A 576,716-nucleotide genomic window follows, 5' to 3' on the forward strand; every position below is an offset into this window, starting at 1 on the left:
ACCCATTTTCTCTTGATTTGGAAGTGGCTTTTCTTATTGCCACCTTTCTAAATGTTTTTGCTGATTCGAAACCATTACCTACCATCCAGACCAATCTGAACCCTTCCAATCACCTGTGGCTTGGCAAAACAAAACAAAACAAAAGCCCCAAATTGCCTGCTACGTGAGTAAGTCCTTGTCCTTTCTCTTTTTTTGTAGCTGAGCCGAGCTACAGTACATGACCCTGAGACTGGAAAATTGACCACAGCACAGTACAGAGTATCTAAGAGGTAAGGGAGTAATGGGAAGAATTTTAGTCATATTTGGACTATTTTCTTTCTTGAGAATCTAATTTTCATAAAACCCATCATATGATTTCTAAGAACTAGGGTATTAGGCATAGGTATTTGATGACACCCGTGCCTGACTTTTCATGATGGACGTGGTTATGGGGCAGTTAATAGAAATTACTAGATTTTAAAATGCCTGCTGAGATATCCCAAACCCTACCTGATAAGTGAAGCTGTGTTCTCATATTAAAGTAAGGGAAGTTCCCAAAGAGTCTTCATTGAACAAGGCCTAATTTGGTCTCTGTAGTAAAGCAGGGGTTGAAAAATCTCTGGGTTACTCAGTAGGTAGTGAGAAAATGAATGCCTTGAAGGATTACCTAACAAATCCTCTGCAAGTCAGTTGGTTTCAAATTCTTTGCTTTTAACAATATTTAAGAGAATCTCCTTAAGTTATTGGCTGATAGATCACTGAAATAATTTTTAATAAAAGGTCACTATGTAACTTATTAGTGTATATAACATATAGGAGCTTACAAAATAAGTGACATTATTTCAACAGAACTCCTTTTCCATCTACTTATTTACATAAAGGTTTCTCAGCTCTCATAAAAATGAAAATAGAAGTATCATTGAGCTGAATTCCGTCTCATTGTAGCAATATTTATTCACAGATACAATACCTAATTGAAAATAACAAAATAAGCTTTTATCCATTCATTAGGAATCTTTTAATATATTTTCACTTTTTATATTTGATGATGATTGTTTAATCATGTTCTTTAATGTATACTAATTATAATTGTAATAACCCATTCTAGGAGACATTTTTTTTTAACACTTAGGCCTTTATGTTATAGGAAATTTATATTTTTATCAGTTTACATAAATATTTTTCTTGTAGAGAAGTATAATGTGATGAATAAAAGACTTTTGGTCATAGAAATATATCACTCTAGGGCAGGGCTTCTCAACCTCAACACTATTGACATCTTGTATCAGATGATTGTTGTTTGTTGACTGACCTGAGCCTCATAGGATGTTTAGCAGCATCTCTAGTGCCCACTGGATGCCAGAAGCACCCATGATCCCAGTTGTGACAATCAAAAATGTCTTCAGACATTGCCAAATGTACCCTGGCAGGCAAAATTCCCACCACCATGCCTGGGAACTTCACCTCTCTACCCCTGTTGAGAATCACTGTTTAAAAATGGAATGAAAATGCAAGTTCAAGGAAAAAAAGAAAAGAATAATGTAAAATTTCCAAGTTTTTAAAAAATGCTTCATTAATATATATTTTTTAAAGTGGATGATGGTGGGCATAAAATCATTATGGTATTTAGAGTCCACTGGATACATAAAACAAGTAATCATTTTTCAGAAATTACCACTGTTTTCAGTATGACAGAATTAAATCCTTTGAAACTCTTACGATGAAAAATTTCATTTGTCAACTAAAAATTGTGCAAAGGAGTACATAGATTTTAACAACTATCTTAGGCACTCAAACAAAAAAGTTAACATTGTTGCTATGAGTCATAGCCAAAGTAGTATAAAGGCTAGATAGAATGCATTGATTTCATTTTCTTAATTACTGTTTTTAGGCAAAGCTTTATGTCCTTCACATATTAACCTTCAGCATCCCCACACACATATTCTGGTCTCCTAACTGTTTGCCCTATACCACTACCTGTCCCCTTGCCCCTAATCACATTCCTATAATGTGATTTTGATTTTAGTAACACTAATACAAGGTAAGGATTTGCAGTAACTAATTTGGATAGACATGTTGAGCTATGGTTTATAATGCTTCTGTGCATAGTAATTAACCCTCATTTTGAATAAGCTAATTTTCCATTTTACAGAACCTTATTCATGTCTAAAAAAATGAAGCCATTATCTATTTTTAATAAAATAACTAAATCCATTGTCTGTATATTTTATCAGAGATTACATGATGTTAGGCATTTTTACTGTCATAAACCTAGTAAGTATCTAAATTTTCCAGATTTTGCTGTTTTTAGGAATCATTTAAAACAAAATTTTATGAACTTAATGTTCTAGAAGTCATTTTTGGAAATTTTCTATATATACAATAGACCTTTTGACAAAATATTCAGCCCACAGAGTCATTGGGCTTTTACCAACAAGTCAAAATAAATTACTCGCAGAAAGGTGGTCTACAAACATTTTTTCTCTCTTAGGAACTAAATACCTCTAAATATTTTGAACTTATTTTTTAAATATTATAATTTTATAGCTCTGAGAAGCAATTTTATTGGATTTTTGAGAAAGGCCCAACCATGCTTCATATTATTTATAATAGCAGAAGATATTTAGCCAGTAGCATTAGAAGCATTAGAAGACTGAGTAACACTACAATAAATTCACACAGGCTTGGCAAAGTATGCAGTGTGGGTGTGTGTTTGTGTTCAAAACAACATAGTAAAAAGAAGGGTTCCACAGCACAGTGATTTTCATCTTTACTCTTAAGGAAAATTGTTCATCAGCCCTTTTAAAAATAAAATATATATTTTGAGAGAGAGCTCTTAACTGTTAAGGAAGGAATTTGCTCCATAAAATATCAAATACATTTCATATTTTAACAAATTAAAAGTTTCTACTGTTTTGGAAATTTAATAGCTATGTCAAGACATTTTCTACCCATCACTGTAAATCTGAATTTTGAAGATTTTACAAGTGTAATAAATGAGTGTTTTCTGTTTCCTTCATATTTTATGCCTCTGAAGAAGGCATCTCAAACGCAAAATAGCAGAAAGAGTTTATGTGTACTGATGTCAGTTAATGTGATCCCTTTTACTCTGGGAACATCTGTATTTTGAAAGGGTCAGAAGGGAATTTCAAATATCTGTATTTTGAGAAATTTCTTAAGTGATTGCATCATCATCTGTGGAAGTAAAAATATGTTCCAGTGTTCTAGCAAATAGAATTTTCCTTGGGCAAAGTATGTGTGGAAATTCATTACTGTTTAAAAACATAAAGTTTTTATTTACTTTATTGACTATCTGCGAACTTCTGGCAAATCATTTTTTGTCTTTTCCAATATTTAAAAAAAAATTTACTATGACTTGTTAATGGAGAAGCTAGTAATTTTGACTAAATCAAAGAAATAGAATTTTAGTTTTTGAGAGGTAAAGATTCAGTTATATGCTCTGAGAAGACAGTTTAGTTATTTGAGCTTATAAGTCCAGTTAAAGCAACATAAATAATGAGATATGCAAATAAACAGTCTACTTAGTGTGATAGAAAAAGCTTCTTTGATTCTGGTGGAATCAGAATCACTTCTTGGAAGTGATTTCATTTTTTTTACTTTCAAGTACATATTTCCTACAGTATGATATTTTATTATGCTTAAGATTTAATTTACCCCATGTTAAGGAGCAAATACAGTGTAAAAATATTTTAATATTTTCACAACATAGAGATCAATGCAAATAGCTTTGTTTTTTTTAAATTTAATTTTATTTTTTATACAGCAGGTTCTTATTAGTTATCTATTTTATACATATTAGTGTATAGATGTCAACCCCAATCTCCCAATTCATCCCACTGCCATCCCACCCCCCCGCAAATAGCTTTGAATGATAATCAGATTTTTTTAAGTGCCATAATTTTTTTAATGAATAATTTAAAAAATAAATTTATTTATTTATTTTTGGCTGTGTAGGGTCTTTGTTGCTGCACACAGGCTTTTCTCTAGTTGTGGTGAACAGGGTCTACTTTTTGTTGCGGTGCGCAGGCTTCTCATTGCGGTGGCTTCTCTTGTTGTGGAGCATGGGCTCTAGGCGCGCGGGCTTCAGTAATTGTGACACGCGGGCTCAGTAGTTGTGGCTTGTGCTCTGGAGCGCAGGCTCACTAGTTGTGGTGCACAGGCTTAGTTGCTCAGTGGCATGTGGGATCTTCCCAGACCAGGGCTGGAACCCGCGTCCCCTGCATTGGTAGGTGGATTCTTTTTGTTTTCTTTTTTTTTTTTTTGTGGTACGCGGGCCTCTCACTGTTGTGGCCTCTCCCGTTGCGGAGCACAGGTTCTGGACACGCAGACCAGGTGGCCATGGCTCACGGGCCCTGCCGCTCTGCGGCATGCAGGATCTTCCCGGACCAGGGCACGAACCCGTGTCCCCTGCATTGGCAGGTGGACACTCAACCACTGTGCCACCAGGGAAGCCTGGCAGGTGGATTCTTAACCACTGTGCCACCAGGGAAGTCCAAATTGGCATAATTTTTAACAACAGCATTGCCTTCTATTGGGTAGAACAGTGGTTCTCAGATTGAGATAACTGAAATGGATAGATCTATAGTGTTGTATAATTGTCCCACTAAGAACCAAAGGGACTGGATAAATTCCCAGTGTGGATGATTAGCCTTTCTTTGTTAACTATTAAGCACTTAGAGAAGAATTATTGAAAGTTTTGCCCTCTGTAATTGGCACTTTGGGCCCTGAATTATCTTTTGCCTTTGCAAAAAATCACATAGTGGCATTCAAATTATATTAATCATATTTCCTTTGGAGGTTTTATAACAGTCTTCAAAACCTCCAAAATGGTGTTGTCTATTTGCTTGAGCATGCCTTCCTTAGTATTAGAAATATAGTCATGCAGTGTGAGAATGTTTCTCCTTATTTTTTTTGTTTTGTTTTTGTTTTCTCGGTACGCGGGCCTCTCACTGTTGTGGCCTCTCCCGTTGCAGAGCACAGGCTCCGGACGCGCAGGCTCAGCAGCCATGGCTCATGGGCCCAGCCGCTCTGCGGCATGTGGGATCTTCCCGGACTGGGGCACGAACCCGTGTCTCCTGCATCAGCAGGCGGACTCTCAACCACTGCGCCACCAGGGAAGCCCGTTTCTCCTTATTTAAATAAAGCATTCCAGTGATATTTTTAAAAAGCATATATTAAAAGAATAATAAAGATTTTTTAACAGTAGAAATTCATTAGAAATGAAAAAAATATATTGCAGTGTTACTCTGCATGTACAGTGTAGCTCTCAGGTTCCTGTCATTAAGAACAAAAGAAATATATTTTGGGTTATCTAGTTATTAATGGAAAAAAAGGACACATATATAAAATTATCTGGAGAAAGAATTCTGTTTTTCTTCTGGCACTAAATTATGTTTTGTGGAAAAAACACTTTAAAACTTAGTTGACATTTTCAATTATAATTTTACAAAAGATAAAGAATGTTGTTCAAATGATTTTTTTTTCCTGTTATAGTAAATATTATAACTTTATATTCTAACTCAGTTAAAGCACTGAGTACTAGAAGAAAGAATGTTGATTTCCGATTACTTAATTTAATGTAGGAGTAAGACTTCCAGATCCTAAAGAATAGACAGTTAACATATTACAGTATCATTGTCTCCACTGAATTTTTAGCAGTGTTAAAACAACTCAGAGCTAATTTCTTCAACTACCCGATAGGTCTACAATAATGTTGCTGAAGACAGATTAGCAGTAATGCTTTAAGGGTGGGATCTAGATGAATAAAATGTTTTAAACATATGGAGTTCTCCAGCTTAGGAAAATCTTAGTATATTTTGGAGAGGTTTTCATGTAAAAGTCAAATTAAGTGAAATAACTTCCTATGTAGAACTCATTTTCCTCTCTAATGACTATGGCAGAACCACAGTTAAGATAAGTTTATATTTAAGCTGCAGTTATCAATGACTTTCTCTCATCTGAGGCTTAACTGCTAAGCCTCAAACCTTCTATTGAGATCATTTGTGATATAACAAGAAGTGCAGATTAAAACTCTTTTTAAAAAGTTAAAAAATTAAAATATTTTTGCCTCTAAGATTGGCAAAGATTGAAAAGATTGATACTGGCAAGGATTTTATGAAATGGGCACTCTCATAAACAGTTGATAGCAGTATAAATCACTGAAACTTTTTTGGAGGGCAATTTGACATTTATCAAAATGTAAAAGTCGGGGCTTCCCTGGTGGCGCAGTGGTTGAGAGTCTGCCTGCCGATGCGGGGGACGCCGGTTTGTGCCCCGGTCCGGGAGGATCCCACATGCCGCGGAGCGGCTGGGGGCCTGTGAGCCGTGGCCGCTGGGCCTGCATGTCCGGAGCCTGTGCTCCGCAGCGGGAGAGGCCACAGCAGTGAGAGGCCTGCATACCGGGAAAAAAAAAAAAAGTAAAAGTCATCTAGCAGTTCCACATCTAGGAATTTGTCCTACAGAGATATTCGCATAAGTATGCAAAGATATACAGAAATTTCTGTTACAATATTGTTTGTACTAGAGAAAAATTAGAAACAACCTTATTTAACCAGTGCTTTATTGACTGACCTTCGTGGTCATTTTGAAATTAAAGGTATTTTATTTTAAAAAGAAAAGCAGTAGTTTAAAAAACAATGAGGAATGGAAATGTAAAGTGTTACAGTTGCTGTGGAAAACAGGCTGGCTTCCTCACAAAGTCAAACATAGTATTATGATATGATGCAGAAATTCCACTTCTAGGTATATACCCCCCATAATTGAAAGGGACTCAAACAGATTACTTGTACACCCATGTTCATAACAGCATTATTCACAGTAGTCAACAGGTAGAGGCTGTTGACTATTAATGGATGAATGGTTAAACAAAATGTGGTATAAACAAATTATGGACTATATTCAGCCTTAAAAAGGAATGAAATTCTGATACATGCTATATGACATGGATGAACTTTGAGGACATTATACTAAGTGAAATAAGCCAGGTACAAAAGGACAAATATGGTATGATTCTACTTACAGGGGGTACCTAGAATAGGCAAATTCATACAGACAAAATGTGTATTAGAGGTTACCAGGGGCTGGGAGGAGAGGGAAATGGCAAATTATTGTTTAATGGGTACAGAGTTTCAGTTTGGGATGAAGAAAAAGTTTTGGAAATAGATAGTGGTGATGGTTGTGTGACCTTGTGAGTGTACTTAACACCACTGAATTGTACACTTAAAAATGGTTAAAGTGGTTAATTTTATGTGTATTTTACCATATTTTAAAAAATGGTTAAAGTGGTTAATTTTATGTTGTGTATTGTTTAACCACAGTAATTTTTAAAAAATGAGGCAGTGCTATGTGTATTGACTAGGAAAGATGTCAGAAGTATTTTCAGGGGGAAAAAGTGTATGTGTATATTATGGTAAAAGATTGAAGTGTGGATTCTTTTTTTTTTTTTTTTATTCTCTATGTCTGTTCATACACGGGGGAAAATGTTGAGAGGATACATATCTATTTGTTAATACTGTTTACCTGTGAGGAGTGGGACTAGGAAAGGAACTTCATACACTTTTATACTGTTTGAAAATTTTTAAATTTTGTTTAATTTTATTTTTGGCTGCGTTGCGGCACATGGAGTCTTTCATTGCAGTACGGGGCCTCTTCATTGTGGCGTGTGGGTTTCTCTCTAGTTGTGGTGCATGGGCACCAGAGCATGCAGGCTCAATAGTTGTTGCACATGGGCTTTCTAGTTGTGGTGTGTGGGCTCCAGAGAGCGTGGGTTCTGTATTTGAGGCACGCGGGCTTCTCTGTAGTTGTGGTGCGCAGGCTCAGTAGTTGCAGTGTGCTGGCTTAGTTGCCCCACGGCATGTGGGATCTTAGTTTTCCGACCAGGGGTTGAACCCGTGTCCCCAGCATTGGAAGGTGGATTCTTAACCACTGCGGCACCCTGTTTGAAATTTTTATAATAAGTATTTCTTTAAAAAATAGCTTTATTGATTCACCCATTTGAAGTGTACAAGTCAGTGGTTTTTAGTATGTTCAGAGACTTGTGCATCCATCACCACAATTAATTTTAGAACATTTTCATTATACTCCTTAGCCATAACCACTTAATCCTTAATCCTCTCCCTGCCCCAGCCCTGGGCAACCACTAATCTGCTTTCTGTCTTTATGGATTTGCCTCTTCTGGATATTTTTTATATACTACATGGACTTTTAGTGTCTGGCTTCTCACTTGGCATGTTTTCAAGGTATGGCTGAACAACATTCTTTTGTATGGATATGCCACCTTTTATCTGTCTTATCTGTTGATAGATATTTAGGTTATTTCTACTTTTTTGGCTATTATGAATAATGCTGTTCTGAAATTAATGTCTTCTGAAGCACAAACGTTTTATTTTGATGATGTCCTGTTTATTTTTGTTGTTGCTGCTTGTACTTTTGAGGTCATAGCTAAACCATATGCCAATTTTTTTTTCTAAAAGTTTTGTAATGTTAGCTTCTATATTTAGATCTTTAATCCCTTCTGAGTTAATTTTTTTATTATGGTGTGAGGTAGGGGTCCATCTTCTTTGTTTTGCATATGGTTATCCAGTGTCCCAGAACCATTTGTTGAATATAACAAGCATTTCTTGCTTCCATAATTTTAAAACGATAAAAGTAAAAGATTGGAATGATAATTTGCTAAAATGGCAAAAGTAAATGTGTTCTTGATAACAGGAGACTTCAGTCTGAAGAGTTAGTAAGCAAGGAAAAGATTAAAGATAGAAAGGGAGGCAATAACTGCTGGAGTAAGGCCTATGGAAAAGGTAGATTCAAAAGCATAGATAGATGCTCTAGCCTCTGAAAGGCTGAAGGACAATGCTTCTACCAAAGTACAAGAGAAAAATGTAAGAATAGATGCTTAAGAATTGGTGGTAGCAGAGAAGAAAGTTGAAGATGTCAGAAGACCAGGTTCTCTTGGGTGATAGGTTCCAGGATGAAATAGGAACAGTTATTTTATCAAGATGTATTTAGTTTGAAACTTTATTAGAACACTTGCCAATCTTGTGTTGCAGTTATCTATAAAAATCAAGTCAGTAGTTGGTTGCTTATAAAATTCAAAAATCTATGAAATTGTTGCCAGGCAAAAAAGGTACATTGACATACGAGATTAGTTCTACCAGGAACTTGGTCAGAATTGGAAGAAATAAGGTCTTAGTGTATTTATCAGCTACATCCTTTATAACAATAAAATTCTTGGATCCTTCCTGTTTCTGTGACACAGAGGAATTCTACTTGGCCAATCTCTATAAATTTGCATGAGATCATCAGACAAATACTTATGGTAAAGTAAAATAAATCTTGGATTAGTTCTAAGACATCTTCAGGATTCATTCATTCAGCAAACATTTATTGAGCATCTACTATGTGCCAGGCACTATGGATATAGTGGTGAGCAAAACCAGGCAGAATTTATATGTATTTGGAACTAGTAGTTGAATGAAGATGTCTTACCTTAATCAAATAACAAATTAATGTACAATTGTTATAAATGCCACAAAGGAAGGATATGTAGTACTATAAAAACATATTGGGGTGGCTGCCTTCTCCACTTCCAGGTGCATGGAGGTAGCATCTCCCTGATGTGCTTCAGGTTGCAGGTAGTTGCCAACCCTGAGATTAACGGAGGGCTGTGAGACGCCCACGATCGTTCTGCAGGCACAGGTGCCACTACTCTCCCATCTCCCAATGTAGGGTGATTCTCATAGTAGCATCCAGTAGCTGCCCACCAAAGTCACCGTGATCCATTAGATATTAAAGGTACCACTTGATTAGTTTTGTGAAGAACAATTTCTTTACATCAAAGAAAACATTGAGTATCTTAACAAAGAGACAAAGATACTTCTTTCCTCTTGGAAAGAAGAGGAGTGCCAGCAGGACCTCAAAATTTTTAATATTTATTTATTTATTTTGGCTCTGCTGGGTCTTAGTTGCAGCATGTGGGATCTTTAGTTTGCGGCATGTGGGATCTTTAGTTGCGGCATGCGCGCTTCTTAGTTGCGGTATGCAGACTCTTAGCTGCAGCATGCATGTGGGATCTAGTTCCGCAACCAGGGATCGAACCTGGGCCCCCGGCATTGGGAGTGTGGAGTCTTACCCACTGGACCACCAGGGAAGTCCCAGGACCTCAGTCTTTTGAGGAAACAGGCTGAAGAGGATTCCCATGGGGTTGGGGTATTCTGATCCCTACAGCATCTGGGAAATGGAGTGGATGATGCAAAATAGATGGTCCATGCTGTGGTAGATAATGTGTGCTGGCAAATGTCTCTGGACCAAAAGACCTTGGTACTGAAATAACTTCAGGGCTACGTGGCGTGGCGGGCAGCATTCACAGCTGGGTGCATGAAAGTAGCATTCTTTGAAGATGTAGTTCCAGCAGTTAGGAAATGGAGAAGCTGGAATGAACGTGTATATCTATTTTGGGCAGTGTGCAGAGGAAGATATTGGTGAGTTGTCAATGTTACTTTGATACCAGTATTGGGCAAAGTGGAGAATGAGTTGCTGAATGATTGCAAACAGTATTGAGTGCTTGGTCAGCAATGTCCTGTTTATGATAGACATTACACCTCGAGGCTAGTGCTACTGAGGAAGTGGACATGTATGTAGCTGTGGTGATAAGACATGCCAGTGTGGGATTAACACATGATGAAAAGACTAGAGCTTCATCAAATCCTTCAGCAAATTGTACTTGCCCTTCTCAACCTAGAAAAGGATTTCTAAGGAAGACAAACTGTTCCTCGTAGTTTCCCTGTTGTCTAGCTTTATTTTAATGGTAAAAGCGACTTACTTTTAAAAATGTATATGTATACACACAAATATGTATGCAAATATGTGTGTGCTCAAATTACCTTCCACAGGTACATGAGTGGAAAAACTCAGTTCCGTGAAATGAAACTTACTCTATTATATGTAAAAATTGTTTGAAACCACAACACTAACCCTTATTGAAGACAAAGTGTAGATATTAGAAAAAATGACTAAAATACAGATAAAATGTGTCAGGTATCAGGTCATGCACCAAAATGGAAAGCTAGTTTTGAGAAGTTATTCAGAAGCCTTGCTGTTTTAAAAGCTGGAAGTGTTTCAAAGGCTTATTCCTAATAATAATTAATTGCCCCCGTTTAATTGTGAGGGAATAAAATTTAGATCACAAGAGCTGCATTTCACAATATTTGCCTAACTGTATACAAAAGACAAAGATATTTGCTTGTTCTCCAAAAGAGGGCAACATTAGAAAGAAAACTCACTTCAGTTTTGAACAATTGAATGTATATTACTTAAGAAGAAGCTCTTTAAATCAGTGCACCTTTTCTCTGGTACAGCAAACAATTGCTTTACCAGTGAAAAGGTGCATTGATTTAACAGCCAAAAAAGAGATATAGTTCTTAATATTTCATGAAACAGCCCTAATCCTGTCAGTTGTTTTCATTATAGATTTTATAGTTGCCTTTCTGACCACTTCTTAGCAGTCTGAGAAAATATACTGTTATTTACTATTTAAAAAAAAATGATTTTATGGAAATCAGTCCATCAGATCAAGAGGAATCCTAATGCATTTTCCTTTGAAATGGATGTGAGAAATGTAAATTTTGTAACAGTATTATTTATCTTCCTTTACTTATAATAGCATGTCATGTCAATTTCATGTGATTAGTTAAAAACTTTTTCCTCTTACTGTTCCAAAAACAAAACAAAACAAAAACCTGGTCTGGCACAGGGAGGAGTCAAGGAAGGCTTCTCTGAAGAAGAGACAACTAAAATGATAATCCAAAGCCTTAAATTTGCAAAGTTAAGCAGAAGAATACTCTGGGTAGAGATGAGCATGTGCACTAGCCTTAGGGCAAGAAGAAACATTGTTGAATAAGTGCTGCTGGGGCACTGGGAGAAAGACAAAATACAGTGTGAGAGGCTGTGAGGGAGACCAGGATGGAACATCCAGAGAGACTAAAGGAATACCTGGAGAATGAATGAGTCAGGAGGAGAGTTTCAAGAAGGATGAACATTCTGAAATGTTACTAAAAGAGCAAATACTATGAGAATGGGAAAATCTTGTTAGATTTAGGAGCATAGTAGGGTTATGGGTGAGATATTAGCAAGAATAGTTTTGATGGAGTGATGGGGACTAAAGCTAAATTGGAATGGATTGAGAAGTGAGGAGTCAGTGAAAAGGTTGACTTGAAGATGGAGGAGAAAGAAATTGGTGGCTGGAGAGAGAAAGAATTGAGGGAAAGAATTTTAAATTTTTGCTTATTTATTTAATGGGAAAGTCTTAAGCCCTGTTAAAAGCTGTGGGAGGAATTATTGAAAAGAGATGTTGATTATATGAGAGAGAAGGGCTCATCAATGATTTATGGTTCCTAAAATGGCAGGAGGTAATAGAATCTAAGGCAGAGGATTGGCCTTAGATAATGGAGAGAAATCTCCTCTTGGAACTGGAATGAACTAGAATGAACTATGTATAAGGAAAAGATTGTATGGTTTCTATTTTATCTGTGACGTAGGAGATATGTAATCCACTGAGTGAAGGAGTCTGAGGTGGGTTGGGGTTCAGAATAGAGGCGAGAGTAAGGCCCATTTGGAGTTAGTGTTCATGATTGTTTTGTTTTGTTTGGCTGTGTTGGGTCTCGTTGCCGCTCGTGGGCTTTCTCCAGTTGCTTCGAGCGGGGGCTGCTCTTCGTTGTGGTGCGTGGGCTTCTCATTGCAGTGGCTTCTCTTGTTATGGAGCATGGGCTTCAGTAATTGGAGCCCGCAGGTTCAGTAGTTGTGGTTTGCGGGCTCTAGAGCGCAGGCTCAGTAGCTGTGGTGCACAGGGCTTAGTTGCTCCGCGGCATGTGGGATCTTCCTGGACCAGGGCTTGAACCCGTGTCCCCTGCATTGGCAGGCGGATTCTTAACCACTGTGCCACCAAGGAGGTCCCAGTGTTCATGAATTTTTAGTGGAACATATCTGCCCTATCTCATGACTTTTTCTAATATGATTTGGTGTTATAGGTATAAGCTTGGAGAAAAATTCATCAGGCTTGTGTTTTTTGCCAGACAGGTGAGTTTAGGCTTTTAGTCAAGGATGCTGTTGAGGGAATTCTCCGGTGGTCCAGTGGTTAGGACTCCATGCTTCCACTGCAGGGGGCACGGGTTTGATCCCTGGTTGGGGAATGAAGATCCTGCAAGCTGCATGGCGCGGCTCCCCCCCACCCCCCCAAAAAAGAATACTGTTGAAATGATGGACCAAAGCTTGATGAGAGAAGTGAAGAAAGAAAAAGTCTAATAGACTGGGAAAAAGCATATGTAAAGGAGAGAGCTGAATTTTGCTGTGCCATGTATTGAGCTATAGTTCCCATACCGTAAAATTACCCTTTAAAGTATACAGTTCAGTGGTTTTTAGTCTTTTTTAGCTTTGCAGTCATCACCATTATCTAATTCCAGAACATTTTCACCACCCCAAAAGAAAATCCTGTACCCATTAAGAGTCATTCCTTAATACTGCCTTCTCGTGGCAACCACTAACCTACTTTCTGTATTGATTTGCCTATTCTGGACATTTCATATTAATGGAATCATAATGTGTGACCTTTTGTATCTGACTTATCTTTCTTAACATAATGGTTTCAAGGTTCATCCGTGTGGTGGCATGTATCATTACTTCCTTTTCATGACACAATAATCTGTCTTATGGATATATCACATTTTATGTATCTGTCTATCAGTTGATGGACATTTGTATTATTTCCACTTTTTGGCCATTATTAATAATGCTACTATGAATACTTATGTACAAGTTTTGGTATGACCACACACTTTACTTTCTCTTGGGTATATACCTAGGAGTGGAATTGCTAGGTCATATGGTAACTCTGTGTTTAGCAATTTGAGGAACTGCCAAAGTGTTTTCCAAAGTGGCTGCACCATTTTACATTCCTACCAGCAATATATGAGGGTTCTAATTTCTTCACATCATCACCAACACCTTTTTGGTTATAGCTATCCTACTGGGTGTGTTGGGTACCTTTTAAAACTTTTTTACTTAGGCAAGTAATACATGAATTTTTCTTATAAAACATTAGCATTATATAAATCAGGCTAAAACCCCTATGACCTTCACCTTGGCCAGTTCCTGTACCTTATCTAGAAGGAACAGTTGTTTTCATTTTGATGTATGTATTTTTTCAGAATTAAAAAAAATTCTCAGTGTAGATAGTCCTATATAGTCTTCTTACATTAATCCATCTGTTTTCATAAAAACTCAGTAATAAATGGTATTAGTTTTTTTCCCTTTCCAACCTGTAGCTGTAGAATGTAACATGTTTTAAAAATTACAACATCATTAGTAAAAATCGTATCAAAGGGTTTCCCTGGTGGCGCAGTGGTTGAGAGTCCACCTGCTGATGCAGGGGACGCGGGTTCGTGTCGCGGTCCGGGAAGATCCCACATGCCACGGAGTGGCTGGGCCCATGAGCCATGGCCGCTGAGCCTGCGCGTCCGGAGCCTGTGCTCCACAACAGGAGAGGCCACAACGGTGAGAGGCCCGCGTACCGCAAAAAAAAAAAAAAATCATATCAAAGAAGCAAATGAAGTAAATGCCTATAGATAAAGCCTTAATGTCCTGTATATTCGGGCTTTTTAAATGCCAGCTATTGGTCTTCATGTATTGAAACTCTATCAGTAAAACTAATAATTTTTTTCTTGTTTTTAGTGCCTGGCTCTCTGGCTATGAAAACCCTGTGGTGTCTCGAATTAATATGAGAATACAAGATCTCACAGGACTAGATGTCTCCACAGCAGAGGAATTACAGGTAGGTAATCACATCCTACACTTCTTCAAAAGATGCTTCAGATGAGATTTTTTCTGTCACTATACAGGCAGTACTCAATTTGCATGATACTTTGAGACTGTAAAAGTGAATATATAAGCTGAAACCATGTACAGTGATCTTAATAATCAGTAGGAAAAATTGTTCTGTGACCTTTAAAATTTTTTGTCAAGACATTAAAAACTCTTACTGTTGAGTATAAACGTATAGGGAAATGAAAAATATGTAACACTAGTATTTATTAAGTACACTGTGATTTTTTTTTTCATTCCTAGGCCTGTCAGGTGGCCATGGCAGTTTTCTTTTTTTAATAAATTATTTTTTTCTGTTTTCTAGTAAGAAATAATTCACATACCATAAAATTTACCCTGGTTTTAATATTCACATGATTGTACAATCATCAACACTATTTTCATCACCTCCAAAGAAACCTCAGTTAAGTAGTCACTCTCCATTCCCCCTCCCTAGTGCCCCTGGCAACTGCTTCTCTACCTTCTGTATGTAAGTTTGCCTATTCTAAATATTTCATATAAATGGAGTAATACAATATGTGACCTAGTGTATCTGGCTTATTTCACTTGACAATGTTTTTAAGGTATATCCATGTTGTAGCATGTATCAGCACTTTATTCTTTTTCATGGCTGAATAGTATTAACATTCTCTTGTTTGGATATACCACGTTTTATTTATTTATCAGTTGAGGGCTTTTGGATTGTTTCCACTCCTTGGCTATTATGACTAATGCTATTTGTCTACAAATTTTCGTACAAATGTCATTTAAATCTCTCTTGGGTATAAACCTACATATGTAATTGCTGGGTCATGTGGTAACTTTAATATTTGAGGAACTGCCAAACTGTTTTCCAGAATGGCTGCACCATTTTACAATCCCATTGGCAATGTATGAGGGTTCCATTTTCTTCACATCCTTGCCAGCACTTGTTCTTGTCCAGTTTTTTTATTAAGGTCATTCTGGTATGTTTGAAGTGCTATCTCATCATGGTTCTTATTTGCGTTTCCCTGATGGCTAATGATGTTGAGTATCTTTTCATGAGTTATTGGCCATTTTTTAAAAAATTTATTTATCTTATTTATTTTTGGTTCTGTTCAGTCTTCGTTGCTACATGTAGGCTTTCTCTAGTTGCAGAGAGCAGGGGCTACTCTTCATTGTGGTGCATGGGCTTCTCATTGCGGTGGCTTCTTTTGTTGCGGAGCATGGGCTCTAGGCGCGTGGGCTTCAGTAGTTGCAGCATGCAAGCTCAGTAGTTGTGGCTCTTGGGCTGTAGAGCGTGGGCTCAGCAGTTGTGGCTCACGGGCTCTAGAGCCAGGCTTACTAGTTGTGGCGTACGGGCTTAGTTGCTGCATGGCATGTGGGATCCTCCTGGACCAGGGATTGAACCCATGTCCCCTGCATTGGCAGGCAGACTCTCAACCACAGTGCCACCATGGAAGCCCCAGCCATTTTTATATCTTTGAAAAAATTTCTATTCAAATCCTTTGCCTATTTTTTATTGGGTTGTTTTTATTGTTGAGTTGTGTTATTTATATGTTCTGAATACTTGACCCATATTAGGTGTATGGGTTGCAAATATTTTCTCCCGTTCTGTGGTGCGTCTTTCACTTTCTTGATGGTGTCCTTTGGCAAAATATTTTTAATTTCTATGAAGTCTGATAGGTCTTTTTTTTGGTTGCTTTGGCATAAGGTGTTTAAGAAACCATTGCCTAATCCAAGGACATAAAGATTTACACCTGTGGTTTTTCCTACAGTTTTTATGGTTTTCTTTCTTACATTCAGGTCTTTGATCCATTTTGAGTCAATTTTTATATATGGTGTAAGATAGAGGTCCAACTTTATTCTTTTCATGTGGTTAGCCAATCGTCCCAGCATCATTTGTTGAAAACTAGTCTTCTCTATTGAATTGTCTCAGTATTATAAAATATTAGAAATATTGAGGATTACAGTGTTTTATTTCTTTGTAAACACTTACCAAGAATAGTTTATGTTCCTTCATCTCATTTGTGAAACTTATGATACAGAGTGAGCATCTTTTCTCTTCCTTCGCAAATTGTCATACTTCTAAGTTTGGATCAGCTTTCAACATTTTATCCTTTGTGCTTTCAATGTTGTTAAATATCTCTGAGAGATCTTTTATTGTCGATTTTTTTCCAGTCACTTCCTCTAAGACATCTTCTTCATCCTTTTCATCATGATCACTTTCCTTATGTTAGTAAGTTTACCTTCACCACATTCCTCTGACTGCGTATCTAGAGTTTCTCAAACAGCAAAAGTTAGAAGCATTTTCCTTGTCAGCCTTTTCTTCTGTGTCTGCATTTAAGTCTGATTTCTTTTTTGTCGGGTGGGGGGTGGGGGAGGGGGGCTCAGCATGAGGGGATTCTTTTAGTATTGGAGTATAGTTGATTTACAATGTTGTGTTAGTTTCAGGTGTACAGCAAAGTGATTTAGTTATACATATATGTATAGCTATTCTTTTTCAGATTCTTTCCCCATATAGGTTATCACAGAGTACCAAGTAGATTTCCCTGTGCTATACAGTATGTCCTTATTAGTTATCTATTTTATATATAGTAGTGTGTATATGTTAATCCCAAGTTCCTAATTTATCCTCCCCCCGACCTTTCCCCTTTAGTAACTATAAGTTTGTTTCTGAAGTCTGCCAGTCTGTTTCTGTTTTGTAAATAAGTTCATTTGTATCATTTTTAGATTCCATGTACAGTGATCATATGCTGTTTGTCTTTCTCTGACTTCATTTAGTATGACAGTCTCTAGGTCCATCCATGTTGCTGCAAGTGGCATTATTTCATACCTTTTATATGGCTGAGTAAAATTCCACTGATACATGTACCACATCTTCTTTATCTATTCCTCTGTTGATGGACATTTAGGTTGCTTCCTAAGTGCCCAGGAGTGGGATTGCTGGATCATACGGTAGCTCTATTTTTAGTTTTTTAAGGAACCTCCATACTGTTCTCCATAGTGGCACCACCAATTTACATTCCCACCAACAGCATAGGAGGGTTCCCTTTTCTGCACACCCTCTTTAGCATTTATTGTTTGTAGACTTTTTGATGATGGCCATTCTGGCCAGTGTGAGGTGATACCTTCGTAATTTTCTTGTTTCTAGTTGTGGCCCTTTGTTTTCTTCCTAGAGAAGTTCCTTTAGCATTTGTTGTAAAGCTGTTCTGGTGGTGCTGAGTTCTTTTTAGCTTTTGCTTATCTGTAAATCTTGTGATTTCTCCATTGAATCTGAGCAAGAGCCTTGCTGGGTAGAGTGTTTTTGACTGTAGTTCTTTCCTTTTCATCACTTTAGATATATTGTGCCACTCCCTTCTGGCCTGAAGAGTGTCTGTTGAAAAATCAGCTGATAACCTTATGGGGATTCCTTTGTATGTTACTTGTTGCTTTCCCCTTGTTGCTTTTAATATTTTCTTTTTAATATTTGTTGGTATGATTAATATGTGTCTCAGCATGCCCCTCCTTGGGTTTATCCTGTATGGGACCCTCTGCTTCCTGGACTTGGGTGACTGTTTCCTTTCCCATATTAGGGAAGTCTTCCCCTACTATCTCCCCAAATATTTCCTAAGGTCCTTTCTCTCTCTCTTCTCCTTCTGGGACCCCTATAATGTGAACGTTGGTGCATTTAATGTTGTCCCAGAGGTCTTTTATACTGTCTTCATTTCTTTTCATTCTTTATTCCTTTCCACAGCAGTGATTTCCACCATTCTGTCTTCCAGCCTACTTATCCATTCTTCTGCCTCATTTATTCGGCTATTGATTCCTTCTGGTGTAGTTTTCATTTCAGTTATTGTATTGTTCATCTCTGTTTGTTTGTTCTTTATATCTTCTAGCTCTTGTATCTTCTCAGTCTGTGCCTCCATTCTTTTACTGAGATCTCGGATCATCTTTACTATTACTCTGAATTCTTTTTCAGGTAGATTGCCTGTCTCCACTTCACTTAGTTCTTCTGGGGTTTTATCTTGTTCCTTCATCTGGAACATTTTCCTCTGCCATCTCATTTTGTCTAACTTTCTGTGTTTGAGGTCCCACAGGCTGCAGGATTGTAGTTCCTCTTGCTTCTGGTGTCTGCCCCCTAGTGGATGAGACTGGTCTAAGAGGCTTGTGCAGGCTTCTTAGTGAGAAGGACTGGTGCCTGCCCACTGGTGGGTGGAGCTGGGTCTTGTCCCTCTGGTGGGCAGGACCGTGTCAAGGGATGTGTTTAGAGGTGGCTGTGGGGTCAGGAAGACTTAAGCAGCCTGTCTGCCTGTGTTCCTGCCCTGTTGGTTTTTTGGCCTGGGGCGTCCCAGCACTGGAGCCTAAGGGCTGTTGGGTGGGGCCAGGTCTTGGCATCAAAGTGGCAGCCTTTAGGGCAGCTCACGCCAGTGAGTACTCCCCAGTGTCTCCGCCACCGGTGTCCTTGTCCCCATAGTGAGCCACAGCCACCCCCACCTCCCAAGGAGATCCTCCAAGTCCAGCAGGTAGGTCTGACCCTGGCTCATATGAAGTCACTGCTTTTTCCCCTGGGTTCCCATGCACACAAGACCTTGTGTGTGCCCTCCAAGAGTAGAGTTTCTGTTTCCCCCCAGTACTGGGGAGTTCCTGTGATCAAGCCCTGCTGGCCTTAAAAGCCAAATGCTCTGGGGGCTCCTCCTCTCAATGCCAGACCCCCAGACTGGGGAGCCTGACGTGGGGCTCAGAACTTTCACTCCTGTGGGAGAACCTCTGTGATATAAATATTTTCCAGTTTGTGGGTCAGCCACCCAACACTTATGGGATTTGTTTGTATCACAAATGCATCCCTCCTACTGTCTTGTTGTGACTTCTTCTTTGGAAGTAGCATATCTTTTTTGGTAAGTTCCAGTCTTTTTTGTTGACAGTTTTTCAGCCATTAGTTGTGATTTTGGTGTTTTCACGAGAGGAAAGGTGAGCTCAGGTCCTTCTACTCCCCGATCTTGTCCTGGAACCAAGTCCATTTAAATTTGATTTGAATTTCACTTACAGCATTATTGCTTTCCATTTCTCTGCTGTACTGTATCTTTGTTGGCCAATTTCTTCTTCTAATTGTCTGTTTGTTTTTGTAAAATATCACATAGGTTTTTACTGGGAAATAAGGAGGCAGCATAACTACATGCTTTGCTGTCTGTGCATGAACTGAATAACAGATATGCAGTGACCAATCACTGATAAACTTTGAAAGAAGTGACATGACTGGTCATTGATCATGATATGTAGCTGTTATTTGTATAGTAATTTGTGGACTGAAGAGCTAGTAGCAATGTTTGCACTTTATGCAGTTACTCACAGTTAATGATGTAACATGGTAACTGAAATGTCCACTGTGTTGTTGGGGGTCTGGTGTCCAGGGTTAGCTAAACCATGGTATCTGAGATTTGTGCCTTTTGAAACTGTGCAAAACAGGACTTCCCGAATTTAAATTTGCTTATATTAAGTTATTTACTCCATGGTCATCTACAACTTCCTTGGTACTCGTTTGGTTATTAAAAAAACTATGATGTGTCTTTTTCTTTCCTAATTTGTATTTATTCTCACCTGCCTAACCTTCACAGGCTCTTTCAGGGTACTTGATATATTTCTAACTTAATAGTCTGATCCAACCCAACGAAGGCATCTACAACATATGAAGTAAAATATCCACAGTAATAACAATTTACATAGGACTTGGACTTTGCTGTAGGCAACACTTTTAATTATGCACTCATTTCATTTCATCAATTATGCTCTTTAAATTACATTCTCCTTTCATTTTCTTAGCATTTTGTCATATTGGGATGGAAGGGAGGGAGTTAAGGAAGGTATCATTATCCTTATTTTACAAATAAGAAAACTGAGGTGTATCCAAAGTTACATATACTGCATTGTAACTAAGAAATCTGGAACTTGAGCTCAGACCAAATATTTCTCTTACTTTCTTTTGCTGCTTCATGCTGGGGCATTGTCACATCCAAATGAAGTTGTCATGGCCTTCCAACAGGAATAATTAAATTGGTTTTAACTTCCTCCCTTTTTTACCTAAGTAGAGAAAAAAAATATGTAGGAAACTGGATTTCATTAAAGTAGATTGGGAGTTTGCCAGCATTTTGGGCTTTGGAAAACATGAGTCTTGATTTAAATTCCCAAGAAAAGTGTTTAGTAAGAATTAATAATAAAAATATTGAAATTCTAATTCTAGAAATTTTTAATTCAAATTCAGGTTTTAGTTTCTTATATATTAAGGAAAAGCATGTCCCCTGAAACATTTGCTAAAGAAAAGCATATTAACTAAGGTTCTAAAATAGCATATAGTAGCTATCCTTAGTTTTTCATCCTTGGTTTTTTAGGAACTCTTTATTGATTTAAAAAATGCTTTGCTTCTCATTTATTTAGAAGTACCTAACCATGATATATAAGAGACCAAAATGGGACTCATAGGTTTTTTTGAATAGTAATCTTGATAGTTCTTTCATTCATGTTTTGTTTCTCTCCTTCAGGTAGCTAATTATGGAGTTGGAGGACAGTATGAACCCCATTTTGATTTTGCACGGGTAAGTAAAAAAAAAAAAAAAGGCGAATGAAGGAGTTCCACTAAAGCTTAGGCATGACATGTTAATTCTGTTCTTTTAGTATTAAAAATTCATAGCTGGGCTTCCCTGGTCGCACGGGTTCGAGCCCTGGTCTGGGAGGGTCCCACATGCCACAGAGCAACTAGGCCCGTGAGCCACAACTACTGAGCCTGCGCGTCTGGAGCTTGTGCTCCGCAGCAAGAGAGGCTGCAATAGTGAGAGACCCGTGCACCGCGATGAAGAGTGGCCCCCGCTTGCCACAACTAGAGAAAGCACTCGCACAGAAACGAAGACCCAACACAGCAAAAATAAATTAATTAATTAATAAACTCCTACCCCCAACATCTTCTTGAAAAAAAAAAAATTCATAGCTTATTTGGAATTTGTGGAAGCATGGTGGAACAGATATTCTGTAAAGCCTTTTAAAGCAGTAAAAAATACCTAGAGACAGGGTAAAAGAACTTAGCATACTTTTAAATGCATTGCTGAGCTTTGAAGAAAGTAAAGGAAATTCTCAAAGGCAAACTGAATAGAGAAAACCTAGAGACTAAAATTAGAGTGTTTAAAGGGAGCAAAAAAGCTAAGGCTGGAGGCATGTACCTCCAGGAATCTAGAGCTTTGGGGATTAATAGCTCTGTGAGAGGACCTGCTATAGTGTAGGCTACTGAACTGAGATACCTGCATAAAACCTAAATCTCCAAAAGGATTACACCTTCAGAGAAAGAAAGAATGGCCTAGAAACTCATCTGCTTTGAGTCAAGACCCTTCAAAAGAGTTTCCTCTCGCATCCTAGCTGGAGTATGATGTGTTATGGGGAGCTTTTTCTGGCAGTTTGAAAGCAGAGGCCTGCCAATAGATACAGATGCCCCCGGGATGTTAGATACTTCAGTTATCAGATACAGAATATAAAAAAACTATATAGGTCCAGTCTAGCCTCCTCTGGGAGCGGGCAGTTGGCGAGCCCACGCTAACCTGCGCAACTCTGTCCTGATCCCCGAGTTCTCACATGGTGCCCAGACAGATCGGATCGAAGCCATGGCCATTCTTTTCACTGTTGTTGCCAGGGGAACCACTATCCTCGCCAGACATGCTTGGTGTGGAGGCAACTTCCTGGAGGTGACAGAGCAGATTCTGGCTAAGATACCTTCTGAAAATAACAAGCTAACGTACTTACATGGCAATTATTTGTTTCATTACATCTGCCAAGACAGGATTGTATATCTTTGTATCACTGATGATGATTTTGAGCGTTCCTGAGCCTTTAATTTTCTAAATGAGATAAAAAAGAGGTTCCAGACTACGTACAGTTCAAGAGCACAAACAGTGCTTCCATATGCCATGAATAGTGAGTTCTCAAGTGTCTAGGCTGCACAGCTGAAGCATCACTCCGAGAATAAGGGCCTAGATAAAGTGATGGAGACTCAAGCCCAAGTGGATGAACTTAAAGGAATCATGGTCAGAAACATACATCTGGTGGCTCAGCAAGGCAAAAGATTGGAATTATTGATAGATAAAACAGAAAATCTCGTGGATTCGTCTGTCACCTTCGAAACAACCAACAGAAATCTTGCCCGAGCCATGTGTGTGAAGAATCTCAAGCTCACCATCATCATTATCATCTTATCAGTCATATTCATCTATATTATTGTGTCACCTCTCTGTGGTAGATTTACATGGCCAAGCTGTGTGAAGAAATAAAGTTATCATTAACCAAGGATACGAGAGAACAGGGAGTTAAAAGCAATCCGTTTGATTCAGGCCTTTTAATACTGACAGATGGTGTCTACCAGTCTTTTCAACCCTCTTCTTTCTCTCTTTTGTTTTAATATTGTTCTGTGCCTCCAGATTTATCTTTGTCCTATCAACCAGTTTATTCCAGTGCACTTCAGACTGAACCATTTATTGCAGCAGTAGCCTTAAAAAGGCATTTTGTTTCTTTGGTTTGTTAACTAGTGTCATCTACTTATAGATACATTTTTGTTTATAATTGCACAAAGCTATCACAGCTAGAAACCACCTGTCTTATGAGCTGTCTACTGAAATTATGGATGACCTTTGTGCACACAAAAGTTCAAGAGACAGATAGTATTGCTAACATCTCGTCTTAATGTCCTTTGATTTTGAAGGGTATTAAGTGCTTGGAAACAATATACATGGAGAATTGTAGTTATTTTGGGAATTGTAATTAATTGTTGGTGTTTCTAGGAGCCCAAGCAGGTAAAGCATTAAACATTTTATCTCAGTGAGATGGGGAACGTTTTGCTAGCCTCTTAGAAGCAAACAGAATTATCCTTGTCTGCCTATTATTAACTTTTAGGAAGAAAGTTTTGATCATTCACAAACCTCGCAGAGCTTGATATCCTCTGTTTCCCCATTGCAGTTGATTTAAGAAGACAGTGGTTTAAATATTGTCGAAGGTTGTGGTTTTTTTACATATTCCTTTTTCTTTGGTAGATATTTAGGGCAATTGTATAGATAATAGAATGGGTAGTGGACGGAATGGGGAGGCACATTTCTCTGGCTCACCAAAGAAAAAGAAGAGAACCACAGTGGAAAAGCCCAAACTGAATATAGTCAGCAGTCAACTCCAGGATTTGGGTTTGACTGGTGTTGAATAATAGTTTGAGCATCCTTTGCGGTTTAGTAAGTTCTTTAATCTGCCTAGTTTTGAAGAATTCTTTTGTGAAACTTGAGAGTAGACAGTATGATGCATGAAAGAATGCAAGACATTTTAGCTAACATCCATGTAACTGCAGCGTGAAAAGACTGGAGTGTAATCATACTGCTTTGGCTACTCTGGCATCTGTTAGCTAGTGTGTACTTTTAGTGTGTATCTGAAAGGACAACATTTGCTGCCCTAGATCTAATTGCACTTATTTATCAATAAATGCCAGTAAATGGACATTATATTACATTTGACTATTTTCCCAATGAAAGAACAAATTGGTCTGTAAAACCTAGTCACCTGTTTAGCCTACTCATGTGCCTTGAATATTTATATGTGTCACATAATCTGGCACCTGCAACCTGTTCTTCCATCTGTACCATTCAATTCATGCTGATTCATTTATTTGACATATATTTTCAACCCCCTGGAACTCTTTTCCTGGTGATCATGTATAGTGCAAATGTTTTTTCAGTCCTCTTTATCAACACTAATGCCTTTTAATTACATCAGCATTTCCTGTTGGAAAACACATTTGTTCCATGAAAACATTTGGCATTCCTTAATAATAATTTCCAAATGTCTTTAATTCCAAGACTTAAAGCTTATTTCCCTTGCTTACACACACGTGAATAAAAATGATGTGCATGTTTTAGGGATAAATTACTTAACCATCTCTTGATCTATTTATGTATAAGAATGCTTTTTAAAGCACATACCTTGTTTAAATTATGCACAAACTGAAGGCATTAATAAAATTTAAGAGTAATAGAAAAAAATAACTAATACTTTAAAAATAAAAGAGGATAAAATTACTGAATTCTCAAAATGATTTGACATATTTGAAAAATAAACAGAAGCTTTAGGTCGAAAAAATTGTTGAAATTTAAAATTTAGTGTATAAGTTAAACAGATTAGAGACTGCTGCAGTGAATTGGGCAATAAATCTGAAGAAATTACAGGAATACATTTTGAAAGACAGGAAGATAAACATGAAATAGATGCAGAGGCTGGAGAATAAATAATATTAAAGCAGTTTGTTAAAAAGTTGTTCTCGCCCAAGTACTTACTCTTGCTTAAGATCAGTAAATATTTAACCTTTTAAATTAAAAAGTTAAGTAATTTTAACATATCAAGCTGTAAATAGTCATTACCAAATCTTAATTTAAGCTTTATCATAATTACATGAATTCTAAGGAATGTGCCAAGTATTCTAATAAACTTCTTGATCTATTACCATTTTTTAATAAGAGTATATTCTTTGGAAAGAAAACAGTCTGTATTGTATTACATTCCTTGACTGGTTTAATCCCAGAATCCTAGACTCTTTCTCTGGGCAGGCTAGCAAAGAATATATTTTTAGTCCCTTTTCCATCTGTTTTCAGTTATTGAAAAATGTCTGAGGATCTTGGATGATGTGAAAGACTACAGTTTAAGTCCTCACATTAATGTAACCAAATTTTTTTTCGTAGCTTTTTATTTTGAAATAATTATAGATTCCTAGGAAGTTTCCCCCCAAATATACAGGGAGATCCCATGCACCCTTCACTCAGCCGCCTTCAGTGTTAACATCTTGCATAACTGTAGTACACTATCAAAACCAGGAAATTGGTGTTGGCACAAGCAACAGAGCTTATTCATATTTCACCAGTTACGCTCGCACTCATGTCTGTCTGTCTATACAGTTTTATTACATGTGTAGCTTTATGTAACTACCACCACAATAAAGATACATAACCTCACCATCACTGTAAGACTCCCTTGCGGTACTGCTCTGTAGCTACATATACCCTTCTGCCTCCCATCCATAACTGCTGGTAACCGCTAATCTGTTCTTCACTAAAATTATTTTGCAAGTGTTATGTAAATGTTACATACGGCATGTATCCTTTTAAGATTGTCTCTTTTCACTCAGCGTAATTCCCTTGAGGTTCATCCATGTTTTTGCAGAACATATCAACAGGGTGTTCCTTTTTTTTGCTGCATAGTATTCTGTGGTATAGGTATACGACAGTTTTAGTCATTCATCCTTTGAAGGACATTAACGGACAATTTGACGATATGACAAATTGATGTGTATAAATTTCTGTGTGAAAAATACATGATTTTCATTTTTCTGGGAAAATGCCAAGAGACTATACTGTATTTTAATTTAGCTTTAAATAGCCAGACGTGAATTCTCTAGCCAGATTAAAGTGCTGACAGCCCAAAAGACAGTCAAGAATAGTAGCAGTGACATTTGAATGGATCATGAGTTCAAAGTAAATCTCAAGGTAAATTTTTTTTTACCCACAGAGAATTGACTTAATGAATGTAGCTGAGAGACTCTCATGTCTTGCTTTTTTGGAAGCTAAAACTATAGGTGTCAACTTTTAAAATAATCTGTGGATAGTAGATACTGGTTCTCATTATATAGGCTAACAAATCTGTTTTTTCCCCCCGAATGGTCTTATCAAAAGTATTCGGTGTACTGGTTGAATCAACAACCAACAAATATCTGAACGCCTCTTGTATATATAGTGCACTGGACATTATAAAGGAACCTTTAGGGGCTGTTTTTAGCATACTATTCAGCATATTAATGATGTTAGTTGCCATTGGAGAATTTGCATTACTGAATTTTATACCACTGAGTTGTGTTTTATTCACAGAAAGATGAGCCAGATGCTTTCAAAGAGCTGGGGACAGGAAATAGAATTGCTACATGGCTGTTTTATGTAAGTTATAGCTAAAATTTTTAAGTTGGGATTTGATCACATGACTCATTTATTTTGATGTGTTCACATGTTTGTTCTGTTTAGCTCTTGATTAACATCCTAGCTTAACGTTTTTTTACAACTGAGTAAAGAATTTTTTCTTTGCATTTATAACTTTTTCAGATTGTACTTATTACAACCTGAAGAAGAAAGTTAAAATTACACCTAGTTCCAGTATTTGAAGGCAATGTGATATTTTGGAGTATGGACTGTCATCTATAGTCATCTATAATGTGTATATAAGCAACTCTATGTATTTGTAGGAATTTATGTGTATATATACACATTATCTTAATAAACTTTTATTTTGAATTTATTGATAAATATATCAGAAAAGTGTACAAATCATAAGTATATAACTTGATAAATTTTCACAAAGTGAACACTAGCATAATCAGCACCCAGATCAAGAAGAAATAGTACATTAGAGCACGCTAGAAGCCCTTTCCTCAAGGGTAACCATTCTCCCATTGTTCATTAGTTTCAAAACAGTATGATCTTCATTTTTTTAAATTGTTTGTCTATATATTCATACATAAAGCTTTGATCATAATATTTGCCCCAGTTATCTATTGCTGCATAACAAATCACCCCAAAACTGAATGGTTTAAAGTAACAGTTTGATTCTTATCTTTCATGGTTGTGAGGTTGATTGGGCTTCATTTATGGTTCTTGCTCTGGATCTCTCATGCATTTGCAATCAGATGATGGCTGGCACTGGGGTCACCTTAAAGGCTGAGGTTGAGGCTGGTTGTTGGCCAGAATACCAGCATGTGGACTGGGCTTCCTCATAGCATGAGGCTGAATTCTAAGAGCAAGTATCCCCCAAAAGGCAGTACATAACTTTTTTTTCCTTTTGGCTGTGTTGGGTCTTCGTTGCTGCACGCGGGCTTTCTCTAGTTGCGGTGAGTGGGAGCTATTCTTCATTGCAGTGTGCAGGCTTCTCATTGCGGTAGCTTCTCGTTGCAGAGCACAGGCTCTAGGTGCACAGGCCTCAGTAGTTGTGGCTTGTGGCTCTAGAGCACAGGCTCAGTAGTTGTGGCACACAGGTCGCTGCAACTAGGGAAGGCCCACACGCAGCAACAAAGCCCCATTGCAGCCAAAAATAAATACATAAAGTAAATAAATTTAAAAAAAAAAAGCAAAGAAATACAAGAAAATTGATGCTATATTATTTGGTCCAATATCCATAAATGTTAGATTATTTGTGACTATCAGACTATATATTAGATAATTATATCCCCTTTTAGTTATATATAGCATTTTTATTAGATTAGTATTCATTTTTTTCATTATTTGAATGCTTTTCTCAGATGGGCCACATAGCACAACTTTTAAATTCCTCTGAAGTTAATTTTTTCATTGCTTAAGAGCTATTAGCTCTTTGATATCGATTATATATTTATCATGGTAAAATATACTTCTTTATATCACTGAATGCCTTTAGAGTTAAACTGTGCTTGATACTAAGATCAAACTCTTCTTTGGTACAGCATTTGCCTATAAATCACTTGTTTTAGATGTGACTCTTGAATATAGCATATAGTTGGATTTTGCTTTGTGATACATTAGTCTGACTCTACATTCTACTTATGTTGTTTTTGAAAAAAATCTTCACTATATGATCTGTGTTTCCTTTGCCTCATTTTATGCATGTGCTTCTTCAGTTAATTTGGAAGGTTTGTGTTTTTATTCTAATTCACCATTAAGAATTTAACTTTATAAATCTTTTCATCTTCTAATTTTTAGTTAATATGTGTTGATACCCTACCATGAGAAATGACAAAACTGGTTTTAGTTTATTACTTTTCTCTTGGTGTTTAGTTCTATTTTGTTTGAAGTCACTTATTTAAATATTTATTGAATACCTACTGTTTTGAGGCTATTCTCAGCAATAAACAAAACAGATGAGAATTCCTGCCCCCATGGAGATGATATTCTAGTGCTATAGAATACATATTTACACCCCATGTTACTTGATTTGTCAGTTTTAAATCATCTCTTTTTACCTCTGGCTATAAAAGAAATAGCTATCCCAAAGTATATCCCAGTCTCCCTTGCTGACTTCCATCTTTCCTCTGCTTTTATATATCTATGTAAACCTAAATAGCATCTTGTTTTTTAAAAACTGACTAGCATGCACAAACCCATTTATGTAAGTAGAAGTCCAGATATTCTCATTCTAGTATTTAGTATCAAATCTACCTCACAGTGGCATGTTTAACTTTATTCTACCAGCACTTTCGATAATACTCTCATCTCTTATTAGATGAGTGATGTGTCAGCAGGAGGAGCCACTGTTTTTCCTGAAGTAGGAGCTAGTGTTTGGCCCAAAAAGGTAAGCTTAGCTTGTTATTTTAATTTGGGAGGGGGGGGTCCTCTGTATTTTTTTCCCTGAGGAATATATGCACCTATATTTCATAGTCTAAGTAGTAAATAACATTTTTAAAGGTAGTATACTTAAGGACTACATTATGTCTAGGGAAGATTTTAGATATTGTACAATTTACCGTGAGTACCTAGAGGTATGAACAACCAGGGATTAGTATTTAGAAGTTTTCATTTCTAAAATGGGTTCCGTATGATACTTGCTATTGTAAGATGTGTTAGCTTTGGCAAATACACTTTTTTGTTAAGTAATGCTGATATTAATGCTTTCATGTGATCACCAAAATTTTGTACATTATATGATACTTTCAGAACCATATTAGAGGAAGATATAGTGCTGCCATAGAGAATTATTTCCATAGAACAGAGGAAAATTTAGTTACTATAAAAAGCAATAACCTGATACTTTATTTGGGGATAATTTCATATTGTTTTCCACAGGGAACTGCTGTTTTCTGGTATAATCTGTTTGCCAGTGGAGAAGGAGATTATAGTACACGGCATGCAGCCTGTCCAGTGCTGGTTGGAAACAAATGGGGTAAATATTTCCTATATTCTCTGAATAGAATTTGTGATTTTTGTCTCTTATTTAAAAATTATTATAATTTACATCTTAAAAGAAAGTGAAAAAAAACTCCTGACAGATTTGCCTAATATGACTTTAACACTGAAAGGGATTCAACCAAGCAAGTTTCTTATCTTAATATAAATTTGCTTTCAACAGATCAGATTTTTTATGACATTTTTAACACTATTTCCACTCATTATTTAAGAAATGTTAATTGACTCAAAGTTGAATCTTCCTCTCATGGGGTTCACAGTTGTCTCTTGTAGTAGTTACTAATACAAAGATATAAACAGAAGATAGTAACTACTTACATTTAGGGAGGCTTCTTCGAAGTTTAATTAATTTTTATATTTAGTCTTGAAGATAGAGCAGTAGTTTTCCAGGCATGTTAGGGACCACGGCCAGGAATCATATGAAGCTAGAGAGGTACTCTCAGGTTTGTGCAAGTATAGGACTGGCCACACTAAAAAAAAAAAAAAAGAAATAGAAATGGGTGAACTTATTTTTATATAGATTTATTTAACCGCATGTATCTATTTCCGTATGTGTCACTTGGCCACATTCCACACTTGAAGTGCTTAGTAGCTACATGTGTCTAGAGGCTACCGTATTGGACATAGCAAGATTAAGGAGTGATACCTGATCATCAGGACTTAAAAGAACTCCCCTGATGATAACTAATGTTTGAGAACCACTGGACTAGAATGAAGAGAGGCTAGTGGAGGAGAGATGAGTTTAGAAGGCTGTTTTCTGTTGTCTAAATGGGTGATGAAAGCCTGGACTAAGGCAGCAGCAAAAGGTTTGGAGAGCAAAGAATAGATTGAAGAGATCATAGAAGTAAAATCAACAGGGTTTGATGAATAAAAGATTGGATACACGGGTTAAGAAAGGTAACAAAGTAGTTAAGAATTAATGAGTGCTAGTTTAAATATCTTATACATGTTGATGCCATTGATTGGGTTCTATGATATACGAGGAGAAGAAAGAAATTAATTCCTTTGGGGGTATATTAAAAAACAGTATCTTGGAACAAAGGAAACTTGATGAGCACATGATACGAGAGATTAATCATAGAGTTGTGTTCATTTTTAAAATGTCTTTGTATTAGAAGTGGTATTCTGCAAACAGGTAAAACAGTGTTTTGTTCTGTCTATACCTACATCTCAAGTCTTACATTGAACATTAGAAACTTTAGGAAATACACATGCACAGATTCTCAAATGTACATACATATATATAAATTCTTTTTTATTTCCAGCATTTAGTGAAGTTCTTAAAAAGACAGCCTAAGTAGCATCTGCCTTTGTCTGGTTTTGGTCTTGAACTTTTTTAGCCCATGTAGAAACTTCATTATAGTCCTAGCTCCTAGGCGTTAGTTAAATACTAGTTAGAAAGAGGGAAGAGATATGGGAACATATGTATATGTATAACTGATTCACTTTGTTATGAAGCAGAAACTAACACACCACTGTAAAGCAATTATACCCCAATAAAGATGTTAAAAAAAAAATACTAGTTAGATAGTGGGGGACATTAATATATTATTTTCTTTCACAGTATCCAATAAATGGCTCCATGAACGTGGACAGGAATTTCGAAGACCATGCACCTTGTCGGAATTGGAATGACAAACAGACTTCCCTTTCTCTCCTGTTGTACTCTAATGTGTCTGATACACACATTTCCCAGTCTTAACTTTGAAGAGTTTACAGTTGACTAACACTCCATGATTGATTCAGTCATGAACCTCATCCTATGTTTCATCTGTGGACAATCGCTAACTTGGTGGGGGTTTTTTTTTCTTTTAAAAGTAACACTTAAAACACCACATTTTACATATGAAACCTTAAAGTTCAGTTGGTATCACAGAGGACAAAGCAAGGCAGGGTAAAAAATGAGGGATTTTTACATTTATGGTATATTTTAAAGAACTTTTTTTGGTTGGATAAAAAATACAATTTAGGCATCTGATTATAGTATTTCAGTACATCTCAGTTGGTGGGTGGTAGGCTAGAATGGTCCGTGTGATTAAGGAACAGATGCCATATAGTATGGACCTAGGTATTATGTTTACCTAGTCTCAACAACTCCCTTCTGGATCTGCCTGAAGACTAGGAATAAATCAGCCCTGTAAAGTGGGTTCCATACAATGTTTGCCCCTCCATATGCTATTCTAATTTGATTTTTTTCTCCCAAGTCATTTTTAAAGTATGCTTTATTTTACCAATCCCCTTCTTTCATAGCTCCTCTGTGGTGAATTAAATCTGAGTTACAATACTTTGATTAAAAAAAAATGTTTAACACAAGGTCCTACAGTAAAAGATTGGGCCTTCTTAACTAAAATGATCATGACTTAGTCTGTTTCTTGTTTTTTCTTAAATGACTGATGATTTTGTCCAAAAAATTTTGCGGTTTTTCTTAGTGCTAATTCCTTGCCTCTTATTTCAGCTACCTACAGCAGGGGATGATGATGTTGGCATTCGGATTAAAAAAATATCGTGCCTTAGGAGACTGGAAATTTAAAAATGTACAAGTCCTTTCAATGATGAGGGAATTGATATAAAAGGAGTTTTTCCTAAAAAGCCAAAATGTTTGTTTTTTCAATTCTGAAATGTGTTGTGACAACAGTGACCTATTTATGATCTTAAATCTTTTTTAAATGTTTCCGTTTTCTGTGTGGTATTTTTCGTATATAAATGTGAATGTGTGCTATAGCAATAACAGGTTATTTCTTTAGAATTAGGACTTAGGTTTATCCTCCTGATTTTCATTCACTCTAAAGTCACATTGTTATGGTAGAAAATTAAGGCTCTTTGAACTTTCAGATATTCAATCAATCAAAATATATTACCTTCAAAGGGAGCTCTACAACTTTATTACTATGGTTATGGAGTTTTTACAGTAATGCTACTTAAGATTTTCTGTTGTTCAAATACATGGTATGGTAGTAGAAAGCTCTGAACCTATTGAAGTATGTTAATTGACCCTTTAACCTTTATATTTCTTATGGTGAATCATAGTTTACATAAGGGCTCTTTATCCTTTATGCAGTATTTAAATAAGGAAGAATTTGGTTAATTCTCTGGGAAAGAGGGTATTACTTTACCATTTTTTTTTTAAAGTGAACTGTGAACTTTATTTCTCTGAACTATCCTTTGTTCCACTACAAGTATTTTAGTAAGAAATATTGAGAATTAAATTCATTAATCAGATTTTGTGACCACAGATTTTTTAAAAATCTTTTTTAGATGGAAGCAATGTAAATTCAAAATTGAAGAAATAAAATGGGTGTTCAAAGAAAGGATACTAATCCTTAATTGCCACGTGTTTTAGAAAGTAGAATAAAAAATATCTATTTCACAAGGAAACAACATATTCCATAATCTTACAAATTTCATTATATTCAACCCCAAACCCCACACAGGGATTGGTAAACTCTTGTCAGTGTTAGGTCTTACAGAACCCTCCCAAGTTTCATAATTACCAACTATTTTTCTTTCCAAATGAAAAGGAGAAAAAGAATTCCAGTATAAAACTTTGCAATCCTTTTTTTTAATGCTGAACTTTAAAATAAATGAGGGCTAGAGCTATCATGGAAAATGTGGAAATGGTGGTTTCCTCACCAACCCTAAGTGTCCATCCTTTAAGATTGGAAGTTTCAAAAAAAAAAAAAGATTGGAAGTTTCATCATTCATTAACTTTAACCATGTGTTATCACCAATATCACCAAGTTAACTGAAGTATCCACCAGAACACTCAATCAGCAGGGTAAGTAAATGTCATAACTATGTAATAACCTAGTAGGATTATTTAAAAAAATAATGAAGTGACTTTAAGATTCTTCAGAAAGCTAGATGGTAAATGCAGTAATGAAAGACACAACCAACCATGAACTTTGGTGAATTTATAATAAAATGGTTACTACAGTATAAAAGGATTGAGAAGAGTTGTTGTAAGCAGTAAACACACACACATATAATACCTTATGTATGTGTGATATAAAAATATAATACCTTATATGTGTGTGTGTATATAAGATACATATTATTGCTGCTGAGAAGAATCTAAATATCCTTACAGACTCATGTGTTGCTGGTTATATGTAAATTCCATGCCAGGTTTCCACTTAAGTCCATATAGCTGAAAAATGAACAACCCATGTGTAGGGCCTAATGAGCTAAACAATTGAATGACTAGATGGCTGCCATTAAGAAACTTACCGTGTAATACCAAAATAACAACAACAACAAATACCCAATCATGACTAAATAACTAAATCACTTGAGAAGGAATAAACAGAATTATGAAATGGAGATTGCTAGGAGAAAGCAGAAAGAAAAATAACATCTTAGTCTGGATGCCCAGCAGCACAAGAACCAATCCCTTCTCTTGGCAGCACTTACTTCACTGGAGTAAAAGTTTGTTATTTAGCAGGAGCAGTATTGGGTAACTTAGAGAAATAAGAATGAATTGTCAGCACTAGAGAGTACTGTTTATTAAATTATTAGATTTATCAGAATGAAATAGATTTCATATTCCAATTTCCTAATGTCCTTGGATATTATTCTACCACACTAATGAGTTTTGCAAAAGTAACTGTAGTAGAACAGTAAATTTCTTGGCTGCCTGCTTTATTGACTTTTATTTGAGGACTTTGAAGTTTACTTTCTGTGTGAATGTAGCCTTCAATTAAATATACGTTTTGATGCAGGAAGACTAATTTGTAAAAAAAATTAATAGGCAGTCTTATCAAATGTAAAAGTTTAAATAAAAGGAACCACTGAAAAGGAGTGCTAGTCTCTATATTCTGCTTTTTGAGGCCTTGTTGAATTCCCATTGCAGCACTGTTGTATTGAAGTCAGTTGTACAAAACAAGATAATCACAGATAAAATGAGCTCTAAAATCTGAAAAAAGAAAATCCTTAAATTTTGTCATTTGGTTGTTCCAATTCCTAACAGCCTGGTTTATAATACAAATCTGTTTTAGGCTAAACACTTTAAAAGATTCAGCATAGAACATTTTAAAGAGAATATGTAGAGTGATGTACACTTTGACGTTTCATGGCTTTTTAGGGAGATGAATTTTAGCTTTAGTCAATTTCTTCTAGAAAAGGCATTCACTTATTTAAGTCTACAAAGAGCAAAAATTATTATTTTAATATCTACCTTAAAGTCATAAATGTAATTAAGCTCCATTGCAATGTAGGTTTTACATGGGTTTGGAAATATCATGGGTTAAATCATATTATGTAAATAACCTTACAGTTGTTAACTCTTAGAAGATGAAATAATTAAATTCACCTATAAAGTAAGTTATGTTCTATTTTTACTTTACATTTAAAAGTTAAGGCTCTGTAACATGAAACACCTTTCAGATTTTTATCTATTTTACTTCTGCAACTATAGGAAAATAGTCTATGGAAAAGTTGAAGTAAGGCAATAATTAAAAGTGCTCTGAAACAGTCCTACTTAGAGTGTGGCTTGCAAAAGAGTTGCCATGGGGTTTGTTACTGTTCCACGATGAGATAAGGAGATTACATCAAAATGTAAATACAGTACATCAATAACTACATGGTTTTGTTCAGTTGACTTTTTTCATAGCAAGATTTTCAAGATGAAGAAAGCTATGTGTTATTTACATTGTGGTACAAGGTCCTTATATCTCAGTGAGAACCAGCTTTAAATAGCATTGCTCTAGAACAGTACAAATTTTGTTTGATTCTACATTTTTAACAGCACTAAAGAGTTTCATATCTGTGGTTTGGATCTTGGTGGGGTAGTGGGAGCAGACTTTTTATGTCATGGCATAATGGGAAAAACAGTTCAGAATAATTAATTAGCTTAGCGTATAATGTATCAAGGAATCAACATACTATCCTTACGGTGATAGATTTGGATCAACATTTCCTCTAGTTCTAAGACCACTTAAACTTAATGTGACTTATTCTTGTTGGTATAAGACATATTTAAGAACATTGGTTCTAGAGGAAGTTAGTGGACTAGGAAGCTCCAGACCTTTGTTCCCCCATGGAAACATGAAACCAGCAACTAGAGCCTGGATGAAATAACTTTATAGAGGTCTGGAAAACAGCCAAAGGTTTAAATTAACCAAGTGAAAGCCAAGTTAAGAAAAAGCCATGTTCAAAGTGGTAGGAAATTTCACAGTGTTTTTACTTAACCTTGCCTCACCCCAAACCTGGTACAGCACAGGTGGGAGGAAGTAGCTGCCCCATTCCCAGTTCTTATCTTTAACCAGAAGGAGCAGAGCAGATCTTGTTTGTAACCTTTTAATCTGTTTGGAAGCTGTGTGAAGGACTGGTCTTTTTCACTTAATTCAGAGCTCAGAAGGAAAAGGGTATAGCTGGGGAAAGCCCTGGGAAGCATCAGACACTGCTTGTTAAAGCTGCAGAGGAACTACAGACCTGGAGTAGCTGGATGCAAGAGATTACAGGTAGTGGAATACAATAGAAGGCCCTGAAAAGTGGCTGAGATGAGACTTCTAGGGAAAACAAGACTTTAAAAAGCAGGAATGTATATGGGGAGATGGAGAAAAGCATCAACAAGGGTCCAGGCAAGATGCATGCCAAAGAAAGACCTTGAACCCCATGCTGATCCCAAGGATTAAAATATGCTCTTCTGCAAAGACTGGGAGAGGCTACTCTTTAAAGTACCTAATTTTCAGCACCCCGCCACACACACACAAATCACAAAGCATACATAGAAACAGGAAAATATTTCTCATTTTTCCCATTCAGAAGGAGAAAATTAATTGGAAGAAACCATCCCTGAAGAAACACAGACACTGGATGTACTAAACTCAGAGTTTAAAACACCTGTTTTAAATATGCTCAAAGAGCTGAAGGAGAACATAGACAAAGAGCTAAAAGAAGCCAGAAAATGATATATGGACAAAATAAGAGTATCAACAAAAGGATAAAAAATTAGTTTAAAAGAACCAACAATAATTCTAGAGCTGAAAAATAAGTGAATCAAAAAATTCACTAGAGGGGTTCAACAGCAGGTTCAAATAGGCAGAGGAATAAATCAGCAAACTTGGGGACAGGTCATTTGAAATTATCAAGTCAAGTCCAAGGAGCAGAAAGAATGAAGAAAAGTGAACAGAGCCAAAGGGACTTACATGACACCATCAAACAGCCCAGTATATACATTATGTGAATCCCTGAAGAAGAAAGAAAATTTCTGAGAGATCATTTGAAAAAATAATGGTCAGTTATTTCCCAAATTTGTAGTCATGGATTGACAAATTCCAGAAGCTTAAAGAATTCTAGGTAGGATAAACTCAGAGAAAACACTGAGACATATTATAATCACAGTACATAGTAAATCTATTCTACAAAAATGAGGGAGAAATTAAGACGTTTCCAGATAAATAAAAGCTGAGGGAGTTCATTACCACTTGACCTGCCCTGCAAGAAATGCTTCAAGTTAAAAGGACTCTGGACATTGAATGGAAATCATATGAAAATATAAATATAATAAAGGTAAATATATGGAACAAAAGAAAAATCAACATTGTGATTTTGGGTTACAACTCCACTCTTTTCCTAGAGGATTTAGAAGACAAATGCATAAAAAATTTTATGTTAATGAGTACAATATATAAAGCTGAATTTGTGACTTCATTAACATAAAGGGGAGTGGATCTGTAAAGGGGTAGAGTTTTGGTATGGGGTTGCAGAAACTGGTATTAATTCAGATTAGATTGTTATAACTTTAGGATGTTATGTGGAGTCCACATGCTAACCACAAAGAAAGTATCTATAGAATATGCACAAAAGGAAATGAAAAATAATCAAAACGTGTCATTACAAAGAAAGTAAACAGAAAAGAAGGCAGTAATAGAGGAAATGAGGGACAAAAAAAAAATGCTGTACGATATAAAGAAAAAATGGCAAAAGTAATTTTGCCATCCCTAGCAGTAATTACTTTAAATGTAAATGGATTAAACTCCCCGGTCAAAAGACGTAAATTGACATAATGGATAAAAAACATGACCCAAGTATACGCTGTCTTAAAGAGACTCACTTTATCTAAAGACATGCATAAGTTGGAAGCAAAAGGATGGGAAAATATATTCCCTATCAAAATCCCAATGACTTTTTTTACCCATCATAAAATTAATATGTGGGTATAGAGGGAACAGATTTCAAGACAATAAAAGCTATTTATGACAAATCCACATCCAATATAATACTCACTGGTGAAAAGCTGAAATCCTTCCTGATAAAACCTGGAACAAGACAAGGATCCCCACTCTCACCTCTTCTATTCAACATAGTATTGGAAGTCCTAGCCACAGCAGTCAGACAAGAAAAAGAAATAAAAGATATCCAAATTGGAAGGGAAGAGGTAAAATCATTATATGCAGCTGGTATGATATTATATGTAGAAAACCCTAAAGACTCCACAGAAAAATTACTAGAACTGATAAACGAATTCAGCAAGGTAGCAGGATACAAGATTAACGTACAGAAATTGGCTGCATTTCTTTATGCCAACAATGAAATATCAGAAAGGGAATGTAAAAAAACAATATCTTTTAAAATCACACCCCCAAAAATAAAATACTTAGGAATAATGCTGACCAAGGAGGTGAAAGACTTATATGCTGAGAATTATAAAACATTAATAGAAGAATTTGAATATGATTCAAGGAAATGGAAAGATATCTCATGCTTTTGAATTGGAAGAATATTGTTAAAATGGCCATACTACCCAAAGCAGTCTACAGATTTAACGCAATCCCTATCAAATTACGCATGACCTTTTTCATGCAACTAGAAAAAATAATCCTAAAATTCATATAAACCAAAAAGACACAGAATCACCAAAGCAATCCTGAAGAAAAAGAACAAAGCCAGAGGCATAACCCTCCCAGACTTCAGAAGATACTACAAATCTACAGTAATCCAAACAGTGTGGTACTGGCACAAAAACAGACATACAGATCAATGGAACAGAATAGAGAGAGGGCCCTGAAATAAACCCACACACCTACAGTCAATTAATCTTTGACAAAGGAGGCAAGAATATACAATGGGAAAAAGTCTTTTCAGCAAGTGGTGCTGGGAAAGTTGGACAGCCACATGTAAATCAATGAAGTTAGAATACACCCTTTCACCATGCACAAAAATAAGCCCAAAATGGCTTAAAGACTTAAACATAAGGCACACCACCATAAAACTCCTAGAAGAGAACACAGGCAAAACATTCTGACGTAAATCATACCAATGTCTTCTTAGGTCAGTCTCCCAAGGCACTAGAAATAAAAATGAAAATAAACAAATGGGACTTAAAAGCTTTTGCACAGCAAAGGAAACCATAAGGAAAATGAAAAGACAACTCACAGAATGGGAGAAAATAATTCGCAGATGATGCAATCGACAAGGGCTTAATTTCCAAAATACACAAACAGCTCATACAACTCAGTAACAAAAAAAAAACCAAATAACCCTATCCAAAAATGGGCAGAAGATTTAAATAGACATTTCTCTAAAGAAATGCCAATTTCTCTAAAGATGCCAATAGGCACATGAAAAGATGCTTAACATTGCTAATTATTAGAAAAATACAAGTCAAAACTACAGTGAGAAGAAGGGCCCCCCTTGTGCACACCACCTCCACAGACAACTGTTGCCACATGGTGGCCCAATTACAGCAGCACCGGCCACTGCTCTCTACCCCATTTTACCTCTCCTCGACCCAACCCAGAGGAGTCAGAAACTGCTGCCAGTTTTCCAGCCTGAAGTAGGCCCAAGCTCAGAAAGGGGGGGAAATTTAGAATTTAAATTAATTTGGAGTTCCAAAAAAAAAAAGCTACAATGAGGTACCACCTCACACCAGTCAGAATGTCCATCATTAAAGAGTCTACAAATAACAAATGCTGAAGAGGATGAGGAAAAAAAGGAACCCTCCTACACTGCTGGTGGGAATGTAAGTTGGTGCAGCCACTGTGGAACAGTATGGAGGTTCCTCAGAAAACTAAAAATAGAATTACCATATATCCAGCAATCCCACTCCTGGGCATATATCTGGACAAAACTATAATTCAAAAAGATACTTGCACCCCTATGTTCATAGCAGCACTATTCACAATAGCCAAGACATGGAAACAAGCCAAATGTCCACGAACAGATGAATGGATCACGAAGATGTGGTACATATATACAGTGGAATACTACTCAGCCATAAAAAAGAACAAAGTAATACCACTTGCAGCAACATGGATACAACTAGAGATTATCACACTAAGTGAAGTAAGTCAGACAGAGAAAAATACCATATGATATCACTTATATGTGGAATCTAAAATATGGCAGAAATGAACCTATGTATGAAACAGAATCATGGACATTGAGAACAGACTGGTGGTTGTCAAGGGGGAGAGGGTTGTGGGAGGGATGGATTGGAACATTGGGGTTAGCACATGTAGGCTTTTTATATGGAAGAGATAAGCAGCAAGGTCCTACTACTGTATGGCACAGAGAACTATGTACAAAATCCTATGATAAACCATAATGGAAAACAATATGAAAAAAAGAATGTATATATTGTATAACTGATTCACTTTGCTGTACAGCAGTAATTAACACAACATTGTAAATCAACTATACTTCAAATAAATAAAAATATGGAATCAAAAGGGACCCTAAATAGCCAAAATAATCTTGAAAAAGAGTAACAGAAGTCTCACACTTCCTGATTTCAAAACTTACTATAAAGCTACAGTAATCAAAATAGTGTGATGCTGGCATAAAGACATAGACAATTAGTATAGAATAGAGAGCCTAGAAATAAATCTGCATAACTCAACAAAATATAACCCAAATTTTAAAAAAAAGATCAAGGACTTGAATAGACATTTCTCCAAAGAAGAAATACAAATGTCTAATCAACACATGAAAAGATGTTCAACATCACTAATGACTAGGGAAATGCAACTCAAAACCACAATGAGATAAACTCTCACACTCTTTAAGATGACTATTATCATAAAAAAATAAAAAATAACAAGTGTTGGTGAGGCTGTGGAGAAATTGGAATCTTCACACATCGTTGGTAGGAATGTAAAATAGTTTAGCCACTATATATTCCTCTTCTGGGTATATATCCTAAAGTAATGAAAGCAGAGACTCAGAGATATTTAATTGTATACTCACTTTAATAGCAGCAGTATTTACGAGAGCCAAAAGGTGGAAGCAGCCCAAGTGTCCATCAACAGATAAATGGATAAATAAAACATAAAAAGGAGGACAGTTTTTAAAATAAAAAAGAAATTAATAAAACAATCCAAAAGAAAATGAAACTGAAAATAAGCAAAGAAGATCTAACAGAGATAATGGGAATCCCTAAATAAACAACAAAACCAAGTAAAGAGAATCATGCTTAAAAGTTGCATTTCAAGAAAACTGTCTGTAGTATGCCTGACATTAAGCTTTTGAGTGCTGAGACATCCATTTCAAAGGCATCCATCTTGAATAACCATATTGCCAGCTATATGACACAGCTACAAGCAAAACAACTAGATAAGGAATCAGCCTGCCCCACACATGAAGTTTTGCTTTTAGAAAGCCCTGTGTCCTAGATAAATGACCACCTGAGCATACCTGCTTTTCACTTCCCATGCCCTATTCCCACTCTTATACTTGAAGCTTGCCAATAAAGAGTGAACCCACAAAATCTCAGGCATACCACCCTCGGAACTTAATAAAGGCGGACCACCAGGTTTGTGCTCCCTCCCTCCCACTCTACCCGTGACCTACTGTGTGGCCCTTGGTAGGTGCTGTGTACCCTCTAGGATATTTGAGTAATCTTGTTCTTCAAAGTTCCCTGATGGTTTTTGCTGAGGTGCTCAATCATAGTAAGAACCACAGGGCTGGTCCAGCCACAACATTGGCTCCAGTCCAGAAAACGTCTGCGGGGACTCCCACAAATAATAGGGACCCAGGCAAGTGTCTCAGGCATTCCTACCCAATAGCATCACTATCAGTAGGCTGGGACGGACACAATACTTTCTTAAAATAAAAACGTTTAAAACTATATATTGAAAGAGCACATTGTGCACCAGAGAATAACAACTCAGAATGACCAACATCAATACATACTCATAAAATGACCAGATTTTAAAGAGAAAAAAAATTTCCTTTGAGCATTTTGGCAAAAAGACCACATTACTTATAAGGGAGAGAGAATTAGATCATTAGTAGATGTCAACAGCAACACTTTATCGCAGAAGAAAATGGATATAAAATATATTTAAGGTAGTCAAGGAAAGAAAATGTGAATGAAAGGTTTTATATCCAGCAAAACTACCCTTTAAGTATAAAGGGCACAGACAAATCTATCAATATGCAAGAACTCAGAAAATACTGTTCCTGTGACACTTTCCCAAGAAATCTAGAGAATGAACATCTGACACCAGAATGGAAATTAGTTAGATATGAAAGATGATGAAAATACTAATTATCAAACCCATAGGATATAACAGTAACTACAGAAAAATATTTAACTTTTAACATTTACAGTATAAAACCAAAAAAAAATTTTTTTAATTAGTGTATTTATGGTGCAGCTACTATGGAAAACAGTATGGAGGTTCTTCAAAATATTAAAAATAGAACTACCATATGATCCAGCAATTCCACTTCTGGCTGTTTATCTGCAGGAAATGAAAGCACTAACTTGAAAAGATATAGGCACCCTCATGTTCTTTGCAGCACTGAACATGAAAGCAACCTAAGTGTCCATCAGTGGATGAATGGACAAAGAAAATGTGATATATATACACACAATAGAATATTAATCAACCATAAAAAAGTAAATTTTGCCATTTGTGACACCAGAGATGGATTTCAGGATGTTATGTCAAGTGAAATAAGTGAGAGAAAGATAACTACTATATGATCTTACTTACTTACATGTGGAATCTAGAAAGATAAAACAACAACAAAATACCTAAACTCATAGATACAGAGGACAGAGTTAGTGGTTTCCAAAGGTGAGGGATGGGGGCGGGGTCAAAATAGGTGAAGGAGGTCAGGAAGTACAAACTTCCAGTTGTAAGACAAAGAAGTCACACGGAAAAAGTGTAACTCTGTGTGGTGATGGATGTTAATGATTTACTGTGGTAATCATCTTGCAATATATATAAGTATTGAATGATTACATTGTACACCTGAAACTAATATAATGTTATGTGAGTTACATCTCAAAAAAAAATTATTAGTCCCAAGTGTCAGTAGTGCTAAGGTTGAGAAACCCTGATCTCATCAAAATGAGTACATTTCTTTCAGCTGTTCTTGATCAAGTGACTAAGTCACTTGATCAAGAACAGCTGAAATGTACTCATTTTGATGAAGTGCTGGTTTGAAGAACTTGTCTTTAAAATCTTCAGGTTGTATAACAGTTGAGCCTGCTAGATGTATTCATTAGATATCATGTTCTTCATCCTATTCCTTTTTTTTTTGGAACATTAAAGGCATTATAAAAACCCCAAAAAAATGTAATAATAAAATAAATGTATTCAATTAGAAAAATAGAGAAAACATTTAGTAAGTATGATGGAAATAATTCGTGCTTAGATGCAAGTTAACAGCACCAAATGTCTGCATTAGAAACAAGAAAGGTCCAAAAATTAGTAACCTGGTTTCCACTTTAAGAAGCTGGAAAAGCTATACAATGGGGAATATTACTCAGCAATAAAAAGAAATGAAGTAGTTTCTCTGGTGGTGCAGTGGTTAAGAATACGCCTGCCAATGCAGGGGACACAAGTTTGATCCCTGGTCCAGGAAGATCCCACATGCCACGGAGCAACTAAGCCCGTGCGCCTGCGCTTTTGAGCCTGCGAGCCACAACTACTGAGCTCGGGTGCTGCAACTACGGAAGCCCGTATGCCTAGAGCCTGTGCTCTGCAACAAGAGAAGCCACTGCAGTGAGAAGCCCACACACCACAATGAAGAGTAGCCCCTGCTCGATGCAACTAGAGCAAGCCCACTCACAGCAGCAAAGACCCAACGCAGCCAAAAATAAATAAACAAACAAACAAATAAATAGGAAATAGGTTTTTTTAAAAAAAGAAGTGAAGTAGTGATACATGCTACAAGATGGATGAACCCTAAAAATATACTAAGCGAAAGAAATTGATCACCGAGGACTGTATATTGTATGATTCCATATATATGAATGTCCAGAATAGACAAATCTAAAAAAGAAAGCAGATTAGTGGTTGCCTGGGGTGGGGAAATTAGGGAGTGATGGCATTAGGTTTCTTTTTGGGTTAATGAAAGTGTTCTCAAGTTGATTGTGATGATGAAAACACAATTCTTTGAATATACCTGAAGTCATTAAATAGTACCTTTTAAGTTGTTCACTTGTATGGTATGTGAATTCTGTTTCAATAAAAGTGTTTTGTTTTTTAAAGACTAGAAAGGAAGAACAAATTAAACCAAAAGTAAGCAGAAGAAAACTAAGAGCAAAAATAAATGAAAGGAAAATAGACAAACCATAGAGAAATTCAGTGAAACCAAAAGCTATTTTCTTAAATCCATCAATAAAAATTGGTAAATCTTTAGACTGATAAAGAGCCAAGAGAAAAGAAACAAATTACCAATATCAGGCATCAAAAAAGGGACATTACTACAGCTTTTACAAGCATTAAAAGGATAATGGAGGGACTTCCCTGGCAGTCCAGTTGCTCAGACTTCACCTTCCAATGCAGGGGGTGAGTGTTCAATCCCTGGTCAGGGAGCTAAGATCCCACATGCCTCGGGGCCAAAAAAACAAAACATAAAGCAGAAGCAATATTGTAACAAATTCAATAAAGACTTTAAAATGATCCCATCAAAAAAAAATGATAATGGAATATTATGAACATCTTTATATCAAAAATTAGACAACTTATTGACAAATTTATTTTATCTATTGAAATTGACAAATTTCTTGAAACAGAAAAATTACCAAAATTTACCCAAGAAGAAACAGTCTGGATAGCCCCATTTCAAGTAAAGAAATTGAATTAATAATTAAAAAGATTACCACATTGTCCCAAGAATGTAAAGATGGTTCAATATTTTTAAAATCTGATGGCCAAAAAGCACATGAAAAGATGTTCAACATCACTAATTATCAGAGAAATGCAAATCAGAATGACAATGAGGTATCACCTCACACCGACAGAATGGTCATCATCAAAAAGTCTACAAACAATAAATGCTGGAGAGGGTGTGGAGAAAAGGGAACCCTCCTACAACTGTTGGTGGGATGTAAATTGGTACAGCCACTATGGAGAACAGTATGGAGCTTCCTTAAAAAACTAAAAATAGGGCTTCCCTGGTGGCACAGTGGTTAAGAATCTGTCTGCCAATGCAGGGGACACGGGTTCGAGCCCTGGTCCAGGAAGATCCCGCATGCCATAGAGCAACTAAGCCCGTGAGGCACAACTACCAAGCCTGCACTCTAGAGCCCGTGAGCCACAACTACTGAGCCTGCGTGCCTCGAGCCTGTGCTCTGCAACGAGAGAAGCCACCACAATGAGGAGCCCACACACTGCAACGACGAGTAGCCCCTGCTCACCGCAACTAGAGAAAGCCTGTGCGCAGCAATGAAGACCCAACACAGCCAAAAATAAAATAAATATTTTTTTTAAAAAGAGACTTGAAAAACAACGCTATAAGTAGAAATACCATATGATCCAGCAATCCCACTACTGGGCATATATCTGGAGAAAAGCATAATTTGAAAACATACATGCACCCCAATGTTCATTGCATCACTATTTACAACAGCCAAGACATGGAAGCAACCTAAATGCCCATCAACAGAGGAGAAGATGTGGTACATATATACAATGCAATATTACTCAGCCATAAAAACAAAATAATGCCATTTGCAGCAACATGGAGAGACCTAAGAGATTATTATACTAAGTGAAGTAAGTCAGACAGAGAAAGACAAATATCATGATTTAATTCATATGTGGAATCTAATTTTTAAAAATGATATAAATGAACTCATTTACAAAACAGAAACAGACTCACAGATTTCGAAAACAAACTTATGGTTACCAAAGAGGAGATGTGGAGAGGGGGGATAAATTAGGAGCTTGTAATTAACAAACACACACTACTATATATAAAATAGATAACCAACAAGGACCTAAAATAGATAACCAACAAGGACCTAATGTATAGCACAAAGAACTATACTCAATATTCTGTAATAACCAATATGGGAAAAGAATCTGAAGAAGAATGAATATATGCATATGTATAACTGAATCACTTTGCTGTACACCTGAAACTAACATAACATTATAAATCAACTATACTCCAATAAAATTTAAAAATAAAATATGTTAATTGAATCCACAGACTTAATAAAGGTAATATTAATTGTTGGGGAAGGTGTTTGTCATCCATACATGATTTAAAAAAATAAAAACTTGGTAACTGGAAGTAGAAGGGAACCTCCTTAATCTGATTATGGGTATCTACTATAAACTTCTAATAAATATCACACTTGATTATAAAATTTGTTTTTAAGAATTTCACTTAATACCACAAGTAAGGTCACATGCTTGCTAGTACTTCTTCCATTCAAAATGGTGTCAAGGTTCTGGTAAATATAACAAGAAAAGAAAAAGGTAAGTATAACAAGAAAAGAAAAGAGGTACATGGCAGATAGTTTAGAAAGACTCACTCTACCTGTTTAAATTCTTATTTTGCTATACTGAATAGACTGAAAGCTATAATATTTTTAAGACTTCCTGTCTATAGGAGTCCAGGTATGTTTTACCACACAAACACACTTGACGTGCTAAACTGGATCTTTTTGCAAGCTTCATGGTGGTGGCAACTAGATCTTCTGGCCCTTCTATGGCAGAGTTTCATAAATATTGAGTGGCAGCATTTTTCCTTGCTATGTAGCATCCACGCTCAGCATCTCCTACCTCTGTAGTTTTAGTGACCTAATTCATATCATTTTAAACAATCTTTTTGCTTAAATTAGACACAACTGCTTATAACATAGCAGTTACAAGTCTTGGCCAAGGAAAGAAATGATAAAAAGGAAAAAAATTTTTCTCATTATTTGCAGATTATATGATTGAATATAGAGGAAAATCTGAGAAACATACTATATACAAATAACTGTAATACCAGGTTGAAATGGTATTATGAAAGTAGAGATAAAGTGCTACTTATGTTCAAAAGTGAAATTTAATTTCTAGCTTTGAGAGCCCAGTGGTGGTGGAATGATGCTAAGAGGTGGCATGCACATGGTTATGATATATAATCTTTTAAAATGATGATGAATTCAATTAGATATTTGATGAAGACATTTGCATCAATATTTATAAGAGATATTTGCCTGTAGTTTTCTGATCTTGTAGTATTATTGTCTCTCACTGGTATCAGGGTGATACTGGACTCTTTCCTGTTTTTTTTTTTTTTTTGGCTGTGTTGGGTCTTTGTTGCTGCATGCAGGCTTTCTTTAGCTGTGGCGAGCAGGGGCTACTCCTTATTGTGGTGCACAGGCTTCTCACTGCAGTGGCTTCTCTTGTTGTGGAGCACGGGTTCTAGGTGTGTGGACTTCAGTGGTTGTGGCACATGGGCTCAGTAGTTGTGACTCACGGGCTCTAGAGCACAGGCTCAGTAGTTGTGGCATATGGGCTTAGTTGCTCCGTGGCATGTGAGATCTTCCCAGACCAGGGCTCGAACTCGTGTCCCCTGCACTGGCAGGCGGATTCTTAACCACTGTGCCACCAGTGAAGCCCTGGACTCTTAAAATGAGTTAAAAGTGTTCTTTCATTTTTTGGGAAGAATTTGAGAAGGATTTGTGCTAGTTCCTTTTTACATATTTTATAGAATTCACAGTGAAGCATCTGGTCCAGGGCTTTTCATTTTTGGGACAGTTTTGACTATAGATTCAATCCCATACTAGTCATAAGTCTATTCAGATTTTCCATTTCTTTATTATCCAGTCTTCTAGATTGTGCATTTTTAGGAATTTGTCCCTTTCATCTAGGTTATCCAATTATTGGTGTACAGTTGTTCATAGTACTCTTACAACCCTTTTTATTTTTGTAAAATTGGTAGTAATGCTCCCCTTTTCATTTCTGATTTAGTAGTTGAATCCTGTCTTTTTTTTCTTGTTATTATGGCTAAAGATTTATCAATTTTGTTCTTCTCAAGTGGGATTTATTCTTGAAATGCAAGGACGGTACAATGTATGAAATGTAATACACCACATTAATAGAATGGAGGAAAAACCCACATGATAATTTCAAATGTTATAGAAAATCCATTTGACAAATTTTAACACCCTTTCATGGTAAAAACTTAACAAACTAGGAATTAAAAGGGAACTTTCTCAACATGATTTTAGAAGACCCCACAGTTAACAAACAGCATACTCAAAGGTGAAAGACTGAAAGGTTTTTCCTAAGACCAAGATACTTCTATCACTTCTATTCACCACAGTATTGGAAGTCCTGGCCTGAGCAATTCAGCAAGGACAAGCAACAAAAGGCATTCACATTGGAAGAGAAGAAGTTAAATTATCTCTGTTCACATGTGACATGACCTTATATATAGAAAATCCTAACTATTACACAAAAAACCCCACTAGATCCAATAAATGGATTAAGCAAAGTTGCAGGATATGAAATCAATTTTTAAAAATAATTGCAATTATATACAATAATAATTGACAATTGAGAGAAGAAAATAAGAAAAAATCCATTTCCAAAATCATCAAAGAGAATAAAATACTTAGGAATAAATTTACCGAAGTAGGTAAAAGACTTTCAACTGAAAATTATGAAACACTGCTAAAAGAAATTAAAGATATAAATAAATGGAAAACATCCTTTAATCATGGCCTAGAAGACAATATTATTGAGATGATAATATTACATAAAGGGATATATATATTCCATGCAATTTCTACTAAAAACCCAAAAACATTTTTTTGCAGAAATAAAAAACCCATTCTAAAATTCATGTGGAATTTTAAGGGGTCCCAAATAGCCAAAATAATTTTTAAAAAGAGCAAAGCTAGAGGATTCATACTTCTTGATTTCAAAGTTTACTACAAAGCTGAAGTAATCAAAATATTGTGATATTGGCTTAAGGAAAGAAATATAGACCAGAATAAAGAGACTAGAATAAAGAGCCCACAATAAAGCCCCTCTTACATAGTCAAATGATTTTGACAAAGGTGCTAAAGCCATTGAGAGGTAGAAAGGACTCTCCTTTCAAAAAATAATCCTGGAAAAACTGGCTATCTACATGCAAAAGAATGAAATTCGTCCTTTATCTTATACCACATGTAAAAATTAATGCAGAATGGGATTTCTCTGGTGGCGCAGAGGTTAAGAATCCGCCTGCCAATGCAGGGGACACGGGTTCGAGCCCTGGACCAGGAAGATCCCACATGCAGGGCTTCCCTGGTAGCACAATGGTTAAGAATCTGCCTGCCAATGCAGGGGACACGGGTTCGAGCCATGGTCTGGGAGGATCCTACATGCCACAGAGCAACTAAGCCTGTGTGCCACAACTAATGAGCCTGTGCTCTAGAGCCCGCAAGCCACAACTACTGATCCCACTTGCCACAACTTCTGAACCCCATGTGCCTAGAGCCCATGCTCCACAACAAGAGAAGACACTGCATGGGAAGCCCGTGCACCACAACGGAGAGTAGCCCCCCACTCGCCGCAACTAGAGAAAAGCCTGTGTGCAGCAACGAAGACCCAATGCAGCCAAAAATAAAATTAATTAATTAATTTTTAAAAATCTGGCCTTTAAAAAAAAAAGATCCCACATGCTGCAGAGCAACTAAGCCTGTGTGCCACAATTACTAAGCCTGTGCTCTAGAGCCCGTGAGCCACAACTACTGAGCCCACAAGCCACAACTACTGAGCCCATGTGCTGCAACTACTTAAGCCCATGTGCCCAGAGCCCATGCTCTGGGAAGCCACCGCAACGAGAAGCCCATGCACCGTAATGAAGAGTAGCCCCCGCTCACCGCAACTAGAGAAAGCCTATGTGCAGCAATGAAGACCAAACGCAGCCAAAAATAAATAAATAAAAGAAATAAATTTAAAAGAAATTAATGCAGAAATGATCAAAGACCTGAACGTAACAGCTAAAACTATTGACAAAAACATAGAGGAATATCTTCATGACATTAGATATGGCAGTGCTTTCTTGGATATGACACAAAAAGCACAGGCAACAAAAGAAAAACACAGATCAATTGGGCATTACCAAAATTTAAACTTTTCTGCAAAATTTAAAACTATCAAGAGAGTGAAAAGGCAATCCATAGAATGGGATGAAGTATTTGCAAATCCTATAAGAGACTAATATCCAGAGTATACAAAAACCCCTAAACCTCAACAACCACCACCACTGCAATTAAAAACTGGGCAAAGTAGCTTTCCCAGCTGTACAGGATACAGCCAATGAGGCCCATTTATCTCTTACTTCATCCAGAGTACTGAGTTATCAGCTGCATCACTGGGGGACAGGAAGAGGCCAGGAGAGTGGCAAATAGGACTCTTGGATAGCATAAAAGGGATGCAGATCCTAGCCACATCAGGGACTGCATCAAGAAGCCCACCCACGAGTCACTGGGGATGCCTCCTCACTCACTGATCCCCCCAACTCCAGCACTCTGCATGCCTCCCCCATTATATCCCCACAACTTGTGGCTGCCTCTTGGTACATGTTCCTGATGGTACCTGGAATGAGCTTTGGCAGATGGCTAGTGGGGACTCGCAGAAAGCAAGCCTGACTCTGCAGGCCAGGGAGAGACCAGAAACTTAAGTTTTAAGTCTGCCCTTGGTTAAGCAAAAGGGAGGCTGTCAGCACCAGGCCTAGTGTATTGCAGGATTGAGAGAAGGCATATGAGTTTAAGAATTCAGCCAAAAGAGGGTAGCATGGAGCAGATGCATTCAAATAATCTGATAAATGCTGAGAATTTCTAGCAGAGCTGATGGAAGGTATTTCTCTCCTGAAGCCAGTTATTGAAGACAAGAGGAGGTAACTCCTGCTTTAAATGTAAAGAGAACAATGCAAGATTTAAGGAACATAAAAAAATCAAGGAAACATGACAACACTAAAGGATCACAATAATTTTTTAGTAACTGAACCCAAAGACATGGAGATCAGCAATTTACCAAATAAAGAATTCAAAAGAATTGTTTTAAGGAACCCCAATGACCCACAAGAAAACACAGAAAAACAATTCAATGAAATCAGGAAACAATACATGAACAAAATGAGAAGCTTAATGAAGAAGTAGAAATCATAAAAAAGAACCAAACAGAAAATCTGAAGAATACAGTAAGTAAAAGAAAAATGCAGTAGAGAGCACCAACAGCAGGATGGATCAAGCAGAAGAAAAATAGATATAAATTAGAAGATAGGACCTTTGAAATTATCCAGTAAGAGGAGAAAAAAGAATGAAAAAGAATAGAAGAAGCTAACTTAATCTATGGGACAACATCAAAAGAAAGTCTGTGAATTATTGGAGTCCCAGAAAAGACAAGAGAAGGAGAAAGAAAGCTTATTTAAAGAAATAATGGCTGATGGACTTCCCTGGTGGCACAGTGGTTAAGAATCTGTCTGCCAATGCAGGAGACATGGGCTTAATCCCTGGTCCAGGATGTTCCCACATGCCGCAGAGCAACTAAGCCTGTGTGCCACAACTACTGAGCCCACACTGTAGAGCCCCCGAGCCACAGCTACTGAGCCCATGTGCCACAACTACTCAAGCCCGTGCACCCTAGAGCCCACGCGCTGCAACTACTGAAACCCGCACACTCTAGGGCATACATGTCGTGACTACTGAGCCTGCGTGCTGCAACTACTGCAACTACTGAAGCCCACGCAGCTAGAGCCCATGCTCTGCATCAAGAGAAGCCACTGCAATGAGAACAGCCGCTCGCCACAACTAGAGAAAGCCTGTGCACAGCAACGAAGATCCAATGCAGCCAAAATAATTAATTAATTAAAAACCCTGAAATAATGGCTGAGAACTTCCCAAATCTGAAGAGAGATTTGGATATCCAAGTTCATGAAGCTCATAGGTCATATGTCACCAAACTCTTTCAATATGAACAGATTTTCACCCTGAAATGATACATTAAATTAAAGGAACTTAATAGATATATACAGAACATTCCACCCCAAAGTAACAATGCATATTTTCCTCAAAGTGCACATATCTAGGATATAACATATATTAGGCAAAAAAATACATCTTAATAATTTTAAGAATATTGAAATCAGACCAAGCATTTTTTCTGACATGAATGGTATAACTGGAAATCAATTACAAGAACAAAACTGAAAAATTCATAAATATGTGGGGATTAAACATGCTACTGAAGAACCAATGGGTCAAGGAATAAGTCAAAAGTGAAATTTTAAAAATACCTTGAGAAAAACGAAAATGGCAATACAACATACCAAAATTATGTAATGAAGCAAAAGAAGTTCTATGAGGGAAGTTCATAGTGATAAATGCCTACACTAAGAAATAAGATAGATTGCAAATAAACAAACTAACTTTATACTTCAAGGAACTAAAAAAGAACAAAGAAAGCCCAAAATTAGTAGAAGGAAGGAAACAAAGATCAAAATGAAAATGAATGAAATACAGACTAGAAAGACTACAGAAAAGATCACTAAAATTAAGGGCTGTTGTTTTTTTAAAGATAACAAAATTGGCAAATCTTTAGCTGGATTCACCTAGAAAAAAAGAGAGGACTCAAATAAAATTAGAGAGGAAAGAGATGTTACAACTGATACCATAAAAATACAAAGGTTCATAAGAGACTACTATCAACAATTATTCACCAACAAATTGGACAACCTAGAAGAAATTGATAAATTCTTAAAACATACAATCTACCAAAACTGAATCAGGAAGGAATAGAGAATATGAAAAAAAAAAAACCCAAACAGTTACTAGTTGGAGATTGAATAATTAGTCGAAAACCCCCCAACAAAAATCCAGGACCAGATAGCTTCATTGGTGAATTCTACCAAACATTTAATGAAGAATTAATGTCAATCCTTCTCAAACTCTTCCAAAAAATCAAAGAGGAGGAAACACTTCCAAACTCATTTTACAAGGCCAGCATTACCGTGATACCAAAAACAGACAAGAACACTACAAGAAAATAACAGTACTGGTCAATATCCCTGATGAATATAGATGCAGAAATCCTCAACAAAGTATCAGCAGACAGAATTCAACAATACATTAAAAGGATCATACACTAGGGAGGTGTGGCCAAGATGGCAGAGTAGGAAGACCCTGAGCACACTTACTCCCACAGGCACAAGAAAATTACAACTATCTACAGAGCAACTATCTATAAGAATGACCTGAGGCCTAGCAGAAAAGATTTTCCACAACTAAAGATATAAATAAGGCACTACAAGATGATTTAGTATAGTCAAGACCAACATCTCCAGAGTAGGTGACCACAAATGGGAGGATAATCACCACATCCCCAGGGCAGCTGACCACAAATGAGAGGATAATCACAACTGCAGTTCTCCTTGATGAGTGGGGAGACCGAGCCCCATGCTCTGCTCTGTAGCCTGGGGGTCCTTCACCAAGAAAACAAGCCCCAAGAATGTCCTGCTTTGAAGGCCCGTGGAGCTTGTGTATGGGAAAGCCAGAGGGCTGTACAAAGCAGAGACTCTGCTCTTAATGGGCATGCATATAATCACACACACTCTGAGTTCCAGTGCAGAGGCAGTAGTTTGAAAGGAGCCTGGGTCAGACCCACTTACTGATCTTGGAGAGCATCCTTGAGATTCAGGAGCCAACTGGAACTCCCTCTGGGGACATAGATGCTGATAGCACCATTTTGGGGGGAGCTTATTCTACTACAAGGATGCTTGTGCTGGTAAGCTCTCTGTAGCCTATTAGCACCAGGGGCTTACACATCCACCAACAGGCTGGCACCAGCCCTGTGATTCCCTTGACTACACAACCAGCCATGCTGGGACATGGCCCCACCCACCAGCAGGCTGAAACCAGCCCTATGACTACACATACTGGGAAGCCAGCTGTGGTGGCACCTGCCCACCAGCAGGCCATCACCAACCCCAGGGCCCTCCAGGCCACGTAGGCACCTGAACTATGCCTATGAACTTGACCCCACCCACCAGTGATCTGGCAGCCACTGCATGAGTCAGGGCCTGGCAGCCAACCAGACCTGGGGCCAGCCATGCCTACCAGGACTCCCACATTAGTTAGCCTCACCACAACAGAAGGGCCCATGCAGCCCATATAGGGGGCACCCTAGAGTGTACAGTCCTGGAAACAAGAGACAAGTGTGCTGCTGGGCCCCATAGGACATCTACATTAGGCTACTTTTCTAAGATCAGGAAAAGTAACTGACCTACATAATATATAGAAATATACAGATAACTAGGCAAAATGAATAGACAGAAGAATATTTTCCACATGAAGGAACAAGACAAAACCCCAGAAGAAGAACTAAGTGGTAATAAGGAATCTATCCAATAAAGAGTTCAAGGTAGGACTTCCCTGGTGGCGCAGTGGTTAAGAATCCACCTGCCAATGCAGGGGACACGGGTTCGTGCCCCAGTCCGGGAGGATCCCACATGCCATGGAGCAGTTGGGCCCGTGAGCCATGGCCACTGGGCCTGCGCATCCGGAGCCTGTGCTCCGCAACGGGAGAGGCCACAACAGTGAGAGGCCCTCATACCACAAAAAAAAAAAAAAAAAATTATGCCAAATGTGTGTGTGTTGGGAGGAAGGAGTAAAATTGCAGTGTTGTTAGAATGTGTTTGAACTTAAGATAACCATATATATTTTTATATATAGTTATACTTTTATATTTGAAGCTCATGGTAACCACAAACCAAAAATATATAATAGATACATACACACAAAAGACAAAGGAATCCAAACATAACACTAAAGATAGTCAAATCACAGAGAGCAACAGATGAAGAAACAAAAGAAAAATACAAAAACAACCAGAAAAGAATTAACAAAATGGCAATAAGTATATACTAGCAATAATTGCTTTAAAGGTAAATGAACTAAATGCTCCAATCAAAAACATAGAGTGGCCGAATGGATACAAAAACAAGACCCATATATATGCTGCCTAGAGACTCACTTCAGATCTGAAGACACACACAGAAAGTGAGGGGGATGGAAAAAGGTATTCCATCCTTTGGCATAAATGGAAATGAAAAGAAATCTGGGGTATCAATGAGACAAAATAAACGTTAAAACAAAGAATGTAACAGGAGACAAAGGATATTACATAATGATAAAGGAATAAATCCTACAAGAAGATATAACAATTGTAAATTTATATGCACTCAATATAGGAGCACCTACATACATAAAGCAAATTTTAACAAACCAAAAGGGAGAAATTGATAGTAACACAATAATAATAGTGGACTTTAACACCCCACTTACATGAATGGACAGATCATCTGGACAGAAAATCAATAAGGAAACACAGACCTTAAACAACAGCTTAGATCAGATGAACTCTATATATATATATATATATATATATATATATATATATATATATATATATACAGAACATTCCTTCAAAAAGCAGCAGAAAACACATTCTTTTCAAATGGGCATGGAACATTCTCCACGATAGATCACATACTCAGCCACAATAAAAGTCGCAGTAAATTTAAGAAAATTGAAATCATATCAAGCATCTTTTCTGGCCATGACACTATGAGACTGGAAATAAACTACAAGAAAAAATTTGCAAAAAACAAGCATGTGGGGCTTCCCTGGTGGCGCAGTGGTTGAGAGTCCGCCTGCCAATGCAGGGGACACGGGTTCGTGCCCCGGTCCGGGAAGATCCCATATGCCGCAGAGCGGCTGGGCCCGTGAGCCATGGCCGCTGATCCTGCGTGTCCGGAGCCTGTGCTCCGCAATGGGAGAGGCCACAACAGTGAGAGGCCCGCGTACTGCAAAAAAAAAAAAAAAAAAAAAAAAAACAAGCATGTGGAGGCTAAAATATATGCTACTAAACAACCAATGTGTCATTGAAGAAATCAAAGAGGAAATTAAAAAAATACTCAGAAACAAATGAAAGTAGAAACAATGATCCAAAAATCTATGGGATGCAGCAAAAGCAATTCTAAAAGGGCAGTTTATAGCAGTATTAGCCTACCTCAGGAAACAAGAAAAATCTCCAATTAACAATCTAACTTTACACCTAAATGAACTAGAAAAAGAAGAAAAAACAAAACTCAAAGTTAGTAGAAGAAAAAAATAATAAATATCAGAGCAGAAATAAATGAATCTGAGTCTAAAAATAATAATAATAATGATTAATGAAACTAAGAACTAGTTATTTGAAAATATAAGCAAAACTGACAAACCTTTAGCCAAACTCATGAAGAAAAAGAGAGGTCCCAAATAAATAAGATCAGAAGAGAAGAAGTTATAACCAAACCATAGAAATACGGATGATCATAAAAGACTACCACAAACAATTATATATCAATAAAATGGACAATCTAGAAGAAACAGATCAACTCCTAGAAACACACAATCTCCCAAGACTGAATCAGGATGAAACAAAATATGAAGAGACTGATTACCAATAATGAAAATAAACCAGTAATTAAAAAACAAAAACAAAACACAAAACTCCTAACAAAAGTCCTAGATCAGACAGATTCACAGGTAAATTCTGTCAAATATTTAAAGAAGAGTTCACACATATCCTTCTTAAACTATTCCAAAAAAACTGAAGAAGAAGGAATACTTCCAAACTCATCCTATGAGGCCAGCATCACCCTGATACCAAAACCAGACAAAGACACCCCCAAAAAAGAAAACTACAGTCCAGTAACACTGACGAACATAGATGCAAAAATCCTCAATAAAATATTAGCATACCAAATTCAACAATACACTAAAAGGATCATACACCATGATCAAGTAGCATTTATTCCAGAAATGCAAGGATGGCCCCATATACACACACACAAAAATCAATGTGATACATCACATCAACAAATCGAAGAATAGAAATCACATGATCATCTCAATAGATGCAAAAAAAAGCTTCTGACAAAATTGAACACCCATTTATCATAAAAAAAAACCTCTTAACAAAGTGAGTATAGAGGAAACATACCTCAACATAATAAAGTCTACGTGTGACAAGCATACAGCCAACATCATACTCAAGGGTGAAAAGCTGAAAGCATTTCCTCTAGGATTAGGAACAAGATAAGGATGCCCACTCTGACCACTTTTATTCAACATAGTATTGGAAATTCTAGTCATAGCAATCAGAAAAGAAAAAGAAACAAAAGGAATCCAAATTGGAAAGAAAGATGTAAAACTGTCATTGTTTGCAGATGACATGATACTATATATATTAAAAAAATCTTACAGACACCACCAAAAAAAAATAGAATAAATGAATTCAGTAATGCTGCAGGATGTTAAATTAAAATACAGAAATCTGTTGCATTTCTATACCCTAACAACAACTATCAGAGGAGTTAAGAAAACAATTCCATTTACAATTGTGCAAAAAAGAATAAAATACCTAGGAATAAATCTAACCAATAAGGTATAAGGCTTGTATTCAGAAAATGATCGTACAATGATGAAAGAAATTGAAAATGACACAAGCAAATGCACATGGATTGGAAGAATTAATATTGTTAAAATGACCATACTACCCAAGGCAATCTACAGATTCAGTGCAATTCCTATCAAAATACAAATGGCATTTTTCATGGAACTAGAGCAAGTAATTCTGAAATTTGTATGAAAACAGAAAAGATCTCAAATAGGCAAAATAATTTTGAGAAAGAACAGAGGTGGAGACATCACTGTCCCTGATTTCAAACTATGCTACATAGCTACAGTAAACAAAACAGTGTGGTACTGGCACAAAAACAGACACAGATCAGTGGAACAAAATAGAGAGCCTAGAAATAAACCCACATTATATGGTCAATTAATCTACAACAAAGGAAGCTGGGAAAAGACAGCTTCTTTAATAAATGTTGCTGGGAAAACTGGACAGCTACATGCAAAGAATCAAACTGAACTACTTTCTTAGACTATATCACACAAAAATAAACTCAGAATGAACTAGGTTCAAAGGTAAGACCTGAAAACATAAAATGCTTAAAGGAAAATATAGGCAGTATGCTCTCTGACATCAGTCTTAGCAATATTTTTTTGGATATGTCTCCTCAGACAAAGGAAACAAAAGCAAAATAAACAAATGGGACTATATTAAACTAAAAATCTTTTGCACAGCAAAGGGAACTATCAACAAAACAAAAAGGCACCCTACTAAATGGGAGAAGATATTTGCAAATGATTTATAAGGGTTAATATCCAAAATATACAAAGAAGTCATACAACTCAACATCAAAATAAAAAACTAACAAAAAAACCCAGATAACGTGATTTTAAAAATGGGCAGAGAAAAACAAACAAGCAAAAATGAGCAGAGAACCTGAATAGACACTTTTCCAAAGAAGACAAACAGATGGTCAACAGACACATGAAAAGATGTTCAACATCACTCATCAGGGAAATGTAAGTCAAAACCATAATGAGATATCATCTCACACCTATCAGAATGGCTATTATCAAAAAGACAACAAATAACAAGTGTTGGCAAGGATGTGGAGAAAAGGGAACTCTTGTGCACTGTTGGTGGGAATGTTAATTGGTACAGCCACTATGAAAAAGAGTACAACAGTTCCTAAAAAAATTAAAAATAAAACTACCATACAATCCACCAATTCTACTTCTGGGAATTTTTCTAAAGAAAACAAAATCACTAATTTGAAAATATATGCACCCCTATGTTCACTGTGTGAACATTATTTACAATAGCTAAGATGTGGAAGCAATCTAAGTGTCAATGTATAGATGAATGGATAAAGAAGAGGTAGTATGTGTGTGTATATATACACACACACAATGGACTATTAGTCAGTCACAAAAAAGAATGAAATCTTGCCATTTGAGACAAGAAAGATGGACCTAGAGGGTATTTATACTAAGTAAAATTTAAATCAGACAGAAAAAGACAAATATCATATGCTTTCACTTATATGTAGAATCTAAAAAACAAAACAAATGAACAGACATAACAAAATAGAAACAGAGTCATGGATACAGAGAACAAACAGGTGGTTGCCAGAGGGGAGGGGGTATGGCTATGAGTGAAAAACGTAAGGGAGATTAAGAGACACAAGCATCCAGTTACAAAAATAAATGAGTCACAGAGATGAAATGTACAACATGGGGAATAAAGTCAATAATATTGTAATAACTTTGTATGGTAACCAGACTTATCATAGTGATCATTTTGTAATGTATAAAAATATCAAATCACTATGTTGTACATGTGAGACTAACATAATATTTTAAGTCAATTATACTTCAATAAAAAAAGAAAAAGAAGAAATATATAATTACTCAGAAGCTGGAATCAAATGTTTAATCTGTTGACAAAAACTGATTCTCTGATACCACTTAATGACAATATCAGTCATGCCATCTTAAAACTTTCATATGTAAGAAAAAATAGGTGGCTAATCAGGTGTAAATGAAAAATTGTAGAAAAAAAACTTTGCCGTGAATTTGCTGGGGGTTTTTTGCTTACAAAAATTGAATTTTGATTAACCAGAGACATGTGTCTTTTATCTGTTGGTGACATATATTGATTTGTAATGCTGTCTCTTGCATTAACCTAGAAGGAGTTGCCTTCATTATTTCTTCATTTCAGCAGAAATAAATGTGAAATCTAGCGTCCTTTTAAACCTCAAAACAAAACAAAAGGATCATACACCATGATCAAGTGGGATTTTTTCCAGAGATGAAAGGATGGTTAAATATCTGCAAATCAAGCAATGTGATACAGCATATTGACAGAATGAAGGATGAATATCATATAACCATCTCAATAAATATAGAAAAACAGTTGACAAAACCCAACAACCATTTATGATTAAAAACTCTCAACAAAATGGGTACAGAGGGAATGTACCTCAACATAATAAAGGCCACATACAACAAACCCATAGCTAACATCATACTCAATGGAGAAAATCTGAAAGCTTTCCTCTAAGATTAAGAGTAAGACAAGGATGCTGACTATTACCACTTTTATTAACATAGCATTGGAAGTCCTAGCCAGAGCAATTAGGCAAGAAAATGAAATAATGGCATCCAAATTGGAAAGGAGGAAGTAAAACTGTCACTATTTGCAGATGATGTGATACTATATGTAGAAACTCCTACAGACTCCACAAAAAAACTATGAGAACTAAAGACAAATCCAGTAAATTTGTAGGATACAAAAATCAATGTACAAAAATGTTGCCTTTCTATGTGCTAATAACAAACTATCAGAGTAATTAAGAAAACAAACTCATTTACAATTGCATCAAAAAGAATAAAATACCTAGGAATAAATTTAACCAAGGCAGTGAAAGATCTATACACTGAAACCTGAAAGACACTGATGAAAGAAATTGAAGATGACATAAATAAATGGAAGATATTCCATGGTCACGAATGGGAAGGATAAATGTTGTTAAAATGTCCATACTATGCGAAAAGACCTCTAGATTCAACACAGTCTTTATCAAAATTCCAATGGCATTTTACACAGAAAGAGTACAAACAATCCTAAATTTTGTTTAGAACCAAAACAGACCTGAAAAGCCAAAGCAATCTTGAGACAGAAGACCAATGCTGGAGGCATCACATTTTCTGATTCCAAGCTATATTACAAAGCTACAGTTATCAAAACAGTATAGGATTGGCATAAAAACAGACACATAGATCAATGGAACAGAATAGAGAGCCTAGACGTGAACCCACATATATATGATCAATTGATTTGCAACAAAGGAGTCAAGAATATACAATGGGGAAAGGGCAGTCTCTTCAGTAAATGGTGCTAGGAAAACTGTATAGCCACATTCGAAATAATGAAACTGAACCACTATCTTACACCATACACAAAAATCAACTCAAAATGGATTAAAGCCTTGAGCCTAAAACCTGAAAGCATAAACCTCCTAGAAGAAAATACAGGTAGTAAGCTCCTTGAAACTGGTCTTGGTGATGATATTTTTGGATTTGACACCAAAAGCAAAGGCAACAAATGCAAAAATGAACAAGTGGGACTACATCAAACTAAAAAGCTCTGAACAGCAAAGAAAATGATCAATACAGTAAAAAGGCAACCTACAGAATGGGAGAAAATATTTACAAATCATGTATCTGATAAGGGTTTACTATCCAAAATATACAAGGAACTCATATAACTCAGTAACAAGAACACCTAAACAGATTAAAGAATGGATAGACAACTTGAATAGACATTTTTCCAAAAACAATATACAGATGGCCGACAGGCATATGAAAAGATTTTCAACATAACTAATCATCAGGGAAATGCAAATCAAAATTACTATGAGATAAACTCACACCTGTCAGAATGGCTATCATCAAAAAGACAAGAGTTAGGGCTTCCCTGGTGGTGCAGTGGTTGAGAGTCCACCTGCCAGTGCAGGGGACACGGGTTCTTGCCCTGGTCCAGGAAGATCCCGTGTGCCACGGAGCGGCTGGGCCCGTGAGCCATGGCCTCAGAGCCTGTGCTCTGCAACAGGAGAGGCCACAACAGTAAGAGGCCCACGTACCGCAAAAAAAAAAAAAAAGAAAAAAAAAGACAAGAGTTTAGTGTGGGCAAGGATATAGAGAAAGGGAGACCCTTATGCACTGTTGGTGGATAAATAAATTGGTTCAGCCACTATGGAGAACAGTATAGAGGTTCCACAAAAAGTTAAAAGTAGAACTACCATATGATTAGCAATCCCACTTCTGGACATATATCCAAGGAAATATAATCATGATCAAAGAGATATCTGCATCCCCATGTTCACTATAGCATTATTCACAATAGCCAGAATATGGAAACATCCTAATAAAAAATTATATATATGCAGCCGTGAGAAAGAAAGAAATCCTGCCGTTTGCCACAACATGGATAGACCCTGAGGGCATTATGTTAAGTGAAATAAGTAAAAAAGAGAAACACATACACTTTATGATATCACTTGTATGTGGAATCTAAAAATGCAAAACTCAGAAATGGAGAATAGAAAAGTGGTTGCCAGGGGCTGAGGGCTGGAAAAATTGGGGAGATGTCAGTCAAAGAATACAAACTTTCAGTTACTAAGTGAGTAAGTTCTTGAACTGAGGTGTTGACAGAGCCATTTCACACCAGGAACTCTGTTCTGAAGGGCCAGGTGACAGGCCTCTGGATGTAGTACCCTTAAGCAAGTGAAACTACACTGAGCACAAAGGAAAAGAAAAAGAACTGCAATGTGTTCTACCTGAACGAAAGGAAGTTGGGTTGTGATAATATAATTCTGGATTCCATGGACTACTGTGTCTCAGAGAGATAAGAGATAAAAGAAAGAGAAACAATATAGTGACTGGGCCCCACCCAACAACCTGTAGGCTCCAGCACTGGAACTCCTCAGGCCAAACAACCAGCAAGATAGGAACACAGCCCCACCCATCAGCAGACAGGCTGCCTAAAGTCATACTGAGCTCACAGCCACCTCAAAACACACTCCTTAACACAGCCTTGACCACCAGAGGGACAAAACCCAGCTCCACCCACCAGAGGGCAGGCACCAGTCCCTCCCACCAGGAAGACTGCACAAGCCTCTGAACCAACCTAACCCACCAGGGGGCAGACACCAGAAGTAAGAGGAACTACGACTCTGCAGCCTGCAGAAAGGAGACCACAAACACAGAAAGTTAGAGAAATATGTTGTAGATGAAGGAACAAGATAAAAAACCCTGAGAACAACTAAATGAAAAGGAGATAGACAATCTATCTGAAAAAGAATTCAGAGTAATGATAGTAAAGATGATCCAAACTCTCAGAAAAGAATGGAGGTGTAGACTGAAAGGTACAAGAAATGTTTAATAAGGAGCTTGAAGATTTAAAGAACAAATAAACAGATGAACAATACAATAACTGAAATGAAAAATACACTAGAAGGAATCAATAGCAGAATAACTGAGGAAGAAGAACGAATAAGTGAGCTGGAAGACATAGTGGTGGAAATCACTGTCACAGAACAGAATAAAGAAAAAAGAATGAGAGGAAATGAGGACAGTCTCAGAGACCTCTGTGACAATATTCAATGCACCAACATTTGCATTATAGGGGTCCTAGAAAGAGAAGAGAAAGAGAAAGGGCCTGAGAAAATATTTGCAGAGATTATAGCCAAAAACTTCCCTAACATGAGGAAGGACACATTCTCTGAAGTCAAGGAAGTGCAGAGATTCCCATACAGAATAAACCCAAGGAGGAACATGCTGAGAAACATATAATCAAACTGACAAAAATTAAATACAAAGAAAAAATATTAAAAGCAACAAGGGAAGAGCAACAAACAACATACAAGGGAATCTCCATAAAGTTATCAGCTGATTTTTCAGCAGAAACTCTACAGGGCAGAAGGGAGCGGCATGATGTATTTAAAGTGATGAAAGGGGAAAGACTACAACCAAGAATACTCTATCCCAGCAAGGCTCTCATTCAGATTCGACAGAAATATCAAAAACTTTACAGACAAGCAAAAGCTAAGAGAATTCAGTACCACCAAACCAGCTTTACAACATATGCTAAAGGAACTTCTCTAGGAGGGAAAGAGACCAGCAACTTAAAACAACCATATATATATATATAAATATAAAACCTCATGGGAACTGCAAACCAAAAAATTACGATACACACACAAAAAAGAAAAAGCAACCCAAACACAACACTAAAGATAGTCATCAAATCACAAAAGATAACAAAAGAGGAAGGGAGGAAAAAAAAACCTACAAAAACAAATCCAAAACAATTAAGAAAATGGCAATAGGAACACACATATTGATAATTACCTTAAATGTAAGTGGATTAAATGCTCCAACCAAAAGACATAGACTGGCTGAATGGATACAAAAACAAGACCCATATATATGCTGTCTGCAAGAGACCCACTTCAGACCTAGGGACACACACAGACTGAAAGCGAGGGGATGGAAAAAGATAGTCCATGCAAATGGAAATCAAAAGAAAGCTGGAGGCTTCCCTGGTGGCGCAGTGGTTAGGAATAAAGATGCAGGGGACATGGGTTCGTGCCCTGGTCCGGGAAGATCCCACATGCTGCGGAGCGGCTGGGCCCGTGAGCCTGTGCTCCGCAACAGGAGAGGCCACAACAGTGAGAGGCCTGCGCACCGCAAAAAAAAAAAAAAAGAAAGCTGGAGTAGCAATTCTCATATCAGACAAAATAGACTTTAAAATAGACTCTTACAAGAGACAAAGAAGGACACTACATAATGATCAAGGGATCAATCCAAGAAAGATATAACAATTGTAAATATATATGCACCCTACATAGGAGCACCTCAATATATAAGGCAAATGTTAACAGCCATAAAAGGGGAAAATGACAGTAACACAGTAATAGTGGAGGACCTTAACATCCCACTTACACCAATGGACACATCATCCAGATAGAAAATCCATAAGGAAACAGAGGACTTAAATGACACATTAAACCAGATGGACTTAATTGATACTTACAGAGCATTCCATCCGAAAGCAGCAGAATACACATTCTTTTCAAGTGCACACACAACATTCTCCTGATAGATCACATGCTGGACCATAAAGCAAGCCTCAATAAATTTAAGAAAACTGAAATCACTATCAAGCATCTTTTCCAACCAAAACACTATGAGATAAGAAATAAATTACAGGAAAAAAACTGTAGAAAACACAAACACGTGGAGACTAAACAACCAATGGGTCACTGAAGAAATCAAAGAGGACATCAAAAAATACATAGAGACTAATGACAACAAAAATACAATGATCCAAATCTATGGATGCAGCAAAGAGGGAAGTTTATAGTAAAACAATCTTACCTCAGGAAACAAGAAAAATCTCAAATAAACAACCTAACCTTACACCAAAAGCAAACAGAGAAAGAAGAACAAACAAAACCCATGGTTAGAAGGAAAGAAATCATAAAGATCAGAGCAGAAATAAATGAAATAGAGATGAAGAAAACAATAGATCAGTGAAACTAAAAGCTGGTTCTATGAAAAGATAAACAAAATTGATAAACCTTTAGCCAGACTTATCAAGAAAAAAAGGAGACAGCTCAAATCAATAAAATTAGAAACGAAAAAGAAGTTATAACGGACACCACAGAAATACAAAGGATCATAAGAGACTACTACAAGCAACTATATGCCAATAAAATGGACAACCTAGAAGAAGTGGACAAATTCTTAGACAGTTGCAACCTTCCAAGACTGAACTGAGAAAATATGAACAGACCAATCACAAGCAACAAAATTGAAACTGTGATTAAAAATCTTCCAACAACAACAAAAAAAATCTTCCAACAAACAGAAGTCCAGGACCAGATGCTTCACAGGCAAATTCTACCATACATTTAGAGAAGAGTTAACACCTACACTTCTGAAATTATTGCAAAATATTGCAGAGGAAGGAACACTCCCAAGCTCATTCTATGAGGCCACTAAAATCCTGATACAAGAACCAGACAAAGATATCACAAAAAAAGAAAATTGGGCTTCCCTGGTGGCGCAGTGGTTGAGAGTCCTCCTGCTGAAGCAGTGGACACGGGTTCATGCCCCAGTCCGGGAAGATCCCACATGCTGCGGAGCGGCTGGGCCCATGAGCCATGGCCGTTGAGCCTGTGAGTCCAGAGCCTGTGCTATGCAATGGGAGAGGCCACAACAGTGAGAGAAAAAAAAGAAAAAGAAAATTATAGGCCAATATCACTAATGAACACAGACGTAAAAATTCCTCAACAAAATACTAGCAAACAGAATCCAACAACACATTAAAAGGATCATACACCATGATTTAAGTGGGATTTATCCCAGGGATGCAAGGATTCAATATATGCAAATCAATCAATGTGATACACCATACTAACAAATTGAAGAATAAAAACCATACGATAATCCCAATAGATGCAGAAAAGGCCTTTGACAAAATTCAACATCCATTTTGATAAAAACTCTCCAGTAAGTGGGCACAGAGAGAACCTACCTCAACATAATAAAGTTCATATATGACAAACCCACAGCAAACATCATTCTCAATGGTGAAAAACTGAAAGCATTTCCTCTAAGAACAGGAAAGAGATGAGGCTGTCTACTCTTGCCACTATTATTCAACATAGTTTTTGAAGTCCTAGCCACGGCAATCACAGAAGAAAAAGAAATAGAAGGAACCCACATTGGAAAAGAAGAAGTAAAATGGCCACTGTTTGCAGATGACGCGATGCTATACATAGAGAATCCTAAAGATGGTACCAGAAAACTACTACAGATCATCAGTGAATTTGGTAAAGTTGCAGGATACAAAATTAATACACAGAAATCTTTTGCATTCCTCTACACTAACAACAAAAGGTCAGAAAAAGAAATTAAGGAAACAATCCCATTTATCATTGCATCAAAAAGAATAAAATACCTAGGAATAAACCTACCTAAGGAGGCAAAAAACCTGGACTCAGAAAACTATAAGATACTGACGAAAGAAATAAAAGATGACACAAATAGATGGAGAGATATACCATGTTCTTAGATTGGAAGAATCAATACTGTGAAAATGACCCAAAGCATTCTACAGATTCAATGCAATCCCTATTGAATTACCAATGGCATTTTTAACCGAATTAGAACAAAAAAATTTACAATTTGTATGGAAACACAAAAGATCCTGAATAGCAAAAGAAATTTTGAGAAAGAAAAACAGAGCTGGAGGAATCAGGCTTCCTGACCTCAGACTATACTACAAAGATATAGTAATCAAAACAGTATGGTACTGGAACAAAAACAGAAATATGGGTCAATGGAACAGGATAGAAAGTCCAGAGATAAACCCATGCACCTATGATTACCTAATCTATGACAAAGGAGGCAAGAATATACTAGATTGGCCAAAAAGTTCATTCAGGTTTTTTCCATATGATTACTCTAGTAGTGCTTATTTGTCTTTAACTTCATTTGAAACAATTTTGTTAGACTGTATTGTGACAGGTATCATATCAGCGTACATTTAAAAAAAAACCTTAAAGTTGGTGAATTTTAATATTGAAGATGGAAGAAAAAACACAACATTTCCCACATATTATGCTTTTACTTTTTCAAGGAAGGTAAATATGCAACTGAAATGCAAGAAAAGATTTGTGCAGTGTGTAGAGAAGGCGCTGGGATGGATCAAACGTGTCAAAAGTGGTTTGTGAAGTTTTGCGTTGGAGATTTCTGGCTGGACGATGCTCCACGGTCAGGTAGACAAGTTGAAGTTGATAGTGATCAAACCAAGACATTAATTGAGAACAATCAATGTTATACCACGCAGGAGATAGCCGACATACTCAAAATATCCAAATCATTTGCACAAGCTTCGTTATGTTAATGGCTTTGATGTTTGGGTTCACATAAGTTAAGCGAAAAAAACCTCTTGCCCATATTTCTGCATGTGATTCTCTACTTAAATGTAACGAAAATCTTCCGTTTTTAAAGCAAATTGTGATGGGTGATGAAAAGTGAACACTGTTCAATAATGTGGAACAGAAGAGATTGTGGGGCAAGCAAAATGAACCACCAGCAACCACACCAAAAGCCAGTCTTCATCCAAAGAAGGTGATGTTGTGTACATGGTGGGATTGGAAAGGAGTCCTCTATTATAAGTTCCTTCTGGAAAACCAAATGATTAATTCCAACAAGCACTGCTCCCAGTTAGACCAACTGAAAGCAGCACTCATGAAAGCATCCGAAACTAGCCAACAGAAAACGCATAATCTTCCATCAGGATGATGAAAGACCGCATGTTTCTTTGATGACCAGGCAAAAATTGTCACAGCTTTGCTGGGAAATTCTGGTTCATCTGCCATATTCACCAGACATTGCACCTTCGGATTTCCATTTATTTTGGCCTTTACAAAATTCTCTTAATGGAAAAAATTCAATTCCCTGGAAGACTCTAAAGGCATCTGGAAAGGTTCTTTGCTCAAAAAGATAAAAAGTTTTGGGAAGATGGAATTATGAAGTTGCCTAAAAAATGGCAGAAGGTAGTGGGAAAAAACAGTGAATACATTGTTCAATAAAGTTCTTGGTTAAAATGAAAAAAGGGTCTTTTATTTTAACTTAAAAACCAAAGGAACTTCTAGGCCAACCTAATACAATGGAGAAAAGACAATCTCTTCAATAAGTGGTGCTGGGAAAACTGACAGCTACATGTAAAAGAATGAATAGAACATTCCCTAACACTACACACAAAAATAAATTCAAAATAGATTAAAGAACTAAAAGTAAGGATGGATACTATAAAACTCTTAGAGGAAAACATAGGCAGAACACTCTCTGACATAAGTCACAGCAATATCTTTTTTTGATCCACCTCCCAGATTATAATGAAAATAAAAACAAACAGAAAAAAAAACAAATGGGACCTAATTAAATATAAAAGCTTTTGCACAGAAAAGGAAACCATAAACAAAATGAAAAGACAGCCCACAGAATGGGAGAAAATATTTGCAAATGATGCAAGTGACATGGGATTAATCTCCAAAATATACAAACAGCTCATGCAGCTCAATATCAAAAAAACAAACAACCCTATCAAAAAATGGGAAGATCTAAATAGACATGTCTCCAAAGAAGACATAGAGATGGCCAAAAAGCACATGAAAATTTGCTCAACATCACTAATTATTAGAGAAACGCAAATCAAAACTACAATGAGGTTTCACCTCACACTGGTCAGAATGGCCATCATCAAAAAATCTACAAACAATAAATGCTGGAGATGGTGTGGAGAAAAGGGAACCCTTCTACACTGTTGGTGGGAATATAAATTGGTGGAGCCACTATGGAGAACAGTAGCCAAGACATGGAAGCAACCTAAATATTCATCAACAGAGGAATGGATAAAGAAGATGTACATATATACAATGGAATATTACTCAGCCATAAAAAGAAAAGAAATTGAGTTATTTGTAGTGAGGTGGGTAGACCTAGAGTCTGTCATACAGAGTGAAGTAAGTCAGAAAGAGAAAAACAAATACCGTATGCTAACACATATATATGGAATCTAAGAAAAAAAAAGGTCATGAAGGACCTAGGGGTAAGACGGGAATAAAGACACAGACCTACTGGAGAATGGACTTGAGGATATGGGGAGGGGGAAGGGTAAGCTGTGACAAAGTGAGAGAGTGGCATGGACATATATACACTACCAAATGTAAAATAGATAGCTAGTGGGAAGCAGCTGCATAGCACAGGGAGATCAGCTCAGTGCTTTGTGACCACCTAGAGGGGTGGGATAGGGAGGGTGGGAGGGAGGGAGGGAGATGCAAGAGGGAAGAGATATGGGAACATATGTATATGTATAACTGATTCACTTTGTTATAAAGCAGAAACTAACACACCATTGTAAAGCAATTATACTCCAATAAAGATGTTAAAAAAATAAAAATAAAAAAATAAACTTGGTTAGACTACGACTGTCAAAAAAATAGAACAAAATAATGCCATTTGCAGCAACAGGGATGGACCTACAGATTGTCATACTGAGTAAAGTAAGTCAGACACAGAAAGACAAATATCATGTGATTTCATTCATATGTGGAATCTAATTTTTAAAAATGATATAAATGAACTTATTTACAAAACAGAAACAGATTCACACATTTTGAAAACAAACTTATGGCTACCAAAGAGGAAACGTGGAGGGGGAGGGATAAATTAGGAGCTTGTGATTAACATTCATACACTACTATATATAAAATAGATAACCAACAAGGACCTACTGTATAGCACAAGGAACTCTACTCAATATTCTGTAATAACCTATATGGGAACCGAATCTGAAAAAGAATGAATATATGTATCTGTATAACTGAATCACTTTGCTGTACAGCTCAACTAACACAACGTTGTAAATCAACTATACTCCAATAAAATTTTATTAAATCTGAAAAAGTATGTGTGTATATATATATATATGTATATATATATGTCTCATTCACTTTGCTGTACACCTGAAACTAACACACTGTAAATCAACTAGACTCCAATAAAAAATTTTTTTAAAGTTCTGAGGATGTAGTCTATAGCACATTGACTACAGTTCACAACATTTTATTATATATTTGAAAGTTGCTAAGAAAATTGACCTTAAATGTTCCCACCACAAAAAGGAATGATAATTATGTGAAGTGATGGAGGTGTTAACTAACCCTACTGTTGTAATCCTTGCACAATATATGTAAGTACCAAATCATCATGATGTCCACCTTAAATTTACATAATGTTATATTCCAGTTATATCTCAATAACACTGAGGAAAAAAACTAGGCAAAGAGGGACTTGAATAGACACTTCTCCAATGATGACATACAAATGACCAAAAAGCTCCTGAAAAGGTGCTCAATATCACTAATCATTAGAGAATGCAAATCAAAACGGCAATGAGATACTACCTCATACCCATTAGGATGGCTGTTGTCAAAAAAAAGGAAAATAACAAGCACTGGTAAGGATGTGGAGAAATTGTAACCCTGTGCATTGCTGGGGGCAATGTAACTGGTGCAGCCACAGTGGAAGACAATATGATGATTCCTCAAAAAGTTAAATGTAGAATTACCATATGATCTAGCAAATCCAATTCTAGGTATGTACCCAAAAGAATTGAAAGTAGAGACTCAAACAGGTATTTGTATACTAATTTCACAGCAGCATTATTCACAATGAGTACTGACACATACTTCAGCATGGATGAAACTTGACAACATTATGCTCAGTGAAACAAGCCAGACACAAAAGGACAAATATTGTATGAGCCATTTCTATGAGGTACCTTGTATAGACAAATTCATATGGACAGAAAGGAGAACAGTGGTTGCCAGAGGCTGAAGGAAAAGGAGAATGGGGAATTATTGTTTCATATGCATAGAGTTTCAATCTGGGATGATAAAAAATTTCTGGAAATGTGAAGTGACGACAGCGGAACAACACTGTGAATGTACCTAATGTACTTAAAGACACTGCACTGTCCGTTTACAAATAGTTCAAATGGTAAGTATGAATAGTTTACTGCAATTACAAAAAGTTTTAAGGTATCAAGAAATGGGGGAAAAATACTATTACTAGCTCCAGTAAGAGCTGGATCAGCAGAGCCTTCTCAAAATTAAAGATTATCAAATATTATTTGTGACCTTGCATTTGCCAAGAGTAACTGACATTGCTTTCAATTGTATGAATTGAAAATGAAGTTATTAAAAGTATAAATTTTGATGACCTAATAGATGAATTTACAGAAAAGCAAGTCAGAAAAATGATCAATCACATCATACATTAATAAAGTATTACACATCACATTATATAAAATTATGACACCAAAAATATTTTTGCAGTTTATAAGTTTATATTGTTACTCAGTTATCACTATTACCCAATTATATTTTACAAGTGATAACACAATAAAACATTTTTAAAGGAAAACTTTGTATTTTAGGTCCCTTAATGGCACTTTTTCCCTGCTTTTTGAAAAGGAGCTCTGCATTTTCATTTTGACTGGGCACCCCAGATTATGTAATAGCTGGTTCTGACCCTCAGCTCTTATCCTTGATAGCCTGTTTATCTTTGACCGAGTCATTTAACCTTTGTATCTCAGTTTTCTCACCTCTCAAATGGGAATGGTATTTACCTTCCTCTGTAGAATTGATGTGAAATTTAAAAAAATATATACACACACACACAGTGGTTTTAAAAATTGTAGGTACTTTAAAATATTGGTGGCATTGTTGCTGTTCATATTTTATAACTACTACCCTTCCTGGAGTCTGAGTCTTTAGACAAATATATTTCTTATCTAAAAGGAAGAAATTTAATTCATTATTTTCTCTGGGGCTTTCCAGACTTTTGAGAGAGAAGCTAAGTAACTCATTTGGTCCATAAAGCCATCATTTTTTAGCTTAGTGATTTCATGGATGGAATTTATTTCTTCACATGACTAAAAAAGCAAAGTATAAAGTGAAGATGATGCCAAAACACTAGACTTCAGTCAACACTTTTTTTTTTAGGGATCTTCCCGGACCGGGGCACAAACCCACGTCCCCCGCACCGGCAGGCGGACCCCCAACCACTGCGCCACCAGGGAAGCCCCCGGTCAACACTTTTAAAGTCTAAAATTTCAAATAGTGTTTCTGATAAACTCTCTGACTTTTAAGCAACTCAATGGAAGAACAATACTAAGAGAGCTGAGTTCCCCCAGCTCTATCTCAGGGCAATCTGTAGATACCAGACGCTGCTGAGTGTAAATAAAAATACTGCTGTAAATACAGAGGCAAAAATGCCCCAGCACTAGGATGGCTTTGATGAGGAGCTCTGCCAGATTAGAGGACTGAGTCTGAGAGCCAAGCATTGACCGACGCAGAAGCTGGGGTCCTAAATCTGAACCCTCCCATCACGCACACTTAGAGCAAACTCTGACAATATCTGGACCATTGGTACAGGTGACACTGTTGACCCGCCATCACGGGGGGTTTCCTGAGTCCTTTACACATCTTCCTGCATCTCCCTACATCTCCCTAGTTACCATACGTAGGTGACTGGCTTAGGGGTGCGGCTACGTCCTTTGTGTCAAGAGGCCTGTCCTAGGGGACCAAACTTGTAACTAATCCATAGGTTAACCAGCTGGTTGGGGGTAGAATTCCAATTGCTCCACAACTCACGCCTCTGAAAAGTTGGCTAACATCCCCCTGCTCCAGGGCTGGGGAATCCGCTCTTAAGTGTTCTCTCTCTCACTGGCCATCCCTCAGATAGGCCCTCCTACTGCCTAACCTTTGCCCTTTCTAATTGCCCTGATCTCATCCCAACCTCCATAGCTGTGTTTAAAGTCCACCTCTGGGGAACACACAGATTGAGTGCTCCAGATAATTCGTTTCCCAGTCTTGCTCGGCATCTGGCCGGTGGGCCGTGTACCCAGACTTCCTGGGACACTGGCTGGGGTTTGAGGAGGGACCTCAGTACCTACCTGGCTACAGGATGACGCTGGCCACTAGCTTCTTGATTTTGTGGCTCAGCCTGGGGGGTGGCCTGGCTCAGAGTGACACCAGCCCTGATGCAGAGGAGTCCTATTCAGACTGGGGCCTTCGGCACATCCGGGGCAGCTTTGAATCTGTCAACAGCTACTTCGATTCCTTTCTGGAACTGCTGGGAGGGAAAAATGGAGTCTGTCAGTACAGATGCCGATATGGTGAGTGCATGGTCTCTCTTCCGGTGAGACTGTCACTGGTGGACCTGTGAAGAGCTTAAGCAGGGCCACAATCTGTCATGTACTTTTTCCTGTGATCCACCTCTTAGAGGGGTGCCAGATTCAGCAACTAAAAATATAGGACACCCAATGAAATTTGAATTTCAAATAAACAACCAAGACTTTGTTAAAATATGTGAGATATTTGGGACACAATTATAGTAACAAATTACTGGTTGTTTATCTGAAATACAAATTTCACTGAGCTTCCTGTGTTTTATCTGGCAAACCTATTCCAAGGAGTTTTGCGAGAATTGTTTCCCTGGGGACAATTTAATGGGTTTATTGTGAGGCAGGTAGGTACTTAGGAAAAGGTGGCAAGGGTGGGGAGAAAGAATAGGAGATGTCTTTGGGAGGTGTTCCTAGGGATGGAAACTCAGCTGAACATTCAGGGAAAATTCTGCCAGAAAACTCTGCGCTTCCTCAGTTACTCTGCTTCTAGCTTGGAAATGGATTCGTCTCTCCCCCTGAATGCAGTTCACACCTTCCTTCCAGATCTGTCAATCTCTGATCAATTTGCCTAACCACCACCACCCCCAAGAGAGCTGTCCCTGCCTCAGTCAGCAGTGACAGTCCTTTGGTGGGTAGGATGGGTGTCTGCCAGCTGCCTCTGTCCACCAGGGAGCAGGCCCCAAGCAGGCCTGGGGATGTGGAACTGAATGGGTAGGAGCACTACCTCACCTGAGTTGTAAAGAGGGTACATGGGAGCCTGCGTGCAGGTCTGGCTGCAAAAGAGCAGACCCTGTGGCCCGTTCTTCCTTCACCTTGCACTGGAATTCAGTGTAACGGGAGCAGAAGGTGGAGCCCTGGACCTTGCAGCTGGGAGGCAAAGGGTAACTTCAAACGCAAACGAAGATATTTCTGAAAGCATACACAGCCTCATACAGCATTTGCTTCACTGTTTAGTTTATCAGATGTTTCATCATGGGATTAAGAGATGAAAATGGTGAGTTTAGCCTAGCAGGAAAACACTTGAGAAATATTTTCTCCAGACACTCAACACATAAAACTCAGCTTGGAGAGAGACTCAAAAGAGCTACACACTTGCTGGACTCACCCAATCAGTCTCACAGTCCCTTTTTTTAACCTTTGAGCGGGGGAAATCCCTTCCTTATAAACGGGGAGTGACTAAGAGACCATGGTTAATCCTCCAGAACCAAGTTTTACAGCACAGAAGCTTTCATCTCAGAGGGGAATGTTGAAAAAAGGAAGCTACAGCGTCTCTGTGAAGATTCCATAGGGTAAATCTATGCTAGGACCCACCTGTACCGCTAGCAATGTCTTTGTCTAAGGTGTGTTAGACTAATGCAGAGATGCCTTGTCACAGGGACTGTTCTCACCTAGTTTGCATGGATGCGGCAGGAAAGGGTTAACTCACTTCAGATATTTGATCAACACTGGTGCTATTTTCCTTCCTGGAGGCAACACAAGACTTAGGTCTGTGGCTTAGCAAATAGATAACAGCAGGACTTTTTTTTTTTTTTTTTTTAAGGGAAACGAGAACCAAACCCTCTTTTTCTCTAGCAAAACAGCATTAAAAGATTTTAGCAAATTTTGGTTGCAAGCCTGCACCTGGGTCAGTCGATGCAGCAGCCACGGGTGGGGGATGAGAATAGTCAACAGAGAGATTGCAGGAACACAAATAACTCCACTCACTCTACAAAACAGGACCTGTCCAACCAGGGGTCTGAAAAACACGTAGGAAATAGGGGGTTAAGCCTTGTTACCTCTGGAACGCAGCAGAGCCAAGAACCTGGAGGCTGTACCCAAGCAGTACAGAACTTCTTCTCAAGTTGATTGTGGATCAAGCCGGCTTTTGAACAGATAACGGCTAATAACTAACTGAGCCTCTGTTTGCTGTGTGATACGCTTCTTGTGCACGAGGCTTCTCTTTCTTTAAAAGAAACTTGCTGTGCTGCAAATCCCCTGAAGGGCTTGTTTAAACAGACTGCTGGCCCTCACCCCTCTTATACTGATTGGGTAGGTCTGGGGTGGGACCAGAAAATTTGCATTCTTAAGAGTTCACAGGTGATCCTGCTGTTGATGGTCCTGGGACCACACTTTGAGGAAAAAACTGCTCTAAAAACTGCAATTTTTTTTTTTTTTTTGTCAGAAGGAACAATTTAGCAACAGTTAGTCTACAAGAAAAAAAATTGCCATTTGGTAGGTACTTACCACTGCTTAAAACAGTGGTTCCGACCTTGCTCTGCACTTAGAATCACCTGGGGGAGGCTTTAAAAAAATGCCTGCTGCCCAAATCAATTAAATGGGAATCTCCATGGGTTGGACCTAGACATCATTATTTTTAACGTTTCCCAGGTGATTGCAAAGTGTGACCAAGGTAGAGAGCACTATTTAAGGGGTCATTCAGCCCATAGATTGTTCAGACAAACAAAGGTATATTTGCATCCTGCTAGCCTACGCTAGTGTATCAATATTGCTTTCCACACTTCTTGTATCTACAATTCGTTTTCAGGTCAACACACAACATCTGAACTTGCCAAATGATCGGGCTGTAAATATAACGAGATTCAGCATGGATCAATAGCATACATGGTACAACTGGTTTAAGGGGTCTGCACTAATGTGAACACGATTCCCTCTCCCACCTCAGGGATTCTGATTCAGTAGGTCTGTGCTAGGAACTGCACACATGGTCCTCGAACCAGACTTTGAGAAATACTAGTAATGGAAAAATCAGGAGTTTGTACTGTGGGTGGGGGTGGGGGTTGGGGAAATCTCATTGCTGATGACCTTGGGCAAGTTACGTCTCTCAACCTTTGTTTCCTCATGTTTATAACTAATGTTAATAATACCTACCTTACAAGGTTGTTGTAAGAATTAAAGATAATATATATAAAGAATTAGTGCCGTATGGAACATGGCAGATACCAAACAAATTTTATAAATGTTATGAGAAAATGTGGTGAACAGGTTAACTATGCATTCGGATTCTTCAGATTCCCTTTCAAAATAAAATTAAAAAACATGAAATCCCAGTTGCTGGACACCATCCTCTCAGCTTCTGGAAGAAATCATCAAATGATGATTTAGGTGTTCTGTGCCTTTATGAAGGTCTGTGAGGCAGAGTTTCTGTGTCTTGTAAATCATGATTTAAGCTATCAACCACACCGTCACACTTTGATAAAAGGACCTCATGATGATTTTCTTCTTGGGTTTAGTTCTAGGAAGAAAGGTATCCTTAAATATCAGCATTCTTATTTTCAGGAGAATTTTTATCTGTTTGAAATCTTAGAGCAAAATTTTATGAACCTGTGAATTTATACATTTTTCTAGACAAAGAATTCACAGCCTTCATCAGATTCTTAGAGGACCTGGGGCCCAAAAAAAGAAAACAGCTACTGACTTAGAGGGCAATGGTTGTTCTCGAGAAGGGTGAGGAAACGTCCAGGTTTGCTGGTGATGGGGGGGAAGGGGTGCGCGTTCCTGGAACGTGGGACTTTAAGTACTAAAACAAGGATGGTCCCAGGCAAACCAGGACAAGTCGCTCGCCTTACCTCATGCAGTAACTTAATCTGTTTTAGTGACTGAAATAGAGTTTATTGCTTCAGTTAAATTGTCACAGTTCTGTTTTGTTCCCTTGTTGTGTTCCTCATGCTGTATTTGAGGGTTTCTGGCAGGAAGCAGGATGTACCCTTCAAATATGGCCCTTGGACTCCTAGGCAGACCTCTAGTGGAGCACACAGAGCCACTTCTGCGGGAACCAGCTGGGTGGGGAGAAGGGCCACACCCTCCTAAGCGGTTTAACCCTTGGCCTGGGTGATAAAGTGCCAGACAGTTTTACTGTTGTTTTCAGTGACAAAACAGAGAGAAAAACGGTGGGGCCTAGGAGGTAGCGGACCTTCCTGCGGGTAGAACTTTCGGGTTTCATGCCTAACTCCCTCATTTGTCTTTTAGGTGTTTTGTGGCGTTTCACTTTATGCAGAAGTTTTAAATTTTCCTAAGAAGCAGTCTATCAGTCCTTTTCTTTATAGCTTCTGCATTTTTTGTCTTGCTTAAAAGACCATCCTCACACCAAGGTCATAACAACATTCGGCTCTTTTTTTCTGTGAAAGCAGCTATAGCTAATACATAAGGAATGAGTGTTGCTGTGTTCTAAAAAAAACTTTTTTGTGAGCACTAAAGTTTTAATTTCAAATAATTTTCATATGTCACACAATATTATCCTTGTTTTGACTTTCCCCCCAATCATTTAAAAATATAAAAATCATTTTTATCTGGCAGGTTATACAAGAACAGGTAATGGGCTGGACTTGGGCCAGTGTTTGCCAAGCCCTCATCCAAAAAATCAGATGGTCAGCCTCCCACTCCTATAAATAGCCAAAACCAAAAAATAAAATTAGTTTGTGGACATTGTACATTATTGATGCCTAGACTCAAAACATCAAACTGAAAAGACTCAACACAACTCAAATCTGCTCTGACTGTAATATGAGGATATAGTACCTTATTTCTGTGTGGACTCAAACCATCACCTTTTTTCTTAGAACTTTTAATTCAAGCTTCAAACAGAATTTCTACAGCTTTCGTAAAGTATTAAAAAAAAAAAAACTGTCATCAATATCAGGCCAGGTGGGACGTATCTATAATTGGTGTCCCATTAGCTTTCAAACTGGAATATCAGAGTTTTATCTTCTGTGAGTTACCAACTGCAAAAATGGCAGAGGGTAACTCAGGAAACTGGACTGAGTCTGCTGCAAAAGCCCTTTATCAGCGAAATTATTAAAGAGCTAAATTTCACCATAAAATTTAGACATTTGTTTCTTCATTGAAATTTTCCCCCTGATTTCTATAAAGCTAGCATAGGTAGAACATTTGTAAAAGAACAATCTGAAGAAAAAACAAAATCACCATAGTCTCACCTCCAAGAGACAATACGCTTTAATAGTATGACATAGTTTGATTATTTTCATATGTGTAATTTGATTACTAATATTATTTAATACACTTTACCCATTCCCCTATTCCCAGTGCTACATACACACACACACACACACACACACACACACACACACACACACACACACACGGCAGGTTAGTAGAGTATCAATGCTAAGTTATATTTCTCAAGACCTTTGAAAAGTAATGCAGGGATTACTGGTGGGCTGGTGGACTCTGTGTCAACAAGTACAGGACCTCTCCATTACAAATAACAAGAAAGACGGGGTGGAAATAAAATATTAAAACAAAAAACACACACTCAACCTAGAATGAAATAATGGGAAAACTTCAAGTTCTAGAAATGAAGGGGAAACAAAAAGCCAAAGTGGCAGCAGGAGCTGATGCTGCCATGGCCCTTGGGGGTGTCAGTCTGGCACATATATAGACTCCAGGAGCTGAGGAATGGGCTTTATTGCTCATAGAGAGGAAAAGTAAATTTCACTAGTAAGAATTGGGAAGTTGGAACTGAGCAGTCTGCATAAAGCTTAGAGCCTGAGAAACTGTCTAGTCTGTTTAAAACGGATTAGATTATTGGATTATCCAACATTCCAAGAAGTAGCAAGAATGCTTTCTGTCCACCTGGGGCTGGAGCTTGGAGGAGGAATAAAGAACATCCACTAAGAAAAATCACTACCTGGGCTTCCCTGGTGGCGCAGTGGTTAAGAATCCACCTGTCAATGCAGGGGACATGGGTTCGAGCCCTGGTCCACGAAGATCCCACATGCTGTGGAGCAACTAAGCCTGTGCACCACGACTACTGAGCCTGTGCTCTAGAGCCCGTGAGCCACAACTACTGAAGCCCACGCACCTAGAGCCTGTGGTCCGCAACCAGAGAAGCCACCGCAATGAGAAGCCTGCGTACTGCAAGGAAGAGTAGCCCCTGCTTGCTGCAACTAGAAAAGGCCTACACACAGCAATGAAGACTCAATGCAGCCAAAACAAAAAAAATCACTACTTGAAGCATACACTATGCATAGGTGAGGAATCTGAATCTATACAGCTGGCCTGGTGTGAGTATCCCAAGCTGAGAAATTAACATAAAGACATGTGCCTCACTTATCTTGGGACTCCTAGAGCCACAGCAAAAGCAGTTAGGGACTATTTTGTAGTATGTGACACAGGGCACAGGAATTCATTTAGAAAAACAAGCCCTCCCGAAAACAATTACATACCATTCAAAAAGATAACCCACCATGCGGGAGAGTCAGTAGACATCAAAAAATGAAATGGCGGGCTTCCCTGGTGGCGCAGTGGTTGGGAGTCCGCCTGCCGATGGAGGGGACACGGGTTCGTGCCCCGGTCCGGGAGGATCCCACATGCTGCGGAGTGGCTGGGCCCACGAGCTATGGCCGCTGAGCCTGTGCGTCCGAAGCCTGTGCCCCGCAATGGGAGAGGCCACAACAGAGAGAGGCCCGCATACCACAAAAAAAAAAAAAAAAAAAATGAAATGGCATCCCAAGGAATGGAGATAATAAAAAAATAACAACATTTGAAATTATTAAAGAAATAAAAGAAGCAGTAGAAAACATAATTAAAAAACAGGACTCAATGAAAATGAATACACAGATTTAAAGAACATTTACATAGAACTCCAAGAAATGAAAATTACAGTCATCAGAAGAAAAAAACTCAGTGGATGGGTTACATAGCAGATAACCTAGCAGTTAGTCAACCTAGAGATAATTAGTAAAATGGAAAATAAATTTGATGAAGCTAGTAAAAATTCAGTATAGAGAGAAAAAGATAGAAAATATGAAAGAGAGATTAAGATATATGAGGGACAGGATTAAAAAGAATCACCATTCAGTAGAAGAGGCCCAGAAGGAGAAACTATAGAGAATGAAGAAAATAAAAAATTCATACAAGGGCTGTGAATTCTCCAGAGGTGAAAGACACCCGAGTCTTCAGATTATTCCAAGTGGGGTAAGGATACACAGTCCACCTATAGATACATTGTAGTGAAACTGTGGGGATTGAGGAAATTGGAATTTTTGTGCATTTCTGGTGGGAATGCAAAATGGTACAGCTGCTGAAGAAAGCCTGCTGATAATTCCTCAAAAAGTTAAACAGAATTACTATGTGACCCAGCAATTCCACTCCTCGGGTATGTACACCCAAAAGAACTGAAAACAGATATTCAAACAAATACTTGTACACAATTATTCATAGCAGCACTCTTCACAATAGCCAAAAGATGGAAATGACCGCCACGTCCATCAATGGTGCATGAATAAACAAACTGTGGTACATCTAGAGAATGGAATATTATTCAGCCATAAAGATAATGTGGATGAACTGTGAAAGATGGAGCATGACTGCTAAAGATGGGTACGGGGATGATAAAAATGTTCTAAAATTAGATTGTGGTGATGGTCTCACAACTCTGTGAAAAGCTAAAACCCATTGAATTACACACATTAAACGGGTGAACATATAATATATTAATTACATCTCAATAGAGCTGTCGTAGAAAAAAATGTAATGAAAAAGAGATGCAAATCATAATGGCAACTGCAATAGTTACGTATTGTTGAGTAGCAGGTGACCCCCAAACTTAGCAGCAGAAAATAACAAACATTTATTGTATCACACAGTTTCTGAGGGTCAGGAATCTAGGGGCTCTGCTGGGTGTTTCTGGCTCTCAGTTTCTCATAAAGTTGTAGTCACACTGCCTGTTGATATTAGTCTCTGAAGATATGACTGAAGCTGGAGATCTCCTTCCAAACTCATGTGGCTGTTAGCAGGAAGCTTTAGTTTTTTACCAATGGACCTTTCCATGACAGAAGTTGTAGCCTTTTTTTTTGACATCTTTATTGGAGTATAATTGTGTTACAATGTTGTGTTAGTTTCTGCTGTATAACAAAGTGAATCAGCTATACGTGTACATATATCCCCATATCCCCTCCCTCTTGCGTCTCCCTCCCACCCTCCCTATCCCACCCCTCTAGGTGGTCACAAAGCACCTAGCTGATCTCCCTGTGCTATGTGGCTGCTTCCCACTAGCTACCTATTTTACATTTGGTAGTGTACATATGTCAATGCTGCTCTCGCTTCGTCCCAGCTTACCCTTCCTAGAAGTTGTAGTCTTTTATAATGTAATCTTGGAAGCAACATGGCTCCACTTCTGCCATATTCTGTTGATCACACAGACCAACCCTAGGACAATACACAAGGTTATGAATACCAGGAAATGGGGATCACTGAGGGCCACCTTGAAACACCATCATATACACATGTTGTACCACAGCAACAAATACCCAAACAGACTGTGGCAGAGACTGCTTACTGTCCCCCTTTTCTACATTCATAAGCCCTCCTCCCAACTTCCAGCAGGGCTCACGGCTGCCTCCATTGAAGAAAAACTTCATTTCCTAGCCCACCTTTGCAACCACGTGTTGCCATTTGATTAAGGTCTGGCCAAAGGGAAGTAAGATGAAGTGATGTGTGTAACATTCTGGAGTGTGTTTATTAAAGAGAGGAGCTCTGACCTTTCCACCTCCTTCTTCCATCCTGCTGCTTGTAATATGGATGTGTTGGCTGAAGCTCCATCTTGGATCATGAGAGTTAGGGCTAAATTCCAGGGCTGGTAGAGCTGAAGGCTAGAAGCAGCCTGGGTTCCAGAAAAGGTCAGATTTATCATTCCAGGCTTCTGAGCCTTAATTCTGGATCTTGATGAGATATCCTATCTTGTTTAAGCATCTGAATAATACAGTATGTAGGAGGTATAATAAATATATGGAGAAAATTATAACACGCTGTTGAAAGACATAAAGGAAGACCTAAGTAAATGGAAAGCTACATTAGGCCCATGTTTGGGAATACAGAATATTATAAGAAAGTCAGTTGTCTCCAAATTAATCTGTAAATTCAATGTATTTTAAATACAAATCCTCATTTCATCTCTTGTAGACATAATCTACATGTCTCATGTAGACTAATTTGACTCTCAAATTCATATGCAAGAGTAAATGTCCAAGAGTAATGAAGGCAGTTTTTAAGAATAATAAGGAGGGAGGGCTCTAAAGCATAGACTTCCTACCTAAAAATTAAAACAGAAAGATGGGGTGCAAAGGGGCTTCGACTGTACTTACACCATTTAATTAAACAGAAAAAATACAGCATGTTTGGCAAGTTAACATTCATTGTGTTTGTGTAGTGGGTACATGGGTATTTGTTTCTCTGACTTCAGTTTTGAAATATTTCATAATACAAAATAATTGAAAATAAAATACCTGGCAAGAGAAGATTAAAGAAAAGAAAGAGAAAATGCCATGTGTCTCACTTGGAGGATTAATTCTTAGCTAATTTCCTCCGTCTTCTGTTACGTCTTGCATATCCTACATGAGGCAAAGGAACTGGGGAAAGAACATGGGCTTTGGAGTCAAACAGGATATATCTGGATTTATATACCAATTCCCCCCACTTTCTATATGACTCAGGCAAGTCACAAAACCTCTTAGCCCCATATTCCTTATCTGGATAATGGGATAAAAATACTAACTGCAGATGACTGTCCTGAGGTCATCTCAGGTCAAGGTTATCTTTATCTATAATGACTACCCTTGACACACTGACAAAGCTTCTCTGTATGCATTTGCAAGATTATAAAATTACCCAAAAGCCAAGTAGGAGAAACTAAGAAATCCAAAGCTTTTCGGATAGTTTCGCCTTAGTTCTGTGACACAAATGCCTAAAATGTTTCAGTGGGGTGTTTTCTTTGCCCTTTGGTCAACAATGCTTTGTCTGCATTTATGAAATCTTGCAAAATTTCCTTCACGCTATTCTAAAAAAGTTTGTGGTACTGTTTTAATTCTGATCCCTTAAGTGTATGATCAGGTCTCTGTGCATAGTATGTGGTCTTACAGTGGATAGAAGAATGAGAAACCTTGAGTTTTAGTTTGGTTTTGCCACAGACCTTATCTTCAAGGTCGTGCATGTAAGAAACATTAGAATTGTTAGTAAATAAGTGCTCATAAAATTCTTCAATATTCGGAGAAAACGCCAACCTGGTCTGAAGGTTATTACTCTCTTATGATATCATCATAATCATCATCACCACCTAATTTAAGTCTGGTGAGGAGCAGTGAATTTTTCTTTTAATTAAAAAAAAAATTCTTTCTTTATTTTATTTTCTGCTGCGTTGGGTCTTTGCTGCTGTGCGTGGGCTTTCTCTACTTGCGGCGAGTGGGGCTACTCTTCGTTGCGGTGCGCGTGCTTCTCACTGCGGTGGCTTCTCTTGTTGCGGAGCACAGGCTCTAGGCGTGTGGGCTTCAGTAGTTGTGGCACGCGGCCTCAGTAGTTGTGATGCACAGGCTCTAGAGCCCAGGCTCAGTAGTTGTGGCGCATGGGCTTAGTTGCTCAGCAGCACGTGGGATCTTCCCGGACCGAGGATTGAACCTGTGTCCCCTGCATTGGCTGGCGGATTCTTCACTGTGCCACCAGGGAAGTCCCAGGAGCAGTGACTTTTAAAGGAAAAACTGAACATGCTTTTTAGATCATTTTTATTTGGTGAATGTTCCCAAATGCTTAATTTCTAAACATTTCTTCCCGCTTCTTTCCTCTCTTTCCCCTGCTAGGAAAGGCACCAATGCCCAGACCTGGATACAAGCCTCAGGAGCCCAACGGCTGCAGTTCCTATTTCCTGGGTCTCAAGGTACCAGAAAGTGTATGTACACCACCATTGTTTTCTTAGTTGATTGGTTTTAACTAAAACTAATCCAAGAGTTACGACTGAGGAACTCAACACTTAAGGAATATGATTGAGAAATATGATTAGTATTTTAAATTGGATACAGAGGAAGGGAGATCATTTTCAAAGAAAGTTTCTGATTTCCTTTTCTCAGAGGCAGCTATCCCCCAGATAAGTCGTTGTGTAGTGAACTCTGAAAGCACCAATGCAAATATCAGCTGAGCCTTAGTGAACCAAACATAACTTAATTTGAAATACATCTGACAAGTTTGACTTATTTAAATTGGTGAGACTTTCCAGTGATGTACTGGAGCAAACTGGTACTGACCAGTACCAGTGAGGGCTGATTGCTGTATCCTCAGCACTTTTGCAAGCAGCTAACTTGGTGACGGTGCCGTCAAATCAACTATGTTTGGAGTATTAACATTATAGGAACCTGCAAACACACCTCCATCCACCCACATGCCCATACACACAACAAGCCACTGGCTAAACATTTATCATTTTGCCTCTGACCGTTTCTCAAACTGTCGATTTCCTTTAAAAACAAGGAATAATTAATTTCTTTTAAGACCCCTTGGAAGCCCTTTTACCTTTTTCACTTTAGAAAAGAGGTTTCATGTAAAATGTAGGTAGAAGGATTTCATATCTAAAATCATAGTTTAGCTATGCCTTTAGTTGGTGTCTTAATCAGGCTAAACTTCACTTTTCTGCTGGTTCAAAAGATTTTTGTAGTAATTTTCTAAGCAGCATAATGTTTATTCTTCTAAGTAAAATGCTGCTCACCCATGTGGCATTTTTGTGCAAATTGAAAAGAAGTTCCCTTTCCTCAAGATGGTTTTCTTCCATTTGTCAGAAACTAAGCTTAGGGCTTCCCTGGTGGCGCAGTGGTTGAGAGTCCGCCTGCCGATGCAGGGGACACGGGTTCGTGCCCCAGTCCGGGAAGATCCCACATGCTGCGGAGCGGCTGGGCCCGTGAGCCATGGCCGCTGAGCCTGTGCGTCCGGAGTCTGTGCTCCGCAACAGGAGAGGCCACAACAGTGAGAGGCCCGCGTACCGCAAAAAAACCCCCAAAACCAAAAAAAACCAACTAAGCTTAATATACTGATTTTGTAATAAAAGGAAATGCCTGCTACTGGCTGGATAGTTTTCTTAATAAATATATAAATCTATGATGTCTTGTGGGAAGGTGCCCCCTTAGATACGACACTCTTGTTCACTGCACAACCTTCACAGCTGTACGCCTAACCTGGTCCACAATCATCAGTACGTGAATGGACACAGAAGATAATCCTTCCAAATATACATTAGAGAAACAATGTATTTTTGGCTAATATCTTTTACTTGATATCAATTTAGTAGCTAAGAAAGTGGTATGCACTCTATTTTGGGAGTAATGTCATTTTGTTTACAGGTACAAATATTATTTAGAACTAGTTCAAGAATTTCCAATTGAGTTGAGTTGAATGATAGCCCCTATACTCATCTAATTCTGTTACCTCTGTTGTGATGTATTCTTAGGTTTAGGGGTGAGGTACAAGCAAAGTAGCTTGCTTCAGGTGTCAGATGATGGGAATTTACCCAGAATTGCTGAGTCCAGGCCTTTGCCTAGTCTAATGAGTTAGATTATCTCTTAATGTAATAATGCTTTGTTTTGGTTTTTGCTTAAAAGGGCCTTTTAAACTACCAAAGTCCATATTCTTCTCTAGGTGGTCTTGTAGTAAAAGTTCAAACAAGAGAACACTTAAGGAGACCCAAGAGGAAAGGATCTATGATAGCTGGTTAATCAATCCCCACCCATACCTTGAAACCAGATTTTCACAGCTTCCATCCAAGTCCAAGTCTATATTGTGAGAAGAACTGCAAAAGATCCATGTCTATGGAAGCAACCTAACTGTCCATCGACAGATGACTGGATAAAGATGTGGCACATATATACAATGGAATATTACTCAGCCATAAAAAGAAACGAAACTGAGTTATCTGTAGTGAGGTGGATGGACCTAGAGTCTGTCATACAGAGTGAAGTAAGTCAGAAAGAGAAAAACAATACTGTATGCTAACACATATATATGGAATCTAAAAAAAAAAAAAAGAACCTAGGGGCAGGATGGGAGTAAAGATGCAGACCTACTAGAGAATGGACTTGAGGACACGGGGAGAGGGAAGGGTAAGCTGGGACAAAGTGAGAGAGTGGCATGGACATATATACACTACCAAATGTAAAACCGATAGCTAGTGGGAAGCAACTGCATAGCACAGGGAGATCAGCTCTGTGCTTTGTGACCACCTAGAGGGGTGGGATGGGGAGGGAGGGAGGGAGACACAAGAGGGAAGAGATACAGGGATATATGTATATGTATAGCTGATTCACTTTGTTATAAAGCAGAAACTAACACACCATTGTGAAGCAATTATACTTCAATAAAGATGTTTAAAAAAAAAAAGATCCATGTCTAAACTCACCCTGTTCTCATCTGTTTTATAAACCACAGAATGATTACTCCTCTTTAATCACTTATTGCAACATGTCCCTTCCTTCCTCAAGAGTCTTTATCAAATCTAACTTGCTATTTTGGATGTCAAGGCCATCTATCAACTTGCCTTTCTCCTTAATTAAAAAAATAAAAAATATATATATATAGATATAGATATATATAATAAAAATATATAATACATCACCCTGCTAAGACCCTTGAAAGACTAAACAAACTAATTGACTTGCTCATATATGATATGCTCATTATTTCCTTTCTTTACCTGCTGTATCTTAAGTCTACCATCATCTCTAATAATCCTTTCAAAAAAATTCCTGTTTGGTAACTCTACATGTGGCAGTCTACGAACTTAGTTTATGACACATTTGTAATAGTTTAGGATGCTTTATAAATGTGTGTGTGTGTGTGTGTGTGTGTGTGTGTGTGTGTTACTTTGTTGTTTGATCATAGTCCCCTCGTGGTCAGGAACTATGTTCTATCCCCACTCTGCTCCTCGACACATACAAACACATATACACATACTTAAAACAGTGCTGCATGGGATGGATCCCTGATAAATGCTGGTGACCTCTTTATGAACTGAGGCTTAATTTTTCATACTTCTGAGACTTGGAATCTTTTGTTTAAACAAAATCTCGTATAGCATAGGTTTTAGTTGAATTTGCCAGTCTTGAAGCTATGCCCTCTTGCCTAACTTTCTGATTTCTATTTTTAGCACTATAGTGGCCTGTGAATTTGAAAATTACTAAACCCCAAAAGAAAAAGAAGAAAAGTGGGCCATTCAAAGTTATTAAACTAATAACTAGATCATGATCAAAACTTAGCATCCTGTGACTGTCAATCTGATGTATTCTTTCCAGTCATCGGTGCTTCTGAATAGATCTGAATCTGTAACAGGAATTTGAGAACAAGGTGGGCAAGGTTGCCTAAGGTCCTTGGTCTAAACGTGGCATTTTCTTCCTTCACTTTTCTTCCTTCACTTTTCCTCAGATGGACTTGGGCATTCCAGCAATGACCAAGTGCTGCAACCAGCTGGACGTCTGTTATGACACTTGCGGTGCCAACAAGTATCGCTGTGATGCAAAATTCCGATGGTGTCTCCACTCTATCTGCTCTGACCTTAAGCGGAGTCTGGGCTTTGTCTCCAATATACAAGGTAGGAATCTTAAGTGCATCTACCCGTGAGCAGGGAGTTTTGTTCCTGTTTTCACACAGAAATGTAGCCAGAGCCCTTTTACTCAAAGAGACCATCAGAGCTCACTGATCTTTCTTTATCCTGTGACCAATGCAAGAAAGGGGGAAGGAAGATTCTGGGCAATCCTTCACTAAAGTTCTTGCTGTCCTGCCCAGGAGCTGCTGGCACCACTCCTGATGGACAGGGCCATACCAAAGCCTTCCCAGAGAAATAAAATCTATCCTCTAAGGACAGAGCAAGAGTTGCCCAACTGGCTTTCGTGATCCATTCCACTGTTAAATAATTTTCCATATCAGGAATTATTCCGTATAGGACTACATGCTTGGGTTTAAGCCTTTTTTTTTTCTTATTTTGTTCTCATCAGGGAAAGAATTTTAATTTAAAAATCTATCTTTTTTGTGTAAAAGTCTCTATATCTTTGAGGATAATTATTTTCAAACAACTGCTTACCTACCTAATTTCTAGCACTGATTCTGTAATTTCTTTTTCCTAATTTACCTTAGGAAAAGTTGTAATCCTTTAGTTTCTGAAGCCCAAACATTACATCCAGGTATTAGCATTGTATATTTTTAGGTGGTGAAGTTTGAAATTCAGGCTTATGAAGAGCTGGCCCCATGCCATCGAGAAAGTCAGCTGCAGGAAGAATCTCGGATCTTGTTATAGATCAATGTCTAGAGTGCTGTCCTGTAGTGAATGTCTGAGGGCTTGAAAATATGAATAATTAATTAGGCCCTGTAAAAGGGAGTATCATTCTATCTGTACCTACAAAAGGTGAAAAAGTGCCTGCTGCTAATCTAGGGTCAGGTCAAGTTACTCCCTCCAAGAAACATCCTATTGATTCTTTCTCCTAAATATCTCTTTGATATATCACTTGCCCGGTTACTACAGATTAACCCAATCTCTGGGTCCCATCCATGGGGTCTCTATTGACCCCATAGAGACCAGGTATATTTTCATACCAGACGAATCTGATCATCTCCACCCTCCGTGTAAGTCCTTCAATAGGTTCCTCTTCCTTAGGATTAAATCCAAGTCCTTAGCATGACATTCATAGCCCTTTCTGACTCAGTCCTAGCCTACCTCTCCAGCATCATCTTGCTTATTTCTGATTTCTTTCCTGACTTCTGCTATTCCAAACTATGTGGGTTGATGGCGCAAATCTTTCTGCCTCTTCAGTTCCCTGTGCTTGAAATACTCTGATCATTCATTTTTTTGTTGTTGTTCAGTTTTATTGAGATATAACTCACATACTATAAAATTCAACCATTTAAATGCTTTTTAAAATATGTTCACAGAGTTATGCAATCAGCCCCACAATTAATTTTAGAACATTTTCATCACTCCAAAAAGAAACTCTAGAGCCATTAGTAGTCCCACTACATCGTTCCCCTGGCTAGCTCTAGGCAACCATTAGTCTGTTTTCTCTATAAATTTGCCTATTCTGGACAATTCATATAAATGGTGTCATAAAATATGTGGTCTTCTGTGACTGGATTCTTTCACTTGGCAAGGTTTATCCATATTGTAGCATGTATCAGTATTTCATTCCTTTTTATTGCTGAATAGCATTCCATTGTATGGATATAATATGTTTTCTCTATCCATTCATCAATTGATGGACATTTGGGTTGTTTCCACTTTTGGGCTATTATGAATAGTTCTGGTATGAACATTTATGTACAAGTTTTTGTGGTGACATGTTTTCATTTCTCTTGGATATATATCTAGGAGGGGAATTTCTGGGTTATATGGTAATTTTATAACAAACTGATTTCCAAAACAGCTATACCATTTCACATTCCCACCAGCAATGTATTATGGTTCCAATTTCTCCACATCCTTGCCAACACTTGTTATTATCTATCTTATTACAGACCCTAGTAGGTGTGAAGTTATATCTCATTGTGGTTTTGATTTGCATTTCCCTGATGGCTAATGATGTTGAGCATCTTTTTATGTGCTTATTGGCCATTAAATAACTGCTTTGGAGAGATGTCTATTCATTTGCCCCCTTTTAAATTGGGTTATTTGTCTTTTTATTATTGAGTCATAAGACTTCTTGTATATATTCTGGATGCAAATCTTTTATCAGATATGTGACTTGCAAATGTTTTCTCTCATTTTATGAGTTGATTTTTCACTTTCTTGATGATATAATTTGCAGCCCAAAAGTTTTACATTTTGATTAAGTCCATTTTATCCTTTTAAAAATTTTTTCTTGTACTTTTGGTGTCATATGTAAAAAGGCTTAGCCTAACTCAAGGTCACAAAGATTTACTCCTAAGTTTTCTTCTAAGAGTTTTGTTGTAGCTCATATATTTAGACCTATGATACATTTTAGTTAATTTTTGTGTAAGAAAGGGGTCCAACTTCATTCTTTTGCATGTGGACACACACCATTTGTTGAAAAAGACTATTCTTTCCCACCATTTGTTCCTGCACCATTTGTTGAAAGAGACTATTCTTTCCCACAATAAATTGTCTTTGCACCCTTGCCAAAAATCAATTTGCCATAATTGCAGTGTTTATTTCTAGACTTTCAATTCTATTCCATTGATCTATGCCAGTACCACACTGTTCCTATTATTGTAATTTTGTAGTAAATTTTGAAATCAGGAAGTGTCCTTCAACTTTGCTCTTTTTCAAGATTTCTTCAGATATTCTGGATCTTCTGCATTTCCATATGAATTTTAGGTTCAGCTTGTCAATTTCTTCAAGAAATGGCAGGTGGAATTTTGATAGGACTCTTGTTGACTCTGTAAATCCATTTGAGGAGTATTGCCATCTTTTTTTAAAAGATTTATTTATTATTCATTTTATTTATTTTTGGCTGCTTTGGGTCTTAGTTGCAGCACACGGGATCTTTGCTGAGGCATGCGGGATCTTTCGTTGTGGCGCGTGGGCTCTTTGTCCTGGTGCACAGGATTCTCTCTAGTTGTGGCGTGTGGGTTTTCTCATCTCTAGTTGTGGCGCGCAGGCTCCAGGGCGCATGGGCTCTGTAGTTGTGGCACACGGGTTCCAGAGCACGTGGACTCTGTAGTTTGCCGCATGCAGGCTCTCTAGTTGAGGTGTGCAAGCTCAGTAGTTGTGGTGTGTTGGCTTAGGTGCCTTGCAGCATGTGGGATCTTAGTTCCCTGACCAGGGATCGAACCCGCGTCCCCTGCATTGTAAGGTGGATGATTCTTTTGCACTGGACCACCAGGAAAGTCCTGAGGAGTATTGCCATCTTAACAAAATTATGTTTTCTGATCGATGAACATGAATGTCTTTCCACTTATTTGGGTCTTCTTTAATTTCTTTCAACAATGTTTTATAGTTTTCACAGCACAGCTCTTATACTCCTTTGTTTAATTTGTTCCTAAGTATTTTTTCCTTTTTGATGCTTTTTTTTTTTTTTATTTTGGCTGTGTTGTGTCTTTGTTGCTGCATGCAGGCTTTCTCTAGTTGCAGCAAGTGGGGGCTACTCTTCATTGCGGTGTGCATGCTTCTCATTGCAGTGGTTTCTCTTGTTGCGGAGCATGGGCTCTAGGCATGTGAGCTCCAATAGTTGCAGCATGCAGCCTCAGTAGTTGTGACACAAGGGCTTAGTTGCTCCACAGCATGTGGGATCTTCCTGGACCAGGGATCAAACCTGTGTCCCCTGCATTGGCAGGCAGATTCTTTTTTTTTTTTTTTTTGGTGGTACGCGGGCCTCTCACTGTTGTGGCTTCTCCCGTTGCGGAACACAGGCTCCGGACGCGCAGGCTCAGCAGCCATGGCTCACCAGCCCAGCCGCTCTGCGGCACGTGGGATCGTCCCAGACTGGGACACGAACCCCTGTCCCCTGCATCGGCAGGCAGACTCTTAACCACTGCGCCACCAGGGAAGCCCTGGCAGGTGGATTCTTAACCACTGTGCCACCAGGGAAATCCCTTGATGCTATTATAAAGGGAATTGTTTTCTTAATTGTATTTTCAGATTATTTGCCAATAATGTATACAACTACAATTGATTTTTGTATACTGATCTTTTATCTTGCAACCTTACTGAACTCATTTATTACCTCCAAGAAAGTTTTAGTAGATTCCTTAGGCTTTTCTGTACACAAGATAATGTCATCTGCATATTGTCTTCCTTTTCAATTTAGATGCCTTTTCTTTCTCTTGCCAATTGTCCTGGCTAGAACTTCTAGTAGAGTATTGAATAGAAGTGGTGAGAACAATGTGGAGATTAAACAACATGCTACTGAACAACCAATATGCCAAAGAAGAAATCAGAAGAGAATATAACACACCAAGACTTATGAGAAGCAGTAAAAGCAGTCCTAAGAGGGAAGTTTATAGCAATAAATGTCAACATCAAAAAAAAGAAGGATCTCACATCAACAAACCTAACTTTAAACTTCAAAGAACTAGAAAAAGAAAAGCAAATGAAGCCTAAAGTTTGTAGAAGGAAGGAAATAAGAAAGATCAGAGTGGAAATAAATGAAATAGAGACTAAAAGGACAATAGAAAAGATCAGTTAAACTGAGAGCTGTTTTATAAAATAGATAAAATAGACAAAACTTTAGCTAGGTTGGCCAAGAAAAAAAAAGAGGACGCAAATAAATAAAATCAGAGGTGAAAGAGGAAACATTAAAACTAATATCACAGAAATACAAAGAACCATAAAAGACTACCATGAAAAATTATACACCAAGTTAGACAGCCTAGAAGAAATGGATAAATTCCTAGAAACATACAACCTACCAAGAATGAATCATGAGGAAATAGAAAATCTAATCAGAACTGTTACTAGTAAGGAGATTGAATCAGTAGTCAAAAATCTCCCAACAAACAAAAATTTAGGACCAGGTGGCTTCACTTTTTTTTTTTGGCTTCACTTTTTTTTTTTTTTTTTTTTTTTTTTTTTTGCAGTACGCAGGCCTCTCACTGCTGTGGTCTCTCCCACTGCGGAGCACAGGCTCCAGACGTGCAGGCTCAGCGGCCATGGCTCATGGGCTCAGCCACTCCGCGGCATGTGGGATCTTCCCAGACCGGGGCACGAACCCGTGTCCCCTGCATCGGCAGGCGGACTCTCAACCACTGCGCCACCAGGGAAGCCCTGGCTTCACTTTTAAAGTGGCTTCAACATTCAAAGAAGAATTAGTCAGCCATTTAAATGGCTTCAACATTTAAAGAAGAATTAATACCAATCCTTCTTTCAAAATGCAGATGAGGAGGGAACACTTCCAAAGGCATTTTAAGAGACCAGCACTACCCTATTCCAAAACCAGATAAAGATATTACAAGAAAATAAAATTACAGGCCAATATCCCTGATGAATACAGATGCAAAAATCCTCCACGAAATATTAGCAACCTGGTTATTCACCCCACACTTGAATAGGGAAAGCTATAGGAAACATAATAGTGTTATTTGAGGGAGTATTCTGAAAAAAAAAAGGTAAATTTTCCATGGAGTGAGCACAGTGGTGTGGGGCATTCTGATTGCTAATCATGGTTTCTACCTGGAGGCCCATAAAAGGAGGGCATCCCAAAGTGTGTTATGCTTTATTAGATTGGATAGAAGCTCCTCTGAAAAAGCTTCTGTTAAATCTATTTTTTCATTTTAATTCTGTATTTGGATCACTGCCTCTACTTTTCTCTGGGTATCATGTTATCCTTGGAAATACGCTGCCTCTTCAAAATTGCTTAGACTTAACTTTTATATTTCTCTTAATCTTTTTCAAGTAGGCTGTGATTCTCTGGCTGATACTGTGTTCAACACTGTATGGACCTTGGGCTGCCGGCCCTTTATGAACAGTCAGCGGGCAGCCTGCATCTGTGCAGAAGAGGAAAAAGAAGACTTATGAGGAAGAGGTGATTTCTTTCCCATTTTGAGTGACACCACAGCCATCAGTCTGGGAGATGGTAGTACGGCAGATGCGTCTCATTCTTTTTTCCAAAAGTTTGGATACCGCAAAGCAGGAGAAAGGAAACACTATTCTACAGCTGAAAAGTGAGTCATCATTTGAGGAGAATTGGAAAAAAGACATGGAGAGATTTGAAGACTATGCTTCACTTTAACACTGGTCTCCCCAGCCAAGACATATTTGCCTGGAAATTCAGTTCTTAAAGACTAAAATACCAGGATTCCTGGAATTAATAATTATATTCATAAGTGAAATTTTGGAGAGTCCAACCATTTGGGAGGCAATGACTTTCCTCTGGTCCATGTTTCACTTGCCAGTAAGCATCTCACATTTAATAAAGTGTACTTTTTAGAAAATTTGAAAAGAGATGAATGAATTCCATTATCACCAATATGCTTCCATTTCACTTAGAAGAGAACAGAACCCAACCTGGTAAGTTCCATCAATGGTAACAGTTATTCCCACTGGTGCTGAAGATATAAGAACAAGGCAAGGTCAGAGGCTTACCTGATTGAAGCCAATGGAGGTAGAGGTCAGATGGCGTTAGGCCTCTAAGATTCCATTTTTTTCCTTCATTGAACTATTCCTGTTGAAATTCCCAATTACTAAGCAGTATTAGTGTCCTGTTACGATGAGAAGCACTTGGTAAAAACTGCCACTGAAGACAGCTAGGAAAATCCCTGAAAACTGAGGGGAGTGAGAGACTGAGGGCCATTCCCTAAACTGTGGTTCTCAGCCCTGATTGCAGATTAGAGTCACCTGAGGAGCATTAAAAAAAACAGAGAATCTCTTGGGGGTGGGGGTGGTACCTACCTATTGGTATTTTAAAAACACCCCCCCCCCACTGATTCTGATGTACTGTGAGGCCTGAGGGCCACTAAAGTCAGGGATTGACAAATGAAGGCCCATGGGCCAGATCAGGCCCAACCCCTGTTTTGGTATAAAGTTTTACTGGAACGCAGCCAGTCTCACATTTGTTTACGGCTGTTCTTGTGCTAGGACAACAGAGTTGAGTAGTTGTGACAGGGCCTGTATGGCCCAGGAAGCCTAAACTAGTTACCCTTTGGCCCTTTACAGAAAAAGTTTGCCAATCTTTGATCTACATCATTTTCTCCTTTCCCTTCATTTTGTTAATTAATTTCACTGGGTCCAATACGAAGTGTTCGTTGCAGTTGTTTCTAAAAAAAAAAAAAGAAGAAAAACTGTTTTCTGATCTTATGTAAAGCCATAAAATGAATTGGCATATTAAGAAAGCAGATTTAACTGCAGATAACATTAATCTCTGTGGTTTAGGATATTTATCTCAATAAAATTTATTAAGCACCTACAAAATAGAGTACGGTATAGTTTTATACCTTTTTCTATTGTCTTATCAATCTGAGGGCATAGAATGCCAAATAACAGGGCATATGGTACCACATTTTAATTCTGTCTACAGTTCAGTCATTGAACCACTTAAATGCAAGTTAGTGAATTTATTAACATTTATTAATTGAAAATAGTTTATTTAAGACAGCATAAAAACCTCAGAGGAAAATATTGTTCAGGAGAAAATCCAAATAGTATTTTTTTAGTACACACTTACAGTGATAAACTTCCAAATCCCCTATAACTACTCTGTCTTTGAATGGAAATTTCAGGGTATAATTATTGTTTACATATTTAAGGAGTCAGTGGGTATTTAAGTCATAATTTCAAGCAACTATTTAATTTTTTTAAGTTCCTAATTTGAAATACTATACCCAACTTCTGATTTTAGTCATGCTACTGCATCCAACACTAGGTGTTTTATTGCAGGAAAGAAATGAGGGGCATGGGGTGAGCTGCTTTCTTGGTACACAGTGCAGCTTTCCACATTAGAAGATGAAGCCCCACCTGGGACAGGTTGGTCAGCAGTGAGGTGATCTTTCCCGACCCAGTGGGCTAGAGTCAGAGTGAGTCAGTTCTGGGAGTTTGTCTAAACCCACAGTATAAGGTTTAAAGCAGCGCTGTGTTCTAGGGTGCCGGCTGATGTTCTCAGAGGGCGAGGGGAGAATTCCAAGGAGATAGGCAGCCAGAAGTAGGACTCGGGTGGTGGGTCGTCCTAGTCCTCCCAGTCGATGCTGATGGGGCCGCCTGTCAACATCTGGCTCTGTGGACCACTGTCATTCTCTCCTCCTACTGCCTCACGACGCATTCGCCGGTGGCAGCCCTGGGCACAGCGGGAACGCTCATCCAGCATCCCGCAGACAAGGACCCGGCAGTGCAGGAACACTTCCTAGAAAGATCATAATGATAATGAACAAAAAGAGTGAGAAGAGCTGCCACTTGGGAGCTGCTTACTAGGAGCCAGACACAATACCAAACGTTACATGTGTATTATCTCATTTCATCTAAACAACCACCCTTTGAAGTAGATATCGTCATCCCCATTTTATAGATGAGGAAACTGAGACTTAGGAGGTTAACGAACTTGCCCATATTCACACATTTAGTAACGTGGCAAACACACTGAGTCATGTGGGTGATTTAAAACCCTACATCCATAACTTCTGCCTTTGTGCAGGGACACAAGAGACCTCTGTGAAGACATCTAATAACGGTAACATCTTGGTTCTTCACATCAAGGTCTGGGCATAACATGGGCTCCCACGCACTTCTGTGTAAAATAACAAGTTCTTTCTCCTAGGAAGCTTCTTCCTATAAGTAACTTCCCCATGCATGCTGCCTAGCTGAGGAGGAAGATCAGGGTTAGTCATCATGGTTAACAATTGTTCTAGAACAGTGATGTAGCTGGACAGGACATAAATCCACTAAAATGCAGTATGGAAAAGACTGTTGGTCTCTTAAACTTCCTTTTGTTTATGTGTTTCAACAACTCTACTAAAACAAAAATCAAAAACCTTCTACCTTACAGAGTATACAAAGCCTCTTACAACCTCTATTCATGTATATACATTTAAAAAAAACTGTATCACATTCAATTTGCATGTAAATTTTTATGACAATAGTTTTTTCATATCTCCTTTTTCTATATTTCATTCTGTATTAACTGCTTAATATTGCATTAATTGATACACTGTTTGCTTTAAACAACACCTCTCTCATAACAGTGCTCTATAAAACACATCAACAAGTCATGTCTTACTTTTTGTTTTTGAGAAGCTGTCAGAATTGAAATTTTTAGATGATGATAATTTTATGGTTATTACACATTGTCAGACCACTTTCCAGAAAGTATACCAATTTATACTGCCACTGTATACATCTCCCTAATAGCCTTGCAAGTTGGGATTTATAATTTTTATAAATTTAATATGTATAAAATAGTCTTATAATAATTATTTTAATTGGCATGTAAGTACTATTTTCACTGAACATTTCACTATTGGTCTTTTCTGCAAATATTCTGTCCATATACTTTGCCACGTGACCACCACACAGGCTTTTTTAACCACATCTGCTCACGAGGATTTTATATTATAATCACATAGTACTTTCTTTGAACAAGCCCAGTTATTTTACTGGGTGGGGGGCAGATAATTGTGACATTCATGGAGGTGTTAACCTTCTAGATGGCCAGTTTTATAGTATTTTTCATAGAGGTGATGCAGATCCTAAATGTGGGCTTGTAGAATGTGAACAAACTGGGACACCATGAAGGAAGGCTGGGGAGGAGAGGTACCTTTACAAGGTAAAGATGTTCAGCTCACCTTGTGGTCTTTGCCCACAAACTTGAAGACAGGGACCTGGAAGTGCTTTGCGAGGTGATCCCGTGATGTGTACTGCTTTACTGAGTCATCTGAAACACAGCTGGAAGTAAGGCAGGATAGCACGTAAGACTTGATTGTTTAAACAGAGGTGGAAAAACAATCCGGTCCAACGTGTTTGGTCCAAGGAGAGGCAAACTGGGTGGAGGAGGCTGGGCTGCACTCAAGACTTTTGAGAATGAAAGAAAAATGAAATCCCCTCCCTGTGAAGGCATCTTCAGACACAGGCCTGCTCATTAATGCTGTTGCTCCTGTCTCTCATTCTCTGTACCCACAAACTGGGCACAAGGACCTCCTGTTAAGTCATTGTATTGAAGTATTAGCGACAGCAGCAACATTTGTTTCAGAGATATCTTTTGAAATCAAGGTATCTTTTTAAGGCTGTATTTTCATTTGTAATATATTGCAGGAATTCTGCATTTATGTACTTTATTATTGATTTGAGAAGGTTTTTCTTTTAACTAGATTTCACTGTATTTATGGACACTCGCCCCTGAAGGGGATCCAAAGGTGAGCAAACCCCAATTTGTACAACAGAGAGCTGAAGAAAGATGTCAGTTTCTTAGAGAATAACTGGACCTATTGGGAAAAATCATTCACCTCCAAAATGTTTTAATTCCTCTTTTCCCAGATTTAATGCTAAATTTTAGTTTGATAATGCTTTGGGGTTTTAATCTCAGGTCTACCACTTAAAGTGAAACTCCTAGGCTCGCCTCAGGATTAGTTGAGGGTAAAGAGGGGTTAGTGATGCTCCACTCTGAGGTGACGGTTTAGTATTGATGGACAATTTCTCCTAAAGGCCAGGGCTCACACATGTATTATGTTTTCTATTCTGAATTCAAAAGGAACATTTTTTCTGACTGTTTTCCTTTTATGGATACTTAATAGTTCCCGTCTACCAGGCCAGTAAAAAAGTGGGATCAGATATAAAAGCCTATAAAAGTTGATACTTGCTCCACATGCTTACAGACCGCTTTCTAGTTCATTGGTAATTGCTGTTTCAGGGCAGTTGAAAAATCCAATAAAATTATTTAAAAATAAGACATCTTGACTTGTATTACCACTACTACCTTATTCCCCTAAACTGAAGAGGATCTAAACATATAATGTGGTTTCTGTTATTTCCTGTATTTATGTACGCATTTTCATTTTCCTGAGGTTAAATGAATTTATACCATCTTCTGATTATGTTCTCTAATAAATACCTAATGCATACCTAATCTGTGTGACACTCTCTGCTGGGGGCTGCACAGGAGATAGAGATGAACAATATGGTCTGTGACGTCAGGGAGCTTAAAGCCCAGTACCTATGATAACAATAGTAACGTGACATTAAAATGGCACTTTTCATGTGAATGCCTCAGTGTTTTCAATTTATCTTTACCTAAAAATAGTACTTTAAAAAAACTGAAGTATAGTTGATTTACAGTGTTGTGTTAGTCAGAACTTATCAAACTGTACACTTTAAATATGTACATCTATTGTATGCAAATAGCACTGCAATAAAGCTGTAAAAACATTTGAAAGGAACCCAAATCCATTCTCCCCCAAAAGTAAATCCATTTCCTAATCTACTTAGCACTAATTATGTGACTAAAAAAAAGACATAAAAATTGATGCTTCTATGTTTCATTTTAAAACTTTGTGGAGAACCCTTTAAGATGGCAAGAAATCTAAAGGGCTTCAGCCCGCTATGAGACCTACTCTTAGCCATCCAAAGCAGCTCAGAACGATGCATTTTCCAGATTCTGAAAACAAGCTAAGGAGGCTACAGGAATCTGAAACTAGAAGTACTCCTGCTGATAAACAGTTAAATTTACCAACCAAAGGAAATCAAGAGGAAAACAAGCAAAATGTTTTCAGCAGGGATCTGACTATACATATAATATTTTTTCTTTTGGCTGGATACCCAGGGCTCTGTGGAGCTGAGACTTGAGAGCTGGGATTTAGGAGGCTGTTAGAAAGCGTTTTACCCGTCCGGGTGACAGATAATGAGAGCTGGAATTAGGGCAACAAGAGTGGAGAACCAGGTTGGAGTATTGCTACTTTTAGAAAGGCTTCTCAGTTGATCCTAATGTGCATCAAGGGTTGAAATCATTGTGCAGGAGATCGATAGCAGCAGGTGAAGCTTGCCTGTGGTGAGAGATCTGGGGAGTTAAAAGCAAAGGAGAACTTTCAGAGTCTACCAGGCCAATTAGCAAAGGGCATGAACCGGGGCACACCTATGGTGCTCTGACTAGACTATTTGCCTTTTCTTTAGCTGCAGGTCCTGATCTGCCTGAGATGTGTCCCATCTGACATTGAGGATGAGGAAGAAACTGATGAGATACCACTATGAGTTTGGGATGTGAGTGTAATTTTCCTGGGAATGTAAGCAGTGGGTGTGGTAACTGCAGGCTTCCAATGATACACAGAGACAAGCAAAGTTCTCAATCCAAGCATCCTCAGGGAATACGGAAATCTCCTTTGTATAAAACAAGCAAACAGAAACAAACTTCACCTGATCTTTCTTCTCCTAAAACTGACCAAGTGTTTCTTCTCTCTCCTTCACTACCAAACTTCTTAAAAGAGGGGCCTGGGGCTTCCCTGGTGGCGCAGTGGTTGAGGGTCCGCCTGCCGATGCAGGGGACACGGGTTCGTGACCCGGTCCAGGAAGATCCCACATGCCGTGGAGCGGCTGGGCCCGTGAGCCATGGTCGCTGAGCCTGCGCATCCGGAGCCTGTGCTCCGCAACAGGAGAGGCCACAACAGTGAGAGGCGACAACATTGAGAGGCCCGTGTACCGTGCGCAAAAAAAAAAAAAAGAGGGGCCTGCATTTGCTGCTCCCACTTCCTAACCCTCTTGCATTTCTCAGCCCCCACTTGCCACCCATGCTCTACAATCTCTCTGGGCAGGTTAATCCTATAGTTTTGACTATAAACAGGGGCGATTCTCTGTCCTTTGTCTCTAGTCTTGACCTTGTTCCTGGGTCTGACACGCATTTCCAACTGCCCACTGAACTTCTCTGCCTTAGTATCCTGCAGGTATTTACAGTACAATGTTATTACTTGGAATTATCATATTCAATATTTTCACAGCAAATCTGCTTGTCCACCTGTGTCCTTTCATCTTGGTTAAGGGCATCCAGTCAGTCACACGAGCTAGACCCCTTGGAGTCATTTTGGACTCCCCTCTCCTTCACTAGTTTTTACCACCAAAATGCACACAAACAGTTTCTGAACTAATTAACAGCTGGTGAGAGTGCTGCGGTGGTTTTAAGAAATGACTGAGTTTGCTCTCGTGCCCAGAGGTCGGATGTAAACTGGGGCTAATCCATCGTCCAAGCAGCCTACTTACCCATCCCGGATGAGGTAGTATTTCAGGATCTCGTCGATCTTGGACGTAGGGGTGGCAAAGCAGCTCTCCACCAGGCTCTCTAAGCCATTCACGTGCACCAGGGGCTCAATGCCAAAGTAGAGGGAGTCTCGCAGCTTGAGGGTGGGCAGAGCTTCCCGGTAAGGCTCTTCGAACTCATGGTCCTTGAAGATCTCCAGAGTGAAAGGGAATATTCCGTGACTGCGGCTCATGATTTCCAGCGGGGTGTTGCGAAGGTTGGGAACGTAGCCTTCGGAAATGGTGTACAGGCGCGGGAACTCACACGTCACAGGGATCAGCAGTTTGCTGGTTCGGATGATGATGTCCCCGCTGCTCCCTGGGGTCTGCTTGGGTAGACCTGTCACAAGGTTGCTAGCCACGATTTTGTCGTTCACCACCTGAGCCAGGCCAGGGCCAGGAGAGGAGAGTCTATGTTTATTTCCACAGAGCACCTCAGCCCCCGCCCCCCCACCCACCGTAACGTTCTCCAAATTTCTTTTTACATCAAAGCACATGAGAGATTTGGTTGCTGAAGCCTGAAGCTTCTTTTTTTTTTTTAATTGCTTCTCCTCCTTTTAGCAAGATATTTTGACTGTTAAAGAGTTTTACATACCACTTCATGGTCAACTCACACATTCTTTTGGCGTATTAGTCATAAAAACCTGAGCTATGCAGAATCAGCCAGTTCAAAGCTCTGACATTTTAGAAAAGAACAGCTTCTGTACATTCGTCTTTTTCTGGAATCCTAGACCTGGTGATGGCGCTGCAGCAGGACCTTGTGCTGAGCTCAACCCCACGCAGACTTCAGCTGTCGCGTTTACCCAGATGATTTTTCAGTTCTTCACCTCCAGCCTTGTCTGCTCTCCTGTGTGCCAGAACCCCTGGCTCATCGTAGGGCATTTCCATTTGATTATCCACAGATACAACAAACACAATTTGCCTAAAGCGGGACCTTCTCCTCATCTATCTCCCCCATGTCTCACCCCAAATCTCATTAGCTCTCTGATTTTCTCTAAGCTGGATTCAATAAGTAAGTATTTATTTGGTTGCAAGGGCCTCTACACTTATCTCCTGGGTCCAGGTCCTCTTTTTTCTATCCATCTTGCCCACTTCTGATTTCATCATGACAGTGCCTGCTTAATCCCATTCCTATGGGGAAAAGCCCAAACGTCTCACCCCAGCACACAAGCAGATGTCTGGAAGCATAGTCTCCCCGCATCTATTTTTCCAGTCTCCTTTTCCAGTCAGGCTGTGTTGACCATTCACTCAGCTTAAGCTTCAAGAATTCTCATGTCTGAGACTGGCTCACTTGTTTCCCATCTGAAATGCCCTTTCCTTTAGTCTCCGCTTGTATAAACCACACACATGCTTCCACCCCAATTCAAGTCCCATTTGACTTGACTGTTCCATTGTTTGTCCCTTTCTGGACTCCTATACCACCCGTCAACTGTATCACTGTCTCTTATTTATAACTTGTGTGTGTTTTCATCTCAATACTACTGTGTATATTCCTAAAAGTCAGGAATCTTATTTCACATATCCCTCAGGCTCCCAGCACAGGGCTGTGCACAGATTCTTGCAGGAAAGTACAAACCTTTTACCTCTAACTGGTTCAATCCCTGAACTCATTTACTACCTCATAAATGAACCATCATCTATATCAGTCACTGTCTTCAAGTATAATAATTGGTCAGAGGAGACATAGCCAGCCTCCGGGTACTGGTGCTGATGCACTCAGAAAAATGTCTGCACATATTGGAGAGAGGGTACCATTTGAGAACAGAAAGAGCAGAATTCTTTTTAAGCCACTGTTCTCCCAGTGTCGGGACCACAGCACAGCAGATGCTCAATAACACATTTGTTAAATGAATGGTATATGATTTTTTTAACTCCATTCTTTTATGTGGAAATATTTCATCTATGACGCAAGCCACACTGCACACCTCTGTCAACAACTTCCCAAATAACTGGATTTGGTCATTCCCCAAGGGTCCTTCAGGAAGAACCTACATCGACCACTGTGCCACATGTCTTGAGGGAGAAGAGGATGTTGACGTGGGTGCCATTGGACACGCCTCGGCAGGAGGTGTTGGTTAGGAAGAGCTCCAGACCGCCGACCAGGTCCCTGGGGATGCTCACTTCAATGGTGTTCGACTTGCAGAACACGGGGACTGCGGGGACAGGAACTGCTGTTAGAACTGGAAAAGTGGGACTGGGAGAAGGGAAGGAGGATTCTAGGAGAAATAACTTCTCCCTTCCACACCTTGAACTTTTTGTTCTATCCTCAAGGAAACCTCTGAGGCTCAAAACAAATTGGTGAATAAAACCTGGACTCCTAACTCCCAAGGTTGTGGTCAAATAATGCTCCTCAAATACTATATTGTTTCCCAAATGAGAAAATACTGTATCAAAATTTCAATCCAACAAACATTTATTTCAAAGTGTGTCTAGCATAACTCCATGCACTGAAACACCTAAAGGATGAACTTTTAGCACAAACACAATTTATTGGCAATACAGAAAAAGCACTGCTTTGATATAGGCTTAAATTACATAACGCTACCACTTTGACTTTCCCATTAATTACTGCCCCATAAAACAGAGGTAATAAAAACAGCGTTAGCGCACTTGGGGAAGAGTTCTAAACTGTCCTTGCATTGCTCAATAGACCATAAACTATAAAATTCACTTTAATTTAATATAAAAAGATTGCTCTTCCTTAGCATTCATTCCTCTGGACTGTACAAATACTCTAAAAGGAGTACAAAGGGTACTGTCAGACAATATGTGAGGGCAATATCAGTATGTGAGGGCATATCACAGCAACGACTTAGTATAAAGAAGTCACATATAGGTGCTCATTAAATACTTGATGGATGAGTGAATTAATTTTCTGGACATAAATAACTAGATTTCCAGAAAATAGTTCTCAGAGGATTGTTGATGATCAGATTGTACGTGTAGGGGGAAGAATCAGTTCCCTAGGGCTTTCAACTTTTCATAAGCCAATCATCTGTTAGAAAAGAGAGGAACTCCATCTAAATTAAGTATTAGTTATACAACTAATAATAGAAATTAGAGAAAAAAATCAAAAGTAAAAAGCAAAGGAAACTGTATGACCTAGCAATCCTGTTTCTGGGCACAGGTCCAAAAGAATTGAAAGCAGGACCTCAAAGAGATATTTGCACACCCGTGTTCATAGCAGTATTATTGACAAGCAATCCAAATGTCCATCAATGGATGAATGGATAAACAAAATGTGGTATACCCATGCAGTGAAATAACTTTATAAAGGGAAGGAATCCTGTCATATGCTGCAACATGGATGAACCTTGTGGACAATTTGCTAAGTGAAATTAAGTCAACCACAAAAAGACAAATACCGTAGGAGTCCACTTATATGAGGTACCTAAGGTAGTTGACTTCATGGAAACTGAAAGTAGAATGGTGGTTGCCAGGGGCTGGAGGGAGGAAGGAATGAGGGGTCCTTGTTTTAATGGGTATAGAGTTTCAGTTTCACAAGATGAAAAAGTTTTGAAGATTCGTTGCACAAAAATGTGAATATATATAACACTTAAAAATGTGAATATATATACACTTAAAATTGGTTTAGATGGTAAATTTTATGTTATATTTTTTTACCACAATTTTTAAATGATTCCAGAGTGTACACATGCTGCTAAAAGAGGTGGTGTTCTAAAAGATGAGAATCTTGACACACTCAGTTGAGGAAGGCAGGGAGATTAAGAGGGAGGAATTAAGAGCAGAGGTTGAGCATGTACTACCTTGGCAAGTGTGGTTATCCTCAGACAGCACCAAGCCCCGGGGACATTCACACTGATAGCCCTTCTCAGACATAAGGCAAGAATGGCTGCAGCCGCCATTGTTATTGTGGCATCCTTCAATGTCTGCAATAAAAACCAAAAGAAAAGGGAATGATATTGTAGCCCTCTTCCCCAAGAATTCTGGTTCTTGGACTGGTACTTTGCATTAGGCATTGTACTTGACTTACCACAGTATCATTGGGGCCCAACTCAGTCACTGAGACATGATGTCCACAAAGAAGTTTATTAAATGTTAAAGCTACAAAGAGCAATCTTACAACACACACAGCTCTAACCATTTAAGCTGGTCATTTTGTAGAATGCCCTTCAATCCAGCTTTGTCTGTTTTTCTCATGGTTAGACTACAATTCTGGGGAGGAAGACCCGAAAGTCATTTCTTAATTTCTGTAACATTTAGTCCACCCAGTTTGAAATTTTATAGAGTATTATTGATATAAAAGGGACTGACAGAATATAAATTCACCTAGAGCAGCTAAATGGATCAGAGTTAGTCAGAGCTATTACCAGTGGTTGGATCACCAGCCCCTCTCCTCAAATCTCTAGGAATAATAGCACTGGAGATATGTTTCTTGGGCTGATAGCACATTATAAAAATGAACCGGACAACACACTGAAAGATTCCACTCAGCTGAGCTCTTTGTGACATTCCTCTTATGACGTAGTTTTTTAAAGTCTTCTTTTTAAAAGTTTCACATTTTCAAAAAGCATACTCAATCAAATGTGCCAAAAAGGAAAAATATTCAGTTGAAAAATGAAGAAACTACCACATAATGTCATAGTTAGCGAGGAAAAATAATGACCTTTGTGGGCTCTGGATATGATCTTCTAGATCATGGGTCATCAAACTCTGGCCTGCTACATGTTGTTGTAAATAAAGTTTTACTGGCACACAGTCACACCCATTTATTTCCCTATTGTCTATGGGTGCTTTCTCATTACAAGGGCAGAGTTGAGTAGTTTCAACAGATTCCATATGGTCCGCAAAGCCTTAAATATCTACTATTGTGTTTATGCAGAAAAAGTTTGCTGGTCCCTGTTTTAGGGGTAAGATAATAAAAGGGAATGCGTTCAGGAATCCCCTGGTGGTCCAGTTGTTAGGACTCCACACTTTCACTGTCAAGGGCCTGGGTTCGATCCCTAGTTGGGGAAATAAGATCCTACATGCCGCATGGCATGGCCAAAAAAAAAAAAAGGGAATGCTTTCAAATCATTTAAGATGTTCAAGGAAAGATATGAGCCAATTTCCAGTTATAGCTATTAGTCTCAGTTCATTAATAATAAAAACATTAGTCCTCAGTAAATTAACTTGAGATGAATCGATTTTTGTGAAACAGGGAGAGAGAATAAATTTGCAATGAATTAATCTTTGCAAAACTTAGGAGAGATTAGGCTATCACCTGTTTATAAATCTGTACAATTAAAAAGGATAAGAGTATTCCTATGGGTTTTTGAAATAGCTGAAAATGATATATAATGGTGTAGAAGAAAGCATAAAATATGCTATAAAATGTTAAAGTCAACATTAATAGGAAATTTTTTTCTTAAAAATGGTCTTCCTTAAGTCAGTTAATTTCCCTGGGCCTCAATTTCAATATATGTAAAATGAAAGGGTTGGATTAAATGTTCACTCAGGATATTTCCAGGTCTAAAATTGCAAAGCACAAAATAAACTGAAATTCTTATTTGGTTTAAAGGATTTTAAGTCTCTTCCAAGGACATACCAAAATGTTTAGAATGGCTATACCTGCAAGTGGGATTGCGGTCATTTCGGTTATCGTTCTTTTACTCCTTTGTATTTTCTTCTATGAACATAACTCTTTCATAATAAAACAAAACAATAAAAGTTACTTAAAAATTAAAAAGAGCTTTTTATTTTAAAAAAGAAGATATGCTAACCTAACAGACTAGCTAAAGAAACAAATATGTTTGGACTATCAATAAAATGTAAGGGTTTCCATAAAAACAAAAAAACAAAACCAAAAAAAAAAAAGGATTTCAAATATGAATCTTAATCCTAAAGTGTAATTCATATTCAAATTTTATCTTCTGCTAAAATACTTTTCAGTTATGATTATTAGGTTTTAAAATTATATGAGGATTAACTTAATATTTCCAATGAAATACTCATGAGTAATTATAAATGTTCGTCATGGAACATTTCATTAATATTTAAATATGTAAAGATTATTGCATAAAATAAGATTTAAGGAGGATTCAGGACATCACTCTTACTCAATAAAATTTAAAGTACATTTAGTCTTTTTACAAGGGACAGTAATTTGATATCCTGGTTAATGGTCCCTGAGTTAATAATGCAAATTTTGTTGCATGAAATGAATTGTGAGCACTAGCCATAATTTTTCCTTTTGGGGTAGTATTTTATTATTTTGAATATAACTAGAATAAAGTGATATCGTAAGCAGTATTATAATCTGTTATGCCACAAATTCAATTACCTTCTGGGACAAATCATATGTCCTCTGTAAATAATGATAATTAAGCCATTTATCTCTTCATATAATCTGCAGAATATTTTTCTTTTTTGGTCTCTCAACTCCCAATATCATGAGATTCAGACTTATTAAAGTGGAAGTGATGAAATTTTATTTGGGATAATTTGCAAGGGCCTTAGAGAAGGGACATTATCTAAGTTTCATGTCGTAATAGTAGACAATTTCCATTTCAATTATTTGACACACATTACAAATTCTTTTTAGTACTTAATTATATGAAATGTATACAGCATTTCTACTATCAAAAATAGATAAGTTTAGGGCTTCCCTGGTGGCGCAGTGGTTGAGACTCCGCCTGCCAATGCAGGGGACACAGGTTCGTGCCCCGGTCCGGGAAGATCCCACATGCCGCGGAGCGGCTGGGCCCGTGAGCCATGGCGGCTGAGCCTGCACGTCCAGAGCCTGTGCTCCGCAACGGGAGAGGCCACAACAGTGAGATGCCCGTGTACCGCAAAAAAAAAAAAAAAGATAAGTTTACTTATCTCTAAAAATGTATTAATCTCTAATAAATTCAAAGCATATGAGTAAAAAAAAAAAATGACTTCATGTAAGCCAGTTTCCCAAACTTCCAAGATGGTAAGACTCACCTAGAAACTTGGTAAAAACACAAACTGTATGGCCCCTCCCACCCCACTGAACCAGAGTTTCCAGGAGAGAGGCCTGGGAAAGGCCAGCTTTAAAGGCGCCCAGGTGATTCTCAGCAGGGAAGTTTGAGAAACACTGCTGTAAACCATTTGTTATGCTACCTACCTCCATTATCTTGCTACTCCAGATGTGCTCCCTGGATATGCAGCACAGGTGTCACCTAGACGTTATTTAAAAATGCAATATCTTCACCTGACCCCAGACCTACTGAATCAGAACCTGTAGTTTAACAAGATCCCAGGTGATTTGTGGGCACATTAAAGTTTGAGAAACACGGAATACCCTATTTTTATACCACCAATTAAAATGCAGCTCTCTGCCTCTTGCAAAATGCAACAGCTCCCTCCTGCTAAAGCTTGGAGACAAAATCAACACTGCATTCTGTATGCAACACGAGCATCCTGCAATGATTCTCAGTGATGATGATTTGTGGTTTCTTTACACAGCCAGATTGTTACTCTCTTCTGACGTTGGCCAGTTTTATGAACATCAAAGAATAAGCCAATGGCTTACTGGGGGCTCTTGATGTGAATCCCTTCTTGCCCATCTCACCTTCACATGTCTTGCCATCACTTCTTAGCACACGGCCAACCCCACACTCACAGCGATATGAATTTTTGAGGTTTACACAGATCTCACTGCAGCCACCATTGTTTTGTTCACATTCATTCTCATCTGTAGAAGAGAGACCACACCATTTACATACTGCTGAGCCATGCAATCTTTTCCCAAGCCCCTTAGCAGAAACTCCACATCTTTTCAGATCCTGTCCCTAGACTTTCCACAAACCAACTCCAATATAATCAGTTTTATTAACCTGGTCTCCCCACCAAGTTATTTGTCCCTCTGCCCTCTGCTGGAGCGGAAGGCAGTTAGTTGGTTGCTTGCCAGTTCCCTCCTCGGGGCAAAACTGTTGGGGAAATGAAGTCCCCTTTGTTATTTGGGTTCACCTGCTTGTTTGTATTGGAGAGTCTCACTTTCTGCAATTCCTGAAGATTTGCTAAATAAATAAAACATAAATCAAACTGTGTTTTAAATGCACTAAAGGAATTTGCATTGCAGAGGATATGTTGGATAAAATTTTTTGCGAAGCAGTCTTTTTTATAACATGAACAACTGCCCTCAAATCTATTTTAAATATTGGAATATTCCCACATTGTACTTAAGCAATGACTGCTAACATTTTTAAGAATCTGATGAAGGACATGGACTCTTGCTATAAAAAGAATAAGCACAGTTGGAAACAAATGTCGATCCCCTTCCTTCTACAAACAAAAACAGGGGAGCTTGAGGAGTTAAATTTGCCATGGCTTGGATACAGGATATAAACCAGGGACTGGGGTTTAAACACCCACAAGGTGACAGGAGGCATGGCCTTGGGCCCACGAGAGGAGATGAGCTAGAACTGAAACCCTGCTCAAGTCTAGGACCCTGGAAAACGTATCCCCACAATGAAAGGGGGAGGAGAAGGACTCTGCCTGAGGCTCTAGGAAAGAGAAAAGCCTTCATAAACCCCAAGTTGGGCCCTGCCACGGTTGAAGTATGAACTCATAATTCCCACATGGTGTGGGGATCTTGAAACTGAGAAACTGATGTAAAGTTTGGCCTGGACTGGTGAAGCTTCTGTGACACAAGCAATCAAAAAACTCTCCGTAGTAAAAAAGAACTCCTCAAACCAGATAATAAGAGTGGAGTACCACAGAAAAACAATTACAACAGAAGGTGGTTTATCATAAAACATATGCAGGAGGAGATGATCCACTATGAGAAAGCTGACAAGATAACAAATGGGAGGCTTTGAACTGGAGAGAACAGAATAATCCAGAAAAATCCATAATACAAGGATTAAAAAAATTACTAAACAGATAAAAGTAAGGCCAGTAACCAAAATAAAATTGTGTAGGAAGACAAGGCAGAATTGAAACAAAACAAACATACAGAACTCGTAGAAATGAAAAATATAGTTGCTAAGATTAGACCCTTCATCAGGGCCCCTACTGCCTGGACAGTGGATGGCTAGAGGTGCTAGCAGCCCTCCTGGGAGTGGCCACACTGGTGCTTGGGTTCACCCTCTGTCGAAAGCCTGGATTGCTTACCTGGAGACTGATTATTTTACCTGAGAGAGAAATACGCTTCTACTGTTGAAGCCATTGTTATCTGGGAATTTATTGTCACTTACAGCCTTAGAAACTCTATGCCCCAGCAATTCCACTTTTATGGGTATACTCTAGAGAAAATCTCACACGTGAGGTAAGGTATCATTTTTATGTTAATTTTAAGAACACACAAAACAATGCTATATATTGTTATTGTTATGTTATATTATTGTTGTTATTTATTACATAAATAATAAAAGCATAAAAACAGGGACCAGAAGGACACACACTAACTTCAAAACTGTGATTATCCCTGGAGGGTGAGAGAGGTAAAAGAGATGGAATGAGATGGCTTTATTTGTATCTGTAAAATTTTATTTTAAAAAAAGGAAGAGGGACTTCCCTGGTAGTACAGTGGTTAAGAATCTACCTGCCAATCCAGGGGACATGGGTTCGAGCCCTGGTCCGGGAAGGTCCCACATGCCACGGAGCAACTAAGTCGTGCGCCACAACTACTGAGCCTGTGAGCCACAGCTACTGAAGCCCGCGTGCCTAGAGCCCGTGCTCCACAACAAGAGAAGCCACCGCAATGAGAAGCCCATGCACCGCAGCGAAGAGTAGCCCCCGCTCGCCACAACTAGAGAAAGCCCACATGCAGCAATGAAGACCCAACGCAGCCAAAAATAAATAAATAAAAATTTTTTTAAAAATTTAAAAATTAAAAAAGGAAGAAAAATTTAGCTATAAAGCTGGGTACATGAGTGTCTGTTATATTATTTTCCTATACTCTTCTCTCTGCCTAAAAAAAATAATTTATAATAAATAATTAAAATTGTTATATACTTTTTAAAAAACTAAAGTAACATTGACACATGCACATAAACACAAAACTTTGCCTCTAATTTCAGGGAGTTCATGATCTCCCTGAAACCAACAGACAGACTCCAGGCAGGAACTGGGGGCTTTTCCCTATGTCCCGATAGGCAGAGATGTCCAAGATAAATTGTTAAGCAAGAGATGTGTATGGTGTGTATAATATGCAACATTTGGTTTAAAAAACGGCAACAAATAAATAAATATGTATATTTTTATTTTTATATCTGCCTGAAGAAACCCTGGAAGCATACATAAGTAAATAATGTAAGAGTTTACTTGGGGGACTTCCCTGGTGGTCCAGTGGTAAAGAATCTACCTTCCAATGCAGGGGACGCGGGTTCGATCCCTGGTCAGGGAACTAAGATCCCACATGCTGTGGGGCAACTAAGCCTGCGCGCCAAAACTACTGAGCTCATGTGCCTCAACTAGAGAGCCCGTGGGCCACCACAACTATAGAGCCCACGCGTCCGGGAGCGCATGTGCCACAACTAGAGAGAAGCCCGTGTTCCACAACGAAAGATCCCGTGTGCTGCAGCTAAGACCCAACACAGCCAAAAAAATAAACAAAAATAAAGAAATAAAATAAATATTAAAAAAAAAGAGTTTACTTGGGATGGAGTTGGAGGAGAGGGAAGTGGAGCAAATGGGGGACAGAGAGCTAGATATTTCACTGTATACATTCATGCTGTTTAACTTGGGAGCTATTTAAATACATGACCTATTCAAAAGTTATATTAAAACAAAAGAAGAGATGAATGAACAACTCCTGCCTTAAGAGGAAGCCAAATATTTTCCAACAGACACGTGTGTGTGTGTGTGTGTGTGTGTGTGTGTGTGTAGTGTGAGGGGTTGGGGGGAATTGTAGGTACCATCATCCCCCACACCCTGAACCTGTTTACATTAAATCACATAGTCAAAATCAACCAGGCAAGAGCCCTAACAACTGTTATGGGAGTGCCTAGCCATGCTCCATGGGATGGCTAGTGGGATTCATTAAAGAGACTGAGGAACAAAAGCTTTTCTAAAATAAGAACCCTTTGATATCCCTTTCATCCTGATGCCCTATCCCATCCTGATCTTGTTACTCTTCTTCTGGAGGAGGCAGCTGTGGGGTAGTCCTCCCCTTTCTCTCTAGACTTGTTTTAACTCTATTTGAGTCTGAATACAAAAAGCTTCATAACACTAAACAGAAAATAGATGATCTTCAGTCCTGGGTTTTTCAACTCTATTTTCTCCCTGCTGTAGACAACAAAACATGTATACAATTGGACAACTCTGGATTTCCTACAAATAATCTGACTACCCTTTCTTGCCACTCAGACAAACCAAAATTATATTAGTGAAGCTATAGGAGTATGTCCTTAGATAATTCTAGACCAAAGCTACCCAACAGAAATACAAAGCAAGACACACATGTAATGTAAAATTGCCTAGTAGTCACATTAAAAAATTTGTTAAAAGACATTGGTAAAATTAATCTTAATAATATATTTCAGGGACTTCCCTGGTTGTCCAGTGGTAAAGAATCTGCCTTCCAATGCAGGGGATGCAGGTTCAATCCCTGGTTGGGGAACTAAGATCCCACACACTGTGGGGCAACTAAGCCAGCGCGCCACAACTACTGAGCCCGCGTCCCTCAACGAGAGAGTCCTCGTGCCACAAACTACAGAGGCCACACGCTCTGGAGCCTGTGTGCCACAACTAGAGAGAGAAAAACCTGCACACCACAACTAGAGAGAAGCCCACGCGCCTCAACGAAAGATCCCACATGCCACAACTGAAGATCCCATGTGCCTCAATGAAGATCCCACGTGCCGCAACTAAGACCCAGTGCAGCCAAAAGATAATACATAAATAAATAAAATAAATTAAAAAAAATAGATTTCATTTTATCCAGTATGTCTAAAATATTTCATTTCAATATATAATCAATATTAAAATTATTGATATCTTTTATTCTTCTTCTGAACTAATCTTCAAAATCTGGTGTGTATTTTATACTTATAGCATGTCTCAATTTGGATGATAAATTTTCATCAGAAATACTTGAGCTGTATTTTATAGTCATAAAATTTATACTTCACTCAAGTTGCCCCACACAGTTTTAGTTTTCCAATGACTGAATCAGATATTAGCTTTTAAATTAAAATTAAGTAAAATTACAATTCAGTTTTCAGTCACACAAGCCACATAGCCACACATGGCTAGTGGCTAGTGTATTGGACAACGCAATCCCAGACTGTCCCACACATGATATAAATTTGGCTTGAGGCTTTAGTTATGAACTAAAAAGACAAAGAAACCCTGGAAGCATACATAAGTAAATAATGTAAGCGTTTACTTGGGGGACTTCCCAAGTATGAACTTTAGTTCATACTTTAGTTATGAACTAAAAAGTTATGAACTAAAAAGACAAACCCCATTCTGAGTTTTCAGAGACACAAACTGGAAAAATGATGGCGCTCTGAGTCAGGAAGAGTTTTTGATTTGTCCTTTACTCCTAATAGCCTGTTTCTACCGCAAGATGGGTTTCTTACCAAAGCATGTCTGTCTGTCGGGGCCTAGCACGGTTCCTGGAGAGCACGTGCACCCACTGGTGTCCAGGCAGCTACCGTGGCAGTCCTCATCACAGATGTCATAAAAATCTATGGAGGATAAAGAGGACCTTTCAGGAAGGGCGAGGACCAGAGGACACTCTCATCCATGAGAAAGCCTCATGAGTTCAATCATGGGGTATGAATTCCTAGCCAACATCAACAGAATTCTCATTGATCAGCGTTTATATAGCCCAATGGCAAGAGGTGCTGCCTAGGGACATGTTCTGTCATTGAGTTCAATGAGTCCCAACTTCAGATCCTTGGGTGACCATGGAGTTTCTGCAAATCTAAAACCTCACCAAACATGAGCTGTAGATTAAGTAAGCATTATGTCCTACTCTTCTATGCAGTCTATTTTTTAAATGTATACAGATTTTTATGGGATTAATAACATGAAAATTCACTTAAAAGTATTACTGATCTCAAGTGGCTTCTTCCCATTATACATCATTAAAAAAATCAGTGGGCACTAAGCACAATGCTACCGTATAGATGTCTGAAATATATACTGAGAAGGGGTCCTCCATGCTCAAAAAGGCTGGAAATCCACATGAAATAACCTAAGTCAACATTTCACTTTCTACTGTTCTGTTTGAATGGAGTGGAAGACAAAGTAAAACTGATCAAAGTCATAGCTCCTTTCCCTTTCTATTCTTCAGGAATTTTTCAGAAATCTAAGAACACACCTCAGAAATCATGATCTGGAGGTGTCCGTGGCCCTAAATCAATGTTCTTCAGGCTCTGAGATACTACCATAACCAAATTTCCTATGGCGTTTTTCTCTTTGATGCCATATGTGGCCTTGTTGGGGGAGGGAAAAGAGCCCAGGGAAGGTACTCACGACCACAGTAGACGTGAAAGCAGACGCTGGGCTTGGCCAGACGATACACATAGTAGCCTCCAGGGCAAGCCTTGACCTCCACTGTGGTGTTCCAGAGGCAGCAATTCCCACTGAAGCTTGCACAGGCCTGGCGTTGCACAATGCCATCACCTTCCAGAGGGTGGCTGCCATTGAGCCAGACAGGTGCGTGGGTTCCACAGTGGTTTTCTGGTATGCAGAAGGTGGGCATGGCATCCCCTGCCATGCCTGTGAAGCGGTACCACTCCCCATCCACATTGTTGTCACACAGAGGGGAACCTTGAGACTCATCAAATTGGTGGTCAGTGTTCCTCCACGGCTCATTCAGACTGATGTAAGCAGAACAAGGATCTAGGGCTGGGAATGAAAAGGACACCTCAGAGGCACCTTGTGATGTTTCAGATCACAGTGGCAAGAGCCTGAGTCCACCTTCTTGGTCTTACATTCTGGCTTTTTAGTTCAAGAAAGAAATAATCTAAAGTTCCCAAAAGTAGCTGTTTAAGATTCCTCAAGTTGACGTAAACATATTTCATAAACGCCTTTTACATTTGAAAAATTATTTCAAATCTATTTAAGGTTTTGTGTTTGCATTGAACTAAACCTTTCATCCAGAGTAATCATCTGATAGGATAGCTGATCAGACCAAGGGAGGTTATAGGCTCACTGAAATCTGTGCTGGTCAGACTATATTTTGAGTACTGTGTTCACACCTGTGGCTATATTTTATGAAAGTAATGGACAAACTTGAAGGTGATCAGATTTAGAAGGGACAAAAGAGGAAGGTGATCAGATTTAGAAGGGAGCCTAACAATTATTTACTGGGGAAGAAGCTGAGAACTACTGTTTGGAGGAAAAAAAATAACAAACCCTGAAGAATATGCATCAGTCTTCAAAAATCTGGAATGGCTTATGAAAGAGGAATTAGCTTTCTGTTACAATGACAAGAACAAATTGTTACAGGGAAGTGCATTTCAGTTCAGCTATCTAGTAATGGAGAGGCTGTATTATAGAGTGGTAAGCTCTTCATCTTTGGAAATTTTCAAAAAGTAGTTGGATGGTCATTTGTAAGCAAGATTTTGGATGGAACTTTGCATTAGCGGGCAGTTTGGCTTGATAATGAATGTGTAAAGCTCATTCCACCTTAGAAGGAATAGGCCTCTGGCATATGTCAGCTGCTTTGAAAAACACAGTATAGTGTGAAGTAATTACCAAAGATATTCTCCATGTGAATGTTGGTACATGTTCCATCACCTATTGAAAACACCATGAACTTTGTGTCTTCACAATTAGCCAGGGCATCACTGTCTAGAATATAGCAACATTTCAAGCATGCATTTTTAGTGCATAAATAACATGGACAAATACCTCATCAAAAACATTTTAATGACTGAATACACCAATATCCCCAGTTCACTGCTTCTCTCAATTTCAGGAAAACACTGAATTAACACAGGCAAATTGTTCTTACAAAGAATCTATAAAATCAAGAAATTCTAGAAAGGAGTCCTAGCCAGAGTACTATCCTTCTTAATGCATGTGAGGCTGACTTAATAGACATTGTAGGCAGGGAATTCATATTAAGGCTGAAATACTTTGTGGGCAGGAAATTCAGCTTCAGCAAATACTGCACAATAATTAAGTGTGGATAGGCCATGATCAAAAAATCTAAGTTGTCTAGAAAATATTTTGGGTTTTCCCAGTCTACATTTCAATTTCAAGTTTAATCTCAAAACTTCAGTCACATGTAGAGGAGGGTGTAGCCTAGTGCTAAGGGCCCCATTGAGAGTATAATAACCGTTTGGGACAAGAAATAAGTAGGGTATTGCATATTCTGGAAGTAACACTTTTGCAGAGTTACACGTGCCAGGAGCAACCCTCTCCTTATAATGTCCCTGCGGTTTCCTGACTGTGCCCTAGACCATGGTTTGATGTCGCTTGAGAGGAAGAAATGTCCTCATACAGACTCTCTACCCTCTGAAAAGGGAAAAATTCCCTTATCTGCTCTCCCAGCTGTGGTTCTCTTATGAAGACAGATTTCCAGGGCAATTTCACAGGTGATTATAAATTCATAGAAATATTTGGTTCATCTCCTTGGCTCTAATTTTATAAGACATGGTTAAGTACTCAACTTTTAATAGCTTTTACAGAAATTCCTAAACCTCCCTCAATAACTATTTCATGATTTATAAAGTTTTTCCTTAAATTTAACTATCATTTCTTGTGCTATTTGTTGAAAGTTTACTTCCTCTCTTGTTGTAGGTGATACATGGCACAAATAGGAGAAATTTACTATCTTCTGTAAACTAAATACATATTGTAAAAGTTACCCATGCAATATTTCCTAACATTAAATAAACCCATTCCACTCACCCCGTTTAAAGGGAGTAATTTAATCCTTTAATAATCTGGCCGCTGGCGTTAACTCCTTTTTTCAGTCTCTCAATGTGGAGCCCGAATTCGGTATTATGCATGTTGCGTCCTGAATTACTGACGTATATATACACACGCATACATAATACATCCCTCAAATGAGAGAGCTTCAGAGAACAGCCCGGTGGGCAAAGTTCGAGTCAGGGGGCCCCAGCTGGCAGACAGCCGGTCAGCCTTTATTTACTAGGATGTTCGCTCGTCAGCCCGGACGTCCATGCCCCCCGAGGGCCGGCACCTCGTCGTGGCCGAAAGCAGAGCGCAAACGTCAGCATCACCGCCCTTTCGTCCCGGGGACCAGGACTCCCTGACCCTCCAGGTCCGCATCCCGGGAACCGCCCCTTGGATAGTCCGGATCACCAGATTCTGCCCCCGCGCCCTGGGGTCGGAAGCCCCTCCTCTCCTTCCTTCCCTCTCCCCCTTCGCTTCCCGCCTTCCGCCCTCCCCTCTTCTGCTTTTTTCTCACTTACCCTTTCCTCTGAGGCAACTGCACCCCCACCCAATCCCTAGCCCCCAAAGTTCTCCCTTTATCTTGTTTATGGCGTTGAGTCAAACGTCCTAGAAGGGCTGGAAAAAAAATAATAAAATAAAAAAGATCTGGGAAAGGAGAAGGTGTCTGATGGGAGGGTACGGGAGGTACTAGAGGGAGGAGTAAGCCAGGGAAGAGAGTGGGGAGAAAGCGGGGAGGAAGTTGAGGGCAGGACCACTTTGACTCAAGCGACTCTTGGTTACTTACTGGTAGCAGATACAGGGTGATTAAACTTAGCTCAAACCTATCTTTAAGACTTTTTAAGACCAGTTTTTTTTTTTTTTTTTTTTTTTTTTTTTTTTTTTTTTTTTGCAGTACGCGGGCCTCTCACTGTTGTGGCCTCTCCCGTTGCGGAGCACAGGCTCTGGACGCGCAGGCTCAGCGGCCACGGCTCATGGGCCCAGCTGCTCCACGGCATGTGGGATCCTCCCGGACCGGGGCACGAACCCGTGTCCCCTGCATCGGCAGGCGGACTCTCAACCACTGCGCCACCAGGGAAGCCCCTTTAAGACCAGTTTTAGATTTAGAGAATAATTGAGGAGATTGTACAAAAAGTTCCCATTTTCTGGCACCCAGTTTCCCCTATTATGAAACCATTGTACACTAGTGTGGTATCTTTGCCACAATTAATGAACCGGTGTTGATACATTATTATTAACTCAAGTCCATAGTTTAGATTTCTTTAGTTTTTGCCTATTTTTGTCTATTCTGGCATCCCATCAAGGATACCACATGACATTTAGTTTTACATGTCTCCTTAGGGTCTCAAGGTACTAGAGCAAGGCCTTAGTTACCCGAAGAAATAGGGGCAATTAAACACTGAGATTCTCAGAGGTGCCAAGAAGGATGGTTCTCGCCATCTCACTCTCTCTTCTAGTTAGAACTTAAATTCTAATGGGAAAAGGAGAGAGACATTTGTTACTAAATGGAATTAAAACTTTGCTTTGTTGGCCAGTTTTGTATCAAGTCTGGAGGTGCCAAGGGGGGAGACAGTTTAAGATTCACTCAGTCTCTGCAAAAAAAGTCGTATTTTCAGATGTCAAGACTAAGAAGTCTGATTTATCCAGATCTGTGCCTTTAGGGGCACACTCAGTCCCTTGTATTAATGAAAGAAAAAACTCTATCCTCTGCTCTAAAAAAAAATTTTTTTTCCCTCTTAAAGTTGGGACTATACAAGTGCCTAGAATATAAAGAGGTTAGGATTCCTTTTACAGATACTCCAAGAAATATTTAGCTCATGGAAAGTTGTTTGGATTTGGCAGATCCATGGAAATTTTGGATGCTCAGGCAAAAGGCTAAACGGAACATGAAATGAAATTCTCTGAAAATATATCTCCACAGGTTTTCAATGACTTTTCTTCTCCTATTCTAGAACCAGTATTTAAGATACTGGAATCTTGCTCTTAATAACCTGTACATAACAGCAAATTCCTCCAACAAAAGTACATCGTGTCAAGTACTTGACACAAGACTTACCCGTTGGTGACCCCAGTGTTACTGTGGTGAAAAGGCAGGTGAAGAGCAGGAATTGAAGCATCCTTTTGGACCAGCCACCAGAGACAGACTGGAAAATCCTTTTAATTTCAGTTTTCCTTTGTCCGCTTCTTTTTCAAACACTTTTTTAAAAGGCCTCTAGGCTCTTGTGAAGAAGACTTTTCAGTACTGGTTGGGGCTTTATCAGAGGAAGAGGATGAGTGGGATAAGGTGTCCATTGCTCTGGCCTTGACCCCAGATAGAAGCACTGCTTTACACTGTCAACAGAGTTAGTTTATTGATATTATTCTTTAGGGGAAAAAAAAGAAAAACCCTCACAATCCCTCATCCTCCTATTGTTTTTTTCTCAAGACTTCCCTGCAATTAGGCCTCCAGTATCTTATCCAGAAGGGAACTCTAAAAGAGGGACATCCCCTCACGTCAAAATCTTGTTTTGTGACTTCAAGGAACTGATTTCATGATATTGCAGCCATAGCATTGCAGATTACATGAGAATGGGATAAAGCCTAATTTTTGGAAATGATCTTTAGAAAATGTCTTGGTCAGGTGGTCAAGGAGTTTACAATAGCACACAAAAGAGTAGTAAGGACAGGTGTGGAATGAGGACAATATTCTCTTGAAGCAAACGTCCAAGTCTGTTTTATTATGGTCTTTGGTATCAAAACTTCCTAAAGAAACAAGGTTCAAGCTGTGTTTGAGCAGCAGTATCTCATGTTTTCATAGTGCCTTTCTTCTCCAAATTTAAAATGGTTTAGTGTTATTTATTTCACTAATTCTCACAGTAAGATAGGGGTAGGGGCTTCAGATTAGGAACTATTCATTAAATTGACGACACTGAAAAGTAAGTGACAAAGTTTACTAGAGTTTCAGTTTTAGACAAGAGAGGGACAATGTAGGGTCCTGTATATGACATGTCACTAGACATAACCTTAGTGGTTACAGATTTGGAGTTTGCCAGCTTCCTGACATCCTACAGTGCGTAGAATGAGAATTGGCAAGCACTGTTACTGAAGATAAGGGGAAGGATAAAAAGAAGGGTAGAGAATAGGTTTTTGTTTGTTGTTTTTAAATATGATATTAAACAAGGATCCACGTGAAACCAAAATTTTTCTCTCCTAATCTTACCTTGACATGATGCTTTGGGCTTCTATTATTTCTAAACTTTCTTCATCTATGCTTCTTTTCCTAATAACAGAACTTCTAGTGCCTGGGAAAGAAATATTATTGTCATTTAGGAAGTAGTCCCTAAATTTGTCTTCATAATCTTTTAGCACATTTTCTTATTACACTAAGTAGCATTCAAATTACTGTGGCCCCTTTCCTCTAGGGTTTCGGTTCAGTTAAACAGTAATGCTTACTAAGGGCCAGGTAACATGCTGGTCATGGGTATTTGACAGTGATTAAGGTAAAAGAGGTTCCCACGAGCAGACTTTACAGTCTAGCAAGGGGTTTCCATTGATTTAACTTGTACTCAGCTACTTTATCACTAATGCTAGTGGGACACAGGCAACTTGATCATTATTAGCTTATTAAGTTGCAATCTGATGGCAGCAATGGATGACTCTGGGACTGAGGAACTGTTTCGTTGCAGGGTAGTGCTGCTACGTGGCAATGGTCTTAACTGAGGAACTGTTTCATTACAGGGTAGTGCTGCTAAGTGGCAATGGTCTTAACAGAAATAACAAAACCCTGCAATTTCCTGTCCCTGAGAAGCCATCTGACTGCTTCATATGTGTTGCAGAGAAACAGAGGACGTGTGCATGAGATAAACCCAGATTTGCTGCCAGGATTGATTGCTAGAGTCAAGGACTTTTACCAGATAGTCCTTTGGTTCTGTAAACAAGTCTTCCCAGGATGGTAGGATATTTTTCTTATTCCTATTTTTTCTTTTTAGTTGACCGGCCGTTTCATTTTCATTTTTTATGATGAAAAATTTCAAATATATACAAAGTAGAAAAAACAATAAATAGTACCCAGCTGCCATAATAGTTAACATTTTGTCAATCTTATTTCATTTATACAGCAGTATGCATTTCTAACAAATGGCCTTTCTTTTTTATATAATCGTATTGTCATTATTACACCCATGGAAAGTAGCAGTAATTCCTTAATATCATCTAATACTCATTCCATATTTAAATTTCCCCAGTTGTTTCAAAAATTTCTTTGTATTGCTAGCTTGAGTCAGGATTCAAACAAGAGCTATAGGGGCTTCCCTGGTGGCACAGTGGTTAAGAATCCACCTGCCAATGCAGGGGACACGGTTCAATCCCTGGTCCGGGAAGATCCCACATGCCACAGAGCAACTCAGCCCGTGCGCCACAACTACTGCGTTCTAGAGCCCGTGAGCCACAACTACTAGAGCCCGCGCACCAAGAGAAGCCACCGCAATGAGAAGCCACCGCAGTGAGAAGCCCGTGCACTGCAACGAAGAGTTGCCCCCCCGTTCACCGCAACTAGAGGAAGCCCGTGTGCAACAACGAAGACCCAACGCAGCCAAAAATAAATAAATAAATAAAATAAATTTATAACAAAACAAACAAGAGCTATACATTGCTTGTGCTTGGGTCTCTTAAATTCTTTTAATCTATAACAGTCCCTCCACCTCCCATGCTACTTGGTGAAGAAACCCAGTCTTTTGTCCTATAGAACGTCTCACATCCTGAGTTTCCCTGACCACTTTGTGTGGTGTCTTTTCCCTTCTCTCACATTTATTTTTTATTTTTTTTAATAAGTCTTTTTTATTATACGTTATAAAAGTAGTGGCCCATAACACATTGGAACAACGTTTTTTTAAACCGGTTTTCACCACAGACAGTTTGAAAAGCACTGATTTGGATGACTTCCTTCTCATCTGTACCACTGTGATTTGACAACAAAGGTTACTTTCCCACATTAAAAATTTTTCTTGCCAATATTTTAGACAAAAGCAAGAATCACCCATACAACACTCTAGCCTCACAATTTCTTGACTCATTTATTCCAATAAAATATACCTTCAAACAATAACCCTAGCCATATATCTTGTCCTTAGTCCTCTTTAATCTTTAACTCTGAAACTCTGCTCTTGGATCACAAATTTTCATTCTCCTACCTTCTTACTAAAACTGCTCTTTACTCTTCCTACTGGAATAAACACTTTGTCTGGATATGGACTTGCTTCCCTGAATGCAATGCTTATGCAAAAACAGCCATCCATGGACTTATAGAATGCCTTACATATCACCATGAGATTCCACACAGCATTGTTTTGATCAAGGAACTCACTTCATAGCACATGGAGTGTGGCAATGGGCTCGTGCTCATGAACACTGATCTTACCAAGTTCTGCATCATCCTGACACAGCTAGCTTGATAAAACAGTGGAATGGATTTTTGAAGACTTGATTATAGTGCCCGATATGTGGCAATACCTGGTGGGGCTAGGACAAGGTTCTCCATGACAGTGTATATGCTCTAAACCAGAATCCAATATATGGTACTTTTTCATCCACAGCCAATATTCACGGGTCCAGGAATCAAGGGATTGAAATGGGAGTGGCTTCATTCATTATTACCCGTAGTGGTCCAATAGCAAGGTTTTTGCTTCCCATCTCTGCAAACTGAGATTCTGCTAATCCAGAGGTCTTATTAGTTCCAAAGGGAGAAAAATTTCCACCTGAGACAAAGCAGCATCCCGTTCTTCAATCACTGCATTCATTTCTTCTGCAGTTATTCTCTTTTTACATTCCTTGGTCTTGTAGATTCTATCCACAGTTATAGCTCCATTCTTCTGAATAGCTATCCCTGTGTCTGCACTGTTTATTCTGTTCAGTAATTCCTGTAATGTCATGTCATTTTCTTCAGGGTTAATATTTTCTAGCAGTTTTAGAGACATTTCCATATGCTTGGCTCGTGCAGTTGCTTCATCTCTCTCCTCATTGGCTAACTGCAGTCGAGACATAATAGCTTCATCACGTTCCCTCTGCAAAATACACCTCTTCAACCAGAGCTGCTGTTTTTTCAGCAATTTGAGCTTCTGTTGCTTTTTCTTAGAGTTCCAGTTTAAGCTTTAGTTTTCTCTGTTCTTTATCTTCTTTAGTCAGTTTTTCTTGAAGCTTTTTTTTTTTTTTTTTTTTTGCGGTATGTGGGCCTCTCACTGTTGTGCTCTCTCCCGTTGCGGAGCACAGGCTCCGGTCGCACAGGCTCAGCGGCCATGGCTCACGGGCCTAGCCGCTCTGCAGCATGTGGGATCTTCCCAGACTGGGGCATGAACCTGTGTCCCCTGCATTGGCAGGTGGACTCTCAACCACTGCGCCACCAGGGAAGCCCTTCTTGAAGCTTTTTATTGCTTGCTTTGAGAATGTCCAATTCTTTTAGAAGCAACGCTATTGTCTCCTCTTTAAGTCTGAAGTAATTTGACAAGGAATCATACATTTCTAATGCAAATCATTATTTCTATGTTCCATAATGTTGGATTTTTCTCTGGTACAGTGAGCTTTCTCATCACCTAGATGAGGACTGATGACTTGAAAATTCCTTGAACTCTGCTCTGGCAGTTCTATGCCCTCATATACAGCTTCATTAACTAATTCATTGGATTTCTGTTGCATGCTTCCCTTAGAATTCACAGGCAGTTGCTCATCTGGCTGTGTACTTTTATTTCTCCCAGTGGTCTCTTGTTCAAGATAACTATGGGTTATGTCTGGACTAATGCAGCACTGTCCTGGTGTTAAAATATACTGGTTGATTATAAAATACAGGCAATGAAGGTTTCTTTCATAGCTGGTTGGAAGAACAATAACAACCACCACTTACCTAGGCCCTTTTGACCAGTCGTCCATTTGTACTTCTTGTTTGCTCTGGCAAGGTCTCTGGTTTTTGCGCCAAGATTTGAAGCTTTGTACGGCATGGCTCAGCGTGCCTAAAGAAGCACAGCATTCTTTGCCGAAACTTACAAGTGTGAGACCTGAGATGCGCCCCGCACTGCCCCAGGAGCCGACTCTGCGCTCTCGCCCAGAGCTTCTCAGGCCCGACGCGCAGGCACCACGTCCACCAACCGACGCTCACTCGGAGCCTCCCTGCCCGCCTGGGGCTCCTCTGCGCAAGGAGGTGCGCAGGGAGATGTAGGCATCTATTTTTCTAAAGTATGTGCTATTAGAAATTAAAACAAAAATACTCCAGTGACAGTGAACAAATTTAATGCACAGGCAGGAATGGTGGAAATAGATCAGTTAGGAGACAGATTAACCAATGTACTCTTCAGGAGAAATCTGAGCTAGGATAACAATTTGAGAGAGCTACCAGCATATAAATGGTAACTGAAATTGGGGGAGGAGAATGGATGAGATCATTCATGGAAAATGGGGTCCAAGATGGAACCTTGGAGAAGCCTAATATAAAGATGTGGGCAGAGGAAGAGGATGCTGCAAAATAGGCTGAGAAGTAGTCAGAGATTTACAGAGAAGTAGTCATCACAAGAGCTGAGGGCAGTTTCAAGGTGGAAGGATTGCTCGGTGGATGATGCATTTATAAAACATACATAAATGAATATTTATAAAGTGGGTCATTTTATATTCAGTAGGTCTTGTTAAAATTAACCTATACATTTATCCTAAGGAAATAACCACATAGTCCATTTTGGAAGACAAGGAGTTTGGACTTATTTGGGGAGCAACGAACTAAAGGTCGTTGGTAGTGATAAAAATGAATGACAACCCGGGTTTCCCTGGTGGCTCAGTGGTTAAGAATCCACCTGCCAATGCAGGGGGCATGGGTTCGAGCCCTGGTCCGGGAAGATCCCACATGCCACGGAGCAACTAAGCTCGTGTGCCACAATTACTGAGCCTGCGCTCTAGAACCCATGAGCCACAACTACTCAGCCCGTGGGCCTAGAGCCCGTTCTCCACAACAAGAGAAGCCACCGCAATGAGAAGCCTGTGCACCACAACGAAGAGTAGCCTCCACTTACCGCAGCTAGAGAAAGCCCGCGCAGAGCAACGAAGACCTAATGCAGCCAAAAATAAATAAATTAAATAAATTAAAAAAAAAAAGACAACCCTTAACAGTTTTGGTGAAACTGAATTCCGAAATCTAAGAAGTTCCACATTTCCGTGAAATCTTTCCAGACAGATTTAAAAAATTCAACTTATTTGTATTTGTTTTTGTAAGCATCTACTGTGTGCTTACCACTACACCCTCAGAGGCAAGATACAATAGTACGTACATGTGACATGATCTCTATCCTTTCCATTTACCATAGTCACCATACTCACCAATCCTCAGTCTAGTTGTTTGATCATAGAATTCACTGATGTTATGACACAGATGCTCTCTCAATGCCTCAGTTTCCTTCTCTTTAAAGCCATGGTTTGATGAGGTCAATGGTTTGCATCAGAATCACCAGGAGTGCTTGCTGAACACAGATTGCTGGTTCCACTCCTAGTTTGATTCAGTAGGGAGTAGAGAACTTGCATTTCTGGAGAGGTAAGTTGCTGTTCCAGGAACCATACTCTGAGAACACTTTTACTTTCTCCAGCTCTAAAAGTCTATGATTCCTTAGCGAAACTGCATTACCTATGCTCACTAATGGATTTAACACTCTCCATTATTCACCAGAGCCTAAGAGGATGTTGTGGAATATGTAGTTATTATTTGCCTTAAAAAAGATTTTTTTTTTTTACTGGAATATAGTTGACTTAGAATGTTGTATTAGTTTCAGCTGTACAGCAAAGTGAATAGTTATATATATACATAGATCCATTCTTTTTCAGATTCTTTTCCCATATATGTTATTACAGAATATTGAGTAGAGTTCCCTGTGCTATACAGTAGGTCCTTAGTAGTTATCTATAATATATATATTAGTGTGTATATGTTAATCCCAAACTCCTAATTTATCACTTCTACTCACGTTTCCCCTCTGGCAACCATAAGTTTGATTTTGAGATCTGTGAGTCTGTTTCTGTTTTGTAAATAAGTTCATTTGTATCACTTTTTTATTAGATTCCACATATAAGTGATATCATATGATATTTGTCTTTCTCTGTCTGACTTACTTCACTTAGTATGATAATCTCTAGGTCCATCCATGTTGCTGCAAATGGTGTTATTTCATTCTTTTTTATGGCTGAGTAATATTCCACTGTATATATGTACCACATCTTCTCCTCTGTTGATGGACATTTAGGTTGCTTCCATGTCTTGGCTATTGTAAATAGTGCTGCAATGAACATTGGGGTGCATGTATCTTTTTAAATTATGGTTTTCTCCAGATATATGCCTAGGAGTAGGACTGCTGGATCATATGGTAGTTCTATATTTAGTTTTTAAGGAACCTCCATATTGTTTTGTTCTCCATAATGGTTGTAACAATTTACATTCCCACCAACAGTGTAGGAGGGTTCCCTTTTCTCCACACCTTCTCCAGCATTTATTGTTTGTAGGTTTTTTGATGATGGCCATTCTGACTGGTGTGAGGTGATACCTCATTGTAGTTTTGATATGCATTTCTCTAATCATTAGTGATGTTGAGCATCTTTTCATGTGCTTTTTGGCCATCTGTATGTCTTCTTTGGAGAAATGTCTATTTAAATCTGCCCATTTTTTGATAGGATTGTTTGTTTTTTTGACATTGAGCTGCATGAGCTATTTGTATATTTTGGAGATTAATCCCTTGTTGGTTGCTTTGCAAATATTTTCTCCCACTCTGTGGGTTGTCTTTTCCTTTTGTTTATAGTTTCCTTTGTTGTGCAAAAACTTTCAAGCTTAATTAGGTCTCATTTATTTTTGTTACTCTAGGAGGTGGATCAAAAAAGATATTGCTGTGATTTACATCAAAGAGTGTTCTGCTTATGTTTTCCTTTAAGAGCTTTATAGTATCCGGCCTTACATTTAGGTCTTTCATCCATTTTGAGTTTATTTTTGTGTATGGTGCTAAGAAGTGTTCTAATTTCATTCTTTTACATGTAGCTGTCCAGTATTCCCAGCACCACTTATTGAAGAGACTCTTTTCTCCATTGTATATTCTTGCCTCCTTTGTCATAGTTGACCATAGGTGCATGGGTGTAGTTATTATTTGTTGAATGCAAACAATGGCTTAATATTTTCAATCTTATCTTCTTAAACCTTACATATCTTAGGGATGTTTGTGTTCGGTTGCTGTGAGCTGCCAGGAGAGGCAGGACCATAGCTGTGGAGGCTCTTAGTACATCTCACACTGCACTTGATGCGGACATTTAATACATGCTTTTTGATATGCCTTCGATGGACTAGGTGGCATGTTATATTTTCCCATTTGGTGATCATTATAAATTTGATACAAACTCTTAAAATAATGAGTATTTGATCTTAGTTCATCCTTGAACAAGTTTCTGGAGTCCAGGAGACCACACTGGGCAATCTGATGATCTGATATAATGGAGATATTTCCTGTTAATCAGGAGATAAGGATATTAGTGTCAGTGCTGTCCTTGGCTCTATCACAGTTGCAGAGGTCACCGAACCTCTAGTGGCTCTGGAAAACTAGGAAAATATTGACCATCTTAAGTTCAGGAAGAATTCATGAAATGCCTTGTAAAAATATAGGCTCCAGGAACAAAACTTAATTTCAAAATAGTATTTTTATAAAAATTAATTTTAGAGGTAAAAACTTTTCCACCTTGAATCAGAATAAGCTTGTTTTTGTTTCTGATCTTGGTTGTTTTGCTTTAAAGAATGAGATGCTATAGTTCAAAAATTGAATAAGTATTTATTGTTCCAGAAGGTACATTGCTTTTTATACATATTTCATAAATGATACAGGATTTTACACATGTTCAATATTTTGCTATCTGTTTAAAGGACTTTTCTCCAAGTTCTCCCTCCCCTTGCCTCCCACACACCCTGAAAGGATTTGCTCATTGCACTGTGCTGTTTCTTCTTAAAAACCCTGCATACAAACAGGATAAATGGTTTAAAAATAATTCACACAACTTAACAGAAATAAATGAGGGAAGGGGGTTGAACGACTAGGGGGGCGGGTGGGGAAGGAAGTGGGAGGAGGGATGAGAAGTGGAGACATGCATCCTTTCATTCCGTCATGCCAGTGGAAGGGGTGGTGGCTGGAGCAGCAGCAGCAATCCTGGCTGGCCTTCAACCTCTGCAAGGCACCTGCAGTCTGGGTTTGTCGTTTAAAGTGTTTCTCTTCATACACAATGATCCCAAAGGAGGAAGAAAAAGAGAAAGAAACCCCTTGCCACAATGAAGAGGGATCAATCATGTGAAAGAAAAAAGCCAATCAATCAGCTGTGCGGCAAGCCCCATCATCCTTTCCATCCTGCCCCCGCAGTAGTTAAAAGCAGGATAGTAGACACAGATTCCTTTGACTCTTCAAGTGTGATGTCATCTGGAAATATGGTAGAAAATATTTTGATAGAGTATAAGATTAACTCCTTTTTCTCTCAATTTAAGATAAGAAAAAATAGGGTGAAGAGGGTAGGCTGAAAGAAGCCATAGAAATGTATTCCTGTACAAAGATAAATTGCACCCTTTGAGATCCACACACTTGATTTACAACTACTGAAGTGGTGGAGGTGGGAGGGCTCACAAACAGTGTGGGAGTGTGTGTCCTTCGAGATTAACAAGGCCTCCAGACAAGGTAGTGCCATCTGGGTGGCCTGGAATGCTGTCACACAAACAGATTAACAGCAGTGAAACTATTCTGGTTCTGAAATGGCTACAGAGCCATGATTTTTAGCCATTTTGTAAACCTTACATCTTCCTGATTTGGTAATACAGCTGAACACTCCGCCTCTGGCTTTAGCTGTGGAGGGAGAGGGGAGTATCAATGGGATAGTTAAATAAAGGAGGGAAATCTGTCCTCCTCTTAAAGATTAATTAGCAAAAAACAAAACAAAACAAAAAAACCTCATGCATTGTTGCCAATTATTTCTAGACAGTGATCTAGAGAACTGGAATATTGAGACATTTAAGAAGGTATTAAGGGATAATCCAAAGGGTCAATTATCAGACAGTCATAAGTTGGTTCCAATTATCATATGGATAAAATTAGTGTACCAACAGGTGTGGGTGGTCAGAAATGGGGCACAAACGGGAGCGATTCCTGGTAACTTTGCAGAGACTGTGTCCAATCTAAAATAAATGCTAATGACATGGGCTCAGACTCTGTTTGCCACCCACATATCTCGAGGGTTTGCTTTTCTGGTATATTTATTTACTGCTATGTCAAAAATAAGAAAAGTTAAATTAAAAAAAAATTTAGAGCTGAGTGGGGTGCTGGTGTGTTACTATTTTGCTGACCCTGAAAAGAAGATGCAAGAAACAACACCCCTAGCATCACTTTCTCTCAACTATAATAATAATACATCATTTTCATCCAGAAACTGAGATTCTTGATTAAGACAATATTCACTAAGCCCTTTGAGCTTATATTCCACAAAGCCTGATGGTCAGATTTTAACATTCCTTTCTTCCCTAAGATCTTTTTGTTTTTGTTTTTTAATTAAAGTTAAAAACCCTCTACCCAGACATGGCTCCCAGCTTCCACCTGCAATGCTTTAATTAAAAAGGCCATAGTTATAAACAGGTGTTCTTTCTGCTGGGATTCAGAGGCTCTCTGCAGGTCAATCTTCCTCACCAATCTGTCGGAGGGGCAGATGTACTTGTAATGGGTCTCTCAGTCTCTTAAGGTCCATTTCTGCCTAAAATAGAAACAAAAGGTGAGAAAACTGGCTAGCCAAGTTTTCAATGATATTACTGTCTCCTGAGAAGAGGAAACTGTCTTTCCTCCGTCACTATGAGTCAGAGAAATCATCTCAATCACTCTCAAAGTAAGAGTGCCTCAGAGGCAAAGAATGTTAAAGGCACAGGACAACATAGCAGGACAGAAACAGAAGTCTGTCCTGGCAGTTTCAGCTATCAACAGAGCCTCCAGAAAAGACTGTGCAATCAACAGGGCAGGACTCAGGGGCTCAAGAATGTGGGAGCATCTGATGCACCTTGATGGCATTTCTCCAGAGAGAAGCCCTTTTACAAACTTTTTGCCTGGAGCCAGAATTCCAATTTATGCTCCTCAAGACTTTAGTTATTTGTCTAGTAGTTGTTTAAGTTTTTCACTTATCAGGAACTTTTAAAACAGGCCTGTGCAGTCAACTGCAGCACTTTCAAAACTCACACATGTTTGGGCCTCACCCCTGAGGAGTTGGATTAATAGGTTTGGGGGAGGCTGAAGCACCTGTATTTTTAATAGCTCCAGAGATGATTGTGACGCACTCCCTCCAGTTGAGAACCACCACACAGAGCGACAGAAGGTAAGAATTCACTTAGGCCAAGGCAGGGAGATGAATTAAGCCTATTCAAAGCACAACCCCGTCACCAAAAAGGGACAGAGAAGGCGGAGAAGGTCCAGAGAAGAGTAATTAAACATTAAAGAGAATGGAAGAGCTTCCAGAGGTTTTAAAAAAAGTCTCTAAAGTCATGAAAGACTGCAGAGAAAAGAAATGAGGATTTCTTCACCAAAATCAAAGATATCAGAGTGAGGGGGAGGCACAATCAGAAATATGAAAGAGGTAGCTGTTATGAAAAATAAGATATCAGTCTTTAAAAAAAGCGTTTCTAGCTCAATAATCTCTCACCTGTACCTAGCAAACATTTCTAGTAGTCTCTCTCTGACCTGGATTTTATTTTGGCTCCATTGCTACCACACATCTCAGGTGAGAGATCTTTGGGTCAATTGCAGAAAGAATAAAAAAAGAGAGAAAAGTAAAAACAGACCTCTCTGAAGAAACAAAATGAAAAATATAAAAATAGGTTTAAAAATTTCAATATGCTAGTGATAAAAGGATAGATAGGACTCATTATCTTTTCATCTGCTTGTGTTATAAAACTTTCTGGAGCGTTGACCATGCTAAAATAGTCATTTTTATCAACTGAGGAATAATTTACATAGGAAGAAGAGGATTGGATCATTCTTTCAGAGTTTACCCATCTAAGTACTTGACTGTAGACGATGATGATAATGCCATACAAGATGAGGCTGGAATTTACTTTAATTTTTGTAAAACTTACCTGAGCAATTGCATCTTTGAGTTGATTGTATTTCTCTAGGTCAAAACGTGACTTTTTGGCTCCTTTATGGAAAAATAATAAGTATTGTCTGTCTCTGGCTTCTGGATAAACATATTCCTACAAAAATAAAGAAGAAATTAAATTATACTCCTTAGCACACTATCTTCACAAAATAAGCATTTACTGTTGATTAGATTCAATACACATGAGCATATATAAAGATATACTACTGACATGTGCTGTATTAAATATTTATTTCTTAAACATTTTTTTGTTTTGTTTTTGTGGTACGCGGGCCTCTCACTGTTGTGGCCTCTCCCGCTGCGGAGCACAGGCTCCGGACGCGCAGGCTCAGCGGCCATGGCTCACGGGCCCAGCCACTCCATGGCATGTGGGATCCTCCTGGACCGGGGCACAAACCCGTGTCCCCTGCATCGGCAGGCGGACTCTCAACCACTGCGCCACCAGGGAAGCCTTCTTAAACATTTTTTATTGCACAACACACACAGAAGAGTATACACACAAAAAATGTACATCATAAAGAATCATCATCACGTAATAAATGTTAATCATCACCAGACAGAGAAAATAGAATACCACCAGTAACTCACAAGCCCCCTTCCTGCCCCTTTCCAATTACTAACCCCTCCTTCCCCACCAAAGTAATCACTATCTTGACTTTTATGGTAACTGTTTTCCTGCTCTCTTTACAGCTTTCTTACTTAAGCATACATTCCCCTGAGCTCTACAGCTGAGTTTTACCTGTTTTTTGAAATTTATAAAAATGGAGTCAGATAGTATGCATTGTGTATGGCTACTTTCACTCAATATCATGTTTGTGATATTCATCTTTTGCATGTAGCTGTAGTCTGTTCATTTCCACTGATATGTTATATTCTATTGTGTGGCTACATCACAATTAATTTATCTGTTGTACTACTGATAGATTTTTGGGTTGTTTCTAGGTTTTAGCTGTTGTAAATAATGCTGTCAAGATCATCTCTGGACTTATCTTCTGTTGGGTATAAACCTATGAATGGAAATTCTGGACCATAGCGTATGCTTGTGTTCAAATTTAAGGAGCGATATCAAAATGGTTGTACCAGTTATACTCCCATAAGCAGGACATGAGTTGCCATCACTTCACCTACTTGCCAATACTTGGTATTGTCAGTTAAAAAACGAGTTAGGCAGAAATACTACCTCAGGTTCTGTTCCCTTACAGGTTATTACAAAATATTGAGTATAGTTCCCTGTGCTATACTATAGGTCCTTGTTGGTTATCTATTTTATATAGTTTGTATATGTTAATCCCAAACTCCTAATTTATATTACTACATTTTAAAAACAACTTTACTTGCGATACCATACAATTTACCCATTTAAAGTATAATAGTCAATGCTTTTTAGCATAGTCAGAATTGTACAACCATTACTACAATAATTTTTAGAATATTTTCATCATCCCCCAAAGAAACCCCATACCCTTTAACATCACTTCCTATTTCCCTCCATACTTCCAGTTCTAAGTTAACTACTAGCCTTTCTGTCTCTATAGATTTGCCTTTTCTGGATATTTCACAAGTGGAATCATAAAAAAGCCTTTTGTGTCTGGCTTCTTTCAAGGCTCATCTATTTGTAGCATGTATCAGTACATTATTTCTTTTTATTGACAAATAATATTTCATTAAATGGAATATGCTACATCAGGGGTCCCCAACCTCCCGGCTGTGGACTGGTAGCGGTCCGCGGCCTGTTAGGAACTGGGCCGCACAGCAGGAGGTGAGCAGTGGGCGAGCCAGCAAAGCTTCATCTGCCGCTCCCCATCACTCGCATTACCGCCTGAACCATCCCCTGCCATCCCCTCCCCCAGGGAAAAATCACCTTCCACAAAACCGGTCCCTGGTGCCAAAAAGGTTGGGGACCACTGTGCTACATTTTATTTATCTATTTGTCAATTGATAGACATTTGGGTTTTTTCCACTTGTTGGCTATTATGAATAATCTTGCTATGAACATTTGTGTACAAATTTTTGTGTGGACACGTTTTTATTTCTCTTGAAGAGATATAGCATTTTCCTGATCACTCATGAGGCTGAGAGGCCTTTTCATATCCTCTTTTATATTATTGGCCATTTGCATATCCTCTTTTAGAAGTGCCTGTACAAACCTCTTGCCATTTTTTTCCTACTGGATTGTGTGTCTTTTTCTTACTGATTTGTAGGATTTGTTAATATATTATGGATATGGATCCTTTGTTGGATATACATACTGGAAACATCTCCTCCCAGCCCACTCTCCCTCTTCATGGTGCTCTTTAATAAACAGATGTCCTTAATGTTAATATAGCCTAATTTATCATTCCTATTCTTTATGGTTAACATTTTTCATTCTGTGTAAAAAGTCATTCCCTATTCCACAGTAATTAAGATATTCTATATTATCTTCCAGGAGCTTCATCGTGTTACCTTTTATATTTAGATCAACAATCTGTCTGGAATTAATTTTTGTTTATAGTGTAAGGATGGGGTCATTTCTTTTTTTCTATATGGATATTCAATTGTCCTAGCACCATTTATCAAAAAACTTTTTCCCTGCAGTGCCATTTTTTTAAAATCAAAAGTTCATTTATACTAGGTCTATTTCTACTTCTCTCTTCTATTCCACTGGACTATTTGTCCATCCCTGTGTCACTGTCTTAGTCACTGCAGTATTGTAACTAAAGCTGCAGTCTTCATATCTGAGAGTAAATCCTCTTACCTAGTTTTTCTTCAAGTGTTTATTACTTTTCTTAGTCCTCTGTATTTCAATATACATTTTAGAATCAGTTTATTAAAATATCTTCCCCCAACTCCAAATCTGTTGGGATTCTGACTGGGACTGCACTGAATCTAATAGATCAGTGTGGATAAAACCAACATTTTTGCACTATTTACTTTTCTAGTCCATGAACATGCTATATCATTACATTCATTAACTCTCCTATAATTTTATGTTTCTCTACATATAGGTCTTGTACATCTTTTGCATGATTTATTTATTTGGTTACTTATTTATTTTTTAACATCTTTATTGGAGTATAATTGCTTTACAACGGTGTGTTAGTTTCTGCTTTATAACAAAGTGAATCAGCTATACATAAACATATATCCCCATATGTCTTCCCTCTTACATCTCCCTCCCACCCTCCCTATTCCTCCCCTCTCGGTGGACACAAAGCACTGACCTGATCTCCCTGTGCTATGTGGCTGCTTCCCACTAGCTATTTTACATTTGGTAGTGTACATATGTCCATGCCACTCTCTCACTTCATCCCAGTTTCCCCTTCCCCGTGTCCTAAAGTCCATTCTCTAGGTCAGCGTCTTTATTCCTGTCCTGCCACTAAGTTCTTCAGAACCATTTTTTTTTAGATTCAATACATATGTGTTATCATACGGCATTTTCCTCTTTCTGACTTACTTCACTCTGTACGACAGTCTCTAGGTCCATCCACCTCATTACAAATAACTCAATTTCGTTTCTTTTTATGGCTGACTAATATTCCATTGTATATATGGGCCACATCTTCTTTATCCATTCATCTGTTGATGGACAGTTAGATTGCTTCCATGTCCTGGATATTGTAATTAGAGCTGCAATGAACATTGTGGTACATGACTCTTTTTGAATTGTGGTTTTCTCAGGGTATATGCCCAGTAGTGGGATTGCTGGGTCATATGGTAGTTCTATTTTTAGTTCTTTAAGGAACCTCCATACTGTTCTCCATAGTGGCTGTATCAATTTACATTCCCACCAGCATTTATTGTTTGTAGATTTTTTCATGATGGCCATTCTGACTGGTGTGAGGTGATACCTCATTGTAGTTTTGGTTTGCATTTCTCTAATGATTAGCAATGTTGAGCATCCATCCATGTGTTTGTTGGCAATCTGTATATCTTCTCTGGAGAAATGTCTATTTAGGTCAACTGCCCATTTTTGGATTGAGTTGTTTGTTTTTTTGATATTGAGCTGCATGAGCTGCTTGTAAATTTTGGAGATTAATCCTTTGTCAGTTGCTGCATTTGCAAATATTTTCTCCCATTCTGAGGGTTGTCTTTTGGGCTTGTTTATGGTTTCCTTTGCTGTGCAAAAGCCTTTAAGTTTCATTAGGTTCCATTTGTTTATTTTTGTTTTTATTTCCATTTCTCTAGGAGGTGGGTCAAAAAGGATCTTGCTGTGATGTATGTCATAGAGTGTTGTGCCTACGTTTTCCTCTAAGAGTTTTATAGTGTCTGGCCTTACATTTAGTTCTTTAATCCATTTTGAGTTTATTTTTGTGTATGGTGTTAAGAAGTGTTCTAATTTCATTCTTTTACATGTAGCTGTCCAGTTTTCCCAGCACCACTTATTGAAGAGGCAATCTTCTCTCCATTGTATATTTTCCCCTCCTTTATCAAATATAAGGTGACCATATGTGTGTGGGTTTATCTCTGGGCTCTCTATCCTGTTCCACTGATCTATATTTCTGTTTTTGTGCCAGTACCATACTGTCTTCATTACTGTAGCTTTGTAGTGTAGTCTGAAGTCAGGGAGCCTGATTCCTCCAGCTCTGTTTTTCTTTCTCAACATTGCTTTGGCTATTCGGAGTCTTTTGTGTTTCCATACAAATTGTGAAATTTTTTGTTCTAGTTCTGTGAAAAATGCCTTTGGTAGTTGGATAGGGATTGCACTGAATCCGTAGATTGCTTTGGGTAGTATAGTCATTTTCACAATGTTGATTCTTCTAATCCAAGAACATTGTATATCTCTCCATCTGTTTGTATCAACTTTAATTTCTTTCATCAGTGTCTTATAATTTCCTGCATATAGGTCTTTTGTCTCCTTAGGTAGGTTATTCTTAGGTATTTTATTCTTTATGTTGCAATGGTAAATGGGAGTGTTTCCTTAATTTCTCTTTCAGATTTTTCATCATTCGTGTATAGGAATGCAAGAGTGTTCCGTGCATTAATTTTATATCCTGCTACTTTACCACATTCATTGATTAGCTCTAATAGTTTTCTGGTAGCATCTTTTGGATGCTCTAGGTATAGTATCATGTCATCTGCAAACATGACAGTTTTACGTCTTTTCCGATTCGGATTCCTTTTATTTCTTTTTCTTCTCTGATTGCTGTGGCTAAGACGTCCAAAACTATGTTGAATAACAGTGGTGAGGGTGGGCAACCTTGTCTTGTTCCTGATCTTAGTGGAAATGGTTTCAGTTTTTCACCATTGAGAACGATGTTGATTGTGGGTTTGTCATATATGGTCTTTACTATGTTGATGTAAGTTCCCTCTATGCCTATGTTCTGGAGAGTTTTTATAAATGGGTGTTGAATTTTGTTGAAAGCTTCTTCTGCATCTATTGAGATGATCATATGGTTTTTCTCCTACAATTTGTTAATACGGTTTATCACATTTATTGATTTGCGTATATTGAATAATCCTTGCATTCCTTGGATAAACCCACTGGATCATGGTGTATGATCCTTTTAATGTGCTGTTGGATTCTGTTTGCTAGTATTTTGTTGAGGATATTTGCATCTATGTTCATCAGTGATATTAGTCTGTAGTTTTCATTTTTTGTGACACTTTTGTCTGGTTTTGGTATGAGGGTGATCGTGGCCTTGTAGAGGGAGTTTGGGAGTGTTCCTCCTTCTGCTGTATTTTGGAAGAGTTTGAGAAGGATAGGTGTTACCTCTTCTCTAAATGTTTGATAGAATTCGCCTGTGAAGCCATCTGGTCCTGGGCTTTTGTTTGTTGGAAGATTTTTAATCACAATTTCAATTTCAGTGCTTGTGATTGGTCTGTTTATATTTTCTATTTCTTCCTGGTTCAGTCTCAGAAGGTTGTGCATTTCTAAGAATTTGTCCATTTCTTCCAGGTTGTCCATTTCATTGGCATAGAGTTGCTTGTAGTAATCTCTCATGATCCTTTGTATTTCTGCAGTGTCAGTTGTTACTTCTCCTTTTTCATTTCTAATTCTGTTGATTTGAGTCTTCTCCCTTTTTTTCTTGATGAGTCTGGCTGGTGGTTTATCAATTTTGTTTATCTTCTCAAAGAACGAGCTTTTAGTTTTATTGATCTTAGCTATTGTTTTCTTCATTTCTTTTTTATTTATTTTTGATCTGATCTTTATGGTTTCTTTCCTTCTGCTAACTTTGGTGTCTAATTGTTCTTCTTTTTCTAATTGCTTTAGGTGTAAGGTTAGATTGTTTATTTGAGATGTTTCTTGTTTCTTGAGGTAGGATTGTATTGCTATATACTTCCCTCTTAGAACTGCTTTAGCTGCATCCCATAGGTTTTGGGTCGTCATGTTTTCATTGTCATTTGTTTCTAGGTATTTTTTAATTTCCTCTTTGATTTCTTCAGTGATCTCTTAGTTATTTAGTAGTGTACTGTTTAGCCTCCATGTGTTTGTATTTTTCACAGATTTTTTTCCTGTAATTGATATCTAGCTTCATAGCATTTTAGTTGGAAAAGATACTTGATATGATTTCAATTTTCTTAAATTTACAGAGGCTTGTTTTGTGACCAAAGTTATGATCTATACTGGAGAATGTTCCATGAGCACTTGAGAATTGAGTATATTCTGTTGTTTTTGGATGGAATGTCCTATAAATATCAATTAAGTCCATCTTGTTTAACGTATCATTTAAAGCTTGTGTTTACTTATTTATTTTCATTTTGGATGATCTGTCCATTGGTGAAAGTGCGGTGTTAAAGTCCCCTACTATGATTGTGTTACTGTCGATTTCCCCTTTTATGGCTGGTAGCATTTGCCTTATGTATTGAGGTGCTCCTATGCTGGGTGCATAAATATTTACAATTGTTATATCTTCTTCTTGGATTGATCCCTTGATCATTATGTAGTGTCCTTCTTTGTCCCTGTAATAGTCTTTATTTTATTCTATTTTGTTTGATATGAGAATTGCTACTTCAGCTTTCTTCTGATTTCCATTTGCATGGAATATCTTTTTCCATCCCCTCACTTTCAGTCTGTATGTGCCCCTAGGTCTGAAGTGGGTCTCTTGTGGACAGCATATATATGGGTATTGTTTTTGTATCCATTCAGCCAGTCTATGTCGTTTGGTTGCAGCATTTAATCCATTTACATTTAAGGTAGTTATCAATATGTGTGTTCGTATTACCATTTTCTTAATTGTTTTGGGTTTGTTATTGCAGGTCTTTTCCTTCTCTTGTGTTTCCTGCCTAGAGAAGTTCCTTTAGCATTTGTTGGAAAGGTGGTTTGGTGGTGCTGAATTCTCTTTGTTTTTGCTTGTCTGTAAAGGTTTTAATTTCTCTGTCAAATCTGAATAGGACATCCTTGCTGGGTAGAGTAATCTTGGTTGTAGGTTTTTCCCTTTCTTCACTTTAAATATGTCCTGTCACTCCCTTCTGGCTTGCAGAGTTTCTGCTGAAAAATCAGATGTTAACCTTATGGGGATTCCCTTGTATGTTATTTGTTGTTTTTCCCTTGCTGCTTTTAATATTTTTTCTTTAATTTTTGATAGTTTGATTAATATGTGTCTTGGCATGTTTCTCCTTGGATTTATCCTGTATGGGACTCTCTGTGCTTCCTGGGCTTGACTGACTATTTCCTTTCCCATATTAGGGTAGTTTTCAACTATAATCTCTTCAAATATTTTCTCAGTCCCTTTTTTTTACTCTTCTTCTTCTGGGACCCCTATAGTTCGAACATTGGTGCGTTTAATGTTGTCTCAGAGGTCTCTGAGACTGTCCTCAATTTTTTTCATTCTTTTTTCTTTATTCTGCTCTGTGGTAGTTATTTCCACTATTTTATCTTCCAGATCACTTATCTGTTCTTCTGCCTCAGTTATTATGCTATTGATTACTTCTAGAGAATTTTTAATTTCATTTATTATGTTGTTCATCATTGTTTGTTTGCTCTTTAGTTCTTCTAGGTCCTTGTTAAACATTTCTTGTATTTTCTCCATTCTATTTCCAAGATTTTGGATCATCTTTACTATCATTACTCTGCATTCTTTTTCAGGTAGACTGCCTATTTCCTTTTCATTTGTTTGGTCTGGTGGGTTTTTACCTTGCTCTTTCATCTGCTGTGTATTTCTCTGTCTTCTCATTTTGCTTCACTTACTGTGTTTGGGGGTCTCCTTTTTGCAGGCTGCAGGTTCATAGTTCCTGTTGTTTTTGGTATCTTCCCCCAGTGGCTAAGGTTGGTTTAGTGGGTCGTGTAGGCTTCCTGGTGGAGGGGACTGGTGCCTGTGTTCTGCTGGGTGAGGCTGGATCTTGTCTTTCTGGTGGGCAGGACCATGTCTGGTGGTGTGTTTTGGGGTGTCTGTGACCTTATTATGATTTTAGGCAGCCTCTCTGGTAATGGGTGGGGTTGTGTTCCTGTCTTGCTAGTTGTTTGGCATAGGGTGCCCAGCACTGTATCTTTCTGGTCGTTGAGTTGAGCTGGGTCTTTGTGTTGAGATGGAGATCTCTAAGAGAGCTTTCGCCGTTTGATATTATGTGGGACCTGGATGTCTCTGGTGGACCAATGTCCTGAACTCGGCTCTCCCACCTCAGAGGCTCAGGCCTGACTCCCGGCCGGAGCACCAAGACCCTGTCAGCCACACGGCTCAGAGGAAAAGGGAGAAAAAGAAAGAAAGAAAGAAAGAAAGAAAACTAAACTAAACTAAAATTAAATTAAATTAAATGAAAATAAAATTTTAAAGTTATAAACATAAAAAATATATTATTAAACATTAAAAAAACATTAAAAAAGAAAGAAGAGAGCAATCAAACCTAAAAACAAATCCACCAATGATAACAAGCGCTGAAAACTATACTAAAAATGAAAACAAAAAAAGAAACACACAAAAATGGACAGATATAACCCTAGGACAAATGGTAAAAGCAAAGCTATACAGACAAAATCACACAAAGAAGCATACACACACACGTCCACAAAAGGAGAAAAAGGAAAAATATATATATATTAAAAAAAAAGGAAGAGAGCAAGCAAATCATAAACAAATCTACCAATGATAATAAGCTCTAAATACTAAACTAAGATAAACATAAAACCAGAAACAAATTAGATGTAGAAAGGAAACTCCAAGTCTACAGTTGCTCCTGAAGTCCACTGCCTCAATTTTGGGATGATTCGTTGTCTATTCAGGTATTCCACAGATTCAGGGTACATCAAGTTGATTGTGGAGATTTAATCCTCCGTTCCTGAGGCTGCATGGAGAGATTTCCCTTCTCTTCTTTGTTGGCACAGCTCCTGGGGTTTAGCTTTGGCCCCGCCTCCGTGTAGGTCACCTAAGGGCATCTGTTCCCCGCCCAGATAGGACAGGGTTAAAGTAGCAGCTGATTAGGGGGCTCTGGCTCACTCAGGCCAGGGGGAGGGAGGGGAAAGGAATGCGGGGTGAGCCTGTAGCGGCAGAGGCCAGCGTGACGTTGCAACAGTCTGAGGCACAACGTGTGTTCTCCCTGGGAAGTTGTCCCTGGATCACGGGACCCTGGCAGTGGCGGGCTGCAAAGGCTCCCGGGAGGGGAGGTGTGGATAGTGACCTGTGCTTGCACACAGGCTTCTTGGTGGCTGCAGCAGCAGCCTTAGCATTTCATGCCCATCTCTGGGGTCTGCACTGATAGCTGTGGCTCGCACCTGTCCCTGGAGCTCGTTTAGGTGGTGCTCTGAATCCCCTCTCCTCGCGCACCCCAAAACAATGGTCTCTCGCCTCTTAGGCAGTTCCAGACTTTTTCCCGGACTCCTTCCAGGAAGCTATGGCACACTAGCTCCCTTCAGGCTGTGTTCACACAGCCAACCCCAGTCCTCTCCCTGGGATCTGACCTCCGAAGCCCGAGCCTCAGCTCTCAGACCCCACCTGCCCCGGTGGGTGAGCAAAGCCTCTCAGGCTGGTGAGTGCTGGCTGTCAGCGATCCTCTGTGTGGGAATCTCTCTGCTATGCCCTGTGCACCCCTGTTGCTGCGCTCTCCTCCATGGCTCTGAAGCTTCTCCCCTGCCCACTCGCCATCTCCACCAGTGAAGGGGCTTCCCCGTGTGTGGAAACTTTTCCTCCTTCACAGCTCCCTCCCAGAGGTGCAGGTCCCATCCCTATTCTGTCTCTTTTTTTTCTTTTTTCTTTTGCCCTACCCATGTACATGGGGAGTTTTTTGCCTTTTGGGAGGTCTGAGGTCTTCTGCCAGCATTCAGTAGGTGTTCTGTAGGAGCTGTTCCTCATGTAGATGTATTTTTGATGTATTTGTGGGGAGGAAGGTGATCTCTACATCTTACTTCTCTGCCTTCTTGAAGCTGAGAAGGTGATCTCTACGACTTACTCCTCTGCCTTCTTGAAGCTATCTCTTGCATGATTTATTTTTAAAAGTCATTTTGAGTTGCATCTCTTAAAAAGTTTCATTTTCTAACTATTTGTGGCTGGCAAATAGATATGCAATTCATTTATACATATTGACCTTGTATCTAGTAAACTTATAAAACTCACTTATGAATTCTAACTAATTATCTATATATGCTTTTAAAATTTTTCTACGTACAAAATCTATGAATCATGCCAGTTGTTTTTCTTTCCAATATTTTCATCCTCTGTATCTTCTTCTTGCCTTCTGTACTGGCTAGGACTTCTCATTCAAAGTTGAATGGAAGTGGTACTTTTACCCTCTTCCCAGACAATGAAGGAACATTAGAACATTTCAAGTTCACTTACCTGCTCCAGATGTATATGCTATTGTCATATGTTTTATTTTTTTCTGTATTTTAAATTCCATAAGAGTTTATTATAATTATTTTATACATTTAGTATTCATTTAGATTCACTCACAGATTTACCATTTTCATTGCTCTTCATTCCTTCCTGCTTTTTTTTTACTTTCCACTTGTGATAATCTTTCTGCACAAAGAACACTCTCTAGTATTTCCTTTTGTACAGATCTACTGGTGACAAGTTCTCTATTCGTTTGTCTGGAAGCATCTTTATTTCACCTTTATTTTGGAAGGATATTTTTTCTGAGTATAGAGTTCTAAGTTGACAGTTATTTTCTTTCAACACATCGAAGGTACCATTCCATTACCTTCTGGCTTTCATTTCTGCTGTTGAGAAGTCAGCTATCTAACAGTGACTCCTTTGAAGGCAAGCCTTTCTTCTTCTTCTTTGGCTACTTTTAAGTTTCTTCTTTGTCTTTTGCAGTTTTACTATTGATGTGTCTAGATGTGGATTTCTTTTCCTTTATACTGGTTGTATTTGATGGAATTCTTAAATCTATAAATTAATGTCTTTCATCATTTTGGAAAATTCTCAGCCACCATCTCTGCAAATATTGTTTCTTCCCATTCTCTCCCTCCTCTCCTTCTGAGATGCTAATAAAATTAAAAATATATTAGGCCTTTTCACTCTATCCTCTGTATCTCTCACCCTCTCCTATATTTTACTTCTTTCTGTCTTTCCATACTTTATTTTGAATGGTTTCTTCTGATTTATTTCCAGGTCAATCTATCTCTCTTCTGTCTAATCTGCAGTTAAATCCATCCATTAAATTTTATTTCTAAAATTTTCATTTGTTTTTTAAAAAATCAAGTTATCTGCCAATACTCTCAACCTTACCTTTTATCTCCATGAATCTAGCAAGTATAATTATTTTAAAGGCTATGTCTGATAAATCCAGTAACTAGATCTCCTATCTGTGTCTGTTTCAAATGTCTACTGTTTCTGTAGGTGTTTTCCTATGTGTCTGCTTATTTTTTATTGTATGACTAACTTTGTATTTGCAAAATTATTTGTAGAAATAATGTAAGGTTTAGGATAATGTTATCTCCTCCCAGGGATGATTAATGTTTTCTTTGGCCTGGAACCAGTGATATCAGCACTCTGGGATCACCAGCATTCTAGGACTACCTCAATCCAATTTACAAGATTGGGATGATCGAAAGATGAGCTACAGTCTCTGAGAGAGCCTACAACATGTTCTTCTGTTCTACAGTAGTGGCCTTTAAAATTCCAAACCAAAGCAAAAATGTTTCAACCTACTTTAGCAATCCCTGGACATGAATCTCTATGGCTTTGGTCTTTCTAGTTTATCAAGTATAGCTCAGCTTCTTGGCCTCTCAGCCTTACCCTCTTTAATCAATACAAATCCCCAGAGGAAAAAGCACATCTAAACCCCAGCTTCACCTTCCTGGGACTTCTCTTCTTCTGGTTCTTGCCTGGTAATTTTTGCTATCTTGTTAGCTCTCTAGAGTCTACAGGCAGATGTGTTTTATGTTTTGTCTAACTATTTTAACATTTCCTAGTGGGAGCATTGTTCTGATTACCTAGGATGCCATAACTAGAAACAGAAGTAAATATTTAATTATTGATGATGACAGATAATGAACAAATAGTGGTTGAAGGGACTGTGGAAGCTTTTAAAAAATGGATAGAATCGTGGTCTGAATCAAGTAATACTGACCTAAGGGATAACTGTTGGATTAAAAACTTGAGAGAAAGCCCTCTAGGTTTCATCTAAGTTGCTATTACTAGGCCACTTACCTATCTTTGCTGAGGATGTAAATGTACACACTAATTCAATTTATTCAGATATAGTCTATGCTTCCTCTTTTGGGCAACAAGCATTTACTAAGCAACTACATGTTAGACTCTCTTCTAGAAATTTGGTAATTTGATAATAAGTGAGAAGAGATACACATAGAGCTTGGTTATGAAGGAAAGAGAGTCAGAGAGGGAGAGTTTGATAACACAGGGAACACAAAAAATATACTGGCATAAGATTCTGGAAGGGGGTAATGGGATTAAGAACAGGTGGAAGAGCTAGCCCTGAGCAGGAAAATGCCACCTCTTACTTGAATTTAAGGAAATAGTGTGAAAGTAGGTATGGATACTATTAAACTCACAGGGTTTAGGAATTTGCAAGCTTGTATCTGTTAAGCTCAATTTTCCAGGAGAGGTAGGAGGCAAAGTTAAATGTGGGATGAGGAGCCTGATGTGAAGTCTTAGAATAACTAATGAGAGGGTTATGGGGGAATAAAATCTAATTAGAAACACAAGCAGTGGTCCAATCCACACTATTACATGATTTTTCTCTAGCAATGTTCAGTAACCTGGATATAGGATAAATGGCTAAATTTATCCAAGATTAGGAGTTTATAGAGTATATATGGTGGAAAGACAATGGAGCAGAGATTGAACAGAATGACAATATGGTCTAATTTCGACAGAAAAGGAAGCAACACACGAGGAAGGAAGGAAAAAAGTTGAGAGATGTCAGGAGCCTAAAGGTTTAGGCATACTAAATTATTAGGCATGCTAATTTTTATTCTAAGTAAGTCCTGAATGGCCACTGAAGTAGTTTGCTGGAGTAGAATATAAATGCTGGATGTTGGAATTGAGATGACAAAGGGTATTAAAGGCTAGGTCAGTGTTTCTTAACCTTTATTCATCATTGTTCCCTTAAGTTGCCTTTTTAGATATATTTTCCTTAATTGCCCCTCCTCCCCAAAGAAGTTTTTTTAAAAAAAATATTTAAGTATTTATTTATTTATTTAGGTTGTGCCAGGTCTTAGCTGCAGCACGTGGGATCTTTGTTGCGGCATGCGGGCTTTTTAGTTGCAGCATGCATGTAGGATCTAGTTCCCCCACCAGGGATCGAACACGGGCCCCCTGCATTGGTAGCGTGTAGTCTTACCCACTGGACCACCAGGGAAGTCCCTCAAAGAAGTTTTAACACCACAAATATACTGTGTATCTGTTGTAATATCTAAAATGTTTTACTCCCCCGGAACCAATTTTCACACCCTTGAGGGTGACCTCCCCTTTGTAGAAAACTCCTGGGCTAGGGGGCTGAATGGTGGTTCACATGCCTGCGGAAGTAACTTTGCTGAATGGCAATTCTTTTTTTTTTTTTTTTTAACATCTTTATTGGGGTACAATTGCTCCACAATAGTGTGCTAGCTTCTGCTCCACAACAAAGTGAATCAGCCATACATATACATATGCTCCCATGTGTCTTCCCTCTTGCGTCTCCCCCCCTCCCACTCTCCCCATCCCACCCCTCCAGGCTGTCCCAAAGCCCCGAGCTAATATCCCTGTGCCTTGTGGCTGCTTCCCCCTAGCTATCTACCTTACCACGTTTGTTAGTGTGTATATGTCCATGACTCTCTCTCGCCCTGTCAAAACTCACCCTTCCCCCTCCCCATATCCTCAAGTCCGTTCTCCAGTAGGTCTGCGTCTTTATTCCTGTCTTACCCCTAGGTTCCTCATGACATTTTTTTCCCTTAAATTCCATATATATGTGTTAGCATACGGTATTTGTCTTTTTCTTTCTGACTTACTTCACTCTGTATGACAGACTCTAGGTCTATCCATCTCATTACAAATAACTCAATTTCATTTCTTTTTAAGGCTGAGTAATATTCCATTGTGTATATGTGCCACATCTTCTTTATCCATTCGTCCGATGATGGGCGCTTAGGTTCTTTCCATCTCCGGGCTATTGTAAATAGAGCTGCAATGAACATTTTGGTACATGACTCTTTTTGAATTTTGGTTTTCTCAGGGTATATGCCCAGTAGTGGGATTGCTGGGTCATATGGTAATTCTATTTGTAGTTTTTTAAGGAACCTCCATACTGTTCTCCATAGTGGCTGAACCAATTCACATTCCCACCAGCAGTGCAAGAGTGTCCCCTTTTCTCCACACCCTCTCCAGCATTTATTGTTTCTAGATTTTTTGATGATGGCCATTCTGACTGGTGTGAGATAATATCTCATTGTAGTTTTGATTTGCATTTCTCTAATGATTAATGATGTTGAGCATTCTTTCATGTGTTTGTTGGCATTCTGTATATCTTCTTTGGAGAAATGTCTGTTTAGGTCTTCTGCCCATTTTTGGATGGGGTTGTTTGTTTTTTTGTTATTGAGCTGCATGAGCTGCTTGTAAATTTTGGAGATTAATCCTTTGTCAGTTGCTTCATTTGCAAATGTTTTCTCCCATTCTGAGGGTTGTCTTTTGGTCTTGATTATGGTTTCCTTTGCTGTGCAGAAGCTTTGAAGTTTCATTAGGTCCCATTTGTTTATTTTTGTTTTTATTTCCATTACTCTAGGAGGTGGGTCAGAAAGGATCTTGCTGTGATTTATGTCATAGAGTGTTCTTCCTATGTTTTCCTCTAAGAGTTTGATAGTTTCTGGCCTTACATTTAGGTCTTTAATCCATTTTGAGCTTATTTTTGTGTATGGTGTTAGGGAGTGATCTAATCTCATACTTTTACATGTACCTGTCCAGTTTTCCCAGCACCATTTATTGAAGAGGCTGTCCTTTCTCCACTGTACATTCCTGCCTCCTTTATCAAAGATAAGGTGTCCATATGTGCGTGGGTTTATCTCTGGGCTTTCTATCCTGTTCCACTGATCTATCTTTCTGTTTTTGTGCCAGTACCATACTGTCTTGATTACTGTTGCTTTGTAGTATAGTCTGAAGTCAGGGAGCCTGATTCCTCCAGCTCCTTTTTTCGTTCTCAAGATTGCTTTGGCTATTCGGGGTCTTTTGTGTTTCCATACAAATTGTGAAATTTTTTGTTCTAGTTCTGTGAAAAATGCCAGTGGTAGTTTGATAGGGATTGCATTGAATCTGTAGATTGCTTTGGGTAGTAGAGTCATTTTCACAATGTTGATTCTTCCCATCCAAGAACATGGTATATCTCTCCATCTATTTGTATCATCTTTAATTTCTTTCATCAGTGTCTTATAATTTTCTGCATACAGGTCTTTCGTATCCTTAGGTAGGTTTATTCTTAGATATTTTATTCTTTTTGTTGCAATGGTAAATGGGAGTGTTTTCTTGATTTCACTTTCAGGTTTTTCATCATTAGTATATAGGAATGCCAGAGATTTCTGTGCATTCATTTTGTATCCTGCTACTTTACCAAATTCATTGATTAGCTCTAGTAGTTTTCTGGTAGCATCTTTAGGATTCTCTATGTATAGTATCATGTCATCTGCAAACAGTGACAGCTTTACTTCTTCTTTTCCGATTTGGATTCCTTTTATTTTCTTTTCTTCTCTGATTGCTGTGGCTAAAACTTCCAAAACTATGTTGAATAAGAGTGGTGAGAGTGGGCAACCTTGTCTTGTTCCTGATCTTAGTGGAAATGCTTTCAGTTTTTCACCATTGAGGATGATGTTTGCTGTGGGCTTGTCATATATGGCCTTTATTATGTTGAGGTAAGTTCTCTCTATGCCTACTTTCTGGAGGGTTTTTATCATAAATGGGTGTTGAATTTTGTCGAAAGCTTTCTCTGCATCTATTGAGATGATCATATGGTTTTTCTCCTTCAATTTGTTAATATGGTTTATCACATTGATAGATTTGCGTATATTGAAGAATCCTTGCATTCCTGGAATAAACCCCACTTGATCATGGTGTATGATCCTTTTAATGTGCTGTTGGATTCTGTTTGCTAGTATTTTGTTGAGGATTTTTGCATCTATGTTCATCAGTGATATTGGCCTGTAGTTTTCTTTCTTTGTGACATCCTTGTCTGGTTTTGGTATCAAGGTGATGGTGGCCTCGTAGAAGGAATTTGGGAGTGTTCCTCCCTCTGCTATATTTTGGAAGAGTTCGAGAAGGATAGGTGTTAGCTCTTCTCTAAACGTTTGATAGAATTCACCTGTGAAGCCATCTGGTCCTGGGCTTTTGTTCGTTGGAAGATTTTTAATCACAGTTTCAATTTCAGTGCTTGTGATTGGTCTGTTCATATTTTCTATTTCTTCCTGATTCAGTCTTGGCAGGTTGTGCATTTCTAAGAATTTGTCCATTTCTTCCAGATTGTCCATTTTATTGGCATAGAGTTGCTTGTAGTAATCTCTCATGATTTTTTTTATTTCTTCAGTGTCAGTTGTTATTTCTCCTTTCTCATTTCTAATTCTATTGATTTGAGTCTTCTCCCTTTATTTCTTGATGAGTCTGGCTAATGGTTTATCTATTTTGTTTATCTTCTCAAAGAACCAGCTTTTAGTTTTATTGATCTTTGCTATCGTTTCCTTCATTTCTTTTTCATTTATTTCTGATCTGATTTTTATGATTTCTTTCCTTCTGCTAGCTTTGGGGCTTTTTTGTTCTTCTTTCTCTAATTGCTTGAGGTGCAAGGTTAGGTTGTTTATTCGAGATGTTTCCTGCTTCTTAAGGTGGGCTTGTATTGCTATAAACTTCCCCCTTAGAACTGCTTTTGCTGCATCCCATAGATTTTGGGTCGTTGTGTCTCCATTGTCATTTGTTTCTAGGTTTTTTTTTATTTCCTCTTTGATTTCTTCAGTGATCACTTCATTATTAAGTAGTGTATTGTTTAGCCTCCATGTGTTTGTATATTTTACAGATCTTTTCCTGTAATTGATATCTAGTCTCATGGCGTTGTGGTCAGAAAAGATACTTGATACAATTTCAATTTTCTTAAACTTACCAAGGCTTGATTTGTGACCCAAGATATGATCTATCCTGGAGAATGTTCCATGAGCACTTGAGAAAAATGTGTATTCTGTTGTTTTTGGATGGAGTGTCCTATAAATATCAATTAAGTCCATCTTGTTTAATGTATCATTTAAAGCTTGTGTTTCCTTATTTATTTTCATTTTGGATGATCTGTCCATGGGTGAAAGTGGGGTGTTAAAGTCCCCTACTATGAATGTGTTACTGTCAATTTCCCCTTTTATGGCTGTTAGTATTTGCCTTACGTATTGAGGTGCTCCTATGTTGGGTGCATAAATATTTACAATTGTTATATCTTCTTCTTGGATCGATCCCTTGATCATTATGTAGTGTCCTTCTTTATCCCTTTTAATAGTCCTTATTTTAAAGTCTATTTTGTCTGATATGAGAATTGCTACTCCAGCTTTCTTTTGGTTTCCATTTGCATGGAATATCTTTTTCCATCCCCTTACTTTCAGTCTGTATGTGTCTCTAGGTCTGAGGTGGGTCTCTTGTAGACAGCATATATAAGGGTCTTGTTTTTGTATCCATTCAGCCAATCTGTGTCTTTTGGTGGGAGCATTTAGTCCATTTACATTTAAGGTAATTATCGATATGTATGTTCCTATTCCCATTTTCTATATTGTTTTGGGTTCGTTATTATAGGTCATTTCCTTCTTTTGCATTTCTTATCTAGAGAAGTTCCTTTAGCATTTGTTGTAAAGCTGGTTTGGTGGTGCTGAACTCTCTCAGCTTTTGCTTGTCTGTAAAGGTTTTAATTTCTCCATCAAATCTGAATGAGATCCTTGCTGGGTAGAGTAGTCTTGGTTGCAGGTTTTTCTCCTTCATCACTTTCAGTATGTCCTGCCACTCCCTTCTGGCTTGTAGGGTTTCTGCTGAGAGATCAGCTGTTAACCTTATGGGGATTCCCTTGTGTGTTATTTGTTGTTTTTCTCTTGCTGCTTTTAATATGCTTTCTTTGTATTTAATTTTTGATAGTTTGATTAATATGTGTCTTGGCGTATTTCTCCTTGTATTTATCCTGTATGGGACTCTCTGTGCTTCCTGGACTTGATTAACTATTTCCTTTCCCATATTAGGGAAGTTTTCAACTATAATCTCTTCAAATATTTTCTCAGTCCCTTTCTTTTTTTCTTCTTCTTCTGGAACCCCTATAATTCGAATGTTGGTGCGTTTAATGTTGTCCCAGAGCTCTCTGAGACTGTCCTCAGTTCTTTTCATTCTTTTTTCTTTATTCTGCTCTGCAATAGTTATTTCCACTACTTTATCTTGCAGGTCACTTATCCGTTCTTCTGCCTCAGTTATTCTGCTATTGATCCTATCTAGAGTACTTTTAATTTCATTTATTGCGTTGTTCATCGTTGCTTGTTTCATCTTTAGTTCTTGTAGGTCCTTGTTAACTGTTTCTTGCATTTTGTCCATTCTACTTCCAAGATTTCGGATCATCCTTACTATCATTATTCTGAATTCTTTTTCAGGTAGATTGCCTATTTCCTCTTCATTTGTTAGGTCTGGTGGGTTTTTATCTTGCTCCTTCATCTGCTGTGTGTTTTTCTGTCTTCTCATTTTGCTTATCTTACCGTGTTTGGGGTCTCCTTTTTGCAGGCTTCACGTTCGTAGTTCCCGTTGTTTTTGATGTCTGTCTCCAGTGGCTAAGGTTGTTTCAGCGGGTTGTGTACGCTTCCTGGTGGAGGGGACTAGTGCCTGTGTTGTGCTGGATGAGGCTGGATCTTGTCTCTCTAGTGGGCAGGTTCACGTCTGGTGGTGTGTTTTGGGGTGTCTGTGGCCTTGTTATGATTTTAGGCAGCCTCTCTGCTAATGGGTGGGGTTGTGTTCCTGTTTTGCTAGTTGTTTGGCATAGGTTGTCCAGCACTGTGGCTTGCTGGTCGTTGAGTGAAGCTGGGTGCTGGTGTTAAGATGGAGGTCTCTGGAAGATTTCCACCGTTTAATATTATGTGGAGCTGGGAGGTCTCTTGTTGACCAGTGTCCTGAAGTTGGCTCTCCTACCTCAGAGGCAGAGCCCTGCCTCCTGGGCTGGAGCACCAAGAGCCTTTCATCCACACGGCTGCTAGTGTTGGAGGGTCTCCTGCAGAGACGGGGGACAGCTGTGGTTCACCAAGGGACGAGGACACTCCTGAATGGCAATTCTTATTGTCAGGCTCCTTTTTCACATGATAGAAAACGGTACTCAGGTCTCACTGAAATATTAGTCAGTAAAATTCAATATTTCACTTGATTTTATGATGTCAAGGAACTTATCTTTTGAAAATTCTTTGGAACTTAATATACTTTTGGAATATATTTAGGTTGCTAATAAATGCTCATTGAACAGTTTAAATGCTGTTGAACAGGCATTTTGTTTCATGGGTGTTAATTATGGATACTGATATGGGGAAGAATATTTAACATGAGAAACTATTTACATTTTATTTGGTCAATGTTTTCCTATTCACAAAAGACTAAATTGTTTACTACTGCTATTTTACAACTTGTCACTTGGGGGCAGCAAAAACGTTGAGGAATCACAGAAGTAGGACAGCATTTAAACAGTAGGACAGATAGGCACTGTATTAGGCATGGTAAGGAAATAAAAATTGAAAAAATCACCCGAACGCCTTGCCTCAAAAGATATCATAGTCTAGTAAAGGGGAAAAGACATTGAACATGAATAATTATAATACAAGATGGCATAGGATAAGTGAAATGAGAGGCACAATGTGCTATAGGTATTCAGAAGAGGGATAGATCAAAGTTGGCTGCAGGGAAGTAGTCAAAGGTTCATGAAAAACAAGCATTTAAGTAAACCTTGAAATATGACAGGTAGCGATCTACAGGGAAAACCTTCCCAGTTACTAGAATGATACGAAGTAAGGAAGGAAGTGGTGAAAAACTCAGGGCATTTTGGGGGAAATACAGACTACACAGTTGCCCCTTGAACAACATGGGTTTGAAATGCAGAGGTCCACTTATATGCGGATTTTTTTCAATAGTAAATACTACAGCACTACACGATCTGCAGTTGGGTGAATCCCCAGATGTGGAATCATGGATATGGAAAAACTATGGATACAGAGGAACCATGATATGGAGGGCTGACTTTAAGTTATACATGGATTTTTTTACTTCACAGAGGGTTGACGCCCCTAACCCCCATTGTTCAAGGGTCAACTGTAATTTGATGTGTTTAAAATACCTAGTACATACACAGAGGAGCTGAGAGACATTTGGAAAGGACAGCAACCAGTTATGAATATTGGGCTAAGGAGTCTGGATTTCAGTCGATAAAAAGAATCCATTAAAGGGGTATATGAGGGACAGTGACAGGGCAGAGGAAGAGGGAAAGAAACACAGACAGACACATACACATATGCAAGCCATGTCCAGAGGTGTGGTTAGATAAGATTGATTTGGCTGTCAGCTCTGTTCAGGTAGAGTGACGAATATGAGCCAGACAAGGGATTAGGTGCTAGAGACACTGGGCAAACAATAGCAGGACACGAACAGTTTACTGTCTCTTCTCCACTAGACATATTTGGGAGGCCCAGAAAGGTTAAATAACACCCTTGGGCTTTCATTTTCCCGCACAAAAATAGGCCTATGACCATTGGTCTAATGACAACAGAAACAAAATGCCTATGTTCAACAGCGGCCATATAAAAATATAAGAGAAGCAACTCTCAGCTTTCTTCTGATACCTAAGAAAATAGAAGAGGTTTCTCATATCTCTCAGCTATTTCAAATTTTTTTTTTTTTTTTTTTTTTTTTTTTTTTTTTTTGCGGTACGCGGTCCTCTTACTGTTGTGGCCTCTCCCGTTGTGGAGCACAGGCTCCGGACGCACAGGCTCAGCAGCCATGGCTCACAGGCCCAGCCGCTCCACAGCATGTGGGATCTTCCTGGACCAGGGCACGAACCCGTGTCCCCTGCATCGGCAGGCGGACTCTCAACCACTGTGCCACCAGGGAAGCCCTCAAATACTTTTTATTCAAGGGAGCCTGGATCTGTGGTTATATCACACATGGCAGTAATAAATAAGTGATAATAAATCCTTCATACTTCCTAAAGTGACCATTATGGATTTCCAATCTACTAAAAATACAGCACTAACAATAAAAATTAGTTCTAGACACTGATATTTAAAATATGAGCCTTGGATGATAAAGAATAGAATAGTGATTAGATATCTAATTTTCACCTCTCTTCCATGAAGTAAAAACAACAACACACACCTATACTCCTAATATATTTAGAAGTAGCCCAGAGTTTAGTTTAACTATTTGATTAGTTATCACCAATTCTCCATTCCAAACATTCAATAAAAACCAAAAGCTTGGGACTTCCCTGGTGGTGCAGTGGATAAGGCTATGCGTTCCCAATGCAGGGGGCCCGGGTTCGATCCCTGGTCAGGGAACTAGATCCCACATGCATTCTGCAACTAAGACCGGGCACAAACAGATAAATAAATAAATAAAATTAAAAAACAAAACAACAAAAAAACCCAAAAGCTTGGGACTATACCATCTGACTGCTAAATTAATTACACAGTACATAAAAAGACAAGCCAACTGAGCAAGTTATCCTACAGCTGACCACTCTTCTCCTTTGCCTTCTTATTCTGTATCTTACTATAATAGTTTTATGAATCTAATGGTTTATATGGCTCTCTTAATAGTCTGTTTGCTCCATGGGGGCCAAAGCCATGTCATATCTATCTCCCTATCTCTAGCACTTAGACTAGTGCCTGATACATAATTGGCATGCACGTGCATGTGCACATGTGTGTGTTTGTATGAGTGAGTATGTATAAAGGATAAATGATTACTTCAAGGGAACTGGCCTTAGAAAGAATATGAGAGAAAAGAGAACTACTTTGACAACCAACATTGTACTATCTCATGGAAAGTTACTTGAAGAGGAATTCTTACCTGGCGTGTCATTACAAAATATGCATACATTGCCATGGCACTTCCATAAGTGATGAAGTAGGTAACTGGCTCCATGATGTCCCAGGAATATTCCCACCAGGTAAGCCGGGCCAAAATGCCAAACTGTGTGGCCATGTAGGCAAGTCCACCCCATAGCACCAAAGTGGTCCTCTTCTCAGCTTTTCTGCTAATCTCAATTCGTACCTACAGGGCACACATGACTGGTCAACTGTAAAGCATTTTGACATAGAACCAATTTTAAACTCTTATTTAAACTGTTCAATGTTCACTAAAGAAACAGGGCTCGTAATCAAGATATAATTTAGTCTCAATTCTAGGAAATATAGTTTGTCTTCCTAAATAATATCTGTAGTTTTTACTGAGTACTATTTTATAGGCATAACATTTTTGATACACTTGTGTTTTATGTTTCATCCTAGAAGTAGCTGAAAATATGGTGAAATTATGGGAGTGAATAAGTTAGTTTCAGCAGGTCTTTATCCAACCACAAGATTGCTTTCTTTGAAAGAGAGAAATAAAAACATGCCAATGTTCTCTCACTGTAGTGTACAAGATTTAATCTATCATTAGTTTTTTACTCAAAAGGTCTACTAGGGGCAAAACAGCACAGTGGGTCAGAGCACGGACTCTGGATTCAGAATGGCTGAGTTTAGGCCCTGATCTGCACATTACCATAACTTCATTAATGAGTTGTTCTGAGGATTAAATAAGAGAATACAAGTAAAATACTTAGGATAATTCCTAGCACATAGTAAATATTCAATAAGGGATGATAATTATTTTGCTATAGTTGGTACATTAAAAAATGCTTTACATTTTGAAAATACCAGATTTAAATTTCATCCCCTTTCACAACAGTTCCTCAAATTTAATTTATCCAACATTTCTAATGGTCTTAAATTTAATGAAAACAACCTTGAGATATGTGTTCCTTTCTTTTAAAGAAATCAGAAAAAGCACAGTATTAAGAGTATTTGTTCCCTTCCTTAATCTCTAATATAGTCTGGTTTCTTAAAATGGAAATACTTGTATTTTTGTTAAAAAAAAAAAAAAAGGATGACACACGTTCATTGTAAAACACCTACTAGGAAAGTATAAAGAAGAAAAATCATTCATAATCCTACTATTCTATTAGAATTTGGGAATATGTTCCCTCTAATTTTTTTCTTTGTATATATGTGTATGTGTGTGTGTGTGTGTGTTGTGTGTATGCCTATATGCATAATACACTTAAAAACTGGATCATAGTATGCACTAATATACACATTTTATAATTTACTTTTCATAAAATATCATGAAGTGTTTTCTATAGAATATCAGATCTACATGATTGTTTTTAACAGTTGCATAATATTCCATATAATGTTAATTCTTAAGTTGGCTAAAATGATTATCCACCTCACTTAGAACCCTTCTTTATCAGCAATTATTCCAATCTTTGTTGTAAAAGTAGTAAGTCTGGTTAAGGGCAGTATATTTAGATCTCAAAGCTCTATGTCCATTATCAAGGCTCCAAACTATTCCTTTTCAAGTCCTTTCTTAGCTTTAATCAGAAGCTTTTTATGATTCAGTTCCCAAAACTGAATCATATATGCTCTGGAAAAAATACTGGTGAAGAGAAAAGTGTGAAATTTGAATCTGCACCTTTTCCAGGGGCGCCAGTTGTTCTTTGAGATCTTCTAATCTTTCGATAAGCTCCCTTTCCTTGTTTAACTGGTGCTGCTCGATGCACAAAGTAGTGTATAACTGCTGGACCAGTGTCTTTACATCGTTCAGTGTTGCTGCGTTTTCATAGCTTAAGAGGTCTGAAAGAAAAAGATTACATTTTAAAAAATATATATGCCTTAAATGAAGAGTTGCTATTCTTAGGGCTATTAGTGATAAGAACAAGGCAGATTCATCCACTATAGGGGTCCCACCTTCAATGTTAAACTGAAGGAAAGGGATAGTTCCTTTTTAAAAAGGAAGAGTCTATAAATCCTACAAAGTAAGCTCATATTTGGGCAACTTGAAAATTTTGAAGCCAACATCCACCATTATATTCTTGGAAGTATAAGTGCTACAAATGAGGCTACAAGTAATAATAATCTTCATTAGATAAAGACAAAAAATTTAAAGTAATATGTCAAAAACTAGTAGAGAGGCTTACAATTAATCTGATTATCATGCTTATTAAAATTCAGATCTATAATTTATCTGTGGTCTTGCCATTTTAAGTGGTCATTTTTCCCTTTAGTAACTAACACTTAAGGAAAAAATATACAGTATTTCAAATTTGCCAATACAAGGGTATAAATAAAAATACCATTATCCTAATAATCTTAGCCCCTATATACCTTCCCCCTAGCATATCAATTTTTATTTGTTCCCATTGGGCAAAGACATAGAATAGCTGTATGGGTCTCAATATCAAGCTTGAAAGGGCATGAAGTTATGAGAATAACTAAAAAGGTAAAAGATTAAATAATTCTTTGATTCAATATCCTCTTCTGTGAGTAGCATGTGCTTCTAGAAATCTAAAAATTATGTTTTGAAAATTTAATAAAAAGTCAGCTGATCTCAGCTGTCAAATAACTTTTTAAAAAGCACCAGAAGTAAAGCTTTTGTTTTAGAATCTTATTAGCCTTAAATGTGACATTTTCTTAGCTACAGCAGAAGGTCAGCCTTTTTCTAAGTCAAAATAAGCCACAGTTAGAATTAGTCATGTGTGTATTTCAAATATTCTTCAAGGATGTCCTTTAGTACAGTTATCACAGAAATTCAATCAATAAAAAAATTCAAATAAGGGTAGCAAATTGGATTAGAGAAGAGCTGATATAGTAAAATGGGATATAGCACCTAGCATAGTATCTTGCATGCTTTAATGAATGTGTGCTGCATTAATGGGAAAAGATAAAAGCAAGAACACTTAGAGTTCTAGAAGTCGTCTATGTCAGCAGAGTCTGCTTTGCACTAAAGTTGCAGCTCATATTCACATATGGTTCTACACTTTCCAAGGTTACAAAAAGAGAAAACTGCACTCTAGAACGTCATAGTGAAGTGGTAGAGTCCATGCCTCCTGACCCCCCAGGCCTGGAACTGAGTTATGAGGCTTTTACTATATCAATATTAATATTTCTCCTGCAAGCTCAGTCCTCTTTCTTTCTTTTTTTATTATTTATTTTATTTTTTGCTGTGTTGGGTCTTTGTTGCTGCACGCGGGCTTTCTCTGGTTGCAGTGAGCAGGAGCTACTCTTTGTTGTGGTGCACAGGCTTCTCACTGCGGTGGCTTCTCTTGTTGTGGAGCACAGGCTCTAGGGGCGCGGGCTTCAGTAGCTGTGGCTCACAGGCTCTAGAGCGCAGGCTCAGTAGTTGTGGTGCACAGGCTTAGTTGCTCCGCAGCATGTGGGATTTTCCCGGACCAGGGCTCAAACCCGTGTCCCCTGCATTGGCAGGCAGATTCTTGACCATTGCGCCACCAGGGAAGTCCTCAGTCCTCTTTCAAAAAGATAATTTTTAAGGTAGGTATAAATTATCTATGGTAAACAAAATCCTCTCACATATATTATCCCATATTTATCCTCATGGCAGCATATAATCCACAATTTATAAATGAGGAATTTTGAGTCCTAGAGAGATAAGATGAACAAACATTTTTGTATCAGGTACTGATCTATTCACTAGAGAGGGGAAATAAATCAGATATGAGGTGGTTTCTCTCCTTAATGAGGTCTAATAATGACAAAGCTGCACGGCTAGCAGGGCGTGGGAAAAGATCTTCTGACCGGTAGTCCAATGACTTTTCTATTCCATGTCCTTTCTTTTTCCATTTCCACTTTCAATACCATAATTACACTGTATTTGCTTAGAAATCCAAGGAGGGAGAAAAGGAGGGGGGAAGGGAGGAAAGAAGGAAGCAAGCAAACTAAACAGACCCTCTCCTCTTCCTTTTCCTAATGAAGCACACACATGTTAATGATCAAATATGTATAGACAATCATAACCTGAAAATCTATAAAATCTGAACTCAGGCTTGGTATTTGTTTTATAAAAGAGCTTCTATTAGAATGTCATTCATCGAAGACTTATTCTTTTAAAATTAATATTCATATTACAGGTTCTCCTGTGTAGAAAATTTATTTTTTATATCAGTCTTTTCTCTCATGGCTTCTTCTGTGTTTTATGTTATAGGTAGAAACATAGTTCTCACTCCAAGTTTTTAAAACTATTTCTCTTTCGATTTTTTTTATTATGATAAATTATAAAATAAGCAGCTAAGTGAATGATAATATACATTCATACAACGTAATACATAGCAGCTGTGAAAAAGAATAAGGAATTCTTTATGTTCTGGTATTTTAAGATCTTCAGAATACACTGTTAGGTAAGAAAAGCAGTTTGGTGGTTTTATACCTTGACATCTAGTTAAACTGGAATTATGTTTCCCCATATATCCCAAATTCCCCCAAATTCCCTGTGTGGTTCTGAATTCGAGTTAGCCAAAAGAGAGATTCAAGTGAGGTTTTAGAAGGCAGAAGTGAAGCGGAAGACATCATGCTCTGAAGCTTGTCGTTAGTAGTGAGAGACAGATGCAGAGGTGCCTGGAGATGCCAGTGTGTGCGTGCTCTCCCTGGCTCTGCATCCAGCTCTTTTTTCTCAACTGCCACCTCTGATGATTAACAGCAAATCCACACCCACAGCCAGATGCAGCTTTCTAAAGCTGTGCTGTCCAAAACAGTAACTGTTTGCTGTGTGTGGCTATTTAAATTAATTAAAATGAAATAGAATTTAAAATCCAGTTTCTCAGCCATACTAGCCACATTTCAAATGCTCAATAGGCACATGTGACTGATGGCTACCATATTGGACAGTGCAGAAATGGAACATTTTCATTGTCACAGAAAGTTCTATTTGATAACACTGTCCTAGGGATCTCTCTACCAGCCCTCCTTTGTTAATTCTTCTTATCCTAGTAGTTGGACGCACTTGAATTTCCAGGTTCCCTGGCAAGCTCTGATTTGTCCACATGTGCCATCAATTCAAACTTAGTAACTTTTCTCTGATCTTCCAAGCTCCCCTTTACAGACTCTTACTTCTTTACCTTCATCTACAACTGTACAAAGTCTCATTCCTATAGTCTTTTATTCCACTTTATTCACATGCTTCTGCTTCCCCAATTGAACCCTGACCGACATGAACAGTATATGTATGATATGCTATTATTTGCATAAAAAGGGAAAAAAGATTATGCATTCACATTTGCTTATGAATGCACTGACTCTCTGATAGGAAAAAAGAAACTAAGAACAATGCTTGCTGGTAAGAGGAGAAAAGGGTGGCTGTGAAACAGGGATGAGAAAACCTTTTCCCATATGTTCTTTGACTTTGGGAGTTGAACATTGTGAATACATTATCATTCAAAACAAATAAAATTTAATGTGCTACAACATACATTCAAACAGCAATGAAAAGACTATAAAATGATAATTCATAGGAGATCAATCTCACAGATGTCCAATTCTAGACCTGGCTGAACACAGAGTTGTTATCTTTCTGATCAGTAAAGCCCTGGCAAACTCAAGAGACTTAGCTTTATTTTGTTAGATTTTCTTGACAGGAAGAATATGCTTCCAAGGTATTGTCATGGTGGAGGAAAACAACCACCTCAAACCCTTGACCCTGAAAAATCTGCCCACCTATTTGGAGATGAAATTATAGGAAGAGAGAAGGTAAATCTGCTAATGGCTTAACAAAAACACTTCTGGATGATCCGTGTATGCTTCCCTAAAAATGCAATTAAGATGTTTATTAATGTTTCTTCACATGCCATCAGTGCCAGGATAATTAAGGTACACAAAGACAGGAAGATGTGCACAAATAATGGGGATTAAAAAGTCTTTTCAGCTACTATAATGGTTTGGGAAGGATTCTGGCTATCTGAGTCTCTGATAAGGTATTCATTACAGTTGGTATTTGGTTTGCCTGTTCAACATTTTCTCTCAATTACTTACATTATTAGGAGAGAAGCAAGGTCTCCAATATCCTCTGGATGGATAAATGGGGGAAAAGGCTTAGTGTTGCCAATCAAGATGAGTTTCCTTAGCACAAAAACTTTCAACGACCAGTGGTCACAGGGGAACCCAGCCATATACAGCTTTGGTAACCAAAAGAATGCAATGGAACTTGCAACTAGCCTTGCTGCTATGACCTGCCCCCTTGTTCCATTTCAGTTTTTTCCTGCCTCTTCCCTCCAATTTTCGCATTAGGTACAACGGTTGTCAGTACTTAGGTATTCGTAATACCTATGACTGCCAATCCCACATAAACATCAAACATGGCTATATTAGATCCTATATGAATAAGCCCTCTATCCTCAGTGCTTGGTGAAGTATGTGAAGTTAAGGTTTACTGGTGCACAACATTCATAGAGCATTTTTAGCTCTAAAGTGCTATCCATGCACAGGGAAAAGAAAAATAGGAGAGAAAAGCGAAAATTAAAGGGGCATAAGGAATGAGTAGAAAAAAAACTGTGTCAAAACTTAAAACTATTCTGAAAAAGTTTTCCTTCATTAACTATTTTAACTTTTATTAGATAAAGTATATTTGTTCCATCTGCTTCATGTATATATAAAATCCTAGTGTTCTTCTCATTATCTAATACCCAAAACCTAGTGCCTTCAACTTCTTTTCTCCATTTAGCTTTTTCACTAAAAACAGTTACAATGTGGGGAAGAGGAATATGTTTACTCATCTGTATGATCGGTATCCCTCTCAAATACAGAAATTCAACTGTTCTCTTACTCACCGCAGCTGACAAACAGTGGTGACTTGGAGGAAGATAATATGATGGAAACAAAATGAAAACCTATCTTACGTTTATTTCAAAAGAAAAAAAGATTTTTTTTACTATGTTTTAAAAATTGAGGGAAAAGTGTTTATGAACTTAAAACAGTATTATTTAAGCTTCTGTGAAAAAAGTATATAATGACATAACCGCTCATTGACTAATAATAACAGAGCTGAGAGAGATTTGATGTCTAAATTTAAATATTAAAATGGTCTTTTAAAGTTTTATACTAATGCTACTATTGAGCTTACCAAATTTCATACTTCAAATTACAATTATCCCATGAATTATAGACTTCTGACCCTTGCAAACTTCACATTCTAATTGACTTGTAGGGAAGGTGGACAGATATCCCACAGTTCTGAGATACAGATAAAACAAAGAGTTGTAAGGCTGCCAAACTGATTACCAGAGAATCAAATATAATTTCTCCCCTTTTCAGTTTCTACCTTTACTTTCCTTATTCAACTTGAGAATAGCCTTATTTTAAAAATTAAAACTTTCATTTCTCTTTTAAAAACACAGTATTAGACAAGATGGTTAGAATTATTCACTGATTAAAATACCTCTAGTTTTTGACAACATAAATCTTTACTTTCCTGATTGTTATACTTTATATAAGAATATATTAGTCAACTTTTAATATTTTACTAATGCAGCAGAAAATCAAAATACAATGAACTCCCTAGGAAATTCACAAACACACATAAGGTCTACCCATGTTGTTGCAAATGGCAGGGTTTCCTTCCCTCTCATGGCTGAATAATATTTTAGATACACACACACACACACACACACACACACAAACACTACATCTTCTTTATCCATTCATCTGTAGATGGACACTTAGGTTGTTTCCATAGCTTGGCTATTGTGAATAATGCTGCAATGAACATGGGAGTGTAGATATCTCTTTGAGAATCTGATTTCATTTCCTTTGGATATATACACCAAAGTGGAATTGCTGGATCATACAGTAGTTCTATGTTGGTCAAAGGGTACCAATTTTCCAATTATAAGATGAATAAGTTCTGGGGATCTAATGTACAGCATAGTGACTATAGTTAACAAAACTGTAATGTACACTTGAAAGTGGCTAAGAAAGTAGATCTCAAGTGTTCTCATCAAAAAGAAATGGTAATTATGTGAGATGATGGAGGTATTAACTAATCCTGTTGTGGTAATCATTTCTCAACATATAAGTGTATCAAATCATCACATTGTATACTTTAAACTACACAGTGTTATATGTCAATTATATGTCAATAAAGCCAGAAAAAAATAAAGAGCAAATTTAAAGGACAACAACAACAAAAAAAACTGAGTAAAATAAGGCCTGTACTTCTGTTATTTTAAAGAGAACATCTAGTCCAAGAATCAGGGAATAAAGAAGAAAAACATATTAGTATAGCTAATATATAGCTAACAATCCTTAGTCTACATGTTCAATTATTCCAACTTAATAAAATCTGATTCAGTAATGTCTTACTATTTAAAGGATTCTTTAACTCATTTAACTCGCTCAATATAGGATGACTACCTAAGTCAATGGGGTATACAAAAATCACAGTGCCTTCCCTCTGATCATTTGAAAAGAAAAGGAATGAAGAATTCAGAGAAGAGAATAATCACTTCTGGTTGGCTGGGAGTAAGAAAAAGAAAGAATGGGATCATGGAAGAGTTGACATTGATGATTTTGACCTGAGGAAATAGGAGGTTAGGAATAAAAGAAAAAGGCATCTTAGAGGAAAGGTAAGAAAACACTGAGATGGTAAAGGAAAGAGCAAAGGAACTAGAGGGTGGAGGAAAAGTAGGAATCTTTTAAGAGGAAAAGAGAAAAACTTTAAAGGTAGATGTGGACCAGATTTTGGACGCATTCAATACTTAGGCTTTTACTTAGAACTTTTTCTACATTAGACACAATTCTCAAAAGCAGAATGGAAAATAACAAATGTCCTAGGAAGCTGATGGAGGGGGTGGTGGTGGTGGAAGGGGAATTAACGACAGCAGTGAGTGACAATGAACATCAAGGACAAAGAGAGAAAGATGACCAAAAGAAACACACTTCAAAATGTTATTTTAGAGGGCTATTTAATAGCATCAGTACTGTGCAAAGCCATATCAGAGTGTGGGGTGAAAAGAAAAATCAGTAAAACTAACTTTGTCTTTATTTAAATTTTTGATATTTTGTTTATCATCGATTTTTTGCATTAACTTTGGTTTTTAAAAGTAGTTCATGAAAATATTTGATTACTGAGTTTTCTGGCACTGGAGGCAAATATCCCATTTTTTCGCATAAAAGCATATTCTTGTCCGAAGTTCCCAAGGACTATTATTGTACAATAGTTGACTTTCAAACTGCTAACCTTGAGCCATCAAAAAAAGGGGTTAATTCCTGTTACAAATGTTTAAGAGGACAGGGAATTCCATAATTTTTAAAAAAGATTTCCCCAGTGGGCTTCCCTGGTGGCACAGTGGTTGAGAGTCCGCCTGCCGATGCAGCGGACGCAGGTTCATGCCCCGGTCCGGGAGGATCCCGCATGCCGCAGAGCAGTTGGTTCCGTGAGCCATGGCCGCTGAGCCTGCGTGTCCGGAGCCTGTGCTCCACAACGGGAGAGGCCACAACAGTGAGAGGCCCGTGTACCGCAAAAAAAAAAAAGATTCCCCCTATAACGTTATTAAAATAATATGACTTTTAGCTTGTATGGAAGGAAGGAGTTTAAGTTATGTAGAACACTCATTTATGTGAAACAGTGACAAGAGCCGATAATAAAGCATTCTGGTGTCTATGTTTTAGTCAGTGTACTAGCGAAGTGCTACCTATATGTAAAACTTTGACTGCTCTTTGAATGCTGTCTGTTTCTCAACTTTACCCAGGGGAAAAAAAGTTCTTTCCAAAAGCCATTCTCACATTTCTCTGACCTTATCAAGGTTACTTGTTACCTCTCTTTGGTGGTCGTACATGATATGTTAAGTCATTAATGACCAGTTTAAAGTCATCAAGGAGGAGGAGGTCTATTCCTGTTGAGGCAGCAACTCGAACGCCATCTGTGAAAATTTAAATGTGAAAATTTTAAGGTCATATGTCCATAATTATTCAAGAATGGTCAGGAAAAAAGCAATCCTCAAAATAGATTTTAAAATTATGTCTTCTCTTTTAAATTTCAGTTAACTTTTTGCCTTATCCCTAAATTCTATGCTAAACAAAGCTTATACTGTCTGAGGCTTTTTGTTTTCATGGCAATCTTCTTGGTGAAGATTTAACAACGTGTTTTTCTGGAAGAACTTTATGAACAAGTGAAATAATTACATAGATGTATAGGTGTCAGCTGGAAATCTAGGGTCACTGGGAGAGGTGCATGGATGTCTATGATGGAAGTTGGTTGAGTAAAACACCCAATGTTTTCTAATATATGGTACTTTGCAGTATAGTTACCGATTAGTTGCCAATAACCCAGGAGGGGCAGATGCTAGGGTTAGCAAAGTACACCAAGCTGATCTATTAATTACATTACAAGATGAGTTGAGAATTAAGAATATTTAAAATATTTAAACTACAGAAATGTGGCAAATTAGCAACAACTGAGTAAATCCAAGGGTAAATAGGTACTTACTGTACTAGGCTTTTACGTTTTCTGTAGGTTTAAAATTTTCCAAAGTGAAAGTGGGAAAAATGTAAGGCACTTAAAAAATAAATAAATGAAATGGATATCATGTCAAATGGGAATTTTTAGTGCCTTATTTTATATTGTTTTCAAACCATATGTCTTTATTTTGTAAACATTTATGTGAAAGACCTAAGAAGATTTAAAAAGAAGGTGTAATATTTCATATCTTCAGAGATGATGGCTCAACTACTAGAAAAGTTTATTCTACACCTAAGGTAATGACAAAAGGTCTCAAAAGTATAAATGTGATTGATGGTTCATCTTTGCCCATGGCATTATATGTGAGGTGCTTTTGAATGAGATCCCTGTGTATATACCCTTGCTAAAACTGAGCAATCATATTCTGAAAATTGGGAGAGAAATCACTGTCTCTCTTGACATTTGCTAAGCAAAAGATTGTGTCCTAAAGGTAAGAGCATGGGATTCTTTTGCAGTGGTGTGTGTGTGTGTGTGTGTGTGTGTGTGTGTGTGTGTAAAAACAATTTGAAGTGAAATGATGGGTGGGTGGGAATTAATAATGAAGGTGTATGCCCAGTAGTGGGATTGCTGGGTGGTATGGTAGTTCTAGTTTTAGTTTTTTAAGGAACCTCCATACTGTTCTCCATAGTGGCTGTATCAATTTATATTCCCACCAACAGCATGGGAGGGTTCCCTTTTCTCCACACCCTCTCCAGCATTTATTGTTTCTTGATTTTTTTATAATGGCCATTCTGACTGGTGTGAGGTGATACCTCATTGTAGTTTTGACTTGCATTTCTCTAATGATTAGTGATGTCGAACATATTTTCATGTGCCTCTTGGCCATCTGTATGTCTTCCTTGGTGAAATGTCTATTTAATGGCCTATGTGGGAAAAGAACCTAAAAAAGAGTGGATATATGTAAATGTATAACTGATTCACTTTGCCGTACAGCAGAAACTAACACAACATTGTAAAGCAACTAGGCTCCAATAAAAATTTAAAAAAAAATAATGAAGGTGACTATACCTGGTGAATAGATTGCAACTCTGTCAATTCCCCGATCCTCTTCTTGTAGTTGTCGTAAAAACACACCAACAGAGTCTGAGATAGGTTTGAGTGTGAACTGGCAGCGTTCACGCCGGGATGGTAGCCTCACAGATATCACAGGTAACCCATTTTGATACACCACTGTCACATCTGAATGAAAAAGATCCATAACCATATGATAATTAGATTTCAATATAAGTTAAAGTGACATTATTAATCTTCTTAAATGGGGGTTTATTATTATTAGTGTGGCTTAAAATGTTTTCTAAGGTTCAAGAATATGCCCTTTAGCTTTAGTTGAAGGTTATTCCAGGAAATGGCTTATGGAAGATCTATCACACAACACTTTGCAGAAAAAAGAAAATATGCAAAGGATTATCTTTTAAGTGGGTCAAGGAGAGGCTTTCCCAGGAATTTAAGGTAAAGTTCTTGGTATTGGTGAATACAAACCCTGAATCCATTTAGTAAACTTTTATTAAGTAGCCAGAGATTGCTGGGCCAAATTCTATACCCTGTAGGAGGTGGCTCTCGGGAGCCAGAGCTTTTTAAAGAATCTGTGGGGAATGACATGTGAAAGTACACTAATAAGTGAGACTTACTCAAGGACAATCAACTCATATTTCTGTAGTACATATAATATTATATCCAAGTGCTTGATAAGTAAGCATTCTCTTATACAACTTGGACATATTATGATATAATAAAAAACAATTCCTTGTAAGTTCTCTTGAACATTTTCCTGAGGTTAGCAAGAGGCCAAAGCTCAACTTTTGGGATTTACTAACAAAACGTTATTAAGGGAACCATTATCATAAGCTACACAACTGAAAGGATTTTCTACAACAGAATGGCACAGAATTCCTTATTTCCTTATCTTGTTCCTTAACAGTCTTGATTTATTGAACCTTAGTCCCTAAAACAAATGCCAGAATAACTCTTTCAAAAAAATTTTCAAATGAATCTTTAATAAATAAATTTTGAACCATAATTTTTTACACAAGCAACCAAGCATTTAAAGACGATAATTTAGGGATTTCCCTGATGGCACAGTGGATAAGACTTCGCGCTCCCAATGCAGGGGGCCTGGGTTCAATCCCTGGTCAGGGAGCTAGATCCCACATGCATGCTGCAACTAAAAGTTCACATGCCACAACTAAGGAGCCCACATTCTGCAATTAAGGAGCCCACCTGCCACAACTAAGACCTGGTGCAGCCAAATAAATAAATAAATATTAAAAAAAATAAAGATGATAATTTATCACTAGTCTGTGAAAGGAAAACAGGGTTTGGAATCAAATCTGGTATGGAATCCAGCCAAAAATAATAAATAAATAAATTAAAAAACCACTTAGCATACTGCTTTAAGATGAGTGATGTTTCTTTTTTAAGAATATTTTTAAATTTAATTAATTAATTAATTTTTGGCTGCGTTGGGTCTTCCTTGCAGCACGTGGGCTTTCTCTAGTTGCAGTGAGCGGGGGCTACTCTTCGTTGTGGTGTGCAGCCTGCTCATTGCGATGGCTTCTCTTGTTGCGGAGCACAGGCTCTAGGCGCCCGGGCTTCAGTAGTTGTGGCTCATGGGCTCTAGAGCACAGGCTCAGTAGTTGTGGCACACTGGCTTGGTTGCTCTGCGGCATGTGGGATCTTCCCAGACCAGGGCTCAAACCCTTGTCCCCTGTGTTGGCAGGCGGATTCTTAACCACTGTGCCACCAAGTCCCTAATAATGTTTCTTTATTAGTTTTTTTTAAGACTCAAAAGATACACTCTATAAAGTTTTTAAGGATTCGAATCCCTCAAAATTGAAGAGCCGAGAGGAAATATACATAGAATAATAATGTTCTGGAGATTCTAAATGCATCAAACTTTTCATAGTTGTAGTCATTTACATCTTATTTCCTTGCCTGGTCTAGTAAATTATAATGCCTACAATGAATACAAAAGCCTCACACTACATTGTTCTGTGACTTAAATTTTAAAAGTAACCCTTATTGAAGTGTAGTTTATAAATAACAATGTACACTCTTATTTTAAATGAACATTTGATGAATTTTGACATAATAATCAAGATAAAGAACATTTCCATTAGCCCCCCCAAATTCTCTTGATCCGATTCAAGTTAACCCTGGGCAACTATTGACTGGATTTTTTCACCACAGATTATATTTAGTTTTTCTAGAGTTTTATACTACTGGAATCATACAGCATGTACTCTTTTGTATCTGGCTTCTTTCTTTCAGCATAATGATTCTGAGATTCACCAGTGTTGCTGCATGCATTAGTAGTTAATTTGTTTTTATTGCTGAGTAGCATTTAAAATTGTGGATACATCACAATTTGTTCAACCATTCACCTGTTGATTGACATGTGGATTGTTTCCAGTTTTGGACTACTATGAATAAACCTTTTATGATTATTTACTCACAAGTCTTTGTGTGGACATATGGTATACCTTTTCTCATCCTTTTACGTTTAACCTACCCACATCTTTATATTTCAAGTGGGTTTCCTGCAGGCAGCATATGGTTGAGTCTTCCTATTTTATCCAATCTGACAATCTGTCTTTTAATTACAGTGTGTATATCATTAGCGTTTAATAAATTATAAATATTGTTGTGTATGTCTGCCACCTTGCTACTTTTCTTGACTCAACTCTTCTTTCTTCCACTTTTCTTCGATTCATGCCCTCTTTTAGATTAACTGAGTATTTTTTTTATTACATTTAATCTCTACTATTGGCTTATTAACTGTACCTTTTCATGTTTTGGAGTTACTCTATAGCAGGTATTGCCAAATTTTTTCTGTTAAGGGTTAGACAGACATTAAATACTTTAGGCTTTGTAGGCCATAAGATCTCTGCTGCAACTTTAGACTCTACACTGTGGTGCAAAAGCAGCCCTAGGCAATATGTAAACGAATATGCATGGCTGTTTCAACAAACTTTATTTACAAAAATAAGGGGTGCACTGGACTTGGCCTATTGGGTTTGCTGAACCCTACTCAAGGGTTTACAATATACATCTTTAACTTATCACAGTTAACCTTCAAGTAATATCATACCACTTTAGGTATAGTGTAGAGAACCTTACAACAATATACTTCCATTCCCCCTGTATTGTTCTATATTTTATTTCTACATGTTATAAACCACACATTATTTTTACTTTGATAACTGATTATACTTTAAAGAAATTTTAAAATGAGAAAAATGTCTTTTATATTTATACACATATTTACCCTCTGGTGTTCCTCATTGTTTCTGGTATAGATCCACATTTCCATTTGGTATCATCTTCCTTTTGTCTCAAGAGCTTCCTTAAACATTTCTTGTTGTGCAGATATGCTGACAATAAGTTCTCTCAGTTTTGGTAAAGTGAGAAAAAGTCTTTATTTCATCTTCAATTTTGAAAGACATTTTTGCTATGTAAAATATTCTAGGTTGGCTTTTTTTTTTCCTTTTAGTGCTCTAAAGAAATTCCCTCCTGGTTTGCACAGTATATGATAAATTTATGTACATTCTTATCTTTGTTCCTTTGTATGTGATATGTCTTTTTCCCTCTGGCTGCTTTTAATATTTTCTCTTTATCATTGGTTTTCAGCAATCTGATTATAATGTTCCTTTCTATGGTTTTCTTTATGATTATTCTGTTTGGGAATTGTTAAATTTCTTAGCTCTGGGGGCTCATCATTCTCATCAAATTTGGAAAAATTTTGGCCATTATTCAAATATTTTTTATGTCTCCCACCCCTCTCCTTATGGGATTCCAATTACACTTATATTAGACCATGTGGTACTGTCACACAGGGCACTAAAACTCTGTTCATATTATTTTAGTTTTTCCCTCTCAGATTCATTTTGGATAGTTTTAATTGCTATGTATGTCAATGTCACTGATCTTTTCCTCTGTAGTGTTTAATCTGCTATTAATTCCATTTATATTGGTTTTCATTTCAGATATATTTTTTACCTCTAGAAGTTCCCTTTGTTTATTGTTCTATTTTTCTTCATATTATGCTTATGTTTTCTTCTCTCTCTCTGAATATAAGGGTCACATTTATAATAACTATTTTAAAATCCTCTGTTAATTCCATCATTTCTGTCATTTGTAGATCTGGTTCTATTGACTGATCCTGGCACCCCCACCCCCCACCCTGCAGCTTCTTCACATGCCTAGTAATTTTTGATGGGAGATTAGACATTGTGACTTTTACATTGCTGAATACCGGATCTTGTTGTATAGTTAAGTTGCTTGCATATTAGCTTGATCCTCTCAGGTCTTTTAAGACAGATCTAGAAAATCCTTTATTCTAGGGCCAATTTGGCCCCACTTCCAAGTTATGGTTCTTCTGGGAGTCTCTGCTGTATGTTCATGTATTCAGTGATGTCTCTCCTCTCTAGCTGCTGGGAAGTCAAATGATTTCTGGCCCTGAGTGAGCACCAAGAGTTATTCATTTTACAGCTTCTGGTAGTTGCTATTTCCTTGGAAGTTGTTATAGCCTGGCCTTGTGGTTTAGAATTTAACCAAACCCTCAGGCTACAAGCTGAAGCAATGTAAGGTTAATTTCATTTGTTTCTCTTTTCTCAGAGATCAAAGTCCTGTCTTGCCTACTGTCCAATGTTTAGAAACAGTATTTTCATGTATTCTATCTGGTGTTCTAGCTGTTGACAGCAGGACAGCAATTCCCACAGCAGTTAATCCTTTGTGCATACATGATTTGAATTTTTACATAAAAACTAAAAAGAAGCAAAGTCAGAAATCTCTGTTTATTCCTTCCAAAAGGAGAGTCTGAGTTTCCTAAGGAAAAAGAGGCCAAAAATAGTAATATAAACTTAATACATAGCATGTACCACCTAAAGTTTTCAATATCTAAAGTAACTTGAAATTTTTTTCATTTTTTTTCCCATTTTTAAAAGAATCCTTAGCAATCCATTGTTTCCGTAAAGTCAGAGCCAGCAACATAAATATCCCTATTTGTTCTATAAGCAGTAATGATGATGGGGTCATAAAATTAGGTGATTAACTTGTCTACCTGGTGCTTTCTTCCCTTCAATCCAGTCTTCTTTCTATTGATATATGCAAAAATATTCACACACAGATTTCAAGAAGTAGACAGAGTTGGATTTAAATAAAAGATAGGAATCTGTGAATCTTAAACACATAAAGTATGGAAGATTTCACTAATACATCAGTTTCACAGGAAAGTGCTTAGGGGTTACTGTTTTTAAATAACTGAGACAAAGTCAACAGATAAAATTAAGGTCTTTATCACTCAGTTTAACTTTTTCCTTTAAAGATTATGAAGCCTTTAAAAGGAATTAAATATGAAAGCTTTGAGAAACTCTGCATGGATAGCACATTTCAGAACTGACAAACCTTTATTACAATACTGCTTTTGAAATAAATCCCCAGGTCTCCTTCTTTCCCACACACTAGATTGTAACACAAATGTTAGATTTCTTGTTTTGCAACCAAAGAATAACAATTACCACAGTTCCTCAAGTTTAACAATATAAAAAATTGCTCTTGGTTGTAGTGAAGTCACAATGGGAATTTACAAGCTAATGACAGCTGTCAGCTACTATTCTCTAGAGATAAATACTCTTTTTAAGTGTAAATTGCATCAAGTAACTTTTTGGTTGGTTAAAAAAAATCTTTTGCTTTGATTTCCATTTCAATAAGTAAGAAATAATCTAAGTATGTTCTATAGCAGTGTGGTTCAAAGAAACCTAGAAATTATGGGGCATCCCATACAAATACTGAGAGACAGAATATGACAACTGATTTAGGAATAAAAAGTAAAGACAAGGAATTTTCCAGAGTAAGAACAGAAGTGCAAGGACAACAGACACATGGGGTTGAAGAAGTAATATATTAAAAAAAAAAAAAAAGCTTTGGAGCATTAGGTGTAGAAAAAGTCATATAATACAAATGCTTGTTATTTAGCCAACTGTTAAAAATTCATAGTAGGAAAATTAGTTGGTGCTCAAAATAATTAGTAAAATCTCCTCTAAAATATATCATTTTATGAACACTGTTACTGAACACAAATTCGCGTGCCTGATGCACAGTGAGGTCAAACAAACCGAAACGTCAGAGTATGAAGCAGAGAAAGGTTTATTGCAGGGCCAGTCAAGCAGAATGGGTGGCTTGTGCTCAAAAATCCCAAACTCCCCAATGGTTTTGGGGGAGAAAGTTTTATAGGCAAAGTTTGGTGTGAGGGCTGCAGGGTTTGTGACTTTCTTCTGATTGGTTGGTGGTGAGGTAACAGGGCGGTGCCCCAGGAATCATGTGCCCAGCCTGAAGTTACCATCTTCCACCTGGGTCAGGGCCTTAGTTCCTGCAGAAGAACTCAAAGATACTATCATGTGTATTCCTTGAGGAGGAACCAGGACCCTGCCCCAAGGCTGCACTATTGCTTCTTAACTGTTCCTCCCTTGTTTCTGCATTCCCTCCCCTCCCTGATTAGCAACTGTTTGAATCAGCCCTTTGGAACTCAGGGAAGGCTGAGGCTGAATGAAGCCCATTTTCTACAAACAAGAAACAGGGACACAGAAAGGACTTGTACCCAGGAGCCCCACAGGGTCCTGCTTGGTTTCAACATGACTGTGTATCTCTTAAGGACTTATTATGAACGGTAACTGGTACAATAAGGAAGCACATTTAGGGTGTTTTCTGCAGAGATACTTTGAACTGAACTTTATATTATATGATGGATGATTCTAGTGGTTTATGATCTTGCCATCATCTGTTTCTTTTCTTTCCCTTTTCTGTTCTATTCTGCATCAAGAATGTGAAATACAATAATAGAATTTTAGTATTGGAAGGGTCAGAGAAATCATACAGACTAAGCCCTTCTTCTACAGCTAAGAACAATAAAGTCCAGCAAGGTTAGATGAAGTTCCTAAGATCCACCCATGTTGTCCCAAATGGCAAGACGTCCTCCTTTTATATAGCTGAGTAATATGCTCTTGTACATATATACCACCTCTTGTTTATCCATTCATCTACCTATGGACACGTAGGTTGTGTCAATATCTTGGATATTGTAAATAATGCTACAATGAACACAGGGAAAAATACCTGGAAGTAGAATTGCTTAATCATATAGTAGTTCTAGTTTTAATTTTTTGAGGCACCTCCATACTGTTTTCCATAGTGGCTATACCAGTTTATCAATACATTCCCACCAATAGTGCATGAGGTTTCCCTTTTCTTCACATCCTCCCCAAAACTTGTTATTTCTAGTCTTTTTGATAATAGCCATTCTGACAGGTGTGAGTGATATCTCATTGTAGTTTTGATTTAAATTTTCCTGATGATTAGTGATATTGAGCATATTTTCATGTGTCTGTTGGCCATCTGTTTGTCTTCTTTGGAAAAATGTCTCTTCAGGTCCTTTGCCCATTTTTCAATCAGGTTGTTTGTTTCTTTGATGTTGAGTTGTATGAGTTCTTTATATAATTTGGACGTTAACCTCTTATCAGATATATCATTTGCAAATATCTTCTCCTATTCAATAGGGTGCCTTTTCATTTTGTTGATAGTTTCCTTTGCTGTGCAAAAGCATTTTAGTTTGATGTGGCCCCATCTGTTTATTTTTGCTTTTGTTTACCTTGCCTGAGATGTATCCAAAAAATATTGCTAAGACCTATGTCAAAGAGTGTACTGCCTATGTTTTCTCCTAGGAGTTTTATGGTTTCAGGTCTTATATTTAAGTCTTTAACCCATTTTGAGTTTATTTTTGTATATGGTGTGAGAAAGTAGCCCATTTTGATTCTCTGGCATGTAGCTGTCCAGTTTTTCCAACATCATTTATTGAAGAGGCTGTCTTTTCCCCATTGTATATTCTTGCCTCCTTTGTTTTAGATTAATTGACCATGTAAGTGTGGGTTTATTTCTGCAATCTCTATTCTGGTCCATTGATCAATGTGTCTGTTTTTGTGCCAGTACCACACTATTTTGATATGGTAGCTTTGTAGTATAGTCTGAAACCAGGGAATACAATACCTCCAGCTTTGTTCTTCTTTCTCAAGATTCTTTTGGCTATTCGGGGTCTTTTGTGTTTCCATACAAAATTTGGGGTTATTTGTTCCAGTTCTGTGAAAAATGCCATTGGTATTTTGAATTTATAGATTGCCTTGGGGAGTATGATCATTTTAACAAGATTAATTCTTCCAATACATGAGCATGGTATATCTTTCCATTTGTTCGTGTCATCTTGGATTTCTTTCATCAATGTCTTACAGTTGTCTAAGTACAAGTATTTACCTCCTTGGTTAGATTTATTCCTAGGTATTTTATTGTTTTTGATACAATTGTAAATGAGATTGTTCTCTTAATTTCTCTTCCTGATAGTTCATTGTTAGTTTATTGAAACATAAGTTTTTTTTTTTTGGCTGCACCACGCGCCTTCCAGGATCTTAGTTCCCCAACCAGGGATCAAACCCGTGCCCCCGCAGTGGAAGCGCAGAGTCCTAACCACTGGACCATCAGAGAATTCCTGCAAGAGATTTCTATATATTAATTTTGTACTCTGAAATTTAACTGAATTCATTTATTAGTTCTAATAGCTTTCTGGAGGCATGTTTTAGTTTCTGATATAAATTAGGCTAACTTTTTTTTTCTTTTAGAGCTGTTTCACATTTTACTCCTTATGCCATCTGAAATATACTTTTGTGAAATAAAAAATCAATTGTAACAGCACCATTGACTCTGCCCCTTCTCCTGATTTTCAAAGCTAATTCTATCACATGTCAAATTTCCATATATGCAAGGTTTCTCTAATCTGATCCTACAATCTTTCCTGTACCGATACTCCACTGTTTTGAGCATTATGGTTTTAAAAGTACATCTTAATATGTGGTTTAGGTAAACCTTTCCCCCCCTTTCTACTCCAAATTTATGTTAAGTATTTGTATAGTTTTAGCCTTTCATATGAATTTTTGAATAAGTTCATCAGCTCCTATTGAGGTTCATATTAGCACTGTAGTGAGTTTATAAATTTATGTGAGGGAAACTGACAATTGTTACAATGTTGTCCTCGTATTCATTAACATATTATAACTCTGCATTTATTTCTATCTTTTTTTAGGTCCTTCAATAAAGTTTATTCTTCTCAATAAATGCTTTACAGATTTTTTAATTAGTTTTCACTCATAGATACTTTCAAATAATTTATTTTTAATATTCACTTCTCTGTTCATAAATATAATTCTAAAAGTCTATATCCTTTTTAATTAAATTATGATATATTAGACAAAACATAAGATTATCATTTTAATAGAATAAATTAAATATTACTTAGGTGATAGTAAGGCCCTTCCTTATACATTAGGGCAAAAACATGCTCAAATTTACTTAGATATGTAAAATAGATGATTTAAAATTTCTTTAAATTATTTATAGTATATTAAAAATGCTAAATCTGTCACATACTATCATTTGAAGAACACTCATTTTGAAAAGCAGGTAAATATTTATGTAAAAACTATCTTTTTATATCAGTATAAGAAAGCCCAATTATAGAACCATAACTTTAGTAGTTTGTAAATCCAGTCATTTGGGTCCTTCTAACTGGTAGTATAAATGAACTTAGTGAAATCAGCTATATATTTCATTGTGAACCTAAGGTGGATTAGTATTTGTACAACTGAACCTCTCTCTGTAGAACTATGTAAAAACATTTGTGTGAAGTTATTACGAGGCTTAAATGATAAAAGTTGTGAAAAGACTTAGTTATAAATCTTTTTTAAATGCATGGTATTATTGGTTTTATGTTAAATAGTAGTACAACCTATGTACCTTTCATTAAATCTGGTTCTTTTAAAATCTGTTTATGAAGATAATTAATCTCTCATAAATGTCAAAAGCATTTGTGCTAAGTAAAAGGTCATCCTCTTCCTTCCTTCCGTTCATCTACTCATTCTACTGAGAATTAACTATTTTATTTTGCTTTTGTAAAAATAAAATCCTGTCCTAATATAGTGCTCTAACATATTTTTCTTTCTATGAATAATGCTTTTGGGACTTCCCTGGTGGTGCAATGGGTAAGAATCCGCCTGCCAATACAGGGGACATGGGTTCGAGCCCTGGTCTGGGAAGATCGCACATGCCACAGAGCAACTAAGCCCATGTGTCACAACTACTGAGACTGCGCTCTAGAGCCCAGGAGCCACAACTACTGAGCCTGAGTGCCACAACTACTGAAGCCCGCATGGCTAGGACCCGTGCTGCGCAGCAAGAGAAGCCACCACAATGAGAAGCCCATGCACTGCAATGAAGAATAGCCCCCCACTCACTACAACTACAGAAAACCTGCACTTGGCAATGAAGAGGCAATGCAGCCAAAATAAATAAATAAATAATATTTAAACAAACAAAAAAGAATAATGCTTTTTATGGTGCTGATTTGAAAGTAACTTCATTAAACCTTGACCCTTGGTCCACTTTAATTTCTGGGTGGTAAAAAGTTGAATATAATCCTAAAGTACAGAGAGTGAAGTGCAGTAGAAGAATGATGGATTTTGGAATCTCAGATTTAGTAGTACTGAAGTTCTACCACAGGAGACACCTTGAATACATGAGCCCATTACTGAATATAACTTTACCTCCGTTTCCTTACCTATAATGCAGAGAGTCTAATACCTCAGAAGGCTGCTTAGGAAATTCAATGAGAATATGGAAAAATGCTTGCCTTAATAGTTTTTCTTGCTTTTTCTAAAATCTACAGTCTTAAAACCCAAAGCCTAAAATCATATAAGTTTCCGTGAGAAAATTTCCAATCATGCCTTTAAACCCCAAGAGAACAAAAATGACTTGTTCCACTGAGGGCAACAAGGGGAAGAAAAGCTTAAGTTATACAAACAAATTCCATGTGCCTAGGTATTTTTGGATAATAGACCTCCTTGAGAACCTGAAGAAGGTATGGATTCCCTTCTTAGACCTACTTCCTGAAAAAATTCAAAACGATTTATACATAAAAATTCTAGATACAATCATTTTGTTGCATTGGAAAATGATTTCCTTCATATTACCTGCTATGGACTGAATTTTGATCTCCCAAAATTTGTATTTTGAAGCTCGAATTCCCCATGTGACTATCTGGAGATAATGTCTTTAAGAGGTAATTAAGGTTAAAGGAGAAGATAAGGGTGGGGCTCTAATCTGATAGGACAATGGCTTTACATGAAGAGTAAGAGCTTTCCCCAGCCCCCACCATGTGGGGACACAGTGAGAAGGTGGTCATCTGCAAGCTAGGAATAGTTCTTACCAGAGCCTAACCATGCTGGCACCCTGATCTTGGACTTCTAGTCTCGAAAACTGTGAGAAAATAAAATTTTGTTATTTAAGCCACCCAGTCTACAGTATTTTGTTATGAGCAGACTACTGCATTGAAGTATTTTAAAAATAAATGTTTACAAAAACTGAAGCATTTTACCTCATTTTAAATCAAAATTAACAGCCATTTTCTGTTGTTTCTTTTTTTTTTAAGAAATAAAACAAAAATTTACAAATTAAAACAGAAAATAAACTTTAATTCTATATAAAAGAACATTTCAATTACAAGGCTGCTATTGTTTGGCTTGAATAAAGAAGTCACATAATGGTCTGGTTTTGGAACATGATAACTTGGACATTATCTTTGATATCTAAAAAGGTTGTACCTTTCTGTTTTGACGAAAAGAAGTTGTAAAAACTCTGAGACTCTGGGAAAGGTATGTGGTAACAAACATAATCACAGCTCTCATAGTTCATCAGATGATGCTTGGCTAGGCATATGCAAGGAACCAAAGATTTCTCTAAGACTCTTAGAATTGAATTCATATTACTCTCTGTTTTGATGCAATATCAATAGTGAAACGATTGGAAATCCGAGTTCTAGTTTTAAGGTTTCTGAGTGGAGGTAATCTTCAAGAGCTCTAAGGTTTTTCTAATTCTTGTAGAGAAACTGACAAACCTCTCCATTCGTGACTAGCCTAGAGAGAAACTTCATCCAGCAGCTGGAAAATTCACAAGGTTGTCTATTTCTACCTACTTCAGAGCTACAGCTTGGTTGAAAGGGTTCATGATTTTTCTACCAAATCCATAATAATGACTGTAAGGTCTTGAATTGGAAGATTATGCTCATTCATAAAGGCCCAAATATCCCCAAGTAAATCAAGGCATAACTAAACACTTCCTTGTGATAAATTTTCTCTTCTCTTAAAAAGCAAACTCCTGTCCAAAGTTTAATCTAGCAAAGGAAAAATTTCTATTTTGATTCTTTTTCTCATAAAATCTTGTTCTCATAACAGTGATTACTTCTGTGGTAGCAGGCAGGCCTTCTTTTAGGGCTGTTCGAAGTCTTCACTGCCAGTATGTGCCAATGAAAAAAACCAATGTATTATTGCAATGGGTAGAGCTCCTTTCTTCTCTGAGGCCATATAAGTATGCATGGCTCTAAGTTTGGAAGATGTGCCATCTGTTCGTCGAGTACCAAGATCTTCCTTAGAGTAAAAAAAAAAATTTTTTTCCTGGTAGTTATTTTGGAATAGAAATTTAACACTATTTCAAAGATGGTGATAGCCATTAATGTTAACAGCTTTTCTAATTTCCACCAGAAATCACATATTTGGGATTTTTCTTTGTATCAACATGCATATTAACAGACAAAAACTAGAAACTAACTCCTTAGAGCAATATCAGTAGTTTCATGACGTCACATGCACTCTGGACAAAACTGGATAGTTTCCAAATTCCCTCAAAACTTACTTCAAAATATTGAAACAAATGACAGCAATCCTAGAATGGATAATATCATCTGAAATTTGACATAAATTTACTTCTGCTCCACACTAAGCCAGTTTAAATACTGTCAGCACATAAAGCTTAAACGTCTTTCCATGTTCATGTGGCTGTTTTTCTTAGCAATGTGAAAGCCAATTTTATACAAGCCTTCAAAAAAAGACTTTTGTGATGGAACATGTTCAACCATATTTTGGTATTTTCAAAATATGAAACTTCTACTTACAAAAAAAAAATCAAACTGTAGGATATATTTTTAAAATGGAAAAATAAAATGGTGTTTCAGCTTTCCCAACTTCACATTTGGGTTGATGAGAACTCTGCCCACATTAAAACACTGTGGCTTTCTCTTCTATCATTTTTCATGATTTCATTACTTTCATTTCTTTTTTGGTGTCAAGTTTTTAAAAGTTGGAATGAAAGACAGTGGTGGGGTATGTTTATGTCCTCAATATAGTGATGACAATAAATATAGAATCTCCAACTGTATATGAGCAGCCATTAATAATAAAACATGATTTAAAAAGTCCACCCTTTCCCACAAAATTATTTTAAAAGTAACAGGAAAAATTCTAGAATAAAAAGAACCCTTACAAATCAATACTAAAAAGACAGTTCATTTTTTTAAATGGGCAAAAAGTTTGGGCACTTCATCAAAGAAAATATTTGAATGGTTAATGAGTACATTAACAGATGCCCAACATCTTGGTCATCAGTGAAATGCAAATTAAAACCACAATGAAATAATACTACAAATCCACTACAATGTCTATAATCAAGAAGACTGACCATACCAAGTGTTGGGGAGGATACGGGGAAACTGGAACACTTAAACACTGCTGGTAGGAATGCAAAGTGGGACAGCCACTTTGGAAAACAATTCTGCAGTTTCTTAAAAAGTTAAGCACATGATGAAAGAAACTGAAGACCACACAAACAGTTGGAAAGATATACTGTGTTCTTGGATTGGAAAAATCAATATTGTTAAAATGACCACACTACTCAAGGCTGTGTACAGATTTAATGCAATCCCTGTCAAATTACCAATGGCATTTTTCACAGAACTGGAACAAAAGTTTTTTAAAGTTTTTATGGAAACACAAAAGACCCTGAATAGCCAAAACAATCTTGAGAAAGAAGAACAGAGCTGGAGGAGTCATGCTCCCTAACTTCAGACCATACTACGAAGCTACAGTCATCAAAACAGCATGGTACTGGCACAAAAACAGACACATACATCAATGGAACAGGACAGAAGGCCCAGAAATAAACCCACGCACTTACGGTCAATTAATCTATGACAAAGGAGGCAAGGGCTTCTCTGGTGGCGCAGTGGTTGAGAGCCCGCCTGCCGATGCAGGGGACATGGGTTCGTGCCCCAGTCCAGGAAGATCCCACATGCCGCAGAGTGGCTGGGCCCGTGAGCCATGGCCGCTGAGCCTGTGCGTCCGGAGCCTGTGCTCCACAATGGGAGAGGCCACAACAGTGAGAGGCCCGTGTACCGCAAAAAAAAAAAAAAAAAAAAAAAAAAAAAGGAGGCAAGAATACAATGGAGAAAAGAAAGTCTCTTCAATAAGTGGTGCTGGGAAAACTGGGCAGCTACATGTAAAAGAATGAAATCAGAAGATTCTCCAACACCATATACAAAAATAAACTAAAAATGGATTAAAAACCTAAATGTGAGACTGGATACTATAAAACTCCTAGAGGAAAACATAAGCAGAACACTCTTTGACATAAATCACAGCAATAATTTTTGGCTCTGTCTCCTAGAGTAATAGAAACAAAAGCAAAAATAAACAAATGAGACCTAATTAAACTTAAAAGGTTTTGCACAGCAAAGGAAACCATAAACAAAATGAAAAGATAACATACAGAATGGGAGAAAATATTTGCAAATGAATTGACCAACAAGGGCTTACTTTCCAAAATATACAGTTTGTACAGCTCAATACTAAAAAAAACCCAACCCAATAAAGAAAATGGACAGAAGACCTAAATAGACATTTCTGCAAAGGAGACGTATAGATGGCCAAGAGGCACATGGAAAGATGTTCAACATCACTAATTATTAGAGAAATGCAAATCAAAACTACAATGAGGTACCACCTAACACCAGTCAGAATGGCCATCATCAAAAAGTCTACAAATAATAAATGCTGGAAAGGTTGTGGAGAAAAGGGAACCCTCCTACACTGTTGGTGGAAATGTAAATTGATGCAGTCACTATGGAGAAAAGTATGGAGGTTCCTTAAAAAACTAAAGATAGAGTTACCATATGATCCAGCAATCCCACTCCTGGGCATATATATGGAAAAGACAAAAACTCTAATTTGAAAAGATACATGCATCCCAATGTTCACAGCAGCACTATTTACAATAGCCAAGACATGGAACCAATCTAAATGTTCATCGACAGATGAATGGATAAAGAAGTGGTATATATATACAATGGAAATAATGCCATTTGCAGCAATATGGATGGACCTAGACATTATCATACTAAGTGAAGTAAGTCAGACAGAGAGACAAATATTATATGATATCATTCATATGTGGAATCTAAAAAAAAATACAAATGAACTTATTTACAAAACAGAAATAGACTCACAGACAGAGAACAAACTTATGGTTACCCAAAGGAAAAGGGGGGTAAGGATAAATTGGGAATTTGGTATTAAGAAATACACACTATTGTATATAATACAGTTAAAAAAACAAGGACCTACTGTATAGCACAGGGAACTATATTAAATATCTTGTAATAATATATAATGGGAAAAAAATCTGAAAAAGAATATATATATGTGTGTAAACTGAATCACTTTGTTGTACACCTGAAACATTATAAATCAACTGTACTTCAATTAAAAAATATTACGCACATACTTACCGTATGACCCAGTCATTCTACTCCTAAGCATCTACCCAAGAGATATGAAAACATATATCCATACAGGATATGTAAAAGAAGCTAGATGCAAAAGACTACATATTGAATGAGTCATTTATATGACATTTTTAGAAAAGGTTTAACTACAGAGAGAAAAAGCAGACTAGTGTTTGCCTCAGGTTTAGGGTAGGAGCAGGGATTGGCTGTATAACAGGAACAAGAGAACTTTAAGGGGTGAAGGAAATAGTCTAAAGCTGGATTGTTATTATGCTTGCATGATGATAGGTTAATTTTATGATATATAAAATATACATCAATAAAGTTTTTAAAAAAAGGAATGGGACAAAAACCAAAGGAAAAACTGGGGCATATATCCAGTTCCCCAAACCATCCACAGACTTTACTTAGGTTAAGAATTTATATATATTATCTATATTTGGGTTAGTTAAACAGATGATTGTTTATTATTAAACAGGAATTTCAATAACTGTTCAATGCTAAAATTATTTGTCCTCAAACAATTTTTGTAAGGAAATCTTACATTTTTTGTTAACTACACAAAAGACACAGCTTTCTACCGCAATTCCCAATACAAGGCTAATTGAGTAACATTACATTTCTGGATAGAGAAATGAAGGCAACCAGAGAGACTATTTTTCTTGCTCTTACTCTAGCTTACCTACAGTGAAGACGTGTCCTGGTTTACCATATTTAAAGTTGTCAGGACAACTCTGGGTGTCCTCCTTTTACTCTCAAAAGTGTCCTGGGTTGAGTGAGAAATTATACAGTCAACCTGTCTATAACAGAATTACTTTCATCATTAATCCTTAATTTTCATTACCATGAAGGGGAACTCCTGAAAGATTTGAAAGACCTTAAATAAGCTACAAGCCATACAATCATAAAAATTTCAGTTAGTCATTTTACAATTGAGGATATGGGGCACAGAAAAATTAAAACAAGAAGCCCCAAACCACATTTTTTTGATTAGGGGTCTTTAACACTACCACAGCACTTTTTATAGAATAAGAGTTTCTGGGAACTTCCCTGGTAGAGCTGCGGTTAAGACTCCGAGCTCCCAATGCAGGGGGCCTGGGTTTGATCCCTGGTCAGGGAACTAGATCCCACATGCATATCGCAACTAAGAGTTTGCATACCACAACTAAGGAGCCCACGAGCCGCAACTAAAAGAGCCGGTGAGCTGCAACTAAGGAGCCCACCGGCTTCAACTAAGGAGCCCATGTGCTGCAACTAAGAAGCACATGTGCTGCAACTAAAGGAGCCGGCAAGCTGCAACTAAGAAGCCCGCCTACTGCAACTAAGACCCGGTGCAATCAAATAAATAAATAAAATAAATAAATATATATATTAAAAAAGAAAAGAATAAGAGCTTCTGATGGGTAAGTACTATTTCTTTAGGCAAAGTACATTTTTCTCTTGGAGGTGGTAATTATTACTATCTCCGTTTCACACATGAGGAAGGAGGTTTTAAGAAGTTCATTACTTTGCCTAAGGTTAAAAGGTGGTTAAGTTGTGGAATTGGGCTGCAAACCTTGATTCCAAAGCTTGACACTTAACCTCTAAGCCTAATGCCTCTCGTGAAAGGGAACACGGGCATGGGTACAGGGATGTGCATGTGCACCTGTGTGCAGTGTAGCCAAAGCAGTTCTTGAGTTGAGGTTCATGAGACTAGGGATTCCATGAGCTGGTTTGAGAGCCTGTATCATTAAGAAATTATATATAACATTTCCTATGTGTATATAAAAATATTTTTTTTTCGAGAGAATCTAGAGCTTTCACCAGATCCTCAAAAATATTTATGACACAAGAAAAATTAAGAACCTTTTAGATTGCTTTGGTAGGGAAGTTAAACTTTTAAGATAACCTATATATTTTACATATTGGATATCAGTCATATCTAGAAGATTTTGTCAAACAACAAAACTGACAAGCAAGTATCGAGAGGCAGTATATATTAGGTATATATATTATATACTAGGTATGTAAATATCACAATTATAAAATGTGGTATTTTAGATTTTGTATTTAAAAAAAAAAAGGGTCAAGCTCTCACTTGCTATAGAATATGACCCAGTAGTCATAACAAGAAGCAATGAATGATGGTAGAGATGTTTACTACTGGTGGCTAAATTCTGTTGAAGTAGCTGTGTATTAAGCAGAGTTTTCATATATGTTATACCAGCCTGAGGTAAGATTAATTTAGAAGTACAACATAAGAAAGGTATATAATTTGGGAGTAGTAAGGACACTGAGTTGCATTAAATCAAATCATTTTCTGCTTCTGTTTCTTGATGATGAACACGAGTTGATTTTCTTAAGAAGGGCAATAGTATTGGTAGGAATTTTGGGAGCATCTCTTTCTTTTTTTTCTTTTTTAAGTATGTATCCTTTTACCTCTGTAAAAATATTGTCTTCAACCCCTCACACAACATAAAGGCAACATAGTAGCATTTTTGTCCTGGGATAACATTCAGCCAGATACCCCAATACAACTGTACATTGTTACATTACTGAAAGGCTTCTATACAGATTGTTATTAGGATAATAGTAACTGTATTACATGGTAAAATTCATAATAAAAATTTCAGTATGAATTCATTAGTTCAAATTATTTGCCACTGAATGTAATAACAACTACTGGCACAAGTGTCCTGTTGTAGTGTGACTTAGTTGCCACTGAATATATATAACTTAATGAATATATATAAATACTGACACTGAATATTTAACAGTTTTGACAACATTATAAAAACAAGAACTTTTTAAATGAACTGCTGCTAGTTCAGCAAAAGCTGAGAGGATTTGGCACTATGAACGATATTTTTATATTGGAGAAATTCTCTCTTTATTGAAACTATTCAATGATGTAATCCTGCAGTGGCAATGGAGGACAGTAATAAGACCTTGGAGTGGTGCTGGTATAGATGTGGACAGCCCCCATTTGGCTGTTTAATGGGCCAAGACAGTTCTAAGGGCAAGAGTGATACCCACCTACTGCTTTTTAATTTATATACTAATATCACTTTATTAACTCTCTACGTCTCTAAGAGATAGGAAAAAGAAAGCCAGCTACCATTTTTCATTGTTTTGATTCTGGCCTATTTTTCCTTTTAACCTTTCCATACTACAAATGAGTAATCAAAAATGGATACTTCCTCCAAGTTTAGGGAATATGAGCACACTGTCTGTGTATTCCAATAACTAAACAGCTTTGGGACGGGTTCTGATAACACTGCAAATAGCTACACTGATTAAATACAGGGGATCCTAGGAGTTTCAAATGGTTCATCTGAGGTTTCTTCAACTTCAGGTATCCTTGTAAATTTGCAGGATGCTCTTTTAATGGTTGCTATGCCTATGAATTAATGTTTATAAGGTTGAAGTTAGAGTTCTATCACACTAAACTTTACAAAGAGAAAATATACTTAACAGTCAACCCTAAGCAAACAGTCTAAACTGTAAATGTGTAATGCTGGGTAAAAGAAATGACAAGAAGAGTTGTAAACTTATCTCCTCCACTACTGTAAATAAAATCAAAGCTTAGATCCTCTTGCCAATTTGTATCATCATGGACTTTTCCAAAGGACTGTGGTCCCCAAGCATCTTTTTTCAATTTTTTCTCACAACAGAGAAGAGTATTACAGCCCTGAGCGTAAGGGAAGAAAAAGACAAGAAAGGACAGGAGGTTTCAGACTTTGAATTGCTTCTGTCTAGGCTCTGATACCCTGAAGGAGCTGGAGTGTTTGATCATTATCCATAGTATGAAGACTCAATGGTTAGGAAATTCCAAAGGTGGTCCTTCTGCGATCTTCACATTAACTATGCTCCCAGTTTTAAAACATAAATGGAAAGAGTAGACAGTATTATTCCATGATCTATGAAAACTTAAGTCTATTAATTTTTCTTCCTGATTTCTCTTCTAAATTTACTATATCCTCATTCAAATTTTATTTCTCTTCTTTAGTCCCCCCCAACACCTTCTCCCTCTGACTCCAAGCCCATCTCAAGTGAAAGAGTATGGTTTATAAATCTATATGTCAGTTTGAGAATGGGAAACAGTTAAAGAAAAAAAAGCATTGGACATAAAAATGGATTTGCCAAAACTCACCATCAGAGGGCACAACAGTACTGCAATAAACAACTCCGCTAGGCCAAGAAGAGAGCCTCTGGTGCACCTAGAAAATACATAAAGACACATCCATTGTCAGTACACAACAACAAATGTTATATGAACATGTGTATGTATATAATAAATAATAGCTTTTTAATTATTTAAATAGTATGTATTCTTTGTAGAAAAATTTTAAAATACAGATAAAAGAAAAGCCTCTCAAACTCCTATCATCCTAAGATGATAGTGATGAACATTTTGGTTTATTTCAAGATAAACCAGTATTTCACCATAATTGTAATTTGCATTTTTTGTACTAAGAGTGATAATCTATACATGTTTTAATCTGAGTTACTTGTATTTGCTTTTCTATGCACTGAGTATTTACACCTTTTGCCATTTTTAAAATTTGGATCTTGGTCTTTGAATATTATTTTGTAGAAGTTCTTTAAATATTAAGAAAATTATCCCTTGGTCAACGAAATATGTCATAAAAATTTCCCTGTTTTTATTTTTACTTTGTTAATGGTATTTTTGTATGCACACAATTTTCATGTTTTAAGAGTCAAACTTTTCAATCTTTTCTGTGTGGTTTAACGGTCCTGTGTCATATATCAGCAGCTTTCCCTACTTCGAGAATACTATAAAATTCTTCCATGGCTTCTAGTTTGATTTTTCAAGTTTAAATCTTTATTAGGAATTAATTTTAGTCAGTTAAGAAGCAGCAATCTAACTAACCTCTAATGATAACACAGATCTGTTATATTTAATAATTCATTTTTCCCTCTTATTTGAAATGCTACCTTGATAATTTTACAAATACCTATATGAATTTGGATCTTTTTCTGTCCAATGATCTATATGCTCATGTCGTAGTAGCCACACTGTTTTAAATATCCTAGCTTTATATTTTTACATCTGGCAGGGTGGGATAGTTTCCCTTATTACTTTCCTTTAAGAATTTTCCTGGCTATTTTTGCTTATTTGTATCTCCATATGAACTTCAGAGTCAGTATTTCCAGTTACACACAGATACACACACACACACAATCAGCTTCAAAAATAACACAGCACTGTGATTAAGAGCATAGAATCTATAATCACTCCTGAGTTCAGATTCTGATTCTGTAACTTACTCTAACTGCAATCTTTGCAAGTTCATTAGCCTCTTTGTGCCTCAAGTTTCTTCACTGAAAAATGGACAAAACGTAATACTAGCACCTACCACATAAAGTTGCTGTGAGGACTAAATGATGAATACACATAAAGCACTTAGAACAGTGCCTGGCATAGAATAAGTATTCAATAAATGTTAGTTTTTTTGTTTGTTTGTTTGTTTTGAAGTTGAGATCTTATTAACTCAATGGATTAACATAAGGAAACTGACATCTATGTGATTTTTGAGTCTTTCTTAATCAAGAACCTTGTAAGCCTTTCTATTTTAGTCTTTGTGTTCCTGAGAAGCATTTTAAGGTTTTCTTTATTCAGATCTTATATGTCCCCTTTAATCTAATGTAATTCTTTTTGTACTAAGTCTTGTCCAATACTAGGATCATGACCCCTGAATTTTTCCTTTTAGTTTGCAAATGCCTGTTAATGCTCTGCCTGTCCTTTAATTTTATTATTTTTCCTGAGTTTCTTTGTTTTAGGAATGACTCTATAGTTTTCTTTGTGATCTAATCTGGGATTCTTTTAACAGAAAAGTTTAGCCTGTTTATATTTATTAATATAATGTATATTTAATGTCCTTTCAGTCATCAAATTTTATGCTATAAAATTTTTATGTTGTTTTTATTGCTGCTCTTTCTTCTTAAAAATAGTTTACTAAATGGTCTATGTTTGCTTTGTTTTAGTTAAACATGTACTTCTAATATTAATATGGAAAGTTTATTTATTTATTTTTTTATTAGTAGTCATTTTAGAGTAAGATCTAAGTTCTTTGAACTGCCTTTAAGGCCCAATATTATCTGATACCCTGTTATCTCTCTGACTTCACCTCCTACCATTCTGCCTCTCAATCATTCTGCTTTAGCCCCTAGGCTCTTTTCTGGTTTTTGTATGGACCAGCTATACTCTCGTTCCAGAACCTTTGCAATAGCTATTACCTCTACTTAGAATATTATTTCTCCAGAAAACTATCAAGCTCCCTCACTTCCTTCAAATCTTTGTTCACATTTCACTTTCTGAGTGAGGTCTACTCTACCCAACCCAATTAAAAATGGCAATTCCATCAGTTGGTACTCCTGATATATATATGTATATATATATTTTTTCCATCTCTTATTATGAGCAATGATGAACTTATGTGTCTTTTTCCCTCCCTTCTACTATCCAGTTTATTTAATTTATTTATTATGTAACTTTTCTTGGTGTTTATCTATCTATCTATATACCTCCCCCCAATCCCACATAGTTCTTTTATTGAATTTATTGATTTTAGATGACATATTTTGACAGCGTGTTAAAAAACTGGGGTTTCTACCACTTTACATCATTTGTCCTGCACCCTTCCAACTTTCGTTAGGAAACTGTCAACATTGTCAAAATTTTAAACATTCGTACTCTGCTCTGCAAAACCTAATCTTCACATTTGTTTTAATCTTAATTTTATAGATTGATGGACTCTAGGCTTACTACCAATACTTTAACTGTCGTTTTTCCTTTCATTTCTTGGTTGGCTGAACTTCATCTTATAGAGGTAGGACTCATGAGAGCTAAATTCCCTAAAGCTTGGCATGTTAAAAAATGTTTGTCTTTGCCTTTATATTGAATGATTATTTGGCTTGGCACAAGATTCCTAAATTAATCTTTCCTTGAGGACTTCGTGGGTAAAGTGTTAGTGTTGATTGCTGCTGTGGAGAAGTCTGAGGCCAGCCACTTATTTTGGAGAACCAAGCTCTCTGAGCTTTGCTGGGGATCTGCAACCATATCATAGGCATCCTCTCTTGGGGTCTTCTCACACACTCCGTTTACTAGATCTGGCAGCCATTCTTCAGTATTGTGCTTTGGGATTGCAGAGATCTCTCTGGCTGTACTGAAGATGGAGCTTGTATTTCTGTTTCTTATTCTCCTTTCTATTTCAAAGTGATTCCAAGAGAAGGAAGAAACTGCTGCCTTTACTGGGCCATTATTTCTTTAAGTGGTAACTTTTTAATATGGACTTTTTCAAACTTACACAGAAGCAGAGAACACAGTGTGATGAATTTCTTCCATTCACCCATCACCTGCTTCTATATTTACCAACATTTGGTCAAACCTCGTTCATCTATATGAACCAGGTCTTTTCCACAGAGTATCTTAAAGGAAATTCCAAACATCATATTGCTTTACCTGAAAATATTTCAGTATACATCTACTAGGCCATTTTAAAACAGGAAATCCTCTGTCCTCTATCATTTTACAGATTATCCTCAACATTAATAAAAGATGTGTATCTGGGGCAGAGAACTAAATAAATACATGGCTGTTTATGAATATTATTTGTTAGAATGCTATAGAACATGGGTTGGCAGGCCAGCCACCAGTTTTTGTAAATGAAGTTTTATTAGAACACAAACAAACTCATTTATTTACTTACTATCTAGAGCTCATTCATCTACTTTGACACTACAACAGCAGAATTGAGTAGCTGTGTAGTTTCAGGAGAGTTGAGTAGCTGCAACAGAGACCATATGGCCCACAAAGCCCGAAATATTTACCATATGGCCCTTTAAGAAAATGTTTGCTGATCTTTGCTGTAGAACCCCTCTGTTGTTTTGAGATAATTCACTTTCCCACTTTCCCAAAGTCTTCCCAGTCACTTCTACAATGACATTGGCAATTACAAAATATTACTTAGTAAGTGTCCACAAACACACATAGGTCCTTTTCTTTCTTTAACCCTTCTAATAGCCTATAGTCTAATAAGGCCAATGGGAACAAAAATGATTTTGCTCTTGCCTTTTTTCTTTGAAATATGGCAACAACAACAAACAAAAGCAAAACAAAGACAAAAAAATATAAGGAAAGGAATATAAGTGTTCAAGACCAAAGAGGCACTGGCATTCTAAATTGTATTCCATGACTCTCCAAGACTGAAATGTATTTTGTTGTTTAAATTGTATGTTCTTAATAAATCACAAGAAAATAGGAAGAGTTTAATAAATACTTAATTGATGCTGAACGTTTTAAAAATATGTCAAGAAAGTAAAAAAAGAAAAACATTCAGGCAAATGGCATGTATTATTCACATATTTAAACTTCATAGGCAGAGAACAAGATTAAGGTTAAGAAAGTAAATATTCAGAATGAGCAGAAATCATCAGAGAAAGAGTAAACCTCTAGGCAATCAATGCCAACTGAATAAGATGATTTGGTGCCTACTCGGTCCCTTGAAAAGAAAATACAAGTTTATACTTTTGGTATGAGATAGTCCACATCTTTGATAAGTAACTTGAGAACCTCTAGGAAAAAGAGGGCTTCGAGTGAAGTAAAGGAAAGTATTAACAACTGCCCTGGTATTACAACCATTACCCTTAAATCTTAACCCCAGGAGAAGAAAAATGCTAGCATTATCAAGTTAAGAGTCTGAGTACAAAGCACTGTAACTTTACTTTCCCAAGTCATAAGATTCAAGATAATTTAAAAAATCAAACTTTATTATTATAAAAAGACATTCCATGACCCCAGAGCAAATTATTAAATTCAAGTCAAAACTAACTTTAAAATCCTTTAGTTCTATCATAAATTATGCAATTTCCCCTACACACACCATTCACTGTTCAGAAGAGCAAACTCAGCAATGTATTCCTACCAGCAACTTGGGAAGACTGTCAAGTCTAAATAACCTGTCAATACCCTGCAAATATTCACAGCCAGTTGGACATTAAACCAGAGGCGGGGAAATAGAAAAAAATAGAGAAAAAAAGAAAGAGGAAAAAGGTATTTCCTTATTAACACAGTTCCCTTTATTTACGAAAATCTTGGGACCTAATTTTATTAGGAAACAAATATCTGTTACCTATGTTAAACTGTATAAAAAATACTACATTAATTATGTCAAAAAGCTTTAGACGGAATAATTATATATTACTTGTCCATGGCTAAAACCTTGTTATAAATAGCCTTACTATATCATGAGTTTAGATGTCAAATGATATTCCCATTACATTTCCCATAGTATAACAAGGAATGCTTATGAGAATGGATCCTTTCAATACATGTTCCAAAAGTTTCTCTTCTTTAAGACCAGGGTACCCAGGTTTCAACAACTTTGCCAAACTTACCTTTAGAATCCAGTGCTTACAAGCATACTAGGATTAACAGTGTAAAACTATTTCAGGTGTTCTAAAGCAAGACACACCTATAACAGCTTCTACAATTTGGCATCAGTTTTATCTGTACCCTTGACGTAATAAAACTGTTGAAGCATTACATCGGCAATAATTTTTCACTACTTCAACTCTACAAATATACTAAAATAAGCACCGTGACTTCAAACCCACAAGATATAGGAGATTTGCAGTTAGAAGAGTTGGGGCCAGCCGAAATCCTGAATTTCAACCCCAAAGTCTCAGTTTCCCCAGCTGTTAAATTAAAGACAGCAATTACAACAAAACTGACTATTTCACAAGGCTGATTTCATTTAAGGATAAGTGACAGTATAAATGGGACAACATGTAAATGACCAACATCCTACCAAAATTTAAGATATTCAGAAATATAAACTCAAAACAGGGACTTCCCTGGAGGTCCAGTGGTTTCCACTGCAGGGGGCACGAGTTCGATCCCTGGTCTGGGAACTAAGATCCTGCATGCCGCGTGGCACAGCCAAAAAAAAAAACCCCAAAACTCAAAACAAATCAATCTCCTTAAGGGCCTCTTATTAAAAAGAATTTAGTAAGTTTAACACATTTCAAAAGCCAAAACTATCTCTAAACAAAGAGATATTATACAATATAAACACCATGTGATGTTAAAGTTAGAAACCTGAAGGTTTAAACGAGAATCTCTTCAGAAAGCACTGTAAAAAACACTTAAAGGGTTAGACTACCTACAGGGCATATTTTATTCTTCTTTCAATAACTCACCAAGGAAACAAAGTTCCTGATACAGTTTAACTGAAAGTGGTATATTTTGTGAGTTAAATTATATAATACAGTTTAATATTGGAAAATTATTTTCTCCTTGAATATATTATTTTAAATGGTTCCTACATTTTATTATAACATTGGCAACATTTCCCCCTTAGAATATATTGTTACTTCATAATGGAAGTCATGATTCAATTTATATACCTTTGATTTTCAAGAGAATTTCACATCTACAAAACAAAGCAATATGAAGGACTTTTCATTGTATCTTTCAATATCAGTTTTCTAATTAGGAAATCAAATCTAGCTCCCAAATTATCAATAAGGTATTTCAAAAGTAATACTTGTTCAACAACTCACAGTGCTCTGAGGATCAAACATACACAAAGACATATGTATATAATACCATACATGTATATAAAAGCATACAAAGCCAAGACCTTAGCCACAAAATCTTCACTGCTGATCTAACAACAGACTCAAATAATCAGAGCATTTAAACCTTAACCACAACTAGCTGTATATCATGTCATTTAACATAATATAAATTGACATAAAGGTCATTTTAAAATCCAAGTAGGGGCTTCCCTGGTGGCGCAGTGGTTGAGAGTCCGCCTGCCGATGCAGGGGACGTGGGTTCGTGTCCCGGTCCGGGAGGATCCCACATGCCGCAGAGCGGCTGGGCCCGTGAGCCATGGCCGCTGAGCCTGCACGTCCGGAGCCTGTGCTCCGCAACGGGAGAGGCCACAACAGTGAGAGGCCCGCGTATCGCAAAAAAAAAAAAAAAAAAAAAAAAAAAATCCAAGTAAATACAAATATCTATCCATTTAATAGTATCAAGAAATGCTCATTAAAGCAAATTCTCTTAAATTAGGTTTTGAAATCAATATCTAGGCTCTAAGATTGAAAATATTACCAATATTTCTAGTATATCACTACTTATTAAGTTAATTTGGTATAAATTCATTGATAAACAATGTTTCTATTTAAGATTTTGATATCACCCCAAAATTACAACCTATCGTTTATACTGCATAAGAACTAGAGTCCAATATCTATTAAAATTTCATTGTGTAGTCGAAACCCCTAGTGTCTGTGGCAATTCTACACCTACGTTTGGACTGTCCTCACACCCTGATGGTTGCTACATTTTCCTTAATGGATGCACTTTTACTCTCTTGGGTCTCAGGACAGACACGTTAGAGATACCAGTGCAGGGCTTCCCTGGTGGCGCAGTGGTTGGGAGTCCGCCTGCCGATGCAGGGGACACGGGTTCGTGCCCCGGTCCAGGAGGATCCCACGTGCCACGGAGCGGCTGGGCCCGTGAGCCATGGCCGCTGAGCCTGCGCGTCCGGAGCCTGTGCTCCGCAACGGGAGAAGCCACAACAGTGAGAGGCCCACGTACCGCGGGAAAAAAAAAAAAAAAGATACCAGTGTAAGGCACTTCTGCTTTATTTCAGGGACAACCTGCCTTCCCCACTGTGAACTGGGAAGTTCTCTTCTATTTTGTTCCTTTCCTTCTATTTATTAAGAACCTACACTCACTCACAAGAAAAGTAAAAATTGTGACCACTCTGTATCATACTACCTGTTTTTTTATAACTATTATTTTACCCAACATTTTATTATGAAACTTCAAACAAACAGCAAAGTTGAATTTTATAGTCAACACCCTTTTATACCTTTCACCTAGACTCTATATTACCATGTTATCTATCCATCCTTCTCTTTTATAGAAATTCTGAATTCTCGTAGTTTCTTTAATCATTTTTAAAATATATTACATTCTCTAACTCCATTTCCTCTGCAACTTTCCTGCACTGCTCCTAGATTTTGTCCATACCTGTTTTCATTTGTCACACTGTATTCTAATTATGTTTGGATGCCTGCCTCCCCTTCAGAGCAATGATCACCTTGAAGACTGCCTTCATTTCTTTATATATTGGTACCCCACCCCCCTACACTAGGAGAAAGTAGAAGCTTAATTAATATTTACCTAATTGAGTTGTCTTCCTCTTTATACCTCACTATCCTTGACATGTTTTATGACTTTGCCTTGTTATTTTACTGCTAAAACTACTCTGAGTAACAATGAAGTAATTATTACTTCTATAAGCACTTTGGGAGATATTCAGAGAACAAATTTCTTCATATATATGAAATGTCTTTTATTTTTAGTCCAGGTACAAATGTATTCCATGTTGTATTGAGATGGCACTAAGTATACTGCTAGTTATTCTTTTTTAAACAACAACAAAAAACCTAAATGCAAAATCCTTAACACCTAGCATTTGTACCTTTCAATAATCATTTAGACAATTCAAAACAGCATACAGACTTAGATATAAAGGAATGAAATCAGAATGTAAACCAGATGGGAGTGTGAACTCTCAGTATTTGTTAAATGAATAAAGGTAGCTGGTTTAAAAGATCTTTTTATTGAGAGTAAAAATGGAACTTCATTGGTTGTGCTTTTTGACTGACAGTTCAGTTTGACTATGGTTCTTTTCATCACCTGAATTAATATTTCCTTCCATAGTACCATTAAAGTCTGTGGAATCTCAGTATATAACAATATTGGGGAAATAGGTAGTTTCATCTATAAATTAATGTATTGGGATAAAACTCCCTTCTCTAAAGTGACATAAAAGTTAGGAAAACAAGAACTCTAAAAAAAATTTTCTTTTGCAGGTTCTTATTAGTTATCTATTTTATACATATTAGTGTATATATGTCAATCCCAATCTCCCAAATCATCCCACCACCACCCCCAACCCCGCTTTCCCCCCTTGGTGTCCATACGTTTGTTCTCTACATCTGTGTCTCTATTTCTGCCTTGCAAACCAGTTCATCTGTACCTTTTTTCTAGATTCCATATATATGCGTTAACATACGATATTTGAGGAAAACAAGAACTTTTAAAAGTATTTTATCTTGGCTTGATGATGAGTAAATAGGTATTAGTTATATTATTCTCTATACTTTATATAACCTACGTATTTTGTAGTTTTTTCTACTTTGCCAGTGTCCGGAGGCTATGAGATTTCTGTGCTGGTTCTAGGTAACTGCTACTCAACATGTAGTTCATGGATCTGCAGCATCAGCATCCGATGAACATGTTAGAAATGCAGATTCTCAGGCCCTATCTCAGACTTACTGATTCATTATTTGCATTTCAACGACATGACTAGGAAATTCACATGCACATTAAAGTCTGAGAAGCACAGCTGTAGTTCATCCAGATGAGATTACATTAGGGATACATTAGTTAGTTAGGTGTCGTAGTCTCAGACATTTTACCTTTCGCATTTATCAAGACCCCAACACAAGCAACAAGAGCTCATGGGGAGGCAACATGACATAAAAGAAAGAATATTGCATTAAAAGTTTGAAAAGCCAGATTCTAATCTCATCTCTGGTGTGTGACCTTGAACTTCAGTTCTTTTCATCTGTAAAATGAATGAGTTATACAACATACATTGTAAGGCCCTTCCAACTCTGAAAGTCTATGAATATATGAAAATAAATACTAATAGGTATTTGCGGAAATGATTCAACTGTATGTGATATCTTACGAAATAGGGCTTATTTTTAATGCTACAGGGGCCTTGTCCATCAATTACTTTATATTTATTTAGGTTTGAAAATCAACCTCTATCTTTCATTTTCACACTTGGTTTCTGAAAGATGCATAGTGGTGAATAACTTAGGAAGTGGGTGGCTGCTATTAATAATTCCCCTCACTGCTTCCTTTGTTCTTGAATGCTGATAAAACACTGGTAATAGGATTCACGAAAAAGTAAAATCAGAGTCTGTATTTTGAACAAGAGCAGGAGAATATTTTTGTTCTTAGGAAAAACATGGCTGAAGCATTTAGAGCTGAAGGATTAGGATGTCTGACACTGTCAAATAAAGCAGAAAATAATAAATAATAGTATGCCTGTATACATATATACACGTGTGTGTAAAGAGAGAGAAATAAAGCAAATGTGGCAAAGTATTAATAATTGATGAATCTAGGTAAAGGGTGTAAGACTGTCTATTGTAATCTCTCTGCAACTTTTCTGTAGGTTTGAAACTTTTTCCAAATAAAAGTTGAGAAAGAAAAATAATTAACATAAATATAATATTTACTGACCCTCAAATATCTTGTTGTATTCTTCTCTCTTTTTTAAAGTATAGTGGATTTATTTATTTTTCTGAAACCTTTAAATTGCATGAGAAAACCTAGGATGGAAGGGGAAAAAAAATCATTACATATAAAATTTCAGTAACTTATACTCCCATATTGCTTCTATATTTTGTCTTTTAGTTACAGACTTGCTTAATTTTTTATTAGCTTAGGATAAAATAAAAGGGGAGAAAGAAGTGGTAGTGAGAAGTTGTGTCACATCTTCCTTACATTAATGAAGTAAACGATTTCAAGCCAAAAGTAGGCCTTCTGTGATTTTTTTTTTTCATTACACGGGCCTCTCACTGCTGTGGCCTCTCCTGTTGCGGAGCACAGGCTCCGGACGCATAGGCTCAGTGGCCATGGCTCACGGGCCTAGCTGCTCCGCGGCATGTGGGATCCTCCCGGACAGGGGCACAAACCCGTGTCCCCTGCATCGGCAGGCGGACTCTCAACCACTGTGCCACCAGGGAAGCCCATTCTGTGATTTTTATTTTCACTCTAGCTTCAGCTAATAATGAAAAAGAACGTAGTTATCACTCACGAATATAAGTAACTACAGGCTCTTTTTATTCCTCTGCAATGAGAGGGACACAACAGCTGCTATAAAAATCACTCTCTACCCTCCCATGTATTGTGTAAGTGTAACAGACTTACAGCATGAGAAGAGCAAAACATAAAATGGGAAAGTAGCTATTTTGTTTCAGAATTCCCTTTTCATTTCTTGTAAGTTATTGTACCTAATTAAAAACAAAATAAACGTGCTGCCTACATTTCTAACGTTAACTGTCCTGTGTAATTGTAAATCTCAATTTGGAATACGAGCAAAAGAATCATGTACTAGCTGACTGGTGTTCTTCCTTCATTCCTTCCAGAATTGATCCAACAGGAACACCATAAGAACAACAAATCTAGCTTCAACTAATTGGAAATTTTAAAACATTCATAAGTCTTATTTGTCTTTACCACTCTGGCCTCATATAGATGCACAGATTTTGGTTAACTTTCCTCCTTTTACTATCTTTAGTGAAGGGGATTTATTTTAACTTGTTTGATCTTTAAAAATATTCTTAACAAAGCTGTTCCAGGGTGTACCTTCAGATAATAAATACATTACTTAAAATTAATACAAAGTAATAATAGTCATTAAAGGTTTTAGTAAGTACAAAGGGTAAGAACAAATATGATAGTTAAGATGATTTTCATATAATTCAAAGCTGAAAACACTCAACCCAGAATGTTCCTCAGCCCACTCTGACCCCAGCTGACCTCTCCATCTGTTTAGGAATCACATGGGGGCCAATCTCTTAGCTAACAATTCTTTTTATTTCTTTCTTTAAAAAAATTTTTTTTTGAAGTATAGTTGATTTACAATGTTGTGTTTAAGTTCTGTTGCACAGCAAAGTGACTCAGTTATACATATATATATTCTTTTTCATATTCTTTTCCATTATGGTTTATCACAGGATATTGAAAAGCTCCCTATGCTATACAGTAGGACTGTGTTGTTTATCCATCCTATGTATAATAGTTTGTATATCCTAATCCCAAACTCCCAATCCTTCCCGCCCCACCCCCCCCCTCCCCCTTGGCTACCACAAATCTGTTCCCTATGTCTGTGAGTCTGTTTTTGTTTCTCAGATATGTTCATCTGTGTTGTATTTTAGATTCCACATATAAGCGATATCATATGGTATTTGTCTTTCTATTTCTGACTTACTTCTCTTAGTATGATAATCTCTAGGTCCATCCATGTTGCTGCAAATGGCATTATTTCATTTTTAATTTTTAAAATGTTTTTAATTTTTGGTTGGGTCTTGGTTGCTACACGCAGGCTTTCTCTAGTGGTGGCGAGCAGGGGCTTATATTCATTGTGGTGCGAGGGCTTCTCATCGCAGTGTCTTGTTGCAGAGCACGGGCTCTAGGTGCATGGGCTTCAGTAGTTGTGGCTTGCAGGTCCTAGAGCACAGGCTCAGTAATTGTGGCGCACTGGCTTAGTTGCTCTGCGGCGTGTGGGATTTTCTCGGACCAGGGCTCGAATCCGTGTCCCCTGCATTGGCAGGCGGATTCTTAACCACTGTGCCACCAGGGAAGCCCCCATTCCTTTTAATGGCTAAGTAATATTCCATTGTATATAAATACCACATCTTTTTTCTGTGTGGCTGCGTGGGGTCTTTGTTGCTGCGCGCAGGGGCTGCTCTTCGTTGTAGCGTACGGGCCTCTCATTGCAGTGGCTTCTCTTGTTGCAGAGCATGGGCTCTAGGCATGTGGGCTTTAGTAGCTGTAGCACACGGGCTCAGTAGTTGTGGCTCATGGGCTCTAGAGCACAGGCTCAGTAGTTGTGGCTTAGTTGCTCCGTGGCATGTGGGATCTTCCTGGACCAGGGCTTAAACCTGCGTCCCTTACATTTGCAGGGGGATTCTCAACCACTGAGCCACCAGGGAAGCCCAAATAACACATTTTCTTTATCCATTCCTCTGTTGATGGACATTCAGGTTGTTTCCATGTCTTGGCTAACATGTGAATAGTGTGCTGTCTTAGCTAAAATTCTGGTCACAACTTTACGCAATTGAGACTGAGATTGAGAGACTAGCAGATCCTTATCTATGTACAGAGAGAGGTCATTACCACTATCATTACCATCATCTTCATCTTCTAAGCATGCACAAAGTCTAAGTTTTCAAATTATTTTATTTATCCTTCATCTGTTGTACAAAGAATTTGAGGTAACTACAACATAAACACACCATAAAATGGTGGTAATTTTTTTTAGAATTCTGAAATTGAAATTAAAAACCAGGACCAATAAAAATAAAAATATTAGAAAATAAAAATTGGGAGAAAAGAAGTTTTTTTTTTTTTTTTGACAAAAGAAGTTTTGATGTGGCCCATCAAAATCTTCAACGAGGTCAAGACTTCCCTGCTGGCACAGTGGTTAAGACTCTATGCTCCCAATGCAGGGGGCCTGGGTTCGATCCCTGGTAGGGAAACTAGATCCCACGTGCATGCTGCAACTAAGAGTTTGCATGTCACAACTAAAAAGTCCGCATGGGGCTTCCCTGGTGGCGCAGTGGTTGAGAGTCCGCCTGCCGATGAAGGGGACACGGGTTTGTGCCCTGGTCCAGGAAGATCCCACATGCTGCGGAGCGGCTGGGCCGTGAGCCATGGCCACTGAGCCTGCACATCCGGAGCCTGTGCTCCGCAACGGGAGAGGCCACAACAGTGAGAGGCCCGTGTACCGCAAAAAAAAAAAAAAAAAAAAGTCCTCATGCTGCAACTAAGAGTCTGCATGCCTCAACGAAGATCCTGTGTGCTGCAACTATGACTCAGAGCGCCTAAATAAATAAATAAATATTAAAAAACAAAACCGAAAACCTTCAACAAGGCTAAATTAAGTTCCATACTTGGCTCTAAGTCTCTGCAGTAGCCAGAATAACACCCTTCCCCTGCCGCCTCCCCGCCCCACAAGATGTCCATGTCCCGATCTCTGGATTTTGTGGGCATGTTACTTTGGCAAGGGAAAATTAAGGCTGCAGATGGGATTAAGGTTGCCAATAAACTGAGTTTAAAATAGGGAGATTATCTGGATAGGACCAATGTTATCACAGGGACCTTCAAATAGAGGAAGGTGTGGCTACAGAGAACCAAAAAGATGTTAAGTGTGACAAAGACCAAGGACTCTCCTGTTGCTATAAGAAGAGGCCATGGCAAGGGTGTAGCCTCTGGAAGCTGGAAAAGGCAAGTAAACAGAGTCTCCCTTACAGCCTCCATAAAGGAACACAGACTTGCTGACACCTTGGTTTTAGCCCAGTGAGACTTGTATTGGACTTCTAACCTACTGAACTATATAAGATAATACATTTATGTTGTTTTAAGTCACAAAGTTTGTTGTTATTTGTTAGAGAAACAATAAAAAACTATTACAGCCTCCTAGCCTCCAAGACAAAAAGGCGACATAATCAGTGATAATTCTCATTAATAGAAAGGACAAAGCATAGCAATTTGTCAGGAAAGGCAAATATTTTCTAGCACAAAGTTCTAAAAGAAATTTTTGATGCAGCGCTTGATATAGTAAGCTCTGAGTAACAATAGTGGATACAGGGATTCCCCCCAAATTCTGGATATTAAATAAGAAATTTCACAAGGTTGTTTCTTACATCACTTTTTGATAAAAGATGAGACTACCTTCATCATCTTAAAATACAATTGAGTAAAGGTAATCTTTGAGGGAGTAAAACAATACAAATCAAGTTGTTTGTTTTTTTTGGCAGAGTCAGCTTGATTTCAAAAGATTATAATTTAGAACAGCATAAAATATTATGGACAATTAAGTGCAATAATTCATATAGTAAAATTCATTTAGAATTAAGAGCTATTAATAGATCTATAAGTTGATAAATCTCAAGACTTAAAAATTATAGAAGGATAAGCAAATTAGAGTACTCTGTATGTTAAGTTTAAAAGAAACAAATATATACATACATATTATTGTTTTCCTTTTCACATGTATTTATATATAGTATATACAATAATATATTTAAATATTAACTATTAAAATAAATGGGAAAGATATCATTTTTATGGTAATACTCTATGGGGAAAAAGGGTTTTGGAATTGGGGATGGGAACAAAGGTAGCATTAAGTTTATTGTATTGTACTGTATATTTATTCTTTATTTTCTTAGTAAAAAAGATCTGATACAGGGCTTCCTTGGTGGCACGGTGGTTAACAATCCACCTGCCAATGCAGGGGACATGGGTTCGAACCCTGGTCCGGGAAGATGCCACATGCCACGGAGCAACTAAGCCCATGTGCCACAACTACTGAGCCTGCGCTCTAGGGCCCGCGAGCCACAACTACTGAGCCCATGTGCCACAACTACTGAAGCCCTCTTGCCTAGAGCCCGTGCTCCACAACAAGAGAAGCCACCGCAATGAGAAGCCTGCGCACCGCAACAGAGAAGCTCCACCTCACTGCAACTAGAGAAAAGCCCACATACAGCAACAAAGACCCAACACAGCCAAAAACAAAATAAATAAATTTATTTTTTAGAAAAAAGATCTGATACAAATATATCAAAATATAAATATTTAGATTAAGTGTGAGTTTTATTGTATAATTCTCCATAATGTTCTGTGTTAAAAATTTCCAAATTATTAAAAAGAAAGAAAAAAAAAAGAACAGTTTATCCTTTAAACAGTCTTTGACAAACACCATTTCTCCAGTTAGGTTTTCCATGGGAGCCGGAAAAAAGTTAGATTTTGTTTTCTGATAAAGGCCTGGACTTTATTTTAATGGAACCATACAGAATTTATTAATTTGAATTTGGCTTTTGTTTTCAACATTATATGTATTAGATTCATCCATGTTGTTGAGTATAGCAGTAGTTAGTTCTTTTTCATCGTTGCATATCTATGTATCCATTATATGAATCCATTGTGTGAATATTCCAAAAGGGACATGTGGGCTATTTCCAGATTTGGCTAATAATGCTCTGATGAACATTCTTTACGTCTTTTGGTGCACTTATGTATGTACATCCTCTGTCTGGGTATATAGCTAGGAGTAGAATTGCTCAGTCACAGGATATGCATATGTTCAGTTTCAACAGATATAGCCAGTTTTGCAAAATAGCAGGTAACAACTTAGACACCTACTAGTGTTAAAGCGTTCCAGATATTCCATTTTCTTTTTTTAAAAAATTTATTTTATTTATTTATTTTTGGCTGTGTTGGGTCTTTGTTGCTGTGTGCAGGCTTTCTTTAGTTGTGGTGAGCGGGGGCTACTCTTCGTTGCAATGCACAGGCTTCTCATTGCGGTGGCTTCTCTTGTTGCGGAGCACGGGCTCTAGGCATACAGGCTTCAGTAGTTGCAGCATGTGGGCTCAGTAGTTGTGGCTCACGGGCTCTAGAGTGCAGGCTCAGTAGTGGTGGTGAATGGGCTTAGCTGCTCCACGCCATGTGGGATCTTCCCAGACCAGGGTTCGAACCCGTGTCCCCTGCATTGGCAGGCAGAGTCTTAACCACTGCGCCACATTCTTGTGAATACGTGGTACTGTCAGTTTTGTTAAATTGTGGCCATTCTGGTAGGTGTGTATGTTATCTCCTAGTAGTTTTACTCCTTGATGATTAATGAGGTTGAGATCCTTTTCCCATATTTAGTGAACACTTAGATACCCTCTTGTGAGTATCCATTCAAGACTCTCACTCAGTTTTTTGTCAGATAACCTTTTTTTCTTATTGATTATTAAATTTCTGAGTATAGTTGGGATATGAGCCCTTTGTCAGATACACATATTGTTAGCATCTTTCCTCAGTTGGTAGCTTGCTGCTTCTCTCTTAATGGTATCTTGATGAACAAAAATTTTTAATGTTAATCCAATTAGCAATCTTTTCCTTTATTGTTAGTACTTTTTGTATCTTATTTAAGATATGTTTTCCTACTCCAAGTTCATAAGGATATTCTGTGTTTTAACAAGCTTTATTATTTTACTTTTCACATTTATATCTATATTTTACCAGGAAGTTTTTTTTATCTGCTGTGAGGTGAAGCCAAGATTAAATTTATTTTTTCTATATGGCATCAAATTGACCCAGCACCATGTATTGAAAAGACCATCCTCTCTCCACTGAATTGAGATGGAGGATTTGCCATAATCAGGTGTGTGGATCTATCTCTGTGTTTTCTACTTTGTTCCATTTGTCTATTCATCTATTCTTGCGCCAGTTCTACATTATCTTACTTACTATAGCTTTACTAAGTCTTTTTTTTTTTTTTTTTGCGGTACGCGGGCCTCTCATTGCTGTGGCCTCTCCCGTTGCGGAGCACAGGCTCCGGACGCACAGCCCCAGCGGCCATGGCTCACGGGCCCAGCCGCTCCACGGCATGTGGGATCTTCCCAGACCGGGGCACGAACCCGCATCCCCTGCATTGGCAGGCGGACTCTCAACCACTGCGCCACCAGGGAAGCCCTTTACTAAGTCTTAATATCTGATATTGTAAATCCTTCAATTTTGTTTTCTTAATGATAGTCTTGACTATTCTTAGCCCTCTGCATTTCCTTATACATTTTAAAAACAGCTTATTAATTCTCACAAAAATTTTTCCTGGGGTGTGTACTGGATACATAGATCAATTTAGGGAGAAGTGACAATCAAACAATGTTTAGTCTTCCAAGATTTGTTTTATGGCCTAGCTTATGGTCAATTTTGGAAAACGTTCAATGTGCATTTGAAAATAGCCAAGTACCTACAGTTGTTGGATGTGGTGTTGCCAGAGGCTTTTAATACCACTGAGTTAAAGCTGACAATTTTTGGTGATAATTAAAGGGCTTAACTTTGTTTCTTGCTTGACTGGAAAGCAATTCTACTGCTGCAAAGAAACATGCTGTTTCAAGAAACTATTGTGGGGAACTTTCCAAACAGAATAAACTGCTTCCCTAAACACGGTGGGGTTAAAGTCAAGCAGAAAAGCATGTTTGTTTCCTTCTGATGATTAGATAGATTTCATGTTAAGAACCCAGGTATGCACATTAATCTTATTGAGGCTGGAAGCAAAGGTTGGACTGGTTGCTTTACTCTTTAGAGCTACATGACTAATTGGTTTTTAAACCAGTTTTCTAGAAAGAATATACATTCTTCAAAAACCTTATCACATATAACTGATAATACTTAAACACCAGATGAAGTTTAAAATTAGTTGATTACTTCACTATATTTTACATGAAGGGAGCACTTCATTAAGAAAATATCTATCTTGTATTTCAGGCAGGCTTTGGGGACCAAATGTTTTGATGAAAAAGAATTTTTTAAGCCCTTATAAACTTTTGCTCTTTGAGTTTCATCACAGATCATTGTTCCCTTTCTAGTCTTTTTCCTGCAATACAGAAGCCTATTGCTTCTCCTAGACAGGAGTAATGATCACAAAGGAGTTAGAAAGTTAAAAATGTGACAACGCTTTAGAGATAAAGTAAAAATTAATTTCAGTTGGCAGAATGGGCACTGAATTGAGGAGTAGAATTTGATGTACAAAGTTCAAATCCTGGTGTCAAACCTGAGTTGAAAGCATGACTGTGTGGAATCTAGTAGCACGTCAACATTTGGGGAAAAACAAACAGACAGAACACATACAGGATGTGGTAGGGAATAACTACTGACCAAAACACTGTGAAACTTCATGTTATTATTCCATTTAAAAAATCCTTGTCAAATGGATGAATAAGGAGTCCAAAAGGAGACATCTACCTGATCATTTGCCGGTAAAATATCAAATAATTCCTTGTTATGCCTCTCTTTCAAAGCAAAGCATGAGTAATTGTAACAATCAGCTAATCGTTTGCCCTCCAGCTAATATAAGCATGAAGGCAAAGCAGCACCGAGATACCAAAAATATTTATTTCCTTCCAACAATGAAGCTGGGCAGTTCATGAGTATAGCTTGTCTAAGAGGAGAATGAGAAAAATTATTAAGAATCAAATCTAACAGTCCTTATGATACATGGCACATAATATCTTATTTCTTACTGACGAAATTCTCTACAAATGTTAGCAAGCAATAGCAATAAAAACAAAAGGTTTGTAAATATATATTACACACATGCACAGCACAGATGAAACATTCTTTGAAGCACAAATGTAAGGCAAATGGATCGCGCCTTTCAACAGATTTTCACTGATGAAAGATGCCCAATTCAAGCACAATTATTACTTCCTGCACTGTAGTGGATATATACCACTCAAATTCATAGAATAAATGGCAAACACTTTCCCTTCAAAATGACTTTCTCTTTTTTAATATAATTTTTAAAAAATTTATTGATTTAGGGGATTGGTTCAAGATGGCAGAGTAGAAGGACATGCTCTCACTCCCTCTTGCAAGAACACTGGAATCACAACTAACTGCTGAAAAATCACCGACAGGAAGACACTGGAACTCATCAAAAAAGATACCCCACATTCAAAGACAAAGGAGAAGCCACAATGAGATGGTAGGAGGGGTGCAATCACAATAAAATCAAAACCCATAACTGCTGGGTGGGTGACTCAAAATGGAGAACACTTATACCACAGAACTCCACCCACTGGAGTGAAGGTTCTGAGCTCCACGTCAGGCTTCTGAACCTGGGGGGTCTGGCAACGGGAGGAGGAACTCCTAGAGAAACAGACTTTGAAGGCTAGTGGGATTTGATTGCAGGACTTCGACAGGACTGGGGGAAACAGAGACGCCACTCTTGGAGGACACACACAAAGAACTGTGTGCATCGGGACCCAGGAGAAGGAGCAGTGACCCCATAGGAGACTGAACCAGACCTACCTGCTGGTGTTGGAGGGCCTCCTGCAGAGGCAGGGGGTGGCTGTGGCTCACCATGAGGACAAGGACACTGGCAGCAGAAGTTCTGGGAAGTACTCCTTGGCATGAGCCCTCCCAGAGTCTAGCATTAGCCCCACCAAAGAACCCAGGTAGACTCCAGTGTTGGGTCCCCTCAGGCCAAACAACCAACAAGGAGGGAACCCAGCCCCACCCATCAGCACACAAGTGGATTAAAGTTTTACTGAGCTCTGCACACCAGAGCAACAGCCAGCTCTATCCACCACCAGTCCTTCCCATCAGGAAACTTGCCTCTTAAATAGCCTCATCCACCAGAAGGCAGACAGCAGAAGCAAGAAGAACTACAATCCTGCAGCCTGTGGAACAAAAACCACATTCACAGAAAGATAGACAAGATGAAAAGGCAGAGGGCTATGTACCAGATGAAGGAACAAGATAAAACCCCAGAAAAACAACTAAATGAAGTGGAGATAGGTAACCTTCCAGAAAAAGAATTCAGAATAATGATAGTGAAGATGATCCAGGACCTCGGAAAAAGAACAGAGGCAAAGATCAAGAAGATGCAAGAAATGTTTAACAACGATCTAGAAGAATTAAAGAACAAAAAACAGAGATGAACAATACAATAACTGAAATGAAAAATACACTAGAAGGAATCAATAGCAGAATAACTGAGGCAGAAGAACGGATAAGTGACCAGGAAGACAGAATGGTGGAATTCACTGCTGCAGAACAGACTAAAGAAAAAAGAATGAAAAGAAATGAAGACAGCCTAAGAGACCTCTGGGACAACATCAAACGCAACAACATTCGCATTATAGGGGTCCCAGAAGGAGAAGAGAGGAGAAAGGACCCGTGAAAATATTTGAAGAGATTATAGTCAAAAACTTCCCTAACATGGGAAAGGAAAGAGCCACCCGAGTCCAGGAAGCACAGAGACTCCCATACAGGATAAACCCAAGGAGGAACATGCCGAAACATATAGTAATCAAATTGGCAAAAATTGAAGACAAAGAAAAATTATTGAAAGCAGCAAGGGAAAAATGACAAATAACATACAAGGGAACTCCCATAAGGTTAACAGCTGATTTCTCAGCAGAACCTCTACAAACCAGAAGCGAGTGGCATGATATACTTAAAGTGATGAAAAGGAAGAACCTACAACCAAGATTACTCTACCCAGCAAGGATCTGATTCAGATTCAATGGAGAAATCAAAAGCTTTACAGACAAGCAAAAGCTAAGAGAATTAGGCACAATCAAACCAGCTCTACAACAAATGCTAAAGGAACTTCTCTAAGTGGGAAACACAAGAGAAGAAAAGGACCGAAAAAACAAACCCAAAACAATTAAGAAAATGGTAATAGGAACATACATATCGATAATTACCTTAAACGTGAATGGATTAAATGCTCCAACCAAAAGACACAGGCTCGCTGAATGGATTAAAAAACAAGACCCATATATATGCTGTCTACAAGAGACTCACTTCAGACCTAGGAACACATACCGACTGAAAGTGAGGGGATGGAAAAAGATATTCCATGCAAATGGAAATCAAAAGAAAGCTAGAGAAGCAATACTCATATCAGATAAAATAGACTTTAAAATAAAGAATGTTACAAGAGACAAGAAAAGACACTACATAATGATCAAGGGATCAATCCAAGAAGAAGATATAACAATTATAAATATATATGCACCCAACATAGGAGCACCTCTATACATAACACAACTGCTAACAGCTATAAAAGAGGAAACCGACAGTAACACAATAATAGTGGGGGACTTTAACACCTCACTTATACCAATGGACAGATTATCAGGACAGAAAATTAATAAGGAAACAGAAGCTTTAAATGATACAATAGACCAGATAGATTTAATTGATATTTATAGGACATTCCATCCAAAAACAGCAGATTACACTTTCTTCTCAAGTGTGCACGGAACATCCTCCAGGATAGATCACATCTTGGGTCATAAATCAAGCCTCAGTAAATTTAAGAAAATTGAAATCATATTAAGCATCTTTCCTGACCAAAATGCTATGAGATTAGAAATCAATCACAGGGGAAAAAAACGTAAAAAACACAAACACATGGAGCTAAACAATATGTTACTAAATAACCAAGAGATCACTGAAGAAATCAAAAAATACCTAGAGACAAATGATAATGAAAACACGACGATCCAAAACCTATGGGATGAAACAAAAGCAGTTCTAAGAGGGAAGTTTATAGCTATACAAGCCTACCTCAAGAAACAAGAAAAATCTCAAATAAACAATCTAACCTTACCCCTCAAGGAACTAGAGAAAGAAGAACAAACAAAACCCAAAGTTAGCAGAAGGAAAGAAATCATTAAGATCAGAGCAGAAATAAATGAAATAGAAACAAAGAAAACAATAGCAAAGATCAATAAAACTAAAAGCTGGTTCTTTGAGAAGATAAACAAAACTGATAAACCATTAGCCAGACTCATCAAGAAAAAGAGGGAGAGGACTCAAATCAATAAAATTAGAAATGAAAAAGGAGAAGTTACAACAGACGTCACAGAAATAGAAAGCATCCGAAGAGACTACTACAAGCAACTCTATGCCAATAAAATGGACAACCTGGAAGAAATGGACAAATTCTTAGAAAGGGATACCCTTCCAAGACTGAACCAGGAAAAAACAGAAAATATGAACAGACCAATCACAAGCAATGAAATTGAAACTGTGATTAAAAATCTTCCAACAAACAAAAGTCCAGGACCAGATGGCTTCACAGGTGAATTCTATCAAACATTTAGAGAAGAGCTAACACCCATCCTTCTCAAACTCTTCCAAAAAATTGCAGAGGAAGGAGCACTTCCAAACTCATTCTATGAGGCCACCATCACCCTGATACCAAAACGAGACAAAGACACTATAAAGAAAGAAAATTACAGACCAATAACACTGATGAATACAAATGCAAAAATCCTCAACAAAATACTAGCAAACAGAATCCAACAACACATTAAAAGGATCATACACCATGATCAAGTGGGATTTATCCCAGGGATGCAAGGATTCTTTAATATATGGAAATCAATCAATGTGATACACCATATTAACAAATTGAAGAACAAAAACCATATGATCATCTCATTAGATGCAGAAAAAGCTTCTGACAAAATTCAATACCCATTTATGATAAAGACTCTTCAGAAAGTGGGCATAGAGAGAACATACCTCAACATAATAAAGGCCATATATGACAAACCGACAGCAAAAGATCATTCTCAATGGTGAAAAACTGAAAGCATTTCCTCTAAGATCAGGAAAGAGACAAGGATGTCCACTCTCACCACTATTATTCAACATAGTTTTGGAAGTCCTAGCCACGGGAATCAGAGATGAAAAAGAAATAAAAGGAATACAAATTGGAAAAGAAGAAATAAAATTGCCACTGCTTGCAGATGACATGATACTGTACATAGAGAATCCTAAAGATGCCACCAGAAAACTACTAGAGCTAATCAATGAATGTGGTAAAGTTGCAGGATACAAAATCACAGAAATCTCTTGCTTTCCTATACACTAATGATGAAAAATCTGAAAGAGAAATTAAGGATACACTCCCATTTACCACTGCAAAAAAAAAGAATAAAATACCTAGGAATAAAAATACCTAGGGAGACAAAAGACCTGTATGCAGAAAACTATAAGACAGTGATGAAAGAAATTAAAGATAATACCAACAGATGGAGAGATATACCATGTTCCTGGGTTGGAAGAATCAATATTGTGAAAATGACTATATTACTCAAAGCAATCTCAGATTCAATGCAATCCCTATCAAATTACCAATGGCAGTTTTTACAGAACTAGAACAAAAAATCTTAAAATTTGTATGGAGACACAAAAGACCCCAAATAGCCAAAGAAGTCTTGGGGGAAAAAAATGGAGCTGGAGGAATCAGACTCCCTGCCTTCAGACTATATTACAAAGCTACAGTAATCAAGACAGTATGGTACTGGCACAGGAACAGAAATATAGATAAATGGAACAGAATAGAAAGCACAGAGATAAACCCATGCACCGATGGTCAACTAATCTGTGACAAAGGAGGCAAGGATATACAATGGAGAAAAGACAGTCTCTTCAATAAGTGTTGCTGGGAAAACTGGACAGCTACCTGTAAAAGAATGAAATTAGAATAATCCCTAACACTATACACAAAAATAAACTCAAAATAGATTAGAGACCTAAATGTAAGACCAGACACTATAAAACTCTTAGCGGAAAACATAGGCAGAACAGTCTTTGACAAAAATCATAGAAAGATCTTTTTTGATCCACTTCCTAGAGTAATGGAAATAAAAAAAATAAATAAACAAATGGGACCTAATGAAACTTAAAAGGTTTTACACAGCAAAGGAAACCATAAACAAGACCAAAAGACAACCCTCAGAATGTGAGAAAATATTTGCAAACGAATTAATGGACAAAGGATTAATCTCCAAAATATATAAACAGCTCATGCAGCTCAATATTAAAAAAACAAACAACCCAATCCAAAAATGGGCAGAAGACCTAAATAGACATTTCTCCAAAGAAGACATACAGATGGCCAAGAAGCACATGAAAAGCTGCTCAAAATCACTATTAGAGAAATGCAAATCAAAACTACAGTGAAGTATCACCTCACACTGGTTAGAATGGGCATCATCAGAAAATCTACAAACAACAAATGCTGGAGTGGGTGTGGAGAAAAGGGAACCCTCTTGCACTGTTGGTGGGAATGTAAATTGATACAGCCACTATGGAGAACACTATGGAGGTTTCTTAAAAAACTAAAAATAGAATTACCATATGACCCACCAATCCCACTACTGGGCAGATACCCAGAGAAAACCATAATTCAAAAAGACACATGCACCCCAATGTTCATTGCAGCACTATTTACAATAGCCAGGTCATGGAAGCAACCTAAATGCCCATAGACAGACGAATGGATAAAGAAGTTGTGGTACATATATACAATGGAATATTACTCAGCCATAAAAAGGAACGAACTTGGGTGATTTGTAGAGACGTGGATGGATCTAGAGACTGTCATACAGAGTGAGGTAAGTCAGAAAGAGAAAAACAAATATTGAATATTAACACATATATGTGGAACCTAGAAAAATGGTCAGATGAACCTGTTTGCAGGGCAGAAATTGAGACACAGATGTAGAGAACAAACATATGGACACCAAGGGGGGAAAGCAGCGGGAGGTGGGGGTGGTGGTGTGATGAATTGGGAGATTGGGATTGACATGTAAACACTGATGTGTATAAAATGGATGACTAATAAGAGCCTGCTGTATAAATAAATAAATAAAATTTTAAAAATTTAAAAATTTATTTTTGGCTGTGTTGGGTCTTAGTTGATGTGTGCGGGCTTTCTCTAGTTGTGGCGACGAGGGACTACTCTTCATTGCAGTGTGCGGGCTTCTTATCACAGTGGCTTCTCTTGTTGCGGAGCACAGGCTCTAGGCGCACAGGCTTCAGTAGTTGTGGCACGTGGGCTCAGCAGTTGTGGCTCGTGGGCTCTAGAGTGCAGGCTCAGTAGCTGTGGCGCATGGGCTTAGTTGCTCTGCAGCACGTGGGATCTTCCTGGAACCCGTGTTGCCTGCATGGGCAGGCAGATTCTTAACCACTGTGCCACCAGGCAAGTCCCCAAACTGATTTTCAAGGGGGAAAATGTATTTATCTTTGAGGTGGGCAGAAAAAACATGTTTCCTTAAGTCAACAATACCATCTAATTATGATATGTTTCAATACACTGTCTATTAGTTAATAGCATTGTTTCAATGTTAAATTTCTTGAGTAATAATTACATTATGGTTACACAGAAAAATGTTCTTATTCTTGGAGAACACAGGCTGCACTTTTTTATGGATGAAGTGTTAATGATGTCTCAAAAGGCTCAGTAGGGGAAAAATATCATAATTTGGCAAAATGTTAACAATTAGTGAATCTATATAAAAGGAATTTGGATGTCCACTATACTATTCTTTCAACTTTTCTGTAGATTAAAAATTTTTCTACATAAAAAGTTGAAAAGGAAAGCATTTACTAAAAATCCACAAGTGCAAAGGCTGATAGGTTATTATAGACAAGAGAATTGCAAGTACTAAATACTTATACTATTCTAAGCTCCTTAAATGAAAAAACTTTTTTCTCTGACTGCTTCTTATATTTATCTTGATATTTTAAACTTAGTGTGCTGATATCTAAACTTCCTGATGAGTATTTAACATGTTGGGGAGAAGCAAACAGTGGGAAATAGGAGTAGCAACAAGTGATGAAAGGACTAACAACTTGCCTTAACATTGTGTGTTTGTGCATGTGCATACATGTGTGTCTTAGTTCTTCCTTGAAAGCCTTGCCTAAAAACATACTCTTAATTTTAGGACAGATTAAGATCTTCAATATCCCAAAGCTAATCTAAGCAGAAGAGAAGGAAGGTAATAAATTCCTCTATTAATAAGTCAAATAAATAGGAGCTGCTACAGTCATGATGGGCTATTTTGTTAGTCAAAAACACTTTGCAATATCTAAATGGAGGTCTAATGGTGACAGACTGGCAGTGGTTCAGGAGATTTACCTCTGCCCTCACTACTCTCCAATGGGAGGGTCTCAGTAATACCTCCTTTAGTGCTTCTATATGAAATGCAGTGTCAATCCCTAAAGCCCGTCTTTCATTAAATAAACATGCAAACATGTTTTCTCCTCTCTTTTCTTTCTCTATTACCATTCTCCCTTCTCATCAAAATGTTGGACTTGCACTGAAAGCTATTTCCTCAAAGCAGCTTTTCAGTTGAACTATGCAAGTTATAAGGCCTATCCTGGTTCACCCCAATTTGTCAAAATAATAAAAATTGACCTAAATCTCTCTTGGCTATTGATTTTTAGAGATGCTGGTTAGGATCCAGAAACCATTCTCTGAGGTTCACCCACCAAATTTTCAAATGGCACTCAATATCTCAAATCTTTTCCTATCATACGGAGCAGAAGAAAGTATTTTAGATATACAACAATCAAAACTGACATCTGTTTATATATTGAATTAATGTTCTTATAAAAGGAGGAGTAAGAGCATTAAGAGTTAAAAGTTACTTCTGAGACTTCCTGGTGGTTCAGTGGTTAAGAACCTGTTTTGCAACGCAGGGGACGCGGGTTCGATCCCTGGTCAGGGAACTAAGATCCTGCATGCCACGGAGCAACTAAGCCTGTGCGCTGCAACTACTGAGCCCATGCGCCACAACAAAAGAGCCTGTGTGCTGCAACTAGAGATAAGCCCGTACGCCGCAAACAAAAGATCCCGTGTGCTGCAACTAAGACCTGACACAGCCAATAAATACACACATACATACCTGACCTGATCTTTTTTTTTTTTTTTGCGGTATGCAGGCCTCTCACTGTTGTGGCCTCTCCCGTTGCGGAGCACAGGCTCCGGACGTGCAGGCTCAGCGACCATGGCTCACGGGCCTAGCCGCTCCGTGGCACGTGGGATCTTCCCAGACCGGGGCACGAACCCGTGTCCCCTGCATCAACAGGCGGACTCTCAACCCCTGCGCCACCAGGGAAGCCCTAAAAGTTATTTTTATTTCCAGTGTATAAGAACATCCAGTGCCAATATGTTTAATGTCACTGAATAGCATCATTTAAACAATGCTCTGAGTCAATGCTGTCTTTACATACCTTGACAACACAAGCTCTTTGCGGATGGCCACAATATTAAATTCTCTCTCTTAATTCAACACTACTAAATAATTCAATAGTTGATCTTCAGTAACAATTGCAATAAATAGAAGCTAGTTGATTCTTTAATCAGGGTGTGTTAAAGGAGTTCAAGGTTCTAAAATAGAAATAATCACAGAAGTCAGGAAGGCCAAAGGAAACTTAAGTGGCTTCTCTGAACAGTACCTTCTGTTTTAATTTCATAGAGTAAGTTAGCAAAAACACTGTGAACATCACTATTACCACAACAGACCAATCATGACTTGCTCACACTTAGTCCACCCCTCCCATTAATCATTCTACATTTGAAGCACATGAAACTCTGAAAAGTCACAGAAGAGGCCAAAGACCTATATTACCAAGTGAAACTTTACATTCAAAATCACATGTTTTCAATCCTATAATACAGCTAGAACAGTTGTTCAATTATAAGCTGTTTAAGTCTTTTAGGTTTTCTACTCTATTATCACCCTATCATCTAATTCCTTTCCAAGAAGGAAGCTGAACACTGTTGATTTTGCCTATTTTCAAACAGCTATTTTCCATTTTAAATAATTCTAAAAGAATAAAACAAGTCAAAATATTATCCACATTTAGAGATTAGAATTACTACTTGATTGAAATTTTGAAGTACTTAGTACATGCAAGGCACTCAGTAAACGTTAATTTCCTTTGGGATAACAGTTCAGAGTCCTCTGGGTCACTAAAGTTCACTAAGTCTCCACTACTCTCCCTCTATCACTTTATTAATACAAAATAAGATACTTCCAGCTTTTACTAACATTTATAATACTTTTCCCAAATAGATTGCAAGCCCTTTGAAAACAGTGTCATGTACTTCTCTTAATACTAATTTATAGTAGCCACTTAGTAACTGTCATGTTAAAGACAATAATAATTCTAATACCAAGGCCATTGGCCGCTGGAAGCAACACCTAAAGAACAGATTCAAATGCTTATCCAAAATAAAATAACATTAGGTTTCCTTATAAAGTATTAGCAAGCCAGCATACCTCAGGCTACTATCAAGAAGGTGGTAAGGCTGGGACTTCCCTGGTGGAAGTGATTAAGAATCCTCCTGCCAATGCAGGGGACACGGGTTTGAGCCCTGGTCTGGGAAGATTCCACATGCCGCAGAGCAACTAAGCCCCTGCACCAAAACTACTGAGCCTGCACTCTAGAGCCCGTGAGCCACAACTACTGAGCCCATGAGCCACGACTACTGAAGCCCATGCACCTAGAGCCCGTGCTCCGCAACAAGAGAAGCCACTGCAATGAGAAGCCTGTGCACCGCAACAAAGAGTAGCCCCCACTCGCCGCAACTAGAGAAAGACCGCATGCAGCAATGAAGACCCAATGCAGCCATACCCATAAATAAATAAATAAATAAATTTATATATTAAAAAAAGAAGGTGGTAAGGTCAATAAAACCAAATAATATTGGCACTCTGCAGGGAAAGGGTATGTGATGAGATGAAACTAGCTAAGACTATAGGGTTCTATTACTGTATTGTGTAAATGCTGCCAGGTAGAAAGGTAAGAAACAAACATACCTGAGGAGAGTCTACCCTCCAAAGTAAAAACTTACTTACATAATCATGTTATTTGAAATGTATATATACAAGGCAACAGAGTAATAGAGGTTATAAGGAGAGAACCAACCAAACACTATTTTCTGAATCCTTCTGGATTAGACGGATTTTAGAGTGTATGCCAGGGGAGGAGTATGAAGGAAACCAAGTCCAATAAGTAACTATAAATTCACAGCAATGAAAAGCAATAGAAAAAAAAAAAAAGATTGACAAAAAGTTTGCTGCATAACACTTTTTGTTAATCAATCAAACTGTTAAATTCAGCTATTTAAATTATGACATTATGCTACCAACTCCTCATCCTGCTTATATGGACTTGCTTGTTTGCCTGGTTTCTCAGAAGACTTTTTATAATGAAGCTCAGTAACTTCACCAGTTTATGCCTTAGGTTATGCCTTATAATTATATCCTGTATTAGCTACTCGAAAGCACACACCAAATGGAATACTTTTCAGTGACTGAAGTACAGGAAGCGAGAGGAAATTTAATTTTATTTAAATGACTACTAAAAACTCTACTATACAACCAAATGAATTCTTATTTTTGGCCCCTTCCAACACATTCTTAAATGTTATTCTTAGAGTACATAAAAGTTTTCATTGAATTATCTGAAGAAAAAGGATCTGATGTAAAATTGAAGAATTGCTAATGAGTGCTGCATCATATGACATGCTTAAAAGATCCCTCTAGATTAAAGAAAAAAATTATGAAAAATATTAAGAGCCCAGAGCAATTTTTTACCTATGTTCAATTTTAAGGAGTATTTATTGATTACATGCTATGAAAGATGAAGAAAGGAGCACATTTATACTTCCTTTTATCCCCCTTCCCCACCTGATTTGTTAATTTTATTATTTTTATAATATTACAGTTTATAAATTTATAATCTATTCTAAAAGTATAATTTCCACTGAGGGATATAAGTTCTGTAATGAAATGAATTCAATTTCTTACTGTTACACTATTTCGTCATGGTTTATTTCTGAATATTTTGATTCATCTTTTGATTATATCGTATTTTATTATGATATAATTTTTTTATTTAAAAAATTTTTTAAATAAATTTATTTATTTATTTTTGGCTGTGTTGGGTCTTCATTGCTGTTAGTGGGCTTTTTCTAGTTGCGATGAATGGGGGCTACTCTTCATTGTGGTGCGCGGGCTTCTCATTGAGGTGGCTTCTCTTGTTGCAGAGCACTGGCTCTAGGCACATGGGCTTCAGTAGTTGTGTCACACGGGCTCAGTAGTTGTGGCTTGCGGGCTCTAGAGCGCAGGCTCAGTAGTTGTGGCACACAGGCTTAGTCGCTCTGCAGCATGTGGGATCTTCCTGGACCAGTGCTTGAACCCATGTCCCCTGCATTGGCAGGCAGATTCTTAACCACTGCACTACCAGGGAAGTCCTATAATTTGTTTTAAAAAGGTCTTGTGGGTATTATGTTTGTTGAGCTTTTCCATGCTAAAGTAGATTTATGTGTTGTAGTCATGCTTAAAGTATTTGGCTGGTTGAAAAATACTAGATAAACCTCAGGACATGGTAGACATTCCCCTGCTGTTTTCTAACATTGTTTCTTGTTGAAGAAAAAGCTAAAGTTCTGTCCCCCACCCCACTATCTAGATGTCCACAGAACTCTTTCTTTATTCTTCACGTTCAGTGATTTGGCCAACACATGCCTTGATATCAGCTTATCTATATTAATTATTCCCAGGCCAAAGGGTAGTCATTTTGATTCAAGGTTTTGATTATTTCAGGAAAATTTTTCTTCTATTATAGTTCTAAATATTTTGTCAGTTCCATTTGTTGTTTTCATTAAGAACAGAGGTGGGCAAACAGAGCAGGCAAGATCCAGCCTACCACTTGTTTCTGTATATAATTTTTTATTGGAACAAAGCCATACGTAGCATCTATGGCTTCTTTTGCACTATAAGAGACAGAGCTGAATGGCTGCAACAGAAGCTGTACTGACCACAGAGGCCTAAAATATTTACTGTCTCTTTACAGAATAAGTTTGCTGACTCCATATAGATGTTAGATCTCCTTTATTTTCCCTTATCATCTTCTCTATAATTTTTATCTTATATTTTCTTATTTAACGTTATTAAATTTCTTCAAGCCTTTCAGCCATGTCTCTGACTACATTTACTCTCTCTTAAAATTTCTAATATGATTTTCATTTTTCTAATGCTTTTCCTTTTCTCTTATACTTCTTTCCTGAGGTTTACCCACTGATATTTCATCTCCTTCTATTGTCCTAATATCTCTTAACATTTGTGTTGGTGAGGTTTTAAAAAATTGTTACTATATTTTCTGTTACAGATCATATGTATAATTTCTTTGAGTCTATGAACAATGACATGTCACAACTCCAATAAAGGCTCACTGGTTAGACCTTTAAAGTATTACAACACTTACTTTTAGCGAAATCAGTATATTGCTTGGGATTCCAAGGAGGGGTTCAGACATCCTCCTGCATGTGGTCTAGATTTTGTAGTATTTACAGTATGTTTCTTTCCTTTTAAAATTATTTATTTATTTGTCTATCTATCTATCTGAGCTGGGTCTTAGTTGTGGCACACAGGATATCTGTTGCCGCATGCAGGATCTTCCTTGCGGCATGCGGGCCCTTTTAGTTGAGGCATGCGGGCTCTAGTTCCCTGACCAGGGATCAAACCCGGGCCCCCTGCATTAGAAGTGCAGTCTTAACTAATGGACCACCAGGGAAGTCCCAGCAAATTATGTTTCATTGTTTGTATTTTGGGGCTTAGCCTTATGCCTCATTTCTCTAATGATGGACTTCTTTTCTATTTTCCTGTCTTCTTATTTTTAGTGAGTTTCAAAGGAGAAGGGAAGAGTAAAACTTTCTTCACTCTGCTACCTTTAACTGAAGTCTTCTCCTCACACACTATACTTTAAAATGAGTTAATCTTTTAAAGCAATAAATTATAGGCTTGATAGGTTTTAATGCATAGGGGAATGGAAGATAAAAATCCAACATCAGCAGTGTGAAAGAACTGCTTAGAAGAAGCCTGTGCCAGGAACAACATTTGTTTGGAGATCTGTTCGAGCAGCTGTGCCAAATCAGTTGTATCACTTGGATTAAATGTAGTTGCAGAATGCTGTACTCTAAAAGACTTCCACAGCATGCTTACAATTAGGTTTAGGGTTATTAGCAGTTTCACCTCAGCATCCCTGAAATCCCTTGTTGTACTCTTTTATTTGATTTGGCCCTTATTTGTTGACACATATGTATATAATTGCTTTTACGTTTCCATCTTCTGCCACTCTGGTTCAAATATCTCCTCCAATTTTAGAAGGTTAGATTAAGTGATTTTTAATGCTTAAAATTCTTTGGGTCTAGGTCATGCTATTAGTCATAATACACATTGTGCAGTATGAAGCTGAATTATGTTTTAAAAACATCTATGTATTGACTTGAAGGACATGTGCCAAACAGATTTTAGGTGATTATATCTGTATAGTTCCCAAATTATTTACAGTAATCATGTATTATTTCACAATCAGAAAAAAAAATCACAAAAATATGCTATCCATAGTGCAGATATCAAAAGATATGGTATTCACATTAACAAACCCTCTTACATTCTTTCCCAAATTTTGCCTGATTTTTTAAAATCACTATCTATAATTGAAGGTTTGGGTTTCTGCAGTCTTCAGAGTTGTTTACATGTAGCTCTTGAGTCTTACATCACATTGCTGGTTGATGCCTTCGCTCATAAAAGGATCCTCTGTCCCTAAGTGTTAATTTCCAAGTTAGCTGGTCAGCAGCTCTCACCAGCAGTGTATGGCTGACTATATCATTTGAATTTGTGTTCCAGTGGGTTCTATTCATCTTGTTAAAAGCTTGCCTCATTTCAGCTTCCTTCTGGGAATCTGTTTGGATGACATGAGTCATCCTCAATATATGAAATTCCAGAACATTGGGTTGGGCTTCTGGACTAACAAATAGACTGTGTTCCAAGTGCTGGCAGCAGTGTGTCCTCATGCTATTTAATGTTTATTACAGCTTAGAAATGACACTGATTAAAGTGATCCAGGAATAAGATGTGACAGTTAAAGCACATTTTCAATCTCCAAGCCACAGAGATGACTAAACCGTCAAGCTGTAGATCTTATGTTTACTCAAGGGCTGGATGTCCTGCTCCACCAATCTCCTGCAGGACACTAATAAACAGACAACATAAAACCTAAGTATTTGATAAAATATTATTTAAAGCAGTAATGGGAAGAAAGCTCACTTCCTCTTTATATTGCTTTGCAAAAATCTGTTTCATATTGCAACAATAATATGTTTTGTTAGGTATTATCAGAAAACAGCCCCTCACTTCAAATGCTATTTTAGAGCATATCTTCAATAATGAATACTAAAGATTATTCACTAGAGACCACCCCTGAAGCTCCTTTGCCCCTTCACAACCTGTATTCAACCTTTAAATCTCTTTATAGAATTCTGTTCTCTCTGGTCACTGATCAGAGGTCCCTTTTCTTCCTTTTGTCTCTTGCTCTGCCCACTGTCTCCACCTCAGATCGATAATGAAGTATAAGAAACACTGAAATTACAATTAAAAGCATTAAACTTTCCATATTTAAAAAAATCACTATACACATCCAAAATGAATAGAGATAATATCGTTTCCTAAAATATATATAAATATATCTAATATATATAAAATATTAAATATATAAAATATAGGAAATTGCCTTCAAGTGTATCTAGCATATAAATGACAAGGAACACAGGCTTGGCTGAGTGAAATTTGTTTTTCTCCTGAAATGTTATGAAGACACAGGGGAATGTTTTAGGTTATACCTGTAATGAAAGAAAAGACATCATTTAGAATTCTACAGGTACCAAAATTAGACTGAAAAAGCAAGTAAGGTCTTTTGGTAAAATTCTTTTAAAAAAATATTCATGCTATCTTGAGAAATTATCATTTATCTTCAAGGATAAGTTGGTTAATATGAAATTTATTTTTCAAATATTTAAACAGTCTCATTACTCAGTCTCTGAATACAGAGATAAAAGGAAAAGCTCAAAGACAACTTACGCATTTTTATAACAGCGTGCCTTTTCTATCAAACTAAACCGAGTTTGAAAGATTCCTTTCCTCCTGCTCTGAAATTCAAGTGCACTGGTTGAAAGAAAAGCAAACAAGGACTGGGTGGCTGTCTGATCAGGAAAAGGAAATACAATTGTAAAAATAATCTGAATGAGTCCCACTGATCTTAAAGTACAAATCTTATTAAACGTATTTATAGAAGATCAAGTCTACTGGTTGTTACCCGAATAACTACAAAAGGCACAAGAAAATGCTTATCTCATAAAAATGCCAATTCAGTTCAACAAAAAACATATATGAATACATCAACAAGATATCAACAAATGTTATTTTGGCTCATTGACACTACAACGTGAGTTTCCTTTAACATCAATAACCTTTTTCTCAAAACAACCACCATTACAAAAAAAACTGAAAGGCAGTGTGTACTTAAATCTGATCATCTATTTTATAGTCTGTTTTTCTTACATTATAAATTATGCATTTTCATTTAAAGAAACTGGCAGTACAAGATCTGAGTTTAAACTCCTATCATAGGATGAGGCAAGGATTATTAAAAAAGGCAATATAATTGTCTTAACAGATATTGTTTCAAATTCACATTATCCAACCTTAGCCAGATGATGAAGTTTGCTCAGTAAATGCTTTCACACGTTTCTAGTAGACACTCAGACGTTTTCCCTAAAGAGCCTTACAGAATTGCTTCCTATACCTCTCAGTAAATGACCTCACCTCCTACTATACCAAGGTCAAGATCTTCTGAAATTCACTCCCAAGACTTCTTTCTTTTCCCTAGAAAAGCTTCTCAATTTTCTTTCTTTCTTCCTCTCTATCTACCTCCTATCTATCCATCTATCTATCTATCCATCTATCTATCTATCGTACAGTTGAATTACAATGTTGTATTAGTTTCTCTCTTAATCTATATCAGGAGATGAAGCATCTGTATTCTTTTCAAAGTTAATCTCTTTACTCCTTCAGTTCTGGCTCTTTTCCCCAACCTTAAACATGTCTATTTATGTATTATATACATTCATCCACCCCACAAACTCTACCTTCACTGATACTACTATCGACCCAAACTAGTCTTTTCACTGTCAAATTTTCCATCACCCTTTCCCCATTTCTCATATATTAATACCTTTTGGCAACATTTGACACTATTGACTACTTCCTCCCTCTTGAAATTCTTTTCTTTGAATTTTATCACGCTATAAGAATTCCTGAATTTACTTCTTTTCCTACTGTGTCTTTGATCAGTTGTCTCCTTCATTGACTATTGCTCTTTCAGCTATCCCCAAAATACTCCTTATTTAGGTCTCTTCTTTGCCTTTCTCTTGTCACACTTCATTATGCCTAGAGAGCACAATCTTTTTTAGAACTTCAAGTTATTATCACAATGAAAATAATAACTTGAGTCCTTTCTGTACTGATTTTCGGATCCAAATTTCCAATTGCTAGGTATCTCTATCAAATATACCTACATTTTCTTGAACTATATGATCCAAATTTCCAATTGCTAGGTATCTCTATCAAATATACCTACATTTTCTTGAACTATATGTTCCCAAACCTGTTCCACTCCTGTGTTTCCCATTTTGATTAATTAACTTCTGGTTATTCCCTCAGGCTTTAAGCCTCACAGCCATCTTAGAATCTTCACTTCCTACTCCTAGCCAATTCCATAGCTTATTAAGTCCACCACCACCCTTTTAGCTCCTTTTTTACTCCTTTTAAATCTTTTTTTTTTAAACCAACATTGGTATATAATTCAGAGGTTAAGATCACAGGCCCTGAAGTTGCAAATGGATTTGATTCTCAGCTCCCCCATTTACTAGCTTTGTGATTTTGAGCAAGTTTTGTTTTTAACTACCTCAAACCTTAGTTTCTGCATCTGTAAGTCCAGAGGTGAGGTATCAAAGGGCTAATGTATAAAAGCACTGACACTCAAAAACACTAAAAAAAATATTTTTTTGCTATTGTTAACTACTCCTGCAATAGCCCCCATCCTTCTAATATATTCATCAGAGTGGTACCAGTCACCCCCCTAAATAAAGACGGGATGATACCATCCCCTCTTCAAAACACTTTCATTCGCTTCTCTTTGCTTAAAGGATAACGCCAACACTTCTTATAATTTTCAATGTTTTCCACAAAATGAACCCAGCTCTTCCTCAAAGTACTAGAAGGATACTTCCTTCTAAATCATAACCTTAAAAATGGGTGTTATTAGAGGCTTATTGTTTCCTTTATCTAACAGCTTATTGTTTCCTTTATCTAACAGCTGTCTACCCCATGAATATGAAGAATTCACCTGAAAATTCAACAATTCTTTTTTCTTTGGGAAACTTTGTTCTTGTGTCAAATTGTAAAATATTTTCTTGTGATTCTATAAGCCTTCTGAAGTTAGTATTTCAGATGCCCATAACTGTTCCTATCTCACAAAAATTTTCTACAGTAGATTCATCTAATTTCAGGGCAAACATTAACTTGAATCCTTTTTTTATTTGGCTGGTCATGAGCTCTGCATCAGAGCTAAAGACAAGAAGATCTGGCTGAGTTTCAGAGATAGCAGGTGGGAGAAAAGGTAAGCCAACTTCTAAATATAATGACAAAAGAAACCTAATATCCATTAGGGATGATCTGTTGTTGTAAAATATATCTATTTTTAAAATTCATGTTATTCTTGTCCTAAGTATTTCTTACAGAACTCATTTATAATCAAGTAAACTAAAATAAGTGTGTCTAAAAATTATCATAAAGTTTCCTATTTCATCTTGCTTACTGACTAGATTGTATCTAAGTGACTGTTTCTATTTGGAAAAGTAATTAGATGTTTAAATAAGTAAATAGAATCTGGACAGAAATTACTGATTGCTTTTCAAGTTTTTTCTTTCATTAGCTGTAAAGCCCTTCATGACCTATTGCTGACCTATGTCTCATACCAGACTTCTCCTCACTCTCTGTAAGTCAGTATACACTGCTTTTGTACTTACTTACATTCTACATTCTCCTCTTTGGGCATGGGGTCTTTCCTCATTCAGTCCATTTAAAGAAAGACCCCAGTTTATTCCTTCAGCTGATTAATGACTATTCATTTTTGCAGATCTCATTCAATCACTACTTCCTTGATAACCAAACTAGGACAATTCCCTTAAAAAATGCTCTCAGAGTTCTTCATAGCTCTATTCTAAGCAATTAAAAATTATAACTTTATATTTAATTACTAGATTATTTGATTAATATCTGTTCCTTTACTGGACTATAAGCTCCATGAAAGCAGGAACCATGTTACTTTTACAGTGCCTGGCACATAGCAGGCTCTCAATAAGTATTTATCATATGTATAAATACCTCTGGAATGAAGAAGGAAAACAAAACTTAAGAGAATCTTCCTCAATGTAACTAAGTAGCTTTTTCATTGTATAGTTTTCATTTAAGAAAGTCTATTCTGAAGAAAAAAGAATGAAAAGAATTGAGGACAGTCTCAGAGACCTCTGGGACAACATTAAATGCACCAACATTCAAATTATAGGGGTCCCAGAAGAAGAAGAGAAAAAGAAAGGGACTGAGAAAACATTTGAAGAGATTAGAGTTGAAAATTTCCCTAATATGGGAACAGAATTAGTTAAACAAGTCCAGGAAGTGCAGAGAGTCCCATACAGGATAAATCCAAGGAGAAACATGCCAAGACACATACTAATCAAACTATCAAAAATTAAATACAAAGAAAAAATATTAAAAGCAGCAAGGGAAAAACAACAAATAACATACAAGGCAATCCCCATAAGGTTAACAGCTGATCTTTCAGCAGAAACTCGGCAAGCCAGAAGGGAGTGGCAGGACATATTTAAAGTGATAAAAGGGAAAAACCTACAACCAAGATTACTCTACCCAGCAAGGATGTCATTCAGATTTGACAGAAAAATTAAAACCTTTACAGACAAGCAAAAGCTAAGAGAATTCAGCACCACCAAACCAGCTTTACAACAAATGCTAAAGGAACTTCTCTAGGCAGGAAACACAAGAGAAGGGAAAGACCGACAATGACAAACCCAAAGCAATTAAGAAAATGGTCATAGGAACACAGATATCAATAATTACCTCAAATGTAAATGGATTAAATGCTCCCATCAAAAGACACAGACTGGCTGAATGGATACAAAAACAAGACCCATATATACGTTGTCTACAAGAGACCCACTTCAGACCTACGGACACATAAAGACTTAAAGTGAGGGAATGGTAAAAGATTCCATGCAAATGGAAATAAAAAAAAGCTGGCAGAGCAATTCTCGTATCAGACAAAATAGACTTTAAAAGACAGACTATCACCAGAGACAAAGAAGGAAACTACAAAATGATCAAGGGATCAATCCAAGTAGAGGATATAAAAATTGTAAATATACATGCACCCAACATAGGAGGACCTCAGTACATAAGGCAAATGCTAACAACCATAAAATGGGAAATCGACAGTAACACAATCACAGTAGGGGTTTTTAACACCCCACTTTCACCAATGGACAGATCATCCAAAATGAAAATAAATACGGAAACACAAGCTTTAAATGATACATTAAACAAGATGGACTTAATTGATATTTATAGGACAGTCCATCCAAAAACAACAGAATACACTTTCTTCTCAAGTGCTCATGGAACATTCTCTAGGATAGAACATATCTTGGGTCACAAATCAAGTGTTGGTAAATTTAAGAAAATTGAAATTGTATCAAATATCTTTTCGGATTTTTTTTTTTTTTGTGGTACATGGACCTTCACTGTTGTGGCCTCTCCCATTGCAGAGCACAGGCTCCGGACGCGAACACTCAGCGGCCATGGCTCATGGGCCTAGCCTCTCTGTGGCATGTGGGATCTTCTCAGACCGGGGCACGAACCCGTGTCCCCTGCATCAGCAGGTGGACTCTCAACCAATGCGCCACCAGGGAAGCCCTCAAGTATCTTTTCTGACCACAACGCTATGAGACTAGATATCAATTACAGGAAAAAATCTGTAAAACATACAAACACATGGAAGCTAAACAATACACTACTTAATAACCAAGAGATCACTGAAGAAATCAAAGAGGAAATCAAAAAATACCTAGAAACAAATGACAATGAAAACACGATGACCCAAAACATATGGGATACAGCAAAGGCAGTTCTAAGAGGGAAGTTTATAGCATACAATCATACCTCAAGAAACAAGAAACATCTCAAATAAACAACCTAACCTTACACCTAAAGCAATTAGAGAAAGAAGAACAAAAAAACCCCAAAGTTAGCAGAAGGAAAGAAATCATAAAGATCAGATCACAAGTAAATGAAAAAGAAATGAAGGAAATGATAGCAAAGATCAATAAAACTAAAAGCTGGTTCTTTGAGAAAATAAACAAAATTGATAAACCATTAGCCAGACTCATCAAGAAAAAAAGGGAGAAGACTCAAATCAATAGAATTAGAAATGAAAAAGGAGAAGTAACAACTGACACTGCAGAAACACGAAGAATCATGAGAGATTACTACAAGCAACTCTATGCCAATAAAATTTTCAGAAAAGCACAACCTTCCAAGACTGAACCAGGAAGAAACAGAAAATATAAACAGACCAATCACAAGCACTGAAATTGAGACTGTGATTTAAAATCTTCCAACAAACAAAAGCCCAGGACCAGATGGCTTCACAGGTGAATTCTATCAAACATTTAGAGAAGAGGTAACACCTATCCTTCTCAAACTTTTCCAAAATATAGCAGAGGGAGGAGCACTCCCAAGCTCATTCTAGGAGGCCACCATCACCCTGATACCAAAACCAGACAAAGATGTCACAAAGAAAGAAAACTACAGGTCAATATCACTGATGAATACAGATGAGGAATCCTCAACAAAATACTAGCAAGCAGAATCCAACAGCACGTTAAAGGGATCATACACCATGATCAAGTAGGGTTTATCCCAGGAATGAAAGCATTCTTCAGTATACGCAAATCAATCAATGTGATATACCATATTAACAAACTGATGGAGAAAAACCAGATGATCATCTCAATAGATGCAGAAAAAGCTTTTAACAAAATTCAACACCCATTTATGATAAAAACCTTCCAGAAAGTAGGCATAGAGGGAACATTCCTCAACTTAATAAAGGCCATATATGACAAACCCACAGCCAACATCATTCTCACTGGTGAAAAACTGAAACCATTTCCACTGAGATCAGGAACAAGACAAGGTTGCCCACTCTCACCACTATTATTCAATACAGTTTTGGAAGTTTTAGCCACAGCAATCAGAGGAGAAAAAGAAATAAAAGGAATCCAAATTGGAAAAGAAGAAGTAAGTCTGTCACTGTTTGCAGATGACATGATACTATACATACAGAATCCTACAGATGCTACCAGAAAACTACTATAGCTAATCAATGAATTTGGTAAAGTAGAGGATACAAAATTAATGCACAGAAATCTCTTGCATTCCTATACACTAATGATGAAAAATCTGAAAGAGAAATTAAGGAAACATTCCCATTTACCACTGCAACAAAAAGAATAAAATATCTAGGAATAAATCTACCTAAGGAGGCAAAAGACCTGTATGCAGAAAACTATAAGACACTGATGAAAGAAATTAAAGATGATACAAACAGATGGAGAGATATACCATGTTCTTGGATTGGAAGAATCAACATTGTGAAAATGACTATACTACCCAAAGCAATCTAAAGATCCAATGCAATCCCTGTCAAACTACCAATAGGATTTTTCACAGAACTAGAACAAAAAATTTCACAATTTGTATGGAAATACAAAAGACCCCGAATAACAAAAGCAATCTTGAGAAAGAAAAACGGAGCACGAGGAATCAGGCTCCCTGATCAGACTATATTACAAAGCTACAGTAATCAAGACAGTATGGTACTGACACAAAAACAGAAATATAGATCAGTGAAATAGGATAGAAAGCCCAGAGATAAACCCACGCACAAATGGTCACCTTATTTTTTAATATATTTATTTATCCTATTTTTGGCTGCGTTGGGTCTTTGTTGCTACATGCGGACTTCCTCTAGTTGCGGTGAGTGGGGGCTGCTCTTTATTGTGGTGCATGGGCTTTTCATTGCAGTAGCTTATCTTGTTGCGGAGCACAGGCTCTAGGAGTCCGTGCTTTAGTAGTTGTGGCATGCAGGTTCAGCAGTTGCAGCTCATGGGCTCTAGAGCCCAGGCTCAGTACTTGTGGCTCATGGGCTTTGTTGCTCTGCAGCATGTGGGATCTTCCCAGACCAGGGCTTGAACCATGTCCCCTGCATTGGCAGGTGGATTCTTAACCACTGTGCCACTAGGGAAGCCCCTGGTCACCTTATTTTTGATAAAGGAGGCAAGAATATACAATGGAGAAAAGACAGCCGCTTCAATAAGTGGTGCTGGGAAAACTGGACAACTACATGTAAAAGAATGAAATTAGAACACTCCCTAAAACCATACACAAAAATAAACTCAAAATGGATTAAAGACCTAAATGTAAGGCCAGACACTATAAAACTCTTAGAGGAAAACATAGGCACAACACTCTATGACATACATCACAGCAAGATTCTTCTTGACCCACCTCCTAAAGAAATGGAAATAAGAACAAAAATAAACAAATGGGACCTAATGACATTTAAAAGCTTTTGCACAGCAAAGGAAACCATAAACAATACGAAAAGACAACCCTCTGAATGGGAGAAAATATTTGCAAATGAAGCAACTGACAAAGAGTTAATTTCCAAAATATACAAGCAGCTCACGCGGCTCAATATCAAAAAAACAAACAACCCAATCCAAACATGCGCAGAAGACCTAAGTAGATATTTCTCCAAAGAAGATATACATATTGCCAGCAAACACATGAAAGAATGCTCAACATCACTAATCATTAGAGAAATGCAAATCCAAACTACAATGAGGTATCACATCACACTAGTTAGAATGGCCATCATCAAAAAATCTACAAACAATAAATGCTGGAGAGGATGTGGAGATAGGGGAATCCTCTTGCACTGTTGGTGGGAATGTAAATTGATAAAGGCACTATGGAGAACAGTATGGAGGTTCCTTAAAAAACTAAAAATAGAACTACCATACGACCCAACAATCCCACTATGGGGCATATACCCTGAGAAAACCACAATTCAAAAAGAGTCATGTACCACAATGTTCACTGCAGCTCTATTTACAATAGCCAGGACATGGAAGCAACCTAATTGTCCATCAACAGATGAATGGATAAAGATGTGGTACATGTATACGATGGAATATTACTCAGCCATAAAAAGAAACAAAATTGAGTTATTTGTAGTGAGGTGGATGGACCTAGAGTCTGTCATACAGATTGAAGTAAGTCAGAAAGAGAAAAAGAAGTACTGTACGCTAATACATATATACGGAATCTAAAAAAAAGAATGTTTCTGAAGAACCTACAGGCAGGACAGGAATAAAGACGCAGACGTAGAGAATGGACTTGAGGACATGGGGAGGGGGAAAGGTAAGCTGGGATGAAGTGAGAGAGTGGCATGGACTTATATATACTACCAAATGTAAAATAGGTAGCTAGTGGAAAGCAGCCGCATACCACAGGGAGATCAGCTCGGTGCTTTGTGACCACCTAGAGGGGTGGGGTATAGAGGGTGGGAGGGAGACACAGAGGGAAGAGATATGGGGTTATATGTAAATGTATAGCTGATTCACTTTGTTATAAAGCAGAAACTAATACACCATTGTAAAGCAATTAAACACCAATAAAGAAGTTAAAAAAAAAAAAAGAAGGTCTATTCTGGGTATTCGAATTGACCTGAGTCTTTTTTTTTTTTTTTAAGAAAACGTTACATGTCTAACATTACAAAAGAAAAACATAAATTTGTTTTGGGATGTTAAAAGTTCCAAATTGATATATTAAAGCAAAGTTTCAACATCAGGTTTTTAGACTGCTTAAAAAAGTTAAATTGGGGGTAGTGTTAATATATCTTAACAAAAGGAGAGATATATAAGCATTGTACCCTCTGATGTGATGCAATAGGAAGTATACAGGATCACCTATGATGTATTCTTGCCAAAAAATTGAACTAGAATGTGATTGCACCTCTACATTTAATTAACAATATGTAGGAATACAGGTGAGAGGAAAATATGTTAAAAGATATCACAAGGATTAGCAAAGTTTATAGGGAATTTCTGCAGCACAAGTGATCTGATTTGTCTCAACAAATAAATGACAAGGGGAAAAAATTTAAGTGGAAGATTTAGTTCTGAATCATACCTAGGCAAAATGAAGTTCTCTTTTGTCAGAAATATATTTGATAACACATGCATACAATTATAATGCACCATACCTTTTTTCATTTTTGTTGGAAATAGCACAAAACAGAATTACTTGGTACTCCTATTTGTAGTAATACTATAAACAATGAGTGCATCTGTGTGTCAATTTGCTCTTTTTTTGCACCCAAACTTTCGACAATAAAAAACAAATTTCAATCAACCATGCTAGAGAAAAGGCTGAATTAGTTTTTGCCCTCTATAGAAAAATACCTTAAAAAACTGTTGTCATATGAAGAAGTGATCAAAGAGTATGAAGACAAAAATAATGTAGGCATCAAAAAGTACTATAGAAGTGTTTCAGGAAGTTAATTAATTAAAAATTTTGTTATTATTCTGGAATATGTATTTGTTGGCTTTTGAAATGTACAAATTGTTAGAGCTCTTTTCTCATTCTAAATAAATATTCACTTACATTGCTTAAAAAGAAGGTGAGGGAATAGGAACCTATAGATTAAAAGAGAATATAATGTATGGTCCTTGTTTGGATTCTGCTTTAAATGAACCAACTGTAATAAAACATGTATGGGACAATTAGGAAAATTTGAACAATTACTAGTTAAATATGATATGAAGGAAATATGTTGATATTTTTAGATGTGATGATGGTACTGTGGTTATCCTTATATGTCAGAGAAATATACTGAAGTATTTTTTTTGAAAATGATATGATAAATGATTTGCATAAAACAATCCAGTATCTGTTTGTGTGTGTGTAAGGAAATAGGTGAGGGTAAAGATGAAATATCGGCCATAGGGTTGATAACTGATGACGTTAGGTAATGGATACATGGGATTCATTAAGCTATCCTTCCAACTTTCACAACAGTTTAAAATTTTCATAATAAAATACTAAGGATATAAAATGGAAGCTTAAAGTTACTGATTACAAAAAAACTAGGAGGCTAGGAATTCAGTACACACTGGCATTCTCCAAGAAAAGCCTTCAAAGACAAGCCCCCTTTCCTGAGTTTTCAGTGTGCATAGATAAATTAATAGTAGAGGATGCTACTCAGGAACAAACAGAACAATCCAGATTCACAGGTTTGGATCTTTGTTTCTTTGTGGCAAGTATTTTTTCATTCTTTCCACTACTGCATTATTCAATGAAAGTTCTGCAGTGTCCTTAGGGTCACTGAGTCTTTATTACAATAGGCAAGCAGAAGGCAGGGGGAAATGAGAGCCAATTGGATGAAAAAATACAGGAAAAATTAGAGAGAACTGCTGCTGATTTTGTGAAGAAATGGTTTCTAAAGCAAACACACAAGCAGAAAAAAAATAACCATCTACTCTGTGAGCTATATTCTCCTCCACAATAACATAAAACAGATTATTCAGATGGAAAAACCCACCTAATTTTGCTCCTGCAAAGTATTCTGTTTTAACTCTATCTTCTCTGACAATAAAACTCACAAAGAAGAATGGGGCAGGGTATTATTCTATTATAAGAGAAATAGAGAAACAATGAGTCATGAATAATACAAATGAAATAAGATACAATTCTTCTGGTTCTTTTGGTACATGACCTGAAGGTTGTACAAGGAATGAAACCAAGTAGATTAAGCTGTAGTGAAAAGCTACTCAACCCAATTACATGGGAGCTACAAATATTTCAAAATAAGTTTGAGTGGTGATGTTTTTGTAAAGGATTTACGAGCTCACTTTTTATAGGCATTTATAGAATACGAAGAAATATATAAACAAATATTATTTTAATGTTGAAATAAAAGCATAAAACAGAAGGTGAATCTTTAAAGATTATGCAAAGAAATCAACGTTCTGTTTACTTTTAAAAACAAAGGCTGAGGGCTTCCCTGGTGGTGCAGTGGTTAAGAGTCCGCCTGCCAATGCAGGGGACACGGGTTCAAACCCTGGTCGGGGAAGATCCCACATGCCGCGGAACAACTAGTCCCATGCGCCACAGCTACTGGGCCTGCGCTCTGGAGCCCATGAGCCACAACTACTGAAGCACACATGCCTAGAGCCTGTGCTCCGCAACAGGAGAAGCCACCGCAATGGGAAGCCCACGCACCGCAAAAGAGAGTTGCCCCAGCTCACCGCAACTGGAGAAAGCCTGCGTGCAGCTGTGAAGACCCAACGCAGCCTAAACAAACGAACAAACAAATAAATAAATAAAAACAAAGGCTGAATATTTTGAAGATATATACATACTGAATACAGTGGCACAAGGCTGTCTCTGAGAGCAGTGGCTATCCAACAGCCTAGAGCAGCTAAGTATTTGCCTTCACCATAATTTTCCTTTTTCACTCAGTTTCTGATGAAATTACAAATTTGTTGGCCTCATTTATAGGTTCCTGACAGTTTCATTAAAGAACTTTTAAGACATTCAGAAGCCCTGACCAGAGCTATTAGCTTTGAGTCACTCATTAACCTTTATTTTCTTTTTTAGAGAAAACTCAAATAGGCTTGATTTGTAGTTCAATTAAATACAAAATTATTTTTAAATGTAAATGGGGTTAACAAAATTTCTTTGTCTTGTTTATCTTTTATGCTTGCTAGACTCACTGAAAATGCTGAAGTTACTGAAGCAAAGGATAGATGATTGTCTCAAAGGAGGCAAGGAAAATCCTGAGAATACACTAAGAGTCTGCCTCTAGAACCATTTGTATCAGGAAATGCCTTATGGCCTTCAGGATAGTACGGGCTGATCTCTCAAACGTGGAAGTTTCCATTTTTCAGTTGAACACTTGGTATCACAATTCCTCAAAGGCCACATATGTATTCTTAAAGGAAATCTTACATGAATGTGGAAAACATGTTTAATTGAGGGTCACCTTGAATTAATTACCTAGAACCCTCAAGAAACAAGATATGTTTCCTATTTTCTTTTAGAATATTGTAGCAATTTTCAAGAAAACAAGCTGGCAAAGAATTACTAAAGATAATCTTCTAAGAAATCTGTGGGTCAGAGTCAGTCCAAGCCTCTCAAAAGGAAATTGGGCTTGTGGGAAGAACATGTGACTCGAGTCAGAAGGCCAGAGTTCTAATGTTAGCTCCATTACTGGCTAAGACCATGACCTCTCTCAAGTCCCTCACCTTTCTCTGAACTTCGGTTTCTCCATCTGTGACGTGAGGACTGGATTAGACGATTTTTAAGGTCCTGACTATAAAATTCTATCAAGTCATTTTGATCCTAGAGTTTCTATAATACAATCCTAGAAGATGAAAAATAAATTTATATTCAAAATAATGTCTCTGAAGTTATTATACCTGGCATTATAATCATTCAAAAGTCATATTAACACACTGTATACCTATAAAATCAACAGAATAGATCTTTTGAAAATACTTTCAGCAAAAAGGACTCGAAGTGTTGAGTTAATACTAATTATCTAGAAAATTATTTAATCAATTTGAACCCCTTACCACCTCTATTTTTAAAGCATTTTAAATTTCTATCACACAGTAATAGTTACCTAGCTTAATAGATGATATTGTATTATAACACTAGAAGTACTATAAATTTTTTAGAGGGCAGTCTTCAAAGCACCATGGATATGGTCTCTGCCTAGCCCCACCTCCCCAAGTTAATGATCATATGCTAAACTTTTTGGTTTCTCCCTTCACTGAAACAGTTTTTAAAAAATCCAACACCTAAAATTTGTGTGCTTATTTGGATGTAAATTATATTTCAGTTAAAAAAATGTTTTAGTGCTTGCTGGCAAGGTTAAAAAAATCATCCAAACACAATTCAATTCAAAGATTTTCTTTAGGAAAGCACAACTTTCTTTTTTCAGTGTTCTCTTAGAGGATGTTTGCTTTTATTTTCAGGCTTTCAAGTGAAGAGACTAACTCAGAGGACATAATTTCTAGACAGCGTAGATATATGGATTCATTAAGTCATTCAGTAAGTAAATTTTTACTTGCTGATAGATGAAAAAGAGGCTTTTCCATCTTTTTGCATTACTTGTCAGATTCACTATAAAAAAAAAGAAACTATAATGATCCAATCAAGTGTTAGATGTCTAATATATTTCAAAAGTAATTTATGACACATTTTTCATATATTATTTACAATCCTTAAGATACAAATAAGCAATTCATAAAAGAAATACAAATGGCCAAGTAACCAGAAAAAATGTTCAATCTTAATAATGACAATTATTAAAAACAATGAAATGAGTTGGGCTTTTCTTTAGAATAAAGAGATTTAGTAGTATCTAACAGGTGCTCTTTGCCCCAACAATTCTGCTTTCATTTTTAATACTGAACTTGTCACAAGTATATAGATATGAGTGTTCACTGGAGAATAACTTCATGAAGGCTCCAAATTTAGTTTTGTTTACCACCATGTTTTCAAAACCAAAAACAGTGCTTAGCACACAGAGGGTGCTCATTAAATATTTACTGGATGAATGAATGTTCACTATAGCACTGTTTATTATAGTGAATATTTGGAAACAATCTAAATAAATTATGATATAGCAATACAATGAAATACTATATAGCTGTTAAAAAAGAATGAGGTTGATCCACATACAAATCTTTGAAAAGAATGTATCATGGACCTCTTATGTACAAAAATTAAGTTATAAAATTAAATACAGTGTTAAAATATATAATATGATTCTGTATTTGCGCTTAAAATATATCCACACATTTGTATATGCATAGAGAAGTCTGGAATCTACATCTAACTGTTAATGGTTTTATCTCTTAGGAGAGATGACTCGCTTTTTACTCTATAACAGTTTTGTATTTTCTGACTTACTTAAAAATATCACATATTACTCTAATAAGAAAAGACTTCTAAAATTAAAAAAAAATTTTTTTAATGCACATAGAAAAAAGTTCTGGGAGGATGCAATAAAAATACAGTGGTTACCTGTGGATGCTGGGATAATGGGTAGCTTTTTTTTCCCCTTTAATGCATTTAGTTTAATAAAAAATAATACCACACTGGGTAGTTTTCTTACCCCTTTATTCATTTCTATAAAAATCAAATTGAAACCTGCTGTATAGCACAGGGAGCTCAGCTCAGTGCTCTGTGATGACCTAGATGGGTGGGATGGAGGTGGGGAGGGAGGTCCAAGAGGGAGGGGATATATGTGTACCTATAGCTGATTCACTTCATTGTACACCAGAAACTAACAAAACATTGTAAAGCAATTATACTCCAATTAAAAATAAAAAAATCAAATTGGGAGAGTACCCCAGTGGCCTAATGGTTAGTATATCAGGCTTTCACTGCTATGGCCCAGGTTCAATCCCTGGTTGGGGAACTGAGATCCTGCAAGCTACACTGCGTGGCCAAAAAAAAAAAAAAAATCAAATTGTATGTATCAAGAATATGAATTATTTTTGTAATTAGGGAAAAATAACATAAAAAATGTCAAAACCTCAAGTTATTTAATTATGTTAATACTGTTTTGCCATCAAACTGAAGCTCATAGAGGTTAGATAACATTTACAAGGTCACATAGCTAGAAAGAGATATCTAAGGCAGTTCCCTAAGAGTTATAATTCACAACAAAAATATAACAATTATGAACATCTGTGCACCAAATAGCACAGAAGCTATTTGTCATAAAGTAGAGAGAAGAGATACAAGATGAAACACACAGAAATATATTAGTAACAGGAGACTTTCACTTCTTAGACCAACATCATCAGGTAGACAAAAATAATAGGGAAAAGGCTAGTTAATTTAGTTAATAAGCTAGAATATGTATGTATATAGATATGTGGGTATATTCTGTACCTATCAAATGTCCATGGAACATTAATGAAAACTGACCACATTAAGTCACAATGAAAATACAAATAAATTCCAAAACGTAGCAAAAATAAAGGAAACACTCTGTAATCATAGTGCAATAAAACTAGAAATTTGTAGCAAAACCAGAAAATAAAAAAGTCCTTCTGCCTGGAAATTCAAAAACTATTTGTTAAACAATTCTTGGTCAAAGAGGAAATAAGGATTGCTTAAATTTCCCTCTTAAGGCTTTGGCCTTGCCTTATATAGGATGCAATATCTCTATAATTGTTTTAAATGTTTCTATTCAAGAAATGTTAAGGTACTTGTGTGTAGTTTAGGGCAAAAGTAATCAGAACATGGACCTGGCTTTCCTGGTGTTTTGTGGAAACCCCTGGTGGATCAATGAGCTCTAACAGTTACAAAGTAGCATTATTTTAAACCAATCTGTTCACTTGGGCCAAGAAACAAATACCACATCATAGGCACCTTATCAGAAGCCAGCATCTCCAGTCACCAGGATCTGTGATCCAACTGAGGGATGAATAAGTTAACAGTGTGCCCAGGTGTTATTTGGTGTTAGAGGAAAACTTGGCACAACTCCCTAGAGTTTATTTATCTTGGAATCTGATAGAAAGTATTTTGATATTCCCCCATTTTTTGAAAGTTTGCTTTACCTACTTCACTTTTATGGAAGACTTACATTAGTACCTGGTTTCACTAACGAAAAGAAATCTGAAGATGATTTTCATTTTTATGAAAAAAGGCAAAAATAGCATTCAGTATCTGTTTTGCAATGAGCCATGGTACAGGCAGTGCACAACCCGAGCTATGAGAGCGGCACTGCCAACCTCCTTCCCTGGGAACAACACTCAGCATCTTGGCATCAAGCCACCAGAGCTTTCAATTGTGTCTGTGGGAATCTGTGCTTTACTTAGATTTACTTTGTGCATCCATTAACAAGAGCTGTCCTAAAGTAATTGCTTCTTTGTTTTATGCCATTTCTGCTTACAAAGTTTCATAGGAATGCTCTACTTTTGGATACCAGTGAAACCTTATACATAAAAGCATAGGGCTTCCCTTGTAGCGCAGTGGTTAAGAATCTGCCTGCCAGTGCGGGGGACACAGGTTCGAGCCCTGGTCTGGGAAGATCCTATGTGCCGTGGAGCAACTAAGCCCGCGTGCCACAACTACTGAGCCTGCACTCTAGGGCCTGCGAGCCACAACTACTGAGCCCACGTGCCACAACTACCGAAGCCTGTGCACCTAATAAATAAATTTATTTATTTTTTAAAAAGATATACATAATTAGTACATAGTAGAATTTTAAAATGTATGCAAGCTTCAAATGGGAATTTGTAAATGGGATTTCAAAGAAACTTCATACCTGCCAAAGATACCCTAGGATCCTGAGGGGGTCTATTTCTCACTCTCTGTAGTTAGGGGTACTACAGGAGACTAGCTTGAAAATCACCTGGTATAGTAACTTTTTTGGTTACAATGCCAGGCAAGATCCAGTAAAGTAAACAATGAGGGAGCTTTTGTGGATAAACAAAGTAATCATAAAATTAAGAAAAAAAAAAAAAAAAAGGAAAAAATTGAGAACAGAAGTTTCAGTGCACAACTGTAGGTGACCAAAAGCACCATATAATAATGCCTCATTTGCTTGGCACGATCAGAAAATTGAGTATTCCACATAAGTGACTTTTCCATGAAACTAAAGCTTACCCTTTTAAGTATAAAACCTTTTTAAGTTTTAATTTTCCTCTGAAGAACTCCCAAAGTATTTTTACTTTATATTTTATTTTATGCAAATATATTGTACAATGAATTCCCATGTACCCATCACCCAGATTCAACAATTGCTAACTTACGGTTGATCTTATTTCATCTGCCCCACACTCCATTTCCCCCACTTATATATTATTTTGAAGCAAGTTCCCAGAAGCTATATCATTTTATACACTAATATTTCAATATCTCTAAAAGATAAAATTATTTTAAAACATAATCACAATGATCATAGACACACATTTTCAATTTTTAAGCAGTTTTAATGGAAATTTTTCTAAATTTACTCATTTTAGTTATGGATTATGAAACAACTTTTATTTGACAATCCAAAGTCAATATTCCTGGAAATGGGGTGCTGCTATATCAAAAACCTAAAACATGTGGTGCTGACTCTGAAATGGGGCGGCAGGTGGAGGCACGATAGGCCTCAAGGAGACTGCTGTTGAGAGCTTAAAGGAAAATGAGGAAAATTTCATCAGAAGCTAGAGGAAATATATGTAGTGGTGGAAATTTTGGCAATACTGTAACCTGCGGTAACATAGAAAAAAGGAAATGTACCTAATGAACTCAATGTTCTAGCTAAGGAGATTTTGAGGCAGAGTTTTAAAGGTGCTACCTACCTTCTTGTAGCTATCTATAGTAAAATACAAGTGGAAGAGAGAAGCTATTAAAAAAAAAACCTACCTTTTTTCTTTTCAAAAAAATTTTAGAGGATATATAAATAACCTGGGATTTTCTGGGTTTGAAAATAACTTTTTCTCATTTCAAAACTTATCTCTACAGTAGGCAAACTATTCTCAAATTAAGAAATAGGTTCTAATGTAAATAAAAACAAAAATAAACAAGTGGGACCTAATGAAACTTAAAAGCTTTTGCACAGCAAAGGAAACCATAAACAAGACCAAAAGACAACCCTCAGAATGGGAGAAAATATTTGCAAATGAAGCAACTGACAAAGGATTAATCTCCAAAATATACAAGCAGCTCACGCAGCTCAATATCAAAAAAAAAAACAACCCAATCCAAAAATGGGCAGTAGACCTAAATAGACATTTCTCCAAAGAAGATATACAGATTGCCAACAAACACATGAAAGAATGTTCAACATCACTCATCATTAGAGAAATGCAAATCAAAACTACAATGAGGTATCACCTCACACCAGTCAGAATGGCCATCATCAAAAAATCTACAAAACAATAAACGCTGGAGAGGGTGTGGAGAAAAGGGAACCCTCTTGCACTGTTGGTGGGAATGTAAATTGATACAGCACTATGGAGAACAGTACGGAGGTTCCTTAAAAAGCTACAAATAGAACTACCATACGACCCAGCAATCCCACTACGGGGCATATACCCTGAGAAAACCATAATTCAAAGAGTCATGTACCACAATGTTCATTGTGCCTCTGTTTACAATAGCTAGGACATGGAAGCAACCTAAGTGTCCATTGACAGATGAATGGATAAAGAAGATGTGGCACATATATACAATGGAATATTATTCAGCCATAAAAAGAAACGAAATTGAGTGAGGTGGATGGACCTAGGGTCTGTCATAAGGAGTGAAGTAAGTCAGGAAGAGAAAAACAAATACCGTATGCTAACACATATATATGGAATCTAAACAAACAAAAAAAATATGATTATGAAGAACCTAGGGGCAGGACAGGAATAGACACGGAGACGTAGAGAATGGACCTGAGGGCATGGGGAGGGGGAAGGGTAAGCTGGGACAAAGTGAGAGAGTGGCATGGACTTATATATACTACCAAATGTAAAATAGATAGCTAGTGGGAAGCAGCCACATAGCACAGGGAGATCAGCTCGGTGCTTTGTGACCACCTAGAGGGGTAGGATAGGGAGGGTGGGAGGGAGACACAAGAAGGAGGAGATATGGGGATAGATGTATATGTATAGCTGATTCACTTTGTTATAAAGCAGAAACTCACACACACCATTGTAAAGCAATTATACTCCAATAAAGATGTTAAAAAAAAAAAGTAGGTTCTAGGCAAACATCAAATTGAAAATGAACCTTTAAGATCCTTCATTAAGACCTTGACAAGACTTAAGGTGATGCCTTATAGATCCTTTCAAACAGAAACAAAAAGGGTATCAATAAGGGTATGCCTCACAGATACTCTCCGTTAAACAACAGGGTTTCTGAGAATCTGAAGGGTCTTGTCCCACTGCAGTCTCACTGGGAGCTCGAGGTTGAGAAGGGCTTACCTTGATGAAAATTTTGGTGTGGGTTTGTCTAATGGAGTGAATTTATAAACTGATTTAATAAGAAGCCCACAGAAGTTGGGTTGCAGAAACTATACAGACATGGACAGAAAAGGTCAGAAACAAAACAAAATGAAGGGAGGCTTTGGACCTCCCAAACTTCTATAAGGTTACTCAAGAGCAAAAAAAAAAAAAAGAAAAAAAAAAGAAAGAGACTAACAGAGACTAATTTTTAATGCAAAAGAAAGGATGACTCAGCAGAATCAAGAGCCCAGAGGGCAGAGCCAAGAATTTTAGCAAACAACCTCAAAGACACAAATATTGAGCCTAATCAAGCAACTGGCAATATATGTTTGGCTGGATTCCAGAACTGCTATCAATCAGTGACTGCTATGTATCGCTTGTTCTTCCCTCTTTTTCAATGGGAGCATCTATCATGGTTATCCTATAGTACCCTACTGCCATTATATGTTGCAATGTATGTGGGGCAGATAACTTATCTCTTTAGTCACAGGCCTTCAAATCAAGAAGGGATGGTTCTCAAGGAGTTGTACGCAGGGAATTGTACCTGTGGTGCCTCATTCACACCTGGACTTGATATAGGTAAGATCCTAGACTTGGAGTTGCTGGTGTAATGGAATGTGAATTGAGGATCTTGGTATAGGAGCTGAATGTATTTTGCATGTGGAAAATGAATGCTTATGGATAGAGGGCAGACTGGAAAATTGTGTTTACTAAAGATGGCCACCACAACATATCCTATCCCACAGGTTTTTCTCACAATATGATGAAGCCAATAATTCTTTCCATCAAAAGAAGGATCTATGATTCTTCGAATCTGGGTAGAACAGTGAACATGGAAGAAGTAACAATATGACTTCTGAAACTAAGTCATAAAAGGCAACAAAGCTTCCACCTGGCTCTTTTGAGAAATTCACTCTTGAAAGCCAGTCACCATGTGCTTAGAAATTCTAGGTCACATAGAGAGGCCACATATAGATATTCCATAATACAGCCCCAGCTGAGGTACAAGCTGACAGCCAGCCCAGCCAGACATGTTGAGGAAGACCCCATCATCATCTGACTGTAACCACATGAGACACCCTAAGCACGAACTATCTCGCTGCACCCAATCAACCCACAAAACCATGAGAGATAATAATATAATAACTGTTGTCGTTTTAAGTCACTAAATTTCAAGCTGATTTGTTACAAAGTAATATATAACATGAACCCAGTCTACCCCTCCTGAATAAACTAAACCCTCATGGCCACAAAAGGATACAGGCCTATTTACCTATATATTAAGTGGCCCAAGACTACTGAGCTTCTATAAAAATTTTCTGATAGTTCTTCCTTTTTCTGGTTATTCTCTTTTTGAGTGGTTTCAATAGCTGTTGCTCCTACTCAGATTACTGCAGTAAACCTTGAAAAGCAGCATAATCATCATTGCCACCAGCATCTATTGGGCACTAACCATGTAACACACTATACCTTACATGCATTGATGTCATTTAATCTTCAAAAGCAACTCCTGAGGTGGTACTACCATTATTCCCATATTTACATGGAGATACTGAATGACTTTATCCAAGGTCACACAGCTAGGAAGCGGAATAGCCAGGATTCAAACTTGACTTCATAGGCCCCACACTTTATTATTCATATGGTTCCTATTGATAAAGGGAACTGAGGTAGCAATCTCCTCTGGATAAAGTCATTTAAAAATGTCTGTTCCTTTTCAGCATTTAGAAAGAATTTCCCACACAGAAGAAAACATGTTCAGAAGGGGAAAATTTTTTAATAAATTAATAGAATTTCATATTCTTACATAAATATGCAGAGATCATCTTACAAGTAATATACCTGCACTCAAATAGTAATTATTCAGGTTAGTCATACTTGGTGATTCATGGAATTTCAATAACTAAGGGAAAGCAAATTGGCTGAAAGCGTTCCTGATACAAACAAAAGTAATTTATCCTATATCTAAATAGGCTATATAATTAAGCAGAAACTTCAAAGAAAGAGAAAGAGAAAGAGTATAACTTTTTCAGCACTGTTTTAAAGAGAAAAACATTCTCTAAAGAAAATCCATCTAAGGACTAGCATAAAAAACTTTGATACCCTTTCCCCTAGACTAGGTGTATAGATGGTATGGTAAGGAGAGTAATAATACAGAAAGTAGTGAAAATAATAAATACTAATGATTACAGTTTGCAGTCCATACATGGCATTAAATGAAAATTCTCTTTTGTCCATTTTGCACAACTTTAAGAGACAGCTGGCCAGCAGCTGAGTTTTATAGACTTAAATTTGACTTGAAAACATTATAGTCATTTAATAATATAAAGAAACTTAAGACATGAGACCCATCACTAATTTTAAATTGTTGGGAACAAGTAGGGCAACAAAGACAAAAAGTGCCACCCACCACTTCTTAGCCCTCAACAATAAGATCATTTCTCTTAAAATACTTTCAACCCCTCCCCCATCTACAAAGACTATCAAGAGTATATCATATGAAGGCTTCCCTGGTGGCGCAGTCGCTAAGAATCTGCCTGCCAATACAGGGGACACGGGTTCGAGCCCTGGTCCAGGAAGATCCCACATGCTGCAGGGCAACTAAGCCCATGTGGCACAACTACTAAGCCTGCGCTCTACAGCCCGCATGCCACAACTGCTGAGCCCATGTGCCACAACTACTGAAGCCTGCGTGCCACAACTACTGAAGCCTGCGCGCCTAGAGCTCGTGCTCCACAACAAAGAGAAGCCACCACAATAAGAAGCCTAAGCACCACAGCGAAGAGTAGCCCCCTCTCACCGCAACTAGAGAAAGTCTGCACACAGCAACAAAGACCCAATGCAGCCAAAAATAAATAAATTAAATGAATAAATTTATTTTTAAAAAAAAGAGTATATCGATATGAACACTATTCCTTCCAGGGAAAATCAATCACTCTGAAGAATATCCACTAAATATATACCAATAGAGCAAGGCTTTCACGATTTTGAAATGCCTCTAAAATATCTGATTTATATTTGTCAGACCATAATATATTTCTTTGCTTCTTATTTCTCTATAATCAAAACGAAAAGCACTATTATGATTTAAATTATATACTGGATATGAGATCCTAGGAGATTACATTTCAAATGAAGAGCTATTATTCACAAAACTACTTCTGCAATCAAAGCTTTCTGAGCATAGTGCTATATAGTATGCCTAGCAGCTCTTACTGTGTAGCCAGAGCTTTCCCTAGATACAAACTTATAAATAACAAGGACCAGGGAATCCCAGGAATACCCAGGGTTATTATTTTATAAAGCAAAAAGAGATTCAGTTTAACAGGAGATGGGGACTTCCCTGGAGGTCCAGTGGTTAAGACTCCGTGCTTCCACTGCAGGGGTGCAGGTTCAATCCCTGGTCAGGGAACTAAGATCTCATATGCTGCACAGCGCAGCCGAAAAGAACCAAACCAAACTAAACCAAACTAAACCAAACCCAACAGGAGGTGTGTATTTCAACTCCACACTTACTATACTTTCATCTGCATTTACTTACAAGATAATAGAATTCAAAAATAAAACACATCAGAATTATCTTGCAGAGTTTTCTTTTTTACACCACAGTTTCTAAGAGGAGTATATATGATTCACCTTAGACCTCATTCAGGTAACAATCTTCGTATGTTTGTTTAGGCTGCTGGGAAGTATATGACACATACAACTTCCTGTGTATCTTACCCCCCCCAACCCCAAAGGGGGTTGGAAGAAGGGGGACAGAAAGTACTGAAAATAGACAAGTCTGGAACTAGCCTAAAGGTTACTGCCCTTCTCATTCTATTGAAAAAAGCCAACATTCACTTGATACAGATTCAGGGAACAGCTTTTCCTCCCTGTCCTTTGCTAAATTTTGCAACATGAAAGACATACACTAGAACCAGACCAAAATGCTGGACTGTAATGCTGTAGGGGTAAGAAAGATCTACAGAATTCAGAATTCTGATATATATGTCTACAGTTTAAGTGGTCTATGACAATGCATGGCACAGAACAGGTTCCCACAGAGTCTCCTGAATTGAGCCACTGTTCAAACCAGAACCAAAGCCAGTAAACATATCAGAAGTGGCTGGTGGGCCATGTGGTGAGAAGAAGAACTGACATCCTTTTGAGGATCTCTGATCATGCTAGCTGGTCTTCAAATTTCTTTTCTAGTACTCCATATTTTATTGTGTGACTTAGATGGCTTGATGAAGTCTGAAATGCCTTTGAAAGAGGGTAACTGCTTTAAGTACCATGATTAGAAATATGAATCTAATTTCAGAAGCCCAGAAGGGTCACAAAGATTAATGTAGTGATCGTCTATCTTTTCTTGGATGCAAATTTGATGGAGAATTCTGAGAGAACAGGACTCAATAGGGTTTAATAGGAACAGAAAGGGAAAGCTAGAAGCCTTGGAGATGAACTTCACCAATCTTACATTTGAATGAAGGGATGAGAGGAAGAGCTAATCCTGTGTCAAATATGGTTTAACCTTATTTTATCTGGATGTAGTATGAAAATGGAGTAATTTCCCCATAAAACAAAATCAGAGAGAGAAAGCTCAAATAAGATGATTAGGCTATAAAATAATATAAAGCTAGCATTATAAATTCTTATAGCTTCAACACTTGCTTGACATCAAGCTAAAGCTAATGTAGTTCTAAATACGTCACAGAAGCTATAGACATTTGAGGAATGTTGTAATATAATGAATATGCATTAGCAATCACTCAAATTCCAGCCATTTGATTCTGTTATGTATTAACTGGTACTCATACTACCAACGACAGAATGTGAATTACATAATATTATTTAAATCTAAAACATCTTACTGCCTATTGTGCTAAGCTTATACTCTTAAGTACCCTGTTTCCAAAATTTCTAGCCATTCAATCCCATTTTTGGAACTGGTCAAGTTATCCAGCGTCTCAGTTCTGCTCACTTGACTGTGGTAGGTTTTAAGGTCCCTAGAGTGTACCTGAGCATTGGTGAACTTAGAGATAGTCAATGGGAGGACCCAAAGAAAAGAAGTGAGAAATTACAAGCCTGCGCTCTAATTTTTACTCATCTAATACCCCAAATTCATCCCTTATAAGCCTCAAGGAGTAGACACAATAATCATTCGAGACAGGCGCAAATGAACCAGTTACAGGACTCAAGGACTCTAAGCACCGTCTTATTCTTCCACTTAAGGAAAGAGATAACAAGACATAAAAGATTCAGGAAAACAGCAAAACTGACTCCAAGACATCATGCCCCATTCTAGACTGCTGCCAGAGGAAGAAATTCAGACATACCCAATGCTTATTCTCTCGAGTCCCTACTTAGCAAATGTGAGATTTATTCCAACAAACCACCTGGTCCGTTACAGCAGCTTTTAAAACAGGGGATGTTATAGACTACCAAGCAAAGCACTCTGTTGAGTCAACTACTCAAGATGTGCTACTAGGTGACAATGCAAAAATACAAAATGATTTTTTAAACACATCTTCTTTACCTATCCCTTAGCAATATGTTGTGGTATAACATTTCTAAATAGAATGTATTAGATGAAATGTACTCATCACTAGTTTGTATGTGCAACTATTTATACAGCCTACTACCTATGTGGTTTCACTACAATCCCATCATTTCAGTGCTACATCGGAAAGCAGTCACTGAGTTGTTTAGCTGGAGTCATAATCTCAAAGTCAACAACTACTTGTTTAGGTAATGGCCTAGATACCTATTAAATGAACAGGCCAGAATTCCCTCCACAGACTAGAGTACAGAATAGACTCTGTCCTTGTTTCCTGACAATTGTTATCACTTTCCTCAAGAAAAAGGTATCAATTGAGTATGTATTATGTACAGAGCAACACTGGGGTGCTGTGAAGAAAATAGAGAGGATTAAGCCAAGGTCTGTGATGGCTAAGAGGATACAATCTAATTAGCAAGATGTGATACAATCATAAAATGCACATACACTGGTTTATAACAATGTTTAAGTGCCAAATCAGAGGAAACTCAATGAAATTTAAATAACCAAGAGAAACTGAATTTTCAGTGAGTCAAGATTATTCTGGGCAGGGGTGACCAGAGAAGCCTTCTTGGAGATGGGACCTCAGCTGGGTCCAGCAATATATTTTATAAGGTGCAGGGGGCAGCAGGTTTGTCTTTCAACTTATGTTTCGTTTGGCTTAATACTAAAATCTTTTCATATTACATTATTAAGCTGAGAGAAGGTTTACCCTTTTAAGTTTGAGATTAAAATATGGTCCCTGAAAAATCTTTCCCTCTCTCTATAGAAATTTTCTTGGCTATTTTGCTGTTTTCAAGTTCAGAAGGTATAGATTTATAAGAGAGGGTAGGAAAGCACTAATTTGATGGTTTGCATAAGAACAAGTACTGTAGGAAATACCTAAAGCTTCAAACTCACATTTTCTACCAGTGTTGGCATGTTTCCAGGAGGACTGAATTCAGTGAGAAAACTGGAGAAACAATGTTTGTGTTTCAAAATAATTTAATCCCAACAAATCTGTGAATTAGTAACTATTATCCTAATCCTTCCAATGAGAAAACTGAGGTGCAGGGAAGTTATACAGCTAAGAATAAGCACAGCTAGGATTTGAAATCAGATGTATCTGATTCTAAAAACTCATCTCTTTCTACTATATGTGACTTGTTTTTAGGTAGCAAAAAATAATGGCTGCTCACTCCAGGCTGATATGTTCAAATACAGCATAAAACAGGTGTGTGTGTGTGTGTGTATGTCTGTGTGTATAAACCTAGCCAGAATTCCACCAACAGCTACCCTGAACTACATTAACTAAACTGGGTGACATCTCTGAACACTAATCTCATGCCTAATGAAAATATTTCTATGGCAAATCAGTCCATTATGTATCATTCTATTCTTGAACTTCTACTGCATTGCTTAATACCTTATTTAAAACAGTCTTGTTCACTTACTGTTCCATAGGCAACTTTCATCTCCTCAAATTGGTAAGAAACACCTTGTAGACAAGGACATATTCTTCTTCTTTAGAATCTGTAAAGTGCTCAATATGTTCCCATAGTATATATTCGATAAACATCGAATAATTAAGAGTTGCTGAGCAACACCCCTTTAATTTCTATTTAAAAAAATCTCCTTTCCAAAAGGATTCCTTCAACCACTTCTACTATTAGATAACTAACACTAAATTAAAATAAGTGGCTACACATATAATGTTTTTTTTTCTTTTTTACAAATTATACTAAGGTGAATATTGTTGCTCTTGTAGGATCTTACTTGTAATAAGAAAAGGGTCAGAGATAAAGTGAGCCCTTATTTCCATGAAAGGAGCCAACAAAAATTACATAAACACTAAAAAGTGAATACAATTGCAACTCTGGAATATATGCCAACACACAAAAGCAGCTCATTTCAATTTGTCGGATAAATGCCTACTCAACAAGCGTGACTTCCTAGAATATAGTCTATTTTATATTCTGTTTCCTTAATCTGCCACTAACTGTACAATTAGAGCATGTTTTTGGACATTGAAATATATTTCTGTAATACACTGTTTAAAAAACTCTAAAATGTATTTTTTAAATGCACATCTAGTCCCTGCATACCATTTGCAAGTTTATAAACCTACGTGGTAGGGGGTGGTAGCAGGAGGGGAGGTGGGGAAATGTGTGGAAGCAGAGAGAAGAGAAAAAGAAAGTTGTAGCTTCAGTAAATACACAGCCACTAACCTTGCTGCAGAGACACCAAGGTTACAGGAAACCTGCTAGCAGTAGCACTGCCAGGTTTGTGTGGAGCTGCCACTATAATCATTTGCTTCGCTGACCCTGTGATATATGTGGAAATTGGGGAGATTCTCCTGCTGGATCATGAAACTGCATCTGCATGCTAAATATTTAAAGAAAGGAGGAGCCCTGGGGAATGGAAAAGAAGGGCAATCCCTGAACTATGTGGAATCCCAACTCCCTTGACAACAGTAAGACTGCTTGAACAGCTCTATCAAGCAAATAAACGACATACACTAGGAATTGGTTGATTCATGTTTTAAAATAACCCCCTATGTGCTTTTTGCTCCTCACTCCGACGAGGGCATTATCACTTTAGAGCTGAAAATATATCAGCATTTAGGAATCTCCCCAAATTCACTGGGTAGCACGAATTCCCCACACCAGTGCCCTGAGAAGGCAAGGTCGCTCTGCAATCTACTTCAGCCAGAGAGGCAGATCACCCAGCAGCCCTCTCACACTCACCCACGCCTATCCAGGGACAGGCTTTTCCCCAGCACTGGCTCCCTGCACAGTGCCACATTAACATTTATGGGAGCTGCTGGGTGCACAGAGGGCTTTTCCTGACAGACAAGGGCATCCAGAGATCTAATCCCTGCCAACAACTGCTTTGCAGGACTTTCTGCCCTTCTTAGACATGCCAGCAGGCAGCCAGCTTACTTAAATCTATTCTTTAACCTCTCCTAAAACTATATGTAGCCAGTTAAAAAGTGTAACTACCTTCAACGAAATGCTCAAGAAAATTATGCATGGCTACAAGACAGCTTGATTTTAAGTAACTTACTTACACACACATTAGCTTTTAAAAACCACAATTACTATCTGCATAAGACACGTGCTTCTAAGAGATCTATTAAGAAAACAGAGCCACATTCCCCAAATTTGACAGTATTAATTTGAGAAGATCTGAAAAAACAAAAGGAAAGAAAACAAAAGCCTATGTACCTCCTTTTAGTCAAATTCAAAGCAAGCAATCTCTCTCTCTCCCTCTCTGAATTAGGCATTCTCTTTTCACTGGTTCTCAAGAGGGAGCAGAAGTAAATATCTTAATGCAACCCCTCACAGATCCAAGTAAATGGGCTATTCAACCTTGCAGCACAACATGAAGGCTTAAGCAAGGAGCTACATCATCCAACAGTGCCTGGTCTCCCCCCCACTTCCCTTGGATCAAGCAGCAGCGTTAACTATGTGGAACAGCCAAAAAGGTACAGTAATTAGATATTGACTTCTGGGGGCTGGTAAATTTCAATAATGCCTATGGTTCTAGACTTCATAATAAGCTTCTATTTAACCTGCTTTTGAAACCAAAAACTCAAAGTAAAAGAATTTTTTAAAAAAGAAAAGAAGAAAGAAAAAAACAATATTGCTTTTTTTTTTTTTTAAACATTTGTAGTTAAGTATGAAGAAGATCCTTCCCACATGCATCTGATTTTAGGGACTTAACATTTTGTTCTCCACCTCACTTCACTCTTGTGTTTTTCTTGGTATGAGCTCTGCTCTCTCCCTTCCTCTGATAACACTCTGGATACTACAGCTCTCCCCATGCCCCTGCTCCAAAAGCCTCTATTCATCCTGCAGTGTTTAACTTGACAGATTTTTCCCTCAGCAGAAAATGGGCTAGAAATCCCAGCACTGTTCCACTAACCAAGCTCTCCTAGGGAAGAAGAGAGTGTTCACACAGTACATGCAAAAGTCTCTCAGATGCTAAAGACAGGCCCAAAGTAGTGGCATGTGGCAATTCCATATCTGAGTCCAAAACACACTCCTTCAAGGAGCCACTAGTTTGCTTTTATCATACCTTTTGTCCTAAATAATATTCTAAAATGAACAGCATCACACTTGTTTTGGACATGAGGGTAGGGGTGAAGGAACGGAGGGAATTAAAAACCATAATCTAATCCTTCAAATATCTAGAAGTTTCACTAGATGCACCCAGATGGCATACCTTTGTCAGGTAATAAAATCCAACTTGAAAACAATCTATACAATGACATTCTCTAGCCAAGGCAGAGCACGAGCAATGCAGTGGTTTCATTTAAACTATTCAGTGAAGTACTTAGGGTGGATATTGATTATGCTTAAAGTACTTTCAGCAAAAAATTCAAACCACTTGAGTTACTGTTTCTTTTTTTTTCTTTCTTTGGTCTGGGAATTCCCTTCACACTTCCCTGTAGAACTATAGGCTACAAATTACTCAGGTTTGCCATAGCGGAAGAAGGGTCCAGTGAGAGATACCACCAGTCACAAACATTTCTAAATTCTCTGGATTCTTGATCATTTATCTTTTGATAAATGGGCTAGTCCCTGATATACTACTGTAGGATGTTGGCTCACGGTTAGCTACACTAAAATCACAATAACCTCTGTTGCTCCTGGCTTTGCTACTACCAGCCAAGATACAAATAAAGCATGAGTCCTACATATAAGGGACTTAAAAACTAGTAAGGCGCAGTGGTTGAGGGTCTGCCTGCCAATGCAGGGGACACAGGTTCGAGCCCTGGTCTGGGAGGATCCCACATGTCGCGGAGCGGCTGAGCCCGTGGGCCGCAACTACTGAGACTGCGCGTCTGGAGCTTGCGCTCCGCAACAAGAGAGGCCGCGACGGTGAGAGGCCCACGCACCGCGATGAAGAGTGGTCCCTGCTCGCCGCAACTAGAGAAAGCCCTCGCACAGAAACGAAGACCCAACACAGCCAAAAATAAATATATAAATAAAATTTAAAACTAGTAAGGGAAACTAGACACACATCCTTGCAACGTTAAATAAGAAAATGAAAGTTAAAACTGGGTTCCTCAGAAGAGGTAGAAATTCAGTTAGACTTTTAAAAATAAGTAGGATTTAGAGAAAGAATAAAGAACATTTGGGAGTGCCTGGGCTAAGGAATACATATGGTATGAAGGTGAGAATGTACCAGGCACACTATAAGTGGAAATGGAACAGTTCAAGTACTGCTACACCTCTATAACCACTTCACAACGGAGATTTTTGGGTAAACTGAGAAGGGATATGCATTCTTCTGTATTGCCAATTCTTGAGTTCCTCCCACTGGATGTGTGGTTAGGGTATATTTTGTGGAATCAGCAATGGTGAAGAACAGATCCAGGACAGAGCATGGAGAATCATGATCCAAGGACTACAGAGAAGAGTCTATAGTCCTGGCAATACCCACTGGTTTCCCTCATGGAAGTGACCCCCCACACTGATGAGAGTGAAAAGGACTTTCCCCTTTTTGTGGCCTCTACATGACCACAGATCACAGTGTCCTCATTTCATTAGAACTGACCATTTGGATCATCTACAGATCCTCTCACTAAAATGGGTTCCAGGATCACTGGCCCTTTGGCCAAGCCACAAAGACTTTAACTATATCAGAGCAACCACAGGAAGGAACTAAAAAAAAAAAAAAGAAAGAAAGGAACTGACATGAAAAGTAGATAGCTATTTTTCTAAAGTATGTTTGGGAACTAAGCAACTTGTCTTTCTCATCCTTCCCTAAGAATTAGCTCAGGTTAAGCTTTCACACTTAAGTCTCAATCAATTCCCAGAAAAACAAAACATCTGCTTCTAGTACAACCACACAACCATCTGTTTCTGAAAACAGACATAAACACCCCAACTCCCAAAGCCTTGTTTTAATCAAAAATGGAATGAATGGATGATGTTTCACACACAGTATACTTTGTGTATATTTTGCCTTTGAGAATACAACCTAAAACCTGGCTGGTCTTAAGATGAATTTAACCCCACAATTCATTTAAAATTATTAAATCTAAGAAACTGAAGAGGCTGTATCAAAAAGCAAAGTGTCAGCAGCAAAAAGTAACACATGGGGAGAAATTTTAAAAGCTGGCAGCCCAGGCTGAGGATATGATCAGTTTATACATCTAAACAAAGAGGTCCCTATTGGCTCCAAGTAGCCTCAGCCTCAACAACTTCTTATCCCCAAACTCCTTGCCTGACAAATTCAAACCATCAAATCTTTCCTGATTACCAATAACAAGACCCCAAATTCTACAGCAAAAAGCTCTCTATCTAACATTCCCTCCATAGTATCATCCCCCTTCACCCCATTCCAGTGTTCCAATTCTTAAAATTAAATTAAGGTGGCAAAAATATCCAGAAATAAATGAATAAACTATTCATTGAATTACTATCTCTAGTGCCTGTCAGACCAGTTAAATGGGCATCACAATATCACCAAATTAAAAAAACATTCTGGGGACTTCCCTGGAGGCACAGTGGTTAAGAATCTGCCTGGGGCTTCCCTGGTGGCGCAGTGGTTGAGAATCTGCCTGCTAATGCAGGGGGCCCGGGTTCGAGCCCTGGCCCAGGAAGATCCCACATGCTGCGGAGCAACTAAGCCCGTGTACCAGAACTACTGAGGCTGCACTCTGCAGCTCATAAGCCACAACTACTGAGCCCACGTGCCACAACTACTAAAGCCTGTGCGCCTAAAGCTCGTGCTCCACAACAAAGAGAAGCCACCGGAATGAGAAGCCCGTGCACCACAATGAAGAGTGGCCCCTGCTCACCGCCAACTAGAGAAAGCCCGTGCACAGCAACGAAGACCCAATGCAGCCAAAAATAAATAAATAAATTTATTATTTTTTTAAAAAAAACCCTATTTTCCTTCAAAATTTAGAGGTCATTTCTCCAATATTTAGTAGATTTCACTGTTGAGAAACTTGAGCTTTGATTTCTGATCTTTTGCAGTAAAACTTGTTTTTCTCTTGATTCTGTAGGATTTTCTTTTTTAAAATCATTACTATGAAATTTAAGAGGTCCTTTGATGTGGATCTCACTATGCTTGGCAATTGCTGGATTATTTCAATATAGAAACTTGTATTTCAGTTATGGAAAGTTTCTTGGAATGGCTTCTTTGATGATTTCTTCTTCTCCATTTCTATTATTCTCTATTTCTGGAACTCCTATTACTTGAACCTCTTTTGGTTACTGAATCTCTTCAATGGGTCCTCTAATTTTCTTACTCTTCTCTCCTAAATTATATTCCTTTCTTTTAGTTCTAGTTTCTTGGTCACTTCAAAACTTTTATGGAATACTCTGTTATGTTTTTAATTTCTAAAATCTGTTTGGTTTTCTGCAAGTTCCTTTTTTAGAGCACCCTATACTAGATGCATTACTTTTTTTCTGAGGATTATTAGTGCTATATTAAAATTTTTTTTCCTTCTTCCTTCATGAGCTCTGTTCCCTTTAAGTTGCTGTTTCCTATTTGCTTTGGCTTTGCTCATATTAAAATTGTTTTTCAAATATCTAGTGATCTTTCACTGATTCCTCATATTTAGGAGTGGGGAGTGATGGCTAAAAAGCTGATTGGAAACTTTATGCAAATAGTGGTCTTCACTGCAAAAGTGCTCTGGTTGTGCTATTTCCCTGGGGATACCCAAATGATTAGTATCTTTAAGTCTTTTCTTTCAGATTATGTCAGGTTCTCCAGAGAAACTTACCAATCTCTTACTTCGAAGGTAAAAGCTTGTCTGCCAATGTTCTCAGACAAATGAGGGAAGCAGGCTAGAAATACCAATATTCAATACATCAATTTCCACTTATTCCTCCTCTTTCAGTACATTACCCCTGCCCTCATGGTGTCCAGGTTCCTCATTCCAGAAAATCTGTTTCATTTTTGGGGGGGGATTGAATTTTCAGTTTTCTTCCAGGATGGGGGAAGAGAATCTGGGGGACTAAGTACCATGTAAAGAGATTTTCAATGAATCCTTCAACTAATTTCTCCTGTTGTCTCATTCCCATTTCACAAAGGTATTGGAAGATGTTTCAGGGTAAGCCAGGTTCCTTTTCAATTTACACCATTATTAATTTCAGGATTCAGTAAAGAAGTACTCATTCTTCTTCTCTTCAGATTTCTAAACCTAAAATTTCCAGTCCCTTCCATTTCCCTCCCGTTTCCTTTGTCTTTTGTTCCCATTGTGGATTTATAACTAAAAAACCAAAAACCTTTGTTATTTTAGTGGAGTTTTGAGAAAGAGTGAAGGTAAATCTGTGTTCAATGAACCATCTGACTATAGTTAACGATATACAGTAGTCCCCCCTTATCTGCAAGGTATATGTTCCAAGACCCCCAGTGGATGCCTGAAACTGTGGATAGGACCGAATCCTAGATATACTATGCTCTTTCCCATACATACGTACCTATGATGAGGTTTAACTTATAAATTAGGCACAGTAAGAGAATATCCAAATTTCCAGTATCACTACTCTTGTGCTTTGGGACATTATTAAGTAAAATAAGGGTTACTTGAACACAAGCACTATGATACCAAGACAGTCCATCTGATAACCTAGATGGCTATTAAATGACTAATGGGAGAGATATGCTGGACAAAGGGATGATTCACATCTTGGACAGGACAGAGCAGGATGGCAAGCACACTACTCAGAACAGCTCACAATTTAAAAATTATGAATTGTTTATTTCTGGAATTTTTCATTTAATATTTTCTGACCGTGATTGACCATGGGTAACTGAAACTGCAGAAAGCAAAACCATGAATAAGGGTATACTTATAAGAAAGCTGTTAACAGAATACATCCTAAGAGTTCTCACCAAAAAGAATTTTTTTCTTCTTTTCTTTTTACTGTATCTATATGAAATGATGGATGCTAACCAAACCTACTGTGATAATCATTTCACAATATATGTAAATCAAACTGTACCATCATGCTCTACACCTTACATTTATACAGTGATGTATGTCAATTATTTCTCAATAAAGCTGGGAAAAAAATCTACCATCTTTAACTGGAAGCACCCACATTTATTTAGATCATATCTGAAATCCAATACTAAAATCCAGGGTCAGATCAAGCCACAAAATTCCAAAAAGCTATCTTGGTGATAATAGTATCAGTAAAGTTAAAGTACACTGTCTACTATACTTTCCCCCAGCCTTTAAAATTTGCCACAAAGCTGAGAAAGAAAAAAGTATAATATTCTAATAACCATTAGGTGTTGATGTCCAATGGTAGCTGGAAGGTTAACTTCAAGGTTTTGCGATGTTTGTTATTGTTTTAAAGAATGGTAAGAGTAACGGAGGTGGCACTCATTGAAATGCATTAGCATATGCTAAATGACACACCCACAGGCACCAGAACAGTTCCAAGGCTAACCATAAAAGGCCAAAAAGTGGGCGGCAGCCCATATCCTGGAAATCCCCATCCCTTCTCCAAAATAGTTGGAATAATCCTCCCACTTGTTGGTCTATGAAATTACCCAGCCCATAAAAACTAACCACCCCGTATTTTGGGGCTGCTCTTGACTTTTGAGATGGACTGCATTCTGTCTATGGAATGTGTATCTCTCTAAATAAATCCACGTCTTACCTATCAAAAAAAAAAAAAAAAAGAGTAATGGAGGTGGGGAGACATAGGGATGGACTTGAGGAGAAGCAAATCACTTCTTTTCAAAAGTTATTTTTCTAAATGTTTTCCACTGGGTACCATTTTCCTTACTGTCTTTAAGTTTCATAAAGAAAATCTATTTTGTCCCGCCCCTCAGGCTCCTTTTGGGTGGCGGGGCTGGTTGGGTCTCTGCTGTGCTGAGGCTGCTGGGTTTTGCTTTACTCCCAGCCTCACTGGCTCTGCTGGCAGACTTCCTGCTGACAGCCAGATTCCTAGACCCTGGGCTGCTACATTCCATATACAGGAATTTTACTCCCTGGAGTTATGCAGTACAGAGTTTGAAGGACTGTATGAATTGGTCCTTCCCAGAAATAAGCAGCTAAACATTTACTATTTTGGAGTTTAAAGCATGCCATCATCGAAGTTTCAAAAAAGGACTTGTATCATTTTGTCACTTTCTATTCTATTTATTCTCTCTCCGATGATAGGTTTAAAAATGGGAAGACCAAATAAAGCTACTTTTGGAGATCCTTTTGGACTTGATCTTCTTCCAGAACTTCATTGATGAACTACTCACTTGGTGGAAAATTTTGATTCCCCAAAGAGTGGCACAATCAGCAGTGAAACAAATATCAAGAATTTAAAGCTGTTGAGATCACTATGAAACCCTCCAAAACCTCTGAACCTTACCTGGGAGAATTGTCACTTCTGAATTATTAGTTACATGTATTTTATTACAGTTGGTACAGAAATCTACAATTTGGTGGAACCATCTAGTCTTGGAGCTTTGGGACCCTAGAATAGCCAGTAATTATCCACAAGGGAGACCCAGCCCCCGAGATGACAGTGGCTCCAGCTTTTACCCTGAGAGTTCTCAGTGTCCTTTGGTCATAGAAACTCACATGAAACAAATGCACTCAGCTTCAATTAGTGTACTAGTATTAGCCCTATCTTGGTACACACCTGATTCAAATGATGAGAATGAGGAAACTACTGATGACTTAGTACCAACTATTTTGGATAAAGATCATATATATAACCTGAAGCAGAAAAGAAAGAGGAGTAAAATGTTCTTTTGTGAAGGTAATACAGAAATTAGTGAAGATTTACACAATAAATTTCTTAGGTGTCTACTAAAAACAAGAGTTGTTAATTGTGAGAATTTAAGTATTTATAAAGAAGTTAAAAAATAAACTGCTCCAAAAAAGGAAGGAAGGAAGGAAAGAAAGGGAGGGAGGGAGAGAGGAAGGGAGGGAGGGAGGGAGGAAAGAAGGGAGGAAAGAAGGAAGAAATCTATCTTAACTAATGAATAAATGAAACTTTTGAAAGTTTCTTAGTACATATATTACACTGACCCTTCACCAGGCAAAGAAAATTCTACAATGGAACAGTATTCTAAGAAAGTAAGCTTAGGAGTACATGGAACAAGGAAAATCTGGGGTCACTTTCCCTCAGGACTTGGGCTTCTATCACCAGTGTAAATCAAACATCTAGTGGTCTCTAGGTTATAAAAGACAACTAAGTAAAGAATGGATGGGGGATTGGAGGATTCCCTTATAACATGTACCCAACTTTGATTGTTATTTCTCTTGTCTACCACCTCTGGCATGTGACTGTCAGGTAACAAGTGTTGGTCTAGATAATGACTACACAAAACTTACATGCCATGAAGAAATGGGAATACAAACAGCCAAGCAGATTTTCTTCTCATAAACAAGCTTAAAATCATGAATGAAATCACAGTACTGCTCAAGTAAAACAATTCTTGTTTCACTAGAACACCATACTGAGAGTCAAGAGAAGATTCTTCCCCCGCGCCACTCACCAAATTAGGAAATCACATAGAAGAATATTTTCCCCACAAATCTGCTCTCTCCCTTGTACTCCTCCTTTCAGAAAATGGTACTATCATTTAGTTGTTGAAATTATAAACTTGGCTATCATTCTTAACTTCTTCCTCCCACCTTCCTTCCTTCAGTCACCAAAAACTGTGAGTTCTAGCTTTTATATAGCTGTTAAACCCATCTGTTTCTATATCTCAAGTCCCTGCCTCCCATCTATCCTCCATAACGTAACCAAAATTATCTTTCTAAAATGTTAATCTTTTCATGTCACTCTCTTGCTTAAAACCCATTTCACTAGCTTTAAGAATTTTTAAAAGTGCACATATTTAAGGGGAAGAACAAAAGCAGTAACAGATTTCCAAGAGTTCACTGTCATGAGTATATACTTGGGAAAGGGCCAAAGGAAAAGATATGGATTAGTAAAATGCCAGGAGGAAAGAGAGAAGCAGCAGTGGGGGCCAGGCTGTGATTAAAGCCAATGCTAAAATTAAAGGCGGCATAAAAACTATTTTTAAAAATGAGTAAATTGCCTTTGTGGCACATTAAAATTGTAATATTACTTCACACAATAACTTAGATTTTTCAATTCAATAAATATTTAATAGAGCTTCTACTACATGGAAGGCTTTGGGTTATCCACTTATTTGCAATAAGCCACCATTCCAAAAACTTGTCACAATTCCACTTCCCCCATAGCGTACCCACAAGATAACACCTTCTCTGACTTCACTTTAGTTACAAAGTATTTATGGATGGAATAATATGATGTCTGTAATTTGATTTAAAATAATTCTGGGAAGGGAGCTAGTGGGGGGAGGGGAAAGATATAACAAGATTAGCAAAATGTTCATATGCTGAAGTTGAATAATGGGTACGTTGGGGTTCATGGATTAATTATATTATTCTCCTCACCTTGTGTATTTTGAAATTTTTCTATGATAAGAAGTAAAACTAAACCAAAAAATATTAAAAGAAAAAGCGACCCTAGTGCTAAAACACAATGCTTTTTTCATTCAGCAAGGTTTCATACAGGATAGGAAGGTAGATTTTCATATTTCAGGCATTGCTTTGATATGATTTTGAACCACAATTAGAAAGGTTATTCTTTCAAATTTGTGTAACATAAAGACTTATACCAAAAATTAAAGAGAAAATGTATGAGAAATCAAAGTTTATTTTCTTAGGTAACAGCTTCTGCAACTGACATATAGAAACCACATTTGCTTTAAGAAAGCCTGAGTAGTGGGCTTTCCCTGTGGTGCAATGGTTAGGAATCCGCCTGTCAATGCAAGGGGCACAGGTTCGAGCCCTGGTCCAGGAAGATTCCACGTGCCGCAGAGCAACTAAGCCCGTGTGTCAAAATTACTGAGCCTGCACTCTAGAGCCCACGAGCCAGAACTATTGAAGCCGTGTGCCACAGCTACTGAAGCCTGCGCGCCTAGAGCCCGTGCTCTGCAACAAGAGAAGCCACCACAATAAGAAGCCTGCCCACCACAAAGAAGAGTAGCCCCCACTCACCCCAACTAGAGAAAGCCCGCGTGCAGCAAGACCCAACACAGGCAAAAAAAAACCCCGAGTGGCCCCATACTTGCATTCTTTTGTTCCTCGATCCATTATAGAAAAAAAATTTTTTTCTTAAAGTTAGTATCTATTTCACAAATACTTGATTTTAAGTAGTCCTGGTTGATATTATAGGATAAGCTACAGGGCGTTTTGTACTTCCAATAATGAAGTTTTTATGAATATGATCATGCTGTTCTCCATCTCTAAAACTACCCTTGGTTTTGGTTATAATGCCCTACAGCAGCAGTGGGGGGTGAGGGAGGGATCACAGTTCAGGCGGTAATGTGACCGATGGGGAGCAATAGGGAGCAGCAGATGAAGCTTCGCTCATTCGCCCGCCACTCACCTCTTGCTGTGCAGCCTGGTTCCCAGCAGGACCGGTACCAATCTGGGGCCCAGGGGTTGGGGACCCTTGGCCTACAGCAGGGTTTCTTAACTTCAGTACTACTGACATTTTGGGCTGGATAATTCTTTGTTGTAGGGGGCTGCCCTGTGCATTGTAGTATGTTTAGAAGCATCCTTGGCCTCTAGCCACTGATGCCAGAATCAATGCTGCCCCCAATCAGTTTTTGACAACCAAAAATGTCTCCAAATATCTACGGGCTGGAGGTGGGGGGTGGCAAAATTACCTCCTCTTGAGACCACTGCCCTCCAGCAATTAGACAATATAATTTTTGCTTACTTAAAAAATACCCGGGACTTCCCCAGTGGTGCAGTGGATAAGAATCCACCTACCAATGCAGGGGACACGGGTTCGATTCCTGGTCCGGGAAGATCTCACATGCCATGGAGCAACTAAGCCCGTGCACCACAACTACTGAAACCCGTGCGCCTAGAGCCCGTGCTCCGCAACAAGAGAAGCCACTGCAAGGAGAAGTCCATGCACAGCAATGAAGAGTAGCCCCTGCTCGCCACAACTAGAGAAAGCCCCACACAGCAAGGAAGACCCAATGCAGCCAAAAATAAATAAAATTAAATCTTAAAAAAAAAAATACCCTTACTTCATAAATACATTTTCCTAATCTAAGAGAGTAAGACACCCTGGAATGTGTGGATATGTTGCCATCATTACTTACAGGAACAGCTTCCTAGTCGCAGAATCATAGAAGTGTCTTAATGATCTAGTTTGATGTTCTCAGTATGGACCACAGCCCAGATCTGTGGCTGTATATTCAAGAATTTAGGAGTTTTCTATAAAACGTTTAAAATTTTCTGCAGTTACCACGGATGATCTTTGAAAATTTGGGTCATCTGAATGAATACTTTATAATTAAGTGTTGCCAGGATATTTGTGCCCATATTTGTATTTACCAACACAGGAAATCATCAATTTCCCTCACTATCCTAGGCTAATGAGAAAAGTAGAGAGGCAGGCAATACAGTTGAGCCAGTGAAGGCCAAATGATATCATGATACACTAAATCAAAGATTTATAATAGTTTTAATAAAAACAACATGTCAGGAGAATTAAATTAGCATCTCATGCACTGTAGTCTAGGTAGCCCAATGCAAAAGAACCTATAGTGTAGCAAGGAATAACATATTCACATGGGAAGCAGCATTTTAGTTTCAGCAAACCATTATCATTCATCATGCTGATGTTGTTAATACACTGGTTTTGTAGTTTTGTTTGTACTACACTTGTTTTGGTTTTGTAGCTCTACATGGATGTAGCAGAGGGAACTTCTTATTTAGCTTCACGTTTGTCTACACTAAAGCTGAGTACATAATTAAAAACAACAAGTTTGAATATTCCTTTGAAAGGATCTGCACAATACTCAAATTTGAAAATTGCTGATCGAGTCCACTGTCTTCATTTTACTCAGAAGAAACTATAGTCCAGTGGTATTAGTAACTTGTCCAAAAATCACACACCTAACCACTGGCAAAGAGAGCATTACAACTATAGGTCATCTCATGCACCAATTGTTATTGTATACCTCAGTGTCCTGTTTAAACAACATAGTTAAGTAAACATAACTGGAAGTTTTTTCTTTTCGCGTACCACATTCTAAATTGAACTTATAAACAGTGAAATAACTCAGTATTAGAGATACAGTATAAACAGACTATAGCAGTACATTATTTTACATGTATTTGCCTACAAAATAAGACTGAGCTATAATTCTATTAAAAACTAAAAAAGAGTATATGGATGTTACTCTTGATCATGAGCCGTCCCAAAATTCAATCCTCCAATCCCACACCTCGTAAGGCTTCTTGGCATTTTAGAGGTTGCTTAAATGTTGCATTTTTTTTTAAACTATGAAACATTAGAAAAAGTTTTCTAACAATAAGGAATTGTTACATTACCAATAGTATGTTCATGTAACAGAACACTTGAATAAAGATAGTGACCATTTATTAAATGATACTGTATATCAGATTTTGTGTTAAATGCTTCATATGATCTCATTTAATCTTTACAACAATCCTATAATTTATCTCCATTTTACAAATGAGGTTTATTTTCCAACTCATGTGTTAAGTTGAAAAGTCCAGAATCAAAGTCTGATTCTAGATTCCGAACTTAAGCTTTATGAAAAACTGCCACGTATTAAAATTCTCATGTCAGTGTCACATGAAAAGATATTCAATGTAATGCTATGCGATAAAAACAGCTTAGAAATAACATATACAGGAAAAGTCAGGAAGGTTCTATACCAAACTGTTAAAAGTGAATATATCACTAGGTCTTATTTTCACACAATTGCATTTTCTAATTTATTTGTAGTGAATAAATATCACTTGCTACACAACAACAGAGTTTTAAATAATAAAAATCAAACCAGCCAACAGACTTAATCTGGGCAACCTAGTCATTCAGGGCAGTCTTGGCAACAAGACCCCCATGCTCTAGTTACAAATTATGACTTAGGTTCCAAACAGCTTAAAAATAAAAAAATCATCCTTTCCCTGTTTCTTATACTAGGTAGTCTCAGTGAGGATTTACCTACAAATAAGCAAAAAAAAAAAGAAGAGAAAAGAAAAAAAAAAAGCATGTCATTTTACAAATTTTCTTCTCAGTGTTTAACATCTTTCATGTGATAATTATTTAATATATGGCAGTTTTCATACAGCTTCCCAATGACACAATTTGAGAATTATGCAGGAAATTTTATAACTGCATTAAATGTTAATCAAAAAAAATTAAATGTTTTCAAAAAAAATACTGTATTTGTGAAACTTATTAGCTAACCATTTAAATGGAACATTCCTTTCATTGTGCTTTTAAAATCCATTTACTTCTGAAAGAAGCCTGTATTTGCTCAAAACAGAAGTCTCAGATAAGCCTGTGATGACAGAACTTATTTGCCTTTAATAGTTGATTTTAAGCCTTGGTTTTGAGGCAACAATGTAAGCAATCATATTAGTAATACAGAACAAAAAGGAAAGCATTAATTTGGTAATGTATAATACTAACCTGTGGGATTATTTGTGTGAATTTAATTAAACCTTTCTGCTCTGATCTACTTCTCATTTCACTTTTAGAAACAGAAGGTGACATCAGATAATCTTAGTGCAGTCTAACTGCTAGGATATAAAACTATGAAGATGCCTAAAACTTTAAAAGTCAGACAAGTTTTTCCTGAAACAAAAATCAAAGTACTCAGAAAATACAAATATTTGATTAGCACTAGACTACCTTTACCACACAGTTACGGTAAGTCAGGTCTTCCTTGTTTTATTAGTTTCTTATTCTTTCTGTAATAAATTACCACAAAATTAGTGTTTTAAAACAACACATTTATTCTCTTACAGTTCTGGAGGTCAGAAATTCGAAATAAGTCTCACTGGGCTAAATAAAGTCAAGGTTTCAGTAAGGCTAGTTTCTTCTAGAGGCTCTGAGACAACAATCTGTTTCCTTACCCTTTTCCACTTCTAGAGGCTTCCTCCATTCCTTGGCTCATGACCCCTTCCTCACATCACATCTACCACTAACTTTCATCTCCTGTTTCCCTATTATAAGGACCCTTGTGATTATATCAGACCCATCTGTATAATCCAAAATAACCTTCCCAAAGAGTTTAAGAGTAGCAAAGATTTGTCATTCAGCTGTGAGGTGTGTAACTATATTGCATCAAGTCTCTGGAACTAATGAAGCTAAGTATTTCACCTTCTGCTACCTAATGCTTAAAGGCATTTTTCTACTTGATAACAAGTGACAGCAATAAAAGGCAACCTCATTGCTTAATGCTGTTATGAGCTAATCACAGATACCCTAGATCCAAAAAATACTTCACTGCATTCAACATCCAATAAGGCCCAAGGACAAATGGTTATACATTTTCAGTCTTTTCAACTGTTTAGGCATAACAGAAAACAGTAAATAATATATCCTCTCGTGTGTGCTGCATGTTCTTCACTAGCTTGTAACATATATAACATATAAAAACCCTATGTAAAAAAATTACTGCAACTTTTGCTATTTTAAGCTATCTTGATATTACTACACTTTTGTATGAGTGTTAAAGACATTATTAGAGCAACATTATGCAGCTTACAAATAGATATTGTTTTTAAATTTGTAAATAAGTTGTAAGGAAATTTAGATACTATCAAGCCACAGTTGCTATTTCAGATGAGAGCAACCAAAAATGTAGGCCTTCCTCTGCACCCAAATCCCAATTGAGGATTATGATATCTGCTAGGAGGGGCAGTTCACCTGCATTTCTCTTACTTCCACCTCTTTGTTGCAGAAGCTCTGTAAGAGACAAGAGCAGCTGAGAGGTCTGGTCCTCACTTCTTCCAGCCAGCCCCCACTTGTGGGACAGAAGTTCTACCACAGCAGGCAAGCCAGGAACACTGGGATCCCAACTGCCCTTGTCCCAGCTTGCTCATATGGTTAAAGTTTCTGCAACAGAAGACACCCAGAAGACCAAGCAGCAGTGTCATTCCAAGAGAAGGGGCCACTAGCTCACTTCCTACTCAAGGCAGTGGCAGAGGTTTAGCCCAGGGGTAAAGGCAGGACAGAAAAAGAGAGAAAGCTCCAAAGTGTTCCCCAAGGGAAATGACTTTATTTGGAACACAGTGTGGGAAAGTTAATAGTGAGGGCACTACAGAAGATAATAGAGATTTTGGTGGTAAGCAATTAAGAGACTGGTAAATCTTTGAGAGTAACAAGCTAGAACAGCTAGAATTTTACTAGGGAGAACCAGGGAAAGAAGCAGCTAAGAAGAGTCCTCCTGAGAAAAAAACCTCAAAGACTGGCTGCAAAATTACACCTGCAATGAGGCCCAATATTAATTGCATCAGCCTGTGGAAGAAATTATGTTACAGGGAGTACTGATAATGAGCTAATTATAATGATAATGAGCAATTAGTGGAAGCTAACAGATGGGTGTGATACCTATAGAGACAGACAGCTAAACAAAGAGAACAGAGAAAGAGACAACCAAAGACAGCCCTGCTAAAACCACCATCATCCTAGGATGATTCTGTGCATGCCAAAGACTGTGACTCCTGATCAGTAGCTACACACTATAGGGAAAGTAGACTTCACTAAAATGGTCCAGCCAAGCCACTAAACAAATAAACAAGTAAACAACAACATCCAATTTGGTGAATGTGTGGGAATTGGGGGTGGAATCATATCCTCAGTTGCTACAATATGTTATCTAAAATATCCAGTTTTTACTATATATAAAATAGATAACTAATAAGGACCTACTATATAGCACAGGGAACTCTACTCAATACTCTGTAATGACCTATACGGAAAAAGAATCTAAAAAAGAGTGGATATATGAATATGTATAAATGATTCATTTTGCTGTTCAGCAGAAACTAACACAACACTGTAAATCAACTATACTCCAATAAAAATTAATTTAAAAAAATAAAATAAAATGTCCAGTTTTTGGTAAAAAGTTATGAAACATGCAAAGAAACAGAAAAGTATGGCCCCTACATAAGAAAAAAGAGCAAGCAACAGAAATTGCCTTTGAAAGAGTTCAGATGTTGGACTTAGCAGGCAAAGACTTTAAAACAACTATTATAAATATGTCTAAAGAATTAAAGGAAAAAAATGCTTTAATAAAGTAAAGGAAGCCCTGATAATTTCTTGTCAAATAGACAATATCATTAAGATATAGAAATTATTTTAAATAATGGAAATTCAGGAGTTGAGAAGTACAATAACCAAGAAGAAAAATGCATTCCAGGGACTGAATGGTAAATATCAATTAGCAGAAAAATCAGCGAACTTGAATATAGATGGATAGACATTGTACAATCTGAAGAACATAGAGAAAAAAAGAAAGAACACATACGAACAGTCTCAGAGAAAAGTGGAAAACCATAAAGCACTGTAACATATACATGGTGAGAAGAGAGAAGAAAACTTTTTTCACAGAAGTAGAGAAAAAACATTCAAAGAAATAATGGCTAAAAACTTACCAAATTTGATTAAAACAATCTACATTTCCAAGAAGCTCAACAAATTCCAAGTAGGAAAGCACGAAGAGACATCATACATATACAAGACACATCATAGTAAATATCTTGAAAGCAGCAAGAGAAAAACAACTTCTCACTCACAAGGAAATCCCAAAAAGATTACACCAGATTTTTCATCGAAAATAATGAAGGCTAAAAGGCAGTGTGATGACATATTCAGAGTGCTGAAACCCAAAAAATACGTCAACCAAGAATCTTATATTCAGGGGACTTCCTTGGTGGTCCAGTGGTTGAGACTCTGCGCTTCCACTGTGGGGGGCATGGGTTCAATCCCTGGTTGGGGAACTAATATCCAACATGCCATTTGCTGCAGCCTCTCCCCAAAAAAATAGAATCTTATATTCAGTAAAACCATAAACCATCTTTCAAAATGAAGACAGATAAAGACATTCCCAGATAAACAAACACTGAAAGAATTCATTGCTGAGAATTCATTGCTAGCAGACCTGCCTTACAAGAAATAGTAAACTATTCAGGTTGAAAGCATATGACCCCCAAAGTAATTCAAATCCACTTTAAAAAATCAAAGATATAATATAAATGCACATTTCTTCACCTCTCAACTATTTAAAAAGCAATTATTGAAAATATAAAACAATATGTATACAGTTGTATTATTGAGCCTGCAACATTTAGGAATGTAATATATTTGATAACACAGCATAAGATAAGTAAGAAGAAGCAAAGTTGTATTGGAGTAAGGAAATGACACCAAAAAGTTACTTGAATTCACAGAAAGGAAGATAACAAATGATAAATAATAAGATTTAGTATAAGAAACTCTACAAAAAAACTTGCTTCCATTCTTCTCTCTGCTTCTTTAAAAAGCATAAAATTATATAATTATTATTACACTATTAGGTTTTTAACATACATAGCTATAATATATATGATAACAATAGCACAGAAGGGGAGGAGGAAACAGAGCTAAATTGGAGTATATATATATATATATATATATATATATATATATATATATATATTTTTTTTTTTTTTTCCCAGTATGTGGGCCTCTCACTGTTGTGGCCTCTCCCGTTGCGGAGTACAGGCTCCGGACAAGCAGGCTCAGCGGCCATGGCTCACAGGCCCAGCCGCTCTGCGGCATGTGGGATCTTCCCCGACCGGGGCACGAACCCGCGCCCCCCGCATCGGCAGGCAGACTCTCAACCACTGCGCCACCAGGGAAGCCCCGGAGTATATTTTGATGTTTCACTGGAATTTAGTATAAATCTTAAGTAGATTTTGGCAAGTTATCTGTGGTAAGCCCTGAGCACTAAGAAAATGATTTAAAATAAAATTAGTAAGAATAATCATCAAAGGAATTAAAATGTAACCCTAGAAAATATTCACGTAATGCAAAAGAAAGCAGTAAAGAATAAACAGAAGAAGAGGAACATAAGACATCACATGCTGGGCCATAAAACTAGCATCAATAAATTTAAAAGGACTGAAACCATAGAAAGTACATTCTCTGACCATAAAAAATACAGTCAGAAATCAATAATAGAAGGAAATTTGGGAAATTCACAAATTTGTGGAAATTAAAAAAACTTCTAAATAACTAATGGAACAAAGAAGAAATAGCAAGGGAAATGAGAAGATACTTTGACATGAATGAAAATGAAGACACAACATAACAAACTTATGGAATGTAGTAGCTAAAGTGGTGCTCAGATGGAAACTCAAATCAATAACCTAATCTTCCACCTTAAGACCACACAGTGTATGATTCTATTCAAGAAATGTCCAGAGTAAGTAAATCCATACAGGAAGTAAACTACTGGTTACCTAGAAGTGGGAGGATTGAGGGTGAAATGGGTATACGGTTTCTTTTTGAGGTGATGAAAATATTTGAAAACTGACTGCAGTGATGCCTACACAACCCTATGAATATACTAAAAAATATATACTTTAAATGAGTGAATTGTATGGTTTTAAATTATAACTCAATAGGCTGTTAAACACAGTCAAATAAATAAATACAGATAGTACATTACATCAATATCAAGACCTTTTTTTTCACATGTTAACATCTGTGAAATCAAAATGCATCTACCTTCAATGGAATCTCTCACAGCAAAGCAACAATTGGACACAGTTGTCATTGCCTGTGCAAGCAAGAACTTAGTTTTCATGGAGTATCTGCAACTCCAACCTCTTTACTTCCTTCAACAAATCACTAAATGTTCATTTTAGAAAGAAATATGGTCCTTCTGTTGAATGGACATTCCACTGACACTAAAATCAAGAAAGTGCCAACCTAGAGATTATCATACTAAGTGAAGTTAAGTCAGACAGAGAAAGACAAATACTATATGATACCACTTATATGTAGAATCTAAAAAATGGTACAAATGAACTTATTTACAAAACAGAAACAGGCTCAAAGACATAGAAAACAAACTTTACCAAAGGGGAAGGAGGGAAGGATAAATTAGGAGTATGGGATTAACAGATACACACTACCATATGTTAAATAGGTAAACAACAAGGATTTACTATATAGCACAGGGATCGATATTCAGTATCCTGTAATAACCTATAATGGAAAAGAATCGAAAAAAAGGGCTTCCCTGGTGGCGCAGTGGTTGAGAGTCCACCTGCCGATGCAGGGGACACGGGCTCGTGCCCCGGTCTGGGAAGATCCCACATGCCGTGGAGAGGCTGGGCTGTGAGCCATGGCCGCTGAGCCTGTGCTCCGCAACGGGAGAGGCTGCAACAGTGAGAGGCCCACGTACCGCAAAAAAAAAAAAAAAAAAAGAATCAAAAAAAAGATTATGTATATAACTGAATCACTTTGCTGCACACCTGAAATACAATACTGTAAATCAACTATACTTCAATTAAAAAAAAAGAAAAGAAAGTGCCAGCATCAAAAGGTATAGAACATATGTCAGGAGCTTCGAAGAAAACTCCAGAGACAATAGTGGAACATTTTCTAAAAACACAGGATGACACTGTATAGAAAAATATGGATATCCACAACTCTGGGTAAAAAAAAAATGATTCCCAAGACTGGGGCTCTGAATATTAAGAAGTTTTAAGGTTACCTTAAGCAATTTATTTCACTTATGTATTCCTTTTTATGTGTGATATGTAATTTTTATATATCTAAATAAAATTTTCAATGAGCATGAAATTTTGCATGATGAAGCATTATGTCATAGTTCAATCATTTTTTAAAATGCTACATAAAATAATGGTGTATTTTACAACTAATGGCATCTTAGAGGCAATTAAATACGGTATATTAGTAACAACAATCAATGTGAGCGGACTAAAATTCATCATTTAAGAGGCTAAAATTATCACCTTGCTAACTGAGTTCCTATAATGCACAGAGTTCAATGTTGATTTGCCTAATTCTAATTTACTGGAATTCTAAAATGAATATTAAAGGCTAGATTTATTGAAAGGTTTTTAAATCAAGAAATGAATTACCAGAATCCCGAGTAGAGAAATTCTTCAGAACCTATTATTACTGACTATAAAGCAGATTTTTTTTTAAAACCTATTTTTTGGTTTGTTTTTTAAAATTAATTAATTATTTATTTTTGGCTGTGTTGGGTCTTTGTTGCTGCGCACGGGCTTTCTCTAGTTGTGGCAAGCGGGGGCTACTCTTCATTGTGGTGCGCAGGCTGCTCATTGTGGTGGCTTCTCTTGTTGCAGAGCCCAGGCTCTAGGCGTGTGGGCTTCAGTAGTTGAGGCTCGTGGGCTCTAGAGCGCAGGCTCAGTAGTTGTGGTGCATAGGTTTAGTTGCTCCACGGCATGTGGGATCTTCCTAGACCAGGGATGGAACCCGTGTCCCCTGCACTGGCAGGCGGATTCTTAACCACTGCACCACCGGTGAAGTCCCTATAAAGCAGATTTTTAAAGAGAACATGTCTATCTTGCAACCTGGGCAAGAGGGGTGAATTTTTATAATACCAAAATGACATCAGAGTCAAGTAGCTTCATTTAAGAGGATTCTAGGATTCCAGAGATAGAATGTATGAAAGATTCTATGGTAATTTTATTTTGAGCAGAAATAAATGCAATTTTAAAAAAGAAAATTATAAGTCATTTTTTTTCCTGTTTTCTTCTCAGGATCAAAAATTGACTACTCTTTATTTCCAATCTTCTTCTTTCCCCTTAGAAAATTTTCACTCTAACAGATAGTACATGTCATTTTAAGAGTCTTAGCATTCTCTATGTTCCCTTAGAGGTTGTTTTTTTAAGTTGATCTGATCATCTAGCATGTGCCTAAATTAAAAGAACCTAACAAGAAGAAGACAAAACAACCAGTACAATCTCTCCCAAAATTAAATAGACTTCTGTCCATTCATACACTTTGTTTTAATTCCTATGACACCTCTGAATTTTAATTTTCATTTTGCAGATAAGAAAACTAAACTTCAGAAACTTGGTGATTTGATCAAAGTCACTTAAAAAGTGGGGGAGGGGGAGAGAATCAGCACAAATCCTAAACCCTTATTTTCATTCTTTATAAATTTATCAGAACTGGGACTTTCCTGGAGGAGCAGCAGTTAAGAATCCACCTGCCAATGCAGGGGACACAGGTTCGAGCCCTGGTCCGGGAAGATCCCACATGCTGCCAAGCAACTGAGCCTATGTGCCACAACTACTGAGCCTGCGCTCTAGAGCCCACGAGCCTCAACTACTGAGCCTGCGTGCTGCAACTACTGAAGCCCGCACGCCTAGAGCCTGTGCTCCTCAACGAGAAGCCACCACAAATGAGAAGCCTGAGCACCGCAACAAAGAGTAGCCCCCGCTTGCCTGAACTAGAGAAAGCCCACATGCAGCAACAAAGACCCAATGCAGCCAAAAATAAATAAAATAACTTAACTAAAAAAAATCAGAACTTAATGTGCTAGAGACAAAAGAGGTAAAAAGAACTGATTTGAAACAAAAATGCACAGACACAGTCAAATCAAAATAGATATTTTCATTCCCTTCATAAAACTTCCAACTCAGCTCCTTTTTCAACAAGCAAGAATTCACACTGTCCTATACTAACTCTGGGTCTCTATAACTGTGTCTCAGTTTTCTTATCTGTAAATTGCAGGTAATATCTTTCCTAGGAAACCTCAGTGCTGAGAGGACCAGCATAAACAGCAGAAGGAAAACTGTTTTAATTTGGAAACCCCTGAAGTTCTAAACCAACGTAATCCATTAAAATAGTTTTAAAAAACATAAAATAATCCGAATTTCAAAAAAATAATACTTTTTAATACAGAATCTATAACTAATCTGTAATGTCAGAAGCAGGTTAACTGCCGTTCTGTGGCCAGAAGCAGAAAGAAATTAACTGCAAAGAGGCACAAGGAACTTCTGGAGCAATGGAAATATTCTATGTGACTGTGGTGGTGGTTACATAGATTTATATGCTTGTCAAAACTCAGTAATTGTACACTTAGGCTTAGTTCATTGCATAGTAAATTATACCTCAAAACAATTGATTTAAAAAGGAACAGAAGCCACAGAATCAAGGCCAGGTGCTTTAGAAGAGTTCCCCCAACCCCCCCACCCCCCACAAGGAACAATCTCTTGAGTAACACTTTCACATCTACTGGTTTTTGCTAAAGTATTTGAAAAATTGGTTCCGGTGAACCTAGGGGCAGGACAGGAATAAAGACACAGACATAGAGAATGGACTTGAGGACACATGGACGGGGAAGGGTAAGCCGGGATGAAGTGAGAGAGTAACATTGACATATATAGACTACCAAATGTAAAACAGATAGCTAGTGGGAAGCAGCTGTCTAGCACAGGGAGATCAGCTCAGTGCTTTGTGACCACCTAGAGGGGTGGGATAGGGAGGATGGGAGGGAGACACAAGAGGGAGGAGATATGGGGATATATGATATGTATAGCTGATTCACTTTGTTATAAAGCAGAAACTAACACACCATTGTAAAGCAATTACACTCCAATAAAGATGTTAAAAATAAATAATCATCCAGGATTATCCAGGTGGGCCCAATCTAATCACGAGTCCTTATAATCAGAACCCCATTCCCAGCTACAGAGACCCAAAGAGATGGCAGTGTGAAAAGAACTGGACCCCCATTGCTGCTTTTGAAGATGGAGGAAAGGATTATGAGCCGAAGAACATGGGTGGCTTCTAGAAACTAGAAAAGGCAAGGAAATGAATTCTCCTGTAAAGTGTCCAGAAAGGAACACAGCCCTGCTGACACCCTGATTTTAACCCAGTGAGATCCACATAAGATTTCTGACCTACAGAACTGAAGCTAATAAATTTATGCTCTTTTAAGCCACTAAGTTTACAGTAATTTCTTACTGCAGCAATAAAATCTAATATACTTAGGGACTTTTTCTATTACTGTCTGTGTCTGCTTGAGGGTGGGAACTCTATCTTACTTTAAATTGTATTCCCAGTAACCTAGCATTGTTCTTGTCTATAGAGATGCTCAGTAGTATTTTAGAACTGATACATGTGCATTATTTAATTACAAAGATCCTACTACTATAATTAAAACATTTTTCTTCAATTCAGAACTGGCAACATGAACTGCTTTCATTCCTCACCAGTCATTTCAGGCACAGAGATCTATTAATACTTGTTTACTTCTTTTGACTTGTCTCCTTTTATTAACAGGTAAGTACTCACTCACTATGACACAGTCTTCTCATGGAACTTAAGGTATGTAGCTTTTTTTATCCATGTTCCTGTCCTACCACCTATATCAATATTTTTAAAATCATATATATTGTCATTAGGAACATATTTTTAGTTCTATCTATCCCAATATCCATTAAGAACTACAGTTAACCCTTAAACAACATGAGTTTGAACTGCACAGGTCCACTTACACGTGGAATTTTTTCAGTAGTAAATACTACAGTACTACCCTATCCAAGATTAGTTGAATCCAAGGATGCAGAACCACAGATAAAGAGGAACTGCGTACATGGAAGGCTAACTAACTACTAAGTTATACAGGGATTTTCCACTGCATAGAGGATCAGTGGCCCTAACCCCAACTTGTTCAAGAGTCAACTGTATTTTATTTATCTATAGTGTTTTTAATTTAGGTATCCTGAGTATCTGACAAAATAAATTAGTACTAGAAGTTCATCTCCTGAATCAAGGTTTTAGAAATATTCAGAAGGTACAAAGTACCATTTTATAACCCTCTAAAATTGATGTTATTTTCCCATCTTCAGAGGCATGGTCAATACCGTAGTTCACAATGAGATCAGCTAACATTTCTGAGGCCATAATATGTGCCCACCTTGTGGTAATTGTTTCACAAGCATTCTTTTATTAAAAATTTTTATTTATCTTTTGGCTGCATCGGGTCTTAGTTGTGGCACGCGGGATCTTTCGTTGTGGCATGAGGGCTCTTCGTTGCAGTATGCAGGCTTCTCTCTAGCTGTGGCACGCAGGCTCATTAGCTGTGCCATGTGGGTTCAGTTGCCGGGTGGCATGTGGGATCTTAGTTCCCTGACCAGGGATCGAACCGATGTCCACTGCATTGCAAGACGGATTCTTAACCACTGGACCCCCAGGGAAGTCCCAAGCATTCTTAACCTTCACAATGACCCTTTGAATGTGATTCTATTACCCCCAATGGGTTGGGGGTGGGAGCTCAGAGGTATTAAGTATCTTGCCCAAGATTAATTATACAGCTCAAAAGTCGTGGAGTTGGGAATTCAAATCTATTTCTAAAGAGTAGAAAGAAGTGAACTTTTCAGATCAATACCTATATAGCTCATTCTACTAATCAAAAATGGAATTTGGGAAAAGTCAACCTTCACACTTGACAAAGAGTTTTCAGAGTGACAGGTACCCATGAAGGTATGGCAGTGGTTATCATAAAATACCAAAAAGTACCATCATTTGAAAGTGAGAAAAGGTATCTAGCCATAACTTCATCTTCTTTGTACCTTAGAATCTGTTTTCTAGGATGAAGACAGGTCAGTACATCATATGTCACTACTATCCATCTTTCTTATCAACTGTTACTTCCATTCTTTGAGAGACAAAAAGTAGAAAGATTCTAAATTTCAGGCTCATTTTATGGTTTAAGATTGGTTCCATATGCAACTCATTTTGTTCAACATCTTCTGATATTTCTCATGACTAATGGTTAGCACTTACACAGGCTTAAAAATGGAGTGCAAAATGTGAGCAATATTGATCTTCACTTCTCTAATTAGCTCTGCGATCGTAGGTCACTTCACTAAGTTTCTGGTCTTTGCACTCTGCCTGGCATTCTACTGAATGCAGTACAGTAGTAGAAACACAGAAGGAATTAGAGTGTAATTTAAAAGCTTCCGAGGGACTCTGAATCTCATTCCTATCACTTAACTAACTATACAACCTTGGGTAAGTCTTAGTTGCCTTATCTGTAAAATAGGGACAAAAATATCTACCACCTACAGTTCTTTTGAGGGTTAAATTATTAAATACATTTTTTAAAATGCACCTAAAACAATGTCTGGTGCTAAGTAAGTACTCATTAAATATTCCTTTCTTTCTCTTTTAAAATATATTTTATTGAAGGATAGTTGATTTACAATGTTGTGTTAGTAGTATTCCTTTGTCTTAAAGTGTGACTTTTAAGTGTTAAAACCAGGTTTTTCAGCGAGCCATTTCTTGAATGAAGATTTAAAAGTTTTGTAGGATTTAAAGATAATGTAATGTCAAGGGTATCTTAATCTACATGGGCTGCCATAATAAAAATACCACAGACTGGGTGGCTTAAACAAAAGGCTTATTTTTCACAGTTCGGGAGGCTAGAAGTCCCAGATAAAGGTCTGATGGGGTTGGTTTCTCGTGGTAACTTTCTTCCTGTAGATAGCCATCCTCATGCTGTGAGTTCTAGCGTTCCTTCCACTTCTTATAAGGGTGCCAGCCCTGCTGGATTGAGGCCAGACCCTTATGACTTCATTTAATTTTTATCGCCTCCCCACAGGCCCTGACTCCAAATACAGTCACATTAGAGGTCAGAGCTCCAACGTACGAATTTTGGGAGGACACAAACATTCAGTCCATAACAAAGAGTATTACTGTATTTTTGTACTGAGGGGCTTTTATTTTAAAGCAAATTTTATAGACCTCATTCAAACCTCATGCAAAGTTTCTGCAATGAATAGAAATACTATTATCCTACATGCAGACTCGAGGAACAGACATGGAAAGGTTAAGGAATATAACATTAACAATACAACTGAATAGAGGCAGAATTACAAATAGAATTTGAGCCTTTTAACTTTGAAGCTCATCCTATTAAATAACATTGCATTTTTCAAACTTCTATTTCTACATGTTTTATCATTGTCCTCTCTCACATTACTTCTAAAATCTGTCTTAAAATTCTTTCAACAGAAATTTTAAGTAATATTAAAGAAACGGAAGAGTTGAAAAAAATGAAGTTCTCAAAGCCAAGGAAATAGATTAAACAGAGCCACGAAAATCAGTTTAATTAACCTTATGGTTTTGTGATTTCTTCTTTTAGAGAAAGCCAAAAAACTGGCACATTCAGCAAAGTCATTGGCTTCTTTCTTGACCAACACTCATCAAGGATGCTAATCCACCCACGGGCAAGTTGGAGTTAGATAATTATTTCCAGAAGCTAAAAGTTGCCTATTCATGCTTGCAGAAAACAGGAATGTATTACTTTAATAACTATATTTCACTTCCTCTGAGTGGCAGAGATTTTATAAACCATCTCTTTGAGAATCAAATAATAGACCATACCTTTGGTCATGATACAGCATGAAGGTTACGTCAAATAACATTCTCATGGGGTGGGGGTATGCACTTCTTTAGTAGGGAAAAACACTGGCTTATATGTGATCGGTATCACTCCTCACACTACTTTGGCTATGCATTAAGTTCCTTCCCTCTTTTTAGAGATTTTTTTAAAACCCATAAAACGAGGTGATGTGATTACAATTTTTATGGCTTTTTAAAAATACTTTTACCCTTTAGCATTGACATGCAGGCTGGCACCTCCTAGAAAAAGTGAGAAGCTTCCTCTTCAAAAATAGCAATTTTTACAGGGCTTTCTGTGCTTCTGGGGAGCAGGGGAAAGAGAAATAGAATCACATTGTACTTCTCTCTACCTAACCAAATTAAATATTCTTTCTTTTTTTTTCCTGAAATGATGTTTGTACTCTGTGCAATAATGTTGTACCTCCCTGAGTTTCTTCAGATGGAAGGGGTGGTGGTGGTAGTAGTGACTTTTTTTGTTCTAACATCTTTATTGGAGTATAATTGATTTACAATGGTGTGATAGTTTCGGCTGTATAAAAAAGTGAATAAGCTATACATATACATATATCCCCATATCTCCTCCCTCTTGCGTCTCCCCCCCACCCTCCCTATCCAACCCCTCTAGGTGGTCACAAAGAACAGAGCTGATCTCCCTGTGCCATGCGGCTGCTTCCCACTAGCTATCTATTTTACACTTGGTAGTGTGTATATGTCAATGCTACACTCTCACTTCATCCCAGCTTACCCTTCCCCCTTCCCGTGTCCTCAAGTCCATTCCCTACGTCTGCATCTTTATTCCTGTCCTGCCCCTAGGTTCTTCAGAACACTTTTTTTTTTTTGATTCCATATATATGTGTTAGAATATGGTATTTGTTTTTCTCTTTCTGACTTACTTCACTCTGTATGACAGACTCTATCTAGGTCCATCCACCTCACTACAAATAACTCAATTTCGTTTCTTTTTATGGCTAATATTCCATTGTATATGTGTGCCACAACTTCTTTATCCATTCCTCTGTCAATGGACACTTAGGCTTCTTCCATGTCCTGGCTATTGTAAATAGAGCTGCAGTGAACATTGTGGTACATGACTCTTTTTGAATTGTGGTTTTCTCAGGGTATATGCCCAGTGTGGGATTGCTGAGTCGCATGGTAGTTCTATTTTTAGTTTTTTGAGGAACCTCCATACAGTTCTCCATAGTGGCTGTATCAATTTACATTAACACCAACAGTGAAAGAGGATTCCCTTATCTCAACACCCCCTCCAGTATTTATTGTGTGTAGATTTTTTGATGATGACCATTCTGATTGGTGTGAGGTGATACCTCATTATAGTTTTGATTTGCATTTCTCTGATGATTAGTGATATTGAGCATCCTTTCATGTGTTTGCTGGCAATCTGAATATCTTCTTTGGAGAAATGTCTGTTTAGGTCTTCTGCCCATTTTGGGATTGGGTTGTTTTTTTCATATTGAGCTGCATGAGCTGCTTGTATATTTTGGAGATGAATCCTTTCTCAGTTGCTTCATTTGCAAATATTTTCTCCCATTCTGAATGTTGTCTTTTCGTATTGTTTATGGTTTCCTTTGCTGTGCAAAAACTTTGAAGTTTCATTAGGTCCCATTTGTTCGTTTTTGTTTGTATTTCCATTTCTCTAGGAGGTTAGTCAAAAAGGATCTAGCTGTGATTTATCTCATAGAGTGTTCTGCTTATGTTTTCCTCTAAGAGTTTTATAGTGTCTGGCCTTACATTTATGTTTTTAATCCATTTTGAGTTTATTTTTGTGTATGGTATTAGGGAGTGTTCTAATTTCATTCTTTTACATGTAGCTGTCCAGTTTTCCCAGCACCACTTATTGAAGCGGCTGTCTTTTCTCCATTGTATATTCTTGCCTCCTTTGTCAAAGATAAGGTGATCATATGTGCGTGGGTTTATCTCTGGGCTTTCTATCTTGTTCCATTGATCTATATTTCTGTTCTTGTGCCAGTACCATACTATCTTGATTAGTGTAGCTTTGTAATATAGCCTGAAGTCAGGGAGCCTGATTCTTCCAGTTCTGTTGTTCTTTCTCAAGATTGCTTTGGCCATTCGGGGTCTTTTGTGTTTCTGTACAAATTGTGAAATTTTTTTGTTCTAGTTCTGTGAAAAATCCTATTGGTAGTTTGACAGAGATTGCATTGGATCTCTAGATTGCTTTGGGTAGTATAGTCATTTTCACAATGTTGATTCTTCCAATCCAAGAACATGGTATATCTCTCCATCTGTTTGTATCATCTTTAATTTCTTTCATCAGTGTCTTATAGTTTTCTGCATGAAGGTCTTTTGTCTCTTCAGGTAGGTTTATTCCTAGGTATTTTACTCTTTTTGTTGCAACAGCAAATGGGAGTGTTTCCTTAATTTCTCTTTCAGATTGTTCCTCATTAGTGTATAGGAATGCAAGAGATTTCTGCGCATTGATTTTGTATCTTGCTACTTTACCAAATTTATTGATTAGCTCTAGTAGTTTTCTGGTAGCATCTGTAGGATTCTCTACATATAGTATCATGTCATCTGCAAACAGTGACAGATTTACTTCTGCTTGTCTGATTTGTATTCCTTTTATTTCTTTTTCTTCTCTGCTGTGGCTAAAACTTCCAAAACTATGTTGAATAATAGTGGTGAGAGTGGGCAACCTTGTCTTGTTTCTGATCTTAGTGGAAATGGTTTCAGTTTTTCACCACTGAGAATGACCCTGGCTGTAGTTTGTCATATACGACCTTTACTATGTTGAGGTAAGTTCCCTCTATGCCTACTTTCTGGAGGGTTTTTATCATAAATGGATGTTGAATTCTGTCAAAAGCTTTTTCTGCATCTACTGAGATGATCATAGGCTTTTCCCCTTCAGTTTGTTAATATGGTGTATCACATCGATTGATTTGCGTATATTGAAGAATGCTTGCAATCCTGGGATAAACCCCAGTTGATCATGGTGTATGATCCCTTTAATGTGCTGTTGGATTCTGTTTGCTAGTATTTTGTTGAGGATTTTGGCATTTACATTCATCAGTGATACTGGCCTGTAGTTTTCTTTTTTTGTGACATCTTTGTGTGGTTTTGGTACCAGGGTGATGGTGGCCTCGTAGAATGAGTTTGGGAGTGTTCCTCCCTCTGCTATATTTTGGAAGAGTTTGAGAAAGATAGGTGTTAGCTCTTCTCTAAATGTTAGATAGAATTCACCTGTGAAGCCAGCTGGTCCTGGGCTTTTGTTTGTTGGAAGATTTTTAATCACAGTTTCAATTTTAGGGCTTGTGATTGGTCTGTTTATATTTTCTATATCTTCCTGGTTCAGTCTCAGAAGGTGGTGCTCTTCTAAGAATCTGTCCATTTCTTCCAGGTGGCCTATTTTATTGACATATAGTTTCTTGTAGTAAACTCTCAAGAACCTTTGAATTTCTGCAGTGTCAGTTGTTACTTCTTTTTCATTTCTAATTCCATTGATTTGAGTCTTCTCCCTTTTTTTCTTGATGAGTCTGGCTAATGGTTTATCAATTTTGTTTATCTTCTCAAAGAACCAGATTTTAGTTTTATTGAGCTTTGCTATCATTTCCTTCATTTCTTTTTTATTTATTTCTGACCTGATCTTTATGATTTCTTTCCTTCTGCTAACTTTGGGGGTTTTTCGTTCTTCTTTCTCTAATTGCTTTAGGTGTAAGGTTAGGTTACTTGAGACGTTTCTTGTTTCTTGAGGAAGGATTGTATTGCTATAAACTTCCCTCTTAAAACTGCCTTTGCTGCATTTGTTTGTAGGTATTTTTTGATTTCTTCAGTCATCTCTTGGTTATTTAGTAGTGTATTGTTTAGCTTGCATGTGTTTGTATTTTTTACAGATTTTTTCCTGTAATTGATATCTAGTCTCATAGCGTTGTTGTCAAAAAAGATACTTGATACGATTTCAATTTTCTTAAAATACCAAGGCTTGTTTGTGACCCAAGATATGATCTATCCTGGAGAATGTTCCTTGAGCACTTGAGAAAAATGTGTATTCTGTTGGTTTTGGATGGAATGTCCTATAAATATCAATTAAGTCCATCTTGTTTAATGTGTCATTTAAAGCTTGTGTTTCCTTATCTATTTTCCCCTTTTATGGTTGTTAGCATTTGCCCCATGTATTGAGGTGCTCTTATGTTGGGTGCATAAATATTTATAATTGTTATATCTTCTTCTTAGATTGATCCGTTGATCATTATGTAGTGTTCTTCTTTGTCTCTTGTAATAGTCTTTATTTTAAAGTCTATTTTGTCTGATATGAGAATTGCTCTGCCAGTTTTCTTTTGATTTCCATTTGCATGGAATATCTTTTTCCATCCCCTTACCTTCAGTCTGTATGTGTCCCTAGGTCTAAAGTGGGTCTCTTGTAGACAACATATATATGGGTCTTGTTTTTGTTTCCATTCAGCTAGTCTGTGTCTTTTGGTTGGAGCACTTAATCCATTTACATTTCAGGTAATTATCGATAAGTGTGTTCCTATTACCATTTCCTTAATTGTTTGGGGTTTTTTAATTGTAGGTCTTTTCCTTCTCTTGTGTTTCCTGCCTAGAGAAGTTCCTTTAGCATTTGTTGTAAAGCTGGTTTGGTGGTGCTGAATTCTCTTAGCTTTTGCTTGCCTGTAAAGGTTTTAATTTCTCTGTCAAATCTGAATGACATCCTTGCTGGTAGAGTAATCTTGGTTGTAGGTTTTTCCCTTTCATCACTTTAATTATGTCTGCCACTCCCTTCTGGCTTGCAGAGTTTCTGCTGTAGGATCAGCTGTTAACCTTATGGAGATTCCCTTGTATGTTATTTGTTGTTTTTTCCTTGCTGCTTTTAATATGTTTTCTTTGTATTTAATTTTTGATAGTTTGATTAATATGTGTCTTGGCGTGTTTCTACTTGGCTTTATCCTGTATGGGACTCTGCACTTCCTGGACTTGACTGACTATTTCCTTTCCAATATTAGGGAATTTTTCCACTATAATCTCTTCAAATATTTTCTCAGTCCCTTTTTTTTCTCTTCTTCTTCTGGGATCCCTATAATTTGAATGTTGGTGCATTTAATGTTGTCCCAGAGGTCTCTGAGACTGTTCTCAATTCTTTTCTTTCTTTTTTCTTTATTGTGCTCTGTGGTAGCTATTTCCACTATTTTATCTCCCAGGTCACTTATCCGTTCTTCTGCCTCAGTTTTTCTGCTATTGATTCCTTCTAGAGAATTTTTCATTTCATTTTTTGTGTTGTTCATCATTGTTTGTTTGCTCTTTAGTTCTTCTAGGTCCTTGTTAAACGTTTCTTGTATTTTCTCCATTCTATTTCCAAGATTTGGGATCATCTTTAGTATCATTATTCTGAATTCTTTTTCAGGTAGGCTGCCTATTTCCTCTTCATTTGTTTGGTCTAGTGGGTTTTTACCTTGCCCCTTCATCTGCTGTGTATTTCTCTGTCTTCTCATTTTGCTTAATTTACTGTGTTTGGCATCTCCTTTTTGTAGGCTGCAGGTTTGTAGTTCCCATTGTTTTTGGTGTCTGCCCCTAGTGGGTAAGGTTGGGTCAGTGGCTTGTGTAGGCTTCCTGGTGGAGGGGACTGGTGCCTATGTTCTGGTGGATGAGGCTGGATCTTGTCTTTCTGGTGGGCAGGACCACATCCAGTGGTGTGTTTTGGGGTGTCTGTGAACTTATTATGATTTTAGGTTGCCTCTCTGCTAATGGGTGGGTTTGTGTTCCTGTCTTGCTAGTTGTTTGGCACTGGGTGTCCAGCACTGTAGCTTGCTGGTCTTTGAGTGGAGCTAGGTCTTAGCATTGAGATGGAGATCTCCGGGAGAGCTTTCACCGTTTGATATTACATGTAGCCAGGAGGTCTCTGGTGGACCAATGTCCTGAACTCAGCTCTCCCACCTCAGAGGCACAGGTCTGACACCCTGCCAGAGCACCAAGACCCTGTTAGCCACTCGGCTCAGAAGAAAAGGGAGAAAAGGAAAGAAAGAAAGAAAGAAAAATATAAAATAAAGTTATTTTTAAAAATGAAAGAAAATATTATTAAAAATAAAGAAAATTTTTAAGTAATAAAAAAAAACAAAAGAAAGAAGAGAGTAACCAAACCAAAAAACAAATCTACCAATGATAACAACTGCTAAAAAACTATACAAAAAAAAAAAAAAGGACAGACAGAACCCTAGGACAAATGGTAAAAGCAAAGCTATATAGAAAGAATCACACAAAGAAGCATATACATACACACTCAAAAAAAGACAAAAAGGAAAAAACCTATTTATATATATAAAAAAAGGAAGAGAGCAACCACATCAATAAACAATCTACCAATGATAATAAGCTCTAAATACTAAACTAAAATAAACATAAAACCAGAAACAAATTAGATGCAGAAAGCAAACACCAAGTCCACAGTTGCTCCCAAAGTCCACTGCCTCAATTTTGGGATGATTCATTATCCATTCAGGTTCCACAGATGCAAGGTACATCAAGTTGATTTTGGAGATTTAATCCACTGCTGCTGAGGCTGCTGGGAGAAATTTCCCTTTCTCTTCTTTGTTCATACACCTCCTGGGGTTCAGCTTTGGATTTAGCCCAGCCTCTGTGTGTAGGTCGCCTGAGGGCGTCTGTTCCTCGCCCAGACAGGACGGGGTTAAAGTAGCAGCTGATTAGGGGGCTCTGGCTCACTCAGGCCGGGGAGAGGGAGGGGTACCGAGCACGGGGTGAGCCTGCGGCCGCAGAGACCATCATGACATTGCAACAGCCTAAGGCGCGCCGTGTGTTCTCTCAGGGGAAATTGTCCCTGGATCACGGGACCCTGGCAGTGGCGGGCTGCACAGGCTCCCGGGAGGGGAGGTGTGGATAGTGACCTGTGCTTGCAAACAGGCTTCTTGGTGGTTGCAGCAGCAGCCTTAGTGTCTCATGCCCATCTCTGGTGTCTGCACTGATAGCCACAGCTCACAGCCATCTCTGGAGCTCATTTAGGCGGTGCTCTGATTCCCCTCTCCTCGTGCACCCTGAAACAATGGTCCCTTGCCTCTTAGGCAGTTCCAGACTTTTTCCTGGACTCCCTCCCGGGTAGCTGTGGCACACTAGCCCCCTTCAGGCTGTGTTCACGCAGCCAACCCCAGTCCTCTCCCTGGTATCTGACCTCTGAAGCCCGAGCCTCAGCTCCCAGCTCCCACGCACCCCGGCGGGTGAGCAGACAAGCCTCTCGGGCTGGTGAGTGCCTGTTGGCACCGATCCTCTGTGTGGGAATCTCCACTTTGCCCTCTGCACCCCTGTTGCTGTGCTCTCCTCCGTGGCTCTGAAGCTGCCCCTCCCCGCCCACCCCGTCTCTGCCAGTGAAGGGGCTTCCTAGTGTGTGGACACTTTTCCTCCTTCACAGTTTCCTCCCAGAGGTGCAGGTCCCATCCCTATTCTTTTGTCTGTTTTTCTCTTCTTTTGCCCTACCCAGGTACATGGGGAGTTTCTTGCCTTTTGGGAAGTCTGAGGTCTCCTGCCAGCATTCAGTAGGTGTTCTGTAGGAGTTGTTCCATATGTAGATGAATTTTTGATGTATTTGTGGGGAGGAAAGTGATCTCCACGTCTTATTCCTCCACATGTAGATGAATTTTTGATGTATTTGTGGGGAGGAAAGTGATCTCCACGTCTTACTCCTCCACCATCTTGAAGGTCCCTCCTAGTAGTGACTTCTTGTTGCTAATCTCTAGATTATTTCACCATCTCTTATTTGGTTCTCAGCTCCTTCATTACCTATGTTACAATTTTCCTGCATAAAATTCCTTGTGTTGTAAATACCTGAGAATCGCTGAGATGGTTTGTCTTCCTAGTGAGATTTTGACTGATAAAACCACTTACTGGCAATTTGTATCATTTATTGCTTTTTGAAATGTTAATTAGCTTTTTCACATACTCTGTGCTTTAATACTGAATGTAATTCCTCAAGTAAAAATCCTAAGCTTGGGGCTTCCCTGGTGGCGCAGTGGTTGAGAGTCCGCCTGCCGATGCAGGGGACACGGGTTCGTGCCCTGGTCCGGGAAGATCCCACATGCTGTGAGACGGCTGGGCCCGTGAGCCATGGCCACTGAGCCTGCGCATCCGGAGCCTGTGCTCTGCAACGGGAGAGGCCACAACAGTGAGAGGCCCGCGTACCAAAAAAAAAAAATCTTAAGCTTGAATTTATGGATTCTGAGATCAAAATTTCTCAGGGCACATGCTGAAATAAGGACGGAGAGTGGAGAGGGGAGAGAAGGCATACGGCGAAGGTCAGCAAACAAAATGGATGGCAAAACCTCAGGTATTATGCTGGGTGTGCCAAAGTAATGTCAACCAGGGAGTCTCTATGGTTGAGCTATTCTTTGAATACAGCAAAAGTACCATTAAAAACACGTAAGGGAGACTTCCCTGGCAGTCCAGTGGTTAAGACTCCATGCTTCCAATACAGAGGGTGCAGGTTCAACCCCTGATAAGCGAACTAGGCTCTCACATGCCACACGGCACTGCCCAAAAACAAAACCAAAACAACCAAACAAAAAACAAACAGCTAGGGCTTCCCTGGTGGTGCAGTGGTTGAGAGTCCGCCTGCCGATGCAGGGGACACGGGTTCGTGACCCGGTCCAGGAAGATCCCACATGCCACGGAGCAGCTGGGCCCGTGAGTCATGGCCGCTGAGCCTGCGCATCCAGAGCCTGTGCTCCGCAACGGGAGAGGCCACAACAGTGAGGGGCCCGCGTACCGCCAAAAAAAAAAAAACAGCTAAGTATACCGACAATGAATACAGCAAATGATGATAATGCTATTATAACATCTAAAAACCTCCACTGAATTACGAAGTTTCTTCAGAAAGGCTCCCCAAACTGGCTAATGATCCAAAAGAAATTTTTTATGTATGAGTAATTGTTAGTGGCTATAACCTAGAGCAATCTAGTAAAACTGCAATTCTTAAAGCACAACACAGCACAGACATTATTTATTCCAGAAAAAAATGAATGGAGAATACTATATGGCTACGCAAACCTCTTTCAGGAATTGGGCTAGTATCCCTAAAGCAAGTACTTTGACACAATCTTTGAAAACTCCTGTTTGGCAGGGAAAAGTTCCAAGAGACCATATGTATTTTTGTTTTGTTTTTGGGGTTTTTTTGGCCACGCCACGCAGCATGCAGGATCTTAGTTCCCTGACCAGAGATTGAACCCATGCCCCCTGCAGTGGAAGCACAGAGTCCTAACCACTAGACTGCCAGGGAATTCCCCCAAGAGACCATATTTAGATGATCATTGATGTTTCAGCAAATCAAACTGCTTTGACTTATAGACACAAACTCATAATGATGTAATACTAATAACAATAACAACAAAATATAAACTAACACTTAAATAGTACTTATTATATTTATGTGTCAGGCATTGTTCTAAGTACTTTATATATTTAACTCATACAGTAATTCTCACAACTCATTGGGATGGGAACTATTGTTCCCCACTCCACCTCTAAAATTATAGACAAGGCTTAAAGACATAAAGTAAATTTCCCAAGTTCACATAGTAAGTAACAGCTAGAATCTGATCCCAGGTAGTCAGAGTCCAGAGTCCGTGCTCTTAACCATTATACTATATTTCTTCCCTAACATGGTCAAGGTCATACAGCTAAGCAGGTGGTGAAGCCAGGAATTCAGTATAAGTCACACTTTGTTATGAGACATGTGGGTTATAACTCTTTAGCTCTTCCCTGCTAAACCCTCAGAAGTCTTTACCATCACACCAACAAACAATGCCTGTGAAACTGGGCAATGGGCATAACATAGTATGGGAACTCCAGTGTCATTTGTAAGTCAGCCAACCTGCATGATATACAACAGAAAGAGTAAAGTGTTTATGGTCAGAAAAACTGGTTTGAAGGTAACTTTGCAATTAATTGGCAGTATGCTATTAAACAGACTACAGGCTCTGGAGTCAGATAGACACGTTAGGTTGGCCAAAAAGTTCGTTCCATAACATTTAACGGAAAAACCCGAACGAACTATTTGGCCAACCCAATAGATTGAAATCCTGGCTTTGAGACCACTGTGTAGGGTGATAAAGTTTATGCATAGAACAAAGGCACCTGATCAAGAAAGCAAAATGGGGATGAAATTCTGCCCATGTTCAGCACACCAAGCCATCCACCCTGGAAGGGAAGCTCCATTTTCTAGAAGAGGTGGCACCTAACCCAGGCCCTAAGCTGCTGACTAGAGTAGTGTAGCAGCCCAGAAGAAGTTTCAGTTACTTTACTGGTTCACCACAGGGGGTGCCTTTTTCTATTTGAAAAGTGTCTCATAGGGCTTCCCTGGTGGCACAGTGGTTGAGAGTCCGCCCGCCGATGCAGGGGACGTGGGTTCGTGCCCCGGTCCGGGAAGGTCCCACATGCCGCGGACCGGCTGGGCCCGTGAGCCATGGCCGGTGAGCCTGCGCGTCCGGAGCCTGTGCTCCGCAACGGGAGAGGCCGCAACAGTGAGAGGCCCGCGTACCGCAAAAAACAAAACAAACAACAAAAAAAGTGTCTCATAAGCTAGTGGTGACTTCCTACTCCAGTACTTACTACTAGTTAGGTAATCTGGGGCAAGTTACTTAACCACTCTAAACCTCGGTTTCCTTTTGTGGAAAAAGTGTTTGAAAATAGTACTTCCCTCATAGTGAGGTTTTGAGGATTACATAAAATGATGCAAGTAAAGTGTGTAGTACAGAGCCAGGCACTGAATAAGTGGTCAATAAATTGTAACCAGTAAATTATAACAACCATGTGTAGTATCACACCTCTCTTGAGCCTCAGATTCCTCATCTGTTGAAATGAATACCATCTACTTCGTAAGCCATTTCCATGAATGTTGAATTGTGACAATAAGAAAGCATTTTATAAACTACTTCATGTTTACTTATAATTTTTATCTAAAGCATTAGCAAATACAGAAAGTTCTTGGTACCTAGTGCTTAGTAAATGCACGATGAACGTTAAACAATATTGTTGCTGTTAGAATTGACAATTTATTTAACGGTTTTACACCATATATTCATGTTTGGCGTATTACTTATTTTAGGGAGAATAATCATGCTCATGGGTCATTTTAAATTGTGAGAGGAAAATTAACTCATTAGAGAGCTCTGTAAACAATACAAATTTAAGGGGTCTAAGACTAAGTGGTATCCAGTCCAAAAAAAAAAAACCACAAATTCTACAATCTATCAGGTTTGAGATAATTTCTTAAAAAAAAAGGAAAAATCATCTCAAAGAACACTAAACCTTCTTGCTTAATATTAGAACCTCTCAATAGGAAAGACTGTGTTTTATATCCACGTGACACACATAAATCACCAGATTTACACATAGTGGCAAAGCTGCAGTTTCTCTGAACTTGGAAACAGTGTTCCTTAGAAACTGCCTGTTGATTCATTTCAACTTCAAAATAGATATTTGATCCTGGTCCCTTAAGAAAAGAGCTCCTTCCACCCCTATGGCAATGTTTGGGATATTTAAAGCTTCTATTACCATAAATTCCAAGCTTATGGTTTCACAGAAGCCATAATTCAGCTACAAGGAACATATACACCACAGGCCTACAAACCAGTGGATTTAACAGGTCTCCAATTCTGCAACTGAATGATGCTTACTGTGACCATACAGCAGGAAAAACGCAAAATAAAAGACCTAAGATTGCTATCAGATCTTATCCCACCACCAGAATGCTTGCTACACATTTGCTGATACAGTATTAAAGAACGAAAAGAATGTTTTCCCAACTTTATGCCTGTATCTTCTTGGCACTCTAACAAAAAGCACATTCTATATTTACTGTGGATTATTCTCCCCATCAAGACACATTTTGATAGGACAGAGACCAAGAAGCTCTGCATTCAAATCTGAATCTGTCACTAAATAGTGTTATGTCCTCAGTAAATCATTTAACCTCTGTGAGTTTCCTCTGAGATAATGTATGAAAAAGATTTTTTCTATTATAAAATGATATATATATGGAAATAATTATTTCTTCCAATACTATGTCATACAAATAGGTATAAAAATTCCTGTTTTATGCATATGTATGGCTGAGTCGCTTTGCTGTGCACCTGAAACTATCACAACATTGTTAATTGGCTATACTCAAATATAAAATAAAAAGTTAAAAAAAAAAGAAAGTAGAATGTCCAGTGAGGAAAAAAAAAAATCCCTGTTTTAGTTATTTCAATGAACGACAAAAGAAAAGTGAAAGTGCTTCTCAAGAATAGAAACATTCTAATGCAAGCCTTATGAATTGCATCACCTTTTAATTCTTTGGAATCTTATTACAGTACCTGCTACAGGTACTACACACAAATGGCTCAATCAAAAGGTAATCATAATTTGGAAACTTCTGGAAGCATAAGTATTGACAGTTGGGATAATCAGCTTCATCAGCAATACAATCTGTTTGCCAATACCTGCTGCATTCTTTTGGCTTGTTTAGTAGCATTTCATGTGGCGCATGCTATCCCACAAGGGCAGTAAAAGTACAGCTTCAAATATGCCTATCCTCACATCTCTCAGGGTTACTCAGGGCATGGGACACCTCCATTTAATAAATGAGGAAAGTCTGAGCAATCACCTAAACATATGAAATAAAAGATAAAGCCAGAAGTGGAGCAATAAATAGGCTAAATTCACTGTTATTTTTCCTAAAATGCACTGCCTTCCTTGGGGCAGGACAAACCTCCAAACTGCAAACAACAAAAAACCTCCCTGTTCTTTCTCCCAGGCTTCTTTACTACCTGAGAATCATGCACAACAGAGCACAGAAGCAAAAAAGTTTGTCCTATGAGGCATTTCAAGGGATTAACTTCATGTAATCTTTGGTTTCTACTTGGCAGCTCTACAAACTATATATAAACTGACCTCCAATAAGATCAAGGCCAGACTCATGTGACTCAAGCTTCTCCATTTGGGAAGGAAACACTAGACATCCAGCAAAATAATCTGTCAAAGGACAAGTCTCCCTGTGTCATGAACAGGCAGATGAACACAGCTGCCAAACGTCAAGTGTAATACTGAACTGCTCTCGCTAATGTGCACTTTCCACATTTAGAGAGGAATTATTTTCTTTACTTAATGTGCGTTAATTATTACTAAAGCACAACATCTCTAATCTCACATATAAACATACCCCTAAGAAATAAAACAACCACCTCAAATGGTTCTAAAAGACGACTTAGCTAGAAGCCAGAAACACAATAGTTCCAAAATTATATTCCAAAATGAAATACTCGTGTGCTAAATAGTGTACAAATATGTTGTCACTGGCACAATATTTTGCTAACAATGTACGGCAACACTGATATCACATATCACAAGTTTAAAATGGCTGCTCATCTAGACCTGAGGTCCACAGATGAAGTAAATGCTGATTTGGTTTTAAAACACTAAATATGTTTCAGCTGCTGAAATGCATCGCCAATTTGAATTTATACAGAGAACATAGTCCATAAAATATAATAAAACAGTGTGCAAATTTTCAGAAGGCAGAAATGAGCAACGTTTTGTTTTGCTTTTTTTAACTAGATGTGTGTTTAAAGTTGAAACACAGAGGTTTTGACACAGAGGTTGTTATTGAAGATTTGCATCTGATAGACGATCTATGCTCCTGTGGCCATAATTTATGTGAAATGTATTTAAAAACCATTTAAAGTCAAATTTAAATTTTGAAACTCTTCAAGGTATAGTCTATTCACTTTAATTTTTCTCTCTTTCATGAAAACTGTGTTATGGTTTCTGAGGAGCTGGCTGGCTGACTCTGATGGTTCACAGATGCTCCAAACCTCATCTGGGATTGTTCTCCTGTGCCATCTTCCCTTTCCTGACACATAACAACTATTTTGGGCTCCAGGACTCAATTCCAACATATGTGCATGGAGGGTTTTCCCACACCACCAACAAGCAATTCTTGAACACCAGCAGGGTGTCCAAGAATTCAACTTAATTCTGACACTATCTACCTGGAGAGAGAGTTAGAAACTTAGGAACAGCCAGATGGAACAGATGCACAGGGCAAGGTGTGTGGGCAGCAGGGCCTCTCCAGGCAGATCATTTTCCCTGCATGTCCACATGTTCACCAACCTGGAAGCTCCAAGCAATGATCTCTGAAGCAGAAGATCTGAAAAGACAAACTAAGGACCACTGATTTCATATCAGAGGCCATTAAAAGGGTTTTTCTGATGTAATGACATTTAAAACAGTGTAATTACACAGAAAGCATTTAAAATTGATCCTGAGAGCTGATTTTAAATAAAAAATGTGTTAAAGGTATAAATGGGCAACTCACAGTAGGAAAAACACGAATAGCTAACAAATATTTTTAAAATACTCTACCTCACTCGTAAGCAGGAAAATGATTTAAAAGACTTTTAAGATTCCATTTCATATACATCATATAGGCAAAAAATAAAAAGCCTGACAATAACAAGTGTTGAAAGGATATGGAACAATGTAAACTCTTAAACACTGCTGGTAAAAAAGTAAATTGCTACGACCACTTTGGGCAGCATCTGTAAAGAAAAATATGTAAACCCTGTATCCCAGCAATCCTAATCACAGGCAAACCACAGAGAGAGCCTGGCACATGTACCCAAGGAGACTTGTACAATAATGTTCACAGCCACATTTTTATTAGGAAAAAAAATGGAAATAGCTGTATGACAATCAATAGGTGAATAGATAATGTTCAAAAACTGCTTGCCGAATGAATGACACTGAGGGGTGAATGGCAATGTTCTCAAAGGAGGTCAGAGCCTCAGGAATCTGTGGGACAATACCAAAAAGCACAACATCCATGTCATCAGAGAGGAGAAAAAGATATGGCACACAAAAACGGAAGACAAACTGTGGTACATCCATACAATTGAATACTATTCAGCAATAAAAAAGAACAAACCATTGGAACAACATGGATGAATCTCAAAGGCATTATGCTGAGTAAAAGAAGCCAATCTCCAAATGTTACAAACTATTTTATTCCATTTATGTGAAAATCTGCAAAAGGCAAAAGTATAGGAACAGAACACAGATCAAAGCTTGCCAGGGATTAGGGATGAGAGGAGGGTTTGAGTATAACAGAGAGCACAAGGGAATTTTAGAGGTGATGAAACTGTTTTGCACTCTGACTGCTGAGGTGGTTACACAAATCTCCATGTGTTATATACACTACCAAACGTAAGGTAGATAGCTAGTGGGAAGCAGCCGCATAGCACAGGGTGATCAGCTCCGTGCTTTGTGACCGCCTGGAGGGGTGGGATAGGGAGGGTGGGAGGGAGGGAGACGCAAGAGGGAAGAGATATGGGAACACATGTATATGTATAACTGATTCACTTTGTTATAAAGCAGAAACTAACACACCATTGTAAAGCAATTATACTCCAATAAAGATGTAAAAAATAATAATAAAAAATAAAAAGCAAAAAAAAAAATCTCCATGTGTGTAAAATTCATACAAATGTATACCCAAGAAAGCCAATTTTATTATATATAAACTTTAAAAGTCTGAAAATAATCAAGCTCTCCTCCAGAGAGATATATATCTGAGATTTACGATACCATGTATCATATAACTTTTATACATAATACGTATAAATATATAAATCATAGATCATATACTTTTATACATAATATAAAAGGCCATCATGCAGTTAGATGACCATCCACATAAATACTATGACATCTCCCTCAAAGATGGTTAACAAAAAGCCTAAATAAGGGCACTGAACAATAAAAGTCAAATATGTAATCAATGTCTTAAAACAAAATTTTCTTAGGAAGAACATGCTCAGTTTTTTGTACTTGTTTTATGAAGTTAATTTGGAACTTAAAGACAATAAGTTTGCACAATTAAAGGAAACATTTTTCTGTCACAATGGTTTCATGCCTGCAAAACTTTCTTGCGGGGATGGGAGACACTGCCAGTCTGTTAAATTAAAATTCTCTTATCTTTTCCTTCTCATTCAACTTCTCAATTTCAGTGTTCCCTGAATAAAAAGTTATCTAAATCCTTAGATGAAGGAGACCCCACCCACAGATCAGGACATTAATGGTGAAAACTTCCATGAATTCACTTTCCACAACCTACCAAGATTACCTAAAGAAAAGGTAGCAAAGCTAAAACAGCACCCTTTAACTCAGGTGACCATGTGTCCTAGTCTGCCTGGGACAGCCCTGGTTTAACACCTTCTGTGCTGACATAAGTTTTAACAGCACCTTCTTTCACCCTAAAGGTGCTGAGGTTTAGACAACAAATTATATGGCCAATCTACCCTTAACCTATTTCCCTTTAGAAACCTAACTCACAAACCCTACCTATCACCAAGACATACAAAGTAGTCCTACAAAGTGAAGCCCTTGTACTAGTTTTTTTTTAGAAAAAGACAGGAAAAATGAATTTAATTAATCTAATGTGTTGTACTTACTTATTTTGTGAATTATAGCTAATAAAATTCTCTTCTTGGGATTCTATAAATAACCTGAAACTCTACTTAATCCATACCCATAGGGTTAATACTTTAGGAGAAACTCTATCAGTCATGTTGAAGAAAAACAAATCACCCATTTAAAATCTCTACCCATGTCTCCATTCTTGTTTTAAAGCCATTTAATGCATAGAGAAGCCAGTGCTTTTTTTAAAAAACTGGAGTATAGCTGATTCACACGCTTATATTAGTTTCAGGTGTACAACATAGTGATTTGATATTTTTATAGATCATACTCCATACAAAGTTATTATAAAATATTGACTATATTCCCTGTTCTGTCCATTACATCTTTGTAATTTATTTATTTTAATAACTAATAGTTTTTACCTCTTACTCCCCTTCACCTATTTTACCCCTCCCCCATCCTTCTTCCCTCTGGTAACCACTGGTTTGCTTTCTGTATCTGTCTGTTTCTGTTTTGTTATATTTGTTTGTTTGTTTTAATTTTTAGATACCATATACAAGTGAAAACATACAATATTTGTTTTTCTCTGTCTGACTTATTTTTCTAAGCAGAATACCCTCCAGGTCCATCCATGTTGCTCCAAATGGCAAATTTTCATTCTTTTTTATGGTTGAGTAATATTCCATTGTGTATATATGCCACACCTTCTTTATCCAAGGCCAGTGCTTTTAGGGTGCTATTTGCCAAATTCTCAGGAAGCTAAATGACTCTAATATGTTATACCTCCAGATGGAAAGTTTACCTCTGTTTCTTTGATGTGCTATTATCAAAGAAAGGACAGGTTTCAAATTACAATTATTTCTTAAGACTATAACAAACATGGACCAGGATGAATTTCTTTTAAAGTCTATCTAAAACAATGAACTTAACATCCTCAGGGAATGAACTACCCAGACTCCTTATATCTCCTTCTTAACATTCACCCTTTGTACAGGTCACTGGACAGGAAACAGTTAACACCTGCTATCACTCCTTGGTAATAGATGTGATGGGATAAAGAGAATAAAACAATAGACCTACACTGTATGTTACGACAGCCATTAGTCACATGATAATTGAGACGTGTGGTAAGATTTTGAGGACTTAGTACCAAAAAAATGTAAAATAACTCAATTTTTTTCACCTGTTTCTTTTTACCTTTTCTAATGTGGCTACTAAAAAGTTTTAAATTACATATATGTCTGCCTTATATTTCTACTGAACAGTCCTGTAATAGACTATGTTTTGATGTGTTTCCATAATCATTTTCATAATAACAATAGCAGTCATAATACTGAGTTAGTTATAAAGTCTTTGCAATTGCACCAAAAGTTCCAAAGCAACAAAATTATCTGTAACAAGAACAGTCCCTGTTATCTCTATAGTAATAAGCACTATACTCTCTTTAACAGATTCTTAAAAGAAGAAAATGAAAACCAAAGCAAAACTTGGAATATTTTTTAAATGTAATGCTCCTCATTTTTTTTGTTCTTTTTTTTTTTTTTTTTCTTTTTAAAAATTACTGGTTCAAGGAGTATTCTTAACTATTTGTCTGGGCACTCTGCAATCTCTGAAATATCTCAAAGCAACCAACCATAGATTTAAGACCACAATGGCAGCTTAGGAAACCCACATCTACAGAGGAGTACTATGCAAGATGAGGAAGCAAGACCTCGGCCATGTACACAGACTAAATCAGGGGTCCCCAACCCCTGGGCTGTGGACCAGTACAAGTCTGTGGCCGGTTAGGGACTGGGCTGCACAGCAGGAGGTGACTGGCAGGCGAGCGAATGAAGCTTCATCTGCTGCTCCCCATGGCTCCCCACGGCTTGTATTACCGCCAGAACCATCAATTGCATTACTGCCTGAACAATACCGCCCCCATCCCGCCCCCATCTGTGGAAAAACTGTCTTCCACGAAACCAGTCCCTGGTGCCAAAAAGGTTGGGGACCGCTGGACTAAATGCAGCAAATAGGAGGCAACCTAAGTTCAAACAAAAGTAAGTGCAAACTATTACTCCATAACACTTCGCCTGCATCTCCTCCTAAACTTTTCCTTTTTTTTTAGTTTATATTTTTAGCTGCTTTGGTCACATCTCCAGATTTAGGCTGAAAAGGCCTAAACAGTTTCATTGTTGGGTTCAGAATTCCCCTTTTATTTCCAAATTTCAAATAAAGTAACTTCATGCTTCACAACCTACCATGAAGTGTTTACCAAACTCCTAAGTGAGAGATAATAAATCAGGCCCCACCTGATCTCCCTAAGTACTGACAAGTCTTGATATCTCAGAGTTGTCATTAGAAGAACCAAATAAATTCTTTCTCCTATATCCTGGCTTACCTTACATGGTAGCAATTGTAACAAATCTGCATTAATTTCAGATGGCTCCTGACATTACAATTAAAAAAATAGCATAAAATCTCCAAACACAAAGCAGCTAGTATAATCTCTGTTTGGAAGCAATTTCAGATATTTCAAGCACTGAATCTTATTACATATCCTAGAAGGAATAGGAGACCTAAAAATAATGGACCTTAGACTTACAGCTTAGGACAGACAGAGCTTCAAAAAATACAATTCAGGGCTTCCCTGGTGGCGCAGTGGTTGAGAGTCCGCCTGCCGATGGAGGGGACACAGGTTCGTGCCCCGGTCCGGGAAGATCCCACATGCCATGGAGCACCTGGGTCCATGAGCCATGGCCGCTGAGCCTGCGTGTCTGGAGACTGTGCTCCGCAACAGGAGAGGCCACAGCGGTGAAAGGCCGGCGTACCGCAAAAAAAAAAAAAAAAATTCAAATGATATATCTCTCTAGAGCCAGATTTATCCAATTTAAAAAGGAGGTAATATTTATATAGACAGCAGGTGACATTTATGCCTCTTTGATACTTAAAGTTAACTAAAAATCTACTGTACAAAGGTTTGTTTGTTTTTTTTACAACCACAGAAAATCTTTTGGATTCTCAGGTATGTGCTATGATTTAGAGCTTCTGATCAAGTATTTTTTCCTTTTAAGTATTTTTCCTTTAAAATCTGGCCATATTCAAATATTTTATGGAGGCTTCTTCTTTTTATTTATTTATTTTTTTAGCTGTACGCGGGCCTCTCACTGTTGCCTAGAGAAGTGGACTTAATTGATATTTATAGGACATTCCATCCAAAAACAACAGAATACACATTTTTCTCAAGTGCTCATGGAACATTCTCCAGGATAGATCATGTCTTGGGTCACAAATCAAGCCTTGGTAATTTTAAGAAAATTGAAATTGTATCAAGTACCTTTTCCGACCACAACGCTATGAGACTAGATATCAATTACAGGAAAAGATCTGTAAAAAATACAAACACATGAAGGCTAAACAATACAATACTTAATAACGCAGTGATCACTGAAGAAATCAAAGAGGAAATCAAAAATAACCTAGAAACAAATGACAATGGAGACAACGACCACCCAAAACCTAGGAGATGCAGCAAAAGCAGTTCGAAGAGGGAAGTTTATAGCAATACAATCCTACCTTAAGAAACAGGAAACATCTAGAATAAACAACCGAACCTTGCACCTAAAGCTATTAGAGCAAGAAGAACAAAAAAACCCCAAAGTTAGCAGGAGGAAAGAAATAATAAAGATCAGATCAGAAATAAATGAAAAAGTAATGAAGGAAACGATAGCAAACATCAATAAAACTAAAAGCTGGTTCTGTGAGAAGATAAACAAAATTGATAAACCATTAGCCAGACTCAACAAGAAAAAAAGGGAGAAGACTCAAATCAATAGAATTAGAAATGAAAAAGGAGAAGTAACAACTGACACTGCAGAAATACAAAGGATCATGAGAGATTACTACAAGCAACTCTATGACAATAAAATGGACAACCTGGAAGAAATGGACAAATTCTTAGAAATGCACAACCTGCCAAAACTGAATCAGGAAGAAATAGAAAGTATGAACAGACCAATCACAAGCACTGAAATTGAAACTGTGATTAAAAATCTTCCAACAAACAAAAGCCCAGGACCAGATGGCTTCACAGGCGAATGCTATCAAACATTTAGAGAAGAGCTAACACCTATCTTTCTCAAACTCTTCCAAAATATAGCAGAGGGAGGAACACTCCCAAACTCATTCTACGAGGCCACCATCACCCTGGTACCAATACCAGACAAGGATGTCACAAAGAAAGAAAACTACAGGCCAATATCACTGATGAACATAGATGCAAAAATCCTCAACAAAATACTAGCAAACAGAATCCAACAGCACATTAAAGGGATCATACACCATGATCAAGTGGGTTTATTCCAGGAATGCAAGGATTCTTCAATATACGCAAATCAATCAATGTGATACACCATATTAACAAATTGAAGGAGAAAAACCATATGGTCATCTCAATAGATGCAGAGAAAGCTTTCAACAAAATTCAACACCCATTTATGATAAAAACCCTCTGGAAACTAGGCATAGAGGGAACTTTCCTCAACATAATAAAGGCCATATATGACAAACGCACAGCCAACATCGTCCTCAATGGTGAAAAAATGAAAGCATTTCCACTAAGATCAGGAACAAGACAAGGTTGCCCACTCTCACCACTCTTATTCAACATAGTTTTGGAAGTTTTAGCCACAACAATCAGAAGAAAAGGAAATAAAAGGAATTCAAGTTGGAAAAGAAGACGTAAAGCTGTCACTGTTTGCAAATGACATGATATTATACACAGAGAATCCTAAAGATGCTACCAGAAAACTACTAGAGCTAACCAATGAATTTGGTAAAGTAGCAGGATACAAAATTAATGCACAGAAATCTCTGGCATTCCTATATACTAATGATGAAAAATCTGAAAGTGACATCAAGAAAACACTCCCATTTACCACTGCAACAAAAAGAATAAAATATCTAGGAATAAACCTACCCAAGGAGACAAAAGACCTGTATGCAGAAAATTATAAGACACTGATGAAAGAAATTAAAGATGATACAAATAGATGGAGAGATATACCATGTCCTTGGATTGGAAGAATCAACATTGTGAAAATGACTCTACTACCCAAAGCAATCTATAGTTTCAATGCAATCCCTAACAAACTACCACTGGCATTTTTCACAGAACTAGAACAAAAATTTCACAATTTGTATGGAAACACAAAAGACCCTGAATAGCCAAAGCAATCTTGAGAAAGAAAAACGGAGCTGGAGGAATCGGGCTCCCTGACTTCAGACTATACTACAAAGCTACAGTAATCAAGACAGTAATATACATCAATGGAACAGGATAGAAAGCCCAGAGATAAACCCACACACATTTGGTCACGTTATCTTTGATAAAGGAGGCAGGAATGTACAGTGGAGAAAGGACAGCCTCTTCAATAAGTGGTGCTGGGAAAACTGGACAGGTACATGTAAAAGTATGAGATTAGAACACTCCCTAAGACCGTACACAAAAATAAGCTCAAAATGGATTAAAGAACTAAATTTTAGGCCAGAAACTATCAAACTCTTAGAGGAAAACATAGGCAGAACACTCTATGACATAAATCACAGCAAGATCCTTTTTGACCCACCTCCTAGAGAAATGGAAATAAAAACAAAAATAAACAAATGGGACCTAATGAAACTTCAAAGCTTTTGCACAGCAAAAGAAACCATAAACAAGACCAAAAGACAACCCTCAGAATGGGAGAAAATATTTGCAAATGAAGCAACTGACAAAGGATTAATCTCCAAAATTTACAAGCAGCTCATGCAGCTCAGTAACAAAAAAACAAACAACCCAATCCAAAAATGGGCAGATGACCTAAATAGACATTTCTCCAAAGAAGATATACAGATTGCCAACACATGAAAGAATGCTCAACATCATTAATCATTAGAGAAATGCAAATCAAAACTACAATGAGATATCATCTCACACCGGTCAGAATGGCCATCATCAAAAAATCTAGAAACAATAAATGCTGGAGAGGGTGTGGAGAAAAGGGAACACTCTTGCACTGCTGGTGGGAATGTGCATTGGTACAGCCACTATGAAGAACAGTATGGAGGCTCCTTAGAAAACTACATATAGAACTACCATATGACCCAGCAATCCCACTACTGGGCATATATCCTGAGAAAACCACAATTCTAAAAGAGTCATGAAGCAAAATGTTCATTGCAGCTCTATTTACAATAGCCAGGAGATGGAAACAACCTAAGTGTCCATCATCGGATGAATGGATAAAGAAGATGTGGCACATATATACAGTGGAATATTATTACTCAGCCATAAAAAGAAACGAATTTGAGTTATTTGTAGTGAGGTGGATGGACCTAGAGTCTGTCATACAGAGTGAAGCAAGTCAGAAAGAGAAAGACAAATACCATATGCTAACACATATATATGGAATCTAAGAAAAAAAAAAAAGGTCATGAAGAACCTAGGGGTAAGACAGGAATAAAGACACAGACCTACTACAGAATGGACTTGAGGATATGGGGAGGAGGAAGGGTGAGCTGTGACGAAGTGAGAGAGTGGCATGGACATATGTACACTACCAAACGTAAAACAGATAGCTAGTGGGAAGCAGCCGCATAGCACAGAGAGATTTGTGACCACCTAGAGGGGTGGGATAGGGAGGGTGGGAGGGAGGGAGACACAAGAGGGAAGAGATATGGGAACATATGTATATGTATAACTGATTCACTTTGTTATAAAGCAGAAACTAACACACCATTGTAAAGCAATTATAGTCCAATAAAAATGTAAAAAAAAAATAGCTACTCGTATGGAATGATGAAGTACTATAGATGGATTGTGGTGACGGTTCACAACAATGTCAGTGTATTTAATGTCACTGAACTGTACACTTAAATATGGTTAAAATGGTAAATTTTTTAATATGTATATTGTAAGACAGTTAAAAAATATTTAACAGCTCCTCAGCCAAGTGTGACTACCAGCTTTCACAGGAAGATACTGAGACTATGGTGAGAAATTCTGGCCATGTAAAATATTATGGTACATGGAACAGTAAAAAAAACTTTAAAATAAGCAAAAAGGCTCTCACTGAAAAAGTTGTACTGTGAGGATACTCTGTTTTACAAAATATCTGTGTTTGCTAAGTCCTTGTGACAAAAAGTAACATACTATGGTAGTTGTTTATGTATAAAATATTAAATACTATTTGCTCCATTGGAAGAAAAACTAAATATACCTTTAGGTAGACAGAATTTGAGCCTTTAGATATAAACCTGCTTGCTTAAAAAACTGAATTAAACTGTTCTAAGTTGTCCATAAGCTCTTCAATTTTATATATATCTTTAACTCACATAAACTAACCACATAAACAATTTATAATATTAATATGAAATACTTATTTGCAGATCTTATTACACAAATCCAAAAGAAGAGGGGCAGGTCACTTTAAGGAGAGAAAACTCTTAAACCAAACGCCCAGTGGCTGAAAGAAAATATGAAATCTCAACTGGTGATACGGGGACTATCTGCTGACTCAGAGGTCTATGTGAACATTCTTGCATACTCTCCAAAAAAAACTCACACAAACAGGTCTGGCAGAAGGAAATCTGCCCTGCAGCTCAAAGAAATCTGGTATGAACCAGATGTTTTTAAGAAAGGAGAGGGGGCCTGTGACTTTGAACAACCACCAGCCTTGCAGTTTTATGTTCTGCCTCAAAGCTGTGACCTGTCAGCCAAAAATTCTAGTATTTTCTCCTCCTCACCAAACTCTTCTGGTTTTAAGGAGCTAATTGACAAAATGAAATCAGTCCATTGATCAAGTCTGCACTCAGTCTGTCACTAAGTAGGAACATCATATTACGGCTAACATTAACCATCCAAAAACAAAAACAAACAAAAAAACACTGCTTTAGATCTAGGATAGGAAAAATGAAGCCAAAAGACAGTTATTACATAATACAAAGACAAAATTTATAAAATATATAGAAAATACTTCCTATATTAAGGGTGGGTTTAAAAGGAATTGGGTTAAAATAATTTTCAAATAATAGAACAAAACAAAACAAAAAATATGTGAAGATGAGTTACAGCATAATTTACAAAAAACAAATGGCTGGATTACTGGAAAGATCCCCAGAGCTTAATTATACTATAGAATGGTATCTTGCTCAGCATCTCAGAATCAGCTGCCATCATGGACCAAGAGAACTTCAAGTAGACGTAAAGCTACTATATAGAACAAGGGTTATTTTCAAGTACAATTAGTTGTCTCAAACTCTACCATGCATATACTCATCTTTCAGTTTCTTCACAGCTACTCTTCCAATAAGAGCTCTTCTAGTTGATAATGCAAAATCCATCTTTTTTGTTAAAGTTTCTTTCATTTGCCTCTAAGTTCATAATAAACTAATTTACATCAAAAAGCTTACACTGCAAGCTTCTGGAAGTAGAAATATGCTTATAGGTGCTTATATAGCACCTTAAATATAGGTGCTTATATAGCACCTTAAATGAACAAGTACAAAAAAAGAAAAGCTTCCAATGATAGAACGGTGCCTGATATACAGAAGGTACTAAGTACAAATATTTGCTGAATGACTAAAGGAATGAATTATGGATAAGTTGACCATCTCCCCCTCATAATGATGTTTATGTTAAAGGGGATCGAGAAACCCTTCTCTAGACAGCTGATCAGCAGGCAAGGCCGTGAAACATAAAGTGGTGACCGAGTGGCTCACTCTCACGCTCACACTCTCTCTTGCCCCCTCATCCCCACCCCCGCCACTCACACACACATATACGTTTGATACCAAAGCCAAATATCAAGTACTTGTTTCCCCCCTTTCCCTGACTTCCTGCCTTGCATAAAATTCCTAGTAGTATTTACAGCTTTGCACCCCCTAAAAATCAGCTCAGGGTTGTCCAAAGAGCAAGCAGCCATTCTAACTCTGTCTTCAGGAGAAAGACCTTTCCTAACTCAGGTTCTCTGGTGCTTTCTATCTCCTCCAATGGGGAAAATCATTCCCTGAAAATTAGCCATACTCCTGCCCATGGCCAACAGATTCCTTTTATAATTAATGGCTCTTCCTTATCAGTCATACCCATATGTGTGAAAGTTGTTGGGCAAGACATATGTCTGCCTATCTTCCAGTGTGTCCTACATGAACCCTACCAGCTACAGTTTTCACACAGTGACTTTAGTCAATGAATAGGCAAGCACTCAATGTACACATGAAAATGATGACTCTTAATTTATAAATAAAAACACTGACCAGTGGTGACCAGTAGGTTGTGACTATAAGAGTTGTATTCATTTTTGAGCACTATTTACTTAATCAAAGGCCTAGAAGTCTAAAAAGTGGCTGAAATGTATCTAAAAATGCTGAAAAGCTCTAAGGAAAAATGGTAATGCCAACAGAGTATAAATTAAATAGAACTGCAAGTCTCAAGAAACCTCCATGTTGACATAGACGGACAGAGTACACAGAAAAAACAGAAACAAGTGGAATCAAGAACACTAATCAAACAGAAGTTTTAGATATAAATAATCCACAAGCCACAGTCAACTTGGAAGCATGGCACAGGAAATGTCAAGTGAGCACTGACCGCAGGAAACATGGACACTCTTCTCGCAGTACAGATGTCTTTCATTCTACCTGGTATGAAAATACCTTCCACTTTCAAAAGAAGACTGTTTCTATGTTTATCTTTTGCAGTGAATGTCTATAAATTACAGGGGCATATTTTTGACATAATTTGCCTATGTGTATTGAAACCTATATTCAGTCATGGCCAGTTAAATGCTGCTCTCTCAAGAGTTCAATTATTAAACTCATGAACTGTTGTATCTGAGGGGGGAAAAAAGATAGTTAATTGTGTTTATAATTAAATATATGAATACATGCATTAATATTTTATTAACAATTACTAAAATATGCTGGATCAGCCCACATTATGCCAAACACAGCTAGAAACGTTTTACACATCCAGTAAGTCTGTGCCTATCAGATTTAGAAACCCTTCTCTCTCAGAACCACGCTCTCATCTCCCCACCGCCACAACTGGATTTAAGTACCTGTCCTGACAGATAGTTCATTAAGAGATATGACCACACCTAAGAGCAACACACTGGCTATCTGGGCAAAGGAGCAAATGACTCACAGTACCTTTTGGTTTGAATTATACCAGCTTTTATGACCTCACTGGAGTCAAAGTCAGAAATCAAGAAAACAAATAACACCTAGGATATGCATACAGAAAGGAGTCAGAAGTCAGAAAGTAATGCAGAACTAAAAATCACACTTCTGAAGCTTGGTTTTTCAGAAATTCCAAGAAGACTGATAAATAAGAAGTTTTATTTTGGGAAAATCATTCCTAATAGGATAGTTTGACATTTCACTGTCACGATCAGCCATGAACTATGGAGCTTCCTATTTTGAGGTAAGAGAATAAAAAGCTTCACACTAGAAGGGAAAAAATCATGATGAGAGAGAATACACTTTTCCAGCTATTATTAATTAAAATAGAGCAAGGTGAAAAAAACACTGACTGACAGGTTCAAGGCAGAGTACCATTAAAAGTCTTAATTTTCTTCACTGGTTAACTTCATATACTAAGCCTACTTTAAGGAGAAAGAGGCTGAATAACCACAGCCGCCCCCTGCCCCCAGCCCTACTCCAGCAAAAAGTCAGACTACAGGAGCATAAGAAGTTGGCTTTCTTTAAAATGAAATTTTTTCCTCTATCTCATAAACAGAGCAGCCTGAAGGACTGCTGCAAGGAAGGCTATTAAAATGCTAAATTTGTCTAGAACTGAAATTAACACTTTTTAGCTAGAAGTCAAAGAAAACAGGCATATATACATCTAGTCTGACTTTATCATCTTTCCAATTCCCAGCACTTCAGATTTTTAAAAACCCTATTTGACACAATGTAATTTTACAATATTCAAATTATGCTAAACATAATCTCAAATGTTATTTTTAAAGTGTATAAAAGGGAATGGTCTATCTCAAATCTTAATATGGACTTCAATGTATACTCATCATTCCAGCCTTTTCTTTTTTGGCAACTAGTCACTAGTAGTCAAAAAAATTCTAAGGAAAGTTACTCCTAGACACTCCAATTTACAGTTCGGACTTCAGTAATTCAAACAATTTCCTGTGCCTCTACTATGAGCAGCATATCCCTGTGGCACAACATTTAAGCCTAGGTATTTATACTAAGTGCACATATTACTTGCCTTCTAATACATATCCAAATATACTTTTGTCTCTAGCTGAATATAATAATGAGGGGGTATTCAAATAATAGTACAAATTACTGGGGCCTTGAATAAAGAGCTGGGGCCTTGAAGGACCAACAGCATTTTGACCAATAGAAAGGGTCAGGAGGACAGCCGACATAAAAAGAGGCCATGAACAAAGACAGAACCACAAGGCACGTCTCAGGAATCTAGCACAGCAAAAGCCTACATTGCTAAAGGGAGAGAAGAAAAAAGAAGAACCTGTAAAGTTAGACTGGGTTCAAACCATGAAGGACTTTCAATACCAAAGCTCACGAATTGTAAGCTTTATTCTCCAGGCAACAGGCAGAAGAGTTGAAGCAGAAGGGTGACCATTAAAAACTGTGTACCAAATACAGAATTTCCACAGATAAGAAATTACAAGTTTCACATAACATTGCCTCACGTTCTGTTATTTATAACCCTGAACTACTGAAATATGAAGCTAGAATGTCAACACTATGGCTATCAGTACTCAACATCTCTTTATTCAAGACAAGAATCCACATTTCCTTGCTTAGGATAAACTTTCTAGAAAGGCTTTGTCTTTTTGTCCCATTTTACCTAAAACAAACAGCACAGACCAGAAGAAAAAGTAGAGGCTTTTCTAACATTTGCTCAGTCTGAAAGCTAAATCTGGCACATAGGGTACACACAACTTTATTACTATATATGACTGGTGCTATTCCCCACTCCATGAGGTTATTTTTGATTTGGTGAACATATAAGTAAGGGAGGGATGAGTGGGAGGAATTTCTCAGTGCCTCCAGGGAACATACTCATAAAACTTTACTCCTTTCCCCCCCTTTATCTTCCTCAGAAAAACTTTTTGATGACTATAATTCTAAGCTTTATTCCATTAAGAGAGTTAGAAAGCTTTCCAGTGGTTTTATATAATAGACTATAACTCTGTCCCCAGTTCTAGTCTAAGTTTTCTCATTCTTTTAAATTATTACAGGATTTCTCCAGCTGCACTAACTCCCAGAAGCCTGCAAGTCCTCATGACTACTAAAGCAGCAACTATACCTACAATTGTACCTACCCCATCTATACCACGGCTTATCCCTACTCCTACGCCAACTTACAAGTATTAGACAAAGAATTGTTAGCATGTAATCAATAGCTTGCTGCACCTGAAGCCTATATAAAGGAATTGTCCACTCTTTTTTTTTTCTTTCTTTTTTTGCGGTACGCGGGCCTCTCACTGTTGTGGCCTCTCCCGTTGCGGAGTACAGGCTCCGGACACGCAGGCTCAGCAGCCATGGCTCACGGGCCCAGCCACTCCGCGGCACGTGGGATCTTCCCGGACCGGGGCACGAACCCGTGTCCCCTGCATTGGCAGGCGGACTCTCAACCACTGCACCACCAGGGAGGCCCGGAATTGTCCACTCTTGAAAATCAGATAAAAAGTTAAGAAGCAGAAAAGGGGGAAACACTGACAACTTTCCTCTTGTGGAGTTCATACAGGGTTGCTTCCCTTATCCCCTCCTTTTAAGCTTTAAGTTATAAAACCTCTTACAATTAGGTTATGTGCTGTTTGAGGTCTGGGGCCATGGCCTAGCAATGTGGGTCTTTTACATGGAAGGTACAGAAAAAGTCAGTTTTTTCTTAAGCATTTTTCTTGAATAAGTATTTCTTGAATTGAGGTTTCTGCTCATCTGTTTTACCACTTTTGTTCCTATCCAGCTCTAACAGAAAGCTCCTACTATTACATTTGTGATCACCCTTCTTTATTTGTTTTCTTACTTCCAAGACACAGTTACTCCTTAACATCTCTGAGATTCAAATCATGAGTGGAAAGTTGGACTTTTCATTTGGACTTTTCACTATTATGGTACTAACTGAAGAATTCCTGAAGTTTGGAAAAAGCAAGTTATTTTCAAGAAAAATGTCTGTGGCCATTTAGAGTTTAAGCCACAAGTCACATGCCCTGTATGCTTCACTAACAAGACTAAGAAGCTTTACATAATACTGTAGTGAATTATAAATAAGTTCTTATAGAAACTTTTCATAAACATTGAAAGCAACCAATCTGTGAAAGCACTTTGATCAAATGCTAACAGAACCATTTCTTCTTGTACTACAGTTTCTAACACCAAACAACTTCATGCTGACATCAAGCAACAATGTCCAAGATCATCCACCACTTAACCGCTAAATTCTTGGCCTAAAAATCATCAAAAGGGTACTGTTAAGCTAAGGCAAAGGAGTATGGTAATAAATCTCTTCCCTGACAAATGTTACGGATTTTAAAATACACGAGAGAACTGTAGCATTTAAATCATTAAACTCCAAAGCTAAGGGGTTTCCCTGGTGGCACAGTGGTTAAGAATCCACTTGCCAATGCAGGGCACATGGGTTCAAGCCCTGGTCCGGGAAAATCCCACATGCTGTGGAGCAACTAAGCTCGTGCGCCACAACTACTAAGCCTGCGCTCTAGAACCATTGAGCCACAACTACTGAAGCTCACACAATTAGAACCTGTGCTCCGCAACAAGAGAAGCCACCACAATGAGAAGCCTGCACACTGCAACAAAGAGTAGTCTCTGCTCGTTGCAACTAGAGAAAGCCCGGGCGCAGCAACAAAGACCCAACACAGCCAAAAATAAAATTAAAAACAAAAACAAAGCTAAAATTTACTAAGATAATAATGAGGGGGAGGAGGTATAGCTCAGAGTTTTTGTTTACAACCTATTTACTAAGGCAGCTTAGCAACATTTCTCCTAACACCTCCAGGAGGCAAATGTTGGTTATAATCCTTCTTTCCCAACAAGAATAAAGGGCCAACACTCGGTCTCCAGGGGATAAAATAGAATCATCTGAGAGAAAACAAAGGATGTCTGGGTTAGAAGGAAACATTTTCCTAACAGAATGTAACAATTTTTTCCCCTCTCACTTCCTTTTAGAACTATCAGCCTTTGCAAGTACAGGGGTACTAGGCAGCAGTCAGTGGGGCAGAAAATGAATCACAGAAATTAGTCAGAATCTTACTATTTAGTTATCTAATAATCCAGACCTGAGGTTAGAGGTAAATCTGAGCATGCAGAATGATCTGCCAAAGCCCAACCAACTTTCACTGTCACCATCCAGAGAACTACTAAAAGGAACAAAGGCAAGCATTAAGCAAAGTACTCTCCCAAAGGCATAAAAAAAAATCATGTACCCAACCTCCATGTGTACACACACCTCTCAATACACATAAAGGGTTTTAAACACTAAAAATGCTTATACTAATTTACTGTTATATTTGAAACTTTAAAAATTAAAGTATTAAATTGTGCTGATTTGCAAAACAAGAACATTTATGGCTTTCCTTGCTTTTTAAAAAAATGGTATAATACATAATAATTGTAAAAACTGAAATTAAATACAGAAATACATAACATGGAAAGTGACAGTCCCCTGCAACTCATCCCCCGGAGACAACAATTATTAAAAGTTTAAACCCCAGGATCTTATAATGTTCTATAATTACAAAATCTCAAGGTTGAGGATCCATATAGGTTGTATGTATAATGGAGCACCTCCTCCACTCCCAGCTAGAGATACTAAAATACACTACAATGTCCCTGGCCAGTGTTCAGCCAGCCTCTGCTTAAACAAATCTTTTGACAAGGACCTGATTACCTCCCAAAGGCATTTCACAACAGCCTTTATTCTAATACTGAGTGGCTATTACCTTCCTGTCAGATCATGCTGGTTTCTCTCTTGAGTATGTGTGCTGTTAATGTGCACCCATAAAATAAGGTACCCAGAAATGAACACAATACTCTGGAACAATCATAGTCCTTGTTCTGGACACTTTACTTCTATTAACAGAGCTCAAATCACACTGTGGACTCACAATGAACATTCTGTCAAATGAAACCCCCCCAGGTATTTTTCATGTTATTTGCTGTTAAACCACATCACATCTAGCTACAATTACACTTATTTTTTGAATCATACATGGATTTTTACACTTACTGATGTTCAACACATCTTGATCATTTAGTCCATCCTTTTAGTCTAATAACTATTTTCAACCTCCATTTTGAAAAAATGACACATTAGCCATATAAGTTATTGCCAGCTATATGGATTTGCAAAGCAAGTCATCAATAGTTCGTCCACGTTAATAAAAATGTTGAATGCAAAAATACTTTTCAGCTATTAAAAAAGGACTGAAATCCTGATACATGCTACAACATGGATGGACCCTGAGAACATTATGCTTAACAAAATAAGCCAGACACAGAAGGAAAATTATTGTATGATTACACTTATATGAGGTACCTAGAATAGGCAAATTCATAGGAACAGAAAGAAGAGTAGAGATTACAAGGGGCTGGGGGAAGGGAAAGCTATTGTTTAATTTTTAGAGTATTTGGAGGGATGATGAAAAAGTTTTACGTATAGTGATGATGTATTTAATGTTTCTGAATTGTACACTTACAAATGGTTAAAATAAATACTATGGTATGTATATTTTACCACAATAAAGAAAAAAAGGAATGAAGTATTGATACATGCTGAGTGAAAAAAAGCCCATTTCGAAAGGTTACATACCTCATAAGCCCATTTATACAACATTCCTGAAATGACAAACCTATAGAAATGGATAACAGATTAGTCATTGCCAGGGGTTAGGGAGTGGGGAGCAAAAAGATAGGTAGGATTTTAAAAGGACAAGAGGAAGGATCCTTTCGGTGACAGAACTGTTCTGTATCTTGACTGTGGTGGCAGATACAGAAGCCTACACACATAATAAAATTCCATAGAACTAACGCACAGACACACAAATGAGTATAAGTAAAACAGAAAACCTAATAAAATCTCGGGATTGTACTGGTGTTAATATCCTGGTTGGGATATAGTACTATTGCAAAATGTTACCACTGGGGGGAAATGGGTAAAGGGCACGCTGGATCTCTCTGCAGTATTTCTTACAATTGCATGTGAACCTATAATTATCTCAAAGTTAAAAGTTTAATTTGAAAAAATAAGTAAATTTTAAAATGCTGAACAGAAGATGAAAAGTATAGTGTCTGCCTATTGCTACCATGTTCCCACTGTTCTTTTTTTTTGGTGGGAACATCTGTGTTTATTTGAGACACCAAAGCAGCAGGAGGGCTCCAGTGTGGCGGTGGAGGGAGGGGGCCCGAGAGCAGCTGGATTTCGGGCTGGGAGCAGATTCCTGGGTCAGCAGCCTAGACCTGGGGACAGCGGAAGACCTGTCTTCCTAAAGGCTGCTCTCGAAGTGAGTGAAATGAGGTGTGCAGAGATGCCAGGGGAAAGGGGTTCTGTGCCGGCGCTCGGGGCTGGGCTCCTGAGGCTTTACTCCCATCCTTCCCCCACACAGGCCGAGACCTGGCCACACGCTCACCCGTGCCCGGCAGGGCACACGGACCAGCGCCTGTCCACACAGCACATCTTCCGCACCTGCAGGCCGACAGGGGCAGGCCTGGGATCAGGTGCCCCTCCCAGCATGTCCCTGGGACATGGTTCTGACTCTGGGGCCCTCAGGCTCCGTTCCCAGGTTCCCCCTGGAAGGCTGACCGGGAAGTAAGGGTTAGCCAGCAGGTGTGTGGGTGCAGAGGGCAGGCCTGCCTGTGGGGACCCAGGGCCTAGAGGGTGGGCTCTGCAGGTGAGGAGTCTAGGGGAGGAGGCTTCGAGATCCTCTTGGGTCTGGGAGGAGCTGGGCTTTCCTTCCTTCCTGAGCTTTGGGAGTCTGGGCCGGGCACAGGGTCCCGGGGCTCAGGGGCCAAATCGCAGCAGAGCCGACAGCAGGCTGAGCAGGAGCCCGAGGCCCAGCACAGCAGCGCTGGCCCGCAGCCCGCCGTCGGCCGCACTGAAGTTGCACAGGAAGCTCTGGCAGCAGTGGGTGCCCACGGACGCCACACCGAGATTGACGCCCCGGATAGGGCAGATCGGGGAGCAGCCCTTGTTCAGGGTGTAGCCAAAGTCCACCACGTTCCCGATGCCAGCGGATGCAGAGATGGTCACACAGTAGTTGTCTGTATCGGAGCAGACGGTGGGCTTCAGGCAGTACCAGTTGCTGTTCTCATTCACGCAAGAGAAGCACACCAGGGAGTGGACTTGCTCCACACCCAGGAGGGCAGCCAGCAGCACCGGCAGGAAGACCTTCATTCTGGAGGGGACTGGCGTCCCGGCTGGGGTCTCACGAAGCCAAAGAAGTCAGCCCGCCGGCGGACGCAGGTCCCCCGCCCAGCCGCGCAGTCAAGTCTGCCCCCGAGCCCGAGCCCGTGGCAGCCCGCTCTCCCGGGCGGCCAGGCAGCGCGCGAGCGCAGTGGGCGTGCGGGGCCCCACTGTTCTTATCATGGTCAGTACAACTAGAACATCCCACCATTAGACATATGCATTCTTTTTATCAGAATTCTTTGGGTTTAACTACTTATAAGTCCACTTAATTATAAGAATGTAAAGTCCTCATTTTTCTCATCTTGTTTACAAAGAAATTATTATAACTTTGGTTCAATATCCAATACCTTAACTTTACATTTTTCAAAAATAACTTAGTAACTATTACTATGTCTAAAGCACAGTGCTATCCAATATATTTCCAAGAGAAATATGTGAGCCACGTATACAATTTTAAATAGTCTAGAAGCTACATTAACAAAAGAAAGAAAACAGGTAAAATTAATTTTAATAAAATATTTTAACACAATATATCCAAAATATTATCATTTCAACATCTAAATAATCTGATGTGTATTTTACACTTACAGCACATCTCAATTTGAGCTAGGCAAATTTCAAGTAACCTGTGGCTAGTTACTACCACAATGGACAGCATAGACAAAGCATTTCACTCAACTACTAGTTTCACAACTCTATTTAGAAAGAACATTAGGGTACTCTGCAACTATTACTTCCTTCGTTAAAAAATATTTACAATTTTTTTTTTTTTTTTTGGCCACCCCGTGCGGCATGTGGGATCTTAGTTCCCTGACCAGGGATCGAACCCGTGCCCCCTGCAGTGGAAGCACGGACTCGGAATCACTGGACCACCAGGGAAGTCCCTAATATATTTACAATTTTTTAAATCCATTTTTAATCATCTATTCTAGAATCCTGCCTGTGTCACTAATCTCTCTCTGGTCTGCAAATCTACTTTCTTCTCTTTCTCAGAAGAACCATCTTCAATTTTCCAGTATTTCTCTCATTTTCTAAGATTTCTCGGATAATTTCACATGTAAGTTATCTGTACCACAGGTAATTTCATATGTAAGTTCTGACTACCATGTAGTTTATTTTTTTCTGGGATAACTCTATGCGCTCCTACAGACTCTTCACTATCCTCATACTAAAAGAGGTTCTTTATCTGAAATGTGAATAAGAGGTAAGAAATTATGCTTTCATTGTCATTTGTTTTAACATCATTAAATATAAATAGCAGGGCTTCCCTGGTGGCGCAGTGGTTGAGAGCCCGCCTGCCGATGCAGGGGACACGGGTTCGTGCCCCGGTCCGGGAAGATCCCACATGCTGCAGAGCGGCTGGGCCCGTGAGCCATGGCCGCTGAGCCTGCGTGTCCAGAGCCTGTGCTCCGCAACAGGAGAGGCCACAACAGTGAGAGGTCCGCGTACCGGAAAAAAAAAAAAAAAGATTGAGCTAAATAAGACTAAGACCATCTAAATCGAAACATATTATATAGCAGGTATCATCAACTGAGCACTAGCTTATATGCTTTTCATACGTTGCCTCGACAACCTTACCAGATAGATTTTATCCATCCCATTTTATAGATGAGAAGACCAATGTTTAGTGAGATTAAGGTGGCTTGTCCAAGGTCAACCAAGGAGAAAATGGTAGATTCTGAAACCCAGTCTAGCACCAAAGCCTGTGTGAATTCTCTCTACCTTTCTTTCAGTACTCCTTACAGATATTCTATTTGTTTATTTTTTCCCATTTAATATTAATCAGGCATAAGAGCTCTTACTGAAAGATTACACTCATTAAACCCACTAAATGTAGAGAAAAATAAATCAAAAGGACATTTTTGGTCTCATGGATGCTCTCTCCTGTAATTTAATCAAGCTGAGAATACACTTAATAGCCTCCATTTGCTACTACAAAAGATGGTACATACGATAACTATGTAAATCGTTCTCACGGTCCAGTTAAACCAGTTATGAATTCTTTGAATACCCAAATGCATTTTGAGGGAGAGTAAAACAAACATAATCTAAATGTTACACACAAAACCTTGCAATACTAGGTACAAATGTTTCTTATATTCCTGGTGAGGGAATGTGCTGAAGGAGTGTGCCAGAAACCAACAGCATTTGTTTGACACATTTAGCAGTCATGCCTTCCTTGCTCAATCAGATTCCCACAGGAATTAATGGGATTTAATTCAATTCACCAGATCCTATAACACTTGATCAAAATTTATAGTGCTTTATAATTTTTTCCATTTATCTGTCTGTACATCAACAATCTCCATTTTACTTTTTAAAAAACATGACTTACTCTCTTTATGACCAACACTTTAAAAAACTGAAAGACACTGAAAAGGACACATGACTGCCTTCTTTGAGAAAAGATTCTCTGAGTTATCAGTTTGAAAAAATGAATGGATGATAGATTCATAATGCAGAAAAGCTTTAAAAGGCATCCCTACTATTACAACTCAACAAGAGAAAGACAAACAACCCAAAGTAAAATTGTGCTAAGGATTGAATAGGCATTTCTCCAAAGAAGACATACAAATGGTTAATAAGCACATGAAAGTATGTTCAACATCATTAGGTATTAGGGAAATGCAAATCAAAACCACAAAGAGGTACCACTTCACACCCACTAGCATGGCTAAAATAAAATAGTCAATAATGAGTGTTGGTAAAGATGCAGAGAAGTTAGAACCTTCATAAATTGCTGTTGGGATTGTAAAATGGTGCAGCCTCTTTAGCAAATAGTTTGGCAGTTCCTCAAAAAATTAAACATAAAATTATCCTATGACCCTGTAATTCTGCTCCCAGGTATATACCAAAGATAAACGAAAACATACATGGACAAAAAAACCTGTACAGGAATGGTCATAGCAGCATTACTCGCACTAGTCAAAAATGGAAACAACCCAAACATCATTTAACTGATGAATGGATAAATAAAATATGTATATCCACACAATGAAATATTATGGATTATATTATGCACTAAAAAGAATGAATTATTGAAGTATGCTATAACATGGATGAACTTTAAAAACATTATGTTAAGTGAAAGAAATCAGTTATAAAAGCCCATGCATTGTGTGATTTCATTTAAGTGAAATGTTCATATTAGGAAAATCCATAGATATAAGAAAGTAAATTAGTGATTACCAGGGGATGGATATAGGAGGGAACGGTCAGTGACTGCGAATAAGTACACGATTTCTTTCTGTGGTGATGAAAATGTTCTGGGATTGGATAGTGCAGAACTCTGTGAATATACTTAAAACCACTGAACTGTATACAAAAGGTGAAAACGATGGTATGTAAATTATATCTCAATAAAGCTGTCATTTAAAAAAAAAGAGAGAGATTCCTATCATGTGACACTGAAGTTAAGGACAGCATTAAAAGTTACTACCTCATTGAGCCTCCCAATATCCGTTCCATGGGTGCTCACTGACAAGAATACCAGACTAGAATAAAAGACTCTAAGCCTAAATGAGGTAGTAACTTTTGTTTTCTCACAGGCAACTGTTCTCTGTACATCTTTAATTATTAACATTTTTGGCCATTTAAAAAGGATGAGACAAATGATTTTTTTTCCTTTTAAATACTCTGAAGAGAAATAAATACAACCAAACATACCAGAAAAAAAAAAAATCATAGCTGTTTTTTTGTTTTTTTTTTTTGCGGTATGCGGGCCTCTCACTGTTGTGGCCTCTCCCGTTGCTGAGCAAAGGCTCCAGATGCGCAGGCTCAGCGGCCATGGCTCACGGGCCCAGCCACTCCGCGGCATGTGGGATCTTCCCGGACCAGGGCACGAACCCGTGTCCCCTGCATCGGCAGGCGGACTCTTAACCACTGCGCCACCAGGGAAGCCCCATAGCTGTTTTTTGAGGTCAGAAAAATGTCTTTAGACATTCTGCTCTAACTATATCTTTTCTGCCTTCTTTTAAAATGTATTCTTCTAATTGTCATTTCTAATAATGTCTGCTGGCCATACCCTGCAGGTGCTTTCCAGAGAATGCATCCATGTACAGTTTCTGAATATGACATCCTTATCCTAAATATGCAGAAAGATTTAACATAGCTTCAAAATGAGAAGATAAAATCTCTTTTCCTTGTGTGCATATCCCTTGGATTTTTCCAATACTACTTTTGTAAGATCATACAAGATAATGCATGTGAAAGTTCACTGTGGGCAATGTTAATTGCTGTAATGGCTGATGCCTCAATAACGATTTCACCTTTTCCCCATTGTGCAGTAGCAGTATGGTTTCTGAATTTGACCCTTGTCTCCCATGTGAGCTGTGATTAGCCTAAGCTAGTAGTAGTTTTGAAACTGCCAGATATGACCTATTAAACTGTCATAAAATCAGTTTAGTAGAGGGAGAATCAATTTAAAAAAAATAAGTGTAATACAAAAAATATCTGAGTGCATTGTGCATAGTAAGCATAAGTATTATTTCATAGAATGATTGTTAACTTGTCTGTGTATGTGTATATGTGTGTGTACTGAATTTTGATGTAAAATGTATTTCTTGTGGCTTGTAGTTGATTTCTTTTTAAAAAGGAGTCTAAAAAGCAGTTTTCTATCACTTCATTATATAATGCAATTCTTTAATAGGAAAGATCTGTCAGTGCTATTTGGGGTTGGAGACTTTTGCTAATCTGAAGCAGTCACTAGAGTTAGTGCATTACAAGTAACTGTAACCACAAAACACTGTTCCTGTACATCAAGGGAAGAGGGATAAAGAAGCAATTTCTTTCAAGGCCCACCGGGTTGGGGCACTGGAATGAAAACAGAAGGCTTAATCCCAACACTTACTGGCACATAGCCTTTCTAGTATTTCTTATCTTTGCTTGAAACCTCATGGTGTTCTCCTCCTAAACAGTATATAAGTAATTTCAGTCACTCCATGATATCCAACAGCTCATGGGGTTTAATAACACAGAAATGTCTTTCTTTTCTCCACATCTACAATTACATCCCTACTCTCAACAGAACATCTCAGGGGAAGAAAAAGGAAGTAAGATGAGCACCTTCAAACTTCCATTAAAACAAAACTATCTCTCCATAATCTCACACTATAATCCCTTGCAATCAACACACTCCAGCAATATCAGCCATCCTTCTGTTCCTCTAATAGGCCAACCTCATTCACTATCTTGTGCCCCAGCCCCTCATCCTGATCCCAAACCAGGGCCTTTTCATTGTTCCCTCTACTGAAATATTCTTCACCCTTATCATTACATGGATTTCTTCTTGTCATTTAGGTCTCAGGTTAAGTACCTTGACCCCAGAAAGACCTTCACTGTACTCAGATATAAATTAAACCTGCAACCCCCTCTACTGTATCAGATTCACTGTGGTTTTTAACTACCTAGCACCTTTAATCAGCTTCCATGTTTGGAGAATTTCTCATCTCATAAGTCCTGCCTCTCCATGTCAGAAGTCAGAAATTCACTTTCCCAGCCTCTCTTGCAAACAGGAAGCAGGTATGTGACCTATGTTCTGTCCATCAAACACATCCACAAGACATTCCAATCACAAATATGATATAATGGAGACACCATGTTTTGGAATCCATTCTGAAGAACAATTCATAGAAATATCAGCTTTCTTTCAGACACAGAAATGGCAAAGGTCCTGGCCGGTGCATCTCATACTCAGCATAGACAGTGCAAATTCAAATACCTGTTCTCAGTGGCAAAAGCGGTGGAGTCACCAGTGGTATAAATTGGGCAATGTTCCTAGCTAAGTAGCATCCATCAACAGATGAATGGATAAAGAAGATGTAGTGTACACACACACACACACACACACACACACACACAATCAATGGAATATTACTCTGCCATAGAAAAGAATGAAATAATGGCATTTGCAGCAACATGGGTGGACCTAGAGATTATCATACTAAGTGAAGTATGTCAGACAGAGAATGACAAATATTGTATGTTATCACTTAGATGTGGAATCTAAAAATATGATACAAAGGAACTTATTTACAAAATAGAAATAGACTCACAGACATAGAAACTTATGGTTACCCAAGGGGAAAGGGGGGAATAAATTTAGGGATTTGGGATTAACAGATACAAGCTACTATATATAAAATAAAGAGCAAGGACTTACTATATACCACAGGGAACTATATTCAATATCTTGTAATAACCTATAATGAAAAAGAATATGTACATGGCTGAATCGCTTTGCTATACACCTGAAGCACTGTAAATCAACTATACTTCATTTTTTTAAAATGGGAAAAAAAATTTTTGTTTTAAATAACTAGAGGGGGTTCTGCCATTTGCAACTAAGGTATCAGATTCATTCTTCATAAATGTTTTCATCAGATTCTTACTGTCTGCTATTTTCTTATTAATTATTTTATTTATTGGCTGCCTCTCCCCACAAGAATATAAACTCCATGAGGACAGGGACATCGTCTAGCTTATTCATCCCCATATATCTAGTATTTAGAATAGTGCTGCACATACAAGAGGCATTCAATAAAAACTAAAAAACAAAACAAAACAAAAAAACCCTCTTTACTGCTACATAAATGCATAGTACTTGGGAACCAGTTTGAAGAAATTCAAAACATCAGTGCTATAGGAGTTAAGAGCTAAAAAGGATCAGTGTGGATTGGAGATGTCAGAGGCTTCATGAAGGAGCTGGCACTTGAGTACTGAAACGATGGACTGTAATCCATCTTTCTACAGGGGTGTAGAAGGGGAGATATATGACTTCTAAAGGATGAGAACAAATGAATAGCACTGGGAATGAGTGTGGCAAACATGAAATGTGGAATTAAGGAAAAGTGTGTTGAGCTGGGTGGAAAATATCTTAGATATGCAAGATAGGCAATATTATGAATGGCTCTGAATGCCAGGCTTGGGGAATGGTATATTTGATGATGTTTCAAGAACACTAATCCTCAATGAGCATTTTCATCTATTCTTTATTCTAGATGTTATCAGCTGTGTAAAACTACAACAGCTACCCACACATTTTCTACAGCATTCCCTTTCTGAACATTGGTGCTCTATATTTATCTGTTCAAGCTGCGAGACTACCAGAGAAAGAGATTCTTTAATTAATCCTCCTGTAACCAAGCGAATACCCAATTTAAAGATAAAAATCTATTACCAAAATGGCCTTTATTTCCCAACCTCATCCCCAAAGTCAGATTTTAAAAACTGTCTCAATTCCATTTACTCTCTAGTCTATTAGACTATTATACTGGTACTAAGTACATGAACTAGAGCTTTGAGTAGGGAATTTTATTTTGTATTAAAGCAACACAGCCACCCAGAACACAGAAAGACGATCGGTTTTATAAGGATAACTCTTCAGATAAAGTCTTTTAAGAATCCAGCAAATCCTGTAACTAACAACTATAAAAAGGCTACATAATTATATTTTACAGTCTTCCATGAATCAGCAGGGACCTTAGAAAGACTCTCTTATGTCGTTGGTTTTAGAAAACAATCTGACAGTAATCATTAAATATTACTAAATATACCTATATCATACATATACATCTTTTAAACCAGCAATCCCACTCCTGATTGCTGAGGAGTGGGAAAGTCCTGAATGTGGGACTTCCCTGGTGGCACAGTGGTTAAGAATCCACCTGCCAATGCAGGGCACATGGGTTCGAGCACGGGTTCGAGCCCTGGTCCGGGAAGTTTCCACATGCCACAGAGCAACTAAGCCCGTGTGTCACAACTACTGAGCCTGCACTCTAGAGCCTGCGAGCCACAACTACTGAGCCCGTGTGCCACAACTACTGAAGCTCACACACCTAGAGCCTGTGCTCCGCAACAAGAGAAGCCACCACAATGAGAAGCCCGTGCACCACAACGAAGAGTAACCCCCATTCGCCACAACTAGAGAAAGCCCATGTGCAGCAACGAAGACCCAACGCAGTCAAAAATAAATAAACAAATAAGTAAATAAATTAATTTATTTTTAAAAAAACGAATAAATGTGCCACAAAAGATGAATACTACAATGTTCACAGCAACAAAAACGGGAAACAAAGTAAATGTTCACGGGCAAGGAATTAACTAAATAAACAATGGTACCAGCTGCACCAGGGAGTAATCTCATATATAATGCCATATTTTATACACCCATTAAATGAATGACTTAGAGCTACACTAGCTGACTTAGAGGAAGTTCTACTAATTATTACTGAGCAAGAAAAACAAGATACAGAAAAGAAGGCATAATATGATCCAATTTTATAAAACAAAGTTAAATGAAAAACACTACCTATATGCATGTAGGAGTGTGTGTATGTATGGATACGTAGGTAGACAAGAAAGAGATAGGATAAAGATTCAAGTACGGAGAAAAATAAGGAAGGATAAATACTCATGGTTACCTTAGAGCAAATGGAACAAAAAGAGAGAAAGGAAATTAGGCAAGAAAGGAGAAAAGAAATACATTCATAGTTATATGTAGACATTGAAATTAGTATCTTTAAAATAAAAACAATATGGAAATTTAAAAGAAGCGTTTTTAGAAAGCAGCTAATCTAACCTTCCTGATCATCCAAACATTCATTTATTCAACACTAAGTGCCTATTTTGTGCAATGAACAGGAACAAGGGCTGGTATCTCCTTTCCAGTAACAGATCTAATAAAGAATCCATCTAGTCCCAAGAATACCCATTCAATGTTAAAGTTGACATAATCAAAGAAAATTCTTGCATGTGTTTAGCTGAAATTTGCTTCTCCATAAGGAGAAGGAATGAATCTAATCTAACCTCCATGCACATAATTGTCTTCAGATATTTTAAGGACTAATATTTTATTCACTCAGCAACTACAGGTAGCTCCCTACTTTCATACAAAATACAGCCCTTAAAATGTGCCTAGAAGTTGAATGTGTAGATTCAGACTTAAGGGATTTAAATGTTAAAAAGAAAAGAAAAAAGAAGAAGCTCCTATTAAATCACAAAGAAAAAGACCAATATAACTATAATTGTTAATAAATTGGAGATCTGGGGCACAGAGAAACAAACAAACAAAAAAATCCAGTTGTTTAAATAATGTTCAACTTCACTCACTTAATGCAAATTAAATATACATTAAGGTACCATTTTTTCACCAAAGAGCTCCTGTTAAATCACAAAGAAAAAGACCAACATCACTATAAGACTTAAGAAATAGGATACGTGGTGCACAGAAAAAAAAAACAAAAACATACAGTTCTTTAAATAGATGTTCAGGAACTTCCCTGGCAGTCCAGTGGTTAAGACTTTGCCTTCCAATGTAGGGGATGCAGGTTCAATCTCTGGTCAGGGAGCTAAGATCCCACATGCCTCACAGCCAAAACACCAAAATGTAAAACAGAAGCAATATTGTAACAAATTCAATAAAGCCTTTAAAAGTGGTCTAGGTCAAACCAATCTTTAAAAAAAAAAAAAGATGTTCAACTTCAGTCACTTGATGCAAATTAAATATACACTGAGGTACCAATGTATATTTAGACACAGTTTGGTGTTGTTATCGAAAGTTGGTAACACTTTACAGGGGCAAAGATGTAAGCAGACAGTAATTCTCATACCTTCTGCTTTTAGGAACACATTCTATAATCTCATACAGGAGCAATGATGATTACACAAAGTTATTTACTATAGCAATGCAAATAATAGCAAAAAAACTGGAAACAAATGTATAACAGAGGGAACTAATTTTTTTTTAGTACAAGCACACACCTACATGAAAGAATCCTGAGCTATAAAAACACCAGATAGCAATTCTAAAAGTTTATATGATGATTATTTCTTTTTTTTCTTTTTTTTTTTTTTTTAAATTTATTTGGTTGCACTGGGTCCTAGTTGTGGCAGGCGGGTGCCTTAGCTGCAGCACATGGGCTCCTTAGTTGTGGCATGCAAACTCCCAGTTGTGGCATGCATGTGGGATCCAGTTCCCTGACCAGGGATCGAACTCCAGCTCCCTGCATTGGGAGCGCAGAGTCCTATCCACTGCACCACCAGGGAAGTCCCTATACGATGATTATTTCTTAATATTCTTTTTTTTTAATATAGTCAATTTACAATATTGTGTCAGTTTCAGGTGTACAGCAGAGTGATTTTTTTGTAGATTATATTCCATTATAGGTTATTACATGATATTGAGTATAATTCCCTGTGCTATACAGTAAATCCTTGTTGCTTATCTATTTTACGTACAGTAGTTTGTATTTGTTAATCCCATACTCCTAATTTGTCCCTTCCTGCCCCTCCCGGTCGGTAACTATAAATTGTTTTCTATGTCTGTGAGTCTATTTCTGTTTTGTAAATAAGTTCCTTTGTATCATATTTTTAGATTCCTTATCTAAGTGATATCATATATTTGTCTTTCTCTGTCTGACTTACTTCCTTAGTCTGATAATCCCTAGATCCACCCATGTTGCTGCAAATGGCATTATTTCATTCTTTTCTATGGCAGAGTAATATTACATTGATGTGTGTGCGTGTGTGTGTGTGTGTGTATGTACGTGTGTGTATCACATCTTTATTGGTTCATCTGTCAGTGGATGCTTAGGTTGCTTCTATGTCTTGGCTATTGTAAACACTGCAGCTATGAACACTGGGGTGCATGTATCTTTTCAAATGGTTTTCATTTTTTCTGTTTATATGCCCAGGAGTGGGATTGCTGGATCATATGGTAGTTCTATTTTCAGTTTTGTAAGGAGACTCCATACTGTTTTCCACAGTGGCTGCACCAATTTACATTCCCATCAACAGTGTTTGAGCATTCCCTTTTCTCCACATCTTCTCCAGCATTTATTACTTGTAGATTTTTTGATGATAGCCATCCTGACTGGTATGTGTGGTTTTGCTTTGCATTTCTCTAACTAGCAATGTTGAGGATCTTTTCATGTGCCTGTTGTCCATCTGTACGTCTTCTTTGGAAAATGTCTATTCAGGTCTTCTGTCCATTTTTTGATTGGGTTGTTTGTCTCTTTTGAGTTGTATGAGCTGTTTGTATATTTTGGATATTAACCCCTTGTTGGTCGCATCATTTGCAAACATTTTCTCCCATTCCATAGGCTGTCTTTTCCTTTTATTGATGGTTTCCTTTGCTGTGCAAAAGCTTTTAAGTTGAATTAGGTCCCATTTGTTTATTTTTGCTTTTCTTCCTTTTGCCTTGGAGGTTGATCTAAGAAAATATTGCTATGATTTATGGTAAAGAATGTTTTGCCTACGTTCTCTTCTAGCAGTTTTATGGTGTCATGTCTTACATTTAGGTCTTTAAACCATTTTGAGTTTATTTACAAAGTATACTGTGTGAGGGAATGTTCTAATTTCATTGTTTTACATACAGCTGTCCAGCTTTCCCAACACCACTTGTCTTTTCTCCATCGTATATTCTTCCCCCTTTGTTACAGATTAATTGACCATAGATGTGTGGGTTTATTTCTGGGATCTCTATTCTATTCCATTGATCTTTGTGCCTGTTTTTGTGTCAATACCACATTGTTCTGATTACTGTAGCTCTGTAGTATAGTCTGAAGTCTGGAAGGGTTATACCTCCAGGTTTGTTCTTTTTTCTCAGGATTGCTTTAGCAATTCTGAGTCTTTTGTGGTTCCATATAAATTTTAGGATTATTTGTTTTAGTTCTGTGAAAAATGTCATGGGAAACTTGATAGACATTGCATTAAATTTGTAGATTGCTTTGGATAGTATGGCCATTTTAACAATGTTAATTCTTCCAATCCAAGAGCACTGAATATCTTTCCATTTCTTTGAATCATCTTCAATTCCCTTTATCAATGCTTTATAGTTTTCGGCATATAGGCCTTTCACCTCCTTGGTTAAGTTTATTCCTAAGTTTTTTGTTTCGTTTTGTTTCATTTGATGCAATTTTAAATGGGATGCTTTTTTCACTTTCTCTTTCCTGCTACTTTGCTGAAATCATTTATTAGTTCTAATAGTTTCTGTGTGGAAATTTTCAGGTTCTCTATATTGAGTATCATGTCATCTGCAAAATAGTGACAGTTTTACCTCTTGCTCTCAATTTGGATAACTTTTATTTCTTTCTCTTGTCTGACTGTTGTGCCCAGACTTCCAATACTATGTTAAATAGAAGCAGTGAGAGTGGGCATCCTTGTCTTGTTCCTGAATTTAGTGGGGAGGCTTTCAGTTTTTCACCATTGAGTATGACGCTGGCTGTGGGTTTCTCATAAATGGCCTTTATTATGTTGAGGTACATTCTCTCCATCCCCACTTTGAGTTTATTTCTTAACGTTCTTGATTACCAAATCTACAGACAGAAGGATAAGCTTTCCAACAGCCATTGAGGAACCTAACAGTCTTTACTAAAATAGCGAAAGGTTTCAGAAGACAGCATCTCAAATACATGGACTTTTAAAGATGCTTTAAATAACTTTATTGTAATTTGTGGCTGTTACTTTTGAGTGTATAAGAATGTGGTCAGGACAATAACCAATTCTGTTCACACAGTAACACACAACAGAAGGATCATCACAGGGGTATTTTTGTTGTTATTGTTTTCAATTTTCCTGAAATTTTTTCAAGGGGAAAGAATGTTTATTCTTTAAAATTCTCAGTGTCTTATAGTTTTCTGCATACAGGTCTTTTGTCTCCTTAGGCAGGTTTATTCCTAGGTATTTTATTCTTTTTGTTGCAATGGTAATGGGGGTGTTTCCTTAATTTCTTAAAACCTTTACAGGCAAGCAAAAGCTAAGAGAATTCAGCACCAACAAACCAGCTTTACAACAAATGCTAAAGGAACTTCTCTAAGTGGGAAACACAAGAGAAGAAAAGGACCTAGAAAAACAAACCCAAAACAATTAAGAAAATGGTCATAGGAACATACATATCGATAATTACCTTAAATGTGAATGGATTAAATGCTCCAACCAAAAGACACAGGCTTGCTGAATGGAAACAGAAACAAGAACCATATATATGCTGTCTACAAGAGACCCACTTCAGACCTAGGGACACATACAGACTGAAGGTGAGGGAATGGAAAAAGACATTCTGTGCCAATGGAAATCAAAAGAAAGCTGGAGCAGCAATACTCATATCAGATAAAATAGACTTTAAAATAAAGAATGTTACAAAAGACAAGGACTACATAATAATCGAGGGATCAATCCAAGAAGAAGATATAGCAATTATAAATATATATGCACCCAACATAGGAGCATCTCAATACATAAGGCAACTTCTAACAGCTATAAAAGAGGGAACCGACAGTAACACAATAATAGGGGGGACTTAAACACCTTACTTACACCAATGGACAGATCATCCAGACAGAAAATTAATAAGGAAACACAAGCCTTAAATGACACAATAGACCAGATAGATTTAATTGATATTTATAGGACATTCCATCCAAAAACAGCAGATTACACTTTCTTCTCAAGTGCACACGGAACATTCTCCAGGATAGATCACATCTTGGGTCACAAATCAAGCCTCAGTAAATTTAAGAAAACTGAAATCATATCAAGCATCTTTTCCAACCACAACACTATGAGATTAGAAATCAATTACAGGGAAAAAAACGTAAAAAACACAAACATATGGAGGATAAACAATACATTATTAAATAACCAAGAGATCACTGAAGAAATCAAAGAGGAAATCAAAAAATACCTAGAGACAAATTACTACAAAACCATGATGATCCAAAACCTATGGGATGCAGCAAAAACAGTTCTGAGAGGGAAGTTTATAGCAATACAACCCTACCTCAAGAAACAAGAAAAATCTCAAATAAACAATCTAAATTTACACCTAAAGGAACTAGAGAAAGAAGAACAAACAAAACCCAAAGTTAGTAGAAGGAAAGAAATCATAAAGATCAGACCAGAAATAAATGAAGTAGAAACAAAGAAAACAATAGCCAAGATCAATAAAACTAAATGGTGGTTCTTTGAGAAGAAAAACAAAATTGATAAACCTTTAGCCAGACTCATCAAGAAAAAGAGGGAAAAGCCTCAAATCAATAAAATTAGAAATGAAAAATGAGAAGTTACGACACCACAGAAATCCAAAACATCGTAAGAGACTACTACAAGCCACTCTATGACAATAAAATGGACAACCCGGAAGAAATGGACAAATTCTTAGAAAGGTATAAACTTCCAAAACTGAACCAGGAAGAAATAGAAAATATGAACAGACCAATCACAAGCAATGAAATTGAAACTGTGATTAAAAATCTTCCAACAAACAAAAGTCCAGGACCAGATGGCTTCACAGGTGAATTCTATCAAACATTTAGAGAAGAGCTAACACCTATCCTTCTCAAACTCTTCCAAAATATTGCAGAGGAAGGAACACTCCCAAACTCATTCTATGAGGCCACCATCACCCTGATACCAAAACCAGACAAAGATGTCACAAAAAGAGAAAACTACAGGCCAATATCACTGATGAATATAGATGCAAAAATCCTCAGCAAAATACTAGCAAACAAAATCCAACAACACATTAAAAGGATCCTACACCATGATCAAGTGGGATTTATCCCAGGGATGCAAGGATTCTTCAATATATGCAAATCAATCAATGTGATACACCATATTAACAAACTGAAGAATAAAAACCATATGATCATCTCAATAGATGCAGAAATATTTTTGACAAAATTCAACACCCATTTATGATAAAAACTCTCCAGAAAGTGGGCATAGAGGGAACCTACCTCAACATAATAAAGGCCATAGAAGACAAACCCACAGCAAACATCATTCTCAAAGGTGAAAAACTGAAAGCATTTCCTCTAAGATCAAGAACAACACAAGGATGTCCACTCTCGCCACTATTATTCAACATAGTTTTAGAAGTCCTAGCCACAGCAATCAGAGAAGAATAAGAAATAAAAAGAATACAAACTGGTAAAGAAGAAGTAAAACTGTCACTGTTTGCAGATGACATGATACCATACATAGAGAATCCTAAAGATGCCACCAGAAAACTACTAGAGCTAATCAATGAATTTGGTAAAGCTGTAGGATACAAAATTAATGCACACAAATCTCCTGTATTCCTATACACTAATAATGAAATATCAGAAAGAGAAATTAAGGACACAGTCCCATTTACCATTGCAAAAAAAAGAATAAAATACCTAGGAATAAACCTACCTAAGCAGGTAAAAGACTTGTACTCAGAAAACTATAAGACACTGATGAAAGAAATCAAAGATGACACAGACGGAGAGATATACCATGTTCTTGGATTGGAAGAATCGATAATGTGAAAATGACTATACTATCCAAAGCAATCTACAGATTCAATGCAATCCCTAGCAAATTACCAGTGGCATTTTTTACAGAACTAAAAGAAAAAATCTTAAAATTTGTATGGAGACAAAAAAGACCCCGAAGAGCCAAAGCAGTCTTGGGGGAAAAAAAACAGAGCTGGAGGAATCAGACTCCCTGACTTCAGACTCTACTGCAAAGCTACAGTAATCAAGACAATATGGTACTGGCACAAAAACAGAAATACAGATCAATGGAACAGGATAGAAAGCCCAGAGATAAACCCACACACCTATGGTCAACTAATCTATGACAAAGGAGGCAAGGATATACAATGGAGAAAAGACAATCTCTTCAATAAGTGGTGCTGGGAAAACTGCACAGCTACATGTAAAAGAATGAAATTAGGACACTCGCTAACACCATACACAAAATTAAACTCAAAATAGATTAGAGAGCTAAATGTAAGACCGGACACTATGAAATTCTTAGAGGAAAACATAGGCAGAACACTCTATGACATAAATCACAGCAAGATCTTTTTTGATCCACCTCCTAGAGTAATGGAAATAAAATAAAAAATAAACAAATGGGACCTAATGAAACTTAAAAGCTTTTGCACAGCAAAGGAAACCATAAACAAGATGAAAAGACAACCCTCAGAATAGGAAAAAATATTTGCAAACGAATCAACGGACAAAGGATTAATCTCCAAAAATATATAAACAGCTCATTCAGCTCAATATTAATAAAACAAAAAACCCAATCAAAAAATGGGCAGAAGACCTAAATAGACATTTCTCCAAAGACATACAGATGGCCAAGAAGGACGTGAAAAGCTGCTCAACATCACTAATTATTAGAGAAATGCAAATCAAAACTACAATGAGTTGTCCCCTCACACCAGTGAGAATAGGCATCATCAGAAAATCTACAAACAACAAATGCTGGAGAGGGTGTGGAGAAAAGGGAACCCTCTTGTACTGTTGGTGGGAATGTAAATTGATACAGCCAGTATGGAGAACAGTACGGAGGTTCCTTAAAAAACTAAAAACAGAACTACCATATGACCCAGCAATCCTAATACTGGGCATATACCCAGAGAAAACCATAATTCAAAAAGACACATGCACCACAGTGTGCACTGCAGCACTATTTACAATAGCTAGGTCATGGAAGCAACCTAAATGACCATCAACAGATGAATGGATTAAGAAGTGGTACATACATACAATGGAATACTACTCAGCCACAAAACGGAATGAAATTGGGTCATTTGCAGAGACATGGATGGATCTAGAGACTGTTATACAGAGTGAAGTACGTCAGAAAGAAAAAAACAAATATCCTATATTAACGCTTATATGTGGAACCTAGAAAAATGGTACAGATGAACTGCTCTGCAAGGCAGAAATAGAGACACAGATGTAGAGAACAAACATATGAACACCAAGGGGGGAAATGGTGGGGGTGGGGTGAATTGGGAGCTTGGGATCGACATGTATGTACTAATATGTATAAAATAGGTAACTAATAAGAACCCGCTGTATAAAAAATAAATTAAATTAAATTAAAAAATTAAAAAAAAAAAGAGTTGATGGACATTGTGACTTGGTTTCTCTTTCTAATACAGACTAAATAGAAAAGATGTCTTTTCTGAGGCATTCCCCAAACCTTGTTACAATAAAGAGCAGCCATTAACACCTACTTTATTCATCTAATTATACAAAGAGGACTATAACAGCTCCAGTGACACAATGACACTTTGATAACCCTATAATTCAGACACCGTATATTCTAGGATATAAGGTTAATTTGTTGTTTTTTTCTCCATATAACCCGCAAATGTTAGCAGTGAATTTTCTGTGTGTGTTTTTCAGAGTTGCTATTACTTTTGTACACTTTTTTCTTTGAAGAATAACATAAATACAGAAAAATATATAAGCTTGGTGAATTTTCACAAAGTGAACACACCCACGTGACCAGCACTCAAAACAAGAAACAGAACATTGCTAGCACCTCCTGAAGCCCCTTCATATCCCAATCCAAACACTTTCTCCATCTCCCACAAGCGTATTCAATCTCCTGACACCACAGATAGTTTTACCTGTTTTTGAAATTTATGTAAATGGACACTCTTTAGTGTCTGGGTTCTTTTGCTCAATATTATATTTGTGAGATTCACATATTATTATATATAGCTGTTCCTTGTTCACTGTGACCAATGTTTAACATTCATTGTGTGATTATGCCAGAAACTTATCTACCCATTCTACTGTTGATAGGCATTAGGAAAATTCCAGTTTGGACTACTACAATTAGGCCCGCTATGAACATTTTGTCCATCTCTTCTGGTGCCTATATTCACACAATTTTGTTGTATATAAATCTAGAAGTGGAACTGCTAAGTCACAGAACATCCATGTGTTTAACTTTGGTAAATAACTAATAAACTTAAGGAAGAAAATAGTTTAAGGTCTTTACAGAGAAATTTGAATGATAAATGATTCATCAGAAGGTGCTGACTTCAAAAACTACTTTCAGAAGGATAAACATACTGAAATAGGACAGTTGACCCACACTGCTTCCAAAGAAAGCAATTTACTTTTGAATATTTTCACCAGCAATTCTGCATGTGACAATAACAGAAGTAACCAAGTCTGTCTTAGCCTTTCTGGAATTGATGATGCTAAAAATTTAGGATCAACAACTGAAAAGCCATTATTACCAATAAGGTAAAGTAACCACCTTCCTGACAAGTTACAGAATATAAATGTTATAAGTCAGAACTCTGCAGTAGTTAAGCCTGTACTCATTTAATCACACCCCTGGAAATTGAAAGAGACTTCAAAACTAGTTTAACCTTTAGGTGGTCGTATAAATGCCTTCTACACCAGTGAACACACTAATAAAAATTCATTTAATCCCGGAACAGAAAAAGAATATTATGCAAAGACTAAGGGAATCTGAATAAAGCATGGACTTTAGTTAATAATAATGTATTAATATTGGTTCATTACAAAAATATGTATATATAGGTTCATTAATTGTAACAAATGTACCATACTAATGTAAGATGTTAATAATAGGGGAAATGAGGATGGGGCATATATGGGAATTCTGTGTACAATCTTAGCCATTTTCCTGTAAATCCAAAACTGTTTTAAAATAAAATTTATTTTTAAAACTCCATTTAAAACTCTGTAACGTAATCTGCAGATTGTAATACACCTGCTAAACTCTTCTCAGAATGCAATCCAAATGCTCTCTGAGAGCTGAAAGATACACATACAGACATACATACACACACGCATACATACAATCCTGCTATCTGTGAGCTTAGACACATAGTTACATGAAGGAAGCATTCTATCTGTGCCAATTTTAGTTTTGCTCCTAGCTATAAAATTATTATTAAGGCTCAAACTTCTTTTTATTCCAACTAACCTAACCTTTTTTGAGTATACACTATAAGCACTTAGTGATTCATTAAGAAGCAATTCCCCAGTTATCATCAAATGATAAAAGTATCTAAACTCCAAGTAAAGTCAATTCTCCAATATATCATTTCTTTGTGGTTTAAATCATTGAGTCTTTGCTTTTACTTCATGGAAAATAAAGGAAAAAGACTGTGCCTTACAGCTAGCAGGGAAAACAAGTAGCCCTAACATGGTATACGGTCTAGTAGAAGGAACCCTGGGCAACGAGGCAGGAGACCTAGCTTCTAGCTTTAGTTCTATCTCTAATCTGCTACCTAATGAATTCAACTGTGGTTCTACCAAGTTTATATCTAAATACAACTTGAAGTTTGGTTCTTTTATAGCAGAAATCAAACTTTTTCTTTAAGAGTCAGGTATTTTAGGCTTTGTGGGCCACATGGGCTCTGTTGCAACTCAACTCTTTGCTGTAGCGCAAAAGCAGTCATAGGCAACATGTAAATGACAAATGTATCTCTTCCAATAAAACTTTATTTACAAAAACAAGCAGTTGTCTCGGCTGTAGTTTGCCAATCCCTATTCTGTAATATCAGGGGCAAGAAAATCAATTGGCAAGATTGATTTTGTAAAACTACATCATGAGTGCACACTGAAATAAACTGTGCTTTGCTTGCAGGGTGAAAATGCTTATGAATCAGGATCTTCACATACCTGAGAATGTTCAAGTTTCCCCTGCGTGAACAGGTCACATCACCAATACCTAAGACAGAGCAGGAAAACACTCTCCCTTACATGGTTGTTAATGACATAACAGGGGGGGTGTTAATTTACATAGGCAAAATTTACAAGGTGACCTGTAAAAGTAAAATACCAGGTTTTAGCAACTTTAGCAGTAAATACAGAAACCCAAACCTCATTAACACCAAAAGTCACTTCTTCCTTATAGTAAGCTAAATAAATTCAGAAAATTGCCAAGGTCATTGGCTTCCCTGGGAGAGCTGTTCAGTTTCCACGTAACTCAAGTGGTTTAGACCAGCAGACGCTTGGTCATCCATAACCTGTTAAATTTCCAGGAGGCCACAGTAAACTAACTGTTTGTGCTAATGTAGAAGCTCTGATTAATTCTGGGATGGGACAGGGGGTGCTCATTGTTATAAATGGTCTAATCAAGCCAAGATCAGATCTATCCTCCCTTAGGGTCTACCTTAGTAAAAATGTTCCATTCTGTGATAAGTCACCTTGCTAAATGCAGCATCATGTTAGCTACCAGGTACTCAATAGCAGGCTGGAGCAAAGAGCCGGCCCACAAGGATCAAGCAAGTGCCTTTTTAAAAAACAAATCTTAAGGAGTTCGAGTTCCTCTCCATGGCTTTGCAAAGGAAGCAAAAACCATGCCAAATAGTAAAAAAGGCACTTACTTGACTCCCACAGTCCAGCTCCATACTCTAGCAGCTAAGATGTCACTGGCATGGTACATGGAGAGTGAGGTGGAAACGATATCTTGCCAACCACTGTAGGAATGGTAGTGAAAGACCTAAAAGAATAGAAAAAAGTAAAGTCAATGTCAAAGGTAAAGGCCTTCCTGAGCCTGCTGACATGGGTATCTCAGCATATAATGCTGAAGAAAATCTGAAAATCTCTCAAAGAATGTCTGAAAATCTCTTGTTTAAGCCATTCTTAGCTGCTGGTTATTACAAGTGACCCTTAGGACAAGAGGGCACTTTTAAAAGAATATGAGTTATAACCTAGAATAAATCCAGACTGGTTATGAGAAACTCTGAAATAATACTTTTTTTCTTCAAGGAAAGAAAGTATTAAATCTTAGAAAACCACATAGTAGGCTCATAGAGAAATAAAAACAGAGAATTTGAAGCAACAACTCATAAATCAATACTTCTAGAAATAGTATTAAAGGGAAATTTTTTTTCACCCCACCTCTACCCTTCCAGCATTTGAAAACCAGATAGAACCCTGATAAACTATGAAGAAATAAGAAATATTTTTAAAAACTTAAGGGGTCCCTGGCAATAGAAGTCTCAGGCTACCCAGGTTCGTTCAGCAACTTTCATTAATTTCAGAAACAAGTTTACAAAACTTAGAAATCTTGGTACAGTTCAAAAAAAAAAAATCCAATTCACTTGCCTAGCTATACAACTCTGGACGCGCAGGCTCAGCGGCCATGGCTCACGGGACCAGCCGCTCCGCGGCATGTGGGATCTTCCCGGACCGGGGCACGAACTCCTGTCCCCTGCATCGGCAGGCGAACTCTCAACCACTGCGCCACCAGGGAAGCCCAGGAGTCCTGTTTTAACATGCTTGACTCTTGGCCAATTAGTCAGAGATCATTCAAAAACAAGAACAGCAATTTTTAAAAGCCTGTTTACATACCTATCTCCTCTCTCCATACCTATACTATTTATGGGTGAAATAATTTGTGGAAAAAAATTAGTGTGATTCGCACATATGGTCACCTAATCTTTGATAAAGGAGGCAGGAATGTACAGTGGAGAAAAGGACAACCTCTTCAATAAGTGGTGCTGAGAAAACTGGACAGGTACATGTAAAAGTATGAGATTAGATCACTCCCTAACACCATACATAAAAATAAGCTCAAAATGGATTAAAGAACTAAATGTAAGGCCAGAAACTATCAAACTCTTAGAGGAAAACATAGGCAGAACACTCTATGACATAAATCACAGCAAGATCCTTTTTGACCCACCTCCTAGAGAAATGGAAATAAAAACAAAAATAAACAAATGGGACCTAATGAAACTTCAAAGCTTTTGCACAGCAAAGGAAACCATAAACATGACCAAAAGACAACCCTTAGAATGGGAGAAAATATTTGCAAATGAAGCAACCGACAAAGGATTAATCTCCAAAATTTACAAGTAGCTCATGCAGCTCAATAACAAAAAAACAAACAACCCAATCCAAAAATGGGCAGAAGACCTATATAGACATTTCTCCAAAGAAGATATACAGACTGCCAACAAACACATGAAAGGATGCTCGACATCATTAATCATTAGAGAAATGCAAATCAAAACTACAATGAGATATCATCTCACACCAGTCAGAATAGCCATCATCAAAAAATCTAGAAACAATAAATGCTGGAGAGGGTGTGGAGAAAAGGGAACACTCCTGCACTGCTGGTGGGAATGTGCATTGGTACAGCCACTATGAAGAACAGTATGGAGGTTCCTTAAAAAACTACAAATAGAACTACCATATGACCCAGTAATCCCACTACTGGGCATATACCCTGAGAAAACCATAATTCAAAAAGAGTCATGTACCAAAATGTTCATTGCAGCTCTATTTACAATAGCCAGGAGATGGAAACAACCTAAGTGTCCATCATCAGATGAATGGATAAAGAAGATGTGGCACTTATATACAATGGAATATTATTACTCAGCCATAAAAAGAAACGAAATTGAGCTATTTGTAATGAGGTGGATAGACCTAGAGTCTGTCATACAGAGTGAAGTCAGTCAGAAAGAGAAAGCCAAATACCGTATGCTAACACATATATATGGAATTTAAGAAAAAAAAATGTCATGAAGAACCTAGGGGTAAGACAGGAATAAAGACACAGACCTACTAGAGAATGGACTTGAGGATATGGGGAGGGGGAAGGGTAAGCTGTGACAAAGCGAGAGAGAGGCATGGACATATATACACTACCAAACATAACATAGATAGCTAGTGGGAAGCAGCCGCATAGCACAGGGAGATCAGCTCCAGCTCGGTGCTTTGTGACCGCCTGGAGGGGTGGGATAGGGAGGGTGGGAGGGAGGGAGACGCAAGAGGGAAGAGATATTGGAACATATGTATATGTATAACTGATTCACTTTGTTATAAAGCAGAAACTAACACACCATTGTAAAGCAATTATACTCCAATAAAGATGTAAAAAAAAAAATTAGTGTGATTTGCAAGAAAAATAGCAATAGTGAAAAAACAAAAATCATTCTTAATTAGCAATACCCTCTCTCCTCTTTCCATCTAATTATTCCTACCAAAACAAAAACTCTTCTTTTACTTGCAGGTCCATTCAGCACCCTTTCCATCAGAACCACAATGGAAAAAACAGACAGTTGAGTTTAATCATTCTTGAGGCATCAGAATCCATCCAGTAAGAAAAAGCAAATAATTTAAGTTTTCATTCTAAATAAATTATAGCCGAAAGACTATTCTTGCACTAGCCCTTAATTCTAATATGCTTAAAGTTGGGTCACTTTTTTAATAGTCTGGTGATTCAAATTGCCCAGGCCTCAATTAATTTAATTAGAATGGGATATTTACTGTTAATAGCATATCTGACCAGACTACATCTTGGGTGCCTAACTAATGTTTTCTTCTTAGTTTTGGCTTGTGTTTGCTTTGCCTTAGCTACAGTCCCTGGAAAGCATCCCATTTGTTTCCCTCATTGCATCAGCATTTCTGGTTAATGCATTATGGCAAATCATTTGGAGGGAAACCTGAATGAAGTTCTGTACTGTGTATTCTGCAAAATTGTTCAAACCATATCAAAGATATTGCAAATAAAAGACAGCATGAAACTGGGAAGAAAAAATATTTATCAGAGATCTTTTAAATCAATGACTACAAAGAAAGAATATACACTGCCATATATATATATGATTTATTACTAAAATAAATACTTATTTCACACCAACTACCTTCCTCAAAAAGAAGTACTTCCCCTCAGACCCACACCTTGTTTTTCCTTCACTCCATCAAAACCATGACATAATCCAAGAACAGTTGTGTTTTTAACCATATAAGTGACATATCCTTTTACAAAATAAAGCAGGTAGTTCCAAATTGCAAATTATTCCAAACACAGAAAAGAAACAATGAATAAATACCAACAAGTTTTCATTCACAGCTTCTCTGCGCTTGAAAAATCTGAGAATTTTAATAGAACTAACCAAGCTTTTGCTGCAGCTCAGTCCCTCATGAGCTCACTGTAATATAGCAGATGCTGTTCTGCATTTTGTACAAGACACGTTCATCTGTGTAATGAAACATTACTCTTCTCCGCCTTCTCTCAGGAAGTATAAAGGGTTTTCCCAGGAAAACGATAAATGAGGACATTCCACACCAAAAGAGGAAACTGGCTTTTTTGAAAGTCGAAACAACATTCCTAATCTAACTTTTAAAATGACATAACATATTTCTCTTTCCTGTCCCCCTAAAATATTCAGCTAAAAAGGCTTTCAGTCAACAGGAGAATAGTTAAATATGTGCAATAGAGAAAGAAATACCACATAGTTAAAAATGAATGAATCAGAACCACAGGTATCAACTACATAATTAAAGTATTAAGCAAAAAAGAACAAATTGCATAAGGATATTATACAGTATAATATCTTCTAAATAAGGTTTAAAACATGTTTACAATATTGTATGAGATATATATGGCATAAACACATGCATAGGAAACACCGAACTGGAGAGAATGTTACTTTTGGGAAAACGGGAGAGGAAATAGGATTAAGGAAGGAAACTTGGGGTAGCAATTATAGTTGTATTGTTTAATTTCTTAAGCTAAAGGAAATACATTATTCTACTTGTTTTTATAGATATTACACACTTCATAATTTAAAAAGAATACTTTCCCCTTATATGTTTGACTGAACACAACATAATTTCCTTATAAAGGACATCCACCTTCCCCATCCCCACCCCCAAAAAACAACAACCCTCAATGTTGGTATGGCCTTTCCAAGTGAGCTTCTCTGAGAGCCTGCTCCTCAGTAGTTACTTTCTGTCTTTTCTTCTATTAGGGCTGCTACTTTCTGATGCTGGCTGTGATGTGACCTCGGATCCATAACTCAGAGCCTCAGCTTGTCTCTACTTTTAATTTTACCAAGAATACTCGTTTTAGGCAAGAAAGCTATTACACATAGTTCCCTTTCATTTTCCCCCTTTTACTGCTAAAAGCTCTAGCAATCATTAAAAAGAGAGCCATTATGTATCTAAAGCTCACCAGACTTTGTGCCACTTGGCCAAGCTATGAACTCTATTAGTAGTTGATTCTGAATCAACTAATGCAGTCTGAGATATTAAAATTAAAGAAAGTACTGACTGGAGTTCAATTCTCCTTGTAATAAATGAATATTCCAAAATTCTGTAATGTGGTATACTACAATTCTGTTCTATCATCTCAACTGTGCATGAACAACGTTTTGTTTTGAAGCTTAAGTCAGAGCTAGAAATGGAAAAAATAAATTTCATTTTCTTTGGGGTTAAAATGAGAACAAAATAAGGAAACAAAACCCAATTGTTAACATGCATATAGATGAGACACTCACACAGCATATACCCTTGGGATCCCCTCAAAAACAAACAAACAAACAAAAAATCACTACTACCTCTTTCTGGTCAGAAAACTCATTTTTCCTGTCTGCCCAGCAGCTTCTATCCCCAGCACTCAAAGATCAGGGAAAGCGAGGTAAGAAAGAGAAACTGACAGAGATAGACATAAGCTGGTATTCTGTTTACAAAAGAAATGTTATTCCATCAAAACCAAATCAAAAACTTTCAATTTTCTTATTAGGTTTTTACTATTTTTTCCACTCCATTCACTCTATCTTTAAATACTTCTTTAAAGTATTCTGATATCTATACTCTGTTTTAAAATGAAAAAGAGGTTTTTAATCACACTTGGCCACTTGCCACAGCCCTGCTTCACGGCAGCTAGCAGAATTCTGGCAGTACAAGATACAGGATACAGTAGGGGTAGAATGGAAAAACAGAAGATTAGCTCCAAAATAAACACCTCCAAAAATCTGTCATCTTTGGAAATATATATCTGTAGGGAATCTAGAGTTGGCAGCACCTTGTTTAAATAGTTCCTTTCTCTCTTCGGCAGTGCCCAGCCCTTCACTCTTCTCTCTTCTCCCTCACTTGCTCCAAATACCTGCCAGGTAGTTGTCATTATGTCAATTTCTTAAATTACCTATAGCGTAACAGCACTACAATCTTTTTCCATTACTATTTTTACTTAGCGTTTTATACAGCCATGCTTGTTTCAGCACAATCTGTGCACTCTTTTAAGATTATTAGCTGCTGCCTGAATCAAAGAAAAGTAATTCCTTCTTCACAGTTCTATGATTCCCATTACTGCAGAATCTAGGCAGAGAACAAGATGATACACACCTGCATTATTCACCAGGTTGAAGGATTTAGACAATGGTCCCTAGGACTTTTTAACTCAGTGTTGGACTCTCATTTGTCCAACACTGACTGAATGTCTACATTCATGACACTGTATTAGACTCAGTTCACAGAGTTTGGGAGAACAGACTGCTACCAGCAATTAATCACTTAAGATTTTCCCACTGGGGTTTCCTGTAGTGTAAATACAAAGAAACATTTTCTGTTTCAAGCTGGCAGGCCACAACTCAGAATTAAATTATTAGCACAGTCCTGTCTCCCCTCAAACACTCCAGCATTAACTGCTTTTTTCCTCCTCCTCTCTCTCCAACTCTCTGAATTCCCCACCACATCTCTACCTCTTCCCCAACTCCCTCAGCAGTTTGAACTGGAAAAAGAAGAAAAGAGAAAGATGGGAATAAAGGCTTGATGAATTATGAGGAATGCAGGGTAAATTGTTCACCAAGATGTCAGAAAGTAATTATGCAAACTGTCCTGAAAAGGAATTGGAAGGCTCTTTTTCTTCACTTCAAGCCCTTGGCCCTTGTGAGAATAAGCAAATATATGTCCGTCTGTTTATGATTTTATACAAGCTACCCAATGAAACAACATAAAAGTTACTTGTCAAGTGTTATATAAAAATGATACATAACTTAGAATTAAAGAAGCCCTTTAGGCTCACCTAATCAAGCATCCTTATTTAATCAACAAAAATAATAGGATCAAAGAGGTTACATCACTTGTCCAAGGTCAAACAGCAAGTTAATGGAAGAGAAAGGAGCAGAACCCAGACCCCTAACTATTATACCACATGGCACCTAATTCTCTTCAATTACTTACTCTTTATTTTGGTGACTGCGAAACACACACACACACACTCTCTCTCTCTCTCTCTCTCTCTTACTACTTCCATCTTTTCATTTATTTAACTCTCAGAAAACTATTAAAAGATTCTGTGATGGTACAGCTATTCTTTGCTCCCATAATATTTCAAAAGGTTCATCAACTACATCTCAAATACAATCTCCTCTGGTAGAGCAGATACTGTAATGTCTCTAAAAAACTGTTTTAATTATCAAGCAAATACTTACCTTTGTATTATAATACCTAGAAGACCAAAGAATATGTGCTCTCTAAAAACAGCAATCCAGTAAGGTCCAGTCAATTAAAATGTTAGAGAATCACTCCAAATAACTTGTTCTCAATTTTATATATATATAATAATGCTCTTGAGAAACTAGAGTGGCAGAAGCGGTAGGAATCTTGTATATCTACATTTATAATATGGGAAGAAAAACTAAAATTTTACTATGATTTCATGCTTAGGAATGGCTAGTTATGTTGTTTATTTTGTTTGTTTTTTAAAAAGTAAGATCATCACACATACAATGCTTACTATTCCCTAAATGGAGTCAAATATTACAAAAATGGAAAGTTAGAGAGGACAGAGTTCAAGAAAATTACTCAAAAGTATTCCTCTAGTTAATGAACATAATGTTAAGAGTTTCTGCTTTGGGAGAGTATAATACACAGGACACATTCTTTCAGCAAAGATTTGCTGAGTGCTCATCATGCTATGTGAACTTTTTCATACTGCTATGCAAATCTTCCAGATTCTGATAGTATGAGGTGGGGGCAGGGGGAGGCAGAAATAAGGGGATAAGGTGGATGTCTGATTTTATATATAAATTTTTAAATCATTTAAAAATAATTAAACCAGATTTTTTTAAAACACAAAAGCAGGGGCTTCCCTGGTGGCACAGTGGTTGAGAGTCCACCTGCTGATGCAGGGGACATGGGTTCGTGCCCCGGTCCGGGAAGATCCCACATGCCGCGGAGTGGCTGGTCCCGTGAGCCATGCACGTCTGGAGCCTGTGCTCCGCAATGGGAGACGCCACAACAGTGAGAGGCCTAGGTACCGCAAAAAAACAAACAAACAAAAAAAAGCAGAGGTGTAGAAAAGACAACAAAGAAGCATATTTCTCACACGATGATAAAAAGGAACACACAAAAAAGGTCAAGAAATAAAATTTCAGTACCTGAGTAACACAGGTCTTGAATTGAACTGTCTTTCTACCTAGTACTTAGTAGATGAGTTATAGAACTTGACGATTAGTTGTGGACTATCAACTCTACTTCCTATATCTCCCTTCTCTCTATTCTCTTTTCTCCATCGTCAAGGCTGCTGTCCTAGTTCAGACATCTTTTGCCTGGTCCATTAAGATGTTCCTTACTGGTGTCTGTCTTTCCAGTCCCATCCTCTCCAATTAAGCCTTCACACTGCTGCCAGTGTGACCTACCTAAAAGCACAAACATAACCATGTGATTCCCTTATTTGAAATTCTTCCAATGCTCACCTACTGACAAGTAGTAATTTTCCAAACTGTGGCTTAAATTGTAGAATCAATTTAAATGAGTCCCAACCAGAATTTCCTTAAGAAAAGAGAACAGAAACTATGTATACATAGTAAAAATATTGTTTCATGAGACTTTTCCTAGTTTTATGCACACATGCATGTGCTCAATCATAACATAAAAGGTATTTCTACTGTGGGTTGAGTCTTTTAAAAAACCACTGAACTACATCATAAAATGTCAGCTCCTTCACAAGTCCTTTCACAATCTGATCCCTCACCACAGCAAGTGGTGAAGAGACAGGCTCTGTAGCCAGACTACTTGGTTTTATATGCTGGGTATGCCATTCGCTAGCTGTGTTATCCTAGGCAAGTCATTTACTAGCTATGTGTCACTGACTGACTGTCTGGGCAAATCACTTAACCAATCTGATGCAACTCAGTTTCACTATCTGTAAAATGAGGATAATAACAATACCTACTCACAGGGTGTCACAAGAATTAAGTGAGACTGTGTACAGTGCTTGGCACATGGTGCACTTTATAAATATTAATTATTATTGGTATCACTGCTACTGTCCAGCCTAATAATCTTCAGCTATTCTTGCTCATATCCAGTTGTAACAAATTACTGGCTGTTTCTCAAATACATCATACTCCCTCATATTGTCATGTTAGATACTAGTGCTGCCTGGAATATGAACCAACCTTTTCAGTCCCCCACACATTATACTTCCTCATATTTCAGCTCAAGCAAGGCCTCACCAGTGAAGTCTTCTCCAACATCCTCAGGTAAGTCTAAGTGCTCCCACTGACCTCCATAGGGAAAAAAAAAAAAGCACAGCCAGTTACAGTCTTGTTTATAGTCTTGTCTCCTGGCCAGACTGTGAACTCTTAGAACTACAACAGGAACATCTCTCCTTACCAGCACAGTGTCTCACAGAGTAGGAGTTCCACAGATATATTCTGAATGACTCTAGGTATTAATCTTTCTAGGTCTTTATTTTCTCATCTGTACAATGGGGATGGTATTTTGCCTGAAGGGTTTTTGTGGAGTATACTACACAATGTTATAAAAGTGCTTGATATAGAAGCAATGCTCAGTAATTACCAGGTTTACTGGGTGGAACTTTTTAGAATCTTAAATTAAATTTCAAAGATTTGGAGGGGGGTGGGGGGGTAGGCGTAATACCTTAGACTCTTATCAGTTAATACCTGGTGGGGGGGGAGAGGGTGGAGAAAGAGATTTAAGAAATGTAGTCAGTGGGAGGGATGGTGAGGTGTCTTGGAAAAAACTGCAGCAGATGCTTGAGAAAGTAACAAAACTGAAGAAGCAGGTGCTGAAAAGGAAGGAAGACCCACACTGACAACCAGCATGGTACAGCTTTAATTCTAGCCAGACGTAGGCTTAAATCCCAGCTCCAAAACATCTGTCCATCTTTGCATCCCTATCATTAAAACAGTTTATGACACGTAAGAAGAAATGAACCTATCCCGTCCTCAATTTCCTCAAACTAGCACAATATATCAAACTAGCACAATAATACCTCTTATAGGATTATGGTGAGAATTAAACATGGAAACACAGTGCCTTTAGCTCTTAGGTGCTTTCTTCTATATCTACTCCTCTATCTTTACAGGTCAGGTAGTTCAGCTAACCTATTTGCTCTCCTGTTATTTTACAAACTATCAGTTGCATTAACTTTCTCTAAAGTTTAAAGCAGACATTAATACTCTTAAACATCCTGTAACACCATTTACTATAGGTAAGTAAGAAGTATTATACAAAGTGGGCCTGTCTGAGAGGGCAAAAAAAGAATTTAAAAAATCTTGAAACCTGGGCTTCCCTGGTGGCGCAGTGGTTGAGAGTCCGCCTGCCGATGCAGGGGACGCGGGTTCGTGCCCCAGTCCGGGAAGATCCCACATGCCGCGGAGCGGCTGGGCCCGTGAGCCACGGCGGCTGAGCCTGCACGTCCAGAGCCTGTGCTCCGCAACGGGAGAGGCCACAACAGTGAGATGCCCGCGTACCGCAAAAAAAAAAAAATCTTGAAACCTATAAGGTAGTACGGCTCAGGACTGTATATTTGAGACTGTCCTCTAGATAGCATCATACACTCAATGGGCTCTGCTCAACAATTTTCTGGTGATTATTACAAGTGCTGTCCCCAAAATAAAGTGGACAATAAATTTAAAAAATGTAAAAACTGAAAACTTTAGTAACAAAGCATAAAAGGTAAAGACCTCACTCTTTTGGATTAATAAATATTATTGTCATTAAAGAACTTTTGGAAAAGCCTCTTATTTTTAAGAGATGTCAAAATGCAATGTCATATTATCCAATTATTCCAGAACTGTATTAGAAAAAGTTCAGTTTTAGTATGCTATTAGACCCAGTCAATGATATAATTTACCAAGTTATGCTTTTATCAATAAAAAAAATGAACCCTGTACACGGTTTATGAGTCAAGAATTCACTAAACTTATTAAAATTACCTTGCTTGAAGTCAACTTTCATTTTTACACAGGCTGTCTCAATGCAAGCAAAGTGCAGTGAAATAAACAAACAGATTGTTTCCCTTCTGTGTTCAGCTGCAGAGGTCAATTTTTTATCAGATGTCCTCAAGCTTGATCTAAATCAGGGAGTAACTATTCAAGATTCAGTTTGACTTTAGGGTCTTACTGGAAGAATCTGACCCCAATTCACTTTTTTTTTTTTTTTTTTTGTGGTACACGGGCCTCTCACTGTTGTGGCCTCTCCCGTTGCGGAGCACAGGCTCCGGACACGCAGGCTCAGCGGCCATGGCTCACGGGCCCAGCCGCTCCGCGGCATGTGGGATCTTCCCGGACCGGGGCACGAACCCGCATCCCCTGCATCGGCAGGCGGACTCTCAACCACTGCGCCACCAGGGAAGCCCACGTTTTTGTTTTTTTTTAAAAGGAGGTTTTTTTATTCAAAGGTATAACTGGATAAGTAGATTTGTTTACAACCATTCTTGCGAAATACTTAAAAAAAAATACAACCAACTTCTTTGCAAACAGCAGACACAGACCTCAACTATGATGACCTAATTTTTGGTGGATAATGTACATGATTAGGCAGAAATAGGCAAGCTCACACTGGTAGATTAATTATCTCAGTCAAAACTCTGTTTGTGGCCCCCGCTTCTCGATCAATTTCTGTTCTCACTTCATCTTCTACCATCTTGTCGACTTCCTGACCGACTCCCTTGTCGACTCTGTCTACCTGACCGGCCACCAGATCGACCACCTGACCAGCCACGTGACCAGCCACTCCTCTGTCTGGAATTAGAAGATGTGTTTCCATCATAATATTCTTCAATTTCAGGCAACTTGGCTGGCACTGAGAGTACCCAGTCTGAATCATGCCACTCTGCCTGTAACCATTCTCAGTTGTGGGAATATCAAAGCAAATGCCCATATTTCCTTTTAGGAGGCACATTCTGGTAATTTGGGACACAGCATTACTACTCAACTTTCTGTTAAGTTCTTTCCAAGCACAGCTAACATCCTGTATTTCTTCTGGGCTTCCAGAATCATGGTCACAACCCCCTTATCAGAGGTGATCAAAGAACGTGGTTCAAAACTTGATGCGCCAGAGATGTGGGCTAATGCTGCAGCCAATGCATCCACTGCCCCTTTCTCTTCTATCAGTCTCTGAGCTGATGGTCAGAAAAAATCAACAGCAGCATAAGAAATGCAAGCCAGAGACTTGATGGCATCCATGCTTTTAGATTTGACTAAATCCATTGTAGAAGGAACACCTACACATTTAAAAGTAATTCCTGCCTTTTGTTCCACATATCTTAGTTGACCTCTTTCTCTTGGTTGATAAAAACATATGCAAATCCCTGCCCAGCCAGCTCTATCTGTGCATCCAGAGAGATGAATATAGGACTCAACATCCTGTGGAGGTAAACTCTGAATAACCAGTCAACCTCAGGAATGTCCAAACCACGGGCAGCAACATTGGCTGCCACCAAAACTACCCTCTCTGAAGCCTTTCAGTGTAATTTCTCTTTGTGACTGTGCGATGTCGCCATGTAAACACTGGGCATTCTGTTTTATGTGTGGATTCATGGCCATATCAGTTACATTCTTTTTTGTCTCACAAAAGATAATAGCCCTCCCTTCAGACCCACTGTAGACTTGAAGGACATCTCCAATAACTGCTGGCCTCTGAGATTAATGGCACTGGATGGTCAGATGTTCCACAGTAGTTGCAGCCTTTTGAGTCATTTTCCCAACAAGGTCAACCTGTTCGTATCTGGATTTCATGTATTTTTTTGCAACTTTGTATACCCACTGTGAGCAAGTTGCAGAAAAATGTAAAGTCTGAGGATTGTCTTCAGAATCAGTTTTGTAGGATTTGTGGATAATATCTTCAACTTGTTCCGCAAAACCTAAATCTAACATTTGATCCACTTCATCCAGCACAACGTGGCGCAGTTTAGAAAGATCTAATCGGCCGCTCTGCAGATGATCTTTGATACGAGCAGGGGTCCCAACCAAGATGTCAATACCATTTTGAAAATGATTAATTTGGTTTTGATATGATGTTCCACCATAAAAACACACCACACTGAGTTTCCTAGTTATATCTTTGAAGTCTTTGGCTACTTGGTTTGCCAGTTCCCTTGTAGGAGCCAAAACAAGTACATTTGGTGAGTGGCTTTTTTTAATTGTCTCTTGATTTCTTTGGAGTCTTTCAATCAAGGGGATGGCAAAAGAGAATGTCTTTCCTGTTCCTGTCCGCGCTTGAGCAATTAAATCTTTTCCTTCATATACAGGACCAAAAGTCTTAACTTGAATAGGAAAGAGATATGTTACCCCTAGACCTTTCAGAAGCTTTATAGTCTCTTCAGAAATAGGGAAATTGGAGAAGGCTCCTTCTTTCTGTTCTCGTATTAGGGTCTCTTCTAGTTTATTATCACTTGATTTCTGAGTAGAACTATCTAAGGATGACACTTGCTTTTTTTTTCATATTCATCAGTATCTGCATTTGACAGATCTTTTCTTCTTGACTTATGAGATTTAGAAAATTCATCTGAAAGTCTATGACATCCTTCCTTGCTGTCACCATTTAGCTTCTCTTTCATTTTAGCTTTTTTGGGTTTGGGAGCATCCAGGTCACCTGCAACACCATTTCCTCTTGTTTCTGATTTCTCATCTGAGTCATAATGGTGCCTTGACTTCCTTCTATCGCTCCAGCATTGTGTAATATGTTTTCAGCTTATCTAGTTTAAATCTTCCTAACAACCCTATAAGAGAAGTACAGGTCCATAATCCCTTATCCAAAATTCCGACATCCACAGAGCTCTTTTGCCTCTCCTTCCTCTGGCTGTCTCCAAAGGCGCCTCCAGCTCCATAATGTCCCCGCATAGGAGTTTCCCAGGCATCATTCGCCGCCACCGCTGCCGCCACCTCCCTCTGGGCACTGCGGCCACAACCACCTGCAGGCAGCGACAGGGTGAAAGGAAGCGGGGGCAGGGCAGCCTCCCGGCCAGAGCCGTGCGTCACTTCCCCCAATTCACTTTTAACAACCAGTCTCAGCTTAATCATTTTTAGAATGAAACACAGAATTTTGTAATTTCATAGAAAAAGAACTTAATGGGAAAACCAGCAGATGTGTGAGCCATTTTCAGCTCTGCAGTAACTTGCTGGGCTACCAAGGAAAAATCCACTTTACTGTTCCTGAACTTTTATTTACTTAACCTTGTCTTGTCAAGCTCTAAATTCTAGGACTCTTTTAAGTACATGTCTTCCATGGTAACATCTTAGTTCTCCTAATAACATGTTGTTCCAGTATTGTATTAATCAGTCAAATAAAGAATAGAGGATTCCCCTATATTGAGTGGTTATCTTGAGATCTTAAAAGGTAATCTTGTCCTTAATCACAGGAAAACAAACAGTAATTTTTTTAAGAAAACCCACAGAGCACAAAGCTAGAATATAAAAAGAAATAAAAGCAACATCTTAGTAGTTATTCAGACTATGGTATCAATGAAGTGCTACTATAGAAGACCATGACCACTCCTTGATTTCCCTTTCAAACAATAGGCAGCCCCAAAATTCGCATTCAATTTATTGTCTTCAACATACACCATTCTTTTTTTTTTAATTAATTAATTAATTAATTTTTTGGCTGCATTGGGTCTTCATTGCTGCACGCCGGCTTTCTCTAGTTGTGGCGGCAAGCAGGGGCTACTCTTTGTTGTGGTGCGCGGGCTCCTCAGTGCAGTGGCTTCTCTTGTTGTGGAGCACGGGCTCTAGGCACACCGGCTTCAGTAGTCGTGGCACACAGGCTTAGTAGTTGTGGCATGCGGGGTCTAGAGAACAGGCTCAGTAGTTGTGGCGCATGGGCTTGGTTGCTGCACAGCATGTGGGATATTCCTGGGCTGGGGCTCGAACCCATGTCCGCTGCATTGGCAGGTGGATTCTTAACCACTGCACCACCAGGGAAGTCCAACATACACCACTCTTGATGCTGCATTTCTATTTAGATTCCCTCTTAGAGTTCCATAAAGCATAAAATAGAGCCCCTTGAGACTCAGAAAAGTTCAAATAATCAGAATTTGTTGACTAAATCCAAATTTACTCATTAGACTATTTTATGGGGTTCAAAATAAGCAAGATTTTAAGATAAAGTTTCCATAATAAATCTGCTCTAAGCATATTTATCCACAACCTTCAAAATCTTAATATTATCGTCAACTAAAACAACAATAAATCTAGACTCTGATTCAAACATATATTCCTAATAATCTGGGTATTTATCTTACTTTTGCTTCTTTGGATAGAAAGTGTGTACCACTGTGGAGCTAATTCAATGTTACCAACTCTCTGCATCAGTCCACCATAAAGAAGCGTAATGTACAACCAAAGACAGCACTGGCAATACCAAACTTAAAGCAGTAACCCAAATGTGGTTACCTAAGCAGCAGATCATTAAAAAAGTCAAACGGGGGGGGGGGGGGGGGGAGTAGAGCACACCTTTTCACTGGCAAGCAGACAGAAGGGTGCGTATTCAATTAATACTTGTCTGAGTGTTATCTATGTACCTAGTACTGCTCTGGAGTCTATGAGAGACAAAAAGGTAACAAGATACACAATCGCTGCCCAGTAAGATAAGGTACCCACAAATGAAACATTTAGAGAACAAGCCAGTGTCAATCTGTGTCCTGAAAATAATAAGTCCTATCAGCATTCAGAGAAGACAGAATAGAACAATGGAAAGGGATTAAGAGCTAGGAAACACACATGTGAAGATTGAGACTAGGATTTCTCCTTGAATCCACCCCCATTTAAAAGAATTTTTATCCCAGATGTCATTAACCACAAACATAACAGAAAAGTCACTTCCCTCAGTTCCCATTAGGTCCGTTTTCTCATCTGTAAAGTGAGGAAGTTAGATTCAAAGAGGAGTCAAAGGTCACAGTCTTTCACCTAAAATGAACCTTAGCGGTTAGTGGAGTGGTTAAGACTGAAATTCCCCTACAAAAACTGCACAGACATTTAATATGGGTATAGGAGACACTGGCTTAAGTACAGTGGATTATTTGTGCTGCGTGGATCTGGCAAAGTAAGACTTAGCCAGATCATGAGGAGCCCAATTAAAGAACTGGGACTTACCTCTGTGTCAGGCAATGTAACCTCTGTTAAAACTTTCAGGTTAAAAGAAAAGCAAAAAAAAAAACTTTCAGGTTAAACTGAAATGACATCACTGCCAAAGAACTACAATGTGTAAAGTAAAAAGGGACAGCCACAATCTATAACAGTATAATGACAGACTTAAGAGATTTAGCAATTCAGCATAGCTGTTGACCATTAGGAAATGCCAACAGTCAGGCTGTCATAATCAGAGATGAGACAGTTTGATTTAGCAAAGAAATTACACAGCTCACAATGAAAGGCAGTTCCCTTCAAAGAATCATCCTTGAAAATTGCCACCTTCACTAACCACACAGAAAAGCATGCAACAGATATTTTACATTAGACTCAGTTACAGTCACAAGCTGGGAAGCAATAACAGGCTCTTCACATAGGAAAGGAAAAATTACACTAGATGGTGCTACAAATACTGAATAAGCCCCTGCACCTTTTCTCCTATTTACTCAGTTGAATGATGTTTTAATTGGGGGGGGGGGGGCGGTACAAGCTATGTTTTATTACTTTGCGATCACATTTACCTATATTAGCTGAACTGTATTGCTCTGGACTTGTTCTTCAAACTTGGAAAAAATGAATTTCAAAAAACATACCTCTTAAGCAAAAAATTAACCAGTACTATAATTGGTTATGTCCCCCTGGCTCTAATTTACCATACCTACTACAGCAGAACAAAAGTGGCACAAGCAGGACTTGTGATCTAGTCCGACACAGAGTGCCATCTGCTACACATACACAGGATGTCACCTTTTCAAGATTCAACCTTAGTGTCTCTCAGGGACCTTTGTAAAAGCCAGTGGTTTGTTCCTATATTGCCTAATACGTGTGTCTCAAACTAACATAGGAGAATTCTCACTCATGGGGTTTTGAAATACCAGTACTTTCATAACAAACAATAGTAAGTTTTATAAGCGAGGAGAAAGATGTGAAGGAGCAATTGTACTTTATAATAAAAAGAACACAATAAGGGGGTCAGAATATCTGGAGTGGGTGGGAGTCCTAAAACTGTTGTATATTCATCGTGTAATCCTGGCCAAGTCTCTCCCTTTCTGGGTCTTAATTTCAAGCATAAAATGTCAACAGTTAAATCTCTGAGATACCTTTCAAATTGAGTCTTGCGAGGAACCATAGAATAACAGATGGAGACAGCTAAATACATGATAGCTTCGGAGGAATCGTAGAAAAAGAAAAAAACTGTTTACATATTTTAAATAATCAGGCACAACTTTTTTCAAAATCTTACAATTCTAAGTGCATTTGCAAGTCACCATGCATATAACACTTCTGCCCTTCAGAAATAACACTTCATTTTAGTTGTGCTTTCACCTCAAATTCAGCACATCACTTTTATCCACCCCAGAATAGCACAGAAAAACACTTTCATGAAGTACCCGCACAAGGAAGGCACTCACAGACTGACAGATTTACACAGTGGAAAATATACAAGGCACAAATTTCAAAATGCTAAATGAATACCACACCCAAATAGTCTTAAAAACAAACTGCAAAGTCAGAAGATGTATTATCAAAATACAGAGATAAAGACAACTTGATAAGTCTTTAAATAGTTTGAGGGGGAGGGGAATGCAATCAGATTTTTGGATTGCCTTATGTTTTTAAGAGAACAAAACACATAACTGGAGGCTATGAAACATGCAAATCTAAACTGAACTGTGGAAAGCTCGGCTCTCTCGGCTCTCACCCAAAAGCTTCAGCAAAGCAATATGTCAGTATGCCAAAATGAAGAAGTACAGTTTTCTCATAAGAACGAGGATAGGTCCATACCTATGACTAATAATAACAATACCATCTTGCATTTAAAGAGCATTAGTTCTTTTCACTGCTCTTTCAGACACTTAATTTTACAATGTCATCAGTCTTGGGGTATCCTCTGAAAAGCTCCAGTTCAGTTTTCCCTCAAGAGCTATGTGATCAGAACAAGACAGGTGGGTGTATTTGTTGAGAGCTGAAGGTACTACTTTCTGCTATCAGGCTGTCTGCAGTGATTCTCTTATTACCACACTATACAACTTAGCCCTAGGAAATAAAACCTACACTTTCTCTTGGAGTTGGCCAGAGACCAACGGTATGGGTCTAGAAAGTCCAAGGGAAGAGAACCTGCTGACTTGTTAGGTCAAGAACTCCATGCCAAGTTGATCTCTTGCAACTGAAAAAGACACACACACACACACACACACACACACACACACACACACACACACACAAGGCTGTTCAAATAGAAACTCCCGTGCGTTGCCAGCCAATGAAAGCCAGCAATAACTGGCTAATACAACCACCAAATCCCTGCCGCTGTGAACAACTTGTCATATTCTCTTCCCCTCTGCCTGCTGCCCACCTTCCTTCTTCAGGCACGCGTGAACAAGCTTATAAAGCAGCCCTCCAAAAGCACCACCGAGGACCTTTAAGGAACTAAGAGGTTGGAGCTTGCCTCCTGAAGCAATGCAGCATCCATCGCAAGGGTGCTGTTCCCCATGCCCACACGCAGGAAGTCACACAGGGGGATAAAGTTTGATTTTCTGTCTTGCCCGTTCCCAGAGGGTCGAGAAGAGAACTAGGGAGCGGCCCCGCTGGGGTCCTGGGTTGCCCTCCGGGGGACAGTTCCCAGCAGTATGGCACTGCCACTCTCCTGACACATACACAAGGCAGCCGTGGCAACTCAGGACACCCCAACCCGCCTGGAGGAGGAGGGAAAGGGGACAACTTGAACGGGGCTCAGTTCGGGAGCAATAGGGTAGAGCTGTTAAGCAAAAAGGAGGGAGGGACCGAGATCGGGGGCGGGTCAGAGAGAGGTTCAAGTCCCGTCCCTTCCCCGCCCTGGTGTCCCCGGTCCTGCGGGAACATCCCTGCCGTCGCCCCTCCTCCTCTCGGCTTCCTCCGCCCTGCCTTTTTTCCTGGTTGCCGCCGCAGGCGCCTGAAGGGCACGGCGGCTCCTCGGTGCCCGGCAACCTCTGGAGGGCCGCGAGTTGAGGTAACTCGCCCGCTGCCCCGGCGGCCTGCCCGCCGGCTGATCCCACACGCCAGCGCCGCCCCGCCCTCCCCGGAGCCGCCGGGCGCGCTCGCTCACCGTCCGGTGGTGCTGCTGCTGCCGGTGGCGGCTGACGCCCAGCGCGGGGAAGCAGCCCACAGTCAGCGCTCCGCAGCCGCCGGCGCCTCCGCCGCCTCGGGAGGAGAGGAGCAGCAGGAGCGATCTACCTGCGGCGGCCGCCATCTCTCAACTGGAAACGGCGCCGACCCAGGCAGCGCAGCGGACGGCCGGGGCGGAGCTAAGACCCGCCACTCACCGGCGCCGGTCCAACTGTCGCCCTTGACTGAGTTGATGAGGCGGGGCTTCTTGCAAGGCCCAATCGACAGGCGGGAGAACCACACTAGAGACTGCCTGTCACTTCCAGAGTTACCTATTGTGGGACATAGTCAATTACGGGCAAATTCTAGGGAACCGGTAATTGGCACCCGAGCCCCTCAGAATAGCACCAATAGAGATGGCATATTCGATTCGGCTAATCCTCACCAAAGATACAGCTAAGATAAGGGTAATTGGGAAAATGGATATTTGTACAAAGCTCTGTGCTTCGTGTTTTAAGTTGGCAAAATAGACACCAAATTAGTAATCATTAGCTAGGTACGTTGGAACTCCCAACGACACGCCCAGAGTTATCATTCATAACTAATGGTATTTGGATATGCTGAAATTATCCCGTCATGGAGTGATCTAATGACTGTGATATGTAGCACAGTACGGGAGGGGTAGAATGATTATGATACCAAAGTCCCAGAATGAGTACATGTTATCAAAGTGAATTAACAGAACTGTATACATTTCAGATACTCAGTTCATTTTACTGCACCTTTATACTGATATTCTTACACTCTCCAGAAGCAACACTCTATTTTCTTACCACTTTTGACCTTATGTGCAACTTATTAAACTATAGAAACAGAGCATGCTGATAATGTAATAAAAATCAAGTAAAGGTTACCTTAATTAATTTTCATAATTTAGCTAAATTAGCCATTAGAATACACTTTGGAATAACCCTTTCTCTTCAAAAATCCTTCCACAGAGACAAGCTCATAATGATAGCTCATTGAAGACTGAAAGAAAGATTTGAGGTTCCTGAATTTCCTCAGAAGAGGATTTCTTTGCTGTTTATTGTTATGAGCTAGTTAATTCTCACACCTCCTTTTAAAATCTGGAGCAGGGGCTTCCCTGGTGGCGCAGTGGTTGAGAGTCCGCCTGCCAGTGCAGGGGACGCGGGTTTGTGCCCCGGTCCGGGAGGATCCCACGTGCCGCGGAGCGGCTGGGCCCATGGGCCATGGCCGCTGGGCCTGGGCGTCCGGAGCCTGTGCTCCGCAACGGGAGGGGCTGCAGCAGTGAGAGGCCCGCTTACCACAAAAAAATAAATTAATTAATTAATTAAAATAAAATCTGGAGCAGGAAAACAGTTTGGTAAGCAAGTAAAAGTGTATTATCCTAAATTTTGGGAAACATCTTTCTAGTGTACCCTAAGGTGATAAATTTAAAACAAAACAACACGCACACAATTTTATTGTATCATTTATTCTAATAATATTCTTTAAAGTTTGACTGAAATGTTACTTTTATGGCCAAGAATAGCTAAATAATGAAGTGAAGCTTTTAGTTTGTTTAATCCTTCCACCCACCCCAGAACTGTAAGATGATTGGCTTCTCCAGGTGAGACACTCAAACCACTCACCCAAAAGGCATTTATTGCTCAACAGTAGAACATGAGAGCTCAGGAATGAGATAAGGCCCCCATTCAACAGCTGCACACACTAATCCCCCTTGTTGGAAATCTGTGACATTCCTGGGGTAACTTCACTTACAATCATTTTCCACTCATCTATATTTATCCCATCTGCATTTTATGTATTTACCCATGCTCTGACATTTCCCCTTCTCTCTTGCCCCTTTACACCTTCTTACTAGTATTACCACGGGTTTTAGTTTTGTTTTTACTTTGTCTTCGCAAATCTGGCTATGAATCAGAATTGTGCCCTCTACTCCATCTTACACTTTGAAAGGTTCTACTGGAATTGCCTTTCCCCTATTTATCGAAATATGAAAATGAGAAATGCATCCTGCATTACTGAGATTTAGTTCTGTGGATTTGCAAAAGAACCACGATAGTTTTTTTTTTTCAAGTGCATAAATCTGAAAGTGGAGGGATTACCAAAAGCTTCCTCTTTGTTTACCAAAATGTGTCATTTTTTATCTACCAAGATGATACCATTGATTAACCACAGGTAGGCTGCATATTTTGAGGATCCACTGACTAAACTGAGTTCTAATAATACAGGGATAGAAATTAATCTAAACAAATGTCAGGGCTTCCCTGGTGGCGCAGTGGTTGAGAGTCCGCCTGCCAGTGCTAGGGGACACGGGTTCGTGCCCCGGTCTGGGAAGATTCCACATGCCGCGGAGCGGCTGGGCCCATGAGCCATGGCCACTGAGCCTGCGCGTCCGGAGCCTGTGCTCCGCAACGGGAGAGGCCACAACGGTGAGAGGCCCGCATACTGCAAAAAAATAATAATAATAATAAATAAATTAAAAAAAAACAAATGTCAATTATCTCTTCACAGAGAAAACCTTTCCACAGCTGCAAAGGACATATACCAGCTGGTTGGCTAGGCCAAATAAGGAGAAAATGTAGATAGCTCAATAGAAAGTCATCCTCTAGACAGATACATACACACACACACACACACACACACACACACACACACCCCAAAAGTGGTTTCTGGAAGAATAAACCAAAAAAAAAAAGTTACCTCTGGGAAATTTTAAGGGGCAGCTATCCTTTTGAATGGTTTAACTTTTTCCCATCTGCATGTTATTTTTATTATTACAAAAATATGTTCAGTGAAACCTACATGACTGTATAATTGTTTTCTGTGCCAATCCTTAAAACAGGTTGATCTTTTCTTTTAGCTAAAACTAATCAGAACAGATTTTCTGGAGCATGAAACTCTAACTAGATTCCCTACTAAAATGTACACTAAAGTCAGCTCCAAAGTATGACTCAACTCAATGGAGTATTTGTCTAAGCATTCCAGAATAGCCAGGGTAGGTGATGCACACAGCTTACTGACGTGAACAAGAAAACATGAAAGGGATCTGCTTAGAGATCTGGGGGCTATGTTTCATGGTTTACTGATGATATGAGTTATTATTCAAGTGAGATCAGCAATTCTTAAAGATCAAAAAAAGTATGTGAAGGAGAGGGAGAAGAAAGGGGTTTTAGCCTTTAAATAAGTATCATAAACCACAGCTTAGATCTGTTTTCTGGTGATTTGGCTTCACTATTTTTCCAGATGTCATTATTCCTATTTTTTATACCTACCCATCTGTAGGACTCAAATACTCATGCCCTGGCCTCCAAAGGATGACTGACTCCATATTCATTTATAACTTAGTGACCCTAATCTAACATTCTTTTAGGTCTGAAACATCCAGTCTGCAAGTTTATTTATTTATTTATTTATGTCTGTCAAGCACGCAACACTGGGAAAACACCGAGTTGAGAAGGGCAAGACTTGTTCAAATAGGACTGTCTTTGTTCATATTTCTCAGGATCTGAGAGATTGGCAGCTAACTTTCACACTGTCCTTTTTAATCGATTTTTAAATTTTTATTTATTTATTTATTTTTGGCTGCGTTGGGTCTTCATTGCTGCACGCGGGCTTTCTCTAGCTGCAGAGAGCGGCGGCTACTCTTCATTGCAGAGCTTAGGCTTCTCATTGCAGTGGCTTCTCTTGTTGCGGAGCACGGGCTCTAGGTGTGCAGGCTTCAGTAGTTGTGGCTCACGGGCTCTAAAATGCATGATCAGTAGTTGTGGCACATGGGCTTAGTTGCTCCACGGCATGTGGGATTTTCCCAGACCAGGTCTCAAACCCGTGTTGGCTGCATTGGCAGCCGGATTCTTAACCACCGCACCACCAGGGAAGTCCCTCACGCTGTCCTTTTTGTGTTGGATTGGCCTGTGGCCTCCTATAGCCTTTGTTATTCAGTAGACCTTTGGAGTCAGGAAGTCTTTTGTCCCTATATGAAATGATCCAAAGGGGCAAGACACTGATTCTGAACTTGAATAAACCACACCTCCTAAGTGCATAGGAATTCAGCACATATTTTTATGGAACCCAACACTATCCATTCCAGAGTATTCAAAAGTGCCCCCCAAAATCCTAAGAACATTCTCTGACAAGGCTGAATTACAACAAAATTCCAAATTGGTAAAGGGCTCCCCGCTCTCAGCACTCTCCAGGTATTTACTACCCATACCCTGAACATGCCCTGACCTTCCAACCTCCAACTCTTTGCTCCTACTGTACCCATAAGTCACCTGTTCTATTCTCCTGAAGACCAGCTTGGCTTCCTCTGAGAGGAAATGCTCAGGTAAAATTAAACTCTCAGAATTTGTTGTTTGACTTTCTATCACAGTACTTTGGTACTTGATGTGACCTGGTCTGACAATGAGGCTGCCACTCCCTTGAGTATCCAACCTATTTGATGAGACTAATCTGCCTCGCTGGGCCACAGTCCCCTTCTTCTCTCACTTTTTATGTGTATTTTCTATCAGAATTATTTATGTTACTATCTTTCTCCTACACAGCTCTTCCAGGTTAGAGTTGCCAATCTGGCAAATTACTTTAAGCTGACTTTTTAGAGAAGTACTTCTTGGATTGCCTCTTTTACACAACATTTACATTTAGAGGACCCTCCAATGCTAAAAGGCAAAATAATTTCACAAAGTATGGCAGGTCTAAGAAAATTATTCTCAGGTGAGATAGTCCATTAATAGTCTTCAGAAATTCATCAAATACCTAGTCACTTCCACCTGCTTGTTTCAAGGTCAGATACATCTTTATATTATGCTGGGTGTTGCCCAAAGTTCAGCTCCTCTGAAACTGAACTAATTTAGTGTCAAATGCTGTATTCATTCTCCATTTCTATGTAATGTATATAATCTTCATCAGTACTTTTATACGTGAACACAAATTCTGGGCTATGGGTTGCACTTGGTGGGAGGCAGAGGGTGGAGGAAACTGTGGGTATGAGACTGGTCATTGCCAGTTAACAACAGGTGCGAATGCTGCTCTTTAAATTTAGCCATTGCACTTGGCATCTTGTCTCTCAGTCATCACTTATGGCAACCACGGCTGATTTGGAAAGGATCAAGGAAAGGATGACAGAAAGAGTCATGTTTATTAACAGGCAGATAGAAACAGTTTTGTTCTCTTTTCTTTAATAAAAACTAGCCTAAGGAATAAAAAGCAGCATGAGACTTGGAAAGTGTAAAGACAGCTTAGAGTGAAAAGGGGAAGAGATAATAATCGTTAACAAATTGTTCTTAATTAGGCACTTTAAAATCATTCCAGCTCCCAAAACTTGGGAGCCAAATTATTTCAAATTTGGGTGGAGACTAAGAAAATAATTACTATTAATTGAGAGATGGGATAAGAGTAGGGGACAAGATCTGAATGAGTATAATTTATTTATTCATTTATTCAATCAGTCAATCAAGAAAAATATATTGAATGCCTATTATATGCCAGGCAATATGCTAGGAGAAATTTTCCAAAATTCACACTTTCTGCATCATGTATTTCTTTTTCTAAAATGCTCATTTATCCATCCTAACCTTGAAATGGGATCAATTCTTCCCATAACATTTATATTTCACTCAGAATTCCTGAAAGATCGCTTGAGTTATCTCAGAGCATCAATATAACATGTATTTGAAACATACTACTAATGTAATAACCACCACACCCAACAACATTACTAGGAAGACATATGAAGAAATTGTAGTTTTTGCTATCAATGTGTGGTAGGGTTCAGTTCTACTTAAATAATTTCTGTTTTACTGCCTAGAGTATAAACAAAATTTAGTCTCAGAGCTTTTTTTTTTTTTCCGGTATGCGGGCCCCTCACCGCTGTGGCTTCTCCCGCTGCGGAGCACAGGCTCCGGACACGCTGGCTCAGCGGCCATGGCTCATGAGCCTAGCCGCTCCGCGGCATGTGGGATCTTTCCAGACCGAGGCATGAGCCCGTGTCCCTTGCATTGGCAGGCGGACTCTCAACCACTGCGCCACCAGGGAAGCCCAGTCTCAGAGCATTTTAAGAGGACATTGCATTCCTATCTTCATGCCTTGTTTTGCTAATATGTATATATATATTAGTTTGAAACAGGGTCCTTTGGCTTATCCAGCATCAGAGGGAATAACTCGTTCAATAACTTGATAAATTTTAAGCAAGGTTTATAGCATTTATAGATGCTACTACTTTAAGGCCCTGAAGCAATTAGACCTATTACCTATTCAATGAAAAACACAATTATTGGGCTTCCCTGGTGGCGCAGTGGTTGAGAGTCCGCCTGCCGATACAGGGGACACGGGTTTGTGCCCCCTTCCGCGAAGATCCCACGTGCTGCGGAGTGGCTAGGCCCGTGAGCCATGGCCGCTGAGCCTAGCGTCTGGAGCCTGTGCTCCTTAACGGGAGAGGTCACAGCTGTGAGGGGCCCACGTACCGCAAAAAAAAACCCCAAAAAACCCAAAACACAATTATTGTCAAGAAGAAAATTTCACAAATACCTCTAGATTATAAACCCAGGAGAGCACGTGAAAGGATCCAAACTCAGAATCCCAGTTAATTGGGAAATGCCATTTTTATTAATTCCCATGATGTAGAACCCACTTAAGAGGATTTGAGAAAGATTGCAAAGATTTGATGGTTCTTTTAAAATGGACTTTTCTGCTTTCTTATCAATTTTGTATTTTAGAAGGTGAAAAAATATAAACATACACAAAATCTTCCTGTTTGCCAACATGGGTCGTTCTCCCAGAAATAATCCTGGGAAATGAATGAACTTTTAAATTAAATTTTACATAGAGGGCAATTTTGAAAAGTAAAACCCTAGTTAGTCATTTCTGGAATGAATATTTTAGGATGGTAAGTCTCGATCTTTGTTCTATCTTGGCAGATAAATTTTTCACACATGCTCATCACAAATAATAGCTCACCAAAAGCATCTGAATAAATAAGACAAACTTTGGCTTATACAGATTCCAAGTGTGTTAGTTGTAACTACATTGTGCCCAGATGTCTCTGTGTATTAAAATATCTGAAATATTTCTTTTTTTTTTTTTTTTTTTCTGTACGCAGGCCTCTCACTGTTGTGGCCTCTCCCATTGCAGAGCCCAGGCTCCAGATGCGCAGACTCAGCGGCCATGGCTCACGGGCCCAGCCGCTCTGCGGCATGTGGGATCTTCCCAGACCGGGGCACGAACCCGTGTCCCCTGCACTGGCAGGCGGACTCTCAACCACTGCGCCACCAGGGAAGCCCTGAAATATTTCTTTAATATAATAAAAGAGTTTCTTCTGTAACTTCAGTAGTGGCTTTCCCTGAGTTTCAAGAAATTCATTCATTATTTCCGTAAATAATGTGATTTGTTGGTTGAGTTGCCACAGCTAACAAAATAAAGGCTCTGGTCTCACAGAACTTAGTGTTTAATGATAAGAGATAAGGGAAGCAGGAGAGTATTGTAAGAGGGCATCTAACCCATTTTTGAGGATCTGGGAAGGCATCTCAGGGAAAGTAATATTTGGTGAGACCTGAAAGATTAGTAGGAGTAAATGCCAGAGAGTCGTGAGATGGGAGAGGCAACAGGAGCAGGTTACATAGGATTTTATAAACACTATTAAGGAATTTTGATTTAACCCAAAGAGCATAGATAACTCTTGAAGGATTATAGAAATGGGAGACATTAGAGAATAGTTGGAGACTAGAAAGACTAAAGGCAGGGAGACAAATTAGGATATCTAAGCAAGAAATACTGGTGACATGTTTTATAGTATTGTCCATAGGAAAAAACAGATTAATTTGAGAGAGACTGTATAAGAAGTTGAATTGAAAAGTATTGGTAATTAGTAGGATATTAGTGGGTGGGAAGGAAGGAGAGTCAAGTGTCAAGGGAGACTTCTAGGTGCCTCACTTGGGCAACTGGGTAGATGCTCATGCCATACACTGAAAGAGGAAACACAGAAAGAAAAGATTTGCTAGGGGAAGATGATGAGTTCAGTTTTGAAAATGTATGCCAGGTGCCTTGAGACACCCCAGGAAAAATATTCATCAGACATTTGGTTTTTTGAATCTAAGACTCATGAAGTACATCTATGCTATAGAAATAGATGTGGGGGTCATCAGCATATAGATAGTTGGTAATTGAAGCCGCATGACACCACCAAGGATGAGTATGCAGAAGAAAAGAAGATCTAAGAAATTAGTTTCCATTTAATGTGCTTCCATAATATGTGCTTAACAAATATTTGATTTCAGTAAATGAATAAAAACATCAATAAATTCTATTTGTACAGGAATTTTTCAGGTGACTGACATTCACTGGCCTCAGATAGTGGCAATGAGTTGTTTGGTCTTCAAAAATGTTCTGGGCTCCTGAAAAAGTTTTTTAAATCTAATGTAAGATTCTTATTTTATTACAATGACAGTATGTGTAAAGTTCCCAAGCTGAGTTCTAATACTTCAGAAAGAAGCAAACTTATATACACAGCATAATTCCCTGCACATAATTCATGCTCAATAAACATGTATTTAAAGAGATTTGTGGGGCTTCCCTGGTGGCGCAGTGGTTGAGGGTCCGCCTGCCGATGCAGGGGACATGGGTTCATGCCCCGGTCCGGGAAGATCCCACATGCCGTGGAGCGGCTGGGCCCGTGAGCCATGGCCACTGAGCCTGCGCGTCCGGAGCCCGTTGCTCTGCAACGAGAGAGGCCACAATAGTGAGAGGCCCACGTACCACAAAAAAAAAAAAAAAAAAGAGATTTGTAGAATGAATGAATAAACACATGAATGAAATACATATTCCTATCTTCTCACAATAAAGAAAGTTTTTTTAATATAAATTTATTTATGGCTGCGTTGGGTCTTCATTGCTGCGTGCAGGCTTTCTCTAGTTGCAGCGAGCAGGAGCTACTCTTCATTGCAGCGCACAGGCTTCTCATCGAGGCAGCTTCTCTGTCGTGGAGCACAGGCTCTAGGTGTGCAGGCTTCAGTAGTTGTGATACGCGGGCTCAAGTAGTTGTGGTTCGTGGACTCTAGAATGCAGGCTCAGTAGTTGTGGCTCACGGGCTTAGTTGCTCTGCAGCATGTGGGATCTTCCTGGACCAAGGCTTGAACCTGTGTTCCCTGCATTGGCAGGCAGATTCTTAACCACTGTGCCACCAGGGAAGTCCCAAAGAAAGTTATAGTACTTCCACTCCACTACTCTTATATTTGTTGAGATACTACAATAAGAACAACATAGTAATTCAGTCCCTAGGAACATTTAATCTAGAGAAGCACATCTGAACTAGTAAGTCTAACTGGGCATATTGAGAGAGAGCTGGGGTGATATATCCAACAAAGAACTCATGTTCAAAATATATAAAGAGCTCTCACAAATCAATAAGAAAAAGGCAGCAACTCAACAGAAAAATGGGCAAAAGACTTGAACAGATAATTCACAAAAGAGGAGATCAAAATAACCAGTAAACGAATGAAAAGGTGGTTGACTTCATTCCCCATGGGGGAAATGCAAATTAAAAACCACAATGCAATAGTACTTCAAGCCCACCAGAATAGTTAAAATGCAAAAGATGAAAAATATCAAGTTCTGGTAAGGCTATGGTGCAATCTCAACCTCCATTGTTGCTGATGAGAGTTGTAAATTGGTACAACCACTGTATCAGTCACAGTATGTACATTCAGGAGACAGAAACCACACCAGTTACTTGAAAAGAGACAATTTAATATAAAGAATTGTTAATAAGAGCCTCTTCTCTAAGTTTTAATAATTCTAACCATTTTCCTTTGTTTTCTCAGCCCTAGGGATTGTAGCTGCTTCCTGCAGTTGCTACCTAATGATTTATTCAAGTTTTCTTTTTACCCTTGTTAACATCTTTATATCTAGTTAACAATTATTTATACTAAATTGTCTCTGTTCAAAAAAAAAAAAAAAAATTGTCTCTGTTCATGGAACTGGTATGGTTTTTTTCTCCTGATTGATACAGAATTGGCACCAGGAATGGTCCAGGAAACTGATCCACAAATATAGGATTTAAGGATTGTTATGATCAAGTCATTGGGCTTGACTACAGTGCTGAGCTCCTTGCCAAAAAGAAACGTGATGCTAGTAATCAGTGACATGCAGTATATTCACACAATCAAATTATGACCTATGAGTGAATGTGATTATTTGCCTCCTGAGACAAATGTCTTGGGGGCTCCAAGTGGCTGCTGCATTTTAGCAATGTGACAATAATGATGACTCCTAGGACTCTCGTGTGGCCGGTGACCCAGAAATCTAAAGGTGTAGGTTCTCATGTTACTGGGAATGGAGGTACAGCAGCCACTGGTCTGAGGATTAAAATTGTACAACTCATATCCTGGTAGCAAGCAATGATCCTCCCACACACAATGGGAGTAGTTCAGACTTAGTGATCTTTCTGGGAAACTATTCTGTGCACATAGGAGGGATAATTGAGCTACTTAATTCAAGACTGGCCAAATTTCTAAAACAAAATTTTCTATTACAAACATAAAAAATAGAGATTGAAAGATGGAAATAGAAAACACCTTAGAAATAATCTAGTCCTATACTCTGACTGGACCAAAAAAAACATTTTTCTTTTAAGGAGACTCAGAGAAGTGAGTGACTTAGCCAATCAAGAATAAATTTAGTAGCAGAGTTAGGATGAAACATGCCATCACCAACTGCTGAGGACTTAACTAGGTATCAGGCACTGTGCTGAGTGCTTTCATATGTATTAGCTTATTTAATCCTCTCTCTACATTATGACATAGGTATTAGTATTCCTAATACTAATTAGGATGAGGAACAACAGATGAGGAAATTGAGGTTAAGTGATTTGTCCAAGTTCAGTACCAAAACCCAGGAATGAAGGACTCCAGCTCCTACACTCTTAACCATTAACATAATCTGCCTCTCTGGAAGCCAGCATTATACTACATTGATTTAAGTTCAGTATAGTACTCTTTAAGCTACAATTTAGCATTGCTTCCCCCACCTGCCCACTGCCAGGCTAATCAGTTTGCAGTGGGAAAAAAAGCAACATAGAAGGTTAGACCTGAAAAAGCATTTTCTAATTCAGTCTCTTAGTCCACAGTGAAGTCATTGAATTCTAAGCACACAACTGACTTTCCCAATGCCAAAAGCTGTTTGGAGGTGAAGGTGGAAATGTGAGCCAGGTTTCCTAAATCTCAAGGCAGTTCTCTTTTCACTACACCACAAAATTTTCCCCTCCCACATTCTTTTCTTTCAGAAGTTGGTATTGGTATAGGGTCCAAAGTTCTTGTTGACTCTTTAATTGGACTGGCTGATATGGGACAGGCAAGGTTGTTCATTAAATGTACACAGTTTCTACTTCCTGGTCCATATTCAATACCATCTCCAGATGGACAGCTACTGTGTGCTGTGCTGAAAAGTCCCCTCTGTTTTCAAACTGCTTCTCTACATTCATTTTACCTTTATACCTCAAACCCTCACACTGTTTGCTCCTTTGGGTTGAAACTCTGGAAAAATACTTTATTAAGATACCAATGGACGGTATAACGAAAGGAAGGTCTTCCTTAGCTGGAAATCGTTTACATAATTAGTACTCGTCTCTCAGAAGAGTACTGGAGGAGTGGGACTCTGGAAAGACTAGGATTTTCATGGCAGGATCCAATAGCATAGGAAGACCTGAGAGGTGTGAAGTAGGTTACAGTGGGAACAGCAGTGACGGGTTGTGATCCTATAAGGCTACTGAGCACCTGGGGAGGGTGGGAAAAAACTGAAAGTCAGAAAGTGGTTTAGAAAAGGGGTGGAGAGGGCTTCCCTGGTGGCGCAGTGGTTGAGAGTCCACCTGCCGATGCAGGGGACACGGGTTCGTGCCCCGGTCCGGGAAGATCCCACATGCTGCGGAGCAGCTGGGCCCGTGAGCCATGGCCACTGAGCCTGCGTGTCCGGAGCCTGTGCTTCGCAATGGGAGAGGAAGAAAAGGGGTGGAGAATAGAGCATCTTTGTACAAATTAGCAAAAGAGGCCCCTTGCACATCTTGGAGAATGGAGCCCAGACTGGATTTCTACCCCCACTGGCCCCCTCGTACACTGACCGACCAGTTATGACAGACTTGTATAAATCACATCCATCATAATGTTGCCGAGTGGCTGCCCTGCCTGCCACCCCTGCTGTTGCTACTCTTTTCCCAAGATAGCTACAGAAAAACAGAAGAGAACTAACGTTCACAGTACTGGCCACCGCCCTCAATTTACTGAGCCCCTACTCTGTGTAGTCACTGTCTTCACAAAAAGCTCAGTGAATTAGCTATTATTTCCCCAACCTTACAGATGAGAAAAATAATAGCCCAAAGAGTTTAAGTAATTTCCCAAAGTCACCTAACTAAGAAATCATTCGAAGAGGCTAAACACTCTGTGCAGAGCTGAATCAAATTGAGATGACTCATGCTTATTTTTGTCTCACTATACCATGCCCCTATACAGAAAATTGCTTTCCTATAATTTGTGTAGTTGTATATTTTCAGTTATGCCAACCCTCTTCTTTACTACAAAGCATTGAGCTTCAGTGGTCTAATTTATCACAGGTAAGCACATGGGTTTCTCATTGGTAAGTGGACCATCTGGCAGGCAGCATGTGGAAGCAGGCCCTTTGGCAAGGTGATAAGAAGGTTAATTAAGTCTAGATTTTACAGTATTTTTTAACCTGAAAGAAAGAAATATTGTTAGCGACAATATTGAGTACTAGATATTTGCAAGGTTTTGGGCTGTGTTCTACATAAACACTACATTATAACTTCTTGTTTAATCTTCACAATATCCCTATGAGGAAAATACTATACTAGCCCCCATTTTTCAGATGAGAAAATTGTGACATTGAGAAGTAACTTGCTAAAGATCCCCTGGCTGGTAAGTAGTGAGGCCAAGATCTAGGATATCTGACACCAGAGTCCACACACTTAACTTATTCCACTATACTACCTCTCCTGGTATGGAATAGTTCAGGACGTGGTCTCAGAGTAAATCCTATAGAAACTTAGACTATTAGCTCCAAAGTAATCACTCTGAGCCCACAGAGAGTAGCATCATGATAAAAATAAAAAAGAGATTTGATGTTTTTAAAATAATTTCTTTGCTACATTACTTTCTTTTTTATGTTTTAGTGTACTAGATAGTCAGCACCTTCGGGGCAAATGCTATGTCTTTGATTTTCTTCTGTTTCCTTCACTCAATCATTATTGAATGATATTGAGCTTTTGCTATGGAGAAGGCACTACAGTGCCTAACACTGAGGTTGGTGTATAATGGAGAACATTCAAATATTTATTTGGTTTATTGATTGGTTAGAGAAGGCAGAGGCTTTACCTCAAGTTCTCTAGGTGTAGTCCCATAGGAATTAATAATTAATGACTTTGATAATTTTATCACCAAATCACTGAGACAACATTTCACTGGGTAGGGGTTGAGTTAGAATCTATGTTTCACGTGACAACTTTTGAATTGCTGGTAGTCAGAAAATGCTCAATAATTATAATCTTTCTAGGAAGTAAGTAAATTGAAAATAATACTTGCTTGCCCTTTCCTCTAAAATTTAAAGGCTCTCTGATATGTTAGCCTGCAGTAATATCCAAAGTTTGTAGCTCATGTTACAGTGGAAGATTACTGGACTGAATGTCAATATTAAGACATAGTATGAGTGTGTTTTGTGTTTGGTAATTGCAATCATTGTTGCTTTTGTTGTGGTCATCCATTTACAATGCTTGGTGTCAGTCTCTTTCTCTCTTGTAAAAATAAAATACAGTGTGTGTGTGTGTGAAAAAAAAAAAAAGTTTGTAGCTCAGTTTATCCACTAGGGTCCTCTACCTTGTTTTAGAAAGTATAGGAAATCCTTTATTTATAGCAAGTCAACTCACAGTTCTCACTTCAGGACTCTGCCTGCAACCGTCAAGTTCGACTTACAGTACCCTTGGTAAACCCAAAACAAACAGGCATATAGTGCCCAGCACTTTTGAGGAAATGCATTTCTACCAGATTGCAACAAAAATACCCACAATCTGATATCTAATGTCTACACTTTGCTGAAGAAATATACAACAAGAAAAATAGGGATGAAAAACAAATATTCTTGAATCTATTTCTCAAAAAGCCATTGAGTAGCCTAAAGTTTACCTAGAAATTGCCTTAAAGGTAAAAATTAAAGTATTGCCATGGCCTTCTGTGACATAGTAGAAAGGGTATTAGAAGTGATTTTGGGGCTTCCCTGGTGGCGCAGTGGTTGAGAGTCCGCCTGCCGATGCAGGGGACACGGGTTCATGCCCCGGTCCAGGAAGAGCCCACATGTCGTGGAGCGGCTGGGCCCATGAGCCATGGCCGCTGAGCCTGCGCGTCCGGAGCCTGTGCTCCACAACGGGAGAAGCCACAACAGTGAGAGGCCCGCGTACCGCAAAAAAAAAAAAAAAAAAAAAAAAAAAAAGTGATTTTGGAGATCTAGATTCTAAACCCAGGTCTAACTACTATGTAATCTGTGTGACCCTGGGCAAAATACTTAACATCAGCTTCCTTATCTGTAAAACAACATTCTCCTCTCTGGTTGTTGTAAAGGTTAAAAAAAATAATAATGTACATAAAGCTATGTGGCACCTTTAAAAATATCAGTTTAATCAAAACCAGAAATTTTATGTTAAAGATATTTCTCTTTTCTTTCCTTCTTTTTTTCCACGGCAGAAAAACCAACACAAGTTTAATGACATGTATATGCCCTGTATATATGAGAGATACCCAGGGAAACTAATGTTTCTTCATCTACTAAATTGTTGTCAAAAACTAGGAAAAGAATTATGGAAGATAGTAAAGTCTTTGTTCATTTGTCCCCTACCTTTCTGCAGTTCTGATTTATATGAGGAGTTTCACCACTGAGGACGTCTACATGAGATTTATATCTCTTCCAGCAGGGCAAAATGTCCATGCCCTTGAAAATACATGAGAAGAGTACCACGTGTCAGCTTATATAATGAGAACTCAGCTCACTATAGTGCATCTCTTAGAACATTTTTCATTCGGTGAAGTGTTCTGTTTTGTTATTGAGGTGTAGTTGATTTACAATATTAGTTTCAATATTAGGTATATGACATTCTAGAGTTATTATAAAAGTTAAAGTTTAAGGTTATTATAAAATATTGGCTATGTTCCCTGTTCTATACAATATATCCTTGCAGCTTATTTATATTATCCATAGTAGTTTGTACCTCATAATCCCCTACCCCTATCTTGCCCCTTCCCCTTCTCTCTCCCCACTGGCAGCCACTAGCTTGTTCTCTATATCTGTGAGTCTGTTTCTGTTTTGTTATATTCATTCATTTGTTTTATTTTCTAGATTACACATATAAGTAATAACATACAGTATTTGTCTTTCTCTGACTTATTTCACTAAACATAATACCCTCTAGGTCCATGTTGTTGCAAAGGGTAAAATTTCATTCTTTTTACGGCTGAAAAGTATTCCATTGTATGTATATTCCACATCTTCTTTATCCATTCTTCTGTCTATGGAACTTAGGTCACCACTGTATATGGGCTATTGTAAATAATGCTGCTATGAACATTGGGGTGCATGTATCTTTTTGAATTAGTGTTTTTGTTTTCTTTGGATATATTCCCAGGAGTGGAATTGCTGGATCATATGGTAGTACTATTTTAGTTTTTTGAGGAACCTCCATACTATTTTCCACCAATTTACATTCCCATTTTCTCCACAAGGGTTCCATTCTCTCCAAATCTTCACCAACATTTGTTACTTGTGGTCTTTTTTTAAAAATTTATTTATTTTTGGCTGGATTGGGTTTTTGTTACTGCGCGCGGGCTTTCTCTAGTTGCGGCGAGTGGGGGCTACTCTTTGTTGTGGTGCACAGGCTTCTCGTTGCAGTGGCTTCTCTTGTTGTGGAGCATGGGCTCTAGGTGCACAGGCTCAGTAGTTGTGGCACGCGGGCCCTAGAGCGCAGACTCAGTAGTTGTTACACGGACTTAGTTGTTCATCAGCATGTGGGATCTTCCTGGACCAGGGATCGAACCTGTGTCCCCTGCATCAGCAGGTGAATTCTCAACCACTGTGCCACCAGGAAGTCCCATTTGTGATCTTTTTAATGACAGCCATTCTGACAGGAATGAGGTGATACCTCATTGTGGTTTTGATGTGCATTTCTCTAATAATTAGCAATGTTGAGCACCTTTTCATGTGCCTGTTGCCTATCTGTATGTCTTCTTTGGAAAAATGTCTATTCAGGTCTTCTGCCCATTTTTTAAACAGTTTGTTTGTTTTTTTGATATAGAGTTATATGAGCTGTTTACATATTTTGGATATTAACCCCTTTTCAGTTACATCATTTGCAAATATTTTCTCACATTCTGTAGGTTCTATCAATGGTTTCCTTTGCTGTGCAAAAGCTTTTAAGTTTAATTAGGTACCATTTGTTTACTTTTGCTTTTGCCTTAGGAGACAGATCCAAAAAATGTTGCTATGATTTATGTCAAAGACTATTCTGCCTAGGTTTTCTTCTAGGAGTTTTATGGTTTCCTGTTTTACATTTAGGTCTTTAATCCATTTTGAGTTTATTTTATTTTATTTTTTTATAAATTTATTTATTTACTTATTTTTGCCTGTGTTGGGTCTTCATTGCAGTTCATGGGCTTCTTATTGCGGTGGCTTCCCTTGTTGCTGAGCACAGGCTCTAGGCACACGGGCTTCAATGGTTGTGGCACATGGGCTCAGTATTTGTGGTGCATGGGCTTAGCTGCTCCACGGATCTTCCTGGACCAGGGCTTGAACCCATGTCCCCTGCATTGGCAGGCAGATTCTTAACCACTGTGCCACCAGGAAAGCCCATTTTGAGTTTATTTTTGTATATGGTACAAGAAAATGTTCTAATTTCATTCTATCATGTAGCTGTACAGTTTTCCTGGCACCACTTATTGAAGAGACTGTGTTTTTCCCCATTGTATATTTTTACCTTCTTTTCCACAGATTAATAGACCCTATGTGCCTGGGTTTATTTCTGGGCTGTCTATTCTGTTCCTCTGATTTATGTGTCTGCTTTTATGCCAGCACCATACTGTTTTGATTACTGTAGCTTTGTAGTACAGTCTGAAATCAGGGAGCATGATACCTCCAGCTCTGTTCTTCTTTCTCAAGATTGCTTTTGTTATCCGGGGTCTAGTGAAAAGTTTCTTGATTTCTGAATTATGACTGGTCTCATTCATCTGAATCTACCAAGTTAAGCGATAGATTTCCTAAATGTAAGAAAAAAGATGACCCTCCTCCCTTTCTCTTCTATATTTTCTTCTCCTCCTCTGGCCTATTCTCTGACTGACACAATGGACTAGCCAACCCATTGAAAACCTGAGCTCTCTAGCTTGCTGATTCACACCATCTTTAAGCAAAGAGATAATTATTTTTAACTTGTAATGTCTTTTTTTCTGGTTCCTAATGAGCCTCAGTCAACCAACGTCCTTTTTCACATTACACAAGTGAACACTTAAATAACAGAAGAAATATGACAACGTCTAAAAAGAATTTCAATTTGAGATTGTTTTCCTTTAGAGATTGTTAAAATATGAATTATTCTGTCCACTTATAATGAAAAGTTAACTGAACTGACACTGGTTAATCTCTAATAGCATTACGCTGCCACTTTTTGATGAAGTCCAGTAATTTAGTCCTGCAGCTTAACAGCAGGATCAGTGGGCAGAGAGTTAGAAGACTTGGACTCTATTTTCATTTCTAGCTCTGGCTCATTACCATTACTTTGTCCTGACCATCTTCTATTATTACTCAGAATCTCAGTTATATTAGCAGTGCAGAATGATCTGGAAAAACCACCCTGTAAGCTAACAACTAAGAGGATGCAGCAGTCTTATTCCTGCAATTGATGTACCATTATGGTCTCAGGCAAGAAATTGTCTAACTTGATGCCTCAGTTTCTTTACCTGTAAAAACATGATAAATTATTTGCTCCTCTTTCCCCCAGTTTCCTCAAAGAAATACAGTGATGGAAATTGTGTCAGCGCTATAAAAGATTTTTGAGGGACTTCCCTGGTGGTCCAGTGGGCAAGACTCCATGCTCCCAGTACAGGGGGCCTGGGTTTGATTCCTGGTCAGGGAACTAGATCCCAAATGCTGCAACTAAGAGTTTGCATGCTGCAACTAAAAGATCCCACATGCCACAACTAAGACTCAGTGGAGCCAAATAAATAAAGAAATATTAAAAGAAAAAGATTTTTGATCCCTTTAGACTTTTGCCACATAACGAGAAATGTCCTTTTTATTATATCTACTGGTATTTTTAGGTACCAATGCTCCCTGAGTTTGAGACATATCAATTCTACTTAGAAAAGAGTACTATTTATACTGCCATTCTTTGCAGAATCTTTGCAAAAATAAAATAGGCTATAGAGAATATGCTTTAAGAAAACAAAATTATTCCACAAAATTTGTGATTGTTGACAGTTAAAAATTCTGATTCACATTATCACCCCTAATCATCTTAACTTGAGGGAGACCGCTTACTAATTTAGAGTTGTCCATAGCTATCTTGTCTCGCTAGCAAATACCAGCTAACAAATGAGGATACTACTCAGTTGATCCTAGTTATTCCAGGACTTTTGTAAGTGCCTGAAAAAAGTGTGTAGGTAGTGAGGGATCTTAAAATCTAACCATTGTTGATAGCTACTCTATTTAGGTTTGTGTGTGTCAAACATAAGAATTTTATAGGGATATTCACCTATCTCATGTAGATAAGAGGAGGGTTGATAGATAACAAGTAATAACCTACCTAATTGCTAAAAGAAGTATTATCCTTACAATGCCCATTTTAATTTTTAAAGATTATGATGATAATGTATTTTGTTATACAATCTGTCACATTAGCGTACTAGCAAATCCAAAACTTAGACAGTGAAGGAAATAATTCTCAGACTGAGTCAGAAAATCATATTAATTCAAAGACAGGTCTGAAACCGAAAGGCAAATTTAAAGGAATAGAAGAACATAAGTACCAAAAAAAAAAAAAAAAAACTCAGCCAAGGAAGACCCAAAATAGGCTGGTAACTGACAGAGATCCTTGCAGGCTGGTCAGAACTGTAGGTGCCTGGTAACAAGTGTTGAGGATTAATCACTAGGAAACTGGTGAAGGCAGGAAATCCAGTTACTAAGGCAGGAAATCCAGTTACTTTGGTTACAAAAAATACAGAAAGAAAACCTGTAAAACTCCTTGAGGACAGATCTTCATTTATTCATTCAATAAATATATATTAAGCACCAGTGTATGCCAGCCACTATTTTAGACACTGGGGAATCAGCAGTGAACAGAACAAAGTTCACTGGCCTTGTGCAGCTTATATCTTAGTTAAGGGGGGAAGCAGAAAATAAACAAACAGATAAGTAAAATATATGGTATATCAATAGAAATGAGTCTATGGAGAAAATTTAAGTGGCCAATTCTGGGAGTGGGAAGTGGGGTTGCAATTTTAAATAGGGTGGTAGAGAAGGCCTCACTGAGAAGAGGGCATAAAAGCAAAGACTTGGACAAGACAAGAGGGAAGAAGAGAGTCATGCAGCTAAGGAAGAGTGTTCTAAGCAGAGAATGCAGCAAATGCAAAGACCTTGCTTGAAGCAGGATCCTGCCCAGCACATCTAAGGAAAAGTAAGGAGGCCATCATATTTGGAGCAGAGCGAGGAAGGGGGGAAGAATAGGAAAGATGTCAGAGAGGTAAAGAGAGAGACACACCAATTATTTTGGGCCCTGAAGATCATTGTGAGGACTCTGGCTTTTACTTTGTGTGAAATGAGAAACTATAGGGGATTACTGAGCAGAGGAAGGGCACAACGTGACTTACCAGTTAAAAAGGATCAGTCTGACTGTTGTTTTGAGACTAGACCACAAGGAGGCAAGATGGAAGCGAGACCATTTAGGATACTATTCCAATAATCCAGGTGTGGTAGAGGGGTGAGAAATGATGGGAATATGGTTATATTCTGAAGGTAGAGCCATCAGGATGTGCTAATGGACTTGAAATAAGAGGGAAGAGAAAGAGAGGAGTCAAAGATGACACAGACTTTAGGCCTGAAAAAACTTGAAAACGGAGTGGCTGTTTATTGACACAGGGAAAATTGTGGGAGGGGTCTTAACCTACTTTGCATCCTTATGGTCTAGAACAATAGGAAACAAATGGGAATGTTCAGTGCACACCAGTAATCTCATCTGAATCTAGTTTCCATGTATTTGAGATGAGTTGTTCTGATAGAAGACTGACTCATTTGAGTTACTAAACTAGGGCTTGGTTCTAGAATCTGGGGCAAGGTTAAAAGCATTGGTATGTTAGAGCTAAGTTGTTCTAGCTAGCAAGAGCCAACTGCTATTTTCAGGATATTATTGCAAGCCAGGTGTTAAACATAGCCATGTTTTAAACTTAAGTATATACACTTACAGCTAGAAAATTATATTAAACACAAAGGTAAAAATATTGAAATTCATTACTTCCTAATTATTTTACTACATTTTACTATTATCTATGCTCTTGAGGTTATTTATGTTTGTTGTGTCTATATGACAGAAATACTGTATAATGGTGTGCTACCGTGCATCTCTTCTCAACTCTGTGTTCAGTGATGTTATGTCAGTAGCTTTAAATTGGCCATGGTGTGAGTATTTACAATACAAAAATTGGCAAATGCTACAAATGAGGGCTCCCCAGTCCTTCCCTGTCCCCAGAGCTGGTTAAATCTGTAATTGAGAATTTAGTGGTACCAGCTCTGAAGGCAATGATAGGGGATGAACCAACATATTTACATACAGTACGGTTTTACAGGAGGTCTTCCCTGTTGGGGCAAGGGAGGGTGGAGGACTGAGGAAATTGTGGTAGGAGACAGACACACAAGGAATTCCACATAAGGAAAGAAAGGCCTTAATTACTGACCAAACTAGGAATTGCTAAAAGAGATTAGCATCTATGTTCAATCAATGCCTTAATAGAATTAAAACTAGAAAAAATTACAAACTGTTAACAAGGGAGATTAACAGCTTTGGACTGCTTATTTGTATATCTGATATTGCAAGGGATGAAGAGAAAATGGGGATGAGTCAATGCTGTGAGTGGTGACTGCATATCTGTGAGAATTTCCTATATCCAGAATTTTATATTATGTTGTTAGGCCTCGTAAGAAAGAAACAGTAGGATACTTAAGAAATTGTCTAAGTATTCCTGTGAACCAGCTAGAAAAACAATACAGTTTAGTTTTACTATATATATATATACATATATATATATGTATATATATATACACACACACAGTATATATATAGATATATATACACACAGAATATATATGGACAACAATGAAAAAGCGCAGCATTTGGTGATTCATTTCTCAAGAGAAGCAGGAATAAAAATATCTATATTAATTGCAAACTTGGTAATTAAAACAACAAAAACTTGAAAATGACAAAGAAGACTATGAAAAAAATGTGTCTTTGATCCCCAATTTTCCCCAAATCTTTCCACTTCACTGTTTCTAAATGTTTCCACAAATGTTCTTTTTTCCCTTCGTTAAATATATTCATTCTCCATTTCCCATTCTCCCCTACTGGCCTTTTGTTCAAAGCTTTAATACTTTTTTATTTAAAATGTTTTCATAAGTTGTTTTCCATAGCTTGGTAAAACTTCCTATTTAGCAGAATCACTTGGTTTGAGCATTAGTCTTGTTTTGCTAGACTTATTTATGTGTATGAGGATGTGGAATTACTGGGTCAAAGGATAGGAACATTTTGATGACTTATGGGTTTATCAAAACTTTAGTCAGAAATTCCCTGGCAGTCCAGTTGTTAAGACTCCAGGCTTCTACTGCAGGGGGCATGGGTTCGATGCCTGGTTGGGGAATAAGATCCCGCAAGCCGTGTGGTGCAGACAAAAAAAAAAAAAAAGACTTTAGTTATGTATGAAAGTACTGTTCATTGCACCCTTGCTTATTTGATATGATTGTTTAAAATATTTATAAGTTCCTAAGTGAAAATGGATACTTTAATATTGTTTGAGTTTGCATTTCTTTGATTACTAGTGAAACAATATTTTTTTCTACATTTTTGATCACTAATATTATGTCTTTTTGCTCTCCATTTCTTTGAGGCCTACTGTACTTTTATCAATTTACATGAGCTCTTTATATAAGAAAGATAATAGCCCTTTAGATTTAGTAGTTTTTGCAGATATTTTTCCCATTCTGTTATTACTTATTCATTTTGGTTACTTAAAGAAAAATCTGAAAATCTGTTCATATTTTCCTTTGATTTTAAAAAAAATCGCTGCTAAGTATAAAAAATGATCACCTTCCAGAGGCTTATTACACATTCCATTCTATTTTCTTCTGGTTTTTTATTGCTTAACCATAATTTTATACCTACTCTTTAATTAATCTGGAATTTATTTGGATGTATAGTATGAGAAGCTTATCTAAGCTATTTTTTCTAAATTGATAACCATTCTAAAATGGTCCTTTTTCTCTACTGATTTATGAAATTTCCTGTATTGCACAGTAAGTTCCTATATGTAATGGGACTATTTCTGCACTAGGCTATTTTTTTAATGTGTACTTCCCTGTTTTAATATAGTAGTTTGGGTATATTATTATATACAGTTGGCTTAGTCCTAAAATTTTTTTTCTCTTCTATTATTTGCATTCTTATTCTCCCACATCAACTTTCAGAATCATTGTACCTATTACAAAGACTTTGATAGTAACAACAGTCTTTTTTCTTTGCTAGAACAATGTTATTTCCCCAATATTACTAATTATATTAACAATTACTTATTAGGTTAACCACAGGAAAGAAGTCTATAAAGTTAACTCATGCTATTGAATTCTACAGTATTATCTGAAACAATACCTCTATGTCTTAGAAGTTTGATGGAAGAAGATTTTTTAGGACTTAAAAGTGACAAAAACATCTATGCAAAGTTCTCCCTGGGAAGCTCTCTTATGATTTGCCAGAAGAAATATTCCTCTTTGAAGCAAATAAATTAAAAAAATAAGAAACTCAAAGTGATTGAAAGTATAAATTTACATGTCTTTGAGTATATTTTATATCTTGCAATAAACCTTTCACAATGCTCCTGAAACTTAAGCCTAGACATTGTGAACAATTTAACAATAGAGCTACTTGTACTCATTGTCCTAATTCAAGTTATTTCCACATATGTTAATTTGCCTATGAATCACTTATAGCCTCCTAGAAGTTAACAAAGGAAAGATTTTCTTTCTCAATTTTATTTTTTTTCTAAAATAATAAAATTCTTAGATACCATGTAGAAATTGAGAGATGTTAAGAATCTCTATAAGACTCTTAATTATGGTACATATTTCTTGGTACTTAAAAAAGTAAAAATTGCACTCCCATGTCCATTTCAGTATTACTCACAATAGCCAAGATATGGAAACAACCTAAGCATCCATTGATGATGAATAGATAAAGAAAATGTGGTGTATATATATACAATGAAATATTATTCAGCCTTTAAAAAGAAGGAAACCTTGCCACTTGTAACAACGTGGATGAACCTCAAGGACATCATCCTATGTGAAATAAGCAAGATGCAGAAAGACAAATACTGCATGATCTCACTTATATGTGAAATCTAAAATATTGAAACTCAAAGAAACAAAGAGTGATGGCTGATAGGGGCTGAGAGCAGGGGGAAGAAATGGGGACATGTTGGTCAAGGGATACAAAGTACCAGTTATGCAAGATCTAATGTACAATATAACTATAGTTAACAATACTGTATTATATATTGTATACTTGAAATTTGCTGAGTGTAGATCTTAAGTGCTGTCAACACACACATACACATACAAAAGGTAATTAGGTGAGGTGATGGATATGTTAAGTATCTTGATTATGATGATTATTTCATGATGTGTATGTATATCAAAACATCAAGTTGTATACTTAAATATATACAATTTTTAAATTGTCAATTATATGTCCATAAAGCTGGGGGAAAAAATCGAAAATTAAATTCCATTGTCCTAACATGAACTACTTACTTAGCTTTCATGCTTTTGGATAGGTCTCTACAGAGCTCCACTATGTCATCTTTTCTTTAATATATAACTCAGATGAAAGGTAATAGAAACATTCACTTTGAAGTATTTTCCTAGGAGTCTATGGTAATGCTTTAGAGTCTTATCCACAGTTGTTCCTAACAATGTTTAAGTTTCTTAATTATATGACAAATGCATTAGTTCTCCAAAAATAACCAGGAAACTGGACTTGCCCCATAGCAACGGAGCTGTTTTTTGTAAAAGGAAAGCATAAGGCATGAGCGGGCACTCACAAAAAGCAGTTTCATGTGCCCTACATCTCTTTTTCAAAATGATTCTATCAAAGATATTTCATTATATTATTGGCTTCTGTTATAATTGGCTCCCATTTAAAAAGAAGCTGGCTACATTGGAAAAGAATGTCAAGAGTGTCCAAGACTTATTAATTTATATGTTGCCTTTTGTCATTTTAAAAGTCTTTGAGATATGGTTTCATTTTCTCATCTTGCTTTCAAAAGCCCTTGCTTATGAAACATATATCTTCTGCTTTTGATTTATCAAGTTTCTTTACACTGAATATTTATTTATACATTTTTCTAGATCTCTGTAATTACTTGATTTCCGGTTACTAAGCCTTGCTTTGTTATCTTAAAGCATAAATGATGTCTGCTGTGGAACTGGTTTTACACATCCTATTGAATAACCACACCCTTATAATTAGAGATTTGGTAGTCATCAGAGAGTGGTACAGTCAGCAGCAAAACAGTACGCCACAGGTATTATGAAAACACTATTTTTTTTTTTTAAGGTAACTTTTTTTTTTTTCAATTTTATTTATCTTTGGCTGCCTTGGATCTTCATTGCTGCGTGCTGACTTTCTCTAGTTGCGGCGAGCAGGGGCTACTCTTCGTTGCGGTGGGTGAGCTTCTCAGTGCGGTGGCTTCTCTTGTTGCGGAGCACGGGCTCTAGCCGCGCAGGCTTCAGTTGCTGCACACGGGCTCTGTAGCTGTGTCCCGCGGGATGTAGAGCGCAGGCTCAGTAGTTGTGGCACACGGGCTTAGTTGTTCCGCGGCATGTGGGATCTTCCCGGACCAGGGATCGAACCCGTGTCCCCTTCATTGGCAGGCGGATTCTTAACCACTGCACCACCAGGGAAGTCCCGTAATGAATTTTTAATGAATTTGGAAACTAGTCAAGAGGCATCTCTTGACTAAACACTAGGGACATAATGCTTATGTTACAGAACCAAATTTGGCTCCTCTTGCCCGAATGCAGTAAAGTCAATCTATTGACCCTGGGCAGTGGTGAAGAAAAGAGCTATGTTTATAGCAGGACGCCAAGCAAGGAATCCAGGTCAGCTAGTGCTCAAAATACCCCAACTCCCAGATGGGTTTCAGGAAAACCTTTTTAAAGGCCATGTAAGGTGTGTGTGTGGTGGTGGGGGGTGGTCCCAGGATATGTGATCAGCTCATGCACAGTTCTCTGTTTGGTTGATGGTGAGATAACAGGGCGTTGTCACAAGGGTTAACATTATCAATCCCTAGGCCACGTGCTCATCAAGTAATTAATTTCTTCCATTTGGTGGGGGGTTTAGCATCTGTAAAAAAACTCAGGAAATGTGCATCAGCTACTATTATCCAGGTACTTCAGAGCGGAGTTAAAGCAGAGGAGCTAAAGCTGAAAGTGTTCTGGGGGAGCGGTCTGTCCTGGGAAGGCCCCACAGGGTTCTGCTCAATTGTGCTTTCTCTTCATTTCTATGAAATTAATAAGCTTAAAATTTGGTAAGAAAGGTCTCATGGTTACAAAAGTACTACTTTCTATGCTTTCTACAGCTCAAAAAATCTGCTTCCACCTCACCTACAATAATCTGCAACGGTTTGAATTATGCCAGGAAAATTTAGAATAAGGGGAGAGTGATGAGGAATCAATCAATGTAAGATTTAGTGCTTTTTCAGAAAACAACCAAAAGCTTTTAAGAGCTGTCTGCAACAACAGGGGTGGTTAAGTAAATTATAATTAATTTACACAATGGAATATTACATAGTTTTTAAAATAATGATTAAATATGTCTTTATTGACATGGAGAGATATTTATGATACATAAATTGATGAAAGGAGCTTATAAAAAACAGGATCTCACTTTTGTTTAAAATAAGGAAAAGGGGGGACCTTGAAGATGGCGGAAGAGTAAGACGCAGAGATCGCCTTCCTCCCCACGGATACACCAGAAATACATCCACACGTGGAACAACTCCTACAGAACTCCTACTGAAGGCTGGCAGAAGACCTCAGACCTCCCAAAAGGCAAGAAACTCCCCACGTAACTGGGTAGGGCAAAAGAAAAAACAGAGACAAAAGAATAAGGACGGCACCTGCACCAGTGGGAGGGAGCTGTGAAGGAGGAAAAGTTTCCACACACTAGGAAGCCCCTCCGCGGGCGGAGACTGCGGGAGGCAGAGGGGGGAGTTTCGGGACCGCGGAGTAGTGCACAGCGACGGGTGCGGAGGGCAAAGCGGGGAGATTCCTGCACAGACGATCGGTGCTGACCGGCACTCACCAGCCCGAGTGGCTTGTCTGCTCACCCGCCGGGGCGGGCGGGGCTGCGAGCTGAGGCTCGGGTTTTGGTTTTGGACGGAGCTCAGGGAGAGGACTGGGGTTGGCGGCTTGAACATAGCCTGAAGGGGTTAGTGCACCACGACTAGCCGGGAGGGAGTTCGGGGAAAAGCCTGCACCGGCCGAAGAGGCAAGAGACTTTTTCTTCCCTCTTTGTTTCCTGGTGCGCGAGGAGAGGGGTTTAAGAGCGCTGCTTAAAGGAACTCCAGAGACGGGCGCGAGCCGCGGCTAAAAGCGCGAACCCCAGAGACGGGCGCGAGCCGCAGCTGAGGGCACGAGCCCCCGAGACGGGCGCGAGCCGCGGCTGAAAGCGCAAACCCCAGAGACGGGCGCGAGCCGCGGCTAAAACCGCGGACCCCAGAGACGGGCGGGAGACGCTAAGGCTGCTGCTGCCGCCACCAAGGGGCCTGTGTGCGAGCACAGGTCACTCTCCACACCCCTCTTCCGCGGAGCCTGTGCAGCCCGCCACTGCCAGGTTCCCGGGATCCAGGGACAACTTCCCCGGGAGTACGCACGGCGGGTCTCAGGCTGGTGCAACATCACGCCGGCCTCTGCCGCAACGTCACGCTGCCTCTGCAGCCGCAGGCCCGCCCCGCACGCAGTGCCCCTCCTTCCCCCATCCCCCAACCCCCGGCCTGAGTGAGCCGGAGGCCCCGAATCAGCGGCTCCTTTAACCCCGTCCTGTCTGAGCGAAAAAATCAGACGCCCTCCAGCGACCTACACGCAGAGGCAGGGCCAAATCCAAAGCTGAGCTCCTGTGAGCTGTGAAAACAAAGAAGAGAAAGGGAAATCTCTCCCAGCAGCCACAGAGGCAGCGGATTAAAGCTCCACAATCAACTTGATATACCCTGCATCTGTGGAATACCTGAATAGACAAGGAATGATCCCAAATTGAAGAGGTGGAATTTAGGAGCGAAATCTATGATTTTTTTCCCTTTTCCTCTTTTTGTGAATGTGTACGTGTATGCTTCTGTGTGAGATCCTGTCTGTGTACTCTTGCTTCCACCATTTGTCCTAGGGCTCTATCCGTCCATGACTTTTTTTTAAAAATTCTTTTTCTTAATAATTAAGTTTAATTGTAATAACTTTATTATACTTTACCTTCGTTCTTTCTTTCTTTCCTTCCTTCCTTCCCTCCTTTAGACAACGAATCACCCCAAATTGAGGAGGTGGTCTCAGGGAGCAGGATTTATGATTTTTCCCCCTTTACCTCTTTTTGTGAAGGTGTATGTGTATGCTTCTGTGTAAGATTTTCTCTGTATAGCTTTGCTTCCAACATTTGTCCTAAGGTTCTATCCGTCCCTTTTTTTTTTTTCCTAAATATATTTTAATTCAATAACTATATTATACTTTATTTTATTTTTACTGTATCATCTTTCTTTCTGTCTTTTTTCCTTCTTTCCCTCCTTCCTTCCTTCCTCCCTCCCTCCCTCCCTCCCTCCTTTCTTTCCTTCTTTGCTTCTTTCTTCCTTCCTTCCTTTCCTCCTTTCCTTCTTTCTTTACTCATACTTCTACTAATTCTCCCTACTTTTTCTCCCTTTTATTCTGAGCTGTGTGGATGAAAGGCTCTTGGTGCTCCAGCCAGGAGTCAGGGCTCTGCCTCTGAGGTAGGAGAGCCAACTTCAGGACACTGGTCAACAAGAGACCTCCCAGCTCCACATAATATTAAACGGTGGAAATATCCCAGAGACCTCCATCTTAACACCAGCACCCAGCTTCACTCAACGACCAGCAAGCCACAGTGCTGGACAACCTATGCCAAACAACTAGCAAAACAGGAACACAACCCCACCCATTAGCAGAGAGGCTGCCTAAAATCATAATAAGGCCACAGACACCCCAAAACACACCACCAGACGTGAACCTGCCCACTAGAGAGACAAGATCCAGCCTCATCCAGCACAACACAGGCACTAGTCCCCTCCACCAGGAAGCGTACACAACCCGCTGAAACAACCTTAGCCACTGGAGACAGACATCAAAAACAACGGGAACTACGAACGTGAAGCCTGCAAAAAGGAGACCCTAAACACAGTAAGATAAGCAAAATGAGAAGACAGAAAAACACACAGCAGATGAAGGAGCAAGATAAAAACCCACCAGACCTAACAAATGAAGAGGAAATAGGCAATCTACCTGAAAAAGAATTCAGAATAATGATAGTAAGGATGATCCGAAATCTTGGAAGTAGAATGGACAAAATGCAAGAAACAGTTAACAAGGACCTACAAGAACTAAAGATGAAACAAGCAACGATGAACAATGCAATAAATGAAATTAAAATCACTCTAGATAGGATCAATAGCAGAATAACTGAGGCAGAAGAACGGATAAGTGACCTGGAAGATAAAGTAGTGGAAATAACTACTGCAGAGCAGAATAAAGAAAAAAGAATGAAAAGAACTGAGGACAGTCTCAGAGACCTCTGGGACAACATGAAATGCACCAACATTCGAATTATAGGGGTTCCAGAAGAAGAAGAAAGAAAGAAAGGGACTGAGAAAATATTTGAAGAGATTATAGTTGAAAACTTCCCTAATATGGGAAAGGAAATAGTTAATCAAGTCCAGGAAGCACAGAGGGTCCCATACAGGATAAATACAAGGAGAAACACGCCAAGACACATATTAATCAAACTGTCAAAAATTAAATACAAAGAAAGCATATTAAAAGCAGCAAGGGAAAAACAACAAATAACACACAAGGGAATCCCCATAAGGTTAACAGCTGATCTCTCAGCAGAAACCCTACAAGCCAGAAGGGAGTGGCAGGACATACTGAAAGTGATGAAGGAAAATAGCCTGCAACCAAGACTACTCTACCCAGCAAGGATCTCATTCACATTTGATGGAGAAATTAAAACCTTTACAGACAAGCAAAAGCTGAGAGAGTTCAGCACCACCAAACCAGCTTTACAACAAATGCTAAAGGAACTTCTCTAGACACGAAACACAAGAGAAGGAAATGACCTATAGTAGCGAACCCAAAACAATATATAAAATGGAAATAGGAACATACATATCGATAATTACCTTAAATGTAAATGGACTAAATGCTCCCACCAAAAGACACAGATTGGCTGAATGGATACAAAAACAAGACCCTTATATATGCTGTCTACAAGAGACCCACTTCAGAACTAGAGACACATACAGACTGAAAGTAAGGGGATGGAAAAAGATATTCCATGCAAATGGAAACCAAAAGAAAGCTGGAGTAGCAATTCTCATATCAGACAAAATAGACTTTAAAATAAGGACTATTAAAAGGGACAAAGAAGGACACTACATAATGATCAAGGGATCGATCCAAGAAGAAGATATAACAATTGTAAATATTTATGCACCCAACATAGGAGCACCTCAATACATAAGGCAAATACTAACAACCATAAAAGGGGAGATCAACAGTAACACATTCATAGTAGGGGACTTTAACACCCTACTTTCACCCATGGACAGATCATCCAAAATGAAAATAAATAAGGAAACACAAGCTTTAAATGATACATTAAACAAGATGGACTTAATTGATATTTATAGGACACTCCATCCAAAAACAACAGAATACACATTTTTCTCAAGTGCTCATGGAACATTCTCCAGGATAGATCATATCTTGGGTCACAAATCAAGCCTTGGTAAATTTAAGAAAACTGAAATTGTATCAAGTATCTTTTCCGACCACAACGCCATGAGACTAGATATCAATTACAGGAAAAGATCTTTAAAAAATACAAACACATGGAGGCTAAACAATACACTACTTAATAATGAAGTGATCACTGAAGAAATCAAAGAGGAAATAAAAAAATACCTAGAAACAAATGACAGTGGAGACACAACGACCCAAAACCTATGGGATGCAGCAAAAGCAGTTCTAAGGGGGAAGTTTATAGCAATACAAGCCCACCTTAAGAAGCAGGAAACATCTCGAATAAACAACCTAACCTTGCACCTCAAGCAATTAGAGAAAGAAGAACAAAAAAACCCCAAAGCTAGCAGAAGGAAAGAAATCATAAAAATCAGATCAGAAATAAATGAAAAAGAAATGAAGGAAACGATAGCAAAGATCAATAAAACTAAAAGCTGGTTCTTTGAGAAGATAAACAAAATAGATAAACCACTAGCCAGACTCATCAATAAAAAAAGGGAAAAGACTCAAATCAATAGAATTAGAAATGAAAAAGGAGAAGTAACAACTGACACTGCAGAAATAAAAAAAATCATGAGAGATTACTACAAGCAACTCTATGCCAATAAAATGGACAATCTGGAAGAAATGGACAAATTCTTAGAAATGCACAACCTGCCAAGACTGAATCAGGAAGAAATAGAAAATATGAACAGACCAATCACAAGCACTGAAATTGAAACTGTGATTAAAAACCTTCCAACAAACAAAAGCCCAGGACCAGATGGCTTCACAGGTGAATTCTATCAAACGTTTAGAGAAGAGCTAACACCTATCCTTCTCAAACTCTTCCAAAATATAGCAGAGGGAGGAACACTCCCAAATTCCTTCTACGAGGCCACCATCACCTTGATACCAAAACCAGACAAGGATGTCACAAAGAAAGAAAACTACAGGCCAATATCACTGATGAACATAGATGCAAAAATCCTCAACAAAATACTAGCAAACAGAATCCAACAGCACATTAAAAGGATCATACACCATGATCAAGTGGGGTTTATTCCAGGAATGCAAGGATTCTTCAATATACGCAAATCTATCAATGTGATAAACCATATTAACAAATTGAAGGAGAAAAACCATATGATCATCTCAATAGATGCAGAGAAAGCTTTCGACAAAATTCAACACCCATTTATGATAAAAACCCTCCAGAAAGTAGGCATAGAGGGAACTTTCCTAAACATAATAAAAGCCATATATGACAAGCCCACAGCAAACATCATCCTCAATGGTGAAAAACTGAAAGCATTTCCACTAAGATCAGGAACAAGACAAGGTTGCCCACTCTCACCACTCTTATTCAACATAGTTTTGGAAGTTTTAGCCACAGCAATCAGAGAAGAAAAGGAAATAAAAGGAATCCAAGTCGGAAAAGAAGAAGTAAAGCTGTCACTGTTTGCAGATGACATGATAGTATACATAGAGAATCCTAAAGATGCTACCAGAAAACTACTAGAGCTAATCAATGAATTTGGTAAAGTAGCAGGATACAAAATTAATGCACAGAAATCTCTGGCATTCCTATATACTAATGATGAAAAATCTGAAAGTGAAATCAAGAAAACACTCCCATTTACCATTGCAACAAAAAGAATAAAATATCTAGGAATAAACCTACCTAAGGATACGAAAGACCTGTATGCAGAAAATTATAAGACACTGATGAAAGAAATTAAAGATGATACAAATAGATGGAGAGATATACCATGTTCTTGGATTGGAAGAATCAACATTGTGAAAATGACTCTACTACCCAAAGCAATCTACAGATTCAATGCAATCCCTATCAAACTACCACTGGCATTTTTCACAGAACTAGAACAAAAAATTTCGCAATTTGTATGGAAACACAAAAGACCCCGAATAGCCAAAGCAATCTTGAGAACGAAAAAAGGAGCTGGAGGAATAAGGCTCCCTGACTTCAGACTATATTACAAAGCAACAGTAATCAAGACAGTATGGTACTGGCACAAAAACAGAAAGATAGATCAGTGGAACAGGATAGAAAGCCCAGAGATAAACCCACGCACATATGGACACCTTATCTTTGATAAAGGAGGCAGGAATGTACAGTGGAGAAAGGACAGCCTCTTCAATAAATGGTGCTGGGAAAACTGGACAGGTACATGTAAAAGTATGAGATTAGATCACTCCCTAACACCATACACAAAAATAAGCTCAAAATGGATTAAAGACCTAAATGTAAGGCCAGAAACTATCAAACTCTTAGAAGAAAACATAGGAAGAACACTCAATGACATAAATCACAGCAAGATCCTTTCTGACCCACCTCCTAGAGTAATGGAAATAAAAACAAAAATAAACAAATGGGACCTAATGAAACTTCAAAGCTTTTGCACAGCAAAGGAAACCATAACCAAGACCAAAAGACAACCCTCAGAATGGGAGAAAACATTTGCAAATGAAGCAACTGACAAAGGATTAATCTCCAAAATTTACAAGCAGCTCATGCAGCTCAATAACAAAAAAACAAACAACCCCATCCAAAAATGGGCAGAAGACCTAAATAGACATTTCTCCAAAGAAGATATACAGAATGCCAACAAACACATGAAAGAATGCTCGACATCATTAATCATTAGAGAAATGCAAATCAAAACTACAATGAGATATCATCTCACACCAGTCAGAATGGCCATCATCAAAAAATCTAGAAACAATAAATGCTGGAGAGGGTGTGGAGAAAAGGGGACACTCTTGCACTGCTGGTGGGAATGTGAATTGGTTCAGCCACTGTGGAGAACAGTATGGAGGTTCCTTAAAAAACTACAAATAGAATTACCATATGACCCAGCAATCCCACTACTTGGCATATACCCTGAGAAAACCAAAATTCAAAAAGAGTCATGTACCAAAATGTTCATTGCAGCTCTATTTACAATAGCCAGGACATGGAAACAACCTAAGCGCCCATCATCGGATGAATGGATAAAGAAGATGTGGCACATATACACAATGGAATATTACTCAGCCTTAAAAAGAAATGAAATTGAGCTATTTGTAATGAGATGGATAGACCTAGAGTCTGTCATACAGAGTGAAGTAAGTCAGAAAGAAAAAGACAAATACCGTATGCTAACACATATATATGGAATTTAAGGGAAAAAAATGTCATGAAGAACCTAGGGGTAAGATAGGAATAAAGACGCAGACCTACTGGAGAACGGACTTGAGGGTATGGGGAGGGGGAGGGGTGAGTTTTGACAGGGCGAGAGAGAGTCATGGACATATACACACTAACAAACGTAGTAAGGTAGATAGCTGGGGGGAAGCAGCCGCAAGGCACAGGGATATTAGCTCGGTGCTTTGTGACAGCCTGGAAGGGTGGGATGGGGAGAGTGGGAGGGAGGGAGACGCAAGAGGGAAGACATATGGGAACATATGTATATGTATAGCTGATTCACTTTGTTATAAAGCAGAAACTAACACACCATTGTAAAGCAATTATACCCCAATAAAGATGTTTAAAAAAAATAAATAAATAAAATAAAATAAAATAAGGAAAAAATAGCACTTGTATATATGCATGGGAAGAATATCAAAAAGATAGTTCGTGGATGTTGAACTCAATATAAGTTTAATTTTCTTCATATTTTCTGATTTTTTTGCAATGAGCATTTATTACTTTCATAATCAGAAAAAACAAGAAGGATATTTCTACTTTAAAAATAGTATGTATGAGGTTTTGTTGACGAGAAAACAAGTGCTCTCACTCTCTCCATCTTTCAATTCTGCTTGCCTCTAATTGGCTTACTACTACTTACGGGTTCACTACTACATACAGGTTCTAGTCCCAAAGTGGGAAAGACGACTGTCGCTGGCTCCAGACTCCAAAACTGTATCTACAATCAACTCTAACAGATAGAGACAATCTTCTCTATTAGCTTCAGCAGAAAGTCATAGGGCAGGCTGAGTGTCTTGACTTAGATTAGGAACTAAAATGTGGAGGGGAGTGAGTGGGAGCGAATAAGGGATGTAATCATTTTCTGATGGGATAGGTCTTGGTCACTGTACACTTCCTACGGCCTGTGACGAGAAGGAGTCTACATTGAGTTGGTTCCCAATGGGAAAGAGGAGTTTCATCATCTGAAGGAGGAGGAAGTGATGCTGAAAGGACTGAAATAACAGATATCCATTGTAACATTCATTGTAGACTCTCATAATAATAGTGACAAAAATGAAGTTCTTAAAGAGTTCCCAGAGTTTTTCAGTGTTTGGGAATTGGGTATCACCATTCAACACCTTAATTACAATACCTATTCATTCAACAAAATATTCATCAAGTATCTACTATGTGCATAGTAGTCTATCTTACTGGGATGAGCAGTAAACAAAAAAACAAACAAAATATTCCTGCCCTCAGGGATCTTATATTTTCAGACATCATTAACAACTCTAAAACATGAGTCTGAAATTGGCCTCTGGCTGGAAATTTTATTGCAGTAGTTGAGATAAAAGAAAATGCAATTTGGCTTTCATATAATTATTTTCTTTTACTTGTCTGTGGACACCATAGTAAGATCCTATCCTTAAAAGAAACCAAGCTGAGATGAGTCGTGAGATTTACAAGCAAGTTAGAAGAGTACAGGCTTTTCTGCCTTGGAATTAATAGAATATTGCATTACCTAGACACACCCCAGGGTGTTCTGTAGCACCCTTGAGCTTTAACTTCTGGATTACCTAACCTGCCGTTACAATGACACTGGGCAAACCAATCTTGTGGTGTATATTTAATTTCAAACAAAAAATTTTTTTACAGTTGACTACAGTATTAGTGAGCAAACTTCCTTTTTCAGGTTAATAGGTTAATGTACACGGTCAGAACAAAAATATCTTGTTCTGTTTTGTGTCTTGTTAGTGTTTACCTGCTATAGACTGAATGTTTCTGTTCCCACCGCCGCCCCCCCCAAGCCCTAATCCCCAATATGATGGTATTTCAAAGTGAAGCCTTTGGGAGGTGATTAGGTTGTGAGGGTGGAGCTCTCATGAACGGGATTAGTGTCTTTATAAAAGAGACCCCAGAGAGCTCCCTTGCCCCTTCTGCCTTGTGAGGACACAGCAAAAACATGGCCATTGGTGAATCAGGAAGTGGCTCTTAGCAGACACCTAATCTGCTGGTGCCTTGATCTTGGTCTTCTCAGTCTCCAAAACTGTGAAAAATAAAGTTTTGTTGTTTAAGCCACCCAGTCTATGGTATGCTGTTATAGCAGACCAAACAGACTAAGACTATTTTTGATATAGCAAACACCTAACCCCGAATTTTAAAAGCTTTGGAAGGAAAGCAAAAACAAGTTTTGGGGACTTCCCTGGCAGTCCGGTGGTTAAGACTTCCCCTTCCAATGCAGGGGGTGCGTGTTCGATCCCTGGTCAGGGAGCTAAGATCCCACATGCCTTGGGGCCAAAAAACCAAAACACAAAACAGAAGCAATATTGTAACAAATTCAATAAAGACTTTAAAAATTGTCCACATCAAAAAAATCTTTAAAAAAAAGTTTTGGCAAATGTATCTTTTCACTTTTTTTTTTAAATCTTGAAGAACAATTATAATTTTCTAATGCAGTGATTCTCAGCTTTAACTACACATTAGAATCACCTTTTAAAAATACTGGGATGGGAGTGGAGGGTGGGGATTAGGCATTGATGTCTTTTAAAAAGTACTGTATGTGATCTTAATATAATATGTAATATAATAGCTAGGTTTGAGGACTACCTAAAGGATAAGACATACGCACTGTGGGGGGGACAGGGAGTGAATATTTTTAGTCTAGAACACTTGGGTATATTTGTTTTATTGCCAGTCTGACTTTCATCAATGGATCACTTTAATTCATCATTTATCCACCTTCAAAAGAGGGATAAATGATCCCACATCCATTCATCCATTCATCCGTCTTCTTTCCTTTCATTCTTTTTCTCCTTTTCTCTTTCTCTTTCTCATTCATTCTTTCAATCAACAATTCATCAAACCAGCATTTAATAGGGTAAGTACTGTGCTAGGTACTAAGGATACAGAAATCAAATTCATACTTTCATTCAAGTAGTAGTTTCATTAATAAGGTAGCACATATAAATTAGTCATCCTGAGATTCTCAAATGAAGTTCAATTTTTAAAAAACAGTTGAAAAAATATACACCAATCTTTCCCCTGCTTGATTTACTTTGCAAAAGCTTGTGTTGAAGCTTGAGTTGTTGTATTAGGCAAATATAAACATTCCTGACCTATCGTGCTTTCAATGAGTCATAATAAGCTCTACATCTGCACAGTGTAATTTTCAATCTTTTGCATATTGAATGAAAGGAGGTAAGTGCCTATAATTCATTAGGTTCTACATAAGAAAAGATTTATTTTCTTTTATCTGGCCATGCCCAGTGGATTGAGGGATCTTAGTTCCCTGACCAGGGATTGAACCTGAGCCGCAGCGCAGTGAAAGCTCCGAGTCCTAACCACTGGACTGCCAGGGAATTACCATAAGAAAAGATTTAGAGATACTATCAACTTTAATTAGGAATTATTCTAATTTATGACTCCTCAGATGTTTGTTTTGGGGATATTTTGTGAAGTTCTTTTACTGCCGATATACTAAATCCCACCCGGAGTCCAGCCATGTAGCTTCATCTTCGGCTCATAACCAATTCCAAAATCTGGTTACTATGTAGATGAAAGGGGATCCCTGAATATTTAAAGGTAAGCAGATACTTTCCTCTGGACTGTTCATGCCATTTCCTCCATTTTTAAGCTCCAAGTTGCAGCATAGCAGCTGGTCAAAAACCCACTTTTGTGGTCCGAGACTAGGACTGCCAGATCCCTCCTAGGAAGTTGGACGTAATCATACTATTGAAGTAGTTGCTGACACATATTTAAAACTAAGAACAAATGCAGGCTCACCTCACCCACAGAAGCACCACAATCATATCTGATGCAATAGTGCACCCACCCAACACCCAAAGGCAAAAGAGAAATATTTTGAATTAAAATCAACATCAGTAGGAAAACAGCGCAGGGTATAAAGAAAGAACACTCTTCCTGCCAAGAACAGATTCAAAGCTAACGGGTTCCAAGAGAGCAAGCCTCATCCACAGCATGAAGTTCCCTGTAACCTGATATTTGATATAGGTACCACCATAAAATTATATAGTTATTATGAAGCATGAGTTAGCTCACAAGAAGAAAAATACAATCAAAAGAAAAAAAAGAGAGTCAACATGAAGAGAATAAAGTAATTCTATATCTAGGGGCAGATGGATTTACATTTTTGAGATATATAATCATTTGGTACTCACCATGAATAAATCATTGTGGCCTGAGAAATAATAACAGTTACTACTAATAATAATAATAACTAACAATCACTGAGCACTTATTTTATGCCAGGCACTGGTAGTTCTTGACATGCATTATCTTATCTAATCCTCACAACAACCTTATTTACTATTATTCCTATTTTCCAGATGAGAACAATGAAGCTCTGAGAATTTATGTAACTTGCTTAAGTAACACAGCTTGTAAATACTCAAGCTTTGATTTGAAACCCAGACCTGTCTGACTCCAAAACCCATGCTCTTAACTATTACACAACTCACTCTCCTAATTTACAACTAGAGATTACATAGCTAAACCATCTGGCTCAGAGGGGCTTACAGTACTTTTAAGACTTTCGTACTTTTTGTAACTCCTCTGGGCCTTTTGCAAGGTATCTGTCACCAATAATAAACAAATCTCTAATGCTGATACAATACCCTGGCAGGTAGTTGAAATGGAAGTAATTTGCAGCTGCTGAGTGTACACTGTACAAAGTTAGGGATTGCAGCAAATTGGGTACATATGTGAAGCAGAAAGCAAAGCACATCAATATATATTTTGGTAACTAATTACTAGAAAGAATATTGCTAAGACTAATTGCTCCTGTTTAAAATTTTTAAAAAGGAGCTAAAAGTTATGTTTAAAAAAACTATTCTCACTTTGTATTGAAAAGTAGTAAACACACACACACACACACACAATCTCCAGCAATCTTGGACATTGTTAGCTTCATGGGGTTATTAGGTATGTTGTGCTAAAGTAGCAGCTTCAGTCTCTATTGGGGGGATTTATACTAGTAATGTGATAGGGAAGTAATCAATTTTCAGGGAATTTTTAAAAAATGAAGATTCTCTGGCAATGGCAACTCTATTGTACTGCACCAAATGGAATGAGCTTACTTCATTAGGAGTTGATCATGAGTTGCTAGGACAGGTTTTGGCCCACGATTTACATTTCCATATGCTTGAACAGCCTACATACATCCAATTTAGGTTTCTATTCAACCTCAGAATTTTAAAACTTTTCTTCTGTTATAAAAGCTACCACCCATAACCTTCAGTTTAACATATTTCCATGATACTTAACTTCCATGTATATACTGGAAGGTTTAAAAAAAAAAATCACTGTATCAGGAAAGGAGAAAAAGAATTTCTGATGATGAGCTTCAGGAGATATAAATGTGTAACTTGCTTTGGTAACCTCTTGAAGTGTATACACACGAACATTTCCAATAAATATAGGAAACTTTTGACTAATGGCTACAGGCTGTATACCCTGTGGTGTCTGAAAATCGAGGGTCACACCCTCAAAGTTGATATTGCTGCTAGGTGCCCCAGTAGCATAGTTGAATCTAAGTATGGTGATACAGGGATATTACACTTTAGCAACTCTAAGAAACCTAGAGCAGTACTTCTCCCACTTTATGGTACGCAAGAACAACCTAGAGAGTTTGTTAAAGCAGATTATTAGTCCCCACCTCAGAGAATCTGATTCAGTAGGTCTGGGGTGGTATAGAAAAATTTGCATTTCTGATGATCATTTTTAGGTGAGAGGGGATCTGCCTATCCAAGGACCATGCATTGGTTAGTACTGATATAAAAGAATCTGTAAATAAAAAAGTTCACAAATTCTGAACTTTAATCGCAGTCCTGTCTGAGTGCAAATCTGATGCTTATAGAAGGTACACTTCAGAGAAAGGAGAAACTGGCAAAAGGTATATATTTCTTGGCTGGATAGAGTCATGATTCTTAGAATTGTAAAAAGCTCTATGTATTCAATAGATAAGCTTCTTGAAACATTTATAAAGGGCCATTTGCTATATGATGATACTGGGATGATGTATAAAAAAATTAATGGGAGTGTTCATTGAGTTGATGGGTTTAGCCATAAATTAGAGAAATAATTCAGCTTAAAGCAAATATCCTGATTCTAAGCCCTTCTCAGTTGTATTTTGATGTTTCTGGACCTGTGGCTAGGCCACCGGCAGCATCACCTGGGAATCTGTTAGAATTGAAATCCTCAGGCCACACCCCAGAGTTACTTAATTAGAAATTCAGAAAGTAAGGCCCAGCCCCCTGTGTTTAACAAGCCCTCCAGGTGATTCTAATGCATGCTAAAGACTGAGAATCACTGCCAGACTAGGGGTTCTCCGATTTAGTGTTCATCACAATCAGAATCACCTGGAATATTTGTTTAGAACAAATATATAAATTTGTTTAAATTCCTGTTCCTTCCTCAGTGTGGGCCTAAAATTTTAAAATACTTTTGGGAATTTCCATGTAGACAACATTTTGAGAAACAGTGCCCTAAACCAGAGACTTTCAAACGTTTTTGACCAGGACCCATACATTACATCAGGATTTAGTGAATATAAAAATATTTATAACTAGGGACTTCCGACAACTAGAGAAGGCTCACGCACAGCAAGGAAGACCCAACGCAGGCAATAAATAAATAAATATATTTTTTAAATGTATTAACTAAAACAAGAGTTTCACAAAATAAACTAACACAACACTGTAAATCAACTATGTTTCAATAATTTTTTTAAAAAAACTGAAAAAAAAGAGTTTCACAAAATAATACTTACTCTTGTACGTGCAATCCACTCTGATATTTTCTATTTCATTTAAAAAATGCTGGTGGCAGAACCACTAAATTGATTTCATGACCCACTAATGGGCTGCAACCGCAGCTTGAAAAACACGCCCCAGATCAGTGCTTCTCAAACTTTACAACTGGGATGGGGGTGGATTCAGTACATTTGAATCACCTAGAGATCTTGTTATAATGCAAATTCTAATTCTGTAAGACTGGGATGGGCTTGAGAGTCTGCATTTCTAACAAGCTTCCAAGTGTTGCTAATGCTGCTGGTTCATATATTACCCTTTTAAGGGCAAGGCCTGAACTATAATGCAAGAAGGTAACAGCAAACTTGATTCCTTTCTCTGTCATGAACCTACCTCTATGATAGTGAGCTTTAGAAGAAATTGCAACCTGACTAGTGGTATTATCCTGTCCAGATGTAGTGGACAGTGAGTTGTCCTTTAACATCACTGCCAGTAGCAATGGGGTTCAAAATCTCAGTCTGTGTGGGTGTATGTAGGCACTGATTCTCAAAAGATCATGTCAAATTAGTGCATTCATGAGAACCCAAAAGGAGATTTTCGTCCTTTATCATCTATCTGACTTGATGCCAGAATTGGAAAAATAAAAGACTAGGATCACTTAGTTCTAGAACAATGATATGTGTATCTTGTGTCACATTATTAAAATACCCCTTCATGCATAAGTGAGGAAGTTCAAAGGAGATGGTCGTACATGGAGAAGTCAGGGTATTGCCAAGGTCACCACCTGAGTGAATTCACAGGCTAGGACCTAGCCCTCAGTTTCAAAGGCTCAGAGGCCTCATATGTCAGCCACACAATGGTGTCAAGACACTCAGAGGGCTGTCTGGTATTAACCTAGTTCATAGAAACTAACGTAAAATAAGAACACGGATTATTTATCTCACAATGAAAAGTACAATTGTCAAGAAAACTAACCCTTGTAATCCTTTCTCATCATTTAGGAAGTGTACATGGGAAGGCAAATTTTAATTACAAGGTTGCTGGGTGAGCATGGAATCAGAGAAAAAGAAGTTTGCTAAATATTTCAAATGTTTATGCATCATCTCCAGAATAGAGCACTTGCTACAGGGCACCTTTTCACTTGGCCAGGCTTTAGACAGGCACTGCCCTTGTCGGTCTCTGAGAGCCTTTATTTTCTAGACTTCTGTGGCTGACTGATCCACATTCTAATTGAATCGTTCTTTAACCATATTAGTACAGTTAGTCAGTACATCAGGTGTTCTGTATCTTTCAGATATGTATCTATCTACATATTATTTCTGTGGTCTCTCCGAGGGCAATTTAATATCCATTTTTTTTTGAAAGACATCTCATTTGCTCCCTTTTATTAACTACCATAGGTTTAACTATTAGACTATTAGCATCAAGGAAATATCATTCTCTCCCTATTTTAGTCTAAATATTTTCCATTCTTTTAAAAACTTTTATTTTTATCAAATTATTATAATATATAACATAGGTTTAAAGGTCAGTAACACTAAAATGATTATAGCAAAAAATGATAGAGCACTGCCCCTCCTCTCCCAACACTTTCCCTGCAACTAGCTACCCAGAGGCAGCCATTTTCAACTTTTAAAAACTATTTCTACTGGCACTTACCTCCATCATATTTCTAAATAATATAGTTATGCTATTATTTCTTGAGTTTTCTAATTTAGACGTTATTTACTAACTTCTTTCTATGGAAGATGAGGATTTGAAAATCTTATACCTACACCCACACATTTACTTCTCCTCTTTCTTAACTCAATTTAATTATGTTTCATGAAGTCGATAATTAGTGTTTACATTATTAGGATTAAATAAATATTATTAATTGCTAAGCCATGAGATATACTATGAGAGCATTTCCTTATATAATTTCTTGGCTTTCCTGAAGTTAATGATTGCTTCCCACTTCTCCCAATTAGCTCTTTAAAAAACAAACAAACTTAGAATGGTTTTAGATTTACAGAAAAATTGTAAAGATAGTACAGGGGGTCTCCTAAACTATATCCAGTTTCTCTTATTATTAACATCTTACATTAGTATGGTATACTACTGTTACAATTAATTAATTATTGTTACAATTTATGAACGAATGTTGATAGGTTAACTAAAGTTCATAATTTATTCAGATTTCCTGTTTTTACCTACTATCCTTTTTCTGTTTCAGGGTATCATTCTGCTTTGCACTCATGTTTCCTTAGGTTCCTCTTGGACTTACATCTGACAGTTTTTCAGACTCCCCTGTTTTTGATGACCTTGACAGTTTTGAGGAGTACTGCTCAAGTATTTTGTATAGAATGTCTCTGAATTGGGATTTGTCTGATATTCTTCTCATGATTAGACTGGGGTTATATGTTTCTGGGAGAAAGACCAAAATGGTAAACTGACATTTTCATCCTTTCAATAAGCTCACTATATCTGGTTGTTGTTGTTGTTTTTCCCTCCTAGAGTAATTTCTTCTAGAAACCTCTGCCCTGCTCTAATTCGGATGTGGTGCTGTCTCTAGACCTACTAACTGTCATCCTGAGATTCAATTTTACAGCTTTCCTTTGGATTCTCTACACCTTCCTTCTGTATTGAAATTGTATTGAATTTCTGTTTCCTGGATCTCTTTTCTTCCGGGGGGGCGGTTAGTTTTGCATTTGGGTATCCTCCAGTAGCCTCCTGAGAAAAGTATAAAGGAGATAAATTTTTTTGAGTCCTTGAAGTCTGAAATGTCATTATTGTTACACTTGATGGATAGTTTTGATGATTTTGTTATATTATTTACTTGATCCTTTCTTCCATTCCACCTTCTCATTTCTCTCACAATCCCTGGATTGATTTTTTTCATTTTCTTATCTCTTCTCTCCTATGCTTCACCTCTGATTTCTTGTGTTACCTTCTAGGAAATTCCTTTAATCTTTAATTATATCATATGTCTAATTTACCAGTTATTTATTGTTCTTTAAATGGTTTCATGAATGAAATATCTTCTTTTATCTGAGGAAAATAATTTTTAAAAATATTTTCTTCAGCTCCCTATGTTCTCTCTGTTTACTCCAAGACACTTTTCTCTGCGTCTGTTTCTGGCTTTCTTGTTAACAGAGTTTTTTCACTTTTCTGTTGATTCTTGAGTGTCCATTCATATTTAAGAGGGACTCAAAGAACTGATGGTAAGTTTACTGTGTATGAGAGAGGCTTGTTGCCTAGCAGGCATTTCCATAGGGGGAGAGGTTGCTCAGAGGCATCTGCCTGGGGACTCTCTGACTGGGTACTAACGTTCCAGGAGTTGAGTGGGAAGGGGGCAATCTCAGGATTTGGGAGACTCACTTAATCCTCTTTTTATGTCTCATCTGGGCCCTCTACCTTGCCATGTCATATCTCTGACCTCAAGACCTTTCTAGTTCAAGAAGATATTGCTAGAGTGGACAAGGGATGCTTGTTGACTCTGCCAAGGGGACAGAGAGGATCTGTGGGTCTAACACTCATTGTACATTAGAATTATCAACCTACTCACCTGTTTTCAGCTCACCTCTCAGCTTCTGATATATCCGGTACCTCCAATTCCTGAACTTTTTCAGCTTCTGCAACATAATCAGCTTGCTTCTTGTTGGCTTCTTGTTTGGCAAGACAAATTTCAATTTCTCTTTTTAACAAATTAGTTTTATCAGATTAGTGACTGCTCTTCCATACATTTGCATCATCTTGGTCTCCTCCCTTTCCATCTTCGTCCACATCTAATAAGTCATTGGAACCTTTGTTCCAATAAGTCATACTACCTTCTAAGTATCAGTGAAATTCCCCACCCCTCATCTCTCCATTCCCATCATCATTGTTTTAGTTTAGGCCTCCAACATTTCTCTCTTACACTGTTGCGATAAAAGTCTATGTCTATGTGGTTATTTAAAAAAATTTATTTCATTTATTTTTTGGTTGTGTTGGGTCTTTGTTTTTGCATAGGCTTTCTCTAGTTGTGGAGAGCGGGGGCTACTCTTCGTTGCAGTGCGTGGGCGTCTCATTGTGGTGGCTTCTTGTGTTGCAGAGCACGGGCTCTAGGCACGCGGGCTTCAGTAGTTGTGGCTCAAGGGGTCTAGAGCGCAGGCTCAGCAGTTGTGGCACACGGGCTTAGTTGCTCTGTGGCATGTGGGATCTTCCCAGACCAGGGCTCGACCCGTGTCCCTTGCATTGGCAGGTGGATTCTTAACCACTGTGCCACCAGGGAAGCCCTGTCTATGTGTTTTTAATCTTTTTCCATATACCCAACTCCCCCAATTTTCTTTCTAAACCATAAATCTGATTGTTTCACTCCTTTGTTTAAAATTAAAGAGTTTCCCACTACTTACTAGAATAAATTCCAAATTCTTCATACGCAATTCCCCTTCAAAATCTGGACCCTGCATTCCTTTACCAGTCTCATTCCTTGCCACCATTCCTTGCCACCATCCCCCCTAGTCTACATTGCAAAGCAAACTATTTGTCATTTCCTGACACACCTTCAATACCTTTCAAAACTCCTTTCCTCTCCCTAAACATCCTTCCCTTTTCCTCTTTCTGGCAGAGTATTACTCATCCATCCAAGTTCAGACCATACATCAACATTACCTCTGAGAAGACTTTCCCAATTTCCCAAGTGAATTGTCATTCTCTTCTCTACACTCTTACAGCACCTCTCACAAACCTCTATTATAGTCTTTTTACATTGTGCAATGATTGTTTATGAGTCTATTTCTCACACAACCTATCCTATGCATCTTTGTACCTTCCTTTTCCCTACCCACCATCCATCTCTCAGCTTGCAGCATACCTAGAACATAGTAACAGGCAACTTACATGTATTGAGAAATTGAGCTCTTAATAAATATTTGTTTAATAAATGAAGGCAACACATGAGAGATCTGAGGAAGTCTGAGAGTTCCTACCCTTAGAGTTTCCTAAGGTCCTAATTATAGGGGTTTACACAAAAATATACTTGCAGGCACATGTGTGCACTTCCTTAATCATGACTCATAACAAGACAGGCATATGAATTTCAGACAGGCAAGGCTATAACTTATGCAGGCCTGACTATAAGGCATTTTGAAACTGGCTAGAATGTAATTTCCAGAAAGTGTGAATTTTAATCATTATGTTTACTGCTATATCTTCAGTGCCTGGTACATAGTAAGTACTCGTGCTAATTAGGGTACCAACAGGAAAAAAATGGCACACTCAAAATAGGATAACTTGAGGAGAGACCATTTATAAAGGGATAGGTGGAATGCAGGGGAACTGCAAATGATAGTGAAGTAACACAGGGTTTCTAACAGTGAGAAACCTTACAACCACCCTAGGTCTAAAGGGAGAGGTTATGTAGAGTGGGCTCTTCTGCCTTGAGAAGAACAATGACTGTCAGTCACAGCCACCTAATGGCTAGAATGGCCATGACCATGAGGGTAACCACAGTCCAAATCACAGTGTTCAAAAGCATGTGGAAAACTTGAGGTTTAATGGCTGGCATTAATGCATAAGGACTCTAACCTAGTATGGGGATCAAGCAGTAGGAATCTCTGAGCCAAGGCTGGCTGATGTATGGCACCACCAACCTTTCTCTTTTACATCCCCCAACCTGGCCCCCAAGGCAGACTTTCTTTGTCAGTTATGGTTCTCTCTCCCACCAGAAAGAGCCCTCTACTACCCAACACAGTGCTCCAGGCAGTGACTACCAGTAAAGTGCTGTTAGCTTATATGAAACCTATTTGCCAAACTGGTTCTGGTCACATAAGGATAGAAGTAGGGTTAGTAGGATATTTCCAGTTTGTAGAAGGTCCCTAGCCATCAGCTAGGGATACAGAGTTTGGGTCAGCTCCAGAGAGAAGGGACTGCCAAGCACTACGCTATGCAGATTTTTTTTCTGAGCCCCAGACAGCCAGGCCAGGTTCAAGTTAGGATACTGATCCTACGGGAAGAAATAATGCAAATCAGCAATCAAATTAAAAATTCTGCACTGTCAAAACAATGAGAGTTGAGGAAAAGGCATACAGTAGGTATATAGGATATGTTTTCAAAGCAAGATTGATTTCAGACTCATCTGCTGGGGGAAATGGTATTTCCAATATATTATTAGGCATGATGTGGATTGACTCTGAAATTCAGTGTGACTGAACTCACCAAGTTAGAAGATCTTAGGCACCTGCAGCTAAGTAGGGCAAGACAGGGAAAGGAGTAATAAACTTTCTTTTTTCTTCTCCCCTCCCTTTAAAATTTTTTTCTAAATTAAGCCAAAAACTTTTGCTGTGGATAATTAAAACAAGCATATGAGATCATAATAACTACCATTTACTGGGTATCTAGTACTATGTTTTATGCTTTAGATATGCTCTCGTTAATCTACATAACAACTCTATAAGGTAGATATAAGTATACTTAATTTACAGATGAGGAAATGGGAGTTTAGAGTAATAAAGCAAATTAAGTAGCAGCTTTAGGGGTTTGATCCAAGCTTATTCGTCTTTAAAGCTTGTATTACTTCTGATACTTCAGCTGCCTATGCTATCTTATTGAGACTGTGATTTCAATCAACCTCAAGTCTTGGATTCCTCAAGGTCATCATCAGAAATGATGAGAACAAGCAAGCTTAATGTAATAAGGCCATAGGAGAACGGATATTAGTATATTACCAAATGGTAGCATGGTTAAGAATAACAAGAATATTTTATTCATCCTTAATTTTTTTCATTTCAATTATTGTACTTGCCATACTCAAAGTACTTTCTAAGAGAAATCATCTCACTCATGGTTCCTGATGACAGAGTAATCTGTGCTTTGTTACTTTTCTCTTTCATACTTCCCTTCCCCAGGTGTGTGGCCCAGGGACAAGCATCTGTCCTAAGAGCTGCCAGTCTTTACGCGAGCCTGTGTCTTCCCACACAGCCTGGCATGAAAAGCAAACCAAAACAAAACAAATTGAGTCAATTGCCTCAGATTTTCTCACTCAAATATTGGAATTAGAAAATACAGAGAATGTTAGGAAATGGTAGAACTAGAGCCATGGTGGAACATGGTGAACTGAAGGAGAAGGTATAAGATCAAAAACAAAAACAAAAGAGAAACAAGTATGTAACTCAGGATCCTAACAAAAAACATGACGTGCAAATGAGGATAAGGTGAGGAGAGTTTATCTGCAAAGGAACTAATGACAAATGTGTGGGCAGGGTGTAGGGGAACCACAGAGATAGTGGAGGAACCCAATCTAAGTAGCAAGGGAGCTATTACCACCCCAGACCTGAAGGGGCAAACGAAAGACGTGGTTGGAAGGGGAGAATTGTGTAGAGTAAGTCATCTTGAGAGGAGCGGTGGTCTGTGGTTGAGGGATACAGTCTGCCTAAAGTAACCTCGCAGAGAGGGAGCCAGGAGAATAAATACACTGACCTCATTCTGTTGACATAATCTGTAAGGGCCAGGCTTCCAGGAAAGAGAGCACTGTGCAGAGAGTGGATTCAGAAGGGCAAATGGAAGATATTTTAGGTACAGCAAGTTAAAAAGAGAGAATAAAACAATGGGTAGAGGGAAGACAATAGAGTAGACATGTAGAAAGAAAAAGAGAAAGAGAGAGAGCATGCTGCCCACAAGAAAGACTGAAAGGACAGCTAATTCCTAGAGTTGCCTCAGATCCTGCTGACTTTCCAGTTTGAAATCCAGTTCCAGTTTTAGTCTAAGTGTAGCTTTACAATAGACTTCCTTTCTTTAAAATAGCCTACGAGTAATTCTCCATTTCTTGCAACTCCAAAGCTTAAGAAAATGCTGGGTACAATGAGAAAAGTTTATTCCTTTTAGAAATTCTGCAAAGATATTGGAGACAGGTAGGCTACCTACTGAGAAAGAATCATAACACTCTCCTCAGCTTTTTGTACAATGTCCAGATTAAAAAAAAAGTGTCAGTGTTGTAAAAACCACTTACAAGTCAAATTGAGAAATTATTAAACTGACCTAATTAAATGAACTCTTGAATTATGGACAACATAGGCTGCTCTTCGAAAGAATCACAGATCATTCTATAGGAAATTAAAACAACAATAAATTTTTCTTTAATTGTCTCCCTCCTCCAGCTTGATTTATTTATTGATACACTAAACTGATCATGTTTAAAGTGTATAATTTGATCAGTTTAGATACATGTATTCATCACCACAGTTAAAATAACAACATTTCCATCCACTCCAAAAATTTCTTTGTACCTCTTTGTAATCCTGCCCTCCCTCTCTACTCACATCCCCAAGCAATCACGAATCTACTTTCTCTCACTATACAGTAGTTTGCATTTTCTAGAATTTTATATAAATGGATCAAACCGTATATATTCTTTTTGCCTGCTTTTTTTCACTCTGTATAATTATTCTGAGATTCAACTATATTGTTGGGCAAATCAATGGTTCTTTATTATTGCTAAATTATTTTCCTTGTATGGCTATACCTCAATTTGTCCATTCATGTATTTTTTAAAATCGAGGTATAATTGACATGCAACATTATATTAGTTTCAGGTGTACAACATAATGATTTGATATTGGAACATGTGAAACTGGCACCACAATAAGTTTAGTTAACATCCATCACCATACATAGTTACAGAGTTTTCTTCTGTGATGAGGACTTTTAAGATTTACTCTCTTAGCAACTTTCAAATATATAATACCATATTAACTATAGTCACAATGCTGTACATTACATCCCCATGACTCACTTATTTTATAACTGGAAGTTTGTACCTTTTGACTCCTTTCACCCATTTCATCCCTCCCACCTGCTGCCTCTGGCACCCTCCAACTGTTCTCTGTGTCTATGAGATCATGTGGTATTTGTCTTTCTCTGTCTGACTTATTTCACTTAGTATAATGCCCTCAAGGTCTATCCATGTTGTTGCAAATGGCAAGATTTCACTTTTCTATGGCTGAATAACATAATTGCCATATTTTGTTTATCCATTCATCCATTGATGAACATTTAGGTTGTTTCCACATCTTAGCTATTGTATATAATGCGGCAATGAACACGGGGTTGCAAATATCTTTTCAAATTAGTGCTTTTACTTTCTTAAAGATTACCCAGAAGTGGAATTGCTGGATTGTATGATAGTTCTATTTTTAATTTTTTGAGGAACCTCCATACTGTTTTTCACAGTGGTTTTTCACAGTGGTTTCACCAATTGGTAACCACAGTGTTTTCATATTATTGGTAACAGTGCACAAAGCTTCTCCCTTCTCTATATCTCTGCCAACACTTGTTATTCATCTTTTTAATAACAGCCATTCTAATAGGTATGAGGTGATACCTCACTGTGGTTTTGATTTGAATTTCCATAATAATTAGTGATGTTGGGCATCCTTTCATGTGTCTGTTGGTCATTTGTATGTCTTCTTTGGAAAAAAGTCTGTTCAGATCCTCTAACCATTTTAAAATTAGATTGTTCTTTTTTTTTTTTTGCTATTGAGTTGTATGAGTTCTTTATATATTTTGGATATTGACCCTTTAGATAAACAATTTGCAAATATTTTCTCCCATTCAGTAGGTTGCTTTTTCATTTTGCTGATGGTTTCCTTTGCTGTGCAGAAGTTTTTTGTTTGATGTAGTATCACTTGTTTATTTTTGTTACCTTTGCTTTTCATGTCAAATCCATACAAACAATCACCTAGACTACTGTCAAGGGGCTTATTGCCTGTTTTCTTCTAGGATTTTTATGGTTTCACGTCTTACATTCAAGTCTCTAATCCATTTTGAGTTAATTTTTGTGGTATAAGCTAGTGATCCAGTGTGTGGCTGTCCAATTTTCCCAGCACTATTTATTGAAGAGACAGTCCTTTCGCCATTGTGTATTCTTGGCTCCTCTTTCATAAATTAATTGACCATATATGTGTTTATTTCTGGTTTATTTCTGGGCTCTCTATTCTGTTCCAAAGATCTTTGTGTCTGATTTTATGCCAATATCATACTGTTTTGATTACTATAGCTTTGTAATATACTTTGAAATCAGGAAGCATGATGCCTCCAACTTTGTTTTTCTTTCTCAAGATGGCTTTGCTATTCAGGGTCTTTTGTGGTTGTCCATTCATGCAGTGGTGAACATTTGGCTTGTTTTCAGTTTGGGCTATTACACAACTGTCAATTTTCAGGTAGGATTAGGAATATTTTTCTGGAAGACCAGATGTTAGAAGAAATTGCTTCAGTAAATGGAAATTCAAAGCACTGGACCTGGAGTCAGAAGATCTGGGTGTGGGTCTTTGGACCAATAACTTTAAACGTGTTGAGCTTTGATTCCCTAATTCATAAAAGAAGATTAATAATACCTCCCTTGAGGGGTTTTGTGAGGATTAAATAAAATAATTCACACATTTAACCTTTCTTTAAAATATTAACTTTGCACTGTGGTAACCTAAATGGGAGGGAAGTCCAAAAGGGAGGGGGTATCTGTATGTGTATGGCTGATTCATTTTGTTGTGCAGTGGAGGCTAACAGAACATTGTAAGGCAAACATACTCCAATAAAAATTAATTAAAAAATAATAAATACAATAAAATAAAATATTAACTATGATCACCATGAAAGTAGAGGGAAGAACATTGAGAAGTTATGGCAAAACCTTTTTACTTTTCTAGGACCCCTGTATTGAAGACCAAAAGACACTATCAAATATGGCTCTGAGCAAAACAATAAAATATGTTGGTCATGTCTCTTTCTCCTTTGTCCTCCACCTCCTCCCCTTCCCTTTCTCTTCTTCCCTTCTCCCTCCTCCTAGTTGTTATTGTTGCAGGGTGTCTCTTTCTTCTTGAGGACAAGATGCATTTCTTTTCCTCTGCTTTCATATTACTTAATATGTTATTCTTATATTAGGTTCTCCATGAATATCTATTGAGGTAATAATAAGTACTCATATACTGTTTTATAGATGATAATGCATTTTCAGATACATTATCTCATTCTGATCCTCAAAATTCCCCAGAGAAGTAGGATGGCAGATAATATTATATCCTCACTATCAGAGGAGGAAACTAAGGCTCAGAGAGGTTAAAAACTAGCAGAGATAACAACCTAGCTCTGCTTCAAATGCCAACTCAGAGTGTCTTTCCCCTTGGCACACGGCCTACCAACATTCTTGACAGAATTCAGGTGGATACTTCAGTCTCCAGTTAGTACTAACGTATAAAATCTTTGCAGGATAAAAGACTGAACTTTATTTTTAGAAAACTAACAGTTGGTGGCATTTTGATGCTTGCACTGCAAAATATGCTTTTACAGGGAAACAAAGGAGATCTGAAATTTTCAGGATATAGTATTAGGACTGTAACTATTTGCAAAATTTGAGATAGATACAACTATTATTCTCCTTCATCCTAAATACAATTCTCAGCAAAATAAGAATTTATACTATAAAGTACTCCACACCAGGTAAAAGTAATTTCTTTCTGGAATATTGTTTCTGATTTAACCAGTATATAAACATTGACTGAGGGTTATTTCCCACTTTTTGCTTTTCTCTTTTTATCTTATTTTACTTAGAACAGTCTTTTGACCTATTGCAAAGGTGTAATGATTGATAGCACACAGTACATCTATTTTGCATCTTCATCTGTGTAGAAAGTTCAGGGTTTTCATTTTCTTTTGGGCTAATCTTCCCCTAACTCTCTCTTGCGGGAGAATTTTTTTCCTGTAGATAAAAGAACAAGAAGTGGTTGGGGATCCTTCTTAGATAATCACTTGTATTTCTATTACTTCATCTTAATTTAGATGTTATCCCATAGGATCTAAATTGGTACTTTTTATGGTTATCACATGACAAAGAGCTTAGCAAATGCACCCTGATATCGGATAAGCAGTACCATGTACTATTCAAAATTAAAGTTGTTGATACTATTACTGTAAGTTCTTATTTTGAAAATTTAATTAGAACTATTTATTTATAAAGAGGGACTTAATCTAGCTGAATTACAATAATTCTACCTCCTCTAATAAAAGTGAATTGTTGAGGAGATATAAAAATGGTGATAAATTCTGGGGTAAATTTTTTAAATTCATTTTCATATAAATGAGATTTCATATTTCATAGAGTCTGAGTTTATAACAAGGGTTGTAAAATATTTTTTTCTCAAAATATAGAAATTCTATAAACCTATTGCTAATTTTTTATTAGTTTGATACTAAATGCTCCATTAGTTAAAGAATGCTGATAGTTTTCAACTCCATAGAATTATTGGCTGTATTTTAAATGCACTAGATAATGCACCTGTCTTGTTCTAGACATTGATGGTAATCCCAAAATACATTAGCCTGGTGAAATGAAATATTTTTCACACCAAAATTGAGAGATTAAGAAAGAAAGAACTAATTTAAAGTTTTAGATAGAAATCCCAGAGATAAACCCACACACATATGGTCACCTTATCTGTGAAAAAGGAGGCAAGAATACACAATGGAGAAAGACAGCCTCTTCAATAAGTGGTGCTGGGAAAACTGGACAGCTACATGTAAAAGAACGAAATTAGAACACTTCCTAGCACCATACACAAAAATAAACTCAAAATGGATTAAAGACCTAAATGTAAGGCCAGACACTATAAAACTCTTAGAGGAAAACATAGGCAGAACACTCTATGACATACATCACAGCAAGATCTTTTTTGACCAACCTCCTAGAGTAATGGAAATAAAATAAAAAATAAACAAATGGGACCTAAGGAAACTTAAAAGATTTTGCAGAGCAAAGGAGACCATAAAGAAGACGAAAAGACAACCCTCAAAATGGGAGAAAATATTTGCAAACGAAGCAACTGACAAAGGATTAATCTCCAAAATATACAAGCAGTTCATGTTGGTAAATATCAAAAAAACAAACAACCCAATCCAAAAATGGGCAGAAGACCTAAATAGACATTTCTCCAAAGTAGACATAAGATTGCCAACAAATACATGAAAAGATGCTCAACATCACTAATCATTAGAGAAATGCAAATCAAAATCACAATGAGGTATCACCTCATACCAGTAAGAATGTCCATCATCAAAAAATCTACAAACAATAAATGCTGGAGAGGGTGTGGAGAAAAGGGAGCCCTTCTGCACTGCTGGTGAGAATGTAAATTGATACAGCCCCTATGGAGAAAAGTATGGAGGTTCCTTAAAAAACCAAAAATAGAACTACAATATGACCCAGCAATCCCACTACTGGGCATATACCCTGAGAAAACCATAATTCAAAAAGATACATGCACCCCAATGTTCATTGCAGCACTATTTACAATAGCCAGGACATGGAAGCAACCTAAATGTCCATCGACAGATGAATGGATAAAGAAGATGTGGCACATATATACAATGGAATATTACTCAGTCATAAAAAGGAATGAAATTGAGTTATTTGTAATGAGGTGAATGGACCTAGAGTCTGTCATACAGAGTGAAGTAAGTCAGAAAGAGAAAAGCAAATACCGTATGCTAATGCACATTTATGGAATCTAAAAAAACAGTACTGGTGAACCTAGTGGCAGGGCAGGAATAAAGACACAGATGTAGAAAACGGACTTGAGGACGTGGGGGTGTGGGAAGGGGAAGATGGGAAAAAGTGAGAGAGTAGCACTGACATATATACACTACCAAATGTAAAATGGATGGCAAGGGGAAGCTGCCACATAGCACAGGGAGATCAGCTCAATGCTTTGTGACAACCCAGACGGGTGGGATAGGGAGGGTGGGAGGGAGGCTCCAGAGAGAGGGGATATGGGGATATATGTATGCATATAGCTAATTCACTTTGCTGTACAGCAGAAAGTAACACAACATTGTAAAGCAATTATACTCCAATAAAGATATTTATAAATAAATAAATAAATAAACAAAGTTATAAAGCCAACTACTAGAAAAAAACAACGAAAACTGAAGGGAGAGATAATAAGGAAAAGCGAGAAGTAATTTAAGAGTGCTAAATTTTGTATCTTTCATAATTAGCAACCAATATATATTGTTGAAAGTTGATAAATCAAGAAATGGAAATATCTTTATTTTTTACCTTGCAGTACTGTTTAAAAATTTTTAATGTGCATATATCACTTTTTTAATTAAAAAATTAAAACACAGCAAAGTACTATTTTTTTAATGTGACTTAGCTAGAGCAAGTATTTTGAGCTCTGATTTCCCATCCCTAAACTAATTCAGGAGACATGGAGGCAGCTTCCCAAAGGATGTGGCTGTACTTTAACTGCTACTCAGAATAAAGCCTTATCTAGGCTGTGGAGTTGTGTTCATTACTGCTCATTGAGAAACTCTTCCTACCTAGGGCATAATGATGGTAAGCAAGAGGAAAAAAGGGGTGGTTTTCTAGCCCCTGGTCAAGAAGTAGTCCCTTGGAAGAGAAATATTTAATGTGCTTGTGGAGAAATAGGACAAACAAGGGTTGGATTCACAGCAATGAATGGTTAGTATTGCTGACTAAATGCTTTAGCTTAGAAAGAAATTAAGTTTTTAAAAATTTTTATTTTTATTTTATTTTATTTATTTTTGGCTGTGTTGGGTCTTCATTGCTGCACGTGGGCTTTCTCTAGTTGTGGCGAGTGGCAGCTAGTCTTCGTTGCAGTGCGCAGGCTTCTCATTGCGGTGGCTTCTCTTGTTGCGGAGCATGGGCTGTAGGCGTGAGGGCTTCAGTAGTTGTGGCTCGCAGGCTCAGTAGTTATGGCTCACAGGCTCTAGAGCGCAGGCTCAGTAGTTGTGGCGCACGGGCTTAGCTGCTCCGCGGCATGTGGGATCTTCCTGGACCAGGGCTTGAACCCGTGTCCCCTGCATTGTCAGGTGGATTCTTTTTTCTTTTTTTAAACAATTTATTTATTGATTGATTTTTTTGGGCTGCGTTGGGTCTTCATTGCTCTGCATGGGCTTTCTCTAGTTGTGGTGAGCAGGGGCTACTCTTTGTTGCGGTGTGCGGGCTCCTCATTGTTGTGGCTTCTCTTGTTGTGGGACACATGCTCTAGGTGCATGGGCTTCAGTAGTTACAGCACGTGGGCTCAGTAGTTGTGGCTTTCTGGCTCTAGAGCGCAGGCTCAGTAGTTGTGGTGCACGGGCTTAGTTGCTCCACGGCATGTGGGTTCTTCCTGGGCCAGAGCTCGAGCCTGTATCCCCTGCATTGGCAGGTGGACTCTTAACCACTGCACCACCAGGGAAGTCCCAGGGATGATTATTAAGATTCCCAAAATATCACCCTGTTACTTCACCACCAACCAATCAGAAGAAAGTCCATGAGCTGCAATCCTCACCTCGTATATCGCCTTTAAAAACACTTCCTTGAAAGCCATTTGGGGGTTCCGGCCTTTTGAGCATTAGCTGCCCCTTCTCCTTGCTTGGCACCCTGCAAACAATGCTGTAATTTCCTTCACCACAACCTGATGTCAGTAGGTTGGTTTTGCTGTGTGGTGGGACAACAGATCCAAGCTCAGTTCAGTAGTATTGAGATTTCTTCAGTTTTTTATTGAATGCCCTTTTCCTGTTCCAGGATCCCAACCAGAATACCAAGGCTGTCTTACTTTTAATGATGTTCATTTTGACCAGTAGATTCAAGTGTTTTCAGGTAGATGGCTCCATCATAAAGTTCTCCACTCAACCTCCCTCTTAATGGTTTTAGCATCTATTGGTTATCATGACCTAGGTCCATTATTTCATTAGGAGCTGCATAATTTAAAATTCTATGATTTCTCCTGTAAGTATTAGCTAGAATTCTCCTATAAAAAAGAACTTTCTGTTCTCATGTACTTGGTTACTTTTGAAATACTGAACAATTTATCTTGCATAGATTTTAATGGTTCTAAATGTTAATGATTCTAATATACCCATGTGATATGCGTGAGAAATTCCAATTACTTTTAACTTTTAAATTATTTGCACAGAAGTACAAAGAAAATGTCTTATACTGCTAGTCAAAAGCTGTGGCTTTCATCTTCCTCTAAGTAATTTCTGCCATTTATGAAGACTGACCAAAAACATGTTGCAAGGATAATTGTTAAGTTGCCTAAAAAAGAAAATGACTATAGTATATTTGTTTTGAGCCAAAATATTCCAGGCACTTAACTGGTATTAACAATTAGTCCTCACAGATGTTTTAAAACTTAATTATACTAAATACTATTCTTATTTAATTTGCATGATGTAGTGACAAATACCATAATAGATTATGGCTGAGGAATTGAGACCCAGAGAATTAAAGAAAGTGGCCTAAGGGACTTCAGTACTATAAATACACAGAATTATTAAAGATAATTAGTAATAAAAATATAAAAGAATATAACCCTTCTACAAAGATATGGCATGTCACTTGTTTCCCTTCAACCAAATACTGTACAATCTACCTGTGTAGAGCAAATTTAATTTTCTAATAGTAAAATATATTATATAATATTAGAACCATTGAAAAAGAATAAATATCTAGTAATCAATCAAAAAGGGTTTCCAATAAAACAGTGGTCTCTTCATATTCCCCGTGTTTCACTATCTACTTTATTTTCCTCACTAATATAGACACCACAACTGTTTAGAAATTAAGAGGGCATGATCCAGGACTTCCCTGGTGGTGCAGTGGTTAAAAATCCGCCAACCAATGCAAGGGACACAGGTTCGATCCCTGGTCCAGGAAGATCCCACATGCTGCAGAGCAAGTAAGCCTGTGAGCCACAACTACTGAGCCCACACACCACAACTACTGAAGCCCACATGCCTAGAGCCCGTGCTTCGCAACAGAGAAGTCTCCACAATGAGAAGCCCACGCACCACAATGAAGAGTAGCCCCTACTCACCACAACTAGAGAAAGCCCGCATGCAGCAACGAAGATCCAACGCAGCCAAAAACAAATTAATTAATTTTTAAAAAAAGGAATTAAGAGGGCATGATCCAAATTTTTAAACACACATGTAAGATGGGGTCCTTGGCTAGTTCTTGAAGGAACTTTTCACATTGTCTACCTCATGAACATATTACTGGAAAGTACATTCCTAAAATTGGGACATATACTCTGTTGAATATACTACACTTACCTGATTCATGCTAATGACCCGTGGAGGTAATAGCTGGGAGCAAGAGAAACTTAGAACGGATAGTGAAGGAGGGAAATGATGAACACTAGTTGTGACCTGAGATTAACTGCTGTTGTGGGAGACTGTAGCTTGTCCCACTAATCTTCCTTTTCTAGGTTTCCCCTTAGGAAAATAAGCCCACAGGAACCATGGCAAATCTACTTCCCAAACATACATGAAGAAATGGATTTGTGCAGAACAAGAGGTTTACTGTGGTAGCCACTGAGGTACCACACCCAGATCTCCCTTTAAGAGATTCTGCTGCAGGGAGCCTAGCTGATTGACAATTGATACACTTTTGGCTCTCATGATTTTGGGTCAGGCCATACTTCCTCTAGGCTACTCCCAGCCAATGAGCACAGCAGGGTGTAAGAACCAGTCCATTCCGACACAAGGCAGGATTCCTTAACTGGCAACTTCAGCTCAGGGACTTCCCATTGGCCTGGGTGAGATTTTCTCAGAATTGCTCTATGGTTTGAGGCTCTTCCCACACAATCCTTCCTTCCCTCTCTCCTGTTACAGGTGTTAGACCTGCCTCACTCTCCTTATATGCCCCTTCTCCTTTCCCCTTTGTCTTTCATAAGCATTCTCCCCAATGAATCCCTTATACATCAGATTTCATCTTGCTGCCTGCTTCTCCAAGGATTCAAATTGACACACGTTACATAAGAATTTAGCCCCCTGGGTGAAACTCACAACTGTTTATAGCAAGTATAATAAACAATTTCTTGGAAAACTATATAGACAAATAGATGGCTTAATATTAGAATACATACTTTAACTTAAAAATAATGTTAATGCAAATATACATGTAAATTACTGAATGGTTTTAAGGTCTTTATTAGCAATCAGAATATCTCCTGGGTTTGATCTTAGAAGGTGTATCTATCCATCATTTAAGCACTATTTTCTAGTTTTGGGGTGGTGTGATTATGTAAAGCAGAATTCTTCTCCATTCAGAATCAAGTTCTACCCTCTCACTTGTTCTTAGCTCTTAAGGGTGGCTATGAGATATTAAGGACCTGTATTTCTACATGCCATTGAGTAAGGCATATCAGCAGAAGTAAAAACAGAAAGTAAAAGAAAGAGAGGTCAATCATAGTTCACGGTTTATTCATATTTTATAGTGCAAAGCAAACAAAAATGGAAACGGCAAACCCTGGGCATCCTCAAAGCCAACTGATACTGGACCTACTTCACCTACCTTGTGTCTCAAATACCATTCTATACCATGCTGGGAAAGCTGTGGATTCCTTGAGAGTATTTGTCTTGATTTCCTAAAAGAAAAAATAAAGTCATAGTCACTTGGCTTTTTTCCTCATCATGTGACAAAATCATATGATATCCATGAAGAAAAATGAAAGGAAGTTTGATTTGGGGGAAAAAGGAACAGTATCATAGTTTCTTGGCTTATTTCTAAGCCCCTCAACTTGGAAAATATCCAGCACTTAATAAAAAAACTTTAGGACTTCCCTGGTGGACCAGTGGTTAAGAATATGCCTGCCAATGCAGGGGACACGGGTTTGATCCCTGGTCTGGGAAGATCCTACATGCTGCGGAGCAACTAAGCCCATCGCCACAACTACTCAGCCTGTGCTCTAGAGCCCTCAAGCCACAGCTACTGAGCCCACGCGCCACAATTAGTGAAGCCTGCGCACTCTGGGGCCCGGGTGCCACAACTACTGAGCCCGCATGCTGCAACTACTAAAGCCCGCATGCCTAGAGCCCATGTTCTACAAAGAAGAAAAGCCACCACAATAAGAAGCTCACGCATGGTGACGAAGTGTAGCCACGCCTTACCGCGACTAGAGAAAGCCCGTGCACAGCAACAAAGACCCAGTGCAGCCAACAATAAAAAAAAACCTGTATACTAAATTTTTGACAATCAATGTCAAACATCAAAATGATATTGAAATTTTGAAATATCAAAAATGATACTTTTGTATTGTAGCAAAATAGCTCCCTTTACTCCAGAGTGAATGTGAATTGTGACTCCAGGTTGACAGAGAAGTAAATGTGATAAAAAATGTAAATATTAGATCTTCATTATTTTAAATGTTTTAAGGGATAAAAATTAGGGACTTTCCAGAGATAATGCTGCTTGGGGTGTGTGTGCAGTGTTTATTTTCTATTATCTAATGAATGTACTTAAGTGCAAATACTTGTGAAGGACATCTATTCATTCAATCAATATTTACCAATTTCCCACAATGTGCTAGGTACTATTCTAGGTTTTAGGATACCTGAAGAGACTTGAAAGGGGAGATGACTTCCTGTTTGGCACAAGAGACACCTTTAGCTCAGCTATTCTTAGAACGTGATAGCCTACTGATTCTGTCTCTTGATGAGGATTTCATGTGTTATTAAATCCTGGATTATGTTGTTTCTTTCAGTTCTCTTTCTGTACTATTGTGCAAATTATGTCTAATAAATAGAATCTAGACACCAATCTGCTGAGTGTTTTTTGAAAAGAGATCCCACACCTGAAGAAATTCTAGAGAGAACAGAGAAAACAGACAGGAGGAATTATCAAAGAAACAAATCAAAGTTTATTAGAACTAAAGGACTCAAGTCTCCTGATAAAGGACCTACTGAGTGGCCAGCAGATTAAATAAGAAAAAGGCCCACAACATGACATATCATGCACTGGGGAAAAAAGGAGACCCAAGAAATTTCAGAGAGAAAAAACATATGAAAGATCAAGAACTAAAGTTTCATCTCACTTCTTGAGACCAAAACTGGAAGCTAGAAAAGAGTGGTATAATGTCTCAAAAATCTTCAAGGAAAATTGTTTCTAATTTAGAGTTCTATACCTAGTCATGCTATCAATTAAGCTTACAGCCAGATGAAAGACAATTCCTGACATATAAAATCTCAGAAGCTTTGCGTTCTTTCTTAGAAAGCTACCACCAAAAAGAAAGAACAAACTAAGAAAAAGGAAATGCTCATGAAAAAGAGGGAGAAAAGCAATAAAGAAGACAAGGGTCTAGGTATTAGGAGATCTACCATAGCAGAGAGGTGAAGGGGATTCTCAAATTGAAAATGAAGGCAAGTTCATGAATAACAGATGTACAGGAGGCCAACAAAACAAAAGGTAAAGACAGGGGGTTCCAAGACGCACAAAAATAGCTTTTCTGATGAGTTGGAACATATAAAGAAAAAAGATATTAATTCACAATAAATATTTATTGAATATTCACCTTGACCCACAAACACTATCCTCATGGAGCTTTCATTCTAGCACAGGGAGTAAGATAATAAACATAATAAAGAATAAATTCTATATTAGAAGGCAGTAAATGTTATTAAAAAAGAAAAAGTAAAGCAGGGTAAGGAAGATTAAAATTGCTCTAGGTGGGGAGGGGGGTAGCGTGTATATGACAATTTAAAATACGATGGTGAGAATAAACCTCACTGTAAAGTGCCGCTTCAGGTAAGACCCAAGAATTGTACTGGAAAGGATTGGAATTAGGGAATTAGTCATGTGGCTATCTGGCAGAAGAACCTTCTAGGCAGAGGGAACTGCCAGTGGAGGTGAAGAAACATGAGGGGGAGAGATGCCAGAGCAGTAGTAGAAAATGAGGTCAGAGAGGTACGTGGTGGGGGATGTGTCATGCACAGCCTTGCAGATCACTGAAGAAAATGGCTTTTCTCTGAGGGAAATGGAGAGCCATTGTAGGAGTGAAATGATTGGCTTACATTTTAAAAGGATCACTCTGGCTGCTTTGGGAGAATAGACTATAGGCAGATAAGGGTGGAAACAGGGAGATACAGTAAGTCCCCTACATACGATGAGTTCTGTTCCAAGAGCGAGTTCACAAGTCTAATTTGTTCATAACTCCAACAAAGTTAGCCTAGGTACCCAACAAACACAATCAGCTATGTAGTACTGTACGGTAATAGGTTTATAATACTTTTCACACAAATAATACATAAAAAAACAAGCACAAAAAATAAAGAAAACATTTTTAATCTTACAGTACAGTGCATTGAAAAGTACAGCAGTACAGTACAACAGCTGGCACACAGGGGCTGGCATCAAGTGAACAGGCAAGAAGAGTTACTGACTGGAGGAGGGAGAGGAGGTGGGAGATGGTAGAGCTGAGGGATCATCAGCAACAGGAGACAGAGGGCAAGCTGCAACACCCCTCACGCCTGACGCTGACGGCACAGGTTCTGGTTCCTTGCTGGATTCAATTCTATCCAACCTCTTGAATAAACGTTCGCATGTTCACATCTTTGAAAGTCCACAACTTGAAGGCTCGTATGTAGGGGACTTACTATAATAAGGAGGCAATTGGATTGCCTAGTAATTGCCTAATAAAGAAGCAATTATCCCAATAATTCAGGCAAGAGATGTTGGTAGCACACACTACAGTGGTACATCGTGGAAGGGATGAAAGAGGAATTAGTGATAGACACATACAAAACTAAGCAAAGTTAAGAAATGAGTAAAGTATTAACTATAGGAAAAACAGAAATGGGGCTTCCCTGGTGGCACAGTGGTTGAGAATCTGTCTGCTAATGCAGGGGACACGGGTTCAAGCCCTGGTCTGGGAGGATCCCACATGCCGCGGAGCAACTAGACCCGTGAGCCACAACTACTGAGTCTGTGTGTCTGGAGCCTCTCCTCCGCAACAAGAGAGGCCGTGATAGTGAGAGGCCCGCGCACCGCGATGAAGAGTGGCCCCCGCTTGCCACAACTAGAGAAAGCCCTCGCACAGAAACGAAGACCCAACATAGCAAAAATAAATAAATTAATTAATAAACTCCTACTCCCAACATCTTAAAAAAAAAACCAAACAAACCAGAAATGATATAAGAAAGGAAAGGTCATAATGATGGAAACACGAAATGTTAATTTAATCAAATATTATTGATATATTTTTATATTGGGAGGGTATGTGGCGAGAGTATGGCTAATTTCTTTAACACTAAGAGTTCCTACAAATTACTTTAAAAAAAAATTATCCCAGTAGGAAAATATGCAAAGGATATAAACAGATAGTTCAAAGGAAAGAAAAAAAAAGGACAAAAAGAAGTTGAACTTCCCTCAGAATAAAAGAAAAGAAAATTAGACCTATACCAAGACATCATGTTTCACCTAATCAGATTGGTAAAGATCCAGAAGTTTGATAAAATTCTGTGTTGGGGAGGATATGGGTAAACAAACATTCTCATATGTTGCTGGTGGAAGTATAAATTGGTATGGCAATTTGGCAAAATCTACCAAAGTCACATACCCTTTTCGGTTGGACATGGAGATGGGCCTCCCAGATATCCCCTTTCAAGGAAGGTCTTGTCCCAGCTGCTGGAAGATCTGTCAGCTGACAATCTTCAACTGTCAGCCCCTGCAAGTTTTGCCTCAGCTGCCAAGAGTTGCCCCATCTAAAGTCAGTGCCTTCTTGGGGCAGCCCACTGATGGAGGAAGGGGTATAAAAGCCTTTTCCACCCAATGTGGGCCAATTCTGGTAGGTCATTTCAGCTCCACAGCTCCCCTGTGGGGTTGGCTGAGGCTGCATGGGGCACCTTCAAAGCTCAACTTCTCCTTCTGCTCAATCCCACTTCCTCCTTCTCCCTTCCGCAGATGTTGAACCCAAGGGCACTCCTTAATAAACAAACACCTTGAACTCTAAATTTCTGTCCCAGAATCTGCCAGAAAACCTAACCTGTGCAAAATTTGACCCACAACTCCACTTTTAGGAATATATTCCATAGATTACCCATATATCAGCAAAACAATATATATTTGAGGTTACTCTTAGCAGATTATTTTTAGAGGAAGAATTAGAAACATTCTAAAGGTCTGACTAAACAAATCAGGTGACTGATTAAATAAAGGCATGTCTATGCAACGTAATACCACATAGCTGTATAAAAAACTGAGGAAGCCCTTTATATATAAAAAGGTCTTCAAAGGGTATGTGGGTGTGTATATATTTGTACATGCATGAAGGATGTATAAAAATTAATGTCATTTGTTGCCGTGAGTAGATTTGGGTGTCTCAGGGACTGAGGTGGAAGAGAGATTTTTCATAGCATATACCACTGTACTTTTAAAATTTTAAACCATGTAAATGTGTTATAAATGATTAGAAACGATTTTTTTTTTTTTTTTGCGGTACGCGGGCCTCTCACCGTTGTGGCCTCTCCCGTTGCGGAGCACAGGCTCCGGACGCGCAGGCTCAGCGGCCATGGCTCACGGGCCCAGCCGCTCCGCGGCATGTGGGATCCTCCCGGACCGGGGCATGAACCCGCGTCCCTTGCATCGGCAGTCGGACTCTCAACCACTGCGCCACCAGGGAAGCCCTAGAAACGATTTTTACTAGTCAAATTATTTGACCTTTATACTACTTATAAAAAACTATATATGCATAGCTTTGATAAACTAAAAATTAAATTTAAAAAGACTTGCTTGTTAAATAAGAAATTAACAAATTGTGCAAAATGATTCCCATTTTTAAAAAAACTGTCTACACATACAGAGAGACACATTGATAGAAGCATGGAAAAACTTAACAGCGGTTTTATCTTTGTGGGTAACATCAGAGTATAGAGAAGGACATTTTTTTTGTCTCACACACTTCTCAATTGTTTGAATTTAAGGGCATGCATGTTTGTAATTAGAAAGTAATTAAGAATTATGGGACAGACTAAAACTAAAAAATACGACACCCCACCCCACCCCACCCCCAGTTTACCAATTATTTTAGAGGACAATTTTGATGATGCCTATAGGAAGTTGAAAAATAAATTTTCTAAAATAATTTAAGGAAACTGGAATAACTGTATCAACTTTGTTTTTTCTCCTTTGTTTAACCTTGATTCATCTAAACAATTATCTCAATTAGTTAATTTCTTAAAATATCTAGAATCAAATTTTAGTTGCAAATATAAAAATTTCCTGCAACTGGGCTTAGGAATTTTTTGAGAGGCGCTGGGATGTGGTGGTGCCTGGGGGGCAGCCCGGTCTGAACTTCTGGGGACCTCCTGATTTGCTCTTAACATTAGAGATTATCTAGTCCTTAAAGGTAGTTTATAGTTGAGAAACTATATTGTAATGAGCTTGGGGAAGGCAAAGGTCACGTTATTCAATCTATTTTTCTGTATTCCCTCTGTCTTGTGTCCCACAAAGTGCCTAGCACTTAGTGAGTATTCAATAAATATCTAGGTAGATAGATATAGATAAAAAGGAGTGATGGGTACAGTAAGCCCTTGATCGTGTATTGTTTAAAGTATATTTCTTTTAAACCTCAGGGCAACTTTTTTGTTTCATTTCAACTTTTTGAGAGATTAGGATGGCTATTTTTACAAAAGAATAGCAGGCTCAGAGGAGGTGAGAGAACTTGAACTTGTTCAAGGACTAGGAAAGGTAAACAACTGAGCATTGTTAAAGAGATAAGGAAAGATCAGACCCTGGAGGAAATTCTGTGCTACATAAAAAAGATCATGGCCTTTGTTAAGTAGGGGTTGGAGAGCCATGAAGGGCCTTATGAAGTAGTAAGGGAACCAGCCAACCAGTGCGGGTTTGGGCAGAACATTAAAATGGAGTGATACAGATTAGCATGGCCCCCGCACAAGGATGCCATGAAAATTTGTGAAGGGGTTCATATTTTTAAGGAAATTTTTCTTTTTCAGCTTTTTATTGTATCTATATCAAACCTTATGCTGTACACCTTAAACTTATACAGTGATGTATGTCAATTATATCTCAATAAAACTGGGGGGAAAAAAAGTTCTTGAGACCCATGTGAGAGATAAAAGTGGCCTGAACTAGCTCAGTTAGTTGGGGTGGAGTGGAGGGTGCATTTTTTGATAAGCATTTAGATTTTAAATTATCTTCTAGATAAGGTGCTCTTTTGCTCAAAGATGTAATGAAGATGACTTGAGTGAACAGGTAGATAATGGTGCCATCAACTGAAATAGAAAATGGGAGAGCAGGAGGAGGTATTTGTGGTAAGAGGATGAATTTTGTTTTGGATATATAAGTTTGGTTGGTTGAGGCCAGCCAGCCATGAGGCCACCGAAGTAGGCAAAGTCTCTTACGTGTGGCAGAATGAACAGGTCTGGGGTTGGATGGTAACTGGAGGCTCAAGTCCAAACTCTACCAGTTGAGTGATCCTGAACATAATCTGTGACTGTATTTACTATTGTGTTTAGAAAGTCCCCTTGACTGCATCTTTTTCCCTAGCCCTGTGCTGTCAAATGCTGTCATTTAGCCATGTGTGGCTACTGAGCTCTTGAAATGTGACCAGTCCAAACTGAGATGTACTTGGGGGGAAGGGATAAATTAGGAGTTTGGGATTAATATATACACACTACTATATATAAAATAGATAAACAAGAAGGACCTACCATATAGCACAGGGAACTATACTCAATATCTTATAATAACCTATAATGGAAAAAATCTGAAAAAAGAATATATATATATATATATAGATATATATGTATAACTGAATCACTTTGCTGTACACCTGAAACTAACACAACATTGTAAATCAACTACACTTCAATTAAAATAAAAAATCCATGGGGAATTCCCTGGCAGTCCAGGTTATGTTGCAGGAAGGGGGACCCCTTCCAGGGCTCGAGAATGGGCTCTTTTCTAACACTTGGAAATGAATTGTCTGAGGAGACACACATGCTGACAAAGCAAGAGACTTTATTGGGAAGGGGCACCCGGGTGGAGAGCAGGAGGGTAAGGGAACCCAGAACTGCTCTGCCACATGGCTCACAGTCTCAGGTTTTATGGTGATGGGGTTAGTTTCGGGGTTGTCTCTAGTCAATCATTCTTTTTTTTTTTCTTCTAATATTTATTTGGCTGCACCAAGTCTTAGCTGTGGCACACGAGATCTTTAGTTGTGGCATGTGGGATCTTCAGTTGTGGCGTGTGGGATCTAGTTCCCTGACCAGGGATTGAACCCAGGCCTCCTGTATTGGGAGTGCAGAGTCTTAGCCACTGAACCACCAGGGAAGTCCTTGGCCAATCCTTCTGACTCAGGGTCCTTCCTGGTGGTGTGCACATTGCTCAGCCAAGATGGATTCCAGCAAGAAAGATCCTGGGAGGTTGGTAGGATGCATGGACTGGTGTCCCCTCTCTCCTTTTGACCTTTCCCGAATTCTTCCAGTTGGTGATAACTTGTTAGTTCCACATTCCTTACCAGGATCCCCTGTTCTAAGATAATGCATGCAAGCGGCTACTATCTTTCCTGGCCAGGGTAGGTGGTTTCAGTCAGTGTTAACAGTGCTAACAGTTAGGACTCAGCTCTTTCACTGCCATGGCCGGGGTTCAATCCCTGGCTGGGGAACTAAGATTCTCACAAGCCATGCAGTGCGGCCCAAAAAAAAAAAAAAAAAAAAAAAAAATCCAAATCAAAATGTGAGTATAAAATAAGTATAAAATACACACTGATTTCAAAGACATGTTATCAAAAAAGAAAAGACTGTAAGATATCTCATTAATAATATTTTATGTTGATTACATGTTGAAGTGATATTTTGGATATGTTGGGTTCAATAAAAATATACTATTTATTAAAAAAAGGAATTGTTTTTGCCTTTTGTAATGTCACTTGCTTTCCTTCTTACTGGTAGTATATAATCAACTAAAATTATAAAAGATAATTACCACCTGACTAGTAATAATAGTGGAAATTAAAAAACTAAATAAATTAAAAGGTTCATGATGAATGTTCTAGCCCATTTTGGAATGAAGTCTAAGAGAGAGAAATTGGAGAGCCCTTAACTTTTTTCTTTTTAAAAACAATTTAAACTTACAGAAAGATTGCAAGAATAGGAGAGAGAACTCCTGAATATTATTTATTCAAGTTCACCAACTTTTAACATTTTGCTGCATTTGCATTCTCTCTCTCTAGATATTTTCATTTACTTTTTCTGAACAATTTGAGAATAGATTGCATGTATTATGCCTCCTTACCTCTTCATACCTCGGTGTGTATTTACTATAAATATATATATTACTTTATATAATCACATAGTTATCAAATGTGGGAGCTACTTTTTTCTAATCTATGGTCCATATTCCAATTGTGTCAACTGTTTCAATAAATCTTTTATAGTATTTCCCCTGCTCTGGTACAAGTTCCAGTTTAGATCACATATCGACTTTGCCAAGTCTGTTTAGTCCCTTTTATATGTAACAGTTCCTCAGCATTTTGGGGGGGGTCTTTCATGACAGTTATTTATTTATTTTAAAATATTTATTTATTTTATTTATTTATTTTCTTGGCTGTGTCGGGTCTTAGTTGCAGCATGTGGGATCTTTTATTGTGGTGCACAGGCTTCTCTCTAGTTGTGGCCTGCAGAGGGTTTTCTCTCTCTAGTTGTGGCCCGTGGGCTCCAGGGCGCATGGGCTCTGTAGTTTGCAGCACACTGGCTCTCTCATTGAGGCACGCGAGCTCCAAAGTTGTGGCGTGCGGGCTTAGTTTCCCCGTGGCATGTGGGATCTTAGCTCCACGACCAGGGATAGAACCCGCGTCCCCTGCATTGGAAGGCGGATTCTTTACCACTGGACCACCATGGAAGTCCCCCTCATGACAGTTATTTAATAGAATGTTCTTCAATATGGGTTTGGTTGATGTTTCCTCACGATTAGATTGAAGTGATATTATATCTTTCTCAGGGTATCACATCAGGAGGCATATGGTCACTGATCAAAGTGTTGCCTAGTTTCTCCACTGTATAGTTACTTTTTCCCCCTTTTAACAAATATACAATCTGTGGAGAGATACTTTGAAGATCTGAAAGTATACTGCTTATCAAAATTTCCCCCTAGATTTAGAATTCATTGATGATGTTTTCCAAACCAATCTTTTCTATGATAGTTGCAAAATGGTGATTTTCCAACTCCACCACTCTCTCTGTATTTATCAGTGGGCATTTTCTTTAGAGAACAGCTTTCCTTTTCCCCCATCTCCCTCTCTTTCTCTCTCTCATTAGAATATAAGAATGAATTCTTATTTTATTCAATAGATCATAATTCATTACTGTTCTTATTTTCATACTCTAGTTACCCCAGATTTGCCCAGTGAGAGGTCCTTCAAGCTGGTTGCTGTTGGCATGCCCCCATTTTATTTTCTGAGCACTTTCTTATTTCTGGCCCAAGAAGATATTCCAGATCATCTTGTACCTTCCTGCCCTAGCCCTGAAATCAGCCATTTCTTCAAGAAGCTTTGATTCCTTGTCATGGGGAAAGTTATTTAGAAATCAAGATCTGTGTAGGGAGTCTTTAATTTTGAAGTTATTTTCAATCATAAGATCGAGAGGAATATATATCAATTTTTATAAATCATCATATTTATGGCTGATTTAGCTATTTCCTTTTTTTTCCTTTGTGGTAAGAAGAAAGGAAACATTAAACTTATTTTAAAATTTTTTCATATTTACTTGAATATAATTCTGGCTACAATATTAGCAAAGAACACAGACTGCAATAGCAACTATGGATCATAAGTCTCTCAATAGTTGCTTGAATATAATATATCCTCAAAAGAAATTTGTGATGGAAGATTGCGTAGGTTTTGAAATACTATAAGCTAATCTGTGGAATCCTGAAGATAAGTGTAATGAAACATGGAACATCTCACTGAATTCACTTTAAAAAAATTAAATAAATTGAATCAAAGCTCTATAAAATAACACATTTTGTCATCAGATTCTTGTTGCAAAAGATGTTTTGTTTCTTGTGCTGCAAACTGCTGTGGTAACATCTCACATTATTTTTATGTGATAAAAGCAGATGAACTATAAAATGTTTGAAATAAGTACATCAATTTCTATTTTAACTGAATGAAATTAAATATGTACTCTGTTGATAACACGGGTCTTTGAACAATGATATACTTTTGAAATATTGAAGATGAAATAAAGAGATCACATTTTATGTGTGACAGTACTAGGGACAAAGACCAAGTCCATTTCTCTGTTGCATGTACTTTGTATTCATTCCCAAACCCATCATTATATGGGAATACTCGGGTCACTTTTTAAAAATCCAAATTCCTGGGCATCACCCTGGTGCACTTAAACATCATATCTCTTACTCTAAGAATATGTATCTTTAAAATCTCCCCAGATAATTCTGAGACAGTTGATCATAAAGCTGATTTGGGAACTACTGAACGTGGCAGAAAATACATTTATTCCAGGGTGTAAGTCTCATTATGTATACATAAGTTGCCTGAGGGCAGGAACTATGCTTATAAATTTTTATAAGCCCAGCACCTATTATGAGCCTTGCATATAGTAGACATTCAATATATGCTTAAGAAAATAATTTTAACTTCAAATTTTATTTGAGTCTTAATATTAGTTTGTGTAGGGGATATAAACCCACTTTAGTGATATTATATATTCATGTGACAGGAACCTCCTTGCATAGCAAGCTGAAAGACAGTATTGGATTGGTGGACTGATTTCTAATGCAGAATGTAGTTGTGTTCAGTTATGAACCTGAATTCTGCTAACTTACTCTATGCTCTTGATAAATGAAGAAAGAATACTCCCGTTTACAAGATTGTTTTATTCTGTAAATTATCTCTGTCTTGTTCGTCTTTCCACTAAATGTTCCACTTGATGACAAATGGTTTAAAAAAAAAGTAGCTAACATTTGTATGGTTTAAAACAGAGGTTCTCAAAATATGGTCCATGGACTCCAGGGGTTCCCTGAAATCCTTTCTGGTGATCTATAAGGTCAAGACTTTTTTCCTAATAATAAGAAGCTGTTATTTGCCTTTATCATTTTCATTCTCTGAGTGTACAGTGGAGTTTCTCAGAGGCTACGTGATGAGTGATATTGAAGCATATTAATGAAGAAAAATATGAGAATCATCTGTCTTCTATAAGCTAGACATTAAGAAATTAACAAGAATGTAAAACCATGCTGCACTTATATTTTTGAAAATATATAGTTATTATTAAAAATATGTTAACATATAATGGGTTTATTTTTAATGACTAAAAAAATTAAAAATTGGGCTTCAATGGTGGTGCAGTGGTTGAGAGTCCGCCTGCCGATGCAGGGGATACGGGTTCGTGCCCCGGTCCGGGAAGATCCCACATGCCGCGGAGCGGCTGGGCCCGTGAGCCATGGCCGCTGAGCCTGCGCGTCCGGAGCCTGTGCTCCGCAACGGGAGAGGCCACAGCAGTGAGAGGCCAGCGTACCGAAAAAAAATAAAAAATAAAAATTTCCAGTTCTAATTTCTAAAACACAATAAGTATTGATAGTTATACATACATAAACAAAAGTTGTTTGGGGTCCTTAATAATTTTTAATAGTGTAAAGGGGTCCTGAGACCAAAGAGTTTGAGACCAGCGATTTATGTTTTTACAGGTTACTTAATAATTAGCTGAACTGGTTATTTAGTTTTATACAGACAAATTTTGACCGAAATCAGTATTGAATTTCACCAAGTATTAAAAATTGATCTTTGTTCAACATTTATGTATTGATAACTTTCTTTTTCTTATTCTGAGTCACACTTGACTGAGATACGAGTTAAGATTCCAGAAGCCCCCAGAGTTCTGGAGAGTAATCTATGACACAACTTGAAATTCCCATCGTCAGCGTGAATGGACATGCTGCCTGAGAAGGATACCGTGCTAAGTGCCTGCTAGTAAAGCTGGAAGGATGTCTTTATCAGATTTATCATTTAACAGAGAACAGGTTCTAAATGGAAAGTAACACAGAAAAGGCACATTTTGATAGCTGAGAAGCAAATCAGCAGATTCCTAACTCCTGTGGCAAGTAGATCCAGAGGACAGCAGATTGAAGAAAACTGCTTAAGATGTCCTTGGTGACCTTTCGATTAGGTCTTTACCAGCTCCAGCATTTTTTGAGTCACTTAGGGGTCTTCACCTGCTTCCCTACCTGCTATGGAATAAAAGTTTCCATCGACAGGGTGGTTGTAAAGAAACATTGGGTTGCCTGTAAAGTGCTAGCAGCAGTGCCATGAACACAATAATTTGCCGTTCTTAGGGTAGTGGGGAGGGACGGTCCTTTGAGAAGAAATGGAGAATAGTTGTTCTGCTTACTTCACAACTTAACCCAGTGGTAGTTCTGTCTGCCTCCTTTTGTTTCCATGGTTGCAGCTTTTCTACAGCTCTAAGTAACTTCTTGAAGAAATTTTTATTTAAAAGTTCTGTCATATCATTATCAAAATATTGTCATTCTATTTCCACAGCAGAAGAGAAGACCCCTCTGGAGCCTCAGTTCGGATAACAACATCAGAGAAAAACATGCTCCTAGCAGCTTACTGACTAAACTCTCCAATAACATTAGTTTGCAAAGAGAACATGTGAGAAACCTCACAGTAGAGGAAGCGGTGAGGCGGTTTCTAAATTGGAAAAAACTTCAAGGTCAAGAAATAGGCAAATTTTGTCAGACGCCTAAATCTCATAGATGCAGTTCGAAAAGAACAGTTCCCAACTTACTGTGGTCCAATTTCCTTTTCACTGACTCCTTTTTGCTTAGCCAACACGTAAAAGGGTACCAACAAGGTGGCAGCAGGCACAATAAATCTCTTTAAAAGACTCCTGTACCCCTTGTGTGTCGGGGGCGGGGAGGGAGGAACGCCAGAGAAATAGCCAGAGAGCTTCTGGGTACTCTCTCACCTTCCCGCCTAAACACTGAGGGGGCGGGGCCCGAGGCCGGGGCGGGGCCCGAGGCCGGGGAGGGGCCCGTTGCTTCCCTGGGCTCTCCCCACTCCTTTTCCTCCGTGCCCCTCCCACACGCATTTCACCACGATCCCGACAGGCTCAGCGGCTAGGAGAGTCACGTGAGGATGGGCGGTGGAGCTAGAGGCTGTTCTCGCCTGTTTCTTCGTCTCTATGGTTTTCAGAGGTGGGCGGCTTTGACGGAGAAGCAGCGGGAGCTCCAGCGTGGACGGGTAAGTCCTGGACTCTGAAGGGTATGAGGAGACAGCCTTTTAGGAAAGACGAAAGGGAAGGGGATGCGAAACGGCTTTAGGGACTTGACCTCCGGGGCCGGCTGTTTCCGGCTGTTTGTCCGCTCTGGGGTCAGGCGACTTCTCTGGTCGAGCGGGATAGCTGTCTCTCCCTGATGTGCTCAGTTTAGGGGTTTGAGAGCAGTTCTTAGTCCTGCCTGCTTCCCTTCCTCAGCTTTCCTTCACCTCACCCAGTCCCTTCTCCCTGTCCCAGGAGAACTTCTACCGAGTTCCCAACCTCAGGGTTCACTTGAGCGTCGACGTCCCTCTTCTCACGGGTGACCAGGGACACATCCTTGGGATTTGTGGATGTGGTTGGAAGTGGGTGCGGAGTTTACAGTTAGATCTCTTATGGGGGAAGTATTAATCTTTGAAACAAAGAAAGAAGTGGAAAAATCACTGGGACCTGAAAGAACATAACAAAGTGCAGGCTTCTTGGACTGTTCAGTTTTTCTCTTTCCCAGTGCCGTAACCAGTTTTCATTCGCTGTCGAGTTTCCTTCTCACCATACTGTCCTGGCCCGCAATACGATGCTTTGAGAATGAGCCGGGCGTTATTGACTCAGTGTGACTGTTGGGAAAAGAGTTTAAAACGAACTGTTCTTTAGGTTGCGATCTTTGTTATGTTATGGTTTATGGTTTCTTTATCTTCTCTTTCAGATGCCTAAAAAGTATTGTAGATATTTGTAAATATAAGTAGAATAACCATATTATAGTTAAGGGACTAGAGTAAAATACTTTATTTTCCTTGTGGTACCTGGAAAGTCCTATTTTATTTCTGTTTTTAAGTATCAATAGATGTGTCTATCGGTTTGGGGGCAGTTTCTTGGGTATACCTTTGTTTATGTTAAAGTATTCCTTTGAGTTACATGTGCAAGTGATCTAGCAGTAGAAAGGAGTGAAGCAGTTTGGGGTTGATAGCTGTAAGAGACTTTAGGTTTCATTAAACTGTATGACAAATTAATAAAATGTCAGCATCTTGAGACAGGTGTTGGCCAGTTCGACCACCCGTTATCTTCCTAGCGTTGGGTAAGGTATTGAGCTTGTTAAATATTGCCTTATTCTAAAAATTTTTTAGAACCCACTGCCACTTGTTTGTGAGAAGGTGGCTCTGGCCTCCAGCTGCTCTAAGTGTCCTTACTGAGGATTATAAGACACAAAGTAATGCTAACAAAAAGGAAAGATTCAGGAGTTGGTTTTGTGCCTGGGGAGAAAAGGAAAGAGTTATAGAAACTAATAAGAGCAAGAGAAGGAAAGAGTGTATTGCTATCTTCATTTATAATCTATAGAACATTTACTATATTCAGTAGACTTTTTAACATTTCCAAGAGGTGCATTTTGAGAGTGACTTTCCTGTATTTAACAATGGTATGTAATTTGTCCCTTAATGCAATATTATGTAAAATAATTATAACTGAAAGATTTAACTGACACTTAAGATTTTATATTATTCAGAATTAATAGGACAAAAGTGATAAAGTTATTATACCTAATTTGGCCACTTTCAATCTTTAGTTTTCCCTCTTGAGCAATTTTTACAATGGCTGCAGCAATTGCTGAATGTTTACCATTTTTTTTTTCCGTAAGGAGTAGAGTTTTTTTACTATTTCCTTTAAAAGAGAGCCAAATTTTTTGGGCTTCCCTGGTGGCGCAGTGGTTGAGAGTGCGCCTGCCGATGCAGGGGACGCGGGTTCGTACCCCGGTCCGGGAAGATCCCACATGCCGCGGAGCGGCTGGACCCGTGAGCCATGGCCGCTGAGCCTGCGCGTCCGGAGCCTGTGCTCCGCAACGGGAGAGGCCACAACCGTGAGAGGCCCGCGTACCACAAAAAAAAAAAAAAAAAAAAAAAAAGATGTTAGTAGCTCGATTCAATGGACATTTGAACTTTAATTGCTAACATTGGTGGCTAACAATTGGCTAACAGGCTTTAGTTTAGACAGGCAGGTCTATATTCTAAAACCCAACTCCATCACTTCTTGATGTTGAGCAAGTTACTTAATCTTTCTGAACTTGAGATTATTTCATTTACAAATGGAGATGATAATACCTATCTCATAAGGGTCTTGTAAGGATTAACATATGCCAAGTGCCTGTGATGTAGTAGATTCTCATTAAATGTAATTGTTAATAATAACAATGACAAAAAATGTCTAGAAGAGTTTATTTTCCCAATTTCAGAATGCTTAGCCCCAGAGAGTTTAAAATATATAGGTGTCTGCAGAATTAGCAAGATGGTTCTTTATTCAGTTTGTCTTGATTTTAGCAGGTTTTAAAATTCTATATTGCAGATATAGCAATAAATGAGAAAACTTTGTTTAAACTACATAATTATTAGCAGACTGCCTAAGTTTTTAAAGATTGCTTAAGCTCACACAGCTTGATATATATAAAGAATACAACCCAGTCAAAAAAATGGACAGAAGACCTAAATAGACATTTCTCCAAAGAAAACATCCAGATGGCCAACAGGCACATGAAAAGCTGCTCAATATCACTAAGTATTAAAGAAATGCAAATGAAAACTACAATGAGGTATCACCTCACACCAGTCAGAATGTCCATCATCAAAAAATCTACAAATAATAAATACTGGAGAGGGTGTGTAGAAAAAAATGAACCCTCCTACGCTGTTGGTGGGAGTATAAACTGGTGCAGCCACTATGGAGAACAGTGTGGAGATTCCTTAAAAAACTAAAAATAGAGTTACCATATGATCTTGCAACCCACTCCTGGCCGTGTATCTGGAAAAGATGAAAACTCTAATTGGAAAAGATACATGCACCCCAGTGTTGACAGCAGCACCATTTACAATAGCTAAGACATGGAAACAACCTAAATGTTCATTGACAGATGAATGGGTAAAGAAGATGTGGTACACATATACAACAGAATATTACTCAGCTATAAAAAAGAATGAAATAATGCCATTTGTAGCAACATGGATGGACCTAGAGACTATCATATTAAGTGAAGTAAGTCTGACAGAGAAAGTCAAACATATGATATCACTTATATGTAGAATCTGAAAAATGGTACAAATGAACTTATTTACAAAACAGAAACAGACTCACAGACACAGAAAACAAACTTACGGTTATCGAAGGGGATAGTGGGGCTGGGGCAGGGGAGAGATAAATTAGGCGTTTAGAATTAACATATATACACTACAATATATAAAATAGGTAAACAACAAGGACATACTATATAGCACAGGAAACTATACTCAATATCTTGTAATAACCTAAAATGGAAAAGAATCTGAAAAAGAATACATATATATATATATATAGACACACACACACGTGTGTATAACTGAATCATGTTGCTGTATATTTGAAACTAACACAATACTGTAAATTAACTATACTTCAATTAAAAAAACATAAAAAGTAAAGATTGCCTCCTCCAAGGATAACTGTCAGGCTGGGGGAATGTATTGAGTGAATTTTACACAAACTCTGAGCTCAGTAAAGCTCAGTAAGTGGAAGATAGCCTGTTCCTTCACTATACAAGGGAAGCTAAGCATTGAGCACCTTGGAAGTTCAGATCAGAATTTATGGTGACTTTAAGTAATTGGGGTATAGTTGTTTTACAATATTATGTTAGTTTCTACTGTATAGTGAAGTGAAGTAGAGTTCCCTGTGCTATACAACATGTTCTCATTAGTTATCTATTTTATACATATTAGTTAGTGTATATATGTCAATCCCAATCTCCCAATTCATCCCACCGCCCCATCCCCACTTTGGTGTCCATACGTTTGTTCTCTACGTCTGTGTCTCTGTTTCTGCCTTGCAAACAGGTTCATCTGTACCATTCTTGTAGATTCCACATATATGTGTTGCTATACAATATTTGTTTTTCTCTTTCTGACTTTGTATGATGGTCTCTAGGTCCATCCACATCTCTACAAATGACCCAATTCCGTTCCTTTTTATGGCTGAGTAATATTCCATTGTATATATTACCACATCTTCTTTATCCATTCGTCTGTCGATGGGCATTTAGGTTGCTACAATGACCTGGCTATTGTAAATAGTGCTGCAGTGAACATTGGGGTGCATGTGTCTTTTTGAGTTATGGTTTTCTCTGGGTATATATGCCCAGTAGTGGGATTGTTGGATCATATGGTAATTCTATTTTTAGTTTTTCAAGGAACCTCCATACTGTGCTCCATAGTGGCTGTATCAATTTACATTCCCACCAACAGTGCAAGAGGGTTCCCTTTTCTCCACACCCTCTCCAGCATTTATTGTTTGTAGATTTTTTGATGATGGCCATTCTGACAGGTGTGAGGTGATACCTCATTATAGTTTTGATTTGCATTTCTTTAATAATTAGCGATGTTGAGCATGTTTTCATGTGCCTCTTGGCCATCTGTATGTCTTCTTTGGAGAAATGTCTATTTAGGTCTTCCTCTCATTTTTTGATTGGGTTGTTTTAGTGGTTACTGTGTTGAACAGTGCAGATATGAAACATTTCTATCATCCCAACATATTCTATTTGACAGAATTGTTGTGGATTATTATAAATACACTTATATCTACATTTGCTAGTTTCAGATGATAGTTAATTTGTATTTCAATCATGTTCCTTGTTCAAATAAAACTTACTTTTAGATTTGGAAATTGTATTTTTAAAAATGATCAAGTAGATTCTATTGTAATGTATTTCAAATAAAGAAGCATTGCTAATTTTCTTGGGTCTTTGATCTATGATAACATTTAAATTAAGTTGTTTCAGAATTTGATTATCAACTTAAGCATTGATATCATCTGACTTTCTATCCTAATAATTCCTGAGATGGTAATGAAGCATAATGGTTAAGAGCAATGGCCTTGGGATCAGAGAAACCCTCCCCTGCCATCCACTGGCAAATTTCTTAAAAGTGTTGAGCTTTGGAGTCCTTCTCAGTAAAATAGAAGTGATAATAATACTTAGCTCAGGGTTATTGAGATTAAATGAGGTAATGGATATCAAACATTTAGCATAGTATCCCTCACAGAGTAGTGTTCATTAGATGCTAGCATTAAAGAGAATTTGAACAACCAGTTGTTTACAAGCAAAAGAATTTTTTTAAAAGTTGGGGAAATTGGAATATGGACTGGACATTAGATGATACCAGGGAATTATTGTTAAATTTGTTAAGTATAACAGTGACATGTTTATCTAAAAAGAAAGTCGATATTTTTGGAGAGGCATACTAAACTATATAGCAGTGAAATGATACCATGTCTGAGAGTTGCTTTAAAATAATTTACAAAGACAACGAGGAATAAAAGGGACAGAAAAATTGATCTTAACTTCCATTTCCTGTGAAGAAGGAATAACAGGGACCATATTTACCCTCCCACCTGGAGCCGCTAAAAGGGGAGACAAAATATACAGAACAGTTGTTTCCTGGATTTTGGACATTGTGCAGCAAAGGACAGTGATCCCTGAGAGATGGGAAACAAACGAGGTGAGCTCTGTGATTGTTCTGGCTTGCTGCCTGGAGAGCATTTCCCAGCTGCAGAGTAGGGAGGGCAAACCCAGGCAGAGCACAGTGGTCTTCCTGAATTGAGAGAGTCTGGGGAGGCCAAGACAGCTGGAGTTTGCTGGGCAGAATGTTAGAGATGAGAGAGCCAGAAGGAGGGAGAACCCTCATGTATTCAGCTGAGAATTGATCAGTGACTACATGTGAGGAAACTACCCGAGGCTGGGAAAAGAACTACCTGAAAAGAGCGAACAAAGGCAGGGATAGTGTTTTTTCCTACCAGCCAGAGCGGAATATATTTTAACAGGTCACCAGGTGGAGTACAGTAGTCTCCCCTTATCTGTGGGTGATACATTCGAAGACCCCCAGTGGATACCTGAAACTGGGGAGTACCAAAGCCTGTATATACTAACTGGTGAGTAGCATATTAAGCATGAGTATGATGGACAAAGGGTTGATTCATACGGGGGGCAGGCGGGACAGGGGACGGGGCATGGAGTGGGACAGTGTGAGATTTCATCAGGCTACTCAGAATAGCACATAGTTTAAAACTTATGAATTGTTTATTTCTGGAATTTTGCATTTAATATTCTTGGATCAAGGTTAACTGTTGGTAACAAGCTACAGAAAGCCAAACCACAGTGGGGTAAATTAGTCTTAAACTAAACACTGCTCTGACCCAGCCAAAAAACTTAAAAGCAAGACCTGAAACAGTCAAACTGTTTCCAAGTAACGTATTCATGTCCTAGAACTAAGCTCAAGAATAGATTCAGGAATACAAAAATATCCAGCACCCAAAAAGGTAAAATTCCCAGTGTCTGGCATCCAATCAGAAATTACTAGGCATGCAAAGGAGCAGGAAAATATGACTCATAATGACAAGAAAAACAATGAAAACTGAAACAGAAGGACACGGGTGATAGAATTAGTGGAGAGGGATGGTAAAACAGTTTTTTAAAACTGTATTCTGTATGGTCAGGAAACTAGAAGAAAGATTGAATGTTTAAATAGAAACACGGAAGATATGAAAAAGACCCAGCTGAACCTCCAGAGATGGAAACTACAGTGTCTGAGATGAAAGATATACTTGATGTTATTAATGGCAGATTAGACATGGGAGAAGAAAACTTAAGTCAAGATGTAACTTCCAGTTTACAGGAAATAAAGGGGCTAGAGAAATATTTAAACCATTCTACAAGGAAGCAATTAGATAAATACAGAATTTGAGAAATGCAATATAGATGTCCTGTTCTGTTAAAAAATTAGGGTTGTGCTGTGATTGCACAGTGTGGTGAATATACTTAATATAAGCTTTAAAATGGTTAAAATGGTAAATTTCATGTATATTTTACCACTGTTTTAAAAAAATTACCATTTAAAAAAAACATTTAAAAGTATACAATTGGCAGGCATAAAGTGTATTTGCATTGTTGTACAATTATCACCACCATTCATTCCTGGAATTTTTTCTTCTTCCCAAACAGGAAACTATACCCATTAAACAATAACTCTCTACTTCCTTCTCCCCTCAGTCTCTGGCATCACCATACTACTTTCTGTTTCTTTGAATTTCACTACTGTAGGTTTGTCATATATGTGGAATCGTATACTATTTGTCTTTTTGTGATTGGCTTGTTTCACTTAATGTAAGTCTTTAAGGTTCATGCATGTTCTAGGATGTATCAGAATTTCCATCCTTTTTCTTCAGTTTTAAAAATTGTGGTATAATACACATAATATAAAATTTACCATCTTAACCTTTTTTTTTTTCTTTTTTTGGCGGTACGCGGGCCTCTCACTGTTGTGGCCTCTCCCGTTGCAGAGCACAGGCTCTGGACGCGCAGGCCCAGCGGCCATGGCCCACGGGCCCAGCCGCTCTGCGGCATGTGGGATCCTCGCAGACCGGGGCACGAACCCGCGTCCCCTGCATTGGCAGGCGGACTCCCAACTCCTGCGCCACCAGGGAAGCCCCACCTTAACCATTTTTTAAGTGTACACTTCAGTGGTATTAAGTACATTCAGATTCTTGTGAAACCATCACTATCATCCATCTCAAGAGCTATTTTCATCATGTAGAAGTGAATTGCTGCATCCATTAAATAACTCTCCAATACCCCTCCTTCCAGTCCCTGGCAACCACAATTCTACTTTCTGTCTCTGTGATTTTGACTACTGTAGGTGCCTCATCTAAGCAGAATCATACAGTGTTTATCTTTTTGTGACTGATTTATTTCACTTAGCGTAATGTCATCAAGATTCATACATGTTGGAGCATGTGTCAGGATTTCCTTCCTTTTTATGGCTGAGTAATATTCCATTGTGTTTATAAACCACATTTTGTTTATCCATTCATGTTGATGGACACTTGTGTTGCTTTCACCATTTGGCTACTATGAATAGTGCTGCTATAAGCATGGGTGTACAAATACCTGTTCAAGTCCCTGCTTTCAGTTCTTTTGGGTATATACCCCAGAGTGGAATTGCTGGATCATATGGTAATTCTGTGTTTAATTTTTTGAGGAATTGCCGTACTGTTTTTTGTAGTGGCTGCACCATCTTGCATTCCCATTAGCAGTGCACAAGGATTCCATTTTCTTTTTTTGTTTTTTTTCCTAAGGATTCCACTTTCATATAATGAATAAACAAACAAACATATGATAGTCATTCTACTGGGTGTGGATAAATTTTATGTTATGTATAGCTAATAAAATAAGATTAGGGTGGTCAGGGGAGAAAAAGGTTGTATATGAAGGAACTGTCCTACATTAGAGAGATTGGAGAAACAAAACCAAAGATAATACATGATTTTTGTGTGGATCCTAGTTTGAAAAATCAGCTATATATTTTGTGGAAGTTTGAATACGTACTACTATTAGAAGATATTAGGAAATTGCAATTAATTTGAATAAGTGTGATAATGGTATTGTAGTTATGTAGGAAAATATTATTGAAATATTTAAAGTGTTTTAACGTCTGTAACTTTGAAGTTGTCTGCCTTAAAAATAGCCTGATAGACATAGATAGATGAAGCAAATAGGTGAAATGTTAATTGTTCAATCTAGGTAATGTACATGTGGTGTTCATAATAGTATTCTTTGAAATTTTCTGAGTGTTTGAAAGTTTTTAAATGAACTATAAAGGTTTGATGTTAATATCTTTCTTTTTAAAAAATTTTATTTATTTATTTAGGGCTGAGTTGGGTCTTTGTTGCTGCGCACAGGCTTTCTCTAGTTGTGGCGATGAGGGCTACTCTTCGTTGTGGCGCGTGGGCTTCTCATTGCAGTGGCTTCTCTTGTCTCAGAACATAGGCTCTAGGCGTGCGGGCTTCAGTAGTTGTGGCTCACAGGCTCTAGAGTGCAGGCTCAGTAGTTGTGGCACAGGGGCTTAGTTGCTCCGTGGCATGTGGGATCCTCCCGGACCAGGGCTCAAACCCATGTCCCATGCATTGGCAGGCGGATCCTTAACCACTGCACCACCAGGGAAGCCCCGTTAATAGCTTTCTTTTCTGGAAAAGAAGCCTTTTTTTGTTTTTTGGCTTTGGGTCTTCGTTGCTGTGCGCGTGCTTTCTCTTGTTGCAATGAGTTGGGGCTGCCCTTCATTGCAGCGCGTGGGCTTCTCATTTCGGTGGCTTCTCTTGTTGCGGAGCACAGGCTCTAGGCGCACAGGCTTCAGTAGTTGCAGCATGCGGGCTCAGTAGTTGTAACAGGCGGGCACTAGGGTGCACGGGCTTCAGTAGTTGTGGCACACGGGCTCTAGAGTGCAGGCTCAATAGTTGTGGCACATGGGCTTAGTTGCTCCGCAGCATGTGGGATCTCCCTGGGCCTGGGATCGATCTTGTGTCACCTGCATTGGCAGGCAGATTTTAACCACTGTGCCACCAGGGATGTCCCAAAAGAAGCCATTTTTAATTTGCTTTTACTTTTATAAATAATTTAATCCTTAACACTTAGTTTCTCTCTCCTTTTTTTTTTCATTAGTTTCTCTTTATAATTGATTTTATGGGTTTTGTCTTCCAGATACTCCATTTTTACTTTTTTTTTTTTAACTAAGTATGTAATTAGTGTCCTTTTTAGGGAGTGATTTTTGTGTTCATCCTGACCAATGGAGTATGCATTCTTCATATATAGCCTAGCTTTTTTTTCTTTTTTTTTTTTTTTTTCTTTTTTTTTTTGCGGTACGCCGGCCTCTCACTGTTGTAGCCTCTCCCGTTGCGGCTCCGGACGCGCAGGCTCAGCGGCCATGGCTCACGGGCCTAGCCGCTCCGCGGCATGTGGGATCTTCCCGGACCGGGGCACGAACCCATGTCCCCTGCATCGGCAGGCGGACTCCCAACCACTGCGCCACCAGGGAAGCCCTATAGCCTAGCTTTTGAAGGAGCAATTCAATTGTCAAAGCTTTAGATTACTCCCATTACTTATTTAACCCAGAGGTTTTAATTTCATGCTCTATAGGAAAATGGCTCTCAACTCATTGATAATTTCTTTCCTGACTGCATATTTTCTTTAAGCTCAGGTTAAGTCTCTGTTCAACTTCTAGGTACTATGTGTACTGTATTAAGATTCACAAAGTGTCATTTTTTGGTTAAGAGGGTAGAGGGCAGAATATTGTTATTGTGGGAAACCTAGGGTTCTACTACCATAAGAAGCATTCTAACCTATGAGTCTTGGTGGTGGTTATTGTTTTTTAACTTGTTTGCTAGTTAATTTTCCCAATATGAAGCATTTCCAGCTTTATTTCTATAGTATAAGTGTGATGAGAAGAGAATTAGACAAGGAGTTATGGGAGTTACAGACCTAGTTTCTGTTTCCAACTTTGCTGCTAAGTAGCTTTATGATTTTGATGACGTTTCTTGAAGAATCATCCTCTCTGGCCTGTTACCTTTTGTACTGAAAATTTGAAAATTTCTAAGGTCTTTTTTAGCTCTAATATTCTGGTATATTGTTCCTTTTTCTTTCTTCATATTTTATCTCTGTGTTTGTAAGGGTATTGTGGCAGACTGTGTACTGAATCCTCTTGTCAAAAATGTGTACGTTCCTTTTCTTTTTAAATAACAACAAAAAACCTTTCTCTTTTTAACCTATTCACTTCCCTACTTTTTGTGGCAACAGGAACAACTTCTTTGTACTGAAAAATATGTTGATTATAATTCCTCCTTTTGTATAATAAAATAGAAATGTGAAGGAAAGCAGTATGTCATATTGTGCTCGATAGTCTTCATTTGCCTCCTCTATATTCACTCTTTTTTTTGTTTTTGGCTGTGCTGCGGCATGTGGGGATCTTAGTTCCCTGACCAGGGATCGAACCCATTCCCCCTGCAGTGGAAGCGTGTAGTCTTAATCACTGGACCGCCAGGGAAGTCCCTGTATTCACTCTTTACCCTTCTCCATCCTGCTTGTGCTCCAAGAAGCTGATGTTTATGGACTACATACTACTAGCTCCATTCGCTCTGGTATCCAGTAGGGTTTGGCCAGTGGCAGCGGATGGGAGGAGAGTGAGGTCTGGGTATATAGTTTCTTGGTTCCCTCTTTGTAGGTTGGTAATTATGTTTGACCCTTGAGCAAGGTGGAGGTTAGGGGCACCGACACCCCCCCGCCCCCCGCCGAGCAGTCAAAAATCCACATATAGCTCTTGACTCCCCCCAAACTTAACTACTAATAGCCTACTGTTGACTCATGTTGGAAAGCAGGGATATTGAATAATATTTTCTGAACTGAGAAGGAACTTTGAGACCAAAAAACAAAGCAGGCAACTCCATAAAGTGCATTTATGAAGTTTGTTGTGGGTAACTTACATACAGGCAGGATAGGGTGGATGATGATCTGGAGGCGTTTGCAGCTGCACTACATGCTGCCATAAGGGGTACAGGGGAATTTAAAGGACCCAAAGCTAAAGATAGAATCTGACTACTATGTTGTAGTATGTATCAGAATTTCATTTCTTTTTAAGGCCAAATAAATCGATTGTATGTACACAGAATATTTTTTTATCTGTTTTTCTGTTGTTGGATTTCTGGGCTATTTCCACCTTTCGCTATTGTGAATAATGTTGCTATGAACACTGGTATACAAGTATCTGTTTGAATCTCTGCGTTTATTTATTTATTTGGCTGTGTCGGGTCTTTGTTGCGGCATGCAGGATCTTTTCGTTGCAGCACGTGAACTCTTCATTGCGGCGCACGCAGGCTTCTCTCTAGTTGTGGTGTACGGGCCTCAGAGCTCACGGGCTCAGTACTTGCTGCATGCAGGCTCTCTAGTTGTGGTGTGCAGGCTCTGGAGTGCGCTGGCTCAGTAGTTGCGGTGCATGGGCTTAGTTGCCCTGCAGCATGTGGGATCTTAGTTCCCTGACCAGGGACCAAACCTGGTCATCTGCATTGGAAAGCGGATTCTTAAGCACTGGACCACCAGGAAGTCCCTGAATCTCTGCTTTTAATTCTTGTGGATATATACTTAAGGTTGGAATTGCTGGATCACATGGTAATTCTATGTTTAACTGTTTTCCATAGCGGCTGCACTCTTTTACATTCCTACCAGCCGTGTACAAGGGTCCAGTTTCTTCACATTTTCTCCAGCACTTGTTATTTTCTGTTTCTTGTTTGTTTTTTGATAATAGCCATCCTCATGGGTGTAAAGTGGTATCTAATTGTGGTTTTGATTTGCATTTCCCTAATGACTAATAATGTTGAGCATCTTGTCATGTACTTATTGACCATTTGTATATCTTCCTTGGAGACATGTCTATTCAAATCCTTTGCCCATTTTTGAATTGGGTTGTTTGTTTTTTTCTTGTTGGAGTAGATAGTTTTGAATCAAAATACAAGGTTTCTTAGAAACAGCAAAGTGATTCCATGGATTTGAAATGGTATTTAGATTAGAAAAAGAAACAAAAATGTCCATTTCCTTGATTAGATAGCAAGGATAGATTATAGATAAGTTTATGATTGGAGTCTTACTCTGCGTTTTTTTTTTTTTTTTTTTTGCGGTATGCGCGCGGGCCTCTCACTGTTGTGGCCTCTCCCATTGCGGAGCAGAGGCTCCGAACGCGCAGGCTCAGCGCTCCGCGGCATGTGGGATATTCCCAGACCGGGGCACGAACCTGTGTCCCCTGCATCGGCAGGTGGACTCTCAACCACTGCGCCACCAGGGAAGCCCTTACTCTGCGTTTTAATTAAATGTTTGCATTAAAAGGAAAATATTTAGGCGTTATATGTTTATGTAACATTTTAGTGAAATTTATGTTACACTATACAGTTTTTATTTGATTTATCACCGTTAGCAGCATTCTCTTATATTACCTTACAAACAGACATTTATTCATAATTTGCTACTGTGCTCAGCTTTTTATAAGAATTTTCTCATTTAATCCTCCTCATAGTTCTTTGCAGTAAGTATCCCTGTTCTGTGGAAGTACAAAGTTGCCAAAGTCAGAAACACAGGTCTGGCTGACTTCAAAATTAATGGCCAGTAAGAGGTCAAGTTAACTAGATTACCTTGAGTAAGACACTTAACTTTCTGGGCCTCAGTTTATTAAACAAAGCAGAACAAAACAATTATACAACAATACAAACTTATCTACATGCTTAGTAGAACTTTAATTTGTGATGTTCTAATTTTGCTTTAATTAAATCCTAAGGTTTAAAACATCTTCAAATAAATAAGCGAAACTCTTAACAAAAAAGAAATACCTGGGTAAATAGAAATTGGAGTAAAGGTAAAAAAGGCAGGAAAACATCCTGTGAAATATCTAATATTGCTGTCAGCCTAGGAGGTTTGTTTCTAGAGAGAACGTAAATATAGACAGATTGTTATAAAAGAGTATCAATAAAGATGTCTGTTGTTGTGAACACTAAAAAATTCCGCTGAAATTGTTATTTATGTAGAAAGAGACTTCCTTTGGCAGAAATGTATATTATTCTTACAGATTCTTTGCTGTTGAATGAGACTCTGAGAAACATGTCATGGCCTCACAGTTGAGTTCTGACATGGAATTGTTACTACATTTTAATACAGGTACCTCGTTTTCCATGTCTGGAAATTGAGTATAGTGCAAATGAGAGTATTCGTTGGAGCATTTTAAAATATAAAGTTCTCTGCCAATGTAAGGTGACATTCTTATTAAATATTGATTCCTTCATTTTATGTTCACATATTTCTATATCACAGTAGGATTTAGAGCTTTTTAATTTAATAGGGAAGTGCATAAAGTATTCTTTGTTCTATGGTACATATAATACATTATTGTTGACCAAAATTTTGTGTTTCCCTTATTTTAAAAAAATGTGCTCTTCCTGGGGTTAGTCTCAGCGTTTTGTAAAGTTAGGTTTAGTAAACCGCTGCTTTTGCTATACATTCCCATGTTACAGCTTTATGAGCAAAGCAAACAGACTTAGCAATGAATGAATTAGACAGTTAGCAAATTACAAATGAGGATATGGTTGTAGGTTTACATAGGCCATTTAGATTTGTTCTCTTGTATGGTTAGATTAACTCAACCTAATATCAGCTTTTGAATGGTTGGGTATCGTTAAAAAAGAATTTTATATTGTATATATCACATATAGATATGGCATATAGCACATAAAGAAGGCTACATGAAACAGATATGTACACTTTAAAGAATAATTTTAAAAAGTGAGCCATATCAGGCCAAAAAGAACATTTACATCACCCCAGAAGTCCCCGATGTGCCCTTCTGTGATCACACAGCTTGTTGTGTGTTGGTTTGTTATGATTTCATACCTACTTGTTTATGGCTTAAGTGAAGTTGTTTTGATCTAAGGGTGAATTTGTTTACATTGGGGAGGCTGTGTCAAGATGATATCATCAAAGTTGTTGTGCTACTAAGTGCTTGTTGATGTGAACATATGGAGGAGTGACTATGTTGTAATGAACATTTAAACTTTAAATACCAAGAACTTGTGAGGACTTACTGAGAATGTTCAGTCTGGGCAAGGCTACTCTTTGCTGATCTAAAATAACTCTCCAGAGACCTGCTGTGGCAAGGTTACTCTTTGCCAGCAGTGATGAAAACAGTGCAGCGGTCTTGTGAAGGAGATCATCTTGTCAGCCAGCACTGGTGCCTTCATTCTACTAGCATCCAGCTCTAGCAACAAGGGACTTCAGTTTGCTCTGGCAGCTCTTGGTTGGCTAAGCTGACTGTTCGGAAAACCAACTTATAGAAAAGGTACACCTCAACTCAATTTGGGCTCTATTTCTTTCATCTCCCCTTTGCCTGGAACAATAGTGTAATCATTTGAATCAACCACCCAAAGCAATCTACCATTGCTTTAGAGTATATTTCTTTATTGGCTTATTAAGAGACATTATCCTGTATGCTGTTGGCTTGTGACATATTATTATATAATTCCCGCAATTAACCGGTGTTAAATAAGTCATTGGCAAAGACAATCTCAGTCTCTGAGCATAATTTGATAAAAGAATTTATCTCTTCAGGAGATAAATTATCTTCCAGAATTTTGGTTATAATCATGGTTATGTGTATCACTAAACACTTTGTTTTGTCTGTTTTTGAACTTTATATAGATGAAATCTAACCATGTATATTCTTTTATGATATGCTTCTCCACTGAACATTATATTTATGAGACTTACAGTGTGTTATTTGTAAAGCATTTGGGGGGAGGATGTAAATTTTCCAAAATTAATTTAGTAACTCCTTTTTTAAAAAATATATTTTTGAAGTGAAATGTGTAAAAAAATAAAGCTACTCATTAATGACTATAATGTGGATCCCTGTTTATTCATTATCCACATTAGGAATTAGGACATGTTTATCCATTTAACTGTTGATAGACACTTGGGTTGTTGCTAGTTTTGGTTATTACAAGCAGTGTTGCTATGAACATTCCTGTTCATATCTCAGAATATGTTTGAATTTTTCTACAGTAAGATTGCAGGGTTAAAGGTATTCATGTCTACAATTTATCAAGATAATGTCAAACTTTTCTAAAGTGATCGAATCAATTTACACTTCCAACATCAAATGTGAGAGTTCCCATTGCTTCACATCTTTGCCAATATGTGGTGTTGTTGGACTTTTAATTTTACCAGTGTGTAAGGCAACCCTGTCACCTCAGAGCACAGGTGAAGATCCGTTAACTCTAGAGAAGAGGAAAAGAAAAAGAAATTCTCAACCTCTGAGGGAGGGGCAGGAAATTGCCAGAAGCTGAGATCTTCAGAAGTCTACATCTGAGGAGAGACAGGGCCACTGAGAAAGCTCCATGCACAAGACCAAGTGACACAAGGTCACTGTTGAAAATTGTGGCTATCCCAGGACAACAGAGAACCCATTGCTACCAGTCTAGCATGCACCAAATAACAAGTACTCAGAGGAAAAATGACATATTACACACAAAGGAACAAAGGTAAGAGTTACAGCAAACTTCTCAGAAACGATGAAAGCCAATTTCTGTTGCTCTTCCTTCATTCCCGAAATTCCAAGTTTCCCTCCAGTATTTTTTTTTTCCCATCTGAAGAACTTTATATAGTTTTTTGGAGTGGGTCTGTGAGCAAATAATTCTCCTAGAATATCATGTTTTGACACTACAGATCTTACTTAAATCCTGTAAAGAATGTTGGGTTTTTTTCTTTAGCAGGCAGTTGGCCTAGTTAGGTTCAGGCTGCAAATTCCAACCCACCTTTTATGGGTTGTAGTTCCAATGTCAGTTCAGTTTTCTTAGCCTATCCTTCAGTACTATCCATATTTGACCCTTTTGCGTCCCACACAGTGGCCAGTCTTGAACCTTGGTGGTGGTCTACCCCATATTTTAGTTCATAGATCCTTTGCTATGCTGCTTAGGGTAAGATCTACATGTGTACCTTGGAGGTGAGCTCAGGAGATCATACTGAACCTTATGGTTTCACTTTATTGAGCTCCCCTTCTTTGTGATATCCCCAACACTTACTTGCTCCCAAGGACCCCGCTTCTCGTGATTCAAACCTGAAATTTTCCTTTCCCTACCCTGTCATATAATTCAACTACATCAGCCTCCTGGGTCTAGTGAACAGAGGATAGAAAAATAGAAGAGCTGCCCCAGTGCTCTTAGAGCACAGTTCCTCTGGTTAGAAAAGAATTTTTCCCTTCTTCTGATTTTACATGACTTCCCAGCTGTTGGTTCCTCTGTAGGAGTGCTTTGTTGCTGGGATGGGAGAAAACAAAAAAAGACACACAACACACACATACACACACACACACACACACACACACACACGCAAATCCAGGGAATTTCTCCCACTCTCTCTTACTCATGTAAGTCCCTTTTCCCACTCATTAAACCAGAAATAAATGGCTCTTCTTGGAGATCTTTATGTCTGCATCCAGTGCACATGTTTAGTGTCAGGCTAAGTTTGAATTCTGGCATGGAGAGACCAGAGGAAGAAATTTGGAAGCTCACTTCCATTTCAGCGCTACCTTGAGATCTATTTCCTTTTCCATTCTGCTTGCTGACACTTACTTTTCAGAGTCCTCAGATAGATATTCCATCCAGGGCTATAGATATTCCATCCAGGGCTTTCAGTTGCATTCAGTGGGACAGACAGGAAGGAGTGTGCTCATTTCATCTTAACTGGAGCCAGAACCTCTATAATCACTTTTTAAATACTTTTTGTTGTGAAAAATTTGAAACATATATGAAATTATGAAAAATGTCTTAATATACAATACAAAATCCCCATGTACCCATTACCCAGCTTCATTATTTATCAACATTTGGCCAATCCTTCATCTGTAACTTCCCACTCCCACTGTCACTTGACTTCTAAATGCGAAACTCTGACGTCATTACATTTCATGTGGTTAATTTCTATAATTTTTGTGTGTATTTGAAAGGAGTGTGTAATATACAGCTGTTCAGTGTTCTATTATATATGTGTCCATTACATTAAGTTGTTGATCATGGTGATAAAAATATATCCTTTCTGGTTTTTAAAATATTCCTTCTGATGCATTTTTTCTTATCCTGCACAATCCTTCAATCCACAAAGATTGAAGTTCTGTAAGGTAATAATGTGTAGTTGTGTTATTCAAGTCCAATATATTGTGTGCGTTGAAAATTTTTTTTTTTGTGGCCTTGAATTTGTTGTTTAATTATTTTAAGCTCTTCTGGAAATTAACAATTAAGAACTTTAGGACTACATATGATGAAGATATTATTCACATGATGTATTGTTATCATGTCAGTACATTACATATTTGAGTTCTAGCTTGAAAACCTTAAAGGTTTGAGAAGTGCATTTTTAGTTTTGACAATAGCTATTCTAATGGGTGTGAAGTGGTATATCGCTGTGGTTTTGATTTGCATTTCCCTAATGATTAATGATGTTGAGTATCTTTTCATGTACTTATTGGCCATTTGTGTGTCTTCTTTGGAGAAATGTCTATTCAAGTCCTTTGCCCATTTTTAAATTGGATTATTTGTTTTTTGTTGTTCAGATGTAGGAGTTCTTTATATAGTCTGGATATTAATCCTTAATAGACATATGCTTTGCAAATATTTTCTTCTGTTCTGTGGGTTGTGTTTTCATTCTCTTGATACTGTAATTTCATGCACAGAAGTTTTTATTTTGATGAAGTCAGTTTATTCTTTCTTTTGTTACCTGTGCTTTTGATGTTCAGTCCAAGAAGCCATTGCCAAATTCAGTGTTATAAAGATTTTCCCCTGTGTTTTCTTCTAAGAGTTTTATAGTTTTAGATCTTATGCTTACGTCTGTGGTCAATTTTGAGTTAATTTTTGCATAGGGTATAAGCTAAGGGTCCAGCTTAATTCTTTTGCATGTGGACATGCAGTTTTCTCCACACCATTTGTTGAAAAGAGGTCTTCTCTTTGTTAACGGTCTTGACACCCTTGCTGAAAATCAATTGACCATATATGTGAAGATTTACTTCTGAGCTCTCTATATTTTACGTCATTGGTATATGTCTGTCTTTATGTCATACCACACTGCTTTGATTGCTGTAGCTTTGTAGTAAGTTTTGAAATGAGGAAGTGAGAGTCCTCCACCTTGTTCATCTTTTTTTCGAGATTGTTTAGGCTGTTTGTGGTCCCTTGAGATTCTGCATGAATTTTGTAAAAGAGTTTACTTTTTTTAAGGGTTATTTTATGTTTACAGCAAAACTGAGGAGAAGGTAGAGATTTCCCATATACCTTCTGCCCTTATGCATGGTTTTCATGTAGTTATTTTCCCTTTCTTGTTCTGCATTTCTTTTGGAGAAAATATTGGGAGATAGGGATGAGGCGTCTGTAATGTCTTCAGCTATGCCTGTTTGTTGTCTTGAAATCATATACATCATAGCAAACCTTAACCTAACACTTTCTACTTTGATTTGATGATAAAGATTAAGTTTTGTATTCTGTGAGAGTTAACATTTAGAAAATTGCAAATGAATAATCAGATATTGGTTAGCAGCATATTACTGGATTATCCTATAATAAGAATTGTTTAAACAGAAACATTTTAAATGAAATTTTATGTTATATATTAAGATTTTGTGACTGCTGGTGTTGCCAAAAATATGGCAAAGTGACCATAAAATTTTTGACGCAAAGATAGGGCTTGAAATTGAAATGTATCTTAATTTTGGATAAACCAAAGATGTTTAGGCGAGGTGGCGAGTAAAAAATGGTTTTTCACAGTGCTTCTTCTGGCCTACTCTTCTTCCTCTTCACTTCTACACACCCTGACCTTTGCTTTGTGCAGTTAGTACTTTCTTGACACTATTTTCTTTTGGAGCAGTGCTTAAACTGTCCTTATTGATAGCTGATTTTTTTTTCACCCTGTAGTTTTCTAATGGTTCTTAAATACATTAAAAGTATTTATTAACCATTAAAACTCCATGGCTACCTAATTTCCAAAGGTTGAATCGAAAGTTGGAGATGTAGTTTTATGGAAATTTTAAATATTGAAAAAAGCTTACTCATCTCAACAGATTAGCACATCCTAGTGGTCTTAGAAAATTTATATTGGTTATCATTACTTGTGTAGTTTCCTGGATGGTTTGTTTGCTTTTGTTTTAAATAGACTTTCTTAGGTTGATTTGTTCTTCTGTGCAGTTGTTCAAGGAAGGGAAACTGCTACTCTTCCATTCTTCCCTCATCAGACATGAGTTTCAGGTTTTATTATTGCAATAAAAAGGCTCTATAGAGATGGCTTCACAGATGAATTCTATCAAACATTTAGAGAAGAGCTAACACCTATCCTTCTCCAACTCTTCCAAAATATAGCAGAGGGCAGGACACTCCCAAACTCATTCTACAAGGCTACCATCACCCTGATACCAAAACCAAACATGTCACAAAAAAAGAAAACTACTGGCCAATATTACTGATGAATGTAGATGCAAAAATCCTCAACAAAATATTAGCAAACAGGGCTTCCCTGGTGGCACAGTGGTTGAGAGTCCGCCTGCCGATGCAGGGGACACGGATTCGTGCCCCGATCCGGGAAGATCCCACATGCCATGGAGCGGCTGGGCCTGTGAGCCATGGCCGCTGAGCCCGCGCGTCCGGAGCCTGTGCTCTGCAATGGGAGAGGCCACAACAGTGAGAGGCCCGTATACCGCAAAAACAAACAAACAAAAAACTAGCAAACAGAATCCAGCAACACATTAAAGGTATCATACACCATGATCAAGTGGGGTTTATCCCAGGAATGCAAGGATTCTTCAATATACACAAATCAATCATATGTGATACACCATATTAACAAACTGAAGGATAAAAGCCATATGATCAACTCAATAGATGCAGAAAAAGCTTTCAGACACCCATTAATGATAAAAACCCTCCAGAGAGTAGGCATAGAGGAAACTTACCTCAACATAATAAAGACCATATATGACCAACCCATAGCCAGTATCGTTCTCCATGGTGAAAAACTGAAACCATTTTGACTAAGATCAGGAACAAGACAAGGTTGCCCACTCCCACTACTGTTATTCAACATAGTTCTGGAAGTTTTAGCCACAGCAGTCATTGAAGAGAAAGAAATAAAAGGAATCCAAATCGGAAAAGAAGAAGTAAATCTGTCACTGTTTGCAGATGACATGATACTATATATAGAGAATCCTACAGTTGCTACCAGAAAACTACTAGAGCTAATCAATGAATTTAGTAAAATAGCAGGGTACAAAATTAATGCATAGAAATCTCTTGCATTCCTATACACTAATGATGAAAAGTCTGAAAGAGAAATTAAGGATACACTCCCATTTAACATTGCAACAAAAAGAATAAAATACCTAGGAATAAACCTATCTAAGGAGACAAAAGACCTTTATGCAGAAAACTATAAGACACTGATGAAAGAAATTAAAGATGATACAAACAGATGGAGAGATATACCGTGTCCTTGGATTGGAAGAATCAACATTGTGAAAATGACTATACTACCCAAAGTGATCTACAGATTCAGTGCAATCTCTCTCAAGCTACCAGTGACATTCTTCATAGAACTAGAACAAAAAAATTTTACAATTGTATGGAAACACAAAAGACCCCAAGTAGCCAAAACAATCTTGAGAAAGAAAAACGGAGCTGGAGGAATCAGGCTCCCTGACTTCAAACTGTACTACAAAGCTACAGTAATCAAGACAGTATGGTACTGGCACAGAAACAGAAATATAGATCAATGGAACAGGATAGAAAGCCCAGAGATAAACCCATGCACATATGGTCACCTTATCTTTGACAAAGGAGCCAAGAATATACCATGGAGAAAAGACAGAAAAGACAATAAGTGGTGCTGGGAAAACTGGACAGCTACATGTAAAAGAATGAAATTAGAACACTCCCTAACACCATACACAAAAATAAACTCAAAATAGATTAAAGACCTAAATGTAGGGCCAGACACTATAAACCTCTTAGAAGAAAACATAGGCAGAACACTCTTTGACATAAATCACAGCAAGATCCTTTTTGACCCACCTCCTAGAGAAATGGAAATAAAACCAGAATAAATGGGACCTAATGAAACTTAAAAATTTGTGCACAGCAAAGGAAACCATAGACAACACAAAAAGGCACCCTCAGGATGCGAGAAAATATTAGCAAACAAAGCAACTGACAAAGGATTAATCTCTAAAATATACAAGCAGCTCATTTTGCTCAATATCAAAAAAACAAACAACCCAATCCAAAAATGGGAGGAAGATCTAAATAGACATTTCTCCAAAGAAGATATACAGATTGCCAACAAATACATGAAAGGATGCTAACATCATTAATCATTAGAGACATGCAAATCAAAACCACAATGAGGTATCACCTCACACTTATCCTTCTCGAACTCCTCCAAAATATAGCAGAGGGCGGAACACTCCCAAACTCATGGCCACAGAATGGCCGTCATCAAAAAATCTGCAAACAATAAATGCTGGAGAGGATGTGGAGAAAAAGGTACCCTCTTGCAATGTTGGTGGGAATGTAAACTCATACAGCCACTATGGAGAACAGTATGGAGGTTCCTTAAAAAACTACAAATAGAACTACCATATGACCCAGCAATCCCACTACTGGGCATATACCCTGAGAAAACCACAATTCAAAAAGAGACATGTACCACAATGTTCATTGCAGCTCTATTTACAATAGCCAGGACATGGAAGCAACCTAATGTCTATCAACAGATGAATGGATAAAGAAGATGTGGCACATATATACAATGGAATATTACTCGGCCATAAAAAGACATGAAATTGAGTTATTTTTAGTGAAATGGATGGACCTAGAGTCTAACATACAGAGTGAAGTAAGTCAGAAATAGAAAAACAAATACTGTATGCTAACACATATAAATGGAACCTAAAAAAAAAGTGGTTCTGATGAACCTAGGGGCAGGATAGGAATAAAGGTGCAGATGTAGAGAATGGCCTTGAGGACACGAGGAAGTGGAAGGGTAAGCTGGGATGAAGTAAAAGAGCAGCACTGACATATACACACTACCAAATGTAAAATAGCTAGTGGGAAGCAGCTGCAGAGCACAGGGAGATCAGCTCGGTGCTTTGTGACCACATAGAGAGGTGGGATAGGGAGGGTGGGAGGGAGGGGATATGTGGATATATGTATACATATAACTGATTCACTTTGTTATACAGCAGAAACACAACATTGTAAAGTAAATATACTCCAATGAAGATGTTTAAAAAAAAAAAGGTTCTATGATATGTGTGTGCATCCGGGTGTGTATGTATTTTGAAAAAGTGAACTTCAGAGGTTCTTAGCTGGATGAAGGAATGTTTCACAGAGTTTCAGGAAGTTGAGTACTATGGGATATTGACCTGCTTTTCCATAGCATCTTCATTTAGCAAGAATATGTACAAAAGTTCTGTGTCAAACCTAACATTTCTGTGAGAAGATTCTTGTGCCTATAGTTAACTGTTTTTTTTTTTTTTCCCTGTTAGAGACTTCTGTGACTTAAAATTAACTTTACATTCCCCAGATCATTAAAATAGCTCTTTCTCTGCTGTTGAAAAATACTCACTTCTCAGAACAGAGTGAGCTGAAGTGTGAGCTTTCCTTATTTATGCCGTCAGTAATGTCACTTTGAGGTATGAAAATGCATCTTTTCTAGACGTGAACATTAATCTTTACTGTATTTTGGCAGTCATCCTGGTGTCAGTGCAGAACTTTCGGTCTGATTCATTTCATCTAAAAGAAATGTATAGAGATGTTTTAAAAATTATTTGGCATAATTGAAATCTAATATATTATTGCATTTTTAGAAGTGTCATAGTTGTGCAGTAAAGATTATATTTCTGGTACCTTATCCCATTCCTCAGGTAAAATAACAAAGGCTTCTAAGATAATGCATTCAAAGTCTTTTGTAAAGAATGCTTAGCTTTTTCCTACCCTAAGTAAATCTTCCTTGGATCCTTTCTTATGCCCTTTCCACTTACCCACCTAATGTAATTTTTCCTTTCTTTGACTCTATGTTACTGTGTTCTTATAGCTCTTACCTTTTTTCCTGCTTTGCATTATGGTTATTTGAATAGTTGTTTTATGTCCACTACCAAATTATAAGGTGTTCTTGGGCACATTATGTCTTATTCATCTTTGTGCCTCTTGCAGTACCCTCACAGTACCTTGCTCAATAAATAGCTAATGACTTAAATGAAATAATGACAATTGGACATTTTGGATTATATGAAATTTTCTTAAGCCAGTGAGGCTAATGTAGGATGTTATGTCATTAATAACCATTCAGGATGACTTTCTTCCAAAAAGTACAAAACACCTTTACATTTTATTTTTCTGAAATGAACACTTAAAGCCAGAAAGGATTTAGGAATAACCACCTGTGCCGTGCATCTCCTTGCATTATTAGAGAAGATAAGGTTTTTACTGGTCACATAGCAGGATGGTAGTAGAGGTAGAAAGAGGCCCTAAGTTTTCTATATGAACTCTAGTGTAATTGAACATTAATATCTGTTATTACTGTTAGTAATAACTTCAGATTTATTAACTGGCACTTAGGATACTAAGAAGCCTAAAATATACTTCATATCTTTAGATTTGCAGTCTCTTTGGTAAGTTGGCAGGTATACATGAAATGATTTAATAAACAAGGTACCATAATAATGGTACAGAATGTTAATTCTACAGGAAATCAGAGGAAGAAATCAAGAGTGGTGATTATTTTACATAGCTTTTATGGACTATGTGGGATTTCATTTGCATCTAAAGAGGGCCTCGGGCTTCCCTGGTGGCGCTATGGTTGGGAATCTGCCTGCCAATGCAGGGGACACGAGTTCGAGCCCTGGCCTGGGAAGATCCCACATGCCATGGAGCAACTAAGCCCATGTGCCGCAACTACTGAGCCCACGTGCCACAACTACTGGACCTCGTGTGCCTAGAGTCTGTGTTCCACAACAAAGAAGCCACCACAGTGAGAAGCTTGCGCACCGCAACAAAAGAGTGGCCCCCACTCACTGCAACTAGAGAAAGCCCATGCGCAGCAACGAAGACCCAATGCAGCCAAAAATAAATAAATAAATAAATAAATTTAAAAAATAAAGAGGGGCTGGCCAGAGGAGTAATACAGAAATAGTTTGTCATGTTAAGACATTTAGAAACAATAATAAAAGCAAGCCAGAAACTTGACTATCCTCACTTCCAGTCCAATAGCCTATTATAAAGTCAATATTTTTATAATTATTAGGCATTATTCAAAATATTATATTTCTATTTAAATCTGTCTAATGCCCAAAGTATTGTATTAGGCTTTGTGTATTGTATTAGTTACAGTCCTCATGTTTGTGCTTTCATGAAGACATATAAGCCCAGTTTGTTGAGCTCTGTGGGTATATAAACTATGAATATGAAATGAATTATGAAAATATTAACGATAATAATCCTTATAGTTTGCCCAAGGAACAACTTGACTGGCTAATCTGAAGCTACTTAATTCTGCTCTCAGAAGTCCATAAATCTTAAATATAGCAATAGGAGATGCTCGTTTTTTCCTTGTTATTTATTCTCCTATGTTCATTGCAACTATTGCTTTCATAGATTGCATGTACTTTGGGGATAACACACAACACACACCCTTTGCAGAGAAGTATTACAAATATCAGTGAAATAAATACACTTGTTGATGTTTGCACTACTGCCTAGTGTGTATTTAGTAAGTTCTAGGTTGTAGCTTTCGTAAAATAAATTACAAAAAAGTACATATGAAAAAGTGCATCCGTCTTTGTTGTGAAACACTGAAGTAGCTATGTCCCTGTACTGAAGTTGAATTGGGCACACTGTAATTTTTAGTATGTGTGAAGTGTAAATTTTAGCTTGTGTGAAGATGAAACACTTGAGGGGTATTTTTGAGAACTTTGTTACTGTTTAGATTAAGTAATTCTTTTCAGTAATGTGATGAATGGATAATCAATTCAAGTATTTTGAAAGTATAACTAGCCATTAGAAAGCAAAACATTAGATGGAAAAAATCTTCCCAGTCAGATCTGGTGGAGCTTAGTCAGATGGAATAAGAAAAGTATTGAAATGGTTCAGATTAAGGAAGTTATAGCCTTTTTGTTGTTTAATAAAAATAACATTCTACTCAAAAATAACATTGAATGAAATAGTGTTAATATTACATCTAGCGTAAACATACTATTTTATATCTAAAATAATCTAGGTGAAACAAATGCCCCCCCCTTTTATTTTTTTTGCAAATAAGGAAAGATGAAGCCTGAGGACTGGGAATATTACTGGAATAAAAGAAAATAAGTACAGCTTAATATTCTAATGGTCCTCAGAACACCAAAGGTGAACTCTTGAAAAGTAAACAAATATTATCAAATTCATTTACTAATCAAATATTATCAAACTCATTTACTTAGATTATTTATCTCTCATATAAATGGAAAAGATTGAGAATAGCAAGTACAGGGAAAGGAATACCCTCATACACTGCTGGTGGTGTGTAAATTGGAATGTCAGTATTGAAGGGTAATTTGGCAGTATCTATCAAAGTCAAAAATGGGGGTAGGGGAGGGAAGGAATGGGAGTTTGGGATTAGCAGAGGCAAACTATTATATATAGGATGGATAAACAACAAGGTCCTACTGTATAACACAGGGAACTATATTCAATATCCTGTGACAAATCATAGTGGGAAAGAATATGAAAGAGAATATATATATCTCTCTCTGAGTCACTTTGCTGTACAGAAGTAATTAATACATTGTAAATCAACTATACTTCAATAAAATTTTTTAAAAACTTAAAAACGATCACACTCTTCTAACCTAACAGTTTCATTTTTAGATATCTGTCCCACAGATACACTTGAATAAAAATGAATAAAAATAAATGCATAGGGAAAAAAGTCCCTGAGCTATATTTGTAATGGCAAAGTATGGAAACAACTTACTGTATTAATTGGCGAATAGTTAAACAGTCATAGTGGAACAGTCATACAATGAAATACTCTGTAGTAGTTAAAGAAGTATGTCTGTATATCCTTTGATGGGATATACAAATATGCATCTTATTTTCCCTCTTCTGTTCTTTTAGGGAGAGTGGTGGAATTTCAGATGTATGAAAAAGAATACATAGTTAATTATGTATTTCTCTACAACAACATTTTCAACAATAAAAGTGTATTCCTGTATTATTATTGTAACAAAAATGCAAGTAGTCTTGCTTATTCCACACAAAAATCATGTCCAGCAAAACAATATTCCCATGATTTTCCTTTATTTAGACTCTTCATTTATTCTCTTCCCCTAACTTGATTACACCCCGGGCAGAAGGAAGAGTGAGTGTGGATCCCTAGATTCAATGACTCTGGCCATACAAAGCTTTTGAGAAATTCTCACTGGGGTGTAAGTTTGAATGAAATGGCGAGGCAGAGGGACAAGATGTCACCATAGTCCAAGACCTTGGCTTTGAACCTTGGAAGTCCTTAAACTGGATCGTATCAGTGCCTTGGAATTGGTTGGATTCAGAGAAGCTTCTTTAGACTGTGTAATATGGGAGATTAAAATTATAAACCAGATTGCAGATTGCCAATTTATTAATTTACCATAAGAACTAGAAACTCCCATCTTCTGATCAACATGTTCTCTCTTTGAAGGCAATGTAAATAGGAAGTACAAATTACTTAGTGAGCATGGAAATAGAATAAAAGAGAGTTAAGTGTATAATTAAGATACTTAATGGCTGAGGCTCTGATGGCCTACTGAATCCAAATCTATGGTTAGTATCCAGCTGCCACTGGAATGACTAGAGGGATTTCTTGTGGGCACTCCAGATAGTGCTGATTTTATAATGTGGTTCTCAGAGAGCAAAAATTTTCCAGGTTCATGGAGTGCACTGACCGATCAGCTATGTATACTAGCTGTGACAGGTGCTGTATCAGAGTCTAGAAATACAGATATAAAGGACACTCAGTCCTTGTTTTCTCAGAATCTTAGTTCATGTAGACTAAACACTTTGAAACCTTGAAGTTTTAGTTAACTGAGGTCTGAGTTTTGTTGATAGCCAAATTTAGGTAGATCTTAGAAATTTATTTTGGCCTCAGTATTAACAGATGTTGCTTTTAACAATAGTGCTGGGTAACAGTCAGAAATAGTACAAAAGAGGTTTATGTAGGCCAGTGTCAGGAGTGGAAGAGCCAAGCAGTTGTTCTATGAATGTGCAGTTGCCAGAGATCATAAATACCAGAGGCATAATAACATAGAAAGTGCAAGGAGATAAGTCAGGCTCAGGATAAGGTCTGGAATTCTAATAGTTTGGTAAGTTGAATCAGGATGTGCCAGTAATCAGAGTATCAGGATATGAATTTGATTTAAGTAAGGCTTATCTTACTAGGGAAATTTACCATGATATGGGTTGATTTCTGAGACATTATTGGGCCTGAGCCCACTAATAGGGCTGGCAAATTAGTTCTTGGCTGAGGAGGATGAAACATCAACCTGGGTCTGCCTTTATTTTTCTTTAAATGAAAAAGTTTGAGTAACACTACCCCCGGAGTAATCTTTAAATTTTATTTGCATCATCTAAATTTTTTTATAAATTAAAAATGTACACATATTTTACATTATTTTAATTGGCATACACATATTACCTTGTATTCTGTCTTTAAACTTCACTCAAGATGCTTGCATGAAATACTGTCTGTTGTCTGGAAAAATACATAAGCATAGTTTTAAAACTGAAATAGTATTTCATAAAAATCTATCTTGAAAAAGCTTTTGACAATATTCAACACCCATTTATGGTAAAAACCCTCCAGAAAGTAGGCATAGGGGGAACTTACCTCAATATAATGAATGCCATATATGACAAACACACAGCCAACATCATCCTCAATGGTGAAAAACTGAAACCATTTCCGCTAAGATCAGGAAAAAGACAAGGTTGCACGCTCTCACCACTATTATTCAACATAGTTTTGGAAGTTTTAGCCATAGCAATCAGAGAAGAAAAAGAAATAAACAATACAAATCAGAAAAGAAGTAAAACTGTCACTGTTTACACATGACATGATACTATACATAGAGAATCCTAAAGACGCTACCAGAAAACTACTAGAGCTAATCAATGAATTTGGTAAAGTAGCAGGATATAAAATTAGTGCACAGAAATCTCTTGTATTCCTATACACTAATGATGAAAAATCTGAAATGGAAATTAAGGAAACACTCCCATTACCATTGCAACAAAAAGAATAAAATACCTAAGAATAAACCTACCTAAGGAGACAAAACACCTATATGCAGAAAGCTATAAGACACTGATGAAAGAAATTAAAGATGATACAAACAGATGGAGAGATGTACCATATTCTTGGACTGGAAGAATAAACATTGTGAAAATGACTATACTACCCAAAGCAATCTACAGATACAGTGCAATCCCTATCAAACTATCAATGGCATTTTTCACAGAACTAGAACAAAAACTTTCACAATTTGTATGGAAACAAAAGACCCCTAATAGCCAGGGCAATCTTGAGAAAGAACAATGGAGCTGGAGGAATCAGGCTCCCTGACTTCAGACTATACTACAAAGCTACAGTAATCAAGACAGTATGGTACTGGCACAGAAACAGAAATATAGATCAGTGGAACAGGATAGAGAGCCCAGAGATAAGCCCACACACATATGGTCACCTTATCTTTGTTAAAGGAGGCAAGAATATACAGTGAAGAAAAGACAGCCTTTTCAATAAGTGGTGCTGGGAAAACTGGACAGGTACATGTAAAAGAATGAAATTAGAACACTCCCTAACACCATACACAAGAATAAACTCAAAATGGATTAGAGACCTAAATGTAAGACTGGACACTATAAAATTCTTAGAGGAAAACATAGGCAGAACACTGACTTCATCACAGAAAGATCTTTTTTGTTCCACCTCCTAGAGTAATGGAAATAAAACCAAAAATAAACAAATGGGACTAATGAAACTTAAAAGCCTTTGCAAAGCAAAGGAAACTACAAACAAGACGAAAAGGCAACCCTCAGAATGGGAGAAAATATTTGCAAAGAAATCAACGGACAAAGGATTAATCTTCAAAATATATAAACAGCTCATGCAGCTCAATATTAAAAACACAGACAACCCAATCCAAAAATGGGGAGAAGACCTAAATAGACATTTCTCCAAAGAAGACATACAGATGGCCAAGAAGCACATGAAAAGCTGTTCAACATCACTAATCATTAGAGAAATGCAAATCAAAACTACAATGAGGTATCACCTCACACCAGTCAGAATGGCCATCATCAAAAAAATGTACAAACAATAAATGCTGGAGAGGGTGTGGAGAAAAGGGAACCCTCTTGCACTGTTGGTGGAAATGTAAATTGATACAGCCACTATGGAGAACAGTACAGAGGTTCCTTAAAAAACTAAAAATAGAACTACCATATGACCCAGCAATCCCACTACTGGGCATATACCCTGAGAAACCATAATTCAAAAAGAGTAATGTACCACAATGTTCATTGCAGCTCTGTTTACAATAGCCAGGTCATGGAAGCAACCTAAATGCCCATCGACAGACGAATGGATAAAGAAGATGTGGCACATATATACAATGGAATATTACTCAGCCATAAAAAGGAATGAAATTGGGTCATTTGTAGAGACGTGGATGAATCTAGAGACTGTCATACAGAATGAAGTAAGTCAGAAAGAGAAAAAAGAATACTGTATGCTAACACATATATATGGAATCTTAAAAAAAAAAGTGGTTATGAAGAACCTAGGGGCAGGACAGGAATAAAGATGCAGATGTAGAGAATGGACTTGAGGACATGGAAAGAGGGAAGGGTAAGCTGGGATGAAGTGGGAGAGTGGCATGGACTTGTATATACTACCAAATGTAAAATAGATAGCTAGTGGGAAGCAGCCGCATAGCACAGGGAGATCAGCTCCGTGCTTTGTGACCACCTAGAGGGGCGGGATAGGGAGGGTGGGAGGGAGACTCAAAAGGGAGGAGATATGGGGATATATGTATATATATAACTGATTCACTTTGTTATAAAGCAGAAGCTAACACACCATTGTAAAGCAATTATAGTCCAATAAAGATGTTAAAAAAAAAATCTCCCTGTCTCATATCTCACCCACCTCCCACCCCCACCGGCACTATTGCTATTACTGTTTTGTGTGTCCTTCCAGAATTAATTAATAAGAACATACAAATACGCATTCTTGTTTCCCCTCTTTTTACACGAAAGGTATCATGCTATATATGTTGTCCCACACCTTGCTTTATTAAGATAACAGTATGTCTTGAAAATCTTTCCAAATCTATACATAGTTTTTTCATTTTCTTTTTATTGCTATGTGATATTGCCTTGTATATATTGATATTTATCGTAGTGTAACCAGTTCTCTCTTGGTGATCACTGGGGTGGTTTTTAGTCTTTTGCTGTTTGTTACAAACCATGTTGCAATGAATGTTTGTGTGTGTAGTTTCAAAGCTGTGCAAGTATACCAATAGCGTATTATATCAGAAGTGGAATTGCTAGGTCAATATATGCAGTTTATATAGGTGATTTTGATGGATATTACTAAATTGCCCTCTGTAGGTTGTACCAATTTACACATTCCTCAGCAGTGCCATTTCTACAGCATTGCCAACTAGTATGTTTTAAAACTTTTGGATTTTGCCAGCTTAATGAGTGAAAAACAGTTTGTCAATATAAGTTTTAATTTGCATTGTCTTATTATGTGTGATATTAAGTATCTTTTCATAGATTATAGAGCCATGTTTACTTCTGTTTTTCAACTGTCTTTTTATATCTTTAGCCCAACTTTCTGTTATTTTGTGAAATAATATTTTAATACTTTTTAATGGTTATCATTTTTAATATTTATATTACATTGTATTCTGTCATTATAACATTGTGTATCTTTCTGTAATTGGACACTTGATCTCCTTTTGAAGTGTGGCTGTTATATTTATTTTTCTGGGAACAGTTTTGAAGAGGTTTCCCCCCCTTACGTTATTTATTTGGGAATCAAGAATTTTGGGATCTATTGTAGGTTTTTGTACTAATTATCTATAAGTAAACTACATAACTTATTTAGATCTTAGTTGCTTCACCTGTAAAATAACGATGTTGAATTAAGTGATTTTCTGGTTCTGTGGCCCTTTGAAAGTTACCAAAAGCAATACATTAAGCATGATAGTTTAAAAATAATAGATATAGAAACACAGCAGTGATATACTGTTACAGGTTTTTTGTTTTTTTAAAAAAAACAACTTGTTCTGTTTCTTGTTGGATAGATAATGCTTTTCTTTGGTAACAAGATTATCTTTTACTTGCTTCTCTTGACATTTCTTGATTAGAAATAAGTCTTCATCTTTTTTCAGTTGCAATCAAAGCTATTTTTTAGAGGCACGCCTTTTTTGGGGAGAAGGATAGGGACTGTTAGGAAAGAGAAAAATGCACTGGTTTTGATTTAATTTAATCCATGTCATAAATGTGCATGCATGTTAATCTTCATTACTGCACAACTGCTGCCAGTTGGCCTATTCAGTTTTCCAGACTCAGTTGGAAAGCTGATCTCCTTAAATCTGTTTAAACGGTCTCTCATCAAAAATTAACACATTCGACTAGTTACACTATTTCTTCAGTACAAAGCTGAGAATTAAATTATAATAGAGCCTGTTCTCAGTGGGATAATTTTTTTCCTCTGTTTACTTGGCATCTATTGGAAATTACACTAGAGAAGATGACTAGATATATATTGATGTGTACTTTGGGGAATGAGATTAAAACCAGTGGTGAAATGAGATGTAGACAGTAACATTTGAATTACAACATCAGATGTAAGTGGAATGTTGGTATAACTCAGAACCTCCAAAGTTTAAAATTCTCTGGAGCCATAGCATACAGATATGGATTCCCAAAGCTAATAAATCTTGAATATATCATATGGTCTTAGTCCCTCCCCCTGAATTGAAATAGATTAAATTTTGCCATACCTTTTTTCACCAGAGGTATGAGAACATTAAAGAAATAAAAGAAACCCTAAAGCTCCTGTAGGCAGTTCTCTCATCAATGGGTATACTCTTCTCTGAGGAGGAGAGATGAACTTCCTTTGTGCATAACTGTTTAGTAGTAGAATTGAGACTAGATCTTGGGTCATTGGATTCCTATTCCATTTCATTTTCTACCATATTCCTTAGTGTTGTCATTATTTTAATTTCTTTTCCCTTTTTGTCTTCCTCATCTCCTATGCAGTTAGATTTTTTTTTTGCCACACCACACGACTTGCAGGATCTCAGTTCCTCAACCAGGGATTGAACCCGGGCGCTCAGCAGTGAGAGTGCAGAGTCCTAACCACTGGACCACCAGGGAGTTCCAATGCAGTTAGATATTGATGTATGTCAAACACTGATATCTGATAGTTTTGTTTCTCTTTGGAAAATTTTATTTTATTTTATTTTTGGTTTCTATACTTAACCATCCTGATCTAGGTGCTCATCACAATACTTTTGGTTATTAGCTGCCTCTGACTGTACTCATTACTTCCCTGTTAGCTCTCTCTGCCTATGGTTCTTTGTAGTTTATTCTATTCACTGCTATTAGATAGATTGGAATTCTTTTAAAAATGTTTGCATCATGTTATTTTCCTTTTAAGGACTTCAGTGGCTCCCTGTTTGTTGTATATGTGATCAAAATTCTCAGTCCAGCATTCAAAGGATCTTCTCAAGTGATCATGGCTTTCCTATTTGATCATTTATATATTCTCCATATCTGATCAGATGTTGTAAACTTATCTTCCAGCCTTATACCCCTTGCCTAGTCCAGCTTTTGAACTGGTTATGTTATTTGTCTTTCACATTGAGAACTTTCAAATGCTCTTTTCTTTCTGTTGTCAATGTTGAATAATGTTTTCTCCAGATATGAATGTTTTAGTTGTGCTTGTCTTTGTTACAGATGAAAGCAATGCTATGTATGAATGCACTTGTGGGTTTGGAAAATGTTAATTTAAAAATGAATCAGAAGTTGATGGATGTAAGAAAACATAAAAGACAATCTCCTTGGTGCTGGAATTTGCTAGAGTATGTGCAATAAAATGAGGTGATTTCTAGGATTGGAAGGGATGTAAGAATTGTGGTGCTGAAGCTTAGGTCATAGCATATAGGAGAAAAAATTATTTCCCACTTTATCTTTAAGGGCAAGATTTAGCTCCAACTTTGGCATTGGACCTAGGTTGAATGAAGGAGGCTAAGAGAAAGGTTTACTTAAGAGATTATAGGTATAGGTCCCAGAGAAGAATCAGTAACCACCTCGGTGATGTTAGGAGACAGCTAAATAGTCTAACTTGACCTGAACCCAAACAAAGAAAGACATAGTTTTCTTAGTGTATTGGGGTTGAGAAATGTACTTAAATGTTCAGAGCCAGTACCTGTATAATTTGCAGCTTGACATTCTTCATGTTAAAGTAAAATAGTTAAATATTTTAAGCAGCTGTAATGTAACAGGCTCTGTGTTAGACTGTGTGTTTTCAAAGAGGAAAAGAATAATTTTGGCCTCAGAACCAATTGTGTATGTTAGGAGTTGGGGGGAGGCAAAGTTATGTATGAACAAATACGTGAATATGTGAATATACATACAAAGTGCAAGGTAATTTAAATCAGGAAGAAATAAACTATGCTTTGAGAAAATCAAAGGGGAGAAGTATGGATACTTTGTGTGATTTGAATGAACTGCCACTACAAAAAGTCATGTAATCAAGAAGAAATGTCTGTTTCTCCTTCAGTCACCTGTAGATGGCTTTACAGTGAGTTCTTTTGGTGTAGCACTTTAGTAAGTTTCTCTGACATCCATGGCTGTATCCTCACCAGAGTTTCCAGATCTCAATCCTGTTGGGAGTGGCCTGTTTACAGATTTATTCCATTTTTTGTTGCTCTGCAACAGCCCTTTAAGTAGTGACTGCTCCCTGTATCTAATGTCTCTTTGCCCCTTAGTACTTAATTGCCTGTTGTAATTAATAATGCTTTATATTAAATTTTCCCTGTTCAAATTACCATGTGGTTTCTTCTAATTATACCTTGACTGATATGTAAGGTTTATAAGTAGTAGTACATTTCTCATCAGATTGTTCTGAGGATTAAATGGGATAATGCATAGTATTGCCAAGTGTTTAGAATACTGTCTGCCATTAAGTACTTAGTATTTGTTGGTGATGTTAATACTGTTATTATCATCATCATCACTGTCACTGCCACCAGCTAGGAATAACATTTCTACTTTTTGTCCACAGGATGTTTCGTCTTAACTCTCTTTCTGCATTGGCAGAGCTGGCAGTGGGCTGTCGATGGTACCATGGAGCATCACAGCCCACCCAGATCAGGCGACGGCTGATGATGGTGGCTTTTCTTGGAGCATCTGCAGTAACTGCAAGTACTGGTCTCTTGTGGAAGAGGTGAGTGTTATCTGAGCATCCTGTTCCTGCATGTACTTTTATTCTTCCAGTTGTCTCCGTTATCTAAAAGGGATTGATTTCTGGCTTGACTTTGTATCGAAATTTCTTTGCTAAGTCATTTGGCATTGATAATATTTGTCTATGAAATAAGATGTTTCAGGGAATTAGGCTATCATGTCAAAGCAACAAATAGGAAATATTCTGCTTCAAGGTCTGTCTGTCTTTTATAGGGTGAAAAAGAAGTTGGGAGGGGCATAATAAACAAAGAGTCCGTGGCTTTTTATTGGCTGAGTCCTTGTCAGGAAAGAAGAGGTGTCTTTCTTCTTCCTGTTGGGCTCTGCTATCATCACAGAGTGTGAGAGCTCCCCCTGACTGTAATTGAGGCTTCTGTTTATTAATTTTTTACATTTCCCCCTTTTGACCAAGATCTTTCTCTGAAAGCATTGCTGATCAAGAATCAGGTTTTCTACTATCAGTGAGTTTTCATATTTCAGTGCCAGGGAGGAACTTTCCTGGGTCTAATGTCTCATGTTGGAGAGGAAGTGCATAGATTGTAAAACTGTTGAGGTCACATTTGAGTAACAAGGAGGTGTAAGAGGGAGAACTCTCCTGCACGTTTTATCTGAAGTTCACTGTTACCAAGATCATAGACACTGGGAATCATCTGAAACATTGTCATCATTAAAGCTTTCGGCAACACATTTCCAACAGGCCTTGTTCAGATATCTTGGGATAGCTGTCTCATCAGAAGTTGTCTCCTTCACTTTCAGGAAATCTTTGGTTTCAGGTCACCAGATGATGTGCAGGTCCAGTCAGGGTTTGGCGTTTTCTTTAGGTTTCTGACGAGAATCTAATAGTCTCTTCCTTGGAGTTTGGCAGCACAAAGGTTGGTTAGCAGTACCCGATAGAGGCCTCTCCAGCAAGCTTGAAGAGAGTTCTTCTGGAGGTGTCTTTTCCAATAGACAGAATCTCCAGGTGCAAGGTGTGATGCTTAAGGTTTTCATCTCCGAACAGTGCACTGTGAAAAGATTGCTTTACCAAAGCATGATTATTTTTAATAGAAGCAATTAGGTCTTTGGAATATTGGAGTGTCTCTTCTTTTATCAGTTGTGGGTCAGAAGAAGGAGACAAGTGCATTGGGCATCCTATGACTGTTTCAAAGGGTGAGAGTTTATGAGTTCCAAAAGGGGTGGATCTGAGATTTAGAAGGACCAGTGACAATGCTTTGGTCAAGGTATTTGGAGGGCCTCTACAAATTTTGCCAATAGAGTCTTAGTAATGCCTTTAGTCCTTTTTACTAAACCAGAGGGTGGTAAGCACAGTGAAGGTCTTGTAAAACCAGCCTAAATTACATGTTAAGGTTCAGTCACTAAATAGTGTAGGAGTTTGAAGGAATAGAGTCATTACCTTGGCTGAGTAAGTAGGGAAAATCTTTATAGAATAGATTATCAGTTTCAATCTCTAGTTAGCCCAAGGAGCCTTTACTGAACATTCAGTTTTTTTCTTGCTGTTCATAATAGAATGAACATGGGAAGCCCATCAGATGATTTGTCTTCATGTAGAATTTTCTTTCAAGTGCAAGTTTTTATCTAAATACCTGTTTGTGATTCTTTTGGGCTCACATTTCTTCTTTCAGTGCATTTTTTTTTGTTGTTGTGGTAAAAAATATGTGTAACATAAAATTCACCATCCTGCAGTATAATCTTTAAAAATTGTGAATCACTGTATTGTATACCTGTAACTTACTGTACATCAACTATATTTCAGCTTTATATAGTAGATTCTTATTAGTTATCTATTTTATATGTAGTAGTGTGTATATGTCAGTCCCAGTCTCCCAATTTATGCCTTTCCCCACTTTCCCCCTTGGTAACCATAAGTTTGTTTTCTACATCTGTGACTCAATTTCTGTTTTGTAAATAGGTTCATTTGTACTCTTTTTTTTTAGATTCCACATATAAGCGATATCATATGATATTTGTCTTTGACTTACTTCACTCAGTATGACAATCCGTAGGTCCATCCTTGTTGCTGCAAATGGCATTATTTCATTCTTTTTCATGGCTGAGTAATGTTTCATTGTATCTATGTACCACATCTTCTTTATCCATTCCTCTGTCGATGGACATTTAGGTTGCTTCCATGTCTTGGCTATTGTAAACAGTGCTGCAGTGAACTCTGGGGTGCATGTATCCTTTCGAATTATGGTTTTCTCCAGATATATGCCCAGGAGTGGGATTGCTGGATCATATGGTAGCTCTATTTTTAGTTAAGGAACTTCCATACTGTTCTCCATAGTGACTGTACCAATTTACATTCCCACCAACAGTGTAGGAGGGTTCCCTTTCCTCCACACCTTCTCCAGTATTTATTTTTTGTAGGGTTTTTGATGATGGCCATTCTGACAGGTGTGAGGTGATACCTCATTGTAGTTTTGATATGCATTTCTGTAATAATTAGTGATGTTGAACATCTTTTCATGTGCCTGTTGCCCATCTGGATGTCTTTGGAGAAATGTCTCTTTAGATCTTCTGCCCATTTTTTGCTTGAGCCGTTTTGTTTTTTTTTTAAAGAGATACTTTTTTTTTTTCTCCCCACCACGTGGCATGTGGGATCTCAGTTCCCTGACCAGGGATCGAACCTGTGCCTGCCCCCTGTGATGGAAGCACAGAGTCTTAACCACTGGACCTCCAGGAAGTCCCGGGTTGTTTGTTTTTATGTTTTGGAGATTAATCCCATGTCAGTCGCTTAATTTGCAAATTCTGTGTTGATTGATAGAAATTTAGGTTTCTCCCATATCTTGGCTACTGTGAATAATACTGCACTGAACATGAGAGTGTATATATCTCTTTGAGATCCTGATTTCAGTTCCTTGTGATGTGTAACCAGAAGTGGGATTGCTTAATCATATTCTAGTTAGAAAACTTAACATATTCTATTGCTAGTTTTTTGAGTATCCTCCATACTGTTTTCCATAGTGGCTGTATCAATTTACTTTCCCACCTACAGTGTACCAGGCATCCCTTTTCTCCACATGCTTGCCTACACTTGTTATCCTTTGGGTTTTTGTTTTGTTATTTGTTTGTTTGTTTTTGAGCAAAGCCATCCTACCAGGTGTGAGGTGATATCTCATGGTGGTTTTGATTTGCATTTCCCTGATGATTATTGATGTTGAGCACCTTTAATCAGGTTATTTATTTTGTTGCTATTGTGTTGTAAGAGTTCCTTTTATAAATTTTAAATATTAACCCTTTATTAAATATGGCTTGCAAATATTTTCTTCCATTGTGTAGATGGTCTTTTCATTTTGTTGATTATTGCTCTGCTGAAGGTTTTTAGTGTCATGTAATCCTGCCTGTTTTTGATTTGTTGCCTGTGCTTTTGGTGTCATATCCTTTATATTTAAGGCTGAATATTATTCTGTTATGCAGATATACCATATTCCCTTTATCCATTTATCTATCAATATACATTTGGGTTGCTTCCACGTTCTAGCTATTGTGAATAATGCTGCTATTAACATGAGTGTGCAAAAATCTCTGAATGACCCTGTTTTCAGTTCTTTTGGATATATAACCGGAAGTGGGATTGCTGGATCATATGTTAGTTCTACTTTTAATTTTTTGAGGAACCTGTTCATGTCGAACTTTTCACAAATTTCATTGCTGTTGCTCCTGCTTAGCTTTATCTGAAAATCTTTATTTGTTTAATATGATGGACCTTCTTGATTGATAGATTTTTTTTTTTAATATCCAGGGCCCTTGCACAATCTCCACCATCTGTAAACAACCTAAAGAGTGAACTTGGTGATAAAGGGAAGAGTAAAGATGAAGGGGAAGATTGTAACCACGAAAAAAAGGCTTCAGATATTTGTCTTGAGCCGTATCCAGAAGAGAAAAAGAAGAAACGTTCTGGATTCAGAGACAGAAAAGTATGGAACACAGTCTTATAAATTATTAGAACTATAGTTAATTCTATTTTAGAATAATGCTGTTGAGTCTTTTATCATATATTTCAGATGGCTTATATTCACTTTGAAGTTATTCACCTCTTTGCTATTTTCCATCATGTTCTAAGGCAAATGTACTCTTTGAATGTGAAGTTAATTGGGATAGTGAAAAGGACCTAGGATTGGTAATCAGGATTAACATGTATTTTCTTTGTTCTTTCAATTCAACCACCTAAGGTGATTATTGCTTTTTAGATCTTTCTGGTTCTGAATGTTTTCATGTATGTGAAGTTGAGTCTGTGATATACTGATTTGTCATGATGCCAAATTGTGAAGGCAGAATAAAATCTCTTTGGAAATATACAAATATTTCCAAAAAATCAACTAATTTTGAGGACAGCGTAAACTCAACATAATTTCAGCATTTTATATCTTAAACACAATATGCTGTTATACAGTTTTACCTGAGAAAAGTTTAGCTCCTCTGTAATAATGCCTATGATATTGGGCATTTGAATTCAGCAGACCAGTGATGAAAAGTCAAAAGGTTGAATTTCTTAGACATTTTGCATTGAAATTCAGGGAATTACCTTTACTTGCTAAAATATAGCTAATCAGTGCAACAAGATAATTTGAGTTACTTTGTGTGTGTTGGGGGTGCTGTATAACTGCAAGCAAGAGAAATTTGGATCTTCTGTTTATTTGGATGAAGCTGTTAAATATGTCTTCTCATTTCCCAAATCCACTTCTGATTAAACTGAATTTGAACAAAAGTTATGTATCACAACTTAATTATCTGTCATGCCATTTTTTCCAAAATGATACATTTATTTAATCTTTTGCCCTGAGTGAATTTGAGGAAAGTTCAAATTTATCTTGCGCAATCAGCTTCACTTATAGTCAAACTTTACATTTTACAATGTTGGGCATAAATGACCCAAGTAAATGTTTATTTTTGAATCTTCCATTTTCTGCTCCCACTTTCTGCTTAGCAGATGACTATATCTTATGCTTCACAGAAAAAATGAAAGCGATCAGTGTAATTTACTTAATTAGTAGTTATAAAACCTTTCTAATCTATATCTGAAATAGTTCTTATTTCTTTCACTAAAGTCTCAGTGAATGGGTAACCATTTCATGTGTCATTTTGTCTCCCCAAGAACCTATTTAAAAATGTACTCTTTTTCTATGCCTTTTTTTTTTTTAATTTTTATTTATTTATTTTTGGCTGCGTTGGATCTTCATTGCTGTGCGCAGGCTTTCTCTAGTTGTGGCAAGTGGGGGCTACTCTTCATTGCGGTGCGCGGGCTTCTCACTGGGGTGGCTTCTCTTGTTGCAGAGCATGGGCTCTAGGCGTGCAGGCTTCAGTAGTCGTGGCTCGTGGGCCCTAGAGCATAGGCTCACGGGTTTTGGCAGATGGGCTTAGTTGCTCCACGGTATGTGGGATCTTAGCGGACCAGGGCTCGAACCTATGTCCCCTGCATTGGCAGGCAGATTGTTAACCACTGCGCCACCAGGGAAGCCATATCCCGTTTTTACGAATTTTGTTTAATTAAGAAAAAAAATTTTTTTTTGGCCGCACCTTGTGGCACGCAGAATTTCCCTGACCAGGGATTGAACCCACGCGCCTGCAGTGGAAGCGCTGAGTCTTAACCACTGGACAACTAGGGAAGCCCCCAACTTCATTCTTTTGCATGTGGATATCCAATTTTCCCAACATCATTTGTTGAAAAGGCTGTCCTTTCTCCATTGAACGGTTGTGGCACCCTTGTAAAAATCATTTGATGATGTGTCTGAGGGTTTATTTCTGGGCTTTCTTTTCTATTTGTCTGCTCTGTATGATTGTCTTTGTGCCAGTACCACATTCTTCTTATGACTGTAATAAGTTTTGAAATCAAGAAGTTGGAGTCCTCCAAATTTGTTCTTCTTTTTCAAAATTATTTTGGGTCTTTGGAGTCCCTTGAGATTGCATGATGGACACATAGGTTGTTACCGTACCTTGGCAATTGTGAACAGTGCTGCAATGAACATGGAGTACAGATATCTCTTTGAGATGCTGATTTCCTTTCCTTTGGATATATACCCAGAAGCTGGATTATTGGGTCATATGGTTCTTTTTTTTTTTAATTTATAAATTTATTTATTTTATTTATTTTTGGCTGTGTTGGGTCTTCATTGCGGTGCGTGGGCTTCTCATTACGGTGGCTTCTCTTGTTGCAGAGCACGGGCTCTAGGTGTGCGGGCTTCAGTACTTGTGGCTCACGGGCTCTAGAGCACGGGCTCTAGAGCACAGGCTCAGTAGTTGTGGCACATGGGCTTAGTTGCTCTGCAGAATGTGGAATCTTCTTGGACCAGGGCTCGAACCCGTGTCTCCTGCATTGGCAGGTGGATTCTCAACAACTGCCCCACCAGGGAAGCCTGGTAGTTCTATTTTTAATTTCTTGAGGAACCTCTGTACTGTTTTCCATAGTGACTGAATCAATTTATGTTCCCACCAACAGTGCAAAAGTGTTCCCTTTTCTCCATACCCTCACCAACACTTGTTATCTCTTATCTTTTTAAAAAATTTTTATTTTATATTAGAGTATAGTTGATTAACACTGTTGTGTTACTTTCAGGTGTACAGCGAAGTGATTCAGTTATACATATACAAGTATCTAAGCTTTTTCGAATTCTTTTCCCATTTAGGTTAGTACAGAATATTGAGAAGAGTTCCCTGTGCTGTACAGTAGGTCCCTGTTGGTTATCTATTTTAAATATAGCAGTGTGTACATGTCAATTCCAAACTCCCAGTGTCTCCCTCCCCCCAACCCTTCCCTGCTGGTAACCGTAAGTTTGTTCTCTAAGTTTATGAATCTGTTTTGTAAATAAGTTCATTTGTGTCATTTTTTTTAGATTCCACATATAAACGATATCAATGAAATTTGTCTTTCTCTGTCTGACTTACTTCATTTAGTATGATAATCTCCACATCCATCCATGTTGCTGCCAGTGGCATTATTTCATTCTTTTTCATGGCTGAGTAATATTCCCTTGTGTATATGTGCCACATCTTCTTTATCCATTCATCTGTTGATGGACATTTAGGTTGCTTTCATGTCTTGGCTATTGTAAACAGTGCTGCAGTGAACATTGGGGTGCATGTATTCTTTCAAACCATGGTTTTCTCCAGATATATGCCCAGGAGTGGGATTACTGGATCATATGGTAGCTCTATTTTTAGTTTTTTAAGGAACTTCCATACTGTTCTCCATAGTGGCTGTACTAATCTATATTCCCACCAACAGCGTAGTAGGGTTCCCTATTCTCCACCCCCTCTCCAGCATTTATTGTTTGTGGACTGTTTGATGATGGCCATTCTGACTGGTGTGAGGTCCTCATTGTAGTTTTGATTTGCGGTTCTCTGATAATTAGTGACGTTGAGCATCTTTTCATGTGCTTTTTGGCCATGTGTATGTCTTCTTTGGAGAAATATATATTTAGATCTTTCACCCATTTTTCGATTTTTTTTTTTCCCCATGCCATGTGGCTTGCAGGATCTTAGGTCCCCAATCAGGGATTGAACCTGTGCCCTTGGCAGTGAAAGTGTGGAGTCATGACCACTGGACCACCAGGGAATTCCCTGTTTGTTTTCTTGACAGAGCTGAATGAACTCTTTTTATATTTTGCAGATTAATCTCTGATTGGTCACTTTGTTTGCAAATATTTTCTTCCATTCTGTGGGTTTTCTTTTTGTTCTGTTTATGGTTTCGTTTGTTGTGCAGAAGCTTTTAAGTTTAACTAGGTCCCATTTGTTTATTTTTGTTTTTATTACTCTAGGAGGTGGATCAAAAAAGATATTGCTGCAATTTATGTCAAAGAGTGTTCTGCCTATGTTTTCCTCTAAGAGTTTTATAGTGTCCAGTGTTACATTTAGCTCTTTAATCCATTTTAAGTTTATTTTCATGTATGGTGTTAGAGAATGTTCTAATTTCATTCTTTTACATGTAGCTGTCCAGTTTTCCCAGCACCACTTATTGAAGAGACTGTTTTTTCTCCATTGTGTATTCTTGTCTCCTTTGTCATAGATTAATTGACCATAGGTGCGTGGGTTTATTTCTGGGTTTTCTATCCTGTTCCATTGATCTATAGTTCTGTTTTTGTGCCAGTACCACACTGTTTTGAGTACTGTAGCTTTGTAGTATAGCCTGAAGTCAGGGAGCCTGATTCCTCCAGCTCCGTCTTTTGTGTCTCCACACAGACACAGGTCTCTTGTGTCTCCATATAAATGTAAAAATTTTTTGTACTAGTTCTGTGAAAAATGCCATTCGTAATTTGATAGGGATTGCATTGAATCTGTACATTGCCTTGGGTAGTATAGGCATTTTGACAATATTGATTCTTCCAATCCAAGAATCTTCTTTCTTAATGTAGGCATTTATTGCTATGAATTTCCTTTTAGAACTGCTTTTGCTGCATCCCATGTTTTGATATTTTGTGTTTCCACTTTCATTCCTCTTAAGATACTTTTTGATTTCTGTTTTCATTTCTTCCTCGACCCATTGGTTTTTCAGGAATGTGTTGTTTAATCTGCACATATTTTTGAATTTTCTAGTTTTCTTCTTTTGTAGTTGAACTTTAGTTGCATACCATTATGGTCAAAAAAGATACTTGATATGATTTCAGTCTTAAATTTATAAAGCCTTGTTTTGTGGCCTAACATGTGATCCCTGCTGGAGAGGGTCCCATGTGCACTTGAGAATAATATGTATTCTGCTGCTTTTGAATGGAATTTTCTGTAAATGTCTTTGAGTTCATCTGGTCTAATATGTAGTTCAAGTCCAATGTTTCCTCATTTATTTTATATTCAGATGATCAGTTGTTCAAAATGGGGTATCAAAGTTCCCTTCTATTATTATATTGCTGTCTTTTCCTCCCTTTAGTTCTATTAATATTTGCTTTATTAAATTTAGGATCTCTCATGTTGGGTATAAGACTGTTTACAAATGTTTTATCCTCCTTATGAATTTATCTTGTATAATTATATTATTCTCTTTTTTGTCTCTTGTTACAGTCTTTGGCTTAAAGTTTATTTTTCCTGATATAAATTTAGCTACCCCTGATTTCTGTTGGCTGTGTTTTCATGGAATATCTTTTTCCATTATTTCCCTCCAGTCTGGGTGTGTCCTTAAAGCTGAAGTGAGTCTCTTGTAGGCAGCATATAGTTGGATTTTTTTTTTATTCATTTAGCCACTATGTGTCTTTGATTTTAGAGTTTAGTCCATTTACATTTAAGGTAATTGTTGATGAATATGCACTTATGATTGCTATTTTGTTATTTGTTTTCTTGGTGTTTTGTAATTCCTCTGTCCTTTTATTCCTCTGTTATTCTCTTCCTTGGTGATTTGATGATTTTTTGCAATGATATGCTTAGATTTCTTTTCGTCTTTTGTGTTTCCAGTATAGGCTTTTGCTTTGTGTGTACCATGGGGTTTACATAAAACACCTTATATTTATAACAATGTATTTTAAGCTGATAACATCCAACATATACAAAAACTCTATATTTATATACTCCCCCCATATTTTATGTTTTTCATATCACAATTTATATTTTTTATATTGTATGTCCATTTTAAAATTATTGTAATTATTTTAATACCTTTTCCTTTTACCTTTCATATTAGAGTTAGAAGTGATTTACCCACTACTATTAAAAATTAGAGCATTCTGAATATATTTACCTTTACCAGTGAGTTTTATATCTTGACATGTTTTCCTGTTAATAATTATTACAGTTTTGTTTCTGCTTGAGGAATTAATTAGCTCTTTAACATTTCTTGTAAGATTGGTCTAGTGCTGATGCAGCTCCCTTCACTTTTGCTTATCTGGAAAAGTCTTTATTTCTTTTTCAATGCTGAATCACAACTTTGCCAGGTAGAGTTTTCATGGTTGTCTGTTTTCTTCTTTCAGCACTTTGAATATATCATCCCCTTCCCTTCTGGCTGCAAAGTTTCTGCTGAAAAAATTTGCTGATAGTATTATGGGAGGTTCCTTTGAATATAACAAGTTGCTTTTCTCTTGCTTTTATGATTCTCTCCTTGCCTTTAACTTTGACAGTGTGTGTTTTTTTGGATTCATCTTGTTTAGAACTCTGTAGGCTTCCTGGATCTGGATGTCTGTTTCTTTCCCCAGATTAGGGACGTTTTCATCATTATTTCATTGAATAAGTTTTCTGCCCCCTTTTTCTTTTTTTGTAATTTTTATTTTTAATTCATTTTTTTATTGAAGTATAGTTGAATTACAATGTTATGTTAATTACTGCTGTATAGCAAAGTGACTCATTTATACACATATATATATATATTCTTTTTCAAATTCTTTTCCATTATGGTTTATCACAGGATATTGAATATAGTTCCCTGTGCTATATAGTAGGACCTTGTGGTTTATCCATTCTGTATATACCAGTTTGCATCTGCTAATCCCCAATTCCCAATCCAACCCTCTCCCACTCTGCCCCCTTTTTCTTGTTCTTTCTACTTCTACAACCCCTTTAATGTGTATTTTGGTTCACTTGATGGTATTCCATATGTCCCTTAAGATATCTTTATTCTCTTTCATTCTCTATTCTTTTGGCTCCTCTGTATGAGTTCCACTGTTTGTCTTTGAGTTTACTTATTCTTTCTTCTATGTGATCTAGTCTGCTGTTGAACCCTTCTATTGAATTATTCAGTTAATTTATTGCATTCTTTAGTTCTGTGATTTCTGTTTGGTACATTTCTATCTCTGTGGGGTTTTTTTGTTTATTTTTTAATAAATTTATTTATTCATTTATTATTTTTGGCTGTATTGGGTCTTTGTTGCTGCATGTGGGCTTTCTCTAGTTGTGGTGAGTGGGAGCTACTCTTCGTTGTGGTGCGCGGGCTTCTCACTGTGATGGCTTCTCTTGTTGTGGAGCGTGGGCTCTAGGCGCATAGGCTTCAATAGTTGTGGCACATGTGCTCAGTAGTTGTGGCTTGCAGTCTCTAGAGCACAGGCTCTGTAGTTGTGGTGCATGGGCTTAGTTGCTCTGTGGTATGTGGGATCTGCACAGACCGAGGATCGAACCTGTGTCCCCTGCATTGGCAGGCAGATTCTTAACCACTGCACCACCAGAGAAGTCCCTGTCTCTGTGTTTTAATTCGTTTTTTGTTCATGCATTGTTCTTCTGACCTTGGTGAGCATCCTTTTATAAGTGTTATTTTGAACTCTAGATCATGGAAATCACTTACCTTTGTTTCATTAAGGTCTGTTTCTGGAGTTTTAACTTGTTATTTTGGGGGAACATATTTGTCTGTTTCCTTATTTTCCTAGACTTTCTGTGTTGGTTTCTAGTCCTTAGCTGAAACAGCCATCTCTCCCTGTCTTGGCAGAATGGTCTCATGTAGGAGATGAACCTTGCCAATTAGCCTGGCCCAAGCCCTTGATTGTCTCTAAAACCTTTTTGATTGTCCAAGTTGTCTTCTTTGTTTTTGGTGCCTCCCTGTAGTTGAGAGTGTGCCAAGACTTGTCAGTGTCCCAAAGCAAAGGATCACAGTCAGCACTTAGATGCGTGTTGATTGGAAGCTGGCTTTTCAGGAAACATCTGGGAAACTAACTAGTTAAGCCATTTCCAGGGAGAAACTGGGAGATGGGGGTTTTTGTCTGCTTTCCCTGAGCTTGGCCCAAGTGTATAGCCATAGGGTTGTGCTCCTGCACCCATTACAATCTGCTTCTTTTTTTGCTACAGTCCTGTGGGACTCAGGAATGCAAGCCCTGTTGACTTGCAGAGCCAGGTGATTCAGGGAATTATACCTCAGATGACAGCTAATAATGCTGAGGTGCAGACGTGTGTATAAGTTCCTTCCAGGGAGATCCTAGCAACTTGGAGTAGGCTATATGGAGAAGTTGGATGAGGCATCCACTCTCTTCCCCAGTCCCCATGGAGGATGTCAGCCAGCCCTTAGATGTGTGCTAAATTAGAAGCCTGACCTTCCCGCAGCAGCTTTTAATAATGCAAATAGACCTTTTTCAAGGGAAGACTGGGAGGTAGGTGTTTTTTGCCTTCTTCCTCTGCACTGATCCCTGGGACAACAGATACTCTGAGTTCTCCAGAGCCTGTTAAAAACTGTTTCTTTGTTTTCTGTAGTCTTGTGGGTCTCATGGATGCAAGTCCCATTGGCTTTCATAGTAGTTGTTTTGGGGGCCCATCCTTCAAGTGGGAGTCTTACAAGTTGGGGTGCTAGATGCGGCATCCAACCCTTTACTGCTCAGGGAGAAGCTGGAGGTTGAGAGTTCTCTCCCATTTGTATGGCACTGTGCTAGAGGTGGGATTTATGACAAGAGTGTGTCTCAGTCTTTCCTACCAGTTTTGATGTCGGGACTTTCTCGTTAACCCAATGTATAGGCATTGTTCAGCTAGTTTCTGGATTTCTTTCAGAGGGAAATACTCCATGTATAGCTGTACATTTGGTGCATCCATGGGAGATGGGGAGTTCAGGAGCTTCTGATGTCTCTATTTTGGATTTGGAATGGCATCTTCATATTAAGAAGCCAAATTATTTGGTTCAGTACAACTGTAAATACTTTTAAATTGATTGATAGGTGAACATGAATAATAAAAGACATAAAATATGCTCTATATACCAAACAAAATCCTTAGGAACTTAGGTGATTAGGAAACCCAAGTAAGTTTACTTATTACACACATAGCAGAACAAATGAAAAACAGAAGGAAAGTAACATTTATTGAGCATTTTCTGTCTTCCAGGCATAGTATATGTACATACATATGCACACATGTAAATGTGTGTATGTTTGTACATATATGTGTGTATATACACACATATACACGTATGCTTACATATATACTTAATGCTTGAAGCAACTGAGTAACTTGTCTAAAGTAGTATAGCTGGTTACTTATAATAGAAGGAATCAAATATAAGTCTGTGTAACTCTAAAACCCTTGCTCTTTCCATTGCATTCTTCTAACATAACATGTTTTGGTTACAAAATTTTGCTCATGGTGTACCCTAGGTCAGTTAACATCATGCCATTTCAGATTTCTAAAGGTGACCCTGAGCCCTGTTTTTTTACTTTACCTTTTTTAATGGATATTACTAGTTTGCTAGTTTTCCACTGAATAGAAGTGATGTTAGCCACTTCTAGACCTGGCATACAATATCTCCCACAAGGTTTTTCAATGCCCTTTCTCCCTTTCTTGCAGGCTGGAATGGCCCTGAGTAGAATTGACCTTGGAAGCCACATGTTGGCTGCTTTCATCTTGACGTTGGTTCTTTACTTTTTTTCCAGGGGTTGTAGTTGTCAGGACTGTGAACTGTAGAGCTGAGAGGGACCTATTTCTCCCAGGCACAAATTTTGGGGATGGATTGGGGGTTCTTTTATCCAAGTTGGTCTGGGCCCTTTCCAGGATCTTCTGAGCTTTACAAGAGGCTCCAGAAACAGAGGCTGCATCTCGATGCTGACTTCCCTTCACATGAGCCCCCTAAGCCATCAGGGGAAACTGATGAAAAATGGGGGTTGGGAGAGGCTCCATCCAAGCAGACTCAGAGTGGGGGTAGATCAGGACCCTTGTCTCTGGAGCTACAGCTGTGGGTAGGAGCAAGGGTCTTGGACGCAGTAAAATGCCCAGGGCAGATAGTGTGAGCCCAGCTGGGTTGCGGCATTAGGGTAGGGTCACTAGGCACAGGGTGGGGGTGTGGGGAGGGGGTTTTGGCTGGCTGGCTGAAGGCATGGATCTGGGAAGTGCCAGCCACCTGGCCTATCCACCCAGCCTATCCACCCTGCCATTTCGCAGAGTAGTTGGTTGCAGCTTCTATTTGGCTACACTTGTGCCTTTCATATAGGAAATATAATGCTGAATTTTGATACAAGTAAGTCTGGCTGTTTGAGTGAAGACAGCTGTCTTAACATCATGAAACTCAAGAATGTTTTAAGTAGATGATTGAATGTAACTATTATAATTTCCTTAGTAAATCTTTTCACCAGGTTAAACGTTCCAAAATTCTTCAACAGTTTTCTATATATCTTAGCTTCCAAGCCTTTGTTATCTTGGATGCTATATTTTAAACCCTTTATATAATAGTTGTTAGTGTTCCTTTAACATGACTACTTAAAAGGAGGCAGCTCCATATCAAATTGTGTGATATGGTCTTTAAGATACATTGCTAAGTGAAAAAAAGCAAGAATATACTATACAGTATGTCTATACTAAACTCTACCAGTGCAGGAATGGAGAAGGTCTATCTCCTCAACCTATTATTTCAAACTAAAACTAATTAAAATATTCAGCAGCATATTTTTTTTGTAACAATCAAGGATCTGATTTTCAGTCTGTAAATCATTGACTTTTAAGTTGTTATTTTTCTGTCTTTATCTTATATATGATTGACTTTTTAGTTTACAAAGCCATCTTTGGCAGTAGCTGTAGCCCATACCCTAAATATTGTAAACTGATTATATTTTGTTCTATAGCTGGTATGATCCAGCAGATAGCTGTAGTTAAATATAAAATGCCTTTGATTTAAGACTCGTAGCTAAGTCTTAAGGCTGCTAAGGGGTTGAAAGGCTGCTAAGGGAGGGATCCCCAACCCAAGGGCCATGGACTGGTACTAGTCGGTGGCCTGTTAGGAACTGGGCCTCACAGCAAGAGGTGAGCAGCAGGTGAGTGAGTGAAGCTTCATCTGCCACTCCTTTCTGTTTGCATTACCGTCTGAACCATCCCCCCCCATTGCTCTCATTACCGCCTGAACCATCCCCCCCCCCAAGCTTTTTGTGTCTTCCACAAAAGCGGTCCCTTGTGCCAAAAAGGTTGGCGACTGCTGTGCCATGGGACTGCTTAGTGTGTTTGCCACATGCCAAATCTATTGAAAAATTTTCTGAAATAAGTATTCAGACTTTAATGCAAATTAGCATTAGAAAGGTTCCTGTCATGTATAGTTACAAATTAGCATTCCTTTCTTAGTGGTTGAAAGCATATCTTGTAGTGGAATTGAGACCATTTTTAAGCAACTGCCATCAATGACCTCAAAGTGACCATCTAGCCAGAAATGACAGTTACGCTAATAGCTGCGTTAATAAGTTAAATTAAAACATTAATAATGTTTTTTTAAATATAGTGAATTGCTTTATAGACATTGAATTCACTGGATTTTTTTTTTCCCCACTGGATTTTTAGATCGTATTGCCTTGACACATTTTCTAACCAGTTATTTATAAGATACTATTTAATGTTGGTTAACTCAACATATAAAATTCAGGTATGAGAGACATCTTTTCACCAAAGTACTGTGTAGGCTGTAGAAGAATATTATGCAGAAGATACAGTATTTTGTATGTTTCGTGTACAGAATGGGGGCTTGGGTGCTGGATAAGGAAACAGGCTTTTATATTAACATTATAATCTTTTAATTAAATGTATGCCATATATAATTTTGTTCCTATTCAAATATTTGCTTGTGTTCTTCCCAAGTCTACTCTTTTCTAAATATGCTATATTTAAATGTTCTCTGGAAGTCTGCATTTTAAAATTAATTAATTATTTGGTCACGCTGCGTCTTAGTTGTGGCAGGCAGCCTCCTTAGTTGCAGCTCACTGGCTCCTTAGTTGCAGCAGGTGGGCTCCTTAGTTGCAGCTTGCCCACTCCTTAATTGTGGCACACGGACTCCTTAGTTGTGGCACGGGAACTCTTAGTTGCGCATGCATGTGGGATCTAGTTCCCTGACCAGGGATCGAACCTGTGCCCCCTGCATTGGGATCGCAGTCTTATCCATTGCGTCACCAGGGAAGTCCCTGGAAGTCTAATTTTTTAATCAAAAGTAAAAGTCTTATTGCTTCAGACCTGTTAATAATTGAGTTTCCATGATATGTAATTTTATTTTTTTGTGCTATTGTGTTGTGTACTTTCTGTTTGAAGGACTGTTAGCTATTCAGACCTGTGAAGTCCCACGTCTGTTTTGTTTTTGAATTCAAGAAATTGCATGGAAGTAAAAACTGTAAAATCAGTCCCTTTTTAAAAACTTGGTAGGTGTTTAAAAAATGATAGGCTCCCATATATATGGTATTATACTCTTTTACTGAGACCTTTTGAATTCTTTTATGACATTTTTCAATTTTGCTAGCTTTCAATGATTTAAGAAATTAGAAAATGTTCAAAATTCTGAAGAAAACTTATACAAGCATTGCCTCAACTGGAGTATGAATCGTATATCACAAGTTTTTGAGACGCAAGTAATTTCTAATATAAAAAATCCAGTTAGAGAAAAAAATGATATAAAATTGCCCCCCAAATAAGAGAATATACATGAAAATGAGATGCTTAATACAGTAACACTCTCTGAATTTCCAATTTTAGGTGATGGAATATGAGAATAGGATTCGCGCATATTCCACACCAGACAAAATCTTCCGATATTTTGCTACCTTGAAAGTAATCAGTGAGCATGGTGAATCTGAAGTGTTTATGACACCACAAGATTTTGTGCGATCCATAACACCCAATGAAAAACAACCAGAACGTAAGTTGCTGAAGTGAAAAATAAGATTGTGATATTTATTTCTTGATATGCTTCTTTGTTTCTCTATGTATTGCCTAAACTGTATAAGTCCATGTAATAATTATATTCACTGTGTAGCTACTGAATATTAGGCATTATGCTAGGCTTTAGGAGTAGAAAAGAGGAGCGTATAATCTAAAGCGCTAAGGAGATTATACACCTCTGGCTGAGAGTCATTGCTTGTAATTAGACTGTTCCTGAAGGCAGTGGATTACATATGTGACTGCTGTCAAGTTACTCTTCGGTGGGATAGACAGAGACAGTAACAGGTAATTTCAGGAATGTGGTGATTTGTTAAAGAACAGGTGCTATGGCAGTATAAAGAAGGGACACTTAACTCAGTCTGGAAGTTTAGAGTATGGTTCTAGAGAATACATCTAAGTTTGAATAAAAGTTAGACAAACAAAGAATAGAGGAAAGGATGTCTCATTTAGAGGAAATGGCCGAACAAACAAGTTGTGAGGAAAGAAAATAAAGGGCTTAATATTATAAGTTAAAGGTAATTACTTACAAATGTATATGGGAGACATGGTGGAAAAAATGACAGAGTAGGGAGCTTCAAGAATCAATTCTTTCACTGAAGCAATCATTATGCTGCCCAAAATGGATGGAATCAACTTTTTTTGGATCACTGGAATCTAATAAAAAAGTTATAGCAACCAGGGTACTGCTTAATGAAGAAAGAAGCTGTTAAATTTTGGAAAGAAAGTGTTGTGGCCTTTTGCTTACCTGCCTACCATGCCCTGTTTCCCAGCTTAGCAGCAGCCATGAGGATGGCAGCCTCCATTCCTAGTTTGGCTTACTAGTGATGGGGAGATCGCTGGGAGGCAATATAGACTATTTCTCCAAAAAAAGTGGTTGTGCATTTTGACTCATCTGGTAGTTTCCTGAGCTACCAGCACAAAGGCTTGCCTTTTGTTTCACCCACCTCAAGCTAAAGTACCTTTCCAGGTGTCATCTACTGAAAAAATTTAAAGGCATATACCACCTGTAGCCGTTGGGCCAAGAGAGGGCAGATGGGACCAGCAGCAGACAGACTGAAAAGCCTCTGAAGGAGGAGGCTGAGGATAAAGACATTTCAGGGAATAAGAGCTTTGAAGGGCTACTGCCTGGGGAATCCAGAGTGATGCTCAGGCCAGACACATACTTGGAAAAGACTTGAGTGGGCTTGTATAGTTGTGCTTCATGCAAGAAGGAGGTGAAAGTTAAGGTGGAGTTGTAGGAGAATCTAGCTAAACATCAAAAGAAGGCCCTAGCTCAGAGCCAATCTACAAACACTAGGAGAGCTGGGTTCTGTTCTGTTTTGTTTTTTCATTCTTTTTGCCTCCAACATTTAAGGAAATCTCTGAGGTCACTTGATGGCTGCTTAGATAATAGAGCAGAAACCTCAATGATGACACATAATGAGGAATATAATCTTTGCAAAAATAGTTTGGAAAAATCGCTAAACAAAGTGATGACTGTGGTCCTCAGCAGGTTACCATGTCAAACTCTGGGAAGAGGGGAGAATATGGTTTCCAGAATTACCACATAGCAATATTCAAAATATCTAATTTTCAGTTTAAAAAATTGCATGGTGTATCAACAATAATCAGGAATGTATGCCCCATTAATAGGAAAAAAAAAGAAAGAAATTGACAGGAACCATTCCTGAGGAAACCCAGGCATTGCACTTACTAGACAAAGAGTTTACATCAACTATCTTAAATATGTTCATAGAGCTAAAGGAAACCATAGACAAAGAACTGTAGGAAATAGGGAGTATTATGTATTAATAAATAGAGAATACCCATAAAGAAATAGAAACTGTCAAAAAGAATCGAGTAGAAATTATTGAGCTGAAAAGTAAAGTAGATAAAATGAAAAATTTACTGAAAGAGTTCAACACAGATTTGAGCAGAAAGATAAAAGGACCAGAAACTTGGAGATAGGTCAATTGATGTCCAGTCTGAGGAGCAGAGCAAGAAGAATGAATAAAAATAAATAGAGCCTAAGATACTTGTGGGACAATATCAAGTGTACCAACATATGCATATTAGGAGTCCCAGAAGGAGAAATGAAGACATTTCTAGATAATCAGAAGTGGAGGAAGTTTGTTGCTAGTAGACATTCCTTGTAAGAAATGCTAAATGAAATCCTTTAGGCTGAAATGAAAGTATACTGGGTAGTAACCAAAGTTATACAAAGAAAAATTTTAAATGATAAAGACCAGTAAAGGTAACTACATAGGGAGATATCAGTATTGTTTTATTTTTGGTTTTTAACAATCTTTTTTTTCCTGTATGGTTTAAAAGACAAATTTGTAAAACAACAATTTAAATATGTTAATGTTGATTCAAACTAGATTATTTTCAATTTAAGATGTTAATTGTACTCCTCAGGTTAACCACTAAGAAAATAACTAAAAAATATACAGAAAAGGAATTGAGGAGGGAATAGAAATAGTACACTAGAAAAAAATCAATCAAACACAAAAGAAGGCAAGATTGGAGGAATCGAGGGACAAAAAAAGATATGACATATAGAAAACAGATAACAAGATGGAAGAAGCAAGTGCTTTCTTATCCTTAATCACTTTAAATATAAAAGTATACTCACCAGTTAAAAGACAGAGATTGACAGGAGAAGAAAATATGATCTAATTCTATATTGTCTACAGGAAACTCACTTTAGATCCAAGACACAAATAGGTTGAAAATAAAAGAGTACAAATAGGTTGGAAATGAAGGGTACAAATAGTAACCAAAAGAGAGTTGAGGTGACTATACTTATATCAGACAAAATAGACTTTAAGTAAGAAATTGCTGCAAGAGACAAAGAAGGACATTGTGTATTGATAAAAGGGTCAGTTCATTAAGTAGTTATAACAATGCTTAATATATATACCCACCAAATGAAAGACTCCAAAATATGTGAAAGACTGACAGAATTGAAGGGAGAAATAGTTCTACAATAGTGGTTGGAGCCTTCATAACCCCTTTTTCAGCAATGAGCAGAACATTTAGACAGAAGGTCTTTAAAGAAATAGAAGACTTAACACTGTAAACCAACTAAACCTAATAGACATGCATAGAACACTCTACTTGAGCATTAGAATACATTTCTTCTCAAGCACACATCAAATATTTTCCGGAATAGACAGATAGACCATATGTTAGGCTACAAAACAAATCTTAATAAACTTTAAAAGATTAAAATCATACAAAATATCTTTTCTGATCACAACAGAATGAAACTATCCATCAATAACAGAAGGAAAAATAGAAAATTTATGAATATGTGAAAATAAAACAATACATTCTTAAACAACCAATGGCTCAAAGAAGAAATCACAAGAGAAATTAAAAAATACTTTGAGATGAATGAAAAAGCAAACAGAACTTAACAAAACTGATGTGATGCTGCAAAAGCAGTGGTCAGAGGGAAACTTACAGCTGTAAACACCTACATTTAAAAAGAATAGGGCTTCCCTGGTGGCGCAGTGGTTAAGAATCCACCTGCCAATGCAGGGGGCATGGGTTCGAACCCTGGTCCGGGAAGATCCCACATGCCACGGAGCAACTAAGCCTGTGTGCCACAACTACTGAGCCTGCGCTCTAGAGCCCGCGAGCCACAACTACTGAGCCCCCGTGCCACAACTACTGAAGCCCACACGTGTAGAGCCTGTACTCCACAATGAGAGAAGGCACTGCAATGAGAAGCCCGCGCACCGCAACGAAGACCCAACACAGCCAAAAATAAATAAATAAAATAATAAATAAATTAAAAAGTAAATAAAATAAAATAAAAAGAAGAAAGTTCTCAAATCACTTTCCTAACTTTACACCTTATGGAACTTAAAAAAAAAAGAGCAAACAAAACCCGAAGATAGCTGAAATAAGGAAATAATGAAAGTTAATGCAGAGATAAATGAAATGGAGAATAGAAAACAATAGAATCAATGAAACAGAAAGTTGGTTCTCTGAAAAGATCAACAAAATTGAGAAACATTTAGGTAGACTGACTAAGAAAAAAAGAGAAAAGAAACCAATAACTAAAGTCAGAAATGAAAGTGGGGACATTACTACCTACTTTACAGAAATAAAAAGGAATATGAGGGCTTCCCTGGTGGCGAAGTGGTTGAGCGTCTGCTTGCCGATGCAGGGGACACGGGTTCATGCCCCGGTCCGGGAAGATCCCACATGCCGCGGAGCGGTGGGGCCCATGAGCCATGGCCGCTGAGCCTGCGCGTCCGGAGCCTGTGCTCCACAACGGGAGAGGCCACAGCAGTGAGAGGCCCGCGTACTGCTTAAAAAAAAAAAAAAAAAAGGAATATAAGAGAAAACTGTGAACAATTATATTCCAACAAATTGGATTACCTAGATGAAACAAATTCCTAGTAATACACAAACTGCCAGAAGTGAAAAAGAACTCTAACAACTTAACAAGAAATTAACAAATGGGCAAAGCACTTGAATAAACATTTCTCCAAATAAGATATACAAATAGCCAGTAAGCAGATGAAAAGATACTTAATGTCATTAGTCATGAGAGAAATCCAAATCGAAACCAGGATATACCATCTCACAGGTTGGCTCTAATTTAAAAGCAAACAAGTGTTGGTAAAGATGTGGAGAAATTGAAGCCCTCATATGTTGCTGGTGAGAATGTAAAATGGTGCAGCCACTATGAAAAACAGTTTCTCAGAAATGTAAGTAAAAAGTTACCATATGACCCAACAATTGCGCTACTAGTATAAACCCAAAAGAATTGAAAACAGGTATTCAAACAAGTCCTTGTATATGAATGTTCATTGTAGCACTATTCACAATACCCAAAAAGTAGAAACATCCTAAATGTCCTTTAACAGATGAATGGATAAACAAATTGTGATACATACATACAGTGAAATATTATTCAAATGTGGATGAACCCTGAACCAGGCACAAAAGGCCACATATCATATGATTTCTTTTTTTTTCATTTTTATTTTATATTGGTATATGATTTCATTTGTATGAAATATCTAGATAAATCTATAGAGACAGAAAGCACGTTGTTGGTTGCCAGCAGCTGGGTTGGGGGAATGAGGACTGACTGCTTAATGGATACAAGGTGGGTTTTTTCGTTTTTATTTTTGTTTTAGAGTGATGCAAATATTTTGGAACTAGGTAGAGGTGGTAGTTATGCAACACTATGAGTGTACTAAATGCCACTGAACTGGACACTTTAAAATGGTTATTTTATGTTATTTGAATTTCACCTCAATTTAAAAAGGGAATAAAGAATATATAGTCAGTTCTCATTATTTGCAAATTTTGTATTTGCAAATTTGCATGCTCACTAAAACTTACTTGTAACCCCATAATCAGTACTTAATGGTACTTCTGCAGTCATCTGTGGTTATGTGCAGTGCAGCAAAAAGCTTGAGTCACCCCGTGTACATGTTCCCAGCTGAGGTCAAACAAAGTAATGCTCTGCCTTTTTGTTTCAGCTTTCATATGTGTCCTTTGCTTTATTTAGTGCCATGTTTTTAGAATTTTTGTGCTTTATCTTGGTGATTGCTGTCTGTCTTCCCCCTGCTCCATGTAGTATCGATGTGCTGTCTAGTGTTCTTAAACATAAGAAGGCTATAATGTGCCTTAGGAGAAAATATGTGTGTGAGATAAGCTTTCTTCAGGCTTGAGTTGGCCGTGAGTTCATTGTTAATTAATCAAGGATATATATAGAGAAAGAATGAATCAAATATATATATAGATATATCAAATATGTATAGAAGGAGGGGAGAGGAAAAAAGGTGTCTCTAAAAAAAAAACACACATAAAATAAGGTTATGTATTGATTGGTTTAAAAAAAAAACTTGTGACCAGAGGATCATAGGAACCTAACCCTGTATTTCCCCTAGGAGTAATAGGTCAGTATTCACTGATTCTTTGTTCATGGCAACTTTATAGAACATAACTCTCACAATTAGTGAGAATCAATCATATATGTTACAGTAGTAGGCTATGAAAAAGAAACTATGCATTATAAGGAAGGCATCCTAAAGGGGGTGGCATTTGAGATGGGTTTCGAAAAGTGAATAATAATAGTTATTATTATGATATTATATTATTATCATTGTATACACGAGCGGGCAGAGGCATCACTCAGAGTGAGTAAATTGTGTGGGCATCACTCAGAGTGAGTAAACTGTGTGGTCAGAAATACAGACATGTGAAATAACAATGTGAGCTTGGGGAACCAGAAACAGTTATGGTGTTTTCTAACCAAGGAATTTATAATGTTTTGCCCACGTTTATTTTTATTTATTTAATATAAATTTATTAATTTATCTTTGGCTGTGTTGGGTCTTCGTTTCTGTGCAAGGGCTTTCTCTACTTGTGGCAAGCGGGGGCCACTCTTCATCGCGGTGCGCGGGCCTCTCACTGTCGCGGCCTCTCTTGCTGCGGAGCACAGGCTCCAGATGCGCAGGCTCAGTAGTTGTGGCTCACGGGCCCGGTTGCTCCGCGGCATGTGGGATCTTCCCAGACCAGGGCTCAAACCCGTGTCCCCTGCATTGGCAGGCAGATTCTCAACCACTGCGCCACCAGGGAAGCCCCTGCCCATGTTTATTAACATTCATATATCTCTAGGAAAAATGAAATCTTCAAAGGTGCAGGAAATTTGCCGTATATTTAAATTTTTTTCTTAGGGAAATTTTCAGACATAGAAAGTACAGAGAGTAGTATAATGAACCCATATGTACCTGTCACTTAGATTCAACAGCTATGAACACGTGGCCAATCTTATTTCATCTATAACCTTTTTACTTCCTCTCCTCACCCCAGATTGTTTTAAAGCCAATTTAAAGCAATTTTAAAGACACCTCTGTATGTGTCTCCAAAAGATAAGTACTTCAGAAAAAAAAACACTAGTACCAGTAATAACAATAATTTAAAAATATTACAGTAATTTCTTAATAGCAAATATCTAGGCATCGTTCAAATTTCCCTATCTAAAATACATTGTTTACAGTTGATTTATTCAAATCAACCTCCAAAAATGGCCACACACTATGTTTGATATATCTCTTCAGTCTTTCTTTATGGGTTTTTCTCTCTCTCTTTTTCTTCTTGCCATTTTTTCCTTGCCATTAAGCAAGACCAGTTTTATGCCTTGTTTCACATCTCTCAGCCCACCTTTTACCTTTTGCTTAGATTGTTGCTGCAGCATTTATCAGGATAGAGATACAGCCTAACAGGAAAGACCCTCAGCTACACTATGTGTCTCTTGTTTCTGCTATAGAGCATCTCTGCTGCTATAGCATGGGTCCCCTTCGGGAGCCTGCTCAACCGTGTTGGCACGTGCACACATACAGAGGTATAAAGGACTTTACTCTTTGTTGAGGCTTGGTGCATAAATACTCTCCTCTCCACTGTCTTGGATGGTCAATTCTGAGGATACAAACTACATGGTTTCTTGGGTGGGCTAAGGGGTATTGAGCCCTAGTTTTCTACAGCAGTAATCAGCTCAATGACACACCCTTGAACTGGCTTTCCTTCCTTTCCTGTTTCACTTTTCCCGGTCCTCCTGCACTGGCTCTCTACTTTTGAAACTCAAACTGTACATCATTTATTTGTGAAAGAATGTAAGTCATTTATATTCTAGAATTTCCCACATTTTGGATTTTACTGATTGTATCTCCATGGTGTTATTTAATATGTTCCTCTATACTTTGTATTTCCGCCATGTAGAAAATATGTAGAAAGCAGCTGAAAGAGAATATACCAAAATGTTAACTCTCTGAATGTTGAAATTTTGAGGAATTATTTTATTCTTCTTTGACTATTCCTTGTTCCTTTATTTTCTAATAAACTTCACATGCATTCATTCAACAAGTATTGATCAATTAGCTCTGCTATGGGTTAGGCACTATTTTATGTGCAGGGCATGCAGGAATGAATAAAACAGACAAAAATTTCTTCCTTTATAGAGTATACAATCTTTTATAATCAGAAAGAAGGTATATAAAGTTTCCATTAATTGCATTGAATTTTAGATTTTGAGCCTTTTGAATTAGTTTTAGCACCTTGTTTTGTGACATATGGAAGGAAGGATTAAAGAAGACTTGTGTGTAAGACAGAAAAAAGGATTGCAAGATATATTCCTGGGTTTTATGATGGTAAAATATTTTGTACTTGTCAAATTATTTCTAAAACCAGATGAAATCTAATATGTAACAGTAACTTTAAATAAAACTGTACTTTGCTTCCAGTGTGACAGTGAAAATGAAGCAACACTTTAGGTAGTTTACTAAAGATTATCTGGACATTTAAGGAAGTTTTTTTTTTTTTCCTGTGGAAATCATTATATACTCTAATTGCTTACACACATTTTGGCATTTAACTTTGTAATTTTGTTTTTTTAATTATTGAAAGACCTGTCACATGGACAGAATAGTTACTAAATGTCTAATATACCAAGCACATTTCTGGTTTTCATAAAAAGCCAGAATAATGAATGATTGCTTTTCTTTTAAGATAATAATCTTGAGGGGAAATTGTAGTATATTAAAATGAGATTTAATGGAAAATTTGGCTTCATTTTTGTTTGCTCATGAACACAGATTTCCACAAATGTTGATGTAGCAGAAGTAAAAATATGTATTATTCCCATGTGGGTTGAAATAAAGAAAAGAGTGAGGCTGTAATTCAAATTGTAATTTGATTTTCTATCATCAGATGGCTGGACTCTAGCCAGTAGCTCATATTTCAACTTTGTTTTGTCATGTCTTTCACACATACCGTATCCCAGGATACCTAACAGATCTAAACTTGTTTTAGTTTTAGAACAGTTCAAAAATAATCACAAAGCCCTAAAATTAAGCAGTTTTTAAATGAGTGGAGTGCTGATGAATTTCAGTAACAAGCTGATTAAGAATAATTTTGTACTGAATACCAAAAGAATTTAGAGTAGCCATAGGTAAGTAAGAAGGACATTAAAAGGAAAAAATATATATAGTGTATGACTGGAATACATCTCATCTCCCTTTCTGTGCAATCTTAGTATCATCAAAGTCTCTGGATATAGTGGATAAGGCAGTTGCTTCAAGCTCTGGGTCGTGCTGCTTGTAGTAACCAGTTTTGCATAGCTAGCCAATGACTTGGAGAAGCAGCAGCATGGGGAGAGTTTTTAAAGTACTATATAGAAAAACTTAAGCTTTTGTCAGAGCAAAGCATACTTGAGCTTTCGTCAGAGCAAAGAGGATCTCTGTTTCCTTTCCACCATATCCCACTGGCTGACCTATTCATCTTGATCTGATTTTGTCTCATGGAAGGCGAAAAGGATGTGAAAAGGGGAAACACAGATCATACTGTGATTTACTTGTCCTGGACTCCATATTCTCTCTAGGATGAGTCATGCCCTTAGTGATACTCTTACTAGAGCACTTTTAGTTTGAGACACATAATTTTACACTCGATTATATACAGTGGTTTTGGTTCAAGGTGGTGTTGTAGGAGGATCCTGAGCTCACCCCCTCCCACAGACACACCAAATCTATAACTCCTACACATCAGGCAAATGAGAAAAAACCCACACTGAAACAGATAGAAGAGGCTGAGACACAATTTCACCATAAACTCTACCCCTGTTACAGTAACCAGTGGTCAGGAGAGAACTCACAGACCTGAGCTTCTACCTGAGGAGCAGGAGGTTTGATGCCAGCTTTTGAGACCTACACCTGAGAGATGAGCCCCCAGAGCATCTAGGTTTGAAAGCCAAAGAGGCTTGCATCTACAAGACCCACAAAGCTATAGTGAACTGGGGAGCATAGAGTGCTCATGCCCGGCTGCCCCACAGCGCCCAGTGCAAAGGCAGCTGAGTGAAAAGTGCCCAGTCTTTCTGTGAAAGAGACCTATTTGCTTATCTTAAAGCATTGGCCTGAGGGGCAGACATCTAATTTAACACATATCTAGGGGCCTACTGAAATATTCTCCAAAGACAGGCTGGTGGGCTCTGTAACAAACAGAGAAACCATTCTTAACTGGCTGCCACCATCAGGGCACAGCACAGAGACAGCAGACTGAAACACACCTCCAGTGTTTCTGTGAAAGAGGCCCATTTGCTTGCCTTGAGCCTTTGGCCTAAGGGGCAGGCTTCTGGTTTAAAACACATCTGAATGCCTGCTGAAATACTCTCCAAAGACTGCAGAGGCCAGTGGGAGCCATCTTTGTGTATCTTTCTGCCTTGCTTGAGGTCACTGGTATCTCCCAGGAGAGAATTTGTGTACACGTCTGGCGTACTGACTTTTTTTTTTTTTTTACCATTTAAAAAATTCAGCTTTATTGAAGTATAATTGACAAATAAAATTGTAAGATATCTAAATTGTATATTGTGATGAATTGATATACATATACATTGTGAAAGGATTTCCCCCCTTTTAGTTAATTAATCTAGCCCTCACCACACAGATTTATTTTTATTTTTTATTTTTTGGAATATTTCAGTTCTACTCCCTTAGCAAATTTCATTTATACAATCCAGTGTTATCAACTATATAGTCACCATGTTTTACATTAGATCCTCAGGCTTTACTCATCTTATAGCTGAAATTCTGTACCTTTTTACCAACCTCTCCTCACTTACCCCATGGCGTACTGACTTTTGCAGCTGGTGCCCAGGACACATCCCTTGATCACTTGGCTCTGGTGGCCACTGGGGCTTATGTTCTCGGGTCCCGTAGGACTGTAACAAATGGAGAAACAATTCTTAACTGGTTATGGCATTCCCAGGGCACAGCACAGATAACCAGCATGAAATATACCCCAGTTGTTCTGTAAAAGAGGCTTATTAACTTATCTTTATAGCTGTGGCCTGAGGGGCAGGCTTCTAATTAAACACATACCTATGGTCTGACTACAGTCCTCTCCAGAGACTGGGGAGGCCAGTGAGCATCATTTTTGTGCCCTCCCTCTGCCCTGACCCAGGTTGCTGGTATCTATGAAAAAGGAGCTTGTGTACATGTCTGGCTCCCCAGCTTTTGTGGCTGCCACCCAGAGGACACATCCCTTGATAGCTTGGCTCTGGTGACCAGTGGGGCTTGTGTTCATGGATTCCATAGGTGGTAGCAAACAAAGTAACAGTTCTTAAACTGGCTATCACCCCAGGGCTCAGTGTAGAGGAATCAAACAAACACTCATCTCCCAGCCTTCTCCTGAAAGAAGTTTATTTGCATACTTTAAAAACTGCTGCCTGAGGGTCTGGCTTCCAGTCAGCCTGAATCTAGGTGCTGACTGAGATCCTCCTCTTTGGGACCCTGATGGCTCTTGGCACTACTGGGAGCCTCTAAGAGCAAAGTAGGAGCCTCAACTACTGGGAGCCTCTAAGAATAAAGTAGGCTGCTTGGACAATCACAGAGGCTTGAAGGACAACCAAGAGCTAGGGCAGGGTTGAATGATAAGGTTCAGCTTCCCCACGAGGCCACTCCTTCAAGACTGGGAGAGGTGGCTGTTTTATCTAATGCCTAGAAACCAACTCAGTTACAAAAAGTGAAGAAATAGAGGAATATGTTCCGAACAAAAGAACAAGATAAAACCTCAAAAAAAGACCTTAATAAAATTGAGATAAGTGACTTACTTGATAAAGAGTTCAAAATAATGGTTATAAAAATGCTTAGCAAGCTCACAGGAACAATGCATGAATAAAGTGAGAATTTCAACAGAGAGATAGAAAATACATGAAAGTACCAAATAGAAGCCACAGAATGGAAAAACAATAACTGAACTGAAAAATACAGTAGAGAGGTTCAATAGCAGTCTAGATGAAGTGAAAGAAAGGATCAGTGAACTTGAGGACAGTGGAACTTATCCAGTCAGAGGAGCAAAAAGAAAAAAAGAAAAAGAGTGAAGATAGCTTAAGGGACTTATGGGAAAACATCAACAGACCAACAGTCACATTATGGGGGTTCCAGAAGGAGAAAAGAGAAAGGGGTAGAAAACTTACTTGAAGAAATAATGTCTGAAAACTCCCCTAACCTGGGGAAGGAAACAGACGTCCAGATCCAGGAGCCCAGGAAATTCTAAAAAAGATGAACCTAAAGAGACCCACACCAAGACACATAATTAAAGTGTTAAAAGTTAAAGGCAAGGAGAGACTCCTTGCAAGCAAGAAGAGACAAACAACTTGTTACATACAAGGGAACCCCTATAAGACTATCAGCAGATTTTTCAGCAGAAACTTTGTAAGCCAGAGGGAGTGGCATGGTATGTTCAAAGTACTGAAAGAAAAAAATGCCAGCCAAGAATACTTTACCCAGCAAAGTTGCCCTTCAGAATTGAAGGAGAGAGAGTTTTCCAGACAAGCAAAAGCTAAAGGAATTTTTTATCACTAGACTGGCCTTACAAGAAATGTGAAAGGGACTTCTTTAAGCTGAAATGAAAGGGCACTATTAAGTAACAAGAAACACATGAAAGTATATACAATGAATGTATTTTTGAAACAATTTTGTTCTAATGTTTTTGCCCCAACAGGGTAAGTTCCTTCCATACAAGAACCTTGTCTTCTACTTTTATTTTATTAAAAAAATTTTTTTATTGGAGTAAAATTACTTTACAATGTTGTGTTACTTTCTCCTATACAATGACATGAATCACCTATATGTATACCTATATCCCCTCCCTCTTGGACCTCCCTCCAACCACCCCCCCATCCCACCCATCTAGGTTGTCACAGAGCGTCAAGCTGCACTCCCTGTGCTATACAGCAGGTTCCCACTAGCTGTGTATTTTACACATGGTAGTGTATTTATGTCAAACCTAATCTCCCAATTCGTCCCACCCTCCCCTTCCCGTCCTGTGTCTACATGTCCGTTCTGTACGTCTGCGTCTCTATTCCTGCCCTACAAATAGGTTCATCTATACCATTTTATTCCACATATATATGTTAATACACGATATTTGTTTTTCTCTTTCTGGCTTACTTCAATCTGTATGACAGACTCTAGGTCCATCCACATCTCTACAGATGACCCAATTTTGTTCCTTTTTATGGCTGAGTAATATTCCATTGTATATATGTACCACATCTTCTTTATCCACTCATCTATCGTTGGACATTTAGGTTGTTTCCGTCACTTGGCTATTATAAATAGTGCTGCGGTGAACATTGGGGTGCATGTATCCTTTATTTTAATTTCCTGCAGTGATGCTGAGTATAGAGCAGGTGTTGGTCAGCTACAGTGAACTTCCCTGTTTCTGTATGGCCCATGAGCAGAGAATATTTTTTACATTAAAAAAAATAAATCACATGAGGAATATTTTGTGCTGCCTGAAAATTACATGAAACTCAAATTTCAGTGTCCATAAAAAGAGTTTTATTGGAACTCATTCATTATGTATTGTCCATGGCAGCTTTTGTACTATGATAGCAGAGTTGAGGAGTTCCAATAGAGACTATAAGTGGCCCACAAAGCCTAAAATATTTACTATCTGGCCTTTTACAGAAAAATATTTGCTGACTTCTTGTGGAATAATAAGAAACAAGGGTTTCTTATAGTAAGAAATAAGGGTCTCTGCCCCTGGTTCCTGATACCACTGTCCTTAATTTGGTGTTTATCATTCTTATTTATTTTTATATTTGGCTGCATTGGGTCTTCGTTGATCCGTGCAGGCTTTCTTTAGTTGCAGTGAGCGGGCGCTACTTTTCATTGTGGTGCTCAGGCTTCTCTTGTTGCGGAGCACGGGCTCTAGGCACATGGGCTTCAGTAGTTGTGGCACGGGGGCTTCACTAGTTGTGGCTTGTGGCCTCTAGAGCGCAGGCTCAGAAGCTGTGGTGCACAGGCTTACTTGCTCCCTGGCATGTGGGATCTTCCTGGACTTGAACCCATGTCCCCTGCATTGGCAGGTGGATTCTTAACCACTGTGCCACCAGGGAAGACCCTGGTGTTTATCATTCTCGATGAAGACTATAACATTCACGTATATCCATTGTCCTTCCCCAGGGAATGATTGTATTCATCTCCTAGCATTGAGTTTGGACCTAACCATGTGATTTCCTGTGACCAATGAAATGTGAGCAGAAACTATATACACTATGTTCAAGCAAGAGCTTTAATAGTCAGTTTGTGATTTGCTGTGTTCTCTTTTACCTCTGCTATGTTCCAAATAGAGGTTGCTGCCCTGTCAGCCTGGATCCCAGATTCAATACCATGTGAAGCAGAGCTGTAGCCAGTATGATAAATAGGTAGCATGAGCACTATATAAAACCTTCTTTGTTGTAAGCCACTGAGATTTTAAAGTTGTTACTGTAGCATAACTTAGCCTTTTCAAGCTGCTACGTTTCCCATGCTTTTTTTATATGTTAAATATTATGTTTATATGTGTGTGTTTGTTGACACAGGTAGCTGTTCTCTTATTTTCACTGCTATATAGTTGTGTATATCAGTTGTTTAAACTTGTATAAATATGCCAGTATTTAATTTACCCATGTCCATGTAGATGAACACTTCCAATTTTGTCAGTCAGCTATTGCTGTATAACAAACAGCCATATAAAATGTCAGTGGCATAAAACACAAGCATTTATTTACCTCATGCATCTGCAGGTCACAAAGGGTGTGCTCTGTTGATCTCAGCTGGCCTTGCTTAGATAGGCTAGGGGCTGGCTAATCTCGTCTAGGTCATCTCTGCTTGATGGTTTTGTCAGATTTGTTAGTTTGTTCTATATGTTTCTCATCCTTTTTAAACCAAAGGGCTATCTGGGATATTATCCTCTCATACTGTTGGCAGAGGTGCAAGAAAGCAAGCCAATGTCAGAAGTCCATTTTAAGGATTGAGTCATGTCATAATTGCTAGTATCCCATTGGCCAAAGCAAATTACATGGCTAAGCCCAAAGTTAAGGGATTTTCCACAGAGGTCAAGGAGGAGGAAGTGAAGATTTGAGAACAAAAATCTAATATGCCAGTGTTTTTTCTGTTGTAAACCATACTGAAGTGAACATTCTTCTGTATGTCTCCTGGTGCATATTTACAAAAAGTTATTTTCAACATGTATACCTGGAAGTTGGACTTGCTGGCCTGTAGGATACCCTCTTCAAATTTGCCAAACATTGCCAAATTGATTCCCAGAGTGGATAAAATAATTTATATTTTCTCCAGGAATGTATGAGTTTCCTCCTTTGCATTCCTGCCAAGACATGGTATTATCAGACTTAAATTTTTAGCAATCTGATGGAAATTATTGTATCTGGTTTTGTTTTGCATTTCATTAGTAACTAGTAAGGCTTATCTCCAAATGTTTATTGGCTGTTCACATTGCCATATGTATGAATTGCCTATTTATCTTCTCTACTCACTTTTCTATTTGATTTCTTTTTTTTTTTTGCGGTATGCGGGCCTCTCACTGTTGTGGCCTCTCCTGTTGTGGAGCACAGGCTCTGGACACGCAGGCTCAGCGGCCATGGCTTACGGGCTAGCCACTCCGCGGCATGTGGGATCTTCCCAGAGCGGGGCACAAACCCATGTCCCCTGCATCGGCAGGCAGACTCTCAACCACTGTGCCACCAGGGAAGCCCTGATTTCTTTTTGATTAATAAAAGTATTATATGTATTCTCTATTGGAGTCTGCCATATAGCAGATATTTATTCCTAGTCTGTGGCCCATCTTTTTATTTTGTTTCTGATAATTTTTAATATACAGAAGCTGTCAATATTCTCAAACATAGCATTCTTCTCCTTGGTTGTTTGTACTGTCTCTTTCTTTTTACTGATTTATTAAGGTATAATTAACATAGAATATCAGCATTATTTAAAGTGTTTGATGAGTTTTGATATACTAATCTCATGTATATGCTAGTGAAACCATAAGCACAATCAATATAATGAACGTATTCATCACCCTCTAGAATGTTTTCATACCCATTTGTAATCCTGCCTTCCCAATTTTTCCCAGGCAAGTCCCAGGCAGCCCATCTTTCTGTCTTCCATATCCTTACTGATTATCTGTTTCCTTTCTCTGTCAATTATTGAGAGAAGGATGTCGATCTCTGACTTTATTTGTGGATTTGTCTATTTATCTTTTCCATTGTATCAGTTTTTGCTTCAAATATTTTGAAACTCTTATTAGGTGAATACACACTTAAGATTATTCTAGCTTCATGGTGAATTGACCTTCTTATCATTATATAATTGACTCTCTTTATCCTTGCTAATATATATATATATTTTGCTCTAAAGTCCACATAGTCTGATATTTATGTAGCCACTCAGTCTTTCTTTTGATTCATTTTTCATATATATCTTTTTCCATCGTGTTACTTGTAACCATACCTATATCATTGTATTTAAAATGGGTTTCTTATGGACAACATATAGTTGGATCATGTTTTTTATCCAATATGACAGTTTCTACCTTTTATTAATTAATGTGTTTAGATGATTTATATTTAATGTAACTGTTGATATGTTTAAATTTAGGTCTACCTAAATTTAACAAATTTTATTATTTGTTTTCCCTTTTTTATGTTCCTCTTTTACCCCTTCCCTGCCTTCTTTTCAGATTATTTGAAGATATTTTAATATTTCATTTTAATTGATTTTGGCAGGGGGTTTGACGATACTTCTTTGTGTATCTTTAATTTAATGGTTGCTATTGGGATTATAATATACATAGTTAACTTTTCACAGTTTGCTGAGAATTTATAATTTTACCACTTCAAGTGGAATATAGATATCTAACCACTATAAAGATTTCTCCCCAGTTTATGGTGTAGTGTCATATGTATTACATCTACATATGTTGAAAACTCTGCCAGACATTGTTTTAAGTTTTTATTTCAACCATCAAACTAGTCTGTTATATATATATCTAGATATTAGCTACTTCTGTTGCTCTTTATTTATTCCTTAAGTTCCATACTTTCTTCTGGTATCATTTCTTCTGCCTTGAAGGATAGAACATCTGTTAGAGCAGTTCTGATGGTGATGAATCCTCTACGTTTTTCTTCATCTGAGAACATTTTTATTTTGTCTTCATACTTTTTTTTTTTTTTTTTGCGGTACGCGGGCCTCTCAGTGTTGTGGCCTCTCCCGGACACGGAGGCTCAGCGGCCATGGCTTACGGGCCCAGCTGCTCCACGGCATATGGGATCTTCCCGGACCGGTGCACGAACCCGTGTCCCCTGCATCGGCAGGCAGACTCTCAACCACTGCGCCACCAGGGAAGCCCTTTGTCTTCATTCTTGAAGAATATTTTCACTAAATAAAGAATTCTGGGTTGAAGTTCTTTTCTTTCAGCTCTTTAAACTGGCTGCTTCAAAGATTTTTTCTTTGTCTTTGGTTTTCAGCAGTTCGATTAAAAAAAAAATTATCTCATACCTGATGAACTTGAACTGTACTTTTGCTGACTTACATAAGCTGAAAATATAATTATTTTAATAAAATTTTAGGATATCCTTTGGGTACAATTTTTAGGATAAATTCTAGTATTAAACTGAAAAAATGAATCTCTAAATTTTTGAGAGATAGCTGGGACTTATTAAGTAAAATTGTATAGAGCTTCCATTTACCTAAGCTCTAATTTATAGATATCAAAATGACATATTTGATTGTTTCACTTTTGTCTTTTGGCAAAATGAGTAGCTATCATCTTTAAAATAAGCCTCCTTTTAGATATTCCCTCTGAAGCTTAAACTGAGACTATTCTTATAGTATTTCTGCATGTTTACATTATTTTTGTCATGGATTCAAAAAGACAGGCAACTGCCACTATTTAAAAAGATTGTTAGACTTAAAATCAGAAACAATCGTTTAATCCTTTTGAGCGTCAGCTTTCTCATTAATGAAAAGGGGGAGATAGTGTTAGCATTAAATGACTGTGAGAGTTCTTTGAAGAGAAGTCTGAGATTCATAGAAAGCACCGTAGGGAAAACGGCATAACATCAAGTGTTTCTAAGCTGGGACCCAAAGAATGAGGGTGGAGAAATGGAAGGATAGTCATTTGATTATATTTTCAAACTACACATGCTGTGTTTTTTCCTTTCTTTCTCCATACTCTCCCTCCCCCAATAATTTGGCCTATTAGAATCTCAAGAGGAGTAGTGAGTAAGGATAGCATGAATTCTTTAATCCATTCATACTTTCCACACTCCATCCCCAACCATGTTAAGAATTGATCTAATCCAACCATCTGCTTCATTTGACAGGTAAAGAAATCTAAATAAAGAAATCTAAATAAGATGAAATAATCATTTCTTACAACTTGAAATTATGAATCTCTTGGCCTACTTTATGTCTGTATTTGTTTCTATTTATTTATTTAGGCTGCTCTGGGTCTTCCTTGTGGCACACGGGCTCTAGAGTACACGAGCTCAGTAGTTGCAGCGCACAGGCTTAGTTGCGGTATGTGGTATCTTAGTTCCCCAGCCAAGAATCGAACCTTGGCCTCCTGCATTGGGTGCATGGAGTCTTAACCACTGAACCACCAGGGAAGTCCCTGTATTTGCTTTTAAATGAAGGAATTCTCACTACATGCCAGGCTGTCCTTACATGCCCCTCCTTTATTTGGCAGATGCACATGGTAAAATATTTTCTAAACTATAGTGAAGAGCACTTAATGAAAAACACAGATCTGTTCCAATTTCTCCACCCTCCCAGTTATGTCACAGAAGTAATCACTTTAATATTTTTTAACCTTTGAGTTCTTTTGAATATTACGATAATAACTTGTAATGTAGCTAGTCTGAACTGAGATGTGCTATAATTGTAAAATAGACACCAGATTTTGAAAACTTAGTGTGAAAAGTAATGTGAAATATCTCAGTAAGTTTTATATTGATTACATGTTGAAATGATGCTATTTTGGATATATTCATTTAAATAAAATACATTATTAAAATTAATTTTACCTGTTTCTATTTGCTTTCTTTTTAACATTTTTATTAGAGTATAATTGCTTTACAATCATGTGTCAGTTTCTGCTTTATAACAAAGTGAATCAGTTATACATTCTATTTGCTTTCTTAAAGGTGGCTGTTAGAATTTTTCTTTTTTTAATAAATTTATTTACTTTTATTGATTTATTTTTGGCTGTGTTAGATCTTCATTGCTGAGTGTGGGCTTTCTCTAGTTGCGCCGAGCGGGCGCTACTCTTTGTTGCAGTGAACGGGCTTCTCATTGTGGTGGCTTCTCTCATTGTGGAGCATGGGCTCTAGGCGCGTGGGCTTCAGTAGTTGTGGCCTCACAGGCTCTAGAGCGCAGGCTCAGTAGTTGTGGCGCATGGACTTCGTTGCTCCGTGGCATGTGGGATCTTCCCGGACCGGGGATCAAACCCGTGTCCCCTGCATTGGCAGGCAGATTCTCAACAACTGTGCCACCAGGGAAGCCCCTAGAAAATTTTTAATTATACATGTGGCTTACATTTATTGCTCACATTATATTTCTGTTGGACAGTGTTGCTCTAATTAGTAAGCATATATTTCCCTTAGTTGATGTACCAGGTTTTACTCATGAGATATCTGATCCTAGACTAATTCTCATTCCTTTTTAAAGGACTAGGAAGGCTTTTTTCTGGGAATTCTGAGGATTTTCTTTTTCTTGGTACTCTAAAATTTTACAAGCATACAACTGGATTACAAGTAGGTTTTGTTCATTTTGCTTAAATAAGTTCTTTTAATTTGTGTCACTCTTCAGCTCTGAGAAATTTTCTGGTAATACTTTTTGGATTATTTCTTACCTATTTCTGAATGAGAAAAGGTCTTGTATGATATAAGATCTTGTATTGAGTCTCTGTTTCTCTGTAATTCTCTCTTCTGTTTTCCATCCTGTTGTCTTTTTGGTAGTGGTCCTGAGATAACCTTTTCCTAATCTTTTGACAGTATATTAAGAAATAGGGGGGAGATAGGCAATCATAGTTTTAATTGTCTACAACTCTTTCTTGTTTTCTGTTCTCTTACCATAGAAGCATGTTCTACCTTTATGACTGGTATCTTTTTGAGTATCTGTGAGGTTAAAAATTAGATTTGTTTTTAAATTTTCCTTTTTGCTGACTTATCTCTTTCTTTTTCAGTCAGTGGTTCATTTTGTTCAGGGCAGGCTTCTAGAAGGTGAAGCATATTTTAGATAAGGAGTGTGTGTAACCAAATGTGTAGAAGCAGAAATGCAAAAAGCTTCCTTTGGGAGCAGTGATAATCCTATCTTTGTAGTACTCTGGGCATAATGAGGCAAGGGTCTGAACTGGCATGAATAAAGTGAGAACTGAAAGAAAAGAACTGAGTAATTATGCAAGAAAAATAAGTGTAATTGGGAACTGATTTCTCCACTTAAAAAACTCCCACACCACCCTCTTATTGAACTCATTGTATCCTTCCTTGTAATATTACTATATGTATATGTCTTTCTTAATAAATTGTGACTCTTCGAGGCAGGGATTGTATCTTACTCATTCAATTTTTTTTTAGGTATTTATTGATCAACCACTGTTCCAAGTACTGGGATAAAGCAGTCAGCAAAGACAGAAAATCCCAGCCCTCAGGAGCACTTAATATACTTGCTTTTATCTTTCATAGTGCTTAGGATTTCACAGTGCTAGGGATTCCCAAGGTTAAATTTATTATTTAACCCACCTTTATTTTTTATTTATTTATTTAATTAATTTATTATTTATCTGGCTGTGCCAGGTCTTAGTTGTAGCACGCAGGATCTTCGTTGCGGCATGTGGGATCTTTACTTGCAGCATGCAGGATCTTTAGTTGTGGAATGTGGGATCTAGTTCCCTGACCAGGGATCAAACCCTTTCCCCCTGCATTGGGGGCACGGAGTCTTAGCTGCTGGACCACCACGGAAATCCCTTAACCCACCTTTAAAAAGTAATATTAAGATGGTCTATTTATCTGTTTAGGTGTGTTGCAAAATGTCTTCTGATATTAAAGTCTTCTCTCTTTAACTTTATACAAAAAATTATTATGCATTCAGATTAAACTAATATCCCTCACCTTATTTAGAGGTAATATATATCATTTTGATGTAATGGAAAAGAGCATCACCTTGGGAAGAGTCCAGGGTTCTAGTTTGGCTCTACTGTTGAATAGGTTTGCACATGAACTTTTACCCTCTTTATCTCAGAGCTTCATATTCTCATATATAAAATAAAAGGTTGGTATCTTTTAGCACTGACACTTTGTGGGACAAAATTTTCATTTCTATGGACTTTGAATAATGTTGTGGCTAAACCATCTAGTACATTTAATTGAATGATTGGAAACAAAACTGAGAGCTGTCATTTCATATGTTTCACCTGAGTTATAATCAGTGACTAAGTATTGTTTTTTTCTCTTTTACAGACTTGGGTCTGGATCAATATACAATAAAACGCTTTGATGGAAAGGTGAGTGAACTATGATACAACGTATATATCCTGTTGTTTACTAAGAAGATTTTTAAGTTCCTCTAGAATTATTTGTGAGAAATTTCTGAATACCTGTTTGTCTTATCAAAAAAGTTTGTTGTTTAGATTGGGAGGCCTGTAAGTGCCTTCAGATGCTTCTACAGAAAAAAATCAAGCAGAAGGCTCTTCTGTGTTTTTCCGTGTAGGGTAATACTGATGGGTTACCCGCTGTATATATTAAGGGCTAATTCAGTGTATGTTGACATTTGAATTTTAATTCAATAGCCATTATAAAGGTTAACAAGCCCCCCAATATTACATTTACATTTCTTATAAAAACACCTATCTGATTTGACCTTCCTTAGGCTTTGATAGTATATAGCAATAATCCTAACTAGAAAATTACAGAAGTCCTTACAGCTTTATAACAATTATGAAGAGCACCCCAAATTGCATATAAATTTGCATTATACTTACTTTCAATTCTTTATTTTATGCCTGAATAAATCATATAATAAATCATTTAGTATAGAAAATAAAACTTTCAATTTTATTATCTCAAAACAGTCAGTTAAACATGTTTACCCCTTTCAGGCTGAATTCCCCGAAAAGAAAAAGAAAATATTACACAGGGTCAGAAAGAAAAGTAAAAGGTCAATTTTAAAGAGGAGGAAGAAAGCGCAGAAGGAAGGAGAGCGAGTCAGAGATGGCTCTACAAAGCTTAAAGAGAAGGAAATCAGAAGGAAAATCATGAAGTGGCTGGAAAAGGCAGGATTACAAACAAGGGTCTAGGTGGGTGGGTAGAAGTCAGGGTTAGTAGAAACTGATCTTGCAGGAATGTGTCAATCCTGCATCCTTATGTAAAACTACATGTACTGGTAAGGTGAAGATATAAGTGCTAAGGTCTTTTGCACAAGTAGAAGGAATGAGTGGCTGCCTTAAGAGCTGCGAGATCTCAGCCAAGGCTTCCAGCCTAAAAATTACCTTTTCTATTCAGGTGGCACCGTGCCTCCATCTGTGGGTATCCTCTTTTTAAAGTCACATATTCTAAAAGAAAGGAAGAACAAAAAGAAAGGGCATTTAGATGTTAGGAGACACAGGTTTAGAGTCCTGGCTCTGCTTTGGTGCAGACCAATCTTCTCTCTGATCCTTGGTGCCTCTGCTTTATGTATGATAAAATACCTTATCCTTGTGAGGGGTTGCTGCAGACATTGACGTCAGGGTCTGATTTCAGAGTCTTTGGCAGGTTAGGTCCCTGTCTTATCTGTCTTTATGTCACTCAGAGTCCAGAGCATGCCTGGCACATAAGAGGTAATCAATAAATGTTTGATGACTTGGAAAAAAATCAGTTAGTCACATATTTCTTGGAGGTATGACTCATTATACCACTAATATCTTATTGCAAAATCAATTTTACAGATCACTTTTTTTTTTTTGGCTACTGAAGGAATCCAGAGTAGCATGAGAATTCAGTCCTCTCTCATAAACCTGAAAACATGTAAGGAAGTTGAATATGTGCAAGTTAAACAGCAATTTTACATGTTAAAAGGGGAATTTCCATTCCTAGAGAGCTCCCGAATATAAAAGTCCTAATGGTAACTCATGTTTCATATGTGCTGTTTAATTTTTTCCTGTTTTGGCCAGTACCTGTCCACTTGATCCTAAAAATTTGCAACTTTTGGCATGACTGATGAGCTCCACGTTTGTTTCAATTGTATTAAATTTATGAGCTCTACATTTCTTATCATTTGTGCCATTTGCATTTTTTTTGATTTCCACTCATTTTTATGAACTAGCAAGAGTAAAATGCAGTAAAACATTAAAGTATTTGTGTACCCATCTTGCTATGGAAACAGAAATGGCAGTGCTTCTATGTTTGGAAGGCAATCTTAGCAGATTATAGTTGCAAGTGTTTATGCACTGAAGCATAAAATTCTGAAATCAGAGTAGGAAAGGCAAGATTTAAGGATATTAATGTATAATCTTTGAAAGTATGACCTACATGAAAGTCAGGCATATGAAAGTTGACTTCATCCAGGGGAATGGGTTCTGAAAGCAAATAGAGGAATGGGATACTTACATAAGGAGGTATAAAACTGAGCCAGTGACCCTGAGCCAGATAGCTTGTTCACCTAGCAGAGTGCACAGATTTCCCTTTCATCCATGTTGTAATATGCATGTTTAATTCCTTTGCCAGGTTCTTCATTTAAGTCCTGTATTAATTTCTATCAAATATATTATTAAGGTTTTGTTTTGGAGTGAAGGTTATGTTTCCTAAATAGGATTCTTAAACTTAGTTCTCTAGTTTATATCTTTATGAATTGCCTTTTATTTCATATGAAGTCTAAGAAAGTAGTTTCTATACTGTTCTTATATCTTATATAATGAAGAGTACAAATTTCATTCAGTGTTTAATCAGTTTAGTAGTTTTTCCAGGGATTTTTGCCATGCATCAAGTTCTTCACTCGATAATTATAAGAATCAATGCTTATTCAACTGTCGATCTTATTTTCCTTTGGATCTTCATGACTCTTTTGTTTTCCCAATGAGAAAATCTCAATTCTTGAGTAGCAGTTTCTAGAGCATATAACTCCTAAGATAATATCCTGTTGAAAAAACAGATGTACATGGTAATTATAGTAAATTTCATGCATGATGATTAGAAATTAGTAGAAAGTTAACACCCTTGAGGAATTTCCTTTCAAACTTACTTTGATTTTTTTAATGGATAATTTTCTTTTTCTCTCACTCTCTTTTTTTAAACTTGGAAGATGAACTAGTTATAAATTGCTTAGAGAAATATTTATTCTCATCCTCTTATTCCCCCATTGTTTTAACATTAGGCACACCATTTAATTAAGTCCATCATTTGACCAGTAAGAAACACTAGCTTATTTTATTGCCTTCTAGTTGAATTGTACTTTAATGCTTTTGTCATTGAAAGCAAGAACAAATGTAGAAGTAGTATCATCTTCCTGGGGTGTTTTCTCATTTGTACTTGAATTTCATACAAACTCCAGATACAAAATAGAAAAGAATGGCCCAACTGATATTGACAAATAATTGAACAGTTATTTCTTACTTTGATACTTGTCATCTTTTCTCCTATTCTTTTTGACTAGAAAATTCTCAAGAAGTAAATGAAACATTCCTGTTTCAACTGATAGTCTGTGAAACTGAATTTGATTAAGCAGCTGTTGAATTTGGGGGAAGATCTTTTTCCAGAGCTTATCACTGCCTTATGTTAATGTATGCTAATCCTTTAAGGATGCTTAGCAATTTCCTTTGTAGAAAAGTCTTGCAGTACCTTGTTATTGGCACTTGCATCATTTATGCATTTCACTATCTACCATCTACTAACACAGGCGTATTTCAATATAAAGAAGCTATAGTCAGTGACCTTTGGTTTTAAGAATATATTTTGTAGTTAAATGATATTTGTAAAAATATTCAGACTATGTTTAAAAGTTTAAAAACTTCAAAGCTTGAAAGAGTTCAGATTTTCTATTAGAGGATATTTGAAAATTATTATAAATAGAGTGTTAGCACTAGTATATAGATGGTAATACAAAATATGGTCTGGCTTTTGTTTTAGGGTAATATATCACAGATTTTTTAGAAATGCACTCTCTCCCTACATTGTCCATGCATTCTCCTTATGATTTGTTAATGTAGTTATTCATGAATTTTGGATTATTTCTTTAATGAAAACTATATTTTTTCCTGAGTTTAATTTTTTATCATCCAATAATTGGTCTATAATACAAAGCACCATTTCTAAGTGGAGCCTGTATTTTACATAATCGTCAAATATTTGTTCATTTAATCAGTTAATTGCTGTCCCGTATTGGTGTGGTTTATCCCAAGTGGTTTATACCCTTCATTATCCTGTTTCTCTTACTTCTCCTTTTTTTCCTCAGCATACCAAATATAGAAATTATGGTTTGTATTTTCTGTTCCTATCGCCTATAATAGACAACTTTCTCCATCTCAAACCCTACCTTTTTTTTTTAAGTTACAGTAGAAAACTGCATGGTCTGGGTAAAATTGTTTCTAAGCAAAGAATACCAGTATTCCAGAGCTTTGATGTAGTCCTCTTCTCTCTTCTAAAAACTTTAAAGTTCATACTCTTCTCTTTTTTTTAATTTTTTTTTTTTTTCATACTCTTCTTTTAAGTAACAGTGAATCGCCCACTGAAACTAATTGTCCATCATTATCATTCCACCATGTATTTCTTTTTTTGGAAAATAGATTTTTTATTCTTTCCTTTCTATGAAGTTGCCTTTTTACCTAACCTCTCCCTGAACATTTCAGAAGTCCTGACTCTGGAATGAATTTTTTCATTATTTGTAATTACAGTCCTCTTAGGATCTCTCCTAATTTGGGAGAAAGAATTAACATGTTTTATTCCCATCTCCTTTATGATACTTAAAAGAATGTTTGTATACATGGAACAGGAAAACAATTTAAATCAAATTAAGATGAAATGGCCACATTGAGGTGAAAGAGATAAAAGTATGGTCAAAGTCTAGAAAAGGAAATACCAATTACAGTGTTTATAATAGAAAAGATATGCAGAAAAAAAGATGGAGCTGTAGTTAAAAAGCAAAGCTTTAATATAACAAAATGCTTTTAATTGCTTACTAGGTAAAAGTTCTTTTAAAAATATTGGTAAATGAAGTTTAAAATTCCATTCTCTTTAAGGGAAAGTCGTGGTTCCCCAAGGGGAGTGTGGACACATTTTGTTTTCCTGTAATGTAATACTCTTAACGCTTTATTTGAGTTGTGATTATTTACTTCATATCACAGATAAAATATGAGTCTGGAATAAGGTCTAGTATTACTATTACTCCTTGACATGTATAGTAAGTTATGTGAGGGATTTCCTGTCTTCTAAGAGTAAATTGTATTGCGGATCAAACAAATGTAAATTGGGGGGGTGTTGCTGAAATTCTTATAGGATAGAGTTTGGTGAATCTTCACATTTATTTGAATTGCTTTAATTTTGCTCAAATTTTTATAGCAGGATTGATGTTCTTATGAATTCTGCATTGTTAATTGGGCACATCTCCCTCACTCTTTCTTTTGGTTTCCAGAGACTTGAAACCAGTCAATTCTAAATTCTTGGTGAATTGATGTATTTATTCAGGTCTTTCTATTGATAAATGTGAATGTATAGGCAGAATTTTTTTATTTTTGCTCCATGTCTTTTTGATCCATGTTTCCATTTGCCCTAAAAAGTGTAACAGATTCTAAGAAGATAAAGTATTTCAGTTCTTCGAGTGCTGAAGTTCTCCACAAATATTTTCATAATTATATATTATTTTAGGGGTGATAATTGAGCCCTTTTAAAAAACGCCATTAACATATCCACTCATTGGTTGTCAGTGGTTTATTTTTCCAGTTGAAAGTAAAATCTAAATGAAAAATGCTTGACTCTATTTGTCTCTTGAGGGAACTATTACTACTACTAATCATAATAATATGGAAAAGAAGAATAGTTGAAGTTTTTTGAGTGTTTATAATATGCCAAACACTGTTCTAAGTGTTTATACATAATTATTCTAATCCACACAGCCACTCTTTTAAATAGCTTACTATTTTCATTATTTTACAAATAAGATACTAAAGTACATAAAAGTTAAGTAACTTTTTTTTTTTTTTGACCTAAGATCATACAGTTAGTAAGTGGTGGAGCCAAGATTCCAAATTGGTAGTCTGGCTCTAGAGTTCACCATCTTAAGGACTATGCTATATCACCTTTCATATAGCTAAGCTACTTGTCTGTATGATCTATTTGTAAATAGAAATTTCTCATCAAATATTTCTTTTATTTTACTAACTTAATGCTATTTGTGTGAGAAAGAACTTGCTATTTCACGTTGTTTTTGGTAAGAGTATTGAAGTTAATTTTTTCTGCTTTGATGAAGTATAGCTAGAAGCCAATATTAACCTGAGAAACCACATAGTGTTTGATTTTAAAGGAAGAAAACAAGAGATATACAAATTATAATGCCTGAATTTAGAAATTAGAATTTCAACTTCACTGTTATTTGCACCATTGTTTTCTCATATGCCATGAACACCACTTGCATTTTGAAAATGCTGTCGTTTTTTCTTTTTTTTTTTTAATCGAAGGCATCACTCTTAAGGTGATAACTGTCATCTGTATTTCGAAAACTGGATCCTGGCTCATTGTAGTCAAGATAGCAGAGAAAATAGTATTTCTGTTACAAACTAAACTATTTACTCTTTCAAATACTGATTGGTTGTGTGTTAAATGTAGAATAATTTGAATAGAGCTACTCATTATAGTTAGTCTTTAGACAAGCAAAAGTTTAAAATGTAATTACATTACCAAAATGAAATCAAGTACAGATTCAGCATTTCAGAAAATCCTTTGACACCTGTTGTAATTTCTTGTTTTATTTTTAGTCTCAAATTTTTTTGTCTCCCTTCTTTCCCATCCAAAGTTCTTTAAATTATTTTAAAACCATTTTCTCACTTTTCTCTCTTCTTACAAATTAGCAATTTTAGTTCTCTTTAATACACTGCAGTCCTCAGAAAATCTGGTTTTGGTGTCTGAAATATTTTGCAAGGGATTTCCAATTTGAGCATCTAAGTATTTGACAAGCTACATGTAAACAGTTAGTAGATGTAAGTATTCTGCATCGAATATGAAAAATACAAAATTATGGATTGCTGTACTTGTTAGTGTATAATAGCGCAGGACGAGAGAATGTGGTTTTAGATATAGACAATCCTGTATTCAGATATGGACACTGCCACATACTTGATGGGTAACCTTGGGCAAGAGACCACTTAACGTCTGAGTGTCAATTATCTTCTGTAACTATAAAATCAGGACAATAAGCAAAGTATCTGGCTCTACAAATTATAGCTATTTTGCATGACTTTCAGCCCTTTACTCAACTTATGAAAGGAGTTAGCTGCTATCATGTATGTTGTCTTCTTTCTCGGTTTGTATGAAATGCTATAGAAAAGCATGTGCTCTTCATAATTGCTCTCTCCATTGTTCTTTCCTTTCCAGTTAAATCAGCTATAAAAATCTCCTTGTGCTATCTCTGTAATGAGCAATTGGCCGGGATTAAAAGGCTAGTCTATGAACTGAAGAGAGACCTCTGGTTTGATTTCTCATATCTGAGCTGTTCTGTGTTCACAGTGATTCATCTCATCACAGTGCTGTAAAATCCTTTGGGTCTCTGTCACATCAGTCCTAGCCTTAGGCTTGTAAATTGTCAATAGCATATATTTTTCAGTCAAGAACTTTTATCATGCTACTAAGGTTGGTTTGAGAAGTATGATAAGTTCAGGTCAAATTTTATTTCACAGCCAGTGAAGTTTATTTGTTGAAAAAGAATCTTTAAAGCCATTTGATATATGAAGGTACTTTGGAGTGGTACCCAGCTGAATTAGGTAACTTAAACTGCTTCAACAGTGCCAGCCTTCATGATGGCTGGCTTTTTGTTACTAACATGAATAGTACTTTATTTAGTGCAACATAATTATGCAAGAGACCTGTTTCTAAATAGTCATTCTGAACTCTTCCTTAGAGTAGTTATTAATCCTCTAAACTCATCTGAGTTTGGTTGCCTATATGTTAAATATAGGTGGTAAAGCAATGAATTCACCATGAAGTTAAAAAATAGTATATCATGAAATGATAGTGAGATACCCTTAAAGGAAACCTTAATTAAAGAAATGGTTTCACTACCCATGGAAGAACGTTAAGTGTTTGCTTTCCCTTTTCTTTAAGAAATAGGTAATTATTCATGTGAGTTATTAGGGTTTTTGTTTTGTTTTGTTTGTCTTACTGTACCTAGCAGATAATATATAAAATATTTTTATATATTCCTCATTTCCTGTTTCGGGTGTTCAGTGATTTTATTCCAAATCACATTTGGTCCTTTAAATGTTATGATAGTTTGTGATATAAATATATTTGATTTGGGAGTTTTTGTTCATATAATCAAACATATGTTATTTTTTTTTTCTTTTTCTCATCTTCTGATCAGGATTTCTGGCAGGTACTGACTCAGCAGCATGTGCCTTAAATTAATTAATGTTTCAAAACCCATAGTAACGCTTCAGGGACAAAGGTTCAGTGCATGTTCATGTCCTTTCCCTGCTCCCTTGAGAATGATTCAGTTCCTGTCACTTTAAATTAACAAATCTTTAATATGACAATTCAAACACTGCACAAGTCCTTGAGAATATAGTACCTAACGTAATTTAAAAGGAAGTTTTAACATTATGTGTCACACCAAAGGTCAAGAAACTGTTTTAATCATTGTATAATGGGTACTCAGTTACTTGGGTCATTTAAATAGTCTTAGTAGAGATGCCATGTTCCTAGTTGAACTGTAGCAGGGATGGTGAGACAACAGTAACTTCAAGTGAAAAACTAGTAGTTTTTTTTTTCTTTTGAAATTTCTTAAATAATAAATACAGATAAGCAGTTGCTTAGTTGTACTTTGCTCAATAAAATGACTTAAGGGGAAACAGATGGAACATTTAGAAAGACTTCATTATTTTGCTTTTTTGAGCTAATCAACAACTTTAAATGGAAAAGCAGCAAATACATGGAGAAAATCATAAAAAAGAATATATAGATTGTAGGCTGACAAAGGAGAATTTCAAGGACACGCCTAAGAAGTACTTTTCAAATTGATCTTTGAAGGCTTAGACTTCTTAATTATAGTTTATAAACGATTAAAATGTATTCAAAATATATTCATTAAAAAACATTACTCTTGCATTTCTTAATAAAAATATAAACTAAGCTTAATTAGAACATCCTTTGGTTTAAAATAATTAATTAATGAAGGTCACAAGGTGCTGTTTATTTTTATACATTGCATTCTGAAACAAACCAACAAATATTTAAATTACTGTATCAGAATAATTTATTGATAATCCCATTATCAATGTTTCTAATCCTGGAGATTTTGTTTTAGAATAGCTGTGGCACAGCCATCATGCAGAGTGCTAAGGAGTGTAAATCAAATGAGGTGTTAACACCTGTATCGAGGACAGCCACTTCCAGTTCTCTGTTTATGGCAGGACAGTTTGTAGGAGGCAGCTAAAAATTCTTCCTCTCCTTTGATAATTGTGTGGTTTAAGGCTTAGAGATTTAAAGACTTGTCTCACTTAGGTGTCCTTACTAGACAATGAGGAGAAGAGAAAAGAGGTAGGAATTGGTAAGAACTTGAAAGTCTCCAGAACCTGCAGCATTGAGTAGTCAACCTCTGTAGTTGACAAAGAGCATCAGTCTTCTTTAAACTTTGACTATTGAAGGTAGTATCCTTTGTTGATCAAGGATTCAGAATCAAGTTTTATTGTATTCTTAAGGATATCTTATTAATAAGCTTTTTATATTATATATAAAATAATTATATTTTATATTAAAAATAATAAACTCTTTTTCTTAGAATAGGTAGTGGAGGAATTGTTTATACTGGTTTCTATAAATATCACTCATTTTGGTGACACTAGTATAAATTGTTTAAGCTTCCAAAGGTCAATGAGCAGTTACTTTATACAAGAGGACTTCCTTGCTTGCTTCCTTACAGGAATTTGTCCTTTGCATGCTAAGTTCCTATTGCCTGTGGAGAGGCTGGAATCATTTTGTTTTTCTGGTAGCATAGTATGAGTGCTGTTCTTCAGATGCAGCTTATGAATGTTGTCAGTACTTATTATATTGCTGTGAGGAGTATCCATAATGTCTCTTTCCAGTCTCTGAGTTCCACCACTACTAAAGTCTGTTGATTTAACCCATGTGCTTGATTTTTCATCTTGAACAGAGAAACAATAATATAATCGTTAAGTGCTCCCAAGGAGGGTATAGTTTACTTGGCTGTCCCAAATATTAAGACTTCTATTAAGATGTCTTTAAATACATTTTTATTTTAGATTCTGTTGTGTTTGAATTTGGGATCATCTGTGAACCCATTTGATTTATCATTGTTGATTTGAAAGCATAAACATGACTAACCATTACATTTCCAACACCTTTATGTTTAGCTTTTCCATCATGAAACAAGATTTGAAATTCACTTTGATATGAGAGGACTTCGTTCCAAACTAACTTCCGTTTTAAAATTATTTTAGCACAAACACTCTAGCATGTTTCAAAGTTACACAAATAGATTTCTATGAAAACCACTCAAAACATTTTATTTCTTCTGTTCTGGTAAAAATGGGTTCTCAACTGATATGTATTGATGACCTTTGTTTGCAGAGAAAGTGTGAGGATAGTTCTTGGTTTGCATATTTGGCTTTGCCATGGTGCATTTTTTTAGAAGTTTTATATATAAATAAAAAGCTTCTCCAATTATAGATCAATGTAACATCTATTAATTAAGAAGATTATAGAGAATCATTACATTCTTTTAATGATACTTATTTTGAAAATGATTAAAATATACATTTGAACAAATCAGGGCATAAAAATATGATGTGCACCTACATCATTAACTAGATTTTCAACTTCAAGATAAATGAGCTAATACAAGCTAAGCCTCAAGATTAATATTTTACAATAATAAACTGTGTTTTGCTCCAAAAATATTCAATCTGCATTAAATTTTAGAAATTGCAAACAGTGTAGACACCTGATGTATTTCTGTGCATTTGATACAGTACAACATATAATAGTTCATGCATGGGTTCTGGAGTCAGACCATGACCTGTCTTGCCACTTTATAGCACTGTCACCTTGGGCTTCTTATTTAACTTCTCTAACCCTCAGTTTTCTCATCTGTTAAGTGCAGACAGTAGTATCACCTATCCCATAGAATTGCAGTGAGAACTTAAAGAGATAATGCAAGTGTTTAGCACAGTGCCTGGCATAGAACGTGCAAACTATAACTTTAAAATTCTTGATATGTCTTTAATGGTTGGTGGTATTCAAGGAATACCTAAAAATGTTTGATTTCAAAATGATTGAAAAATTCTTCTTCTAAAGGATTTCCTGGGAGATGATAGTTACTAGAACAGTGTAAATCAAGGGTGTGAACAGTGATCCTCAGAGTGAAACTCTTTTATTTTTGTTCTTATGGTGCATTTTTTCTTGTAATAATTTTTACCAAATGGGAGACGGTGAAATACTATATTGACTTATTTTTCAAAATTTGTATGTGAGGTTGTTTTTCCATGAAGTGATAGGGAAGCCTTTTCTAACCCATGTGACTGAAACCAAGACTGCTGCTGAGCCCAGGACAGTTCTCAGCACTGATTGACTTGAGTGGCCAACATTCAAAAGTAAATTCTTAGATTTGGGTAGCAGATAATCAATAATGACAAAATATAGATTCTCCCACCCAGAGCTGCCTTAAAGCAAGTTTGCAGGCATAATGTGGTAGAAACTAATAGAGTTGATGATTTTTCCCATCTAGGGTTTTGAGAACACCTCATCAGATACTGAGGACTGAAATAAATCATTTCAATAAAGTTATATCATTTCTTTGAAGTTAATGCTATTCCAGTAGACTTTTGAATTTTTATCATTGTTTTAATCAAATCTTCTGCCACTGTTTTTTTTAAGCATCTTCATTTGTATCCATATTCTCTTTAGCCATCTAGTTAATGAAATAGGAAAACATTTGCATTCTAGGTGTTTGGAGTTTTTCTCAGAGCTGAAGTGGTTAGAATGGGGACTGAAAAGAGAATGGCTTTCTGGCAGAGTGAAGTTTCCAGAATCTTAAGCATTCACCTTCCACAGTTTGTTGCACAGTAATTTGTGTTTGTTGCCTCAAATGCAATAATACCTTTAAAAAGTTTGGAAACTCTGAGTCAGAAGTAGAAATCATAAAGTACTGTAAATTAGAAACATCTCAGTTTAATTTTTATTTGACATATCCCCAAATTCTATCTTCTGGAAGTTCAGATATGGGATGGGGGAAGAAAAATAACACATATTTTAACTGTGCAACATTTTCTGTTTGATTGAGAATAGTGTGATTGTTTAAGATTGGTATCTTACACAAGGCTTTGGCATCTATCTGTACACCAACTAAATAATGAAGAGTGAGCATTAATTGCATGGGGAAATTGCTGAATTTTCTCTTTCTTTCTAACACCTGTTCTCCCTGCCTTCACCCCAACCGTAGGTAGAAATACTCTTTATAATTTGGAAATTATATGCTGAAATTGCATCTTTTGGGAGAAGCATATTATTATCAATAATTTGTTTTTGAAATACAACACAAGTACTTCTTGAGGGATTTAGATAGGCTTCGAAATGTATTTCAGCAATATAGAGAAATGTTAATATTAAAACAGTCAAATTATTTCAGTTTCATAAAGGATGACATCTTAATTTAAATAGTAAAGCTGCGTTCTTTATCAGATTTTCTATATACCAGAGATGTTTGGAGGTTCTAGATGATGTGTTAGCATCTATTTTGCTGGCATAGTGCATCAACTTCTACTAGATAGAAAAAAGTTTACTTCAAACTATAGAACTTGAAAAGTGGATCTTAACTAGAATAAATAATGAGATTAAACTCCTAGATATGATTTTTCTCTTTGGCTTTATCCAGTCGAGTCCTAGAAGGCAAAATTATTGGCCCTATTTTGTTCAATCTTATTATAACAGGATTCACTGTTTGAGCACTGTGAGTATTAACAAGTTGGAATCATGTCTGGAATTCCCAGTCCCAGGGCTCCTGATGGTACCTGCAACTTTAGCCAGATGTTTTATAAGTTTTTGTGGTTGGTCAGAAACCAGAGTGTGAATGCTTCCGCACAAAGCCATCCTGGTAAAACAATTGAGGTTTTAGACTACCTGAGAAGTGTAGTAGTTACACATGTAATTGCTGATTTGCTGTAAGTTTACTCTTAAGTCTTTCTGCTTATCTAAAAAATTAAAAGATTCAGGATATGGTGCAGTTGAGATCAATACCAGGATTCTTATGAGGTTATTAACTTATTTGCCTGTACTTAAGGTCAGTAATTTGAATGTTTTAGTGATGTTGAGTCTGTAGGCATATTTTAAGTTTTAAAACATATAAGATCTAAGACCAAGTCATGTAAATGAATAGTAAAACAGTTAAATTTCATTTTAAGTCAGTGAGCACACTGCTTTGAAATACTTTGCATAGTCTTGTTCTCCAAAACAGGAGTAACGTTTGTCAGTAAATTGAATAGAAATTCTATTGTGAGCAGTTTACCTGCATTCCACTTTCACAGCCTTAACTTCAGAGTTTCAAGTGATTAGAGTAGTGTCTGATATGTAGCTTCTAAGATGCATAAAATAGTATAATGCTCTGTAAGGTATCTGCAATTATAGCCTCTTTTTAAAATACCTAGTTCTGTTTAATTTTCAGCATATACACTGAAGTAGTTGCTAGAACTTTACCTCAGGAGCTTTAATATAAGTTTCTTTAAATTTTTTTACTGAATGATATGTGAATATGTTACTTAATCTCACATTATATGGTCTTACAATAGAATTGAAATATTTTCTTTTGACTTTTATATAGATTTCTTCCTTTTAGTTTGTCTTATGTTTATTATTTATATTGAATTTATTATTTATATTGAATTAAATACAAATCCTTGTGATAGATTTCACTAGTAAAAATGCATATTAATATAAATGTTCATTAGGAACAAAAAATATAAATAACCACCTCTGAGACAGTGAGAGAAAATGAACATTACTACCAATCTGCTAAGGAAGATTATGTTTTCCTTGCACTGTGACTCCATATCACCCCTGAAGTATATAAATGGTATTTACTTAGGACAAAAATGACTTAAAATTTAGTCAAAGATTAAACTTTATCCAAAAGATTAAGTGAAGGAACAATTTACTTGACATTCTCAATTTGCAAAATTAAACACTGATAAGACTTTAGGAATAAGAAAAAATAACCAAAAACCTTCCTTCCACTCTCCTTCTTTGAATCTTGATTTTCCATTTTCACCATACTTCGGTGCTTTTAAAAATTTATTCATTATTGAACTCCAATATATCTATTTTCACAGATTCTCCTTGTGCCTTGGCTGTTTGACTTGAGGATATCATTTATGGTAGAATCAGGCCTTTGATTTAAGAATATCAGCTAACAAACTGTCATGCAACACAAAATAGTCTAAAAATTGGTTTCTGGTAATTCTCACTTCTTTCCAAATCTGGACATATTTATTTAATTCTCCTCCTAACTTTAAATAATTTGAGGGATCAAATATAATGGTTTTATGACAGTTTAGGTGTTTGTGATTAATATATGTCATGAATTTTATAACCGTTATCTTTGGAGTTTTGGATACTTGAAAACACACTTATAAATTCTTAGAGTTAATGTTGATAGATAGTTGTGTAATCCTAAATGTACCTGAACTACTTTTTGACAAGTGGATGCCTCAGAAAACATAATGTAACTTCTCTCCCTGTCTCCTTCTCCCCCAACTCCAACTCCTGAAGCATGGAAGAACAATGTAGACCTTTACTAAAGAATTAGAAGACTGTATTGCACAGGGCACATCACAAAGCATGGCTAATTTAAAAGTCCTCTTTAAACATCGTTCTTTCTGGTTTTTATTTTATTTATTTTTAAAATTAATTTATTAATTTTTGGCTGTGTTGGGTCTTCGCCAAGTGCAAAGACCCAACTGAACTTCTCCGCTGTGCACAGGCCCTTTCTAGTTGTGGTGAGTGGGACCTTCTTATTGCAGTGGCTTCTCTTGTTGTGAAGCAATGGGCCCCAGGCACGGGGGCTTCAGTAGCTGTGGCGCACAGGCCTAGCTGCTCCACGGCATGTGGGATCCTCCTGGACCAGGGATCAAACCTGTGTCCCCTGCATTGGCAGGCAGACTCTCAACCACTGCACCACCAGGGAAGTCCCTTTCTTGCTTTTAAAGAGCTACTGCAAAACATGTATTCTCTGTCCTTTCTCTCAAACACATGTGTGCACATATGTGCTCATATGCTTTCTTTTCTCTGTTCTCCCAACTTTGATACTTTCTATTACTCGCTGGTCACGTCTCCTTCCTCTTTTTGGCTCACCTTTCCAGGGCCCCTTTTCCTTCTATATTTTTTCTCCCAGATGTCTTCTTCAACTTTTTCTTATGTAGAGCAATTTGACCTTCTTTTGGCCTCTCCTGGTCCCTGTAACTGTATTCAGTACAGCAGAGGTCTCATAGATAGCCCTGCAAACAGAAATATTTTCTCCTTTAGAGGACTAGGATTGCAAACATGGACATATCCTATTTAGTGCAGTAGAGTAGGGGTTGTCCTCCTGGAGACAATCACACTAACTGAATTAGCATTGGAAAGTGTCAGTATAAAATAGCCCCTATGGAGGTATGTTCTGGTAGTAATTCTCAATCAATATACAATTTAAGGTCTGTTCAGTGATGTCTTTATTATCTCTGCAGACTTTATAATTGCTCTAATGGTGGAGGTGGCTAGGCCTAAACTATGACCCCAAATGCATCTTATGCAGAGTCTCTCAAGCTGCATTATTTATATTTTGGAAAACAATCATATACTTTGCTAGTAATCGAAAGACCTTCAAAAGAGAATAGGCTACTCAAGTCAGAAGCTATTATAGAAGAGTGGATGCACACTTACATGGTAAATTGATTTTTTTTTTAACATCTTTATTGGGGTATAATTGCTTTACAATGGTGTGTTAGTTTCTGCTTTATAACAAAGTGAATCAGTTATACATATGTTCCCATATCTCTTCCCTCTTGCGTCTCCCTCCCTCCCATCCTCCCTATCCCCCCCCTCCAGGCGGTCACAAAGCACCCAGCTGATATCCCTGTGCCATGCGGCTGCTTCCCACTAGCTATCTACTTTACGTTTGTTAGTGTATATATGTCCATGCCTCTCTCTTGCCCTGTCACAGCTCACCCTTCCCCCTCTCCGTATCCTCAAGTCAGTTCTCCAGTAGGTCTGTGTCTTTATTCCTGTCTTACCCCTAGGTTCTTCATGACATTTTTTTTTCTTAAATTCCATATATATGTGTTAGCATACTGGTATTTGTCTCTCTCTTTCTGACTTACTTCACTCTGTATGACAGACTCTAGGTCTATCCACCTCATTACAAATAGCTCAATTTCGTTTCTTTTTATGGCTGAGTAATATTCCATTGTATATATGTGCCACATCTTCTTTATCCATTCATCCGATGATGGACACTTAGGTTGTTTCCATCTCCGGGCTATTGTAAATAGAGCTGCAATGAACATTTTGGTACATGACTCTTTGAATTTTGGTTTTCTCAGGGTATATGCCCAGTAGTGGGATTGCTGGGTCATATGGTAGTTCTATTTGTAGTTTTTTAAGGAACCTCCATACTGTTCTCCATAGTGGCTGTACCAATGCACATTCCCACCAGCAGTGCAGGAGTGTTCCCTTTTCTCCACACCCTCTCCAGCATTTATTGTTTCTTGATTTTTTGATGATGGCCATTCTGACTGGTGTGAGATGATATCTCATTGTAGTTTTGATTTGCGTTTCTCTAAAGATTAATGATGTTGAGCATTCTTTCATGTGTTTGTTGGCAGTCTGTATATCTTCTTTGGAGAAATGTCTATTTAGGTCTTCTGCCCATTTTTGGATTGGGTTGTTTGTTTTTTTGTTACTGAGCTGCTTGTGCTGCTTGTAAATTTTGGAGATTAATCCTTTGTCAGTTGCTTCATTTGCAAATATTTTCTCCCATTCTGAGGGTTGTCTTTTGGTCTTGTTTATGGTTTCCTTTGCTGTGCAAAAGCTTTGAAGTTTCATTAGGTCCCATTTGTTTATTTTTGTTTTTATTTCCATTTCTCTAGGAGGTGGGTCAAAAAGGATCTTGCTGTGATTTATGTCATAGAGTGTTCTGCCTATGTTTTCCTCTAAGAGTTTGATAGTTTCTGGCCTTACATTTAGGTCTTTAATCCATTTTGAGCTTAGGTAAATTGATTTTTAACAAAGTTGCCAAAATAATTAAATGGGGAAGGGAAGGTGTTTTCAACAAATGGCTTAGAAATGGCTTCGGTCAGCTGTTGGCTAGGGCCTTCGCCATCTAGCTTGACCAAGGATGGAAGATTTATTTCTAATGTGGCTCACTCAAATGGCTGATAAGATAGTACTGACTGTGGTTGGGAGGCCTCAGATCCTCTCTCTGTAGGCTCTCCGCAAGCCTGCTTGAGTGTTGTGTTCAAATGAGACTGGCTTCCCTCCAGAAGAGCAAGGGGCCTTTTATGCCTTAGCCTCAGAAGTCACACATTATCACTTTTGCTGTATTCTATTAGATATACAGACCAGCCCTGATTCAATGTGGGAAGAAACTAGGTCTACACAAGGACATGAATACACAAGGAGGCAAGAAACATTGGGTTTATCTTGGAGTCTGGCTAACACATTGAGAAGAGTCTCACATCCAGAACATATAATGATCAGTAATAAAAAGACAAACAACCCAATTAAAAATGGGCAAAAGACTTGAACAGATACTTCCCAGAGAAGGATATATTAATTGTCAATAAACTATTAAAAATGGGCAAAAGACTTGAACAGATACTTCCCAGAGAAAGATATATTAATTGTCAATAAACTAAGTGCTTAAAACACTTGGTCATCAGGGAAATGCTCAAAAAAACCACAATAAGATACCACTAAAATGGCTAAATTAAAGAAACTGGCCACATAAATGTTGACAATGATGTGGAGCAACTAGAACTCTCATACATTGATGGTGCAAGTAAAAGAAGTACAACTTTGAGGAAAGTCAAAATAGCCAAAAACTGAAAAGTGCCTGTTTAATCATTAAAGGAATGAATAAATTGTGATATTACTTGTGTGCATTATTATATGCACAATATAATTATATGCAAAATAAATTGCATAAATTATTTATTTTTAATATTTTAAATTTTATTGGTGAGTATTATACTGCTCTGCAATAAAAATGAATGATTTACTGATAAATAGAGTGTGGATGAATCTCCCCAACATTATGCTGAACCATAGAAGCTGGACATCAAAGAGTATATACTGGTGATACCATTTATAGTAAGTTCTAGAAAAAGCAAAACTAATCTGTGGTGCAAAAATATGGTGGGAATTAACTGTGGAGGGGCATAAAGGAAACATCAGGGATGGCGGAAATGTTCTATAACCCAAATATATATCTGGGTTACTCAGATATGTATTTATAAAACTCATTGAATCATATATTGGATTTGTGCATTTCACCATAGGTAGATTTTACTTAAAACTGTAACAGATATTGAACTCTAGATGATACATTCGTTTTTTGCAGGGATAATTAGCAATTGTGAAACTATCTTCCTTGTATTCTAAGCTTGAGCAAATGAGTAAATATATTGTGGATAATGGGAACCAGATTTCTCTCTGTTGCAGAAGGGAGTAACATGTGTGTAAAGGGCAAGACTAAATTGTGCTCTGTGGTATTAGAATGGAATTAGAGATATCATTATGAATTCATAGTTTATAATAGCTATAATAGATATGAACGTAATCATGAGGAAACAGCAGCCTAATTCGAATTGAGGGATATTTTACAACATAATTCACCTGTACTTTTCAAATTGTTCCAGGTCAAAAAGTATAAAGAGACCAAAATTGGCAGAGTAGGTAATGCCAAAACTACACACCTCCACTAAGACAATAATTAAGGTAGTGAAAACTGTCAATCAGCTTTTTCAGATCTGTGGAATCTAACTAATCAGACTTTAAGCAACTAAGGGAATGCTTAAAGAAGAAAGAAGCTGCTGAAATTTGGTAAGAGAATGTTGTGGTGTTTTAACTTATCTGATGACCACCCCCCACCCCCCAGCACAGTGGCAGCCATAAAGATTGTGCGTTCTTGGTATAGCTCCCTGGTGCCAGAGGGGGCAGGGCAGACCTTGTTTTCAGAGAATGTGAATGTGGGTCTTGACCTGTCTGGCCAATGAGGAATCAGCTTGTGGGTTTGTGTTTGTTTTGCCTACCTTGGAGCTTTCTTAAGGCTGGGGTGACCTCCCAGGTGGCATTTGTTAAAAGCATAAAGGTAAATACTAGCCACAGCAGCTGAAGACAAGCAGCAGACAAACCAAAACAGCTGGGAAAGAAGAGCCTGCAGCAGGAGATAGGTGAGAGAACAAGGACTTTGAAATGCTCTACCATATACTGGTGAATCTGGACGGCCATGTGCACACCCAGGGCCAAATGAATACTTAGAGGAAACCCCAACAGACCCTAACCTTTCACTTCTGGCTGATGTTTAGCTTCCAAGCAAGCAAGAAATGAAGGCAAGGGCAGAATTATAAATAGTGACTAAGCATTGAAAGAATGCCAACACAGAGCCAGTCTGCAAGGATCTTGAGAGGTTTTTTTCCCCCCCACCCTTTGGATCCAGGAACTTAAGGAAATCTCTGTCAAATCACTAGCTGACTACTAAGGTATGAAACAGAGACTTGAGTGACCATGCTGGACAAAGTATTTACAGAAGAATTTACAAAAATTATTAAAGAAATGGCTACAACCCATGCAAGCAGCAACAACAAACCCTGAGGAGGTGAGAGAATCCTATTTCCAGAATTACCACATTGTAATATACAAAATGTCCGGTTTTCAAAAACATTATGCTTGTAAAGAAACAAAGTATGGCCCAGGAAAAAAAAAGGAATAGGAACTATCCTTGAGAAAGCTCAGATATTGCAACTTATTACAGACAGACTTTAAATCAACTGTCCAAAATATACTCAAAGAGCTAAAAGAAACTACAGGCAATGAACTTAAAGGAAACAAGGAGAATGATGTATGAACTAATAGGAAAAAATAGATAGAAATTATAAAAAGGTATCAAATAGAAATTCTGGAACTGAAAATTTCCTATAGCTGAAAGGAAAATTTTAGTGAAGGGGTTCAACAGCAGATTTGAATACACAGGAAAAATGATTAGTGAACTTGAAGATAGGTCAATTAATATTTTCCAGTCTGACAAACAAAAAAAGAAAATGAACAGAGCTTATGAGACCTATGTGACACTACCAAGTGTGCCACATATGTACAATAGGAATCTCAGAAGGCAAGGAGAGAGAAAAGGGGTCAGAAAGAATATTTGAAGAGATAATGGCTCAAAACTTTCCAAATTTAATGAAATATATGAATCTACCTATCCAGGAAGCTAAATAACTCCAATAGGATAAACTCAAAGAGACCCACACTGAGATACATTATAATCAAACTGTCAAAAGCTAAAGACTGTGAATCTTGAAAACAGGAAGAGAGAAGCAACTTTCCACACACAAACTATACACAATAGGATTAACAACCAGTTTCTCATCAGATACCATGAAGGCCAGAAGGCAGTGGGATGACATATTTAAAGTGCTGAAAGAAAAATAAAATTGTCAACCAAGAATTCTATACCTGCAAAATTATCCTTCAGAAGTGAAGGAGATAGATATTAAGCCATTCCCAGATAAACAAAAGTGGAGGAGTTTGTTGCTAGTAGATCTACCCTACAAAAAATGCTAAAAGTAATACTTAAGGCTGAAAAGAAAGGACACTAGATAGTAACTTGAAGCCATATTGAGAAATAACACCAGTACCAGTAACAACATAGGTAAATATAAAAGCCAGCATTAGTTTATTTGTGGTTTATAACTCCTATCTATCCCTCTGTAATTTGAAAGACAAATGCATGAAACAGTAATTATCAATCTATGTTAATGGGCACACTGTATAAAAATATAATGTGCAAAAATAACATAAAGGGAAATGGAACTCTACAAGAACAGAGTTTTTTAATACTATTGAAGCTAAGTTGGTATTTATTCAAACTAGGTTGCTGTAAATTTAAGATGTTAATTGTAATCTGCAGAGTGACCACTAAGAAAATAACTAGGTATGGTTCCATTTATATGAAATATCCAAAAATATGAATTCATAAAGATGGAAAGCAAATTAGTGATTTCCAGGGGCTAGAGGGAGGGGGCAGTGGGATGTGACTGCTTAATGGATAGGGGTTTCCTTCCAAATGGGGTTATGAAAATGTTCTGGAACTATGTAGTGGTGATGGTTACATAACATTGTGATTGTACTTAATACCACCAAATTTTACACTTTAAAATGGTTCCGTGGTAAATTTTATGTTTTGTACATTTTACCACAGTTTTTAAAAATTATAAAAATGTAAGCAGTGTGGTACTGGCATAAGAATAGACACAAGGATCAATGGAATGAAACTGAGAGTCCAGAAATAAACCCACATATATATGGTCAATTTATTTTCATCAAGGGTGCCAAGACCATTCAGTGGTGAAAGAATAATCTTTTCAACAAATGGTAGGGGGTCAACTGGATATCACATGCAAAATAGTGAAGTTGGACCCCTACCTCACATTAATACAAAAATTAACTCAAAATAGATCAATGACCTAAATATAAAATCTGAAATTACAAAACTTTTAGAGAAACAGGGGTGAATCTTCATGATCTTGGATTTGGTGATGGAGTCTTAGATATGACATCAAAAGCACAAGTAATAAGAGAAAAAAATAGACAAATAGAACTTCATCAATATTTAAAATTTCTGTACACCAAAGGGCATTATCAGGAGAGTGAAAAGGCAATGAACAGAATGAGAGAACATATTTGCAAACCCTATATCTGATATGTTTAGTGTATAGAATATATTGATATAATGAAACTTAAAAAACTCAACAACAGAAAGACAAATAACCCAACTCAAAAATGGGCAAATGATTTGAATAGAGATTTCTCCAAAGAAGATAATACAGATGGCCAACAGACACATGAAAAGATGTTCAACATCATTAGGCACTAGGGAAATGTAAGTCAAACCTTAATAACATACCATTTCACACTCACTAGGATGGATATAATTTTAAAAAAAAAGGAAAGAAAAAGAAAATTGAGGATGTGGAGAAATTGGAACCCTTTTACATTGCTGGTTAATGCAAAATAGTGTAGCCGCTGTGGAAAACAGTTTGGCTGTTCCTCAAAAACTTAAACATAGGGGTATGATACGACTCAGCAATTCCACTCCCAGGTATATACCCAAAACAACTGAAAGCGGATAGTGAAACAAATACTTGTACATGAATGTACATGGTAGCACTATTCACAATAGCCAAAAGGTGGAAGCAATCCAAATATCCTTCAGTGGGTGAATGGTTAAAACAATTTGTGGTATATATACAATGGAATATTATTTGGCGATAAAAAGGAATGAAGCACTGATTGATGCTACAACATGGATGAACCTACAAAATATGATATGTGAAGCCAAACCCAAAAGGCCCACACATTTTATGGTTAAATGGTTAAAATGGTGAATTTTATGTCATGTGAATTTTACCACAATCAAAAATAATAATAAGCCTCCAAAGGAAAAAGTAAAGATGGGCATAAACCTCCAAAGGAAAAAATAAAGATGGGCAAAGAAAGCTGTTTCAGATTAATGGAGATTAAAAAGACATGACAACTAAATGCCATTTATGATTGTGGACTACATCCTGGACTGGGGGGAAGATAGCTATAAAGGAAATTATTGGGACAGTTCACTAAATTTGATAATAGACTGTGGATTAGATAATAGTATGTATCAGTATTAAATATCCTGGTTTTATGAAATATATACTGTAATATGTAAGAGAATGTCTTTGTTCATAGGAAATATATACTGAAGTATTTAAGTGTAAAGGGGCATATGTCTCCAACTTTCAATATGGTGTAAAAGAAAATATGTATCTACATAAAATGAAAAGCAAATAGAGTGATAACATAAACTGTTGGTGGTTCTGAGTAAAAAGCACATGAGAGTTCCTTATATGGATCTTTCCACTTTTATGAGTTTGAAAGTATATCAAAATAAAAAGTTGTGGACAAACTTGGATTTTTCTTTTTATCTTCTGAGCAGCAGCATAGTCCAGATGGTTCTTAGAAAAATAATGTTAGATATGCTTTTTTGGCTTATCTGCCTCATTTCAGTTTGTCCTTAGACTTTTGTCTGTTTCTCAACTTCTGGATCGCAATATATTATTTATTTTATTTGCTTATAGCAGTCTCTCCGTAAGATTATTACATAATTAATACGGGTTACTCAGCTTCTATACAAATTTATTCTGCCTAGTAATGGTATGCCTTTGACAGCCTGTTCTCATTTTGTGTATTTTTTCTTACTCACATGCTTTACTTTTGCAGTATCTTGGATAATGTTAAAAATGTACATTGTTCTCTTTTGAGAAATTAAAATATTAACTTCCCAGTGAACAGCTTTGCTGCTCTTTTCATCCAATAGCCTTCTTTTGTCTGAAATTTGTGTTTAATCTATTGGTAGATGATCAAGTGTGATATGAGATCTAACCTTAATTGAACATATTGGACTGTGGGCTCATTTTTGGTTTTGGCTCAAAGACGTAATCTCTAAATTCTGTCAGGCCGAACCAGGCTTTCTGCCCATCACAAATGAGTCAGAAGCACTTTCCTAAGTAGAAACTACCATCAAAACCTCTTACCACTTTGCAGGCGTTCAACTATGGATTTTTGCCTGTCCATGGTTACTGTTTCCTATTACAAGCAGATATCCAGTAGAGGCTGTTTTGAGTGGGTTTACTAAGAAGATCATGATGATTCATTTGGTATTTGTGTCTTCAATTGGTTAACCAGTTTTCTTTCCTTTGTGGTGTATGATGGGACCTTCACTAGACAGAGGTAACCTATTGGATAGTTGTGTACCTGGATGGTGGTGTGGTGGTGCTTGCTGGTTTAATTTTCATGATACTCCTCCCAAGGTTATGCTTGCAGTGCTGCTTCTTATTTTGTGCTTGCATGATATTATTACTTTGATTGTGCTTTGTTGGTTTGGGTTTTTAAAACCTCCTATTTCTTTTTTTGGTACCCAGAATAATTCCTGAAATTTCTTTGGTTGGTCCAGAACTTATGGAAATGTGTTTCAAGTCTAACTCTTTGGTGGATCCTTTTCAGTTTTTGAAAGTATCTTCAATGTCACCACTAAGTTTATGGTTTGGTAGCAAATCAGAAAACAGGGTAAGTTTCCTTAAACACCCAGGAAGAGACTGCTTCCCAGATAGACCATTACTGAACCTGAGAATTAACTCTCTTTGTGAGCTTTATAGATTAAAGAAAATAAATACATACTTAGAGTAAAAGCTAAGTTTTGGGAGAGTTTCTTCAAATAGCTGAAATTTAGGAGCCTCCATCAAGGTCACAGTAAATATAGTTAAATTAACTCATGCCTAAAGTTTGGTGTGTGTCTGACTTGACATTATATTTCAGAGATGCTGTTTACTTTGTAAACTGTTCTACATTCCCAAACTAAGGTTCTTGGGGTTCATAAGGTAAAAGTTAAAATTAGCATTTCAGAAATTAGTTTTCTGAGCATTTGTGTGGGTGTTTACAATAGTTGCTTACCTCTTCATTTCTCATTACTAGTTGTATAGTTTCTCTTGGGCATTTAGAACTGATTTTATTTTAGTTTTTCTTTTTTTTTTCTCTACCTTATATACCTCTATAGAAAAAGATTGTTGTAGATTGTTTTTCAAACTAAGAGATAAAACCAGCCCTGAAGTGGGCCTGTTATATGTTAAATGGAAGTTCATAAAATTGAAAATTTTATTCCATTGTTCACATTAAACCAGTGTTGAAACAAACAAACAAAATCATCTTTTTTCTTATAATTTTAATCATCTTAAAAACTGTAAAGGATCCATTAATTTGGAATGGCCATCAGAGAAGTGCTTATGATAAATAGCATAAAACTGTCAGATAAATGGTGATTCATCTCTAACTATTTATATTCTCGTTCTGTTATATCTTCTTTTTATCTTTTGGTGGAACCCATACATTCAATAGAAAATTGCCCAGGAACGAGAAAAATTTGCTGATGAAGGCAGTATATTTTACACCCTTGGAGAATGTGGACTCATATCCTTTTCAGACTACATTTTCCTTACGACTGTTCTTTCTAGTAAGTATAAACTTTTCTTATTATTCATTTATAGGGAATATATAGGACTGTAAAAAGAGTTAAGTCGATTGGAGGGGGAAACAAGGCATGTTTGCAAAGTTAATGAATGATAAGTTACATCAAATTTCATTTCGAGTTCTCTGTAACTTGTATATAGAACCACCTGAGAAAGAGGAAGGAAAATAAAGTTAAAAGGTAAAGTTAAAAGAACAAAACTGTGAAGTCACATCTACTTTTAACTGTTTTAAGCTCAAGATAAATTATATATTGCCTACTCCTCTAGCCCTAATTAATGTTTATACTTCCTCAGTAAAACACATATTGATCTAGTATTTCCTCTACTAAAGAAGAAGATTGGCTCGGTTGTTCTAATTGTGTTCAATATTAATTTTTCAACCTTGGAAGATAACTTCTTAAAACACAGAACTCAAATTTGACTCATTTAGAGCACTGATGAATTTCTAATTTTTCTAAGCTAAACAATTTTGTTGATTAGTATGCTACTATGAGTGTTCTTAGTATTATTTTCCTTTAGTGTGACTTTTTTTAACCATTCAAAAAAAAAAAAAAGTATGTATCTAGCTCTCTGTGTACATTCTATTAAAATCTACCTAAATTGATCCAAAGAGGTCTGATTTATATATTTCAAAGAAGTGATTCTCAATTTTTTTTCCATGGGGGAACATATCAAACAAAAATAACCATATCTTCCTTCCCTTTTCCAGGCTAGGCATCTATAAAGATAAAACTATAAACAGTTTTCCAAACTTATGGTTACCAGGGGGGAAGGGGTGGGGAGGGATAAATTGGGAGATTGGGATTGACATATACACACTATTATATATAAAATAGATAACTAATAAGGACCTACTGTATAGCATAGGGAACTCTTCTCAGTACTCTGTAATGACCTATATGAGAAAAGAATTTAGAAGAGAGTGGATATATCCATATGTGTAACTGATTCACTTTGCTGTGTAGCGAAATTAACACAACATTGTAAATCAACTATACTCCAATAAAATTTTTTTTAAGAACTATAAACAGTTTTCAATAAATGACATACACGGTTCCTGCCATAGCTATGACTACTCTTCACTCTTCTTCCCTCCAATTGACAGAAAAATGAAGAAATATAGACTAATAGGCCTTACCACAGCTGTCTTAGGCTACCAAAGTATCTGAATAAATTTGTAGTGGACCACTGCTCTAGCAACATAGATGTGCATTGACTTGTTATGAAGATCCAAGATAGTAAACTAAGAGCACTTTTTTGATCTTAAACTGTGTATTATTAATTATTATTTTGCTGTGTTTTCAAAACAGACTTCAGTTCAAATTCTGGTCCCACCACTTCTTACCTGTGATTAAGTGTCAGGAGAACCACAGCAGAATCTTCAGAATACTTTGCACACTGTGTAGCTCCGTAAATTTAGGTTAAAAAAAAAAAGGTCACATTGACCTGTGAGTTCTGGAAACCCCTCCAAGTAACTCTACAGGTCTGGGCGCCTTTACTTACTGGTGTTCAGCTCCTGGCTCACCATGGTGAGTAATTTACCAAAAAATGCTTAATATTACAATATCATATACTTTCTATATTTGTCAGGAATGAGGAAATTATGATGATATGATTTTAAGATTTTCTCTTTATCACTAGTTTTAAGCCTTTTGATTATTATTTGCTTTTAGTATTTCTCAACCTTAGCACTACTGATGTTTTAGGCAGGATAATTCATTGTTGTGAGGGCTGTCCTGTGCATTATAGGATGTTTAGCAGCGTTCCTGGCCTCTACCCGTTAGATGCCAGTCACACACACTCTTCCCCTCCCAGTTGTGACAAACAAAAGTGTCTTCAGAAATTGTCAAATGTCCCCGGGGGAGTAGGAATGGGGAGGAATAATCCCTGGTTGAGAACCACAGATGTGGTTTTTAGCAGGGTTGTTTGGTTTCGGTATTATTATGTACCTCGAAATAGTGTTCTTTATGTTTCTTGTCTTGGGATTCTTTGAGTTTTGGGGTCTGTGGGTTTAATAATTTTCATCAAATTTGGAAAAATTTCAACTTATTTCATCAAATACTTTGCTTCCTCATCCTCTCCTTTGAGGACTTCAATTACACATATATTTTCCTCATATCAACCCTATAATGTTTGTAGTTTATTATCTTCATTTTGAAATTGAGGCATACACAAGATTAAAGAACTTTCCTCATGTCCCACAGTAAGTAGATGATTCAGGGTTTGAACCCAGACCATCCCATCATATGTGCTTCTGTCACTTGGCTTTACTGCTGTGGTCACATTTTCAGTAGTGATAAGCCATAGCTTACCATAGTGCCTCTTCTTTCTCTAAGGCTGGGCTGTGGAAAGGCTCGTCATAAAACTCTCCTGTAGATAATGGGCAGTTCAAGCATCCTTGCAATCTGAATGTTGTACACTACATTGTTTATTTAACAAGACATGGAGGAAAATATGCCACAGAAATGACATTGAGACAAGTTATTTCCCACATTCTAATTGCTGCTAGGACGATAAGAAATGAGGCACTCAGTGGATCAACTTTGTGGATAACAAGGAATCATTACATCTAAATACACTAAATTGTTCACAGGTTGTCCTGCAAGAAGGAATGCAGTTCTTTAAACACGAAAAGCTTTGCTAGGGAGTGGCTTGGGACTAGGGGAAGTGCATTAGCATATTTATTCGTCCGTTACTCTGGTGGACAACATGGACCCTTCTTGAGATTTCCAGTGGAAAACCAGCCACAGCAACGTGAACAGCATAGCCCAGATAATGCAAGACTGTTGTATTTCTAATTAGCTGGGGTTTTTTTCAAAATTAATAGACTCAGTGATGTTCAAGAAATTGTCATCATTTTGAAGAATATAAACACTCTGCCCAAATGGATTGACACTTGGAACCTCTCAGTACTTTAGAAACTCTACCATGTTGTCTAAAATAAAATTCGACAACCTTATATAGTAAATTATTTGTTTTCTCTCTTTCGATTCATGATTCGTCTCCTAAAAATAAAATTAAGAAAGCTGCTTTACTGGGACTTCCCTGGTGGTCCAGGGGCTAAGACTCCATGCTCCCGTTGCAGGGGGCCTGAGTTTGATCCCTGGTCAGGGAACTAGGTCCCACATGCCGCAACTAAGAGTTCACACGCCACAACTAAATATCCTGCACACGGCAACGAAGATCCCATGTGCCGCAACTAAGACCCGGTGCAGCCAAACAAATAAATATTTTTAAAAAGGAAAAAAAAAGGAAAGCTGCTTTACTAAAAATGCATGTTATGCAGTGTAATTTCCTGCATTAAATAGAGTTAATTCTTCTTACTTAAACTTTTTAGAAGTTTCATTTTTTTAGCTAAACAAGAATTTTTTGGACACACCCAGAATAACAACCAATTTGGCAGCAATATCTTTGCTTACAATAAGCAGTGGCATAAATTTCTCACTCTTCTTTGTATGTGCTTTGGATAATGGGGGCCTTCTTTGGCCAGCCTAAAATTTTAAATACCTTTTATTGTGTCATACACACACACTTACGCATACACATCTCCTAAATCCCTTTTTTGCTTTCTTTTTACTCCTTGGCACTTGTCACTATTTAACAGTCTATATAATTGATTTCTTTTTTAAAAGAATTATGTAAGTTTCAGGTGTACAACATTATAATTCAACATCTTGCATACACTACAAAGTGATCACCATCACAAGTCTAGTTACCATCCATCACCATACAGTTAACCCCCTTCCCCTCTGGTAACCACTAATGTGTTCTCTATGAGTTTGTTTCTGCTTTATTTTGTTTCTGCATTTGTTTTTTTAGATTCCATGTGTGAAGGAAATCATATGGTATTTGTCTTTCTCCATCTGACTTAACTTCACTTAGCATAATACCCTCAAGGTCCATCCAGGTTTGACAAGTGGCAAGATTTCATCCTTTTTTATGGCTGAATAATGTTCCATTATATTTATATGTATACCACATCTTCTTTATCCAGTCATCCATTGATGGACACTTAGGTTGTTTCCATGGCATGGCTTTGTAAATAATGCTACATTGAACATAGGGATGCCTATATCTTTGCAAATTAGTATTTTTGTGTTCTTTGGATAACTACCCAGAAGTGGATAATTGTTTTATCTTCTTTATTGTCTATCTTCCTACCTAGAATGTAACTGCCTGACAGTGATCATAGGTTTGTAATGATATTTGCTACAAATTTGTAATGATATTCATCACAAGCATATCTACTGTATAAAAAGCATTGTGGCAAAGTAACAAAGCAAGAATTTTTTTTTTCAATTTTCTCCAAAAGGAAGTTTATCAAACATGAGACTTGACTTTGCTGTTTATATCCTGAATTGAGAGCCGTTCTTTTAGCTATTGATGTCCTCAGTCTGCATCACCAATGGAGTGAGGGAAACATGTTTTTAAATTAATCTACTTCTAAATAAGCTTTCTTATAAGAAGTATATATACCTTCTAATACCTACAAGGTTTCTTATAATTCAGAATTCACATATTTGTATCCCCCTCTTACCCTAATCCGTAAATTCTCTTGCTTCATACCCTATCTCTCTGATCAGGTTTGAAGGATTAACTTGAAGAGTTGTCAACATGAGCCATAGCATCTGTATTAAGTAGAATATTAAGTATTTACTAAATAACTACTCATTAATAAAATAAATTCAGATTCATTCTAGGCAAGATAAAGAGACTGTTAATAATAATTATTATTAAATAATTTCCAAAGAGCCTTTGATCCTTAAAGTAGGTTAATAGGAATTGAATGAGAGCACAGAAGCATGGCTTAGTTCTCTGCACTAACCAACTACAACATTAGCGATGGTCTTAAATCTTATAGTTGAAGTCAGAGATTTTTCTCCATAACTAGGTACAGAGAAAGGTTGTCAAGGTTTATCTTGAATGCTATATATTATTTATTGATTTGGAGCATTCAATAGCTAATGCTAAGATTCACTAGGTTATGATAATATAACTGGGAATCAGGATCTTTGCCACTGACAGTTATGAAATATTTATTTTTTGTTCTTTGTCTTCACACATTTTCTAACTAAAGTTATTGACCCTGTGGGCTAATAACATAAAAACAGTTCTAGATAGCTTGAGGAGACAATAATAAAATGATCAAAAAGTTGATTATTAAGCATTCTTACTATTTACTATTAATCTTTGAAAAGCCACCAGAAAAATCAAAAGCAAAAAATGCTACGGCATGTTCAGTACCTAGGAACAGACCTAATGAAAATCAGGCATAGGTCAATGTGTTCTGATTTTGATTCCCTCTTTATATTTGAAGGAATTAGTAGAGAAATTTAATTAAGTGGGCTTTCACTGTAGGAGAATTCGATTTACTGACAAACTACATCCTCATTGTGATGCATCTTTCTCACAAATATACAAACCTTTTGGGAAATTACAGCAGCATTCAAGTGAAAGTTTATAATATTTTATTCCTCTTGCCATATTGAAGTCAAGAGCTGATCACAAAGTGTATGTGGCTTGGAGACAGCGGTACCATTCTGTGCCATTCTGGCTAATGAAAATGTTATAGAAGTTATAGATAGATGAAAATAAGCTTTTCAGGTTGAGTGAGTCTGTTGAAAAATATGGGCAAGGACTGTTGGTGGGAATGTAACTTGATACGGCCACTATGGAGAACAGTATGGAGGTTCCTTAAAAAACTAAAAATAGAACTACCATACGACCCAGCAATCCCACTACCGGGCATATACCCTGAGAAAACCATAATTCAAAAAGAGTCATGTACCAAAATATTCATTGCAGCTCTATTTACAATAGCCAGGACTTGGAAGCAACCTAAGTGTCCATCGACAGATGAATGGATAAAGAAGATGTGGCACATATATACAGTGCAATATTACTCAGCCATAAAAAGGAATGAAACTGAGTTATTTGTAGTGAGGTGGATGGACCTAGAGACTGTCATACAGAGTGAAATAAGTCAGAAAGAGAAAAACAAATACTGTATGCTAACACATATATATATGGAATCTAAAAAAAAAAGCAAGGCGGGGATAAAGATGCAGACCTACTAGAGAATGGACTTGAGGATACGGGGAAGGGGAAGGGGAAGCTGGGACAAAGTGAGAGAGTGGCATGGACATATATACACTACCAAATGTAAAATAGCTAGTGGGAAGCAGCCACATAGCACAGGGAGATCAGCTCGGTGCTTTGTGACCACTTAGAGGGGTGGTATGGCGAGGGTGGGAGAGAGGGAGATGCAATACGGAAGAGATACGGGGACATATATATATGTATAACGGATTCACTTTGTTATAAAGCAGAAACTGACACACCACTGTAAAGCAATTATATTCTAATAAAGATGTTAAAAAATTTTTTTAATTTTTAAAAATTAAAAAAAATATATGGGCAAGGCAACATACTGAGATCTGTTAACACATCTAAGGCAGTTACAAATCTGTTTTATTGACACATCAGAGTTGGGGAAGTTATAGAGAAAATTTGGTTTAGCTATTTTCTGTGTAATTTTTGTGTCTAGGATTATCTGCCATTGCCTAATTGATATTATGAAGGGTAAGACAAAGCAGAAAAGGGTTAATCTTATTCAGTGGTATTTTACCCTATAAAAAGTGCTTAGAACTTCAGAAAGACTCATTTGCATGCCGTAAGGCCAAAAGTATTATATTTCACTGTGTTTACCATTAACTTCTTTCGCTAGCATAACCTGTTCTTAACTCATTGATTTTGTAATAATGTAGCTTCTATCAAAACAATAAAATAATGCATTTAGATATATTAAATGTTTATGAAGTTAAATTCATTTTGAGCCAGAGATTTATTTGAATGTGTCATTTCAGTAGAGACCGTTGTTACAGAAAGTTGAAGCATTTACATCTTTGTATCAACAACCACACAAGAATTTTGTTCACATTAACAAGAAATAAGTGGTGTTTGTGTTTAACTCTCTCAAATCTCCTTGTGACTATACTAGAAGATCAAACTATTTCATCTGCAAAAGGAAGTTTATCCTTTGGGAACAATTGCTTGAGATTTGTTCTGAGGGTTCACAAGGCGAAGGGGAGAACAGAGACTAAAGAAGCAAAATGGTGGCTTATACAAAAATAAGGTCTAAATGTATTTTGACTGTATCTTGAGGAAGATTTTATAATTTTACACCCATTAGAAAATCAGTTCTTATTAGCCTTTTCATGCTTTTTATGAATAGTTTTATTTGAATTGATCCATTTTCATTTTTTAAAATTGTAATATTGTAATAATTCTAATAGAATTCTAATATTGACCTAAATCTTATGGAAATCTGGTTGAGACCACATAATTTCTATAGCTCTACGCTTTCAATACAAGTAGTCAAGATGGGCCTCTTTTCTAAAAAAAAAAGAGTATTTTTTTAAAATTTATTTATCTTAATTTATTTTTGGCTGTGTTGGGTCTTTGTTGCTGCACACAGGCTTTCTCTAGTTGTGGCGAGCAGGGGCTACTCTTTGTTACAGTGCGTGGTCTTCTCATTGGGGTGGCTTCTCTTGTTGCAGAGCATGGGCTTTAGGCACATGGGCTTCATTAGTTGTGGCACACGGGCTCAGTAGTTGTGGCTCCCAGGCTCAAGAGCACAGGCTCAGTAGTTGTGGCACATGGGCTTAGTTGCTCTGTGGCATGTGGGATCTTCCCGGACCAGGGCTTCAAACCCGTGTCCTCTGTGTTGGCAGGCAGATTCTTAACCACTGTGTCACCAGGGAAGTCCCAACAAAAGAGTATTGAGTGAGGTAATTAAGAGTGTTTTCTATACGCTCTATGAGCTGATGCTGCCACTAAAATTATTATTATGTCTGCATACATTTTGTCTTCTCTTGAATGGCTTATATTGGCCTGTAAAGCTTTCTGCCACTTTTCCAGGGAGCCCCTTCTCTGTGATATATGAGATTCGTATAGGAGCTCTAGAACAGAGAAGAGGAGGAGATCTGCCCTTGGTTTTCCTTCTCTGCTCCTTAGGTTCTCGGAAAGGAAGGCCTAACAGGAGAAGGCTTCCTTCTTTCTTATGTCTCATTTATCAATGGGAGAAAATTCCTGAAGCAAGAAAAGTAAAACTCCAAATAGGCTACATTCTCTGCCTTCTAGAAAGTACCCTAACCTATAACATTATTATTTATTATAATATTATTATTATTATAGCATATCTCAGCTAAGATTTTACTTGTTTTAAACATCAGAATTTTAAAAACTCTTTTACATTGAACTGTGAATGAATTATGGTACCTCATAACAGCTCCAGAGGTATTTGTTAATTCGAAGGAATTTCTAATTGATGCAAGTTTAGACAATGTCTGTGTTATCACTAAATAATATCTTGAAGTAGGAACTATGCCATATATATGGCTTTGTATCTCCAAAGTACCTAACGCTGTATCTTACTAATACTAGTCATTCCAAAAATATTTGAATGAAAGGATATTTGAGATGTGGCTTCTTTGGGTCTCTTCTAGGTAGAAAGGTGACCCAGCCACCCTTCCATCTCCATACATTACAGTGTCAAATGGATCTCAGTTTACCTTCCTGCCAGAGTCTTCCCTTCATTTCCCAAGAACAGATTATAGAAACTTCCCTTCTTATAACTCACCTAACATCTGTCCTATCCTCCTCAGCCTCTACCATGTCTTGTTTTGTTTATGATTGGGGTGGCTCTGTAGGAATTCAGCCCTCAGTAATTGATGATGTGTAAAAATCTTTGCTGTGGTCTATGAGTCCCACTTTTTTGCATTGTTTGCCTCTTAGAAGCTGGACTGGAATCAAATGTATCTGTCCATTCTATATGTCTGACTTTTCCCGAAAACCCACAACTTAATAGTATTTGGTTATGCTTAGGCTTCATGATGTGTTGCTTACCTATTCCTGGAATAGCTTTAGAAAATGCTTATTTGTTATGCTGAAGAATTTGAAGGTGCGAAAAGGAAACCAGGAAAAGAAATAGTGGTTGTCATGGAATGGTTTACCTAATCACTATCCCTTCTGGAGAAGGTATCCAGCCCAGTATCTGGCACATAATAAGTACTCCATGTGTATTTGTTGGCTAAGTATCTAAGAATTTTTCTGAGTAGTTACTTTAGTATACATACTAAAATTTTATATTGCTCCAAGTACCCTTAGCATCCTGCCTAGTATTTAAAACTTTTAAAATTATAGCTATTCTCTATCTATATATACATGATGAAAGCTAGAAAATTAATTAGAATAGAAAATTTTTTTCTATTTAGACACTAAACTAAAGTAAAATAGTTTTTTGGGTGAACACCAAACTAAGTCACATGTAAAGAGGGTCCTTCAAAATGAGCATAAATTAAGTATCAAATATCCAATCTCTTTTTTAAAGCAGCTAATTGTAAGCATGTATTCATTAAGTTGTATCTTGGCATAAGTGTGGCTGTTATTAAGCACATGGAATGGAATGAAACCACATAGAATGAAATGAATGTCAAGCAGATGATTATTTTTTTTTTAGATCTCTGAAGATAGGGGTGGGGAATCTATCACACAGGCATATGTAACTTGGGCATAAAAATAGTAACATGTATTTGAAGAAAATATATTTGGAAAGAACGTGACCTTAATACAAGGCTAAAACACTGGCATGCCTTTTAGAATTTATCTCCCAGGAACTCTTGGGGAATCAAAGCTTTTTGACATCTCTGGCATTGAATACTCTTCCTGTAGCACAACTGTCAAATAACAGTGTTAAGGAAGAGCAATTTAAATGAAGGACTGTTTCTGGCAGCTCTCTGAAGGTCATCCAGTAAGTAAGGCTGAGGTATAACTCAAAGACAGGTTATGTACTGTGAGCTATGAACATTAGCTATTTCTTTTCTTCAGGTGTAAAATTTTATTTAGAGATATATAGATAGATATATAAGCATATAAATTTTATATATAGATATAAAATATTTTAGAATCAGGGCTGAAGTATATTTTCTAAAAAAGATGTAAATGGAAGAAGAGCAGTAGTTCAAAGGAATAAGTGTCTATACAGCTAAAACCTTGCTGAAGGAATTCAGAAACATTTCACAATCTTATGAAGTTTTTAAACTCAGGTTTTTGACAGGTAGTGTTTCATATTATTTAGAAAACCTTGCCAGTTGACAGTAAATAAATAAATCACACTGAGACACAATAAAAAATAAAGAACTCTCTCTGTAGCTATTGCTGGTGGTAAGCTCATAGTAATGTCTTTTGTGGTTTCTTTCATTGTCTTAGGATTTTCAAATAAAAGCAAGACTAAGTCAATACGAATTTTAAGTCTGTTCTAAGAATATACGTTCAATTTCTCAGTGTTTTTTCCTTATGGTCAAAATCTGTTAAAGTAGAAACATGGGTCTTCCAACCAAATCCTTCCAATTAGTGCTGCTAGGAATAGCAACTTAATTCCCTTCCTCCTACCCCATATTCATGGGGTCCTGGCTACCCTGTGGCTGACTATAGACCTGTAAATCAAAGGTTATGGGTTTGTCTAGGAGCTATACAAAGTGTAGGCATCGTGGCTCTACCTTGCATCTCAGGCAGCTTTACCACCTGGTCTACCCTACAGTTAAACTAGCTTAGACTTGGGCTTAGTCCTCAAAACTACATGGGGTAGTCTTTCCTAAACTGAGATCACTCTCAAAGGTGTAAAGGACTCCAAGAAACTAGGATAAAGATTAGCATTGTTTACCTCTTTTGAAGGGGCGATTAGTTGTTCCTCCTCTCATTTGACTACCAAATCCATAGTGTACCCAAAGCTCTTTGTGCATCAGAATTAACTATTGGAATGACACTTAAATTTAATTGACAGTATACTGTTGGTGAAAGTATAAAATATTAACATGCTTTTTTAGAATCTTGGCAGTGTTTCCCAAACACTTTCATTAAGTGCTTACACTTTGGCCCAGCAATTGCAATTCTACAAGTTTAGACTAATAAAATGATCACATGTATAATGATGTTGATGGTCAAAAAATAAATTGGGAAGAACTCAAATATCAAACAGATGGCTGAACAAATTACAATAAATCTATGCAATGAAATTTAATACAGCATTTCATATATGTAATGCAGAGATTTATTAGCATAGAAAACTGTTCACAATATACTGAGTCAGAACATACATATTGTACGATTCCATTTTGGGAAAAGAAAAAGTGTGTGTGTGTGTCGAGTACGTGTGTGTTTTTTAAAATAGCCTGAATATTTGCATTTCATCTGTCAGCAAATTCTGTCAGCTCTACTTTGAAATAATCCAGAATCCCACCATAAAATCACATCATCCCTCTGCTCAAAATCCCCCAAGGCTTCCATTCTCTCTTGGATTTTAATCTCGAAGTAAAAGCCAAAGTCATTACAGTGGCCTTCAAGGTTCTATGTGCTCTCGCCACCACCATCCCTCTCAAGGAAAACACAGATATCAGTGGGCACTAGAATTCTCTACACTTTTTTTCCTTTTTCTTGTTCTTTTAGCCTTTTTCCTTTTTATTTTAGACACAGTGGAAAAAGGATAGCTACTCTATTGCTAATTAACAACAATAGTTAAGGATGTTTGGGATGATAGCCATAATTTATTAAGCTTCTTTAATGGTTCTAAAACTTTTTCCTTTTTTTAAACACCTCTTAAAATTAATTATTTTTTGTTTTTGAAAGCCTGTCTTTCAGTCATGTCTAGGTTGACTGGTACTGTACAATTCCAAAAGTTTATTTTACTGGTACCTTGGTGTACGGAAATAAAAAAAGATGTTAGATTCTTATAGTGAAAAAACATAGAGGCTTAGAGTACAGTTAAATGTATTTATGTGTCTAGAATTCCTCCATGGGCCAAATACAGTGCACATCCAATCTGTTATTTAGTAGCAAATTAGATACATTAATGCTATGAAGCCCCTAGACAATTATATAATTAAGTGCAGTCTTTGTGTCATTCATCTGTCACAGAGTTGCTTTTAAGCTGAGTGAATATGAATCTATGAGAGAGGGGGTATTGGATGCCTCACATTAAGAAAAGCAATGATGCAAAGTCTAGACTTATAAAGCAGATTAATTAAACCATAATTATTTTCTCCACAGGAGTCACTGCAATGTTTCCTTCAATAATTTTTTTTCAGGTGTAGTCTAAATATAAAGTAATATTTAACTGTTTGATTCTAATGAGAAGAAATTGTCTCATAGACCTAAGGGAATAAACAAATCACATGTTGGGGATTGTTGCAAAATAGTGCATAATTCAACTTGTTTCAGCACCCAGAGGTGAAAATATTCAAAGCAGAGCATAGTTTTATCCTAACACCATTATTCTCACAGATGGAGTTACCTGTCTTCTTTTTTTTGTTTTTTCTATTTAAAATATTTATTAAATTATTCACATTCAGACTATAATACAGCTTGAAGAAAACAGAGTGAGTTTGGAATGTTTAATTATTAAGCATTTTATAAATGACTCTTGATATGCTGTTAGTAGTTAGTGCTTTTTAATGGAATTTTAAAAAATCAATATCAGTGATAACTTCATGCATCTTGAACCTTTAGGCTAAAGCCTAATTCTTTTTTTTTTGGCTGTGCCATGCGGCTTATAAAATCTTAGTTTCCCAACCAGGCATCAAACCTAGGCCCTTGGCAGTGAGAGCGCTGAGTCCTAACCCCTGGCCGACCAGGGAATTCCCTAAAGCCTAATTCTTTCTTAGAATAACTAGTGAGGTAGTTAGAGCCTTAATTATTACACCCACTTGGTGAGTTGGAGAAATGAAATTAGAGAAGTTGTCATGTGTTCAAGATATTTACGAATACTAAGGGAAAATACCCTCCTCTGTTATGGAACTGAGAGCTCTTTCCATTAAAATAATTGTTTGTAAATAGGGTTGCCAAATTTAGCAAGTAAAAATACAGAACACAAATTGAATTTTAATTTCAGATAAACAATGGATAATTTTTTAAGTTTAAATATATTCTACGTTCTATTTACAAACCACAGTCCACAAAACATTAGGTCTGCAGAGTCCATTTATGGAATTCCTTGGTGGGAGGAAGAGGGAAAGTAGGCAAGGCTCAGGGTTTTCTCATCCCTTTCCCTGTTCAGTCAGAAAGGTTATAAGCTTTTACATAAAATTTTCTTTGATGAAAGTTCTGAGTCACAAAAAGGAGTTTAAGAAAAAAAATTTTAATGCTAGAAGACTTCTTGACTTCACAGTGTGGCAAGAGTTTTGATATGAAAAAATAAGAGTTTCAACATAAGTGGATGCATAAATTTGCTGAGAATCAAATGAAACCTACAATTTACAATTTTAAAGCAATTACCTCTGCTGATTTGAAAAGGAAAAAAAAATTGTAACCAGAAGGTAAATCTTTTACATGTTTATGTTTAATTGTAACCAAGATAAAACATATTTTATAAAGCAACTATATTAGAATCAATCAGGAAATATGTGTATATACAGATACACATATGATATGCGATATTGTATGTTACGTGCATTTTAGGATATACATCTATAGATGTTGATATAGATCTTCTGTGTGTATGATATAGGATGTACCTAAATAAGAATAAAAATTATGTCATATTCTATATATAGAAATATGGCTGTTTGAATAAAAGAAAATCTATTTTCCTTTATTTCTAGCCAAAATAGAGGGTTCTAATAGAACCCTCAAAACAAAACAAGTTGCCTACAGTTTTAAAAAGAAATCTATTTGGGTTCACCTACTGCACATTAGCATAAACCATACATTGTCATCTATTTATTCCTAAGACTTTAAGAAATTTATTTTGAATTCTTAGGAAAACAACAGAGGTAGTGAAGATTTTATCTGAAATCAGAGCAAATTATTCTGGTAGTTTGGGCAGACTGTAAGTAGTGCTTTCTCTTTGGGCTCATCCGATTGACCTGTGCACCAATACTAACACTCTTTAAAAATGGACTCATTTCAGTATATAAAATAATACAGTGATTCCTGTCTATGTTACTATAGCAACACTAATCTATCCATTTTCATAAAACTATTTCATGTTAGGACAGGAAGCAGAGATAAAAAGACAGTCATGACTTGACCAAGTTCATATCTAGCATTAGGGGCAAAAATGGGGTACTTTTGCTCTAATACTTATAGGTATTTATGAGGAAGAGAGATTCAAAAAAAAAAAGAGAGGGGAGGACAGGAGACTAAGAGTGGTACTGTGTATCATAAAGAAGCATCTGTCTCCAGATGTTATGCTGTATCATATACAGTCTCTTTCCAGGACAGTGCCTGAGCAGCTGCATTCCTGAGGCTGAGAATCCAGGTCCCTGAAGTTCCTGTTCTAATTTTTGATCTCAGGAAAACAACATTCTTGCTTAGAGACTGAGGAGAAGAAAGAATGTGTAGCAAATTTCCACAGATCACAGTAATGATTGTCTCAGCTGTTGAGCCCCTTGGGCTTGCTACCTTTGGAGATGGTGAAGCCCTCTTGGATCCTGACTCCGCAGCTTTGCTTTATGAGTGTCCAGACTTTGCATATTTCTTTTTCTGGACTGGGTCTGGAAACCCGCCAGAGTTGGACTGGGTCCGATGTCAGACTCACCTGTCTTTTTCTTTATGCTGAATTCATCAGGAAATCCTTCCCTGGTCTTTTATAGGACTAACCCAGCTCATAATTCTGTTTTGTGCTTGGTTGCACAGGCTTGCCAGCAGTGGAACGTTAGTTGGACACGTGGAGCTTCTTTCTTCCCTGGGTTCTCTCCACAGATGGAAGCCCTTAGATCTCTACCAAGACAAATTGAGAGGAAAATACTGGTCTTTGGTGAAATGTCAAGGTAGACTAAGTTCTCTGCCTTCTAGGAATTTCTTCATCCCCAAAAAATTATTTTCCCTTTCATTGTGCAAAGGGAACACCAACACACATACTACTGGTACTATGTAGTCTAAACGTAATCTAAAATAAGTTCTAGTGGGGAAACTCACAGGCAGAAAAGCAGCAGAATTACCCAGTCCCCATCCACGTGCTATTTAGCAAAAGAAAGTGCTTAGACACAGCTGAAGCACATCAGGGAGAGGGCTCTAAGAAAAAGACAGTGCCCCCCTGACTCTCTCTGTAATTATTGGGATGAGGGCAGGGAACATCTAGGAACATCCAGGAGCTGTGTAACAACAGGAGCATCCTGGTTGACAAAGTGGTCTTGTTAGAAAGAGGGAGCTTCCTGCTGTACAGGTGGCATTAGCCTTTCTTTCGTTGAGCTAATTCAGATCTACAAAGACAGCTTTTTGCTAAGCTACCAAAGGAATATCTATTTGTCTCTTTTCACCCTTCCTTTCAAAAAGACAGTTTCCTTTCTCACAATACAACAAATTTAGATCAAAAAATTTTGAATCCTCATATTAAATGAATTCACACTAAATTGTAAATGACCTATAAATTCCTGTAATAGTTCTAGAAATATTTTCAAGAAGACGCTTGCAAAGCCATAAGATTCCCTAAATGGTGAGGTCCATGCAGTGGACGTGATAGTAGTGTAATAAAATTTTTGAAAATAGGGATATGACCTGATGTTGAAATCTCAGAAACTTCTTTAAACATAAATGGAGACCCAGAAGTGGATTCACCGGAGTGAGGTTTCCACTTGGTGATACCACAAAGATGATGGAATCAGAGACCTCAGCCTCCATTCTCCCACAAAGATCAACAGTTAGCTGTCTACAAACAAAAACAGCTCTGGGAGAGCTCTGGAGTCGACTTAAGAAACTTCATGAACACAGCAGAATGAATAATTTGAGAATATCCACACAAAAAGGAAGGAAAAACAGGTCCATTTACGTGCATCTTCCCAACCACACAAAGGACTCACTTCAGTTTCACCCAGAGACCAGCAAAACTGAGACATATAGAGATGGCTAGGAATAAGGAAGAATAGCAAGAATACCAATGTAAGCCATGCAGTGGGAGCGTCAGGATTGCCAGAGACATGCTCTGTAGAAGGCTCCAGCACCTTTCCCCACTAAGCAAACCAATGTCCAGCACAGCTGCCACAGACTTCTGCAGATTACACTGGTTTTTATCCCACAGGTATTTGCACTTGCTGGCACCAGCTCCAGAGTCTCTCCCCAGCCCCTGCTCCACTGGAACCTGGGACCCACACCAGGAGCAAGTCCAGGCTTCTGAGGCTACACAAATGCAAGACTCCAGCCTAGACCCCTACCACTATGCACATGCTCAGGGCTAACCCCTGCAGCTATGCCCTTGCATGCCGCCAATCTCCATTGCCATGTATGCACCAAGGAAAGATCCTAAAGCCACGGTAGTGCGTGCTGACTGCCAGAGCCACCACAGCCAGAAGTGTGTCTGCAGTTGGCCCTGGCCCTTACTGCTTGCTTTGACCTCCACCACCGCACGTGTGTTTGCAACTGACCTCTGTCACTACACAGGCACCTGTAGCTGGCCCCTACAGCCAAGTGTGTGTACACCACTGGCTCCAACTACCACCACTGTCTACCCTGGTCCCTACCTGCTGGACCTAGAAGTGTCACCCAAGGGCCCCAACAGCCCTTGCAGCCTCTGTGGACCCCCTGCAGTGCTCGCCAAGAACTACACAGTTGTTGATGCTATGGACTCCATCAGTCTGAGCCAATGAGTCACCATGTCCCCCCTGGACCCAGAGATGCCACACACCCCTGCACTTGGCACCCTGCACCACTAGGCCCAAGATCACAGCACACTCCAGTGTGCCCCCATCCTCAGGTGAAGGTTTTCCTTTACCAAAGTCAGCTCATAAAGTCTGGAAAAAATGACTGCTTCTTCAAATGTGCAGATACCTACACCAGGCAATGGGGATCATGAAGAATCAGGGAAAGAAACATGACTCCACCAAAGGAACACAGTAAACTTCCAGTAACTGACCACAAAGAAATGGAGATACAGGAATTGCCTGGCAAAGAATTCAAAATAATTGTTCTAAACATGCTTAGAGAGCCATAAGAAAACACAGATAAATAATTTAACAAAATCAGGAAAAAAAAAAGAGAAGTTCAACAAAAGATAGAAAACAAAAAAGAAGCAAACAGATATTGGAGGTGAAGAATATAATAGTTGAAATGAAGAATTCAGTAGAGAGTTTCAACAGCAGACTGAACCAAGCAGAAAAAAAGTATCAGTGAGTCAAACACAGATCATTTGAAAACATCCAAGAGAGGAACAAAAAGAAAAAAAAATGAAAAAGAAGGAAGAAAACCTACTAGACTTATGAGACACCATTAAAAGAAACAACCTAGGACTTCCCTGGTGGCGCAGTGGTTAAGAATCCACCTGCCAGTGCAGGGGACACGGGTTCAAGCCCTGTTCCGGGAAGATCCCACATGCCGTGGAGCAACTAAGCCCGTACACCACAACTACTGAGCCTGTGTGCCACAACTACTGAAGCCTGCATGCCTAGAGCCCGTGCTCCACAACAAGAGAAGCCACTGCAATGAGAAGCCCGCGCACTGCAACAAAGAGTTAGCCCCCGCTTGGTGCAACTAGAGAAAGCCTGCATGCAGCAATGAAGACCCAATACAGCCAAAATAAATTTAATTGATTAATTAATTTAAAAAACCTACACATCATTGGAGTCCTAGAAGGGGAAGAGAGAAAGGTACAAAAAGCTTATTTAAAGAAATAATGGCTGAGACCTTCCCAAACCTTGGGAGAAAGTAGGACATCCAAGTTCACAAAGCTAATAGGCCACCCCAAAATTTCAATCCAAAACAATCTTCTCAAAGACAGATTATAATGAAACTGACCAAAATCAAAGACAAAGACAGAATTTTTAAAGCAGCAAGAGAGAAAAAAAATGTCTCATACAAGTGAACCCCAGTAAGCCTATCAGCTGAATTCTCAACAGAAACCTTGCAGGCCAGGAGAGAACAGAATGATATATTCAAAGTGCTAAAAGAGGAAATCTGCCAACCAAGAATACTTTACCCAACAAATTTGTCCTTCAGAAATGAAGGCAAGGGGCTTCCCTAATGGCGCGGTGGTTGAGAGTCCGCCTGCCGGTGCAGGGGACACAGGTTCATGCCCCAGTCCGGGAAGATCCTGCATGCCATGGAGCGGCTGGGCCCGTGAGCCATGGCTGCTGAGTCTGTGCATCTGGAGCCTGTGCTCCGCAACGGGAGAGGCCACAACAGTGAGAGGCCCGCATACCGCCAAAAAAAAAAAAAAAAATGAAGGCAAGATAAATACTTTGCCTAATAAAAGCTGAGGCTCTTCATTACCACTAGATCTGCCTTAAAAGAAATGCTGAAATGAGTTCTTCAAGCTGAAATAGAAGGAAACTAGCTAGTAACATGAAACTATACAAAACCCTGATGAAGTTAAGTAGATAGCCAGATTCAGAATACTCTAATATTGCAGTATGGTGGCATGTTAACCACTTAATTCTAATATGGAGGTTAAAGGACAAAAGTGTTAAAATTAGCTATAGCTACAATAATTTGTTAATACACAATATAAAATGTGTGTGTTGTGAAATCAAGAACATAAAATGTTGAGGGGAGGAGGGTAGAATTTTTGTATGCAATCAAAATTAAGTTATCAGCTTCAAATAGACTGTTATAGCTACAAGATGTTTTGAGTAAGCCTCATGGTAACCACAAAATAAAAACCTATAGTAAATACACACAAAGAGAAGGGAATGAAAGTATACCACTACAGAAAGTCATAAATTCACAAAAGAAGACAACAAGAAGGGAAGAAAGAACAAAGGAACCACAAAGAAAAAAATTTAACTATCTAGCAATACTAAATCCTTATCAATAAGTGGATTAAATTGTCTAATCAGAAGGTGCAGAGTTGCTGAATGGATTTAAAAAAAAAAAAAAAGACCCAACTCTGTGCTGCCTACAAGGTACTCATTTCAGCTAAAGGGAATACATAGGCTCAAAGTGCAGGGATGCAAAAAGATATTCCACACAAATGAAAACCAAAAGAGAGCAGGGATAGCTATACTTAGATCAGACAAAATAGACTTTAAGTCAAAAACTATAGCAAGAGATAAAGAAGGTCATTATATAATGATAAAGGGGTTGATTCATTCAGATATGCACAAACTCAACATCAGTACCTAAGTATATTAAGCAAGTACAAACAGATCTGAAGGGAGGAATTGACAACAATACACTAATAGTAGGGAACTCCCATATCTCACTTTCAACAGTGGATAAATCATCCACACAGAAAATCAATAGGGAAACATTGAACTATACTTGAGATCAAATGGACCTAACAGACATTTACAAAACATTCCATCCAAAAGTACAATATGCATTCTTCTCAAGTGCTCATGGACATTCTCCAGAATAGATGATATGTTAGGTCACAAAACAAGTGTCAGCAAATTTTAAAAGATTGAAATCATATCAAGTAACTTTTCTGGCCACATTGGTAAGAAACCAGAAATCAATAGCAAGAGGAACTGTGGGGAATTTACAAATATATGGAAATTAAACAACACACTCCTGAACAACCAGTGAGTCAAAGATGAAATCAAAAGGGAAATGAAAAATATCTTGAAACAAACAAAAATGGAAAAAATGTACCGAAACTTATGGGCTGCTACAAAAGCAGTGCCAAAAGAGAAGCTTATAGTGACAAATGCACACATTAAGAAAAAAGAAAGGTCTCAAATGAATCGCCTAACTTTACACCTCAAGGAATTTAGAAGAACAAGAACAAACTAAGCCCAATCTAACAGAAGAAAGGAAATAACAAAGATCAGAGAAGATATAATTGAAATAGAGAATAGAAAATTTCAATGAAACCAAGTGTTGATTTTTTGAAAAGATAACAAAATAGACAATACTTTACTAGACCAGAAAAAAAAAAGAGAGAGATGACTCAAATAAAATTATAAATGAAAGAGGAGGCATCACAAATGAACCAAAGAAATACAAAGGATTTCAAGAGACTACAGTGAACAATTATACACCAACAAATTGGACAACCTAGAAGAAATGGATGAATTCCTAGAAACATACAGCCTATCAAGTTTGAATCACAAAGAGGTAGAAAATTTGAACAGGCCAATAACAAATAAGGAGATAGGATCAGTAATCCAAAACTTCCCAACAAAGAAAAGCCCAGGACCAGATGTCTTCATGGGTGAATTCTACCAAATATTTAAAGAAAAATTAATACCAATTTTTCTCATAATCTTCAAAAAATTGAAGAGAAGGGAACACTCCCAAACTAATTATATGAAGCCAGTGTTACCCTAAAACCAATGCTAACAAGGATAATACAAGAAAACCACAGACCAATATCCCTGCTGAATATATTTGCAAAAATCCTCAACAAAAATATTAGCAACTCAAATTCAACAGCATATTAAAAGTCATACACCATGATCAAGTGGGACTTATCCCTGGAATGTGAAAATGGTTCAACATAACGCAAATCAATGTGTTACACCAGTTAATAAAATGAAAGACAAAAAAAATCATGATCATCTCAATAAAGGCAGAAGTATTTGACAAAATTCAACATCCTTGCATGATAAAAGCTCAACAAATTGAAGGAATATACCTCAACATAATAAAAGCCATATATGACAAACCCACAGCTAATATCTTAAGGGTAAAAGGTTGAAAGCTTTCCCTCTAAGATCAGAAATAAGACAAGGTTGCTCACTCTCACCACTCCTATGCAACATATTACTAAAGTCCTAACCAGAGCAGATAGGCAAGAAAAAGAAATAAGAGTCATCTAAATTGGAAAGGAAGAAGTAAAATTGTTTCTGTTTGCTAACAACATGATCTTATATATAGAAAATCCTTAAGACTCCACCAATAAAACTGTTCATACTAATCAACAAATTCTGTAAACTTTTAGGACACAAAACCAATGTACAAAAATCAGTTGCATTGCTGTACACCAACAGTTAAATGGCTGAAAAAGAAATAAAACAATCCCATTTACAATAGCATCAAAAACAATAAAACACTTAGGAATAAACTTAACCAAGGAAATGAAAGAGTCATACACTAAAAACTGTAGGACACTGAGGAAAGAAATTGAAGAAGGCACAGATAGATGGAAAGATATTCCATGTTCATGGATCAGACACATTAATATTGGGGTGGGATAGGGAGGGTGGGAGGGAGATGTAAGAGGGAAGAGATATGGGGACATATGTATATGTATAACTGATTCACTTTGTTATAAAGCAGAAACTAACACACTGTTGTAAAGCAATTATACTCCAATAAAGATGCTTTAAAAGAAAAAAAGAAAAGAAGCATTAATATTCTTAAAATATCCACCCCACCCCTGCAAAACCATGTACAGAGTTAATGCAATTCCTATCAAAATTTCCATTTTACTTTTCACAGAAATAGAAACATTAAAATTAATACTTGTGTGGAACTACAAAAGACACAGAATAGCAAAAGCAATCTTGAGAGAGAACTAAGCTGGAGGCATTGTGCTTCCTGATTAAAAACTATAACATAAAGCTATAGTAATCAAAGCAGTATGGTACTAGCATAAAAAAGAGGCACATGGGTAATGAAAATATGGCATATATATTCATATAAACATATATGACATGTATTTAAAGGAAGTATATATCATATAAAAATATATGATAAATAAAAATAATATATAAAATAGAATACTATTCAGCCATAAAAAAGGAAATTCTGACGTTTGCAACAACATGAATGGACCTTGAGGGCATTATGCTAAGTGAAATAAGTCAAAGTCAGATGCTGTATAATCTCACTTATATGTGGAATCTAAAAACATCAAACTCAGTCACAGAGGGTAGTATGGTGATTGTCAGGGGCTGAGGAGCAGGGGATACAGGGAGATACTGGCTAAGTGCTACAAACTTTCAGTTAGAAGATGAATAAGTGTCAGAATCTAATGTTCAGCATGGTGACTGTAGTTATCAATACAGTACTGTGTACATAAATGTTGCTATGAGAGTAGAGCTTTAACATTCTCACCATAACAACAAAATGTGAGGTGAAAGATGTGTTAGCTAACCTTATTGTGGTAAACATTACAATTGTATCTCAATAGAACTGGAAAAAATGGAGACAGGACTTGATATCGCATACCTTTATAAATTATTTACTGAACTTGTCTGAAACTTACTGAAACAAAAACAGACACACAGATCAATGGAACAGAATACAGAGCCCAGAAATGAACCCACACTTGTATAGTCATTTATTCTGTGACAAAGGAGGCAAGATTATACAATGGGGAAAAGACAGTCTCTTCAATAAATGGTATTGAGAAGACTTCACAGCTACATGCAAAAAAATCAAACTGGATTACTTCCTCACACCATATATAAAAATAAACTCAACATGAGTTAAAGATTCAGATGTAAGACCTGAAACCATAAAACTCCTAGAAGAGAACATAGGCAGTATGCTTTCTGACATCAGTCTTAGTAATATTTTTTGGATATATCGCCTCAGGCAAGGGAAACAAAAGCAAAAATGAACAAATGGGACTACATCAAACTAAAAGGCTTTTGTACAGCAAAGGAAACTATCAACAAAATGCAAAGGTCACCTACTAAGTGGGAGAAGTTACTTGCAAATGATATATCTGATAAGGGTTAATATCCAAAATATACAGAGAACTCATACAACTCAGCATAATGAAAACAATAGAATTTTAAAATGGGCAGAGCACCTGAATAGACATTCTTCTAAAAAAGACATACAGATGGCCAACAGGTACATGAAAGAAATCCTCGACATCACTAATCATCAGGGAAATGCAAATCAAAACCACAGTGAGATACCACCTCACTCCTGTCAGAATGGCTATTATCAAAAAGACAAGAAATAAGTATTGGTGAGGATGTGGAGAAAAGGGAACCCTTGTACACTCACTGTTGGTGGGAATGTAAATGAGTGCAGCCACTATGGGAAACAGTATGGAGATTCCCAAAAAAATTAAAAATAGAACTGCTATATGATCCAGAAATTCCACTTCTAGGTATTTTTCCAAAGAAAACAAAAACATTAATTTGAAAAGATATATGCAACCCTATGTTCATTGCCGCATTATTCACAATAGCCAAGATATGGAATCAACCTAAGTGCCCACTGGTAGATGAATGGATAGAGAGGATGTGGTGTATATATATATATATATATATATATACAGTGGAATATTAACCATAAAAAGGAATGAAATCTTGCCATTTGTGACAGTGTGGATGGACCTAGAAGTATTATGCTAAGTGAAATAAGTCAGACAGAAAAACACAAATACAATATGTGTTCACTTACAGTGGAATCTAAAAAACAAAATAAACATAGCAAAACAGAAACAGAGTCATAGATACAGAGTACATCAGGTGGTTGCCAGAGGGGAGGGGTTGTGGGTTGAGTGAAGTAGGTGAGGGAGATTAAAAGGTACACACTTCCAGTTATAAAATAAATGAGTCATGGGAATAAAATGTACACCATGGGGAATATAGTCAATAATATTGTAATATCTTTGTATGGTGATGGATGGTAACTAGACTTATTATGATGATCATTTTGTAATGTACAGAAATACTGAATTACTTTGTTGTGTAACAGAAGCTAACAGTGTTGTAAGTCAATTATACTTCAAAAACAAACAAACAAAAATGCCAAACAAACAAATGAACTCAGAAAGACCACATGAAATAGGTCAGATTTGTGGTTACAAGAGGCTGGGTGTGGCAGGAGGGGGAATTGGATGAAGGTAGTCAAAAGGTACAAACTTCCAGTTATAAGATAAGTACTAGGGATGTGGTATTCAACATGATTAATATAATTAACACGGCTATATGTTTTTTATGAAAATAGCTAAAAGAGTAAATCCTAAGAGTTCTCATCACAAGGGAAAAAATTTATTTATTTATTTTGCGGTACGCGGGCCTCTCACTGTTGTGGCCTCTCCCGTTGCGGAGCACAGGCTCCGGACGCGCAGGTTCAGCGGCCATGGCTCACGGGCTCAGCCACTCCACGGCATGTGGGATCTTCCCGGACCGGGGCACCAACCCGTGTCTCCTGCATCAACAGGCGGACTCTCAACCACTGCGCCACCAGGGAAGCCCAGAAAAATTTTTTTTTCTTTTTCTTTATTTTCTATCTATATGAGATGATGGATATTCACTAAACTTTTGTGGTAATCATTTCATGATGTATGTAAGTCAGATCATTATGCTGTAATGCTTTCAACTTGTACAGTGCTGAATGCCAATTATATCTCAGTAAAACCACAAGGAAAAAAATACATGTTAAGTTCTATATGTAAATGAGTATTATCCCCCTAAAAGTCATTCTCTTCTCTTCCCATTATTTGCCCCTCCCTATACACACACCATTTAGTCAATAACTAAAAGCAGGTAAAATCAAAAGAAGTCAACATTCTTCAACTTCCAGAATTGTTCCAACCAATCATTGGTTTCATGAGTTCTCCCCCCACAACCCCCAAGAGGCTTAGAAACAGGACTTTCCAGTCATATTTATATACTCCACCTATCCCAGATATAAATATATCTATTATATATTTATCTTATAACTTCACGTTACTGTTATTAGTAGTTCTGAAAGTTTTTTCGTTCATTTTCTTGGAGTTTTTAGGAAGACATTTATATTTATATAATCTTCAAATAATGATAATTGTTTTTTCTAACGTGTGCTTTATTTTATCTCATTATATATTTGCTTTGGCTAGAACTTTCAAAATAATATCCATAATAATGAGCATCCCCACTTTGTTTATTATATTAAATGTCCTTGGCATTTTTCAGTTAAGTATATTGTGAATCTTGGTGTCAGATAAATATTATTTTCCATATTGAATAAGTTCCTCCTACCTCTATTTCTCAGGAAAAAAAAGATTAGGAAGACTTAAAATTTTGTCAAATGCTTTTTCAGCATCTAGCCTGATGATCAAAGTGGCTTTATTCCTGTGACCTAGTTTTATTGCATTATAGTTGTAAAAATTCTGCATTTGCAATTTCTTCTTTTACTTGTGTTTGTTGTGTGTGGTGTGTGTGTGTGTGTGTGTGTGTGTGTGTGTGTGTCGACTAATATCTAATGTCTTTCTAAATTTCCCTTGAAGATTTAAAAAATATATGCAATCTCTGTTTACCAGAAAGCAGTGTTCAATATATATCTGTTAAATTGAACTTGTGGTTTGTATTATATAAAGTGTCCATAACCTCATTAAGTTTTCTACAAAATATGTCAAAGGCTTAGATATTACAGTAATTTTTGTAATTTATTCTTTACATCTAACTAATATTTTGTTATATATTTTGCTGTGATGTTGTCCTGTACATAAAAATATATAATAGATTTTCATTATGGATGGTAGTTATGAGTAATATAAAAATGGTGTTTGTTCTTAATCCTTCTGCTCTTAGTTCATTTCTGTCTCATTAATATTACCACCTCTGCTTTCTTACTGTTTCGTTTTCTTGTACTTCCTCTTATTTTTTATCTTTCTATATTATTTTGTTTTCAGGATATTTCTTATAAATAACAGACCCAGTCTGAGAGCATGTGTTCTAATAGAGGAGTTTAGTTCATTTAACTTTGTTGTGATTTATTTGTTCTTACATCTATCACCTTACGTCTTGTTTTCTGTGCTTTCTTTCCATTTTGTTTTTCTGTTAAGCTTTTGCTTTATTCATTGGGCTTTTCTCCCAAGTAATTTTAATGCTCTCCTATTCGTGGTAATCTGAGTTAATTTAAATGTGTATATGTATATGTATCTGTGGGGGTTGCGGGGAGACGTGGCCTTTTTTTTTTTTTTTTTAGCTGCACTGGGTCTTGTTTGCCGCATGCAAAATCTTCGTTGTGGCATGCAGGATCTTTTAGTTGTGGCATGTGGGATCTAGTTCCCCCACCAGTTCTCTGATAGTTCCAGGCCCCCTGCATTGGGAGCATGGAGTCTTACCCACTGGACCACCAGGGAAGTCCCAGTATGTAGCTTTTTTATGTAGGACAGAATCATCTATTTCTTTTGATGTCTTCTATTGGAAGTCAAGAAGTTTATCTTCCTTTCACTTTCTTCTCTCCACACAGTTTTTACATTTTTAATAATCTTATACTTCATTATTCTATAGCCATTCTCATATAATGGCTAAGAGTGGTGCATACTCTAGTAGACTGTCTGTATTTGAATCCTGGCTCTTTGACTCTGGACACCCAATACCTTAGTTTCCTCTTTTTTTTTTTAAGAATAGTCTCTATTTTTTAAAAAAAATATTTATTTATTTAGGCTTAGTTGCGGCAGGTGGGATCTTTAGTTGCGGCATGCAGACTTCTTAGTTGCAGCATGCATGCAGGATCTAGTTCCCTGACCAGGGTTCAAACCCAAGTCCCCTGCACTGGGAGCGTGGAGTCTTACCCACTGGACCTCCAGGGGAGTCCCAGTTTCCTCTTTTTTAACAGGGGATGGGTATAATAGTACAATGTCACAGAGCGGTTGGGAGGATTAAATAATTCATATAAAGTGCCTGATACATAATAAATATTTAATAAGTCGACATGCCATGATTATTTTATCAATAACCATTATTTAAGCTTAACTCTGTTCTACTGATTTTATTGCTCACTTAATTTACTGCTCATTTCTGAATTGATCTCACCTTCCCCGTCTTTATTTCTTTATTTTGATTGATTTTTTTGTCATTGCTGGCTGAAGAATTTCCTCAACCAGGGGTTGGCAAACTTTTTCTTAAAGGACAAGATTAATTATTTTAGGCTTGCTGGCCATAAGGTCTCTGTCACAGCTACTCATTTCTGCCCTTGTACCTCAAAAGCAGCCATGGACAATACATAATCAAATGGCTAGCCAGCAGATCATAGTTTATCAATCCTTGCTTAAGACTTTTGTTACTGTTTTTTGTGGAATTTTGTGAGGAAGAATCTGTGGATTATATAGTTCCAAAGTCCTTGCCTGTCAGAGACTGTCTTCTGTTGCTAATATAGGTAAATGATGAGTTGACTTGTATGTAATTCTTAAATGAAAATTGTTTTCCTGGGACTTCCCTGGTGCCACAAATAAAGATCCCATGTGCTGCAACTAAGATCTGGTGCAGCCAAATAAATAAATTTTATAAATAAATAAATGAATGAATAAATAAAATTTGTTTTCCCTCAAGATTCTATAGAACTTGCTCTGTGGTGTTCATGTTGTTGAGAATTATGATACAACCCAATATTTTCTTCTTTATGATAACTTTTTTTTTCTTCCTGTATAGTTGGGGTCTCTTTTTCTTTATCCATGGCGTTTGTCATTTCACTAGGGGAGGGTTTTTTTTTTCCTGCATTAAAAGAGCAAGCCCAAGAAGAAAAGCTAGATTGTTACATTTACACACCATGAACTTCAGCTATTTCAGATCACTTTATTGTCTTTCTTTTTTACCCACTAAGGAAAATTTCTGGATATTATATTCCAAAAGTTAGCAATAAAAATGTCATATCATTTTATCATTTCAAACTGCACATCATGGGAAAAACTAGTTATTTTAAGTGGTAGAATGTTTACTATTTTATATAGTTTGGGCCCCCTGTATTTCAATTTAATGGGAGCGTACAGCTGCACAGCCACAGAAAACATATTCAGGAAAGCGTCTAAATAACTTACCCATGTTTGAGCATATTCATTCACTAAATGGTTATTAATTAAAATTTGTTAGTATAGTCAAAAAGTTATTACAGTGCTTTTTAAAAAATATTTATTTATTTATTTGGCTGTGCCAGGTCTTAGTTGCAGTACACGGGATCTTCATTGTGGCATGTGGGATCTTTTAGTTGCAGCATACAGAATCTTTAGTTGTGGCATGCGAACTCTTGGTTGCAGCATGTGGGATCTAGTTCCCCAAGCAGGGATCGAACCCCGGCCCCCTGCATTGGGAGCATGGAGTCTTAGCCACTGGACCACCAGGGAAGTCCCTACAGTGTTTTAAATTGTAATTCTAGCACAACCAACAGCGAAAACCTTGGTTTAACTGTATATCATAACACAGTGTCTTCTATAACGAATTATAGTAGATGTGGATACTTTTTTATTTGCCATTTCAGATCTTGCATTTCAAGAATAATCATTTGCCTGATTTCAGAGCAAAATGCCATAGTTATTCTCATCATCACCATTGACTTCAGATGGCATGATTAATAGTGGATATTTTGGTCAGTAGATAATTCTACAAGACAATGATGAGGGCAAGCCTGACTATGGGACTTCTGAGTTGATGCAGAAAGTGTAATTGTTAAATTTTTGAGCCACTGATATTGTTCATGCTATGCCTTGCTTCACATAAATACACCTTTTTACAAAGTTAACTGTGTATAAAAATTAAATAAGATACATAGCTTTATAAAAGGAAATATTCCTTGACTTTGTCCTTATCTTTTATCATTCTGTAAGTCTTCTGTTTTTCAAATATCTGCAGTCCTTTTACTAGGTATGTTAGACTGGCTCTTATCATGAAACCTAATATTAGAAAATGCTGAAGAGACTAATAGATTATCAAAGAGTACCTGTAAAATACTTTATTAACAGAAGTCAAATCAGACTTAGAAGGCAATTAGGTCATTGAAAAGAAAATTGATCTGCTGTTGCTTAAGTATGTTTTAATAAAATTCTTAGGACATTTTCATTTAATGTAGGACCCTTCTTTGGAAGCTAAATCATCCCAAGGAAATGCTATAGTACAACTACAATGCATCATACCATAGGAACTTTTTTTCTCCACTCTGTGTAAAAAGGGCAGAAAGATTCTTCCAGGCTGCACCTAGGCATCATACCTTGAAGAATTCAGAAGAATTGAGAGAGGGGCACTTTTTTTGAAACCTAATCTTGCAGGTTTTTCTTCTCCTTTTCCCAAGCCTAATGTGAGAAAACAAGACACTAAGCCCTTATATAGGAAAAATGTTAATATATTAGTCTGCAAAGAAGTCCTATTGTTATTAGAAAGGATAAGTCATTCCAGAATTAACTATATTTAGAATACTGCATTTATGGGAGGCATTGGCCCTCTCAAGTACCCCAGAGTGGGCTATTAGGATGTTGAAGTTCTGGAAACAAGTTCTGAGAAACCTTTAGTAGAGACATGACACTATGCTTTTATGTATTCAGAGGGCCAGCATATATGAGGAAGCAGTTATATTTTTTTATTTCTCTAGAAAATTAAATTAGGACAATTTGTAAGAGCTACAAAGAATTAGATCTGGGCTCTGCATGAGGAAAAAAGTTCAATTAATATGGCCAACAGTGGTTGCACCACAGCAGTGGTGACCTCCCTCTCAGAAATAATCAAAGGCTGTGTGATCATCCTTATAAATTCAGTAGGCAGGTTCATCATTAAAGAGAAGTGTGTCATATTATATGAAATTTTTTTCTAACTCAGAGTTCTCTGATATTGCATGTTAATTACCTCATTTGTCCTAGGCATCATTTTAAAACAGGAATGGTAGAGCTGGGAATTTTGTGGTAGGAGAATCAAACCAACAGAAAATAAGAAACTGGGCTTCCCTGATGGTGCAGTGGTTGAGAATCTGCCTGCCAATGCAGGGGACATGGGTTTGAACCCTGGTCTGGGAAGATCCCACATGCCGCGGAGTAACTGGACCCATGAGCCACAACTACTGAGCCTGCGTGTCTGGAGCCTGTGCTCCGAAACGAGAGGCCGTGATAGTGAGAGGCCCGCGCACCGCGATGAAGAGTGGCCCCTGCTTGCCGCAACTAGAGAAAGCCCTCGCACAGAAACGAAGACCCAACACAGCCAAAAATAAATAAATTTATTTATTAAAAAAAAAAAGAAAATAAGAAACTTGTTTATGTTATAACCTGTCCATTTTTTTGTTGTTGTTCATTCCGTCAGTACTACCAAAAGAGAATTTAAGGCATAATGACTCATTATGTTGTGGAAAAGCCAGAATTAGACCTCAAGTCATTTGCATTTCTATTAAAGAAAAATAAGTGAAAGTCATGAAAATCTTGAGACAGGTAGTGTTGTTGCTATCTGATTATTTGACTTACCACACATAGAAAAACGTTTTTTTTTCTTATTACTAAAACAACGTAGAAAAATCTACTGTGCTTTGAGCAAGTCAAGAGTTGTTATTGCTGTTGTCATTATTGTCAATGATAGAATAATGTAAAAATGTTTTATTCTTAACTAGAACAGATCTAATGTATATCCATTTACTTATAGCAAAGACTATCATGGAATTATGAGTAAAGGATGTATAGTGATGAACTTTGTATAGAATTCCATTGTTTTGATCAGTTCCAATGTATAATTGTTTTAGAAATTGATGCGCAGAAAGTAGATTAAGCCATTAACACAAGGAGCGGGCAGAGCAGAGCTTCACTGTCACTCTACAAGCAGCCTGGAATTCAAAAGAATTCCTCTCTATATACCTTTCTATGGAAATAGGTTGTGAATTAATGTAAACTCAAGACACCTTTAGCTTTCCAGAGCAGCTAGATTTAAAAATTACTCCAAAGCCTACATTTAAAGGGAGACAGGAGAGTATGAGAAAATTGCCTAGCAGCATATTCCTTTGTAGCATGTTTCACTTAAAGCAAGCTGGTTTTTTACTTAAGTGCTTGGACGTGATCAGCAGATGAAGATTGAATAGACTGAGAGAACTACTCCTTGAAGGACCTTGCCTGATAGACTACTAAGGCCTAAGTGAGAGTGTGCACGGCTGCTGCCCTGACTTGCCATATCAGTGACCAGGGCACAGGAGCTCAGCCTGAGAGTGTCAGCACGTATTCTTTTTTTTTTTTTTTTTTTTTTTTTGCGGTACGCGGACCTCTCACTGCTGTGGCCTCCCCCGTCGTGGAGCACAGGCTCCGAACGCTCAGGCTCAGTGGCCATGGCTCACGGGCCCAGCCGCTCCACGGCATGTGGGATCCTCCTGGACCGGGGCACGAACCCGCGTCCCCTGCATCGGCAAGCGGACTCTCAACCACTGCGCCACCAGGGAAGCCCCAGCACATATTCTTTAATGAACACTCTGAGTCGCTCCACATAAAGCAGATACTCTGTTTGGGAGTAAGCCAGGATAAAAAGATAAAGAAACCTCAAGCAGTATAGGATGTGCTTTGTTTGGTAAAGTGAATTTAACCTTAGTTGTAGGAGAACATGTAAGTATGATTTGCCATAATAACTCATTCAGTCATATAAATGACTGGGCATATGCCATCACAGAACTCACAGGACAGTAGGAATGACAGATCATGATAAAGCTAAAATTTTAAGAACTCTGTGTCCCTCTGTAATCAGTGGAGATAAGGAATGAGAGTGCTGCTTTAATTCAGGAGTAGCAGCACTTTGACTGCTTCTGGCCAGATCTTTCCCTATTTCTATTCATTTGGACCACATTTCCTTTGATGTTGTGATACCGCCTCCTCTGTCACTGCTTCCTTTCTCTTTCCTTTCACCTTAAATATTGGTTTCCAACTCATTCTACCCTTTCTTTACCCTTCTGCTCAACCTTCAGTTCTCCATGGACAACGTCATTTCAGGTCTTTGCGGCTAACATATTTATGTTAATGATTCCCAGCTTTAACCTCTCTCTTCTAAGCTTTAGACCCATATTTCCACCTATGTCCTGAACATTTTCATCTGAATATGCTATGGACTCCTTGAATTCAGCAGGTCCTATCTGAATTCATTTTTTTTCTCAAACCTTTTCCATTCTTTTTATCTCTTGATTAGTGATATGCAGGCTACCTGGTAGCCTAAGCCAGTTATGCTGTCCGCCTTTTTCACTCTTAACTCATCACAGCTAATTAATCATTAAGTTATATACTTTCTGCTTTAAGTTATTTCAGATACATTTCCTTCTGTCCATGACCACTGCCATCACCTCAGTTCACATTTGCAACATTTACAAGAGCTTTTATGATCTTCTCTGAGGCTGCTTCTTGTTTTCCAACTCATCCTTCACACTGTAGCCAGAGAAGTTCTTTCTGAATACCTGTGTGATTGTGGCACTCCTCCACTTAAAACTTTCAGTGACCTCGTATTGTCTACAGTTGTTACAATTTCAAGAATCTGTAAGGATTAGACAAATAATGTATGTGAGTGCAGTGGGCCAAGTTTGAGACAATAGGGGAGAACAGGGAGGCACTCCTGTTTAAAGAAATTCATATTTAGAATTTTAAAAACTATGTGACAAGTCTATCAGAGAATCTGATGTTGTCTATGCCTGTGAGTGCAACCAAGCTTAAACTGCTGAGCTCCTCACATGCAATGTTTCTTTGATATCAGGTAAATCCTTTAGATGGACCACTTGAAACTCTGAGCTATTGCAGAGACTGACATAACCAGTGAGTCGTGTTTGGTTGTTTTGTTTCTAAGTCCAAACATACCAGAATAAAGAGTATTGGTTTATTATTTTAAGTACCATTGTCTTCATATTGGAGGCTGTGGAACATAATGAAAAAATTATGGGCTTTGGAGTCAGTGTTGACCAAGGTTCACTTACCAGTTCCGCTGCCTATTAGCTGTGTGATTTTGAGCTAGTCATTTAGTGACTTTGAGCCCCAATTTCCTACTCTGTTGAAAAAATTAAGAAGAAATAAAATTTTCAGGATTGAGAATACAAAATCAGATAACAGCTTAGAATTATCCAGCCCAATGCTTGGTAACTCTTCAGTAAAAGATAGCATCCAGACAGGTACGAATAATTTAAGAAGTGACAATAAATATATGAAAATCTAATCCCCCCCACTGCATCCTTCTCAGCAATCATGCTGGTGGCCTAGAGCAAACCTGTTGGAAGCCATTATCAAGTGAAACAGGCAATTGGAAACTGACAAGCACATGATTCACCCAGGCAACTAAAAACCAGCAACTTACCCACTTAGTTGGCTAGCTAGCTGAAAATGGAATTTAAGCCTAGGAAGTGTTGCTGCTGACAAATTCATGAGCATGATGGGAATATGGACTCTCTACAACAATGCATAATACACTAAGCCCTTTTTTACTCTTTTGTCTACATATAATCTTTAATTGTTATTATTTTTTTTTACTAAAAGTGATATTAACTGAAAATTTAATTCAATAGTATTAGGATATATAGGAAATTTTATTTTGGTTTATTCTCTATAGCTATATAAATTTGAAGCACCAAAGGAAGGAGGTAAACGACTTAGTTTTCTTTTTTTTTTTTTCGGCCACGCGATGTGGCCTATGGCATCTTAGTTCCCCAACCAGGGATCGAACCCAGGCCCCTGCAGTGACAGTGCTGAGTCCTAACCACTGGATTGCCAGGGAAGTCGCTATTTTCTTTACTAGAACGTTTAGCATTGGTAAGGAAGGAGGGCTGTTCTATTTATATTTTATCCTAATGCACAAATATATTAATTTTATTTTGATTAACCTAGGAACATTAAAGAAGTCTTGAAACACTTTCATCATTCACTTAAGGGAAAAAAAATATACTGTCTTCTCAAGCTTTGCACTTTTCATTTTGTTTTTTAAACATTTAAGTGTACTTTGCTTAGTAATTTGTGTACCCAGCTGACATGGTTAAAATAGGGGGCTGGGTAGCTGACAGTGTGCTTTTCTGCCTTACCACAGAGCTATTGTGACATTGAGTAGAGCGGTGTAGATAATAACCTCTTGGCAGAGTGATATCCACGGAACTCCTGATTGTACTTACAGTGGAGAGACTAGAAAAAACAAAGTAGAAAGCTAGCTTGTTTTAAAAAGGCAAGACAAAGACTTAGAGTTTTAGCTTCTTACTTTGCAGCAGTATATCTCACCCCAAATAGACTTTCATGCCCAGATAAATAACACTATATTTAAGTAACAGAACAACGTTAATATTATTCAGTTAAGAGGACGGTTTCTAAGAAAGCAAAGCTGAAGTATTTAAAAGGAGAGTGTTGAAACACAAAGATAGACAGGTGCTGTCTTTACTGGCCATGGTAAAATTCTCTTTTGGTTTTAAGGACTATTGCTAAAAGGTTGATTAAGATACATATGGTGGCATTCTGTGACTTGATATCACATTTTAATGTTTAACTATCTTTTTTTCTTAAAGGAATGATTATTTTTGGTCAATACCTTCTAAATAATTTTCTTTTTTCTTCCTCCTTCCCTCCTGTCCTTCCTTCCTTCCTAACTTGCAGCTCCTCAGAGAAATTTTGAAATTGCCTTCAAGATGTTTGACTTGAATGGAGATGGAGAAGTAGACATGGAGGAGTTTGAACAGGCAAGTTTTCCTGGAAATTTCCTTTGAATACATTAATATTGAACACATTTTCATGTGCCTTGGAGTTACTGTGGCCTTGGTCAGTATATTCTGATGCTATCCAATTTTTGAAGTACCAAATGTATCATTTTTCAGAATTATCTCCACTTTTAATAGGTGAGGTTTTTTTGTTTGTTTTTACTCTGAATGTAAGGAATTATTTGAGTATATTATTAAGGTCAACATTGCTCTGATTCCCCAACATGAATTAGACTCTAAATGCTGAGAGGCTAAGTTACGGTTATTCAATCATATATTCAATCAACATTTATTAAATAGCTCCTTTGTGCCAGGCAGTTCCAGAATACAAGGATGAATGACATATATTCTGAAAGGATTTCTGTAAGAGAAGGAAAAATGGTACGATGCCTTTTACTATAGCAGGTTCCAGCCATAAAAGTATATAGTTTCTTCTGAATCCTAGGAAGAGATTACATTTCCATCAAACTTCTGTTCTTGGAGGGCCATGGTATCTCTCCAGGTATAATTATTATGTTTGGTAGAAGTGGTTTGAAAACAGAAAAAAATATATATGTGGGAGATAATATTTTTGTATTCACAATGAGTAAAGAGGCAAAAAGGAAGTGGGAGAAAGTATCAGGAATAGTGTATCTTTAAATAAGAAATGCACAGAGACAGATATTTCAAAATACCTACAGATATTTTTTCAAATTTGCAAGCTATGTCCATCTAATACCTTCACTTTTCATAATTCTGCACTTCACTGGTGTTACCAGGTGGCCTCAAATGATTATAAATAGAACTTATTTTGGTATTTTTAATTTTATTTTACACAACTATTTTATTTTTATTGAGATATAGTTAACCTATAACATTGTTTTAGGTGTATGACATAATAATTTGACCTATGTATATACTTTGAAATGATTACCACAATAAATTTAGTTAATATTCATCACCACACGTAGTTTTTTTTCTTGTGATGAGAACTTTTAAGATCTCCTCTCTTAGCAGCTTTCAAATATACAGTTTAGTTTTGTTGACTATAGTCTCCATGCTTATATCTCCAAGGCTTATTTATCTTATAAGTGGAAGTTTAGACCACCTTCACTCATTTTGCCCACCCTCCATCCCCTGCTTCTGGCAACCAACAATCTGTTCTCTGTGTCTGTGAGTTCAGCTTTGTTTTGGATTCCACGTATAAGTGAGATCGTATAGTATTTGCCTTTCTCTCTCTGACTTATTTCATCCAGCATAATGCCCTCAACGTTCATCCATGTTAATCACAAATGGCAGGATTTACTTCCTTTTTTATGTCTGAATAACATTCCTGTGTGTGTGTGTGTGTGTGTGTGTGTGTGTGTGTGTATCATATTTTCTTTATCCATTCATCTGCCAGTGGACACTTAGGTTGTTTCCATGTCCTGGCTATTGTAAATAATGCTGCAATGAATATGTTGGGGGGGAGCTGAAGATATCTCTTCAACATAGTGATTGGTTTCCTTTGGATAAATACTCAGAAGTGGAATTGCTGGATCATATGGTAGTTCTAGTCTTAATGTTTTGAGGAATCTTCATGCTGTTTTCCATACTGGCTACGCCAGTTTACATTCCCACTAGTGCCTGAGGATTCCCCTTTCTCCACATTCTCACCAACATTTTTGGCATTGCTGTTGAAATGCTGAATGACTTGGAGCAGTCACTCCACCATTCTGCTCACTTGACAGAGAAGGGAGTATTCATTTCATCTAATATGATCCCTTGATAACTGGCCTTGTTAAAAGGATGGAACTTGTAATAATGATCACAAGGAATTTTGATATAAAAACTCTTTAGAGAAACAAAAGTAATTATAAGGTGGTTTAGGAGTGAATAGCTCTCATTAGAAGTTTCTCTGCTTCATCATTCTACGTTCTACATTTTTGGGCAATATAATAATTCTTTAAGTTGAAAGTGCACTAAGCTTTAAAACATTCAAACTTTGATTTCCAGCTAAATAGGTATTTTCTTGACGGTAAATTTGTCAAGGTTACAAAAAAAGTTAAACAGAACCAGTATGAGGACACACACATTTCATCATTCTGTATCTTCAAAGTCAATGTGGTGTGAAGCAAGCTAATACCTAATATTACTCTTTTATTCATCTTTTTCAAAAATCACTTTGATCATGCATAAACATAAATTACTAAAAAACGTTACACGACTGTAAATAGTGTAAGTTTTCTCTGACCTTTCTTTTCTTTTTTTATAAATTTATTTATTTTTGGCTGAACTGGGTCTTCATTGCTGCACGTGGGCTTTCTGTAGTTGCGGTGAGCAGAGGCTACTCTTCATTTGCGGTGCGCGGGCTTCTCATTGCGGTGGCTTCTCTTGTTGCAGAGCACAGGCTCTAGGCGCACGGGCTTCAGTAGTTGTGGCATGTGGGCTCAGTAGTTGTGGCTCACGGACTCTAGAGCGCAGGCTCAGTAGTTGTGGCGCATGGGCTTAGTTGCTCCACGGCAGGTGGGATCTTCCTGGACCAGGGCTTGAACCCATGTCCCCAGCACTGGCAGGCAGATTCTGAACCACTGTGCCACCAGGGAAGCCCCCAGATCCTTTTCTTTAACCCATTTCATAGCAGATCATAAAACAGAACTAACCTAGCAAAATATATTTTTTAAGAAATCTCATAACTGTTTGGGCTACATTCACCCGAGGCTGTGACAGAAATGTTTTTTTAGTATGAAAGTATGAGTTGTGATACAGAAGAAAGGGAATGAAATTTCCACATACACTCTTCAGCACCACACTTTTGAAGCTAACATACACATTTCCACCATAGGAAGGGTATGAGCTGCAATATTATAGCACAGACAAAATTTAAATCATGACAGGTCTTGACGTTGATGCTCAATACTGGTTCACTGCTATTGGAAAATTCTTCAGTTCTCACACCCAGGCAAAGAAAATGAATTGTGTATTGCCTTCAAATAGAAGCAGCAGTGTACTGATTATCCTGTATTTCAATTTAATGTCTAAAAAACTTCAACTTAAATTATTTTAAAGTCCATTGTATACCTATCTTTCAAGTCTCCGTGGGCATGAAAACAAATGTCAAGAAATCTTATTTACATGATAAAACATGAACCCAGAAAAAAATCATAATCAGAAGCATTTATGATATTAACCTAGAGTTATAAGGAGATTAGGGACAATGATCTCTAACCGTGAACTTTTCCAATGAGAAAACTAAGGCCCAGAGAAGTTAAATGAACTGCATAAATTGTGCTTTCACTGCAGAGCAACAGAATTAGACCCCATGTGTCCTGATTCCCCATTTTGTGTCTTTCCATTATACTACTTTTACCTTTTAGAGCCAGAGACTTTTAAATTGTGTTAAATAAGTCTTTTTATGGTCATAGGTAATAAATAAAACAAGTAAAAGACATTTAACCATGGAAATCCATTGTTACAAATCTTAAGTTTTTAAGTATTATGCTTTTCTAATTTGGCAATTTAAAAATCATTATCCACAAGGCTATATATATTATTTATTTATATAATATGCCTCTATTATCTGTCCTTACATATCACAATTTTAATTATTCTGAATAGTTGTTATTTTAGCTTGTGAAGAGGTAGAAAAGATTGCAGGAACTTGTGAAAAAAATGCTATATCAATCATAGACTTGCCTCAAAAAGCTCATTTTATATAGTTAAGCCATGGTTGCTAGTCCCCCAAATTATTCTTTCTCAAAAGCTCATTTATTTTTTTGTATTTTTTTAAACATCTTTATTGGAGTATAATTGCTTTACAATGGTGTGTTAGTTTCTGCTTTATAACAAAGTGAATCAGCTATACATATATATCACCATATCTCCTCCCTCTTGAGTCTCCCTCCTACCCTCCCTATCCCACCCCTCTAGGTGGTCACAAATCACTGAGCTGATCTCCCTGTGGTATGCGGCCACTTCCTACTAGCTGTTTTACATTTCGTAGTGTATATATGTCCATGCCACTCTCTCACTTCGTCCCAGCTTACCCTTCCCCCTCCCCGTGTCCTCAGATCCATTCTCTATGTCTGCGTCTTTATTCCTGTCCCGCCTCTAGGTTCTTCAGAACCTTTTTTTTTTTTTTAGATTCCATATATATGTATTAGCATACAGTATTTGTTTGTCTCTTTCTGACTTACACTTCACTCTGTATGACAGACTCTAGTTCCATCCACCTCACTACAAATAACTCAATTTCGTTTCTTTTTATGGCTGAGTAATATTCCATTGTATATATGTGCCACATCTTCTTTATCCATTCATCTGTCAATGGATACTTAGGTTGCTTCCATGTCCTGGCTATTGTAAATAGAGCTGCAATGAACATTGTGGTACATGACTCTTTTTGAATTATGGTTTCTCAGGGTATATGCCCAGTAGTGGGATTGCTGGGTCGTATGGTAGTTCTATTTTTAGTTTTTTAAGGAACCTCTGTACTGTTCTCCATAGTGGCTGTATCAATTTACATTTCCACCAACAGTGCAAGAGGGTTCCCTTTTCTCCACACCCTCTCCAGCATTTATTGTTTATAGATTTTTTGATGATGGCCATTCTGACTGGTGTGAGGTGATACCTCATTGTAGTTTTGATTTGCATTTCTCTAATGATTAGTGATATTGAGCATCCTTTCATGTGTTTGTTGGCAATCTGTGTATCTTCTTTGGAGAAATGTCTGTTTAGGTCTTCTGCCCATTTTTGATTGGGTTGTTTGTTTTCAAAAGCTCATTTAAAACTTCTCAAAGATTAAACTAATTCCCCATCTTCTCTTGGAGAATTACTTCATACCAACTTTATGTTTCACATTATCATTCTAATAAATGTGTTATCTCCATATCTGTGTGATATCAAGTATTTGCCTATAGCTATACCGCCTCTCATCACAACTGGAGAGTCAGTAGTGAGAAGTGTGAAATTTTTAAAAGTCTCCTGAGATATGGAAGGTATTACTGTGAGGTTGATGATTATTTTAATGTTGTGTGTGAGGTTTTGAGCCTAAAACAAATGCATGCTTTTTTCTAAAGAGAGATTTTAAAAGGCATCCCAATTATAAAGGTGTCAAGCATGTGTGTTAGAATACCAGTTCAATTATTTGCTAGCTACTTGACCTCAAGCAAGTTATTTAGCAGTGTACCTCAAATTCCTCATCTGTAAAATGAGAATAATCATGGGGCTTATCTCATAGGACTGTTGTGAGCATTAAAAGAGAGCTTTGTAGCACAGTGTAGGCAAACAGTAAGCAGTCGATAGTCAGTTACTATTCTTACTTTTCCATATTTTCCACCTTGTAATGTTTTTCTGGACGGGGATTTGCTTCTCCATTAGGTTCAGAGCATCATTCGCTCCCAAACCAGCATGGGAATGCGTCACAGAGATCGTTCTACAACTGGTAACACCCTCAAGTCTGGCTTGTGTTCAGCCCTCACAACCTACTTTTTTGGAGCTGATCTCAAGGGGAAGCTGACAATCAAAAACTTCCTTGAATTTCAGCGTAAACTTCAGCACGATGTTCTCAAGCTGGAAGTAGGTATTCCTTGGACTTCAGGGCACTGTCCATCATGTATGCACGTAGAGCTGCTGGGTTGGGAGGGGCCTGTACTATAAGTATTCTTTCAATCTGCCTCCAACCATGAGAACTGATTAGTTTGAGCCTTATCAGTGATCTACAGCCAGACAGCAGGTAGGAAATAATATGTCTTACAATAAGTTTGTTCTGGGACTGAAAGCCAAAAAAGTCAAATTGAAAATCTTAGTTGTCTTTGGATACTCAGCTTGAGAAAAAAGAAGTTCAGGGGTCAGAGCAGTTCTCAACCTGAGCATGTATGTTTATTGTGTAGAAGGCACCAAAGGGGTAAGGAGAGGGGGATAATAAGGAGCTCTTTCTATGAAAGTTTACAAAGGTAGTAACAGCTGGAAACACAAAGTGTCAGAAATAAAAATATATGTGCTCAGAGTTACAAAGGTGTCATACTGGGTTTGGGGATTTACTTTTCCACTTAAAGTTTAGACCATCATGGTGTTCAGTTCCTGGACACAGCTCTGTGAGAGCATTACCTTTTTCTATGCGTGTACTTGTTGAATTAAGTAAGTAATTAGGGTTAATTGGCTACTGAGTCTGTTCAGTTCAAAACGTTCATTAAATGCCTTCTATATGCACTTTAGTCTGGAGACAAAAAAATGAAGTCTCTGATTTCTTCTGATTATTAAAAATTCCCTTATGCTGGTGTTCCTCAACCTCTGTTTTTGGTTAACATATGCCCTGCCTTAATGTTACTTGAAATTTCAAAACATTAAATCCTATGACTAAAAACACATAAAAGTATTGGAGAAAAGCACTGCTTTGTTTTTAAACTCTGAATATTACTTCTCTATCTGCTCTCCCATTTTTCCCTGGAGATTCTAATATATTACTCCCACCTCTTCCACCCACTTCCCTCAGTTGAGACAGTTTGAAAAATCACAACTGAATTCCCTTTACTGATAAGAACACTGTTTAATATTCATTCTCTAGGAGAGAAGCAGAAGAATAAATCATACTAAAAATCAGATCTAACTTTGGAATGTGCTTTTGTACTGTTTTTTTTGGAAATGGTATAATTAATATTCAAGGAACTTACCTCAAAATAATGGTTTTCCACAATTCAGCCTCCTTCAGGAGGCTCTTGTAGCCCTTATAATACATGGTAAGTACTATATATTTATTATATATATAGTGCAGGGGACACAAAACTTTACCTCTACCCTCCTAGGGTCTCCACCTGGGCCTGCGTCTTAAAGTGACATAAGACAGATTAACAAGAGAAAAGTATACAGATTTTTACACATACATGAGAACCCCCATAGGAAAATGAAGACGCAAAGGAGTGGTTAGGCCTAATTGTTTATATACTAAGTTGAACAAAGAGAGGCAACTTAGCTTTGTGAAGTTTGCATTCTTATCACCAGAAAAGGGGAGTCAAAGTCGAGAGTAATTTGTACAAACAGATCTTGTTAAAATAATTCTTATCTTCCTTTAGTCCCCCATATATTTTAGTTACTCGTCCACAGTTGCCTCTCTTTGTTTCTTTCCTGGTAGTTTAAGGAGGACATTTTTCACATGGGAGTTTCACTTCCGGCTTTGAGGAGTCCAACAGTTTTTGTTTAAGAGTTGGTATGTACCAGGATTCTAGACATATGCCTTAGTATGCATACCTGTAATGTTCTTCTTTGGAAGCCTTATAACATAATCTAGGAGTGTAAATTATTTAACTTATTATGTAATTACAATTTAACATATAGTATACATCCATCAAATGTAGTTAAAGAATAAAGCACAAGCTAGAATGGTACTTTTAACAAACTTCAAATGATAAATGTAGAATGTTATAAAGCAGATTAGGGATTCCATACATGTATACCTGCACATAACCTACACCCAAATGTAGAAGAAAAGAGATCTAAAAGAGTATATCTAAGATATTTATTCTAGAAAACACTGTATTACATAAATGTTTATTAATCCTGAGTCCCTTCTTTCCATATAATACACAAGTTCAGTGAATAAGTGCCTCCTTATCAGTAAGCCCCATATTTAAAGTTTCATCAGTCAGTACTATGTCTTCCCAAGTTGATGTGTAATTCTTTGAGGAGGTGTGAATAGCAGAAAGAGCAAAGGCTTTGGTGTACTCATAAGGAGACCTTGGTTAAAATTTTCCTTCTACCACTTACTGGCTATCAGACATTCGATGAGTTATTTATTCTCTCAAAGCTTATATCCTCATTTATACAACATGGTGATGATTAAGTGAGATGATGTTTCTTATAGGCTGAATTGTGTCTTCCCCCAGAATTGCTATGTTGAATCTCAACCCCCAGTCTGGAGATAGGGCCTTTAAAGATGTGATTAAGTTAAAATGAGGCTATTTGGGTGAGCCCTAATCCAGTCTTACTGGTAGCCTTATAAGGAGAGGAAATTTGGACACACAAAGAGACACAGACACCAGGGGTGTACGTACACAGAGGGACAACCATGTGAAGAGACAGCAAGAGGGCAGCCAACTGCAAGCCAAGGAGAGAGGCCTCAGAGGAAACCGACACTGCCTACACCTTGTTCTTGGACTTCCAGCCTCCAGGACTGTGAAAAAATTAATTTCTGCTATTTGTCACCCAGTTGGTAGTGTTTTATTATGGCATCCCTAGTGAACTAACACAGTGGTGCATGCCTGAAACACTTGGCATGTACTATGCCTTTAACAGATTCTTTCACCTTCTTTTGTATACCCTCTGCCCTTTAGTATGACAGTTGGCATGTAGTAGACACGTAAACAGGTCATCTCAGATGAATGACTGAAAGGCCTTACTTTCATTTTGAAATATTTTTCTGATAAAACGTCTAGAAAATAGAAGCAGTTTTTGTTTTTGTGAAACACTTTTAATTTTACTTTTCGAAGTTTGGGTAATTTATCCCCTCACTGAATATGAAATATAATATCATCACAGCCAAGAGGAAAATAGGAATGATTAACAGTATCTTAGCTTTCATATGGGTTTTATAGTTCCATTATTCTTTCTATTTATCTCTTACCAGTTTTATTTCACTGCTTACTTATCTACTTTAAGATTTTAGATCGAGGAGACTTATAGCTCCATTTGGTTATTTCTATCTTTTTCTCACCACAATAGCTTTGAGAGTGAAGAGAACACTATTTATCTGTCAATTTTAATTTCCACAGTGGTTAGGGAAGGGGAAAAAGTCCATGAAAATTTATCAAATGCCTACTATGAGCAGGCATTGTACAGTATTACATGCCTTCTTTATTTTAGTTCTCGCCAACCCTATTGGGTTTGGCGGTATTATACCGGTGTTACAGAGGTAGAAACTGAAATTCGAAAAGATAAAAGTTGCAGAGCTATTAAATGGTACAACCAGGATTCCAACTCACTCTTTCAGACTAAACTCTTTTCTATTCATCATCTGATTGTTATTTTAGTCTGAGATGAGGTTTCTGTACCTGACTTATTTAGAGCTCTAAAGAAAAACAAAACGTTCTGAAATTTAGAAACAAACAAACAAAAAGTCTTGAATATTTATAGTCTCCCTTCTTCAGCACCATGTTTTTCCAGTTCCTTTGCCCTTCAAGTTGAGTGTTGTGGCTGAGAAGAAATACACTGTTCTTTTGTGTTGATAAGATACTACCTAAACTAGCCGTTTAGTTTCTTTTCATAACAATCATTAACTTGTTAGATTTTTTTAGAGTGTTCTAATGCTCTTATCTCTGGTCATATTTGTTTTATTCTACCCTTATGTCTTTATTTGGGAACTCAAAAAGAATGGGTTTGAAAGAGTGACTTAAGAATGCACAGTTTTACAAGAAAAGATAAGTCAATAATGGTGAAACACCTTTGTGTTTAAGGCTGTTGGGAAAAGGAGTTATAATGACTTGGAATAAAATTATGAACTATTTAATTAAATACTTAAATTTTCACATGCATATAAGAGCCACATATACATGCATTTTAATAAATCGTAATGGCTTAATATCAAAAAAAGAATGCACAGTTTTTTAAAAAAATCCCTTTTGAAGTTATTAAAATTCCATCTAAGTCTCCCAAGAACTATTTAGCTGAGTTCCTTGGAGACAGGTGCCAAGTCTAATTTCAGTTAATATATTCATTGATTTCTTGAGGACTACAGCAAGCAGGATGTCAGTCAAAAAATGAAAGGTAATACAGAACTCTTTGAAAGATTATGATTAATTTTAATTTGGGGGGAGGAGAAAAAGGAGCTGTCATTATGTCAAAGAAAAGCAAAAATTAATTTATACAAGAGGGAAGAAACCAACTCCAGAATACGCAACAAGGAAACTGAAACAGTATCATCTAATGGAATTCCAATCTGTAGCATGATCTTTTCTATTAGTTTTGGGGGTTCGCATGCTTATTGCATAACCAACAAGATTATCACATTTTAATATGGAATAAGTATCAATAACCTGAAGGTAAATTAGATATAGTTCAAAGGGTAACAGTATCTGTCTTACATTCCCAGTCTTCAAGAAAAAAAATATTGAAGTTATCTAGATTTGTTCAGTCAGAAAGAAAGATAACAGGGAAACATAAAGAACTATGCTAATTATTCCCATCTGCCAATAAGAGTAGAGCAAAAAAATGGTTAATTTAATTTAAATATTTAGGAACTCAATATTAAGGAATTCCAGAATCACCTACCCTTTAGATCATCAGGCTGACATCTTTGTACTCATCTCTTTAAAGTACTAAAGTAGAATTAAATCTTTCTTGTCCAGATACAGAGGGCCATATTGAAAGACAAACTTCAGCTCTTTTCTTGACTGAAAGACTGTGGGAAATGAGACCAGAATGCTTTCAACCAAACACTAAACCAAACACTTTCTGGAACTAGAACACTCTTGGCAGAGCAGATTTCTTTTTATCTTAGTATCCTGTTTTGGGGTTTTTTTTCCCCTGGGAAACTGACTCTTATTATGTAAACTTAAAGATGAGAGTTGACTTTGATTTAATTAAATCTAAGAAACAAAATGTGATATGTTCATTGGGTTTCTTTTAGTTTTATTCTTCCACTTTTGCCTCTACAAAGCAGAATGTGGATAGTAATAAATCTATAGTTTCTTATTCCATCCTTAGATGTTTTCAGCTTGAATTTTCCAAAAGTCATTAAAAGGGTTATTAAAGAGTACTTGTCTCTTTTAGGGATTTATAACTTTAAGGAGCCAAGTACATGTTTAAAGGTTTAAAAAAAAAACCTTTATTATTATCTTAATAACCTTGTTTTAAACCTAGTCTTTGTTTGCCTAGGACACCAAGGGACTTTTTAGGAAATAATCATCACTTTAAAAAATAGAAATATAGGGACATCCCTGGTGGTCCAGTGGGTAAGACTCTGTGCTCCCAATGCAGGGGGCCCAGGTTCAATCCCTGGTCGGGGAACTAGATCCCGCGTGCATGCCACAACTAAGAGTTTGCATGCCACAACTAAGGAATCTGCATGCCACACCTAAGAATTCCACAGGCCACAACTAAAGATCCCACATGCTGCAGTGAAGATCCCACATGCCTCAACTAAGACCCGGCACAGCCTAAATAAATTAATTAAATATTTTTTTAAAAATAGAAATATATAAAAATAATAGAATAAAAATTTAATTGCCCTCAATAATTCCTTATAAATCAGTCACCCATGACTTGATGTCAACACTTTTTAAAGCTAATTCTGTCTTCTCTCTGTACCACATTGTCAGGTAGGTTCAAAGTCTTGCCCTGATGAAACCAAGTTAGCTCTCAGGGTGAGTTACCTATATCTTCTCATTAAAAGAAGATATGTAACACCCAAAACCAAACTTATTTAACTTGGAATTCCCTTTACACCCTGTAGCTCAAGTTTGCTATCATTTGTTGCTTATAGGTAGAATAGGACTGGAAATACTATACATGGTAGAATGTCCATGGTGATATAAAGCTCCTTTGACCTTGTAAATGTAACCTTGACAATTATTCTGTAAAAACTATACAAAACAGTGCTTTTTTGTTTCATATTTTTTGGACAATGAAGGGAAAAGTTGAGTGACACTTTGCTGCTTAAAATACATGATCTAGGCGTGATTTTTAAAAGGCATTAATTAGTACTTCTGAATCTGACCTTTCAGATTGATCATTAAAGTGCAGAAAACTTAGAGATTAGTACTATTTTTTTATTTGCAGATAGTGTTGCAATTCCAAAGTCAATATGTTAGTCATACCTTTTATCATACTTGGCAATCACCAGGATTTTCCTGTCGTCAGATATCTCTAATTTACATTCTAAGTTAATTTTAAACTGGCCACAAGAAAAAAGGGGCTCATAAATAAATCATGAAAATCAGATCTTTCTCTGAGGGAAATTTTTCCTCAGTCTATCATTCAAATAGTCTTATCAACCATTTTTTAGTAGAAAACAAATGCTTCTCAATTTATGAATGAGCTGTGTACCAACATATCAAAAGTTCATAGGTCAACGCTCTGGAATTCAGAATACAGTGATAATTTTTTTAGTCTTACAGCAGAATATTTAATTTACAATATAGTTGAATGTGATACAGTAAAATGAAAAGTAGTACGAAAGAAGATGATTGTGAATGTATAATCTGTGCCTACTCTTCTAGCCACAACAGTCTGTGGGTGTAGACCTCTGGCAGTACCAAGCATTTTAACAATAATTTGAGTACATATTCCTAATAAAAATACTAGCCAACATCTCTTGAGCGTTCACCATAAGCCAAGCACTACTCTAAGTGCTGTATGTACATTATTTCCTGTAATCTTCACAACACTATGAGGTTGGTATTATAATTATCCACATTTAACAAATGAGAAAACTAAGGCACAAAGAAGTTAAGTAACTTGCCCAGGGTCTCTCACATAATAAAGGAGGAGCTGAGATTGGATTCTAGGCAGTCTGCCTCTAGAGTCTGCCCTTTTTTTTTTTTAATTGAAGTATAGTTAATTTACAATGCTGTTACTTTCAAGTATACAGAAAAGTGATTCAGTTATACATATATACATACAAATATATATTACATTTTAGACTCCTTTTTTTTACATCTTTATTGGAGTATAATTGCTTTACAATGGTGTGTTAGTTTCTGCTTTATAACAAAATGAATCAGCTATACATATACATATATCACCATATCTCCTCCCTCTTGAGTCTCCCTCCCATCCTCCCTATCCCACCCCTCTAGGTGGTCACAAAGCACTGAGCTGATCTCCCTGTGCTATGCAGCTGCTTCCCGCTAGCTATCTGTTTTACATTTGGTAGTGTATATATGTCCATGCCACTCTCTCACTTCGTCCCAGCTTACCCTTCCCCATCCCTATGTCCTCAAACCCATTCTCTATGTCTGCGTTTTTATTCCTGTCCCGCCCCTGGGTTCTTCAGAACCATTTTTTTTTTTAGATTCCATATATATGTGTTAGCCTACAGTATTTGTTTGTCTCTTTCTGACTTACACGTCACTCTGTATGACAGTCTCTAGGTCCATCCACCTCTACAAATAACTCAATTTCGTTTCTTTTTATGGCTGAGTAATATTCCATTGTATATATGTGCCACATCTTCTTTTTCCATTCATCTGTCAATGGACACTTAGGTTGCTTCCATGTCCTAGCTATTGTAGATAGAGCTGCAATGAACATTGTAGTACATGACTCTTTTTGAATTATGGTCTCTCAGGGTATATGCCCAGTAGCAGGATTCCTGGGTCATATGGTAGTTCTATTTTTACTTTTTTAAGGAACCTCCATACTGTTCTCCATAGTGGCTTTACCAATTCACATTCCCACCAGCAGTGCAGGAGTGTTCCCTTTTCTCCACACCCTCTCCAGCATTTATTGTTTGTAGATTTTTTGATGATGGCCATTCTGACCGGTGTGAGATGATAACTCATTGTAGTTTTGATTTGCATTTCTCTAATGATTAATGATGTTGAGCATTCTTTCATGTGTTTGTTGGCAATCTGTATATCATCTTTGGAGAAATGTCTATTTAGCTCTTCTGCCCATTTTTGGATTGGGTTGTTTGTTTTTGTTATTGAGCTGCATGAGCTGCTTGTAAATTTTGGAGATTAATCCTTTGTCAGTTGCTTCATTTGCAAATATTTTCTCCCATTCTGAGGGTTGTCTTTTGGTCTTGTTTATGGTTTCCTTTGCTGTGCAAAAGCTTTGAAGTTTCATTAGGTCCCATTTGTTTATTTTTGTTTTTATTTCCATTTCTCTAGGAGGTGGGTCAAAAAGGATCTTGCTGTGATTTATGTCATAGAGTGTTCTGCCTATGTTTTCCTCTAAGAGTTTGATAGTTTCTGGCCTTACATTTAGGTCTTTAATCCATTTTGAGCTTATTTTTATGTACGGTGTTAGGGAGTGTTCTAATCTCATACTTTTACATGTAGCTGTCCAGTTTTCCCAGCACCACTTATTGAAGAGGCTGTCCTTTCTCCACTGTGCATTCCTACCTCCTTTATCAAAGATTAGGTGACCATATGTGCGTGTGTTTGTCTCTGGGCTTTCTATCCTGTTCCATTGATCTATATTTCTGTTTTTGTGCCAGTACCATGCTGTCTTGATTACTGTACCTTTGTAGTATAGTCTGAAGTCAGGGAGCCTGATTCCTCCAGCTCTGTTTTTCGTTCTCAAGATTGCTTTGGCTATTTGGGGTCTTTTGTGTTTCCATACAAATTGTGAAATTTTTTGTTCTAGTTCTGTGAAAAATGCCATTGGTAGTTTGATAGGGATTGCATTGAATCTGTACATTGCTTTGGGTAGTAGAGTCATTTTCACAATGTTGATTCTTCCAATCCAGGAACACGGTATATCTCCCCATCTATTTGTATCACCTTTAATTTCTTTCATCAGTGTCTTATAATTTTCTGCATATAGGTCTTTTGTCTCCTTAGGTAGGTTTATTCCTAGATATTTTATTCTTTTTGTTGCTATGGTAAATGGGAGTGTTTTCTTTTTTTTTTTTTTTGCGGTACGCATGATGCCTCTCACTGTTGTGGCCTCTCCCGTTGTGGAGCGCAGGCTCGGCGGCCATGGCTCATGGGCCTAGCCGCTCCGCGGCATGTGGGATCTTCCCAGACCGGGACACGAACCCGTGTCCCCTGCATCAGCAGGCGGACTCTCAACCGCTGCGCCACCAGGGAAGCCCTGGGAGTGTTTTCTTAATTTCACTTTCAGATTTTTCATCATTAGTGTATAAGAATGTGCATTAATTTTGTATCCTGCTACTTTACCATACTCATTGATTAGCTCTAGTAGTTTTCTGGTAGCATCTTTAGGATTCTCTATGTATACTATCATGTCATCTGCAAACAGTGACAATTTTACTTCTTCTTTTCCTATTTGGATTCCTTTTATTTCCTTTTCTTCTCTGATTGCTGTGGCTAAGACTTCCAAAACTACGTTGAATAAGAGTGGTGAGAGTGGGCAACCTTGTGTTGTTTCTGATCTTAGTGGAAATGCTTTCAGTTTTTCACCATTGAGGACAATGTTGGCTGTGGGTTTGTCATATATGGCCTTTATTATGTTGAGAAAAGTTCCCTCTATGCCTACTTTCTGGAGGGTTTTTGTGATAAAAGAGTGTTGAATTTTGTCGAAAGCTTTCTCTGCACCTATTGAGATGACCATATGGTTTTTCTCCTTCAATTTGTTAATATGGTGTATCACATTGATTGATTTGCATATATTGAAGAATCCTTGCATTCCTGGAATAAACTCCACTTGATCATGGCGTATGATCCTCTTAATGTGCTGTTGGATTCTGTTTGCTAGTATTTTGTTGAGGATTTTTGCATCTATGTTCATCAGTGATGTTGGCCTGTAGTTTTCTTTCTTTGTGACATCCTTGTCTGGTTTTGGTATCAGGGTGATGGTGGCCTCGTAGAATGAGTTGGGGAGTGTTCCTCCCTCTGCTATATTTTAGAAGAGTTTGAGAAGGATAGGTGTTAGCTCTTCTCAAAATGTTTGATAGAATTTGCCTGTGAAGCCATCTGGTCCTGGGCTTTTGTTTGTTGGAAGATTTTTAATCACAGTTTCAATTTCAGGGCTTGTGATTGGTCTGTTCATATTTTCTATTTCTTCCTGATTCAGTCTTGGCAGGTTGTGCATTTCTAAGAATTTATCCATTTCTTCCAGGTTGTCCATTTTATTGTCATAGAGTTGTTTGCAGTAATCTCTCATGATCTTTTGTATTTCTGCAGTGTCAGTTGTTACTTATCCTTTTTCATTTTTAATTCTATTGATTTGACTCTTCTCCCTTTTTTTCTTGATGAGTCTGGCTAATGGTTTATCAATTTTGTTTATCTTCTCAAGGAACCAGCTTTTAGTTTTATTGATCTTTGCTATCATTTCCTTCATTTCTTTTTCATTTATTTCTGATCTGATCTTTATGATTTCTTTCCTTCTGCTAACCTTGGGGGTTTTTTTGTTCTTCTTTCTCTAATTGCTTTAGGTGCCAGGTTAGGTTGTTTATTCGAGATGTTTCCTGTTTCTTAAGGTAAGATTGTATTGCTATAAACTTCCCTCTTAGAACTGATTTTGCTGTATCCCATAGGTTTTGGGTCATCGTGTCTGCATTGTCATTTCTTTCTAGGTATTTTTTGACTTCCTCTTTGATTTCTTCAGTGATCACTTCGTTATTAAGTAGTGTATTGTTTAGCCTCCATGTGTTTGCATATTTTACAGATCTTTTCCTGTAATTGATATCTAGTCTCATAGCGTTGTGGTCAGAGAAGATACTTGATACAATTTCAATTTTCTTAAATTTACAAAGGCTTGATTTGTGACCCAAGATATGATCTATCCTGGAGAATGTTCCATGAGCACTTGAGAAAAATGTGTATTCTGTTGTTTTTGGATGGAATGTCCTATAAATATCAATTAAGTCCATCTTGTTTAATGTATCATTTAAAGCTTGTGTTTCCTTATTTATTTTCATTTTGGATGATCTGTCCATTGGTGAAAGTGGGGTGTTAAAGTCCCCTACTATGATTGTGTTACTGTCGATTTCCCCTTTTGTGGCTGTTAGTATTTGCCTTATGTATTGAGGTGCTCCTATGTTGGATGCATAAATATTTACAATTGTTATATCTTCTTCTTGGATTGATCCCTTGATCATTATGTAGTGTCCTTCCTTGTCTCTTGTAACATTCTTTATTTTAAAGTTTATTTTATCTGATGTGAGTATTGCTGCTCCAGCTTTCTTTTGATTCCCATTTTCATGGAATATCTTTTTCCATCCCCTCACTTTCAGTTGGTATGTGTCCCTAGGTCTGAAGTGGGTCTCTTGTAGACAGCATATATATGGGTCTTGTTTTTGTATCCATTCAACCAGTCTGTGTCTTTTGGTGGGAGCATTCAATCCATTTACATTTAAGGTAATTATTGATATGTAGGTTCCTATTCCCATTTTCTTAATTGTTTTGGGTTTGTTATTGTAGGTCTTTTCCTTCTTATGTGTTTCTTGACTAGAGAAGATCCTTTAGCATTTGTTGTAAAGCTGGTTTGGTGGTGCTGAACTCTGTCAGCTTTTGCTTGTCTGTAAAGGTTTTAATTTCTCCATCAAGTCTGAATGAGATCCTTGCTGGATAGAGTAATCTTGGTTGTAGGTTTTTCTCCTTCATCACTTCAAATATGTCCTGCCAGTCCCTTCTGGCTTGCAGAGTTTCTGCTGAAAGATCAGCTGTTAACCTTATGGGGATTCCCTTGTGTGTTATTTGTTGTTTTTCCATTGCTGCTTTTAAAGTGTTTTCTTTGTATTTCATTTTTGAAATGTTTTTCCTTGGATTTATCCTGTATGGGACTCTCTGTGCTTCCTGGACTTGATTAACTATTTCCTTTCCCATATTAGGGAATTTTTCAACTATAATCTCTTCAGATATTTTCTCAGTCCCTTTCTTTTTCTCTTCTTCTTCTGGGACCCCTATAATTCGAATGTTGGTGTATTTAATGTTGTCCCAGAGGTCTCTGAGACTGTCCTGAGTTATTTTCATTCTTTTTTCTTTAGTCTGCTCTGCAATAGTTATTTCCACTATTTATCTTCCAGGTCACTTATCCGTTATTCTGCCTCAGTTATTCTGCTATTGATCCCTTCTAGAGTATTTTTAATTTCATTTATTGTGTTTTTCATCGTTGCTTGTTTCATCTTTAGTCCTTCTAGGTCCTTGTTAATTGTTTCTTGCATTTTGTCTATTCTATTTCCAAGATTTTGGATCATCTTTTCTATCATTATTCTGAATTCTTTTCCAGGTAGACTGCCTATTTCCTCTTCATTTGTTAGTTCTGATGGGTTTTTATCTTTCTCCTTCATCTTCTGTGTGTTTTTCTGTCTTCTCATTTTGCTTATCTTACTGTATTTTGGGTCTCCTTTTTGCAGGCTGCAGGTTCATAGTTCCTGTTGTTTTTGGTGTCTGTCCCTAGTGGCTAACGTTGGTTCATTGGGATGTGTACGCTTCCTGGTGGAGGGGACTAGTGCCTGTGTTCTGGTGGATGAGGCTGGATCTTTTCTTTCTGGTGGGCAGGTCCATGTCTGGTGGTGTGTTTTGGGGTATCTGTGGCCTTATTATGATTGTAGGCAGCCTCTCTGCTCATGGGTGGGGTTGTGCTCCTGTCTTGCTCATTGTTTGGCATAGGGTGTCCAGCACTGTAGCTTGCTGGTCGTTGAGTGAAGCTGGGTGCTGGTGTTCAGATGGAGATCTCTGGGAGATTTTCGCCGTTTGATACTACGTGGAGCTGCGAGGTCTCTTGTGGACCGGTGTCCTTAAGTTGGCTCTCCCACCTCAGAGGCACAGAACTTACTCCTGGCTGCAGCACCAAGAGCCATTCATCCACATGACTCAGAATAAAAGGGAGAAAAAGTAGAAAGAAAGAAAGAGAGAGAGAGAGAGAGAGAGAGGGAGGGAGGGAGGGAGAGAGAAAGAAAAGAAAGGGTGGAAGGAAGGAAGGAAAGGAGGAAGAGGATAAAATAAAATAAAGATAAAATTAAATAAAGTTATTAAAATAAAAAATAAAAATAATTATTAAGAAAAAAAAATTTTTTTTTAATTAAAGAAAACAATGGACAGACAGAACCCTAGGACAAATGGTGAAAGCAAAGCTATACAGACAAAATCTCACACAGAATCATACACATACACACTCATAAAAAGTGGAAAAGGGGGAGAAAATAATAAATCTTGCTCTCAAAGTCTCTACCTCCTCAATTTGGGATGATTCGTTGTCTATTCAGGTATTCCACCGATGCAGGGTACATCAAGTTGATTGTGGAGATTTAATCCGCTGCTCCTGAGGCTGCTGGGAGAAATTTCCCTTTCTCTTCTTTGTGTGCACAGCTCCCAGGGCTCAGCTTTGGATTTGGCCCTGCCTCTGTGTGTAGGTCTCTGGAGGGCATCTGTTCTTTGCTCAGACAGGACGGGGTTAAAGGAACAGCTGATTCAGGGGCTGCTCTGGCTCACTCAGGCCGGGGGGGAGGGAGGGGCACAGAGTGCGGGGACAGCCTGCAGCTGCAGAGACCAGCAGGACATTGTACCAGCCTGAGGCGCTCCGTGCGTTCTCCCGGGGAAGTTGTCCCTGGCTCCCAGGACCCTGGCCGTGGCGGGCTGCACAGGCTTCCCGGAAGGGAGGTGTGGATAGTGACCTGTGCTCGCACACAGGCTTCTTGGTGGCAGCAGCAGCAGCCTTAGCGTCTCATGCCCGTCTCTTGGGTCCGCACTGTTAGCTGCAGCTCACACCTGTCTCTGGAGCTCCTTTAAGCAGCGCTCTTAATCCCCTCTCCTTTTGGGAGGTCTGAGGTCTTCTGCCAGCATTCAGTGGGTGTTCTGTAGGAGTTGTTCCACGTGTAGATGTATTTCTGATGTATCTGTGGGGAGGAAGGTGATCTCCGCATCTTACTCTTCCACCATCTTCCCCCTCTCTCCCCTCATTGTAGTTTTGATTTCATTTTTTAGACTCTTTTCCAACTTATGTTATTATAGGATATTGAGTAGAGTTCTCTGTGCTATACAGTAGGTCCTTGTTGTTACCTATTTTATATATAGTAGTATGTATATGTTAATCCCAAACTCCTAATTTATCTCTCCCCCTCTGCCCCTTTGGTAACCATAAGTTTGTTTTCTATGTCTGTGAGTCTGTTTGTGTTTTATAAATAAGGTCATTTGTATCATTTTTTTTAGATTCCACATATAAGTGATATATGATATTTGTCTTTCTCTGTCTGGCTTACTTCACTTATTACAATAATCTCTAGGTCCATCCATGTTGCTGCAAATGACATTATTATTTCATTCTTTTTTATGGCTGAGTAATATTCCATTGTATATATGTACCACATCTTCTTTATCCATTCCTCTGTCAGTGGACATTTAGGTTGCTTCCATGTCTTGGCTATTGTAAACAGTGCTGCTATGAACATAGCAGTGCATATATCTTTTTTTTTTTTTGCGGTAACCAGGCCTCTCAGCGTTGTGGCCTCTCCCCTTGTGGAGCACAGACGCGCAGGCTCAGCAGCCATGGCTCACGGGCCTAGCCGCTCTGCGGCATGTGGGATCCTCCTGGACCGGGGCACAAACCCGCGTCCCCTGCATCAGCAGGTGGACTCTCAACCACTGTGCCACCAGGGAAGCCCCATATATCTTTTTGAATTAAAGTTTTCTCCAGGTATATGCCCAGGAGTGGGATTACAGGATCATATGGTAGCTCTATGTTTAGTGTTTTAAGGAACCTCCATACTATTTTCCATAGAGACTGCACCAATTTTACATTCCCACCAGCAGTGTACGAGGGCACCTTTTTCTCCACACCCTCTCCAGCATTTATTATTTGTAGACTTTTTAACGATGACCATTCTGACTGGTGTAAGGTGATTCCTCATTTTGGTTTTGATTTGCATTTCTCTAATGATTAGTGAGACTAAGCATCTTTTCATGTGCCTGTTGGTCATCTGTATGTTTTCTTTGGAGAAATGTCTCTTTAGGCCTTCTGCCTATTTTTAGAGTCTGCACTTAACCACTAACTTATCCTAGCTTTCCAGGAGCTGTGCTGATTGCTCAAGATTAAGGGATGAACAAAACATTGTCCCTACTCCCAAGAAGCTTATAAAAATGAGCTGAATAAACCAGAAATTCTTGCACAGTGTTATAAGTACAGTACTAGAGAGATTTATATGGTTCAATTAAGGTATGAAAGGGGACATGTAAATCAGTCTGTGAAGTAAGAGCGCAAGGGACTGCTCAGGAAGTTTCCCCAGAGATGGCAATATTTGAGTCAGCTTTAAGTCTGGAATTTATTCTATCTAAATTCTAAAGGAAGAATTTTTGTTCACTCTTAGTTCTGGTTGTAGAACAGATGAGAAGAGGCATGGGAGCGCTGAGTAACACTGGGACTACAGCCAGGAGAGGGTGACAGAGAAAATGACCTTTCTTATCAAGTTTGTCCCAAACCAGACTTAAATTAATGTGTCTCTTAGGTGTTCTCAGGTTGGTAAAGTGTCCCTGTGCTTTCAAGTCTGGGTCTACAGAGATCATTGAGAAACATGAAAAGCAGGGGACTGGATAAGAGAAGAGAGAACTTTCTCCAGATTTCTGGAGCTAGCTGGACCTGTAGAAAGATCAAATTTGGCCTCTAACTCAGAATAAAGAAGTTGGGATTAAATGATGTCTAAGGGATCTGAGCAGGTCTTTCCATTTTTATTCCTCTTCTAGCCATGTTTCTGCAGATGACTTTCAGAATTACGGTCTTCAGAATTTATGGATGTTTTAAAAGAAAGAATTTGGGCTTTAAAGAATAACAGCTGTACTAATGAGTGGAAAGAAGCTTGTTTGTCCTTTTATTTTTTCCCCTTTTAACTAATTTGGCCTTTTTTCTTTCTTAGAGGGAAAAGAGATTTTTTAAAAAATAGCTTTATCCTCTAGCCTGCCATAACCTTAGAGGAGACCGGGGAGTCTGGACAATGTCTTAGAAACCGGAGCTAGCTTCGTAGTAATTTGTGAATAAAGAATGCATTACAGCCTGTTGAATTCAGACTCTGAGCAAAAATGCCACTTTAGAGGGTCATAGGTATTACATCAGGTTATTATCCTCTGAATTCAGTTAACAGCACAAAAAAATTTTTTTTGCCAAGTCTCTTTCATTTCTTATTATAATAGAATGCCTTTTCTCCTTCCCCACGCACGTTCTCCTTATTTATTTTGTATCAATCTACCACAACATTAGCATGAATGAAATATAAACTACTTCAATCATTTTTAGCATTAAAAAAAAAAGTACCTCAAATAAAGCAATGCCAAAATAATCTTTTTGGGGATGCCCCTTTTCTTTACCAGTCTTTCCTTGAGTTGTGGTAGCCTATCTGCCTAGCAGCAGAAATAACATGTAAAAATGTAAAACTTAGTTTTTTTTTTTAACTAGTAACAAATTTAAATTATTGAGTGTTTAGGTGTACACCAGGCATTGTGTTAGATACTGGATATACAAAAGCAAGTAGACCTTGCTTCCTGAATTTAAGGAATTATCAATATAATCAGTCTGGGAAATTAGACAGTTATTACACTACAGGAAGAAAAGTACAATGATGGAGGTATGCACAGAAGAGGTGCACAATAAATATTTGTGGAAAGAATAATAGTATAGAGCTATGTCATTTGGATTTTTAGAAAGTCGATCTGAATTTGAGTTTTACCTCTTTGGCCTTGGGAGCCTCCATTTTGTCAATTGTATGACTGGGATAATATCCACCTCAGAGTTGCAAGGAGGACTGCCTGAGATAAGAAAGCCCCCAGCACCATGCCTGGCATCCATCATGCACTCTAGGAGGGTTTCTTCATTTATTCATTCATCTGTGGCTGCCTGTTTGTGGTTTTGGTGCCTAGTGTTGGACTGCTCCACAGAGGCCCTTCCCAGAGACTGCTGGTGTCTCATGTGCTTCTTGCTTTATCAGAAAAGGAAGTGAGGGAAGAATCAGTGACTTCCTGACATCTCTGTCCAGTGGCCCATCTTGATATCCTTTACAGTTTTGTCATCTTTAATGTTTGAAAAGATTCCAGGAAATTGCCAGTTTCACAGTCATTATTATGTTGATTCAATCTTTTACCCCAAATCAGTGATTTCCAGTATCCCCAAGTAGAAAAATAAGTGAAGTGTACTGAATTCATTGTGCTGGAAGATATCATTCAGTGAGATGTTTGGTAATATTTTTCAAATTTCCAGATGGATACATTATGGAGCGTGATGCCAGAAATTAAGGAACTGAGGTAGTTTCCTTGAACACATGCGACGTCTCCTTAATAGACATCATATACAGAACCATTAATACAAAGTTATTGCTGTCATCATTGCCAAGGATATTAATATACTAGTATTCGCCTTCCTATATAGTAGTTTTCATGGATTTTCTGTGCTATTAAGTCTGGCAAAGTGCAAACTCAGAAACTCTAGAAGCAACTCATTTGCTGTAGTGCAAGTACCTTACCTATCTGGTGGGTTATTTTTGTTGTGGTGGTAATTGTTTCTCTCTCTCTCTCTCTGACATGTAGGGCGAATTAATGTTAACAGTGTTGATTCACAGTTGGTCTTGTCCAAGGTAATGTGTCTGGTGCTGCAGCTCCAGCTCTGATATTGGTGTCACTACCACTGCTGGTATAGATTCCTGCTCAAGCTCTAGTGGTTCTTCAAAGTAGGAAGATGGTTTCTAAACCATTCCCTCCAAAATTGGAGCAGTACAACTCTGTATTAGGCAGCTGTTATCGCATAAGAAATTATCCTAAAACTTAGCCATTTAAAACAACAAAGATTTATTATTATCACACAGTTTCTGAGGACAGGAATCCAAAGCAGCTTAGCTGGTTTTCTGGTTATCTCTCATTAGGTGATAGTCACAGTGTCACCCAGAACTGCAGTCCTCTAAAAGCCTGACTAAGCTGGAGGATCCTCTTCCAAGTTCACTCATATGCCCACGGGCCGGAGGCTTTCAGTTCCTTTCTCTGTGGACCTCTTCACAGGGCTCTCATGACATGGTCCATTGTGGGAGGAGACTGCACAAGAGTGAATATTAGGAGATGAGGAACACTAGGGACCATCTATATAGGGTACCACCTGTGTACACTCACCACTTTCTCCAGGGTATAAGAGTAGCCTTCAGAGGGCTGTGTCAAGAACAGTTCCAGTGACATGCCATCTTCAGTAGTGCTCTCTCATGGACCTACCACCATCTCTCCTTTTCCCAGCAGTTGACTCATTGTAGAGGCCAAACCACCAGTTTATCTTTCTGCCCTGGGCTGATTTATTGCAGATGCCTCATTGCCTTTCTGGACCACCTGGCACTACTCAGGGTCACCTCAGTCCTCCCCCACATGTTTCATTAGCTGTGAATGTAGTGAACAGAGGATTGCAGCCTCATTTTCTTCCTTCCCAGAAGACACTTGCTTCCTAGTAGTATTCAAGCACCGTATGTCCATAGTTTCTCTCCACTTCACCAGACACCCAGCTGCATGTTCATGTGATCCAGACTCTGCACATGCTTGCTATATTCTTGTCCCAGTCCCTTCTGTCTCCAGAGAAATATGCCCTACTATGCAATTTTTGAATTGATGAAGAAGGCTCCTCTAAATCTCTAGGATTCAATTTCCCCCCCCCCAAGGGATGGAGTTCAATCTCTTTTATGCTATGCACCATGGTATATTGCTCCCCTTAGTGGCAGAAGTATTGGACATTTTAAACAAATATACAGCCAAAATGATGTGATGTGTTTTAGTTTCCATGCTTGTAATTTAAGGAAAATGTCTGTTAAGATCTCTTTGAAATCACTGTCCATTATGAGAGTACTTTGTAGATTTTTTCTGAAATATTTTGTAATCAACTTGGAAAATTCCCACTGTAACACAAAATAATAATGTGTTAAAAACTAACAGATTGCTTTTTTTTTACTCAGGATTTAAGGAGTTTTGCACTCGTGACACATAGAATATGATACATATTAAAATACCTGGATAATGCATCACTTAGTGATAACCTTCTGGATGTCTGAAAATTTTTATTTCTTTGGTCTAATGGACTTTGAACTCTTAGACAGAACGTAGCTACTGTTTGGTTATCCCCTTACACAATTTCCAATTATTCATTTAGGTATAAACTCATCTTATTCAGTGATGTTAACTAAAGAAATGGGAACAGACTCTGCTCTCTGTCAGGAATTCCCCTATCAAGCTAAATTGACCTAATTTTTAGCATTTCTTAAACAAGTGAGTACCAGGTTGAATTTGATTGAGACTAGTTTTTAAGTTTGGATCTAAAGTAATGCTGGGATTTTTCTAATGCTTGGGAAATTGTGCTGGTTGGTTTACTGATTTTGTCTTATTTTGACTTTTTAAAGAAAATATTGTTATTTATTTATGGCTCATTGGGTCTTAGTTGAGGCACACAGGATCTTCATTGAGGATGCAGGATCTTCATTGTGGCATGCAGGATCTTTCGTTGCAGCACGCAGCCTCTTCGTTGTGGCGCGTGGGCTTCTCTCTAGTTGTGGTCCGCGGGCTCCAGGGCACGTGGGCTCTGTCGTTTGTGGCACACGGGCTTCTCTCTAGTTGAGGTGCTTGGGCTCAGAAGTTGTGGCGCGTGAGCTTAGTTGCCCCGCGGCATGTAGGATCTTAGTTCCCCAACCAGGGATTGAACCCATGTCCCCTGCATTGGAAGGCAAATTCTTTACCACTGGACCACCAAGGAAGTCCCATCTTATTTTGACTTTAAAGAGCCCATGAATGCTTTGTCTTTTCTCCATCAGGAAAGGTTAATCAAAACTCTCTTAGTATATCTCCACAGCTTGTCTTAAAGAATATTGTGGTGTATTCTTTTCTTGACTGTAGATTTGAATTAAGTTTTTTAGTTCACTTTTAATATATATATCTTTATGCTTCTACAGGGTTATGATGGCTAGGGGAACAATCTCTTTGGTTTTCCTCACTTGTGAGTATGTATAACCTCAAATGTGATGTTAATGTGGCTTTGCATTCAATTTATGCCAAGGAAGAATAATAAATTGTAGAGTTGGTTGATCCGGTGAGTGTACTAAGAAGTCCATTTATTTGAACATGCAGTCATTAGCTCACCAAAGCTAATCAGGTTTTACACATACTTTGTCAACTGTGCCCAGGAGCCTGCTCTGCCTAGTGAAACATAATTTCAAACTGGCGTAATGGGACGTAGCTTTAGATGCCCTTCTAAACCAGCTTTATAGAGGTCATCCAAAAAGATTCACCTTCCCCCTCGGGCTTTTCAGTAATCATAATGTCCATTTGCCAGAGGGCTCAACGGGGCAGATCCTCAGAGCAGAGTAAAAGTTACACAGTTTTAGTAAATGAATACTGCTAGGCTATAATTAGTATATGTCAAACCATAGTTATTAGATAGCTTCAAATATTTGAAATACCTGCCTCTCTCTGCCAACATGTGTTGGTAAATATGTGACAGAAGAATGTACAATTTTCCTCATTATATTACCATGGTGGCATAATACACATAATTTAGTGTATTTAATTGGTTGGTTCTGATCTGAAATACTGATTAACTTCCTCTTTGCCTCTATACTGAAAACGGTGCAGTAATTTTGACCTCATGTTTATGTGGCAGTCTTCTCTGTATTACAAAGCCATGGACAGCTTGTTCCTCCATAGATAATTTGAGGCTTATTTTTGCCTCCCAGCTGCATGACAGCCAGAAGGGAAGAAGTATTTGAATTATATTTGAATTATACTATTATACTAAAGAGATAGAACTGTGAATGACCAACCAATATTAGTGTCTTAGTCTTTGATGTTACATCTAGCTCTTAAGGTCAAATACCCTTGAAAGTAGGGGACCTCTTCTACTTTGGAGAGCTGCAGGAGATTACGAGAGCAGCTTCCTTAACAGTTGCCACTGCCCCTATTACCTTGTATTGTTCATTCACATGAATGTATCAGGTGTTGCACGTCTAATAGGACCCCAAGAAACGAAGATATTAAAAGCAATTTAAAGATTTGAGGAAGATAATTTCACATATGAGAACATTCTGCTGGCACCAGCAAGGAAAGACCTACCAGGCAGAAATGAGGAGCTATCTGACCTTCTTTTACTAAAGGCTTTGGGTTAGCAGTGAGAAAGCCAAGCAACCATAGGCTTTGCAGGTAGCTAGAGACACATTCAAAGAAATATGTGTGAAGCAGAAAAGAACCTATTAGGCATAGATAGCTTCATCACACCCATTCCCACAATCACTGTCAATAACACCATCTCATGTTACCACTTCTGTCCGTATCCAACGCCACTCCAGTCTAAACTACAGTTATCTTTTGGCTGAGATACTTTAGTTGCTTCCCAACTAGTCTTACTATAGCCACTCTTGCTTTCCTCTTTCTTCTTAGAATAAAGACTTAAACCAGTACCCCTGGGCTCTGTATAATTTGACCTGCCACCTCTTCCTCCAAGTTCATCTCATACCAATCACTCTTCCACCCAAGGGCCGTTGCACTAATGTTGATTTGCCTGGAATACTCACTTCCTCCTTTCCCTTCCCCTAGTTACCTCCTTCTTATCCCTCAGAGCTCAGTTAGACCTCATTTTTTAAAAATTTATTTAGTTTATTTATTTTTATTTTTGGCTGCGTTGGGTCTTCGTTGCTGCACGCGGGCTTTCTCTAGTTGTGGTGAGCCCCTAGGGGCTACTCTTTG

At 37.6% G+C, this 576,716-nt stretch overlaps 6 protein-coding genes, 1 non-coding gene and 5 pseudogenes across 13 annotated transcripts in view; 7 read left to right on the forward strand and 5 right to left on the reverse strand.

The window, feature by feature from the left end:
- Positions 1–32,439, forward strand: part of P4HA1 (prolyl 4-hydroxylase subunit alpha 1) — a 92,202-nt gene extending 59,763 nt beyond the window's left edge. The window contains exons 9-15 of one of the 3 annotated variants that reach the window (XM_065894598.1): positions 199–269; positions 14,719–14,818; positions 21,342–21,395; positions 26,730–26,795; positions 29,104–29,172; positions 29,664–29,760; positions 31,348–32,439. In XM_065894598.1, the coding sequence (XP_065750670.1) occupies positions 199–269; positions 14,719–14,818; positions 21,342–21,395; positions 26,730–26,795; positions 29,104–29,172; positions 29,664–29,760; positions 31,348–31,418 (528 nt within the window). In that variant the 3' untranslated portion in view covers positions 31,419–32,439. The remainder of the gene's footprint in view (positions 1–198; positions 270–14,718; positions 14,819–21,341; positions 21,396–26,729; positions 26,796–29,103; positions 29,173–29,663; positions 29,761–31,347) is intronic. The other 2 variants (XM_065894597.1, XM_065894599.1) reach the window with 2 other exon arrangements.
- On the forward strand, positions 10,255–10,735 carry LOC136136641 (enolase-phosphatase E1 pseudogene; annotated as a pseudogene).
- Positions 22,449–23,111, forward strand: LOC136136605 (vesicle-associated membrane protein 7-like; annotated as a pseudogene).
- Positions 32,440–72,871: 40,432 nt separating the features above from the next.
- On the forward strand, positions 72,872–93,881 carry PLA2G12B (phospholipase A2 group XIIB). Of its 2 annotated transcripts, none has more exons than XM_065894594.1 (4): positions 72,872–73,231; positions 83,827–83,915; positions 87,428–87,593; positions 93,343–93,881. In XM_065894594.1, exons 1-4 carry the CDS (start codon positions 73,021–73,023, stop codon positions 93,462–93,464), a joined length of 588 nt encoding a protein of 195 aa, XP_065750666.1. In that variant the 5' UTR covers positions 72,872–73,020; the 3' UTR covers positions 93,465–93,881. The 2 variants fall into 2 exon arrangements, with proteins under 2 accessions (XP_065750666.1, XP_065750667.1); XM_065894595.1 differs by having other exon boundaries at positions 93,346–93,881.
- Positions 93,882–94,984: 1,103 nt separating this feature from the next.
- Positions 94,985–118,657, reverse strand: OIT3 (oncoprotein induced transcript 3). The gene is made up of 9 exons (XM_065894137.1): positions 118,492–118,657; positions 114,042–114,416; positions 113,141–113,248; positions 108,184–108,306; positions 104,414–104,536; positions 102,639–102,799; positions 100,611–101,026; positions 97,217–97,316; positions 94,985–95,781 (listed from the first exon to the last, which is right to left on the reverse strand). The coding sequence occupies exons 1-9, from the start codon at positions 118,550–118,552 to the stop codon at positions 95,608–95,610; spliced, it is 1,641 nt and encodes a 546-aa protein (XP_065750209.1). The 5' UTR covers positions 118,553–118,657; the 3' UTR covers positions 94,985–95,607.
- Positions 118,658–122,122: 3,465 nt separating this feature from the next.
- Positions 122,123–125,096, reverse strand: LOC136136046 (mirror-image polydactyly gene 1 protein-like; annotated as a pseudogene).
- A 3,402-nt stretch (positions 125,097–128,498) lies between these two features.
- MCU (mitochondrial calcium uniporter) lies at positions 128,499–345,221 on the reverse strand. Its single transcript, XM_065894688.1, has 8 exons — positions 345,074–345,221; positions 184,282–184,348; positions 164,456–164,626; positions 162,744–162,848; positions 154,619–154,779; positions 152,954–153,157; positions 130,555–130,671; positions 128,499–129,188 (listed from the first exon to the last, which is right to left on the reverse strand). Exons 1-8 carry the CDS (start codon positions 345,215–345,217, stop codon positions 129,111–129,113), a joined length of 1,047 nt encoding a protein of 348 aa, XP_065750760.1. The 5' UTR covers positions 345,218–345,221; the 3' UTR covers positions 128,499–129,110.
- On the forward strand, positions 252,987–253,770 carry LOC136136533 (glycoprotein endo-alpha-1,2-mannosidase pseudogene; annotated as a pseudogene).
- LOC136136622 (lymphocyte antigen 6E-like) lies at positions 305,637–306,029 on the reverse strand. The gene has a single exon (XM_065894844.1). It carries the CDS (start codon positions 306,027–306,029, stop codon positions 305,637–305,639), a length of 393 nt encoding a protein of 130 aa, XP_065750916.1.
- LOC136136193 (ATP-dependent RNA helicase DDX50-like) lies at positions 337,437–339,719 on the reverse strand (annotated as a pseudogene).
- A 64,789-nt stretch (positions 345,222–410,010) lies between the features above and the next one.
- On the forward strand, positions 410,011–410,115 carry LOC136136767 (U6 spliceosomal RNA). Its single transcript, XR_010656699.1, has one exon. It is a non-coding gene; the product is annotated as a U6 spliceosomal RNA (small nuclear RNA).
- Positions 410,116–417,283: 7,168 nt separating this feature from the next.
- MICU1 (mitochondrial calcium uptake 1) overlaps positions 417,284–576,716 on the forward strand; it is a 223,862-nt gene continuing 64,429 nt past the window's right edge. The window contains exons 1-9 of one of the 4 annotated variants that reach the window (XM_065893768.1): positions 452,190–452,350; positions 456,107–456,281; positions 468,676–468,838; positions 490,172–490,215; positions 498,252–498,263; positions 513,911–513,916; positions 515,078–515,192; positions 549,362–549,444; positions 554,800–554,997. In XM_065893768.1, the coding sequence (XP_065749840.1) occupies positions 452,190–452,350; positions 456,107–456,281; positions 468,676–468,838; positions 490,172–490,215; positions 498,252–498,263; positions 513,911–513,916; positions 515,078–515,192; positions 549,362–549,444; positions 554,800–554,997 (957 nt within the window). Of the gene's footprint in view, positions 417,408–452,188; positions 452,351–456,106; positions 456,282–468,675; positions 468,839–490,171; positions 490,216–498,251; positions 498,264–513,910; positions 513,917–515,077; positions 515,193–549,361; positions 549,445–554,799; positions 554,998–576,716 lie in introns of those variants that run through there. The other 3 variants (XM_065893771.1, XM_065893769.1, XM_065893770.1) reach the window with 3 other exon arrangements.

The sequence above is a fragment of the Phocoena phocoena genome, chromosome 16 (assembly GCF_963924675.1).
Source record: "Phocoena phocoena chromosome 16, mPhoPho1.1, whole genome shotgun sequence".
NCBI lineage: Eukaryota > Metazoa > Chordata > Mammalia > Artiodactyla > Phocoenidae > Phocoena > Phocoena phocoena.

What these genes read in the sequence shown, in the direction of transcription:
- PLA2G12B (XM_065894594.1), top strand. Translation starts at nt 73,021, where the DNA reads ATGACGCTGGCCACTAGCTTCTTGATTTTGTGGCTCAGCCTGGGGGGT. An exon ending in TCAGTACAGATGCCGATATG is followed by an intron (nt 73,232 to 83,826) that starts GTGAGTGCATGG and finishes TTCCCCTGCTAG; the next exon opens with GAAAGGCACCAATGCCCAGA. An exon ending in CTTTGTCTCCAATATACAAG is followed by an intron (nt 87,594 to 93,342) that starts GTAGGAATCTTA and finishes ATCTTTTTCAAG; the next exon opens with TAGGCTGTGATTCTCTGGCT.
- OIT3 (XM_065894137.1), bottom strand. Translation starts at nt 118,552, where the DNA reads ATGCTTCAATTCCTGCTCTTCACCTGCCTTTTCACCACAGTAACACTG. An exon ending in CTTTCACGTCTACTGTGGTC is followed by an intron (nt 113,249 to 114,041) that starts GTGAGTACCTTC and finishes TATCCTCCATAG; the next exon opens with ATTTTTATGACATCTGTGAT. An exon ending in TGATGGCAAGACATGTGAAG is followed by an intron (nt 104,537 to 108,183) that starts GTGAGATGGGCA and finishes TTTTTATTGCAG; the next exon opens with ACATTGAAGGATGCCACAAT.
- LOC136136622 (XM_065894844.1), bottom strand. Translation starts at nt 306,029, where the DNA reads ATGAAGGTCTTCCTGCCGGTGCTGCTGGCTGCCCTCCTGGGTGTGGAG.
- MCU (XM_065894688.1), bottom strand. Translation starts at nt 345,217, where the DNA reads ATGGCGGCCGCCGCAGGTAGATCGCTCCTGCTGCTCCTCTCCTCCCGA. An exon ending in TACTGTTGTGCCCTCTGATG is followed by an intron (nt 164,627 to 184,281) that starts GTGAGTTTTGGC and finishes TTTTTCATTCAG; the next exon opens with ATGTGACAGTGGTGTATCAA. An exon ending in AGTTGCAATCTATTCACCAG is followed by an intron (nt 162,849 to 164,455) that starts GTATAGTCACCT and finishes AAATTTTCACAG; the next exon opens with ATGGCGTTCGAGTTGCTGCC.